The 576,716-nt window shown below is 44.6% G+C and overlaps 7 protein-coding genes and 1 long non-coding RNA gene across 17 annotated transcripts; 4 read left to right on the top strand and 4 right to left on the bottom strand.

The window, feature by feature from the left end:
• The first annotated feature begins 33,362 nt into the window (after positions 1–33,362).
• Positions 33,363–125,435, top strand: TRPC5 (transient receptor potential cation channel subfamily C member 5). Its single transcript, XM_061361855.1, has 11 exons — positions 33,363–33,598; positions 62,018–62,416; positions 77,751–78,272; positions 93,487–93,823; positions 96,838–96,977; positions 100,710–101,032; positions 105,523–105,718; positions 120,461–120,667; positions 120,848–120,889; positions 123,303–123,392; positions 124,098–125,435. Exons 2-11 carry the CDS (start codon positions 62,039–62,041, stop codon positions 124,830–124,832), a joined length of 2,970 nt encoding a protein of 989 aa, XP_061217839.1. The 5' UTR covers positions 33,363–33,598; positions 62,018–62,038; the 3' UTR covers positions 124,833–125,435.
• Positions 70,009–113,052, bottom strand: LOC133216828 (uncharacterized). 3 transcript variants are annotated; one of them, XR_009726724.1, is made up of 6 exons: positions 112,922–113,052; positions 106,574–106,672; positions 101,475–101,633; positions 93,709–93,819; positions 73,639–73,710; positions 70,009–72,120 (listed from the first exon to the last, which is right to left on the bottom strand). It is a non-coding gene; the product is annotated as an uncharacterized LOC133216828 (long non-coding RNA). The 3 variants fall into 3 exon arrangements; XR_009726725.1 differs by lacking the exon at positions 101,475–101,633; XR_009726726.1 differs by lacking the exons at positions 93,709–93,819; positions 101,475–101,633; positions 106,574–106,672; positions 112,922–113,052 and adding an exon at positions 76,079–76,463.
• An 11,230-nt stretch (positions 125,436–136,665) lies between the features above and the next one.
• Positions 136,666–165,148, bottom strand: ALG13 (ALG13 UDP-N-acetylglucosaminyltransferase subunit). The gene is made up of 29 exons (XM_061362007.1): positions 164,960–165,148; positions 164,543–164,711; positions 164,173–164,311; positions 162,366–162,471; positions 160,237–160,815; positions 159,841–159,924; positions 158,991–159,041; positions 158,217–158,263; positions 157,227–157,299; positions 155,417–155,498; positions 154,882–155,062; positions 153,937–154,012; positions 153,150–153,258; positions 151,932–151,996; positions 151,011–151,111; positions 150,129–150,256; positions 149,223–149,460; positions 148,944–149,057; positions 148,575–148,731; positions 146,505–146,634; positions 146,000–146,035; positions 145,819–145,874; positions 145,731–145,756; positions 145,092–145,253; positions 144,654–144,859; positions 143,903–144,025; positions 139,727–139,767; positions 138,720–138,903; positions 136,666–137,895 (listed from the first exon to the last, which is right to left on the bottom strand). The coding sequence occupies exons 1-29, from the start codon at positions 165,038–165,040 to the stop codon at positions 137,630–137,632; spliced, it is 3,810 nt and encodes a 1,269-aa protein (XP_061217991.1). The 5' UTR covers positions 165,041–165,148; the 3' UTR covers positions 136,666–137,629.
• A 1,918-nt stretch (positions 165,149–167,066) lies between these two features.
• Positions 167,067–280,066, top strand: DCX (doublecortin). Of its 4 annotated transcripts, XM_061361866.1 has the most exons (8): positions 167,067–167,083; positions 209,818–210,019; positions 211,548–211,938; positions 222,874–223,214; positions 262,912–263,014; positions 267,498–267,635; positions 276,846–276,943; positions 279,117–280,066. In XM_061361866.1, exons 3-8 carry the CDS (start codon positions 211,575–211,577, stop codon positions 279,171–279,173), a joined length of 1,101 nt encoding a protein of 366 aa, XP_061217850.1. In that variant the 5' UTR covers positions 167,067–167,083; positions 209,818–210,019; positions 211,548–211,574; the 3' UTR covers positions 279,174–280,066. The 4 variants fall into 4 exon arrangements, with proteins under 4 accessions (XP_061217850.1, XP_061217852.1, XP_061217853.1 ...); XM_061361868.1 differs by lacking the exon at positions 167,067–167,083 and having other exon boundaries at positions 276,846–276,940; XM_061361869.1 differs by lacking the exon at positions 167,067–167,083 and having other exon boundaries at positions 267,498–267,620.
• On the bottom strand, positions 178,681–184,679 carry SERTM2 (serine rich and transmembrane domain containing 2). Its single transcript, XM_061362008.1, has 2 exons — positions 184,210–184,679; positions 178,681–180,992 (listed from the first exon to the last, which is right to left on the bottom strand). Exon 2 carries the CDS (start codon positions 180,415–180,417, stop codon positions 180,136–180,138), a length of 282 nt encoding a protein of 93 aa, XP_061217992.1. The 5' UTR covers positions 180,418–180,992; positions 184,210–184,679; the 3' UTR covers positions 178,681–180,135.
• Positions 280,067–308,746: 28,680 nt separating the features above from the next.
• CAPN6 (calpain 6) lies at positions 308,747–356,412 on the top strand. Its single transcript, XM_061361874.1, has 12 exons — positions 308,747–308,915; positions 335,225–335,356; positions 335,813–336,021; positions 336,378–336,570; positions 338,678–338,871; positions 340,561–340,638; positions 342,467–342,662; positions 345,502–345,624; positions 346,821–347,023; positions 347,729–347,850; positions 355,219–355,355; positions 355,646–356,412. The coding sequence occupies exons 1-12, from the start codon at positions 308,751–308,753 to the stop codon at positions 355,826–355,828; spliced, it is 1,935 nt and encodes a 644-aa protein (XP_061217858.1). The 5' UTR covers positions 308,747–308,750; the 3' UTR covers positions 355,829–356,412.
• Positions 356,413–362,360: 5,948 nt separating this feature from the next.
• PAK3 (p21 (RAC1) activated kinase 3) lies at positions 362,361–533,971 on the bottom strand. 4 transcript variants are annotated; one of them, XM_061361891.1, is made up of 16 exons: positions 533,947–533,971; positions 396,582–396,778; positions 392,511–392,611; positions 389,100–389,144; positions 387,822–387,975; positions 386,122–386,159; positions 384,230–384,361; positions 383,101–383,263; positions 378,958–379,021; positions 376,747–376,795; positions 374,430–374,542; positions 373,464–373,581; positions 372,546–372,645; positions 371,936–372,132; positions 367,741–367,878; positions 362,361–366,846 (listed from the first exon to the last, which is right to left on the bottom strand). In XM_061361891.1, the coding sequence occupies exons 2-16, from the start codon at positions 396,754–396,756 to the stop codon at positions 366,757–366,759; spliced, it is 1,677 nt and encodes a 558-aa protein (XP_061217875.1). In that variant the 5' UTR covers positions 396,757–396,778; positions 533,947–533,971; the 3' UTR covers positions 362,361–366,756. The 4 variants fall into 4 exon arrangements, with proteins under 4 accessions (XP_061217875.1, XP_061217872.1, XP_061217873.1 ...); XM_061361888.1 differs by lacking the exon at positions 533,947–533,971 and adding an exon at positions 482,547–482,696; XM_061361889.1 differs by lacking the exon at positions 533,947–533,971 and adding an exon at positions 429,068–429,187.
• Positions 501,534–539,626, top strand: CHRDL1 (chordin like 1). 2 transcript variants are annotated; one of them, XM_061361894.1, is made up of 12 exons: positions 501,534–502,084; positions 504,942–505,088; positions 506,917–507,029; positions 510,624–510,717; positions 527,454–527,596; positions 528,577–528,670; positions 529,268–529,335; positions 530,558–530,732; positions 533,990–534,184; positions 535,679–535,846; positions 536,973–537,062; positions 538,289–539,626. In XM_061361894.1, exons 2-12 carry the CDS (start codon positions 504,992–504,994, stop codon positions 538,417–538,419), a joined length of 1,368 nt encoding a protein of 455 aa, XP_061217878.1. In that variant the 5' UTR covers positions 501,534–502,084; positions 504,942–504,991; the 3' UTR covers positions 538,420–539,626. The 2 variants fall into 2 exon arrangements, with proteins under 2 accessions (XP_061217878.1, XP_061217877.1); XM_061361893.1 differs by having other exon boundaries at positions 501,535–502,084; positions 527,451–527,596.
• Positions 539,627–576,716: the final 37,090 nt, after the last annotated feature.

Here is a 576,716-nt window from a genome sequence, read left to right on the forward strand (position 1 = left end):
GGTGCCACTGGATTTACACAGGGAAAAAGGGTGGTCGAACTCCAAGGGCTGGGACACCCTGTTGTAAGATGCAAATGCCCCATTGCTGGGCTGAGCATCCACAGAGCTGGTGGGGTGGCAACGGGGCTCATCTCAGAGCAACCAAATCCCAGCACTAAGCCACAGTATCCTTTAACCTGTCAGAAACCCAGCCAGGAAGCGAGGGCTGGGCATCCATCTCCTTTGACAGGGTTATACAAGAGTCACAGCTCTGTGCCTCGGTGCAGAGAAAAAGCAAGTGAAAAGTGTTAGTCGGTACTTAAATACAGGGGAGGGGGAGAAGGAGACATCCAGGAGGAGATGACACTTAACATACTTGTCACTCTACCGTTATTGACAAGACAAATTTGTTCCTAAATGCTGCGATAAAGCGATTCCCAGAATAGTGCAGCTGTATGATTATGGGAAAAGTAATAATTATATCTTATTTATTGGTTTTCATGTATATGCATATATATATATGTGTATGTGTGTGTAATGTTAAATACTGCTGAAGGAGGAAGGTGAAGCACCTAGAAACCTTGAAATCCGTCTTCAGGCCCCAGTTTTGCTGCTGTCCTCATCAGGAACGGGATCTGGCTCTAAATAACACAGCCTGCAGTGCTGCTGCTCGCTGGATCTCCAAGTGCCTTACAAACACCAACACATCTGTCCTTAGAAATTGTTTCACAGAGCAAGGTGGGTATTTTGTATTATCAAAGTATGGGCATGGGAGATATTACCTGTTACAAGCCCCTGGTCTAATTTTCTATGAGTTGTGGAGTGACCGCGGGATTCGAGTCTCCATAGAAACATCTGTCATCTTATCAATGTTTACCCGTGAAAAAAGGCATTGGTGATAGATGCCTTACGGGCCTCATTTCTCCTGCCAAACTGATTAAAATAGGACTGGGGGGAGAAAAAAGGAGAAAACAAGAAAAAGCTTTTGCTGTTCTTCCCTGAACAATTTAATCTTACACAACTGTCATGATGTGAACGTGCCCCAGGCTTGTTTTGGGCACCTGAGCTCTTCTGCTTCCCTTCTGACCCCTCATTTTTAATAGTGTCTCCTTAGAGATCCCTCTTGTTTGTGTAGTGCTAGTGCAGCTTTAGAAGGAAGTGATGTGCCAGCTATTAATACCAAATCACTGTTTGTTCCAGGAAAAATACATCTCTTCCATCACAACGATGGATCCACGGGCTATTGCAGAATTGGGTGGCTCGGATACGTGGGGCTGAGTGGGTTGGAAACTGGAATCAAAGCCTGATGTACCTTAATGATGCTTTGGTCCCTTCAAAGCAGAGGGCAGGCTGGGCTGCCAAACACCACAGCTGGATCAGCAGATAAGCCATGCCCTGCTGTGCCATGCCAGGGGTGTTTATTCTGTCCAACTCGCACACCCACATGGAGGAGAACCTTGAAGTTCTTTGCAAGGAATGAACCTATGGAGGCTCCCAGTGACTCTGCAGAGACACCCAGGCCTCAACTTAGATACTTAAAATCATAAAGTACAAAATCCCCATAGATACGTAATGCCTATACAGTACATAAGGAAACAGATATTCCACTAAGAAAAAACCCTCTAAATTATAGTAGTCTCATAGTGAGAAAATAAGTCATTTGACCAAGATTCTCAGACTCACTACAGGACTAGACTGTTAAAATTAAAACAAAAGAAAGAAAACCAGATGAAATGAGAGTCTTGAGCATTTGGGTTTTTTCCCCAACCCAGAATAAATGATACCTCAAAATAAATGACATAAAACTTCATGACTTATTGTTCTCTAAAACAACACTGTTAGTGCTGCCTCCTGGGAGCAAACTTGGGAATGTCATTCATCCCAAAGGCCTGGTGTAAATGCCATCTCTTTCCAACTCTTCTTTGCAGGTTGACAATCATTTTTGCACCCAGTATGTATTTGAGTCCCACTTGAAGAAGAGTGAAAAGTACCTCCTGGTTTATGGGTGTCAGATGCTCTGCTGGTGATCTGGGCTGAAATAAGGAATATTTAGCTCTGAAGAAAAATGAAATCCTCTTCACCGTGTCCCACAATAGTTTCTTTTAAAGAAATCACGGTACTGCCACTTGTAATTTGGAGTCTTTTACAGGCCTAATACAAAGCAATGAAAAATAAGGTGTGCTGAAGCCTGCATAATGCCTTGAGAAAATATACCTTACATTATTCAGGGGCACTTTGTCTCATGGACAGTGTGCACATTGAACCCCAGCTCTCAGGAGACAGAGGCCGGGGAAGGCAGCTCCTGGGAGAAGGAGTGTTGGTACCATTGCTGGTGAGGAGCTTTGGCTCTGCCTTGCCACCATGGCACAGGGGAAAACCCTCTGCCTTCCATGGAATGCTGTGCCATGATGCTGCGCTGAGATTCCCTGTCTCCCAGAGCCTGGTTTGGAAGAGCGGCTCCTTCGGTAACAGCCAAGTGTGAGTGACTTATTGCTTAGAGCATGCACAGTGGTAAAAATCCTTCTCTTTTCCCCTTTTTCCCTGGAAAATTGCAGGCCTGAGGGCAGTACTGTGGGGCTCCAACATGAGGCCATTGTCCTCCCTGCTGCATCTCCCAGGTCTCAGCTGGAGCTGGGCTTCTTTTCCTTTCCCAACAGGGAAGCATTCACTTCCCAGACAGTGCTGGGCAGGTGGAAAGCTCTGGAAGTGTTGGCCAAGGGCCCTGGGGTGTGAAGCCTGGGAGCTTCCATAGAGGAGTGCAAGAGAAGGAGGAAGAACCCCAGTTACAGGGCACACTGTGGGCACGGCGTGGCTCAGGGCTCCACTGAGCACCTACAAATGCTAACAGGAATTTTACCTTTATCTTTAATATGTTCAAAGCCAGGGCCATTGTGAAGCCTTTTCATTACACGACTTGGTTCTGAATTCACCCTGTCAGCCCTGAAAGGGATGCTTCCAGCACAGGGCACGCTCAGAGAAACAAGAAGTTGTGTAATGGTTGATGGGAATATGGAAATATTTGGAAGCATTAACAACAGGGGCAGGCTGGAATGAAAACTTGGAAAAGCGGAGGTCCTGCTCAGTAAGTGAAGTGGAACTGGCTTATCAGGAGGTCCTAAAACAGAGCTGGGTTGGTAGCACTGCCCCGAGCCTCCACTTTTCAACCTAACAGTAGGGTTTCTCACTAGGATTTCTGGCAGAGCTTCTGTTTTGGAGCCAAGCAAACCCTTACAGAAATCCTGCTGGGAATGGCAGTGCCTGGGCAACTTCTGCAGGGCGAGACCAGCCCCAGGGTTGTGCTTGGAGCTGAAGGACGCAACTGTGGCCCTGGCCATGTTCTCAGTGTGACCCTAAAAGGGTCCTTGAGGAATACAAACAGTCCAGTGGTCTTCCTACTTCTGTCCCCCTGCTGCTTGAGCATAGAAGCTTACCCTTCACTTTAGCAACAGGAGTTTATTATATAGCATAGTGTATATATAGGCAGGTAAAACTGCCTTTTCCAGCAGTTTTAATGTAAAAGCAGAGGATAATGTAAAAGCACTGTAGCTTGTGACGGATTATGGACAAGGCAAAATCTCTCATGTGGCTGAGGAAGATGCTCCCTCACTAATTCCCTCCAGGAGCCAGTTTATCGTACACCAATGGGTAAGAAATGAAATCCAGTCCAGAAAAACTGGGAGGTTTAGAAGACCAACTGAAGCACAAAAGCTGAGCTCTGCTCTGCTGCCCCCACTGCTTCAGTTCAGACCAATTTGTGTCTGGAAAGCAGGCAAAAAGAGGTCTAAAACTTAGACCCGGTATTAATATTAGGCTTAATACATTCAAATGAGAAAGGAAAAGGTGATCAGCTTAAACCTGGTGGGTGGCATCAGTTCCAGTTTAGTGTATTGTTGCCCCCAAGCAGAGCTGCCCTTCGCAGTGGGGAAAGACTATCCATCATCTCTCGATCTGAGCTGGATGCATAGAGAAAGGTACAAGTGCTGGCTGTGAGCAGCATCCATCACTGCTTTCCAAGGGCATGGCCTCCAGCAGTCCCTAAGGCTGTCCCTATGCAGCAACGCTGTCCACGCTGTCCTAGAAGGATGGCACGTGTGAGGCATCCCAAGCAAAGTGGTTGCTGCAAGAATGCAGCTCCTGAAAGCTCACCATTAGTGTGGGCTTTTAGTTGAAGAAATGAGTAAAACATCCAGAAGAATTTATTTAAATAATAATAACTACCAAAGAAAAATCAGCTGTCTGATCTTATTTTTAAAAGGCTGAGGTTCCTTCCTTACATTTTCCAGGTGGTTCAATAGCAGCTGGATTTGGACCTGGCTCGGCCCGGCTTTCAATTGTTATTTTCTCCATTTCTACTTTATGAAGATGCAATTGAGATGAGAGCTGGGCCCAGCCGGGGTCCTCACCAAGCCTTCTCTACTACATTTGAAGATGCAGATGGGATGAAAGTCCATTTTATAAACAAGGTGGCCTCTAAAAAGCGGTTAAGTGCAACAATGGGGCAGGGAGTATCATGACGTTATAAGCAGAATGTGCTGCAGCTAAAAATCTCACCCTTGCACAGGAATACACACACCAGGGATACAGATATCCTTTAGCATCACCAAGCCTTCCCCAGGCAGGGCAGGATGCTTGCGAGGATGTGTGTGCCTCTGCTGCTGTGCCCCCCCGTATCACAGGCACAGGCCCCAGATAACTGATTATTTGGAGGCTGAGAAGATGTTAATAAATACTCTCCTCCCAATGAGATCCAATTGGCTTGTCTCAAGATAGGAATAACGCTGCACTCCATCTTGCCTCAGGGCACTTTTCAGACTAGGTACAGGAGCCATAAAACAACTTTTATGATCTTCCCTCAATGAAATAATGACATTAAATCCCCAACGTCCGATGTACCCAGCGCTATAATTCACAGGTGAAAGGAGAACGTGTGGTTGGGGGACAGCTCAAGACGGAAGGCAGGTTTATTTATTGGAGTTAGGTTTTTTTTTTGCTGCTGCACTTTATTTCATTATGGAACCTCTCATACTGCATTCAGCATTAATTCACGGGGCATTGTCTGAAGCTTATCATGTAAAACCAGTGAAGTGTGTGCTGGATGAGTGGCCAATGTGTGCGCACAGCTACTTCGCTGAATCTGTTTTATCCGCTTTCAAGTGCCTCTTTTTCATATACCCCGATGTTTTAAATAGCGTTTTTATTAGTGTTTAGGATTTAAGTAGGTAAACTCTTCTGAATGGTGCTTTCTGGGGATCTCTGGCATTTAAAACATTAAAGCGGTACAGCTGAGGCTGGATTAACTCTGAGCTCTTTAGCGTGGGTTATGTGACTCAGATGCCAAATCCGAGACTCTCATCTTTGGTCTTATGACCAAAGTAGCCAGCAGAATTAGGATTAATTGCTGGAGTGATAGATAGGAGATCTTGGGATCTCTCAAGGTGGCTGTGGCCAGCATCACCCTAAGGCAGAGCAGCACGGGTTGGGGAGAGAGGGCACAATGGAGGTAGCACAAAAGCAATTGGTACCAAGCTCATATTTCAAGCAATAAAAATGAAGTTGTTTCCATTCTAAAGGCAGCAAATTACCTGGCTGGGTCGCTGCGTGTGACAGCCAGCATCTGTAGCACTCACACAGTGGGATTTTTGGCTACTGCCTCTACTTTTCCAAATCACTCATTATTTGTTCAATCATTTGTACATTCATCTCCTTCTTTTTTCATGATGTGCTTATCCCTGAGTGTTTGCATTAATACATACTCTTATAAACCTGCCCTGATCAGAGTGGAGATGGAACTTGGAAGAGCCATAAACCCCCTGATCCCTCTGATGGAGATGTGCAGTGCATGAGCTCTGTGCTCATTGGTGCCTTTGGGGTAGTAAAGAGAGGCCAAAGATGGGTAAAAGAGCAGTGAGGGGAAAAGGATGGCTTTAGAAGCCAGGTTTGGGGACCAACTCACCAGCCTCTGACCCCTTTTTCTATCTGGTACTTGTCCCTGCTCCTCTTGCCTCCCTGGGGATCCAGGCGCACCCCCAGATCTCTAGATGCAGATTATGAAGACTGACTCCAGCACACATGTGCACACATTCAGTAACACGTGCACATCCTCTTTCTCCGCTGTGACCCACCTGGCCCACAGCAGTAAGCACAGAGCCTCCTTGCACATTTATGTCCCTTTTCATGTGCGCAAAGCGAGCAGTATCTCTGCAGAGAGCACACTGCAACACGCACTGCAGCAAAGCTGTCACTGGCGCAATTCACAGCAGTGCTGGTGAAGACAGATGTGTTCCCATTGGCCGTGGATGTGACGTCTGGCTCCTGTTCCCTTGTTGTGCCCTGTTTTGCCTTCTCCATGCTGTGAGGCTTGCAGTGGGCTGCCATCAATCTGGGCTCTGTGCATCTCACCTGGGTCTGCCATCGCTCCTGGCTCTATGCGTCCCACCTGGGGCTGCCATCTCTCTGGGCTCTGCACATCCCACCCGGGAGGCAGAGCAAAACAGCCTCATGATGAATGAAGATAAACGATGCTCTCACGCTGAATGACTCATTAAATTAACCCTTAAAACCACTTCAACCCACAGTGATCAGCAGGGCTGGGCAGCCTCTCCCCTCTCCCAACCAGCCAGCCGCAGCCGGGTGACAAGCGGGACCAAAGAGCCCTGCTTGCTCCATTAAACACTAAACTGCTGTAATGAAATGTGATGGCAGTGATAAATCCTGCCATTAGCTCCTGCCTTTGGGACATGAGGGTTGGCTTGAACACAGGGAAGGGTTGGGACCCCTCACAGCCCAGTCCCCAGTAATTAACATGCAGCTGGGCTGTGCAAGGGATGCACTCAGCATTTCTATGCAGTACTTCAAGATGCTCCTCGTAACACAGGATGTATTTTACATCATCTTTCAACTTGTAAAAACCTTTCTGCAATACGGTTTTCTTTTGCTTTACTTGTTATTAGGTTTTGCTGCTGGTTTACAGTGTCTGCCATAATATGTGTCTGCTCTTAATGCTTTGGAAATTACTGTATATTAATAGTGTGCTCTGGATTTCCTGCATCTTCATCCATACAGATTAGAGATGCTGCAGTTCAGTGGTAATAATTTTGAAGACAAAATAAAAAGAAAATACTATGAATGCAGAAGCTTAAAGCTGAAGTTATCTTTATGGTGTATATTATTTCACCTCCATGAGATAGATATACATGGAAACCCACAGCTTTCTAATTGCGGGTGGTCGAACAAGCCATGTACTTGGACAGCGACACAACTGAAGCCTGGGGAAGACGACTGTGTTTTAGGCATCTGCCCAATGACCACAGTGGTGGAATTTGAGTGGCAATCATGGTACAAAGCAGGTATCAGGCATCTGGGCAGATGGGGATAAGCGTGACTTCTGGGACAGTGAGATGATGGTGGAGTTGGGTTCACAACCTCCACTATGCCTCGCAGAGTAGGGCTTTTGTCTGTGCTGGGGGGAAACACAAACATCTTAAAAGCCACAAAATCTGTTTAAAGACCCAGTTTGGCAAAAACTATAAGCTTATGAGATCCTTCATCCCTGTTCATTGAGTACTTAAGCCACTTTGGAGGTGTATTTATCTATAAGCACAGTCGTAAATCCCACAGAGTGAAGGAGATGGGATTCATGTTCATGCAGCTAAGTACGTGCTTAAGTGCTTTCCTGCACAAGCTACTGAGAAGCTTGAATAGATGGTGCATCTCTAATGCTAAGAGCAGGATCAGGCCCTCCATCTGTATTGATTAATCTGACTTTTAACTGTGACAAAAGCACTACTTGTATTACACCTAAGAGCCATCCTGTTTCCAGGAGATTTTTCAGCTGTGGCAACAAATCCAAAAGGATGTCTGGAGTTTGTAGGATGAATGATCGCCTGTTAAAAATACACATCTACAAGAAAAGCACATTGGTGGGTTGTGTGGGCTCAGGACAGGAAGAATGAGCACCCGTTCCCAGGATTTTGAATGATGGAGCCCAATATCGTGCACTGGGCCCAACTGGGGGCCCCTCCCAGGGGGTACTTGGGTAGGGTACCTGTCCACAGTACAACCCCGTCCATAGTACATGGACAGGGGTTGTGGCACTGATTCCCCCTCAGGCAGCTTGAGCTCAGATCCCACCAGGGATGTATCCAGTGGGTGCTATATGAGGTGCATGAATATGCAAGGCAGAACCTGGTCTGCTATGTAAACAGGGACTTTTCTTTCCATATAAATTGTCTGAATTTCCATGCTTCCTGACTGTCCATGATATGATGTTTTGAAAGCAGGAAAGAAAAAGAGATGGATGTGTATGGTTGTAGAGGACAGACATTGGACTGGGAAGTTTTGACAGACAGTGAAAGCCTGTCTAGGTTTTCAGCCAATTTTAAATTCATTTTGTGGCAGACACATCATTAGAGGGTGAGAAAGGGACAAAAAAAGAGCCCAAACTGCTTTTCTGGTGCAGATGGAGGAATCTTTCACATCACTTGGAAACTCCCTGGTACAGTAGAGGATGTTTCACATGGCCACATAGGTTTCCAAGATGTGAGGAATATGTTTCCCATAGCAAACACATACAGCATGGTAGCTAAATCCCATTAATCCTTATTTAACCTGCTAACCATACTGTCAGATCTTATTCCAATACTAATAGTTGTTAATGTTTCACTTCACATTGGGCCCTTCCTGCACCTTGGGGTTGATGGAGCCAGTTTTATCACTGTTCCGTCGGAGCTAAAGGGAAAGCCGTGTTCTGGCTTTGCTGAGGAGGTGCTGAAGGGTGCTTCTTGTTTGGGGACTCACCACTTCTCATGCCCTGAGCACCAGGAGGATCAGCTGGATACCAGAGGAAGGCATAAGCAACACTCAAGACCATCGGATCAGCTCTTTATTTTCTTGCACACATTGTGGCCATTGGCAGGTCACACACACCCCTGAAGCAGGAATAACCCTTCAGATCCACAGATCTCATTGCCCTGTTCCCCAGGCCATGAGCTGCCCCCACACTCCAGTTCATTGGCCAAAGAGCCCGATCATATTCTTCCTTGATCTTCCTGCATCTGGACATCAGTGATGCCTTCAAACAATGCAGTCAGTTGATTAACAACTATGCTACCCCAAGCCAGACATAGTGCTAAGTCTGCTCTGAATCCATAGTGTCTCAATCGAAATGCAATGATACAGCATTTATCGTCCCCTTGTATATCATTTCTGAGTTGTCTTTAACCATATATCTCATTTAGGGCAAACCAAGACACAGCCAGATTAGATTACAGCAAGGAAATGGGATTATTTTAAGTAGATAATATAAAGCATGTCTATGGAAACTCCATACTAATTGCATTATCTTTGGTACTTTGTGAGAGAATTATCTGTATTGTATTAGGTGGTGGAAACACGCCAAAATGCTGTTTCAAATGCGAGTGCGTTATAATGACAAGTCAGTCATTGGTTGCAAATAAATTAAAAGGCAGGAGAGGTTTGTGTTCATAACTCATGGCTTTCATTCTGTCCCTCTGTCTCACGGCCATGGCTGTGGGGAGCAACCACATGCCAAGGGCTTAGACACAGAGATGAAGCTCTTGTGACGATATCTGCCATCAGACAGCCCTTTCAACGCCAATCCTTGCTGTTTGGGAAACATCGATGATGGCTCTACAGAGCACAGAGAGCAAGCGCCAGCGGATGCCACTTGTAGTCAGTGGTTCTGTTTTCTTGGAATAGGCAAGTTTCCTACATAACCTGTCCAATCTGGATCAAATGACAGCCACAGCAGTGAATTTTTCTCTCCTGCTGACCACCAGCTGGGGGTAACACAGACGTTGTCAGCAGCATCGTGGTGCGCTTGGAGCTGGAGCCCAACCAAGTGTCATCAGTGGGATTGGAGGCGATTGATTTGATGGGCTCCTAATGAACCTGAATATGATAACAAAAATTTCCTTCTGATCTACCTGAGAATTGAAGAACTGGAACACAATGAGAGCCTTGGTCTGGGGGTCACACTGCCCTCAGCCCCACAGCTCCAAATCATTCAAGATTCAGGAGAAAATGGAGAAAATGACTGAATTGCCAGTAATTTGGCTGAGATAGCAAGAGTCATCTGCTGCTGCCTCTGCCAAGTCTCACCGTGCAGCCCTGGGCAACTGACCTCCATTTCCTCCTGAAGGTGGATAGCAGCTATTTCCTCCTTTAAAATGCTCTGTTTGAAAACAAAGTCATATTATCATTACAGCAGGAGACTGGACATTGCAATAGAGGCGGGGGAGTGAAGGACTCACCTACATCCTCCAGGTAATGATATCTTGCTCAGAAAGTGCTTTTTTTTCTCACCCCCATCATTTAGCTATAATAATTGCCCAGTTCTTCAGAAAAGGAGCCTCAAATAGTCAGCCTTGCTCTGGGTTTTGATGAATGTCTGGTGTAGGGCATGCACTAAGTGTCTCAAGGATGCTGGGAATAACTGGTGTCATCTAGGAATATTTGTAAGGGTCATTTATTGAGCCCAGGCAGCACATGGGCCTTTGAGGCACTTGAAGTGATGTCCCCACACTAACCACTTCACTGCTGAATATTATTGCCTCTCTGGATGCATCTGCCTTCAGGTTGCCACTGCATCTTGTGCCCCCATGTCCTGGGTTCCCCCCCAAGTTCAGTTTTTCTCTGGCCCTGCTTAACTTGGAGCCTGCAGCCAAGCATCAGCACAATGCCAACACGGCTGATGGGGATGCCTCAACTGGAAAATCACTGTGCCAGTTCTCCTAATGGTTCAGAAATAGGCAGCAAATGGCGGGACTTGTGCAGCTGGGAGGACCCAGCACTGGAAGCCGAATGTTAACTGTGCCCTGTGCTAATGGAGGGTTTCCACAATGAAACTTCTCATTACCCAGGCATTAATTAAAGACCTGGAGGGAACTCCCCGCTGGTGCCAGGCCTGGCATCATTCTGTGGTGTTACATCAACCAAGAATCCCATGGGAGCAGAGAACACTGCTCCCGCAGTGCTCCCTGCCAGCAGCTCGCACAGCAGTGGAGCTGCTGCTCTTATATCCAGCTCAACCCAACCACTGCTCCAGCTCAAGTAAAAGCTAAAACCCAGCACTACTGACTCAAAAGTTATTCTGTTATCGGTACACCCTGCTGCCTGCCAGGAATGTACTTGGGACTATTTATTCTTAAGTTGTCTTTTGGGAGCTGATTTCTGCTCCCATGGAGCTGCAGAGAGTTTGTGAAACGCAAGGATTGAATGCTGAGCAAAGAGCCTTCCTCTGAAGAAACACCAATATTCTTTGTACAACACAATGCATTCCCAGCCTCCTTCTTCCAGTTTAGACTGAAATGCTCCTGAGACTTACATCATTTGCAGGGCAAACGCAGTGCGGGCACAGCAATGGAAGCTCCCTTCCCAATGGTTCCAACAACGTGGCCAAGGAGGCACTGCCACATCAGGTGAAGGGCAACCTTTACTTTTCACAAACAGTTATTCTAATGTAATATCATGTCAATGACAGCAACTATCGGGAGGCATTAATTTCTACTCATTTGATTTCTTCCTATGGTCTCACCTAGAGCCAGACGAGTTTTGAAGGTGAAGTTATTCATCATAACAGACAGATCAGAGGACTAATGTCGGTGAATCTCATTTGAGTGCATCTAATAACTGTGGCTTGGAGGAAGGGAAATGGGGATTTTTACTTTTTTAAGGAGTTCAAAACCTTCAAGGTTTTCATTGACAAAATCACGTTGTTTTATAGAAAAACGACCCTGTTCAATTTGCAGAAAGACTGAAGAAAGCAACATCAGTTCTTTCCTATAAGTCGGTGGAAAGACCTTTGGTTATTATTTTCTCCATCCTTTAAAGCTTCATGCCTTTCCAGGTTCACCCCACGCAGATGCTTCCCCTGTCTCACCCAGTTTCTGGATGAGACACCAAGGCAGAGAAGCTGGGGCCCTCGGGTGCTCTCCAGGAGAAAAAACCCCACCAAATGCTCTTGAGATCAGCCTAAAACCCTCAGAACATCAAAGTGGTTCAGCAAACTGCCCCCTTTTCCTTCCAAAGCACTCGGAGCAGCAGCGATTCCCTGGCAGATGGCTAGCAGGCACAATTAAACCTGGCTTTCAATGGAATCTTTGCCTTTGCTACCTGTTCTGCTCTCAGGCCTCATGTATTAATTATTCCTCTTCCCAGGCTCTTCAGCAGGCCTGTTACAAAAAGAAAAAAGGCAAAATTAAAAGCACATTCCTCTGATTAAATCCCTGCTCTGATCCTTCTGGCTGCAATCACCTCCCTGTGGCTGAAACTCCTGATTTTCATAGTCTCATAGAATCACAGAATAGTTAGGGTTGGAAAGGACCTTAAGATCAGCAAGTTCCAACCCCCCTGCCATGGGCAGGGACAACTCGCTCTAAACCATATCACCCAAGGCCTCCTCCAACCTGGCCTTGAACACTGCCAGGGATGGAGCATTCACAACCTCCCTGGGCAACCCATTCCAGTGCCTTACCACCCTCACAGTAAAGAACTTCTTCCTTATATCCAATCTAAACTCCCCCTGTTTAAGTTTTAACCCATTACCCCTTGTCCTGTTACTACAGTCCCTAATGAGGAGTCCCTCCCCAGCATCCCTATAGGCCCCCTTCAGATACTGGAAGGCTGCTATGAGGTCTCCACGCAGCCTTCTCTTCTCCAGGCTGAACAGCCCCAACTTTCTCAGCCTGCCTTCATACAGGAGGTGCTCCAGCCCCTGATCATCCTCGTGGCCTCCTCTGGACTTGTTCCAACAGTTCCATGTCCTTTTCATGTTGAGGACACCAGAACTGCACACAGTGCTCCAAGTCTGAATTTTGCTGCCGAGCCGCTAACGCCTGCCTCAGGCAGGGAAGAAAGGACGAGAATTTGGTTCTTGGGCTTGCCTGGACTCACATCAGCCCTGCAAAGAAGATGCTTGAGCACCCAGCAAGAGAAAATCTGAGAGAGGGAAGATTAAACAGACTGGTTGGGTTTAGCCTGGGAATGTATTTTAAGCAAAGAAATCGGATTTCTTTGCCATTTTCTACCACTTCCCCATTCTGCACACACAGCAGCTCACCTGTTTCTGCTTAACTGAACAGAACACAAACTGCTGTGCCTCGACTGAGAGCTTTCCTTGCCTCGGATTCCAGGGCGCAGGAGCCAGCGGGGACGAGCGGGTGTCGTGTATAAGTTGCTCCAATGTGTGCCAATAAAATGTTCTCAGCACATGAGGCGCTTGCTGGGAGGATATGGGAAATCTGTTGCGGAGAAAGGGATCTGAGACGTGTTTGTGCCAGTTTACAAACTTTTTTGGCAAGCAAGGGCTTTGTGCTCTGACACCTATAAAACAGGCGTCTCGGGGAACAGGGAATTGCTGGTGATGGGCTCCGTGGGAGATATATATCACAGCTAAGCTGCTTTTATTCTCAGATCCTATATTGTTATTTATGTAGGCAATTAGAGAGCCATGTGCTAATGCGTGTGTCTGATGCACCTCTGACAACCAGAGCAGCACACAGCTCGCTACTAGCCCAGTGTTCCCAGCTCCTTCTCCTCTGGCAATGTTGAAAGACACTTTTCAAAGAAATGTCCCCTTTTTGCCACCTAAAAGTAAGGTTTTGTAACAAGATTACATGTTCTAGAAATCCATCTTGGGTGATATTCTGCCCATAGCCATTGGCAGATTCCAGGTCTCATTCTGTAGCTCATTAGATCTGGGAGTAAGAGCCTTCCCTATTTGTTACAGAAATGTTATCACTGAGGTCCATAAAGATTTCATCCAGTTTTGGATGACAATGAAAGATGAGATTTGATAATAATGACATTCCCTGACAGCTGCCTGTAGAAGGTTTCTGGGTTTTAATGTCAATCTGCATCTCTTGTCAACGCTTTATTCAGCAGAATTTGCTGTGATGCCCTTGCCTTCCAGGAGAAGTGAAAGAAATAGCCCTTAACTCAGCAAAACATTTGTGAGGGAGGGATTTTTTTGGTAGGATAACTGGCTGAAAATTAACTAATCCTTTTTGTATGAACAACTTCTTGTTTTGAAGATAATCTTTCAAAGGACATTTTCCACTAGAAAACCCGAATGAAAGAATGTCTCCATTTTCCATGTCATTATTAATAGCACTGCTCTATGAGCAGCGGAATTAAGATATTCATCAAATACCTTTATACCTATATATCAAACACCCAGTTTCAAATCAGATGTATAAATCATTTTCTTAAAACTTTGGTTTTCGATAAGAAGATGACATTCTTGGTAAATGAGGATAAAGTCCATTATTTTCCTTTAGCTGTAAGTGTGGTGTAAAACATTAAAAGCGTTTTCAAAATGGTATTGATCTTCCCATAAATGTGACACTTCCAACAAATGGTACCTTCAGAATATACAACCTGTCACTGCAGGTGTTCTGAGCAGCGCCCCTGTCAAAAATATCTGCTGCCAGCATGGATGGGAAGCATTATCAAACCCAGATTCCCACCCCTCCAACACTTTATGGGCCAGGGATATGCACTGGCTGAGCCAGAAAGCCTCTGGCCTCCTTCCACTGCATTCAGAGCAGTTGGATGGTGAAGATTTTGGCTTGAAAACTGCAGTGTCAGCCACCTTGATAAACGACTTGTTTTGCAGGCACGTGAGCAGTGCCCTGGGCTCTGCCCACAGCTCCGTCCCTGCCAAAGCATCCACCCCCTGACCTTGCTAGGCTTTCCCTGTCCGTCCTCCAGCTCCCAAATGATTTCTCTGTTTCCTGTCTGTTGGTATCGTGGCAGGGTATTGAACCCACGTGCAGGGAGTCATCCCCATGTCCCTGGCTGCTTTGCATGCAGAGCTGGTTTCTTCCTCTCCCAGCTTATCCACAGGGCCTGTGAGGGCTCACGGGGTGTTCTGCTAATCTCCAAAAATAACAGGGTTGAGGGCAAAGAGGCGGCAAGTTTGACTCTCATGAGCGAGAGAAATAAATCTCTATTTAGCAAGATCTCTCAGCTTTTCAGTGAGGAGGTGTGCTCCTGACCTGCGGTACCCCAGTCACTTCTGGAGCCCATCGCCTTCTGCTCTGAAAATGGGCTCTGAAATACAAAGTTGAGGATGAAGTAGCTGTACTAGATGAAGGGAAAGGGCAGGGATGGCAGGACACGCAGCACTGAGGGAGGTTGCTCCCCATCAGCTCTGCTTCACGCAGATACCCTCTCACAGCATCCACCATCAGCTTGGCAGGAATGGACAAACTGACAGAGACTATTACCAGAGCATCACCCGCTTTTGGTACAGATGCCCTTAAGCTAAATCCTTCCTGTGATGCCTGGCATAGTGTTTAGTTGTGACCTTGCCTCTTTAACACATGAGCTATGTGTGAAGTTGTAGGAATGGCCAAGACATCATCTGCTGTTTCAGATGCTGGCCTGCGGTACTCAGAAGAACCAGGCATCCCAGTGCTGCCCACTGTTCTCTGGAACAAACTGATGCATCTTAAACCACCAGCATATTAAAAACTGCATCACAGCTGCAGCAAGCCCTCTTGCAGGAATCTTCCAGCTGTCCTCTTTGCCTTTGCCCTGCCTCAAAAGCAGACAGCTCTTCCAGTTATCCTCATGATTTCTGTTGATGATTAATGCACAGCAGGAGCATCTGGAAAGCCTCAGAAGAAACAGACTGTGGTAAACGGAACTCTTTTGTAACTGGTAATGAAAATGCCATTTTGTCCATCATGAACACCCCAGCTGGCTCTGGACCCGCACCAGCACAGGCAAAAGCAGGTCACTTTTATTGGAGGGACATGTTTTTTGGAGGTATTTGGTGCTTTCAGAGAACACAGCTGCACTCAACACCCAGGTTATCCTATGACTGACTCCTTATATTGTGCTGGGATGACCTTGGACATGGGACATTGGAGTCATCCTCTTTTCTCTGCACTATTCCACTTGCAGAGCTGTATTTCAATTCCTTGAACTGCAGCTGGACACATCTACAGAGAACAGGTGGGCTGGGAGAGTAAAGATAAAGAATGTGCTTTGTACTCAGCCTTTAAGCAAGGGTGATAACTGTATTTCAAAGGATGTCCACCAAGAAGCTCAGCTGTTATATGTGTTTAATTAACTTGAAAACTGGGCTTTTGCTTTTCTGTATTACTATTCTTTCAACATTATTTTGCCTTTTCCCAGTTAGCTATACGTCAAGAGCTTCAGCTATTTTGCTAGGAGCAAAAAGGCCTGTTTCCTGTTTCTATTGCTGCTCTCTATATAATATTGAGAACATAAGACACTACAGAGGTACAGTTCTGAGGCAGCGTTTGCTCTCTACAATACTAACACGCCCAAGTATATGTAAATATGCATACATACATATGAGTGTGTGTGTACATAAATATATATGTATACTTCTATGACATTGGAGTTGGGTAGGTTTTGCTGCAGATGCCCCAGAGACCCTCTGGAGTCCCAGGTTCTTCAGAGGGACAATTCCTGTCCATGGAAGACAGTAGTCTCTAGACAGAGGGAGGTAATATGTCAAAAACAACCCATAATTTCATTTATCTCCTCTAGAGCCCGCTTTCTTCCAACTTCGAACTGCACACAGGAGCTAGGATTCACACTCAGCAGGTAAGTGTACAACTACCAGCCCTGAGCCATGTTTCCAGCTGTTACAAGCCTCGCTCCCCTTATTCTGACAACCTTTTGGCTCAAAATACCACATGCCTCAGTTACACTGGCATCCCTGCACTTGCTGTTACATCAAAATCAGCACAATCTCCTGCTGCCATTAGGGAGCTGCTCCCACCTGAAAGGGTGAGAAGCTTTGATCTCGGGGGAGTTTCTGGTCTTCCTGGTGCCATTTATATTTTGCATTCAGTGACATTATCCACAGTTTAATACAAATGAATCAGAAATAAATCCTTTCTTCTTACCAGTACATCAACTTTTTCCTTCCTTCCTTTTACACTTCCACAGCCTTGATGCTTTTAATTCCATTAAGTATTGTCAGTTGTAGCTCACATTACACGTGCTGTACAAACAAGAGCCCCGCTGTAGCAGAACATTTCTAAAGGCACAAACACTGCTTTGGTGGATACACCAGGGATGACAAAGACTGACCGGATGCAAACCAGGGTCTTTTGCCCTGTATCTAAATTTGGGCTAGAGGCACATTGAGTTCTAGTCTTATAGTAGGGGTGAGCACCAACTACAGGATGAGTAAATATACACGTATATATGTACAGATACACATGTACAGAACCACTGAGGATTTTTCGACCATGCAGTATGTCTGAAACACCATTGCAGACAAAAGATCCTACACTTAGGACATCCATGTAATATCAGCACCCTCTGCTCTGCCAAGCCCAAAGCCTTAGGGACCCAGAATGTCCTGGTTTTGCCTGGAATAGAGTTAATTTTCTTCCCAGTAGCTTGTACAGTGCTGTGTTTCGGATTTTGGCTGGACTCTCCAGGGAAGAAGACTCCACAACTTCTCCGGGCAACCTATTCCAATGCTCAGTCACCCTCACAATGAAGAAGTTCTTCCTCATGTTCAGCTGGATCTTTCTATGGTTTAGTTTATACCCATTGCTCCTCATCCTGTCATCTGGCACTGAGAAGACTCTGGCCCAATCCTCTTGACACCATGCCTTCAGATACTTAAATATATGGATCAGATTCCCCTGAGCCTTCTCTTCTCTAGGCTGGACAGGGATATCTCAGATCTGGTGAAATTCAGAGAGTGCCATTCAGGGACAGCATCTACATTTGGAACTTTTTTTCTGTTACAAGTTCACTACACAGGGAAAAGTTTTCCAGATCACAGCAAAAATCACTGGTTGGTCTGACTTCACCAAAATGTCTATCACCATCTTTTCACTGGAGCCTAGGAACGGCACTAATATGATAATGATTCCTTTATGTCCCCAGCTGATGAGGTGCGAACAATGACTGATGACTCCCGTATCATTAGGGATTTCCTTTCCCTCCTCTGTCTTCTCCCCATTTGAGAACACCAGAAATACTTGCTAAACAAGAAGTAGTGCCCTGCCTTTTCCCTGGCAAAATGTTCACCCCCCAAAAAAGGAGGATCTAAATCTGGAGTTTATATATAAAGAGCTGATGCCACATGAGTCGTACCGTAACTCTCCACCCTGCAAGGCAAGGAGCCTGCCAGCGGGGAACGTGCCAGCCCTCAACACCCACCACTTGTCACTCTCCCATTGCACACAAAGTGATGCCACCAAGATGCTTATCTCCCATTACCTCTGGGCGTTACGTTGACCTATCTTATGTCCTTTAATAGCACCTGCCCTGAAACACAAAATGACAGCAATATATTGTAGAGTTTATAACGAATCAGTGAGGGCTTTCGTATTAGGAGGCAGCTCTGAAGCTGGCTGTGAGCCTTACACATGCACAGGGAATGCATATGAAAGCAAAGTTCTTTTTTAATTGAACTTTGTTATTAAGAGACACTCAAAGAGAAGCAGGGAATGTCTTGAATTCCAACAGCTAATGCAGAATCGAAGATGTGATGAGCAATTGCATCATTATATGTCAAAAGTGAAGTTAATTTCGAAGAGGTGAAACTTCTTGTTAAAAGCTAAAAAAATATACAGATGGCACTCACTTAAAGTGTACTTTTATGAAAATGAGGGCTCTATGTGTCTGCTTGTCTTCTGACAAGCACATCCAGAGCTGAAATCTCTGCTCTGACTGATCTCGGAGACTTCTTCCAATAATGTATGTTTAATACGGATTATTTTCCAATATGCTGTAAAGTCAATGGGCTTAATACAGTGTCATGCTTTAAGCCCAGCCGTAAATCAGAACCAATGCAGTCTCTCTCTCACTCCCCCCCTGGTCTCCCACCCTGCTCCCGGAGGGATGGGGAGGAGAATCTAAAGAATGTAACTCCCATGGGTTGAGATAAGAGCAGCCCAGTAACTAAGGTATAACACAAACCACTGCTGATGCCACCAATAATAATAATGATAAGGGAAATAACAAGGGAAGAGAATACAACCGCTCACCACCAGCTGACTGATACCCAGCCCGACCAAGCAGTGATCTAGCCCTTCTGGGTAACTGCCCCCAGTTTATATAGTGGGCATGGTGTGCTGTGGTATGGAATACCTCTTTGGTCAGTTTGGGTCAGGTGTCCTGTCTCTGCTTCCGCCTGGCTTCCCCTCCTCCCTGGCAGAGCATGAGACTCACAAAGTCCTTGGTCAGACTAAACATCACTGAGCAGCAACTAAAAACACTGGTGCTATCAGTGCTGTTCCCAGGCTGAAAGTCAAAAACACAGCTACTAAGGGGAAAAATGACTGCTACTGCTGAACCCAGGACATACAGTCTTTAAGGTCTGGGGACCTTTATGTGGCACTTTGGAAGAAGAAGTGTATGCTTTGGAAATTCAAAGATGATTCGTAGGTAAGAGACCTACAACTCTACAAAAAAAGAATCTATAAAAACCTACAAAAATCTACAAAATCTACAAAAGACCTTGTTCTTTACAGGCAGCATTCAAGTTACAGAAGTGTTCTCTCCTGCTCTGCTGCATCTCCTGAGCAGCACAAAATCCTCTGGACCAGTCCAGGGTAGCCTATGCTGAATGAAGGGGTTGATAAACTGGGAGCACACACATCAGAAATGCATCCAGAGTTAAGAGTAGTCAGGTTTAGTGAGGAACAATACTGATGTGCTTTGGAACTATTCTTATTGTCATATTCACTTTTACAAAGTGCTCCCTATCACACCTGACACCAAGGGACACTGCGGGCACACCATGTGCCAGTTTCCCACCAGCTTCTTGGCTACAAACCAAGTCCACATTGTGTGTGAAGCCAAACAATACTCCAATGGGAAAAACAGCCTGCCACAACCACCCAGTTCATCAGCTTGATGCTTCAAATCATAGTGTTCAACAAGGACTCTTGACCAGTGAGGGGTTGACAAAGCAAATAACCTATTTGCATTGCTCAGACGCAAAGAGGTGACTGAGAAGCACAGCAATTTGTTATTCAGAGTTATTTCCCCAGTTAGGTCGCAAACAGCTCACTTGTAATGGATGATATTTACTGGGGGAGTGGAGCTATGACAGCACTATTTGGCTCTTAAATGAAGGTCACCAACTTTCACTGCTATGCTATGCCAGGGTGGGAAGGGGTCACAGCAAATACCAAAGCTCATTTCTCACCCCAGCATCCTACCAGGTTACCACCAGCCTGGAAAGGGACTTGGAGAGTTGCTGGATTAGTATGACTTACACAACTGAAATCAGGCACAGTGATGCTGAAAACTAGCCTTTGTATGGCCGTGCTACAACAGTGTGTTCCTGACTCTACAGCAGAGGAGACACTGGGGGAGCAAATCCTCCTGGCAAAGCTCAGCGGGACCCTGCCGTTTGCCCAAGCTTATCCCAGGACAGGGACCACTCTGGCATCAGCAAACATTTCACACGCTCACTGAGATGCTGGGGACCAGAAGCAGCATTAAAATAAGACATTCAGCTCTTCCCTGGCTGCAGGGAGCAGAACCTCACCATGGCAGAGCAGCAGCTGCTCCTCACACTGCTCCCAAGGACCAGGTAACATGAGCATCATAATTAGTGAGCAGAATTAATTCATTCTTGAGTCAGTCTTTAATTTCAATGTTCTCCAAGGGGGATCTTTCTGAGACTTCAGACTTGAAAGCAGAGCACAATGCAAGAGAAGGGGAACATGTTCAATATAACTAACGACGCAGACAGCTTCCTCCCACAGAAATTATATTATATACGGGAGCTTATTTCATCTTTCCCTCCTGGGGAACATATTATAAATGCTGTTTACTAGAGCAGCCTGAGACAAAATGCTTGCATTTGCTAACATGGAGGAGCCTGGCAGATTCTTGCCGTTGTTCACAGCTCTTGGTCATACCAGCTCACTTTTCTGCTTTACTATGCGTTTCCAGTAGTACCACAGTATGGCAGAGCCTTCAAAAGAGTAAGAAGTACTGGAGTCTAAGAAGTCCCGGTATCAACTTGCCTCAGTGGGAAGAAAATCACCATCTCCCCTCATTTTGTTTCATGTACAAACTAAATGAATCAGATAATAGAAATCACAGGCTGAAGAAGGCAGTGATTTGCAGGAAGATTTGTTTCCACTGCTTTGGAGCAGCATAGGCATGGAAAAATTGTATCGGATCAGAGACACTAGCCCAGAAAGGATCAAGATGCATTTGACTTTATAGGATTAATTTTCTTTAAAGCTGCCTATTTTAAGAAATGTGGTTGTGTAAAGGATGGCACAGTTACATAGGAAAAAGCAAAGCTGATAGCTCAGATGGGTCAGTTAATCCCCTATAAACCCATTCTTTTTTTGAGGAAAACATGTCTTTCCAAAATGATGCTAACCTTTGGTCACAGATCCCTGGTTGTGCTGCAAAGCATCATCTAATCATGTTAAGGAAATTAGCCTATGTGCCAAAAATAGAAATAGCACAGGGGTCTGAGTGTGTGTGCATGACTCTGCTCCCCTCCCCAAATTCTGCTCCCACCCATGCACCAGCTTAGCTGCTTTTGTGTAGAGAGGATGAGTGAGAAGAATTGTCCCTGTAGGTTAACCTTGATTTGAGCTTGAGGGAGATTAAAGGTTTTTGCTTTCTCTTGCAGTTTAAGGCATGGTGGATTGACAGCTCTGGAGCAAGCTCTGTGTGAAAAGTCTGAGCTACAAGTTCAGTGTTGCTTGAGGCTTAAGGTGAGAGCACGTCTTTGGAAGCTCTCCCCTACAACTCTCAGTGTTGCTGAGATTACTTCTTAAGCAGCAGCGATGGCCCTGGTTATCCACAGGAGGTCTAGGGGCATGAAGGCCCTTTGGTATTCTGAGAGAGAGAAGGTTTGTTCTGCCCAAAATACATATGGTTAAAAACTACCTTTTTGTTCTGCACCAATAATTGGCTCCAGAAAACAACAAAACCAGCAAAAAACACCCTAATCATAGTAATTACTTTGTTTGCTGCAGGCAAATTGGCTGAAGCAGTGGGTGTCTGGGATGTGGTGGGAGCCCTGTGCATGTTTCCCACCTGGGGCAGGAATAACTAGCCAAAATTGCCCAAAGGGGGTCCTGGAGGGCCTATTCCAGCTCACCCTCTGGGGACCATCCACTTGGATGCCACACTGAATACCTCCCAGGGTACAGATGTGTCTGTAAGGTATTTAAAGCACTGGCGTTACACACTTACTGCTTCTAATTGTATTTTCAACTTAAATTGGTTTCATACCACATGAGGTATGAGAGTCTGTGCTGGCAGGGAAAGCTTCCTGCTAATCTGCAGGAAGAGTCTCAAATCCGTACTCTTCATGCTCATCTTTCAGTCAAGTGACTGCAGAGTAAGACCCCACAGAGAATACATCTGCAGCCAAAAGAGTTACAGCAGCATCTTTATGAAAGCTCTCTGCATGGATTGAGGCAATGAAGGAAATAAGCTCTGGAGAGATGAGAGAAGGGAAGGTGTGCTCTCCCCAGGGCTTATAAGCAGCAGGATTTTCACCACTCCCTGCACAACTTGGTTTTATAACATTAGTTTCACTTGAGTTGATGGAACTGGTTCTGCTGAACACATGATGTGTTTGCTGTGTCCAGTGTCACTGCTGGTTTTGTGCTTACCAGTAGTGTGTGACACTCTCCATCCTGAGCCCCGGACCACAGCTCTCCCGAGGCTGCAGCAAACAGACCTTAGCTACTGTGTGCATATAAACATAATGTAATCTTAATTTGTAAGTACACACCACCGGAGAAACGCATATCTGATACCTTAGAAAGGCTGGGACAGGCAAAACAGTGTCCTCACTCTGCAAATGTTTGGCTTGCTCAAGTCCCATCCTGTCTCTGCTATTCCAAAGTCCTTTAGATATGGGAAGGCACTGTGAGAATACGGAAAAAAGTTTGTTAGGCCCATATATATATTTCATATATATTTTAGCATCTTTAAGGGTTTGGATTTCCTGGCACAGACACCCAAGCCTTTTGAAAGCAGCACTGTGCTGTTTGGTTTTACCCACCCCGCTGTGACATGAGGTTGCTCCTCAGGGAGCTCTCCTTGCAGACACACGGGGTCACACCATCTTTGGGGTTATTAGAGCAGCTGTGTTAATACTGGCCAAACTACACTAAACTGTCTCCTTGTTTCCATAGTGACATTTCTGACTATATGGGTATTTTTGGGCTCTTTCTTGTCACACTCAAAATCACAAAGCAAAAAGGAGATATAACAGTCAATGTTACTACTGTGCACCAACTGGATGTCCCAGCTGGGACCAACAGATCTGCATCCATCGGGGACAGCACCATACAGACATACCTCCCTGGGGCAGTGCCACTAGGCAGATTTCTGTCCCCCATTTTCTGATGCACAAATATCCCAAGAAGCAAATTGTTTTCAGCTTTGTTTCCCATCTTGTTCATGTTATCTGCCCAAAGGACAGGCAGTGTCCTATTCTGAGAGCATCAAACATCCAGAACAACCTCAGCTGGATGCAACCAGCATGGGAGCAAGTGTTGGTGCTCTGGAGTCCATCCAGATGTGGCTCTGAACCTTGGTCATTCACAGTGCTTCAAATGGGAAAAATCTTCCTTTCAGAGGAAACCACTGTGGTTCTTTCAGCCTCTGATCTCTTTGCTCTTAGGGTGAGGTCCTTGCCACCAAGAATAAGTTTGGGTTTACAGGTAAAGGTGGTTCAGTCTCCAGTGTCTTATACAGTGTGGTCAATGCTGTGCTCCTCTGCTTTTCCCAGCTCAATGAGCGCTATAGCTGTGTCATTACTGTAACCTTGTGCGAGGTAGCAGAAAGAACAGTGATTTGTGGTTACATGTGTTTTAGCAAATTCACATTCTCTAATGGCAAGAGAGGCTCCATATTCTGAAGAACAAAAGAGCAGGGTCTGGTGATGAACATGATAAATTTAGCCGTGTGTGCTCTGTTTGCTTGGCGGAGTACAGTTGTCAAATAATACGCTCCCAGGGTCTGGGAAGCAAATTAATTTTGTATCCTTTAATCAAAAAAACTTATATTTTTCAAAATAATACCCTCTTTTCCTTCCCTGAGGGCCCTGCAGAGCATAAAGCAACGCACAGAAAGGAGAGAAATAGATGGAGAAAATAAACATAGTGACAACATGACAAATCTTTATAATCTGGGAGAAATTTCTTCCTTTCTTTTATTGCTGCATGAATCTGAGCCTGGAGTTCTGTTATCTGCTGTGGTAAATAAGGATGAATTAATGTGAAAAGAAGTGTATTTATAGCGTGAATATACTGCTGAGTAACATAGTGGGTTTTGTGCTTGGGAGCATAGAGACCAAGTCTTATTCTGATGAAACACTTTTGTAACCCTGCCAAGTGCATCCTGCTGACATCCTAAATCCAGGAACAACCAGGGCCATAGGATTTCCCATGCAGGAGTCAACCAAGACTTGGGGAGTGGGAGAAAGCAAGTAGATAATCAGTTAAATATAAAAAATTGGGTTTTTTAGAGAACATGGGAATTGGCAATGGAACTCCTTGCTACAGTATGCTGTAGGTGCTAGAAGTAGTAAAAATTAAAGAAAGGAAATATCACTGAGTTATCTTAAATACCAAGAGAGCATCTCTGGACTGGGAAGCTCTGAGGCTCCAAGATGTGGGAGTTTGGGAGCATTTCCTATGAAAGCGTTGCTACTTACTGCCCCTTTTGTAATCCCTCCTGTCTGGCCTCTCTACTCATTCCAAACCAATGTCTCTTCTATTACAAGTGTGGTTGAAAGGAGCTTTTGTTCAGGCTAGTGTCCATGCTGAAGAACTAGCTAACAGGTAGGGCAAGAAGGCAAAAAAACAGTTACAAGTTCTCATTTCAAATCATTAGTTTTGTGTATTGCAAGTTCATAAGTAAGGTTGGGAAACCTGTGTCTTTTCCCAGTGGGAGCAGCCTCATCACTTTCTGTGTCGTTAGTCTCCCAACCACTCTTAATCTCACGGCTAAAAAGAGTTCACAGCTTCAAGAGGAATCAAAGCAACGTTTTAGCTTCCCCTGCTCCCTCAGACCTTAATTCTGATCCAGATTAGGGGATGCTCTTCAGTAAATAAATAACCTGATTTTCAGCAAGTGCAATAACTACAGTGGGGCTTTTCACGTGCTGAGAATAAGGCATGCGCCTAAGTATCTTTGTGAGTCAAGATCTGCAATTCTTCTCTTTGTGCATATGTGCAGAGAAACACGTGCAGTTAACTATGGTACAGCATTTCACATACACTTGAGTTGGCGATCAGCATTTTATCAGGAAGGATGGCTATCTCTGTGTACTACCTGAAAGGAGTTCATTTAACAGCAGAATTGGTAAGCTTAGGTTTCAAGCACTGTGTGAAAATGCAAGGCACTTCAAAGGCTGTTGAACACCTCATCAGTTGCCACCAAGGAACACTTAATAAAAAGCATCTATAATAACCCTTGCAGAAGCACCAGCACTGATTGTGAATGTTTGAAGATACAGCCCTGGGCCTTTGCCAAAGGCCTCTCCACCAACCGCCTGCAAGGTCGGGCGGCTGCTGGCTGAGATCCCTCTGCTCCTGTGGGCTTCAGACCAGGTCTGCCACCACCAAACGGTGCGGGGAGAAGGACTGGGAGCACCAGCTGGTGCCAGCCCGTCTGCTGCTAGCAAAATCACCTTTGTGTACAGAGAGTTTGGCTCTGAGAGCGGTGAAGAAGCCCATGCTACTAAGGGGAGCAAGGAAGATGTCAGGGCATCAAGTTATTACTCACTGCAATTACATTTATGCTTAAAATTATGCGTTAAAACCTATCCACGAGACCTATGAAGAATAACAGATAAATTCAGTCTATGCTCTGCTTTAATTTTTCCCAATAAATGTTTCTTTTTATACCAAGCATATGGTGCACTAGATTTCAAGTCCCATTGATAAAGACTCTAATCTCTGTAGTCTCTTTATTATATTTCTCCATTTTCTGCTGAGTTGGAAAAAGGCATTGCATACCATCTGTCAGCGTGATCCTAGTGCAATTTGGAAGTTTCAGACTGGTACAGTGTTAGTAGCAGCTCGCTGTTCTCCTCCAGACTTGGGTTCTTACGGAAGCAATACAGCCCCATTAAATGCTTACTTCACAAACATAAACTCATTTGTGCAGCATGCTAATGATAATAATGCAAATGAATCTGTCATGTCTGTAGCTACTATCCCTAACCACACTATTCATGAATATATGGTAATTATGCTATTACTGCAAATGTAACTGTGTCAGCACTACTAAATTAAGGGCTGTATTGTAAATAAAAATGGGGTGCTAAAAAGAAAAGAAGACAGTAAAAGATAATGCACAGCAATACTAAGGGCAAGGTAGCAGAGGCTTTGCACAGCAAGACAATTTATTTTAAAGGCTCCTACTAAAGGATCTATGGTGGTGCCATGGTTTGAAATTGCAGACAGATGCTGATACATAAAAAATCCTTCTTTTTGTCCTCAAATGCAGTACTAAATCCCATGACACTGTCAGTTTTGTGATAAAACCGGTATAAGTGATCATCAACTTATTACCCCTCCATTGTGGCTCCATCTCTGAGCTCATTAATAACCATGTACAATGTAGAAAGGTGATTTAACAGACTGTTTTAGTAAAAGTTTGCAATAGAAACATGAGCAGTTCCTATTCCCAAAGAATAAATTGTAGTCTGAACTACACAAAGTCAGAGGTCTTATTTGGTGAACTCAGTCCCACTATGTATCTTCTGACCTCTTTTATTGTCTCCAGTGCAAGCAGTTTTAAAAGCCAAACAAAAATATTCCCACTGGAAGAACCCTGTTTCCATTAAAGAGAAGTCAGATATGTGTAGCAGAAACAATTTTGTTACATAAACATAAATAATGAGAAACACCACTGAAATCAATATTTTGCTTAGGCTTAGCCTGCATATAGATGAAATCAGAGTCTGGCTGTAGGTGACTAATACTGGGGTACACCCTGGACAACCACTATCCTGCTTCAGTTCAAAAGACTTGAGGGTTGAAGAAATGAAAAGAGAAAGTCCTGAATTAAAACACATGTCCTTACTGAGGGGGAGAGAGAAAAGATGGGAATGATTCCATTTGGGAAGGTGTTACGCAGATGCACAGGAAGAAGGACAGACAGTCATCAACCATATATTGCATATTGTGCATTCATAGATTTTCCTGAGCCCATGATTTTCATAGAATGTAAAACCAAAGATGCAATGATCAAACCAGCACAACACTGCATGCAAAAAAAGCCGCCTTCTGTAATTAGTCTGAGAGACACACAGCAGATAAATAGCACCAAAGATGGCACACAGTGAGATTTATCTGTAAAGTGAGAGTTTCCTCCACTGTATCAGGCAGAGGAAGTTAATATTTTTCGAAGGGATATAATCCCTCCTGCTTCAGCACAGAAGCCGATTGCCAGCAGAAATTGGAAGATGCTTTTTCTCCAGGCTGTTTATTCCACTTGCATCCACAATGTGGTTTCTTGCCTTTTTTCTCTCACTCAGCTAGAGCACAGCCCTGACAAGGATAGGGCACTGGATTTGATGTCCCCAGTATGTAAATCCTAATTAAACACAGACACACAGACAAGGATATGCTGCATCAGTTTGCTGGTAAGCTCCCTAGAGACCAATTTATATAGGGACAGGTACAGTATATAGCTAAGTGGTTCAATGGCATTTTGAGAGATTGTCTGGGAAGGAGAGATCTGGCTGACCTCTCAAATCCACACCAGTTGGCAGCCACCCCCGGTAGCTGACCCCCTTCAGAATATCTTTGCTTTGACAGTGCTGAGGCTCTGAACTGGAGCCAGCTGTGGATCTTACAAACAGCCCCTCTGTTCCTAAAGCGCTGGGCACCAACCATCCAGTGCAGAAGTGATCACCTCTGCCTCGGCACAGCAAGCAGTTTGCATCCCAAATCCTCATACTCCTTTCTTGCCCCTAGGGTCCCACCCTGAGGCTGTGGATGGGGAATATGATGCTAGGAGAAACACGCTGCAGCTGATGCAGGTGTCACTGACAGCAAACCCTTCCCACTGCCCTCGCAAACAAGCATTTGACAGCACTTGCTTTTGCCCAGCTGGGAAATGACTTTGCCAGGAAGTTTCCAGTTTTATCTAGAGACTCAGTGGTTTTCTTGAAATGCAGGGTGGCTCAGCGTGCTGGGGAAAGGAAGCTTACGAACCAAGGATAAGACGTTGTGGTAATACTAATGTGAGGCAGTGATGGCACGTAAAATAGTTTCAGTCACAAAGTAAACCATGGAGTTAACTTCAGAGTCAGTCTTTAGTTTTAAAACTCTCCTTTTTAAAGAATTAAGAATAGCATACTATGGAAAAGACCAGGTTTGAAGACAGGTATCCAAACCAGAGCAAAGGAGAGTAAAGGCAGTTTCAGAGGTATTAATCCTAAAGGCTAAAATTAGAGGTGAACTGTGGGCAGATAGAAATTAAACTGCTTTGGTCTCATACAAATGCCTGCAAATAGCAGAACATGCTTGAGTGCCCCTGGCTGCTGAGCCCTGTGCAGTTCCCCAGGGCTGTGTGCAGTTACACCCCGCTCTTCCCATGATATTTATTGCCAGGTCAAGACCTTTGCTTCCTTTCTGGCAGATCAAGTATGCACTAAACCCCACACCCGTGTCTGCAGGGAGAATTGCCAGGGCGTTTCTGAGAACAGGCTATCAGGTGCATGAGCTCTGCTAGCGGGTACAGGGAAGCTGTGATGGGGCCAGAATGCCCTGCAGAGCTGCACGCACAAGCCGCATGTATGGGGAGCATGAGGAGGGCTCAGCAAATACATTAAAGCTGTGTTTGCAGGGAGCAAAAGGAGCAAATGGCATTAAGTTAATGAGCAGCAATCTATTAAACAGCACTGTGGCTGCTGCTCGTGGTCATCTATCTCCTCCCGGCTCCTGCAGGTAGCAGCAATCATGAAACAATGCACTCATGTAACAGACTCAGAGCTGGCTTGCTTCGTGCTGAAGGACTGGAGTAAAATTGAGGAAGGGAATAACTTGTTTAAAGGCTGTCTTTCTAAGGGATAATTTTGGTCTTTTCACCTGTCCTACAGCTCAGCATCAGCCTTGCCAGAAAATACCCATCCTGACGTGAGCAGCCAAACAGACTGGCGGTGTGTCTGTCTGCAAGCAGGAAACAACAACGTAAATTATGTATTACAGAAGGGAAAAAAGGACTGTTAGCTTAACAAGTAAATGGATTCAAACAGCCCTTGGGCTAACACATCCATTGCAGGATGGAAGGGATACGGTGACAACAGAAATTAAAGTCATTTTTCCATGCAGCTTAGTGGAAGCAGTAGGTTCTGGGGCCTGATCATAGACTCGTGTAATCATTTGGGTTGGAAGGAACCCTAAAGCTCACCCAGTTCCAACCCACTGCCATGGGTAGGGACACCTTCCACTAGAGCAGGTTGCTCCAAGCCCCATCCAACCTGGCCTTGAACACTTGATGTTCCCTGATGTAAGTCAGCGCTCTGCCACTAACACAAACCAAACTGTGATGACCATGCACCAGTGAAGCAGCTGACCTGGAGTGCTTGTTCAGTGTGCGTTCTCTGGAGCAAAAAAGATGGATTCTGAAATAATGATAATAAAGGTAATCCAGGGAAAAATGAAAACTACCAAAGAGGAGGCACAGAAACCTCCTGCCCATGTCTGCATCACCAGCTGTAGCCCTGAACCTCTTGTCAAGCCGTATTTCATCAAGCTGCACTACTTCTTGCAAATACAAGTAAAACGGCAGCCCCGCAGGGACTACCCACTGCCCTGTTCACAGCAAGGAGGTTTTGAAGTGCAGAAAGTTAAAATGAAAAAGATTTCCAGTTTCCCAGTTTAATTTCCATGTTCTGATGACCTGAAGTCAACTAAGGCAGCCATAAAAAAAAAAAAAAAGAGGAAAAAAAAATCCGTGGCATTTTCTTAGAGGATGGATTATTTTTAGCCATGGAGATTTAAAGCTGTCTTCAAGTTCCTGAACTTCCAGAACTTTTCTTCACTAAGGAGCTTGACAGCACAGCAGGTTCCCTTTTCCCCAACTTTTCAACTGATCTAATTAAAATATGCAAAATCTCCCATTCTGCACAATGCAGGAATATACAATTTTCCAGTGAGATAAAAGGCATTTTCCAGAGGCTTTGTTTCTAAGAATAATGGCTCCCCTCTCTGTGTTTAGGGCTTAGATTCTTCACTTTATGATGGAGAAATGGGAACTAAACATCTAGCCCATTTTACTTGGTTTTGTTCTGAAGATAGCTAGCACCACATCACAGCTTTTGTGAGACAAAATCAGTTGTTAACGCACAATGGCCTGATTCTGATTGACAGCAGTACCACCACACACTGCTGGAGCTTGGTCCAGTTAGGAACCTGGACCTTTATGCTTCAGTTTAGTTTAGGTGGCTGCAGAGGAATGGCTTCCCAAGTGGGATGGATATACACACATATACCTGTTAAAAGGAGTTTGGGTTAGTATTGCTCTTCAGAAACAACCTGTGTATGGGATTTTTGGGGGTGTTTTGCATTGCTTTTTGGGTGAGCTCTCCTCTGCCCAGCACCCAGCACAGCCTTGCTGCAGCCTTGCCCTCTTTCCCTGCTCATGGGGCTGCCGTGCCACCAGCTTTTCCTGTTGTCCCTTGGGTGGCATTGCACCCTTCCATAGTCACAAAAATCAACCCTTTGCTCTTCCAGACTGTGGTCACCTTGTAAAGCACCCTGGCTGGGCAGAACCAAGGACCAGGGTCTGCAGTAAAATACAGAAGAAGAAAATCCTATGGAGAATATACAAAAGGAAATCAAGTAAGCCAACCAGAAGTGTTAGCTCGAGAAGCCCTGACCTATGTTGTCGCTTTACAACGACCTGAGGCTTTTGCTTCATGGTTGCAAATTATTCATTTCTTTCTCACTTAAACTATTTTCTGTCACTAATCTGAACCTAATCTTGGCCGCTAAAGGGCTCTCCTTGGGCTCAAGGCTGTTTCCTGGCAGTAAATTCAGTTCATCCCAGTGGAACAGGGACAAATAGATGTCATTTACAAAGCCAACTGCACCCATACGTGTAGATACAGTACAGCAAAACCCCTGCAGCAACGTGTCACGTATGCCAGCCCTTGGATTTAAAGCCCAGGCAAACTCTAAAGCATGGGTTGACTGAATCTGAGCAGGAAGAAAACAATTTTGTGTTCTTGGACTGACATAAAATGTGGGCAGAAGTTTTGAATAAATGATTTGCTCTGAATCATTTACCCGGCTCCACTCAGTACCTTGGAGGCCAAGGAGGGCTGCTAAACACTTGCAGTGATAAAATATTGAGTCGACTCTAGTACTGTTTTGCTGGGGAAGAAGTGCTTGTCCTGATGCTCTGACCAATTTAGCTTGTGCATTCCTAGTGTGGCTGCCGGCAGGCTATGGCACTTGGAGCTGCAGAGCCTGCTACTGTCTGCATAATGGTTTTGTGTCCCATTAAAGCCACTGTTGCGTTTCACCTTATAGGTGGGTGCATCTCTGTGACAGATAAAGTGGTCCCTGTACACAGGCTGTAGCTAGTAAAGTGCTTTCTTCTGGAAAGTGCCAGAGGAGTGCAGCAAGTTCAGAGTGTTAGTATGCATTATTCATCTTTTAACAATATCGCAGCAAAATTTAGGGGAGAATGGGGACAACTTTAATGATTAAAGAGGGCAGGACACAGGTTTGACGTGTCTATAAGTCCAATTACAAACTCCTATTGAGCGTCAAGTCTCAGTTTCAAACGTAAAGCAGTAAGAAAAGCTCATTGTAACAATTAGAGTGCTTACAAAAGAAAAACACTTTAATGCTGGGATTTTGTGCCCATGACAGAACTACAGGGGATGAGCATGGGGGAGCAGAGTAAGAAAATCAACCTGCTCCTGCGTGGGTGCTGTCAAGACGGTGCCATCCTCCCCACAACAGGTCTGGCCATAGGCGTTGTGGCAGCATGGTGGAGAAGGCAGGATTGGCACAAATGCCTCTATTGGAGCTTTACTCTTCTGGCATAAAGAAAATGCTATGCTTGGCTTCAGAGAATGGGAAGAGAGGGAGAGAACCTCAGTGTAACCAGTCACTGGCCTGGAAACGGGGGTCAGTGGGAAAGGGAAGGAGGGAAAGACAGAAAAAGTGCTTCCTGCTGACCAGAGGGAAGCTTTCCTGGTGAGGGAAAAGGTAAAAACTGGATTTCCCTGGATTTAGTCTGTCAGTAAATGAGTTAAGAGATTTTCTCAGTTGTGACACCCATGTGTCATAGGGTCTGGGAAATGAGGACATACGAACTCAGAGCCCTCAGATGGCTGGAACGAGCTGATCATTGGACTTGGTATCACTCAGTGGTGGGCTGACAGGTATTAACAGCCCAGCAGGGAGTTTGGCTGGATGCAGCCGAGGCAGGCAGTTAGGATTGTCCAGTGTCAGGGGCTCAGGCTTGGGTGCAGGGCTCCAGGGGCTCTCACCAGCCTGGGAGTGGCTGGGATGCAGGGGCACCCCTCAGCCACAGGCCCAGAAAGCCATAGAACAGTCGCTCACCACAACCAACAATGGCCTGTCCCCAGGCAGCGATTGGACCCTCCTGGCCAACTGCCCCCAGTCTCTACACAGAGCCTGATGTCCTATGGGGTGGAATATCCCTTTGGATAGTTCAGGTCAGGTGTCCTGTCTCTGCTCCCTCCCTGCTTCTTGTGCCCATCCTCAGTGGCAGAGCATGAAGGGCTGAAAAGTCCTTGTCTTGGGAGTAGCAACACCTAAAACATCGCTGTGTTATCAGCATCATTCTCATGTGAAATCCATGCACAGCACTGTACCAGAAACAGGATTAACTCTATCCCAGCCAGAACCAGGACAGTGAGTGTGGAGACGGGTGGGTGTGAGGGTGCGTGTGAAGGGGTGCGCGGGGTGAGGAGTGTGACTGGGGAGATGGGTGTGATCTGCCATTCTCCCCTTAGCGCCGCTTCAACTTGGAGGGGGTGTGTGTGTGTGTTAGGGGAGCCTGTACTGCTGGGTGTTTGTGAGCGCGGGTGTGTTTGCGTGTGAGGGGATGGTGTATGTGTGTGCGAGCGCGGGAGAGGAGGCGGTACCCGTGTGTGTGTGTGTGAGAGAGAGAGAGGAGCGGGTGTACCCGTGTATGTGTCTCTGTGTGTGTGTGTGAGGGGCGGGTGTACCCGTGTGTGTGTGTGTGTGTGTGTGAGGGGCGGCGTGTGCCGGTGAGGGAGTGCGAGGGGCGCTGCGCGTCCCTGCCCGCGCCGCTCCGCTCCGGCTCGGCCCCGGCTCCCGCCGAGGGGCGGTCGGAGGCGGCGGCTGCCGGGAGCACCGCCGGGACCCGGCGCCCTCCCGCTGCCGGGGCGAGGAGCGCGATGCCGCTCCCGCCTTGCCCTGCTGGTCACCGGCCCCGCGGCTCCGCGCCGCCGGCAGCGGCGTAGCGCGCCCGCCTCGGGCGCTCGGGCTGGGCAGCGCGGGCGGGGCGGCATGGGGGCTCCCGCCCCCCGCGGCGCTGGGCAAGGAGCGGATTACAAATGAGCGGCACGGCCCCGCGGCCCGGGCCCGCGGGCACCCCGGCATGTAGAGCCTGACGGAGCGGCGCGGAGGTGAGCGGGGCCGCGGCGGGCGCGCATCTTGCGCGGGGAGCGGGGCCGGGCGGGGAGCGGCGCGTACCCCAGGGCAGTGACCGAACTTGGCGCCGCGGGCCCTCCGTCCCCTCTCCCCGCGCAGCAGCCGCGTGTGGCGGGGCCGGTCCTTGACTTGAGCCGGGGCACCGGCTCCCGCTTGCCCCGGTCCGGGGGTGGGGGGGGGAGTGTCTCCTGCTGAAGTTGTCGGTGCCGCGGTGCTGCGGGGTTGGGGAGCAGCGCGGTGAGGAGTTGCCGGCCCCACCGGGACTCGCACCCCAAGGGACGGAGCTGAATTTTCCCTGTCCTTGCGCTAAATGCCAGGGCGCCCCGTGTCAGGCACCTGCGTCCTCCCGCTTACGGATTAGATCCGAATGTAAATTGTTGTTAATGACGGCATCCTCTGACCTGGTGGTGAGTTCTCCGCTGACCCAGGAGCCCTCAGGGTGGGAAAGGTAATAGTGATGTCGCAGGGGGTGTTCTGTGCTGTGATGCTCGCAGGAGACATGCCTCATTTATTGTCCCTTCAGTTCACAGACTCGAGCATCTGGCAGTTTATAGTTTATCGAATTCCGCAGCCTACAAAGAAAAGTCAGGGCTGATTCTCAAGACTCTCCTTAAGTTCATTTGTTTACTATGGAACCGTGACTTCAGTGGTCTCTTTGGTACAAAAACATTCTGCTTTGTGTGATATTTGTGGTGGCACTGACAACAGATTTGTTAGTCACGGTTATGAATATGATAATGTGCAAGTCTTCCATTAAATCCCACATGCCCTAGGTAACATGGGTGAACTGGCATGTATGAGGGCTCACTGCCGCTGCACGGGAGCTGTGTCGCTTTGAACTTCCAGCCCTTTTGATCGCTTTCCCTTAACTTTTCCACTGTGTAATGAAATGTATTTCATCTTCCTGCTGGTCAGATGTAAGTTTTGTACCGGGTGCACCTTCTTGCAAGCAAGCTTATGTAATGCAGCGCCCTGTGCAGAATGCAAGAGGAGATGGAAGGGAAGATTTTTGGGACGAGGATGGTCGTGTGGTTGCAGTGTCTGTGTGTGTGTGTGCCTGTCCCCAGTGGGGGAACCACCAAGGAGGGTTATTTACTTCTATCAACATCCTGCCTAATCCTGGGCAAATCTCTCCATCTTCTTCAGTGTTGCTTGCCTTCTCCGTCAAATATGGCTTATCCTGTGTTGCTGCTTCTCAGGGCTGTGTGCAGCTACTCAGGGGCCCTTGAAAACACTTCTCAGCCAGGGAGGTACTGTGTAAATGCAAATTATTGCTGTTCTAAAAATGCTTTTCAGCCCTTAAAGCAGTGTCTTTAGGCACCTTATTGAAGCTGTAGCCAAATGTCTTTGCAGACAGGTCCAAAGCAGGCTAGAGGAACTATTTTCTTGAGTAAAGAGATCTAGTATCATTTCTGAGGAAAAGGAAAAAAAATATATAACATTTGGGTGTCATCAGATGTGCCATTCGTTGTTCTGTCCTTGAATATTCACCCCCCGTTTCTCCGCATGTAACTTGTCAGTAATTACCAGCTGAAGAAACACTTCTGTCCTAGATGGTTTAAGCTGAAAGTGATGAAGACATGAAAGAGCTTACCCTGACCATGACATCAGCCTTGCCCACTGTGAGTCCACTGGTCTCTGGTGTGGCTTTACTGTTCCATCTGGTTGTGCTTTTATTTAGAGCTGTAGCAGTGATCAGTGTGCTCTCGGCTAGGAGCAAGTCTTCCTAGGCAAGAGCAATGTCTCAGACACTGACAGGGCACATTTCTAGTGATAGAAGTAAAGAAAAAGGTCAAGATGCTGGCTTATTTTATTATTTTTTAAGCTGTGGAAAGAAAGTAGATGGAAAAGCACTTGAGCTTGTGACTAACCTCTGATGAGCTTTAATTTATCTCCCAAGTGCATAGAACATGAACAGAATTCTGTATTTTTATCACTGGGATTCTGAAGGAATCCATCCTATTTTGATGTGCATTGCTTTCATTCTAGGAGATTGAAATACCACTGGTTTTGTAATATATATATTTTCAAGGCATTGTTCTTTTTCTCAACCACCTTCTGCTTTGGTAGCATCCCTGAATAGCTTCTGCTCAGAATCGCATCTGAGGTAATGGCAAGATGCAAAATTCTTTGATTAACTCGCTTTTTGAAGAGATCTGCTTTCAGACCACCTTAAAAAATTCTTAGAATGTCAATTGTGAGGTCTTTTCATGGGGTGGATTTAATAGAGAAGGTACTGTCAGCTGCGTTATGAGTCTTGCCGATAATACGATTACGTTGGGTTTTGAGGGATACAGTTCTTGGAAGCATACCTCAGAGGAGAAAATTCACAAAAGCTATGTGCAAATAATTTTTTTTTGGTACAACAGATGGGAGAGCTCGATAATCACCGCTCAAGAGGGGCTAAAATTAGTTTGAAACAGAAAAGATTATTCCTACAAGTACGGTAGTATAATTTGTACAAAATGAGCCAAATCCTACTAATTGTTACACCGGTGTAAATAAAGAGTAATTCCTTTGCCTGGAGTTTCTCCTGCTCCAGGAAGCAATGTAGAACACAGGGGACTACGATGCTCTTTAGTTTCGGCATGTTCATAGCAAAGGTCAGTTCTGCTGGAAAGCCAGTGGCAGAATATGGCCCAGGTTTTAGCCCCATGTTCTCATGTTCACAGCAGCACGATACTCACTCACCAAAGACTCCAGTTCAAACTTTGCTGTAATGTGATTGTGGGTAGAGGGTTGCTGAATGACTCAGATGAATGTAGCTCAGAGTAAACAAACATGTAAATCATTTCTGGCTAGAGACAGAGAGAAAGGGAAACAGGAGGGAGCAGAGAAAAGCCAGCCTCAAGGATAAGGCGTTTATAATGGCATGATCAGCAAGGATCACTAAGTTCAGCAGGATTCAACCATCAAAACCGTGTGGATTTGCCACAGTGTTTTAGCTTTGTCATGAGAGGAACCTGGATGAAGTTGAATGCAAGTATTACAAGCAAGCAGAGTTTTCCAGTTGCTTGGGCTGATAGTCTGGCACAGAGGTGAGCAGGCTCATGCCAAAACTGCATTTGGGCACTTTTAAATGTCTCACTTACTGTGAGAGCTGGGAGCCAGGTGTACTGCCTGACTCGGAGAGGCAGGATGCTGCCAGTGCCTTGTTGGTAGTCTTTACAATGTCCAGTTTAGGGAAAAATGCAAGCTAGCAAGTGATTCCTGGAAGTTTCCAAGCCCAAAACCCTGGATAGCAATGTGGTGTTGGTACATGTATCTGCAGAAGGATCCAGACCCAGCTTGTGGTTCAGATCAGGAAGTACCACAGCAAGTCAGTGGCTTTGAAACAACTGTAGGTTTCTTTTTAGCTAGGTGAGTCTCTAGGACAAAATCAGAACATGGCAGAGGCTATTCTCATTTGGTTTTCCTGCCAGTAAGCACAAATCACTGCAACAGAGCACCTTGCCAGTCAGGTCCTCTCTTGATTGTCCAGGCCCTGTGCACTTAGAAGCCATAGGAAGATGGAGCTGTATCTGTGTGGGGGAGACTGCAGTCACTGGAAGAGGAGGGTTTTTATCCCTTTCAGCTGGCTGAGCTATTACGCTTCAGTGTGTTTTCAGGGTAAGTTAGGTTAAGTTCCCTCTTGGGGAAGCAAGAAAAGTGCTGGCATCCAGGGTTGAAATGAGGAGAGCTGGGGTTGATTCCCTTTTGCTGCACAAGGATCAGATCCTCAGAGCAGACCTGGCCAGGTTTATCATCGTGGTAAGAAGAGGATGCTGTGTTGTTTTGTGGAGTCATTCAGTGTAAAACCTGTGCTCTTCCTGGGATTTCCTGTCTTGGAAAGCAATCCTTAGAGTGAAGTGTGGCTGTACATATGGCATCTTTGCCATGTTTTCTATGAGATGATGGCTGTGAAGGTGAGTAACTGGAGAGGCCAAGTGTATTTCTCTGTGTGTATGAGTGGCAGGTAGACCTCAGTCCTTATTTCTCCATTTTCTATTTTTTTTAAGAGTACATTACGGTTTTTATAGTGTTATGGTCACAGCGGCCATGACAGGAGACTTGACTTAAGCATCAGGACAGTTTTTGCTGTTAGAATTATGGGTGTTTCTGTTACAACATTAGACACTTATTCTTGTTCATTCTCAGCCTAATCTGTGGATTCAAGTCAGGAAGCTACTTCGTCCTTATTCCTTTCTCCCTTCTCTCAGTTTCTCCCTCTTCATGTGCAGTGAACATGTTCCAGTAAGACCTGAAGCAATTTCCTGTGTTCTCTCACGTGTCCTGCATCCCTTTTGCATCCTTGGACAGGCAACTGATTCACTGTTTGGGAAAGACTGGCTTAAGCACCAGAATAGAGTCAGATACGTTTACTGTCGTGTCTGCTACTTAAATTGTAATGCTCATTACCACAGTATGCTGGGGAGGGCAAAAGCATAAGCAGGTTGAAAAGGATGAGATGAGTTCACAACAGATTCTGGATGGGAAACATGATGGCTCTGGCTGTCTACACTATGAATTGTCAGATGCAGGGAGAGTGCAGTCACTGTAAGCGCAGTGGATGCAAACTGCTGCCCGTCACCAGAGATAACATCCTGGGATAGAAGGACCATGGGTCTAATCTGTTCTTGCGTTCTCCCAGCACTGACAGACACAGCTTGCTAAAATAAGCAATTCACTTTCTCCTCAGTAAAATAAAGAGTGAAGAACAGAGCTTATGGGATAGTGTTTATTGGGCATTCTGGTTCCAGAATGATAACCAGAGTAGGGATTTCAGCCTGCTCTCACAGGTATTAATGGATTAACATAGGAAGCTGCAAGAATTTCATTGTGTGAAGCCTTACTGGCAAAGTAGTGTGAGAGCATGAAGCCATTTGGGGCTCAAGGCTCCGGCTGGGATAAGAGATGAAATAATTCCACTCTCTCATTCAGTCTTTGTGTCCTGTTCATTCTGGTTTGTGCTGCATTATGAAATGGAGGTGCTGATCTCTTACTTACCCTGGAGCTGCAGTTAATGGAAATACCTATATTATGTGTATTGGGGTATTTGAAAGTTTCTGGGTGGAAAGATCTCCAGGTTTATAAGATTGCCCTTGTGCCCTAAAGTTGTTCCTAGTGGGAAGAAGAGGAATAAAGATTCCTGAGGTGTCAGCACCTCGTCACTGGCTTTTCACTCCTTTCTCTTGGGAGGTCATCTTATGCAGAGAATGGACAAGGGGCTGTGGGATGTACCTCAAGGTACAGCTAGGGAGGCTATTTCAATGGGAAGCATCTGCTGCAACAGAGTGATTTTTCTAACAGTAGAGGAGAGGTTGCATTAGCGAAGGAAGTAAAGCCTGATCTAGGCAAGAGGAAGAGGTCATCAGAGCAGAGACAATATTCGATCAAAGATGTGAAGTCCCTGCAGTATATTTAAGGCTGCAGTGAAAATGCTTTACCCAGGTCTTTCTTTGCTGTATAACACCAGCAGGGTATCCCCATTTGGGAAGAGAACACAGAGTCTGTGAAGAATCCTAAAAGTCTTCTTCTCCTGCAATCTCCTGTCTCTTCAGCAGGAGAAACAATGTCTAACCTTCCTCTTGGGCAAGTCCACGGGGGCCTCCGGAGCTGACTGTGCCCACTGGCTCCACAGGGCTGTTGAAGAGGACAGAGCTCTCCACCAGCCTCCTGGTTCCTCAGCAGGAAGAGCAGCTCCCACGAGGTCCTTTCTGACACCCATCATCACCAGCTCCTGCTGTCAGGGGGATGCACAGCAGGAGACAGATACAGCATGGCCACGTCACTGTTCCTGACAGACACCAATTCCCCTCCATGTGGGATAGATACAAAGGGCACAAGCTGAGCCCAGAGCAGGGGTGTGCTCTATAGCTGGGAAGAGGACTTCAGGCTTCTCAGACTCAAAGTCTAAAACGAGTGTATGCCTTAAAATGCACATCTTTGTTTAAGCCTAGAGCTCTGTGTTTATGGAGTGTTAGGGCAAATGTTCTGACATTTGTCTGTGGGTTTCTATTGATCTTGACATCACGCCAGGTTTGAAATGATATCTTTACTGCTTCACCCTACACAGGGGTTGGTGCTGGTGCGCACACATGCACGCTGCTAGGGTTATACGAAGAGCTGGCGATGAGGAGGGATGCGTTCTGGTCCTGCAAGTGCACGCCTGCGCACACACACAAAATGGCTTCACTTCCACCTCATCTCCTGCAGTTTTCCCTGCACCATGTCTATAACCTAATCAAACAGGCTGAGCAGCTGGTGAGTGGGCGCCTTGCCTGTCAAAGATACGGGTATGAATATCAGCAGTCAACAAGCCATCACATTAGCTATTGGCACAAAGTATAACCAGTGAGGGTAGGCACCCCTCCCAAAAATATACCCATTGCTGTCCACAGAAGCCACACGAACCCCTGCTTGACTGAAATACTTTGGGAAAAGGAAGAAGTCGAAGCTAGGCTGAAAGTAATGTGTGCAGGATGCTGCAGTGGGTGAAAGGAAGAGGTGTTTTAGAAGTCTTCTAGCTGTGAGGGCTTCAGACAAAACCAGTTCATCTGCACTGGCCATACCCCTGTGGAGTGATTCAGGTAGCACAAATGCCAGCAGATCTTCCTGGGCTGACTTCTGATTTTGCCAAAGATTTGAATGTAATCGTGAATGGAACAAGACAGAAAATGGGGTTTTTCTTCCTGTACAAATCATGCAGATTCCCAAAACGTTACTCCAGCCTACGAACCCTGAACGTTTGTCATTATTTGTGCAAAACGGAGCATCTAGAGAAGCCAAGAGCCTGGTACTTAAATCACTCAGCAGAGGCCTGGGGAAAGAAAAGGCAAGGTTGGGATTTGGGCCACCAACCAATGCATTTTGGGCCCAAAGCCTGTTTGCTCTTCCCTGTATGGAAGAAATATCAGATTTGTTGGAGCTGTTTGGTCCCTGCTCAGACACATTTCCAGTCAGCTAAGCTCAGTTCTCAGAATTCCCAGTTTTTGCCTGGCTGAAGGGAAATGTGGCTCTCAGCAATCTGTTGTTTTCCACCAGTCCCAGGACTGGCCGTGGGTTGAATCTGAAGGGACTTTCTGGACCTATGAGGTGAGCGTAGAAACAGCAGTGGGAAATGGGAGAATTCCCACTGACTTCACTGAGCGTTGAAGAGCAGTGTTTGATGTCAGATGTTCTCACTGTCCTCTGAAGGGCTTGGTTTCATTCATTTTTCATTCAAAATTCAGGGTGAAGTATTTGGGGTGTAGTGAAGGAGCAGGGGTGCTGCCATGACCTTCCTTCCCATGCATGTTTGGATTAATCTCTCTTACAAAAATCAACTGAAAGCGAGCTCCCCCTGCTGTGGTACTGACCTGTGCGGAGCTGGCCTGTTCGGGCTGCTTTGTGTGCTCACTTTTTTAGGATCAGAGCCTTTCTTTCTCCTGTTTGTTCATGCAGAGATTCCCCTCGGTGACCCGAGGGGTGTGTGTGGAGCAGGGATGTGCCACTGGTGCGGCAGGAGGCTTGTGAAGGCGAGCTCTTCAGAAGCATCTTTCTGTCCCTCCCAGAATGGGGCTTGACTCAGCCCAGGAGCTGGGGCTCATCTTCAGGCCCAGCCCTTGGTAAGCATGGGGTTACAAATAGCTGGATAACAGCTGAGTGTGTTTTGCACTGTGACAGGCTGAGGTGAAGGGAACTAAGGAGTTGCTCCAGGGTTACAGAGATGTGATTCCTGCAGTCCTGCTATGCAGCCCCTTTCATGGCAGTGCTCTTTTAGAGTCCTTTAATCTGGTTATTCTGCTTGGCTGGAGTCCTTCAGCTGCCAAACTTGCAGCACTGAGGCTCTGGTGCTGTGAGAGGATCCTGTGCCTGGTTGGTCCTATACTTGAACCGGGTGAGACCACAAATACCTGTCAAATCTCTGCTGCTGTCAGATTATTCACAGCAACTACATAGGTGGATTTTGTTGTTGTTTATGGACCTTTCAGAACCTGATCCAAGTTCTACAAATGGCTCTGATGTTCCTGGATGGTTTTGCCAGCAATGGCCTGTAGGCTGGTCTCACTTTCTGCGATGCCTGTAGGAAGATTTGGGCAGCCACAGGGTATGTCTCTTCTTGATCCAGACACTGATGCTTGGGCCTGAGAGCCTGCTCTGTTCAGATGTTCTCTGGTAGTACTGGCAAGCTGAGTGCTGTTGTACACATTACAGCATGGGGTTTGCTCCCTCTTCAAGTGATAACCATGCATGAGTGGGTACATGCTGGGGCAAACAGCAGTGCGTAGTCACAGGGCAGTGAGGCCTGTGCTCTATAGCGTGTTCCTATGCTTAAATGTTGAAGCATTATGAAGAGAATGCAGAGTTCCAAAGAAACTGAATTAAGCTTTTCGTTCTTGTTCATTTCTGGAAAATCTGATGTTGAATGGTATTAATACTGTGACCATATTGCAGTTGTTTAAATCAGCTTATGGACTGAGCCTCTTTAATGTGGAGTTAGGATAGATCAGCAGCATCGTCACCCATTTTACAGACAAGGAAGGAGAAACACAGAAGCATTCCCATGATTATGCAAGTTCAAGAAATCAAAAGCCAGGTCTCTTTCTTCCTTGATGCCATGCCACAGAAAGCTGTCCCTGAATTCAGCTTTGTGAGGCATGTTATTCAGAAGCAAAAGAACAGCGTGCTACTAATAACATGGTTACACGAGGGATACCAACATGCTGCGTAGATTTTGTGATGGATGGATTCCTCTTTTAATCATCTTTTATAGCCCAAACATATACCATAAGCCTTTGTGAGTACTATATGGGGAATGAAGTCATAAAGAATTGAGATTAGGGGGCACAAAGCCCAGCCCACTTCCCACAGAGAGACCATTGGCAGTGCTGCAGTTACACACACACACACATCGTGTTGTCATGGCCAGCTTAAACTCAATATTGAACATACCCAGTGCTAAAATGGGACTAGCAGTTGGGAAGAAAGGAACATAAAGTAGGATATTTATGAAATAATCATGAAGCACTCTTAGATGGTGGATCCAAGCAAGAGTTTGTAGCAGAAGCTCCTGTAGAAGTTTGTAGAAGTGTGCAGATGGATTCTTTGCTGAATGATGAGGAATGGATCAAGCTGTGGAACAGCCTTTTCCCTCTCCATTACAGGTGTCAATCTTCCTGCCACTAAGGTCAGCCCAAAGCAGGAGTGAATGAATGAATTCTAATCTGCAAATACGGAAGGTGAAGAATATGGGCAGGTTGTCTTCTCAGTAGAAGTACTCTTTTATGGGAAAGATTATTTATTAATATCATGGATAACTGATGCTGTTCAAAAGTACTGGTTTGCTTCCAAATTAACCAACACATAAGTAGACCTACTCTTTTCTCATTTAAATTCATTCTTTTTTTTATCTTGGTTTGGATCCAGAGGCCTGATCTGCTGTTTTTTATCCAACATTCCTGTTGAATCCATATGGATCAATTATCATTATCAAGAGCATCAGGTTGGTCCTAAAAAGAACCTCTTGCACCTGAAAAATGAACCTGGGGAATAGCATTCTCAGACTCCAGAATTTTTCGAGGCTTGGTGAACCATGGGGGTGCTGGAGATACAGAAGAGTCTTTGAATACAAAAAGGGTAATGTCAATACCCTTTGAGTCTTTGAAGAGCACTCTCCAGTGTTTTCAAAACACCCTATTTCTGTAGCCAGATATGTAAGGTGCCAGGAGGTGGTCCTGCTGACTTGTGCTGTATTAGGTCCTGAAGCTCCCCTGCTGCACAGATTCAAGCCTAGCAAAGCACTGGTGACATGGATAGAGACATATCTTGTTCTCTTCTTTTGCTTTTTCTTGGGGTGCTGAGTAGGGAAGATGGAGCCCAGAAGTGAGAGTGGCAATAGCCTAAGTCAAAACATAGGAGGCTTTGGGATTGAGAGCTGAAGAAGTTCAGGAACAGCACGTGATAGACTAAAGTGGTACATTAAATAAGAAGCAAAGCATGGAGATGCTTTGATGTGCTACCAAAGCTTTGCAATACCTTCCCTGCTGAGTTGGAGTTTTAACTTGGTGAGTCTAGTGAACGATACCAGCCCACTGTAACAAAGGAGGAAGGAGTCCAGAGTAGTGGCTTCTGTTTTCAGTTTTACCTGTGTAATTGGGAATTACGTCACTGGAGCCAGCAAGACTAGTGAATCTGCACAAGCAGAATGAAGTTGAGAGTACATAAGATGCATTTGAAACAATTTGGCTCTGCTTTGGCTGAAGTAATGTGAAGGAAGAGGGTAGTAAATTAATAACGAACACTGGAAAGGGAAATAGAAAAAAGAAGGTAAAAGAAAGGAGAGCTCAAACTGTTTTCGTACACTAAGATGACATATAAATATATACAGACTTAATTAGGAGAAGATTACTTGAAATATCCAAGCCAGCTCTCAGCTTCACACTTTCTCACAATATTTTATTACAGCCTACTGTAAAAAAGGCCTTTAATTAAGCCAGATCCATTCATCCATTCATGCAGGTGGTACAATGAGACGCCGTTGCAGAACTCCGGTCTTTTTGGTCAACTGAATGGAAAGAAATAATATCATAGAAAAGGTATTTCCCGTGTTAATAGGCAATATTCATCCCTTGTGCCTTGGGATTGGTTTGTTCTGTGTCTGCAAACATGCCATGAGATTTTGTCCCACATTTTATGTGTGTAAAGGGAGGATTTTCTCTGGCACATTTTCAGATTCAATGCCGTAGTTGCTTATATTGCTTGCTTAGACTTCGCTGTGTGCCCTAAGGATTTGCAGTCCTATGCTAATGTAATACATAGAGTCACCTTGACTTCACATTTATCAGCTTATGCAAGTGCTAACCTTTTACTGCACTGCAACAGAAATGTCATTCCTGTTCAGCCTTGAGAAGACAAACAAACAGCTTCATCCTCAATAACAGATTTTGGAGGCTGGCTGCCTCAGTGGCTGGTGCAGTGGCCTTGGGAGTATAGTTCTTGTCAAACACTACACAAACCAAGAGTGGGCAATCTTGTGGGGTTTTTCCCCAGGGAGGGATGGTGTTTGTTTGTCTGAGTGGCTTCACCCTTTTCAGGCTTTAAGGAGGGCATATTTGAGATGTGCTGAACATTTCATGCTAGTTTTGACTCACTGTCCATGGCATTATGTGGTGCAGTGTTTGCACTTATTTTGGGGCAGCTCAAACTGCAGGATGCTTGGCAGGAATGCATTATCCCTTGAGCTGTCACTGCCCCTCATTTTCTTTTGTATAAAGTTGAAGTCCAGGATGAAATTTGGCAAACATATGGATAGCATTTCACTTTTTCAACCTGAAATGTCAGCCAAGTAACATTTGTGGAACCAGTATAGCCAGACACCAGGCAATAGTCACCATGGAACAGCCTGGACCATCCTGCTAAGGATTTACAAGGAGATTCAGTAGCTTGCTTGAAATATAGGGGAATTCTTTGAGGAGCCCCAGGAATTCTTTCACCCAGACCCCTCACTCCTGTAAGCTCCTTTGAAAGGCGATGCATGTATCTTGGCTAAGTCAGCAGCGGTTTGGGACTGGTGCTAGTATTAGCATGGTATGTTGAGCTGGTTTGTTGGCTTAAAGGGAATCTCGGTAACTGAGTGGTACACTGTTTGCTTTACCTGACCTAGTATATTCAGAGTGGGCTTGAGTGCTGCTGTCATTAAAAACACCACGGAAAACTCAAAGCACAGGTAAAGAGAAACTGGGCAATAGACCGCACAGTAAAAAAACCAACCTATTTCAGAGCCCAGAATATACCCTTAGCCAAACCTTTTGATTTTGCCAAGGAAAACAAATCACCCATGGCAGAGTGAGGGTGGACTGCTCTGTGACACCTCAGGGATGAAAAAAACCCCAGAGTACCAGGAGGAAAAAGAAAAACTTGAGGTAGAAAAGCATCTGCAACTTAGAATCCCTTCGGGGTGCCTACTCTGAATAAATGCCACAAGACCTTGGGGAAGGTGCAAGGGCTGGACTGCCTTCTTTCCCATTGCAAGAGCATGTGGGGAGGAGGCAAGTGGGAATCATGGGGGCAAAGAGTAAATTCCTCTTGCGAGGAGAAAGGCTGATAAAGGAGTGGAGTAGTTCCTTGCTCTGGGAACTGCAGGATGAGCAGTGGCAGCAGCAGCATCCCTAGCTCATTGTGGGGAGAGAAGTAGTGCTTGTGCTCATGTAGATAGACGTAAGGTCTATACTACTGTGTTTTGATCAGAAATCAGTAGAGATGGACCTGAACTGTAGCTCTGGAAGGAAGGAGCCAGACCTGCTGGGCCAAAAGTATGCAAAGCAGAGAGCAAATACCAAGCAACTGGTCTAATGCATTTTAGACCAGAATTGAAGGTCTTCACTGACAGCAAAATCCAGTTAAAAAGAGAATGCAAGGGCTCCTCAGGGTGCTGGAGGGCACAGGGAAGTTGGTGCTGAATCTAGCTTCCAACTGGAGAGCTGGGCAGTACAAAGGTATTTGATGGGCAGGGGTTGGAAACCTCAAAGAAACAGGGACTGCAGAAGCTGAGGAAAGCTAGCTAGGTTACAAGTGCCATAGCACTAAACAGAAAGATGCTTCTAATCCATCATGGCACTTGAGAGCACAGGCCCAGGAAATGTAACCTCAGAACATTAAGAAGAATTTGGCCTTAGTTCCTCAGTGTAAAAAGTTCATTGTTTTATTTATTTGTTCGGGTATGTACTAGCTGAAGCAAGCTACCAAATACAAACCCCTTCCATTATTATAGTTACAGAAGGGGACCTGAAAAATTAGATCTTGAGGAAACGGGGGACCTGAATGCTTTCAGTGCAGCCAAATGAAGTCCTGGCTGTAATTAAACTGGTGGATGGAGATGCAGTGTTATTCTAAAGAGTCAAGCACTTAATTTTAGATTCGTGACAGCATGCCCTCAGGCAAAATCAGGCTCAGGATTTTCATCAGTCATGCAGCCAAGCTAGGAACAGCTCAGAACTTGAGGAAAGTCCCAATTTTCCCTTGCAGTGATGCATGTAACATACCATGTCTTCCATGGATACTCTTTCTGCAGTCATTTTTGCTATTTGGCTATGAAAACTTGACTGTGGGTAATAAAATTTAATGGATAGTATTCAGGAATGCTAACAGCTCATTAGAGGAGCAAAAGAAATGGGTAAAACTAACCACAGAGCTTGAAATGATAGGTCTGTACATGGTCATTATGGCCATGCCCACTGAAAGTGGAGGTGAGAAAAATCCCCAGGTCTTCATTTAGTATCTTTGCCAGTTGTTCTGTACAGGCTGGGTTTAGCCTTTTGGAGGTGTTTCTTAATCAGACACTTTATCTGCTTTATGTGTCTGGAAAGAACAGTGCTGGCAGTAGCTTGAAAATGAGAGCTGTGCAGTGACAGAAAGTTACCAAAGCTGAGAGGAAAGCAAAAAATGAATTCTCATGCATTCCTGTTACAGCAGCCAAGACCAGGGCCTCTTGGTGTACTCACCTGTAGCCACCACTGATGCTGTATACTCTAAAACCAAATGAGAGAAGCAAAGGGAAGCACAGATCTGAAAAACCACTTGCCCAAAGGTGCACCAGAAGAGCAGGGGGATGATCCCCAGTTTGCTGTGTCACTGGAATGTGGCTGGCAGATAGAGCAAATGCTGCTCATAAAACTCCCAGTTAAAATCCTGATTTCTTTACAACCCCAGAGAAGCCCTTGGGCACCTCAAGGATTTTAGCCACTTTATTTTAGCATGTTTGATGGAGTATACTTTATAATAGGCAGATCTGATTCTGCTGGGAGCCACCAGATCCTTCATGTAACTGACATAAGCCTAAGCCAGAGCAGAGCTGAGGACTTACCTCATTTCCCATACACTGATTCTGCTTGTTTTGCTGTAGACCTGGTGGTGTGTGAGAAACTCAGCTGACCTGGTTATGGAGGTCATCCCCAACCTGATCTTTGAAGGTTTGTGGGCAGCTAAGCCTCCAGTAGCTAGATGGTGGGGATCTTGGTTTGATACTCATCTCTCCAGTCAACGTCAAGAGACCTGCTCCTCTGGAAATAACTCTGAGAAGGGAAGATTACATTCTGAACACCATCCTTGCAACAGGAGATAGTTCAGAGTCTAGGACTGGGGTCAGAGTGAGAAGCAAAAGGTGGAAGTGCCTCTCCACTCTCTGCTCATTAAAGTAACATACTCCAGGTGAAACTGTGTTCAAGTGATGTCTGACACTGATGATCTGCAGCAGTGTGCATAGTTATTTAAATTCTCTGTCTGTGCTTCCATGAACACCTCAGGCATAGCGCTCTTTCTGTTCACTTGTACAAGTTTTGTTCATGCACCACCTTTTTGGTAGGGCAGAATAGGTGAGGGTATCTTCAAGCATCATCCAAGCACGGAGGCAGCTTGCTTTCTCCTGTCTTCTGTAAGGACTAGACTTGCGATCAGCACTGATACCTTGATCATCATGCCCCGGAATTAGCCTGTCACTGAGATGGATGGGACTGTTCAAACCTCTCTGAGCCTTTTGTTCCTTTCCCAGGCTCTCTGCTAACTCTGGTAGCTGTCTAAGCATCAGAGTTTCTTCACAGCCGTCATAGATGAAGGCTTTCAGTTAAGAAATCAAGACCAAAAAAAGCAAGAGGAAGACTAAAGAAAATGAGGATTTGAGAGAGCAGTGCCTGTCAGAAGAGACTAGCAGTGCATCATCACTGTGCATCTGCTGCTCCAGTGCCTTGTTCTAGTGCAAACATCAGTAGGGAAAACAGCTTTGCTACCCTGAAGCCTGACTCTCCTCTACAGTCTTCCACACATAGTTCAGCTGTCAGTCAGTGGTTGAGGTGTGAGCCTAGAGTGGAAGGAGGGTTTTTTCTGGCCCTAGACTTCCTGTCAAGAGTTGGTAGTGTCTCCTGCTTTGCTTTACTTAGAAAATGGGAGTGATGATACTTTCTATTTTGCAGGGAGCCCTAAGCAGACATGTTAACAAGCAAGGTTTTGCTGGAGGAGGGCCCCTTAAGCCCAGGACTTTAAAGAAAAAGGAAAGAAATCTGGAAGTAGTGCTTCTGGTAATGCACACACTGTTTGCATTTCTGTCTGCAGCCACAGTTATGGCTGTGCTTCAATATAAAGTTGTCTAGTGTGTAACATGTTCTCAGCTGATTTTAAACTCTGCATGGCAGTAATAGAGGTGTCTTGCCGTAGAGAAGCTTCAGCAGGCCTTGGCTCTAAGAAGACGTGTAGATATGCCTGTTTCCTCAGCCAGAAGTGGTGTTAAATTGGTGGCTGTTTTATCTGATGGAGTCCAAGCGCTCCTCTCATGCTACATGTGAACAAGGGTTTATGATATCTTGCTGGCATGATTTAATGGACTTACAAAACTGTCTTCGTGGAGAATACCCAGTGGTGCTTCTGCAGTGTGTTGATAACACCCTTTTAGGTTTATAAATAGCAGAGCAGGCAATCCTTAAAGTGTGTGGGCATGAGTCAGTGTACAAAACACCACTGACCTCCTGGTACCAGGTGAGAGCACAAAGACATCCCTTATTGCACACACCATGCTGGGCTTTTTCCAGCCAGGAAAGGGCTTAGAGCAGCTCATGCCATGGCTTGCAGAGAAGATCTGGGATGCCCAAATCAAGCAGTCATAGAACTGCCAAGTCCATGGGCTCTAAAGCCCTGTTTCTCCCCTCTCTGCCCCATACCTCAGATCTGCAAACTTTGTCTTCAAGTTAATGAGATTTTTAAACTGAGAGGATGTGGGACACTTTCTGCCTGGTTTCTGCATCAATGAGGTTCACTCAGTGACTCACACTCTTTACTTCACACCCGAGAGGCTAGGAACTTTTTTTTTCCTTTTTTTTCCTTTTTTTTTTTTTTTTTTTCCTGAAGAACACCACATTCTCAAGTAATTATTGAATTCCCAAAGCTCAGGGCTGAAAATAAACCCCACTAAATGTGGCTAGACTCCCAAGGAAGTGACAAGTGTGGCATGACTGTAATCTAGTCTAGTCGTGCAGACTGTGAACAGTTATGAGAGCCCACAGCCCTGGGGAAAACTGCTTTCCTGGGGTGAAACAACTCTTGACACACTGCTAAGAGTGATGCTGCTTACATGGCCTGCTCAGCCCTGACTGGGTGATGTGGTTTGTCCTCAGTCACAATCTTAGTGCCAAAACAGTTCCTTTCAGAGTCACTTTACAGATAGTGCATTGCTGCTCCACTGTAAGAGATCAGTATCTTGTAAGCCATCTGTACTGTAAGAAACAATGCTGTCTTGTCAGGGAGATGGTGAGAATGCTATCCTACATGTTGTATATCTGCGATTCAGCAGCTCTGCGTAGACATCCAGGGAAGACAAGCACATAAAAAGCACAGCTACAGGTGCATCAGGAATGCATATATAGAAAGAAACCCCAAGGAGCCAAGAACAGAGACATTCTGCAGGAAGATGTTGTTTACTCCATTAGCCATTACTCAGTTAGTTGCCTTTCTTCTTTGGGTGTTCAGTGCTCACTATTCCATGCGCAGTAAAGCACAATTTTGATGTATGTTTACCGTGATCTGACCTACATTTTATGTAAAGCCAGAAAAACATAAACCAGTTCTGCAAAGCGATGTTCATTCAGGGGAAGCGGAACAACAGTGCGCTATAATTGTAGGTGCTTGGGGAGGAGAGGCCACAGCTGCTGCCATGAGGGACCACACGTTGTCTCATGCCTCATTCCTTTGCCAGAACTCTCCTGCCTGAGAGATGCCCAAAGGACGGGAGGGGGACAGAGGTCTGTGGCACCACAGTAACTCCCAGCAGGTTCCAGGCATGAGGGCAAACTAAAAGAGAGGAGAAGGAAAGGCCAGGTTGGACAGAGCCTTGGGTGACATGGTTCAGTGTAAGGTGTCCCTGCCCATGGCAGGGGGGTTGGAAGTGGATGATCTTAAGGTCCTTTTCAACCCTAACTATTCTGTGAGTCTACCAAAGAGCCTTACAGAGCCTTGGAGGGGAGAGGTGATCCATATCAAGAGAGGAAAAGAAAACTAGTAGAGAACTCTGTGGTAAGGAGTGATCTTCATCAACCTGCAAGATCTTCATCTCCGCAGAGATCAGACAAAAAAGGGGAAAGTGAAGCTGTGTCAGAAGAGACCTGAGAGGGAGGAGAAGGGAGAAAGGGAGGACAGGACATCCCCTCAAGAGAACCTAGGAGAGAAAATGTAATGCCCTGGACTGGTCTGTGGATCCAGCCGAGAAGACCCTGGGGCAAGGTATTTGTTAACTGTTTTCTTCTTAAGGTTTGCAAAACATTAATATTTTAAATAGTTTATCCTTCATTAGCATAATTAAGAATACACAAGTCTAAACTCACTGAAAACAGAATTAACAAATTAGCAGGTGCAGGGATTTGGAAGCAAGAGGTTTGGGAAAACAGAGGTTGCAAATGTTGGCGTTAAGCAGAGCAGTGAAGTCGTGCCAAGCCTTATTTATGGATTTGTGCATTTCCTTTGCATAGGCCCACTCCTGCAGCCAGAAGAATATAGCCCAATTGAAACGTGAACCCCCTGCAGTTAGTCTGTAGCCAAGCCTAAACCTGGGAGCATACAAAATAAATCTCGTCTGAAGAAAAACTGACGAGCCTCAGCTCAGATGTCTCTTGGAAGCCGAGGTATCTTGAAGGAACACTTCACTGAGCAGGGGAGCAAACTGCAAAATGAAATCCAGAAGAAAATGGGAGAAAATTATAGAATAGAAAGAAAATGCATCATACTTCAGGCAAGAACTCGGGGAGGAAGAACAAAGCATCCTATGCCCCTGTGAGAAGTTCCCCTTAGAAAAATTAGGGACTGACTTCCAAGGTAATGTCTTGCAGATTTTCCAGCATGTGACAGAGTAGCCCTGTGGAATATTTAAAGTAAGGTGTTCCCTAGGAAGCTGGGGCATTTCCATAGCTGATCATCTCTTCTTGTGCAGCCTTTCACGGGACAGAACTTGTGCTCCCAATCAGGGCATGGGCCCTGGGAGAGGGAAGTCGTTACCATGAGGTTGGAAGAGGGTGCCACAAGGCTTCCACTGCAAGGTCATGGGGCAGGGTATCTGCAGACTTCAGATGTGAGCCCAAGGAAGAGAGACCGTGTTGCTGTTAACCACAGTGGTGAGGTGAGGAGCAGGTGTGGGCAGAGGCAAAGCCCCTGCTTGGTTCTCTCTATGTAGAAGGGGAAAATAGGGCATGGGAAGAGCATTTCACATCCCTGTAAAGGGGCTCACTGACTCAGCTCCCCTGGAGGCATTCTGACTCCAGACTGCTCTGCCTTGTGCTTGTCTCAGTAGATACCAAGGGATCTGTTCTGTATTTTAAGCTATACATTTATATATGTATATTTCTGGGCAATGATGGCTAATTATCACTTGCTGTCATAAAAGGATGAAGCAAGTCTCTTCACTTCTGTTTGCTGCAGATTTCCCATCCGTACAATGAGAGGATGAATGCTGAATGTCCTTTGCAAAGTACCTTTAAATCTGTGGCTAAAAAGCCATGTAAGAGGTGGGTGTTGTTATTGTTGGTAGCTAAAGAGCACAATGTAAGTATGTAAAGATAAAGAAATAACATGGTTACTTCTATAAAACTCTAACCCCAATCTCTGACTTTAGAGGAATGATCTGGTAGTTGAATAGGCAAGTTCTATACTGGAGATAGTACTCTGGAACCTTATTAGGGCCTTAATAGAAGCAAGCACCTGCGTCCTACATTTCTTTACTCACAAGCAGTATAAGTATATAGTGTGTCACTCCTCCTCCATGCTGTTTTATCAGTGCAGCATTTTTTCATGCCTTTTAGATCCACATGCTTAATTATCTTGAGAACAATATTTTTCCGTTTTAAATGAATGTGTTCTTATCTCCTCCAAGTTTTCGGTGGGTCACAAAAGCTGTCCAGTTTGCTGTTCTAGGCGGTTTCCTGAGCTATCTCAATAAACCAGCATTTGACTTTGCCTCTTTATTTTATCTGCAGGCAGACTGTTCTGTTTATTATCATTGTCGGGGAGGCTCCCTCCCACTTTCTTTCTAGGACAAGTTCTCTTCTTTTTTCTGTATGGCGTTTCCATCTCCCCATAAAATGCCCCATTTAACTGCACAGCCAAAGCAGTCATCTTGCCAAGAGACTGTCTCAACAGAAGTGGCAGTGAAGGATGCTAGAACCAGGCCTGACCTGTGCAAAAACATGACCGAGACAAACTGTGATTGCACGACCATTGCAAGCTGTAGTGCTTAGTCTCCATCATTTTAAAACAGTACATTCAGCAAGACCTTTTGCTCAGAGAAATGTTTCTCCTTCTCAGCTCTACACCCATGTAGGCAGCTCAGCCTACAGGGTTTGCTGGTGAGGTGTGCCTGAACCAGCATATTTACTATAGTGTGGAAATTAACTCAGGGAAACAGTAATCGTGGGTCTTGCACTGTTTCATCTCCAAAAGGTGCTCTAGATGAAGACAGTACTCTCTAAAATAGCCTTTCTTTGCGATTGGGAAACTTTTATGTGAGAATTGAGCACAAGTTTTTTTTCCTCTTCCTTCCAAGAGCCTCCAGTCTGGTTCCAGTGACAAAATTAGGAACAAAACTAAAATGGAGCCGGAGCTAATTCAGTGCTCACAGTAACCCTGGAGACTGTCAGCATAGGGGCCACAGGTGATGGCTGCTGCGTACACTGGGTCTTGACTGTATCTTTACACGTGTTCCAGTGAAAGCTGTTCCAGCAGAGCTTGTTCAGAAGAGGTGACTGATAACCACTAATAAATCCACCCATTACTGAGACAAGAAACAGAGCCTCCACAACTGGCACTGTCAGTTGTTTATAGCCTGCTGCAACTGCCCTTCCCTCATTCAGCACCCGTGCCGTAATCTTGTACTTTCCTCTTGTGACTGGGTGGTTTACTTGCTCTTCCAGCCAGGCTGAGGCAGGTCTAACAGTCCATGCTGCCATCAGCTCTCCTACAGACAGTGTTCACAGGTTATCTTGTTGATTGGAGAAATGATTACAGTGCTCATTGAGCAGGAGTGGGAACAGGGGAAAAAAATCTCTTCGTCAATAGCTACAGCAGCAAGAGATTACAAGCAGCAGAAACTGTGGACACAGAGCAGAGAGACGATAATGATGCCATGCCACATTAGTGCTGCATTAGCAGATAAGACAACGGGGCAGCTTGCTTGACAGTATTTCTCAGTTCAGTTGACATCTCTTTTTTGTTATTAGTGGTGGAAAATGAATAGATAACCCATCTCAAAAGAGTAGGGGACAGAGCAGTGACGTCAGATAGACAAAATAAGCTCTCTGTTCTGTCTGCATTTGCAAAGATACATACTATGAATCTATTCTAGGACTGGGGTTTTTTAAGCTCTTCACAATGGTACATTTTTATTTATTCACACCTGTGTGATGGCTGTGTGAAGAGAAGTGGGAGAATTACAAACTGTAAACACTTCATTGTAATAGTGGCTAAAAGCATGTGCTGCAGCCATTCCATCACCAGAAGTTATTCTAGTCATTTAAGTAGCCCAGAATGGTTTTCATTGAGGGAATACAGAAATATTCCAGGGATGGGTTAATACTCCCCCCTCCCTCTGCCTCCCAAATAGGAGCTTTGCAATTGACTCTACACCAGAGGTTTTTTTCTGTCGTCCTTTCCATTAAGACATGTTGGGAGCTGTGTGTTGCTTTCAGGACAGATAAAACCAAATCTAGGCTACCTATACCCTGCAAAGATGACACTGACAGAGCTGGAGATAGACGGGGATGTTGCTTGGCACATGTTCTACATGGCTGCTTAGGCTGTGTGCAGGTTACAACGACAAAGAATAAATGTCCTGTTTATTATTGTCCAGAGACCAGAGAAAGCAAAGTCAAATATATTAGCAACTTTACTGGAATGCAAACACTATTGATGTGTGTATAGAATGAATCTGCAGTTTGATAAATTCAGGCAAGTTTGGTATTATCTTTTGTTTGAGTACCCCAAGAAGGGTACTGTTTGTTGCTTGAGTTCATTAGCAGAGTTTAAGGCTGAGCCTCCCCATACCGGTGTGCTCACAGTAATGGATTTTGGTTTAAACCCATATATCTAGGGCTTGTCAGATTAGCATGAAATGCTGCAATTTACACCGTGCAACTAGACTGAAACTAATAAAGGCTATAACACAAACTGGGGTTTTCCTAATTCTGTTTTCTTGGTGGCTTACACCCTTAAATTATGCCAGTGAATCCTGTTCAGGCCTTTAAGAGTCATGTGCAATGGAGGTAACAGAAGTATGCTGAGCTGAGCCAGGTTGAGTACACATCTTTCTCCTCCGTGGCAAAGCAGAGTCCCCCAGAGAAGTGTTTTCCTATGCACTGTTAAAACTCAGGGCATTACTCATGTGGATGAATTAAGCAGCCTGCCCACAAGATGTAGTGACTGTGTAGCTACTGAAATGTTGTTACACTGCATACTTTAAAATACAGCTAGAATACGCTAAAATACATATTTAAGAAGTTTCCCATTGAGGGAAAATTAGCTTATTTAAGACACAGATGTAGACAGCTTAAATGTCTGGAGAAAAAAAACCTTTTTGAAATACAGGTCTGCTGAAAAGAACATCGAGCTCAGTAGGTGGAGATGGAGAACAGAGAACCAGTGGGGACAAAAGAGAAGAAGAATAACTCTTCTGGGTTGCTGCAGGTGGTCATTGCTAGCTGGGAATCAGTGGTAGCCAACCTCTGCAGCTCCATGGAAAAAAGCCTTTTGAGAACATACTGGTCCTGTGGTACAATGGTCTGTCCTGTCCCCAGTTTTAGGAAGGACTCAAGTGCTGAAGTAGTAGGTTCAATAGAGAAACCTAGCAAGAACAGCACAAAAATCACAGTTGGCTTGATGAGGAAAGCAAGGAGTATTAAATGCTTGAGAAGGCAAGGTCAAGCCAAGTGCTTTGACTTGAAAGTGGTATATTTTGCATCATGGACAAGTTTGTGCTAGAGCCATACTGGCTCTCAGTAAGGCTTATCCAGCAGAGAGAGCTTATTCATCTAGTGGAGAATTCAGCTGTGCCAAGTTTCCCATCCTCCAGCGTTATGCATCCTTGTAGATACCCTGGACTGACATGATGGAGCATCCTAAAGCCAGAAGACTGAGAACTGAGTTTGATTTCTAAGTTTTAGTTAGGACTACTGATTGCTCGGAGAGAACAGGTACTTTCTTAAGCCCAACAGAATCTCCAGGCATGCTGCATACGCAACATCTTTTGTAATGCTATGTTCATATATACATATATATATATACAGGCGCCCATATGTGGTTGGTCATGACTCATCAATTGATTACGCAGTGGAAGGGAACTATACCAAAGAGTTGGCCTTTCCAAATCAAACATATATATCTTGGATAATTGTCACCCTCCCCAGGAAGTTAAGAATTGCAGCTGGGACTTGAGTCAAATTTTGACATTTTGAGTTACTGGCAAAGAATTTTCATTTGGCTTCTGTAAATTTCTAACCTGAAGCTTGAGGTTGTCTTTCTTTTCCAAATGCTTCTCAGATTGGAAGGTTACATGCAGTACCCCAGTGTCTGTATGCATTCTTAACCATGCCTGAAGTGATGAGGAGTGAAAAATGTCCTAAGAGGAATTTTTCTGTCTCTTCTAAGGACGTATCCTCCAATGTGAATCATGACTGAACTGACTGCAGCCTTGCATTTTTATCACACCCTCTATTAGTGCTCTCCCTTTCACTCATCTGAGGCAGTGAAACCAGATTACTCATCTCCAGTTTTATTAGCTGTCAGTTTCTCATTTCTGTGCTGCACTGCAACCCGGCAAGTTTTGGAAAGCCCTTATTCCAGGGGAATGATATATCTTGTATAACTTACGAGATGAAGTTATGAACTTCCTGAGATCATGGGGCCTTTGCTACTGGGAATTGCTACAGCCATATACACCAGAAGGTCGTTGCAATTGTATCAGTTTAAAATACTTCTGAGGTTGTACATTCATTCAGTAGTGGCTCTTTCTGCATGGAAAACCGCAGGAAAAATTTCTGCTTCTCACCAAAAGGGTGGTGAATGTGATAAAGAGACATTGTGAGAAGCAGTGAGACTTAGGATTGCAGTCTGGTTCCCACTGAACTCCATGGAAAAGGCAGGTTTCTGGAACAAGAGGGTATCTTTGCAGAAGAAAAGGAAATGCAGGATGCTATGAAGTCAGTTTTATTTCCTCAGACTGTGGGAGGTGTAAGCTCAGTCAGGCATTGTTAGTAAATAAGATCTAGGGCACTTAAAAGAAGGATCCAATCACAAATTCAATTGGTCCATTAACTACATGTAGTATTATTTAACTAAGTGGCCCTTCTGGACTATTTCATAACTCAGGTTTATAAGCTTCTTAAAAATAGATGAATATTACTGAGCACACAACCTGCCTCTGAGAATGATGGAAGAGTCAGGCATTTTAGCAGTTATGGTCTGTGATTTCCAGACCCGAAGTCCAGATTAGAAATGCAAGATGAGGAAAATACTCTCCCTGAAATACCAAAAAGTAGCCTTGGCAAGAGGATGGAGGGAAGCAGTGCAGTAAGATGTGTTGCAGTAAGATGTGTGTCTTTTATTGGGCTGATACAACTAGACAATTCAGGCAGGCTTTCCAGCACATAAACCCTTCTGCAGATCTGAGACAGAAGATGTAGTGACATTTAAAGCCACACACATACTTTTGCCAACATGTGTCAGAGTGAATCGCCGGTAGGAGGGAACAACCAACCTCTCTATTTGCACTTTGGCAGATGGGGTGTTTTGTTGTCTGCTCTAATGTGTGATGTGAGTCGGCTGCTCATACTGTGTCCCATCAAGTGGGAAAGGTACCTCTTGTCTGTTGGGCTTGTGTTCAAGATCCAGGCTTTGATATATTCCTCAGATGCTTGCATCCGCTGAGTGCACTGAGCTCCAATATCTAAATTCAAAACCTCTATCCGTCTTTGCTGCTTCCATTACACAGGTAGCTCAGCAATCAGAGCAGTGGTGCTTTTCCACCTCTTACTCAGCATCATGGAAAGGCAAATGATGAGAAAAGCAAATAAAAGCCAGGAAGGTGTTGTTCCATAGTGGGACTACGTGGATGTGAAGCAGCAGTTGCTCCCACCCGTTCAGTTACACTCATCCCATTTCCTCCAGGTCATTCTGATTCCCATGAGAGAGTGGCACGTGGGAGTGTGTTGTGCATGTAAGGTGGGAAATAAAGATGGCTTAACAGATCCTAAAAAAAAAAAAATGCAGTTGAAACTCATGAAATATTTAGTGGCAAAAGGCAGTGCTGCTGAGTGACCTTTGCCTGTCTATCTGCATTAACCACAGCTCTAACTAATGGCTATTATTCAGTGCTGCTCCCCTGCTCTTCTTTCTACTTGCCCTTTCCTCACTGCTTCTTACACATCACTAGGGCTGCCCCCCCTTGCCTTTTCCTGTGCTACCACACATTGCTCTAAACTTGGTGAAATTTTCACGTTGTTCTCTCCAATATGAAGCATTAGAAAGGAAAGCTAATTTTTGTTCTTGCTGTTGTGCTGGAGCAACCACTGGCTCACCTGGGCATGATGCACCACTGTGATGATCAGTTGGTACCAGGTCGTGAACCAGAGCGGGAGGATCAGTGCAAGAGCATTGAGGACAGTGCAGTGTCTGTAGAGTGCTGACTGTAGATGTCATACAGACGGTGACATGTATAAAGCCACTTCCTAGTTTTCAGCAAAAGCCATTGTTTTAAACCCTTGACTGAAGTCAGACCATTCCCTTGTGATTGTAACATGTCCAGCCACGACTCCAGTCCAAAAGAAGGCAGCAGATCCCAGCAAACCCACCTGTAGCATATGTGATGCCGTTTCACTCTTCAGACTGAAAAAAGTGGCCCTGTTGATGGAGGGGATAGATACATCTGAACTGAATGCTGAAAAATGCAGACAAATTTGGGAAATGGGATAAAAAACCCATTTTGTGTTACTAGACAAAGTAATGTGTCTGGAAACCTTCCTTCCCCAAACCAGACAAGCTGTTTCTGCCAGGTATGGCTGCTTTTCAGGGGCTAAAGCTTTGATTTCTGTGCCAGGCAACGTAGAAGTGGTATCAGGCTGAAATGGCTTGAAGATTTGGACTGATAGTTCAGGAAGAAGGGTGACCCAACTGGAGAGAGGTGATAGAGTACAAACTGAGTGGTAAGTTCTCTTACCCTTGTGTAGTTTTGTTATGTGGTTCTCTTAGTTTTTCTATGCCTGTTTGTGCTGCAGGTATCACCACTGCATTAGCCAGTCATTGGATATTGTTTGATGCATCTGCAACCAGGCATAGACTGGAAAAATATTTCCTTGCCCCAGATATTAACTCAAGTAGCAGAAAATGCCTCTGTGAAGAGAATTCAGATGGAAAACGGGTGTTTTCGGGCTCTCTGCACAGATTCCAAAATTTTAATGTGACTGTGTTTCTATTTTTGCTGCCTTTCAAGTACGTCACTGCTTCTTCTTTCTGAGCACCTATGGATTGCCGATCCCTTTTCTTACCCGGATTTCATCAATATTTATGCCATTTTTTAACTGTTAAGCAGGAGTCAGTACCACTCTGGGACAGACAAGTGGTCTGTGGTCTACCGGTATTGTCTGTTTGTTTCATCAAGAGATGCAGCCTCCAGGAAATTGGTGGTAATTGGAAGCAACAGCTAGAGAGCTGTGATCCTTGGCATCACTGTTTCATCCACATGGTTGACTGATGCTCTGTTAGCCAGTTTTGGAAGAGAAAGACACCAGGTTTGGAAGGTCCATCTGTAATTGCGCTGGATCTCAGGCAGAGGGATGGCTCAGCTAAAGGTTTTTGCTGAAATCTCCCATATAATCCAGGCAGACATGTATTTGTTTTGATACTACATGCCATCATTTCCAAATCCAGTCAGCAGTGCGTGTTTGTTAGGATGGGCAGATGGTGGCATGAGATGAATTTGTAGAATCATAGAAAAATTGGGGTTGGAAAGGACCTTAAAGCTCCTCCAGCTCCAACTCCTGCCACGGGCAGGGACCCCTTCCACTGGAGCAGCTTGCTCCAAGCCCCTGTGTCCAACCTGGCCTTGAACACTGCCAGGGATGGGGCAGCCACAGCTTCTCTGGGCACCCTGTGCCAGCGCCTCAGCACCCTCACAAGGGAAGAGCTTCTGCCTAAGAGCTCATCTCAATCTCCCTTCCGTCAGGTTAAAGCCATTCCCCCCATCCTATTGCTATTCAGAGCAAATAATTCCTTTTGTGAGCCTTTCCTGTTTAGCTTTATAGGCTTCCTACTTGCTTGAAGTATTAACAAAATGCTGTCTTTAACTGGAGCTGTACTGGGAGATGAGATCTCACTGAGAAGTTAAGATAGCTGAAGCTTGCTTTCTCCAGAATTGTCGGAAAGGAAAGGGATCCAATTCTAGCAGGATGCTTCAGAAGGTGACATTTGTTACAACTCGTTCCAAATGTTACTCACCATCCACAAAACACTCAATTAAACTGAAGAGCAGTGAAAAATACTCAGTTACACTTCAGCAGCTTCACTTGTCACCAGAATCCCTTGGGGTTTCTGAAGCCAACAGATTCCCTCCTGGAGATCCCCACACAGCGGCTACTGTCCTCTGCTACCAGTCCCACTGGTCAGTGTTCCCTCTCTTGAGAGCCAGATTGTCATGAGGACAAAATTTCCCTTCCCCTTTGGGCTTAGACTTATTTTCCCAAAGATCTCCTTGGTTTTACTTGTTGTGAGGCCCGTTCTGCATCCTTCTGTGTCTCACCAGTATTTCAGTGGGAATTGTCCGGACCCCACATTTTCAAAACCAAAATTTGAAGAGTGACCAGTGACCATTAGTCCTGAGGATCAGAGCAGTTGGTTATACATGTAGCTTATTGAGACTTCAAGCTCCTAAGTCACTTAAGATTGTTCCTTGGCTGTAGAAGCTTCAGCATCATAACCAGGAAACAGATCGATGTATTTGTGATAGCTTCTATTCAGAAGATCGGCCCTTCTGCCTCTAACGCTTTTCTGTGTGTCTTCAGCTTGGAGCATATGTGCAGAGAGCTGCAACTCTGGAAGTGTAACAAACAAAAACTTTCCTCGCACTTGTAGGGAAGCGGGATACAGCACATTGCTTGAGATGCCAAACTCGCTGTTCCAGATCTCTGGCTCCCCAGGAAATTCGCAGATGTAGCTTTGCTGTGTGCTACAACCACCCACCGGTTGCAGTGTCAGCTGGGCTGGAGCTCAGATCCACCCACTGCTGCTGCACCGGGCCCAGCACACTGGAGCTGAAGGCAAAATGCAGATTGTCTCTGCTGAAACACGGTTGCCGTATGGCATGTGGTGGGATGGGAGAAACAGAGCCTCACTCATGGCTCGGCACCTGAACCTCAGGATCTTCCTACTCATTATCTCTTTATTAAACCTCCTCTTTCTCCTGGATAGAATGGAACAAAGCTCTGGTTAATTTCCTGCAGGAAACTATTGAGCTTTGGGCATGAAATAAGTCATCCAATTAGTTAATAGCTGCTGGTGTCCCCTAGCCCTGATTTGGTTATTGGTGCCAAACAGAGGTCGATGAGCATAGCTCTTTTCTTGCTGATGTGTGAGTAGCTGTGCAGCTCATGTTTGAGCCATGGGGAGAAACAGTAATTCATGTAGTTTGCTGCACTCGTTCCAAGGCAGGATTTACTTCTCTTTTTCCTAGACCATGAACACCACCACTGCCTTTGAAGAGCAAGGGCGGTGGCTTTCTACATCAGCCTGTTTTTAGCTCCTATTTATAAAAAAGGAGAGTGAGAAAATATGTTTAAAAACATGCCAGCTTTAAAAATAAGACTGTGACCTAGTCGAAGACTAAACATTAGGGAAAAATGACAACCTATTTTAAGAGATGGAAGCAGAGAAGAATCAGCAAAAATAATCAAAATAAACCTTATTACTGTAAATAGGAGGGTGCAAATCAGCAGCTCCCATCACCGACAGCTCGGAGATGCTGAGGACCTGGTTCAGCAGTGAAAAAGGAGGGAAGTGAAAAAACACTGAGCAGGAAATGAAGCAAAGATGAGAAATCCACCTATTTGCAGATGTGATAGATTATCCGTAAACAGCAAGCCTGATTCTGATCAGATAAATCAATAGCATAGCGTTTAAACCAGGTTTAGAGATACACTGTGTGCCATTCTGTGTACCTCTTCTGAGCAGCAGTGTAACCTTCATTTATCCAGGTGGCCTTTTAATGTGGGATTGCTCAGGGGGTGTTACAGTCAGTGTGTCGAGAACAAAACAGCTTAAAAAGTGATCAGAAGCTTTCACCACGATGGACCTTTTGCAGTTTGTCTCCTAGAAGAACAGTTAGGGGTTGCTTGTCTGTTTTGTCACGCATGCTTCTTCTTCCCCCCTAGGTTGCCCAGTCACTATGAACAATGGCCCAGCTCTACTACAAAAAGGTAAACTACTCACCGTACAGAGACCGCATCCCACTACAGATCGTGCGAGCGGAGGCAGAGCTCTCGGCGGAGGAGAAGGCCTACCTCAGCGCTGTGGAGAAGGGGGACTATGCCAGTGTGAAACATGCCTTGCAAGAGGCAGAGATCTACTACAACATCAACATTAACTGTATGGATCCTCTTGGTCGCAGTGCCCTTTTAATAGCCATAGAGAATGAAAATCTGGAGATCATGGAGTTGCTTTTGAGCCACAGTGTGTACGTGGGAGATGCTCTGCTGTATGCAATACGGAAAGAGGTGGTGGGAGCTGTGGAGCTGCTGCTGAATTACAGGAAGCCAAGTGGTGAAAAACAGGTTAGTGGAGTGTTCCAGTTCAGTTTTAAGGTATTATCCTGTGTTAGGGAAGTGGTACTGCACAGAGAGCTGCTGCGCAGAAGTCATAAAACAAAGTCCTTATAGGCTTGTTGCTTTAAATGCCCCGGTTAGACATGGGCAGTCCTTGTGGATGGTATCTTTCCACTCTGAGCAAACATGTTCTGCTTGACTTAAATACTCAGCATTTTCAATTTCACTGAGTGTTCTTTTCAGTCTCACAGTGTTTGCAAACATACTGATTTATAGGTGGATTTATAGACACATACTTTATAAAGGAATTTGGGGCTGTCTGAAATTATATTACAATCTATAAATATGAACTATTGCCCTGCTGTTGTTCTGGTATTAAGTGCAATTGGTTTTCCCAAGTAAATCCTGAAAGCTCAGAAGCTTATAAATAACTGTAAGCAAGCAAGTAGTCTGCTAGGTTTGGGTACTTAGCCATGGTACAGACATATCCTCTTGGACTCCATCTCCAAAGAGCTCTGGTTCAGAAATGCTGATGCAGTACATAACGTTACAGCATGAGCTAAGCTGCTATATATCTGAGCAGTGAACAGTTATGACTTGGAGGAAGGATCCTTAGCTACAAGCCATCAGTAACTTACAGAAGGGTCTTTGTGAAAAGCCACAAAGTCTGAATCCTGTCACTTCAGGTGTCACATATCACTGTCCCTAACTTCGCTTTCTTCCTTTTTGCTGCTTTTCCTTTGCAGGTACTTACTGCCAATCCCTCGAATAGCTTATGTACATTCCTGACCACTGACAATTTTTACATGTTCGCTGCTTAGAAAGGGGCATTCAAAACTTGAATAATCCTTACATATCAAGGCTCATTTTGAAGCCCACTGGAACACATCCCTCTGTGGGTGAAAGAAGAAAATGATTAATACCAGTCAATCATAGAAGAAAATGTTTTCAATGGATAAGCCCCTTGGCACAGAGTTTTAAATAGTAATTTCATGTAGCCAGAGCAGAAATTAAGGATCAACCTTGACAAGATTCAAAAGTGCTCAGCTTAATACTTGGAAACAGCAGCATTCTGCATGCTGTAGTGATGGGGTTCTAAGCACAAGAGACAGGAAGAATCTCTTCTATCAGACCTAAAAATTGAAAAGTTAGTGCTAGGTTTTAGTCAGACAAAATGTAAGTAGTGAAATAAGGATCATACATGGAGAATGAGCCCTTTTTTTCTTGGTCTTCTAGAAAGTTTGACCATCCTATAGACCAACAGGGTAGAAAGTAGAAGGTTTTTTCCAATAGCATGAGGAACCGTCAGTAATTAATGCAGGTTAATGACAAGTTTCTCCTGAAATGTCATGGCAAGTGATATGATTCATGTGGATTTCTGCAAGTGTAAGATCTCTTGAATACCAAAACTTGTGTCCACTGAAATTCACAGCCGTGCTGGCTTAACTGGACAGAGTCAGAGGGCCGTGAAATAAGGTTGGCTTATTGCAGCTGAAATTGAGCTCCAGCATCCTTAGTTCAATGATACATTTCACTGTAGGTCTGTTTCATTTTTCTCTCTGCCAGTGTGCAGCCATCCCTCTGTAGCTCAGTTTGTATCTGCTGCACAGTTTACAACTTGAGGGAGAACATGTGTGTGGGAGAAGAGCTGCAGTGCCAGTTTCAGCTTTATTTACAAGGTTTGTTACTAGAGCAGATTTCATCAGTATGTTTTAGGCTAGTACTGGCTTGATGCAAGACCCTGTGTACACACCAGGATTAACTTCCCTGGCTGGGGTTCAGGCTCTTCAGTAGACTGCAGGAAGCGTTTGCAGGTAAAGGGCTGCAGGATGGGACTTCCATTTCAGCAGTTTCACTGGTGCAGTGATGGTAATTAACACTTACTCCATTGTATGTATGAAATCATACATGTGTATAGTGATATAACATTAAATGGAAATAAGTGCGTGGTTGGGCAAAGTTGGGACAAATTTGGTTAGCAAATCACAAAGCTAATACAAGAGGGGGTTCTGAACACAAGTTGCTAATTCCAAAGCAGTGTCATTATATGCTCAGCAGCTATCTTTGCTAGACCCTTTCTCAGGAAGTCCTTTGAGAATCCCATACCTTGCTTTCACAAGAAGCTCCTGATAAATTAGATTAGCAGAGTTTTGTCCTAAGCAGCTACTTGTACATTCAAAAACATACAGGAAAGCTGCTTTTTTGGTTGAGTAGTGCCAAAAATTCACACATTATGGAACAGCTTATATCTGTCTTGAGAAATCTGTAAGATAGTGTCATACCACTTCTTAATATGCAAGGGTGAGGATAATCTATTAATCAATGTACACAAGGTTCAGTTTGCCTGGACAAACCCATGTGAAGGCAGCTCTTTGACTCACGTGTAGCAGCCTGTTTCCAGTTAGGGGCTGTCTGTCTGTCGCCTTTGCTGCACTCCAGGCAAAGGTGCAGAAGCAGCACCTTCTGATTGCTCTTACACGTCCAGTACATCGCCTTCATTCATCTGAGCCTGGGGTCTGTGAAACCCTGTTAGTTCCCACATTCCTGCTGTCTGCCTCTGAGAGGTTATTATTTGTCTCTGTACCAAAGTCTCATTTCTCTGCCAGGCATGAAGAGCTGTTCCTATTTGTGTCTGTTCACGTCAGCTCAGTTAATTGTTGTCTTTGCATCTCAAAAGCAGCTGAGTAGCATCATTCAGCATAATCCACTTTATGGGCATGTATCTTTGCTCATACCTACAATTTTACCATCATACCACAATCCTGACTCAAAATGTACTAGGTTGCATTATGCCAGCCTCTTGGGGGGTTACGGTGATTGGGTCTAGTTAGCAAAAGCTACACCCCAACCAAGGCAGAAAACCATAGCTCCATGCAGACTTGACTTGCAAAGCAGTTTTGCTTACCAGCCCCAGTCTCTAAAAGATGTGTTCTCTGCCTGTCACTTGAGAGCTGCCCGAGGAGAAGAGCTCTGCTGTCCCCTTTATGATGACCTTTCCAGGGAGCAGAAGTAAATGTAAGAAGTGACCTTTGTTGTGTTCCTTATGTAAGAGGATCACAATATAAGGGACAAGGAGAAATGGATGAAGAGATAGGTGGCAGAAATGCCTGTGTCATGTCATTGTGAATGTAGGCAGTCATTGTTCCACAAACCTGTGCTCCACTGCTGTTTAAGCACCATTTACTGAAAATAACACGCTAATGGCAGGGCAAGTCATAGCCAGTAACTATAACAACACGCTTCTCCTGCACTGCAGCCGTGCGTGTCAGGGGTGTCTTGGGAGAGGAAGAAATTAGTGTGTTTACATGTGGAGCGTATGAGAGCCAGGAGCATGAACCACCTCTCTCTAAAGGCACATGATAGATGAGTGTGCTGAGCAGCGATGTGCTTGAGATGCATTTCCTTGTAGGTTTACCTCCAAGCAAGGTTCACTGGTTATTTTAAGAACTTTTCTCCTCAAATATCTTCTGACACGTTAAAGCCACGTTTTTGTGTACTGATCTGTGAGTCCCTTGATAAAGCTGGGAGAAGACTTCACCAGTTACAGCCAAAATAACTCTATAGCTAATAATATTAGAGCTGTTTTGAAAGATACTGTCGCCTCTGGGAGATTTTGGGGTCAGTGGAAGTCACCATGGTGCGAGCATCTTACAGTGGGAAGACCACAGAGATGTGCTGGTATGCTTCACCCCCAGGCTTTAAGGGGCTCATTCTCTTCTTCAGATCAGAGCTAACCTCTCCTCAAACGTGCTGCACCATGCTCAGAGGTGCACTTGCACTGTTTTATGCTGTCAGTGTGCAAGTGTGGTGCAGGGTGCAATGGAAGATGCCTGCTTGCAGAGCAGGCAGTGATGAGACAGCCCTGCTCACCCACCACAGTGCAGGTAGGAGCTTCGCTGACCTCCGTGGGACATGGTCTGGACTCGGCCCAGCACTGAGGGCTGAATTCTCAGGGAAATAAAGGAAAATTCAATTATCAGCTCAAAGCAGATCAAATAACAAAAGAGCTTCTATAGGTCTGTGATTTTTACAAGCTCACTTGTTCTTTCCAAACCTTACGTAATTTACTCCCGTTAATCCTCCAAGCTTTTTCAAATCAGAGTTTGCTTTGGCCAGTCTCTTTGTATCGCTCATTGGTCACTTAAATCATCGGATAGTTTGTTTTTCCCCAAATAGATGACAGACATTTGGAAAGCAAACAGCCTATTCATGAATATTAAGAGGAACAACAAAGCAAACTAATATTCATGGCACCTGGAGGGTATGCAGGTGGTGCTTTTCCTGAGGAGATTTGTACTCAGTGAATATGTATTCTCCAGAAAAGTGAGCTTAATCTGGAGCTTTGATAGTTATTGTTTGCTTTTTGGCACAGTGAGCAAGCTGATGTTGTACTGCATAGAGGCAGAAGAGTAGTATGTGTGTCCTGCAGACAGATTAGCACAGCAATCCACACTCAGGTGTTCCACAGGGTGAGTATCATCTTACTTAAATAAGACAACAAAGCACTGAATAACTATCAAAAAGACTGGGGCTGGGTTAGAAATAGTAGAACTCAGCACATACAGATGCAGTATTAACTTTAGACTCACTGAATCAGGTGGCTCATCTTTTTGGGGTAGGAATGTTAAACTGCAGAGTTGTCTCTCCACAGGACAGGTCCAATACATATAAGGGCAAAACGGGACATGTCAAAACCAGAGATCTGAATGGGGTCCTATGGGGGTGGAATTAAGAGGGAACTTCAAATTACTGCTTTCCTTGGTCCATTACTGTAGGAGCGAGGCAATGGATATGTGAAGCCAGCTGAGTAAATTATCTTTCTTAGTAAAATCTTCTGTCTCCCAGCCTATTCAAACTTTGAGGTTTGCCTTTTAGTTCCCCCCTTAAAAGTCATACAGAATTATTTTTGCTGTACAAACATCAGTACAGTGAGTTGTGTGTTCAGCCAGGCTGGAGTCTGCACCTAAGCTGCACCAGCAAAGAACAGGAAACACAAAACTCACATTTTCCTCTGTATTTGATTCCCTTTCTATTTGTCATTAGTAAAATCATCATCGTGCATTTTGAAGACCACTAAAATCAGAACAAGCTTTCCCCCTGACTCCAGGAGAGCTCTTCAGGGGCATTTTCTTCACAGCACTTGTGTGAGTTCAGTGAAGAGGCCCTAGTTCTCCACTAAACACGATCGCAGCTCTCAGGGCAGCACGTTCAGTTTGCACACATCCCTCTTGCATCATTTTTTGCCTTGCTACAGTGGATGTGTTTGCAGCACACCAGGCACAGTCTGTGCTGACTGCTGAGCACTCTTGCTGTTCTTTAAGGAGCTGTGATCAGTCGTCTGAGTTCCTGCACCCTCATGGTGTAGCCATAAGCACCTTTATGGGTAGCTGTTTTCTTCACAACAATCGGGGCTAACATCAAATGTTTACAGAAGGATGATACTAGCATCTCTCTGCTATCTGCCAAAATTAGCAATTTGCTCATGGCAGATGGCTCCAAATTAATCTGGTTCACAGATGGGACTACAAATGCGATTCCTCAATAATGAGAGTAAAAAGAAAAGAGATCTCAGTATTTATGACTGTGATTTAGTTTGTTGCAGTGGACCAGAGGCCTGAATCAATGAGACCTCAACAGATACCTGTCCATATGGCTTCCAAAAGAAGGAGTTTTACAGAAATAAACCCTAGAAGAATATGTTTGTGAAGAGGAAATTATAGAGAATAAAAGGCAAGTTTTGAGTCTTAGTTGCTAATCCTCAGATACCTGCTGGTGGAAGGTGCTGCACTTGATAGTATTAGTGAACTTCAAATTTGACCACAAAAAATCCTTTTCCAGATGAGCTGATGAGTGAAAATCTGCCTTAATCTTTGTGTAAATATGACAGTTTAAAAGCCTAGAGGCAATCTTTAGTGAACCAGGAGTTAAGTTGCATTAAACTGTTTTATTCTTGCCCAAGTCCACTAACTTTCTTAATCCAATGCGGTTTAGCTTAATTTTCCTCCTCACATAGGGTTCTTTATATGCAGAGCCCGGTGGAAAGTTTAGCTCTTACCACCAACAGCCCTTGATTTCTGCAGACTTGCTGATACTTATTACATGTACAGGCTCATTACCAGCATTGTCAGCCCTGTGCTATCACTGACAGGGCTTTTTAAGTCAAAAGAAACAGATCAGTTGTCAGATACCTCCTGACATAAAAGGCAGATTCTGCAGGCAATTGGAGAGAAGAGTTTTAGAAGCAGTTGGTGTTCCTCATGCCCTGGCATGTCTCATCTGCAGGCAAGTGCACAGAGGTGCCCTGCGGCAGGACCGGGGGTTGTAGCTGTGAGAAACATCATCCTGTCTCATTACCTAAAGAGAGAATTGTGGACTTCCCTATAGCTGTTAAGCCTTGCAGCACTAGCTCTTAGCCTAGAAGCCGAGGATGGATGTGGGGACATCACTTGTGTACAGGGTGTACAAATGAGTCTTGCTTACATGGTGGTGATAGATATATAATGCAGGGAGCATTACAAAGGTGTGAGGTACAAGGAAGTGATCAAATTAAGGCCAAAGAGCAAGCAGACCCTTGTACCCCTTCTGCAGTGCTAACCATTGCCTACCAGCAGTATCTGTGTTTTTCCTTGAGTTTAAAAGGTTTGGCTAATTCAGGAAGGCGTTGCTGACACCTGGGCATCTGTATCGAGGAATTCTATAGGCATGACCTGTTGTCACTGGATTCCTGCTGTCAAGCACTAAGTGAGGGTAACAGGCTGAGTGGTGTGACTCAGTGCAGATACTGTGCCCTTTGGTATGACTCAAACCAGCCATTTCCATGTTAATATGAGAGGTCCACAATGAAAAGGGAAGGCTGAACCTGTTAGAAACACAGGTTCTGAAGAATAGAAGCAGTTAAGAAATACCGGCCTCAAGTTCTCAGCACAAAAATATTTGAAAGGCACACTAAGGAAGAAAGATTGTGTCTGAAAACAGAAAACTAGTTGTTACTGCTCCAAAGCCTAATGGCTCTGCTTGCATCCAAGCTTTTCATTATTGGTATTGATGCAGTAATAATTCACAGCTACAGTTAACATGCCTTTGACATTGGCGGCTGCCTTCAGAATGATTCCCATCTAATTAAACTAAGCAACAGAGAAATCAAAGACCACTTCAGTTAATGATTACATTTAACTGGGAATTTTTTTCCTCTCTCCCCACTGCCTTCCTCTGTGGATAATCTTAAACCCTTGAGAAGGAGGTGTGAGGTAAAATGAAGAACTCTGGTGATGTATTGTGTAGACCCAATGAGTAGCACCAGAGCTAGGGACTGCAGGCTGCAGTGCCAGCTACCAGATATCTGAAAGTGGCAAAGAAGTCACTGGCTCCTTCCCCTAGGCCAACATGGTGTTATTAGCTCCTAGGAGAGCTGATGGGGTCAGGGCAAGAGCTGCACTGCAACATGCACAGGCATGTCGTGCTTTTAGGTTAACATACAGACAGGTGGAAAAGTTGGGAATGCACTGTTACACAAGGTGCTTCCCAGGGAGTTCTCTGTATTAATGTGTTGGAGTGATCTTAGCACTTGTCTGCATTGGACTCTCTATTGATCTGTTGATGAGGGTTTTAAGTTTCGGAAAACCATATTTCATTACCTATGCAGCATCCATGCATGTGCCGAGTTTATTCACCACCCTTTGCTCATGAGCCCTTATTTCAGCACTAGCTGCTCCCTTACATCACAGAACACATGGTTTTGCCTCTGGTCTGTACAACTTCTGAAACCCTTGAGGGGCTTTTGACATGGCTGTCTAGATTCACTAATACAAATATGCAGGAGAATCTGCCTGGTGCAATCGTTGCAACCCTTTTTCCAAGGGAAGCTTCTTTACATAGGGAAATTAAATGGGCGTTACAGGATCCTCCAAAACAAAGCTCTGAGATCCATAAAGAATTGCAGGATAGTTTAGTAGAAGTCCCCTAGTCCTTATCTGGCTGTTGAATAGAGCTGTGCTTGGGTTTGCAAAACAGAATGGAACCTTTATGGCTTGTTTATCCCTGTGATGGACAGTCTTTTGGTTGCAGTGGGGGTGTGTTAGCATCAGAAATAAGAAACAGTCACTGCCTGAGTGGTAACAATAAAGGAAGATCACAACCACGCAGATTTTGTTCTCATGCGAGACCCTGCCATCTGTCTAGATTGTCATTTCTTTGCTATCACAAATTCAGGGATCTTTTCGGAAGCCACGGTGTCTTCTTGGTTAGTATCAGAATGCCAAAAGCACAGCTCAATAGTCAGAAAGAGGAGAAACGCAGCCTCCTGGTTTGTGAGCATCAAGATGTGCTTGTGCAGCATCAAACAGCGCTGGGCTGGCACCAGATGCAGCCACTCGCTCCTCCTTGTGATGATGTCTTATGATTTAATCTCTTTCTTTTTTTAAAGGCATGTGATTGAATAGGAACACAACCCCACTTCTCCTAAGCAAAAAGCCTTCCCTTTTCAAGCCCTTTTAGCAACATATTACCTCACCTAAACTTAATGAAACATCTCTCATCCATACACGGTAATAAATTACAGGAAATAGGCACATTTTATGTACAAAGATGACATAGAAGGCTATAGATAGCATGATTATTGGCCTGTATTAGCACATCTTGTCCTTGTTACCATTAAGAAGAGAAAATAGAGGCCAGATAAAACTAAAAACCTGGATGACTTCCAAGGCCTTAAATGTAGTTATGGACTAGACTAGGTAAGCTCTTAAAATTCATTTCCAAACTTAAAAACATTAAAAATGTTTAGGATGTAGTTTTTATTTTTACTCAAAGCAGCTGCTCCTATCACACAGTAACTCTTAAACTGACCTGAAGGTGAAAAAAATGAACAAACAGCATTTTGTATTGCCAAATGAGGGAGCAAAATAAACCCAACCCAGCTTCAGGCATGTGTAAACTAGTCTGCCTGTCCAAGCTGCACAAGACAGCTAGATTTACTCTCATGTCAGCCATACTGGACTTACACCTGGGATGGTATCAGGGGGTCCAGCAAGCAGCCAGGGAATCTCTGTACAAGGCTCTGGTAGATCCATAACATGCTGCGAGCCAGGTTCTGATGTCACTAACACCATGTAATGCCTGGATTTGTAACAGCCCCAAACTTCTGTCCCTTGTTTGTTTTACTGGAGGAGTGAAGCTAGCCCCAGGCTACATAAGCATATAAAAACTAAGATTCGTTTGATGGTTGGGCATATCATAGAGATAATACAACGGAACATGTAAGTTGTCGCTAACAATGAACTTCTCAACTGCTCTTGCAGAGTCATAACCAGGAGAGGGTGCAATTGCTCATGGCACAACACTGGTCTTGCTTCTCTAGGCAACGGTAGGCACTCGGCAGTCCCTCTTCCGGCTGGGTTCAGTAGTTCTTAGCTGGAGCAAGACGCAGGAATTCAAGGCAAAGCAGACCTCGAGATTGCACTTCATTTAAATAGAAGAGGTTCAAACACAAACCAGGTCTTTAACAGCACCCCTCTGTGACTTGGAGAACCAACTCCACACTGATTGTGCTCTTTCTTCATTTCATCCTCAAGTGCCTCATGTTACTTCCTCCTCTCGCATCAGAAAGGGAGAGTGGCTTAGAGGAGAAAGTGCTCTGTCTGGAACAAGTTGCCACAGGCCATTTAAATGCATATTTACAAAATCCTTTCCTTCTGAAGGCTTCTCTCTGGACTCCTCTGTTTTAATCCCCAACAGAAGAGACGTTATTATATAGCGTCAACCACAAATGATGACATCTTTTGACAATCTTTCTGGCTGTGCTGCATTTCCTAAACACATGGCTGAGCACAAGCTCTGATGCACTTCTGCCACTGTCAGATGCACTAAGTTTCATTTCAGCTCTGAAAACTAATCCCTTGGGTCTACCTCCATTTTCAGACACATGAATAAGAAGCTAAATTAAAGCTTGAAGAATCTGGAGCAGATATATCTGTATTTTGCTTCTGTTTATTGGTTGCAGAGAAAAATTTTGATTATACAGATATCACAAACCTATTTTTTTCACATTATTTCAGTAGGAACACATTGCATCGTGGTTTTTTAATCAAAGATACCCATTTCAGTGTTAATATATGCCATCTGGTAAACGGGTATCAGAATTTTGCTTGCTACAAGGCACTAAAAGGTATTAATGTTCTCCATTCTGCAGTACCAGTCTCAGGAGCAGAGACTTTATGTGGAGTTACAGGCATGTAGGTCAGTGAGCAGAAGGAGCCTTTTCTTTAGCTGGATATTCTGGGACAGCTGTACTGAAATCACTGGAATACTTCAATAACAACAGTAGAGCTTGCCCAAAAGTACTTCTGTAACCACCTGTGCTTTATGCCGGAGTTACAAACTTGTTCATAACCAGTACAAAAGCCCTTGAAGTCCATTACTTTGTTACCCATTTGCGGTGTTCATTATATTTCATTAACCAAATTACATCATTTCAGTCAATGAATTGCTCTTTAGAGAAAAAACAACCTCACTATTAATACAGATACTGTCATTACTCTGATAGAAGATGTCTCTCAAGGCATCTCTGATTAAGATACTTGGTTATTGAAACCTGCACCACTGCATCAACCAAAATGAATGCTTAAATTCATAGCGGCATGTAACATTTTTCTGAAGTCCCACATGAGGAAACAAATGTCCCTGAGGTTCTGTCAATGAAAGAATTTGTTTATGGGTTTAGTCAATGAGCAGCGTTCAGCTGGATATGCCAGTCACAATACTGATGTTTTCCAAGACCCTTTTGCTGGTAACACGGCTGACCCGCAGTCTGGCAACACTGACTGCATCTCTCTGGCTCTATTTATAGAGCTGCAGCGAAAGTACCACAGGATTGTGAACAAAATCACAGTCACTGCTAAAGCTCCACCCGACCACTGAGCACAAAAGCCTTTCAGAATGACAGGAATCGGCTGTGCCCGTTACATGCTTGTGGATGACAAACACGCCTCCCCCATAGGGCTGCATGCAGGAAAGCAAACTAGAAAGGGGGAATCATTGCTCAGTAAGTTACCCAGGATTCCAGTTCAATAAATGTTAAATTTGAAGTTTTCCAGTGAGGTTGCACAAGTTGGTTTTCTTTAATAAAACACTGTTTTGGCAATTAAAGTATTTTATAACGTACAGTTGTACCAAAGTTACGCTAGCTGAAAATAATGCAGAGTAATATGTGTACTGTTTATTATGGTCATACTTACAGTTTATTACACTGGTCCAGGTGAGGTGCTAGCTTATAGAATGGAGATGGCTTGAAAATGGGGCAGTTCCACCTGTAATGGATAAAAGCATTATTATTGTCAAGCAAAAGTGGAAAAGCTCTCGATGCCAGACAGGACACTTACTTAAACTGCCTCTGACACAAGAAACAGAGATTAAAAACAGCTTCAGAAGGTAAAGGATCCTTTGGTTAGTCTTTGCTTTACTTTCTAGATACTCGCTTTCCAGATCAGGTCTGAAGCACGGACGAGTTGTTCTCTAGGGAGACTGCAGCTGTGAGCACAAGTAAAGGTGAACACTGAGGAGACACCTGAGTATGAAGGGAGCCTAGGAGGGGTACCAGGCCAGAATCAGGACTATCAGGATGGAAAGGCAGAAAAGCATACATAGAGACAGAGAACAGGAAGCCATCCCCAAAACAGCCATTAAACACAGCCACACTCTCCTTGGAGTTCAAGATTCTGAACTTAACTGGCAAATTCCTTTGCCAAGAGCAGCTTATTTTCACTTAGTCATCCTTTTTATACATACGCACAGATAAATGGCATGCTGTAGAAAGGCTATAGCTTGCTTTTAAATCTGGTGGTTAAACCGGGATGCTACCTTCCATGGTCCATAAAAAGCAGGCAGAAGATACATTTGTATTAGTCTTTTAGCTTGGTTGAGGAGCATATTTCTGAGCTATATCTCCTTAACCTCCCCGTTGACTGTGCTTCGGTTCACAACGCTGCACAGTCTCCGAGCACTAAACAGCACTAAACCAGAGCACGTGCTCCAGGGGCCCTCGAACACCAGACTAGGTTAAGTCCAGAGTAAAACTCCTGAAAGACCTACAATAAGGCCAATGGGTCTTCAGTACTAGGTTTGGGGTGGGGGGTTTGCTCTGTATTTCTGCTCCTCTTACACTGTACTAGTTACTAACATAGGCAGAGATTCTTACTCTTCCTATCCAGAGCTTCTTTCCAGCAGTGCAGTATTTACTGGAAAACTTGGTTTTTACGGGAGCTAATCCTTCATTTTCCTCTCAAATTCATTAAGCTTCTTTCTTTCCCCCCAGTCTTTTAAATAAAGGAGATTTTTCACTCACTGCAGTGCCATTCAGAGAAGCAGCGGTGGTAAGCAGCCTACCTTTATGAGGGTTGAGTCTAGAAAGACGGTAGCAAGCATTCAGTCACTTGGTAATGGTAGTTAATTTCTTCAGTGAACATTACCAAGATGAAACATAGACAAGGCACATGCTCCTATGCAAGTAGTGGCAATAAGGTTCTGAAGGACTCAGCTTAACAGCTTGTGTCAGGTGATGAGGTTAATGGAAAAGAATGTTATTCAGGTCACCTAATGAAAATAACCTTGGTAGAGCTTAGCAGAGCCCTGGGGTAGAATAATTTATTCCTCATCTGCTTCCATCACTGTAAGTTAACCAAAGACATAGAAGCAACTGATTTAAACATGCACTCAGCCTGTCAGAGTAGTGCAGAAGGAACATCAGCAATTACAACGCATTGTCGTCATCTCTGCTGCCCCTCCAGTGATGATACACAGAGTACATCCCTCTGAGCAAAGGCTCGCTTTGCATAGCCCCATCTTTAAAACCACTTTGTTAAGATGCAGGTTACCAAAGCACTGTGCAAGGGGACAACAAAAATACTGACCACGAGACAGGAATGTTTTAGCCAATGCATGGCCTTTGGAGCAAGCAGGCATGGAAAAGAGGCCACAGCAGCCGTCGTCCACACTGTTCTGTCTGGTGTTTCGGTGGTTTGGTTTGCTGCTGAGCTATAATCAGAAATAAGCTTCAGCTCCTATGATTGAGGCATTCCACTGATCTGCTCCCAGGGAGCCTCTATGTCTCTGCACCACCATTTCCCTTCTCATCTCTTAATTAAAAGTACTGGAAGCTGCTGGGGAAAACATGCCTTCCACACAGCAGCCTAAGCCCAAACAAAGCAGGGCTCCAGTTCAGGACCTGTGATGTGAGCCAGAGTAAGGGATTTAACATCACTTGATAGATAGCCCCAGTTTGATTCCTGACCTTGGGACAACCATTTTGGGAGCCCTAGATACAGATTTAGGAAGCTTTAGGAGTAGGCAGGAGCAGGCAAAATTAACACTGTCCCCACCTGCAGCATTACTACCTGTCTGCAAGCGCCCATTTCATATTCTGAGCAACACAAGCACCTCACCGGGGTAAAGCTGAAAATCCTTTTCACAGCCCTGGGTACAGTAACTTCCATATAGAAAAACAAGATGAAACTTGACAGTAATAGGAATGATAGAGGGGGAAAACATTCTTCCTTTGAGGCAGAGGCTCTGAATACAGCAGCCAGTGACTGACTGGCAAAGGAGGGGAAGCGAGATAAATGCAGCTATTCAGGGCTTAAAGAAATTTGCTTCTAAGAGCGAAAAAAGAAAAGCCTTTACCTTTCTCTTGACATTTAACAAAGCACCTAAACAAGCCAAACAAAGCAAGTCAAAAAAACCTCACAAAGGGAGCTGCTTTTGGCTGTTTGTTACTTGAAATACATTTACCCAACCTTGCTAAGAGACACCAAGCCCTCCATGACCCACAGCAGACCCTCATCACCGTTCTCTTTTCTTCCCATGGGCTGTATTTGTAGGCTCCCCCCTGGCAGCCTCTGTAGGGACCAGCCTCCTTAGCAAATCCTCTTTACACCTGTGTGTCTGTTGGCTGCCACAGATTTAACTCCTCATGTGCTACATCCAGTGTAACAAACCTGTAGGATTCCCCAAGATACCTCCAGCCACCCAAGTGAGCCCTGGTCCAGCAAATAACCCTGTACCTCAGTGTGGGGCTGACCTCTGGGGGAGCGCTGTGTTGTCAACACAAACAGAGGTTTATCAATCAGCTGCAGCCCAGGAGTCTTTAGCTCTGTAGTGCTGTAGAGGCACTTAACTCCCAGGGAACTGAGATTCAGAGGTTAGAGCTTCACTGTCTCATAACCAGTCTCAGGCACAGCCTACAGAAGGATTTCTAGCAGGTTACTTCCTGCTACTTTGTCGCCTCTTTACTTCTGGTTTTTCACAGGCTGACTCATGTTTCCTATCATTAGGACTCTTTGACAGTAGCTTCTCTGAAACACCTCTGACATTTGCGAGGGGAAGTGGGCCTACTGTTCACCGAACCCAGCAATCACCCCCTGAGCAGCAGGATGCCAACTGCCAGGGCAGGAGCGGTGGGCACACGGAGTACAGTATGCTTGAGTAATGATTAACACACAACAAAGAGAGCTGCCTCTGCTGCAAATGGAAACACACTGTGTGCTTCGGATGTAAGAGCATTTTGGTCTAATTTTGTGCTCTGCATATAGTAATAAGTCACAACAGGGTGTGCATTAAGCTCATCTTTTGAGAAGTGCAACAGTAGCTGAATAATGCACACCCTGGAGTGTCTTATTTGTAGTGGACTATGGCTCATTAATTTTACATTTAGATTTTTTCAAACCCATTAAAAAAGAAACAAACCACCAGACCTGTTCTAAGGGCAGTTATGTGATGTATCCTGCCACAGAAAGGTACGTTCACATAAAAACAGAGGGCAAAAGGTGAGGAAGAGCTTTGCTCAACTGCAGGTCAGTGTTTGGTTTGGTTTGTGCAAGGCCATCTGCAAGCATGTTCTTGGCATGCCAATGCAGCTATATAATGCAAATAATTACAGTTATTGAAGTCTATTCAGTGTTCACTATTTTCTAGACTTTCCTTTCTTTTTGTGTAATTACCTAGGTCTTTTGCCTTTCTTTTTCCATACAAAATTCCACCTTCGGCTGTGTGAGCCAACACCCATTTCAGGACAGGTAGAAAACATTCAGGTGGGGATGTGACTGCCTTTTACAGCAGGCTGGGAACTGAATCGTCACAGGTTCCTGCTCAGGAGGCAGACAGGCATGATTTGGGAGAAGATGGTTTTGCCGGAATAGGAGAGGTGTGAGTGTGCATGGATACAGCAGGGTTTAAAGAAGAGAGGGCGTTCTAAAAGCTCTGCTTTGTTATGGCGTCACTTCAAAAGCATGAAGGAGGGACATCTGATTTTTGCTGTTCCACATGAAATATGACTCTGGTTTATCCCTTTGTATAGGTTCCAACCTTGATGATGGACACCCAGTTTTCGGAATTCACTCCAGACATCACCCCAATAATGCTGGCGGCTCACACCAACAACTATGAAATCATCAAACTGCTTGTCCAAAGACGGGTAACAATTCCACGCCCACACCAGATCAGATGCAACTGTGTGGAATGTGTCTCCAGTTCAGAGGTGGACAGCCTGAGGCATTCCAGATCAAGGCTGAACATCTACAAAGCCTTAGCCAGCCCTTCGTTGATTGCCTTATCAAGTGAGGACCCCATCTTGACAGCTTTCCGACTGGGCTGGGAGCTCAAGGAGCTCAGCAAAGTGGAAAATGAGTTCAAGGCTGAATATGAAGAGCTTTCACAGCAGTGCAAGCGTTTTGCCAAGGACCTTTTGGATCAAGCGCGGAGTTCCCGAGAATTGGAGATCATTCTCAATCACAGAGATGATCAAAGCGAAGAGCTGGATCCCCAAAAATGTCATGATTTGGCAAAGCTAAAGGTAGCAATAAAGTATCACCAGAAAGAGGTAAGAGTCATCTAAATGTGAAGGTGTGTGAAGGCTTTGTCTGTTGGGTAAAATAACTTGTATCTCCAGTCTTCATGGATTCTTTCAGGGTTGACAGCAGGATGAGTTTGGGTTGAGTGGAGAGCCCTGTGCAAATGAGTTAGTTGCAAACCAGGAGGTTTAGTGCACCCTGGTGACAGCATGAATCTGGTGGCAGTTGAGGGCAACAGGACTGGGACTTGCTGCAGTGGGTTAGGGCTTCTGCAGCACCAACACTTTCTGTTTCAGGTACTTTAACCCCACTTCATTGTAACCCATCACTCTGCAAAGAACAGCCTTCAAAGATTTCCAGGTTTATTTGCTCCAAAAGCTTTTCCCAGTAGCTGCTTTTACAAATGGATTCGGAGAAAACTCCAGGAACAAACTTCATTTTGTAAGTTTGTGCTCCCCCTTGTCTCAACAGGAACCAAAACCTAGAAGGGTTTGTTCGGCTTGTGAAGGTCTTGACTACAGGAAACAATACCGTATACAAATCACTTCCTCCAACCACCAAATGCTTCCTAGCACCCATTCAACACTAACTCAGAAGGGCCAGAGAAACAACAGCAGCAGAAGAGAGCAGGGGGGATCCAGAGCACTCTCACTGTCCCAGGTCTCCATGTTCCCAGCAATAGGTCAGAATGCTTGTGTGATGCTAAGAGGTGGATCACGACATGCAAATACTTCTTCACACCTGGGACGCCTCAGATTGATCCTTGCTCTTGGATTCCTCTGCAATTTAGGAACTGAGAAACAGTTCCCAGAAATTTAAACTCCTGCCTGTAGAACCAGAAGGGAAAGATGTTCTTCATCTAAAGGGCATGGAGTCTTTCAGAAGCCCTGCAAATCCAGAGATTTATAAGCTGATTCAATAAAGGCCATGAGAATGCCTTCAACAGTTTCATTAGTTGGCTCTGGATTTTCTTTTTCTTTCCAAAGGTGGACATTTAGTACCATTTAGTAGATGATACATATTTGTTGGCAGTGATGTTCCAGGTTATCTGAAGGAGGAATTTAGCTTGCTTAGTTAAGGAGCGAATTGCAGTGTCTGTTACTTTCTTCAGTGTCCAGAGGGTGACAGGAGTGGCAGAAAAGCCTGCTACATTCCTCTCTTCACTTTCTTATCCACATTTACTGCTTTGTTTTGTGCACTGATCCAGTTGAGGACAGCCTGATACGATGCATTCCGCCTCCCTTAGTGGCTGCTTCTGTCATCCCAGGTACAATAATCAAGAAGGGAAAGATGCAGATTTTCCTTTCTTCTTTGGCCTGTTATGCCTCCTGAGTACCAGCCCCTTGATGCAACAAGCTGGAGGTGAAGTCTCAAGGTTTCTGGGATCTTACACTGGTCGCTTACTGCTCTTACTGGGCAACTCCAGTGCAGCGTCAGCAAGGCTCACTTGGATTCATGTCAGGTTGTGTTTTTCACTCTAGCTGACAGTAAGGTGACACCATAAGTGCTTTAGGGACACAGACAAGTAGTGAAGAATTAGTCTGGAAAAGGGTAATACAGTAAATCAGATCAAGTGCTCCTTGAATCTAAGAAGGGCCAGAAACTCTACTTCTGTTTTATTTACTGGCCTGATAACCACAGATGCTACATGCACACACATCCTTCAGCAGCCAAGATACCACAGGCTCTGCTGTGTGTAGATCACTGCTGATTTCGATGTCTTGTCACAGTTCAAGCTTGCTGTTGACATCCAAGTGTAAATCTGTGGCTACCCTTACCTTGTGTTCACATTAAGCAACTGCAAGTCTGGAGAGGTTCACTGTTTGAAATGTAGTGCTCAATAGTCCTGAAGTTCTTTTATTTTAAGTAACAAGTTTTTAATCTTTGCTTGCTTGACAGTTTTAATCTCTTTTTTTTTCAGGCATAGTTGACTGAATTCCAAGCATATGGACAAATTCCATGTTTTGTGATATATTCATGACAGTTCCAGCACATAAGTGATAGCAAATCTGCTCTGTGTTGCCAGCTAAAGACAGTTCTGTTTCCAGGTGGAACACTGGTGGGCTGGGACAGAATGAATGAATTTGGTAAACCAGCACTACCAAACCCCATCATCCTACCTACTTATTCCCACACACCTGATGCAGCCTGCAGCATGGTGTTGTATGCAACAAAATATTGCAGTTGTTCTCTTATCATAATATTTAGTCCAATACAAAACACCAAGCAAGATGCAAATGTCATTGGCAGCTTCTGGATAAAGCAAGTAGGAACATTTGTCAGGGAGACACTAAGAAAGGCCTTTTAATCATGATTGAAGTGTATCAAACTGAGAGAGATTTTGTGGGGATGGGGAGGAAAATAGAAGCAAGTTTGGTTCCATGAAAGACAGTTCTGCAGAGAGAAACAGCAGGATTTTTAAAAGTAGATCATCTTGTTCCACTGAAGCTTTTTATGTCTTCACGTTAAATGGGATTGGATTGGATGGAGAAGCTTTTCATGTCTTAAAGTTGACAAAGTCATAAGTCACATCTTTAGTAACTTAAGACGAAAATCCCAAGTGGACCTTGGTTACTTTCTGGGTCTGTAAAAATTGTTACTCAGTTGTTAATTCTTTACAGTCAGCATAAGGAATGTGTAATCTCCCATTGATTTTAGACTAATTGCTAGCCAAATTCCCTGCAGCTTTTTTCGTCTTGAGAGAAATAAACCTCAAAATCCCCCCCCCAGTGTGAAATTACTCCATTTCAGCTTAATCAGGCAGAGATGCTCAACATTTTTCTAGAGAAGTTGTTAAGAAGGATTGGTAAAGAGATCGTTGCCTTTGGATGGAGGGGCTCTACTGTGTGTTTTGGGAAGGTAACAGATCTAAAAGTTATTATTTCTTTGTAGCAGCCTAAGTGATGTGGGAATTCAAGAGTACTCTTCACAAGCCACATTATTCAGTGTTCTCTCCCAGGCATTCCTGCGTGTTTGTTTTTTCTCCCCACTGCACTTCTGTACTGAAGAGTAGGTACTGGTTTGATACAGGTATAGAAAAGTAACGGCATTTACATTTCTAGTGCAGGATGATGATCTCCAGCAATGAACATACAGGACTGAATAAAATCCTGATGGGAAAAGCTAAATACCTATGGGTAGTTCTTGTTCCAAACTGGGCCCGTGGAGGAAAGCTTTTTAAAGCTAGTTAGGATGCTTAAATATGCAGGTAGGTAGGCAATAAGTTCTTAAAGAGAGTATAAGGTGGTTAAGTGCCTGAATCCTGATGGAGATTAGACACTTACCTTGCTGAGGCATTCTGGAATTCCACTGCTGAATTAGCTGCATCGCTTGGAGAAAAACATGACTTGTGCAGTGAGTTTTAGCGAACAGTTAGCAATCAGCCCCACCTCAGACTCAAATCCCTGTTCTCTCCACTGAGTCCAGTAAACACAGTACACACAACTTCATCTTCTGATCTGGCCTGAGTGCCTCAGTCTTCACAGTGGGCAAGGGGAACCAGTTAACTTCAGTCCTATCTCCAGAGGAATACCAGCTCCGCAGAGGCTCCACCTCAGTCTGTGTCCCCAGGTAAATCCCACCAGTGCCTTTCTGCCTCATGATGCAGATGTGGGTTTAATCTTTACATGGGTAGAGAAATCTCCCATTCTTTTCCTTTTTTCAATAGAAAAGCCTGGGAGGTACAAGGTTTGATTACTCCCAAACATTACATGTGTTAAGTATTTTATAAAGTGTCGCTCATAAGGAAGAAGTAATTTTCCTTTGGAGGGGGGCCTGAACAATGGAGAAAAGATTTCTTGCTTTTCATGTTTGTTTTTTAATAAGCCCCTATATCCTAGAAGGTAAATTACTGTTTACAAAGAAGGAAAAATTTCAATTATACAGGCAAGATTAAAATGTGCCCTAAGGTAGCTTTGTGTAGAGTATTTTACAGTGGTAAATGTTAAAACCATGCTGTGCAGTGTTCACAAGCTCCCTCGCCATCTCATCTTCAGTGTAGAATGATCGTGTTCTCAGCTTCAAATTAGAAAGGGACCCAATAATTTCTTTAGAAGATAGGAAGGGCTTGATAGTTGTGATCACTCTTAGATGGCAGTCACAAAAACTGAGGACAGCAGTAGTACGCTGGGAAGTGGGATGAGTTAGATGCAGCATGGACACGTCAGCTTGCTCGAACCACTTTTGAAAGAAATGGTTTTAATAGGATCACAGCAATTCACAGCCTAAGAAACAAGCAGGCTTTTCTCTTCATATTATTACTTATCAAATTCTTTTATTCGTGGCTAATTTTGGAAGGAGGAAGCTGCTGAAAACTTAATACAAAAAGGCACAGCTCAGCTGTTGAGGATCAGCCTTTGCTTTGCTGTTCTGTCACCACATTAGCTCTGCATTTCTTAATTTGTTTGCATTTCTAAGAAAAGGTGGGGAAAAGTCATCTCTCAGGATCTTGCCAGTCATGTAAAGCACAGTTGTATGTACAGTGTACCATCGCTGTGTTAGAGGATTGGAGCACAGACAGACTGCAAATACCATTTTAATGATCTTTAAGGTTTTTCCACATTGCCAAAATGATGTAAGGCAACCGTACTGTAGCAGTGACTCAGGTCTAACAGGCAGGTTTCTCCTTGTACGTGACATTCTCCTAAGCCTCAAGAAAAGCAATACACATTCAGCCTATTCTGCTTTCCTGCCCTCCTTCACAGGTCATTCATATCTTCAAGATGAAGGGAAACATCACAGTAGTGGGGTTTTAGTGCTTTGCATTTTTCTGGTACTGGTAGTTGCAAATGGCTGTGCAGGTTTAGTTGATAGGTCTGTAAGAAACATACAATGCAAAGCACTCAGAAAAAAAACCCTTATTTTACCTATAACTATATTGCTTAGCAATACAGATCCTTAGACCAAGGAAGTGCATGAAATTCCCTCAGAGAAACCTTGACTGTAGTCCCTCTTACTCACTGTACTCTAATCAGTGACAGGAAAGAAGTATAATTGTTAGCTTTTCTAATTTAAAACCAGTGCTGCTCTTCTCTGTTTCCAGGATGAACCTTCCAAAGTTCTAGTTCTTTTTTTCCAAGACATTTACATAGACAAGTACCTCCTGAGATACAGTACTAGAGCAAATGAATAATCATTCCTGCCATGCCACATCTTTCTCAGCCGTGTCTTGACTTCCGTCATCTGTGTGGCTGCAGTTAGAAGCACGGCATCATTCTTCAGAGAGTATGCATAAACCTGGCAAATTTCTAAGGGCACTTTAGTTACTGTATAAAAAGAGCTTTTAAAAATACCAGAAATGCATGAAAAATGAAGTGTGAGGCGTGTGAAAATCAAAGCTCATCCACTGCACCTTGCTTACCTGTTCTGAAAGTCATTCAGGTATCCTGATGGAAAGCCACGGGTCTTTCTTTGTTTGCAGGCAATGCTAAGTTATTCTCCCATGGTTTTGTCTGTTTTTATGCCACACTGCCTGGAGGTGTAATGATACAGGGCTGCATATTTGTATTATGCTCTTTAAAGGCACAATAAATAGCTGTTTTGTGAGCCTGCACAACTCAGGAGGTTAATAAACAGGCTTTTACTTTCAGGTTTTTAGAATGAAGTCATACCATGTCAGGAGCAGATCTTTATTAGATCACATGAGAGAAGTAAAGCTGATCCTTGTGGAAGCTTTCTTAGTTTCTAATCACCTGGAACATCTGTATCCCTTAGGGCAGTAGATGGTGAGGATGATGTGGTTACACTATGTCCAGATGTGTCCTTCACCACAAACAAGAATTTAAGTGTAGGGATTTCAAAAGCACTGAATATCCAAATGGCATATTTCATTTTCCAACAGCATTCCTTCATTCATTATTACAGGCAGCAAAGTTACCTTCCGATGCACGATCAGTGGCCTATGCTAAATGAAACTGCTAAATGAACTGGCTTTCCTCACACTCAAACCCAACAGGCAGGTGACCACCTTACAAAATCTTCCATGTATGTGGTACCACCTGAGCTGTTACCAACAGGCTCAGCAGCAGGACCTTGGGTGGCAGGTGAGGAGCCGTATCTGCATTTGCACCCTTAAAAAGTCCTTGCTGCCAATGGCTGATATGGTAGCAGGGTGAGTGGTGCATGTCTTGGAGCCCCTGCTCTGTGGGTTCCTGTGTTGTCTCCAGACTTTGAAGAAGAATAAGAAGAAATATGCAGAGAATGATGGTTCATCAGTTTGACAAAGTGGACTTCTATGTTTATTTGAGGAAACATTATTATTTGGTGTATTATTCACATAACACCAAAACATTCAAACTTGATGAAGGTTAGCCATATATTGCAGCTGTCACAGAACAGAAGTGCAGAAGACTATCTTTTGACAGCAAAATCATCTCTGACTAATCTTGCTATGCACAAATATGAGAAAACAACGTAAGATCAGTATGTCAGTCAAGGACAAGGGCTTTGCTGCTGTTAGTGTAATGTGTAGCAGGCAGTAAATGCCTGGATCATTGTCCAAGTCATTTTTGGAGCCTCATGTCTCTGACTTGAATGATCTCATTGACAAAGACAAGAAATATGTTGCGAGCTAAAGGGATTGACACTGTTTAAGGAACATTCAAGAATGATTTATTGTGTTTGCCAGTTCCCTTAACTTCATGTATCCCATCAGTCTCCTTGTGAGAAAGAGGCAGGGCCTGGGAAGCCAGGGTTGAAGTACAGGACACAATTGATTGGCTTTCTATGCACAACAGAAACTGGAAAGGAGAAGTGACACCTTGTACAAGCCAAGAGTCTTTCAACGTCTGAAGGTCTAGAGTGTCTTTCAGAGTCAGCTTTATGTCAGTAGTGGAGAGTATATCATGTCATTTCATACTTCACTTTGAATGATACCCTGAAATAATAAACTATGGAAAAAGTGCTGCTATGGATTCTGCCTTTTGGATATAGAAGTGGTCACTGTTATTTATCTGATTTCTGTGAATTTCAGCTTTATTTCTGTTGCTTAGTGAAGGCTGTCAGGAAATTCTTTCTTTAAAGAACTGAGATTCCACTCTCCTTACACCTCTTATGTATACATCAGATTCATCATCATCCAGACAGTCCATTTAGGTGTCTCATGACTGAGAACACATATTTCTTCACTCAAGGAAAAGTGAGATGGATAGATGGGTTAATCATAACTCCCCAAACTGAGATCTTGTGTGGCATGGCATTTAGAAGCTGCGGCTGCAGGTTTTGTGTTCTATCTCTACAAACCCCAGCTGGCTGCCGAGTAAACATCCTTCAGTAAAGCATGTGTCCTCCTCACCATGCAACAGTGGTATTGCTCAGAGCAGAGGTAGCCTTTAGAGATTCCCAAGAATGAGAGAAATGTTTATCGTGTGCTGGTCTGTTCTTCCCTGGATATTGGACTAGATTTACTCATTCAGGAGAAGGTAAGGTAGAAAGACAAAACGCAATTAAATGGCTTCAGCACAGATATTGCTCAGGTCAGAAAGGAAGCAAATGTAATATATTTTTAGGACTTTTTATTAACACTAACAGGGTAAAGTAGGTCTGTGTTTAAAATACTTGTGAATGACTTTTTATATTCTCCTGTTTGCTTTACTTATCACTGATTTAATGTAAATGTCAGACATCCACTAGGGAGAATAAAGCCAGCCTTTTACTTAAGTCAATACCTCCTCCACTTCAGCTGAAGCCTGTGAGAGCTCCCCATATTCATTCACAAGGTCTGAAACTCTTGAAGTGCTGCCTGCAGAAGGACTTAGGAAACTTCGAGGTTTTGCCTCTCAAGAGTTTTCAGCCTGTTTTTTCAGTGCTTCTGTAGGATGTGTCTGATATCCCCTGTTCAGCTCTTGGAAACCAGGTGGTGTGTTGTGAATTAGCTGACTCTCTCCTAGGTATATCGCTCATATCCAGCACTTGCTTGTACTGCAGCACTCTGCCTTTGGAAACCCGTCTATTCTAACTTAATCTTCACAACAGAACCGTATCCTGGAATGTTTGCTGAAATACATCCTGCAGGGATTTATTTGTCAGCTGTAGTCTGATGTCTGCTAAAATAAATGCTGGAAAGATTGGCTTATGGCTGGACTCTTGCTCAGGGTCTGACCCAACTTGAGCTCTGTTGTGGGGGGGAGTTTGCTAACAGGGAAAGGCCTCTCTTCAGCAGCTTGCCTTTCTTCAGTGAAGAATTTAGAATCATAGACTCATCGAACAGTGAGGGTTGGAAAGGACCTTAAGATCATCAAGTTCCAACCCCCCTGCCATGGGCAGGGACATCTCACTCTAAACCGTATCACCCAAGGCTCTGTCCAACCTGGCCTTGAACACTGCCAGGGATGGAGCATTCACAGCCTCCCTGAGCAACCCATTCCAGTGCCTCACCACCTTCACAGTAAAGAACTTCTTCCTTATATCCAATCTAAACTTCCCCTGTTTAAGTTTTAACCCATTACCCCTTGTCCTATCACTACAGTCCCTAATGAAGAGTCCCTCCCCAGCATCCCTATAGGCCCCCTTCAGATACTGGAAGGCTGCTATGAGGTCTCCACGCAGCCTTCTCTTCTCTAGGGTGAAAAGCCCCAGCTTTCTCAGCCTGTCTTCATACAGGAGGTGCTCCAGCCCCTGATCATCCTCGTGGCCTCCTCTGGACTTGTTCCAACAGTTCCATGTCCTTTTTATGTTGAGGACACCAGAACTGCACACAGTGCTCCAGGTGAGGTCTCACAAGAGCAGAGTAGAGGGGCAGGATCACCTCCTTCGCCCTGCTGGTCACGCTCCTTTTGATGCAGCCCAGGATACGGTTGCTTTCTGGGCTGCAAGCACACACTGAGGCCGGCTCATGTTCATTTTCTCATCAACCAGCACCCCCAAGTCCTTCTTCGCAGGGCTGCTCTGAATCTCTTCTCTGCCCAGCCTGTAGCTGTGTGTGGGATTGCTCCGACCAAGGTGTAGGACCTTGCACCTGGCATGGTTATACCTGCTCTTAAATCCTGCTGCACAGCCATAAATCAAACCTATAGCTGCACACATTTAAGCTCTCTGAGTAGAAATGAATTTAATTTCAGGCTCAAATACTTTATTGCTTCTTCCATGCATACCCACGATTTGCCTGGGTGCCTTTGTCGTAGACTATGTGGGACTTAAATATTTAAGCCAATCCAGCATGATCTTGTGAAAACTCTCTGGTTTTAGAGGTTATTCTGGTTTTTAGAGGTTATTTGGTCTTCCTTTTTGTCAGTATTCACATCACTGGTGAATTTCCAATTGCAAGTGCTTAAGCTGAGTTCATATCTGCTACCATCAAGAGATGTGTTATGGATAGAAGACCTTTAGTTAAGATTCATGTGTCATCATCACTTAAAATATTTTGGGAACAGATTAGACAAAATTCTGTATAATTTGAGGCCATATGTTCATTCGTGGAGGATCTGGAGTTTGTTTTATTCACCAGCAAAGGGACTGAGTAATTTGGGTAGCACCTGGTTTTCTTGAAGGACTCTTTCAGCTTAGCTAGTGATCTTGTTAATGGCAGGAATGACTGCCATTTGGATTTGCACCATTAGTTGTAACAGGCATCTGAGTAGCAGCTGGGTGTCTGATAGCATATTCATCCTATATTTTCCTGAGGAAAAACTACCATCTCTTGGAAGTGGCTGATGAGGGTGTTGGGTTATAGTTACTTTTCCCAACCTCCACCACCACACCTCCAACTTCGTTTCCTTCCTTCCTTCTTTTCCTGTTGCAGAAGTAACAGGATGAACATCCATTAGGTGCTTACCCTCTGCAGCTCCCACTTCAGCAGCAGAATGCAGATAGCTTTGCAGTTATTAACAAGGTTGAACTTTAAAAAGAAATGTGCTACAAAAGAGGATTTTCTTATTCATCTCACTGTTTGCAACCCTGCAAGCTTGAGGAGGCTGGTATTTCTTATGTAGAATAGCTGGTCTCATAGGGCTTACTGACTCTCTGCAGCACACATCAAATTAGGCCACAGATACTTTCTGTCTTGGGCTAATTTAGAAACATAGCTCTTTGAGTATTGCCCACTGGAATATCCTTTAAGAGCCATCAAACTGATGTAATAACCACAATTCCCTTTTTCCTCAGAAGGTCCTGTCCTTGATAGGAAATGGAGGCAGAGTGCTTTGTCTCTTGCACTGGATGTTGTGCTACTTGGATCGTAACAGGAGCGTCTGCAGGATTTGGGAGTGCAAGGAGAACATGGATTTTAGAAGTTCATTTCTTTGCATGCCATTTCATGTTTCTGAAGTCAGATCACTTCATTGCACACTGTGGTCAGGTACCTGTTAAGGTTGTGCCAAGTGTTACAGCATGTTTTGGGCAGTTGGACACTGTGTACTAAGCTTTGTGGATTAATACATTAAGGTTTGGCACTGATGGATAAACCCAAGCCTGGGGTAGGAATGACAGCAAGGAGTTTCCCCAGTTCATGGGAGGAAAGAAATCCTTGCCAACTGATTATGTGTTCTCCCCAGTCACCTGCAGTTGTATTGGTGGGGGGTGGCAGATCCTTCTGTTCATGTCTCCCTGTTCACAAACTGGGATGGATGGGGGCATAGACCTGCTACTCCCAGCCCTGCCTCACCATGCTGTGCTTGCCAGCAATGACATTTCTCCTTTTCATGATAGAACTGGATTCACAGAAATCACATGCTTTACGGATGTAGCTAGAATATATACTTATGCTACTACATCAGACACTGCAGTTGCCCCGTTGTCACACAGACTGCAAAATGTAGCTTGGTTCACGTGCAAGCTCCCGCTCCAAGGCCAAAATGGCTTTAATTGTAGAAGGCAGCAGCATATAATATACCCCCAAACACATAACCTTGGAGGTATGTTTTAGGTGCTGTGGGATTCAGTGCTGCGAGTGAGACCTAACCTATTGAAATGAGTGTCAGACAGGGGAACTAAAGTTAATTTCATGGCTCCCATGCCACATTTGCCTCTCAGTGGTAACCTCACTGGGAGCTGATGTAGCTGACTGATAGAAGAACTCTGTCCTGCTTATTAACACAGGGCTCTGCAGTTACAAATTAGTGCTTATTCATCTATGAAGAGCATTTGCTATCACCATCCGCAGCAAGAGTAGAGAAGAGAGCTCCACCAAACTCCAAAGAGAAGAGCCTGTTGGCAGCCTTCATGATAATCAGAATAAATGCAGAGAAATATTGTGCTCAGCCCCTGTGATGTCTATCAGGGAGCTATTTCAGTTGCTCCCTGAGGCATTCACATCTCAGCCCATCTGTGTCTGATCCTAAATTACTTATGGCTGTGAGAGATAAGGGATTTCCCCATAGATAAGGGGAGGGGGGGGTGGAACATAATTTCTGTGTTTGATATTTATATTAATGGCACAGCATGCAGAAAGCATTTAATTCCCAAGAAGTAGAAAGTAGGTGACATAAAAATATCGGTGAAGATTAGATAGGAAGAAAAAGACACTCCATCCAGCAGCTGCTGCTTTCCCTTGAAAATGGTCCCCTTGGTAGAGGATCAGGTGACAATGAGTTTGATGAGCATTGAAAATGAAATTCTCTAATAGCACAATCCAGCTGCAAGCCAAAAGTCACACAAAGACCCTGGCAAGACCGAAGGAAGAAAGAGGGAACATAACAGACTTTGTATTGCAGTAGCCTCTACCCTCAAAGTGCTTCCCAACCATGACTGAAGTTGCTGACATCACTTCTTGGAAAGGCAGAGATACTTATGCCCATTTTCAGAAGCCAGGAGACTGAACAGTGACACAGTGGCGTTGTCCTCACAAGAGGTACTCTGGGTTGCCTCTTGTCTCCTAGTCATTAAGTGAATTGTAGCTTCAGCTGGGACAGGTTCTGCTCAGCAGATAAAGGAGGAGCTTGCCCTTTGGATTGCCTCCCCCAGAAATGCATCTACAGGCTTTGTCTAAGGGTAGGGACAATCCTGGACAATGTTACGCCAGCACTACCCCAGGATTCATAGCATTGAATGTTTAGTTCATACCTTAGCTGAACTGAGTATAAGTGCCACCTTTTGGAAGCATTTCTTTTCATTAATGCAGCTGTCAGAACATTCTCCATCACATCTGTGGATGATGTCTTGTGCTGCCACTTGCAATAGGGACTGGAGGCTCTGATAATGCCGCAGTCCTTGGAAAAAATCTGTGACACCATCTTGTTATGTACTGCAGAAACACACTGTTTGCAAGTTGTATGCTCGTGTTCTTACACAAATAGAGAGCTTCTGGCACAGCACATCTGCCTCTCATTCTGCACCATCTACAAAACAGGGACAATACACAGGTTTTTAAATCATCACGAACTCTCCTTTTCACTGTGCAGAAACTTTAACTGATACCAAATCCTGTCACATGTGGTATGTTCAAGTGAGATGGTACAGGGCTGTGATATACACATGCTCTATTTCTACCTATGGCAAAGGAAAAGCTTTGCAAAAAAAGTGAAAAAACCTATTTGAGACTCGGGCTGAAATTGAACTTGGAAAGTGCTCACGAAAGGCCTTGGCATAAGCAGTGCTGGAGAAGTCAATTTGCTTTCCCAGATCTTAGTCCTGTTTACAAAGCAGAAATGAGATTGTTTCCTTAACTTTATGAAGAAATTAGAGATTGTGGAATGATAACCAAAGTTCCATGATACTATTACAGTTTCGGGCTACTTCACACCTGCAAGGCCTAAAGCTGGGCTTTTTCATGGGTTCATGTTTTACATGCATTCATCTATCTGTGCACTATCAAATCTGTGATTCATATGTTGGAGTAATATGTTAGTAAAAGCCCACATTAGTAAGTGTTTAGCGTTACCTTTAATAAAGACAGCATTTGATGGTTTGTGACATTAGGGAGAGCTTCTTTCTGTGGTATGCTGAAATTTCCCTTAGGCCTTTTTCAGTGAGGTTGGGATGGGCTTGATTGGAAAATCTAATGGGTTCTATTTAATGGTTTCCATTCCCTTTTGCCAAGCTGGTCTTTAAAGCTGCACTTTCATGATGTGTGAATTTCTCTCCATTTGAAGAACTAACATCAGATACAACACAGAGAGCAGATTTTAGAAATGAGCTATTAGGCAGAGAAGAGGCGCTTTTAAGATGCTCGCAAGTTGCACAGCAACCAGGGGAACTCACAGTCATTTGATTTCTCAAATGACTCTGACTTCAACTCAGGGGAAAAACAGTTTTATTCTCCCCTCAGAGCTTTCTCTCATATGTGATGAAGAGAAAATGTGTTTACACATTTTCCCCCTTACAAAAAAAAGTTGTACCTCATTGCAGAGAAACAGCAGCATCTATTACCATGTAAATTACTGCAGAACACATCCAGGCACAGCTCCTGCTTGGGATCTTAAAAGAGAATATATAGCAGTGTAACCTTCTGTTTCTTCTGGCTTTTAGACAACCCACACTGACCATTCTGTAATCACAGATTAAACCCCAGCCAACAAAAGGACAATCTGTGCTGGATGGTTTTCGGTGTCTGTAGAATTGTTCCTTTCACCAGTTTCCCCATTCCAAGTCTCCAGACTTTTACAATAACATTTTCTGATCGTTGCAGGCTGCAGGGCTTGGTTTCTTCTGGAGTTCATCACCACATCAACTGTTGTCCAGTTTCTTCTGGAGTTCATCACCACATCAACTGTTGTCCAGTTTCTGTGTAGCTTGGTTCCAAATCACGTGCGTTTCTGATGTTGTCTCCTGATGACCTCTGGAGCAGTGCCACTTGTATGTTAGATGCATCAGTCATGTTTATTATGGTAATACCAGATAAACAACCTACTTCATAAATGCCAGATATTCCTCTTGGAGATCTTATTTTCAGTACTAACTTGGGTCAGCTCATCTATTCAAACTACCCATTCCAGAATGGTCTGATTCTGATATAAACAGCCTGATGTAGCATAGAAAATGTATTCACAAGATCTAAAAATACCTACAGAAATGAATGACTTTATGAGACTGAGCAACTTGGTTTTCCCTTTTCTTGCCCTTGGTTTAGTCTTCTATGAAAGGTGTCTTCTCCTTGGTAAATGCTGTTAGAACTATGGTGTCCAATGGAAGTGTGGTTCTTTCTGATACAGCTGTGTCCTATCAGAGATGTAGTTATACTGCTGCAGGAGTATGTTTATCAGTAACTATATCCATGCTAAGACAGTTTTTCTGGTTTCATTACAGCAAAGCCTAACAGGCATCCTCAAACAACAGTTGAGATTGCTCAGTGAGACATCTGAATTTAGTAGCTCAGAAGTGTAACTTCATTAAGATGGATTAGCAATCAAATGCGTAAGGAAAACAAAGCTGTCTTGGTCTTGCAGACATCTCTAATGAGCTATGGGAACCATGGGGCTGTCCAGGTACAATCAGGAGCATGAAGTCTGCTGGCATAGACCAGAGTTTAAATTTCCAGAGGATGTTAGGGGTTGGAGCAGTCTGAAGTAGCTGCAACCTGAGCATGTCTGGTATGGAGTCACTGGGATGCCATAAATCACCATCAGAATGCTGCTTTTTGCAGAGTGAAAGGGAACTTTCAGTGTCACTTTTGGTACTGATCAGTGATTCCTGTTTGCCTCTGCTTCACCCCTTCTGTTTTACAGCTGCTCTCCTCCGTAACAACGAGGCACGGTTACAAACGTGCTGCCCTGCTTCCCAGCACACATCACCTGCCTTCACTTCACATTACTGCATGCTGTCTCATGCCCCCCCCGGCCCACACACACATATGCTGGCCTCCTTGCACTGAGCCACGTGCTGCACCCCACACACTTCTGGAGGCATTCTCTCTCCCTCTCTCACACACTCAGAGCTTTACACCCTTTCCCTCTTGTCTCATCTTTTAGTCACTTTCTAAAGATGCTGACGCTGATTTGTTTGAGGCGGTCGAGACCTGAAACACTCTGAGAAGAAACGTGTTGGAAGAGAAACACATGGGAAGAGAAAAAGCTCGTAGTAGTTTTCGTTGTATCACTTTTGCACAAGGCTTCCTGTGTGGTGAGCGAGTGATCTACATAAGGATGCTTCAAATAGAAAAACACTCCCAGAAGAAATCTTAAACCCTATGCAGAAAAACAAGAGTGAAATCTCCCTCTTTTCTTCCCTCTGTCTCCAAAATATGCTTTTCCACTCCATAACCAGCCCTGAACTCAGTATGAGGGTCTGTGTGGGCTCTAACACATACATGAGGGGGAGTGCACGTAAAGTACCAGTCAGTAATGATCTTTCTTTGGTTTTTCTTCCTCTCCTCAGTTTGTTGCTCAGCCAAACTGCCAGCAGCTACTAGCAACACTCTGGTATGATGGCTTTCCAGGATGGAGGCGGAAACACTGGGCAGTAAAACTCTTGACCTGTGTCACCATTGGACTGCTATTTCCTGTGCTATCCGTGGCATATCTGATTGCACCGAAGAGCAGGCTGGGACTGTTCATTAAAAAGCCATTTATAAAGTTTATCTGCCACACCGGCTCTTACCTAACCTTCCTCTTCATGCTCCTGCTGGCGTCGCAGCACATCGTCAGGACTGACCTTCACATGCAGGGACCACCTCCCACCATTGTGGAATGGATGATCCTGCCCTGGGTTCTAGGTAAATCACAAACACAAACATGCCTGAGCCACAGTCTCCTGACTCGCACCCATGGCAACTGTGGGGAGACTCATTCCTGATCTCAGCATCAGCAGCATGTAAAGAGATTTGGCAGCCAGCTTCAGTAACTGCATAAAACAGCTGGGCTCCTTCTGGAACAACAGATCCTGTTGGCCTAGGGCTCTTCTGCTGTTCATATTGCCATCTGACATGCCATCAGACATGACCCTGAGTAAACCGCAGCAGACACAGCTCTCTCCTTGCTTCCCCCATGCTCTGTGTGAGGAACGGGTTAGGAATTAGCTTCTGGGTCATGCTAGTAACGAACAGTGTCACCTCTCATGCTGGCTTAGTTCTGCTGGCTGATACATGGCAGAAGGCAGTGCCCAGAGCCTGACTCTGCTTTCACCCTCTCACTGATCTGTGCCCAGAGCCAGTGCACAGGTACCAGACCTGATTCCTGGGGTCCCAGACTCCCTAAGGCAGGCAGAAAAGATAAATCTCACTCTGCCGTATACCTCTGTGCTAATAAACACCGACTAAATCAGTATCTACTGCTGTAATATAAGCACTGGAAGGAACGAGTGCTTATTACAAGGAGGTTAAACACGAGGCTCTTACTGCAGTCACAGTGGGCAACCACAGCTATGAAGAAAAGGTGCCTGTGTTCCTGAGGGCAGGATGTACAGGTGAGGTAGTGAGATGGGACAGGAGAAAGCAGATAGAGCCTCTGGGGAAGAAGAGCAGAGAAGCCAAGTTGGATGTGTTTTTTATGAGAAAGAAGTATTTGCCCTCTCAAACTGAGCTTCAACCCAAAGGCAAGCGAAAACCTGAGACCTCCATTAGAAGCCTGATCTCCCCTTTAATTAGGCTCACATCTCCTTTGATGTGCCATTAACATGTAGCACCACCATGAGCTGGGGTGTTACCAGAAGGCCTGCTCACTGGAAGTGGTTTCCATACTTTTATAGCTCTCCTCCATCCTCTGCCAATACAGCCCTGCTCAGTTCATTGCAAAACCCCAGAGAGCAGGTACCAGTGAACTGAGACTCTCTGGTAGGGGTCAGTGGCCTGGAGAGCCACACTGATGCTGGTGGAAAACAAGAAAATAAGAGTTGCAAACAAAATCCATTCCAATGGTGACCCAGGGGACTTTGCCTCTTGCATAGCTCTACCACAACTTACAAATGGTAACTCAAGGCTCGCTGTCTTATTAAACTGATTTACGGCATTGAATACATGTGTTGGTAAAACTTCAGAACAAGCTGAGGAGGTTAAACGTCTCTGTTGAGCTTAGGTGATCTCTTCACTTTATCCTTGACTTTATGGTTAAAACTGAGGGAAATGGTAAACATTTCAGCAAAATTGATTAGCTGAAGGATAATCCATTAAGAAACCTCTTTCAGAATCACCTCTTACAGCCGTCTGCTCCTCCTTTGGAGTTCCTGTGTTTTAGATAAGCAGGGATATTGTGGGACTGTTTATTGAGAAATTAGAACAGTTTCACCAGCAGAAAGGTTATGATTGAAGAAATATTTTCCACAATCAAAGGAGAGAGAGAGCAGACACACACGGCATTGCTGTAACTATAGTAACCAGCAGTGATAACTCTATAAATACAGTGCATGAGTTCTTCAACAGGCTCCTCTCTGTTGATTTATTTCATTCCATGTTTTTGTGGGCATGGAAAGATTTGGAGGCAGCTGTAATAAAACCACCTCGTTGGCCTTGACGTTGCCTGACCATTGACCTGCTGGCTGGCAGCTGAAGAGCTAAGACAGATATTTAGGTGTTTGCAGCAGTTCATTTCAACGTTATCTGCTCTTCAGATTGAGCTTTCAGGTCCCAAAGCTGGACTTGCAGGTAGCATTTCAGTGACTACTGCAGTATCCTGTGGTTAGGGATGGGTAGCAATTTGGGTAACTATGTTGGTAATGCACCTAAAGTGTATTATGTTGGTTTCTTTTTGTTTTCACATGTTTCGGGTCTTCATTCAAGGAAAATGTTGTAAACTGAGTAAAGTATTGGGGGCTCTATAGATATTCTCAGAAGCATACAGATGATGAAGGAGCCTAGCTGCCATTTGCTTCTAATGGGACTTAGGCTTTCAAAAATGCTTAAACACTTCTAAAGTAAAGGACCCGTAAGTTACTTAGAATTAGAATTGTGAGTCTAGCCGTCAGGTAAGGAACTTCAGAAGCTGGCCCTCTCCCCACCAGCTCCAAGGAGGCAGAGTGAAGGTTAGCAGGTGCCAGGAATGATCACCAGAAGGCATTTCAGAGTTGAGATGATGGGCTCTGGCCATATCCTCAGGAGCAAATACTCACCTCACAGAACCCATAGCCGTATCTGACATCAGGTGAGTCAGTACCACTGCCAGGCTGCAGTGCCTTTCTTCGTGCTGAGTCCTACCTTTTCTACAAGTGGTCCCAGTGGGCTTTTTATGCAGCAAGAAGCATCAATGCAGTGACTGAGCACAGAGAATGAATTCACTTCTTCCTTCTTTGGTGTGATATTTCTAGGTCAGGGAGGAAATGTACTGGCACACAGAAGCTGGTGCTAGTGTTGCATGTTCTGCAGAGGAAGTCAGGAAAAATCAGTGCTGTCCAACTGAGCAATGAGTTACTGATAGTTTCTGGGAGAGCAGACAATCTGTTAGAAACTATATAAAATACAGTGGCTTAAATAGTTTATTCATGTAGAACAAATTTGATCTGAGCCAATCCACTCATACTAGCTGTAATTAACATACATTTCAAGCAGTCTCCTTGTGTGTATGTCTGGAGCCCCAGATAGGAAGCCTAGGTCTTTTTCATCTCTCTCTAGACTACATTCCCCACAGAGTTGTAAAATGCTTCATGATCAGCACTATTGTACTTTGTCGAAGACAGGAGGGATGAGACATTTTTTCCAAGCTGTTAATTTAGAATTGTCTTTTATTTCACCAGGTATACACAGTGCTTTAATGGCAAATAATACCTTGTCATGTCAATGAACTCTCTTCCTTTCCACAGGTTTTATCTGGGGAGAAATCAAGGAGATGTGGGATGGTGGATTCAATGAGTATGTACACGACTGGTGGAATCTGATGGATTTTGCAATGAACTCCCTCTACCTTGCAACTATCTCCCTTAAAATTGTTGCCTACGTCAAGGTACGGTATCTTGGGAGAGATAATTTGTAACTCGCTTCTGAGAACTGTAGTGACAGGGCAGTAACTGTCCAAATCAAAGAGAAAAGCTGCTTTTTCACCTGGAAACATACCTGGAAAGCTTAGGAATTTGTTTGGAGAGTGATCATCCTTCTCATCCTGACTCTTTAATCAAGGCTGAAGTAGGTTGTTTGGGCAGTAGGTAGAAGTTTCCCCATTTGGTGTCCTTTTTGTAGCTCCTCAGTTGTCAAAGATGCGTTTTGTTTTCCGTACTGACACTGGACATCTTTCAACAATGCTAGATATAGTGAAAATGTGAATTTAAAACAGTAAAGTTAAAAGAATAGGGTTATCTGAAAGCATCTACAGCCAAGATTTATAACCTGTGAAAAGTCTACCAAGAAAAGCAGGCCTGCCAGTAGGAGGCTTCCGTCTCATACAAAAGAGTCAACTTATTCTCTTCAATATATAGTTTTAAACCATAGGCAAAGAAATGACAAAGGAGCATGCTGGAACTTTGATACTGTGTAGACGCTGCACTGTCATGTTCCATTGATGGCAAGAACGCACAGCAGAGCTCATCCTCAAAAGCACCTTCCACATTTATCAACTTCTGATGCTCCATTTAACGTATGCCCATGTTTTGAAGCCAAAGAATGGCCTGAAGCACTTTCCTTCTGTCTCTCTGTTTCAAAGACACAGACAAGGCACAAATGGTCTCCTGCAAACTTCTTTATGCAATGGCTCTGTGACTTCAGTCTGTGCAGGCTTGGCCTGGTTCTTTTCTTGGTATGAATCTGCAGTAATCTGCAGTAACAGCACTGCAGTGAGTGTAATTACACAGGTGTAAATCAAGTCATTGAAGTCTGCTCCTTGGCTGTTTATGCACTTTCCAGGTATGCTGTGCTACTGTGTTGGTTTTGCCCTGCTAGAAGAATACTACTTCCTTTAGCGCAGCTCCTAATAACCAGGATAAGCACTTCCCCAAAGTAACCTTGTTTTACCCAAGCATATGCACAGGCAGAGAGGAAATAAGGAGAAAGTGGCACAAAGCTCATAGACTCCACCATGGCAAGCAGTCTGCTGTGGGGTCTTTTTAAAAATCCAGGATACTGCATAGCACTGAGTTAGCTTTTCAAAGGGAAAAGCTTTAAGATAGCTGCTGCTCCCTGAAGAGGCAGCTCTGTAACGGCATCAAAGCAGGAAGATATTACATCTTTTTCCTCCCAAGATTCAGAACCAGGGAGGAAATTACAGACTTGAAAGGATGGCCTTTAAAGTGAGAGCAATAAAAAAAATAATGCTGGAAATGGTAAGATTCACAAACAAGTCTTAAAATGTTAACAATCTTGTTCTTTCTCACACACAAATGACTAGAAGAGATGTTCATCCATAGACTTACACAGTCACATACTGAGATTTAAGCTCATAGCCAAACCACATGTACAAAGGAGGTACAGCTTTTGTTTGTATACTCTGTAAGAACTACAGATACTTACAGGCTGACTACAAAGACCTATATGCCAGTACACAAAAGGAATGTATCTGTCTCTGAGTACAGATCAGACCCTCTTGGGTTAAACCTCGCTGATCTAAGGTCTGTTCCAGTGTCAGGCAATTCTGAGAGGTGCATAAAATCTCCTATAGGAGTAGTTCTGAACCAGCGTGCCCACAGAAGTTCCCTTCCAAGTGACCTATGTCACTTAGAGGCTGCAGTACGCTCTGAAACATGAGGATATATAACACTGATAATGGCTTCAAAACCTTTTGCAACATGATTTGTAAAGGTTTTTGTTATTTATAGAACAGCCCCGAGCTGGAAAAGGCTGGGATATATGCCAATATACCATATTCTAACACTTCTTAGAACTTCAGAGGATTACATGGACACTTAGATTTCTGCCAAATATCAGAAAAATAAATTGCAAACTGACACTAATGTTTTCCATCCTTGTTTTTACATGGAGACTTTTTCTTGTCTCGATTTGACTGGTTCCAAGACCTGACCCTAATATTGTCCAATACCACTGAAATCTTCAGGCTAATTATAGGGTAAAAATACATTCTTAATCAGTTTTCCTTTTTTTGCATTGAATTATCATGTCATGAGGAAGGGTAAATGTGACTGCCTGGTGTAACTTACTTGTACTATTCTGAATACATCTCTGCTCTGTTTCATTTTGTGATGCCTAACCCAACCAGTTCCAGCCTTCCCAGACACCCAGCTTCATTAGATACCTCTGAAATCTTCTGTCTGTGATGGCTAGGTTGCTCTGAAGAGTCTACTGATTACCAAGCAGGGATATATCATCAGGGCCAATATATGACCCTAACAAGTTGCTTTAATAATATAGGTGAGATGAAGATGACCTTTTCACATACCTTTACATGCAGTCTATGCTAAGCCCTAGCAGAGGGTCCCTGGGCTGCTGTGTCCAGGCAGCATGCAGAAGAGAATTGCAAACAACTATACAAATCTGCTTTCTGTGCAGGGGAGACTTTCCAATCCCAACCACCCACCCCAGTGCTGGATACTGGCAAAAAGTTAACATGTCTGCCTGTTTATAAGCATTTTAAGACCCATCTTCAAATCAAGTTAACAGGCGCGGGTCATGATGTTCATGTAATAAAGAGCAGTTTGGAAATGTCAGAAGCAATCAGAGGTCATGCTGCAATGCCTTTGTATCATGCCTCAGCTCTGCCGTACAGAGGAATTGTTTGAAATACCAACTTGCTTTTAGCTGTGTCCTTGAAAGAAAATTGTGAGCTCACATGTTGGACCTTCAGATTTAAATAGAAAAGTCTCCTAAATTCATCTGTCTCTGATGCCTCTTCCTTTTAAGAGACACAAAAATTATTTTAGGAGTCCTAAACACACTGGCTGCACTGTTAGCTATATATTCCAAGTACATTTTTGCCTTTTATACATGGGAAATGAGCAGAGACAAATGTTAAAAGGACAGTTATTCTTGACATTAAAATGTCTTTGACTCCATTCTGTTGTGCCAGCGTAGTTAAGCCAGAGTAGTTAACATTTATACAACCAGCTCGTTCATGTAACCTATTTGCATCTGGCTGCTCTTTGCTCAGAAAATGCTTCTGCTTTTACAGTTGCATTACAAACCAAGTTAATGTTATAATTGATGCACTCAAATGTATCCAGTGCTTCAGCTGTAATTAGGACCTGTGCTTTAGCAACTCTCCTAAAATTGCCATGGCAAATTAACTAATAAGAAAATTAATTTGAAGAAAGTGTTTTGTTTCTGGGCTGTTGGCAGGGTTTTGAGATTACCAGGGAAGGAAAGCATCCATTTCTTAGGCTCACCAGTTCATTGCTTCCCTTCTGCCCTCCTCCATCCCCTGGATTCTTCCAGGAACGTGCAGTGTTCTCAATGTGCAATCATTTTTAGGAGCAAAAGGAAAGAAAAGGTAATGGGGAATTTCTGACCTGAGCCTGCTGAAGGGCAAGCTGAACTCTTTAAGCATTGAAACAGATTGTGTACGAGCCCGTGGACCTGAGGAACCTGAGAACAGTGAACTCAGAATTCAGAAGCCTTGTTTTCCAAGTTTAGGCTAAGAACAGCCAATGTTCCAGAAACCTCTAACAAGTCTAAAACTAATTCTCGTGTCACCAGTACCTGGGTAGCGTTTACATGTATTAGCAGATGTGTCTTTTTACGTTATCTGAGAGCAGTTACAACATAATTAACTTTTATACCCTTGTTATTTTTTCAGTATAACGGTTCTCGTCCAAGGGAGGAGTGGGAGATGTGGCACCCGACTCTCATTGCAGAAGCCCTCTTTGCAATATCCAACATCTTAAGTTCCTTGCGTCTCATATCCCTGTTTACAGCAAATTCACACCTGGGACCCTTGCAGATTTCTCTGGGACGCATGCTGCTAGACATCCTTAAGTTCCTTTTTATCTACTGCCTGGTGCTTCTGGCCTTTGCCAATGGACTGAACCAGCTTTACTTTTACTATGAGACCAGTGCCTCGGAGGAGCCCAACAACTGCAAGGGGATCCGATGTGAGAAACAGAACAATGCCTTCTCCACGTAAGATGTCCTTTCCTTTCTGTTCATAAGGTTGACTTCTGCTGTCCCCTGTGTTACCTGCCTTTGCCTGTTGTCTTGTGGCTGCACTGACAGTGCCCTTATTTATTCATTTTCAAGCACCAGGTGAGCTGGTTGATGCTGCAGGAAAGGTGTGAGGTAACTGGGGCACACATTCTGCTGAGCTTTGCTGTCAGAAAGACTCTTACTTACGTCTGCAGTCCTTTAAGTTCTGGATGAAGCTGTCACCCTACATGATCCTGAAACTTACGTTTTATTATGGCTGTGTTCAATCCCGGTGTATTTCAGAAAGCAATGATACTTTTGCCGTAATAATTGTAAAGAAGGAAAGAAGGAGAAGCTAAACAAAATGTAGCAACAAGGGATAAACGTAAGAGAAAAGATATTAATAAGTAATGTGATACAGCAGAAACATCAGTCTCACCCAGGCCTTTTTTATGCCCACATGATGACGTTGCAGGCTCCTCTGATTTCCTTGCAGTGCGGTGAGACTAAAATCCCAGCAAAACCCTTTTTTTGCTGGAAATGCTGGTGCTTTACTGAGATGTTGGCATGGAAATTGCTGTGGTGACAGCTGGCAGGGCTGAAAGAGATAGCACATGCTGAAAAATAACGTGAATTGTCTTTCTGATGTATTTGTTTTAATTACTAATAGTGCAAATAATTATAATAATCAGCCCCTGTGCCTTTGTTCTTGCTGCTTGCACAGTACTTAAAACACAATGGGGAGAGAAATAAATAAAGCACGGTCTAGAAAAAGGCCTACGCCCTGCAAACAAGCAAACCAGAACTGTTGTCCACCACGCTATGCTAAATGAAGTGAAACTTGTCATAACGCCCAATAATTCTCCACCCTTCCTCAGCTGAAGGCTTGAGGTTAAGAAAGGATTTGTGACATATTTGCACTGTTATCAAAAGCAGATGATGGCTGAGGCCACAGGATGAGGCGGAGAGAGGAAAGGCTCCAGCACTGCCCTGTGGGCTCTGTGCTTTAAAAAAGCAGGGATTGTCACAGGATAGAGCCCAGCTTTACAAGAGCATCCTGACTCGATAGACCAGGCACGCTGCTGGTTTCCACTGCAGAGCAGGAGCGCCACAGGCTTGATTAATTTTCTCGTGAAGCCCCCCTCTATCAGGAAGGAGTGAATGGAACTGCACTGTGCTAATGAAAAGCAGAATTAAAGACTTCAGTCTGTTTTGTATGTTAATTGCTTCCCATGCCCCAGAAATGTGTTGTGCTGCCCTTGCAAAGGAATTAAGTAACAAATCCTATTCCTTGACCTGCGTCCATACTGAGGCAGCAGCCAGAGGGAGAAACCTTTGGCGAGCACAGTGGTTGTTAAATGGCAACTTCTAGCACAGGAAGGGGCAAACCCACCAAGTTCAGAACCAGGGCCTGCCTTCCCCTGGAGCTAGGGTGAGCAGATGTGCTTAGTTCTGCATTCTAGTTTGGGCCTGTCTCCGTTGCAAACCGGTTGTTTTACGAAATTCACTGCCAGCAGGTTAGGGGAGAAAACAACAGCAGGATCTGACTGAAGAAAAAGAGCCTTGAGTCAGTGGGGAAAAGAAAAAGCTCTTCAAGCCTGTAAGAAGGTGTAATATCTTGGGAAGTGGCAATGATACAGCACCGCTCGACAGAAAGCGTGCAGATCAGCTTAAACACAGACCACAGTTTCTCCCACCCTAGCATTCAGTTTAAACCCCCTGCCAAGGAGAATGTAGCACAGAAAGGAAATTGAGGGGGCTCAGCCTTTATGGCAGAGGCTTGTGTAAAACAAAATCGCAGTGGGAAGGGATCCATTAGGACCAAGATCTGCTGGCAGGGGACAGAATGCTCCGCAGTTACTTTTTGTTTGAGACTTGCTTAAGAAATGTATTTAACATGTTCTTAAAAGTTTAAATAGTCGTTATTAACACCCCCAGGACAAGCTGACACTTGGCCCCTGAGCAGATGCACAGCATGGGGGACTGGCTAAGAACAAGCAACCTGCAGAACGGAGCATTGTATTGTTGGGCTGGAGTGAGTTCAAGTCAGAGCTGGTGGTACCTCAGGTTTGCTCATAGTTCGTCCCTCATGAAAGAATAAATGTAAAAAGCTTTCAATCAGTACCCTTTGATTCCTGCCAGCATTTCTAGGCGCTCCCACAATGAGACCTAATTTCCTAAGGGGAGGAAAAGCAAGACGGCACTCGTGTTTGTACAGCTTGTTTAAAATGTGACACCTATTTACTGCTGCATTATTTCCTATTAGTCCCAAAGGATGGGTTTAATATTTTCTTGGTGAGGAAATTTTCTGCATTGCAAACACAGATCATGGGAAAGCAATATTCCTTTGTGACAGCAATGAGGTGAAGTCATGAATAATTTAAGGTTTTGTGCTTCAGCCTCACCTTGGAAAGCTTGGGCAATTTGAAATTGTGTGCATCGCTGTGATTCTCGCAGCTGGAGGAGGGAGAAGAGAGAGAGGAAGAGGAGGAAGGGATGGAGGCAGTCACACCTCACTGCCTGCTCTCCTTCTCACTGGAGGGACACGCTGATGTCCAGGGCCGTTTCCCCAGGGGCTGCAGGAGGATTCCTGCAGCAGAGGAGCCATTGCTCTCTGTGCAGAGACGGTGGTGCTTTGGGATTTATCCGGTTTGCTTCAGATCCAGGATGTACTGTACTCATCAAGAGGGGGTGTCTGTCGATCGCAGTTAACAAAATTCCCTTTCTAAAGCTGCTTCTCCCAAGTAGGGTGCTTCTTGGGTGGCATGGTTCAGTGTGAGGTGTCCCTGCCTATGGCAGGGGGCTTGGAACTGGATGATCTTAAGATCCCTTCCAACCTTAACTATTCTATGATTCTGTGAGTAGTGTGAGCCCCACCTGAAACAACTACTGTGGTTCTGACCTGGCGTTAAACACTGAGGAGAGAGCAACTAAGCCTTTCGTCTCTGCAGAGGTGCAGAAACCAGTTGCTGGCTTTTTCGTGTCCACATGTAAACATATTCGCCTTAGTCTGGGCCCAAATTATACTCCTGGTTAGTAGTGTGAATTCAGAGCAGTGCACTGATCTCTGGTTTCAGTTTCATGACAGGAACCTCCGTCTCCCCTGAGCCTACAGCCTAATCAGTACTGCTAATAGTTAAAAGATAGCTGGCACTCCCCTGTTTTTAGCAGGGGAATGTTTAGCATTCTTATTTTACCATCTCACTTACTTCATAAAGCTAACAAGCAGCCTGACTTTTGGGAGAAAGGGTTTCTGCTTTAAAGAGTCTTTATAAACTTGGCCAGTGAAAAACATAAGATATGTCCACAAAATACAAAGAAACGAAATCCCCATATGAAGCAAGGGGGTTACATGTGGAGCAGATGCCTGGAGAAGGCTGGGGTACAGATTCCTGGCATGTCAAGCAACATATCTGAATTGTTTGTATTGATTTTTCTAGTAGTAGCTTTTGAAAATACCTACTGACCTCAGGCCAAAATGGAAACTCTTAAACAGGAATATAAATGTCATTTTTTGATTATATAAATGCCATATTCTGGAAAGCCAGAACAAAGATGCCCAAATAGAGCAATTATTTAGATTGCTGATTATGTATTTGACGTGACTGCGAAAGGTCACTTGTCTCTAGCTGAAGCAAATAGAGACCTGCAATGATCTCATCAGCTGTAAAGCACAGTGAGGTCAGGTCTAGTTCATCTATGGAAGGAAGACTTCAAAAGAAGAAAAACCTCTTGAGCTGAATTAAAGTGATGACTCTCATCTGAGTCATTTCTGATCAGTCATTACTGATCAATTCTTGCAGTGCTGTTGCGGGCACTGCGCTGCAGTGGTGGGAGCAGAGACCAGCATTTTTGGCCTCATGCACTGCGAACTGACAGGGTCTTAGCACACTGGCCTGGCTCACTTGCAGCCAAAGCAATGGCAAGCTCTCAGCCTGTATTAGAGCAAAAGGTGCAAGTCAGTGTGATTTCTCCCATCTCCTGCCTCGCGGTGCAGTGTTGTTGTGCACTGTTTAACTACTACGGTCATGCTGTACTTGGGGGTGGGTTCCCTGAACACTGAGTCTGCAGATGTGTTAATGATGCAGGCACTGATTAAACAGGAGAGTCTGTGTCTATAGCTAACAGCAGTATCACAGCACAGCAATTCTAATTAGAGGGAATATATCGTGGCTGTTCTTTCCATGTGTGTGGAGTGCAAAAAGACTTTGGGCTCCTTCTGGGCAGTTATGCTCACTGCATCTCACAAGGATACAGACAGGGTTCTTGGACAGGTAGCAAATGTCGATGTGACACAGCTCTCACATGCATTGGCCAGTGGGTCACTGTGGCTGGAGTGAGGGCTGTTCCCAGGGAGAATAAATGCGCAGCCACTTTGGAGCGCCTCAGGCTTCTGATGCCTAATGTGTTCTCCAGCACCTGAACCAGGCATTGTTTTCCATTCCCCAGAGCCAGGCAGCCAAGTAAAAACCTGTTTTTATTTGCAGACTCTTCGAGACCCTCCAGTCGCTCTTCTGGTCTGTGTTTGGTCTGCTCAATCTCTATGTCACCAACGTGAAAGCCAGGCATGAGTTCACAGAGTTTGTTGGGGCCACTATGTTCGGGACCTACAACGTCATCTCCCTCGTTGTGCTGCTGAACATGCTCATAGCCATGATGAACAACTCCTACCAGCTCATTGCTGTAAGTTATCTCATTCTCTCTCTCTCTTGGCTTTTATTTTTCTTCCATGTGCCTCATCTGTTTGGCTTACAGCAAATGCGTATCCTCTGGGATGCTGGAGGCTGCTGGCCCCTGTTTTTGACAGCAGACAGTTGGGATTTCTACTCACTAGCCTAAAATCGTGCTTGCAGAGGAGGTTTTGCTCAGTTTGTAATGCTACCTCGGTGGAAAAGGCTTATCAGCTGTGATCTGCCCTTGTCACCTCACTGGTCACCTTGGCATGAGCAGCTGATTTACTTGATAGCAGAGAGGGTATCTAAAGGGAAGCCTTCCCACTGCTTCTTGATGTTTGGCTTTAACTTGGGGTGCTGTTTTGTTTCCCTCTCTCCTATTACTGTTCTCTCGTTTGAGAATGTGTCAGAAGCCCAGTTCTGTAATTTCTTACTCCACAGTCTTCCCACTGAAATTAAATCATTCCCATCTGTAACACCAGCCAGCCTCCTGGCAGCTGACACTCTAGACCCATAATCTCTGAGCCACCTGAGTGCAGGATGGATCTGAGCTGCCAGTTGGCTGTAGAGCCAGTTTCAGACTTCATCTTCATTTGAATGTTCAGAACTGGTCTCTACTGTAATCTCATTCTGTGTACCTAAAAGCCAATCTGTATGTTGATGATTAAATTTGTCAACAGATTGAAAACTGCAGCCGTGTGGCCCTGCATTTTAAGGCTGTTCAGGTAAATTGAACAGACAGTATGGAAGGAAGTTAAATCTTGTGTGCACAGTACTTAAGGTAAATCAATGGGCACTTACTTTCCAGTGCTGACACCTAACATGATAGGTTTAGAGCTAGTGAGATGATGAAGTGTTACATCACCTGTGAACAGAAACAGGAGTTGGGAAAGCCATTTGTCTCCTCAGCTGCTCACTCAGTACAGACGCCATGGAAACTTCCTTCTCTGCTCTTGGGTTTACTCTAGAACATGAAACAGAGGAAAAACAGAACCAGCACCAGCTCTCCTACTGTTTTCATTCCCAACTTCCTGGTCAAATCTCTGGGGACATGTATGGGTGAGCTCCTTTGCTGGCTAAAGCACACAGAGAGTATTGAGTTGTCTGATGGAGCAGGTTCCACAACTGCTGTTTCGAGTGGCTTATAAATTTAGTTACCTGGCCACAGTGAGCACAGACCCAGTCAAACCGGTGATACTTCTGGACACCTGATCTTTATCACCTTAAAAAGTATGAGAAAAACTGGACCATTGACCTTCCAAACAAGCAGAAAGGCAGCTTATCACAAAGCATCAGGGAGCTGTATCAGTCTTTCAGTGCTTTAAGTGCTTTCTCTTTGTTCAGTGCTACTCCTCACATTCCAGGGAGACTGGAATGAGGGGCAGGAAACAAAGATACTCTCCTTGGCCTTTTTCTCCCATTCCCCTTCCTTTATTGTCATCAAATAGGCTTGTCACTGACACAAAGCCCAAACCTAAGACTGGCATAAGAATTGCAGTATTTTCTATTCACTGGGACACAAACCACTCATCATTCTTTTCCCTGAGTAATGTGAGTGGTTCGGTGACACATTACAGACCATCCCACATGACTGCAGAGACCCATCATAACAATTAACTGAAGTGAATGGTCCAGAGCAGCACTTGTGTTAATGTTTTTGGAGCAGTTGGGAACAGTAAATTGCTACATCAGAAGGTATTGTTTGTGAGAGGCCTGACGGTTAAGGACTGAGCTCACCAGATAAACCTGGCCATAGCATCCAATTCAGCGAGCAGCATGAGTCCTTACTCAGGGGAAGGATAGTGGAAATGCTACAGGATATTCTTTGTCACTTAAGCTCTCGTATTGCAGTGGCTGCTGAGAGCAGTGACATTGCTTGGGAAGGCAAGAGCAGTCACTTCCAGCCCCTTCTCATGCAGCTTGGTGTTTGAAGCTAATAGTTCTGCATGCTCACAGCATTCTCTTGGGGACAAGTTTTCCTCCTGTGACAAGCATCAAGTAATCTCTTCCCTGAAGAAAACAACTCATTAATAGATGTTGAGCTTTACAACTGTGGGTCACTTTTTAACCTCCTGTAATCAGCTCTACCTCTTTCTGAATCACAGTAGACTGGTTGCTAGACTGGGCATTTCTTCCTCCTGGTATTTAAATTACATTGAATATACATGGAATGACAGTATTCCAGGGAAAGAGGAGGGAAAGGACCCTTGGGGTGGGGTGGAGGTCTTCTCAAATACCTCAGTAGGAAACCTTGTGCCATGCGCAGGGCTCTGCAGAGAAATGAGTTAGACACCAGGGATGAGAGTGCATCTCTGCTGTTGATTTCCCTGCAATGGAGTGATCAGGACACCTTAATTAATTCCACTTGCTAATGAGCCAGTGGCACTGCTGCAATGCAAACAGTCTTTCTCCCCTCCTTTTTTTCCAGGGACAAATACATTAATGCATTTGTAGCAGTTACTCCTCAAGTTAGCATCTCTCCATTGTCTCCTATATATACACTAATTCTGCTGTGTATTTCTTCCCTCTTCGTTGTGTCTCAGCAGTGTGGGGCTTAGGGCTTAGTAGTTAATTAAGTGCTGTAGGTACACACCGTGAAACCACAGCGTTTCTGTGGAAGGCAGAGCAAGGCAAGCAAAGAGTAAAACCTCCACACAGCTCTGAGTGATTCCTCACTCACAGGAGGAAGAATTTGCCTGCCATAATTTTGTTGGGTTTTCTTCACTAAGCCGTTTCAGCCTTCAATAAACACATTTTTCTGGGGGTACCCCGAGGCAGTTTCAATATTGATTTCTTTACGTGCAGCCCATTTCTCTCTTTTGCCAAACTGGTTCCAGCAGGCACAATCTTTCACTGCCAAAGCAAACAAAATCCAAACGCACACCAGCATTTCCATACACTTTGCACCGCGTCTGTACTCGAGGATCAGAATGTTCTATGCAAGCAGCACACAGTGCGACTGGGTGTGATGCATGGCCGGGTCCTCATCTCAGTACCTTCCAGACGTGACAGACATACCGTCACCCGATTAATAGCAGAGGAATACGTCATGATGGCAAGAGGAAGGACAATGGAGCTTATCTGAGAGTAGCCAGGTGACTCCATCATTCCTAAGTGGCAGAAAGTAGCAGAGTGGGTAATGAGGACACTTCATCTGATAGTCTGCTTCTCATAGGAATGCCACTTGCCTGTTAATAGCTACACAATCCTCTGCCAGTTTGTAATCTCTTCAAAGTAATGTGGCAGTGGGTGTTACGGGGGGTCCAAGGGTACATTTTGAAGGGAATTAGCAATCTACACACATTTTCTGAAAGCATGTTCCTTATGGACATCTGTGATGCTCTGGGAAGTCATGCAGGAATTAGTCACTGGAACTGTACCAACAGTTCTGACTCTGCAGCTGCAGGAGCAATGGGAAGCAAGATCGACTGAAGAACAGCAACTAAGACCCATCTGCAGGAGGGAAACCATAGGGCTGTGAACTCCTAATCTGAGTTCCAGGTGAGTTAGAGAGATAAGTGGCACACACCAGCCCTGCAGCATGAGGCATCCCACTGACATATTAAGCAGAGATTTAAGCATCTCGAATGGAGCTTTCAGGTGTTTTAGGAATGTCCAACAATGCTTAATACCTCAGGGATAGCAAAATAGGCCTGAGAAAAAAGGCCTGCATGTGAAAATGAAGGTGTTACAGCTTCAAGTGTGCAACACACAGTGTATGTGTGATGTTGGAATGACTTCACTCTAGCAGTAGGTATTAAGTTATGAAATCTGGTTTGTATTTTGTATCCTCCTGTTGGTTTGCATGTCTGTTATTTCAAGCTGATTCATGTCAGACAGCTGTGACTGCAAAAGACAGTATATATATTATATATAGTATACATATATATACTCTGGGAGTGTATGACCAAGCTGAGACACAGTTGCCAGTGTTAAGACTGGAGAAATTAGGGCCTTGGACACCAAACTAGGAGTGCAGTTTTAAATGATGGCATGACATAGATCGGATTAGTACATATTGTGAAGGGCAGGAATGAAAACGGTAAATACTTGGCATAGCAAAACAAAACCAGTGCAGTAAACAGAACCAGTTGGTATGTGCAGCTAAAAATAAGTGATCGCTTTCAGGACACTGAGTGTAGGGATATTGTACATGGGATTTTGCATAGTAGAGAACTTAAAATGAAAGCACAACAGAATATAAAGTCTTTTCAGCTCCCTGTTCCGTTGTTTCGAAGATAACGTTGGATTTCCCCCAGGCAGTAGTATTGAACTTCCCTTCATCTACAAAGAACAAGAATTCCTCCAGTTTTCTGCACCAGTTGAGCTGCCTCAGCAATTGGTCCCCAGTCTAATTCACAACAGCAGCAGAAATTGTTTTCCCCACTGTGATCTATGACCCTTAGGACTGTCAAAAAAATGCTGTACCTCCTCTGCTTGCGTGGCCTGCGCAGTTATTACTTGGTGGCTTTGCCAAGGAAGAACCTTATGAATCCATAAACTTAGTTCAAGATTCACAGCCCGACAGGGTTTGGGGTGGTAGATTGTTCCCCTATAGAGGAAAGGCCAGCTCCAAAGCCTGGACTCAAATCAAAGCTATTACAAAGCACCAGGAAGGTGTTCATCTCACAAGCCCTCAGAACCATTCATTTGAGTTTCTTAGGAGAAATTGAGATGTATTTGGTTTTTAACTCTGTCATACAGCAGGAAATGAAGTTACGCTCTCATTACACTCCTGTTGCCAGTATGAGCTGGGATTAATGTCTCCTGAAGTTTTTTATGATGTAGCAAAACAACTAGGCTCTGGAAAGGGGATGAAATGGTTCTTTGGTATGCTGGATGAGTGAAATACCACTGATTGTCCCCCAGTTTTATGGCCCTTGAGGATTCCATCCTGCTGGTCCCTGCCCACAGGCAGAGCCAGTGCAGGTAATATGCTCAAGTCCTTGCTTCATTCTGCAGTGCAGCTGTAATTATCCAGATCTCAATTACTGCGCTCCCAGAACTCATCCGTGTCATCAGTAATAATTAATTGAAATCACAAGCTCTCCTGAACTTACTCGAGGCCTTTTGTGACATTTGGATGGGCACATTTCTGGTACATCTCCCTGCAGAGTGCGATACGTGTCGAGAAATGCTGGACCCCTGCTCTCCAGGTCCCTCTTGGGTAGCTGCAGCACATCTTTAGAGCAGTGGGATCGATTCCCAAGGCTGGATGCTCTCTCTGTGGCTTTTGACTCGATGTGAGGGACCCCCAGCAGCTTTTCATTTGAAAGTGAAGGGAAAAACATTGGAGCAGCAGCGTGCCAGGATGCTGCCATACAGCTAGTGGCCTGTGTGTGAAATTAGCCCGGAGCCTTGCTCTGGACTGGCAGGCAGTTAATTACTTTTTGTTAGCAAGCTCAAGTATTCATTTGAAGGTGTAGAACTGTTTGTCTTTTTGCTGGCTTTGGCCTAATTACATATAACCCATGGACTTGAATCAAGTTGTTAATATTCATCTGGTGCTTGCAGAGCCTCTAAATGGAAGCACTCAGTGTGCTCTGACTTCACATGCAGATTCTTCTGCTGTTAGACTAGACAAAACTCATTCTCCATCCTAGAGCCCAGTCCTGTGGACCCCTGCTCATGAGAGTATTGTCACCAGGGGCAGCAGGTTAATGCTGTCTGTTGTTTTTAATCTTTGAAACCCCAGATATTTACCCGACCCTGTGTACCACCACAGCCAAACCGTTTTGAGACTTAGAGGAGCAAAACCATTGTATTTAAGTGAAAAACAAGACAAGCTTGCAATCTACAGGTGACCCCTGGTCTGGTTAAAGATATTACAGTGAATTTGCTGACATTTACACAGGTGGGTTCTGGTTTCTGTGGTGTAGTTAACACACCAGTGCCCTGCATGACAGGTCAATAATTCTCTGCCCATTACGTGCAAAGCAGCACAGCAAGGTTTGCTCTTGTTACATGACAGGAGTTGAAGTATCCAGATGGAACCACACAGGTTGCAGCCCCCTGCATTATCCCATCTTTTATTTAGGCCTGACAAGCTCAATTAGCATTATCTTGCGTTTCTGCATCAGGGCGACTTTAGCTAAAAAAGGCAGAAGAAAAGAGGAAAAGTGAAAGACAAAGGAAAAAATACTGAGGAAAAACTAGAAGGATTTATCTTGGAAGAGCTTTCACCTGATACTGAGCAATGGCAACAGCTATATTAAGAATCCCCTGAAACATGACTGTTTAGATGGCAGTGGTTCAGATATTTCCTTTCCAACAAACACACTACAATCCAGCAAAGAAGTTGATGCTGATTTTATTACAGGTGAAACAGGAAACATACAACTCCATCCAATTAAACAGGAAGATGCCTGATAACCTGGATGCTGTGCTGTGGCTCCTGGGCTGTGTTCCTATTCTCTGGTCTGACTCCTGCAGCTCAGACCCTGCTTTCAGAGTCAGCTTCATCTCCTGACTCAGTGCTATCTGCATGGCTCAGGATTCACTTGGAGACTTGAGTGATCTCGTACATTTATAATGGGTCCCTTTCTTCGGGCTCAAGGATATATTTAAATGACTGGGATGTTAACTAAGATTCTTCAGCAATTACTCAATTTTTGGCAGCTCAGCTCAGCTCAGCTCAGCTCAGGCACTGCATTAAGTGTCTGTACAAGCAGGCTGACTTCCAGAGGTGTTGGGCACCTGCTTCTCCTGCTGGTGAGGTGACCTTTAGAGACTCAATACAAGACATAGTCAAGCTTTCCTGAGGAAAGGCAGCTCATGACCAGCCAAAAACACTAAAGCATCTGGTACCTGAGTACATGTACACAGTTTCATTCCTTGACTATGGGAGTTTGGGAATGATCGTTTCATTCTTGTAGCTACTTGAGGAAGGGACATAAGGGCTGTGTGTGTATGTATGTGCACAACAAGGTTGTAAAGCATAAGGAGAGACAGTGAGGCAGAGCTTTGATTCAGGGAAATGCCAGCAGCACAGCAAAACAGCTCCCAGGGTCAGAGCAATCAGGAATTCACTGTGTTCCTACCCTCCTGGTCAGCTCCGTGTGACCGGGTACTCTGGTGAGCATTCCTGTAGCACAGGAATCAGCAGCAAAGACCATCAAATGTAGTTGGTGATTATTCATAATCAGAGCTCAGATGGGAAAGTTACAAATGGCCCTAAAGAACACATTAAATAAACCGTTAGACCTTTAAATACCTTTGTTGCAGTTGACATCACGTTTCCCAGCTGATATCACAGCCATATTACAGCACAGAGTGGATCCTGGGATCTGGAATCCACATGTGGATCCGAACTGGGATTTTTCTTCTTGGGAATAATTTCTCTTGGAACCTAAAGAAAAAAAGGATAAGTAGGGGGAAAAAAAGGAAAAGAGGGGCACAGAGAAATACCTGACTGACCCCTGTATCTGGCTCCCACTGGTCCAGCAATGGTTTTGAAGACAATTCTTCCTTCCTGGTTCAATCCCAGGCTGACCTGCTCTGCAGAAATAAAGGTAACGCTCTGGAAACAATGCAGGCAGACATGAAGGGAAGTGCTTTTCTTTATGCCATGGAATTACGTCAGCACTCTGGGTTAGACCTTCTCAGCCCACCATTTCTCTATGGCATGTGTGAATTACTTGATTTTGACCTGGCTGGAGGTAGTTAGCATTACCAGCACAGATGCACCTTATCTCTCTGACCTTCAGCATGAAAAGAGGCTCTTATCAGGCAGTGATAAAGGAGAGGGAATGGATGGCAGGAAGAACAAAGCCTCAGTGATATCTTTCTCATTGTTTCTTCCTGCTGAGGCTTTTTGTCTGCTTAGAGAGCTGTTTGTCTGCAGGACCTTCCTCCTGCTCTGATTTATTTGGCTATTAAAATAAAAACTGAACTTTGCTGGAAGATGACTGAAATAAAAAAGGTGTCAGTTCACATAATTTAACTGCACTAAAACCAGCACAGTCCGCAGCTCTGGGGTTTCTCAAGTATAATATTCCCTGGCCTTCTCATTAGCTATCTTTGTTTCTATCCAGTATGCTGGTGGGACATGAAAGGTAATTGATATATATATATAACCCAAATACATTGTGGAATGTAGCGCAGTCAAGCTATAATAAAACTGTTAATTATGAGTATATTCTGCACATGGAGGATATAAATAGCAGAGATGCTAAAGCATACATTTTCCAAGTACAAACAAACTGATTCCCCAGAGCTGGGAAAATCAGCCAGCTCACAGTATGGAGATCATCATGGGAAGCTCACAGTATGGAGATAATCTTGGGAAGCTCACAGTATGGAGATAATCTTGGGAAGCTCACAGTATGGAGATCATCTTGGGAAGCTCACAGTATGGAGATCACCTTGGGAAGCTCACAGTATGGAGATCATCATGGGAAGCTCACAGTATGGAGATCATCTTGGGAAGCTCACAGTATGGAGATCATCTTGGGAAGCTCATATTATGGAGATCACCTTGAGAAGCGATGGGGAGAGCAGCAGCTCATCAGGGAGGTCTTCCTCTGCTGTCCCTCCAGAGTGAATGCCTGTGCTCTTCGCTCAACCTTCTGTATTCACAAGCCATTAGTGGCTTTCTTTTCTACTGCAACCAGTGACCTGCCTCATTCCCATAATTTCCAAGTCTCTTTGGCTATGCTCCAAGGATGGAGTCCTTTATCCATCTCATTACACAATGCTGTTGCTGTGCTCTGTGTCTTGTTGACACTGAACTGGCCATTCCCTTGATCTGTTTGAAGTGATGGACCTCGGACACTGCAAAATTAAGGAAGCTTTTCCTACTTTTCCCTGTTAGGGTGTGTTCTTTTATGGGCTTTGCCATGACTGGGATCTTTATCCACCTTTCAGGGTTTTAAGGCTCAGTCCCATTGATGGCTTATTTGAAATGTCTGCTGTGTGAAAGTTCCAATGTTGGTGCTTTTCTCCCTTGTGCTCTGTTGATTCCCTCCCCTGAGGGCCTTGCTACCATCTGCCTGTACCAGATAAGGAGAGTGCTTTTCTGGAGTTAAGTCTACCTGTATCCTAGCACTGGTGCTTGTTTATGAGTATTTCTTCAGGACCTGCCTATGTTTCACATCCTTGGAGCAGAAAGGGCCGCAGGGAGCAGCTCTCCCTGCCCATGCCCGCGCTGAGTGCTCACGCACGGGCTTTGCTCTGCAGCTCTCCAGGCACCTCTTCCCTCTCATCTGAGTGCTCCTTCCCTTTGTATGTGCTGGTTTGGGTCTGCTGGGCACTGGTTCTCTCCAGGCTTTGCCACTTGCCCCTCTTCAAAGCAGTGTGTGTCTGTCCCGGGGCCACCACAGCTCCCATGGTATGGACGGCTGGTGAGGATTGCATTTGCTTTACCCGGTCATTTTGTGCTAGGCAGCACTTTCATCTCTTCTCTGGCTGCCTCATTCCCTCACTGTTCTAATTGCTTCTTCTACTGCTGGATTGGCCTCCTCTAGCCATTCTTCTTGTATGCGAGATTGATCCTATTAAGTTCTTACCCTTCAGTATGTCATCCCCAGTTGTGAAAGCAGAGTCATTTGTTGGCAGCTGCAGCTGAATTACCTGGGCATTAATTGCCTTTCTAGGTGCCTGATTTCTCTCACAGACTTTTTCTTTCTTTCTATGACATATTTTTCTTCGGAAATTATCAACCACCATTACCTCAAATAGGCTTTTGCTGCTCGAAGCTCTGAGCTCCTCATTAAGCCCCCAGGCTCTGCTGATGTTACCACCAGTTTGCCCAACACGTATTACAAAATGAGCAGCTTTGATACTACACAAGAGTTGTCTGTGTCAGGTTCTGTAAAGCATCACTTTCCCCTGACCCCTTTTCTGCAGTGTTTCCTATTCAGGACACACCAGGGTATATTGTTTGTGCTAGCCTGCCCAAAAGCTGATCTGTTTTCTGTGCTGTTTCTTGCTCTGGATTTAGCAAAGAGCAATAAAAAGGCATGTCAGATAGAAATACAGCAAAGAGTGTTTAACGACTTCTCCATAGGCTGCAGATGAGATGTTGGTGATCACCTTTTCAAGGTGAACTCTGTGTCTCCTTCTTCCTTCCTAGAGGAAAGCACTACATCCTGGGCACTCCTGATCTCATGGGGCTGCTGCTGACACCTCCTGGGACAGCAGCAGGGAGCAATCCTGCTGCTCCTGATGCAGAAATGCTTCTGCCAGCATTCCCAGCACAACTGTAAAGCTTCCTATGCCTCCTTCCAAGGCACTCAGCCACGGCCAGACAGCCAGTCCCAAGGGCATCGTCACAGCCATCTGTGTCTGCATCTGACAGGCAGCAGCCTGATTTCCAGCTTAGCCCACTGACTGTTGTATCATAAAACACAAGAAAAGCACACGCAGCCCTTTTAATGCCAGCTGGAAAGATGCTGTGTATCTTTATTCTTTCCTAATGGGCATGGGGAGGATTTGCATCCCAGGAACCCACTTCTCAGTGCACCTCTGTGTACTCTAGGGGAACTTAAGTAACTGGTTATTGTGTTATCGTTTTGCAGTGGGTAGGTTTGAAGCTCTCAGGGTGCCTGTCAGCATCATGTTTTAGCTGTGTCTTTGTACCATGGCTCTACACCAGCCTAATCCAGAGCTAACCGCAGTGTGCAACAGCAGAGCGCAGGGAGCTGCCACAATCCATTTCACAACCTGAACTCAGAGCTACCCCAGTGCTTCCAGGGATGCTAACTCAGGAGTCATGAGATCAGGCTCCTGTGCCCCGCTTTGCCACAGGCTTCCCAGAGGACAGCCCCGTGCTTCAGCTCCTGGGTGCTGAAAGTAGCAGCCTTCTCCTCCATCAGCTTCCCAGCCACGGGGGAGCTGAACTAACACACACAGAGGTTTGTGAACCTAGAGGCTGCAGCAGTGGAAACCACCTCACGCAGAGGACTGGAACAGTCTGGGTCTGTGCTGGCTGGGTCAGTACCAGCTGAGAAACTGGCTGTTACTTGGCAAAGGATGATTGAAACCATATGGCCCAGTGAGGAGATGGTGATGGAAATCTTTCTAGCAAAGATCTGACGAGATGTAAACAACAGATTTTCTACCCAGCAATGGAGATGAATGCTGGAATTAGCCCGCACCATTACTGTAGCAGGTAATGATTTAAAATGTGGCACATCTGCGAATACATCACTTTGAGTGAATTAGAAAATCCTCACAACTGCTACAGTAAGATGGCTGCAGCAATCCCACAGGGAAATCTTTAGGGGAGATTAATTCTCACTTCAAATGGCAGAGACTTGCAAGAGGATTCTGTGGCCAGCATGACACATCCACGCTGTGATAGTAAGTCACACATTCCTTTTGTTCTCACGGAGAAGCTGAGTGCTGGTTTCTGAGTTCATGTGTTCTTTGAGCTTGCGGGCTTGGCCCCTCTTAAGAAGGAGAATGTTTTATAGCTGTAATGATGAGCAGTGCTTAAAAGTAAATGGTGATGAGAACAAGGGCAAGAGCAACAGAAGCTCAAAGACAGGACAGTGAAATCCAGACTTGGTGTTAAATTCCTAGCAACAAGGTCACGCTGGCAGCATCAGTGGATGTGTGTCTTTAGCTTACTGAGTGTTACCAAAGAGCTGTCATCCAAGAGTGTTCTATGAGACAGCGCAGGAGCCCACAGCAGGTAGCACCTTCCACAGGAGAGTCTGGGCTGGCAGTGCTCAAGGCCAGGTTGGACACAGGGGCTTGGAGCAAGCTGCTCTAGTGGAAGGTGTCCCTGCCTGTGGCAGGGGGTTGGAGCTGGGTGAGCTTTAAAGCCCCTCCAACCCAAACCAGTCTGGGGTTCTATGAGATGCTCCAAACACCTGAAGCACATCTGGTGGTCCCCTGGGCTATGTTCACAGCTAGTGCAGTGACCGAGATACCGGCTGTAGCTCAGGACTGCTTCAACTTTGAGTTGGGTATTGAATGACTGGTGAAGCACAGTACTCCTGGTACTCACCACAGCGAGGAGAGTTAGGAAAACCGTAGTTTTGTGTGTAGGTTTCAGTGCTTACAGCACTAAAGAGAGCTCTAACCAAGGAAATGGCTTCCTGGCACACAAAGGCATTCTCAGTAAAACTGCAATGCCTCCAACACAAAACTGCTGCCAGGAGCCCCATCTGATTTGCTCAGGTCCTCAAAACATCAAGGTGAGTAATTGAGACAGGCTGGGCTTGTAAACCCTGGGGAACTCGCAGCAGCAGCAGCAAACAGAAAAGGTACTTTGAGCTTTGTATGGAGAGCCTGTCCTTTCAGAGAGGTTGTGTTGCACTCACTGACTGAGACAGCACAGGAAGAACTAAATAGAGGCAGGGTTGAAGCCAGTGCCCACCAACCTCACCCACAGACACCGCCATCAGCAGGGATTTGTTCAGAACAACCACAAACTCCCCTGATGAAGAGCTCCCACTAAGTTCCACAGCACTGCCCTGCACCTGCATTCAGTCGCTGCTCAAGCCCATGTGGTCCCCTTCAGCTATTTAAAACTGTAGGAACAAAAAGAAACCACTGCACAGAAAACACTTTTAGCCCTTTTCTTCCTTTCCCAGGCACTCATTTGCAGTCCCCAAGCTACAGCTGTGCCTTACCTTCCTCTGCAGACAGCATCCACATCCCCTGCTCAACTGCCTCTGCCCAGGACATGCCCTTTCATAAGATGCTGAAGGGAATGGCTGCCAAGTCACCACACCTGATCCCATCCCACCACCACACCCAGCCTTTGATGTGCCTTTGTAGAATGGCAGGGTGGATTTATAACCTTCTCCAAGCTGCCTTCTCCCTTCTGACTCCTCAACAGGGCCTTGTTTTGTCCTGTTCATACTGGAGCAGATTCACACCTGCTTCTGTATTGACAAAGAACTGAACACACACACGTCTCTATCCAGAATAACGATCCTTGCAGTCTCTTTGAGCTGCTGCTGTACCCCAGGCTCTGCAGCTGCCCCAGACAGTGCTGTCAGTGTTGCCACGTGGGAAAGGTTTACTCACAGTAGGGCTGAATAACTCAGTGCTGGTCTCATGCAGGAAGAGACAAATGGAGATGAGCAACACTTATCCTTTTATTTTCTTAGTGGCAGTTACTGCTGCAAACTGCATTTTTTTACCCAGAGCTTCATTTCCACCAGCATCAGCTTCTAATGCTTCACAGTGATGCTGCGATTTCCTTGCTTATGGGGACTGATAATGTGGGAGGCAAGAAGGGGCATGGCACGCTGCTGCTCTGGGTCTACCCATGGCTTGAAAACAGCCCTTTCACTAAGTTGGCAGGGGAACAGTAGTGTTCTAGGCTGATTCAGGCCATCTGCAGAGACTAATGTGCTCCTGGGCCACTAAGGCTTTTGGTTTAAACCGAGAGCTGCACATAACCTGAATACACCACTAAACCGGAGCTCAGCTGCACCTCGCTGTCCAGATCTGAGTGCATTTCCCCATGTCACAACACTGGAGCTCAGCCACAAAGCTGGTGTAGTGATTCTTTGAGCCTAATTCTCATCCATATTTTACTCGAACTCCCTGCCCTGCACCTCAGTGCCTGTTTCTGAGAGCTGCAGCATCCCTCACTCAAGAGGGCTGCTTGTTCCCGCCTGGTTGAAGCTGTCCTTTCCTCCAACCTTGTGCTGTTCCTTAGCTCAGATCACCACGGCTTTGGTTTAATCTGTCAGGTACTGCTGCCAGACATGCTGAACAGCTAAAATGTCATAACCATCAGCTCAGCACTGTGCTCTGCAGTGGGAACAATTCACTAACTTACCATGTAAACTCAGTGTCCCATCGTTAGCTGTGGCCAGCGCTGCCTGGCTTAAAGACTTCAAACTATCTCCTTCTTCTGGCTAACGTCAGGGTTTCTGCAGAACCAGTGGTACTGTTTAACTCCAAATGAGCACAAAATCCATTCTGAATGCTGCTGCAGCAGCTCTCTGGGTGCAGGCTGGAGGCAGAGAGCTCTGCCCTGATGGTGGAGGGAATACAGAGTTTGTTACTGAGCAGAAGAGCCTGTTGACTCCATGGAATACCTTGATTTGGGGGTCACCATTTTGCAGTCTGTGAGGGCAGTGTCTTGCAGAGCCTTGGTATTCCTTTGGCAGTGACTGTATGGACCGACCGTGTGTCTGTCTGTGCAGCTGTAAAGTGATGCTGTTGACTTTCCACCGTAGCTTTGGGGGATGAAAACCACTAGAGCACGGCAAGCTAGCATGGTGCTAATACAAGTGGAACAAAACAAACAGTAAAGTGCCTTCTGGTTTGTGTAAGGATAATGCAGAGGCAAGATGTAAAATATGGCACACATAAAATGTGTCGCTTCCTTGTAAGAGCTGAATTCATGGATGCTATAAAACAGAAACAAAAAAGCCCTACTGTGAAATATCTTCTCCTAGGGAAGAAAGCAAGAATTCATTGGATTTATGCACGAAAACCAACGGTTTGTGCAATAAAAGTGCTAAGAAAAAGCAAAGAAAGGTGTTTTCTTGCTTCTTGTATTGGCATACTAATACAAGCACAGCCTCTAAGGACAAAGCTGGGCTTTAACATCTGCAATTCCTTCTTCTGAACATTGCTGTCATCTCGTTCCTCAGGGGGTGGTATTTTGACACTCTGGCTACATTTCACATTGATTTTAAGTACACCCCCAGCAAGGGAGATGGAAGAAGCGCTCCTGCTCTGCCTGAGCTGGAGAACTCCCTTTATTGCTCACGTGCCACCTCCTCGGCCATGCAGAGCCTGCCTGAAGCTGTTGACAGTCTCCCTCCCTCTCCCACAGGACCATGCGGACATCGAGTGGAAGTTTGCACGGACGAAGCTCTGGATGAGTTACTTTGATGAAGGTGCCACTCTGCCTCCTCCTTTTAACATCGTCCCAAGTCCCAAGTCAGTCTGGTACCTCTGCAAGTGGCTTCACAATCACCTGTGCCCAGGCAACGACTCTGACAACGAACAGAAGAGGCACGAAAACCTCAAAACATTCACAGTAAGGAGCTGCATGGGCTTATACTTCGTTTTTCCAGGGTGCTTGTGCACGTTCAGGTCACAAGGGCCCCTGTGCTGCTGGTGCAGTAGAAGGTTGCTGGCTCATAACTTGCTAGGAGCCCTCAGGAGCACTAAAGATGGGACTGAACAGGTAACATGTCTGTGCCTTTTCCCTCTCCAGGAGCGGCATGCTGACAACCTGATCCAGAATCAACATTACCAGGTAAACTCTTGAGCACACAAAGGTCTTGTTTTTTTATCCTGCTCATTTTCTGATACCTCCATTCTTGCTTCTGCAATGTATTCTCGTAAGTGCAGGTCCCCTCAGAGGATTTTGCTTATCATGGGTTAAAACATTTCCTCACTGGAGGTGGGATGACTGAGTTAATCATTCCTTGACTTTCACCCCCTCTGAAGTCGTGGAAAACTTGCTGGGTATCAGTCTGGCAGCACAAGTCACCCTCAGGTCCACCAGAGGGACCAGGCTGTCACAACATCCTCCTTAAATCTGTTTCTGCAGCATTTTTACACACTCCTGAATTGTTCCTCTCCTGCTGTTTTTGTAAAGCATCCCTACCTCAGACAGTGCTTGGGATTTGTTTTGGACAGCTCAGGAAGGAGGAACGGTCCCTTTGTTGAGTTTTGCTGGGTTTGTTTATTCTCAGCCTGCCTGTCATCAAATGCTCATTAAAGTCAAGCTACAAAAGGATGAAACTGTATTAAAAGCAGCTTCAGTACTTGCATTCAGTGTGGTGCATTATGCCAGCGTGCTGGAAGGGAAAAGAGTGCTCTCCAGAATGTTAGGTGGTACCTTAGGGTTACTGACAAAAGCCATCAGTGATTTGTGTTACTTAAGACATCTGCTTTTTAAAGAGTATCTTTCCCTGAGGTTGGTGTTTGCTGTAATGAGTCACCTTTGACAACAGACATTTGGTATTGACTGACTTCACAGCACAGCTTATGGGTACCAACAGCAGGAGCTTTTACACAAACCTCCCAGTAAAACCTCGGTGCAGAGACTGTGTTGGTGTTGCTCAGACTTGTTATCCCTATTTATGAAATGGGGGAAATGAAGGGAAGGTTTGGAGTAGTCTCTTGGGTACTGAGAGATCCACCTCTGTGTATGCTGCCAGCACAGATACGTGTACGAGCTTAAAGTACCAGTTTGCTTATGTAAAGTGAGCAAAGAGGTTCATGAACATGGAGCAAAATGGATCTCATCCTGCCAAAAACCTGCACTGTAACAAACAGGCACACACAGTGCATCCACGAGTTTGGTCACCTTAAGAACTCACATTAGACAGCTTGGGGACACATCCAGGTTTTTTTCTCGACAGCTTTTACACATACCAAATGAGTACAAAGTGCCTGTTTGCTGTAGTTAACTGCTGAGCATTCAAGGTGGAAGGTATGTAACCCTTTCATAGACTCATAGAGTAGTTAGTGTTGGAAACGACCTTAAGATCATCCAGATCCAACCCCCCTGCCATGCACAGGGACACCTCACACTAAACCAGGGCACCCAAGGCTCTGTCCAACCTGGCCTTGAACACCGCCAGGGATGGAGCATTCACAGCCTCCCTGGGCAACCCATTCCAGTGCCTCACCACCCCCACAGTAGAGAACTTCTTCCTTATATCCAATCTGAACTTCCCCTGTTTAGGTTTTAACCTGTTACCCCGTGTCCTATCATTACAGTCCCTAAAGAAGAGTCCATCCCCAGCATCCCTATAGGCCCCCTTCAGATACTGGAAGGCTGCTATGAGGTCTCCACACAGCCTTCTCTTCTCCAGGCTGAACAGCCCCAACTTTCTCAGCCTGTCTTCATACAGGAGCTGCTCCAGCCCCTGATCATCCTCGTGGCCTCCTCTGGACTTGTTCCAACAGTTCCATGTCCTTTTTATGTTGAGGACACCAGAACTGCACACAATGCTCCAAGTGAGGTCTCACGAGAGCAGAGTAGAGGGGCAGGATCACCTCCTTCGACCTGCTGGTCACGCTCCTTTTGATGCAGCCCAGGATACGGTTGCTTTCTGGGCTGCAAGCGCACACTGAAGCCGGCTCATGTTCATTTTCTCATCGACCAGCACCCCCAAGTCCTTCTCCACAGGGCTGCTCTGAATCTCTTCTCTGCCCAGCCTGTAGCTGTGCCTGGGATTGCTCCAACCCAGGTGTAGGACCTTGCACTTGGCATGGTTAAACTTCATGAGGTTGGCATCAGCCCACCTCACAAGCGTGTCAAGGTCCCTCTGGATGGCATTCCTTCCCTCCAGCGGATCAACCGAACCACACAGCTTGGTGTCATCGGCAAACTTGCTGAGGGCACACTCAATCCCACTGTCCATGTCAGCAACGAAGATGTTGAACAAGACCGGTCCCAACACTGATCCCTGAGGGACACCACTTGTTACTGGTCTCCAGCCGGACATTGAGCCATTGACCACAGCTCTTTGCATGCGAAGAGACCTTTCCAAACCTTTCCAAATGTTTATTCTCTTTAAAAGAAGGGGTTCTCCTTCTAACAGAGGGTGATTTTCTTTCTAGTCAGCAGAGTTGGGACACAGTTCTGTGGGTCAGAACTCGGGGAAGTGCAGCAAGAACACAGTCTGAATCACTCATGTTGTTTCCTGTTCCAGGAGGTGATAAGAAACCTTGTGAAAAGATACGTTGCAGCAATGATAAGAACTTCCAAAACCAACGAAGGTTTAACTGAAGAGAACTTCAAGGTAATGGGTTATTCCTTAATGATAATTTATTACACTCATTCAAGTAGCAGCTTGCAGAGCTCACACTTGCTAGGATGATCTGTAACCTCTGTGGGAATAGGAGTTACTGGAGCTGGGATCTAGATGATGTGCATGTGGTGGTTTTGAGCAGAAAACATTACTTGAGTGTCTTCTCATATGATCACCCCCTGATTTTTACTGTGTGTTCTGTAGACAAAAGCATTGGGAAATGGTAGGAATGAAGTATCTGATGTGAGTCAACATCAAGTTCCTAACCCTGACCCAGGCAGAGCCAAAGAATGAGTCTGGGTTAATGGATACGAAGACCACACACCAGGTTAAAGTTGTGCCTATCAACTAAACAGGATTCCTGCCCCTGAGTTTCAGCAGTTTCCCCTCTTCTGGAACTGCCTTATTTGACCTTTGTTTTTCTTGGATGGGGTGGTGGGGTGGGCAGAGCGGGTTGGTCACTGGGGCTGGTCCCACAGCCTTGGGAGACAAAGATCTTGGGAGGTCTCCAATTCTTGGGATTGCCAGTGCTTTTTGTTGTGTGTCAGTGAGTAATGATGATGGATCTGGTGTTCTTGCAAGCGTGATTTGCTATCAGCCATCTGCATAACTGAACAGCTCCCCCAAGGGAACGTGATCATTCTTCCATGTCACAGATAACGCTGCTGAGGGTAACTCATTCTGCTCTTGCCCTAGGAGTTAAAACAGGACATCTCAAGTTTTCGCTATGAAGTTCTTGACCTCTTAGGAAACAGGAAGCCCCAGAGGAGAAGTTACTCTACCAGCAGCACGGAGGTGTCCCAAAAGGATGAAACAAATGAGGAGGGTGCTGGAGAAAAACCTAAAGCCAAGAGCGTGTCTTTCAATGTAGCCAACAAAAAAAAGGACTTCAATGTATCTGCTCTAATTAAAACTATGTCCGGGATTGATATGGTGGAAGAGAAGCCAAAAAGCAACGGGATCAGTAAGCGCTCCTTTGTCCGGAATGGAAACAGAGTGCAGAGACTTTCCAGCTCCAAGAAGGAGTCCTTTAAGAGACTGGGCCTGCTTTTCTCCAAGATGAACGGACACGTCCCTGAACCAAACTCAGAACCCATGTACACCATTTCAGACGGGATTATTCAGCCACACTACATGTGGAAAGACATTAAATATTCTCAGATTGATAAAGAGAAAGGAGAGAATTGTTCCAAAAGTGAAATTAACCTCAATGAGGTGGACTACAGTGGGAACACGAGACTTACAGGACAGAGCAAGGAGTGCCCTGTGGTTTGTACCAGCTCCCTTCACTGTGCTTCCAGTATTTGTTCCTCTAACTCCAAACTTATAGACTCCTCAGAGGATGTGTTTGATTCATGGGGAGAGGCCTGTGACTTGTTTATAAACCAGTGGAAAGATGGGCAGGAGGATCACGTCACGACTCGGCTATAAGTAAAGCTATCTTAGGACTCCCTGGAGAACTTAGCCCCTTATTTGTAATGGTTTGCTCTCATCTGATTCAGCATTACCATTTCCTTTCTGTCCACAGGTGGGAAAGAAGTGTCAGACTCATGTTAGCCTATTTTATAGCCATCTGCAGCTTTTCCATTTACTGTTTTTACACTCACAAATACCAAACTAAAGGACCATTGATAAGGTCACTGTAACCCACAGGAATCCCTTCAGATGCAGTCTTGTCTTCAAACCCCACAGACTTCAGACACGCTGGGGGCTGAGGAAAGGATTCCTCCTGCGCTGTAACCATCATCCCACTGCCACTGGGTTCTCACTGCTGCTATCCAGCCCGTTGGGTCTGCATCCTGCTTGGTTTTCCTCATCCACACAACCAGCTGGTGAGCAGTGGCTTAGCAGGAGGCTGAGAATTGTGTTTAAAATCTCCTTAGAAAGGGTTTCAACTTATAACTGGGCTTTTTTGTTTTCTTTAAGCAATATGGACCTCCGAGTCTTTCAGTTGTGTGTGAGTTTCAGGTTGTTTATTATATTAATACTGTAAATTGTTACTGAATAAGAGACCCCTTTGATCATCTGCTAGAACATGGTATGATTTGCTCATTTATCCAATTCCCCATGTAGGGAGCAGAATGACCTTCCAGTTAGGGCCTTGCTGCCAACTTCTACATAGGTGAACTGCCCCTGAACCAGCCATGGCTGCTTGAAACCCAAACCTCAGTGTGGTTCTCACATTGAGCCAAACCCAGCGCTCAGCTGCATCTGCCCTTTGAAATTCCTAATCTCATCCCACTGCTGCATTGACTTTTTGCTGCCTCTCTGATGGATGTCAGGCTTTAGGAAGGAAACCATCCTCCTGGATGGCAAGTGCTAAGAGAGAGCACCTTCCCTGGGCCCGTGAGCTGCGTTTCTGACAAGCAGCCTAAGCAATAGCAGCTCAAACTGCATCTGGCAGCCTAGAAAGCCTCTGCAGTTCCTTTGCTAAGGTGCAGCAAAAAGGAGTGCAGTGGTAGAGGTTATCTTTTCTCTCCCTAATCGTGGTAGTGTCAGCACAGGGCCTAGCACTGTCACTGCTTTTGTCCTAAGGAGCATCAGTGTGGGGAGAAGACAACCCCATCAAGGGCAGAATGGTTCATTTTTTAACAGTGATTTATTTTAGTTTTAGCCATGTGATACTTGAACTTTCTTGTGTGGTGTTGCTAAGAAACACAGAGATCAGCCCTTGCCACCACTCCAGAGCCGGTAGTAAGTCAGCTGCTTGCTTGGAGGAAGCAAGTCCCAAGCTCAGAAATGTCCTTCCCATACGACAGAGCCTTGTTACAGCGCTCGTGCTGCCACGCTTCAGGCTCAGTCCCCAGGAGAGGCTACAGGAGCTGGGGCATATCCCAGGGGTGGCCGCCAAAGCATCACCTTTTGTGTGAACTGGTTGTGAACTGCATTTGTAAAAGCGTAATGCTGGGAAATGCACACTGCCATCGGTGCTGCTCTGATGGTACCTCAGGGGCACGAGCAGTGCTCATGGCAGCACAGGGGTCAGGAGGGGGGTTTCTCATGACAGCCGTTCCCCCCAGAAGAGCTGCTGGGGTGCCTGCAGCTGGATGCTCTGCCGGGGCTTGAAACCTGCCTTTCCCTTTGGGCACCTATGCAGTGGTACCCAAAAGTTACAGCTGCATCAGAGGTAAATGTGAACGCTGCAGCCCAGCTCCTGTAGCAGCATTGCAAGTGAAAACACATGGGACTCGTGGGCAGGTTTCAGTACAGACCTCAAGGAGGAGACTGTGGCTCTAGGTCAGCTCTGGTGTCAAGCAACAAGGAGCAGAGACTCCAGAACGTTTCTGTACTCCTTGCGGATGGCACCACTTGTTACCAGCATGCAGTAGAAAGCCCCAAATATTTAAGCCTCTGTCTGTGTTAGTTAAGGCAGAGTGAAAAGCATTTTCGCATGGACAGATTTCAGGCTCTCATACGAACTGCAGGGTTAGAGCTGTCTGAGAACTGCATCTCCTCTTCCTTGAGGAAAGGCTGAGAAAACTGACCCGTGTGCTGCACAAGGAGACCTGTAGCATGTGCAGGTCAGAAGCAGCTTGCTGATCCCTCATCAAGAGATCCAGCAGCCCTGTCATTTGAGAGAGCTGCAGGCAGCTCCCAAAGCTGCTCACAGTAAAAGCCCTTCAGTTTAGCAAACCAAACTGAGCACATATCTGGAAAGAGGGACACGAGCAAGAGCTGCTACAGGGGTTTGAATCAGTTTAAGCCTCACCCAACCCCACTGCAGTTTATGAACTCTACTTGACATGGGGCCAGCAAATCTTTATGGTATTTCCTGTGCAAGAAGTAAGAATGAAAACGATTCAAGTAGGGTTGTGCAGAGACATCCACTGAACCACTGACAGAAGCAGGGTTCCTGTCCTTGGACAGCAGAAAGGTGTTTAAGCTTTCCCTGAGAACCGGTGGTGGTTATAACGTGCCATTCACTCGCAGCACTGCACTAACGGGTACGAATAAACTGAAACACAAATAACTCTGCAGTGGTGCCCCCCAACAATGACACAGGGCAGCACAAACTGCCTGAGTCACATTCCCATCCTGTGTCCCCAAAGGGCAGGGGTAGGCACAGCCCTGCTGGGATGGCATGATGGATCCTGCAGGGCCCTCCCAATAACAGTGTTAAAGCGAGAGCTGCATCAGGGCTGGGCTCCCCCTGGGTTTGTTTCACCACTCAGATCCTTGCTCTCTGAGCTGACTGCGGAATTCAGACACAAACCTTTGCTTTGCTGTGATTGATTCACGTGTCCAGGGGTTTGCAGAGCTCAGACTGGTTCCCCCAAAAGGCAAAGTCCTGTTTGATTGCATCTATGCATCCCCTTTGGTAGCAATAGACTTTATAGCAGCTGGTGAATTATTGTTATTATTACACTAAAAGAGGAGCTTCAGGGAGGGAAATTAAAGCAGCTTGTGAAAAACAGGATGATAATTAAAAACCCAAGTAGGTTTTGCTCCACTTGCAGTCGCAGTACTTGGGATTCACCAACATTCACCCATTTTCTATTGCTCAACAAGGAAACGTGTTTTAGTGCAAGCTACTCCTTCCTTCAGAGGAGCCGGGGACCTGCCCCTGTGCTGCCTCTGCAAGCGAGCAGGGTGGGAGCTGGTGGGATGCTTGGAGCTGCTCCCGTGAGGAGTTAAACTTCTCCTTGGCTTGGGTTCTGGATGCACAGCTGTGCTCCAGCTGGCACAGGCCTGGCCTTTGTGGGCTTCAGGAATAATCCTTACACATATGCAAGGAATTGGGAATAACAGTAGAATCTTGACCACTTTTTCTTTAGGTTTCTTGCTCCTGAAGTTGCTTTGTTTCTCACCTCCCATCCCCAGTGTCATTTTCACCTGGCTCTTTACAGCAGCACACCCACAAGTGAACATCAAGTAAAAGGTTAACAAACAACAGCCAGGGTTAAGAACATCACCTTAGAGCTGGGAGGTGTTTGTGTTCAGGTCAGAGGCTAAGGAAGTTGTTCAGAAACAAGGAATTAACTGACCTATCTCTGCAGATGATGTGGTAATTGCATTTGTATAGTCACTGACTCACCGCTCTGTGCGTGGATACTCAAGTATTTGGCTGCATGGTCCCTCCAGAGGAAGATGCACCACAGGGAGAGCACAGGGTTAGAGAACAGGACTGCTGAGGTCTAGTCCCAGCTTTGCCACCGATTCACCTGTGACCTTGGGCAAGTCACGTCACCTCTCTGATTGCCTCAGTTTCCCCATCTGTAAAATAGGGATAATAATACTTACCTACCTCGCAGGGGGGGTTAGTTCATTGTTTATAAGCACTTTCAGATCCTCAAATTAAAGGCGCTATATACAGGAAGCAGTTCATATCCGTAGCAGTAGGATGTACTTTTATTTTCTTACAGTTCATTCAGGTTAGGATTTAACTGTATGCCTGTTATGATAGTTTTCCACGTAGAAAACTGGCATGGTTTCCCCAGGAAGGGAAATTAGGGGACTTCTGCAGTAGACAGTGAGCAGGAGGAGCATACCCTGGAAGCCTAAACTCTTTAACACCCTTGCTTTTGTGATTTATGTCTCACCCTTCAGTCACCTTACTGTGTTTGTGTTTCATCCTTTTTCTGATGGTACATGTAACATAATTTTTAGCAGAAACAGCCACTGTAAATATTAAAGAGTATTTAAATAAATATATTCATGTATAAATATAAAACTTTACCTTTTAAAGAGGTTAAGATCGGTTGATGCAACAGACTCCTAAGCATGGGGAGGTTCCACGGGCACTTACGGGCACCGCACGTGCTAGGACACTTGTATAGGGCTATAGGGAAGTGTCACCACGTGTCATCACCTCCTTCGTGTTCATTTTTCACCCCCTCATTGGGAAGGGCCGGCAATGGGGTGTCACAGTGTGCTGGGTGTGCAGTGTGCTGGGGCACAGGAAGGGCTGCAGCAAAATCCCTGCTGCCTGCTCAGCATGAGGAGGAGCAGGACAAGGCAGGTCCCAGGCATGCACCTCAGGCAGTGCTGTATCACCTATACAAGGGCTGCTGCAGGAACCTTTCCTGGAGAGCAGGAGACTGTTTCCTGCATCCCTACAGGTTTATCTGTAGGTACAATCTGGTTTCCTTCAGTGCTTTCTCAGGATAAAAGTCTTTGGTTTGAGTGACGGGAGCTCTAAGATTTGACTTGCACAGTAAGGGCGCTGCGAGCATCCTGAGCTCCCTTTCCAGGAACACGAGCAGTTGCAGGGTGTCTGCACGGGGTATTTGGACAGTTACTGGTAAGTGTAAGCATGGATCTGATTTACTGCTGGGTTTTCTAGCAGTTAGAAAACTACACAAGCACCTGCTGCGGTCTCACTGTTAAGTGTAGGTCCCACTTCCCTTGGGACTTCTCAGCTTTGCTTTGATATTTCTACTTGCAAAAGGCCAAAATCCCAAAGAAAAGCATATTTCAGTTAACCAGGAAGAGGCTCAGTTTTGATTGAATGTCTGGCCGAGTTCTCCTTTAACCAGGTAACTTCTCCTGTGGTGTGCTCACACTGTCCCACAGACACGGCTGTGAGAAAGCTCTGTGCAGCCTCAAAGGCTGATTTCCAAGGAAACAGGATCACTCTCCCACCTCTGTTGTAATCCCACAAACAGAAATGGCAAAAAACAAGCAAAAGCATCCCAACCACATGGAATGCCTGGAATTAATGGAAGTTGCTAGTTAACTAGCAGCTCTATGGGGCTGCTTTTGGGGCAGATGCACTGTGGGACCTCCCGAGTGCTGCAGCACGGCCAGTTGCAGCCTGCCTGGGTGTGCTGGAAGCATCACTGACTCCTATTCATGTAATGGAAGAATTGGAGTTGGTGAGCCCACAGTGAATAATAACTCAGCTCACGGGAGGAGCATCTAAAATAAACTGTGACCAGAATAAGCTGCAGTTTGCAGTGAATGTGTAACTCAAAACCTAACAAGTCAGTCCCTTACTGGGGTTTTTGGAGGAGGAGGAGGCAGGGAGCCCTCTGGGGTAGCCACATCAGTTCTAACCATCTATAATTGGATTCAGTTTCATTTTCACACAAAATTCCCCATTTCAGGTCACTACACTGTTACAAACACATCATATATTATTCATACAATTGCCTCCACCTAAAACAAATCCTGCTCTGGAGTAAATTCATGACCAAGAACGATGATTTCAATGCTGTAGATACAGCAGTATATTTAAGACGCAGACATGTTTGTTCCTCCCCTACCAAATGTGACAGGATTTTGTGCTTCAGGGAAACACTTTTACCTGCTCTGTTTATTTAAGATGTGCAAACCAAACAACAAACCCAGCCACCACAGCAATAGAGCCCTACTGCCCTAGCTCGTACCTCCCACTATGCTAAAAGCCAGATGGGTCATGCAGTTTGTTCTTCACATGCAAACCCTTCTCAATCCATGGCTCACCTACCAAGGAGCCAGTGCAGCCCATTCCTCCTGGCCAGCATTGTCTTCTTCAGCATAGCTCATTGTGGTTAAAGTAGGGAATTTCCCCCCCTCTCCCATCTAAAGCATCTCCCTATCAGCAGTAACTCCTAAGCCAGCAGAAACAATGTGCTTAGGACAAGAAATGATCAATGAAGGAGCTGGCCTTTAGCACACTAGCTAACAGAACACTGTGATACCTTTAGCCAATGGAGTGAAATTGCCTTTTGAATATAAATAGCTGTTTTTGAGCAAGGGGGCACTTTTTGGTGTAGCTATTTTGGGGGTATTGTATAGTCTTGTTTAAAAACTACTGAATGTGTTTGTAAGGTGGGCTGAGGGTCTTGGGGAAGCCAAGGATAGTAGTAGATGCCTAAGGACTCTATTTTCTATATAGCAAGCCCTAGAGACCCTAAGGCTTAACTGTGCAAACAGGGTTTTTAGCAATCAAATTAACTCTTCATTAAAAAAAAAAGCTATCACAGAAAGAGCTTCACACCTGAAAATACTCACTTGTTTTAAACTGCCATTTTACTTCATGGCATAAGAAGGTGAGGCTTTTTTTTTTGCCCTCCTTTATTTTAGTTTTGATCAGCAGCTGTTCCAGGCAAAAGAGCTTTTAGATGTGAGAAGATAAGGACAGAGAAGGAAGCTCAGCATTTGCCAGTTGAGTAATAGCCACCCCTAGAGACAGGCGGAGAGACGAGGGGAAGAGCAAAAAGCAAAACCAAGTGCTTAGTTTTATGTACTTTTCTACTCTCATCTCTCCTATCTGTAGTGCAGCCTCCACATCATCCCCGCGTGAGACATGTAAAAAGGAAATGATGTACATAATAAATAAAATTATTTATTTTATGTGTATTTTTAGCTTAACTGTAAACTGAAAATAAAGAAAAAAGGCATTTAATTTTTTCCCAAAATGTAAGCCTATTGAAATTCAAGGTGTTTCTACCTTTTCAGATGTAACATTTCCAGCTGCCTATTGATAATAAACATTTATGAACAGCAACGGGCCTGGCATTTATAGTTTCTTAGTATCCCATTCAGCACAGATTCTCCAGGGCTGTCAGAGGAGCATGTAAGGACCCCAGTTCTACAGAGACTTACATTGGTATTTACATAAAGACATGGCACAGTCCCACTCACCTACAACGAAGTTGGGCACCAAATTTGTGTTCCTGTTCACCGGCAAGAGCTGAACAACACCCGGCTCTGTAAAACCAAACCAAACCCAAACCAAACAACCCAACCCCTTCATATCCTGTCTACCACAGAAAGCAGCAAACCACTGGAGGTGCTGGTGAATAAAACACACAGCACGAACGCTGTTACTCCTGCAGAAAGAAGTCTCAGTGTAGTTCCGTTTTAATTTGCTCCCCAAAGATACCCTTACACCAACACAACTACATCAGCCACACCGGGACAGGCAGCAATACACAGCAACAGAGCCGAGAGTGTAAAAGAGTCATTAAGCAACAGCATCCAACTGTATTAACATCATTTGCTCACGTAAAGCTATCTTCCAACCACATCTCACTGGAGGCATGCAGATAGGCTTCAAAAGCTGAGGCTCTTTGTCAAGCCTCCAGTAGAACAAGAGTTTTCTCAAGTTGAACAGCAGCAATATCCCTTTCCTTGAAACGCAGAAGATTCCAGCACAAGGGAGACAGGAACACACAGAGCAATAAACACAGTGCAAGCCGAAAGCTGTAGCAAAGCCCAGGACCACAGTGATCCACAGTGACAGAACTCTAAATGCCCACATAATGACAGAAGGCTATTTTATTTAAATACAGAAGAAGACATTTCCAAGCTACATGAGTACATTCCCACTCACATTGGAGAGCTGAGAAGTTCAAAGTTCAGGCACCCTGAATCCCAAGTTTTGCTTTCTATTCCAGAAACAGGAACCAAACTGCACCTGCAAATGAATTCCATCTCCTTGGCTGTCCCTGCGCATGCAGACAGATGTGCTGCAGCAGAGAATTCCAGATGTGACCAGAGAGACAAGGGAAGAAGTTTCACAGCGTATTGTACCTCTCCTTACTTGTGCTTCCTGAAGCAGCAATACAAATCACACGTTCACTTCATCACTGCAAACACTGAAACAAAGGTTTTTGGCTTTTAACTATGACAAACGTTAAAAAGAACTGGTTTAAAAAAAGCCAGAAACCACAATTTGGATTGGATTGGAAAACGCTAATGGATAGGGAACATGAAATGCATATAAAGGAGAGTGTAGGGGGAGTTAGTGCATTAACTTCATCATTTGAGGATATGGGACTTCCTCTCAAAAGTCCATTTATCTCTAATACAGCACAGCCAAGCCAGTAGCACAGCTACAAGAACAGAATGACACTTAAAGTAAACCCCAGCACCCTGAAGCTCATGGCAGACCACCTGCTTCAGGGAAGGTAAGAGTTTGTACCTGGGATAAAACAGCCATGAACCTGATGAGCCCAACACATAAACACACCCCATCAGGACTTGGGTGCCTGTTCCTGTAGATTGCACCACTTGCAGAGATGGCTTGAGTGCAGTAACTGCCCGAGTATATGCTCTGAGCCTATGGCTCGTACTGGTTCAACTGTTTCATACTTGCCCCAACTCAGCTGACTGTGAAACTTGGGAAGCAGCAGTTGCTTGATCATGTATAAAAATTTCTAGCTATAGACTTGCCCTGCAGAATTTAAACTCTGATCTTATTGCAAAGCTATCAAGTCCAAGGGTTTTATCTTCCTCCCTTATGAAAAAAGCAGTTTCCTGAAGCATGGGTCTGAATTAGTACACTGAATATCTTTCACATGTAATGCAATCTTTGATGGTGTACTTTTATAACAGAGGAAAGCATCCAGCAGTACTGCAGAGAGAACTGGAAGCTGTGTGAAACACAACTGAGAGAGAAAACCAGCTTGCTCTAGGAATCAGTTTGGTGTTCTTATGTGACCAAGGGGAAACAGAGCACCGGAGTGACAGGCCAGCATGCTGGTGCCGCTGGCAGGCAGAAGCAGAGTGCTTTTCTTCTACAATATTTGTAATAGTTACCTTGAACAACAGATTTTGCAGCTCAGAACACTTCAGAAAGAGACTTGTGCCTCTAGTGAGCAACAGTGGTGCAGGAGATGTCAACACACTCAAGACAAGCTGGACTGGTGGTACTCTGGCTGTGGAGGCAGTTTGTAGAGCACAGGACAGGAGAGCAGCACCCACAGCCAACTGCAATAGAGCACAGGCTTGGCACATCCTTTGGTGCAAGACCGAAGCTTAGCTGTATAGCAAAGGGTGCTCGGAGAGCAGAAGTGCACTCAAGTGTCTTGAATGTGGTCAGACCAAAGCCTGCTCCTTCCCAGGGCAGAAGGATATGCAGCAGCTCAGAAGAGACTGACATACTGAAAACTGCAAGCAGCTCATCCCCCAGAACACACACACACTACCACTAATCACTGCCACTTTCACTCTGCTGTTTCAGAAGAGCTTAGCTCTGAGGCTGTTTATAAGGGCTGAGAAATCACAAGTCCTCACATCTAAAGGGAGCACACTGTGGTGCTGCCTGCTCCTGGAGCCTTCCCGCACAGCCTTCAGGTGTTAATTTAATTTGAGCCCTGCCTTTCATATAGAAAAACATGGTGTGGAAAAGGAGGTGGCAGGCATGACTAGCGCAGGCTTGGCTGCACGTCTCTTCTCCCTGTTAAAGGCTGGAAAGCCATTCACACAAAAGGAAGAAAAATGAAAAACATCTCAGGATCAAATTCCTCCTTTAAAAACTCATTATTCTGCAACATACTTCAAGAAGGCCAATAAAGAAAGCAAGAAAGAAGAATTCTAAAGGAAAATAATTGTTCCCAATAGAAATCAGTACTCATGGATTTTTCTGTACTTGTTTCAATACCCATGGACTTTTCTGTGCTTGTTTCAAGAGAAAATGTGCTTATACGGAAAGCTCTACCCTGCTAGCCCTGTTCATGGCAATTCTATGATTCTGCTGGGCATGAAAACCCCAAGCATTGGTCTGCTACCAAACTGTAATGGGGCAATAATCAAATGCTGTGACAAAGTAAACAAGTCTGGATGATCACACAAAAAACTCCAGAACAGAATTCTCAGCGTTTCTAATGAAAAAGAAAAAGAAGTTGACAGGAGACACTAAAACCAGAAGATAAAACTTGCTCATAACTATGATAACCATTTGTGCAGGAAAAAGGAAGGCTTGTCTCAGTGCCAGTGAAAGAAAGGAGGCATTATTCACAGCTTCAGCATGAAAGTGGAAGATACTCAGTGCCTGACAGTGACTGTTTGGGATATGACAGGTGGCACTTGTGACTGAGGTGGAAACACACTTAATGATTCCATCATGGAGACTGCACTTAAATCCATTTTAAAGTTCACAAGTCACACACTTTACTGGTTCCTGTAAGAGGTTAGTGCAGTGAATGGTTTTTCAGTGAAAGGAGCTATGGTATCATCTCTGCTTTCCACAAAAGGACTGCGCAAGTCAAATGCTCCTCCAGAGGCAGAAATGCAAAGGCCAAGGTCCTGACTGCCAACAACAACTTTGTAAAACCATTTTTGTGCATGGTTTGGGGTTTTTGAAGCAGCACAGCAGCTGATAATCAAATTACCTACTCAGGGGTCATTTTCATCATGTTCTGCTTTTAAACTGGCTCTTCCATCTTGAAAAACCATTATTAAATTGCCAAATTATACGTACAGCAATTAGAGACTTGATGAGACAACCCAAAAGCCAAGCTTGCAACCCTCCCAACAGAGGCGTCTATTGCCATCTTCTTTAAGCAAGGGGAATAAAAACCCAAGAATTCTATGGAAATAGAAACAACACCAGAAATGCTGCTTGAATTTAACTCAAAAGTTTTAAGGAGTCACTTTTTCACCACTGCTTTTGCTTCTATGGATACTTAAAACAGATACTAAAGGAAATGTACTGCTCCCTCCCAATTCTGCAGTCAATATCCATTTTCACCACCACTTAGTTTTGTACAAAAACAAGAAATAAGAAAAATCACTGAACACCAGCATGGTGACTGCAACTTCAGCAAATGGCAATTATACCACTGTCTGAAGCTGACTTTTTCTTCAAGCCTTTTAACACTTGCCTTGGATAGGTGGGGGGAGAGGGTAATGGAGAGGAAGATGTAACTGAAATCTTAAGACATCCAAGTTCACAGCCATAGCATGCACACTCTACCTGGCCTCCCTATAGGAGGGGGAGATACCATGACTGGCTGGACTGCTGTCTGTGAAGCAGCTGCTGTTGTGGCACTGTCTGGAATGGAGCAGAAGCCTGAAAGTGGAGCAGCATAAATACCTGTTGAGATTGCTGCAGAGCTCACCCATCACCTGGGAAAGAGTCAGAGCAGTCAGGAGATCGCCCCTACAAAGAATTAAAGATTTGCTAAATAAGCATATTTCAGGGCCTCTGGCACTGAGCACCATTATCTGCACTTGTGCCTTTGCTCGTTACTCCATGAGAGGACTCTGCCACCACGATGCGCCTGGGCTGCAAACAGGGCTCAGCTCACACCCATTTCTTGTTGGTTCTGCATGCCCAGTGCAAGTTTCTACCAACAACAGAGCCTGTGCAGACAGTCCTTTGAAAGAATTACAGCTCACGTGCACAGACACTCTAAGTTTTCTTCCTAAACTTATCAGCAAAACCAGAGCTACTGCCTTCCAACACCCCATTCTCATGCTGAAATCTTTTGCTACTTTCTCACACAAGGCTGGAGCAGCTTTACCCCACATAAGACAAGTACATTTCTTCAGTCCAGGCTGTTGGATGCCTAGTTGTCAGAAACGTAACCTGCCAGTGATAAATGACCACTCATTTTCATGCGTTCAATGCTTTTATTTTGTGCTCTCAGTGCAAAATACACACCAAGACTACCACCATTTGTGCAACTGCTTCCACAAAACAAATCTTACAAACATAGAGCAATATTCAATAGATTCAAACAGTATTCTTACATTTTCAAAAGTAATGAAACCTGTACAGAACAAAATTAGACAGAAAAAATACAGCTATCACAAATATGTGATCACTAGTGGCAAAGCATCATTGATTTGCTGAATTTTAGAAAGCCAATCTCTTTCATTTTCATCCTCCAATGACCACTCACTTTCACGTGTTCAATGCTTTCATTTTGTGCTCTCAGTGCAAAGTAAACACCAAGACTACCATCATTTGTGCAGCAGCTTCCAAAAACTAAATCTTACAAACGCAGAGCAATATCCAACACATTCAAACAGTATTCTTAGACATTTCAAGAGTCATGAAACCTATTCAGAACAAAATTAGACAGAAGAAATACAGCTATCACAAATACGTGACCCTAGTGGCAAAGCAGCATTGATTTGCTGAATCTGAGAAAGCCAACCTCTTTCAAACATCCTCTAATGACCCCGTGCCCAATTTTTATCTGCAGTTGTAACTGCAGCCTATTTCAGTGACTAAGCAAGAACCAGGTGTCTACGTGTTCCAGTGCAACCCATCAGAGGTACAATATTCATTTAGTGATAGCATAGGTTATTACACATACTTTATATAGTCAAACTCAAGCTGTTCCCTGCACTATTGTTTCTGAACAATCTTTGCCTATGCTTTCCTAAATAATCCACTAAAACATCAAGTCATGTATCACTACCATAAACCTAAGGAGAGACATGAAGTTTGAGTGTAGTTTAATCACTTGACCCAGCCCATTAAGACAAGGTGAGATTTACAAAACAGTATCAACATAGCTGACAAACAAATAAACCAAAGGCAAGAAGTGAGTTTATGGTTCTCTAGTTTACATTCCTTGAGGCAGATCATGAGGTGCAGGGTTAGGTGAGGCAATATAGCTCACTTGCTGCATTGGTCCAGAACTCACAGCATTAGCAATCTGTGGAGAATTTCCATAGGGTGGATTTGCTGGATGCCAGGTACTAACATAGCGATAGGCAGGTACTAAAGAATCAAACCCAGGAAGAGACTGCTGGCTGAAGGGGTCTGACATGACTGGGTAATACACTGACCCGTAGGACAGGGCTGGAGCCTCTCCATTGTGAAAGTTACCTTAAAAAACAGAACAAAATACACACTCTTACTATAACTGTGGCCTGTTTATGCAGACTTTCATTACTGTGAAGACAGCACTATGCTGGTGGCCCAAAGGAAAAATCCATTGGGATGACAATTTTATGCCCATAGATGTCCTTCCTAATGGCGGGCTCAAAATCATTTGGGGTCCTAAGTTAGACTAGAGGACAACTTGCTCACAAAACTCTGGTCAAGAGTTGCTTAGTAGCATTCTGCTTTGGAGTGGCAGCTTTTTCAATAACTCTGGTAGAAAGCCAGTATCTTCCTCCCTCTTTGACCTCTGACCATATGACATTAATCTATGCAAAAGAACCACTCAAACTGAACAGACCAAAGCATTATCAGAGTAATTAAGTCTTTTTTCCCATTCACTACAATACTCCTTATTTACTGCCAAGTGTATCTACAAGCCTTAAGCTGAAATGCTTGCCAAAACTCAGCTTAAAAAATACAGGCATTCTGGTTTGATACCCTGAATATCTGCTCATCAGGAAGCAAAAATGCTCCTTCAGAGGTTCAGAAAGAGTTCTGCCAAGTTAAAGTTAGCATACATGGTATAGAAAGGATTCCTTCTTCCTTTTAATGGCTTTAGAAAGCCCTTGACACACTGGTGGCTACACCAGTGACTGTGACATACTTCAAAGCACCACAGACAGCAAAGGAACTTGTAATAACCCCTTACAAGGTTTACTCTATGACCTCCCAACCTCATGCTTCCCATAGGATAGTAAAGCAGCTCTGAGAAATCTATTCCCTCTTTCTCATTTGTTGTCTACATGGTTTTACATTCAAATACTAACCGTTTGCAGGTGCTTCCAAGGGAACCTGGTGGATTCCAGTTCGCCCAGCATCAGTGTAGACCTGAGGTACTGACTGATCTAGGGCAGGAGCTGGATCAGTATATGATGGATAAACTTCCACGGGTGTCGGGGGCAGCACTGGCTCTACGTACATCATGGGAGGCCAACAGCTCTGATGGTAATACTTTGAGAAAAGGAAAAATGATACAAGGTCACTCATACAACCACAAACTCTCCATCGCTCTTCCAAATCACTGCTAGCTTCAGATCTGAAGTCAGAAAGAAGTGCATTTCTTCCTTTCTAGACACTCGAGACACTACACATGCCAAACACCTCAATACAGCCTGCCAGAAAAGACACTGCAATACCTGCAGCAATAGCCACCTCACACGTTGTTGTGTCAGAAAGCTCTACAGAGAAAGAAGATTCCCACCCATCACCTTTGTCATAAACAGATTTTTCCTATTTCTTCAGCTGCAGAAGCTAACATGACTTCCCCTACTTTCCTGAGCAGCAGCACTGACACAGCATATGCCTGCTGGTGCAAAGACAACTCTTCAGCAGCGCAAGAGCTCCCAGAACACAGATAAGTTGTGCTAACCAGTCTGAACACAGCTGTACAAATCCTAAAAGACTCAAAACACACATCTGTACATGGTCTTTGATGTCTTGTCTAAGTACACCTTTTCTTAAGAATGCCTGAGGTTCCTCCCCCTGCATCTTCATGAAAGAACAGTATTTATCCACCATTCTCTGCAAAAACAAGAGCAAAAACCACCACCATAATCTAAAGTAAAACAACTGAACATGCATGCTAGTGTGCTTCACATTGAGTTACAACTTCCTGAGCTATACTTTTATCTCCACCAAACAAGCCTGTATGTTTTAAGTCAAGCATGCAGGGCGCGCATTTAGCACACCTGGAAATCTCAAATACATCAGTGCATTTATCAAGAAAATCAGCAGGTTTTACAGGCAATTTACTGTACATTCTAAAAGCACTTACTTGCAATCCCAGATTAAAATAATACCGCAAGACCTTTGCATCTGAAATTAGAGGACGTGACATTAAAGAACGTAAAAGTACAAACTGAGAAGCAAAAGAAATTTATGCACATTAAGAGCATTTTATTTTAAGTTACTCTTACTTAAGATCTGACCTAGTTTTGAAGGTCCCCCCCCAAACTGCTGTACCAAGTCAGAAAATTGGGGAGGGGGGGAGTTAATTATGTTAATTGCTTCCCTTTCCTCACAAGGGTGCTCCATTCCCTACTTTCTTGCAAGTAGTCTTTTACTTGTTTTCCATGTACTGAATAATTTGCCCCCAGGCAAATACATAATATACTGAGAAGCAATCACAGATGTGTGACGGAACTTTGAAACCACACTCCAAGAACAGCAGGGGTTTGAACTTGGAAACACACTTCAACTGTCCAAAACTGAAGCAGTTTTAAACCTTTAAAGCTTGAACACTGGAAAGAAAAGAAGAAATGTGTGTTTTAATCCTGTGATGCAGTCCTGGAACTGTGCAGCTCTCAGAAAAACTGCTGATTTCTCAGATTTGTTTTAAAGGCTCAGGAAAAGCAAGTCATCTATTCAACAGCAGTAGGTCTGCATGTGAGTGCATGCACACAGACTCGGCTTTAGTACCACTGGACACTGGAAGGGAAAGCAGGGAGACAGCTCCAAAGGAGCAAACCACAAAGAACTTCAACTTGACAATACCTCCAGAGTTACCACATACTCTGGTCACTTCCTACCTACTTACCCCTAGATCAGGGCCTTGGCTCCACATTGCTGAGCTGTCCACTCATCCAACACACACACACACACACACACACACACACACACACACACACACACACCAACCCTGCATGCTGCAGGCAAGGACAGCATCAGAAATGCAAACCCCACCCTTGAAATACACAGGATTTGTTGCTTCATTGTTGTTGCCAATTCTCAACTCTTTTCACTGCTCAGCACATTTGATGAGGGCAACAATTCATGCAGCTATTTTAGGAAGTGTGCACAGGTCCTTCCTTACATCTAACAGCATTAAGCTTGACTCCCCAAAGTGCTGGTGATTTGGCTGTGATTTTGACCACAGCTAGCAAACATTAAAAATAACACAAAGCCTCACATAAATGCCATTTTTTTAGTATCCAGCTGAAACTGCATCTACATTTGGAACAAGTTGTTGGTGGATTTTTTAACCTGATTTTGTTCTTCAATTGTTTATGCAAATCTATGCAAAACAAGCCTAAGAATGCAATGAAACAGCTGCTTCATAGCAGTGATAATGGTACAAAGGAAGAGCGGGGAGACTGAAGTGACAAACTGATATTGGAAATACTGACATCTGTGGAATGCTGGAACAGAAGCCAGGACAGTAGGAGACCGGTTTTTGTTTATATTCCTCTTTCAGATGTCTGGAAATCAAGTCAAATCTTCACTAAAACATGACTACCTTATGAAGCAACAGCTAACCACTCTGAGATGGAAACAAAAAGACTATGTTGAAGGCTGAAAAACCACATCTTAAATGCAAGCAGGACAAAAGCCATGACAGAATTTTTGCTGTGCTGATGGGAAGCTCTGGTCAGTCCTGAACACTACTGCAGTCTCTGGAACACAGTAATACCAGGCAGTCTTTACCAACAGCTCCTTCAAACACAAACACATGAGAGCAGGTAAGGCATGGACATCTAAGGTCACCATGTTAATAAACATGTTTCAAAAGCCCTAAGCACCACTAAAACAAGATCCAAGAGATGAGACGAAAACTGGAACAAATGCAAATATGCCAAGTAATACTAAGGCACACAGCAGGTTTTCCTCTCAAGTCCAGGATTCAACTCTTGACAAGTCACGCTCCCCATATATACCAGGCCTGCAAGAATCTTTAGCAAAGCACACAGAACTCTAGGTCAAGTGTACCAACATACTCTGTACTACAGTCCAAAGCTTCTGGATTTCTGAATTTAAAAAGCCATACAGATTATCCTACAGCAGTGTAACAACATAACTGCTACATACAGTGACTTGTTAACTACCAACTTTAAAATCCTTTAAAAAAAGGAGGCTTCCAGAGTTTATGCCAAAAAAGAATATGGCCAGTATTAAATGGAGTGACTCAACTGAAGAGTCACAGGCAGGGTCTGAAGAGATTATTAATCCACATGCACTCCAGATTCTTGTCAGCACACTTAACACCCAATTCTCCCAAGTGCCAGAAGCCTCAGTTAAGAGCATTCAACTAAAGCTGAAAAACACTAACCCTGATGTGTGCATGGTATCACCTAGAGAGGTACTACTGCAGCAGGGACTTGGAATATTCAAGACTAACACCATCAGGAACTCAGAGCAGGAGCAAGAAAACAGAGCTCCTGCAGAGCACACAAGCAATACCTGTGAAACCAACAGGCCTTTGAGCAGCCTCACCAGTCTTCTGACAAGCACATCACATGGTAAATGCAACTGAAAGAATCCATAGTTTTTCAGCCCAGTTATTCTGCAATCTACCGGATGTAGCTACCTGCACTGCCAGATATCAAGAGCAGCTCTTTATCTTACTTGAATTTAGCCCTCTAGGATCAGTAAATGGAAGGAAGTCCCATACAGGGTCAGAGCTAAGTTAGATGGCAACACATTGAATCTAACATAAAAGCAATTTGCATTACTAAAATATTTCATGGTCTATCTTAAAGTAACAGATTTTAGAATAAAAGCCAGATGCTTTCATTGCATCATTCTGATGCAGTGAAAGCTACAACTGGCAGATAGCTAAAATTCAGTCTGTTACAAGGATGGGTTTTTTTGCAGAGGGAGCTGTGGAAGAAATAAGTCAGATAGCGACAGTTAAATTACACTTTTCAGAAGAGTTCAAAAAGGAAGACTTGGATTTCACAATCACTACAGATATGCAGCCTTGTTTGCCCCGAATGAGCAGCTACTCTCTACACTAGAGAACATGGTAGGTTCAGGAACTTGAACTGAAGGTGGTAAGTCTGATAAAATCCCGTCATCTGCTCTATCTATAGCTACTAGAACAAGCCAGCTATGATGCAGACTTTCAATACATTCAGTTTATAGAGGACATTAAAAACACCCCGTGTACTTTAACCAGCTTGCAGAGATACATCAACTACTTGAACAACAAAATCATAAACAGCCAGTTTTGGACTGCTGCTCTGAAGGGCAGGCTACAGCTTATCTGCCTCTTGAGATGTGTGCAATGATGCAACAGTGGCACACTTGGGCCTTACAGCATTCCTCATCCAGAGAAAAATAAGTTACGTAGCATAACAGCAAGCAGTACCATTTTTCCTGTAGCTGAGGCACTTAGCTTGATCTCTGGGTTATCAGACAAAGCTCTGTGAATTACAGGCTCTATTTAGGACTTGTGAACCATAAACATGAGAGAATAAAGGGATGAATTAATAACAAAACCATCAAGTATATCATTGCCTGTTGCACAGTTTAGCAAGCTCAGCTGTCTGATGCTATCAGTATGGGGATATTCTCATATTGTAAGAGCAAACTGACTAAAGATTACCACTTTCAAAATGAAGTCCATCTTCAGTGGATAAAGCCAGAAGTTGTTTCTGAGCTGCCCTGCTGGTAGGTGCTATGTTGGTTTTTTCATGCTCACTGCTTAACAGCCAAAATACACTTTCAACACCATCCTGACTGGTAAACAGTACACGAGAAGGCTGTGCACATGGAACAACATGACCCTGTATTTTATCGCCCATTTATACCACCACAGAATGACTTCTTGGACCCATACAGGAGAACACCACAATATGGCACTCAACTATGCAACAGCATGACTATAAGGAAACTGTTTGGGTTTTTTTAGAAATCAGCTATCAGCCAAACAATTCCTCCACCAAGAACCAGTACAATACATGCCAAGCAACCCCTGCCTTGGTATTCATTTCTTTAGATGCTGTTTAAAGCTGTGGTAATCACACACTTGAGTCAGTCATGAACTTGCTATTCAGAACTGGAAATGAAACTGGTTTTAGCATAAGCATCCATAACATTATTTCTCACTCCCTGCAAACTGCCAAGAGCCATTTCTTCTCACTATAGGCATTCTGTGAAGTTTCCATGGAGAACACGAGTCAGAAGCGTGCTGAAGAGCAGCAGTAGTAAAAGCACAAAATACTGTCATTACCTCGAGGCAGATCACTGCCATTGGGATCACAAGAGTAAGGTGGAAGAACGGCACCAGCTTCTCCCACCTCACTGACTGGAGGAAGAGGGGCTGAATAAATTGGCAATGGCACCAAAGAAACTGCTACAATTAGAAGGAAACAAAAGTCAGCTTTGCAATGGCATGTCAAATGAGCAAGATGCTAAGTCACATGATTCAGCATGCACTTCTTCCTCATCTCAGTGCCCCTAAATACAAACTTTAACAAAGTTCTCCTTAGTAATCACTTTAAAAGAAATCCAGAAGTTTTAAAACCAGACAAGAAGGTTCCAGTCTCACAAGCCTGAACTGTATCTGCAAGCTTCATGTAACTAAGCAGAGGAGCAAAATAAGTGCCACAAAAAACGTACTGGGCATTTGTGTGGATCCTGAACCATGACAGACTCTTTTGGAAGGGAAAGTAAAGCCTCAGGACCAGCATCTTAACTCAAGAGGATAATTAACTGTAGGAAACCGAGGAGAAGGGAGCTGCCAGGAACTTATGCCTTCTGAAAAGAGCTTTCTAGGACAACCCCTGGCATTGGTGGCTAAAGGTGGTGAGGGGGGAACCCAAAGCAGATACCTCAAATCCCCATGCAAATTCAGAGGCAACTGTCTCCGTCAAAACACAAAAGCAAGAAGTGAGCAGTGAAGTTACAACTACTACTAAGTCATTTTAAGCCAAAGCAAGTGATCCGTAAACCTCAGACATCTAAGTCTCTGCACACTCTACCTGGCCTCCCTATAGAAGGGGGAGATACCACAACTGGCTGGCCTGCTGTTTGTGGAGGAACTGTTGTTGTGGCACTGGCTGGACTGGAGGCAGCAGAATTTGAGGAGAAGCCTGTAGCTGGAGCAGCATAAACAGCTGTAGAGGTTGAGATAGCTGCAGAATTCACCATCACCTGGAAAAGAGTCAGAGTACTCTTAGACAACTTGCTTTGACAAAGATTATAGAAATGTCAAATAGTTGGAAAATACTCACTTTGCACAAATGCATCTTGGAAGTCCTAGCTGTAAGGCAGCTAACTATCCAAGTTCTCTAAAAAATGGCTTGAAAATACCAGCTGCAAATCATCTTCTCACCCTTCTACAAGATGCTATGAAGGGGCAGGTAAAGGGAACCCATATACTGGCACTAACTGAGCAGAGTGGTTGCCTATTCAAGGGCTACCACAATAAAGTACTAGATACTACCTTCTGGGGACAGCTGTGGGAAGCCACTCCATCTTGAGGTGACACAGAGACTGCCCCTTCTTCCTGAAGGGATTCCAAAGCAAAGCATGGTCTATTTAAGAGGCAAAAGAAGTTCCAAGACACACACACTATACCCCTATTTTTAAATATTTATTTATGAACTATATACACACACAGGGCATCTTTGGTAACTTGAGTAAAAGCAGCTTTATTCTGACAAGCACAGGACTGGCTATCACACCCCTGCAGACCAGCAGGTGACTAAAGAGTTAGCTGCAGACTACAAAAAAAAAAAATCAGAATTCCACAATCAGGTCTATCAGAGGTGACATCTCTCCAGTCCCACAGTGGAGGAGTAAGACTGACTGCAATAGGACTTGAAGGGTAGCACGATAAAAGCAAGTGCTGTCAGGAGCTGAAAAAGTAAACAGCACTCAACTACACACTTTGTGAAGGGGAAAGTGGAAAATCATTCATTATCTTGTGCAATGCAGACTGTATTTGCAGACTCAGATAAAACCCTCAATATTTAGGGAGGAAAGGGGTGTGTGTGTGTGAATACATAAATAAAACCATCATTCCTTTCTTTCACAAGAGGTCTCTGACCTACTACGTTAAGCCTGTATCCAAGGACAGTTTCTATAAAGAATGCCACACACTTCAGGGATTCATAATTTGAACAGCCAGTGACTAAAGCTTACCAAGTTTTCCGTAGGCTCTGCTGAACTAAATACTGTTGCAGTGTCACAGTCAGGATCTGGAGGGCATTGGCAAAATTAATTGAAATAAAGCAGCATTAAATATAATGCTTCAGAAAAAGATCTTAGTAAGTGCATTACAGTCAGCAAGCGTCCTAGCAGTAGACACTGAAGTTTTACTAACCTGGAGATGCATAGATATATTCTTCATGGAATTTCCCTACAAGGGAAAGAACAAGATGCTTTGATTCAAAGGGAAAAAGAAAACAGAAATGAAAAAACAAGCTTAAAGCTGAAGTTACCAGAATTACATTTCAGTGTACCCATTAATAAGCTGCTTTAAGGATCACCATCTTTTGTCCAGGAAAGATACAAAAACTCTCAAGCTACGCTCATTTTGTTATTCCACCAAGTATGAAGGTTGCCATTACCAAGTTTATACCATGCATTCATGCATTTTTAGGCAGCAACATGGCCTGCTGCAGACCTACCTAATCACAAAGGTCATGGTATAGCAAGCTCAAACAGATGTGACAGCTCTAGCAGACAAAGAAAAATACTGTGCTCACACACGTTTAAAGGTCCCAAACCCCAGATCCTCAGGAGATATAAGGCACCTACTTTGACAATTTGAAGATCTTCTAAACACTGCCTTTTCTGTTTACCTAACTAATCCTTTAAGAACTCACCATTTTCACTTGCTTCTTCCTCCTCACAGGAATTCAGGATCTGCTTGTTAGGCACATCTGAGTCTGGGCCTCTCCTTGCTACCCAGAATCCTGCTGTACCATGGATAATGGGACCAGGGCTACCCTGGCTCTAAAGAGCAAAATCAAAAGCATGCATTTAGAAATAGTTTAAACCCTTTCCATACTCTACACACACTCACACAGTAGAAACAGGCTAGCAGACCAAGACTGCTGCAAACAAATCTTACTAGAATTACCATATGTGTGCCCATTCCTATGTACCTTGATTGCAGCAAAATGGTTACTGACACATTTATTGCTTTTACTTTTGGTTTTGCCTGGTATACTTCAGGTAATTCACTCTGAAGACTTACCACTGCCCTATGCCATACAGTCAAGTTGTTCCCTCCCGGAACATAGCCAGCTTTATCTCAAGCTCAAAGCTCTAAAGGAAGGAGCAGTCCCCAGACAACAGCCAACAAAGACTACAGTTTTCCTCATGCTGGAGCATTCCCACCACACCACCACCACATCAGTGCATCCACTACACTAATTGCATGGGAAAAGGTTTTCTTTAGTCACAGTTGGCAAATGCAAGTCTGACTCTTTCAAAAAGCAGCACCCATTCAGGTTTCCCACAGGACTCCTTAACACTTCACACAACATTGTGCTGAAGCCAGTCCTTAAACTGCATCAAAATTTAAGAGTTATCTGAAGCAGGAATCTAGATGTTCAAGAAGTTGATTCACTCTTTTGTGATGGCTAAGGTGACACCCAACATTCTCCTCAGAAGACATGGTGACTATGAGATCGATAAAAGTGCTCAGAGAGGCTTGTAAGATTTCCAAGGTTGAAGCAGAGGTGGTAAGTCAGAAGATTCTCCCACCAGGCCTCTAGTAGGATGGCAGAGTTTTCTGTGAGGTGCATCTTTCCCCAGGAAATGTTTTATTCCTTGACTAAACAAGACAAGGGAGAGACAGAGAAAAGGCTTTGGCATTGACAATACAAAGTGACTGAATGAACATGAAAAACTATTCATTAGGAGCTGGAGGTATATAGTCTATCAAGGGGACAAAAAGCTAGTGAGCTGTATTGATATCATGGTGGGGAAAAAAAACCACTGCAGGATAATCTGTCCTTATTGCTCAACACTCTCGGAGAAAAAAGAAATCAGAGCAAAGATTACAGATCTAGCACATGAGGAAAAATTAAACAATGGCTGCTGCTGGAACAGCCATGGGCAGGTTCCCTCTCTCTCATTCAAATGCAAGTCTAACATTTGCTAAGTTCACTGCTTCAACACAGTAAAAATTCAAACCTACCAGAGTTTCTCTTAAGAGTAAAAAAAAAAAAAGAAAACAAAAAAGAAAATGTCTGCTTTCCTCATCAGCTACCTAAATATCAATTGATTCTTTGTAGCACATCCAACTTTGTACTAGGGTCAGACTACAAATAAAAGACTTACTTTAAGACTACACTGAGCCACTTTACTATCTGACAGAAAGACTGCTTTAGAAGAAGTCTGTATCTGGAATTTTCTCCTGTTTCTGTAGCAGAAGAAATGGTTTCAGGAACAACATGTTAGCCCCAAGACATCACAACTACAAATTCACAGGCACAATCCAGGATATCACTATATGCTTTCTGAATCTAGTTACACAAATGATAAATTAATGTGGCAAACAAATGAAAAGCTTTCTCCCACACTATTTAGAGACAGACATCCACAGGAAGAAGGAATTTTGTTTAGTTTTCAAACTGCAATGGAAAGGAGAAATATTACCCTACTTTTATGAAAATACACTAAAGAGAAAAATGCTGCTGGTGAGGGGAGGGAGAAAGAAGTGGAGCATTCAGAAAAAAAATGGTTTCAAGCAGGGCTTTTTTTACAGGATCTAGACTCATTTCAGCTATCCCTTCTTGAACACATTCACTGCCACAGCTTATTCCAAGGGAAAAGAAAAAAACAACAAAACAAACCTGCTGTGTATTTAGGTAAACAAGCGCTGTGCACTGGTACAGCTCCCAACCCTTTGAGAGATATTAACATATCCCTTGTTAGTAACTTACTGGCAAAGTAGGAAAAGCAGTGTTATCCTCTCCTTCTATTTCATAGAAAGTTATAGTTTCTTCTGGTCCTTGAGGCTGCTCTCCATTCCCTGGCACAAACCCATACTGACACTCCTTATTCACACACTGCATCCGACGGCAGCTACGGCTGTATGAACTTTAAAAACAAGGAAGGAGATTAAGAACTGCCACCATCTGGAGTTTCACCTTCGTTTCATTGCTCCATTTTAACTCTGTGCTTTTTGGATAGGCACAATAAACCCACTGTTTCATACTGCGCCACTAACAGCCAACACAGCTCTCCATGTGCCACCATCCTCCCCAGCTCTTTCAGAGCAAGATTTTGTGAAGACGTTTATATTCACTTACCAGGACCTGCAGGAGAAATTGCCATAGCTCTGATAGCACCTCTTTCCTGGACTGGGGCAGAATGCTATTTGAGGGCCAACCATGTTGTGCCTGTTTATAAATCGGGCAGATCCCCTAAGTTTAAAGGGTAAAAGATGCAATTACCAGGAAGTGCTTCTCAGATGGAACTCACTTGCAGATTTACCTACTAAATAGCACAAACTCTCTCCTAACAAGTCTGCAGCAAGAATGAACAGAAAATGAGTGATGATCTCAAGACAGGTTTTCAAGGCTTCATACCTTGACATCCCAAATCCACGGTTATGTCTCTGAGGAGTGTTCTGAGGATGATAGGGTTCATAAGGTGGCATGCTCCCACCACCCTGTGAGCAATGAAGTGGAGTGGAGTGCCCCGAAGAAACACCGTGCTGTAGCCGGGGTGGAAGAACTGCCTGACCCCTGCTGTAAGAAACAGTCATAAAAACTTCCTTTCCACGAATTTTCTTAGGCAGTTTCTTCCGTGTCTTCACATCCATTTCTGCAGTTTTAGTTAAGGACAGAAAAAAAAAAAAAAAAAAGAGATTTACACCTTAAACACCCGACTCCAGAGCTTCGTTCTCTTTATCAGTTGAGAACTGTCAATATTTGGACGCTCAGAGAAGAGTCAATAGCCTATTGCAGAAGAATGCATTTTAAGTATATCCTTATTTTGAAGGCTCCAGGGGGCATTCTAAGTTCTGAGCAGAATGCAAACATCTCACATGTGAATACCTTCCAAATTCAGCTGATCAAAACAGTGTTCAGTGTTAAAATCCCTTTATGAAATCAAACAAATACAGTCCATATTTATTAGCTGGGGAAGCTCTCGTCCACCCATTCTCCTCTGCTATGACCAAACAAACAAGCTGCTTGATTCACAGACCCAATCTTTGTATCTGGTTTTTAAGCGCCAAATTTCTCCTTGGCAATTTGGAGCAACACCATTTTGCTGTGTATTTTCAATGGATTTCTTCCTTTGCAAAGACAAATTCATCCCTCTGTCTAAAGGGTTCCTTTACATCAGACCCCTGCAGTCACGACGTTTTATATCACAGCCTTAAGTCACTTCCAATGTCCAAAGACTGCTACTGTTAAAAGTGCCATGAGCTTCTTCCCCACTTCCCCCTGGCTCAAAGGGAAGGAATGGTGTAGAAACCTTGTACAAACCTATTCCTGAAAAGCATCCACCTGCTATTTTCTGATACGTTCCTCCTTTTCTGGTGGAAACCATATTCCAAGCAAGGACAGGTGCTACTTGTGTCACCGGTTTCAAGTTTGTCAAAGGAACTGCATGCCTGCGGGAAAAATACTGATGTTGGTGCCACAAGGATATAATATGTGTAACTGCACAACAATGTAAGACAGAAGAAAACAGAAAAACCCACAAATGGGAGTGCGGGGAGCTTGGGGAAATAAAGAAAAAATAAATCATGTCTTTCCCTGATAATAAGCACGATTGTTACTTGTTTATTAAACGAGGCAAGCTAGGATTTATGCTCAACATACTGACTTCCTGGTCAAGACTCTGTTCCCTGCACATGTATGCCTATAGAGCTACACCTGAAAGCATGTGACAACACAGGATTTCTGCAGTATGTCATCAAGCTGAATTCTAAATTTGACCAGAATTCTTGGAGGAAGGTGAATGCTTTGAACAGCAAGGTAGAGGAAGTGATCAGACCCACCGGAAGTGCCAATTATTCACTTGTTTGGGTACAACATAAGAGCTCCAGAGAAACCAACACCAGAGGGTAATATGCTATTCATTTATTAAGCCCAATGTGCAAAAATCATTTTCAACTTCCAGAGAAGAGCAAGCAGCAAGATTCCAAGGAATGCATTACAATAATGATTTTGGTCATTAGAAATTGCACTCCTGAAACACTGCATTTGAGGGGTGATAGCCAACAAGGAAGCAAAGCTTCACTTTGTATTTGAAAGCCTAGGTTCTCTTTTCAAACTATCTTAACAACCCTGTTTAAAGCCTCTGTGAATATACAAACTCGACCAGAAAGAGCTTAAAACATGAAGTATCACCAGGCTGCTTACTTTTCTGCCAGCTCCTCAACGAATACAGTCAAGGTGTCACCATCTTGTCCGACTTCCTGGATATGAGCATTGTAATACTTACCTCCAGGCTCCAGACGTACCTGAAGAGACAACAAGGGAAGCTCTGAAATAGCTCAACTCTACCAGGGGATTTAGAATACTATCTGCGAACAGCTAATAGCAAAGCCTGCTCCTAACTGATCCTATATTGGCTCAGAAGTCTCAAATACTTCTCCAAAATAGCAGGCAAAATAAAGAGCACTATACTAACTTCAGGGAGGTAAAACCAATCTTCTTGTAAGTAACTGAGAGGTAAAATACATGCTTGCTTTACTTATTTTCATACACTGTGCCAAGCCGATAAGCATCAAGGAAGACTGTTATTTAAGAACTCAAGGTAAACAGAAGATAAAACAGGAAACTGGAAAGCTCTGCTCGCCTAGAAGTCATTGAGTGAATCATCAAGACTACCTCAAAAAGTGATAAAAAAGTAAGCCCTCACTACATACATCAGAATACAAAGAAAGCTGACCTTCCTTTCAGCATTTCCAGACCAGATCATGCTACTCTGACTGTCCAGGCTTGCTGCTAACCCCCAGCAAAAATCGAACAGACAACTAGCTCCAAGGCACACTCGGTGCATTTTGAGCTCTTGGCCTGGAATCTCCACACTCACAGAATGCACATCAAATTCCTGCTTGCAAGGAATATACAAGGAGCTTTTCCTTCATGCTACCCAATGGTTAAAGGAAATTTTAGAAAGAAATTAAATTAAAAAGGAAGTCAGATTAATAGCTACAAGGAAGAGAATGAGAAAAGCCTTGGAAAATTCTATGAAGTCAAATTATTTTAAGACTTACCATACTCCATTTAAAGAAGTTCTAATAGTTTATCATAACCGAGTCTCCTTTGTGTACTAACCTGACACTTGTCTCCTAAATAGTACTGTCTCCCAGCAAACACCATGTAGTCAGTTTTTTGAAGCTCTAAAAATAAATGGATAATAAAAAAAGGAAAAAGCCTTTAAACTACTGTTCTTTCTTCATGTATCCTACAAGTACTTCACAACAGCATCCAACTACAAGTTACAGGCCAATTAAGTACTTCCTATGCATACCTGAACATTCCCCATAGTAATGGTGAAATAACTATAGATGTTCTTAGAGCAGACCATAACCAAGCTAAATCACAGGACATTGCTAATATCCAGATAATGCAGTAAGTAGCACTGCTACTTCAATACTACAGTGCCTTTTGTGAGTTAATCCTGCATTTAATAAAAATCCTGGGATTAAGAATGTTGAACATGTCTTGTCTTGCCACAGTACTGGTGGCACTTGGCAAAACTGAGATGTTATCCAGTAAAAGCTAATGTTGCCTAAAGTCTCATTGCTGCTGGATGTCAGTAGTTTTTCTCCATTCCTTGCCTGGATTCTCTGCACACCAGTACACTACATAGATAATTAGTTACTATACCCTGTTCCAAGAATTTTAATGACCCTCTAACTGCTTATGCAGTTATAAAATGCTGAAGTCCTTCAGTATGCAAAGCACTTTGGGTCAGACATTAAATGCCATTTCAAAACTTATTTCTCTTGGTAGCTTCTTGCTTTATGGATCAGCCATAGTGTATCCCAAAGAGCAACAACCTATCTCAATCCACAAAGACCATGAAATCTTTCCAGAAAGTTCAGACAAACTCAACTCGTTTGACAGATCTCAATGCTAAATTTGAGATATTATACATCTCTGAAGCCAAAAATCATGCTTAAAAAAAGCAGAAGTCCCTGCACACATGCTGCAACAAAAACCTCCCAAATTTGAACGATTTCCAGTACAACATGGTAACAGAGTTTTGCATTCTGCTTCAAGTCCTCATATTTCCCATACTGTAGTCAGTAAGTATCAAAGGCCAGATTTTTGGCAACCTTGTAACCATTGTACAGTGTCAGCAGCAGCGCATTTCATATTTTGAAAGGAAGCCAAGAAACCAGCTACTAGCAAGATGTACTACCTGCAAGTATTTGCTGGGTTAACCAGGATCCCTCACATTTCAGTTGTGAAGAATCAGCTTCTTTGACAAATTTAACACTGAGCCTAGTACATAGAGCCTTCTAGTTTTTCTTTTTTAAAAGATACCTTTCCTGCTGTCCAGCCAAACATCAAACTCCACATTTCGATAGATCCCAGGGTCCAGAGCCTTTAGTACTTTATAAGGAACAGGCATCTTTGATGGATTTTCTGGATGCTAAAAAGAGAGTTGAAACAAGTGCATTTAGTGTGCTCAGCATAGTCTCAACCCTGCTAGCATCTGTGGAACACTTTAAAATGTACACATGCTATTTTCCGCTGTATTTTCCTAAAAACTAAACCTCAAGAATATGAAAACACATTTAAGAATTCAGAAGCTGAGCAAAAAGACTTGGGAAGGTTAGAAACAAGCTCAAATCTAACATTTAACATGTTCTTTACTCAGAAAGAATCAAAGGAAGCCAAGCAGACCAACGAAACCATGGTTTCAGATGTTGGTGGGAGTTTCAATTATTATATCTGAAAACATGTTCCTATAGAGTTTCTCAAACTGTTCTAGAGTGATTTATACTGTGTTCAAATAAAAGTGAGCTGATTTAAACCATTTCTAGGAAAAGCAAACAGCAGACCAGAAAACATCTGCTAAGCTCCATCTTTGAAGGGATATTAGCTAGAGAAGAACAAGAGAATATCAGAAAGGAAAAAGGCTTATCCAATTTAATAGAAACTCAGGAGCAAAACCAAGAGACAAGCAGATGTTAAAAGTAAGCCACACACTTTCCACAATGTCATTTTAAAAAGCGGAAAAGAAGGTACAGCCCTAACAAGGGCAATGTCATACAACAACAGCAACAAAAAGAACACACCATAAGGAACTCTTTCCTAACTGACAAACCTTTTCTTCTTCAATGCCTTGTTTGAACTTATCTTCCTGTGGATTGTCAGTCTCATTGCCTTCCCAGTCGTTCAGTCTAAGCAATTGAAAATAAGATTACAAAAGATACAATGCACAATTTCTAACCAGGATTAAAATCAACCAACTGTACACACAACTTGGAAAAGCACTATGGTGCCACCAAGTGGATTTTTGCCTAAAACACAAGCCATGGCTACGATGAGGTACAGGACAACCCTTTCCCTGATGTCATCTTTACTTGTTCCAACACCCATCCCTAATGAGTGCTATTGCTTGCATTAAGAAAGCACGAAGATGATCCCACTGACTGATTAAACTCTTGCACTGCCAAGTATAAGAAGACACCCTAAATCCTATCAAACCAATGTCATCTGCAAGCATTCAGATGCAACCCTCAAGCCTTTCTGGTGATTTGAGCAACACAGGATATGAGGGTTTCTATAATGACATCCTGCCTGTTCCTCTTGTCCTCAGTGATCCAACAGACTTGAATAAGTCCACTTAATTATCTATTTGAGGTATGATTCCATCCAAAAGTGGACAAAGTCAAGCAGAGTTGATCTTCTCAATACATTAATTCCTCTGCAGAGTGATAGAGGCTTAGAAGGATAATAACAGGTTTTCACTAAAATTCTGATCACAAAGATCAATTTTATTTACAAATAAGCTGTCATTTTACAGAGTAACATACAACTATAACATAGCCAGCAGTATAGGCTTTTCAATTATATGCTACTTCCCAGCCCCAAGGAAAGCACATTCTCTTCCACAATATATTTCAGCTTTGTGTTTGCACCACAGGATAGGTAAAAGAGTTAATACCCTATAAACACTGGAAAAAAAAACTTGAAAAACTTGCTCTTTGCAAGGTTTTTAAAGGGTTTTTTCCTTCCCCTTCACCATATTCCCCTTCCAAAACACTACCTCTTTTCTGATGGATTTCTGGATACTTTTTCATGAAGACAATCAAAGTTTGCATCTTCACTTGCCGCAGAGACATTGTTTCTGTTCTTCTTGGATCCACTTCGAAACATCTCCACTGCAGACTTTAATTCTTCCTCATCCATGCCAAACACGTCTTTGTACAGGAGCTCATATAATACAGCTGAACAAATCAACACAAAGCTCAAACCAAATTAAGGTAACACCAGAACAGTAAGAACTGCTGCAATTTTCAAGGTAAGCCTATCTTCATACATTATTTATTGTTACAAAGCACTTGTTATACTACATTCAGTTAATGAGAGGACCATAAAATAATTCAGGTGGGAAGAAGGGACCTCTGGAAGTCATTTGGTCCAATACCCCACTTAACAACTAGAATAACAAGTGTACATTAATATACAATAAATGAGCTTCCATCCTTCTCCACTCCACCTCTGAAAACCAAAACAAACACTGCCTATAAACATATGAAAACACCTAATTTTCTTCCATAGAAAAAGGATTTCAAGTTTACCCTGGCAAACGGCAGCAGTTTCCTGGAACTGTTTTGTATACACAGAGTCATAATGGCCATTGCCTGAACAACACAGCAAAACCTGGGAAAAGAAAACACGGTTTAAGTCCCTAAGGATGTAAAACTTAACTGTTCCAAATCCTAGCTCAAGACCACATTATTCTTTCATTCTACAGTCAATACCAGCTCATCTAAACCCAATAAATAAATACAAATATGAAAAAGCAGTAGAATCAGCTTAAAAACTGAATCCTAGGTAAACTATCTAAGTAAGTTTGTCTATTATACCAAGGAAAACTATCAACTTGTACATCATGCTGCATTAAACGTTAAATAATTGGTTTCCAACCTACCTCTGAAACCACCAAGTGCTCAAAAGGTAAAATACATACAAGCTATTAAGTTCCATACCCCAATACGCACTGCCCAAGTAGCAAAGGCACATTTCGCTGCTCCCTGCCTGAGGGACTAGAAAAGCATCTACTTCTCCAGCCCTCCGCAAAACCCTGCTTTTAGGAAGAGATATTATGCTGGCCTTTTGCTTTCTGCAACATATGCACTGACATCCCATGTAAACATGCACCATCAAACCTCATCTTGCCGTATGATCACAACTAGCAAAAGCCCAGGCTGTCAGCACACTCCCAGCAAGGAAGCTTCCCAGTTAACCAGCAGGAGCTGGGATGCCAGGGCTCTTATTTCAGTGTGCACTATGCCTTCTGCCAACTCAAGCTCCCATCTCATGGTGAGAATGAGCAATAGCAGACAGAGCTACTGGCTGTAGATGCAGGGTAATGATGGACAGCTGCCAACACTTAATGAGAGCTCTGGTGATGAAGCCTGTGCGGACAAACACACAGTTAGACCATCGTGCTTAATCTTTAAAGCTGGCTCATTCTGAGATTAAGCTATGCAGAAAAAGAAAGCAGCACATGTAAACAATGGCAGTTATTCTCTACCCAACACAGAACAGCTGCAGCAGCACAGATTTCAGAGCAGACCAGCCTCTTTGGCAAATATAGTAGCCCATACTGAATTCCATGCTGCAGCAACTTTTCTGGCTTTGTGCCCAAGTTAGTCATGGAATTGTGTGGACACTCTACATGACTGCAGAAAACACAAGAAGGGGCAGACAGGAGGTAATACAAAATATTTCTTCTTTATGTGCCTTCTCTTGACCCCCAGCAGTAATTCTTGTCTATATAAGCTCTTCCATTAGCTCCTATTCTTAACTGTGCTCAATCTGTATGTCATAGAAATGACCCAGTTTGTTAATCAATTTCCATTAACTTCCTGTTTTCAGAAGAGCTGCACACCTCATCCAATGTCAAGAAGAGAGGTACTGGGAGTGGGGGAGAACACCCTCTCTTCACCAATATGATAAATAGATCTTGTTCTGCTCTTAAGCTCAACCCAGGTATTTCATTTTACCTTGTTGGACCAGGCAAATTCCCACTGAGAAGGGTTTTTACCCAAAGAGATTTCAGATACATGGAAGAACATTCTGGAATTGTACTGTTATCTCTTCCTGCCAAAACTGAACTTCTTTGCAATAATGTGCCAGCGTAACAGATGACTGGCAGGAGAACACCACACAATCCACCTCTCAAATGGGAAGCAAAGCTACTGTAATTCACCGTTGTACAAATACTGTGCTTTTTCCATGAGCTGAAGTCTGTTGGGGGTTTTGTTCAGGTACACAAGAGCACTGGACTTACAAGAGCCCAATTCCAGTGGCACATTTTCACAGCTAAGCAGGACTGGAGGTCACTAGGATTTAGGGGTAGAAAATTGCCTCACTTCTGCTCACCTTGTCATCAAAGCCATTGTTCGTAGCATAAATGGGTGGCTTTCCAGGGTAGCGGTACAGAATAAAGTCTCGCCTAGGTAAGCAGAGGAAAAACAATACTCAAAAGAACACACTTTTAGTAGAACCATATTATGGAGAAGTTTGCAGGAAGCTGTTTAGAGAACCCTGTTGGTTTATAGGGAAAGCAAGAATACTTTTCCTGATAAATGAATGCTACCATACAGCAAGAGCCAGATGAACAAACACCCATCTTAAGGGAAAACAGTTATGTGGGAAAGACTATTACACTTAGTCACAGACTAGGTCAGGTATCTGTGCTTACAGCAGGGTGATCAGACACCAAGGCAATTAAAGTGTCACCCTGCAAAGGATTAGTGCTGCAGTACAGGCAACTAGGAACTCTTGCAAAGCTTCAGTTTGTTCCTTCAGTACAAGAACAGAATGAGCCTGCAAAGGGAGGGTTCTTCCTTCTAGCACTGGAGAGCCAGACTGCTTGTTACAAGACAGCAGCATCTGCACAGGCTTATGTTACCTTTGACATAAGCATGAGGGTTTACACACCAAGTAGGCCCATTACTCCTCACTACAGGAGCTTTCGAGAACACCTACATGAGTTTCAGTTATGCTTATAATTACTACATGAGTTTTAGTTATGCTTATAATTACCACACAGCACTGCCACTACACATAGCTACAGGTTTGTTCCCATTTTCCGCCCTTCAGCCACTAGAAGGAAACCCTTGGTTTCCTTGAACATTACCACAAAGATAACAAACATAGCTGGAAACTGACCCTCCCCTTAAATCCAGGCTATGGGAACAGGGGCTGTGATGCCACCTGTTTACACAGTAGTTTAGCTTTGTTTGGGTGGCATTTCTCAGCATGTTTCACACATTACTACCTCAGCAACAAACAAAGAAAAGGTTCTGAGGCCAGAAGCAAATGCCATCAAGGTAAAAGCAAAACGAAACTTAATGAAGAGACACTTACTTGTACACCATTGATAAGGCACTCATTTCCAGCTGGCCAGCACTTTCCTGTGCAAGATTATGAGACTACATGAGCTAGTGGATCAGTCTTCAATACTGAGAACATAAGTTCTCTCTTCTATGAAGATATCTAACCAAATTCATCCATTGCTTAAAACAATCAGTGCACTGAGAATTTAGATATTAGTATTTCCACTTCTATGGCATACAAAAGTCTGCAACATGGGATGGGCATGAGCTGAATAAAATGGAGCTAGTTCTGGCAGCAACTCTTAATCACATCACTCAAGATGTATTTTTGTTTTAATATTTACTACATTTGTTTCAGAGATCGCTGCATCCACCACACTTACCAGCTAAAGTCTTAAGAAATAAAAGTCTGATCTCTAGTATTTGAACCTGGGGGTAGAGGAAGAACCAGCGGATTGCAAAGCCTGATCAACACTTGATGTGATGTACACCACGCATATTTCACCTTTTCTTTCTGAGAGAAGAACTGCAATTAACGAATAAGGCCCATGAGAGGCCTCAGCTTTACTGTCCAGTCTGCACACATTTCTCCTTTGCACTTACACAAATTCACCAGTAAAATACTGGTATTGATTGATACTGTTTATACATGTGAATATTCAGCACAAACTCATAGTATTACCTATGAAAATAGGACTCCAGGATTGGGGTCTATCTAAACACAAAACAAATTTTAAACATTATTATTTTCCTGGTTTAGGCCCCTAAAATTTTAATCCCTTACCAAGTATTAGATCAGTCTTACCTTTGGATCTCCCAGTCGTTCAAGGTATTTCTCAAATGATCCTTCCACATACTTTCAGCAAAGAATAAAACAAATGTAAAAACTTAGCTAGTTGCAAAGCAAAGTTAAACAGAAGCTGCCCATTACTGGCTATCGAATGGAAGGGGGCGGAACAGGGGCTGGGAGCACAGACACCAAACTGGGGATTAGTCTGCCAATTCCTATCGTTTTTGGTTTCTGAAGGGCTGTGGTCTGATTGGGGGTATGACTTCACTGCTCCCTGCCTTAAAGCACGGGGTACCAACGTGGGAATACCAAGAGAGTCTAAACAAATCAAGAGCATAATCCTGTAAACAGTCAGGGACTCATCTCCCTCCGAGATCAGACTGAGCACTTAATTGTGATCACAAGCTGACTGGGGGGGAAAACACACACCAAAACCAAGCAAACAAACACACAAACCCCACCAAAATAAATACACCTAAATATTTCATTACTTTATGCAACAGTTAAACACACTCCGAAGTTTTCTGCCATCTTTTGATGTTTATTTCTTCACTCCAAAATCCCATGAATTTCCTGCCTAGTGAATTCTGCTCCATAGAGAATATACTACACCAGTAACTACCACCTTAGGTATTAATAACTTACTAAACTTGATTTCAGGAGCTTCAGAATATAAACCCAAGTAAAACTTGTGCGACAGCAACTCAAATAAGGTAAGCAAGCAAGCACCCTGCTGCTCCTGCTCTATTACGTGCACGAAGCCTGGCAAAGCATGCCATGTTTTCAGTGCGCCTTAAACTACTCGCTCCCTCCCACATCGCCCCCCGACTACACGTGCAAGCTGCTGAACACGGACATTACTTACAGATTCAAACTGGAGCTGATGCTGCCTCATAAAGGAAACACAAGCTTTCCTAACTTCTAGGTGATGAATTTGAGTTAAAAACAGCTGGAAAAAAAAAATCCCATAAAGGTTGTAGAAGAATGAAAGAAAATAGCAAGAGTTAAAGCTACACTTCCCGTTAGGCTTGTTTGACTCATATCTGATGGGTAACCCCACCACAACGCACTGCACAGAGCAGGGTGCCACAGGCAGCTGTGGGAAGCAGCTCACTGGGAGCCGCAGGGTGACCGCACATGCCCTCGCACATCCACCCGTTGGGGCCTCCGGCATCACGCACCACCCGCGGGCAGGCAGCAGACACGGCCCGGCGAGGAACTGAGGCGCCGGGACCGTTACCGGAGCCGCCCCACCGCCTACCTGCTCCGAGACGGCTCGGAAGAAGCAGGAGGCGTCCTTCGCCGTCACCTTGCGGTACAGCCCCAGGCTGCCCAGGTACTTGTCCATGGCCACCTCGCTGAAGGACTTCTGCCCGAAGTACTTCTTCCAGCCCTTCTGCATGGTGGCGGGTGGCAGCGGCTGAGGCGAAGGCAGCAACGGCTGAAGCGGCCACGGCACGCGGGAGCTCCACGCAGAGCGCTGCGCTGAGCGGCGCGTGGGGCCCCGTTGCGCGGCTGCTGCTAATGAGGGGCCGCCGCACAACGCGCCCACCTGCGCCCGGCCCGGCCCCAGCACCCCCCGCCTTGCCCGCCACACACGGAGAGCGGCCCCGACCACGGCCCGGCCCGGCCCCCGCATTCCCCTCCCTGCCCGCCGGCCACCAAGAGTGGCCCCGAGCACGACTCGGTCCCGAGCGCGGCCCGGCCGCGGGGAGCCCGCAGCGGCCATTTTACGGTGCCCGCCAGGACCCCCCGCCCAGTCCTTCCTCCGCTCTACCCTTAACGACCGCAGGGGCTGGCCGGGACCGTGGGTTCGCGTCCCTCGAACATCGATAAACCCCTACGGAGGTCACAGAATAATGGAATAAGAGTTTGGGTTGGAAGGGACCCTCAAAGCTCATCTCCCTCAAAGCAGGGACATCTCCAACTAGATCAGGTTGCCCAGAACCACATCCAGCCTGGCCTTGAGTGTCTCCAGGGCTGGTGCATCCACCACTTCTCTGGGCAACCCAGGCCAGTGTTCTACCAACCTTGTTGTAAAGATTTTGTGTTTTTTTTTCCCCTCACATCCAGCCCAAATCGCCCCTCTTTTAGTTTAAACCCATCCTAACGCAACAGGCCTTGCTAAAAAGCCTTTCCCCATTTTTCCTTTAGAGAACCAGTGCCTGGGAGAGAAGGGAATCCTTACTAAGCCCTTGTCAACTGGTCATTCAAAACTGCCTGCAACATTCCTGGGTGCTCTTGGGCTGGAGCTAAGTGAGCAGTAAACTGTAAATAACACCAGCTCCATAGAAATCATGAAGTGAAAAACTCCGCTAATGAAGTGCTCAGGGAAAACTTAGCAAAAATCACTCTCGCACAACAGTGCAGCACTGCTTACTCCTCACATAACCCTTGTGCTTCATTTGATTGGGAACGTGATTCCACGTGCATTTAACTTGCTGGTCAAAACGGCACTAGGACATCAGATGCACTGATCCAGGAGTTACATGCTTTGTTTAAGCAACAGCAAACAAATAAAACCCAACAAAACCCATCCAAGCAATGTACCTGCAGGCAGAGCTGTCAGCACCAGCTGCACACTGAGACAATTCTGGAGATTAGAGACCAAACAGCCTGCATGAACGTTTTTCAAAGTATTTACTTAAACCAATGGAAGGGAGCATCAACACAACATTGACAATTTCAACACTTAAAATGGGGAGCTCCAGTCAGCATCAAACAGGAAACAATGCACTCCACAGAAGTCCAAACCAAGTAATGATGGCATCGCTGTGTGAATGGATCAACTGCATTGCCCAGCCAGGTCCTCTCCTGTGGGCCATGCTGTATTTTGGGTGCAAAGCACCCCAAAACAGAGGAGTTTGGCAGCAGGTTTGCAGCTCTTGACTCTTCCCACCCAGATTTACCACACCCTTTGAAGAGGCTTCAATTTATCTGTTTCAATTCTCCATTCAGTGCTTCTGTAAACACTAGAGTTGAAGACATCTGCTCATTTGCAGGACATCATAGGAACATCAAAAAGAACAACTTACTTCCACTAGACTTAGGAAGTATGGTCAAGAAACAAGGATGTGCATGCCATACTGGTTAAGAAGTAATTTAGCTTGTCCTCCTCACTGCAATCACCAACTCCTGCAGATTATGTGAGGTAAATATGCGTCTGTCCAAGAAACCTGACAGTTCATACTCCCCTTCCCTGTTGGCACTCTGCTCTTTGTAGCACAGATAACTTTGAACCCGCACTAGACAGGAACCATTTAACGTTGGTTAATGTTAACAGACATGCTCTTTGAGGGTTTGTCCCAGCTGCTGGACTCTTAAGTATAGAAGACCTCACTAGGAGAGGAATAAAGTTTTAATTCTGTCATTCCTCTGTATTGTTTATTGAATCCCAAAAACTTGATCCAAGAACAAAGCAAACTTTTCTGGCTGTCCAGGAGGAAAAGGTTTCAAAGCTGGTAACTCCATCGACTGCAGTGTCTCCACAAGAGTGCTGTAGAAACAGACCAAAACCCAACATTAAAAAGAAATCCACCCCAAAGGGAAATTTTTTTTCTCCATAAAATTTTCTTTCTATTCATCCATACATAAACCTTTAGCATGGAAGAAAAATAAGAAAGTGTATTGAAACAGACCCCCACAAAGCAGTAGGCCCCAGCGCTCACTGATCACAGACAGCACTGCTGAGAACATGCTTCAAGCTGTCACAAACAACCTCAGCTCTTTACTTTATCTGTGGCTGCAATGTTGGGTGACTGAACAACACCTGAGGATCTTCACTATAAACCATCCCATGAATCCCATCCTAGCTGAACACACGGCATAGTTCTCCACTTAACACATAGCCAGAACAGCTAAATCAGTTTGCTTGGTTTTGTCAGGCTGCAAATAAGACTCTGATGCCAGGCACTGCTCAACAAAAATTCCTTCCTGTCTCCAAAGCTGTCAGAAGCACTGAGATAAGGTGGTAAGGGACTTGCCCAACAGAAGTGAGTGACAGGCCTCGTGTTTCCAGAAAGCTCTCCCAAAACATATGAAATCCCATTTGCAGGGCAAAGGAGTAAGATACAGACTAAGGAATGGGAGCTGGACTTCCTGTGCCTTCAACTTAGGGGTCAGCTGTTATTTATAGTGCAATCAATCATGAAGAATCATAAAGAGAAAGCAGTAACATATAGTCAAAACAAGAGATCAGCTGAATCTAACAGGAGCTAGGATAAACAAACAAAAGGAGCTGGTTGTTTTGGTGGTGTTATTTTGGGGGGGGGGGGGGGTCTGTGTTTTGGCAGTGGTACTTCTCTGGGAGATTGGCTGCTTCGTGGTTTGTTCTGGGGTTTTGTAGTGTTTTGTTTTGTTCCCCTGAAGTGACAGGCAGCAATCTGTGAAACCCCTTGTCAGAGGATGTGGTGGATTCAGGAAGTTTGGTTAAAAAGGCAGCCAGAGAAAGAACTTGGAAAACAGAGGTACTGAAAGTTACTAACCAGGAAGCATCTGGTTTAGGAATCCCCCTCAATCGAAGCACGTAAGAGCACTAGAGGGAAACTAACCCAAGGAAGTACCTTACGCTTGGTGCCCTGTTTCTACTTTAGGCTGGACACCTGCATATGGCTACAGCAACGAGAATACTGAACTACATGGACTCCTGATCCATACCAGTGAGGCCAATTTCATGTTTTATTCTAAATACTCCAAATCCTTTCAACTTGATGATGTCAGTAAACTTTAGTGCCCTTTTAAAGGAAAATCCAAATAGGAAAATGATGAAATGGGAGTCCTTAGTCTGCAGGGGGCAGTTTAGTCCTTAGAGTTCATGGTTACAAGCCAATGGTCTGGGCTGTATTGTTTCTGGACTTCCAAAAAGAACCAACACCTGCTAAGAGCAGGGAAAGAGTGAAGCTACTGGTGCCTTGAGGATGCTACCTGACTGTTCCAAATTCAGTCACTTCTGTTGGCTTTAAACTGCTCTTCTTTCAATCTGAATACATGTGCCCTTGAAGAAAAAGATTTAAAAGGAGCTGTGGTCAAAAGGTTTGGTTGTTGAACTGGCATCGATCCACTGTGGAAGATCTACCTTGCAAACAAATGGTTGTTACAGAAAAGGATGTAGATTTCCCTGCCACAATCTCACTGCTGTAAGCCAGTGCCGATGCTGAACCCTCCTTGTTCAGCTAGGACAGCCATAGCAGCTCCATACCTGCAGTTACAGTAGAGGACATGCCCATCTTTGTGGAGCTGTTTCGCCAGTTCAAGCTGATGGTTGTTCATCAGCTTCTCATTTATTACTACTATTAGTGGTTTTCCTTTTTCTAGAGTCTCCAGACAGCTACCTGCACCTAGAGGAGAAACAGAAATCACACTGAGTTTCTGCCCTGATACATGAAATATCCCCCTGTTTGCTCTTGTAGCACAGGGGGCTCCCGACGATGAACATTTAACCACTCATCTCCGGTGTGGGCATGAACTCGCTGCCAGCCCACCCCGAGCTGTTGAGAAACAGACTTCATCCAACTGACTTCCACTCCTGCCCCGAGGAGCACAGGCTCGGCAAGCAGCCGGGGCTCTACCTGCGTGGCTAATGACCAGGTCCGCCCTCCGCAGGTCCTCGGCCAGAGACTCCTTGTAGCGGAAGGCTTCCACTTCCACAGCCACGTCCGGGCTGCCGAGCAGCGCCGGGTCCAGCGCGCACCGCCCCACCTGCAGCACCAGCTTCTGGTAGCCAAGGCTCTGCAGCACCTGCGGAGGAAGGGCGGTTGAATGGCGGCTTGCGCGTACCTCGGTCGCGCACCGGGACCACTGCTACCCTCTCCTTTCGTACCACAGACCCTTCCTCCTCACACTCCCCGCCACAGAATGTGTCATCCCCGCCCCCCAACGGCTTCCTGTGCCGCGTCAGACAGGCGCTGGCGGGAAGAGGAGGGCGGGACAGCTCCCAGCGCGCAGGCGCAGGCCGTGCGGGGGGCGCGGCGGCGGGGCAGGCTCACCTGCAGGGCGGCCGGGGAGGAGACGGCCGCGATCAGGTCGTCAAAGCTGGTGGTACCCACGGTGACGAGAACAGACTTCATGGCCGGCGGCCGCCCGCGCCGAGCGGATCTGAGCGCGGGGAGCCGCCAGAGGGCGCCGTGCACCGCCCGCTCCGCGTAGCGCGCCCCAAAATGGCGGCCAGGCTGAGGGGGCCGCGGGGACACGCCTCCTTCTCCTCACGGGCCCGCTGTCTCCGCCCAGCGACCGGGGGACGGGGCAGGGTCGGGATCGACGTCCCGCGCCTCCTGCTGTGGCCGGAATAGCACGGAGGGATGGTAGTAACGGAGCGCTCACTCGTGCTTAGGAGATTGCCGTTGCCTGAACCAGTTGAGCAGCGGGTCTTGCAATGGCGGCCCAGGGCCTGACACATCCCCTTGAGCATTGTGCATTTCTGGGACACACCGCTCGTGGTGAGAGCATCGCCTGCGGACTTGTCATAGCGTTGCAGAGCAAAGGCATAGGGATACAGACCTGCCTTCGGACGGCTGGAGGCAGGATGGTATCAATTTCTGCCAGTGAGTGAGCTCGGGGCGGGTTCTCCTTCCATTGATACCACAGGGACTGGTGAAGTTGGGAAACAGAAGGGAAAAAGACATTGTTTGAACTCTGCGTTCTGTGTTTTTGTTAGATAACTTCAATAAATCTGGCTTTGTAGGTGCCCTGTGCCCACTCCCCCAGAAATGATGCAAACCCATAGAAACTGCTCTCTGCTGACTTACTTGATTCTAAGAAGTCAGATATAAGAGTTATGTGGCCTGAATGGATGAACCTGTCACAGGAGCTGAGACTGCAACTCAAGGAAAACCCTGGAATCCTTTTCAGATCCTCTGGGTTTCTTTTCCTCACTTTGCCAGTGACCAGTTATAGCTCCTTGGGGAGCTGCTCATCTGTGTCTCCCTCCAGCTACAAGGCAGTGCTATGAAAAGCTTTTTGTGAAGTTGATCATGTGCAGAGAACTGAATCTTCTAAAAACCTTCACCGCAGCAATGTCTAAAAACACTGAGGAGGGTTTTTTTGCCTTCTCTCCTTCCCTTGGCCTTCTGAAAGATACATTCTCAGTATCACTGAACACAAGTAGGTTTCTCCTCCTCCCTATTGCTCTTTAAGCACACATCTTTCTGATGCTGTTTCAGGGCAGTCTTCCTGCCTTCTTATGAGGACTGAGGAGAGTGCTCCCTTGAGCACAGGCATGTCAGCTCCCTGTGGAATGTGATCCTCAGGTCCAAGGCACAGTGAATCTGGCAGGAACCGAGGCTGGAGGTGAAGGCCACTTCTGAAAAATAAAAATGCTGTTTAAACCACATTAAATCCATTGCAAAGATGAAGTCATCAGTAAATTTATTGTTTCAGGTACATTTCACTTTTGTGATGAAAACCCGGGGGAAGCGGGAGAGGGACAACATTCTGGGTTCCAAATAATCTAGACATTAACTCTCTTAGCACAGTCCTGTCTACTGAAGACTAAGACTAACCTTAGCAGTTCCACAAAATGAACTAGTAGAGCTTTGTTATTAATTGCAAGTGTAACACCATGTACAATTCTACAGAAAGAAACTACTCAAGGTAAACATAGAAATCTATTTGTTTCCTGAATTAAATTTAATAGATGAGGCCACATCTGTATAATGCTACTGAGTGTTCCAAGAAAGATGTAGGAAAGATGTAGCTATCGTGAGGATAGCGCTGATTGCCATGTTAATGGCTCATTCACAATGCTCATTAGCCCCCCGTTGCTTTCATTTAGCATAATGAGCCACACTGAAATTAATTTATTTTTTTATTAAAGCAAATGGTGCTGACAGCAGACACGGCCAGGGGGAGGGTGGTACTTTATCTTGGGAAGCAGGCTGTAGAGCAAAACAATATCAGAGTCCTGAGTGCACAGGGTGGCCCTGAGCAGCCTCATCCAGCTCTTACTGCTGTCCTTCAGGACAAGGAAGCCAAGAGCTGAGGGTGACCACAACACAAGCCAGGCAAACGCCTCTCCAACAGAGCACAGCCTGACCCTTACCAGAGAGAGAAAAGCAAGCAGAGCAGAGGCAGCAGAAAGTCCAGCAGTCCAGCGACCATCAGGCAAACACAAGGTAATATGCTATTTGCATGGTCAATCCAGGAAACCCAAGCAGCAATTCAGGAACAGAATTAGCAGCAAGGACACCTACAACTCACCTCTTGTCATCCCAGCATAAGATATAGGCCTGCTTAGTGGGTCTGCAGGAGGGCCACAAAGATAGCACCTTCCCTAGGAGGATAGGCTGAGAGAGCTGGGATTGTTCAGTCTGGGGAAGAGAATGCTCCCAGGAGACCTTAGATCAGCTTCCAGTGCCTAAAGGGGCCCACAGGAAAAGATGGGGAAGAAGTCTTTTAACAGAGAGTATAATAGGATGAGGGATAAGGGTTTTAAACTGAAAGAGGGCAGATTTGGATTAGATATTAAGAATAAATTCTTTACTATTGAGGGTGATGCATTGGCACAGGTTGTCCAGAGAAGCTGTGGCTGCCCCATCCTTGGCAGTGTTTAAGACCAGCTTGGATGGCGTTTGGAGCAGCCTGGGGTAGTGGAAGGTGTCCTTGCCCATGGCAGAGGGTTGGAACTGGATGAGCTTTATTAGTGCGGTCAAGATCCTGACAACTGATGGACAGGAAGTCAGATTTTGGGATGAAAGGAAGGATGATAAATTTTTCAGGTTTATCAGAGATGTGGGTCAGCACATGTGTAAAACTTTGTCATAAAAGATTAAGTGCAGGATAATTACATGATTGTAATTTATTAAGAGATAGAATTTAAATAAATTGGAGTGTTTTCCTGTTTATGTAATTATTTTATAGTAGGTTAATTACAGCAGTTTAGGAAATTACTGCTCATTTGTATCTAAAGCACTGTAAATAACCAAATGCATGCTCTTACTCTGCCCAAATTGAAAAACACCCCTCACTATTATGATACATCCACACATTGATTCTGCAGTTAGAACAGGAATCTATAGTTCAGATTACTTAATCAGAAATGTCCAGGAGTGAGTGAGTGAGCACCTGTCAACAAGGAGTCCTTACACTGAATCCATTTTCAACCTCCTTGTGGAATATGTTATATACAGTGTTGTTTGCAGTAAGGGTTAGTGTAGCTATTCTTACAATACATTGTGTACAGGATCATGTACAACAATCGTCAGGTTCTGCATTCGATTCTTTTGGTTTTTTTTACGTATGAATACTGAATTTCACTTCTACAGAACCCTGTTTTGCTCGCTTGCTTTCTAGAATGATGAGAATTCAGAAATTACCAGAATTATTTCTGTGGTATGGAGCAGGTCTGTGTGATTCCAGCTTGGTATTTTCCATGTGTCACTCAAAGTCAGTATCCTCTGCAGCTTGTATTCCCAGCATCACGCTGTGTAGGGACTAGAAGAAAATACTCAAAAGTAACATTGCAGTGACTTAAATTTGCTTTGTTTTTACTGGAGGACGCATCCCATTTGCACATGGAGTTAGGCTTGTCAGGATGATTTCAAAGTAAAGAGAAAAGGGAAAGCCATCCATTACAGGACTCGATCTGATGCTAATTTGTGCCTGCTATTTTTATTAGAAGTTGTATAGGGTATAATTTTTTCCATGAGCACTTATTCTCTGGTCCATAAGAAGTACAGATCATTTGCAGAATGAGATACTTGGAGCTGATCCCTTATGGCTTTAAGGCAGTTTGCCTTTGGGGCAAACCTTGGGTGAACCTATCCATGCTTGTGTTGGAGAGTCTCTTTGCAATGCCAGTTGTTTAACTCCAAGATATGTGTGTGAGATACTAAGAGGGGCATTCGAGAAATACAGGCTCAATCTGACATAATGGCCTGAAATGGAATATACATTCTTGTGAGAGATTGCTCCCATCTGTGCTTTCTATAGCATAATTTATATTCTAATGTTTTCTTCCCATGACAACATCTGGGCAAGAAACTGAAGATGGCAGGAGTGCAAGCTGGTTTTTTTAAAGTGAGAAATGATGTATGCCGCCTCCTTTCTCCTTGGCTTCTATTTGAAATGTTTCTGGATGGATCAGTTTTGAGCACTGTCAGTTTGTATTCAGTTCAGCTTGCCAAAGTTTGCCCTGAAAGCTCCATAATTATATTATTCAGGAGTGAGAAAATGCACAAAAATAAACCAGTCAGTTCACATCTTGGTGTCTGAAAACTACATTCTGCCTGCAGTTTGCTCTTGAACACTGAAGACTAACTCACAACTGCTGCACTAAAACTCTGACGACCCCTGAAATGCAGAGGCTGGAGACAAGGTATTACATAATGAACCATAGTGAATCATTAAAACACACTAACAGAAAGGCAGATAAAGCTCAAAGCCTACAAAGTCTGATTTTCTTTGAAACTGAATAAAAAAGCCAATGACTAGTTAGTTAAACATGCAACCCTGTCTTTCTTTTACCCTGTATTTTGTGCACAGATTGATTGTGCACATTTGGCTTGTGATATAATGGTGCAGTGGCTGACATGAGGCACAAGAGAGCTATTAGGCTTCTCCACACTAAATTTACATTAAGCTTCAGTACTTTTTGTATGTTTATGAATGTGAAAAATGAGTAAAGATAGTCTTGCTTCTATTCCTAGTTGGCTTTATATAAATTTGAACTGAAAAAATGTTCCCTTCCATTTGTCATTCAGATGTATTGCTGTACCTATGAGGGGTATTTCTGTTACTATAGGGAACTGTGAAGATTAGATGGAGAACATTCTGGGGAATGATTCCTTCATATTATCATGATTCAGAGATGCTTGGTCTGGGAAAATAACAGAGGAACATTTGTCAGGGGAATTTAAATAGTACACTGAAGTATTTCATCACAACATTTCTACATCTTTTGACTTGTCTCTTTGTGGTCTTGTTATTTGTCATGGAGGATTGTCAGATGGCTTGCAGAGAGGCTCAGACTGACTGGAGACAGTGAAGGGGATGTTAGATCACCTCTTCCTCAGGGATGACTGGCGAAAGACAGGCACTGATGCAGCACAGAGGAACTGTGTCCACTGACTAAATATCTTACATTTGAAGTGGAAGGGAGGCTTTGGCTTTGCTAGAATGAGTGTCCATGATCTAACAGCCCTCATGGATTTCTCGGAGTTTTGATGGCAAGTCTTGAAGCCCCAGGTTCTCGAATTGATAATCATGATTTTTAAGGCCTTATGCTTCTGAAGAGGGGACTGAGAAAATGACTCACTGAATCTGAAGGCCCTGAAGACTAACACATAAATAACATTTATTGTATGTCTGTAACTATATGTATCTTTTTATTATTCCTGTTTTGCTGAATATTCAAACAATGTCATGATTCTTTCAGACCTAACTTCTGGAAGCTCAGAGCTTACTAATTTATGGAAGTGCTGCTGGTCTTTGTCCTGCCCATGAAGCAGGTCACCTCTGAACTGGGACATAGCATACACTGTGTTTCAATGCTTGTTACAGGAGTGTGGCTCAACTGGCTCTTGAGCTGGATCTTTACTGATGCGTGATGCCTGTAAGGGTAAAATGCTCACATTAAAGAACCAGAAAATGGGCTTCATATCACATAAAATTTTTCAAAACTGGTAATTTCTAGTAAGTGGTGGGGATATTTGGGAGATTGTAAAGGAAGTCATGGGAAGAATGATTGCAAAACAGGCTGGTATGCAAACATAGGAGGGAGTCTGAGTCTGTCTCTGTGAACACTCGATCTGGTGATGTCTCCTGGCAACTCCCTTCAGCCCCCCAGCGAACCTCTGCCTGTGACAGTCTGGCACCAGTCCATGCTGTCTGTGGAAAACACACGCCACTATTCCTTGCCTACTGGCCACTAGTAAACACCTCCACAGCAAAGCACTGTGGAATGTCCTGCCATTCCATATTCCTGCATAATCCCTCTAACAACCAAATGTATTAAAAATTAATTTTCATCCAGGCAAGTCAGACTCCCTGAAATCAAGCTGTGTTCTCTGAAGGCAGCAAATCCTGAGGTGCCTGGCTTGCATTTTTACAAGAACTGGGATAAACTTTGTGTTTCAGTTATTCTTTTTGATGTGCATTTTTGAAGGAAATATTATACTCAAGTAAACCAACAGCTTTAGAAGCATCACCAGCAGGTCAAGGGAAGGTATTCTCCCCCTCTACTCTGCCCTGATGAGACCCCCTCTGCAGTCCTGCATCCAGCCCTGAGGCCCCCATCATAAGAAGGACTTGGAGCTGTTGAAGAGAGTCCACGGGAGGCCATGGACATACTGTGAGGACTGGAACAACTCTCCTCTGGAGACATGCTGAGGGAGCTGGGCTGGTTCAGCCTGGAGAACAGAAGGCCCCTTAAGGGGAGACCTTAAAACATTCTTCCAGTACCTGAAGGGGGCCTACAAGAAATCTGGAGAGGGGCTTTTGACAAGGGCAGTTAGTGACAGGAAAAGAGTGAATAGCTTTAACCTGACAGGAGAGATTTAGAGAAGATACTAGGAAGAAGTTCTTCACTGTGAAGGTTGTATGAACCTGTTCGTGTTGCCCAGAGAAGCCCAGAGACACCTAAGTCAGAGCACTGATCAAGTATGTAGACTAGCTGAATATACCTACAACTAATGAAAAGCTACTCTGATTCCGCCTAAGAAAACGGAAGAGCACGGGTGCTGGGCAAACATGATCAGTGGTGTTCATACCAGTAGAGGGCTGCCTGCATACACTGCATCCAGGAGACTGAAAGGTATCAAGCATGCAGGCTCCTTTCTGCTTCTTTTCAGCATAGTATTCGCATCTTTACATTTGCAATGCCCGTTTTTTCTTCCCGAGCTGGCTCTCAAAACCAAAGTGAAATAGTGAAATCATATGAGATTCATTTCCCAGGCGATGAACACAGACGTGCACAGGGCCTGAAACATGGAATGATGTTTCATGTGCTGAGCTGCTTGTTTCTAGCAAGCCCTGTTCAGAGGAACAGCACCGTCTGCATCATTCCTAAGCTTTTACAGCAGCAGTAGGGGTGCTAATAGCAGCGACGATGTTGTGATTAATTTCTCTCTCCTTTTTGTTTGTATTAATAAGGTGCAAGCTGATTATTTACAGTCTACTTTCCATTAGACATGAGGGCTGGATGTAGCCACTAGATACAGACCACTGAGATCCAGCTCAGAGATTCTGTAACAGCTCTGTCTGCGCCACCATTATTTTTGTTTGTATGTTTATATAGCAGTGAATCACAGTGAGAAGAATCAATACCAGAACATCTCTGCTTGCCTGCATTTCTTGTTTATGGCCTTTTATTTACCACCAGAAATGCTGGAAATATTTTATGCAGAGGCAAACCAGAGGATTAATATTCATGTGGTACGTTTCATAAGGAGGTGAAGATAAAAAATTGTGGCCTTTATTTTTTAATGTTCTAAGGATGCATGCAGAGAACTGCCTAAGAGAGACATATAGTCATGTTTTGAGTGTGTGTGCCTGTGCACTTTACAAGTGTATATTCTTATTTAGGTATCAACATGTAATGGTGCATCTTCTCTCATGATCTCTTGCATCATGCTTCCAAGATAAATAATAAATAATCTTTCTAGAACTCACTGAGAAATATTGAACTAGATTCATCCCAGGTGTAAATTAACTGACTTAGATCTAAAACAGAACTCAGGATTACATTTGGGAGAGCCATTATTGCTGCATGCACTGATGTCAAAACAAGACTGTTTAACTTTGTATTGTCCCCAGAGAAAACTTTGCTGAACTCACAGTAATCCTCTTTGTTGCACCCTGTAGCATACGTAGGCATAGCCACCTGTACTTCCATTTACAGTAACATTGTAGTTGTGCTTCTACTTACAGTAACACCGCCTTTCTGTTTCCCTGATGAAACTAAGAGACATTTGGATACTAAATATGACTGTTCATATGAGGCTTTGTGTGCCAATATTTCTTGTTAGCAGCACACTACAAAGCACTGTTTTTGTCACTGTGCCATATTAAAATGGTGATTCATGGTTAAATCAGTCCAAATGAAGGGCCTTGGTTTTGATTTGTCTGATTTTGTCAGTCAGATTGGGTTGACAGCTGAGGGTAGATAGAGATCTTTAATTGATACAAAAGTGAGGTGAAACTTTCAGGTCAGCTTTCCTTTGTCTTGTGTGGGAGGTGGAATTGTGGCAGAGAATATTCTTCATGCTTCACAGCACGGTCCTTTTGGTAATGGCTCTGAGCTTTCATTGGAGATATGGGCAGTTAGTTGGCCATCAGAACCTGGAGGGAGGATACTTGCAGGTTCCTGGGCACCAGGTTGCTATCAGACAATGTTGAACTTGACCCAGTGCCTTTGCCATGAAGCATATAATGCTCTTTTTCTGTCCCTTATCAAAGGGATATAATTGCCTGGCAGCACCCACAGTTGATAAGGTGACACCTCTGGCATAACTAGTAAAATAAGTTAATAGTTCTAAATGTAATGAGCTTTGATAGTGAAGAAATGATTCATGCATAAGATCAGAAGAAAACATCTTCTGAAGCAGACAGTGTCCCATTTGCCTCCAGGACCTTTGATTTCTGTCTTGATAGGCAAAATCATTCCCTTTGGTTTCCCTGAACCTGGAATTCTGTTTTTTATTTTGTGAGGCAGTGACCTGGGGAGGATTCAGGTGAAATCTTCATTGATTCTGAGCCTGGTATTGCACAAGGTACTGCTGGGATATAGTGCAGGTCTCTTTCTGTTTTCTGTTTGTGAACAACCTACCCCAAGGTGCTCATTAGCCAGAAGAACTGCATATACACAGAGAACTGTTTTGTTCCTCCGTAAAAATACAGTTGTTGCAGAGGTGACTTTAACTGATTGACCTGATCCTGAGCATCCTGGTCTTCTGAAATCAGCAAGGCAATAGAAAAACCTTGTGAGATTGCTCTTTTTAATCTAAGAACTAACTACAAATATCTGGTTAATTCCTAACAACACCCATCCTCTTTAATAAAGATTTGTTAGATGCAGTAAAACCATTTAAATATCTGTATCTTTCACAAAATCTGGCCACTTATTGCTTGTATTCAACAAGATCTGTCTTTGGTGGTTGGTACCTCTGGTTTATGATTATAATCAGCTGTTTTCTTGCCCTGTGTATTCTGTAGGCTGGAAGAAATTCTTTTGTGCACCTAACTGACATACAGATGTGATTTCTGCCATGCCAAGTGTTTCTTTTCTCACTTGAGTCCAGTGATGTCTGAATAAAGGCCATGAGGCAAAGCGTGGCTGGATGTTATCTGTTGCTTCTGAGACCAGGCAATGCAAATGCCACTGATCTTAAATGTTCTTTGGGACATTTTATTTTTCTCAGAGGAAGAAGGCTCACATCAGATTTCTTAGATGGATAAAGTCTTGAGGATATTTGTGGGTACTACATAATAACGATACATCAGTTTTAAATTGAACACTGTGCTTCAGAAGTGACTGCAATAAGAGGAATCAGCATGGTCTCCATGGGTTTATGTAACAAAAATGAACACCAATTACAGTGCAGTTTTTCCGCTGGGATTTAGCCCATCATTTTGTCTAATTATGGTATGAATCCCACACTGGAGAAAACCCTGCTTCTGTAAAGAACTAATTCCCTCTAGAAATGCTAAAAATCTTAAAGAACTCTAATTAGAATACATTTCTCAATAGACAGAGAGAAGCAGAGCTAGAGCCTGTGCCAGCCACTTACCACAGCAAAAAACACAGGAGAAGATGAAGGACTACCCTGAGAGACAAAGAGGGAATGGCAAGTAATTTGTATAAACTTCCCTCATTCTTCATCTAGGCTTGTACTAAATAAATAGCATGACGGATCTGTTCCTTAAAGCGTTACTGTCAATGGAGAGTTGATAGATTTCTTGACATATACTCAAGTAATAATGTTGGACTAGAGACACTTCAAGAGAAAAGGGCTGAAAACAAGTTCTATGATACTCCTAAGTTCTGAGACACTCCAAACTAATGTGGCTACCCAGACTTCTTAGGCATGCAGTTAGCTTTGTGTATTGTAGTTCCTGTCACCAAGCATGTTACATCATAAACTGGGTTGCCTGTGGTGGAAAAGGGAAAACCCTCTGATTTCCTCACTTCCAGACCTATTCTTCAGGCCAAGTTCCAACATTGATTTGATCGGATTTCTGCAAATCTGAAATAGTTCATTAAGCTGCAGAGCTCTATTGGGCATTGTTCGAAAGACTGCAGAATGGCAAAAAAGCAGAGAGAAGAGCTGCAGGGCTTTTTCATCACAGCAAAGGATGGTTGTAGATGAGCATGACAAAGAATAGGCTGTGGTCACTCCAGGATGAGATAACCACACATACACATTGAAATGGCCTAAAAGGCCTTCCCCATCTGTCTGGTGAAATTGAGTTCAAACTCCAATTTTCATTCAATTGAATGGTCTCACATCCTTCTTAACACTAAATGAAAGATCTTTCAGACTCATGAGAAGGCAGAAACAGCTTTCCCAAGAGGAGAAGTGCAGGTTGCATTTATTTACAGATGGGTCTACTAAGAAAAATGAAAACAAATGATGATTACTGCTGCAAGATGATGCCTTGAGAGGTGGAAATAGCTGCATCTAATCACCTGAGGGACAGACAGCAGCTCTCACTGCTTCCTGGCCATGGAGACGTTTGTTTGCAGTGTTTGTCTTTCCTTGTGGGAAACAACTGAGAGAATTTTATACACCCACAAAGACAAAATCTGCAGAAACGAGACAAAACCTCCCAGGCTTCCTGCATCAGCACTGCAGTCAAACCATGTGATAACAGGTCAGGAAAGGTGGTTGGCTTCTCCTCATTTTTACCTTTAAATTACATCAAAGGAAATGTGACTTTACAAATGTAAACATTTTATTTAGATAATTTCTTCCTGTCAGTTTCCTGTGTAAGTGGTTCACACAGTGATATGCAGAGGTAAATGGAAGGAGAAGCACATGGGACATGCACAGAGATAAACTGGGTATAGCTCAACTGCATTTGCTGTATCTGAACTCAGTGAAAGGAACTGCTTGTTGAATAGTCCCATAGTCTGTCAGCATCCCAAAGTCTTTCGCTGGCAGTGCATCCCTGTGGCTGAATGGAGAAGGTGATGAATTCACTAAATAGTCATATTTGCTTCCAATGTGTAAGACAGGAGGAAAGCTGGGAACAAACTGTCTTGTTTCAAGTAATACTTTACACAGATGCCCCCCAAAGCCAACAATTACTTTGAAATGAGTGGCACTGCTCGAGCCTATTTCTGCATATGAGCTGGTCCCTCAGATCCACACATGGGAGTGGCACAGAGCAGTGACCATTGATAGTAGCATGTCTCTTTATTTTGTAAGCACCCCCAATTCTCTGTAGCAGATGGACAAGTGAGAAGGAAACAGACTGATGGAGGGGAAGGGTATGGAACCTGCAGTTCTCCAAGATCCAGCAAATCCATGCAGAAGTTCCAGTAGCCACTCCGCATAGCTAGAGAATGCGAAAGTCCATGAAGTCCCACTCAGCAAACACAGATCAATGCATCCAGCAGTCTCTTTTCTCAGTGATGTCAGGTCTTGGACATTACAAATGAGAATGAAAAGGGAGAAAAGACATTCTTTTATTTCTCAGTGAGAAAGGCTTTAAAATCTGCTGGCATTGTACAATCAGATGAGGCACTCTGAGTGCCTCTGGGACTGTCGATATATCAAGTGGGACAGAAACTTTGTGTGAAATGAAGCTTTAGAAAGGAAAACTTGTGTTGATAGGGCTGCCTTTCCTTAGCAGTATTACATAGAAATACACAGTCTGCTCAAAGATCCCATGTGATAAAATGTAATCATATACAAAGTGGTTACTTTTTTATTTACAGTATATTTATTGAATAAGTTTTAAAGGGCTGTGAGACTCTTCTGAATTAACATTCTTTAGTATGAAGGAAAGAAACACAGTCTTGACATCTGCCTCTGGTGGCTTTTCAGCTGAGGTCAGAGCAAGCAGAATTTGGGTCCCAACTTAAATTCTGATACTATCATTTCCCGTTAGTAGAGCTGATGTTTATGTCAATATTTGAATCTGTCCTGCAGCTTCTTCGAAATAAGGTTTTTCCAGTGATAGTTGTGCTGGCTCATGTGGTTTAGTTGCTGATTTAATATGTTAGAACATTTATGTTCTAAATTGTAGCTTTTGAACGGCACATCAGAAAAATTAAGCAGTTATACAGGACAAGAGAGATGTTGAGCCTGGGCTAGTCTGCTTCCTGATGGCTGAATGAGTGACAGATACCAAGCCAACTTGATCTGCATAGATTTTTCTTACATTTAAATGTCATTAACTAACTCAGCAGCTGTCTGTCTTAGTTGGATTAATATCCAAATTATCACACAGAATTTGTGCTCTTGTGCAGTACTGAGAGTAGCGCTCCCTGAGGAGCCAATATTTAGATGGGGTGTGAAGCCACCATCCCACCTAGTGATACCTGTGTATTATCCCTGTGGCAGAAAGCTCAAGGGCAACCTGACTTCTGGCTTCCTTTCCAGGTAAACACAGGCAAGCATGGCATGCAGATATTGCTGAGAGCATGTTTGCTGTATGCCCTTAGAATCATAGAATCACAGAATCAACTAGGTTGGAAAAGACCTTTAAGATCATTAAGTCCAACTGTTCCCCAGCACTGGGAAGACCACCAGTAAACCATGTCACTGAGGGCCTTGTCTACACAGCTTATGAACACTTCCAGGGGTGGTGACTCCACCACTGCTCCATATTCTAATGCCTGATTGCCCTCTTGGTGAAGAACTTGTGCCTAATATCAGTCTAAACTTCCCTTGGCTCAGCTTGAAGCTGTTTCCTCTTGTCCTATCACTTGGGAGCAGAGACTGACCCCCACCTTGCTCCATCCTCCTTTCAAGTAGCTGTAGAGAGTGATAAAGTCCTCCCTTAGCCTTCTTTTCTCCATACTACCCCCCCCAGGTCCCTCAGCTGTTCGCCATCATACTTGTGCTCCAGGCCCTTCCCCAGCTCCATTGCCCTTCTCTGGCCCTGCTCCAGCACCTCAATGTCTCTAGTAGTGGGGGCCCCAGAACTGACACAGGATTTGAGGTGCAGCCTCACCAGTGCCCAGTACAGGAGGACAATCACTGCCTTGGCCCTGCTGCCATGCTCGTGCTAATGCAGGCCAGGATGCTGTTGGCCTTCTTGGCTGCCTGGGCACAAGCTGCTCATGTTCAGCTCCATCAGCCAGCACCCCCAGGTCCTTTTCCATGAGCAGCTTTCCAGCCGCTCTTCCCCAGGTCTGGAGCATTGCAGTTGTTGTGCTATTTCACAGATTAAACCTGCTTATGTGTGGTCAATGGAGTATAAAAGGTGCTATTCTAAATAAGGAAGCAATTTTTAAAGTTTCGTACTAAATGTATCACTGAGAAAATACTAGTCCTGCCTGTGGACCAACTGTATCCAGTATGAATGTTACTTATCATTCTGTTCGCCACACAAACACAATCAGCTATAAAAGCCAAACCAAACAGCTCACCCATATACAGACTTTTAAATGTAAATAAAGAACCTGTTGTACACAAAGCATTTGAGAAGCAGTTTCTTGTTACTAATACAAGTCCATGGAATCAGTGTCTTCTCTAATTTTAGCATTGGTTTTGTGTGAGATTTTATGCTTTCCAAGCCCTTGGAAATTTCCCTTATTGGAAAATAAGTGTATATAAATGTGGAAAGCACACAGGGCTTGTATAGCTAAGCCAGAATGAGACTGCAATAAAGAAGATGGGTAAAAATCATGCCTTGTAAACACGTAGCTCAATCAATCTTGCCCAAGGTTTGTCTGTAAGAGGCAGTGACTCTCCCAGCAGTAACATGCTGTATTTGATTCCATCTTTCCCATCCACAGAAGCAAAGTCTGTCTCTGGCCATCAGTCAGAGGTGAGAGGACTGGGTCAGATTATCATTTCATAAATGTAAGGAAACATTTTTTTTCCTCACTGTTCCAAATGATCTGCCAGGATATTTGAATCTAGTGCTATCTTTTAGTGCTCAGTGAGTTAACTTTCCATCTACTTGTTCCCTATTAGTCTATGTCCAAAGCTGTTCACCCTATTCATTATTGCAGTGCCAGGCCCTGGCGTTTCTTCAACTTTCTTTGGAGGAAAACAAATGAAAAGTGAAAAAGCTTTGGCAGACCTGGTCTGCCTTTTGAGGAAGAAAACCCAACATGAGTACGAGAGGACATGGGATTATGAATTTGGGTCTGTTTAGGAGAATGATGTCCATTTGACTCACACTTCACATTGCATTTTAATTACTGAGTGACACTTGGGAGGCTAAACGGCATGAACATGATTATATTCACCTCAGTTATCTAATGGAGAACAAAGGCAAAGAGAGGTAGAATGTCTTTTAACAGGTTTTTTTTCTCCTGGTGCTCATTTCCTGCTGACACTTTCTTTTGATTTTCAACCTTTGTTCAATTTTATTTTTATTTTCTTTCCTCTTTTAAAAGTTCTGTCTCTTTCTGATATCTGGAATGCAGCTCTTCCCTGTGTGGTTTTTAATGTCAGGAAGCAATACATCCAGCAGGTGATGACACATTTGTATACTTCTGAAACTCTGCCGTGTAAATCTGCCAATCAAGTGGGAAAAAAGCAGTTTATGGTTTTCCTTCTTGAATGGGATAAATGCCTGAGAATTTCCAAACCACTGATAATTTCTGTCCATGTCCCATGGGCTTTTCCTGTTTACGCCACTTTCTTAATTCAACTCTTCACAAGGAATTTAAGGGCAGAGAGAGAAGTCAGCAAATCCAGGCTCCAGAACACATTCTGGTACATGTCTCTCTGGGTTTTTTGGCTGTTGTTGCGACTTCTACCATTTTCTGCAAGGCCTTTTGGAGGGATAGAAGGCTTTCCTAACAGCAGGTTTCTGTAATGTCAGTTTTACCGAGGCTGTTGCACACACATTGTGTGTAGTGTCAACAGCCAGTGGGCCCCAGCCAGTCAGTCTGAGCTGCCTGACACTCTCCAGATGCTCTGTGCTGCTGTTGATGGTTGTGCAGTAAGTTCTAGGGCTCAACAGACAGGCAGATTCTTTCCACCACCATTTTGCAGAACAAAACATGTTTCACAAGCACAGAGGCTTTTTTGCTTTGGGGTCTCTAAGTGGTAGGAATCCTGCTGTGCATTTCCACATCTGTGAACTGCTGGACTGTATTCTCAGTGCTCTCCGGAGATGTGGTGATTGGGGCAATAACATGCTTCAGGCGCAAGAGCATGGAGAAAAGCAATATGAGAAGGATAGCCAGAAGTGTTAGAAACAATCCCACATACACATAGAGGCTGGAATACTTATCTGCTCTTGTGCCTGCTTCTGTAGCCAGAGTTGGAAAGTGGACACGGCCAGTCAGGTTCCCACGGAATTTGAAATAAAGCTCAGTCATTGCTCTCTGTCACCTTTGGTCCATTTTCACCATTTACTTTCAGGTTTGCTGTCTTCTCTTACCAGACTCACCAGGGAGGTCAAGAGAGGAAACTTAGGATACACGATGGCTTCAGCAAGAACTGTTCCATCCTCTTCATCCCAAGACTGCTGATTCACACAGTTAAGCAGATTGCATGATATAGGCCTTTTCAACTCATTTTGTCATTTACAACGACAACAAGCATTAGACTTATATTTTGTATCTGGCTTTTATTTTGTCTTGAAAATGCTTTGGTCCTTCTTTTGGTAGGCCACCTCCTTTGGTAGGTGAAAAGCTTTGGTCCTTCTCTCAAACTGAACTGCAAAGGTTTGCACAGCTCTGGTCTTTGCAGGTGCTGTTTTCCAGTCAGTCAGCTTTCTGCCAGATTCTCCTACAGCATGTCGTTTGTCCTTGCATGAGCTGGGGAAGGTTGTTGTCTGCTTTGCTAGACTGCTGGGGGGAGTCTCTTCTCTCCTAATCCAGAGCTATTGATACATGCTTAAAGAGTATGGAGTTTTGAGTTTCTTGTTAGGAACACGCAAAAAGTTGACTTTCTAAAAGGGAAAAAATGAGAGAGAGAGAGAAATGAAACCAGGTATCGAAATAGCAAAGCAAATATATGTGGTATCTTCTGAACAAATAAGAAAACCCTCACCTGCTCCTGTGAGACACCTTATGATCAGGAGGAGCACTGAGTATTTAACTTTAGAGAAAGACCTAATTGTTAAGGTCTCTTCTTTACTAGCACTCACTACTTATGGGTAGGAGAAGGCCCCACAGTCTATGGAATTAGATGTCACAGAGGAAGGGGAGATATGAATCCAGCCAGTGTCTTCCACCATGTGTGTCTCATCCATTATTTACCAGGACCCTCTGTTTCTGAGACAGGGTGCCCCAGGCAGGCATCCAGAGCTCTACCTGTTCTTCTGGGGCAACTCTGTCACAGGATGTGATGCTCCACTTACTGCTTGAGAGCAGAACTTCCTAGAAATGGGAGAAATCTTAATGTTTTAGCATTTTCAGTTCTTTTAGCTGGAAACACAGAGTGTAAATGCCAAAATTTCATAGCAAATGGTGCATCCAAAAGCATCATGTTCTGCTTTTTTGGTTTTAGCTGAAACAAAAATGGTAACGCTGAAACAAAAGTGATGCAGTCATTTGTAGTGCTCACTACATATATGCCTACATGAGATGTGAATGTAGTAATATTAATATGGTAATATACTATAGTAGTCAGATTAAAATGAAGCATTAGGTCAAAATGATAAAAACTCCTGATGCTTTTAGATGAAAATTTCATGTAAAAGACATTCTGCTGCAAAACATCATGACTTTCATGAGGCTTCAGCTTGTAAAATGTAGCTGTTTATTGACAATGTTTGGTTGTGTTCTCCCCATGCACCAATGGGAACACCACCTTGCTGTTCTTCAGAGAGAGCTGCTTGAAATCTGGAGGTCTGAGTCATCAAGGGGCTGATATCCAGGTTTTCATTACAAGCAAGACAGCCCTATTTTGGCTCATGTGATAGGAAACATCTGATGTGCTGAGCTGTTGGAGAAGGGACACTGGGGATCGTCTACACTTTACCTCCCAACTCCTGCAACACCTTCTTCAGGAGCAAAGTATCTGAGATAACAGCGATGCAATTTAGGGACTATTGGCCTAGATCCTGCTTAGTAAAAGGCTGTCTAAACTGGGCCAAATTGCTGATGGAAAAACTTGCCTAGGGACTTGACTTCTGCAGTCCCTGTGGGGGCAGTGGAGTCTGTGCTGTGCTTTGTGCAGGAAGATGTGGGCAAGCATGGAACGAAACGGCTGCTCAGTACTTTTCCAGGGGCTGACCCAACCCCATTGGCGCCACTTAGTTACACTGGCAGCAGGTTTGGTGCTGATGCAGAAGTGTGACACGCGAAAGTGAAGGCTGTTGTGCAGCCAGGCACTTTTGCTCTCAATTTTAGGGCAGTAAGTGTGATTTTCACACTTTGAACCTAGAAATGGGAATTCTTCCCCTATGAAGAATATTCTTATGTTACACACCAGGTGGGAAATAGAAGGTGAGAAAGTTATTTGCCATATTAAACCTCTGTTTCTACAATATTTCTCTATTGATAATGAAATGCAGTCAGACTGGAATTTGACACTTTTGTGGGTTCAAGTACAGAGCAGTGTCTTTGCCCATCTCCTCTGCTATCTTCCTGAGAGCAAAAGCCAGATCTCGTTTCTCTCCTTAAGGAGCAGGGAGCCTAATGGCTTTACATACTTTATAACATTAGACTGCACAACACTGAAGACATTAGTCTGAGGTTCAATAATGAACTGCAAACCAAGACATTGAATTAACAAAGTTCAGCTGGGCATTTATTGATAAAAGCAGCAGATTAATAGTAACAAGTGTTAGCAATGGGGAGTTGGCACAGCTTTTTGGTTTTGTAGTCTCAGCTATAGAACTGAGGAGCAATCAACCATTCAGAACATTGAAAGTTGTGGAATTAATGACATCTTTCCCAGAAACGAGCTGCAAATACTTCAGTAGCTCCAGGCAACCCCAAAGATTTTTGCTTTTCAATCTACCAAATTACCTCACTGAGCACATGGGTTTGGGTATTAGATTTACCTTTGCACACTCCCCTTTAAGGAACAGAAGCTTGAAGCTTTGTAGAGATCAAAGTCATGTGGAAGTAAGTTGTACACAAGCTGTGTATAAAGGGGGTCAGCACTGTAACTTTGCATGACTTCGATCACAGGAGGCAAAACCTCACTGGTTTCCTTGGGAAGCCCTCAAGTCCATGGACAGAGATAGTAGAAGTTTGTTACAGAGCACAGCAGCATAACTAGAGCCCACATTCCCTGTGATCTCAGCTGTTGATCAAGGCTTAGTAATCCTTCTCTGGCTGGATAATAGTTTCTGAGATGTGCCAAGCATGCTCAGTGGGTACAGATTGATTCCAAGCAGACACTTCGTTATCAGTTTATGGTTGTTTCTAAGCAAGGATTACAAAACCCCAAACCAATGTATTTCACATCATAACAACAAGTAATGAGAATAGAAGCCTCATACAAAACAACAGAAAGGTTTCTTCTCAGAGTGTGTCACTGAGACAGGAAATTCACAAGCCTTCATGGCACTTAAATCACCATGCTCCCACTGCAGCAATCAGACTTGGGGAGATTCAGGTTCAGGGAGTGTTTATGGAGGCTGCATGGCCCTGTTCTGCACCTCTGTAGGGCACAGACGAGCAGAGAAAGTCAGATTTTCCCCAAAACAGTGTAGCCAGACAGTACAAATGTATTCTGCAACTGCAGAACATGTCTTGTCTTGCCTGCTTGCTTCCTTCAACTCACGTACTCGCTTAAAGTGCCACTTGCAGCAAAGCATCTCTGAGTGCAAACACTATTCTGAGTTCTCTTCTGCTTTTCCACCCAGTGCTCCAAGTGGGACAGACCAGAACAATTACTTCTAGCTTCTCCAAGGCTGTTAGACTGCACTGAACTGGCTGGCAAACACAGAAAGGTTTGAACACACACCGTACCAGGTGTGTTCTGCCTAAGTGACCTTTAGAGAGAAAATTCAGCACTGAAGTGTAAAGTGTTAAAGTATCAATTCCATCCCCGGTTTGCATTTTCTCCAGGGAGAACTTGAGGGAGAGGAAAGGGGGGGTCTCTGCTTTCAGTGAGAGACGGCAGTTTTGCTGTCATGCTGAAGTGCGCGATCGTGTCAGTGTCTCGGCTGTGGTAGTGCATAGGAAGAGAACAGAATAAAGCATAGTTACCTTTCAGAGCAGGCAGGGGTGTTGGAACTAGGCACTAGAGCAGCTGGTGCAGCCCATGAGCTTGCTGATGATTTATCTGGGAACATCTCCTCCCAGGGAGTGGGATTCATGCAGAGGAGGTCTGCTGTCTGATCGCTGGAGTCAGGATATTGTCTGTTCAGCAACAGACACGGCGGGTGCACTTTCTTCTCCTTTGCTGTTGAAGTCGCGCTTTTCGCTGGCAGGCACGGCTCTTCCTCCGGCTCTGGAGATGTCAACTGACAGTCTGACTGAACAGCATCACTGCTGGTGCGCTCCCTCCGCGGGCGATGGGAGAAGGGGGACAAGGAACCTTCCTTTCGGGAGCCTCACCGCTCGGCTGGAAGCAGCCCCCTCCCTGCCCAGCGGTAGGCAGCAGTTCAGCAGGGAGGACGGTGCCGCCCGGGCTGTTTTGCCTCCCGGCGCGGAGGGAAGGGAGGGAGTCGGTGAGCTCTGTTCGCTGAGAAGTTTTGGGCAAGGATCGTCTTAACCCCTTCGTGGTTAGGAGTGGTAAATGAGACTGAGCTCCTAACTGGGGGGTAAGACACGAGCCAGGAAGTCTTTCTCATTTTCTGGAAGGCGGAGAGGGTTTTTGTTTCGTGCCTCTTGGGAAGGGTTACCTGGTGAGCGCTCCTAGGTGGGCTCCTGTCTGAAGCCATGGACAAGTGTCACCTTTCAGCTGAGACCCTCAGCATAGTCCCCAAGCTCTTCAGCACTGGAACTTTGGATGTATTTGTGTCCCTGTGCTTGCTGCTTGGTGTTTGGGGAAGGGCTGTGTGGCTGCTTAAGTTTACGGGTCCTCTCTCCCCTGAGTACTTTGAAACTCTTCATGAATAAGCTTAACCCCAGCTTTGCAATGTTGTGGGCAAAAATGATTTTCACCAGTTTATGAATGTGTGAAGCACAGATCTACCTACAATGAGGCAGAACGAGCAAAGGTTGGGGTGAGAACACAAACCATCCTGATCCCTCTCATTACCACTCCTATTGACCTGCATTTCTTAGCTTCCCCCAGCTGACAAAGTAAGCATGTTTTGTGATCTTGTTCCAGTTATGACACAAATTAGGGTAAACCATATCAAGGAATCACTATAATTTTAGTTTTAGTGTGCATGTTTCAGAAGGGGGAAGGAGGACAAGATTTCCTTTCCCTTCTACAGGGTGGCTGAGTTTGGAAGGCACTGCAGTGACCCCCGGGGTTTCACCAGCAAAGGAGCACAGCTGGACCAATACACAGAGTAGCAGTAGTTTGCAGCTATATTTCACATGTCCATGTCCCTGTGCCTCAGCAGGTAGGTTGGCTGGAAGCATCTCATGGGGTGAAGCTGACCTGCAGGCCCATGCTGGCCACTTGGCTTCCTGTGCCTGGAGGTTTTCTTCTGTGGCCTGTGTTTGGGGCACTGGGAGCAAGGTTCCCCAGTGAAAAGTGAGTCCCACACAGGGGTTTGGGAAAGACAAGTTCATTCTCTCTCTGCCGCTTTCTGTGTGACAAAATAGAGACATTTCATCTCAAAACCCTCTCCTCAGAATTGCTTTCCTCTCTGGTCCCCCATGGCCACAGCTTGAGCTGAGGGGCCAAAGGGTAATGAAATCCAGATCTACACAACTCTTTCATCCTCCTGGGGTGGAGGGTATTATAAATCCATCTCTCACAGGTCTCTTCAATCTCTGGAGCTCACAAGCACAGTGTATTATTGCAGTGCAGCACTATTTAGGTAAATAAAACATAGCCCCTGGAAAAAATACCATTCCTCCATGCTCTCTGGGTGGGGTGGACTCTCTGAACACTGAGACTTATCAGGCAGCTTTGCTGATTTTCTTTCACATTTCCTTTGTTGTATTATCATGTGCAGTGCCCAGTAGTGCAGTCTATGCCATAATTCCCTGCTATAGGAATGAAAGTATTGATAAAGCAGAGGGAAGACCATGTGTATTTCCCCCTGGAATCTGTACAACTACTACTTTACCAACAAACTACTTGAGAGCACCTCTAAACTCTGGGTATGGGGCCTCTTATTTAAGAAGAAACAAGTGAGAGCAGTATTTAACCAGGAATTATGTTGCTGGTTGAGTTACAAGAGGCAGAAGAGAGACAGAATGTGCTGAAATCCTGCAGCCCTGCTTTCTATACAATGCTAATGAGCAGTGCTGAAATGAAAGGCTCCCTCCCTGGCCATGCCATCCAGCTCCTCTGCTCAGCTCTTTTCCCCTTTGTTGATTTTGCAGTAAATGATCTCTCCCTTTTGTAGGATCAAGCTGCTGTTTGCTGGATGGGTACATTAGATTTCTTGTTCCCTTTGTAGCAGGGTATAATAAAGACAGATGAGTTTTAGATAATGCCACAATTTCTACCAGCTGAGGGTGATGAATGCTTGGCTAAAAGACTGCTGGATTCCTGAATGGTTGACAAGTATGGAAGGCTTTATCTGTATGTAAATTTTTTGGCCAATCCGTGACAAATGGGGTTGCACAAATTTGAGTGCACACAAAAAGGTGTACAAATTCCCTTGGAAATACACAGATACAAACCCAGTGAGAGTCATTTTTCAAGCAGCCATTAAGAATTCTGGGGAAAAGAAAGGAGTTTGTTAGGTTCTTCCCTTTGCATTATTTCATCTGCATCTCAAAGTCTGTGTCTGCTAATATATATAACATCTCATAATAGTCCCCCACTGGTCTTCAAGTGAAATGTGGCTTTAACAAAGAGCAAAAAAAAGATCTGTGAATGAGTTAGTGAGTTAGTTAGTATAGAGTATAATCTATAGGGATTCTTTTGTTATCCAAATTCACAAATCCTATGAACACATGCTTTGGCTCTTTACAAAACTGCATTTCAGTGACTGGAGAAATTGCTGTCCCTTTCATAGCAGACACATCCCAGAATGGTTTCTTCAAGCCCTCAGCTGTAAAGATCTTCCATTATTTGAGGATGTTCATAGTGGAAGAGGGTGCAGGGCCAAGCAGGGGCCTCTTTTGCTAATGCAGATGCTGTATGTTGAACTTGGGAAAGAGGCACAATTTAGTAGGTGCCTGTGCACATGTCAAAAATGACAGAGAAAACAGAAGCAGTGGTTGAGTTTGTAGTATTAAGGGCAGAAAGTGTGTTAAATTATGTCTGAAGCATATTCTGTGTTTGGACATATTTTCCACATGTTGTTTAGAGGTTACAGTTAATGACAACTGATTATTTCTCCATTATTCTCCTCTTTCCTCCTGTTAAAACAATTCTTCTCCTTTGCCTATGTGGTTAATCCCTGCCTGGAGCAGAGTTTGGCTGACAGAGCTGTTGCACTGAACTAAGGCAGATTGGCTTGCCTGGAGTTACACTGGCTTTCAAAGGTCTTAGGGGGAGTTCACCCGCTTCCCCTGAGAGCACTGCTAGAAGCCTGCACCAGATGGCTTCGAAATCAGCTCAGCGCTATCAACTTGTAGTATTCATTACTTATGGCAGTCGTAATCATACTTAGCACTTCTGTATTTTCAAGACACTTCACATTTACACAGTCCCTCAGTGAGATACAGTCGAACAGCGTTTAAGGGAACTGCCAAGCATCCACATTTTTACCTTTTGTGGCTGTTAAGGCTTTGTAGCTCTGCAGCATAGCTACTCATGAGACATCTTGAAGAGTTGCCCAGCCCCTTTCTAGCCTTAGAGGCTACAAGATCAAACTCCTGTGGTGCTCAGCTGATGTTAGATATGTCACATGCAAAAAGACCTGTCCTTTACCTTTCCTGCCTTCCTTACCCCTGCCCTGGTCATTGCAGAGGTGCTGGGAGGCCCCTTGCTGCCGTGAGGACAGTTAGACAACTGGAACTGCCTGAGATGGTTGCTTGGGGACTTCTTCTTCCAAAGATCATGATGGTTCCTGACCAGTACAAGTGCTATAAAGAAGAGGGTAGGCCGCTATGGAAGAGGTGCTGAAGCAAGTGACAGCACTTAGAGGTGTTTGTCGTGGCAGAGTGGAATCTGTCATAAATATGGTTTTGGTTTAATGTATTTTGTCTTTATAGCCATGGTACTGAGTGGCAGATGGTCTATACCACAAGCAGGCTTGTGGAACACACAAAACATTATGTTACAGTAGGTTTTGAATCAAGGGTCTCTAATGAATGTTTGGACATTCAAACATATAGTGCTCATCAGATTTGTATGAAGCAGGTCTAGCAGCCATCAGCTTTAAGGGAGAAATCCCATAGTTCATGGGATTGCAACTTTGAAAGCAAATAAAGTTGTCTGTAGCTCGTTTCTTGAAGGGCCCCGAGAAAAGGTACTGGCTTCTCTCTGTCTCACTTCTTTCTGTTCTGAAAAGGGAATATTCATTTGTACCTCACCCCTAAAAGTAATCTGTCAGCACTGAGTGCTACGTGAATGCATGTAGTCATGTGCCTGCTGCTCCAGCATTCCCTCTCTGCATTCCCACACTGGCTTGTTTTGTCCAGTCCAGTGTATCTGCAAATGCTTATGTGTTTGGACTAAAAGGGTCTTGTTGCTTTGAAAGGCTTCGGGCTGTTTTGACAGTTTGGATTTGTTTTGAACTTCATCAGAAATATTGCAATGCTTCAGTTTATTTATAGAAACTTACTCTCTCCCATAGATAACCGAGGAAATCCAGCCTGGTCTGATGTTAATCCTAAATTTTAGGAACATTTCTAATTTGATTTACTGTTACCAGTGAAGGGCTACGTTGTCCTACACAGAATTCTGTCTGGAACAGTTCTAAACTTCATTTTCTTGAGTGAGCTTGTGAGAAGGCATTGCAGGTCCCCAGAACGGTGTTAACACCACTCACAGAGGAGAATTCCAGTGCTCTAGATATGTCAGTGAGAAGCAGCTCAGGAAGGGCCAACTGGCAATGAGCAGGGTCGTATAGACAACCCTGGGAGCAAAGAGCTAAAAAGCAGGTTCCACCTGGATCCAAACTGGAAATACATGTCAGCCAGCCTCCATCAAGGTCCTGCACAGGTCCCTGTGGGCCTTGACAAAAAATTAGTTGAACAATGACTAAGGGACATAACTTAAAACAGATCCTGTCGTCTCCAGCCCATGCTCTGGAATATTATTTCTGAAGTAGGTCAGTTCTTGCAGCAGTGCCTATTTCTAGGAAGTTCAGCACAGCTTTTAGACTCAAAGCTTCAAGTGAGTCTGGAGAGGCTTTCAGATGTGCTGATCATCTGCTTTTGGCTGGCCAGTTGCTAAGATACAAACCAAGAGGTGCTCACTTGCATGACAGTGGGCCACTCTGGTTTAGTCACTTCAAATGTTGTCTGAAACTGTGGCTGTTCTTGAGGGAGCCTAAAAAACTACCTGTTCATTTTGTTATTTCCATCTCATTTCCCCACTGCATGACTCCATGCTCTGCCTGTGGACAGCATTGCCTTCAGTGTTACTACTAGTCCGTGGACAAGTGGTTGAACTGCTCATGAGCTACTGGACATGCCGCAAAGCACATCTCAGCCCACCCAGAGCTGGGCTTCTCTGTGAGCAAAGAGCCCTTTGACTCCTGTGGGCTTGTCCTGGGTTCAGCAGTAGCAGTCATTTTTTCTCCTTCTTAGTAGCTGGTGCAGTGCTGTGGTTTTGACTTTCAGCCTGGGAACAGCACTGATAACACCGATGTTTTTAGTTGCTGCTCAGTAATGTTTAGTCTGACCAAGGACTTTGTGAGTATCATGTTGTGCCAGGGAGGAGGGGAAGAGGGGAGAAAGGAGAGACAGGACACCTGACCCAAACTAACCAAAGAGGTATTCCATACCACAGCACCTCAGGCCCACTATATAAACTGGGGGCAGTTACCCAGAAGGGCTAGATCACTGCTTCGTTGGGCTGGGTATCGGTCAGCGGGTGGTGAGCGGTTGTATTCTCTTCCCTTGTTATTTCCCTGATCATTACTATTATTGGTGGCAGCAGCAGGGGTTTGTGTTATACCTTAGTTACTGGACTGCTCTTATCTCAGCCCATGGGAGTTACATTCTTTAGATTCTCCTCCCCATCCCTCAGGGGGGCGGAGGGGGGAAGGTGGGGAGAGAGAGACTGCATTGCTTCTGATTTACAGCTGGGCTTAAACCATGACAGGGCTTCACACAGGTTCCTGCCTGCAGGAATAGTTTGTAGGATTAAGGTTTAGATGTGATTCCCTGAAAGGTGCTTTTCACAGCACAGATGAGGTGAGGAAGGGCTCAGCTATAATCACACACGTTAAAAGTGTACCTCTTCTGCTACAGTCAGGGGTACCACCTGAACTTGCCAGGCAGCACTGTGCCTACAATGCTGATCAGTAAAAGGCTTTTTCTTCAGAGACCAAATCCTGAGCAGAACCATCCTAAAGCTGGTGTCCACTGTTATGCAGGATGGTATTCTGGTCTCAGCCCAGAGCTCATACGCTCAAGCATTCACTAAATCACTATCGGCAGGCGTCCCTGAGGCGTAACTTCCAGAGCCTTTAACATGTGAACACCTATTCCCTGAATTCTAACCCTCCTAAACCATACCATAGAGCTGAATGCAGAGTGGGTAGAGTGTGGGGAATGCTGGCTGCAAAACAGTGCAGCCCTTCTCTGAAGTCTCTGATGCCTCCTTATTTACATGATTCACAGTTAACAGATGGGCTCATGCCTATACTGGCAGTGGTGATGGGGGGGGGCAGTTCTTCAGTTGCTAGCATTAAATAAGAATCATGACAGTATATTGAATGGAAAACAATTTGTGATGACCCCATTCCATCACTTTTTACTTCTTTGGTTGGTTTGTTTTAATTCCAGTCTTCAAGAATAATATCTTTCTCAGTTCTCATTTACAAAATATGCAGCTGAGAGAACTCTGCCCACCCACATTGACATTTCAGATCTCAGCATTTCCATCCAGGGCTGGATGAACTCTTTCTAAACCTGTTTGGAGGCAACATGGTTGGAATACAGCCATAGATGCAGACACTGCCATCTCTGCTCTGCCACCAGTTTTCACCACTGTTTTGAAGAACAGACAGCATGAAGACAAAGAAAGGAAAACTGCACAGTGTGTGTGTTTGAGTTCCCACTTTGTTTCACTGGAGGCTTCTTTATACAACAATTTTTAGTGTCTACTGCTTTCTACCAAGAGTGGAGACAGGATGTCAGCCCAGACAGACTCTCAGTCTGAGTCATGACACAGCTGCTATACATTTATGGTAAAGCCAAGAGTCTTTCCATTTGATGCCTGTTTTTGTCTAATAGCAGTCACAAGGTCCTTCTTCCCCAGCCTCTGGGTCAGTCACCAAACAAGCTCACTGGGCAGCCTCACTTCGTTATTGTTCATTTTTGGTGAAGCAAAGAATAAATGTCACTGTGTGACTGTGCTTAACTAATGTGCCTAATTATTAATAGTCAGTTTTGGCCCCCTCCCAGCCTATGTGTCACAAAACACATTTCCCTTCTGTCTCTGTGATTAAGTTGTCTGGGAAGCCACTGTTCTGTGAAGTGCCTGCACAAAAACCTTGTTGAACATCCCTTCCTTCTTATCAGAAGAGTGATCCTGTTTTATTTTTAGGATGCTACCAACAAAAGTTGCTTTATTGCTTCTATGGATGAAGACACATTTTCAATATGGACAAAGGTCTCTACCCAGAAGAACTCACCACATGGTTCTCCTGCATGACACACATGAAGTCCTCTGCTTGGTCACCTGGTACTTTTTCTCAGATGTCAAATGCACACAAGACCCTGCCTTGCTCTACAAAGCCTCACTTAAGTCTCACTGATATCAGGGAGGTTTTATCCATGCCAGCTTCTCAAGTCCCAGGCTTTTCTATTGCCTGGGCATCAGCTTTGGAGCTGATTTGACCATTTTGCCACACAGAGGTACTGAAATCAGGTGATGCTCTTTAGAAGAGCAACAGGCTGCTTGTCCTGTGAAGCAGTAGGAAGCTTCCTCACTGGGCACATGTGGTGGCCACATCAGATGTGCATTGCTACAGGGGAGGGTATTGAAAAGAAACACTTCATAGGTGCCATGCTGTTGCTGAAGACTAGCATTTGCTCTGGCAGGTCCCTGCTGTCATTTAAACAGCAGTTCCATGTACCCAGATTAAAGGACATTCAAATATTCTGGACCAGGTTTACTTTGCATATATGCATGTGACTCCCACTGGAGATGCAAAGGCATTCAGCCCTTCCCTGGCAATGGCTTTAGGAAATGTTAAACCTGTGTCACCTCAATGCTAGTGCTGCTCTCTGTAAAGCTATTAAATGCTCTATCTCCACTTCTGGAAGAGATAGCAATTTGCTATCTTAGCCACTAGTGCCAACAAAATCTTGTTTCCATTTCCTAGGACTTTAGTCCTGTGCAATAGGGAGGAGGAGGCACGTTATCTGCTTCTGCATACAATTTATTATCAATGTTTCTTCCTGCTTCAGCTCTACTTCCAGTGGCACTGTCCAGCCAAACCTTAAGTGTCCAACATGGGGGAATCCACCATTTCCCTGGGGAGGTTATTCCAATGGCTGATTGTTTTCAGTGTGAGAAATCATCCTCGTGTTCAGTCGGATTCTCCCCAGGAGTAACTTGTGACCATCACCCCTTGTCTTTTCCACGTTACTCCTTATAAAAAGGGAATTTCCACCTTCTTTGTATCCACCCTTTAAAATACTAGAATATGCTGATGAGGTCTCCTGTAAACCTTTTCTGAACCCTAAACAAAGCAATTCTCTCAGCCCCCTCTCATACAGCACACTTCAGAGTCCTCTGAAAAAGGCATTGTTGTGGCCCTTTTCTGGGCCCTCTCTAACCTGTCCTCATCTTTTTTGTATAGCAGGGACCAAAACTGAGCACAGTATTCCAACCATGGCCTTACAAGTGCTGAGCAGAGTGGGATTTGATATACTCCTGGTCCCTTGGTTGTCTGCAAAAGCTGAATTGCTCAGTTGCTGAGGGCTAACAGATGGCTTGCAGCACCTAAAGGTGCTATGTTCCCTTGGTCTTTGAATTAGCCCACTTAATGTTACAGGTGGCAGACCCCCTGGAATTCACCATATCTCTGTTCGATGTTACAACTGCCAAAGCTCTGAGACTGCAGCCAGGACTGGTGTAACCCACTGACAAGTTCTTGTTGCTCAGCACAGAGCAGAGATTGGCCTGTTATGTTTCACAGGACTTGGCTTTGTAGCTTAAAATGTAGCAGCTCATGCTTGTGACACTGGAGAAGCCTTGTTCAAAACCTGCTGGCAGCCAAGGTAAACACTCTTACAAGAATGAAGAGACCTTTTACAAGGTCTAGAATTTGTTATCTCCTCAAGTCTGAGCTTCTCCTCACTGCTTTAGCAGTATTCATTTCTTCACACACAGTCCCACATCCAACCACTCCAATTCCTCTCCTACTCCTTCTGTACACTGTTCATCCTTGTCCTTCCCAAGCCATCTTCCCCCAACCCCAGCCCTCCTCAGGCTCACACAACACTTGTGGGAGCACAGCCAATTCATTGCAATATTCATCTTTCAGTGAGAGGGTCATACAACACAGGGCTGCAGTGGGAAAGCAGCCTTGGGCAGCTGGTTCCCATTTATTCTCATGTAACCTCCACAGTGCTGTCAGCAGAATATTAAACAAGGTTTTAGCATCTGCTTTTTTGATTGGTTGGGTATCAGCCAACTGCTCCTGAGTTCCGAGATGGACCAAGTGCCTGCATCCCTCGTCAGCAGGATGAGCTAATCTGCATCACTCACTGCCACAGCACCACCTCAGCAGCTCTCAGCTCCTTTGCAGAACATAATTGTTCTCTGCAAGTGCATGATTCTGGTGGCTTCTATTGCCAAGGCACAGCATGAGCAGTTCTGCTTCACAGGGGCTGCAGGAAAGCTCTGGGCTGTAGTAGACTGGAAAGAGCTGGTGACTCTTAGGAAGATGGATTGCCTTTTCTCTGGTGGTGGTTGTGAAATACTACCTTGCCTCTGCTAGGTTTTAAATTGTAGTACAGCATTGAGGCCAGTACAGAAATTTCTGGGGTGATTCACTCTTGCTGGCCCAGGGTGACACCCAGGTATTCATGTTTGTATTCCAGGCTAAACCCCAAGGACATCCCATGAGGTCACCATTTGTGGTGGGCTGCAGCTCCCTGAAGCTTCCTCACAGCAGTGAGTTCATTCTTAGCTCTTTCACCCACTGTATGTTCTGGTGAGAGGAGGCTACTCTGCCAGCAGTAAGAAAAAGCAGGTGGAAAAACCCAGAAGGTCCCACAATTAAACCAGCACCTTCTCTCTGCACCTGGTTGTGTGTCCACCCAGCAGTGACTTGGATGAACGTATTCCCCTCTCACCAAAAGCAGAGTTGTTAGGAAAGGAAATCTCTTTTCTCTCTGTCACAGTGAAGGCTCTTCCCTGCAGTACATTTACAAGTACTTCTCTCAATCTACTTTTAAATAGTTCACTTACCACCATTTAAAAGGAAATAGCAAAGGTGAAGTGTATTTTCTATTCTGGCACTGATTTTGCCTTGGAAGGTTCCTCTGATCAGTCTGTCTATTTCAGTAATGCAACTTAAATTCTCCTGGGGAAGAGTGAAGTCCAGGCTCTGAAGACCATCTGAACACCCTGCACTGTAATCAACTCTGCTAATGTAAAGATAAGTTCTCTGAAGGGAATTTAAATCTCTAAATCTTCCTGAAGCATCTGATCTCCTTTGAAGCAGCAGGAAGATTTGGGCCACCACTTTTTCTAGGCATAACATTTCTCTGGCCCTTTTGCATTTTGAGATATTTCCTTTTCAGTGGCTATAATTCCACAAGCTGCCTCATATTGTGTAAAACGTACACACAGTTTGCAATGCATGACCTGTGCTCTAGGTGCTGTTTTCTCCTACCAAATATTTCCTGTAGACAAGAAAACATTTTTAACAGAAATGAAGAGAATAGAGATTTCTTTCCTGCTCTTTGTCTCAGAAAAGCACAGTCTAGTGGTAAGACAAGGTCTGATGTGGCTTTTATGCATGATGGTGGCTTTGTCCTGGGGACAGAAGTGTCCTTCAGTGCTCAAAGTACTCACTTGAATATTTTGACTTGCACATCTATTTCTACATGGCAATATATATGCCACATCATGGAAAAGCTGGTGCTTGGCAATGCAAATGACTGCACCATGGCACCTTCCCTTAATGAACTTGACCTGAGATATCCAGGTAAGGGATGCAACTGGCAGGCTGACATTTCCCTCAGGAAATTCTCTGCCCCTTTTCTGGCTCCCCCCTCCCTTCATTCAGAAAATCTTTGATAATTAAATCACTGCACAGGCAAGTGATCTGTTGTTATAATGCATTTGATAATTCAGCCTAAGCCCCACATTTCTCTTTGCACAAATGAAATTTGCTCTGTTCACAAAAGAGAAGCTCCCAGGCTATCTGCTTACTCACACAACCCCTTTCCTCATTAGATGGCTGAAAGCAGGGAAGCACAGCCTTCTTCCCAGATGTCCTTAGGGAAGCAAAAGTGGTGCTTTTCATTACAGAGGTCCTGGAGACTCTGCCATAAATAAGAGAGATATATTAATTTCTGGAAGAAGACAGAAAGATACAAGAACTCCTTAGTCACTTACTGTAGACAGCATCTCCTATTCAAACTGCATTCTCCAACCATGAATCTCCAAATCTCTCTGGGACTCCAGCAGATAAAAGCAATCATCTCTGTAATATATATGTTTGTTGTGCAATGGACAAGTTAAAACCTACAAGGTTCAAGTAATGACAGAACTAGCTGAGAATGACAGTGAAAGAGTGGTGGTGAGCAAGAGCCAAGCAGTGAACTGGGCTGGGATAGCAACTGCTGGAAGCTGACACAGTGCAGATTCACTGAGACACTTAAGAAAGTGCAACTAAAATCCAAGCCCCTGAAAGCTGGTGGCTGCTAGAAAAGCTCTGCCTGCAGCACCAGCAACTGCCACAACTTCACAGCAACCACCAGCCTGGGGGCTGGTTATTACCGAGGTGTTACTACTCAGGTTTTACAGCAGCTTCAAAAGCAGTTGTCTTATCTGTGACAAAGGAGGCCAGATGAACCCTGAGCTAATGTGGCTTCCTAGAGTTGCTGGCCTCCTGGTTGCCTGTGAAACATTTCCTCCCTAGAATCACCCCAAACCAGCACATTTTAATTTGGGGAAAAAAATGCAAAACTGTTTATTATGTTTTGCCTACACCCCATTTGCTTGTCCTTTACAGAGAAAGCTTTATTCTCCCTGCTTCCAGAGAAAGAGATACCAGCTCTGCAGAACAGTAACATCCCATTAGCCCTCTGCAGGCATGACTCTCACATGCAGCTTCTTAAACAGTAGAACAGTTTTCTTTAAGGAGCCTGAGGGAATGAGGAATTAAAGATGGGGAGGCACTGACTAGAGGCTTTCATTTTGAAAAGAGGAGAATACTACAGCCTGATTGATGGCCACACATCAACAGAAGGCAAACACAGTCACCCAAACTCTCACATTTTTCCTGTAATCCCTTGCAGCACAAAGAACGTGACTTTAAGAGCCCATAAAGACAAAAGACAGAAACAGTCTTCTTGCATGGTAAGTTAGTATAAAACTGAAATACTGTTAGAGTGTTACAATTTCCTTTCTATTACCTTACCAATAACTGTAAGTACCAGGAAAAAAACAAGGAAATCATCTTGCCCCATTTCCTTTAAGTACTCTGGCCACACCAGGCCTTTGCTTTGAACCAATCCTTGCCAGCAAGCCTCTTTTTAAAAGGTCTGTAAGCCTTAAGTAGAGAGTAGGTTGTTTGGTCAATTTTGAGGGTTATTGTCTGTTCTGATAAAAGTCAGTGGGTTTTGGTGCTTTGTGTTCTGTATATGGCAAATAGTACTTCTTTTGAGGTTTTCTTTGGGGGTGTTGAAAGGTGGAGGGATCTTGTCATTTGTTTGTGGGTTTTGAGGTTTGTTTTGTACTTGTGTTTCTAGGAAGTGTCTGTGTGTGGTTGGATAGAAACTAGTTTTATGTTGATAAATTAGTTACAGTATTGACTTTATAACCTGAAAAGGGTAAAGTACTTTGGGCCACGTGAAAGACCTGAATTCACCTGAATGCTCTTGTGCTCTCATATCAAGAGAAGGCAAGGAAAGCCTGATGATAGCTTGTGCCAGACACACCAAGTGGGGTCTACAGAAAGTCTGACTGCCAAGTGTTACAGACCCTTAGCAAGCAGACAAGCCTTAGGTCTGCAGAGATGGCAGAGGACTGTATTGTGATGTCTCTGCTGCAGCTTTGGTGTTCAGCTCAAGGTGTTCTCACTGTCCAGGGATTTTTAGTGAGTTAAGCACTTCCCTCAATGTCTTTTTACTTTTTCTTTTCTCCCCTCAAACTTGCTCTCTGGTTAGCTCATCTTTCCCCCATCTTCATGCTAGCAAGCAGACTGGAAATGATCTTGTTTGCATCATCTGCTTGTTCTTAGGCATCGATTATGACCTTTTTAAGAGTAGTTCTCTCTTCCTTAGTTTTTTTTTCACATGTTCCTTCACTTGCTCTCCTTTCTCTATGCTGTAACCATGCTTGTTGCTGTAATTCACCCCTGCTCCCCACCTCTTTCTTCTACAGCATCAGAGCTATGCTGGCAACAGGCCATCTAGCACTCCAGATGGCTGGCACTTGCTGCTTCTGCCACAGCCGAGGTAAATGAGCTAGTTATTCCAGAAACAAATCCAATGCTATTTACTACAGGGAATAGTTATACTAGAATGAGTTATTGCCTGCCTCATCTCTGAAGGATGTATTCTGTGCTAGAGAAGATATCTTTCTTTAGCATCACTCTGAATCTACCCCAGGACTGCCTGACTGAGGCACGGAGCAGGCTAATTTCTAATAAGATATAATAGCACCTTTTCTCCTTGGTGGTGTTAGTCTGGTGATGAAGGTTGTTTTATAGGACTTGCCCTTAGTTTTATCTTCCCCATGGCTGTTTCTTATAGCTGGTGTGCAGAATATGAAGGAATCAGAAGCTCTTTAGCCAGCCTGTGATGCAGCCCCTCCCAACATGTGAGTAAAGTAATGGTATTGCTGTACTTATATTGTTTGCTCTGGAAATCGTATTTCCTGGGGTCCAGGGCATGTCATGGTTTTGCTCATGGATCCTATTGCATACCTTCTGGATACTTTGAAAACATCAGAGGCTTTACAACAGGGCAGCCAAAACAATGATTATTTTGCATCTGCTGTGGCTGAAACTGGTTTGGGAAAAAGTTTTCTTATCCGGGAACCAGTTCTTATTGATGGAGAAGTGAGTGGAAGCATGTGGGAAGGTCAGTGCATGGGACTGTGTGTGGGGAGAGTCTAGAAAATGGTGCCACTTTGGGGATGTCTCTGTTCAGCTGGATTGTGGCTACACCACAGAGTGGGGTTTGGCAGGGAGTAGCAAAGTTTAAAGTGTGATAGCTTTGCCCAGGAGATGGAGAAAAGGACTACAGCTTATGAGATATCATATGTGCTTGTTCTGGGACTTGTCCAGCTCCATAGCAGAAACATGGGTATGTTACCTTCCACATCACATGGCTAGTGAGCTAGCATCCATCCTTGTCACAGCATGGACTCACTCCTGCTCTGAGACCCACGTGACTTGACACAGCCCCTGCTCTGTAACAGATCCAGTGTGCACAGTGACACATCTGACATTCACAGCCTACTAAATCCTGCAGTGGATTAGCAATATATTTATAGAAGCTGAGATGAATATTAATAAGCACTTCCTCTCAGAAATCTAAATGTCTCCTAAAATGACTAGCTTTTCAGCCACCAGCAATTAACATAAAGCTACTGCTAATGTGTCCTGGGTGAGGGGGTGGAAAGCAGCCCTCCATCATAGTCACTGAGGTCTTTGTTAAAAGCACCAGCTTCATCAGTGAGCTCCATCAGCTGGTTCAGTGAATGGGACCACCTGTCTCCAATCCTGCCACTAATTAGGTAGATGTTGCTGTAGTTTCTTCCCTCACTGGACATTACTGGTATCCCTTTTAAGGAGTCCAAAATGAGCACTTCAAGTAGTCCTTCCATATGTGTTTGTCCTTGTAGTTATCACCCTGTGTAAGGGTAGTTTTCAGTCTTTCATCCTTTCTCAAGGTAACTCGTGTTGATGGAGTATGTGCCTGAGTTTAGGGTTTGTTCAGTTGCTGGCAAGACTGAGACATCTTCACTGTTTCAGGTCTAAATTCCCCCCTCTGTAAATGCAGCAGCACAGGTTCAAGAATAGACTGGACTCTGCTTTGAACAGATACTTCTCCTGTGCTCTGTGCAGGACAGGCTGGTAAGGGAGTGGGCAAACAGGCATCTTGAGCTGTGCTATTGACAGAAACATGGGTGAAAAGCATGTGGGTTGTGGCTTGTCTGAATCTGTGCTCTAGCTTCAGTCCTGTGGCTAGCCTGTCCTCTAGTCCTGTCCTCTAGGCTGGTCCCGTGGCTGTGAGCATGTACTGCTCCTTCAAAAGAGGCAGTACATTAACTCTGCAGGGAATGTGAAACCTACCTAACAGCCTCTGAAAATCCAGGAGGATTGTGAATGCTTAAAGCAATACTGAAAATGTTTTCTGCCTGTAAACCCTAACCACCTAATACCGTGAGTTGTTGAAGGAAGAGGGAAGTATGTCTGATCAGCAGTTCACAGCGTAAAGTAGTTCTAGAGTGAGTCAAAAGGAAATCCTGGGCATGGAGACTTGGAGAAGGTGGGATGTGTGCCTGTGGTCTTATGCTGCCTGAAATGCCAATGTGTATATATTCAAAGTTGTGCCCTGGATGATGTTGCTCAAACTACTTGCCTCTAGCCTTCATCAAGGGTGTGGAAGTAAAAAGGGAGATTCTGACACTAAATCACAGCAATCAGTGACTGCATGCATGTGGTGTGAACTTCCTATGTGTCAGCACTGAGAAACTAGTAAGAATTTATGGAATGAGTTAAAGGCTGTCAAAATGGGAGTACCATGGAGATGTCTTCGCTGCAGAGTGGGTGGCTAGGGCCTGAACCACCCAGACAGATACGCTGTTTGGTCTCTCAGCTCCATCAAAGATTTAACTGTAACAACACAGAACTCCTGTGCTCCTCTTGCTGCTTTGCTGAGGCCGGGGAGCAGCTGCCTGGCTCAAAGAGCTGCTACAAACTCCATTGGGTTGCCATCTGCTGGCATTGCCTCTAAGTGCTTCCTACTGGGAGAGGGGAAGAGGACACGTACCAAAGGGGAGCAAGAAAGCCTCAAGGTAAAGTGCCCGGTAACTTCAAGTATTTTACAAGTCCTTCAACCAATTGTCTATGCTGGCTTAGCAGACCTTACATTAAAGGGGAGGAAGCTGCGTTGTAACATAGGGAGCCTGTTCCTAGTCTGTTCTAATTTGGAATGGTTTCTTAGTATCATCACCCAATGGACCACATGAAACAAAGCAATAATTAGCTTCTGCAAAGCCTTCATTTGGTCTGACTTGAATCAAATAAGTCACATTACAGCTGATGTTTCAGTGCAATATTGAGTGAGCTAAAATGCCATCTCTGAAGCTTGTTTTCCCTAGAAGTATTTCAAATGATAAGCTAGTACAACTTAAGCAAAGGCAGTTCTGCTTTTGATCTTTTAAGGCAAAACCCAGAGTATGTTTGTCTTCCTTTTCCACTTCAGGGATGGGAAATCCCAATGTGCAAACTGAAAGGTGTGTATAGATCTACCTGTACCATTCCCAAGAAGCAGTGGTCCAGACGTGACTGACCATTCAAAACTGAGGGAAGCTCAAAGCTCATGGGCTCAGGCGAGCTTGTGGAGATGGAGTTTGCTTTGTTGTTAGGCTCTTGGAAGAGTGTGCTCAACCTGTTGTGGTGGGACAGGGAGATCACTCACAAATTACCATCATGGGCAAGACAGACTCTATTTAGGGAAACTAATTTATTGTCAATCAAATCAGACTAGGATAATGGAAAATAAACCAACACCTTGAAACTTCTTCCTCCCACCCCTTTCTTCTCCCTGGACTCAACTTCACTCCTGATTTCTCTCTGCACCTCCTCCCTGAGTGGTGGAGGGGGATGAGGAATAGGGGTTGCGCTCAGTTCATCGCATCTTGTGTCTGCTGCTCCTTTGTTTTTACACTCTTCCCCTGCTCCAGTGGGGTCTCTCCTATGGGAGACACTCCTCCAGGAACTTCTCCAGTGTGTATCCTTCCCACAGGCTGCAGTTCTTCATGAGCTGCTCTGGTGTGGGCCCCTTCCATGGGTCCACAGGTCCTGCCAGGAGCCTGTTCCAGTGTGGGCTTCCCATGAGGTCACAGCCTCCTTTGGGCATCCCCATGCTCGGGCATGGGGTCTGCCCTGGGCTGCAGGGGGATATCTGCCTCACCATGGACCAACCTGGGCTGCAGGGGCATAGTCTGCCTCACCATGGTCTTCATGCCAAGAGGTTAGAAAGGGAGGTGACTAATTTCTTGCTATATGAATTTGTAGAAAAGATGGACTATTGTTACTGCAAGTCCTTCCTGGGGATTTCTTGACCCACAGCTGCAGCAGTGCTGCAACTAAAGCATAGTGACCGCTCGTCATTCCCACGTGTCTTTCTTTCCTCTCACTTCTAGAAACCCAAGAGCACTGTCGTGTGTACACTCTAAACCGAGCAGCCCCTGCCCACGGATCGCTGTTTCCACTCTGCTGCTCGGTTTTACCACAGGGTGGCATCGTTGTTGTCCGACAGACACCCACGGCCCGAGGAAGCGGCGCACAGCTCGAATGAGGTCCTTGCCGTGTGGTTGCTGGCCAGCACATGAGCTCGTATGGGCGCTTTGCAGGTCTATGCCGCTTTGCAAGGCACAGCGGAGGTGCCCTTTGTGCACGGAACTGATGCATCACCTATGCCTCCCAAATATCTCCTGTCACATCTGCCAACCTCGCAGGGAGGCAGCGTGCGCTGGTGTTACTGCATCTATGGGAGTGGTGTGTGGGATGTGGACTGTGATTAGCACTGCAGGAAGTACAGCTAGACCTCTCGCTACAGGTCTGCCCTTCATACATCAATGGAATAAGCAAGGAAGGAGGCCTACAATGGTGTGGGGGAAGAGTGCCGTAAAGAAAAGAGGAAGATCTCTGCTATAACCAGCCTGGAGATGAGCGGGCTTCTGTGTGCTGAGACAATCTGTGCCTTTCACAGTTCACTTTCAGGGTTATATCTACAGATTCAGCCCACAAACTGGAGGTTTGGGCCAGCAGTGCTGAGGGCTGGCTCACTGCAGAGTGACCATAATGAAACAAGTCATGACCATCCCCAGGAGACATGCAAAGGCAATTCATACTGTGGTGTGGGCATTGAATTAATCTTGAGTAAGAGGTATTTGAGCAGAATGCTCTGTGTGCTTTCTGGGTTAATAAATGTAAAGATGAAACTGCAAATATTTCTTGGGTTGCCTAGTGAGTGGAATCACCTAATCCAACAAGCAGTTTGGATTCCTAATTGGAAACAGAATAAAACTAACTTGGAGCAGCAAAGCACTTCATGGGTACAAAGAGCAAACAATGGCCTGTTTGTATTTATGGCTGTACCCTGTTTCTGTAGTGGGGCTGCAGTCAGCTGGGCTGCCTTTCTCTGGAGGTTAGAATAAAGCAGAAGGACAAAAGTAGTGGCAATTACGTAAATACATTACTATCTTGTGGTATAAGGGTGGGATAGTGACATTCTGCTGGGACTTAATGTACACTCAGCACTGGGGCTGAAGCCAGTTCTGCAGGAGGACCCTCCCCTTTGTAGTTATCTGATGCTGGTAGAGGAGAGGACTGTGGTTATAGCCCACAGGGCGCTTGGTAAAGCCAGGCTGCTACTGACACCCCTTTCTTGCAGCTTACTGGGATTGAACCTGATTTTGGTTTTGCACTAGAGCAGCATTTCATCAGTTGTTTTTCTGACTTGAGCCACTTGTCCCCATGCATCCCATGTACAGACCATCCTCAGTGGAAATGTGCGTTACCTGATGCCTGGTCTCTTACTATTCTTGTTAATATTTTGTGGTTATGTAGCTGCTGTTGGGTAGCAGTTAGGAGAGCTCACTGAATCAGAAGTGTAGTTGACAGAACCTTCAGATGACACCAGGAGTTTCTTCTGTGCTTGATCCAACTTTTGGATACTAGCCCTGATGTTCTGGTATGATTCCGATTCTCCTGTTCAATTATACTGTGTTTCACAAAGTTTTCTAGGCTGGGAATTTCATCTCATGAGGAATAAAAAATAATCTGTGAGCAATGTGTGGTAACTTTTTATCTTGGGAGGGTTTCCTAATGAACAGAACCTAGATAATCTGAAGATTAAATAGCATCAAAAGCATCACTGTGGAGTTTCTGGTGTCAGCTTCTAGCCCAGTAGCTTCCATACCATCTGGTACTCCTCCGGGATGTTGAACAATAACCTAGGTTTCAGCAAGCTGCAGATGTTCAACAGGAAAAACAGGTATAATTTTTTTTCCTAAAGAGCTGAGTACCAAAGCACTGATAGTCACTGGATGAGATGCTTCCCTCCTCTGAGTCTGTTAAGGACATTAATGGAGCAGGAGGATGCCTCTTGATGATCACACTGTAGACAAGGAGAAGAACTCCTGCCTGAAGCCATCTCTCACTTGTCAGTACAACTCTGCGTGGAGAGAACAGGGGAAGAGCTGCAGAAGTTCAGATCAGAGTTTCAGTACTTAAAATAGAGCTATTTAGAAGGTGAGTGTCTTGCAGTGTTTCCCTACTGTAACCTTAGAGGTAAAACACGTAGCTCTGTGTAGGTTCCCAGGAGGTATCCAGAATCCCTGGAGATACACCAATAGCTGCTAGGGACAGGGCTTTGCATGTCAGCATGTGTTTGGAGCCTGTTTACTTCCCATGCTCACTGTGCTCAAGGTTGCCCTGTACTAGAAACAAACAGGCTATTGCCGTCTGCTGCATGCAAGACCCAGCTTTTCAAAGCCTGGTAGTACTTCTGGGAGAAGAATAATTAGATTTGGTTTGGTTTAGCTTGCAGTGTGGGCTCTGGTTGCTGGAGAAAGGGGGCTGAAGGTGAGTGCTGACCTGGTATGTCATGTTATAATGGGTTTTATTGTTCTTCCATTCTGCCTGACTGCAATGAGTCTGCGTCTTTCTGGAGTGTCTGCAGCTCTCTATCCGAGGAATCTCAGTTCATTGATTTTTAAACAATGGTCTTTCCTGTATTCTAGTTTGTACAAGACTTTGAATAGGTAAGTTTGTCTTTAAATGTAGCTAAATGAGTTTTTTATTGCTGTATCAACCTTTAAATTTCAATGCAGATTGAAATGATTATCAATAGTTTATTACAGGTAAATGGTATGGAGAACAGAAGCAAATAGCTAAGCAGTATCTGCAGCCATTAAAATTCACCATTTATACTTGTTCTCTGTGAATTTTTAGGGTAAACCAGATAGGGAACATCCCCTGAGAACAAAAACCCACCAGCACAAAAGCACTGTCCCCAGTCCACTCTCATCATTCCTGGAGAGTGTAAAAGCCTTTGTGCTGCCTCTATCTCTGGCTGTTTCTGCTGGTAGAAGGTGAGCAAGCTGAATGACAATTATGTAGCTGACAGCTCAAAGCTTCTACCCAACAGCTGAGCTCAGCCGGAATGTGCACTGTAAATACTGATTACTCATCTCCTGCCAAGAGACAGGTTTCCTTAGAGCCTTACAGCCACCCTGGGAGCCTTCCAGCACCCGTGCTCTCTGCCACAGGCCAGATGTGCTGGCACAGACACAGGCTGGGCCAGAGCGTGAGCTTTCTACCAGTGAGGGGTCTGTGCTCCAAAGGTGGTGTGAACCTGAACCTAGACTAGCCATGAGCGATGTGTTGGGTGCAGGGACCTGCCAAATGCTTGCAACATTGAAGTTTAAAATGAGGCTGAGATGGGCTATAAGAACTGCAGGTTGGTTTAATTTGCCCCCTTGTGGTCTCTAGTCTTTGTCCTATGTTATGCTGAGTATCAGAGCTTGAAATCTCTTAATGCCTCCTAAGGCCACTGGAGGCAACATTTGTCTTCTATTTAAAATGCTAGTTCTATAGGTCACATACATTCACTATTTGATAATGAGAAGGTATTTGCTTAGGACGCTTATATGGCTCATCTTGCAGGCTTTTGGGCTTGGTCTGCGATGGCATGGGCTGAGTATACTGAGTGGAAATCTCTTATGGAAAACAAATTCTGGAATGGTCTGTTGTTGTCATTTCTAAGATGGGCTGTTTGGGTATCTTTTATACATGCTCCCCCAGTGTCACCTGCCTTCACTGTCACTGCCTTCAGAGTGACAGAGAGGATCTGTATTTGAAAGGAAATATCTTGCATTTCCAACTTGAATGTGACATGATCCCCTTTGATGGCTTTGATGGGATTTTCCTTTCCATCACTTAATATTCCATCAGAAAAGCCCTTCAAACCAATGATAGATTCAGCAGGCACTTTGAGAGGCTGGCAATCATGGTAAGTCAGTTAGAATTACTGTATAAAATGAAAATATCAAGGTGGTTAAATTCTTGATCATAAGTCTCCTAACTACTATGATGCAGCCCATGGACAGCCTCAGAGAAAGGAGACATCTGGATTTCGTGTGGTTCCATTTGCCATGACCTTTGCTGGGACTTGCAGACCATACATCATATCATTTGGTCAGCAAAAATGTACTGACAACCTCTGTGAGGTTCCACATGTTCCCCAGGGCACAGACAATGCATGTGGCAGATGTTTCCATGGCTTTCTGCAAGCCTTGCAAATTGCTGCCACTGAACTGCCACCAGTATGTGGCTTGTGGAGCTCACTGGGTCTGGCAGGATTTACCCGAGAAATCATGGGCTGGGAATGCCTCATTTTCTGCTATCAGGGAATTTGCTTTCAGCTGGGAAAGATTTATTCATTTTGGTGATTTACTTGTAGGAGGGAGCCAGAAGAAATCCAGTGCAAGAGGTATTTTCTTTTGGGTGACTTATGCATTTTAATACTTTCTTTGTGTCTGGGTGTGTTGGGAATGTCTTGAGTGTGTTCCTCAAGTTTATCAGCACAGGAAGTTGCCTTTTCACTTGCAGCTTGCTTTCTGCTGGCCCCTCAGAGGATGGAAAGGTCTCTTTCTCCCAGATCTCAGCAGCAGCTTATCTGAAGCTAAAGTTATCTGCTGAGATTGAGGGTGTGTGCCCAGGGTGTGGGACTGCAGCACAAACGCACTGACTCATCACAGCCTCTGGGGTCTGGAGGGGTGGCAGATCTGATCCCAGAGGTACCAGTGCTGTTGGAACACAGGTGAGGGCCCCATGTGGGCCAGCTGCTGGAGGTGGCCTTGGAGCTCAGCTTCTGCCTCCTCCCTCTCCTCCTTCCCTAGACTGACATCTTTGTCCCCACTGCTCCCTGGGGTTTCCAGTGATTCAGGTTGTAGAAGGATCTAACCCTCTGACTTCAAGGTCTGAACTGCCTCTGCAGGTGGTTACAAGGCTTAGAGTGGGGAAACTATGCTATGGAAGTATTTGTCCACCCTTCTCTCCCCATGGCTGAGCTGACTTTGGCTCACTAGCATTGGTATTTAAAAGGCTTTCATGTGTGTGGTCCTTGTAAAAATAAATCTCCAAAGGAAACAAATGTTATGTGGTGAAAGTCAGCCAAGTCCCCGTTGCTTATTAGCTCATAGTGTTATGTGGGAGAGACTTAACTCCATAGTCTGATATGGTATCTATTTTGAAGATTTAGATTCAAAGCCTGTTGTTCTATAGGGTCAAGACTGAGCCATTGGCGTTATGGGCTCTCATTTTGAGAGCCTCCACACATTTGTCAGACCCCTGAAATAGTAATTTGTCATTCCAGAAGGTTTTGGTGTGTCAGCTCACAGCAAAGCAAAGCCTTGGAAGCAGTGACCAGGGATGACGCTTCCAAAGCAGTCCAGAAGAACAGAGGTTAAAATAAGAGATGTAATTAAACATCTGCATCCAAGTAGACTGACTTGAAAATGTTGATCCAAGACTTCCTTCAAAAGCTCTAATCACTTGATGTGGATTTTTCCAGGATCCTCATCTGTAGTGCAGCCAGACCTCAGCTACTTCCCACCCTAACTTACATCCTGATCAGAGAACATGTGCTATCAGATATGCAGTCTTTTATACAAGTCAGGATGATGTGTAACAAAGCAACTGGCATTGACATAGAGTACTTCAGACTACAACTCCTAATGATGCTAAAAAGTGGAGTTTCTAGGTGTACATGAAGAAGTTAGAACAAAGCAGTTGCAAAACCCCTTTTACCTGCAGTCTGTCCCTTTCCAAAGTATCACAGTTGCTCAGCAATGACAATAAACATGTCTTTATACAGATTTAGTTACACAGGCAATAGTCTACATGTTTCCTGGAGGAAAGATGATTCACCTGATTTAAAACAGATAATTTAATCTGAAGAGCTAAATTTGTCTTTCCTTTTTAGCTGGATGAAATCACTGATGAGAAGAATTGTCCTTCCAATTCTCAGTCACTCATGCTGCCTGAAATGGTTTTAGGTCGTGGTGTCTCAGAGGGTGAATCTCTTCTGATGTAAGTTCTGACTAACACTGATGCCTTAAGGCCAGTGAAGAAGCTCTTTTGTGTCTGACCAACAGAACTGAAGTCAGGAGCAGGCCCTACATTCATCAAGAAAAAGCTGCACATTCTGATGTGTTATTGCGTAGCCAGTGTCTGTAGAGTGAGCTGATCCTGTTCTCATTTGAAGAATGGGGTGTGATTCCACTGAGAACATGTGAAATCAACCTGGCTCCGGGGTTCTTCACCTCTGATGATGCTCTAGCTGCTTGTTTCATGGCAGGGTTAAAGAAGAACTGTACTGAAGGTGATTTGAGCACCTTTTAGGAACAATTTGAGGTTTTTCTTCAGACGAAGGTTACCATCATTGGCTATAGAAACCTTATCTTTCAGTCAGGGATGAATACCAGGTGTCTTGCTGGAGTAATCCTGCTTTTTAAAGGAAGTGTACATGCTCCAAAAAAGCTTCTGGCAGTGTCCTGAGCAGACATGTCCATATAGACATGCTTTATTTTCCCACCTGGATATGCAAAGAAGTCAAGAACCATCTGTTATGCTATTGGAGACTTTTTGCTGTCCTCAGAACTCTCCATGCATGTCAAACTTGGGAGGTGAACATGTACAATTCCACTGACTGCATGGGTTTTCATCCTCCTGCCAGGTTACCCTGGGGTAGTATCCAGATCTTTAGACATAATCCCAATCTGCCTCTTCTCTATCAAAGATCTGTGCACCGCTGAAGACTGATTTTGGTTTTATTTTCTCTGTTCTTGCTGTTACTGTACTTACCACATTATTTGTATTTGGCACATTTTAAAAGTCTAAATAAATTTGTATTTAAAGCAGTACTGTGGTATAGAGAAGAATTGTTAATCCTGGACAGATTAAGCGTGTAGTGATGAATGGCTGCGAATTATCTGATTTGAAATGGGATCTGATGGGAAGGAGAAGGCTCAAAGTTCCAGAGACCTACTGACATATGCTCTGAAGAGCCCAGACCCTTCTCTCTTCCCTGGGGTCTTCTCAAGTACTAAATCCAGAGGAAGGAGAGCAGATCTGGAGGGTCCTCTGTAGTGATCCCACTAAACACATAGGAAGCAGTCAACAGCTTTACTGAGGGGTGCACAGGAGCCTTTGACTAAAAGTATGGTTTCAGAGAATAAGACACTTAACAAATGTCATGTGTTGCTGGCAAACAAAGATGAGCTGTCAGTGGGTTTGTCACTGTTGCCTGGACTATCATGTACAGGGCAGACAAAGCTGGAATAAATGCTAACTAAATGTGATACTTCTGGGATGTGCCAAAATGACAACATCGGATGTTTCCATTCAAAACGGGCACAGTGTTAGGAAAGATTTCTTCCTATACATGAGAAGACCCTCCCATTTCCAGATCCTGGTCTGCTCTGAAAGCACTGACTGGGGTTAGTGGTGCTGCTCTCCAAGCTGCAGGGTAGAAACCTCCATCCAGAAAGTAGGTGAAAGTGCCCGCTACAATTCTGTATCAGCTGCGCTGTCCTGCAGTGGAATTGGAAAATAAACTTCTCTTAGTTTGGCACAGGAGCCAGGCTGAATCTGTTGGGTTCAGCTTGTGTTGAATGACTCTGTCCTGAGCCCCTTGGGGTTTGAATGAACTGGGATTCAGAGCTCTGGCTTTGGCTTGTGTCCAGTGTTAACGGAGAAAAGTTATTCAGGGGCACTTCATGCAGAACCATGAAGTGAATTCTCCCTTTCTGCTAGCCAGTGTAAACATGGTTGCTGTGTAAAACCAGGACAGGAGCAGGAGTATGCCCAGTTTCACTGGTCAACTTTGTTCATAGTTGCTTTTCCTAATGCACAGGACTCTAGTGCCAGCATTGCAGCACGCTGCAGGGTTGTAGCCATGACTTCCCAGTACTGGTAATCCTATAATGCTGGTGCCTCAGTCCAATTAGCGCTTTATTTAGTGGGGCCAGATCCATTCTTTGTGAAACTAGAGCCAGGGGGAAATGTGCATCCTTTAGAACTGCACCCCAAATCCTGCCCCTTTAAACTGTTTACCCTGTTATGTTCACAGCTGCTAACGCACCCAGAGCCAGCATGAACACACCCTTTTTTTCCTCAAATACAGAGAATACAACAACCAAAAAACTGGTGCTGAGAGGAAAAACCGCTGAGGCAAAGTTACCGCGGAGGGATGGAACAAGGCACTAGGACCTAGGAGGCGTCTCATCCACCCTGGCAGGAATTTCTTGCTTGGAGCTCAGACAACAAAGGCAGAGTGAGCCTGGTGTTCTTTCTCTCAGCATCTCCACCCTGTGCGCTGAAAACCGGTGAGTAGAGCTTTTTTAGGTGACTTGCATGCAGGAAAGTAACAGATGTCAGCTAGAACAGGGGAATCTGCCTCGTAGTACCTTACAGCATCTGCAGTTCATTTTAAAACCGAACCCCTGCATCCTCTGATTCATTCCCGAAGTTGCTTGGTTGTTTCATTGTTCAGTGCATGACACCGGGCTGAATCTGCCCCGACTGCAGTCGTGGGGGAAATGTTCCCAACTTGTGATTTCTGTGTGGATCCCCTCATTGTCATCTTGTGCTTTACTGCAGACTGGGGACAAGGATTTTTCTTGCACAGGTCACACTGACATTGTAAAAATACAGGGAAGCAGCTTCGTTCTGCCAAATGTAAGGGGTGGAGAAAGAGCAACAGCTCTTCCTAGATTTATACCTGGCTGCCAAGTGCTGTTTTAAATCCTCTTTCTGCCCTTTATTAACATGCAAGCAACATACATGAGCTGCATATTCCTGGCTGTGCTGGGGGAGTGGAAGAGTCTTTCTGTTGCAGGGTTGGGGGTTCCTCCTCCTTTTGTGTTGGGGTTTGGTGCAGGAGGAATGTTGCTCATGAGCATAAACTGGAGACTGCACAGGCATTCCTGCTTGGTGGGTGTCAGCTCAAGTCTCAGCTTTTCTGTGCTGGGGCTGGGAGCCCCCCGTGCTCAGAACAATGAAAGGTGAGGAGCAGGGGCGGTGTATCCTCTGAGCAGTGGCACTTCCAGCAATTAAAGCACTTAAGGCTGGAAGGGGGGTGGAAACAGCCCCTTTATTTTCTCCTCCTCATTAAACAGGAGCAGAAATGCAATTCAGAGGAGTCTCAGGCTGAAAGGAGCTTACCAAAGCTTCATTTCAATGACAGATTTTTCTTTCCAGTCATTTCTTACAGATGTAGGCTGGTCCTGGGAATTGATTGATGGGCTAGGAGGGGGCTGCGGATAGGGGGAAGGGTGGGCTGGATCTCATTGCTTACCCTTATTGAACAGGCTGTCACAAAGAAACTGCTTATTCCCCTGTGACCATTCTTTCATAAATGCCAGTTTATTCTAATGTTAAACATTCAGATGCTCTGGTTCCTTCCGTGATTCGACAGACTGAAGGGCTGACTTACTGGGATCTCCTTGTTTTCTGTTGCCAGAGGAAACCTCACAGGGCTCAGAGGTTTAATTCATTGCCAACTGATGTTTGGTTGAGGTTTTTTGGGGGCTGAGCTGTGATTGCCATGTATCCCTCTGGCCCCAAGTCCTCATTTACTGCACTTTGAAAACTCCCAGGTGCAGGAGCACACAGCTCTCTAGGAACGTGCTCCCTGCCCCCAGGAGCTGGATGCCTTTCAGAATGTGAGGACCCCTCCTACGCTCAGTCTCCAGAATCAATACCTCAGTCAGGGGAGGGGGAGCTTCCCGAATGCATCTGTCCTGCTCCAGGCACAGCTCTTTGCCTTAGTGTTGTTTTTTCTCTCTGGATCGTGGCTCTGCTTGGCTCTAACCTGTCCCTTCGCACTCCTCTCCCCATCTTCTTCCTGCTCAGCTTCAGATCTTTAGGGTTCACCAAACTATGGAACTTGATTTTGGACACTTTGACGAACGAGACAAGGCGTCCAGAAACATGCGAGGCTCACGTATGAACGGGCTGCCCAGCCCCACTCACAGTGCTCACTGTAGCTTCTACAGAACCAGGACCTTACAGGCACTGAGTAACGAGAAGAAAGCCAAGAAGGTGCGTTTCTATCGCAACGGGGACCGCTACTTCAAGGGGATTGTATACGCCGTGTCCTCCGACCGCTTCCGAAGTTTCGATGCTCTCCTGGCTGACCTCACCCGGTCCCTGTCCGACAACATTAACCTGCCTCAGGGAGTCCGTTACATTTACACCATCGATGGCTCGCGGAAGATCGGGAGCATGGATGAGCTGGAGGAAGGTAATTGCATCGCGGGCTGGTGCAGTGAGGAGGCGGGGTGGGAAGGGGGCTGCACCACTTGGGGCTGCTGCTACGGTCACGTTTCCTCGGGTGCTCGGGGATTTCTGCCCCTCTGAGCTGAGTCTGCCTGTTCCCCTTCCCCCTGGTGAGGGTGACAGTGCAGGGGCTGACATCTTTGGGGTGTCCTAAGCTTGGGTGCAGACACAGGGGTGTGTCTGACTTCTGGTTAGATACGGCTGTGTCCATAGCTCGCGGCTTTCTGAGGGTGTCCGTATGTCTTTCTGGGCTGGGAGGAATGTGTGTCCCAGATGGATCCAGGGAGAGGTTGGGGAGCGATATGGGTTTCTTACTGGGGTGGATGAGTATGAATGGAAAAGCAAAGGGTGCTGGGGGATTCGTGTAGCGTGTGTGTAATGCGGGTGGGAAGGATTTATGCACTTTATGCATTAGGGTGTTTTGAGGGGCTCGTGCACTCTGTGTGTGTGTGTTGGGGTGTGGTCAGGGCTGTGCAGGGACTTGGGTGTGCGTAGTGGGGTGTTGGGGTGCATGCAGTGTGTGTATGGTGGATGTGTGGAAGGTGGGGTGTGCATTATTTTACAGTGTTTGGGGGGTGTGTGTGGGGTGTGCTGCAATGTGTTTAGGGGGAGTTAATGAAAGGTGTGTGTATGCAGAAGGGTGTTTTGGATGGGTTGCACTTGGTAAAATTTGGGGGTTTATACATACGTGGAGGAAGGTGTAAGAAGGGTTAATTGCAGAGGAGGTGTTGGGATTCCTTAGTCCTTGAGGGGGTTCATGAGGGTGTTGGGTTGGGTTTGTGCACAGGGAGTGTGTGTAGGTGTACTAGATGTGTGTGTGTAAGGGGGTGTGCTGGCTGTGTGTGTGTAAGGGGGTGTGCTGGCTGTGTGTGTGTAAGGGGGTGTGCTGGCTGTGTGTTTGTAGGGGTGTGCTGGCTGTGTGTGTGTAAGGGGGTGTGCTGGCTGTGTGTGTAAGGGGGTGTGCTGGCTGTGTGTTTGTAGGGGTGTGCTGGCTGTGTGTGTGTAAGGGGGTGTGCTGGCTGTGTGTGTGTAAGGGAGTGTGCTGGCTGTGTGTGTGTAAGGGGGTGTGCTGGCTGTGTGTGTGTAAGGGGGTGTGCTGGCTGTGTGTGTGTGTAAGGGGGTGTGATGGCTGTGTGTGTAAGGGGGTGTGCTGGGCTGTGTGTGTGTAAGGGAGTGTGCTGGGCTGTGTGTGTAAGGGGGTGTGCTGGCTGTGTGTGTAAGGGGGTGTGCTGGCTGTGTGTTTGTAGGGGTGTGCTGGCTGTGTGTGTGTAAGGGGATGTGCTGGCTGTGTGTGTGTAAGGGGGTGTGCTGGGCTGTGTGTGTGTAAGGGGGTGTGCTGGGCTGTGTGTGTGTAAGGGGGTGTGCTGGCTCTGTGTGTGTAAGGGGGTGTGCTGGCTGTGTGTGTGTAAGGGGGTGTGCTGGGCTGTGTGTGTGTAAGGGGGTGTGCTGGATGTGTGTGTAAGGGGGTGTGCTGGCTGTGTGTTTGTAGGGGTGCTGGCTGTGTGTGTGTAAGGGGGTGTGCTGGCTGTGTGTGTAAGGGGGTGTGCTGGGCTGTGTGTGTGTAAGGGAGTGTGCTGGGCTGTGTGTGTAAGGGGGTGTGCTGGCTGTGTGTGTGTAAGGGGATGTGCTGGCTGTGTGTGTGTAAGGGGGTGTGCTGGCTGTGTGTGTGTAAGGGGATGTGCTGGCTGTGTGTGTGTAAGGGGGTGTGCTGGCTGTGTGTGTGTAAGGGGATGTGCTGGCTGTGTGTGTGTAAGGGGGTGTGCTGGCTGTGTGTGTGTAAGGGGATGTGCTGGCTGTGTGTGTGTAAGGGGGTGTGCTGGCTGTGTGTATGTAAGGGGATGTGCTGGCTGTGTGTGTGTAAGGGGGTGTGCTGGCTGTGTGTGTGTAAGGGGATGTGCTGGCTGTGTGTGTGTAAGGGGGTATGCTGGCTGTGTGTGTGGAGAGGGCATTGGGAGTTCATGTGCTGTGTCTGAATATGATTCATGCAGTCTGTATGGAAGGGAGGTGTACTGAGATGTGCAGATGGGGGGTGTATTTGGGAGTGCTTCTGCAGGGGCTGTGTGGGGAGGGGTGGGTTGCTGCAGTAGGTCTGGGGGGGGGCAGTGTGAGAAGGCATCCCCTGGGTGGCAGGTCTGAGTGTGCAGGGGATGCTCAGGAGAGGGCTGAGTGTATTCCTGTATCTAGACAGGGTGTCAGTGTGCCTGTTCCCCCCAGGGACACTTGGACTGTGGGATGAGGGATGAGTCAAAAATCAATCCTACATGGCCAGGGCATGGCTGTGGGCAACACCATGCTGGTGGTGCAGCCAGACTGGGGTGCGCAGACGACACCCGCAGCCTCCCTGCTTTTCTCTTCCCTGAGCAATCCATTCTTTGTTTGGAGCTGGAATATCCTGATTATCTGTTGCAAGAAGGGAGTTGTTCTTCCCTGTTCCTTGATGTTTTCCTCCAAGCAGATGACCTGGCTGATTTGGTAAGGACAGAAATTCCTCAAGGCTTTTGCCTGTAGTAAAAGACAATGGATGTGTGTTAGCCACTGAACTGCAGGGGCATCCTCACCACTGAGTCATTGTGTGACCTTGACTAAAGCATCTCTCCCTACAATTCCTTATCTGTCAAATGGGATACTCATTTCCCCAAAATAGTTTGTGAGGACAAGCACACGGAATAAATATTGGTTTCCATAGAGCAGTTCTACTGGGAGGAAACTGCTGCCTTTCAGAGCGCTGATGCAGCCCTGCTGGAGTTATTCTCAGCCCAGTTACAGCTGTCAAAGGGAGGTGTGGCTTCCCTTAATGTCAGAGATTCTGCCAGGTTTCATTCTGAGCTTTTCATATGGCCACAGCCTTTCTCTGGTGGCAGCTCTCAGGCCTGCTTGGCCCAGGTTTTACATGAATCCTCAGCAGTCATTCCACAGCAGAAAATGCAGTTCTTTATTCTTTTTTTGTAGTCTTCCTGCATTTATGCTCTTTCTGCTTTTTGTTTTTGCCCGTGAAGTTAAGCCTTTAGTTGTTATACCTGCTTTACACTGGGTTTTGCTGCAGGTCAGAATGTACCTAGCTCTTAAAATGTTTTTTACTGGTTAAGGCACAGGCAGGAGGTGATGGGATTTGGGTTCTGGCTTTGTTCTGCCACAGTGGTATCTGGAAACAGCACTGAAGATGTACTAAAGGGAAAGCTGGATTGTGTGTGTGGCTGTGTCCTCAGCAGAGCATCAGTGAGGAAAATACAATCTGAGCAGAGTGAAAACAAAGGAATGCAGTGTTTGAAAATGCAAACGTCAATCTGCTTGTTATTGACAGCTTAGTGATAACAATATTCCCATATTTCTAGGGATGACCTGTTGCAGAAAAGCAATCTGGGAAATACATTACTTTTGATTTCCAATACCATGGTTGTAACCAACCTTGTGGTAAACTGCTGTTAGCTTGGGTGTGTGTAACTGTGCTCTAGGTGCACACATGGAAAAACAGGACTTCGGTGTAATTGTGCTGTGACATACAAGAACAGTATAAATTAGCTTTCTGCTTGGAGACTGAGCATAACTAAACCAATTCTAGTTCCTATAATGGGACTAATGTTGTCATTTCCAATAAACAAGTAGAACCTGGGAAAAGGACTCACCAGAGAGGCTCATCTCAGTATGATTGCAGAAGCTGAAATATTCCACAAGGATCCCTCCTAACTGCCTGTTGGGATGTGCCTCTTGGCCCTTTCCTGTACTGAACCCTAATGCCTCACATTTTGGAAGCCCACCAGGACTCTGTCACACAGGTTCTTTTAGCTGCCTGCTGGGTTCTTCTTCACCTGGCACTGGCTGCTTTCCCCACACTGCCTCCTGTAGCAGAAAGCTGCCCATGTCCACGTCTCCCAGTGACCTTCTCTCAAAATCAACTTACCATTTTTTTCTCCCTTCTTTCACTCCTAATGGCCATCTTCCATAACTGTAGTCAATGTCTTAATCTTGGCTCCCTATTTCTAGCATTCAGTTTTAATGTATTTGTAAATAATGCACATGCTGCCATTGATCAGGACTATATTTTTCCTGAATCTATATGTTGTTTTAATGCAGTACAGCATATTACTGCACTGTTACAGCCGGTCCTGACTACAGGTAAATTGCTGACAGCATCTCCCACTTATGTACTCCCTTGGTTGAGTCAGGAGTGGATGTTGGGCCCAAGTGCTGCTCTCTATCATGATTGGTTTAGTCAGTAAGTAAATCTTTTGGAAAAGAGCACCAGGTGATCTTTATTCCTTTGATATTATAATTGGTTCTAATGACCAAGGCTTTAGGAAGTCGATATAGGAAGCTGCCTTTATAGATTATTGGTGAGCTGCTGTTGTAACAGTTAATTCTGTGCCTTGTACTGTGAGAAAACTTGAATATGAATGATACCAAAAAACCTCACGTGCCATCTTTTCCAGCCTTGCTCAAGCTGACAGTAGAGCAGCTCTCACTGTCACCCAAGTTTATACTAAAAACTAGTTGCCTTTGACATCTGGAGAGGGTGGCTTGTTCCTTGGTTCATTTGGGCCTCTCTTGTACTTGTAGACACATTGTGATGGGATGGCAAATTCTCCCTGTCTCAGCTCTGATTACTCTTTCTTTGAAGGGAGGGCTGGATACAGGTGGAATTGGATGTTATGCATTCATTTCTACAGCAAAGATGGCTTAAGAAATGCTGTTCTTGGCCACACCATTCCAAAGTTGGGTTGCAACCTGCTGTCTCTGTTGTCCCACAGATGAGCTCTTTTTAGTCCCCTCCATCATTTTGCTGCTTTCCCATGTGGCCCCACTTGCAGCTGCTTGAGATAAGGTAAGGGGCAGTGAGGTGCAAGCTGAGAGTGAGGGAAAGGCACAAGGCAGAGTCCTGGCTGCTGAAGCCATTGCAGCTCTGGGTTAAAACCTCAGTGCTGGTGGAGACCGGATTGGTTTCTCTGGAGGGAGGGACTGACACTTCCACAGAAGCCAAATTTTCCCCACTTTCAAAGATAAGACATCTGTCACCATGTATTTAGAAGTGCTCACCAAATGGGGCACCCTACTGTGCAAGGCACCATTTAAATGTAGGAGGAGAGAACTCCTGCCCAGGGAGATTATGGTCTGAACATGTCAAGGTGGAAGAAGGTGTTGAGGAGCTAAGATGCATCTTTCAGGGTTTTTATTATAGGTATACTTAGGACCTGCTTCTAGCCAGTGCCTGATTTCATATGGAAATAAACCCACCAAATACAAATACAGCATTGATTACATGGTCAGAATGCAGACATGCAGAAATGCAGACAAAGACTAAAACTAGAACCTGAGAGGCTCAACGTTTAGTTGAAGCTGTAGAGCTCCTCCCTTGTGAGCTCCTGGTTTACTCAGGCTATTAGGCAGGACACAGCCCCCCCCCTTGTGCTGTGGTCAGAGGGCCCATCCAAGGCTGGGTTTATGCCCTTGTCCTGTGCTGGGCTACTTGTCTGAAATCTGCTCTTGCCTCAGATTAAACACTAGAAAAAGCTGAATAGGATTTTGTTTTGCTCAGTGGGGTTTCATTACAAATGTTCTTGGGCTGTGTGAGATGTTCCAGAAAGTGTTTCCAAGCTTTTTGTATCCTGTCATGCCCTGGGGAATCTTTTCCAAAAGCTCATCCAGGAGTGTTTCAAGTGATCATAGGCAGGACTCCACCCTGGAGCTGCACAGAGCCTGGGGTGTGCTGGGACTGAGGGGCTCACGGGAAGTGCACTGAAATCCCCACCCAGTGCGTGCTTGTTCCAGTTTGCCTGGAAAACTGAATTTCACATAGCCCAGTACCGAAGTCTTGGGAACCTATGCCATTGTTTCCTATGGCTGTTGTCCTGGCAGCTTGGCTAATTACATCCTATATAACAAAACCTATCCTTGTGGTTCTCTCATTTGCTTGCTCCTCCTGGCTGTTGCACCAGGACTGGTGTGGTACCAGAAATTCTTTCTGGGCATCACATGGTTTTGAAGGCAATTTCTAACCATGTGTTTCTTTCACTGAACAGAACAAGAGGTGTCACTCTCATGGAAGAGCTCCCTGTCAAAGAGCCAAAAGAAAGAAGCTCTTCCAGAGTTCATTTTGCCATGGTGGAGTAGGTCTTGAGGCAGAGAAAGATCCTTTTTAATGCATAAAGAAGCAGGAAGTTCATGCATTTGAAACTAAAAGCCTACTTTAACACCATATGCAATGAACTCTGCAAGGTGTTAAGTCCATTTAATTCCTATTGAAGTCATGGTAAATCCCATGAAACGCAAAAGCTGGGCATAGCAGCACAATCTCAGCTTTGCAGGAGCAGAGCTTGCAACCAAAATAATTGCCTGCAGCCCATAGAGGCTGTTTTTGGAATAACTGTTAGCAGTGACACTTTCAAAATGGCCCCAATCCAGCTTTCCCGATTTTGCTCACAAGACTTCTGCCTGCAGTTCGTAGCACTTGGAACCTTGCTGGGCCATGCTGAGGAAGGATAACTTTTCCTGAAAGCACAGCCTGTGAGTTTGAGTATTGTCACAAGGAGCTGCTGTAAGAGGGTTGAGAGATTAGTGCTCATCTTGAGCTTAGAGTTCCTCTAAGAAACCTTCTCTAAGGCAAACCTTGTCTCTGCTGAGCTCATCCCTTCTTTAGGGGCTGAGTAATCACCTTGTGCTTCTATCAAATGGGTAGCACATTACTGTGTAATGCACTTGTAGCCAGAGTAACTCAGTGTGTTAGAAGCCATGGCTTCAAATGGCAAATATGCTGATCAGGACTTAAGGTCTACAGTCAATTCATCTATTGCTAAGGGCAGGATAGAAAGACTAAATAAGAGCCTTGGCTGGTTTGGTGTCACGATAGCAGTTGTGACACCTCTGGTGCATGCTGGCATGATGACAAGTGCACATCACGCTGCAGGGCTTTGGTTTCGCTGTGCAGGAAGGGCAGCTTGCACTGACCTGGCACTGTGCTGTCCTTAGCACATTGGTGTCATGCCCACAGAGTGTTCAGCAGCAGCCTGGATCTTGTCAGGAGGCTGCTTCCACTCCTGCAGAATCTTCCCGCCCCCAGTGAATGAATGTGTTTCTCTGGGCTCCCATTTGGGGTTTTGTTTGGCAGGAGTGACAGGGCTGTTCCTCGTAACCTTCTCAGGGCTTGTATTTGGATTTCTGCACATGTGCACAGCTGCTTGTGCTCTAAAGATGTGTTCCTGGAAATATTTGTGCAGATTTTATGCTTAGGGCTGGGGAGCAATGTACTGCTTGGAGTGGTTTCTTTTGCTTTTGACAAAATCTCATCTCTCCCCTTCCTTCTGTTATGCTGTGCACATATTCTGCAGCCATGCTGTCTATCACTTATATTTCTTTGACTGGCACAGTTGTACACCTTGACTTCCTATTATAGGCTTAGCATAGATGGAAGTAGCAGAGAAACCAAGAAACTACTCCTCTTTCTATGGTAGCACTATTCCCCGTTAGTTTTCTCTCTCTTGTGATCTTCTGGCCACAATACCCCAGTGGTACCACAGTACAACAGTGTTTGAAGCTGGCAAGTTCGCAAGTCCTCAGCCCATATTTGCCCAATCCTGACACCCCCTCATGGTAAGGTTTGGGTAGCACTCAGGTGTGGGAAGCGAAATAGCAGATATTCCTGGCTAACAAATGGCAAAAGGGATGTGCCTCAGTGAGGAACTTGAATAATAATTTTGCTGCTATTTGAGGGCCATAAACTGATTTGGGAAGACACAAGCTGAAGTGATGTTTAAATTCAGTTAAAGCTTTGCGTTACACCTTTAGGTCAGGGAAGAAGGAAGGAAAAGCTCCTCTTCCCTGCAGCTCTACTGCTGTGACTGCAGAAATGATGCTGGAAGAGTTGCCCTTCTGAACTGCACTTCTGAAGTGTCACTCTCAGCAAATTGCTGTCTGGATTTAGAATTCAGTGAGGTATTTGCAGGGATTTGGTTTAACTGAAACCAAGTGAGAAAGGGCAGATTACATTTTCCACCTGTGACTCTCAGTGTAATTTGAAAGGTTAGTATGTGTGTATATATATGTGTGTATATATATACATGCACAACTACCTAATGCCACATTTGTGGAAACAAAGGCTGGGAGAAGAGTATTGCCTAAATGCCACTGTTGCCTTCAGTGTATGCTCTTGTAAATACACTAGACAGATACGGTGTGCAGGGAAGAATTTCAAATGATTCAGCTGGAACTAAGAGTAATAGTGCTCTATTGAGCAGACCAATAATCTCTACAGTTTACTTAAAAGCATGGAACTTATTAATGGAAAATATGCTCTAACACCTCCCATGTTTATAGAACACAGCACAAATATATACTTGCTTTCACTGTGGTGTCTTCAAACTCAAAGTGTTACATAAACACAGATGAAAGTCAAGCCTTGCAACACTTCAGTGGCAGATATTGCTACTTCTGCTTCCAGGTAGAGAAGCAGAGGTGCAGGATTGGTCGGTAACTTCCACCCGGAGGCCTGGGCAGGGGTGAGGAGTATTCCAATCACTTATTCCTAGTCCTGTATTTAAACATAGAAGTCCCTTTTCTCAAAGGCTAATGCTACAGTTCTGTTGAGCACACTTGTAAAGGCTCTGCCACCCAGGGATTATGGGCTTGGGAGGGCTCAGGTTCTTAGGAGAGCTAATTCCCTGTGTGCATTTCAAACTCCACTGGCTGCACTTCACACAGTTGTGAAACTGGAGAGGAGCATGGGCCCCCTCTGCACTGGGTGTTGCTTGGCTGAAACAGATGAATAAACCACAACTTATCACTTATTAATCAGAAAGACTTAAAGTATTCACTGCTTCTGGAAACCAATATCTCCAATGGGAATTCATTATAATGTATGGTACTCCGTAGGGTATCTTTATGCTTCTATTGAGTCAGAGTCAAGAAATGTAAGAAATTAAGGACCTTCAGCGGTGGGCACTACAGGATCAGTTTATGGAGGGGTATTGCTGACAGCATACATGCCTCAAATATAGATCTTTATTGCTTGTTCAAGGTAACAGAGCCTCCTGGTGGGATTAGTGCATCTGGGGGATGCTAGTTGATAAAATGCTCAACTGGCAGTGTTCATCAGGAGCCTTGCTAGATATCTTCTCCCTTCTGTATTTCTGTTCCATCTTCAGAAGGGAAAACAGAATGTCTGCTTCCTGTTGATAAATGATTTTGGTCACTGGAGATGGAGAAAAGCTGCAGTTGATGTAAGCACCATGAGTACACATCCCTTTCTGGTGAACTGGGTACAAAGTTGGGGTTAAAATGTTAGCATCCTGCATCTTTCTGTGGCTGCTCACTTAGCATTAATAAGGACACAAATACTACACAGACTGCTCTTTTAAACCTATTAAAGTCTTCTGTTTTTATGTACCAGTTAGTGGTCTGTCAAGGGATTGTCTCAGTGCCTCCATCAAAAATGCAACTTAATCAGCAGAAGGATGCATACATAAACACTGAACTGGCTGCGCTACATTCCTGGACCATAAAATGCTGTGGAAATCAGTGGGTTGTTTGAAAATCCATATTTACACTTTTGCCAATTAGATGTGAAATCCTGCCCTGGAGATCCTGTAATGGAAATCCAGACTCAGGTATTGGGTAGGTGTTGGGTAGGCTCTTCAGGTGTTGGGTAGGCTCTTCAGAGATGGCCAGTTTGCAGTAGGGAACACATAAGGAAATGCAGCCAGTCTACTTACTTGAAGAAGCATTTTTGCTTCTTCAAAACAGTGCAATCTATATTTTGAGTTGAAAGCCAACGTAATATTTAAAGAACTTCAGTCTGCAAAATCAGCTCAGTACAACACCCAAAGAAATGCCATAAAATCCTACAGGTACCTATGTTATGCCTTCAGTTCCTATTAAAATTTTATCTAATGGTGAGACAAAAGCTTTTTCCTCTAGCAATGACTGAGGTTTTTTCCAGTTGCATCCTCAAGTGCTCAACAGCCTGAGTCATTTCAGACTAGACAGCTACATTCCCTTAGGGATACTGTTTTACAGTCTCATTCTAGTCATAACTCTATTCTAGCATCCATCAGATTTGCAGACCCAAAAGAAGATCCTATAAATCCTTTAAGGTGCTCTTAAAACCTTAGATAGGACTCTGTAAATCACAGACAAAGCTTGAAACTAATTTTGGATGGGGTAGGGAAGGGTTGGTTTTTTTTTTGACGAATTGCTAGCAAGACTGTGTAACCCTTCTTTACCATGTCTAAATTGGGATTTAATGTATTTTTGGTTGCTACCAGCCATGTAAAAGCAATGGGTGGTATTTGATGTAGTGTTTTAGGTCAGTTGCCACTAAGTCTGTCCTCTAATAGACCACTGACACTATAACGAAGCATATTTGTTATGCCTGCAAGATTTATCAGAGCTGCTTTTGGTAGAGACTATTCAATACCAGGGTTTCATTATTTTTCAGGCATGAGACAAAAGGTACTTTGTGGGTGAACATCGATATCCTCTTGGCAGGGGATACAGGCTGAGGATGTAGTTAGGTCCTGAAAGATGGAGAGGAAGCTGGTAAACTTACAAAATAACTTAGGTGATTAAATGAATTTGGTGTTTAGGAGCTTTTAGCAGCTTAGTTGCATGTTCAGGTGTCTGAATACCTCTAGAACTCTCAACGTTTTCTAACCCCTGGTTCATGTGGCTGAGTGGTTTGTATTTGATGTAAGCTATGGCTGACTTGCTTATTGTGGGGAAATCTAGTCATATTTTAAATAAGCATAAATATAAAACAAACAAAAAAGTTTTCCTAACAAGCTGTCATGGAAGTGCTAATGGAAAAATTATTAATGATTTGTACAATTAATGGAGGAAATGGGTAGAGGTCTGATTGTCAGCTCTCTTATGTTAAGAAGTGTAGAATTAGACTGGTGTTCATTTCTTTCCAAAGGGGAGAGTTACGTTTGCTCATCTGACAACTTCTTCAAGAAGGTGGAATACACCAAGAACGTCAATCCTAACTGGTCTGTCAACGTGAAGACATCTGCCAACCAGAAAGCACCTCAGTCTCTGGCCAGCAGCAACAGCGCCCAGGCCAAGGAGAACAAAGATTTTGTGCGTCCCAAGCTGGTAACCATCATCCGCAGCGGGGTGAAGCCCCGGAAGGCAGTGCGTGTGCTCTTGAACAAGAAGACTGCCCATTCCTTTGAGCAAGTTCTCACTGATATCACTGAAGCTATAAAACTGGAGACAGGAGTGGTCAAAAAGCTGTATACCTTGGATGGGAAACAGGTACGAGTTTTTACAGATGTTATATGTCTTTTCCTTTCTTTTATCTTGAGGCTTTGCTGACTCAGACTGATTTTTGAAGCCTAAAATTAACCTGAGATGATTACTGCCATCTGTTCTCTTAGAAGTCAGACTTCTCATGCCAGTGGTTAAGTTACTAAATTTTCACTGATATTAATATCAAGTAAAGAATGTAGCCAACATCGTGAGGGAAACAGATGCTCCGTCCTGCACGCCAGCGCGCAGTGCGTGTTGTCTGTACTAGCTAAATACTAACATGGGGAGTTCAGCTCACAGCCACCAGCTGATTTGGCTCTGGAGTCATTGCAAGAACTCTCAAGCTTTGGATTCACTCAGTGAAAATGTGTTGCTTGATTTTCCTTGCCCTCAGATGAAGGCTTGCTAAGATAAAGTAATTGACCCAAGCATGCACTTCTGGTGGGCTCAGTAATTAGCAGGAAACCCATGGAACTCTGTTGTGTTTTCTTGACTAACTATGAAGAAATAACATGCAGAAAGGGATTTGGGTCAGAAATGTTTAGTGGGTCATCACAATATGCTTCATGTCTACATTTTCTTGGAACTGAACGAAACATCTGTCTTTTGTTAGCAGCTACATAGCAATGAGCCATTTTATATTGCTGTATCTATGAAAACCCTTAAAGGAATGTGGAGGATAACTCTGGGGACTGGAGAGAAACAGATTCTTCAAGGACAGTTCTAAGCTTGATTTAAAAGTTCTGTGTCTTCTGTAACTGAGGGATGATCCTACTTTTGTCACTATTTCTCTTGGTCCAGATTCTAGGGCGAGGCAGCACAGCTCTTGTAGGTAGGGGTGGACACTGGCTATTTTAGGGATTGATGCTATTGGTTTAAATTGATTATTTTTCCTATCTCTGGCGAAAATGATTCAAATTCTCTCTTGAAATACCATGCCAACCCCATGCAATGCATCCAACTAACGTACAGACTTTACATATGAAAATGTTCATTGTTGCAACCTTAAATATAGTAAAGTGTCCTGTGCAATCCATGTGCAGTGTCTGGGAGCTGAGAGTGGCATGGCACTCTAACCTGTCTGATAGTCTTGGGTTTTCCCAGTCTCTGGATCTGCATGTTAGTTAAAGGCTGCTTCTAGCTCCAGATACACAAAACTCACATCTGCCTGTCAAAGCTTTTCTTTCCACTTGTCTCAACCCAGCATTTTTTTTTTTTATATGGTGTATAATTTATACATAAGTGGGTGACTTTCCAGCTAGACTGTCTGTAGATACAGTAGCATGCTGTAAATAAGCAGTGATGCACGGAGTGATGTACTGGAAACCTTGAAAGTGGCTGGAGGAAGAGGAAGGAAAGAGTCACGATCTGTCCTCACTGAGGAAATTATACATGGGCCCAAGTCCACGTGTTTTGGGTCACAGCAGCTTTACGTAGTGTTTATTAGATGAATCTGGCCTGAAAGCAGCATGAGCCTACTCATGCTGACACAGGGTCCTGTTCCTCTCACAGCTGTGAATGAGGACCTTAATCTGAACTTTCAAATTGCCTCAATTCTTTAAGAACAGCCAGCATTTTGGAGGTGAGATGTTGCTTTGAGTGATGTGCAGAAATAGGGATGTCTCATGTACTGCCATCAAACTGTTCACTTTAAAAAGGGGCACAGAGATCTGTGTAATTCAGCAGTTCCTACTCCAAGCTGTTGTCCATTGCAGACACCACACCATACATGACTCCTCTTGAATCAAAGCAAAAAGGCAGTGTTGTTTGCCTCATGTCAGGTGTCAGCCTCTGATCACTGTACAGCGACGGGTGCACTGTTTTGGCTGAGGCAACCTGACAACTTCATCATCAGTTTTTGTTGCAGAAATGTTATGTCAGTAAAGACCGAGCAAAGATACCCCATTCAACTTGTTTCACTGCCTGTATAATTCACTGTTTTATGAAATGTGATATTTCATTGTGTGTTGAGCCACCATGGGGAGTTTCCTTGTGTGCAAATGCACACACAGCATTGCAGCTATTGAAAAGAGTGAGATTTTGTGATCTGACAATTTGATAATATCCATTGGGCAACTGATATTTGTTTGCAGCTTACCTGGCTCACTTAGGCTTTCCTTTTATTAGATTGCAGGAAACCTTCCTTGGTTTTTTTAATCCAAGTGTGTTCTTGGTGTTGAAGCTAGAGCTTGAAGCTTCTCCTGTGGGCGCAGTGTTTGCTGTTAGGGTTTCCATGACATTCTGCTCCATGAAATTTGACCTTCTGACATGACACTGGAGGTTTTTCCATGTCTGATTCTGACATTAGAAAGAGATTCTTGAATGCCTAATTCTGACAAACAGTGCTTTATTTTCAGCAGAAAATATTCATGCAAAAGCACAAGCTGCTCAAAGCTGAAGTCCTGACAAGAATCCTGACAGTCTGTCTCTTTGAGTGTCATCAGAGGCACGTTCCTTCCTCTGTTGTGAAGTGGTAACATTTACAAAAGGAACCTACAAAGGAAAATCATCCTTTCTCAGTCCATGAGCTGGGATTTAATGAGGGGAGATGATTATTTTGAGGCAGTTCCATGGTGCCCATCAGTAATCAAGATGCTTTAGAAGTACAGACAATAGTGGCAATGATGGAGTGGTGTGTAAATAATTACATTCCTGTGCACTGCAGACCTGCTGCACTGGGAGTGAGAAAGCAGTTAACTGAGAGCTGGGTGGGGTGTGTTTGAATAAATGTAACAACCAAAACAACAGTGAGGTTGGGCTTTTGAAAGGAAATTCTGTTTCTTCCTATGACTTAGGCTGTCTACACGAATATGGCCCTTTTGAAACTGCTAAATTAGTATCTTATGTTTAAATAGTTTATTTAACTTGCTCTTGCACATCTTTCTAATGCCTTGTGCCTTATCTGTCTGTACTCAAGCTCCTTCCTTCCTTGTCCTTGATGGACATCACTGAACTCAAAAGGGGTTTCAAACTGTTGACCAAATATGAGTCATGACACAGAAACACAATGAAGATTTAACTTTTGAGCTTTTATGGCGGCATAGGAAATGGGACAGGTCAGCGAATCCAGTGCATTAAGCAAGTATTACAATGGATCAAATTCAGCACTTGATTTCATGACTACAACTGCTGTCGTGTTGAAAAGCATAATATATATTAATATACACATATGCAGCATTGAATTTGGTCTGATCTCTGGATCAGACCTTGGAAACCAGTTGTCTTGAGAGATTCCTTCTCTTTCTTTAAACACTTGGTTATCTCTAGTGTCCCCAATAAGTCTGGATTCCTGGGAGCACTGGCTGCTCTATAAACACATGATGACTCTTTCTGCTTCATGTGTTTAATACACCAAATTAGAAAACAGAATGTGAGACTGAGGATGCAGTTGCATTCAGATATTTTGAATGCAATAGTCTGAGCTAGACTTTGTATAGATTTACTGTCCTCTTTGTCCTTGAGCTTCTTTCTCACTATGGTGTACAATAAATAGGTGTTTTGCTAGATAAAAGGAAGCTATTTAATCACTGACAGCCCAGTGCCCATCTTCTGCTTCCTGCACCTTGCTTTGCAAGTGGTCTCTGTCTGCATTCCTTCCTGCTTTTAAGAGGTGACCAGTAAAAGCTAATGCCTTCTGTACATGCTGAACTTCTCTTTTCCTGCGCTGGCTTGTATCCAAAGTCTGTAAGCTGCTCAGTGTGTATGAAGAGAGGTACTGACAAAAATCAGTTCCTTTTTTTGTGATTGGCCAAGCAGGTGATACTCTGAGGTGACCAGGATCTTATCAGGCATCTTTAGTTGTGCTTTAGCATTAAGATACTTTTTTGGTATGGAATTCCTTCTGCTTTTTCTTAAGCTGATGTATTGCCATCTCTGAACTAAACCCCTTCTTCTGTGACACAGCAATTAACATCACCAAATAAGCAGAATAAGGTGCTATTCAGAGAGGGAGAGCTTGTACGCTTCATTTCCACATATAAATAGATATTCTGGTCAGCAAGCAGGGAACTGAATGTGGTTTTAGCCATAATAACATGCCATGATCTCCTCTCCCTGTGCTTGAAGACTTCAAAGCCCAAAAGAGAGACATTCATTGGCTTTTACCTAGCCCAAAGTGCTTCTGTAACTGAGCGTTAGCTGTCTCATCACATGAAATGACATACATTTTCATATGTCAGGGTCTTTGTGATTGTGCTCCCAAAAGAATTTCTAGTCTTAATAACATGGTCCCCTCTAGCAGTGCTTGCTTTGAGGAGGATTTTGTGTGGCAGGTGATGAGTGAAGTTCATCTTTCTGTTTGCAAGGCTGATGCAAATGCCTGTAAGGCCAGCCTTCCCCTCCTGACCAGAGAAGAAGTTGCCAGTTCATTTTAGATGACTTGCATCTAGGAATGGCAGCAGCCGCAGAGGGAGAAGCAGATGACGAAGCTCAAAACAGGTTAAAGGTCCATTGATTAGATTAGTGAAATTGTATCAGTGTGACATAGAACAAGGCTTCTGTCAAAATATACAATTGCCTCCAATGGCTGTAGCCTGTAATTGATGTTCAAGAAGAAGGTGAATACCTCTGTGATGTACCTAGTAACATCTGCATTCCTGAAAGATGAGAGGGAAAATATTCCCTCTAGAGCCCTGGAGATGCTTAACTTACACCCTGAGGCATGAGGTTCAAGGTTACAAAGCAAGCAAATTGCTTTGTGTTCTTACACATGTCGAGGGGTAAGATGTCAGAAACTCTTCATCCTTCTGAGCCTAGATAATTCTGAGATACAGAAAAACTGCATTCAGGTAACCCCAAAACAAAGCAGTTTCATGCACTTGTGTAAAGCTGAGATCTAGCCCAAGAACAAAAGAGAGAGAAGAGCAGGAGATGTGTGCAAGTGTGTTTTGTATCCTGCCTCCTGCAAAAGGCCCTGCATCAGCCAGTACTCACAGGAGAGAGGTGAGTCCCATCTTCCCTCCCTGCTGCATGAAGCTGTAACAATGAAACCGTATCTGCTGTGCATCTTTTTCCCAGTGCTTCTTGGTAAATGCTGAGATTTGGCAGGCCTTGCAGAAATCTCCCTCTCTAGTACCAAGAGGCCAGGTCTGGATGGAAGAATTGTGCAGGCAGGGTCTTTGCCCATAGCTGCCTCCCTGACAGCTCCCTCAGGGTGAGGATTGCTCCCAGTTTCACTCCTTCTCATTGCTTTTTGCAGACTTCTCTCACTTAGAGTGTTTGCATGAGATAATTCCTCTCTAGCAACCATGTGTCATGCGAGGAAGGTTAGTAATAATGCATGGGCTGAAGAACTTCTGAACCCAAGTCATTTACACCACCAGACAACACAGCCTGGTGTTCTCTCTCTTTAGGGAGCTCTTAGCCTGAGCTTGGAACTCGGCATTGCCTGACTCATGCTGTGAGTAGACACTAACACAGACAAACCCTGTTAGTCTGCAGGTATCCCTTAGGGATTTTATCACTTGCTAGAATGAATTAGCCAAGCTTCCATGAATGTGTATCTAAGTACCTATGATAAAATATTCAGAGGCTTTCTGAGATGTTATTCAGAAACCTTATGCTTATTGATTTCTGTTTACTTAGGTCTGTGGGCCACAGATGCTGGGTGAAAAGGGACCACTGAAACACTGTAAACCCTAATTCCTGTACTTACCAAAGCAGACACAGTTTGATCTCAGCAGCTAAAGTCTTGACAAAATCTGTTCTCTTGTGAGCATTGAGGCTGACTTGTTTGCCACCAGTGTGGTCTTAAATCAGCCCCCAAGACTTGTATAGAGGAACGGGAGACAGCATCTTGCAGACTTTGGATGTTTTGCCACTGCTTTTCTCAGCCTCAGCTTCTGGAGGAGGTGTCCTGCTTCTGCCTGCCACGCAGCAGGGTTTGGAGCCTTCACGGGCATGCTCTTGTGCAGATACTGGCTAGGGCTGTGATGAATCCATTGTCTTCCTAAGGCAGTTAGCCTCCAAGTCCAGAAGCAGGCTCTGGACTTGCACTGCTGCTTGCTGAACGCTGTGGGGTTTCTAGAAGCAGAAGCCTTGCTATTTGACATGTACTGACCACGATGCACATGAACACCTGCTACTGGTGTCACAGATGGCAGGCTGTCAAAATTACTGAAAGATGCAGTCACATCTGACCTGGTGACCTAGAAGTACGTGGCCCCTATTACTGAATCCTGCTGCTATTCACACCCTGAAAGGGATGTATGCTAAAAATTCAATCCTCACCAGCATCTTTACTTTGGCAGTTCTTTCTGTCATACAGAGTGACGTGTTCCCCTTTTACTCAGAATCCCAGGAGAGAAGAGGATTATTCACTGTAGTGCCAGAGGGTTTAAGTGGGAATAAATGGGCTGAAAATGAGCAAGGAAATTAGGCTGAATACTGGGAGCTGAGACAGATCAAGAAAGCCTTGGAGTTTTTTCCACTGCTAGTTTGTATTCTCACATGAAACTCAGTTTCTGGTTCTATTTTGGTGCTGAGTTAGAAATCTCATCAGTTTGAATGGGAGTCCCTGAGAGGGAGCAGGTTACATTGAATGTATTCTGAGAAAGCATCTACCTCAATGCGTGAACTCAGTTAATGTCTTATTTCTTTTGATCAGGTGGAATAGAAATAAGTGTATTTTCCCTGTTTGTAATGGGAAAATGTCTTGCTTATTCTGGTGTGCCAAGGTCCTTGAGAATCTGATGGTAGTAGGTGCCATATTTCATATCTTGTTGCAAGTTCCACATTTTCTCGTGGGCTTGAAACCTCTTCTTCTCAGCTTACTGGCCTGTGATGCAAAGGCTGTTTTCACTTTGTAGTAGGTAAGTTATGGCCCAGCATATACTTACATTTCTTTAGGAAGAGCCTGCACTAGATGTGAGTAAAGGCACACAGCCTAGCAACAGATAATGGAGCTATCACCCAGCACAGCAGCATCTTGTCCTCTCTTGCACCTGAAATAGCACACAGAACTGAAACAGTGATTATTCTTTTTTATATGTAGTATGTGCATTTTAAGGAAGCTTAAGTGTTAAAGAAATGAATACACATTGCAAAGGGCCCAGGCTCAGCGTGAGAGGTTGTCAAAAGCCTCCTCATCTTGTCTTCTGAACGTGATGCCAGTGTCATTCAGAGGTCTCTGTGGGACAGTAAGGCAGCAAGTGACGGCTTTGCTCAAGAGCACAGCATAACAGCTTCCATCCAGCCTCAGGTCTGCCAGGGATGACAAAGACGTTGGCACAGAAATGTGTGTAATAAAAGTATGTCTAAAGGAGTTGAGGAGAAAAAAAAAAGTTGGATCCAGTCCATCCAGATTTTCCGAGTTGGCTGAGGTAGGCCCGCATGTGTGGGGAAGCACAAAGACAAGCAACGAGAGGTGAGGGCTAGTCCAGCTTGTGTTCAGTGCTGCAGCAAACTGATTAGCACACAGAGCTGGAAAAGCAACCTGCTCCTGGCGATCTGCTTAGCTCTGGTTTCAAACTGAATAGGGAAAAAATAAGTAAGGCCAATACCCAGAGCATTCCCTGCTCCAAGCCATAAGTCACACCCTCTCCCCTGTGAGCATACAGCCGGTCCTTTCTGAACTAATAGCCGTAATTCTGGTTTCCTGGTGAGCAGCAAGCAGGGTGTGTATGAGTACACACGTGTGTCTGTCTACATTGTAATAAGCGTTGCAGAACACAACTCTGCAGCTCAACTTGCTGTCTAAGCAATCTAAACTCTCCATTTAGTTAAAGGATCCCAGGGACTATCGTGCTTTAACAGTGATATCCTTGAGCCATGTTACGTTTTTTTCTTCCCTTATTCTAATAAACCAAATGTGTTTTACTGGAGTCTTTAACTGCACTTTGAAAATGTTTGCTTGCTTTTCAATTATTCTTTGAGCTAAATGGAAATCTCAGTGTCACTAACAGTTCTCCAGTTATCCACGTAATATAAAATAAATGGGAAATCTGTAGATATTGGCACATGATCCTTTTCTCTCATTTTTATCTTGAAAAATACTTCATATCCAGGGTTTTTCAACTCGAGTGGGTGTAAAATATAGGCTGACTTTTACTAATTCTTTTTTTCCCCAAATGGGAGACTTAGTTATGAACAAAATGGACAAAAGCCAGACATGGGGAAGATGAGATAATATGCACCATTCATCAAAGGATTTTTTGCAGGGGATTTTGCTGCAGTCAGAATTGGCGTGAGAGGTCAGTCCTTCCAGTGCTCCAGGTCTGAGCTCTCTTATCTGGAGGACAATGAACACAACCAGCTTTATCAGCTCCATAGGAGTAATTATGCAGCCAGTGAGCCTGCAGGGCAGCAGGGGAGAGCAGGACTCCAGGCTCCTTCCTCCTGCTCCCCTGCCCTCACCATCTGCTCTGTGCTGCTTATCTGGTACTCAGTCCCCTGCAGCTGCCAGGGCCCACAGCTCTGGTTCTGCTGCTGCCTTTCTGTGGACATGGCTCCCTGGTTGTGATGGGCCAGTTCAGAGGGGCTGGGAATGGTGAGCAGTCGTGTAGCTGTTCTCTGGATGTCTGATGGTGAAAACACAGCTTCTGTACTAGATAAATCAACTGAAATGAAAGTTGAAATTGTGAAATCCACAATGTGGCATAACGTAAGTGTGACTACTGCAAGACAAGCTTTCACTTTGATGCTCTATTACTGTAGAATAATAGAACAAAATCATGAATAGGGGAGAGCCAGTGGACATTTGGACTTCAAAAATTCATGAGGAAAAAGACTTCTTCAAGAATCTATTACAAACCCTGTGGTAGTGATAAGAAGGGAAAATACTATCACAGATGGGAAGCAGGTTTAGAAGAAGAAAACAGGGTAGAAATAACTTTTTATCAGTAACAAGTATCATGATACAAGTGGTGTTTACTGTCTTTTTGAGTGATCTGGAAGTGGAATTAATTGGTGAAGACAATGAAAGGATTATTGTGGTAAAGAAAGCTAGGAGACAAGCAAGAGACTCACCAAGATGTATTGGATGTAATAGAAACTTACCAGTGTAATGGATGATTGTAAGTGCAAAGCAGCAAACACTGGTAGAAATTACTTAGCTTTTCAATTAAAAATAACTGTTCTGCAGAGAGGATTGGTCTTGATGAGGCAGGCAAGTAAAGAATATCTTAGCACAGAATCCAAACAACATGCTAAAGCATATGGTATGCATTCAAAATTCAGACAGAAAGCAGCTTTATAAAATATTGCTGTGTTCCCCTTACCCTTCCATTTCACCTCTGCACATTCACAAATGTGTTTCAGAATATGGAAGTAAATAAGAAGCTCCTCCACTGTCCGTATTGCAGCCCTCTGCAACTTCCTCATCTTCAGCTAGAAGGGGTGGGTAGCATGCAGGTGCTTAGTAACTTAAACAGGGGAAGTTCAGATTGGATATAAGGAAGAAGTTCTTTACTGTGAGGGTGGTGAGGCACTGGAATGGGTTGCCCAGGGAGGTTGTGAATGCTCCATCCCTGGCAGTGTTCAAGGGCAGGTTGGACAGAGCCTTGGGTGACATGGTTTAGTGTGAGGTGCCCCTGCCCATGGCAGGGGGTTGGAACTGGATGATCTTAAGGTCCTTTCCAACCCTAACTATTCTGTGATTCTAGGATTCTATGTTATAACTGGAACTTCAGTAAAACAAGAAGGTTACAAATGTGCCTGCACATATGAAACTGGGAGTTTGCCTGTGGCTGGGGTATTGAGATGACCTGGTACCCAGCAAGTAAATGTCCTTTGGAGGTCCAAGGTGTCTAGCTATGCAAATATGTAACTCTACAGATGGGATATACCTTAACTTTCTATTGAGAGGTGACACGTGTCATCCCCCTGCATGGTGGAACATTTGAAATGGGTTTGTCAAAATTGCATGGAGTGATGGCACACAATAAAGTGCTTGTGAAAGTGACACTCTTAATGTGTGTGGACATCTCCACTCTTCAGCCAGATGCGTTGTGTAGCCATTAACTCAGGATCCTTAACCTTTGTTAACCACTTTGTTGATGTCCAGCTTTTGCACTGTCTTTGTACCTACAAAATAGTTTCATTGGAGTAGGGATCAAAAGTACACCCTCCACTCTTCTCCAGTGCCACTTAGAATTTATGGGAGCCTAGGATTTGAATAATGGAAACACACAAAACTGCAGTGCAGCCATTTCAACTTTATCAGGAATTTTAAACCAAGCAGATAAATTATTTGGGGACAAATGCTGAGAAGCAAAAAATCCATCTGAAACCTTGAACCTGTGCAGCTTCCATCATGGAGCTCAGCTCTTCGAGAAGTAAGAGGGCTAAACTTCCTTGCCTCAGTGTGCACATATCAGGAACCTTATCAACTGCTGGCAGGCTGCAGGATTACATGTAAATTAAGTGTATCAAAGAGTCGAGTTAGATCGCCAACATTAGGAGCTAAGGATGTTATTCTTGCCTACTTGAAAGCCCTTCATAATGGATTAGAAACAAGAACTTACATCTCTTAATACCAGCTGAAAATTAAGGCATCTTTCTGCTTCTAGTGCATTTTAATACTTTGAGAGTAAATGGTGCTGGGGATTTCCTTCATTTTAGACAACCCCAGTCACCAAGGGTTGCAAAACCATGTGTGCATTTCACAATCGAAATGAAAGCCATAAGGCTGGCTGAGTTGTGTGTCAGTCTCCATTGAGTTGTTGGTGCATTATTTTTAGCACTGTAAAGCAACAGAGCTCTTTACAATCTTGGCATTTCTTGCAGTTTTAAAATGGAGAACAGCTTTTGAAATGTCTGCTTTCCCTTGAATTTTTATCTATATCATGAGCTTCTTCATACAGTTTTTGCACTGCTCTTGGCAGTGATTTAGTGCGCAACAGTGCAGAACTGCTCCATTTTATACTGTTTCTGCAGAATCCTTTTTCTTCCAGAAAATAGGTGGTGGAAAAAATGTTTTCTGATCGTGACTTTCATTGTTTGGGTTGTTTCCAGTTGCATGTGTGAAGTGTTGAATTTAGCACAAAATGGACAGTAAACAAGGAAAAGTAGGGCTAAATGTGGATGGACTGAGGGCTGATTTACAGATCTTGTAATATTTAATAGTGGTGAAAACCAACTTGATTTTTTCTTCTGGCACAACTCACCAAAGACTTTCTTCCTCTCAAAAGCAGAAGGGAGTTGCTACAGGGATTACCTTATGTCACAGATAAGAGGCACTGTGCTCAGGGATTCAAGCAGCAAGAGTGGGGCTCAGGGCTCCTGGCATGTATCCTTGATTCACCTGCAGTGTGTGACCCAGGTTAAGCCAATTAATCTGGTGCTTTCAGACAGATGTGCCTTGACACATTTAAACTCTTAAGGAGGCTGACATGAGGCTGTTAATTTGCCCTAAATGTTTGAGTTTGAAAAGTTTTCACACATCTTTGTCTTAGCTGGTTTTTGGTAAAATGGAGTATGACTTACTCAAACTGCTGAGAGCTGGAGGGATGAGGTAGGTAAGGGATTATACTGAACAGGGTTTCTCAACTCTGTTTTTTTTCCCTGCCTAAATTCTGTAGGAAGAATGTCTATTACCCATTACTAACAGGTTTCTAATGGCTAACATTGTTATACCAATCAGTAAAACATACAGCACAGTTGGAATGTTCATTTATCTCTCTATTTTACCCCTCCCATTCTATTCATTCTCTGCTTGTGTGCATGGGGATTTGCCTGTTTGCTTTCCTTTCCTTGCCATATTGTTTCAATTATCAGACAATCTTTTTTTCACCTCCACTTGACTTATATGTGGGTTTGACTTACAACTGGGACAATACAGTCATTCTGGCAGCTGTATTGTGAGCCACCTTCTGCTGCTTTTTGGACCACCAGCTAAGATCGATGTAGAATATTAGGTCTCAATTGCATCATAACAGACTTCATTCCTTTTCTTTTCACTGCAACCAGATATCGCATACAGGACACCTGGGTTTAGTGCTCCAAGGGTCTGGCTTCTAAAACAGACTACGTGTCCGGGTTCTGCCCCCTCAGCGGGTAAGATCCATTGAGGGTGATCTCCTCTTGTATCTGGTGCCATAGTTAGGCAGGAGACAAAGCGGAGATTGATTCAGTCCCAACCTTCCCATGTGCTTCCTTTCCATAAGTCACGGTTTCGCTGCTGCTTTGTAGCCTGGCAGCTGCAAGGGCTGGTTGCTTGGTGACGCTCTCAGCAGCACAAAGAGCTCTCAGCTGGGAGGCCAGGTCTGTCTGCCACAAACAGCTGGGGTAATTTTATTTGTCTTTCTCTTGTTCCTGATAATTGCAGGGAGCTGAATCAAAGTCAACGTAATAGAAAGGGGAGCACCAGCAGATACTATTTATGGCTTCTTTAACATCTACCTTTTTCTCCCTGAGTCAGGGGAGTGACAACGTGCGCCAGCAGTGGGCTGTGATTTCAGAAACGCAGGAATAAAATTAAAAGGCATGATTTCCACTTCTGGTTCAGGCAGGTTCTTACCAGGGCCTATACAAAAGCAACACGTGAGACTGGGGTTTTGGATTTATGAATCGTTGTTCCTTAATCCAGTGTGTGACTGCCTGCCTGTTCATTCTTTGTAATAATCATACGCTGCATGGTCACGTCTATGAGATAGCTATTAATGACTTTACTGCAGAAGGATCCAACACTCCTCAGATTTTGTACAAGGTGAAAATGTTGTGATTTTATGATCCGAGCACAGGCCTTCATTTGATCAACTCCTGGATTCTCATTTCTGCTCCTGTGTAAGTTATGTCATCCTAAATTACCTGGTGTTTCAGCTGATTTCTACTTGGGGTCAGGCTGGCTGGACCTAGGCACAAGAAGGTACAGAGGAAAAGGTGATGGGACATTAGTACTGCTTGGCTTGTGCTTCTGGAGTAGCAGGACTTCTCAAGGCAGTGCCAGCATCCGTCACATGTTGGGTCTTGGTGCTACCAAGTGCTGAGCATGCCAGCTCAGATGGGTAGTTTAATTATGCAAAGTGTTATGTGGTAACCAAACAATTAAACCTTAACACTGGATATTAACATTTCACTGGTGACATGCACACTAACATGGATAAACTGATGTATGAGCATGCTAAAGTGTCTGCTGTTAAAATCCAGGCCAGAAAGTAGTTTGTGCATTTTCTTCCCTATCAAAAGCCCTGAGGCACCAAGAAATAAAACTACCTTTGAGAGTTTGGGCCACTGTTCCTAGGGCTAAAGTCAAGGAAGACTGAGGAATGTGAACTGAAGTGGAAATGAACCTGCCTAACACGGTGCTAAATCTGGCATGCAGAGCTGCTGAGGGAACGGACTAAGTTGGTGAGATCTTCTGATCTCGGTGTGAAAATGAAGACTTACACTGACAATCTGGAACAGCAGGTGTTACAGGAGACACTCTGGGCTTTTACACCTGGTTTGTATACCCACGAGCCTGCACAGGGCCTTATTACGTGAACCTTTTTAGTGAAGAGACAGCAACCCAAGTGGTGTTTCTTTGTTAAAAAACACATGATTGAGCTATAGTCTCTTTCTTCTGGTCTCAAAACATCTTGTCACTCTAATCCAGGTACTCATGGCATAGTTTTCATCCCTGAGCTGGTGCTTCCCAGATATTTCTGTGTGCATGGTGTTGACATAGATTTCATTGGTTCCAAATCTAACAGTTTTTCTCATTGATTACTTTCCAATTTACTCCTTCAGATGTAGATGTATCGAGACAATAACCAGGGCAATCCTGTAGCTCATGCATTAGGGTTTAGAGTGACCACTGAAAGGATCAAGAAGGAATTGGTGTCTCCAAGCAGCATGATGCAAAAAGATGGATGTGGATTTGTGAAGGAGGAGCTTCCCTCCCTTGTGGAACATCAGCTATTAGCCCCTCATAGAGGCTATGTGTCAGCCTGCCTACACCCACCGATGAGCCAATCCTCTGTGTCAAATCCTTATGTAAATGTAATAGCCTAATCCCCTTGTCCTAATAGGAATTTCACACCTTAATCCTCTCTATGTTCAGGGGCAAAGGCATTCCTACCAGGCAGTTTGAGGAAGGCATCCTATTTTGAGATAAATCACTGTGTGTAAGTTTGTGGTAATAGGGAAACTGTAGTCTCTGATTGAAGACTGAAGTATGTCACTAAAAAAGCGAGGGGATTATGTTCCTAAATTGTCAGCGGATTTCAGAGGATTTGCCACACCAAATGAGACCCTTAGCTCACCAAGTCCTTCATTTTGCCCCTGGCTGGTTCTTTTTGCTTTATCTGGAAATGCTCCCTGGGTGGTACAGTTGAGTCTATAGGAGTGGGAGGCACAGGATTCCCTCCTGATCCCTGCAGCAACTCAGGTTATGCCTTGCAGCTTGTCATCGCTCTTTGTGTGTTGGGCTTCCACTGCTTGAGCTGGAAGCAGTGTCACCCAGTGTGTGTGGTGTGGTGGTGTTCTGAATAAATCTGTAATTTACATTATCATGTAACATCAAAGGAGTAAAAAAGCAGAAGTATATAGCACATGGGGAGGCCTGGGCAGTGCCTTGAACTCATCTTTTTCTATATAGGTATGTATTAATCTCTTAGTCGTGGATACTCATTTCTTACCCAGCTGCAGAGCCTCATCCAGAGCTCACTGAAGTCTATAGAAGACTTCCACAGGCCATGACCTGAATCTGATGATCTAATGTATTCGGCGCCTTCAACGACAAAGGAGAATTGCCACCTCTGAAAAGAAGGGTGCACCAGTGTGTTTCACATCACAGCTGAGAAGTAATTGCATTACACACAGAGGCTCCTTTTCTCAGACTCAGGAGGACCACATTTGTATCTCTTGTGCTGCTGGTTATGCAGATAAGTGTGAGTCCAATCATGCAAATGGATGTGCTGTTATTAAGCACCATTCCCTCAGTCTGTTGGTGCACACGCACAGACAGGGTGGATCTTAATCAGCTGCAGATTAACCACTAACACAAAACACAATGTGTGCACAGCTTTACAAGCAGCAGTGGTTAGCTGGCCATTTGGAAGAAATCTGTGTACATGTGTCCTGTTATTTCCACTGCCAAAGCTTTTCCAATCCAGCCTTTTGTTTTAGTTTATTTCTCACTACAGAAGCTTGTTGCTCTGTGCCCTGCTCTCTTGTTGCAGCTCCAGTCCCTCTTGGCTGCTCTTTGTTTGCCCTGTTGTTACTGGATGTTTCAGTTTGAACTTGCTTCTCACCGGTGCACGAATGGGGCTCTTCAACAGTCAGGCCTTTATATCTATTCTCTGCAGAGCCTATTCTACTGGTGCAACCCTTTGAGCATTTGCATCCAAAATGCCAGCGCAGTGAGTCAAATCTGCTGCTACACAAGAGAGTCTACACAAACTAAGCCTTGATTTTTTTCCCAAGGCCAGCTGGCTGTGGAAAGTTTTGTTCTTTGTAACTCTAAATACTTGTGTTGTTTTCCATCAAATTTGCCTGTAGCTCACGTAAGCGTTTGTGGCTTTCCCTTAGGAATGATATCACTGTCCCAGCTCCTGTGGAGCAAAGGCTGGAAAATCTACTTTATGACAAGCTATAATTTAAGTTGGCAATGTCTGATCTAGCAAGAAATGCAGTTTTGGAGGGGAAACTTACCCACTTATTTAAATGCTTCTGTCACATAGAATAAACCCATCTGTAACAGCAAAGGTCACTACATGCCCAAGAGCTACTCTGAAACCACTTTTTTACTCATCTCCAGCATGGACTTAGTGACCTGTGTACTTTCAGCCCCACAGAAGGGCTCTCCCCTCATGCAGATGTCCCTGCCCTGGCTGCGTTCAGGTGTTGACACTGAGGAACCCCTGAGAAATGTAGAGGCAGCTGGGAAGTAGTCATGTCTGTGTGTGCATCCCCTGCAGATGCAGCCTTTCCTGGGGTTTTCTAATGTTGCGATAATTGCAGGTTATTTTTGCAGCCTGACTAAAGCAATTTGAGTATTTCCTGGGTTTGATGCCCTGTGTCAGCATTTTCATGTACTGAAGGTGCTTAAGCAGAGATTGTGTTTATCTCCACACTCACCATTTTGTGCCTTTATTACAGGCCTAAGCCAAGAGTTTGAAACAATTTATTACAAAGATTATGAGGAAGGAAAAAGTATCTCATTGCAGTTCAGGCAGAAATGACACAACCCAGAGGCTTCTTCCAGGCTCACTGGATCATGTCTTGAGCAGAGCTTTGTGTCCAACCCACCTTGTCAGCCAACACGAGGAGGGAGCGGAGCAACACTCACCCTCTCCCTGCCTGTCCAGCTCTGGTGCCCCACTTAACACTTAGATGTTGTTCCATGGGGCTCTGTGCTGTCAAATGGAAGTTATACCAGTAGTAAGTGCTGATTAATATAAAGGTGATTGCAGGTAATACATGACTGCTTGAGTTTGTGGGTGTACCAGCACAGACCAGTTGCAGCAGCTATTCAGAATTGCTTTGCATTGCTTCCCTGGACAGAAATGTGGAAAATGAACACAATAGACATAAAAGCCTCAAGGTTTTTATTGTTTCCATCAGGCTGTGCTGCACTAGTGACAGTAAAGGGCTGGGGTGGTGAGCCAGATTCTCAGCATAGGCCTATTGGCCTCGCTCTGAGTACAAACCAGCTCAAGGCACCATCCTCACTGGGGGATGGATAGTGGTGTGTGCCCTGACAGCAGGTCCCAGGGATGCTGAGCCCAAGGCAGGTGCCATGCCTCTAGGATCACTGGGGCAGCAGATAATCAAACAGCCACTGCTGCAGCGTTCTGTGGGGCCCAGAGCATATCTGTGCTGTCAGATGGTGTGGAATGGGTCTTTACCTTGCCCTCACCATACCCTCATGTGCTTCAGCTGCCTGCTGCTGACCCTGTCACCCATTCCCCTGGTCTTTGCACATCAGTAATGCTGATGTCAGGTCACATTCGCTCCGACTGGTGTCAGTTGGGCACCATGCACCAATATTTGAACTCCTTCCTACGAAAGCTATTTCTGTGCTGCCAACAGGGCTAGACTTAATGTGAGACATGGGAGGCTGTTTTCAGCTACCATCAGTTACCAGTTAAATGGATTTACAACAACTAGGCATGATACTCCAGGTTTTTATCCCCTTTCTTCCATTTAGCTGAATAGCTGGGAGGAAGATGCTGAACTCTCCGTGGAGAGCTGTAAAAGAATTACTTGTGGGTAGCACCCATGTAATTCTCCCTGAGCTGGCGCGGTGGCAGAGATGCTATTTCTGACAGCACTCAAAACAAACAAGTTCCCAAAGCACAGTGTATGCAGGTCTTGAACTTGCAGCAATCCATTAGCAGGGCTACTATGGGAGTTGCCTGTCACATTTTGGGCTATGTTTGCAATAAACCTGCTAGGAAAATTGTTCCTTCTTGACAGTAGAATATTCCCAAAGCAGGATTTTGAGATGCTGTAAGTGAGAAAGTCTGGGGTGCTGTTTGCAGAACAAGAACTGATAGAAGTCTGGAAAGCTGTATTAAACCCAGTGCAGATTTATTGATTTACACTAGCTGATAATCTGTCCCTAAAGCTGCTTTTAAAACCAAAGTAATGTAGTTCTTATTGCTTGTCCCTGTCCTTCCTAACAGTGTTACTTCTGTTCCTTGCTTAAGTGCTGACAGCTTAAAAATGTATTTGGAAAGGGTGTTCAGAGGATTTTGAACATGATACTGTTAATAGGGGCATTGTTCTACCAGTCTCAGCAATTACCCGATTTCCTCTCAGGGCAAATCTGCCATTTTAGCCACTTAAGCACCAGATGCCCACCTTGTGAAACAACCTTTACTATTTTCTCCCTGCTAAATTACACCCAGCATGTGAGGCAGCTCCAGGCACAGATTCGGTGTTTGTCCTCTTCATTGCTGCAGGGGAGGGAGGGGGGAAAATGCAGAAGAAAAACCTCTCCAAGTTTATCCAACGTGAGCAGGTCAGAATACTTTCTAAGCAACTGCATCACTGTAGCACAGAGCCCTCAGCAGAAGGGGCCAGCCCAGTACCGACCTGCAGCATCTCTGTTGGTGCGTGAAGCGCACATCCTCCCCAGCAGCAATGAGGTAACCGAGCTCCCAGCAAATCCTTTGTTTAAGGAATTGCTTGAGCTCGGTGGGAAAGCTGAGCCGCCTGGGCTGTGGCAGATGAGCTGCCTTTAGCAGGAGAGAAAGGAGCTCCAAGAAATGCCTTCTCTTTGCCTTAGAAGGGAAATTTTCCTCAGAGGTGCTTTCTTATTTACCTTGTGTGTATTCTGCTGGTGCTGTTTGCACATGTCAGAGATGGACTGTTAGCCAGCCAAGCTCCTACTGTTCAGCATTTTCCCTAGCCCAGGATACAGCCCCCTTTTCCTCTGCTCCATCAGCAGGGTGTAAGAGAAGTAAGTTTAAAGATTCTACTTTGGCTAAGTAATTTACAGGGTGTTTACAGAGATGTAGTAAGCAGGCAGAGTGGACCACTGAGGCAGTACTGTGGTGTCCAAATCTCTAGTGAGCAGAACTGGACTTTATCAGTCTGGCCATTTGTCTGTTTATGCTGGAGAAGACAAAGAGACTTCGGATTCCAGGTTTCCTCCGTTCCTATGGAGGTAATTTACAGACTTTTACTTATGGAGACAACATGTGCCTCCGGTTGCATTGGCTTGTCTGCTGTGCAGAGGCCATTAGCAAGCACTTGTCATCAATGGAGCAAGTGACAAGCAACCGAACCTCGTCAGAGGAGGGTGAGGCTCAAATCCACTTAGTGTGCTGAAAGTAGAAAAGTGGTTGGCTGGAGAGGATGAGGGAGCGATCTTGAACTTCCCAATGTGAATATGTGTGCACCCAAAGGCTCAGCATGCTTACCTCAGAGCTGGCTGTCACCTGTAGCATCAAGTGCTGCAAATTGAGGGCTTGGCCCCAAACTGGTTATTTGTAAACTGGACACACTTGTAATCTATCGAGAGATTTAATCCTGTTAGCGAAGGTGCTTGTTTGTTGCTCAGCTGGCCAGAAAGACCCTGATTTTCTGTCTTGCTTTGCACTCTGTGCTCAATTTAAATTGGTGTAAATGAGTGAACACAGCCTGGGGCTGCAGGAAATGTGATCTAAGAGGTGTTGTGGGTTCCCCAGAGCCACAGCAAATCGGCAGTGAAGTCAGTATAGGGCTCTCTTGCTTTGCCATGGCAGCAGTGCTTTGGAGACAGCTTTGGTTTGTACAGGTCATTGCCAAGATGCTTCGCCAATTCATATTAGTGTGGTTGGCGAATAGGTGATGAACAGCTTCCACATGTGACTGTGGAGGGAGACTGGTGAAGAAGGAGACATTTTTGTATACCCCAGTGGGCAGAGAAGTCAGTCTGCTGAAAGTAAAACATACATCAGTACAGGTAAATGAAAGGCTGCCTGGGGGCATGTCGATTCCTTCTGGCATGTTTGAGACATCTTGTTTAGTAAGTAGCTGTGCTTAGAGTAAACTCTAACAGGATTTAGTCCTTGAACACCAGTAATTCAGTTATAGAAGACAGCCAGTGTTTGCCTCATGAGGAGATGTTATAACAACTCCTCTTGCTTTCCATCCCTCTTTCTCCCCTATAGTAAGAAAGGAGATGGATATTTAAATATGTGAGTTATCAGTGCATGAGGTTCGGACACTGCTTTTTTGGTATCTGCCCAGAAGAAAGTAAGGGGGCATATACCAATTTAGTGCAAATTAGTCTTATTTATTTGCCTGATGTAATGGGATAAAAAGAAGGCAGTGGAATAGGAGCCAAGTCATTTTCCTGTAGTCTGCAGGAGGGCAGTTTAGTGCATCTGGGAGGCAGCAGTGCAGAGAAAGGGTATTTGTAATCAAACTGGCATATGCAAAAGAAGTGTTATGGCAAATCTGCGTCAAAATAAGGGTGGTGTCAAATTGGGCTCAAATTCAGTAATCACAGGTGCCAAATGGATGAATTTCAGTTCAAAGTTTAGAATCGTTGTGATTCCTGTGGTTATTCTGGGCTCCTTTTTCAGGCTGTCCCAGCAGGCGGCATGAAAGATTAAAAACATTAATGTAAAGACACTGACAGGAAGGCAGAGTCTCTGCTGCAGGAATGCAGAGTGGGAAGACCAGGAGATGCTGATGAAAGGAAGAAGTACTTGTGATTCAGTCCAATATAGGACACTCTAAGTTTTCCAGCCCTCAAAAGCTGGGTGGCAATTTGCGTGAATGGATTTACATCTCTACAGAATAGGATTAACTTTGGCTAAGCATACCTTTGAATTTGAGGGGAAAAAGAGCACCTTCCAAAACAAGCAGTCAGTCAAGCATAAGATCACTTCAGGCACCTCATGCGTGGTTAAGTTACTCAAGGGTGACTGAGAATCCAGGGAAATCAAACACAAGCATCAAAGAGATCTTGGTGTTGGATGCAGGTTAATGCATCCTCAGGAGGCATGTTCCCAGTGCAGCTCGGATATGTTACAAACAAAGCATGCGTTATTGTCCTCATTTTAGGGATAGGAAATGGTCACAGTGATCCTCAAAGTGGCCAAAGTGCCCCCTGTTCATTGATCTGTCTTTGCCTTCCAGCCTCACCCTGCTTGGCTTGTTGAGGTCACCCAACAGGTATGACAGCTACAAGATGACTTCAGCATTCCCCTTTTCCCCGCTCCCTGGCTGAGTGATCCTTTCACACACCTTCCTCACTTCCCCCACTGATGCAGCCTTGTTCCCCACAGTACTTCAAAGGTTTATTTCTCTTTTTCAATGTCAATTAAGCTAAACTCCCAACAGCATTGTGCTTAACTGCTACGCTATGTGCGCTCCATACCTCTGCAGAATTGCCCTTCCTGGACAAAGCATGTGGGCAAACTCCATTTATCAAAAGAAGGACTTAGGGGAGAGTGTAATTAATCTTCACTTATCCCTGGAGAACTGCAAGGTGGAAGCGGGTCTGTAGGTGTGAACAGCTGAAATGACTTGAATTTTTTCACAGCCCCAAAATGAACAAAGAATTCCTTGTGGGAGCCATGTGCATGGAAAGTAATACAAGACGAAAGAAGAGGAAGCAAACAGGCTGGTGACCTAAGGCTTGGGGTCATTACTTGCCCCAAGCATAGCTAGGTAGGAGATCCTCTTTCCTACATCATTAGTCCATCACAGGGAACACAACCTGAAAGAGCAGGAGAAAGGGAATTAGCTCAAATGGAGTGAGTAGTGCTTTTTCAGCACCCTTTACAAACATTGAAGCTTACTATTTATTATAGAGAATGCATTTCTAGCTTTTTTGCTGATTAGATAAATAGTTTTTTCCTGTTACTGGGAGCACCTGGATGCACAGGGAATATCCTGACCCTCCTGGTCAAGTCTGCTGGCAGCAGGAATGGTTGGATGTCTGCACTCCACCTGCCCCAGGCTGGTGCTCTCTGAGGCACTGCCTGCTCACCTGCCAAAGAGCAAGCTGGCTGAAGCCCATCCAGACAGGATTCTGGCCTGCAGTAGGGTCATGGAAGGGATCTCAACCTGTTCTTGGCATGCACTTTGTTCCTTGCTTTGCCCAGGAGGTTCAGTGCCTGTGAGCTGCAGTCCCAAGGGACTTCTGTGGCCATCTGCTTCTGGTGAGCTGGGTCTCAGTACACTAATCCATCCCTTTGGAACCCCTGAATTTGGTCTTTGTTATCTTGTGTTCTGCTTAGGGAACATAAAGAGGGAAAAAGAAAAGTGCAAGGCCATTGATTGTTAGTACACCTTACACCTTTTCTTTTTCTTTATTCTCCCTCCTCCTGGATATCTTTTTTCCCATTCCCTGCTACATTTGGAGTGTTAATTTGGGATATTGACTTGGATTTGCAAAACTGCAGATACTTCAGGGCGTGAGTTCCTAAGAGGGCTCCTTTTACCTGGAGTTCTGATCTTTTACCTGGAGCTAGGATCTGCCAGGTGCCCTGACTGCTTCCCAAATCTCATACCTCAGCAATGACTTGATACTTGGGCACTCACATTTGGATACTGCATTCCCCTGTGGTCCAGTCCTGCCTAAATCACTCAGCACTGAATTAATGTCAGTAGTGTTGTTCTCTGTTGGGTTTCCTGGAAACGGCTGAGTGACCACAAGCATGGTAGCTTTTCCCCTTACACAGAAGCAGATACATAGATATAGATTATGATATAGATATAGAGATATAGATATATAGATATATGTGTGTGTGTGTGCAGATGTGTGTGGGTTTTTAATGAGTTTGTGTAAATCTACCCTGAAGTGTGTTGGGAAGAGGATGCATTTTGTACTGCTAAAAATAAATACATATGAAATTTGTATATTAGATTTCTCTTGGGGAAACAGGCTAAAATTTGTGTGTTAGATTTGAGTGCAAAAAGATGAATGGAATTTGATTAAAACCCCCATAACTCTGCAAGTATGCTGGTTTTAATTATTCCGATACATTCATGGAGCTATTTTTCAAATGCTTTCAATCCTAACATGAGTCATTAAAGCCACGAGTGACTTCTGTGGACAGTGAAGCACTTCCTTATAGGAACCAATTTGAGAGCGTAGCAACTTAAAGAGCTGCTTTAACATCTTGTCTTTGAAGGTCTCATGGTAAAACCATTTCATCATTTCCTCTGATACTGTAAAATATGATATTGTATGTTCTTTCAAGATGTGGAATTACCTTTGTGCACAGGTATGTAAGTGTACAAGCATATGTGCATGTGTACAGCTCTGCAGACCTACACTGTTACGTATTTTCAGATAGCTCTTTATAAGCTTAGCTTGGCCTGTGGAATGAGACAGCTGAATCATCAGACTATGCTATATATTCTTCTTGCAGAGATCTTCAGAGCTAGGAGACTTCTTTGGCGGGTCAGATAACATGTTAGAAGTAATGTACTTGACAAATGTTCCTGGTTTCCATTGCTTCATTTTTCAGAGCACGGTGCACTGTGAGCAATGGGTAGGCCATGAGCCAGTCTCTTATGTTAGAAACAGCAGCTCAGAAAAAAGTGGATGCTTCAGTTTACCTTTAGTGCAGATATGCATTTTTCTTAATATTTTAACAAATAATCTGCCTTTCTATCAATAAAACTTATTTCAACCAGGAGGACTGTGAGTGAAGGTAAAAGGTACAAGATCTGGATTATATGGGTAGAGTGGCTACAGATATTCTAGCTAGGAAAGCTGAATGGTGTTAAGTTTGTAGGAATGGCTTGAGTGCAGCAGGGAAGATGTGGTATGGAATCACTTTTGTTATAACACACGGGCTGAGAAACCCAGGAAGAGAGAACTAAACTGGAAGTTTAGAGCAAGAATAGGAGTCTGTAAAGATCAGTTCCTCCTAGGGACTGGAGGGAATCGCACAAGTCAGAAACATGCATGCAAGGCTATATGCAGTCATGGGTTATTAGGTACCATTGCAAAAGCAAAATGCTAGAGGAATCGGTACAAAAAGTGCAATAAAATATGCATTAACGTGATGAAATATGTATTGGAATGAATACTAAGTGGGATAAGCATGACTCTTAACTGAGTGGTGGTCTTGGCAGTGCTGGGTTAATGGTTGGACTAGATGATCTTAAACCTAAGCAATTCTGTGACAATTCTGTAAAACAAATCTGGCTGTAACTTTCGCTTATGGAGAGGCCCCACTACATTTTAGCCCAGTGGAGATGTTGGTGAGTTTCCATGCTATGTCTTACTGCACAAAACACTCCTCTAAGTTGAGACTATGCTTTAAAGGGGAATTTAGCACCTTCTGATCTCCCCTTGAAAGGAGGGCAGGCAAGGAGCTGTCACAGCCTTTTGGGGAAGGACAAAGTGCTGATGCAAGCTTCAAGCCACAGCTATGTCCAGCCTGGAAGTGAAGCATGTTGCATGAGTGCACACAGAGATGGATACTCTATGTATCTGTGATGGTCTCTTGAAGAAGGAAGGGAGGAGATATGAAATATTTCCTGTAACTCATTCCAGTTCTGACACGTTTAAAGGACTCTTCAGAAAGAACAAGGCCCAAAAGGAGAAGCCCTGGGCCCAGTTCTACTCTGACTTATGTCATCTTCAGTTTTATTAAAGGCATTAGAGTTGCACAGAGCATAACGGAGGCAATAACTTAGGCTCCTGCAAAACACTGCAGTTCTGGAAGTGCAAAGCAACTCTAGTGCTAGGTCTCTTATTACCAACTCTTCAGTGTGATGTTAAGGCTTGCAGAGGTCTCCAGCACAGTGGCCATAGTGATTCAGAGGGGACAGCTCTGAATACATCTCCACCAAATAAGATCTTCTGGGGAATGAAACTCAGTGGCTCTTGTTTCTCCAAGGTCACGTTTCTTAGTATTCATGGTTTTGGCCATAATCCTATTGTAACTATTAATCATATTGCTATCATATTCCTGCAAAGCATCAGGGAAGGTTTTCCAGACAGATTAATCACTAATGAATTTGTAATCTGGTTTTGATCACTCATTCTTTTTGAATGCTGGTAGGTGGAGTTTACATCCCAACATTTTTCTGAATAATGAGGCTGCTGCCCCTAAGGATCCTGTGGAATTAATATTTCAAATTTGGATTGAATATGTAAGCTGGGTTCCCATAGTTGGTGTTCTCCTGATTTAACACTGAGAAGGAACTTTGGCAAACAGTACAGATATGCAGACCTCCACATGAAATAAAAAGCAACATTCTCTCTGCTTTTGGAGAAGGCTGAGGCAGACAGCTAGAAGTACTTGCAGTCGTGAAGGCAGATGGAGTGTTATCAGAGGAGTTTGAGCAAATGGCTCCTGAAAATGGAAATCTCTAATCCTTCCACACTGTGGTTTACAGCACTGAAACCTTTTGCAATGTCAGCAGCATCTGATATTAAATACCCAGCAAATAATTACAGTCAGCTTTGACACAGTGAGGTATAAACCTCGTTTCTGGTGAGGCATGAATGTCAGAATACTGTCTGCACAATAGCCAAGGGCTGTGTAAATTGTAATTAAAAGCATTTAATTTAAGTTAATCTTCATTAGGAACATAATTATGTCCGCACACAAATTGCATCAATGTAATTGTCACAGTTGTAAATACCTAGTTTTATTAACCAGCTTTTCTTCAGGATAAACTGGCGAAGAGATTATCAGCTGTTCTAGGGAAAAGCAGAGGGTGTCTGTAAGTGTAACACATGCATGCGTGGAATTGGGCCAAACTCACCACCCTTTGCTGCTGCAGGTGCTGTAGTGGTACTGGCTCACACATCCCCCATGTGCAGAGATGAGAGGATGCTGTCTTGGAAGTTCATTAATTTATAAGAACTTGGTTGTAGAGAAAATGGTCCTCCCTCCCCCAAAATGGGTCAGACTTCATTTTCTAAGGGGTATTTTAGTATACAGTGGCACTGGCTTCAGCCTTGTCCCTGTCTTGTAGGCATGAGAGTGTATGGGGAAAGTCTACCTTCCATAAAGTTCTCATCTTTATCAATGAAACGTCTATATGGGCATTGCTGTCCTGAAGCCCACAGGAGACCTGTGTGTTGCAGAAGCTTGGAGCTGTATGTATCAGCATGTTCCTCTGGTGGAGACTGGCAGAAGTCTTCCACTGGTCAGAGGCATCTACCAATCGATTACTGTAATTCTTCTCTTCAGGTCTCTTGATTGCTGGGGGAATTTAGGGGCTGATCAAATGCATGTTGAAGTCAATTGGGAATTTTCCCTGTTGCTTTGTGTGATCAGAATCACATCTTCTACAGATGAGTGAAGAATCTAATATATGGTGGATTCTGCTGAGAGGAACCTGACCTGAATCCAAAGAGGCTGAGAGTAGCTACTGCAAGCCTTAACTTAGAAAAGGAGTGATTTAGTCGTCTTCGTTGGCTCAGGAAACAATGCCATGAATGCACATAAGGAATTAAATAGCAGTTGGGAGACAAGTAAAAATAGTCAGATAAGTGGATGTGAATGCTTGAAATGGATGTCCTACAACATGGTTTAAAAGTAGAAGGAACTTTTAACTGGTGTCAGCGCTTTTCCCAAATAATCTGCAGTGTTACTGCTAATTGGCATAAATCTTGCTCCTAATACCCATAGCGAAGATTTGCACAGAATCCATTGCTAATCCTATAAACTGGTGAGGTTGATAAAGTGGGTTGCTCTGGGCATTGCTAATTTTATTTTCATGCTTCTACTTGCTATCATTCATTAACCCCCAAATGGCAGGCTGGTCTGTATACACAAACAAGAGAGCAATAGTCATCTTATTAGTGGCTATAACCATGGGTGGGAAATGACAATAAAACAAATGCATGTGTGATTTAAGCAGGATGCCTTTTCTTGTGCTATGTTTCTTGTGTACGATGCTACCTGCTAAAAAAAGGGTCAGGTTATTATCAGCACGTGCCATATTGAATGGCATTAGCTTTCACACGGCTTACTACTATTCCCCAGGCACCACAGTAATGTAGTACTACTGCTCTTTGTTTCTCATTGTCTTAGTCATTTAGAAGTATATAAGTCACATTGTTTAATAACTGTGTGTGGTGCAGAATTTAGAGCAGCTAGCAAGCACTGGTAGCAAGTCTAGGGCTGAAACCTGCCCATGTGTCTCGTTGGGTATAGTATGAACCAGGGTAAGTTCAAAGAACAAATTCTGATGTTACAGTGGATGAGGTATCCCTCACCAGTATTAGAGGAGATGCAAAGGGCTGAATAAGCACCCCAAGGGTCTCCTCAGACATGTCTGTTTAAGGTGCAACCAGAGCGTACCACCAGAGCACTGGGGAAAGGCTTACAATATTGGTGCTTTCATTTTCAATTCAATATAGGTGAGCTGGGCACCTCAAAGAGGACTATGCAAAGGCTCAGGCTGTAAGACAGGACTTCCCAGATTTCCACTTACATCCTGAGGAGAAGGAAAAACCAACAAACAATAGCCTGAATCTCACAGCTAGGAGCCAGAATAACATAAAAATCCACATTATCTCATGAGTCACTGTCACAGCCAGAATTCAACTGAATGAAAACTGTGACTTAATACAACACACCAGAGGGAGAGTGGCTGGATCTACAGACCCAGACCAGGAAACTAGGGAAAATGGACAGCATGCTTGTCAATGAAACTTCTTACATACAACTCAGCTTGTGTAACAGCATTTAATACTTTCCTAGGTATTACAAAGAAGTGAAAAGCAGTCACAGAGCAGAATACACTCCTCATTATCTAAAACTGATTCCTCCAGGCAGCCATAGTTTTTCCTTTTATCCAAGAAAACTGCCTTGGAAGTAAAGCAATACAATGGTGTGGATTATGCGTTCTCTTGAGGAAAGAAACTAAGTATTTAGCTTGGACTATAAAGGAAAGAGTATCCAGTTTTTAACATTACTTTGGTGTGTCTGAGTTCAAGACAGCACAGCAAAAGCAGAACACTTGTTAGATCATTCTGGTGTGCATGTAGCATGGTTAATCTGATGTTCTGAGAATTCCCTGCACCAGCATGCTAATTGTCAGGGTATGATTTCTTAATGCCTTTTAAAGGATGTTCAGGTGTTGCCTTATTTGGTCACAGATGCTTTACTGCCTCTTGGTCCAGAGTTAAATATAAGGGAAAGAAAAAGGGCACTTGGTTTAATACTGTGACATTGTAGTGAACTCCAGCACCACATTCCCTATGGAAATATATATTCTGGACTGAACAGTATTTCTTCAGAGACACTAATGAAAATACAGCACCGGTCTTGTTACAATTACCTCTTCCCATATATTCCTGCTATGCCATGCTTCAGCAATGCTGGGCTTCTGTAGTTCTTATGGAACCCTGCTGGAATTGCAGACATTCAGTGTTTCCTAAAATCCTCAGACCGCACTGTCTGCACTAGATGTTTATTAGAGTGCTGGAGCAAATTGAAAGAATACCATTGTGGGTATAGGGAAGATCTCCACAGGAGAGGCTGACAGTGCTGGATTACCTGTCAAAACTGATCTGAGATGAAAGGGGAAGGGAGCAAAGGGAAGCTATAAAACATTGGAGGGAAAAAAATAAAAACACGAAGTTTTAGAAGTGCTGTCAGTCTGATCAGGGAGCAAAGGCAGATTGATGCTTTGTGTCATCTTTTGACTTCAGTAGGTTTGTACCAAGAGGCTCGTATGACAAAACAGGTTTGGCCCTTCTGTTTACTTCTCTTTTCATAACTGTATGTTGAGTCTTTCTGCAGTGTCTACACAGGAGTGTGTGTCTGAGCAGCATTCCCACCAGGAACAGCCACCTTGGTTCTTTCTTGGCATCCACAACAAAGTTTAAAAATCCGAACCAACCCACAACAAATTGAACAAAAGAGCCACATCTTTTAACTGATATTAAAGTATCAGCTTTACTGAACCTAACAAAGGGTTCTTTAATATCCTTTTGTTTTAACTGTGGTTGCAAAGTTTGTTGATCTCCACAGTCACAGTGAGGATTCAGAATTGGTGCTCTGACCGGGGGTTGTTGCATGTGTGAGAGCAAAAGCTGACTCAAAGTCTACAAGGAACAAGAAATGATTTCTTTTCTGCAGAGGTGAGGATCACAGGAATGATTGAGGGAGGAAAGAATCTATAATATCTACCTCTGGAAAGGTGATGACCACTGCAAGGTGCTACCTGTGCTTATTATTGCCTCACACCAGTGTGCCTTTAGGAATGAATAGCTCAATCCTGTTCTGTCAGTGGCACAGAGACAAGCCCTGCACAGGCAGATGCCAGGTTCATGCTCTTCACACCAGCAGAAGGAATCCATGTATCATGGAAATGACATAGTCTAGAGGGGTGAGGGCTGGGGATGAGATGGAGAGTGAAGGATGGGTGAAGAGCTGACAAATTCATTCAGCAGTGAAGGAAGGAGGGACAAATCCAGTGCTATTCCTGTGATTCAAATAAGAAAAGCAATATCCAATTATCCCAGAGACAGTGCAGAAAGGGAATGTAAATGTGTACAACCCTCTGCAGCTGGCTGATCTGTGTGCTTGGATAGTCACCTCTGCATCCGTACAAGTGGAATTTGCCATTTTGTAGACATTGGGGAAGAAACAGATACAGTTCTGCTTATAAGTCAGTGGCTGTCTCCTGTTTCTCTTATCATATATCTCTTGGGGAATCTCATAGCAATTAGTTTCTAATTGCTTCAGTAGTCTACAACTCATTTTATGAGAAAAGCCATCCAAGCATAATGGTTCTTGCATGTTTCACAGAAACAGAAATTAATTGCGTCATTATTTTTAAAACACCTTTTCATTCCCCCTTCTTCCATCACACAATTCTTTATGTTTCATAAAGAAAGGTGAAATATTAAAAAGGATTTTGATTTGTAAATCAGGTCTCTTTTGGCACTGCCCAGTAGCAAAGCTTCAAGCTGCTGTGCTAGACATTTATTACAATGATGTCATCTGAATGATACCTCCAAAACTAGTGTGGACCCTTTAATACCTCTCCCAGGTGCTATTTAGTTGGGACAAGAAGGCTTTAACCTTCTGCCGTTCGGAATCCCCCCCTGTAAATCAACTGCATCTTGGGATCATCTCCAAACGAAATTTGCTTGCTACTCAGCAGCAAGCAGACGTGATGGGATTATAAAACAGGACTGTTTTTCACTGCAGAAATGCTTGAACTCACTCCAGACAATTATACAGCCTGCCATTTTACACATACTCTATTTCAGTACTCCTGCATCAATTATTCCATTAACATTACTGCATACTGAGCTTGAACGTGTCATTGATCCTGTGGACATGGAAGGGATGGGATGGATTTCAAATGAAAAGAAAGAAAAAAAGGGAGTGGGAAAAAGGCATTTTCATGTGAGAGGCGTTGGAACATTCGTTTCAGCAGCCTCGCTGCATGCTCTGGACAAGGTATTTTTATGTCCCAGCCTGCTTAACATTGGTAATTTCTACTCTAGTATGGTTTAGCTCAGGACATAATGCTGAATTTTCCATTACCTCGTTAGTTGTCAGCTGCATTCAAAAGACCTGGCAATGAGAAAAAAGTTAATAGCTTTATTCAAAGATTAACAGAAATTAGGGTGAAAACAAAATGGTTCTGATAAGGAGGGCATTTACATTGGCTGTAAATTCAGGATATCTCCCCAAACAAAGACTTGTAATTAAGGCAGAAATGTTAACTCCCCAAAAGAACAGCTTGATGGCGATTGGAACATTCCTTTCGATTGGATATAGCATCTGTTACAGTTTAATTTTTAAAGGACACCATTTTTAATTCCCATTAATCTCCACAATTAGCAGTGTAATAAAGAGCCTTGCAAAATTTAAGTAGTCAAAATGCCTTTAGAGAATAGTTTAGCAATTGAGCAACAGCTTTGATGCTATGAGTGGGGTGACATGCAAGGCCAGTGTTAATTAGGAACAGAACCAGTTGCATCTTCGCATCTTCAAGAATTAGGCTGACTTGGATCCATAGGCTGCAAATGAAGTTACATTGGAGGACAGGATGGTTTGTTCATCCTCAGGTTTGGAGGTGTGTATTAGGAAGGATGACTTTGAAGGCTGAATACTTCATACTGGTGTCTGTTTTCCATTACAGTTGATAGCATGAAGTATAAATGCTATCTTTTTGACACCTCCTTTGATGAGAAAGTGCTATGGATTTTGCAGATGTTGAACAAAACCAAGGGGACCTGTACAAAATATGAGCTTAGTGACACATCCAAGGATTGATTATTATAAGTATCTTTAGATATGACATAAATAGCAGAGGTGTTTGAAAGGCTGTGTAGTTGGAGACCTAGACCCTGCATAAAGCAAGTTCAGGCTGAGACACAAATATGTGCATAAGCTGCATTGGTACAATAGTCTTGTCTGGTCAGAAAAAGGTATTAATTACAACTGAGTGCATCCTCCCCAGGAAAAACTGTAATAGTACATTGCTGTAATCCTCATTAACATATGCTGCCTTCTACAGACACCAAGGAAGACAAGGCTATCTGTAGTGAAGTGTGTTAGTATGCTGCTGTGCAGGGGAGACACAGCCCGAAACACACTGCCTTCAGAGTCAGTGGTGATGCCTGACTTCAAGTGAAGTGCCCTTGAGCTCTCCTAATGCACTAATAATAATGGCAAGTCTGACTCTGACTTCTCCCTAAGACTTATTATTTTGAAGGGAGTTGCTGATGTCAGCAGCACCCAGGACAATGTTGAATAACTGCATCTTTTAAAGGGAGGCTGCCTCAGTGAGTAAAACACATCCACTTGGTAAATGGAAAACAGATCTGTTCGTATTTAATATAATTTCCTTGGTCACTCTGAGTGATTGTCAAAGACAGTTTTTCCTCTCTTATGTCTCTCTACACCGCACCACAAAGAGGCTGTAGGAACAAATCCTGCTCTTTCATACGAGTGTCATTTTGCCAGGACTTAATTCTTCCCAAAAGCATGTTGCTGCCCTCTGCTTCCACAACTGCATGGAAGGCAGACTGGGTGGGTTGGAATACCATGGACTTATCCCTGGCAAATGGAAATGCATGAATAAATCAGTTTTGTCCCCCAGTGAGGGTTCATCTTTGACCAGTGCTGCACTGGGCTGAAATCTGTAACTGTACCCAGGTAGGTCAAAGTACCAAGGGATTTCTCTTTGGTAGGTGGCCAGTGTACTGTCCTTTGAAATGATTGGGCTGAGAAGTAAGTTCTTGATTCATCTAACCATGAAATAATTAACTGGAGGGAGTATTTTTACATAATGCTGACTGATAAGAGTAAAGAAGAAGCAGAAGCCAGGAACACTTACAAGACACTGAGGAGGGAAAGACTCTCCCAGGGCACTCTTCTAGCAGGTAAGGAAAGCAGAGATGTTTCCTTAGTCTTTTAAGCAGACATCACACGCTGCCTGTGGGGATGGGCACAGTTCTCACACCTACACTTACCTCCTCCCTTCCCCACCATCTTCCCCAAACAAATGTCAGCAGGCAGAGGGGTGGCTGTGGGGGTGCTGGTTCTGACCTTCTCACACACCAGGTAGATGCTGTGGTGTGGGGTACAGAAGGGAGAACTCCTCGAGGGAAAGTTGGTATTGAAATGAAGTCAGGATATGGCTGTTGGTCTCCTTCAGCCCTCAGAGCTTGCTTACAAGCAGTAGATGTTTGGTGTAACGTTTCACCCTTCTGCTGGTCAGCAATGGTAGTACTCTTTCTGGGCACCCTGAAAATGGAGGAGGTTATTTGCAAGCACACAGCAAACCATCCAGTCCGGGTGTGGGGTGTTCTGTTTGTTCGTGTTTTAACCGGCGTGAAGCTCTATTTACCAGTGCCTCTCCATCACCATCAGCACCATTGTGCAGTTGAAAAACACACAAAGCTGAACAAGAGCCTTTCTCTTTCACAAAGATATGCACAGCAGGATCAGCAACAGCTATAGGTCTTAGGAGCTTGTTGCTGGAAATCCCATTAACTGGAAATTCCAGCCCACTGGCCCTTCAGCCTGACCTTGAGTAGGCTGATAGACTCCCTGTGTTCCTACTTTCAAGCCTCCTGTTTCCAGCAGTATTGCTTGACCTTGGCTGTGTGGTGACACTACTTCCAAAGTTTCTGATGCTCTTTTGGAATTCAGAACTACTGTTTTCTCTCAAGAGTGATGAGGGGGGATGATTAGGAAGAACGGTTTGACAGTTTTCTGATTCTTCAGTGCTACCTGTTTTAGGGCAACTTGTGCTGGAACGCTTTCATAGTCTTAATCTGTCACCTAGAATTTCTGGTTTTACAGTTTTCTGACTGGAGAAAGGGTAATGTTTTATATACTGGTACTGATGGCTGTGCTTCTTATGTTTCCAAACTGCACAGCATGTTTTTCCTCAGCCTAATACCCTCATGAATGCAAGAACAGCCTTTCTTCTAAGAAAAAAGAATTAACAGCCTGAGTATCTGTTTCACAGTCCCCTCCATATGTATAGGGAATGGGGATAACACACTAACCTTTCTTCCAGAGGCTAATTGGATTTCACACAGTTTGGAAGCACTACTAATTCACCAGATATATTAAATGCAGCTTTAACATTCCTTCTGGGTTCCTTGGCTATTGACCTTCCCCCCCTCCCTTGCTTTTTATTCTATTCTATTTCAAACATAGCCATTTCCAATACTTAAATAAACAGGCTCCTTGTGCTGCAGCCCTTTTGACAGCAGAGTTTCTTCATGCATGAACTCTTACGAGCTGCTGTGCACATACGTGCATGAATATTTCTTATTCCATTTAAATAAGCAACAGAAATGCTTATTACAGAAATAATGCATATTGGTCAGAAGCTGGTGCCCCTACTCTGGTTTAGTCACATTGTAACAAAACAGTCCAAGTGGACATAAAGCACTTAGAATCAACCTTCCGTAGTTCTATGGCCTAATTGAGAGGATCTGCATTTTTCAGCAATAAAAAGGTGTGAAAATTCCCTCTTGCATCAAAGAAAACACTTGATCCTTATGAGTTGCCCAGAATTTTCTTTTCTGAAGGTGAGAAATCTGTACCGAAGAGTGGAATTGATTGTTTCAATCAAACTATGTAGCATAAATGTAAGCTGCGGCACTCATGAGTACAACAAAAGGTTGAGATCCTTGAATAATGTTTTTAAGAATGGAAATCTCAGGTTTCTATTGAGAGATCTAATTATGGGCCCTGAAACCTAGCTAATAGACATGTTTTTTCCTACTCTTCACAAGGGCTCACTGCAAACACAGTAATGAGCGGACAGCACAACCATGGTCTTCCCAGGTTTCCATGTGGATGTTTGGTGGCAGAGAGGAGCAGAGATGGAAGACTCAGTCCCCTCCCCTCACTGCTGGGCAACTCAGAGAAGGGGTCCCCAAGTGTAATTGCATGTACTTCTATGACATGGGCTGGGCATGCAGGAGTGCTCCTGATCCGTTTCTGAATGTCAACATCTGTGCTTTTTCTGCTCATCCTTCTATTGCTGATCCATTTTAAGCAGTATCTTTTCCCAAAAGTGGATAAATAATTCTCTTTCTGGGAATGCAAATGTGGAATATATTGAGTGGGTGTGTGCATACTTTAAAGAAATAATTGAATCCAAACATCTCTTCTTCTTAAATGCAGGAAAACAGAATCTAATAAAATGTAAATCAATTCAGTGTCTGCTTTGGGCTTGCAGTATCAGACTGTTAAGAAAAAATGTATAAAGTGCTGTGCATTCCAATATCAACATCTTTATTTTCCATCCTATCCCTTAAGTCTTCTGAAATCTTTTTCTTTCTGGACATGTGGTGAAGAGCTTGTCAGAAAGCAGTTCATTTAAAGTCTGCTCTGTATGTTCATTTATTCCTGATACTCACCCTGGTGCATGGCCTTGTTGAATCTTCCTGTGGACAGGGCTGTGTTTGGTTTCTGTACCGTGCTTTACTGGTTGCAAACACCCAACTGATGGATTGTAAAGCACAGTTGCCTTTGTGATTTAGGACTTCGGCTTCTCAGAATAGCTGAAATAAACATACCGCTGCCAGTTGGACTTGGGGTACAAGTGCTGGAATATAAATAAGTCCATCAGATTTCTGGTTTGCGTTAAAGCAGAATTTAAACAGATTTTAGCTCCGTTCTCAGCTCAGTTAACTCTCAGTGTCTGTCTAGCTGCTAGTCTGACTTCCTTAGCTCTATCTAGCCTCTAGTGCTGGAAGAGAAAGGGCATGAGCAAGCATCTAAAATACGTTAATTGTCTTTAGCTAACAGATGGTTGGATGTCTTCAATTCTACAGCATTTATCAAAGCAACTTAGAAGATGAGTGTGTCTTAATTCAGTTGTGCTCTGGACGGGCTTTATGTGTGTTTGGCATGCAAACTGTCTCCGCAGTCTTTTCGGCTTAAAGAAGTTGTCTCTGAAGGCAATTTCCCCCCTGTTCTAAACTCTGGAAGCCTACAAGCTGAAGAAGTGTGATGATTTAAAGGAAGCAAATGGACATCTCTTTACTTTGAGCATAACCATTAGATCTGCAGAAACTTAGGGAGCAGTTGGAAGCTACCTATGTACTACTATAGCTTTCTGTTCTGCTAAATTCTTCAAGAGAAGGGATATTACAGAGAGAATACTTAGCAAAATCATTATGACTATGGGAGAGAGAAGCAGAGGGAGAAGCCCTGCACTGGCCCTCACTGATCCAAAGACTTGAACAGAGTCAGGCAGTTGGTTAAAGGTGACATCCTTAAGATGGAAGATGTTCAGCGCCTGGGTTGAACCCATGGTGGTATTATTCCAAATCTGCTTTGCCAGACCTCTGCTGGCTGTTTAGCCAGAGGTCTTTCCTCATTCCATGACATACTGGAAAGTCTGGAAGCAGGACTGTGTACATAAATCACTGTTCTGAATAATCACTAGCTATAGCATCTGATCATTTATCATTCAGCCTCACCTGGCTCCATCAGCTAAAAACAGGAACCTCTGATAAAGACACCTTTCTGAAAGGTGAAAAGGGAGTTCAGTTAACCCTCCTGGTGATGTATTCCTCTTCAGGGACATGCTCTGCCATCTTCTTGGCAAACAGTGATGGCCAAGCCAGGCTTCTGGAGCCCCCTGCTAAAGTGGCAGCCACAGGAGCTACAGAGCTTGATCCAGCAGTGAAACAACCAAAATGTGGCTGGAGCCTATGTTACTGCTGTGACAGTGTTCACACTTGCGGAGAGTGACAGTGAGGGCAAGCTGTCAGCCATGCAGACACAGCAAGCTCCATCAGTCTGCAGATGGAAAGGGAACAAAAGGAGCTGGTTAATCATAACACTCATTTAATGTGCAGGAGGCTCTGCACGGATAGGTGATTCTAACTAAGATTTAAGTCTTCAAGGCTTTTGATTCCTGATTCCTTCTAGTTATTTTACATATTAATGAATTACACTTTGTAAATGCTGCTGCTGCCTCCTGGAGGATGGTAGAAATAGCCGGTTATTCACAGCTGGGCAGGTATATATCCTGCATGTTTACTGCTCCTTTTCCAGCTGAACTCCCAATACCTGAGGCAGAACAGATACTTCAGCAGACTGTGAGCTCACATCCGGAGAGATGCTTGAGGCAAGCTCCATTTTGTCAAAACCCTGAAAACCACTTAGTTCTACAACTGCTGTATGAAAGTGAACAGGAAGCATCTCTCAGAAGGCCCCATCTTTCCTTTCTGCAATTAAAATTGCTGCAGCAGACGCTAATGGACTGTCACTGCAGAAATCCCCTCTTGGGGGGATATTTTCCTCTCTAGGAAGGTTTCTCTGATATAAGCAGAGAAGGATTTCATTTAACAAGACAAGAAACCACACTTAATGAAAACCTAAGGAATTGCAAACGGTTTTGCGCTCCATAAAATCTCTGTTAATCTCCACCAACTTCTATTTCCTTCATAATATATCATAAAGTTTGGAAAAAAATCAAACCTTGACATAAAGGAAAATGTTACCATCAAATCTGTTAGAAAGGATTGCTTTGTGAGAAACACATTTGTTCCTCACCGACCGGAGTGTGAAGAATTAACTTCCTGCATTGGAATTGCTTAAGCTACAGGAAAGGGAGAGGAAACATTTAATGCAGTATGATCCTTTTAAAATCCATGTTGTCTTTTTAATCCCAAATTTCAAATCAAATATTATCCTTCTTTAAACAATGGCATGCACATACATGCATACATGATTGGAAATCAATGCTATTTATCCTTGTCTGCTGTAATTATATACATGAGTTTCATTTCTGTTAGAAATAAAAAAGCTTGTGGGCTGAACAATGGAAAAAGACAAAATCTGACTAATTTGATGGTTTCCAGTGTCATTGCTAAGGGGGCATGATAACAGTCATCAAGAAAATCACCATTTGCAGGCAGGTCCTTGCACTAGCTGGCTACTATCAGCTTTTGTTTTGTGCTTCCATAAGTGTCCAGCTAAAAGCAAAATGCAGCATTTAAAAGCACAGATCTTCAGGCTATCAGCTGGGGTGAATTTCTGTTGATGTAAACTTTCTTGCAGGATATTCATGCTGTTCCAGACTCATTACTGGATAGAATTAGAACAGTAGATGAAGCGAAAGCAGAACACAGACTTTCAGAACAGTCCCGACTACTTGGGGGGGGGGGGGAAGACTTGTGCCAGTTTTAATTAATTGTTTTTAATTGAGAAAACATGAGAAAAAAAGAATTTTGAGGAATGAACCTAAGAAGACTTACAGGGTTACTCAGGAGTCACTAAAACCCCCTCAACAATTAATGCAGGGTAGAGGTTTGGCTTTCCTTGTCAAGAACGTCCCTGAAATGTTCCATACAGGCTGATAAAGTCTCAAACCAGGTATCATAGAATCGTAGAATAGTTTGGGTTGGAAAGGACCTTAAGATTATCCAGTTCCAACCCCCCTGTCATGGGCAGGGACACCTCACACTAAACCCTATCATGCAAGACTCCCTATCCCAGCAGAGCAGCCCATAATCCTGCTTCCCAGCTAGCACCCTCTTTAGTTTCACATCCTTCAGGAATGAGCATTTCCAGGGCTTTCTCCTGGGGCTTTTCTTTGTGCACTGCTTAGGCAAGCTGGCTCTGGTGCTGTAAGGTCCAGCACTTAAGTCCCATGTTTTCACAAAGGAAGTTTACTCCAGCAAGTTCATGTAGACAGCAATACGTACGGGGCCTGTTTCAGGGACATGCAGTAATGATCCAGGACTGAAGTTTAATAAACCAAAGGTAAATAGAAAATACCACACACATGGTAGACATGAGCAGCACAGCTAAAACTGCATAACATGTGCCCCTTGTTATTGTCTGGATTTTGTAATGTTTTCCACTATTTAATGACAGTGGGGCTGCGTTCTGGCTGTCTTTTCTGCTGTGTTGTGGTGAGGTCTTAATAGTGGAAGTTACAGCAGGAAACAAAAGGGAACAAATAAAGCAAATGCAGCACTTACTCTTTCCTGAATATCAGGAGCTCAACAAGGAGATAATCTCATCTCTTTACCAGTGCTCATCCAAACATCTCTTCGTAATTATATAATACACATAATAACCTACTATCTGAAGGGACAAGTATGCAGAGTGAATTCCAAGTATCTCTGCTTGACATGTAATCAGGTTTCTAGCCTTGTCTATGCTGGTATTTTCCATCGATCCGAAGGCTTTCATGGTGGCCTGGACTTTATTTTGCTTGTGGTGCTTGTGGAGAGTTTAAGGACAAAATACACACTTTGACTTACAACCTGCAGAGAATAAAGGCACCTGTAGGTTCTGTCTGATTTCATCTAAAAGGCTGGGAAATGTTTGAACCCTTATGTGGTGACCTAGCTTTGCACGTTTAACTGTTTCTGTAGTGAAGGGTGAGCTAAGCAACACTTCAGTTTGTGCCACGGCATAAGTATAATACTTAGCATTCAGATGGGAACCAATGTATCTTGCCAAGCCCAATCATTTGCAAGTGAATTGGTGCCAGCATCCTCAGGGGGAGGACTGTAATACCAAGTGCTGGTTTGAAATGTCATATTTACCATGGGAGAATTCTATAGGTAGCATATTAATGATTTTCTACCTAATTTTAGGCCAACAGAAACTGGAATTCACTGGAGTTTGCAAAGATAATTCTACCTTTGATCAAAGCTATAGCAGATTTCAGCTTGCTCCGTTTTGAAAGTCATGCTGATGTGAAAAGCAAGCGTTTTGCTAATGTTTGGCACCCTATCCAGAGCTGGCACTCTCAGGCAGTGCTTTAATTATACATTATATTAACCAGTGTGAAATACTGAGCTTTATTAAGATATCCAAAGCCTGCTTTATAGTTGATTCATTAGAGCTTGAAATGAATTTTTCACAGTCCAGCTCAAAGAGATCAGTAGATATGGAAATTCAGCTCTAAGTTTCCCCCCAGTTACCTCCAATAGCAATGCAGCTATCCTCTGTTAAGACCACAGTATCCAGACATGCCAAAACACTGGGCATCAGCTGTCAGCCTCACACCTCCATTATAAATGTCAGTGCCAGTCTTGTGCACATCTCCCCTCCCTGGCCTTCTGTGGGATGGGCAGCCCTGCAGTGAGGAGTGGTGCTTTACCACCTCATGTCTGGGTGGCAAAAGCAGGGAGAAGGAGACACAACCTCTGGAATATATCTGTGGATTTACATGCTGCTTGGGTGGGAAGGGCATCCAGTGGTACTTTGGGCCTCTCCCTCAATGGTCAGATAAACCTTTGGCCTTTTAAACCTATCATCACAAGGCCTGCTCAGGAACAGTCATGTTCCTGCCCCTGTGCTGGGACCTGCAGCTCTTTGCCTTTTTAGTGGTTCTTTGAGGTTTTAGGCTTTGTTGGTACTAAGATACTCATCAACATGGCACAGGGTGCCCAGAGAAGCTGTGGCTGCCCCATCCCTGGCAGTGCTCAAGGCCAGGTTGGACACAGGGGCTTGGAGCAAGCTGCTCCAGTGGAAGGTGTCCCTGCCTGTGGCAGGGGTTGGAGTTGGAGGAGCTTTAAAGTCCCTTCCAACACAAACCAGTCTGGGATTCTATGATTCTATGGGCAGTGGTGTCCCAAGTAGCTCAGGAATGCCTGTGTCGTCCATTAGGGTGACTGATGTTTTCCATCAGGTCCCGAATGGACTGGAAATACCATCCTTCAATCCCTCATAGAATTTGCAAGGTATCTGGGAATTTCTTACTTTTAATTACACTTTTATGCTTGGCTTGCCCAGAGAAGTTTTGTGTGCACCAGGCTTACAGGAAGTAGGACTGAATCAGCATGGGACAGGGGAACAGCAGAGAGGCAGCTCCCTCCTGTTTAAATTAAAACTAAGCCACATCAGAAAGTTGCCAATTAAAACTAACATGAACGACTTTGCTCTCTCTGTAGGTGACCTGTCTGCATGATTTCTTTGGGGATGATGATGTGTTCATCGCCTGTGGTCCAGAAAAATTCCGCTATGCACAGGATGACTTCTCTTTGGATGAAAGCGGTAACATCAAACACACACTGCCCTCCAATCTGTGGCTTTACTTCCATTCAGTTGTTTGTATCACATAATAATGCTGCATGCTTCCATTCTGTTTTTTTAAGACCTAGTATATAGAATCATAGAATAGTTTGGGTTGGAAAGGGCCTTAAGATCATCCAGTTCCACCCCCCCTGCCATGGGCAGGGACACTTCACACTAAACCATGGCACCCAAGGCTCTGTCCAGCCTGGCCTTGAACACCTTGAACTATGCGGAATTTAACATCCTTTTGTGATACTGTACAGTCAGCACCTAATAGGGAAAACAGTGTAGACTTGTCAGAAACTTGTAGCCCAAGTCAGAATAGATGGACTCCTGCACCATTTGACATTTACTGCCAAATCTGGTAGTGTCTATCTAGTTGCAGTCAGATAGATAAATTTTTCTTGAGAACTGAAGAAGGACTCTTGTCCCTACATACACACGTGAATAATAAAATACGGGAACAAGCACAGTTAAAAGAAAAATCACTGCACTGCTTGCTTCTGCTGATCCAGAAAGCAGGACAATAATTCCCTTTTCTGGGGGAAAGACTAGGACAGCACCATTATTTGTCCCTGTTACAACTGCAAGCATGTTTCTGTAGTAATGTGAATCTCTATAATTAAATAAGCCATGAAATCTTTGATTTCACAGAATATACAGAGCTTGCTTGAAGGTGTTGCCCCTACCCCACCTCGTAACCATACATGCCAACAGCTCAGGCTGTCTGCTAATGCAGCAAGAGTAAATTAGTGTAACTCTGACCATTTAAACTGTAAGAAAATGTGACCTCCAAACATTCAGGCTCATTTCCCAAAGTTCTAGGTACCCTTTCTAAGGAACACAAGCCCCGTGCATTCTTACATGCTACAAACTGGCTCACCATTGAAGACCAAAGAGGGCTTTTGCTGTGTGCCAGGAAGTCAAGCAGCCTCTAATCTTCAGCCACTGTATTTTTATGACTCCTGATTTTATTAGATGATGGTACTTCTGACCTGTGTACTCCAGATGAACCCGTGTGATGGTTTGGGGTGATTCAAAGAAAGTTTCCAAGCTTCATCTGAAACTTTGCAGGCAGAGAACAAAGCCCCATCTCAGTCTGGGGAAGTGATCTGTAACCTGAGCTTCATCATTTTAACACTCAGCGGTTGAGTCAGCACCATGGGGAATTCCACCCTGTAAAACAGTTTGGATGCAGTCCTAGCAGAACAACTTGATGGGAAGCCCAGCTCTCTGCCTACACTCCTGGTTACTACTGATTATTCCAGCTTATTTCTTGGCTTATTTCTTTAGCAAAAATAAGCAAAGCTTGCTGTTGGGATGGCACCAAGTAACTGCACCTCATGGTGGTATTTTGAGGGGAGTAGGGGTGCCCCACACCTCTCAAGAAGCAGATGAGGTGTTATTAGCCAGCAGTGTTTCCCTGCTGTTACACCCATCATCCTTCCTTGTTACAAGTCAGATGCTGTAAGAGTCCTGAGGTCTTGCAGATGAATGCCACTTACTAAAATCTCCTCTGTCATGGGGTGCTTTTTCTTGCCTGTTAGGATGACATGCACTTGGATTGCTGCTTATTATGTTCACTCTGGCAGGAGATCAGGAAGCAAAATGAGAAATAGCATAAGAGAGGATTATGTCATCTCTTTCCTCCTGGCTGCCCACCACAGCTTCCGCCCTCTAATCCCTGTAGCTGAGATGACATTGCTCTGTCTCATTCGTGCCTGCTGGTTTCAGCATCAGCCCATGTAAATGTCATGCCTCCTGTGATGTTTAGAGGCCTGTTTACACTAACTTCAGCACAGTCAGGTTTCCACCTTTAGAACCTTGTCTCAAGATGTGCTAATGCTCAGTGATTGCCTTTGGTGTACTGACAGTTGCCAGCGGCTGAGCTAGAGGAATTCCTCAGTGTCAGCCTTTCTGTGCTGGAAGATGCAAAGCAGAGTTTCTTTTCAAGGAATTAATCCCCTGGGAAGAAAATAAATCTGAAAGCTCTCAAAAAGATGTAGCACAAAGAATTTCTGCTTTTCAGGTTTATTTTTTTAGGGAGTAATTCCTGTGACTGAACATGGATGTCTGACACCCTTTGAGGCCCCCTTCGTTTCTGAGATAGCCACATGATACATGATTGACAGATATCACACCAGGAGACCCATTCTGCTCCAGGGAGGCTGTACTCCGGTGTATCTCACATAGCATCTGGTGCCTGTGGCTGGGCAAATGAATCCTGCTCTACCATCAAAATGTTGTGCTGGTTTTATTAAACAGCTATATGTAAACAGCTATATACATATAATAGATATATGTCTCTTTAAAATATCCCTTCTGCAGTGGCTGATTTTTGCCCATATTGTGGCTTGGCTGGTCCACAGCAGGAGCAGTTATCTGCACGCTCTCCCTAGTGACTATTTCACAGTGGCTCTTCAACACTCTATTTGTTAGTATCATTCTTTAGTCTACCTTCCACACGTCCCACCCAAGTTCTTACTATTCTTCATGTATAAAATATCGGGGCTATATCAACACTGGAGCCCTCCAAGCCTTCCTGTAGCATCATCTGTGAGAAGTCAAGTACCTCTGATAAAAACCCCCAAACATGGAATCATAGAATAGTTAGGGTTGAAAGGACCTTAAGATCATCAAGTTCCAACCCCCCTGCCATGGGCAGGGACACCTCGCTCTAAACCATATCACCCAAGGCCTCCTCCAACCTGGCCTTGAACACTGCCACGGATGGAACATTCACAACCTCCCTGGGCAACCCATTCCAGTGCCTCACCACCCTAACAGGAAAGAATTTCTTCCTTATATCCAATCTGAACTTCCCCTGTTTCAGTTTTAACCCATTATCCCTTGTCCTCTCACTACAGTCCCTAATGAAGAGTCCATCCCCAGCATCCCTATAGCCCCCTTCAGATACTGGAAGGCTGCTATGAGGTCTCCATGCAGCCTTCTCTTCTCCAGGCTGAACAGCCCCAACTTTCTCAGCCTGTCTTCATACGGGAGGTGCACACCTTCTTCTACCCCTGATTTACAGTTTCCAAAATCCACTGAGCAGGAGAGAGGATCAATGCACTGTAGGTTTGTTTATCCCCATGCAGTATGCCTGGAGCACAGGGCATCCTCCCTTCATATTCTTGTACTGCATGACCCACCAGCAAACTCTCTCACAAACCATCTGCAAGAAGAAGAGACTGATCCTTGACTGCCTGAGAATGGGGAAAATTTAAGCCAATTACATTTGCATAGATATAGTGATATATACGTAAATAATCCATACATTTAGGTCAGACAACTTGTTGGTTGACCATTTATCTGCTATGTGTGGATTCCTGTTAGGGAACCCAGTCAAGGGATCCTCGGTCCAGCCCATGCATGCTGAGCTGAACCTTTCCATACAAACCAGCCTATATATGGAACATCTAATTCATGTCTGTAAAAAAGACCTGGTTTTCACATCTTGGTGAGGACAATCTGCTGTAGGAGATGAGGTGAGACCAGTTGGTGTTTGACAGAAAGGAAATCCCCTTTTTATTGCCTCCTTCTTAACTGGGTTAAGTTAATAACTCCAAGGGTGAAAAGTGCTTTTGCTGTTAGCTCTCAGTGTAAATAAACCCTGGGTTTGGAGGTTTGGCATGCCTGAAGTCCTGGGACACACAGAGGTTTGTTAGCATTTCGGTTCCCTTCTGCAGGACACTATAGATCATGTTTACATTTTCCACTCTTCCTGGAGTATTTATTTTTTTAAGAAAACACAAGTTGGGGTTCTCATCTGCTCATGTCTTCAAGCACATAAATCTGCTATAGGCTTGTTTATGCAAAGCCCTCTGAAAGGGATGAGTGGCCACGACAGAGGATGCGTTCTGCAAAGCCATTTTGTTGTCTTTGCTTTCTGCATCTAAAAAGTTGCAGCTTGTTGAAACCAGAGGAGAGATTGATTGAGGCTGGGTGAACGCCTCCTGGGGCACATGTCCCATCTGCCACTCAGAGACCTTTGTGCCATGCCATGAGCTGTTTGCTGGCTTTCTGCACCTGCATCAAGTGCACTCAGCACTCCTACTACTTGGTCTCCATGGAAGGGTTAGAGCAAATTAACTGTTTTGTTGGCCTGATTCTTCCCTCAGTCAGTGTTGACCATTTTCATTGTGCTCTCATTGTGAGAACCAAGGCAAGGGGAAGGGCAGAAAATCTTTGGTGGGAAACAGGTATGGAGATGGCCGCTGCTAGGGACCTAGCCTGACCTTGACATACACTGTCTCAGCTTCTCCTCTTAGAAGAGCAAAGCTGATTTGCTTCTTGCCCTCCCCCTAGAATGTCTCCTTTCTCTTCTGGAGAAAATATGGAGAGAGCAGATTTTCCCTTGTCATTAATGCTTTCCACAGCTCTTTGGAGAACAAAGCACCCATGGATCTTTCATGGTGTCCATAGGCAGGGACATAACCACAGTTGCTGTCTGTTCCCTTAGAGTGCCGGGTGATGAAGGGGAGCCCTGCGAATGCCACGGGCAGTAAGTCATCTCCCACCCCTCAGAAGAGCTCAGCAAAGAGTCCAGCCCCCATGCGCCGGAGCAAGTCTCCAGCTGATTCAGGTAACCATCAAGATGGTGAGTGATTGTTTTCTGGTGTCTGAATACTAACTGTGCTCAAGAGAACACACACTGGGTGTTGTTGGATACACTGACCTTGGGTGTTGGCATATGAAGCTTTGGCACTTTTTAATAACAAGAAGCTTGTGCTAGTGAACAAAGGCACTTTATATCTATTGGAGAAGCATCCTCTGGTTGGTTAAGTGCAGTTGTGGCTTTAGGTCATCTCACCCTCAGTGTCACAGCCTTCTGCCCTAACTGCATTTTAAAAGAAGTATCTATGTCACAGGCAGGAAATCAAGGCCCAGTTTGCTCTGATATGTTCCTCATAGATGCAGACTGATTTAGGAGAAACTCCTGTGCAATGTAAATGTTCATTACTGTGCGGGTCAGAAATGTCTCCTGATCATTATTTAAAGAAGACCAGTGACCTTGCAATGGGAGAGCTGGTCACAGGTTTATTGATGTGATATTGAGATGTTTGTCCAGAGGGGAAGGAAAATGGGAATCCTAACCTGCTGTAGCAGCTTGCATCATTTGAAATGCCTTCCTCCCTCTTCAGTAGCAACTGGATTAACAATGTGCACACCTGCAGAGCCTATGAGTTAAAGGCTGGGCTGAATATCACACTTTTGGTAATTGATAGTTTTGGGAGTCATGGAGGGTTTTGGAGTCATGTGGGAGAGGGTGGATGACATAAACTGCATTTCAGCTTCATGGAGCGCATTCCATGCTGCATGTGAACACCACACAACAGTTGACCATCAGCAGATACTGGATTACTGGATATAAAATTCTCTTGACAGTATTCAGAGGGATTTTCCCTAGGAATCAGTTCATATGTTTAGGGTCTCTTGATGTTCTCCAGCTACTTAAAAAGACTGTGAAATTGGTTGGCACATGCTCTGTGATTTAAAAAAAGGTACTTCTCTGTAAGGTGATTCTGCATTTATAGAGTTTTCCTTCAGGATTCCACTGTTGGCTGTTCTTAAACTTGGGTTTGTATTAACCTATAAAGCTTTTACAGTCCCAAATGCGTGGTGAAGTTGTGTAGGTACATTGAAGGCATGATGCAAAATATGTTGTTGATTTAAAAAGAACTCAAACCATTCCCATTCAGTGATGTGGGAGTCAGCTCATGCATGAGCTGTGAAACAGCATTTGAACCTCCTCCATAAGCATCAGGTGCTAATTACCACCAGAATTAGACTTTACTGCAGGAACCTATAGTCTAATGTGAAATGACAACTATTGTGTTCCTGATTTTAACTGATTGAATGACTTGCAGGAACTAAACAGTAAGTCATCGAATGCAGTTTAATGAACATGGTTAGTGGAGCCTTTCAGAAGGAGATTAAAACAACCAGCAATGCTGAACAATAGCTAGCTTCTGGAGTTAAGGCCAGTAATGAAGGACAAATCAGGTTCCTTTAATCCATTTAGACAAGGGTCTTTCTACTTCCTAGTGGTGTCAATACAGGAAAAAATGGCAGCCTGTCCTGCTTAATGAGAACTACGAACCAGACTTGAACTCTTAGCACTGGAAAGGTAATCACAGACTTGTTTTCTCAGAGCAGAGAGAAAAAGGAATATCATCCTCTCTTCTTGTCCCTTGAATCTGTAATAAAGTGAGTGGGTTTATATACTGCTTAAGAATCACTATCTGCATTTAGTTGGATTTTGAAGTTATCACATGAAAGAGGTAAGGAATGTTGAATGAAGCCTGATTAATAAAATATGATCTGACCCTTTTTCTTTTTCCTTTCCCCCACAATTCTCACCTATTTAATTTGTGAAATGATTCAAAAGCAGTTTTATTTCAAGTATATTAAATATTTTTTCTATGTGTTTGAGCTGTACCCATTCGTACTTTTTGTCTTTGCTTTCACTCTGCTATGGCTGTCATATCAGAACATGGTGGTTTTTCAATTCTGAGTTGTTAGTTTCTGTTCTTTTCCATGTGGGCTTCTGCATGGCTTTTTTTCCACCATAGGCCTTTGTGACATATGTGGGCACTGATGTAAATGAAGATTCTGAAGTAAATCACCATGCTGCTTGAGCTGAAGAAGTCTGAAGCCTTCTCATTACAAGCACACCACAGTTACAGAAAGGGATGTTATTTTCTTCCATTTCTCATCCTGATTATGCCATTTCCCTGTTAAAGCATACGGGAAAATGGAATATAATATATCAGCAGCAAAAATGAGCATGCAACAGATTTACATGTGGACAGTGGTCGACATGCATTGCCCACAGAGGCAGCTAAGGCTTAAAGCAGATTGTGCATGCACAGCTCTGCCCCACTCCTTTGCAAGGGCTTCAGTGTTGCCAGCAGATAGTGGACAAAAGTAATAAGCTACTGTTACAGCACAGAGAGAAGAGGAAAAAACTGCTTCAGCAGAGCTTGCTAGTGCTAATTCTGAGGGTGTAACATTGACAGCATGCAAACATCGCATCCGCTTTCCCTTCCACTCGCTGCAGGAACGCTTCTGATCTTCATGTGTCAACATAAATAAAACACATCTTACTCAAAGCTGTGAAAATGCTCTGTGCCCAGCAGCAGCCATCCTCCACACAGGCTGGGGTTGCTGGGGACTTGTGTTTTACTCCAGTCTTCTCCCCTGACTCACTCTGTGGCTTTGAGTACATTACTTAAGCTGTTCATGTCTTCTTTCCCAATGGGTCAACCAAGCCAGTGATAACCGATCTGTATACAGAGCTCTGTAATCTAACCGTGGAATCATGGACAGGAAGGAACTTTGAGGCTCCTTATTTGGGGCTTTTTGTGTATTCTGAAAACATTTGGAGAATAATACTGCTAAAACCAAAGCTATTATCTCACAGATTGCCAGAGGCAAAGGACACCTCCAGCAGCAGAGTGACTGCAGCTTGTGCTCCAGACCTTCAACAGAAGCAAGCCACACTCCAGCAAGGACACTATCCACACTCCAGTGGATCACAGACTGCTCCAGCAGCCTGTAGCCTCTAATGCTTTCAATCCTGCTGCAGTAAATTGTTGGTTATGCAGGTGAATGAGTACAAGTGTGTTGCCTGATGCTGTGTGTGATGCCATCATCATATACTGTGTAGCTTCCCATTTGAGCTGATTTGTCAGTCTGGAAGCTTTCTGTGTAGGGATCTGCCTTCTGTGCCAGGTGATCTCCATTCATCTTTGATACTCTTTGCTCTTTCTGGTTTTGGCTATGGATTTAGTGATCTATGTCTTAAGAAGCATAGATCCAGGTATAACTAGCTTTCTGGGAGAGACACAGAGAGTATACTGCTGTTTGGAGCCCAGTTTCCTGTGATGGCAACCAAAGCTTTACTCCTGACTGTGGTCTCTGGGGCCACCTCTGCGTCAGAACAACAGCAGAACACAGAAGGAAATATATGTAGCAAGAATGTAGATCTAGCACTGAAAAGGAAGCAGCTTCTAAGCTGCTATCACCAGCTAGATGTGAACTGTAACGTATTCTTTGACTGTCTTGTTACAGCAGTCCTGGGAGTGAGCCACCTAAGGAGTGGTCAGCTCCCATCCCAAAATAACGAGGATTAACATGGAGCAACAAAGAACTGTATTAGAAAACATCAGGACAAAAGGCTGTGCATGGAAGTGCAGCCACACAGAGGGTGTCAGCTCCCGCTGCACTGATTCGAGTTTGCTGGTTGAACTGCTACCTTCTGCCAGAAGTAATCTGCCTCCTGCCTAGATGTGTCATGGCCTCACTGCGAAAAGCTCAATTCCCTCTGGGCAGCAAGGGCCCTTCAGCTCCAAGGATAGTAAAAAACTGAAATAGCTCATCCACAGAAGCATGTTAAGCACTGCTTTCTTGGCACGGTGCTTCTACCTCTTTATTTGCCATACAGCCATTAAATGAATGAAACATTAAATGAATGAATGAGCATTAAATGAACGGATGAAGAACGAAGAAGTGTATTGCTATAAGCAGATGGTAACAGACCACAGTCCTTATATTCCCAAGGGGAATCCTTTTTTCCTTCTCTCATTAACCCCAACCTATATATATACACTTTCTCAGCAACGCCGATGTATATCCAGTGTTTTGATCCAGCTATTCCTCCAGACACTGTGTTGATCATTCCATCATGGGGCTGTTTTCACCTCTGGGTTCATTTTGTCTGGAAGGCCCTGGCTTTGTCAGCAGTTTGCACTGGGCTTCCAATATATCCTTTAGTTCCCACCTTTCTGGTGCTGGAGCTGGGATGCAGTCTTTCATCTCTATCCTTCACCTAACTCCCCCAGTATGTTGCTTCCAGCAAGGTGTCATTAGCAGAGCACAGCAGGGTTTTACTTCTCCCTCTACAGGAATATATCCAAGTGCCTTTCTCTTGTCTGTCTCTCAAATGCTGGCTAGTAGAGCTGGATCAGTTTTTCATGTATGAAGTGTGAATTGAGATTGGAAGTGGTCAGTGTCTCTGTCTGGTCTTAGTTGAGCCTGCTTGGGTTGCTGTGTTTTTGTATGGACTGAACATGCTAAGAAAGACATAGGCAAAAGAGAACATACAAAAGAAATTTCCTAAGGTTCAGAAACTACTTGGGGAGGAAAGGCTGAAGAAAATGGGAAAGCTTAGGAAAAAAGGAAGCTTGAAAAGGGACAATTTAACACTCCTGAAATGCATTTGAAGCGTTAAGAAGAGGATAAGGACCGATTTTCCTGTGCTCCTGTCAGGGATAGAGACAGGACATTGGTTTAATCTTCAATAAAAGATATACAGATCAATTATTAGGAACACCTTTCAATTATAAGCGTCTTAAGCACTACAGCAGATCTCCCAGGGAGCCTGTGAATCCCTGTCAAACCCGGGGCTTTTAAAATACAAGATCTCTATTAGGGATGACCCAAATATACTTGATGCCAATTTAGAGCAGAGAGTTGGCATTTCAAAGCTTCTATGGTTATCTCTACCTCTGTTTTAATTTCTGTGAAAGTCAGCTTTGCTAAATGACATAGCTTAGAGCAATAAAATCCAGACTAAACTACACCTGCAGTATACCATCCTATTCCTTCTCCTAATAGCCCTGATTTAGCTCAGCCCATGAACAGGGCTCTGAGACACTGCTGCAGGACTTTACTTTCTCCATCCTCTAATGGATGGGTCTGGGGAGAGGGACAAAAGCATATTCACAAGGCAGCAGCAATTAGCAAAACAGATACAGAACGTCAGTCTGTCCTGACTGCAGATCTGGCTCCCCAGGGTCATTATATATGAATGTGTTAAAAAGGCAGCAGATGTCTTTTGGATTGCACACGAGATAGAGCAGCTTGTTATCCCACTTGTGCTTACTTGTGTTCTGCTAACTGACAACCCACAGTGTGCATCCAGTGGAGAGATCATCCTCACAAAACGTGATGAGAAAAGGGTGCCAGTACTGCAGAGCAAGTGCTTGGAAGTTAGGAGGTGCCTGAGCAAGGGATGCCTGTGCAATATGAATTCTTCCACTCCTGAATAAACACTACAATGGAGTCTTTATTTTTCCCTCAGGCTTCTCTGTCCTGGGGGCCAGGATGCCTTGTGCTCACTAAATGAGCTGCTATTTCTACATCTGCTTTATGCTATCCTTGTTCTGGTTGTTGCCTGTCTTTGTTTTCTTAGTGACCCTTCAAACCCTGCCCTGGAGACAAAACCATCCACGTATTTCATGGTTCTTTCTCTCATTCTTGTGACACATGAACATGTACTCCTCAAAGTAGGAACTCACCTACAGAACCCTGGGAACCCCAATGGAGCAGGGAATATTAACCTTATGTTACAAACTGATAGAAAAAGAGGTATCTTCACACATGTTGAGCACTCACTGCGATACTTGGCCCTGCATTTACCAGTTCTGTTCATTGACAGAAATGTGAGGTCAATCTCATGTATAGGTCTTGGTGCTTGTCATTGCTGGCTATTCAGGCCCAGAGTCCCAGTGACCCAGGCAAACCTGAGCATCACTCAAGGAATAGCTGCACATGAGAAGTTTGGCTAAAATATCTGTGGGAGAAGCAGGCAGAGAATTCCATTTCCCTGGATCTCTCAGCATCTCAGACATGACATAATGCTATATTCTCTGTTCTCCCTCTCATGTGCTGGGAAAACCTGATTTATCTCCGAACTACAGATTGTCTTGTGCACCAAAGGAGGTAAGGAAAAAAGGAAGTGCGCATGTTCATGCAATTAAAGAATGTGTCATAAGCACAAAGGGGCTTTAAAGTAAATAGAGGTTGCAAAACAAATACAGTGACATAAATAAGATGCAATACACAAACTATAATGTGGTGAAAAAACCCCAAATGAATTCAAGTGAAAGCTGGTTATACAGAATGGTTTCCAATAGCCAAGCTCATGTGAGATCCTGAGCTACCCGAAGTCATCAGTTACACACCACCCAGGATCTGCCCTTTGCCTCTGGCTATTTTCTTGCATTTGAATTCAGAAGAAATGTGTGCAAAGTTTGATTATGAACAGTATTCTTCATTAGCAGACAGAGAGAAAATGAAACTGGGCTTCTTCATTGTTGCTCCTGCTGCAAGACTCTTAGTGAGTGTTTGTAATGATACACATCCTTCTTACTGGGTTTCTGGTTTGAATGTCACATCTGCTTCTTCATTGGTGCTCATAAAATATTAACATCCCTGTTGTAGCACTTAAAAGTCTCATTGTATTAGGGAATTTCTGTCCTCCCCTGCAGCAATTGCATCTATTTACTGCACACTGACTTAGCTGTTCTTCCAGTCTTCCTGCTTGTGGAAACTTGGGCTCTTTGTAGAGCTGCTAAGTGGCATGCTTCGTCTTAAGAAGGATTGCTTCCTGCTTCAGGAATCAGTAGCAATTGGAAATAAATAAAGGAAGAGGCATTTTAGCAACCAGAGGTGGATTCTGGCTAACACAGATTCCATTAGTGCTGCTGTACCCCACATTTTCTTGACTAGAAACCCCAGAGTCATTGGTGAAAATAAAACCGTGAAAGAGGTCCAAGTTCTTTTCTCTGAATTGCCTTCATTGTATGGCATGTAATGAGTGAACTCTGCTCTTTCTCCCACCAACCTGGAGGGCAGCTCACTCTGCAGGACTGGATCAAAGTGAAGAGTGGCATGTCACCATGCAGGGACCAGTGTGTAACAGTTTCTGGATCTCTTTAACTAGTCTTCCCCCTACCAATAGAGAATGATCAGAGTGGAATGGGGAGCTGAAGGGTCAAGCTGTTCCCCAGTTATCTATAAATCATTATTTCTACCACCTTTTAAGAAATACCTATTTCCTCAGTGAGGAGCAATTGTCATGGGAAAAGAGCTACATGTGATGAATAACCTCCTCTTCCCAATAGTGCCTTCTGCACAGAAATGATAGATGTGAAGGCAGAGGGGCCACACCACCATGAATCTGTTGAGCCTGAGCTTCTAGAATATGCCTGCAGATCCTCCTTTGTCCTGTGGCTTAGAGCACGTTTCTTTACACTTTGAATTCACATGTATGAGCACTACATTTAGGCCAGTGATACTGTGAACTTTAACTATGCCCCTCTTTCTCAGAAGAAGGTAACAGAAGAGGAATGAGGCTGTCTTAGGCATTAAAGCAAGAGTTATGCTGGTTTTGCTCTTAAAAATACAACACTCACAGACCTTCCTACTCTATGGTCCTCTTCTTAGGTCTCCTCAAGACATGCAACTACTTACTTAATTTTCAGCTATTATAATTGAAAGCATAAGTCCCATATGCTGAAATCATCCATCCTCTTGTGGCCGTGCCTTTACAGTTAGAGCAATGGGATAGAGAGACACTGGGCACTCAGAGAGCAGGACAAGCTTGGACCATCATACGCTTGTCTTTTTCCCTCTGTGTGAACCATCAACACAATTCAAAATGCTTTCTTTAAAAGGGGTAGGGATTTGTGGAGTTATCTGGAGCTCTGGCAACACTACTGCCATTTAAGGAAACGACAGTCAAAATATTTGGGGTTTAGTTTTGTGGTTTGTGCTGTATATGTTAACATCTGGAGTAGGTTTGGGAAACGTCACTTTCTGTAGACTTGATTGGAATACGTAGTTTAATGCTCATAAGGCCTTCAGCTTGCTGCTGCTTGGATTGCAAAAACTAAAGGCTAAAAAAGACAATATACTTTGGATAGAGCCAGCATGAGTTTGAACTTCCTTCCTTTAAGTAATGCTGCTTGTGCTAGTGGAGCTGTGTGTTTACAACCCCTGATAACAAGGGGGTCTGTATCCTGGAGTTGATACACAACCTATGAATGACCAAGTTCACTATGTGTAAGTACATCCTTATGAAATCCGTATCGTGACATCTGGCAGTTAGCAAAGACATCAGCTCACTCCAAAGATCATCAGTGGTAGGAAAAACTTTATTTATACTTATTCCATTTTGGTTCCCTTCTTTTTTCTGCATTAGATACTATTTACTTTTTAGTCCAAACAACTCTTCCAAAAGCCATTTGGTTTAAATAAATCATATATTTTTTTTTAATGGAGAGTAACTGTGCTGTCTTCAAAGCAACACAAACAAACAAAGCAACCCAAAAGGGCAGATTTTGATCTCTGCAAGAGGATCACTGCTTGATGCAATTCTCCTGTTCCTCCCCTGATGGACCATATTCACCTGTGGGGTGCAGGCAGTGGAGGAACACTAGAGCCAGCTCTGGTTTCTCCCCAGAGAGGTGAACAGGGACATGTCACTCTGTGCTTACACCAGGGCTTCAGAAGGGCCCTTTTGGTCATTTAATCCCAGCCACAGCTAACTGCACCCAGGGCATTCCAGGCAGCTGTTTGTCTAATTTGTAATGTGTATATTTGACATCTAACATTTGTTGTGTAGGACCCAGGATATCTGCAGCCTCTGGTTTCCACTCATGCCTTTAAATGCCATGTGGTTTCAATTGCATTGCAGTTTGAGAACACAGAACTTGTCTTTCTGTTTTTCTGGTGATGTGTGTCTTGGATCAATTTGGTGAATAGTTGTAGTATAAAATATCACTCCATCAATATATTTTGTATTTCACTGTATTTTAGAGTCTATTATCCTGAACAACTGAATGCCTTAAAATGGGTGAATAGCCATGGAGTTTGCTTGGTTTCTTTTTTCTCCTGCCTAACATGAATAAACTATAGCATTTCTGTGTTAAATGCTTGGATACCTTCCATCTCCCCAAAGGAGAAAGAAGATCTTCCTCTTGCTTGTCTGATTGCCAGCTTCTGTCTTGTTTTCTGACAGCAAATGGGACCTCAAGCAGTCAGCTGTCTACACCCAAATCAAAGCAGTCCCCAATCTCCACACCAACCAGCCCAGGGAGCCTCCGTAAGCACAAGGTATTACGTTTCTTATACCTTACTACATCTGTTTCTTCTTTAGTCTACTTGCATTTGTATGACATTTACGTCATGGCCATATTCTTCTCTGGAAGCACAACTCCTTATGTTGGGACAGTGGAGAATTTGACCTATTATCTAAAAGGGTTGTCACTGTGGGCTCTAGCAAGATGGGGAACACCCAAGTCATTGGCCTGTTTCTTCCACTGGAGTTACCAATGTGTGTTGGAGATCATCCATATGGATTGGAAGAGATTACTTAACCCTGAGCTTGTATCACTATTTGAGAAAGTTCACAAGTTATTAATAGATATGATCTTCATACAAACCCTCCTCTCTTGAAATGCCTTAAGGGTTGGCAAATCTGGTCCATTAAGCAGCAGAAGAAATGCAAATGTTACTGCAGCTCTGAGACATCACTTTAATGATGCTTCTCAAGGATTTTTGTTTTAATTATTTAAGGCCATGCTCTGTTTTACAGGACACAAGTGATTTTTACAGCTGGGGTAGTAACTGTGTTCTGGTGCAGTAGCTGTTTTTCCTGGTTACAAACAGGGTGTCTACCAGGTAGCACTGCAGCCTAGCAGAGATCAGTAAACCTGTGCTGCCTCGTAGATAATTCAGAGCACATAGAAGTCAGTGGGAGGAATACCTGAAAGTCCAGTGCATTACACCTCTAACATGTAAGGTTTTGGACTGCAGAACTTTGGACATGGGGTTGAATGGTACTGGGGGAGCCTGAGGTGGACTTTTGGCTTCTGAAAAATCAGATCTTTAAATTATTCCCAACACGTGGAAAAGCTGTAGTAGTTACTCAGCTTTATTTGACTATCTTTAACAAAATACCTGAATGCAAACAAACTCTGTGTTTTCCTCAGGACTTCACTCTGATCTCAGCTGCTCAGGCCAAGTCTGAGGAAACGCACCAGTTTTAACACAATGGGTCCAAACTGATTATTAATTTATAAATGAGAACAGAATCTGACCTGTAGTCTGAATTTCAACAGTAGCTCAGCAAAAGTAATGCTGTAAAGCATCCTTTGCTTCTGCCTATTTCAAGAACCTAAAGTAATGTCCAAACACTATCACATGTAGGACTTTGGAGATGAGGATTCACTTCCTGGAAAAGACAAGTAAAACTCACCTTCTTTAGTGCTTTATGTTATGTTTTCAGCTGGCTGATTTATGAGCTTTCCAGTGAAGCCCCCAGAACATTTGTAATAGATGGTGACTGCTGAGGGCAAAGCTAATCCATCTATAAGTTTGTCCACTGACTTAAGCCAAGCAGCAAACATGAATGTAGCATTTTAGGTTACCACAGTATTAATGCATCATTGTCTCTCTCCCAGAAGCGATTTCCTGCTTTATGATAAAATCATTTTTCCTTTTTCCCCTAAAGCTCAAATGATAAATTCTTAGGTTGAGTTCACCTCAGAGACCTATTTTACCTCTTCATATATCAAGACTGTTGGGAATTTCCTTTCTGTGTATTTGGGCCTTCCTTCATTTTGCTCACATTTTACCTGTGTGTGGGTCACAGCTCAAAAAGGTCCAAGGAGAGCTTTAGCCCTTGAGCTGGTTGTTTACCTAGTTCCATCCAGAACTTGGAGGAAGTGGAATAAGATGGTTACCCCAGAAAGGAACCTGGAAAAGCTTTACATACAGCGTTTGATCCAAATCATAAGTTTGGGATTATTTTATTAACCCATCAAAATGATCATAAATGATCATAAGTGACTTAAAATAAAGACTAAATTGTGGAATGTGTGATTTTCCTAGATGTTTGTCCTAAAGGTAGCTGTCAAATCAAGGTAAGACACTTTATTCTGGACTTAGGTTCAGAGAGAGCTGTTAATGAAGGGTCCTGCTCTTTCATGCATATACTATCACGGACACATTGATCCAGAAGTGACAAAAAAATACTCCCAAACTTGTCACTGAACAGTCTTCTTTCTTCTGGTACCAAGATCCTCTTGCTCTACTGTGCAAGTCACCTCCCTTGGTTTTGGCCTTGAGCTACCTCGAAAGCTGGTCAGCCCTACCAGTAACCAGTGCACGAGTCTTCCACCCTGTCCCTGTGAACTACACAGAACTGGACCATTTCACTGCTTCCTTATGCATGACCAAAGGTGGAACCTGATGGTGTGAGTTAACATTTTCTTCTTTCTTCCTACAGGACTTGTATCTGCCTCTGTCTTTGGATGACTCCGATTCCCTTGGAGATTCCATGTAAAGCGACACGAAGCTAAATGTCCATATTGCAAGCTATGTTTAAGATACAGTAGAGTATTTCTGCCAAAATAAGCAGATAGGTGACTGGTGCTTTCAAATCAAAGGACACACAGTTATATGTCATTTTTTTTTTCTGTGATTTATCCTCTGTGCCACAAATCAACACCTGTCAGTCTATAGAGATAGAGGGATACCATTCTTCTAAGATACAGGGGTGCAAAATGGACATTGCAAGAAATTTGGGGCCAATATGCCAATGATCCTATGCATTTCCCGTTTGCTTCTATTATTCCTTCTTCTGCTGCAACTGTGTGATTTTCCTAGTGGTAGTAAAGTAGCTCCCCCTGGAAGTGTGCAAATGGATCGCTTGCTGATGAATCTGCAAGCTCAAGTAGAGCACATAATGCCCTCCACCTCTCCAAACTGCCAACGTTTGCCAGCAAACCTACTCCTCATTTGAAGCCCTTGTTTTAGCACCTGCATACTAACTAGTCTTGTGTTTTGTTGCTGGAGAGCAGGAAGGGAAATGACTTGCCAGTTTGATGCTTGAGATGCCAGCAGAAGCTTGGATGAGATTAGGAATGATTGTGCAAGATGCTAAGGAAGGTCAGTCCAATAGTGATCCAAATATTGGGATTTATGATTAAGGAAAAAGAAAGGAAGTCATCTGAGTCACATGAAGTGGAACACCCTTCATGGGATCCAAGGGTACTGCTAGCTGGTAACAATTTGTTATACCTACCCTATGGTATCTCTCTATCTCTGTATCAGTAATGCCTTGTGAACAGCCAACACTGAAAACACTGTGAACATTTGTTTTCAGGTTTGACACCCTACAGGTCACTTTTTATAGCAAAAAAAAAAAAAAAATCAATACACTTTTTATACAGGAAATCCTTGTAGCTGTGTTTTGGGAGTGAGGATTCGAGCTCCTGCTTTTGTACAGAAACTGGTGATTTTCTTTTGGTTAAAAAACACGTGCAGAAAAATGTACAAAAAAACCAACCAACAACTGCAGCACAGTAATGCCAACAACTCAGTGCAGAAATCTTGCAATCACTGCCAGAACAGACACATGGGGGGGAGGGAAGGGGACGGTCAATTCAAAATATTGAATGTTTTGATAGTTTTTGTAATGTTTAGGGCTATGTATTTGGGTTTTTACACTTCAGTATTCCTGACTATGGCCAGATTCGCTACTTCTATAACATGGGATTTTGTGGGGCTCAAACCCCATATTTTAAGAAACTCTTCTGACAAAAAACAAACTTACAGTATTTAGAGAAACCTTTTGCTTTTATTAATCAGCAATGACTCCTACAGAATGCAAAGTTCATGTATTCATGCAGGGCTGGTGGTTTTTACTATGCCGAAGCTTTGTCCTAGGCTAGCTGGCATTGCCTCCTTTCCTCATGGGATAAGCTTTTGATGAAACTTTACCTAAATGAAATCTGTGCAATCAAATCTTTCTTTATTGCTCTATTTGCCTGTTTTTTTTTTATACTGCAACATATACACCTATTCCCTATTGTCTTGCAACCCCTTGTGATTAGAATGGATTATAATGTTGTGATGTTTGATGCTACATGAATGCTGGGTTGTTCCCAAAGCCACTCCACATTTTGTTTGCTTGCATTGCTGGTATGGAACAATCTGTGCAGGCTGCATCTTTAAAGGTTCGTGTGATGATACATTTAAAGCAATTAAAAAAAAACAGATTTATCTGAGAGAGGCCAGGACTGGGAATAATCAAGGGGTCAGAGTTATCATGCACCAAGTTTGCACCCAGTAGTCCTAGTGCATGATCATTTACACCCAGAGTTTTGCACAAGAAATCATTTGTTCCCACAAATAACTTCATTGAATTGAATAACTGACTATGTGACTGCTAAAGGATCATCTCACCTATTGTACATAGAATCCTAGTTTTGGTTCAAAAGCTAAGGGCTCGTGTTGAAGGTCTGTGGGAAAGAAAGTGGTAGTGTGGACAAAGCATAGGTGCAGTAGTCAGGACACCTTCATTCAGCCCTTGGCGTTGCTAAATGTAGTGTCTGAACGGGAGCAGGTCTCTTAGTAACCCTGTGCCTCAATCTGTCTGTCTGTCCCTACGGGGACAACACTGTTCTACCTCACTGGGGGTTGTGAGGCCAAATGTTGGTCAACATTTGTAAAGTGCTTTCAGATCCTCTACCAGAAGGTGCTGAAGTATTCTGTGTGCAGATTTGATTATGGGTGCTATTTTTTGGCCATTTAATCCTGTGGATGCTACTGTAGACACTGGTTATGAGAAAATATGACCTTTTAAGCATAAGGGTGTCAAAGGCCGCAGTTATGCTAACAGTATTATTCATCAGAGCTTTTGTCTTAGTAAAGGCTTTAGCAGGATGGATAACTTGACACGCTTTTACCCTCTCTGTTGGTGGAAACCTCAAGAGTCCTTCCCCAAGTCCCTGCCTTTCCAGGGACCCTGACTAGTAGTCATGACCCTGCCTGTCAGAGATGATGGACTTGGACTCCAGTCAAAGGTGGTTTCACTTGAACGACACAGGCCATTCCTGTCATTGTCAGGGTTAGCATGTCCTGCCACCTTTCCTCTGAGTCTCTGCTAAACCAAGAGACCAGCCATGAAATCACATCTAGGTTCTCTTGCTAATCCAGAACGGGACACTTGACCACAGATCCACCAGGAAAACCTAAATCCTTGATATCCATAAGCAGACTGAACAGCTAGAACTGATGGTGGTAGAAAAGGAGTGTGAGATGTGTTTTCATCCAGTATCCATGAGTTCAGTTTGTATAAGATGCTGCAGGATCCCAAGGGTTGCATGAACCTTTGGATGGATGGCTGTTGAGGCAGCTGTTGAGAAGTGGTTCATTTCCTTCCTGTCACAGTAGTGTTTGGTTATTTGAGGATGCCCTTCCTGGTGGAGCCTGCTGAGGAATCACTGAGGCCTTCCTGAGCCACACCTAGTTGCACACCTAAAACCTGATCCTGCCAGAGCTCCCTTGGAAGTGGAGTTCTGTTTGCACGGGGATCATCCTGAGGTGGGGCTGAGCCCAACAGTTCCTTCAGGGAATTAGGGGACCTTGAAAAGGCCTAGAAGAAGAAGAAAATAATTGTTCAGTGGGAAAAATAGCCATTCAAACCAGTAGAAGCCGCAAAGAAAACAGGGTATGAGGTCAAACTCCCAAATTTCAAAAAGCAGTTTTCTAGGTAGAAATGCCAGGGCAGTAGGAGAAGTCAGTGAGCACTTCAGCTGTAACGTATAGTTAAGTCTGTATTAATGCCAATATTGCATGAGTTCTTGTACAGAAATGCATGTGGAATGTTACCTACATTCAAAACTAGTTACCTTTGGCTTTGTAGGATCCCTAACATAGATTTGAATACAAAGAGAAACAATGCACAGGCATTGTACGTTAGTCATTTAAATGTAAGGACAGCCCTGATTCAGGAAAGAGCTTAAAGACATGCTTAAATTTTAGCACATGCTTTACTGCTGAGTTTTCACAAGATACAAGCTTGGGTTTGGTCAGCAAGCTTTCCTGAACTGGAATGAATTAGTAATTACTTTCAATATACTGTAATAATTCCAGACCCTATGAGATCCTGGGGCAAATGACAGTAATTCCACTATATACTCCAGAGTTTACCTTTTATGGTTTTTTTTCTACAAGCACATAGAACTCCACAGGATATGAGGATTTGCAATATTAATTCTGCTATAAAAACCCTGTCTAATTTGCCTCATGAGGCTGCCTTTAGTGTTTTCAGAGACTAATTGAATCACTAAGAGTATCTTGTTTTAAAACAATGCAGTATTTAAAAACCAATTGGAAAGGCTCTTAAAGTAGTAGGGTTTTGTTTCTTTGAAATCTGCCTTTATTCAGTATCCAGTATATTGTAACAAATGTACATAATACAGTAAAAATACCTGGCACATGATCATTAGGAAGGAATTAGAGCAATCCTACAAGCATAGACCAATGTGTTTAGTATTCGTACATTCCAGTGATGGTCTTGACTGTAGAAGATCAGGGCGACACAGGAAAATCTTCAGCCTTAGGATTTTTGTCACTTGTAAAGCATTTATAATCCTGAAGTTTCTGGGTTAAAGCCTCATCTGTTACAAGATTTGGAGCTATTTCAGTTCCACCAGCTAAAGAGTCAGCCAGAACTCTACACGTTGAAGTCATCTTGAGAGAGTTTAGTAATGGGATTTGACGTTGGTCCACTCTGCAGTGGGAGGTGGGAATAGCTTTTGTCCACCATTGTCTGTGTTTCCTGTATCTGTGCATTGTTCACTATCTTCTCAGGAGCTAGAAACACTAATTTGGTTATTTTCATAGACAACAGAAAAAATCATTCTGCTTAGACAACAGCTTCCACATTTCTCTTGTATTTAGCTAAACACACACGTCTCCATGCTCAAAAAAGCACTCACAGTTCAGCAGTTATTTCTCTCTCATTTGCTTGGACAGTCCTTTTGAAGGGGAAAAAAGGGAGGTAGGACCAAGAATTGTGGCAAACAGCATAGCTGTGTAATGCACAGGCATTTTTAACAGTAAATAAAGGCATGGAAGTGTTAGTTTCTCTTTATGGATACTGATGGTATTGTCTAGGACGCCTTATGTTTGCTTTTTCATGCCTCTGGGGTCAGTGCTGGTTTTCCTGCTACTTCACAGAACCCCTTGTGAAATTGCTCTGTTAGGCCATGCTGAATCCCTGCACAGACGCTATTCCCTGTGTGACAGCCATCCCTTGACAGCTGCATCCTCTCTGCAGGGCCGTGATATGGACTTTACAGTATGAGACTATTGCAGTGAAAGCACAGGTGTATTTTGTCACTGACTTCAGTGGTACCCCACATCTGTTCAAGGCAACTGGGGAGTTGTCTTTTACTATGGTAGAGACAGAAGCATTTTTACAGAAAGGAAGACAAAATGGCCAAGCGAAGCAAGCATAAAATTAGTCCAGGAAGTGTCTTCTCAAGCTAAGACAATCCACAGCCAAAGAAAAGCTACATAGAGGTGTGTTCACCACACACAAGGTGCTGACTGTGACCAGGACAGAACAAAACAGCCTTTTTTTCTGGTGGTGACTTAGGCTCAAAGTTACTTTTCTGGTTGCTGACAGAAGCAGGCTGGAGCAGTATTTGGGACTGTTGAGCTTCTTTGTGGAAGCAAATGGATGGCACAAGATGAAGGTCTTTTTCTATCTATCTAAATAAAGAGTCATGCCGCAGGACTAGTGCTTCATACAAAATACCTAGAAGAGATCCAGCTTGGTGTGATGAGACCAAGAAGGTTAAGACTTTAAGTGCCTTCCAACATGCTTTGGGCTTCAGAAATTAAACTATGCATTTGCCCAACGAGGTCTAGATAAAAATTACCCTTGACGAAAGGGGAGAGGACAGACCTTGTTTCTTGACATATTTAGCTCATCTCACAGTTATTCAACCAGCTCTTGAAAATCACTGTCTCCAGAATCACAGGTTTCTGGCTGATGCCTCTGTCCCAGCTCTATGAATCTGAGCAGCCTCTCCATGGCATCTCAGGAAATGTGAAAGCTGAGTATTGTGTCTCACAGTGCAGCTACTGGTCCCTGACTGTGGAGTGAACTGGGCTGGGTTCTGTGCAGTGGTTATCGATTCTGTTACTCAAATACTCTTTACACTCCTCTCTTACTCCTGACTTTACACCTGGTGTCTCTCATTCTGGGTGCCTGCAGGTGAAAGGCTGTGGCCAGCAACGTGTATAGCCCCTGCATTTTGTTTAGTTTTGTTTCCTGTGGAACAGATCTGGTCATCTCAGGTTTGTCAGGTCGGGGCCAAGCTGACAAAAGCCCCACGTTTTAACAGGGAGAGGGGAGGTGACTGAATCCCAGTCGCAGGGTAGGGTATGAATACCCTGCAGATGAAAATGCAGAGCTTTGTGGTCACAGACCACTCTCCACCCCTCGGGACACTGTTTTGAGAAGGTTAAAAACACTGATGCCAATTTTAGGCCAATAGATGAGCTGCTTAACAAAACAAAACCAAACCTAGTGGATTCAGCAGTGGGATTTCAGAGCTATTGGTCTTTGGTATGACTTCTTACAGATCAGTTCTCCTTGTGCCATGGTGTCCCAACACATAAAGAGCTGATCACAGTACCAGCCTCCATCTGTAAAGTGCTTTGAGATAAGCTGATAAAAAAGAGCTATGGAAGATCTTGCTTTTAAGATTTATTCATTACTTAACAAAGTCTGTAAACCTTACAGAAGCAAACTAGGGTCCATTGTCTTTGGCAAGTCTTCTCAGGAACTCGCTCTCAAAACTATGCTGTAAAAATGTTTTGTTACTTTACCAATGGTGAAAGAGGCAGACATCATTTTTAGTTCCCCAAAACCCAGGGAGGAGCCAGCAACACCCCTCAGAGCAAGGCCATATCCAGTTCCAGCAGCCCAGCACTCTCATCTGGAGATGCCACCTGTGGCCTGAATCCAGACCTCTGCTGCCCCTCTTTTTGTTACACGTACGTGTACACAACAGGGCCATTTCGTGTTACCCTTCAGACTGTGGGCCTTGTGTTTGTAAATGATGAGTAAGCCTAATTATTTCAGTGGCTTTCTACCAGGCAAACAGGGGGCCTGTTGTTGAAAGCTTTCTTGTTTAGGAAGTGTTCATGGCCAGATGGCTACATGGGAAAGAGCTGCCTTTCAGTTTCATTGCTTCATGCACTTAGTTGAACTAACCTATTCTGGCTCTTGCTCTGTATCTCAGTGAACTGTAACTCAGGACTCTGGAGCCAGTTTAGAGTTTCCCTATGTCTGACAGTTTATCACTCAAAACAACTGAAGGAGGAGGATGCCCGAAGAGAATTAACACATCTCTGCAGTAATTAGAGCCTGTCGGCTGAAAGAAAGACAGTTGGCATCAGTAGCGAAAGATGCCGTGATGGCCAGTGTCATGGGAAACAAGGAAACAGGCTTGTTTCTAAGAGGAATGGTAGGGGGCATTTGTTAGGAGACATTTACTGACCAATGAGCTTGAACTGCACAGAAAATGAAATGGAAAGAAGAGCATGAAGCCGAGCACTGGAAATGTCAGTGCCATTGATGTGTGCAGATAATAAAAGACAAAAGCCACGAAATTCCAGGGACAATCAAAAGGGGAGGCTGGGGCTAGCTGAGGATCTGCAGCTGGGTTCTGGACAGAAAAGCAGCAGGGGACCCTCGCTGCATGTGGAGAGTAGCTATTGGCCCTGCAGGTATCTAAGTGGATGCAGGCTATCTGCCCCAGCAGTGTGTCCTGCTCCCCATGGCAGAAATAAGGTCACTCTTGGCTTCAGGCAGGAGAACTTGTCTTGAAGATCCTCCCCTGCTCCTGTCTGACTCTCCTGCTGGCATGTGGCATCCCTCAAAGGGGGAAGGGAAGATGCAGCCCTTTGCTGAGTGACAGCACCAACCTATGGTTTAGTTTATTTTTATTCCTCTCAATCAGAGCAGAAATAGGAGCTCATCAGCAGCCCTGGCTTGGAGGAGACAGGCCTGGCACACAGGGGAACTGCCAGATGTGTGCAAGAGGTAATGAGGGCACCCCTGAGCCTCCCATCCCTTCCCACAGCAAACCCTGGAAACACACCAACCCACTTGCAGCAGGGTGAAAGGCCAAGACAGGCTCCTGGAGGAGGCTACCTTGATTTGCTGTGCAGGAGCTGCTGCTCATCTTGTCCATGAGCTACCTGGCCATTTATGGGAGCCCATGCTCAACAAGGGGATCTGTGTTTAACACTAGTTCTCTCATGAGACTTCTGTCTAAATTGAATTACAGCACTTGTGAATTTAATCCTAAAAGGCAAAACAGCTGCCTCATCTGAACACATTTTATTTCTCCATAAAGATTGCACCTCTTTGTTTCCATAGGTGCTCAGCCACTCAATATAACACAAGTGAAACGCAGTACACCTTATTCTCTGCTACTTTAAACAGACAGAAGCTCCTCTGAAATGAAGTGAGCTGAATCCATTTGGTCCAAGGTTGGTCTCCTATTTCAAAGATTGATTACTGTCAGTAATTCTCATGTGATGGATTACTTCAGTGCAGATTCAGTTTCCTGGCTGACAGCTGCAGACTTTGCAGAGAATAAAGCCTCTTTGACCCCAGCTATAAGGTGATCTCTTCTATGAACCTCTAACAGCAAGTTATATATAGGAGATACTTCATATAGTTTTTTTATCGTCAGTGATAAAGCAGAAGTAGTTTTCTCTGTTGAAGTATCTTAAAAAGTTTAGAATTGAAAACTAAACAAGTAACCTTAATAAATCAGGGTCTCCTCTGTATTTTCTGGTTCTAACGAGCGTTGGCTCTATCTCACTTTACTCTCACTTCAGTCTACCAGTAAGCTATGCCCTGAGCCCAGCAGGTTTATGGAACCAGAAACAGCATTTCTATTTCTTCCTGTATTTTTCTACTCAAGACCCAGCTAGGACCAAGCAAAGATTTACGGTTGGCTTTGGTTTTAGAGAAAAACATTACCAAATGTCTCTGAACATAAAAAGGAAGATTCAGTTCACTTTAGGTGACTCTTCTAAACTCACGACTGCTTTTGATCTTCATCCAAGTTGGGTTTTCCCTCTCTATTTGCAACAGTTGTGTATAGGAAGTTGAGATGAGTTTGAGTCGTATTTACAGTGGGGTTGTTGCAGAGCAAAGTGATTTTCCTGGCACATGCAGTTAGAATAAAACACATTGGTAGCACTTGGTCAGGGTGCACCTGAGCCAAACCCTGGTTCTGAACCCCACATTCTGTGAAACCCACACGCAGAGTCAGATTTGGGAAATGTCTGTAATGGACCAAATGGCCCCTGAGCTGGAGTCCAGGCCCAGTTCTTGAGATGAATTTTACCTCCAGAGAATCCCTGTGAAATGTTTAGTGGGGTTTTTGTTGTTCGTTTTTGGGGGTTTGTTTTGGGATTTATTTGTGTGTTCTTCTTAAAATTGCTGCATGGCTGCTTTCTGCTTTCCTCCATCTCCTTCCAGCCATTGCAGAGCAGATACAGATGGGGTTTAATTCACTTCCCTTTGCAGGTGGCTATTGAATTGTAGTGATATTCTGTCTCCCTCTCACACTGACCCTACAGTCACTGAGGGGTTACAGAATACACAGCTGGTTTTCCCTTTTTCTTTTCTCCTCTCTTTGCAACAGAAGAGCTTTTTCCAGATTTAGTGTGATGTCTAATGATGTGTCTCCTTAAAAAGAAGAATGTCTAGGGAATTAATTGCACTGCTAATTGGTGTTTATAGATAAGGTGAAGCAGAAGTATTGAATGTAAGAACAAGAAAGCCTGTGAGTTATAATTACATGCTGAATTCTGACATGTAAAATTGTTGTTCGTTTGCTTCTTATTTAAATGATGTGTGACCCAAGCAGCTTTATCACTGTGGCAGTACTAGCACAGCTGCAATTCTCAAGTTAGAAGACACCCAGGGTCTTTTAGAAAGAGGAAACCTGTCTAGCCAAGTCTCCTTCTAGTCTCTGAAATGAGGACACATTCCTCTCCCCGATACTCTGTGTTTATGACACCATCTATTCCAGAAACAGAGGAAAAGAGTATCAGTGTGCTGACTTTGCTGTTACTAGCCTTTGCCTATTTTCTTAATGACAATACAGCCACAAGCTGGGTTAGTGGCTCTCATCACATGAGCCCAAGTTCTTCACACCACTCTTCTGGGAAGAGCCACAACCTGCCTGAAGCAACGCGGCTCGCTCCGAGCTGCCGCTGTGCCAACAAGTTGTGTTGAGGGAGGGAGATAATGCAGCTGAACTGGAACCTGATCATGGATTACTGTCTTAGGTCATTCATTGAGTTTGTATGATTTCATCATCACTTACAAAGCTGCAATATAATATAACCGAGAGGCCACGATGTATTTTCTATTGTCACTCAGTGGGTGGGGGCTGGAGGGGTGGCCGGGTTTAAAGTTTAGCTGGTATACTTTAAACTCTGTGTACATAACCTTGGAGGACACGTGGGTGGTGAGGGTTCGGTGGTTACTTTGTTGGGATTGATAAATTTCAGATTGTTTTTGCTTAAATGCTAAGGTATTTAATGACATTGTACAAAGAGCTATTAATTTAAATGGTGCTTTTGTTCTCCTATAACAGATCTCTTTAACCTTTCGTTTTGGCAAGCCTGCAGCAACGCTCATCGTGTTGACTTTTGTACCTTGGGGGAGTGCGTGGAAAGGGAAGGGAAATGTTTTTCTCTTCAGACAAGTAAAGTTGCCCATAGTTAACTTTCTGTTTGGATATACACCTTCAGTTCCCTTTGCACTGAATTTCTGTGTGAAGTTCACTTAAAGGGAGAGAACAAGCAGAGGTTACTCCAAAAGATCTCAACTGTATCATCTTGTAATATATTGCAGCTTTATGCCAATGATTCCTTGCTTACCTGTACACAGTCCATGCATGTTTTGAACTAATTTTGCATTCTCCATTTGTGGTGAGTTATTTAGCATTTTAACCACCTTTTGTGCCATTCAACTTGTACAGAAAACATTTTTATTGACGTTTTAAAGGGAGGGGGAAGAAAAGAAGAACCCCCTCCTGCTCCCTAGTTGTAGGTAGAACTCAGTTACTTAGCAAACAGATGTAGATGAGTGGTTGTAGTGTTAGAAATGGTAGCTTGCTCGTGAACAAGCTTTTGAGAGTAAATGCATGGTCCTGTACCTCTCTTCTCTTAAATTAGCTCTTCCTTTCCTCCTGGAAAGATTCTCTCTCTCTCCCTCTCTCTTATTCTGTCTTTGTCTCTCTCGTGGTTGTAAAGTACGGATTTGGGCATAAATAAAATGATCTACGACGAGGTTTGAAAAGCAGTTCTCAACAGGTTCTCTCGGGGAACTTACTTCTCAGAGTGCCTTGCCTTGGCACTTGATTAGACTAACTTTCAAGGTGAAACAGATGGAGATCAGTCATCTGTTGCCTCTGCTTGGACTGGGAAACCAGTTACATCTTTGGAATGTCACTGGTAAACGATGAGATCTTGCTGATCCGGGTCAGCTGAGGCATGCGGCACGTGGCGTATCAGCCATGGCTTCCCCACCTGGCTGTTCTACATGGGACCAGTCCCATGGCCCCTGATTGCGGAGTTTGCACACTTGGATCTTCCTGGATACAGAGCAGAGGGGGTGGGGATGGTGCACGGGATTTATGTTGGTGGGGGTTCTGGAGGCAGCTCCTTCTCCACACTCCCAAGCTCTGAGCTGAGTGCGCAGGGCTTATTGTTCATTGGCTGTGGCTCTGTTGGCAGTGGAGGACAGAAAACAGTCCAAGTCTTGAAAAGAGGGGGTCACTCTCAAAGACAGATTTTGTAAGATATAGACTTAATCCCCCACCCACAAAGCCCTGCCACAAGACCACAAAATGTCCCTAGATCCACACATCTATCCCCCACACCTCTGCTCCCTTAACAGCAATTCCTTTTGTTAGGAGATTTGACTTTCTAGGGAAAAAAAATCCATTTTTGTGAGGTGTTGTGAACTGTTTTTACTACTTGTAATAACCATCCCAGGTCTGAGTATTCTTGTAATGCAATGCCATGCAGCAGAGAACCTGTCCACTTTATAGCTTTGCTCTCAATATTTGTTACTCATCGTTTTCTCATCTAAATGTACATTTGCAAGATGTGTGTAATGTCATTTTCAAAAAAATAAAATTTGGTTTCAATATTTAGGCCGATAAAAACCTTTCTGATGCTTTTATTTGGGAGGTGCGTGTCGACTGTAATGTGTGCATTATAGGGGTGCTTGATCATTTTGATTCATCAGCTTCCCCAAATTGGTCCCACTTGTACAAGTGCAGAAAAAAGAGTGGGGAGAAATTTCAGATCCACATCTGCCTGACTGAAACAGCCCAGCCTGTGTAAGACCAATGCTTCTGACTGAAGGGATGAGCTCAGTGTGGGTCACACACAGGAGATACAGGTACTGGCAGCTCTTTCTCACCTACAGTGCTTCAGTCAAAACCATGGATTCAAAATAGCAAGATGTGGCCCCCATCTGAACTCTGTCTTGGCATCCAGGGCCTGGGCAAGGCCCACATGGTCTCACATCAGCTCTGGGAAGTTTGGTGACATTTGAGATGCGCTGTGTTTGTTCTGCCTTCCCACACAGGCCTGAGAAAGGTCCAAGTTCTTTTGCCGCTACCCTGTCAGAACCACAGTGAAGACAATAGCATTCTTCCTTGTAAGCCCTGAAAAATGTTAATAAGACTTAGACGTCTTCATTTAATGATATGGTGCAAGCCACTTTGCTGTTTGCTTCTGCTTCACAGCTGCAGAATTAAAGTGAGTGTGGTGACTTGGCTCTGGCCATCCCTGCTGTAGCGTGGGAAGCTGAGCAAGAGCTCAGGCTCTTCCCAGTGTTGCGTGCTTGGATGGAGCCCTTTATCCCTTTCCCCCTGTGGGTACCACATGTCAGCCTAGAGGGGGCTGTGCTCTTTGCCCTCTAGATCCAGAGAAGGTGCTGTGCTGACCGGCAAACAGCATCGGGATGAACAACACATCACCCCATGCCATCAAACACTGGCTCCCACTAGTCTTGTGCTTGGACAGGCCAGAAGCAGCACTTGCAGCACTGTCCTGTTTGCAGTGAAAGGCCACACTAAAAAAAACAGCAGTTCCCAAAACAAACCAGTAGAAGAAAACCACTCTAATAACAGCCTTTGTCTGAATGTGCACGAACTGAAACTGAAGCAAATGTTATCAGAAAAGCAGAATAAGTACTTCAGAAAATACTCTGCTTGTGTCTTTATGCACCCCGAGAGCAAACAAAGCACACTGGTGTCTTTTCTAGGGGCTTTTTATGAGATGAGGTCAATAGAAAAGAGGTAGCTCTCCTCCGGCTCATGTGAAATGCTCTGAAAATAGCAGATGTAAAACCCTCAACCTGCTGTGTACATTTACCACAGCTATTCCAGGAACTCTATAGAGTGTTGAGGAAACCTAGATGATGAGAGCGTGGCACCAACAACCAGCCCTGCAAACCAGTGGAAATGCTGCTGTTGTTTTACTATGAATCCCACTGACACATAGGCAACTACTCCAGATTTACAGCCATGTAAATGGGAGCAAAATTAAGCTTCCAAAGCCCAGTTCCTCATACAACAGCAAGGATCTCTACAGAAAGGTACACTGGGTATTCCTGAGTATGTTTCATCCGAGCAGAGAAACTGATTGTTTCCAGAAGGCTCAGGTTCAAGTGCATTGGCCTGTGCGGTGTCAGTTGTTTGGCCTGGTTGGTAAACCTTTGCCTGGTCTCTTGCCCTAATCACCATTACTTGGTGCTCGGCCATTGCTCTCTGTAGTCTGGCTCCAATCAGAGAAAACAGACTTTTGCCTGTCAGCTGTAAATGATCCAAGTCTTCTGTGGTGGTTGGCTGGGAATTGCAGTCTGAAATATGGCAGCCAGATCCATGGATAACTGTCAGCTTAGCTCCAGAGATGCTAAACAGGATTGCAGCATCAACTCTCTAGCTCAGAGTAGTCATGTTTAATCTTTTCTGTAAATGAAACACCTTTAAAAGTCAACAAATCTAAACCATTTACATAGAATCATAGAATCACAGAATAGTTAAGGTTGGAAAGGACCTCAAGATCATCAAGTTCCAACCCCCCTGCCAGGGGCAGGGACACCTCACACTAAACCATGTCACCCAAGGCCTCGTCCAACCTGGCCTTGAGCACTGCCAGGGATGGAGCATTCACAACCTCCCTGGGCAACCCATTCCAGTGCCTCACCACCCTAACAGGAAAGAATTTCCTCCTTATATCCAATCTAAACTTACCTTGTTTAAGTTTTAACCCATTACTCCTTGTCCTATCACTACAGTCCCTAATGAAGAGTCCCTCCCCACCATACCTATAGGCCCCTTTCAGATACTGGAAGGCTGCTCTGACGTCTCCACGCAGCCTTCTCTTCTCCAGGCTGAACAGCCCCAACTCTGAGCTCTCTCCCTTGTCCTCCACTTACAGCCATCTGGTGCCTCCCCCCAGCCTCCTGTGTGCAAATACAGGGAACTTCAGAAGTACAGCTTTCCATGCAAGCATCACCTTTGCCATAATGCCAGCCCTGCACACCTGCATATGGATGTGACTGCCCACTGGGAAAAGTCACAGTTCAGCTGTTTTGGGGTTAAAACACCAAATCCAAAAGATTTTACAGCCCCCAAAGTACATGAGAACTCCAATGACTTGAAACTGCAGGTGCCCAGCCCTGTATGTGCAATCTTGTTAGTATGTGAAATACTCCCCTGGGCTCTGCAGGGTGCCTCGAACAACCAGACTCCTAGTGCTAGGTGTCTGTAAGATTATCAACACTGTGTGCGTGTGTATAAGGGGACAGAAGTAATGTTTTATGGAGTATGTCTTCAATTACCATTGAAAGTAACAATGATCGTTCACTGTTAATCTGTATTCCTGATTCACAACTAGGTCTACTGAACTTAAAAATTCCCATCAATGTCCTACATAAATCTCTTCATGAGATCCCGCAGTTGGTGCATCCAAGTGAGTGCTGGCAGTCAAACAGCTGTATGGAATAGACTGGAGTTGTTTCATCTGACAGCTGTGCTCCAGCCACGATGCGTGTCATCTTCTAATTTCAGTGCTCAGAGTCTGCTTTTAGCACCTACATACAGCCATGGGAAGCGCCATTAAGCCGGTTCAACCTTTATTCTTTCAGTCACTGTGAGAGAGTGACAGCAGGAAGGCAACGGGAGCTGAGGAGAAAGAGGTTATTTCCAAAGGTCCCCGGCAACACGTCAGGTTGGTGACACAGGCTGTCACTCAGGCACTGTTTGGTAATGCTATGTGGAGACTGAGGAGCAGTGCAGATCACAAAATGATGCTCAGCATCTGTGTTCAGAGCTTGGTCTTCAATGAGCCCAACAAACCATGAGTATGACCATGTTCTTTCACTCTATATCACAAAATCTTGTGATTTAAGAAGTTTCTGTCACCGCAGGCTGGCTGGCTGCTGCTCTCTAGACAACACATCAGTCAGCGCTTGTCCACCTTCTAAACCACAGATGTCCAAGTGGATACGATCGTTCATAACCATGGGGAGAGCCTCCAGAGAGCTGCAAGAACACATCAGTGGTCTGAACACCCAAGCAGCACCACTTCAGTTCTATCAGTGCTTTATGCAAACACAGCCAAATCTGTAATCAGGCTGTAAATCACAATCCTTGCTGTACTGCCTAGAAAGGTGACCAGCAACTACAGCAGGATGCAGCAATCAAACCTGCATTTTACATTAACAGATGACCAGCCTGGTCCTTGCAGAACAATACATTTGTTCACCCAGGAAAGAAAAATCTTTGGAAAATGCTATCCTGTCACAAATTGTTCATGCTTTAATTAACAAGTCCTCATCAGGGATGAAGATAACCATGAGATACGTGAGGGGAGGAACACACTTGATCTATAATGAAATCAACTCTCAAATGAGGTCGCCCACCCATGTACTAATGTGTCCATGCAGCAGGAAGACGAGCCAAATGCAGTGAGATGAGGCCAGGCTTTTGTAGCTCTGCAATGAATAGGTTGTGCTTTGGGCAGGAAGGGGAACCAAACAGGGAGTTGCGTGCTGGAGAACTGGAGAATAAGGGCACACGTGTCCTCCTGTGCCCTCCTCAGAGCTCCTTTTAAATGCCAATTCCTTTATGCTAATGCCAAAGCACTGCAGAACAGGCTCCCAGGCACGCATGGGCACTTACAGCATCCTCCTCATGGCTTGCTCCATTAAAGTAGAAACTAAAAACCACCTTTCTGTCCCCTTGGCATGGATTCAGATACAGAAAACCAAGCCTGCCCTTAAACCTTTAAAACCTTTAAATGACTCAAGATACTCTGCTGCTGGTCAGAAAAGTAGATAGAATCATAGAATCACAGAATAGTTAGGGCTGGAAAGGACCTCAAGATCATCCAGTTCCAACCCCCCTGCCATAGGCAGGCACACCTCACACTAAATCAAGGCACCCAAGGCCCTGTCCAACCTGGCCTTGAACACTGCCAGGGATGGAGCATTCACAACCTCCCTGGGCAACCCATTCCAGTGCCTCAACACCCTTACAGTAAAGAATTTCCTCCTTATATCCAATCTAAACTTCCCCTGTTTAAGTTTTAACCCATTACCCCTTGTCCTCTCACTACAGTCCCTAATGAAGAGTCCCTCCCCAGCATCCCTATAGGCCCCCTTCAGATACTAGAAGGCTGCTATGAGGTCTCCACGCAGCCTTCTCTTCTCCAGGCTGAACAGCCCCAACTTTCTCAGCCTGTCTCCATACAGGAGCTGCTCCAGCCCCTGATCATCCTTGTGGCCTTCTCTGGACTTGTTCCAACAGTTCCATGTCCTTTTTATGTTGAGGACACCAGAACTGCACACAGTGCTCCAGGGGAGGTCTCACGAGAGCAGAGTAGAGGGGCAGGATCACCTCCTTTGACCTGCTGGTCACGCTCCTTTGGATGCAGCCCAGGATACGGTTGCTTTCTGGGCTGCAAGCACACACTGCTGGCTCATCAGATCAGATCAGCTGCAACTTCTAAAAACATCAGGCAATGGCACCAGGGCAAGAGTGATTAGCCCAGTACACTGTGACTCCAGAGAGCTGGTTTCACCTCCTCATGGGGCCACCAGCTTCTGTGAGACCAGAGGGGTCACCCAGGGCCACACACAGGGCAGATGGGCTTGCACTTTCCTTGGAGCCCAGGTGCCAGCAGGCAGGACAATCACTGCTCCAGCCTCTGGGTAGAGCTGCACATGGGCAACCGGAACAGGCGCTAACAGCTCCCAGCACCGGTGCTATCCGCAGGGTTGAAGTGGGAGCTGCTGGAGCAAGCGTTGTACCTGGGAGGAGGGCGCTGCCCAGGAGAGGTTCAGCCGTGTTCCTGCATCCCAGGCTGTGAGCGACAGAGCAAACCCGGCAGAATCCCCTTCCAGGCCCTCCTAACATCACACGAGGCTTTGATCCCTGCCCATTTCCAAGCGGGCTCAGCTGCTCACATGAAGTGAGAACAGTTCAGCCCGAGCGTTTTCCTCATGACCCTGAGACAGGAACGGCTTTATCCAACCCCCCCAGAGAATCAAGAGTGCTACAGGCAAGGCTCTAAATATTTAATGCTACACAACACTCAGAATACAAATGGCAATTCAACGAGAAGGAAACTCCTGTCTCCTGCAAGCTCCTCGGAGAGTTTTCTCTTCATGTGCGTTTTTCAGCATGACTGACACCTGCCTACACAGCGGTAAAGGGATCACAATTCCCGTGTGCCCCCCAAAACATCCCGCTGTGCCTGTGCCTGTCCCTGTGCCTGTCCCTTTGAGCTCCCAACCCCCGAGAACACCCGCCATGTCACCTGGGGGAAAAACCCACCTCACCCCCATCATGCCCACGGCCACAGTCGGCTGTGGAAGAGGAGCCAGCCTCTCCCTCCGGTCCCTGAGCAGTGCTGGGCACCGTCTGCTCCCATACAACGCCCCCAGACCCAGGCTGAGGTGCCCTTAAGGCCCGCACGATGGGTGCAGCCCGCAGCACCCAGGGGACCCCATGCACCCGAGGCGAGCACCGCTGCGCTCCCCTCATCCCCGCACCGCGCCCACCGCATCATGGCGGAGGTTGCCCGCTCACCGTTGGGCTAGGCCGCCACCTAGCGGTGCGCGGCGGCGCAGCCCGCGCCAGGCCCGGGTGAGGGCGGCGAGGCTCAGCCGTGCCCCGGGCCGGCGGCTGGATCGTGTTGCCCCCCCCGAGCCCCTGCTGCTGCGCCGCGATGGGCAGAGCGTCCCTCGAGGCCGGGCTGGGGTCGGCTGCGGAAGGGACTTTCCTCACAACCCCAACCCTGAGCGCTCCGAGCAGCAGGAGGGCGATGAGGCTGCGAGCAGTGGCCTTGATTAACTCGCAGGTGCTCAGGGCTCCCAGCTGGGAGGTGTGGGATGTCCTTACCCACCCTCCTAGAGCCGAGGGCAGCTTCCTCAGCACAGCCATGACCCTGCTCCAACCGGGCCGCATCCCTCGCTTCACAGAGGAGCGGCTCCCGCGGACAGCCCTGCCCGGCGAGGAGGTGTTGGTGCGTACCACGGGCTGTGCCCCTCCATGCGGGCTGACGGGCCGCAGCCGTAGTGCTCCTCCGGTGGGTACGAAGCTGCATTTCTCTCGTTGCGGAGGAGCTGTTTTGTAGCCGGGGCCTGGGGGAGGGCTGTGCTCTGAAGGGTTCAAAGGACAGGTAGCGCTGTATTTGTCCTGTGGCCGTTCCCTCGGGCTGTGTCCGGTCTGGAGCACTCCTCTGCTACTCAGTCTCCTTTCCATGAGCAGCCTGCTTCTCAACTAACTCCGAACACCCGGTTCAGATCTTGTCCTGCCTGGGAGCCTGAGAGATGGCAATGCTGCTTTGCTTTCCCGTGCGGTCTCCGAGTTGCAGAATTTGGCCTTTTACGTCTGAAGGTTTGGAAATTTCAGTAATGATTGTGGTTAAGGCTGCTGGGGGGAAGTCCTGCTCTGTACACTCAGTGGGCCAGGGGCAAAGCACAGACCTGAGAGCTTCCAGGCAGCAGGAGGGTGAGGAAGCTGCAAGCTTCTGTGCTTTCCATTTTAGGGGCTGTCTTCCTTTCACTCAGTGCTGTGCATATCAGCCCTGGGCTGATCCCTCACTCCAATCCCTTCTGTCATTTATGCTGTGGGAGAAAGTATCGCAATCCCAAGGTGAAAGGGACGAGTGATTCGGATTCAAACGCTGCTGTTGAGCAGACTCAGACCTTAGCTGGGTAGATGACTTTTTGTAAGTTTTAGTTAGTTTTCAGATTCTGCCCCTGGGGCTCTTCTCTGTAGAAAACTGCTTACATTGGAAAGAGTAAACATGTAAGACTGAAGTAGAATCTCTGCTGGAAACCACTTAATGTTTTATTAACAAAGTGCCCCATGAGTTAGGTGAATAATAGATGAATGTAGCTCTGGTGGGACGCAAGGACCTAACTGTGAAGTGTATCTGCAAGGTGATGGGCAGGTTGCGGGTAGGCAGAGCTGGAGGACACTGCCTGGGTCATAACAGCCCCTCGTAGTCTCTGGCAGCCCTGTAATGAGCCCGGCTGTAGCAGAGGCTGTGTCCTCCGCACAGCTGTAGGTGATTCTGCATTAGGCACAGCTGTGAGTGAAGCAATGTGATGAGGCCAAGTGCTGCAGCCGGGGCTGTGCTGCCCTGGGTGTGCTGCAGGGCCTGAGGAGCGGCTGCGCTCCAGGACTGAGGGGTGCTGGGTTTGCTGGTGGATACGGGGTTGTGCAGACGGTAAGGTGTCCCCTTGCAAGGGAGAGCATGTGTTTGTGGATGGGGTCTGAGCGTGGGGTGCAGAGCTGGATGCTGAATGTACAGGTGTGTGGGAGCCTTGTGAAGAAGCAAGTTCTATTGTTTACTTGCACTGTGATGTGTCTTTACCCAACGGGCCAGCTCTGGTCTCTTATTTGCCTGCTGAGGGTGCTGGCCTGAGTCAGGGTTGGAAAGCAGCCAGTCTAGAGCAGGGGAGAGTATGGTGGGGCCCTGCTTTGCGGGGTGTTAGCAGGCTGTGTGAGACAGCCATCAGGGACACCTGGAGATGCAGTGCAGTTGAGGTGAAATGAATCTGCCCTGTTTTCCATACAAAAAAAAAGGAATATAAATGCCTGCACCCAGCCTAAAGGACTGTGTAATGGTGATGCTCAGGACATCTCCAGCAGGGAAGCTAAAGGCTGCAGCGAACATCCAGGGATTTCTGGTACTATTTTGTAAGGTTAAACTGTCCACAGTATGTGAGACCTCTTTCCAGACCACAGCAGTCTGTATGAGCATGTCTCTCTGAATGCCCTGGATGAATTATAAGCATTTTCTGCTGTAGCTCTCCAGTGAGATCAGAGCTGTCTGACTGCCCTTGGGTGCCACCCCTGTGGCTCATCCTGCTGCCTGTATAGGGGGATTCCCCTTTCTAACAAGACTTCCAGGAGGAGCTCCTCCTCAGCTCAGACATTGCATACAATTCTTGGATTACACCACCAGATTCAATAGTTGTATGACAAAGTTCTCCTGGTGGTGTTCCACGCTGGATCAAAGGCAGCTACTGTGAGAACACGACTATGTAAACTGGCAATATTTATTATCAGCTCGCACAAAGTGGAATTCTGTTGAACTCACGTGGGATTTTTCATGTTGTTCTCTCAGCTGTGCCAATGAATCACAGTGCGTGTGGTACATATAGGCGGACGTCAGCCTTTTATTATGATTTAAACTCCAGTCTACTTACTCAGTCATAAATTGAAAACACATGGCTTTAGTACGTAGGGCTTTTTCACTCATTAAGTGTTACAACTCTAGTGGCAGATTCCAGGGACTTTCTGTCCAGATTTCAAAGGAAGTGGGGTAAGTGCTGTATAGGAGAGCAGAGTCCTGCAGTGAACCTTGCAGCACTGAAGTTTATGATACTACTTAACATTTCATCTTCAGAGTTTTACTTGGATGTAACTCATCCCCTGACAGCCAAACTTCTTTAGGCAAAAGGATGTGCTGAATGGCAAGGTTTGGGAGAAGGAATGGGCCTATTTTTAAGCTTAGACTGGTTAGGCTAAAATAAAGGGGACTAAATAGAGGAAGCAAATTAGGGAGACTTTGGAACTACTGGTACCTGTGAGATTTTGTAATGGATTCTGAAATAGTGCTTATTTGGAAATTGGACTGCATTTACTAAAATATAAATGAAAGCCACATAGGGGTAAAACAAAGGTGTTATAATCCTCAAATGAGGAAAAAAAAAAATCATGTCAAATTAATTCACCCAAAAGGAAATTGGGACTGAGCAGAGCATGGAGAGAAGCTTATTTTGTCAAAACCATTTCTTAATGAGAATTTACTTTTGTCTTTTCTTATTTTGCCATGGCAAAAAGGAAAGTATTTTCTAATTTTCTAAAGTATTTTCTAAACTGTGTTGTTACCCCCATAAAGTATTACATCTCCTGTTACTGGCACAGCTGGAGAAGCAAGATGGGGTGAGTGCCTGAGTGAGGATACTTCATGAGGGATCAGAGGTGGAGAGCTGATTCAGGATTGAACAGCCCAGGAGCCGCTCAGCCTCCTGGGGGCAGAGGATGGAGACCTCTGGAGTCTCTTCTGTCGCTTCTTCTCATTCAGGTTGCGTCCCCCTCCACAAGTGAAATGGGAACAGCAAAACTGGGCAGTTCTAGCCTGTGAACAGTCAAGTGTATGAGGGGTGTCCCTGAGGCTGCTGCAGGCTTGTCACTGCTTTGAGGGTCGAGGGCACAAAGCCGCCCATTGGGTTTTGCCGCATCATCTGGTCTGAAGTACCCCACTGTGCTGTGAGTCCTACAGAAGCTGTGTGTCACTTCTCCATGGCCTGGATGGGCTGCTGTGGAACACACGGAGGCAGAGGCATTGACGCTGGCTTTAAGCAAGTGAGGAACAGTGTGCAGCCTAATAAGGAATATGATTTTTTTTCATGGTGCACATTAATCTGCCCTGTTTTCCATACAAAAAATGATGCTTGCAGCTCTTGCCAAACAGCCTTGCCTCATCTCCTCCTTTAAAAGTTCATTCACAGTTACAGCCGCAATTGCAGCTAGGAAGCAGTTTACTGGGAGTAAACAAGGCTGCATTTTGGGTCAGCCCTCAGGGTTTCCATAACTCGTCTCTGGAAGGGTCATCCGAACACACACCCCCCTGGTGATGTGATCTTGGTACAGTCCAGTCCAAAGAGTTCCAGGTTAAGAAGCCGAGGGGATCTTTGTTTGCAGGAGTGCTTCTGGAGTTTGACGTGCCTCCGAGCAGGGACAGACCTCAGCCAGGTAAGTGCAGAGGTAGCCTGAAAACTGGGATTTACTTGATCTGCGCCGTTATCACCAGGATGAAAACTCTGCTTTACTTGTAATGAGTACTTCAGCCAGTGCAGAGAGAAAACGCTTTCGTCTACTGCAGTAATGTACCTTGCGTTCAGAAAGTGGCATCGCGACTTAACTGTGTGTTAACTCTGAGCCAAGAGCTCATCGTGATTTATTGCAAAAGCATGGTTGCTCTCGTTCCTTCTGGGATAACTGATCTGATGTTAGGCTTCTGTCTGACAGTTACACTGAATAAAGGGGCTGGGCTGATGAAGGGTGATGTGATCTTGGTGCTCATATAATTCCATTCTCCATACTCTCTCTTATCTCCCAAAATACTGTCAGTTCTTGCTGAGGATTCTTTTGTAGTGAAATTCAAGTGGGAATTTAACTACTTCTTTATTGTTGTTCTTGTGAAAGAGATTTTTATACTGTGTCTAAAATAATAGATAAGTGGATACATAAAATAATGGAGTGGCCTGATAGGAATTGCCTATTAATCTTCAATCATGGTAGTTTTTAAACTGACTCTTATGAAAAGGCAGAATGGAGGGATACTGGAATTCTGAAGAAAGTTCTTTCCTGAGGTTTCAGCACAAAAGCTTGGCTTGAGTGAATTAGCTGACATCGCTGTAAGCGTTTGCTTTAGAGCTTGTAACAGATCACTTGACTTGGCTTAATGTTAATTGTAATAACTGGCATCTCTTCTACAAAATTACTTTTTTAAGTTCAAAACCGGAGTTGTACCTCTGTAGTTAGCTGCACATCTGGCTGGTCTTGAAGCTGTGGTGGAAGGCGCTCAAGGGTAAATCCTACTTGAAGTGTGCAGGTACCTGTGCACTTTGGAAAACCCTGTCTGCCTGCAAATTCTGTGACATGTGTCCCACAGCCACTTTGTGTCTTCACTAAAAGGAGACACAGTTAAGCTAAAGGATCAAGCTGTTCTATGACTGTATCCTGTGCAATGCACACAGCCTGACACAAGACTCCTTTCACTAGAGAAACAAAAGCAGCAGCATAAAATGAGCAAGTGGCAAGCCCTGAGGTGGAAATGACCACTGAGTGCTTGCTTCTGAGACCTGTTGACAAGGCAGCCTGTGCTTACAGTGATGATGCATGACTGTTTAGAACAGCATTTTAATCTTGCTTGTCAACTGCAGGTGAATGTGCGCATGTTGATCTGTAGTGCTGTGTGTTCATCCTTGTACTCTCACCCTGGCTGCTCTTGGAGTCAGAGACCCTTAGAATCTGGATGCGCAGAGAGTTTGGAACTTCAGGGTGCTGCTTGAGATCTAGCAATGGACTTGAGCATCTGCAGTGAGGATGGAGACCAAATGCCAGGGCTAAGATGTAGTGTAAAAAACTTGACTAAAGCCACCACTTTAATGCCCAAACTGTAAAGTGGCACATGTGCCTATAGCTCGTGGACTTGGTACGCCTTTACCTTAATACATGCTCACTGCAACAGAGCTGCTGGGTACGCTGTGGGTTTCCCCTTGTGGCTGCCAAACAAGTTGTGTGCCTGGCTGAGCCCTTAGGGGTCTTGGTGCAGGAGCCCTTCCAGCAGCTTACTTGCTGTGTATGGACAGGACCAAACCCCCCACAAAACACAGTTGTAAAAACCCCCACTTTTCTTACTTGGTTGAAGGCAGCAGGGCAGTATGTGCTGCCTGGCAGGAGTAGCCTCTGCCTGAAAGCACTCACTGGATAGTAATTCTTTGGTGTGAGCAGAGGCAAAATTCAGCTCTGCTGCTGACTCCATTTCCTTTAAAATCTTTGCCTTTGCTCAAGGGGAGAGAACAAAAATGGTTTAAAGTTATTTCATAGGTGACTGCATTGGAGTGAACTCGCCAAAAAGGAGAGGAGAGAGGGAGTAAAGCCAAAGTTTACCCTCTTTGAGTGTGTTCTGCCAGAACTTTGAGTAGTTTTGACCATGAAATCACCATTTTACCACTGAGTAATTTCATGCACACGTGGGTGTTGATTTTGCTCAGTTTTCAAGCTGAGCATCAGTGAGACCTGAAGGAAAAGCCTTGTTAAACACCATGATGTTGCAGTACAAGTGTTGTGATTGATTCAATTGGAGGAAAGCTTTGGTTTATAGCCAGATGATTCTGCCAGTCCATGATGCTGCCTGTGAAAGCAAACAGGCTGTGTCCAGTCCTGTTTCTGTTGCCCAGTTAGTCTCCCCTGCTCAGAAGTGGCAAGATATGGGCAGATACACTTGGATGAAAATATGGGAGTTTTCCTCTCAGTGCTAAGTATGGCAAAAACTGCACAGCAGAAAGAATGTTGGCCCCTTTGTGCTTCTGTGAGAAGACAAATGCTTTTGTCTCCTTCCCTTGGTGAATTCTTGAGCTGAGCTAGATGGAGAAACCTTTATATGCCTGTAAAATACGCCATAAAATAGTCAAATTAACCTTATTTTGCTGAAAAATCCAAAAGCTGGATGGGAGAAGGTCTAATGTTTCACAAGCATGGTATCCCCCGAGCATGCAATTAAACTCGGTATTTCATCCAAGCAGGAAGAGTACTGCCGTCCAAAACAACTGAGAAGCTCTGGGGCTACAGTTGTTAATACTGGACTGGGTGCTATTAAATTATCCTGTGCAGCAAATTTGATCCAAGTTGAGTATGTTCTTACTAATGTAATCGCATAGTCACACAGTACAGGTTTAATACTGACTATACATTTATTTTGGCTTATGCAGAAGGAGAGGATACCTGATCCAGCATAAAGACTCCCAGTGCAGTTAGTGTGTTGAGCTGTTTAAAGAACTTGAATGAGCACATTCCTCCAGTAGTGATGCTCTGTGCTTTGGGCAGGGACGAACCTCATGCATCAGTAGCAGTGGAACAGCCAAGGTCACGGAACCTCAGTGTACATGCAGTGCAAGTGTTTCAGCTGCTTTAAATTCCCCCACATTCTTAATACAAACTTGCAAAGTCACTGTGTTGTAAGGACCTGTGGCCATCCTGCATGGGAAGAGAAGGCAGTAACCTTTTCCAGCTGGAGCCCTGGATGTGTCTTTAATTAGTTTCATGGAAAAGCAGTTCAGAGTAATTTAAAGCTTTTGGCTGCCAGGCTGCTTTTTGGGAAGCACCCACTGATGATTGCTCTGAAGCAAGCTATGGTTTGGAGAAAGAGATGTTTAGGGAAATACTAAACGATGTGTGCAAACAGTGAAATACTTGAATCCCTGGTTTGCTGTCACAGTCCAAACACTGGCTTTGAGGTTTGGAGATAAATCTGCTCTGAAAGAGCAGAGTTTAGAGCTGGGAGGGTTTTGTGTGTTGTCAAGAGAAGCACAAATGCAGTTACAAAAGAGAAACCCAAGAACCATGTGTTGGTGGTTATTATTGGTAAGGCTACTGTTTGCATGAAAGGAAAGCAAGCTTGGCAAATGGATAGTGATCTTTAAAACTGGGATGCTGTCCCAGAGCATGGCATGAGTTTTGTGTGTCCTTTCCGGCATCCTTCCATGGTCTTCCCAGATGGGGGCTCCTGGAACAGCAAGACCATGGTTGTGAGGCTGGGGTGTGCTCAGGCTTGGGCAGTTTCATCTCGGGATCCACTTGCTGGAAGAAGCAGTTTCATGTCCAAAGCCATGCTCAACTGTAGCCTTAAATACTGGCTGCTAACGCACCTTGTCCTTTTAGTCCTGGTGCTGTGCAAGGAAATTCCTTTGAGCCCTGCAGCTGGACAGAAAAGTGGGGTGTGTGATAAAATGTATGTGTTGCAATGCTCCAGGCTCTTCCTTGAAGAGGAGTTCCTTGTGGACAGAGGGTTCACTGCAGCTGCTTGGCAGTGCTTTTGGGACCGAAAGTGCTGGTTTTTGTTAAGGCAAACCCAGCTCTGCGCTGGGTTCCTCCTGCAGGGATGGGAGCAGGAGGGATGTGTTTGCATGCAAGCTAGCTGGCTGCTGAGGGGTGCTCTTAATGGCTGCGGTAACTTCTTTCTCTTACTTCACCCTGTGAGTCTCTTACCTACACAGAGTAACAAAACTGGGCTGAGAAGAGATTACTTCTGTTGGTTTTTGTGTAGTCATTGCATGGATTTAATGGCAGTGAGGATGTGATTTCCCCCTTGCGCCTGTCTGGACTGTTAAGTCAGTCCTGTTTGTTGTGGATCTTCTGTGTTGCAGCTGGGGAAGAGAGAGGTTAAGACAGTAAAATGTGAGTGTAATGAAATACTGTTGGGTAGTGGAAATAATCCTTGAAGCTCATCTTAATGTGCTTGTGAAGAACTGGATTTCCAGTGAATGTCCCTTTAATTTAAGGCTGCTAATAATGCCAGGAGCTGGTATTTGCCACCCTGTTGAATGCGATTTAGCCTTACTCTTGCTGGCTCTGACAGGGGAAGCATCTCTGAGTATTAACTGTAAGTAAAAATGAAACGCTGGTGTTGTCAGGCTGAGGAGGGGACTCTGCAAGTAGAACCTGATTGAAGGGAGACCTGCACAGCTTTGTCTTTGCTGTTCTGCTGAAATCCCTTTTCTGATTAAAACAGGAATTTCACTGGAAAAAGAGAGGGTCAGGGAAACTCTTTAAAGCTCGGTGGTTGAAAGCAGGGAAACATGGGACCTCCTGTGCTGCTGATATCCAGGGGGATTGCTGTGGAAACATTGGGGTCTGCTGCTCAGAGAGGAAAAGTGCTGAGGAGCTCAGCTCAGAGGCTGGGAAAGACAAAAAGCAAATCTGTAGTTGTATATGGCAGGGGAAATAAACCAAACCCACAAGAACAGTGAGCTGTAGAGCTGTTTGGGGAGGGGGGAGCGTCTCTTTCCTCTCTCTTCTGTGCCTCCCCTGGAGTGGTCCCTTTCTCTCTGCAGAGTAGTAGAGGCTTTCCAAACTGAGGGGTATTTTTAGGACTGTGCTCCTTGGCCCTCCTTGTGCTGAGCACAGCTCACTGTATCACATGATGGCAGAGGGAGTCCTGCAAAGAGCGGCTGCCAAGCCCTGCTTGGTGCTTCCTCGGTGCAGCTGTATGCTGTGAGTGTCAGCCCAAGCAGAGGTAAATCTGTTGGGTACAGAGCAGATGTGAACCCCAGAAAGGAGGAGGCAGCGTGGTTCTTAGTTTTGACGTTCAGCTGAGGGTCAAAAACCGGGATCTGCTTCAAAACTGAACCTTGGAGTGGGAGCCTGGTGCCTGCTGCCTGTCTCAGCCAGGTTAGGCCATGTCCTGGTAGGTGAATACCCCAAGAGAGGAGGGGCTCAGCTGTGGTCCTCCATCCTCAGTGCTCAGGCCAGGAGGCTATTGTGTAGAAACTGCACTGTCATTCTTTCCTGTGGACTTCTCAACACAAAAAAGAGACTTGTGTTGCGTTTCAGAAGGGTGGATTTGTGTTCCTGCTGGCTCACCAGGTGATGGTGGGACTGCAGCTCCAGAGCTTGGTGTTTCCTGGGTGGATACAAAGCAGCGAGCAGCCAGGCTGAGCAGCCCTGGGACCAGAGGCTCTTTCCAAGACACACACTTAGGATGGCACAGGAAGCCTGGAGAAGAGCAGGCTAACAGGCTAACAGCCTGGCAGGAGAAGCCTCTTCCTTGCTAGCATTCCCCTTGGTGAGCACTGCCCCGTGGAGACCAGGGTAAGGCAGGGAGCAGCTTTGTTTCGTGTGCTGTGCTTTGTGACAACATTCTGTGCATTGCTTCATGACCGACCATTGTGCAATGGGGTGTTAATCCTGGAAGGACTCATGTTCCAATCCATCAGATAGAAGGGGGAAAAGGTGGGGAAATGAGATCACTGAAGACCATGAATTAGGCAGTGACAGCTGGAAACCTTGTATATCTTGAAAATAGGCTCAGTTTAGAATGTTAGTTGTCAAAGGGGGAATTGTTCATAAGCAGGAATGCCAGTTACCATGAAATAATGTAAAGCCCACCCAAATTAGCCAGACTTACTTGTCTTTGTCCCTGTGCTATCTCTGTATAATTGAGAAGTTGCTCTGCACTTGAATCTGAAGAACTGGGTTTTGGGGAAAGCAGGTCTATTTGCCTTGTCTTGCAAGGCATTTGCCAAGTGAGATGCCTTGTGACTGCCTTTTTTGAGGGAGATAATGTACAAGTAAATGCCCTCAAGAAAAAGGGAATTGCTGAAAATGGCACAGTATCAACATTTACTGCTGGATTTCTTGCCCTGAGAAAGGATGGAAAATGGACTGGCATTTGAAGATTTGTGTGGTTGAAATATCATGAATAAACTGGGGTTTTTTTGTCCTATCTCCTTGCCCTGTAAAATTCTGCTGGTAGAAATCATGTGGTACTTACACTTATGTGTAGATTACTCTGTGTGTGGTTTAGGAGGCTTTGGTATAGGTGCAAGAATGGCAACAAGGTAGAAGAGCATTCTTGAATACTCTCCTCATTCTGTTGAATGAAGGCATGGCAGCAGCATTTGCCATCCTTGAAGGACCATCTGATTTATCTTGGGGCAGGAGTGGAAAGGGGTGAGAGATGAGAGGTGTGATGTTCAAGCCATCTTTAGGATATTTTGGCCATAGTAGCTTTCACTCACAAGAAAAAAAGACCATGATAAATGTGACATTTCCAAGTGTTCCTCATTATTCTTCTGCAGTTTTCTTGTGCTCACTTGCATGCCTGGAAAGGCTTGTGCCCAGCTCGGTTTAGTTTTCTGCAAATTCATGGAATCTCATCCACTTCATGCTGTGAGTGGCTCAAGGAGCATGAGCCGAGATCAGTACAACAGCACGCAGCAAGTAGGCTGTTAGGACAATGTGATGCTGTGCTCCATTGCATGCATGTTGTTTAATTCTGATGATCTGACACCAGGACAAACTGTGTTTGTCTTCTATTGCTGCAGGTAACTCAAGGAAGGGGAGATACATCTCTAACCTGTGGTGGGAAAGGAAGAGGGAAGGAATTCATACAGAGAAGTGTTCCAGACAGAGTAAGTTCAGATACTTCATTTTCTCCCTTGAATTATAAGTAGCATCCCTTATGTGCCCCAGACTTCAAACTAAGCTGAATAATTTCTGCAGTTGATTTCTGATCTGCAGAATGTCTTCAAGTAATTTATTTGAATTGTGTGGCTATGACCAAAAACTTGCCACGTTAACATAGTTAAAATTCTGGGAATAAGGGCCTGAGAGTAAGTTGTTGTTTTTTATTTATTGTGAGTTTGTTTCTTAATATTTGCTGCTTCTGGGAATTCAGTTCCCTGAAATATAACTTCAAATTCAAAGACAATAACACCAGCCAAATAATTGTCATTTAAATTAAGATGGAGAACTGTGGAAATCTGGTTTTGGTTTTATTTAGGCAGAAGGGTTGAAGCAGCTAGAGCTTAAGTAGTCAGAAGAAGAACGTAGGCCTGAAAGGGTCCAGCCCTTTGCACATGGTACAGACTGAGAGCCCCACTCTGTTAGCTCTGCAGTCAATAAGCAAAGCAAAATGATGGGTTTGTGCCTGGTCTGGACTCACTAATATCTTTCCTGATAAAAGTTCTGTTCAGCCAAAAATACCATCCTAATACAGATGATCTTGGGGTTTATGGTTTTCTAGCCTACTATTTAACAATCTATTTTTTAAAATCAGAAATCAGTAATGAATCTTGTTTTAGAACAAGTTATATGCTCTGTTGTTAAAGACTGAGCGATACCATCTCTGGACTTTAAAGAGCCTTCCTATTTTATACAAGCCAATGTTCATCTTGTCTAGACAGAAAGATATGTCTTCATCAGTGCAACTCTTCAGAGATCAGAAGTACCATGAACTGAAAAGTCAGTGTATTCAGCAGAGACGACTCTTCGAAGATCCCAAATTCCCAGCCTCAGATGAGTCCCTTTTCTACCAGTCAGCATCACGAAGGAAAGTTGAATGGAAGCGCCCAAAGGTAACTGATGCTCTTCTTGTGAGGAGGCTCTCTTTGTATTGTTTCACTCCTACCGTCTTCTCTGTGCTGAAACACGGTTATGCAGGTGTGTTCTCCCTCCTGTTTTCCATTCATTTCCTGTCCACATGATTCAGAGAGCAGCCCCTCTGTGTCACACTGCTGTCCAAAATCAAAGTCATGCCTTACTGTAAAAAGACAAAAAGAAAGCATTCTGTGCAGCATAGTCATGCGTTTTACTCTTGATGGCTTTCTAATAACAAGCAGCAGTGGGAGGTGATTCCAGGCATAGTGATGTTTAAATCAGCCCTCTATTTAATTAAGAATACCAGTAATTAATTAAGAATACAGGTAATAGATAGGTCAATACAGGAATGTATTCTGTGACTAAAGCCTTCATTTCCTGGGCCAGTCTGTGGATAGGGACCTGTCTAGGTTGCTGTGATGACAGCAGCATTTCAGCAAGGTGCTGAGATTCTTAATTGAAGTTTCTCTTCAATACCTGTCACTTCTGAGGGCCTGGTGTGTGCACACAGTAATTGTAGTATAACATCTGAGCTTTAGGTACCCACTCTAGTGCCCCACCAAGTTGTTATTAAAGTTAGATACAATCCTTGCAGAAAACACCATAGAAAAGAAAATTTTGCTAACTGAATAGGTATCACCTTCCTGCCTGGAATGCTAGAAACAGCTCTAATAGTAATGTTGGCTTATTGCTTGTTATCAGAGCTCTCTGTTGTTTTCAGAGTAACATGTGCCTCATTAAAATGTATGGGAAAAGGAAATCTCACAGCAGCAAGGGGAATTTCTCCAATTTCAGATCATTTATATGTAAAAACAAATGATTTGTAACTTTTCTTGGAGGAGAGAGTAGGAAAGAGCAGAGCCACAGCAAGGGGTCTATCTGAGGCAGCAAACCCCCAGCCTTCATTGGTGGAGTGGTCTTGTTACACTAAAATACATGCTTAGATATTTCTAACTGCCACCAGTGCAATGAATTGAGAGCCCTCATTATGAGCACATAACACACTTTCTGGTCAAAGCAAATGGGTTCATTTCTGCTCCACAGGGAACTAACTTGTGCTTCCAGAATCAGTTAGTTTGCTCTCTACACAGTGCCAAAAATAAGAGGAAACCATGTGTGTATAGTTGGCTGGCAGGTTACCTTTTGTATTAACTGTACTGGAACCACAAAGCCCAGCTACGTAAGTGCCTAAGAGCTCTGAATGACATCTGCAGTGTAAGAGAGGACTCATCTACACAGATGTGTAGCTGATGCAGGTGAGTTCCCAGAAGGTGCTTGAGCAAAACCTTGTTTTGCAGTGAACTTTATCGTGATACCTTCTTCTTTGGCTGTGTTTCAGAGAGGTTCTGATAAAGTCTTAGCAGCAACTTTTACCCAGAGGGAATGGAGAGCTTTCCTTTATTGATACTGTGTCAGGTCTCTGCATGGCTGTGCTGGAGTTACTGTGGATTTTGCCTTTGACTTGTACAAAATCTTGATTCCATGCCAGTGATTTCATATTCAAAATGAACAGCTATTGTCTGTACACAACCAATAATGCTTATGTGTATTTGCCACTTTTACTAGCGTCTTACCAGGAAAACAAATGTGCAGTTTGCTCTAATTGTGACTAATGTGCTAGACATTTCAAATTGTTAATATTTGGGTCTGTTAATTGGTTTGCTCTGAGGTTTTATGCTTCACATATCTTGTATTTTTAAAGTAGTTCACTGCCATGAGCTAATAATTCATAATAATACAAAATCATTCCCAAATTTGACAGTGTGGCTTTCCATCATAAAGTGTAATCTGCTGACAAGTGTAATGAAAAGGACAGTGGAAGCCTCTAGTCAAATGCATACAGTGTTTTTACCCTTAAGCGTGATGAATCTGTCCTTTATTTCACCCATGCCTACTTCTGGGATTGGTGTTTGCCTTCTGGAAGCACAAACTTGTGTGTCTTAGAAAACATGATGTCAATGACAGTGTGATCTTCATATGCAGCTGGTGCTTGTTCCCTGCCCTCTGTGACAGGGATAACCGAGCAGGCTGACCAGGGCTGTGCTGTATTTGCCAGGATGGCATGAGACTGGGTGGTTATTTTTAATTGCTCCTATTTTTCCAGTTTTCCTGGTGGTGTTCATTCCTCACAGCAGCTTCAATACTGAAATCTTAGTGTGCAGAGCAAGAGCCGCTTTCCTGCTTCTCAGTTTTCCAAGTAAGACATGAGATGGAAGAATAAGGAGGATGAATTTGGAAAACAAGCCAGAGGCATTCCAAAGTCTTCGGTTTATTTTTATTTCTGTAGTGCTTTCCTGTTTGTTGGAGTTTTTCATCCCCTCCTAGAAGGGAAAATACCACACAACCAGTCACAGCCAGGTCAGAGAAAGCCTTTGTGCTTCCTCAGAGATGTGAAGCAAGAGCTGGAGTCTAGACAAGGATGCCATTTTAGGCCATTCTTTTGTGTGTTCGTTCAAGGTGGTGATCAGTTGTATGAAGTCTAGTTGAAGGCCAGTAACTAACATTGTACTCAGAGGTCAATCCTGTATCCAATCCTGTATCCAGTCCTGTTCCACATCTTCATTAAGGATCTGGATGATGATGCAGGGGCATTGGGCTAGAGACCTGCAAAGGTCCGTTCCAGTCTCAGTCATTCAGTGACTGTATGCTGTTGTAAAGCTCTGCCTTCCTTGCTTGCCTGTCTTGCTCCAAGGAGATGGAAGCTGACTAAGTTCTCACAGTGAGCCTGGTGGAACATCTTGAGGGAGAGGAGCCTATATCCGTGCAGAAGAGCAGAGGTGAGGATCTACTTCCCAGTGTTAGTTCATGGCTTGCCTCCTCTCTGCCATATGGAGCTATCTTGCGCTCTAAGTTGACTGGCTAAATGCTTAATTGTCCTTTTGGAGGGATGGACTTTCCAGAGCATTTCCTTCTTTTGGAGAGGGAAATGGCCTTGCAGTGTGAGCATAAGGCAAAGGCCAGAGCTGTCATCTACTGAGGCAGACCCTGAGGAGGTCACTTAGTCATCTTGCCTCATCAACTCACCCAGAAACTACAGCTGTGCCTCTCCCAGTTACTCCCAGATGTTCATACAGAATCTTGAACGTGAAGGAACTAAATGGTGATACTGTTTCCTGTCTTCCCACCATCTACATAGGCAGTGGATAGCCTGTCTGGATGCTTCTACTTGTGTGTAATAGTCCAAGCAAGCAGCTTTTTGCTTTAGGAAGCCTGTGTAGCTGTGTGCACAGCTGGGGAGTGCTGCCCAGAGCACACACGGCTGTGGGATGTTGCTGCTGTTGCTGGTGTCCAAACAAGTACATTTGGATCTGTGAATTTAAACCTATTCTGAGGAGAGGTGAAAGCCAGTATTTCAGTTTCAGCTCTCAAATATGCTTATTCTTTGTTCAGCTACCCTAATTGGCTGGTGGTGGCCAGACAGAAGAGTATCTGTATAGTCAGAAGGGTTCTATTCTGCTCTAATGGAAAAAGGAGTATAAGTGAGGGAAAGAAAAGAGGAGGAGGGGTAAAGGGTTTCTCCCACTTTGTTTTTGTCCTTGGAGCTGCACCTGCAGTGTTAAATGTGTTCTGTTTGCTCATTCCAGTCAGACTCGCAGAGATAGGTCATTAATGTCTGACATTAATTGCTTGTTTTGTACTTTTAAAATAGCTTTGGGAAAGAGAACAAAGACAGGGCAGTGTAAGTTCTGTGGCACCCCAGTATTAAACTGGAGGGCACAAAAGGAGCTGTGTAATTACCGTGCAGTCTCCCTGGGGTGAAGAGGAAAAATCTTGTTACAGGAAGATCATCCAACAAATAGGAGTGCTGAGCCCTGCTTGTGAGCAGTACTGGGCCCTGGTTTCTTTGTGTGCAGGGTGCCCACAACAGTTTATCAGCACTTCGGGCAGGAGTCACCATGCCCAAAGGTTGGATGCTTGTAACGGATGTCTGATGTGGGACAGTCACCACCAGCTCCCGTTACAGGTAGCGGAGAGGAATTGATGTGTTCAGTGTGTGATAGAACTGACATACCTGAAATGTTGGCTTTAGGCTGAGGTGAATCATACTCCACAAGTGCCTGCTGTCTGCCAGCCACTAGCTCAGAGGGTGAATTCAGGGGTTAATGCCAACAACATGAGTTCTTTGCTGGTGCTTCAGATTGTGGGACTCTGCTAATGCCTCAGTTCCTCCATCCACCTCTAAAATAGTACCTGATCTGAGCATGTCCATTTCAAAGGTGCAGCATCTTCCAGACAGCTTCAGTGTGCAGGAGGCTTCCTTGCTGTAACATGTCTTTATGAAGTACACCTTATTCCCTCCTTTGCCCCCAACACCACACAGGGAGGTGCTCCCACTGCTCTGTGCTGTTCCAGGCTGCCACTGAGAGAACAGTGGGGTCAACATATCCCCACTTTCCTATTGCAGCACCTGCACTTGACCCCCTTGTGTCGCATGAGAATTGAGGTATGTCCTTCCCTCTTCTGTTTGCTCCACACCATCACAGAGGGACAGTGTCTCTGCTTGTTGTGGGTCAAGTCATGCAGGGGCTGATCAGAGCTGCCCTCGGACAGAAGGGTCTGAGCAAGGATTTATAAATGGCTGATTTTGCACATCCATTTTCAAGAAGCACTTTTAGGACCTAATGCAGTGCTCGGGGATGCTCCCTTTTAGAATTAAATCAAAAGCAATAATGTAAGACACAAAATACCTGAAAGTTCCTGTTGGGAAAGCCTGATGGTTTGTTGGAAAAAAGAAGAAACAAATCCCTCCCGTCAGTGGCCATTCTTTCTGCCCATTGATACTGGTGTCGGAACCCATCCTGCCCTTTTCCTGTGGTGTACCTGGAGCTTCCATCCCCTCTGGCAGGCTGCAGTGGGGCTGGGGCAGCTGTCCCTGCCAAGAGGTAGGAGAAGCCTCTCACCCCCTGCTATCTCTGCTGGCCCTGGGGTGTCCTTGGCCACCTATACTGGTTAACCCCTTAATGAGGGCAAGCAGTGCCTCTGTGTGGTGGTCCTGGTGAGCATTGGCTTTAGCAGCAAGCAGCTCTGGGGAAAATAACCCAGGAATGGCAGTCACTCTGCCGGGGGGGGGGGGGGTGTCTGTCTTATTTTTAACTAAACCTCAGGTTAACTCAAACTTTTCTACTGAGCTCTGACCTTGCAAAAAGTATCTAATCCCAAGGACATCTTTGTCAGCATTAAACAAATGGCAGTGATCCCCCAGCCATGGCTGTCATGCATGTGGAGAAAGAGTGGGTAAGCTTGCCTTACAGATAAGTGATGTTCTTTAGTTCTTCATAAAGGAAAATAATAAGTCTGATCCTACAGAGTAAGTCTTCTGTGTTTTCCTGGTTTCTCTGCTTGACCCTCTGTTTCTGAGCCCTGTTTTTACTTTTGACTCCATCTTCTCATTATGACAGGTCTGTGATTGTACCCCTACGTGGACAGAGCTGGTTCTTTCTCAGTGAGACAGCACAGAAAGATGCTGTGACAGTAACTGCTGAACTGCTTCCCAGGAAAACCCTCTGGTGTTCCAGGCAGCAGGAGGGACTGCTGCTGTGTTTGATTAAATCCCTGTTAACTCACTGGTGCCAAAGGTCAGATACGTGACAAAGTGGAGAATTGCATACTCATGGCCCACTGCCTGCCCCATGTTCCCAGAAACACTGCATACCATGGGCCTGATTCTCCACTCTTCATCGTTTCCAACCCTTTCAGGGGCAGTTATGACCACACAAGTGAAAAGGACCAGGAAATAAGGCACCGTGTTCTGTAATGATACAGCAACAGGAATAAACAAGTGTTTCCCCAGTTCCCAAAGTGGAGAGTTGGGTGAGCAGGTTGGTGATTTATCCAGGGCAGTGTGAAGGACTGAGGTGGCAGAGGACTTGGGAGCTCTGACTTCTGTACCTGCACATGCTTCTTGAAGGTAGCACCAGCTTGTTTTTGCTACCAACTGGTGGAAAACTATCGGTTCAGCTCTCAGGAGCTGAAACATCTTCAGAGTTACAAGTGCTGATTTGGACCTTGGAAACCTTCCCTGCTTGATACCTTTTATATATTTTGTATTAGTGTTCTTTTTTTCACATATGTTCCCAGTGACAGGATTTGTGGGCACAATAAGCAGTCTTCCGGAATGTTTAACTGTATCCCATAAATCCTGTGGAATGAGCATCATGAAAGCCTTAGCTGCAGGGAGTAAGCATGCCTGGGTTAAATGCCCCTCAGAGATCATGCGTGGCTTCCTCATCTGATTCCTCTGTCTCTTGTAGCTGCATTGCTGCAGCCTAACCCTGTTTTCCAGTTTGACTGAACAACACCAGAGACATCTGCTTATGCTTGGGACTGTGTGTCCGAGTCAGTAATGCCTGCAGGAGAGGCACTGGAAAGGGAGGTGTCCTGGCACTGCCTCTGCATTTGAGCAGTGCAAGAACAGCTTCAGGGCATGGAGCACAGTGACAGCTCATTGCACCCTGAGAGATCTGCTAGGATGGGGCCTGGGGACAATCCAGAGCTGGAGGAGAGTGGGGATTAAAGGGGAATACCGCAAACTGGCATGGCATAGCCGTGTGAACTCTTAACAGTATGGTGTGGTTACATTGCTGCCTTCTGTGTGACTAACTGGTTTGATTGCAGCAGTCTCTCTAAATAGTGACACTTCTCTGGTTTGCTGTATTACACACACACACACACAGAGCTCCCTTCTGGAGTGTAGCTCTTAATCTAGTGATCAGTTTTCCAGACCTGAACATGCTTTTTTCTCCCTTCAGCCTCTTCTTTCCAGTTAAAAATATGGGGCAGTGCCAGTGCTTTTGCTTAATTGGAATAGAAATACTCCCACCTTCCACCTCTCAAGCTTTGCAGGATCTGATTATTGTTCTTCTGTGAAAGTATGACTTATTCTGCAAAGGCTGCTGGACACATCCTGAAACAGCCAAAGTTTTGGGGTTTGTTTCCTTATCTGTGCCCAGATTGTCCATGTTTCTCTGTTGGTGGTGGTTGCTGACTCCTGTTGAAGTGCAGGTGAGCACAAAGTTGCAGAGCCCTCTGTGCTTGCAGCATTTGTGTTTGCACTTGAAATACTGGCACGTATGGAATGTGCCTGAATCTGAGAGGTAAGGAAATGTGTTTCCAAGCGTGGTGGTGAGCTTGCAAGGGAGCTCAAAAACCCTTTTATGTGCCTCAAACATGTGGAAGTGGGAATACAAAGGTGGCTCCAGGTTGTAGGTTTTCCCACACCTTTGTTGTACTCCACTGGAATGTGTTTGTAGGAGAAAAGGACTAAGGACTCGGCTTTGCACTAATGTAAAACAACGCAGGGCTCCTAGAGGATTACAGCATTCCTCCATTACACTGTTTATCGTTTTAGCAGGCACTTTGGTATGCTGCAGTTAGCTGTGATTACACGAGTGCAGTAGCAGGGAAGCTGTTTGATATTGTCACGAATAGTTTTACTTACCATTAAAAGCAGATTTAGTTTATGATCTTGAGCTCCAGTTTATTCTCAGCTGTGGAAAAGGTTGTCAGATGTTTCTTTGTATGTGTGCACATGCATGTTTAGTCAAGGGAAGGGTTGGAGTGCACCTTAATTTTTACAGAAGAGCATAAGCCACGCAGACTCCAGAGAGGTATAAAAGGTCATAGGCAAAGTAAGCTCTGACCTAAGTTTAAACCCTTCACCTTAAAGAAATAGGAAAGCAATTAAGAACTAAACTCTGGGAAGCAGTCTGCCCTGGAGGGTATTCAGAGAGATTGATGGGAAGGTTTCTGTACACATTAATTGTGTTTTCTAGGTTAAAACTGTGGAGGTGGAGAGAAGAACATGTAGTCCTCTAGTTCTGGTGCAACCTTCTGTTAGTATGGAGGGGGTGGGTGAGGAGACATAACAGGTAGACAGGAAACCACCAGAAGAGAATGACTTTTAAATGATGGCAAATGATCTATTCTTTCCTCATTAGCCATGTACACGATGAGCTGTGTTCCCCATAATCTCCTGCAAATGAAGTCTAGCGCTGCTGAATGCTTGATTTGATAAAGTGTTAGAGCATCCTCTGTGCTTGATGACACTGAGCTTGACTGCAGCCATCTGCCATGCTCATGCAGGTGTCGATCTGCAGAGGAGAAGGAGCTGCTTGCCAAGGGCTGGCTGCTGTAGGCCCATGCTGGTGGCATGGGCAGGCTGCTCTGGGGAGGAAGGCGTTAAAGCCATCCCAGCTGTGGGAGCTCAGGCCTTGGCACAGCTCCCAAAGATGCATGTGGCAACACAAAAGCATGCTCTTCACACCCGTTACCCTGGCAACAGCACATTCAAATGGCAGGGATTGGCAGTTGGAGCCCAAGAAGATGATGCAGTTGCAATTAAGTGGAATTGTCTTCAGGTTGTTAGATTGAATTTTGAGTTGGAGTGGAGGGGTGATGGGTGAATGTAAGTGATGTTAACAATGAACTGAGATCCTGGTGGAGGCAGGACTTTGTGTGTTTCTTTAAGGGTAAAATTAGTGCTGGCCTCTGAACCTTGTTTTTGTGTTGGAGAGGCTAAAAATTCTGCTGAAGAGATTTATAGTTTTAGTGAGGGTACATTTAGTTTAGTTAGCAGTTTTCCATACATCTTACCTGTCACTGGTCTTGCATCCTGGTGATTTGCAGGCTGGAGCAGTAGGGTTTATGAAAGCCCTATGGAATTTGGCTGCTAGGAGCAGCTGCCTGAAAGTGGAGGGCAAGGTCTTCCAATTCCAGGTCAAAACAAGTCTCACCTGTACTGTATGGCTGTAATTCTGGATCAGCTGGATTCAGAATCTGCTTTCTTGTTGTCTTGTTTGATGGAGTCAGTTGCTTTGAATCATTTACACCTGTAGATGGAAATGTAATGTTGTAATGGTCAGGAGGAGTAAGTGCCACTTGGTTTTGCCCTGGAGTGCTGAGACAGAGCGAACACCTATGGGGAAACAAAGGCAGGTGGTTTGCGGGGACTGTTCAGTTGAAGCATTTGTTTTGTTTTTTTTGCTTGAATGTTGCAACTTTCCTCAAATACACAAATGAAAATGAAACATTTCTGGACTTTTTTGTTTCTTGGAGGCAAGGAAGCATTTTCCAGCTATAAAGGAACTTCCCCTGCTCATCTCCCAAGGTTCTTGGAACAGCATGTTCTGATGGTGTCTGGCCCAGCAATTCCCTGAAAACATCATGGGCTTTGGTTTGTTTCTTTCTCTCTCCCATTATTTTCTCCTGAGGTTTTGAGGTGTTGAGGTTGTTTTGGGTTTTCTGTTTCCACTACAGAAATGACTTGTCCCTTTACAAGGGAACACAGCTTCACTTGTTTCTCCCTTCCCTGCCTGCTTCTGTGTTTTTTCTCCTCCTGTCATTTCCAGAAATAAAGGAAGCTGTCCAGGCAAATCACCCAAATTGCTGTTGTTTGTGGTGCTGTAGCTGAGGATCCAGGCATTCTGAGGAGTCTTGTGCTGGGGTTTTCCAGCCCTTTTGTCTTGTCTTTGTGCTTCAGCACCTATTGTTAGGATTTGATCAGCATAATTGCCTTGCACCATAACTAGGTCTGAGCATTTGTGTGTTTCTAGCTCTTCTTATGGTGATTTGCTTTGATTTTGTGGAAAAGGGGTACTTTCCTGAGAAACAGGTAGCCAAGAGACCAAATGAGTGTAATCCTTTGAAGGCAGAAGGATGCTCGGGTGTTCATGACTTGCATCAAGATGCTGTTGCTTCTGTATGTGGGATGTGCTGTGCCTCAGAAGTTGGGCAGAAGGAGCTGGTAGCCAAGGTGAGTTAAGAGCAGAAGGAAATACTTGCACCAGAGCAATACCCTTTAGCAGTAGCCTGGCAGATGAAGGTTGTGAGCTACATGCAGAAGTTTGATGCAGTCCATGGCTCTTACTTGGTGAGAAATGGCAAAGGTGGGGTTTTGGTGTGGGGTGTGCTAGTGTGTTTCACAACTGGGAGGTGTGTTTTTTCCCAGCTGGCTAGAAAAGAGAAAAACAGGAGCATTTTTATTACATGAGCTATGTAAAACATGGTTTACAGCTCACAACATGGGAAAGCAGCCTGGGGAAAGAGGGAGACTCCAAAGGAGGCACCAAAGAGCATATGATTTAGTCCCCTGTGCTTAACATTATTATTCATCTGTTCTTGTTAGCTGATCTCTTACAAATCAACTCCTGTAGAGCAAAGGGAAGGGCCTTTATTGCCAGAGTAGAAGAGACAGCTGCAGAAGAGATCCTTCCTCAAGCTCTTGAGGGCTATTGATCACAGTAAAGGGGAGTAGCCTGGATGGGTGACCATCCTGGGTGGAAGTGCCCAGGCTGTGGCTGCTGTGCTAGTTCATGTTCAACACAACACTGATCCTTTCACAGTGGCTGTGACATGCTCTGCTGCGAGTCCTGCCTCATCTTCCAGCAGCCACTATAATTGCAGGTTATTGCCAGAGGTTTGGGTTTGGAAAGTATGTGTTGACTTTGTCTGCAGATTTAGCCTGCTATCATCCTGAAGTATTTAGCCTGTTATCTTTCTGAAATAACCTCTGTCACTAAAACACGCAAGTAATAATTAACAGGCTTGTCTCTGGAATTTTGCTGTGCCTTGGATCCTGCAAGAATCCTGTTAATAACAAATGTTTTGTACCTGGTTGCATTTTTCTAGAGAGAATATCTTAAAGGTGAAGCAAATACAACTATGAATTTCACCAATATAAACCCCCAGCACCCTGAAATCTTGATTCACTTGCAGTAGCATTTCCACTTGCAACACCACCAACCCAATTTCTCATATAAATATGAAGCCCTTATGTCAGGCCGTGGGTGCCAGAGTCGCTGTGCACTCAGTTTGTGTCTGGTCCCAATGACTGTTAATAACTGCAAGTGCTTTGCCCTCACAGGTCCCCGCTCAGAGCAAGCAGGATGGGATATACATGGATGTACATACAGGGACATGTGACAGGGACTTGGGAAGCAGAATGGTGCAGTGAGAAGGAGGATGAAGGAGTGCTTTGGCTTTGCGTTGTCACATCAGGGCAGATCTGTGGCATTTTGAAGGCAGAGACCCAGAATCTGTGCTATAAGATTTGAGTGGTGTTAGCTTTCTAAGGGGGATTTAAATTTTGTTTTCTCATTGGAGTGAGTCAGTATTTTTATGTCCTAAGAGTAATGATGGGAAAAGAGTAATATTCCAGATGACAGTACAGCTGTCTCCTCTTCTAGAAGATGGGTCCAAGAAGCACTGTTGTGGTTTAACCCCAGCCAGCAGTGAAGTACCACACAGCTGCTCACTCTGCTGCCCCGCTGGGATAGGGAGGAGACTTAGAAGAAGGTAAAACATGTGGGTTGAGATAAGAACAGTTTAATAATGGAAACAAAGTAAAATGTAACAATGGTACTGAAAAGGAGCACAAGAAAGACGAATAAAACCCAAGGGAAAAAGAACCAAGTGATGCACAAAACAGTTGCTCACCATCTGCTGACCTGAGCAGCAGTCAGTGGCTTAAGTCAACTCCCACCAGTTTCTATACTGAGCATGACATTCTGTGGTATGGAATATCCCTTTGGATAGCTGGGGTCAAAAGTCCTATCTCTGCTTCTCTCAGCTTCTTGCTCTGCCAGGGAGGAAAGGCACATGGGAAACTGAAAAGTCCTTGACTTGCAGTAGCACTACTGAACAACAACAACTATAGCATTGGTTATCAATGCTGTTCTCATACTAAATCCAAAACACAGCATTGTACCAGGTACTAGGAAGAAAATTTAACTCTTTCCCATCCCAAATCAGGACAGGAACAGAGAATTTACTGGACAGAACCATGAAACGTAAAGAGCTGTTGCAGATGTCTTGTTAAATGCCTTCTTTCCCAGTTGTTTCGTTCCTGTAGTGTGGAAGTGAGCAGAGCTGAGTGCAGTGCCCTGAGGACTCCTCTCACATAGCCAAACTAACAAGTAGGGATCTCTTAACTCCCTTAATCCATCCCAGCTGTTATTGCTGGCAGTGGCCAGGATTCAAGTCTCAGAGGGTTATGTACAGCTGTGTGACCCTCGTCCGTGTCCCATTTTCCTGGACCAGAATCTGCAGTTCAAATCAAGACTGAGGTGTACTGGGGAAGTCAGTCTGCTGTGGCTCAGCCATGCTCTAAATAAGAAGCCCCAAAGATGTCATGGTATTTCATTCAGGTGGGCTCCAATTCTGTTTGAGACCATCCATCAGAAACAAGAACTCTTGACTTGTTCTAGGCTTTGTCCTTTTCCTCACCTTTCTGTAGCAAATTAGTAACACCCCACTGGTGGCACATTTAGGCCTCAAGAGACTTTGATTGTGCTTCAGGGTGTTAAGCAATTTGAAAAACGAAAGCACGGGAGAAGCTGGTGCTGCAGGACTTGGGAGGAGAGGTCCCCACTTCTTCGAGATGGGTGTTTAAGAATTGCTGTTGGGACTGGAACAGATACTGCTTTATTCTCCTAAGATGTTATTTTAGAAAGCATCCTTTTCTAAACAGGAATTTATGAATTTAGTTGAATTCACTCTCATTCCCATCAGTGATACAAGGTGGTGCACCTCTGTACTAATAATATGGTTTTGGGGGGTAAAACCCTGGTCACTTTCAAAGCTTTGGGATTTTTGCTGTCGTCTAGGGTGCCACCTTGCCTTTCCCCTAACTGGCTGAGTATGGCATCATGAAGACATTCTTTGGCATGTTTTCGTCTTGGTTTCTGACTGGATGAACCATTCCTCCCAGAATATTTTGTACTCAACGTTTTCATCTGGGGAAGCTGTGACATGTTTCTCCTGGAATTGCCAGACTGTTCCCAGAATGGAGCTGTTGCTCACCCTTATTAATTCCATAATTTATTTTTTTGTTTGTTTTGCCTGGAAAATCTTGTTAAGATGGAGCTTACCCAGAAGAAGAGATGAGCAATGATCTATAAAACCTTTAGCCGTCAGCAAATACCCCGTGTCTAACCTCTCCAGTCTGGTGACTGAGTGCATCCTGTGTGACATGAACTTGATGGCTCAATCCCGTTTCTGGTGTTACTTCAGAAAATTCTTTGCTCCTCGTTTGCTCTTTGGTGCTGGCTGTGTCACATCAGGAAGGAAAAACCACAGTGCCTCCTGGCCAGCATCCCTACCCTCCTTCCTCACAAAGCTTGCTGAGGGGCTGGGAGCTCAGCGATGTCCCAATACACAGCTCCATCCTTCCTCCCCCTGGTCTCACAGGTACCAGGGCAATGCGAGGCATGGGGTCCCATTTTTTGTGGCAGCATCCTTGGATACACTCACCCTTTGATGAGTGTTGCATTTCAATATGATGGAGAGAGTTTTGAAAGTGGCATCTATCTCAACAGTATTACCCACCCAAGTCTTCCAGGGATATAATTAGGAGCAAACATTTGTAAATGACGTGCATGCTTGCCAAGCAGGCAGCTCTCCAGATGCCAGTATTTTGTTATCTTCTCTCTTGGCAGTTTATCCAGTTTGTATTTTCCTCCTTCAGATTGGATGGAGACTTTCTGATATTGCTGCGTTTTAGCTCTAAAGAAGAAAGTACAAAACAACCTCAGTGTTTCTTCTAGAACATAAACAGCGTAATTCCAAGCTTCTGAATGTTTCTTTAAAGCTTAAAAGGCCAGGTTTTTATTTAATTGGTTCAATTGTCATTAGATGAAAATTGGTTTCTCAGAGGTTTCTGTTTGTCCTGAGGCAATGTGATGACAGCAGGAATGAAATGGTAAAATATCAGGCTGTAAAACGAAAAACCCAAGGATTACATTCTCAGCTAGCTTCAGTCTTTTTACTGGAATTGTGAGTTCATTGATTTAGTCTTCCTAAAGAATTAAATGCCTGGCTTCTCTGAAGGAAAAATTATAGCCCAAACATGCCAGTTGCAAAGGCAGTTAAGGTGCTGTTCTGTCAACAGCCTTACCCGAAACTGAGAAGCCTCCACATCCCAAAAACGCTTTGTATGTTAAGAGCTTTATGCTTTTCTCATTGTATTTCCATATTTAAAAGGGTATTTGGGATGAGTGAAGTCCTGGAATTTGAGATGTTCTGAGCCATTATATCTTGGACTTGCAAAGTAATTTGTTTGCATTTCATGCTCTTTCCCTGTGATTTAAATGTGTCCTTCAATATTTTATGTAAAAATTAAATGAAGATATACATTTTCCTGGAAGCTTTTAAAGCTCTCTTACAGCTGATAAACCTTTTGTGTTGCCTTTATGTGATGGTGTTTCTAACCTAATTATAAAGGTTAAAACGTTCCACGTTTGCATCTTTTCAAGTTTGTAGGAAATAAAAGGTTCTTTATCAGGAAAATACACTGTTAACTGCAAATGTTCTCTTCTGGGTTTTATGCCCTGAACTTTGGCCAGTGTTGCAGCTCACGTAACCATCTTGACCTACTTATGTGCATCAGGAAATGGCATCTCTCTTCTCAGAGATATTCGTAAGTGACCTGGGTGCTGTCCTGGGCAGCCTGCTCTAGGTGAACCCTCAAAAATGCACTCTCTGACTCCCATGTTGGTCTGTTTCACCAGGAATAATGAAACATTCAACTTTATGCAGTTGCTTATTTTGTTGGCTGCAACTTTTTAGGTGAAAATGGGATCTGGAAAAGGACAGAACTGGCCTCATTAATTAAAAAGGCCTTCAGGACTTGTCCTGTCTAATAAAGAGCCTCTGTGCTGTATAGAGCACACTGAGGTCTGATTTTTGCATAGAGACAGCACTTTCTAGACTGATACTGTGAATAAATAATCAAAATAGGGGTTTGACTTTATCAAGCATTCAGTCCTGTGATGGTTAGCAAAAAACTAAATCTCATTTAGCAATGATCCAGCTGTGGGCTGGACTTCAGGCTGCAACTTCAGAGCTTTATTGCTGCTTCGGCTTTACTACAGGTACAAGCACTTTTGGGACTGATGAGGGAGATGCATGCAGGGCTTTGCTCCCCCTTGGTCACCAGGATAGCCGTGTGGAGTTGGAGAGTTTGTGCAGAGCTCATCTTGCTGTAGTTTTTGTGCATGATCACAGTTGTCTATTTTCTCCTGCCTTCAGATAAGGGCCATGTAAGACTTTGACATCTAATTTTCCTCCCTAAATGGAGATGTGAATGTGGTACCTCTTCCTCTTTCACTGACTAACTCTGCTCACAATGGAAGTTCTCAGAAGTGATGTCTAAAAGCTGCTTTCACATTTGGGCACAGGATCTAACTGGTAAAACAGCTAACGTCAGGAATAATTCAAATTTAATCCAAACATTTCAAATGTAATACAAACATTGCATTTCTCATCCCTGGTCTTAATGGGCTTTCTCTATTCCTAAAGGCATGATGAATCTCTGGTGTATAGCGGCATCTGTCTATGGATAGGAGCGGATTGAGGGGCTTGAGTGGCCTTGTACCTCCACTTGCATAAAGCAACATCACCCCCTTGGCATAGCTGGAATGATGATGATTTACAGCTGAGAATCTGGGTTGCATCTTGACATTTAAATAGAGTGAATAGCATAGATTCTAAGGGGGATGATGTGCTTGCAAGAGACAAGGGCACCATGTGAAGCTACTTCTGCAGACATTCTGAAATCTGCAAAGAATTAAAACCCCCTCTAATGAACTTAATGGCTGCACTGTAAATACTTAAACAGTAAAACAGGAAAAAAGCAACATTGGCAAACCCCAGCGTTATTAGAAACAGGCCCTTGTCCCTGGCATTTGAGAGTTAAGATAGATTTCCTTAGGTTTTCCACTAACTTTACTTTGCCTGTTAGACCCTGATTGAATCAAGTAATTAATGTGATGGATGGTGTGAGGGTGGGGTTAAAAGGTGACTCATGATTTTCTCTTGGAAGTGGTCTGTGTGTTGAGCACCAGTGAAGAGGTTACCAGAGACAGAAGTGAGCCAGAATGATTTCAGTGTCCCTGATGGAGTGTAGAGTTCCAGCTGGCTGGGATGGTTTTCCTGGTACATCATAAAGAAATTAAACCTGGCAGGAGGGGAGTAGTGCTGGAACTGGAGTGGTTCTTCAGCACTTAGAGGTGGAGCACTGTGCTCTAAGACTAGCTGGAATTTGATGTCTAATCAAGTTCATGTTTGAGTTACCAGCACCTCTCAAACTTGTCTTGCTAGGAGACAAGCAAACTGTTTCTCACAACAGAAGACCTTGAGAGGTTTCCATCATCTCAGATGGTGAGAGGCTTCAAGTCAGCACAGCAATTCCTAAATGTTCATAGGAAATCTCCTTCTTTAAAGGAAATTTTATAGTGCTTTGAACAGGCAAAAATTTTGAACACCAGAATTCTTACTGGTTCCTTTTGAAACATGTTGAGTTGATAACAGAATGTGGGTAAGAAAAGCAAATGTGAGAACATAATGGTAAGAGACAGCACTAGAAAAGAGGGTGCTTGGTTGAAGCATGAACTAAAGTGAATTCATGGATACAGTGGCAATACTGGTCATCATTTGGCATCATTGTCAGCAGAGATGGCATATTAGTCACACGCTTACACTTCAGCACCTAATATGGTTCCTTAAATTTCAGAAGCTTCCTGACTTTTTTGACCTAATAGAAGGAAAAGGGCTTGTCCAAAAATGTGTTACTTCAGTCCTGTAACAATCTATCCTAGGCAAAGGCAGAGCTAGCCTACATGGATGGCAAAGGATGTCCTTGACTGCCTGGCAGGTAGGACAACTGCACCTTTGCTTAAGTGCCTCACTTTGGACATGACTGTTGTGAGTTTTTCTGTTTCATCACTCAAAACTGAAGCAACTTATCTCATGATAACGTTATTGCTAGATGGCCATCTTTCCAAGGTAAGGTCTTAAGGCATGTTTTAGAAGCTGCTGTCTATTTTTAAGATATGTAAGTATATTTCTGGTAGTAGTTGTGAATTTATGAGAGACGATCCCCTGATGCGGCTGATCATAAAAATGCTTTTAGCATTCAGATGTAAAACAAATGCTGCTGTGGCATTTCTAATGCAACATTTTAATAGCTCAGAATCTGAACTCTTAGGCAAGCAGTGAGATTCCTCGAAATGGGAAGGTGGTTGGTTGTTCAGACCAGGTATGTTTTGGGCTCTCTCTCTGAACTGGTTGGTCTGTTTTGTTCCTCAGCAGTATTTTCTGTATTACTCCCTTTGGGGGCAATTTGCAACACTGGTGATCTTTCTGACCACTCTGATGGGTGCTGGTGTTCATCCTCACTGCATAACTTTGCTGACCTGACATCTGCTAGCACCTAGGCAGCACTAGATGTTGGTGTCACTGTCCTGCCTGCAGCTCACACCCAGTCTGGACAGTGAATGGAAGGAGTGGGCTATACCAGAACGTCAAGGAGTAGGCTGATGGGAAGGCTTTTATCTAGAGCTCCTAGAAGGATCTGATGAACTTCTGATGGTGTGAAATGCTATGGTTCTCTCAAGGCATTGGGCATATCTCTGTGTCTGAGGTAAATGCCGTAATTAGTAGATACTGGAATCTAGGCTGAAACCAAATCCTGCTGGAAAGGAGAAACTTGTTGCTAAAGAGGTTTGTGCTCTTTAATGCTTAGATTGATGGTTTAGATTTAAGCTTTTTAACCTTTAAAGTTTGTGTATTGCCTTTGGACAAGCAGGAAATACATCCTTTCAAGCAAAACAAATCAGCTTAATTTGAATTTTCATCCCAGACGGTGTTTCTTAGATGACCTGTCTTCATTTTTGCCACACAATGCCCAATGTTATAAGAAAAAACACCCCAAAAAAGCCCCAAAGGGTGACTCTGCTGAAATCTACCTAATACTTTTTTGTAAACAGCTCATAAAAGGCTGTTAACTCCTCATAAAAGGCGATGATAAGGAATTCAGTCTGCGTCAGTTTTCAGCCCCTTGAGACACAGCTTAAGGTCAGACTGGACAAGCCTGGAAAGGTCATGGCCACTGAGCCAAACTGATGCTCATTATCAGGCAAAGCAAATAGCTGCCTCCACAGCCAGATACAGACCTGGGAATTGTTTATTCCGCCCTGGTCCACTGCTGAATATTTCAGTGTTGTGGAAAACTGTGTGTGACGTTTTCCACCCTCCTTTTCTTACTGTGTTTTTTTTCCCCATCTTAGGAATCTAGCCCAAGAACTTGACTGAAAAACATGTTTTGTGGAAGCAGTAAAAAACCTAAACCATAGCTAAACAGTGGGTGGCCTTTTAATCTAATGAACCATGAGTGGACTTACAACCTGCGTCTGACCTCAGCCACATTAGTGTGTGCCTGGAACTGATGTCAGGGGGTTGCTCTAAACTGATTGTCTTTGAACTTGGGCATCCCTCTGCTACTTGCATTTAATGCAGATATGTTTCCACTGCTTTGGTAGGTTGTTCTTTGCAGAAGTAGGCTGGTTTATATCACCTCTGTCTCAAATGAAGTGTATACTTGGGTTTTCTTGAAAATGCCCTCAGTTGCTTTCCACTGGAGAAAAAAACCCAACTGTTCTGAGGTCCCTGGCTGCTGGCAGCCTGTGTGGAGCAGTTACAAGTTGCTAAGTAGCAAGGCACACATGCAGACTAACTGCATAGATCACATGCAATGAGTCTGACTCTTCTGGGGCCCTTCCCCATATGCTGCCATACACATTCTAATCTCTAATAGTGATTCTGAACTCATGTATGACTTTTAAACAGATTTCTAATGTCCTTATCACTGCTGGTGGGCGGCTCATCCAACAAAAGCTCTTTTGATGTGTGTTCACAGTAGTAAGTGTTGAATATTGTCCACCTTCTGGTAATGTATCTACTATATCTACCTGTTTTTTATGGAGCTTCACCATCTCAAAATCACAGCAAATTCTTTTAGAAGCATTTTACAAGGAACCTTTGGTTTATGGCCCAAAAATGGTGCCTTTTCTGTTGGGAAAACAGTTTCTTCTGTCAAGAAATTGAAATACGTCATTTTAGCCAATTAATGCTTTGATTAATTTTTTTTCCTCCCCAAATTTTGTCACACAGCTTTGGAATAGCAGAAAATGAAGAGGTTGGAATTGCTAATGAGTGAGACATGGAGGAAATAAGATATTCCAGAGAAGGTGGCAACATCAACCAACCGAAGTCATCTCAGGATGCTCAGTGTCTGTGTTCACTGAGCCAGCAGTAGTCTTTGAGAGATTTTAACTTCATATCATTAATTAATACTATTTCAGATAAAATAACCTCTAAAATAGGTATATTTTAGGTTTTAACCTGTGCTGCTTTGGATGCAGTTCCTCTGACTCGCTGGGCCTGCTTTTGTGGTGTGTATTACTGGGTTTATTTGATGAGATACTCATCAAAGACACGAAAGATAACATTTTGTGCAGCAGCTGATTAAAAGCCTGTTCTGAACTATTACCTTGGTTTGTGTGATCAGCAGAGAGAGGCCTCTCTTCAGTGTTACCAGACCGTGAGAGGTGGCTGGTGATGTCTGTAAATTGCCTCTTGGAAGAGCCCATGTTGTGGTTCCAGGGGAGGCTGGACACCTAACTGAGAGAGCATGACTGTTTCCCGAGGTGAATCCAGTCCTAAATAGCATCTCTGGTTGCTGCTCATGAAGAAAAGTAACACAAATTGTAGTACTAAATTTAGAGGAGGGAGCAGGTACCAGGGGAAGAAGGAAGGAGGCAAAGGCTGTTGTCTGGAAGTGGAGTGAGAAAAAAAAAGTTCTTAAAAAAGGCAGCTTTTCTCTGAAAACAAAGCGTTATGAATGTACTGCAGTTCTATAGAATGTTGATCTAAAGCATCACAAGCTACGAGAGTGCAAGAGATGTCCGATAATACTTCTGAGAGGGTCCTGGGAGAACAGGGAGTTTTTCATTGTATCCTTGAATGATTTCTGAGGTGAAGTGGCAGAGAACTTTAAGAGCTTGAGTAAACACTTTGTTATTGAGGTTCAGGAAAAGGTCAGCCCCATGCACATCATTTGTACCCTTTCCAGCAACTGTCAGCATTTTGGATGGGAGCAACTCCAGCTCTCCAAGGGTCAGGTGGAATCTAGAGGCAGCCAAGATACACACCACATTGCCCAGTGTTTGGGGTTCTTTTCTTCCAAAACATTAATTCAGATCCTCCCCCAATATACGTGTCCCATAGGCAGGGCAAGGCTGCAACCCATGGCCTTCCCTGAGTATTAGTCACCACTAGCCCCAAACTAAAAATGGGGAAAAAAGAGCACTATAAAAATGTCTGTGATTCATTTGGTTTTGTAACAGGACTTTTTGGAGAGGGAGGAGGGGGAAGAAGCATTTCTCAATCCCCAAAGAACTGAGGGGTTTTTACCCAAGACTAGAGCAAACTGGCATACCCTTCCCTTGCATATGTACAGTTGGGTTTCTTTTTTAAGCAGTATTGGGCATTATCTTCCTCTCAGGAATGGATGTTGCTGGATAAATGGGCATGAACTTTAAGGAGGAATTACACATCCTGATCCTGAGGTGTACAGACAGAAACCTGAGGGTAACGTCTTCCTTTTGTTCATCTACATGACATTACAAGATAAAGTCAATCCTGGTCTCAGAAAGGGCTGCTTCAGACAGGGTCAAACCTGACTCCAGTTTTCTGTTGGTGGAGGTTTCCTTGAGAACTGCCCTCTGAGGGGTTAGAGCTATACCACAGGGCAGGATTGTAATGTAAAACGTCTCTTTTTTCACTCCATAGGCAGTTTTTGTAAGGCATAACAAGGTTGCAGAAGGCAGTTGGACTCAGTTATTTTTCTTCTTAGGGCTAACTGCAGTTGCCTTGGCAAAGAGCCTGATCTGGAGAGGGCTTCTATAAACATGCCAGCACAGCTGGGATTTATTATAGCATAGACAATCTCTTCTACTTCTTCAGCTACACAACCTCAGTAAGTGCTGTGTTTGCTGCTTTCCACTGGGGAGGTTGGTTCATAGGTAGCTGTAGCCAAAGCTGAATTTTTGCATCCAGATTCAGAAGGAATTGCCTTTCCCCTTCCCTGCGCTGACCTCACTCTCTACAGGAGTTGACATGAGGATGGTAAAAGAAAATGGAAAGAATTCTCGCCTCTCACATAATTCAAACTGCTTTAAAAATCAAGGGGATGATGTACTGGGCTGAAGTTGATCAGTCTGATCAGATCAAGGACAGTGCTTGTCCCCATAGGTTTTGTGTGCAAGCAAAGGTAGATTATTTTTTTATGTTAGGGTTGGGTTCTTCAAAGGGTGCTGAATTAAGGTCTAAATGCTACTGAATCATATGAAAATCTCAGTTGCAAACATCATTATTGCTTTGTTTCTTCCCTTTCCCTCAATGTCTGTTTTTCTGCCTGAGCCAGCTGACAGACACTAACCATTAAACCTTTTCTCAGACATCAGAAATGTCTCAGCGTTTCACAGTGCAGCTTCAGTTTCTATCTGTGAAGATACACAGGTAATTAATTAGCCCTTTGGACGTCTTTCTCCCTATTATAACCAATAGAGCATAACTTTGAATTCATGGAAATTGATAATACTTATGCCAAGAGAACACACAAACCATTCCATAGCTCCAGTGAAATGACTGTTTGTTGTGTCCCATGGTTCACATTGTTTTGAAACTTCCTAAGAAAGAGATGTTGTAGCAAAAGCCAAGTTGCCATCTTTCATCTCTGTACTTCAGTCCAAACATTTTGTATCCCAGTGAAATTCCTGACTGCAGTTTGTCAGACCTGAGCAGATGAGTGTTAGTCTAATGGCATAGATTGCATTATAAAAATGGATTGTGTCACCAATACGTACCAGCTTGATTTACCAGCTTGATTTCTTTCCAGCATGTGATGGGATGGATCTTGTGACTTAGAGAAGAGCAGTAGATCTGATATAGTTTGACTTTCATAAGAGTGGCAATATTTGGTATGTTTCTCCACAGTATGAAAAACTGGATTCATTCAAACTTCTGTAACAGGGATGCAGAGCTGGTGAAATAAATGACTTGGAGCACTCTCAGGCTGGCATTGTATCGATGGAGTCCTACAGAAATCTCCCTTAGTCTTCTATTCTTCAGTATTTTCATTACTACTTGGATGAGGGGCTAAAAATCCACGTATGGGAATGCTGAAGGACTGGGATACGATTGCAAGCCAGTTTGCAGAGTTGAGAATTCAAACTTATCTTGATGTCTTGAGAAAATAGTGTGGAATAAACAGGATGGAATTCAGCATCACTTCATCAATGCAACCAAATTCAGTGCTTTGGTATTAAGTGACTTCATGGCTCAGTTAGGGGGAACAAATGACTGGCAGCAAGTTCATAGAATAGGATCAAAGGCTGGGTCACAGTCTGAATACAAGTTATATGTGTGAAATTAAGTGAAAAAGACAGGAAAATGGGACCCCAGCTTCAGTAAATGAGAGCTTTGAGCTCTGCTCAGCACTGCTTAAGCCTCATTTGGAGCATAGTGTCTGGATTTGGGCACCACACTTGACCAGTGATACAAAATATGAAGAACCAGTTATTAAGACTAGAGCAGAGAGAATTGTTACAGGCTTTTAGATTATATGAGGGGTAGCTGTAGGAAGGAAAAGTAACTGTTCTCTCCATTCACAGAAGTCTTGGGCTTACAGGGCAGCTCATCAGTGACAACCAGTGGAGGAAGCATGTGAACTTTCCCCCATGCATTGTGTTAAATGCAGGTTAAAGAAGCTTCAGTCACAAGTAGGTTTGGGTTGGCCAGTTTGGACACCAGGCAACTGTTAGGACTAACTACCTGTCAAGGTCTCTCCCACTGTTGTTTTGTGTGATCCCACATTAACTGAGTTTCTCATCTCCAGACTGCTCAGTGTTCTCCCAACCTGGCATTAACCAGTTCATTTACTCCATTACAAAGAGATAAACCAATTTAAATCAGAAAAAGGGGTTTGTGAGCCACTTCATTTCTCACAGCATCATCGTTGAGTAACACTAAATGTCACATCTTTAAAGCCTATGCAGAGCAGCAGGGATAGGAGGTGACACAAATAGACTTCTGTCATGCAAATGGAAGTCTGGTATGAAAAGAAGAGCATCAGGGTTTTCAGCAGAACTCTGAGCCTCTGCATCCTCTTACCTCACTTTCAGACTATACAGCCTAATTATAGTTCTGCAGATGGTGTTTATTTCATTATGCACTTGCAGAAGGGGAGAACTGGGGAGAGCTCTCTCTTGGATGCTGGAATGCTCCTTGTGGGCATAAATAATAAGACAAATGCTTTTATTAGTGGTGGCGTTTCAGAAATAGTGTGGCTATTATACATTAATGGTGTATAATAAGACACAGTAACCTCCTTTAAACTTTTTCCTGGAAATGTGAAGCCGTTTCTCTTTTTTTACAGCACAGATGATGCATTCCTGAGCAAAGGAATAAGGGTTAAACCACTATATTTGCTAAGGAAGCACTTCAATGTCCAAGTGTTTGGGTGCTTAGGTTCCAAGGAGAGAAGGCATCAGGTCTCCTCAAGCTCCTGGGCCACATCTCGTCTTTTCTTGTAATTCCTCTGATGGTAGCTGGCTTGGTCCTTCAGCTGTCCAAAGTTATCACTGCTGGGAACATTACTGCAAAACCTGGGGGGAGGGGGGGATTGTTTGTTTTAGGGTTTTTTTTAAATGCTTGGGACAACCAGAAGTGCTTCAAGATCCTCCCAAGGACTGCAGAATCCTGTATTTAAATAGCACATTTCTAACTGTGGTGGGGGATTTGTGGTTTAGCTGATTCCATCTCAGAAGTTTTCCTTAGAATTTGCTATTCTGCATAAATGGTGAAAAGCAGAAAGCCCCAAAGAGAGCAAACGACTGAAATCAGCCAGAGCTTGTACCTGAGTGGTGGTGTGCATCTCATCTGGGCCACACAGTGACAGTCATCACAGAAGCTGTTACAGTGGCTGTAATTAATGACAAGAGAAAAAGAGTTAATGTCATTTTCTTACTCTGGTGTTTAGTCTCAGCAGTCCAGGGCTTCTAGGCAGCTTAATAAGAAAGGGTTTATCAAGCAGGATCCTGAAGAATTTAGTGGCTGTAGTGGAATCAGGGAGGTGCTGTTTCTAAGCTCTGCTGCTCTATGTTTGCTTTGGATCAGCAAATGTTAATCTCGTCCATAAGCTTTGGCAGATGACACGTGTTGCTCTCTGTTTTTTCTCTGAGGACTGTGTGAGACGCAAGACACGCTTCAATTAAAAATACCAGTTTAATGTGGTTTTTTGGGCAAAGCAACCCAAATAAGAGCAGATATTTGTAATACACAGTAGTGCTTAATGTCTTTTGAAAGTTTTGGCTTCCTCTAGTGACAGAGAAATCTGGACAATTTTAATTCTGAAGGCTCCTTTTATCCCGTGTTTATTATGCTAAGAAAATACCATTTTGAAAGGAAAAACAAACTGAAATTGTTACTGCCAGAGATGCATGGAAATGGGATCTGAAACTTGAGTCTATCCAAGCTGGGTTTGGAATGTGTGCTACCACCATGAAGGCCAAGCAATCAACTGATGTCAACCCTGCAACAGGCAACCGAGTTGACTTACATCAGCTGAAGTGCTTAGCCTGGAGCTTCTGCTGCCATTCTGTACCAGGGCATCCAGGCAGATGAAATGAATCTGTCCGTGATGCAGATGGGTGGGAATCAGGTACGTGGTCAGTTTTCTTCATAGGCACCATTTTGTTATTCAGAAGTCCGTTAATAAGCTCTGAAATGTCTCTAAGTGAAGATGTGTAAGAAACGCTGGCAGAAGAACAGTGTCATGCAATGATCAGTCACTTGTTTCCCAAGAGGCGTTTAAAATGTCTACCAATTGTTATTTAATGAGAAACATCTCATGCCAAAAATACCATTTTCTTACAACAAACAGCAGCAGCTCCACCATGACACACCATGAGCTGACTTCAGGCTGCCATCTGCTAAGGTAGCCCAGGAAAACAGGCTTTCAGCTCATCACTGAGGTGCTTCTTTTTTGTGAGGCTTAAGTTCAGCTGGCATGGATTTGTCACAGTCCCATCAAAGGGAAGGCTGAGAGGTTTTGACATGCCTGGTGTGTAGCCAGCCTTGGATTGCAGTCTTGGTACTTTGGGGTTATCATCTATAATTGTCAAAGGGCAGTGAGGATCCGGGAGGTAAGGAGCACAGCTCCTTACTCTGCAACTGATAACGAACTGGAAAGACTGCAGTGAATTTGGAGTCTCCTGCCATTTTGAGGGGAGCGGGTGTCATTTATTCCGTGTTTCTAATGCCTGGTTATAGGATAATTTCCTTTCCACGGTGTTAAATTTTAGAGTTATACTGTGAAAGAGCAGAATTTCTTACTGCTGTCTGTTCCTCCATCCTCTCAAACCAGTCAGGGAAAACACAAGAGTCATGCAGAATAACTGGGTTGAAACCAGTAGCTTCCATACCAGTACTGGGGCAGGCAGATTACCTGTTTTCTGAAGGGTTGCTTGGGAAGTTCTCTGTGGGACTGAGAGGCCACAGATGTTGCAGAACACCGTCTACCAAGGATTTCTTGGTAATAAACACAAAACTGCTGCAAAATGTACCCCTGTGGCTTTCCCATGTTCAGTGATACTTAGAGGTGCTCCTTCCACTGCCTTGATCTGCAGGCTATAAAGACACAGCAAGGGGCAAGCTAGTGAGGCACAGGGAGACATCACAGGAAGAGATGACTATGCTTTGGTGAGAATCTGCATGTGAATAGAGATGGAGCCAGGAAAGCAATGGGAGGGGAGGAAGGAGTGGTTCTAATAAGAGCCAGATAAATAAGCAAGACAAGACCCAGAGAATAAGAGGCATATTTCACAGACATGTATTCGCTGCTGCTTTTGGTGCTGGGTGGGATGCAATAACTCATGCTGTTGGTGGAGGAGGGTTTCCAGTATGTCAGCCAAGGGAGTGGCACAGAAGGAAAAGGAGCTTAGAGTTCTGGAGTCAGTAGCATAATTTCCTGCTGCTTTTCTTGATGGCTTTTTTTCTGGTCAGAGCCTTTCCCTGTAATGTTTCCTCCTTCTCCTTTAATTTACTTTTAGTTCATTAACTGTGCCAATGCCATATAAGTCTTCCAAATGTTGTATTAATTCCAGTCCTCAAAGATCACCCTCAGCTGAGGGCAAAACTAGGAACACTGATAAAATAAGAGGCAAATCCTGGTGTTTAGATAAAACAACACAATCTAGTTATAGAAACTTAATCCTGTGTACCACAACTTTCAAATGCAGTCAGTGTCAGAGAGCTTTGGAACTTCCTGGTACAGAAACTCCACGCTTCAGTGGGAATGTGATGCGCAACAAGTGTGGAGAGGAATAGCTGGAAGGATGCTGTGATCATTTCTGGAGCGGAGTCTCCAGTAACTGCTGTTTTGCTTTGTTAGGACCTCTGTGAAGACCCGCACCTCTTTGTGAACGGAATCAGCTCCCATGATTTACACCAAGGCACCCTGGGGAACTGCTGGTTTGTGGCTGCATGCTCCTGCTTGGCTCTGAGGAAGAGCCTCTGGCAGCAGGTAGGTGATCAGTGTGCTTGGTACATGAAAACTAACAAACCCTGTTGTTTCCCTACCTATCAACCAGCATTTTTCCCTTCAGGACCATTGAGCCTCTAACGAGTGTGAATTTTGGTGAATTCAAATTCGCTTTCTTCAGAAGTTACTTTTTCATCCTAAGAGACTTCCACAGTCCCACTGAGCACCAAAGGAGCTATAACAAAGCCACAGTTAATAGTGTAATAGGTTCTGTCTTTCCCTGCAGAGCAGTTTGAATGTGACTTTCCTAAATGATTCTTTGAAATGGGACTATAGTTGACATTGTACCAAGTTCAGCCTCTTTTTGCACTTCATCTATTTGAGGTCAGCTACTCATAAAACTGAATACCAGCGTAGCACATGCCCCAGGGCTGTCTGCCCTCTGGACAAATCTTAATGTGGTGCATTTGGTGAACTTTCCTTTCTATGGTTCCTCAGGTGATTCCAGATTTTAACGAACAAGAATGGGACCCAAAAAACCCAGAGAAATATGCTGGGATTTTCCGTTTCCGTTTCTGGTGCTTTGGAGAATGGACAGAGGTGGTGGTTGATGATCTGCTGCCAACGATGGACGGGAAGTTGATCTACTGCCATTCCAATGTGAAAAATGAATTCTGGAGTGCATTGTTGGAGAAAGCTTATGCAAAGTATGAACTAATTCATTGTCATTTTGTCCTCAGTGCTGTCCCTTCTATCCATCTGTTTGTTTTTCTTTCAACTCTGTCATATTTTCCATAGGTTTTAGGTTTACTGCTAGTAGAGAACCTAAACTGATTGAAAACTCCTTTAATCTGCATGGAGGAGGGGAATCATAAGAGTGCAATGTACTTTCCTTCAGCAGCCCAAAACCTTAAGGATCATTTGACTTCTTTCCTAGAAACCCAGCAAATGTTTATGTTCAAGCTGATGTTTTGTTTTGTGGTGAAACACAAATATATTTCCTACATTCAAGCTGAATTACAGCAGCCACTTGGTAACTGAGAATGTTCTGTGTTGCCTCCAGGCTGGCTGGATCTTATGAAGCGCTGGATGGAGGCAGCGCTGCAGATGCAATTGTGGATTTTACTGGAGCAGTGGCAGAATCTATTGATTTGGTACAGGGCAAATATGGTGAGATTATTTCTGAGCAGATGAAGCTGTTTGAAGACTTGCTGAAGGTGCATAAAAGAGGCGGGTTGATCAGCTGCTACATTGCGGTACGTATAGAGAGGTGGATTCGAAGAGTTAATTTCAGTTTAAAGAAGTCTGGAAAAAATACCATTATTACTAGAAGCATATTGAGTGTGTCCTTCATTTGTATGCTTTGGAAAAGCTTCCTATGGAAGAAACCAGCACGTTGGCAGTGCTGTCAGCCAAGTATAGCTCCGTGAGCCACTAAATACAATCACAAAACCACAAAGCCATTTGTACTGCCACTTTACTGTGGATCTGAAATCCTATTTTTTCTGAATGGTCACAGTCGTGTATTGACCCGAGGTTAATCCACCCAGAATGCCCTCATTTACAGGCCAGATGGCAGCGCTCATTTTCTCTGTTTCTTAGGGAAATCTGTTTAGAGAAAACAGTTCTGCTGGCACTGCACTGCTGAGACTTCTTGACTTTGGTTGTGAAGTTGCAGTTGTCTCATCAGTGTAATGCTGGAGTTGAGCTGAGAGGCTGAGCTCACTTGGTTATTTAGGTAGTGCTGTTTGTTAATAATGGATGGCAAACCAGACTTCATGTGAATCACATTGTGAATGTTGTTTCTGAGATGATAGGTTGCTCCCAAGTGCTAAGGCAGTTGTTTCTTAACATGGGTCTCCGGAGGAGATAGGCCAAATACAGGGAGCTGTATTTAAAAAACAATAAAACGGAGAGTTGTAATGCTTTCACTTCTTCCTAGCGTTATATTTCTGCCTGTCAAGTTAAACACAGGTGCTTCTAAACATTGTTTACACAGAGGCTGTTCCTATTGGTTTGGCTTGACTTGTCTGCATTTATCACTTTTTGATAGATGTATTATACACATAATGAAGCTTGCAAGGTATAGAATATTTAATACTCAAGTGACTTCATTGCTGACTTACAAACATGTCATCATTTTCCTTGCATTATAAAATAGCCCTGAGATCCACCATTTAGAGATTAGAACAGACAGTAGATGTTTAAATATCTCATTGAAATAAATAAATGCCTTCAGAGTGAGGTGGGAAGGGCAGCCTAGCAGTAAGGAAAGCCAAGCCTGGGGATAACAAAAGCTGCAGGAGAGGTTGCAGACTCCCATGCTGTCAGGGACTGTTGTTTGCTTTTAGTTGTGACAAATGCAAGTGAAAGTGTTACACTGGAGAAAGCTCAAACCCATTGGAAATGTCAGCCAGTCTTGGTGTTGGCGAGAGTCTCACAGTTGCCAGGCCATCTCTCAGTTCCAATTTGATAGAAATGTCTCTTTTCTGTCTTTTCCCCTCCCTGATGTCTTATCTTTGGGAACTGAACACTGTTGTATCAGTGCAACACCTGCGTTAGGAGAAGGACCATGTCTGTTTAGACCACAGGAATTCTGCAGTGGGTAAAAGTGTCTGAGAAAGCATCTCGTGAATGTCATACCTTGAATAAATCCATCTCTCTCCACCAGAGCAAAGGCTTGATCGTTTTGCTCTTTAACTAGCTTACTTTAAGTTTCCATGCAAGGATCTGCTCTAAATCTAACTAAATCTAATATTCCTTCCTTGTTGCCAAGGGAGTGTCTATAGGCCCATTGAGCTATAGACCAACACAGGTGAGAGAGACTGGTTGTGGCTCAATCCAAAGATGTCCATGCTGGCTCCATTTGAATTGTTTCTTTTCAGAAAAAGAGTTGTAGCGCTGATACAGCTTTACTTTTTCTGTTGTCCTGTCTGTTATGTGTTGCTCAGAAGCAACATTGCACTGGCTTTGTAAAGGGCCAGTCATTCAAAGCAACTCCAGCATCTTTTCATGGTACTGCTCTTCTGGTTTTAGATGTACTGCTGAGATTTTGATCTGGACGCATTAAATGAAATTGCTGTAGCCACCAGCCCAGTCTTTAACTTTCAGAGGCCGGGAGGAGACAGAATGGCTGTAGCAGGCAGTATTCTCCTGTGCTGTGGACTTGTCAGGCAGTGTCATGCAGAAGACTAGTTTTGAGCCCCAGTGCTGCTGTCTTCCTGCATAGGCAAAACACTTAGGAAGAGAACATACAGCTCTGTGAAAGAAAACAAACCTTCCCCATCCTGCCCCTTTGAACATGTGTCTATCAGCTCCCTTAATGATACAAGTTCTTTTTAATTGTCATTCTTGGTGCTAAAGGCTTCCTCTGGCAGTGCCAGTGAAGTGGAGACAAAGATGGGTCTTGTCATCGGCCATGCCTACTCAGTGACTGCAATTCGGAAGCTGCGCCTTGGAGAGAGGCTCATATTCTCTTTTAAGGCAGAAAAGCTGTTTATGATCAGGCTGAGGAATCCCTGGGGAAAAAGAGAGTGGAGTGGTGCATGGAGTGATAGGTAAGTGCTGTAAAAGGGATGAAACTTTGATTACGATCACTGGTTAGGTGCATGGCTAAACACTGTTAGGACACAATGTCAGTCTGCAATACTTAGGAGTGATGGCTGAGCTATTGTGCCATCGGTTAGCATTCTCTGAGCAAATGAAGACATCCTGGAAGAGCCAGGAGGTTATGGCTTCCTGCACCTTTGTTTACTGTATATGTACATCACTGCTCTGGCACACTGGGCCACGAGTAGAAAAATAGTCTATGATTAAGTGATGAGTCAAGAACATGAGGTTTGTTCCTAGCTTCGACACTGATTTTGTCTGTGACTCAGTTTCTCATCTGCAGTTGCTAGCTGCTGGGGATGGTATCAGCCTCTTATTCCTGGATAAAATAAGTGACTGGTGGAAAATGCTGTAAAATTGCCATATTTGCGATGCCTGGAATTCTTTTCTAATGAATTTTAATGTGGGCATTGAGCTTAGCAGGCACCTCTAGAGAGACAGAAATGATGGCTGGAGGGGATGTATTCCATCACTGGCAATTTACACATGAAAAAACATTTAACTGGGATGTTACAATTCAAGGCTGTGCTTACCAGCCACTGTTACTGTTTAATAATGCAGTGTTCTTAACAACAGGGTAATAAGTACTTACCTTTCATACTTTAGCTAGCAAAAAATCTATTACTTTCAAAGAGTTTGGTCCAGGTGAAATGCAAAGAATGTGCAGAACTGCTGTGTCTTCTTTAACCTGTGGTTCTTCACTAGCTCTTGTCTTGGCACAGCCGCCACTCCTGCCAGTGGAAGCACTGAGGACTCTGAGGCTGGTCCCTGGTTTTTAGCCTAACAGAATTAAACTGAGTGTTTCCAAATAGGCGAAGAAAGTGTCTGTTATGGCAAGCAGCTTCCCTTCCCTCCTGCCAACCACCTTCAGCTTTATCCTCCAAGTACTTCTGGAAGGAGAGAGAGGAATTGTGGCTCTGTCTAATGTAGCACATTGGGGAAGGGGAATCACACTGTCTTCTATCATGTTGTCTGATTTAAGCATCAGACTGCTTGCATTTAGGATCCTGTGCTCCCTGTAGTCAGTGGAAAGAGGCAGCTGCCTTCAGGGGACAATGCAGAGCATGTAAGTTGTATGTTAATGCAGGGAATGAGGTGTCCATGCAGTGTAGTGTCACACTGGAAACTGGACACTAGGCTCCTGCTGCAGCAGTTTCTTCTCAAAGGCTCTCTGGGGAAATCTTAGACCTCAGGTCTCTTTTATTTAAAAAGCTGTAAGACAAAGCAAATTCTCTGGTCTGAGTGAGGTGTTCAATAAGCTCTTGAGGAGGAAAACTAGGTTTCTTTTGAAGGGCCTCCAGGGAATGGATTCAATCTCATACAGCCTTCCAAACCAGCTGGTTTAGTGTCCTAAGGGAGGGTGTGACAAAGGAAATCAACAAAGATGTGTTCCAGTTGTGACAATTTCCCATTCATCTCTTTCCTTTTTAGCAGCTTTCAAATCGGTTCATGTTTTCAGACTCCTCCTGTAAAAGCCAGTCACTTCTTCCTGAATATTATCTGTCCTTTCAGTACTCTGATGTCACCTTTATAAGGGACTATCAGAGAATTTTCCTTGCAGTTTTATTTCCAGGAGACAGTGCTTAACTGAAGTCATTATTCATCCTTGCTGTTACTTTATTCCTCTTTTCTTTTAGTTCCGAGGAGTGGAAAAAAGTCAGCAATTCAGAACGTAAGCGCTTGGGACTCACTCTTGAGAATGACGGAGAGTTCTGGTGAGTGGGAACCACGTGAAGGGTTTGCAGATACTGGCTGCACTGAGTAATTACCATTAATTCTGCCATTTAACACCTTTAAAACCAGCTTCCCCACATGGATAAGATTATCCAGTCCGGGCACAAGGTCAGTTTCTTTTAAACTCTTGAGGGATGACAGAAGAACAGAAAAGATGGATTAAAAGCCAGTAGAACAAAATTAGTAGTTCTTAGTACTGTAAGTTTCAAACACCCTCAAAATCTATTCATCCCAGAAAGCAACCGTATCCTGGGCTGCATCCAAAGGAGCGTGACCAGCAGGCCCAAGGAGGTGATCCTGCCCCTCTGCTCTGCTCTTGTGAGACGTCCCCTGGAGCATTGTGTGCAATTCTGGTGTCCTCAACATAAAAAGGACATGGAACTGTTGGAACAAGTCCAGAGGAGGCCACGAGAATGATCAGGGGCTGGAGCACCTCCTGTATGAAGACAGGCTGAGAAAGTTGGGGCTGTTTAGCCTGGAGAAGAGAAGGCTGCATGGAGACCTCATAGCAGCCTTCCAGTATCTGAAGGGGGGCTATAGGGATGCTGGGGAGGGACTCTTCATTAGGGACTGTAGTGATAGGACAAGGGGTAATGGGTTAAAACTGAAACAGGGGAAGTTTAGATTGGATATAAGGAAGAAATTCTTTACTGTGAGGGTGGTGAGGCACTGGATGGGTTGCCCAAGGAAGTTGTGCATGCTCCATCCCTGGCAGTGTTCAAGGCCAGGTTGGATGAGGCCTTGGGTGCCTGGTTTAGCGTGAGGTGTCCCTGCCCATGGCAGGGGGGTTGGAACTGGGTGATCTTAAGGTCCTTTCCAACCCTAACTGTTCTATGATTCTATCTATATTTAGGACATTCAGGCAGAATCAAAACTACACATGTTGGTTTACATGATCGAGTGCCAAATACTGAACACAGTGTCAATCCTGTTGCCTAACTACTGTCTTATCTGTAGGATTTCTAGGTCAACCATCACTGAGGCACCTATAAATACAATTACAGCCAAACAGTTTTTGTATCTGTTGGTGTTTTCCAGCATGGGCACAAGTGTTCATTCTGTACAGAATCTCTAGAACTCCAATATGACTGAGTTTAAAGCTTAGATATGCTGAGTCCATCCAGCAGCAGCTTCAGTAGGTCATTAATATTGCATCAAGTGTGTGCTGGGAAGGCTCAGTATGAAAAATCTTCTGTTTGCTTGGCTTTGTCAGAACTGGCAACTGGAAGGGTTTGGTTCTGGGACATTAATAAGCCAGGACATGGTGTTATTTCAGAAGTATGAAGCTGTTAGAGGAGGTGATTGTTTCTAACTGTTCTGCGAGCCAGTCTGTCACTTCAGCAGGCACAGGTTATAGCATTGAGATGGTGATAGATAAAAGCAGTGTGCAGAGTACAGAGGTTTGAGTCCTGCTCAGGGACAGCTGTAGCAATAAGGACCAAGGTGTGAACAGTGGAACAGTGCTTTGGTTGCAGATAATCTTTTACCTTTGCAGTATGCATGTTAACAAGTTCAACCTGGTAGATGCAACCTATCCTTTAATAGATGTGGGTGCTGCAACAAATCCAGAGCTGACCAAACCACACTAAGGTGATATTGCTCTAAATTAAGCTCTAAGATAGTGTGATTGTGGCTTCCCAAGTATTTCTGCATGGAGAGCTTTCCAGTGAATCAGCTTGTCCCCTGGATAGCTGAGCAATGCCTCCTCTTAGGTTACTGGAAGATTTCATGCGTAATTTTGGCTCTTTGCTTGAGTATCGCTGTTTGTTTTTAAGCAAACCATTACTTCCCTGGTGTCCCATGGCACAGGATGACATTTGAGGACTGGTGTAAGAATTTCACTGATGTGGACATCTGCCGGATTGTGAATACCTCCTACTTCAGCATCCACAAGACCTGGGAGAAGAAGATGATGCATGGGGCTTGGGCAAAGAATTCAGAACCCCTGCTAAATCGCTCTGGTGGATGCTTTGATAACAAAGAGACCTTCCTTCAGAATCCCCAGGTGGGAATCCCTGTGTTTTGTGAGGTATTGAAGTGTATCCATTTTAGCCAGAGCTTCTGAAATACCCACCCTGCTTGGGAGCTGGCAGTGATGACTTGACAGAAGCCTCACTGCCTGGGGCTGTCCTCTGGGAGTTTGCTGTTTCACTGCTTGATTGAGTGATTTCTGTCAAACCTCTCAGAGGAGTTTAGATACTGGTTTAGGACTGATATATTTGGGGCTGATGAGTCAGACACACCAGGGTTAGTGAAGTCCTGTGTGGACTTCCTTCAGTTTCCCAGTTGGGAAGTTCCCAGAAAGGTAGCAAGTCTCATTTTTCTAATGACAACTTCATTCGTTTAACATCCCTAAACAGCCTAAGGACTTGGGCCACTGTATTTAGATAGTATCCGTTTGCATTTATCTAAGGTTCTGAAAGTATCTAGTCTTTTCCCCAGGCTCACCCCCTCCTCAGCATTACAGACATTTCCTTGTCTTGTCCTGCCTGGCAAGTTTCAAGGTATTCAGTTAATCTGTTCATCCATTCTCACTCCATTTCTCACCCTCCTGCCCTTCTCTGTGTTGTACACAGAGAATCCCAGTGAATGCAAATTCAGGCATCAAACTGCCAGTACTGCCACTGAGATTTGAGCACTTTCTGCTTTAGTTATTACTTTGAAAATTGACCTCCCTGTCCTTCTGTAATTCACCACATACTTTAGATTAACTGAAGATGTTCTTGTGTCTGCTTCTCTGCAATTGTATGGCAGGTTTCTGTCTGCACCCCTCAGTTTCCATAGCAGGATACAGGAGAAGTGCAGCCTTTGCTGTTCAGACTAGGAATGAATCTCAGACTCCCAGCTTATCCTGCCATACAGCTGTAGATGGGGAAGCAGTTCTTCACTGCTCTGTCTTCTGTCAGTGCCTCTTCTCCAGAGGATGATTTTAGTCAGATATTTCCCTGTATGATTCTGGACATATTCCAAGTGCTTGTCTGGGTCTCATTTGTAAGTGTTGTAAGTGTTTAGCTGCCACAAAGAACAAAATATACATGTTACAGTTGAGTGCAATGCCTGATGCAGTGGAAGCTCTTTTTATTCCAGTGTTATCTCTAGGCTAGTTGATTAAAAGGCTCTTAATAGCAGTGCTGGAACACATTTATGTTAGCTTAGGGCTGTAATAAATTACTGCAGCACACACTGGCATAATCTAGAGATGATCTATCTCTGTGCTCCCTGAGTGAAATGCCTCCTGTGAAGTTTATCTGTACAGAGCAGTATTGTGACACTTCCAGTTCCTTTAGATAAGGGAATTTCAGTATAAATGTATTCCTACAACCATCCCCTAATTTTCAGATTGTTACCCATTAGGATAGCTGAAATGTCATCAGATCAAAAATCATCACAGTTGCATAGCTCTCTCCAGACCAAGAGAGCTCTCATGCACTCTCTCAGTTCCCCATTCACACCTCCATTTGCACACTTCAGGCTATCTGCCAAGGTAACACTGCCTGTGGTTGAACAGGGAGGAGAATTAAAATGTGCCTTATTAGGTGTTCCTGCGTGTTTGTATCTCGCCTCTTAGACTCTGCAGAGGCTGTTTACATCCCCTAGGACTCTCTTCAGGGTCCTGTGCTTTCCCTGCTGCAACATTTATATAGCATACAAATAAGAGTACAAAGAAGCATTGAGTTTATACCAAAACCAGAATAGCAAACAGTAGTCCTGTAGGAGGCCAATCTGGAACATAAGTATTGCGAGCAACAAATGAAGCCCAGAGGCTTGGTAAAGTATTGATTTTCTTTCCAATACTGCTGTGCTTCAGCCAGCTCTGCTAGATTGGTGTTTCCTCCATGTGGGTGCAACACTGCCTGAGACAGAGAGGGTCAGGGATGAGGAATGGGATTGTGCCTTGTTCTGCAGAGCTCAGACCACAGGGGGATGTGAAGTCATTACAGGGGATCATTCCACGGCAGTAACCAAGGCAATCTCAGTATCTACCTCAGAACAAAGCACAATGGGGATTTGCTTTTTAGCAGCTCTTGGAGGAGAAGGGAGGGGGGAGTTGAACCAGGGATGATATTCCTCTGTGTGCTGTCAGGGAATTCTGGCTGAAATCAGAATGTGTAGTGCACGTAATTCCCAGCTGTGCAGAGCTGCAGCTTTATGCTTTTATTTGCTTGCTTCACATTTAAAGGTCTTTGGAGGATGGGAGAATATGACATCTGTCTGGACTTGGAGTAAATAGTGTCCTCTTCCACTGGTTCTGACAACTCAGATTTGCCCTCTGTATGCATGAAAGAAAATTTACAGGAGCCTCTAACAGTGAACAGACTTGAGTGTTTAATTCTTTGTCATATAAAGAAATACCTATCTGACCTTTTGTCTACTGCAAGGCTACATACTCACTCATGAACTGGTCTGGTGGTGATCCTTAATAATGTGAGCAAGTCTGATTTATTGAGATAGGAGCTGCTGCCTAAACTTGATATAAATTCCTTTGATTAGTCTTAAACCCAGGTTCATTCAAGTTTGCTTTAAACAATTTGGGTATAAGATTTGCATGTTAAAGATGCAGGAGTCCTTCCTAGCCCTGTTTATTTTGTAATGCTGTCTCGTGCTGTCCTTTGTGTGAATTACCTGTTTCAGTGTCTCTGATGCTTTTGGTTTAAAGATCCTTATTATTAGCGTTAATTTTTCGTCTGGGGATTGCTGGGAATGTCTGGTACATGGAGAACTCTCCTTCCACCTCCAAACATATTTTCATTTGCATCCTTTGTATGCACATATTTCCTTAGTGATGGCTGTATCCTCATTATCCCAAGGCATTTCTAACTGCTTGCCCTTTTCGTTTTTACTAGTACATCTTTGATGTTAAGAAGACTGAGGACAAAGTACTGGTCTCCTTACAACAGGAGGATCGCCGCAAATACAAGAAAGAAGGGAAAGGAGACAGCATCCCCATTGGCTTTGAAATATTCAAGGTAGGCAGGATCTGCACTCCTGGCTCAGAGTTTGTGCAGCAGCCCTGCTCCATCCTGGCAATGAGATCTTTGGCAGATAGAGGCATGATTGTCATGGTGGGGTCTGGCTCTCCTCTCAACATGAGCTTTGCATGTGTACTGCACTCAGTCACCAGAGCTGACATTAGACAGACTATTTGAACTAAATTGAATCCACTTCAATTCAAACTCTATTTGAACTAAAGGAACAGAAGTGATTTTTCCCTATTGCAAAAGAATTTTAAGTGCTTTTCCTACTTCAAGCTTTGAAGAGAAAGAAAAAAAAAATATTAAAGCTTGAAAGGTTTTTGTTCTCCTCCCCACTGGAGGCTCCTGCCTCCTGTTCATCAGCAAATACAGCCAAGGGAATGAGCTTGAAAAGTCTGAAGTTTTTCTTTTGCCACTTAAGAAGAGAGTCAGGAGTGTTTTCAAAAGCCGGAGTAGTGAGGAGGAAATGAGCAGATGTGAAAAGGAACCAAATGGATCCCAAACAATAATTTAATTGCATTCCCAGAGCAATTTGACTAAAATGAGAACACACAAACTGAAAGGAGGGAAGCAAGAGAAACGGCTATGAGTGTGCTTATTCACTGAGGATCAGGGTTATCTTTAGCACCCGTTGCTCTAGCTAATGGGACTACGCTGAACCCTACCCTAAAAAATAGTCAGTTTTAACAGTCAGTCAGAGCTCCTCACATCTGCATCACACTTACTGATATGACAGTCACCTGTCAACCACAGAGAAAGGAGGCAACTGAATCTCAGCCTCATTTAAGATGCAGCGTAGCTCAGTGGTAGAGTCCTTGGAGTGTGCAGGCATCTCTAAATGCACCTTCTGATCTCTGCAGTAGCATTTTATCTGTTAGTGGGTGCATGTCTTTACCATCCCAAGCTTTCACCTCTACTTAAGGGTATATGTGTATATATACTAATGCAGTGAAGTGTGAAACAGCACTGCTTTGGAGCCTGTGTGGGCTTGTGCTTGGAACACTGGGTTGCCCATCAGGACTATCTCTGCCACAGCTTCTTCGGGTGAAAAACCATTTGCCAAACCATTTGCCTTTATTGCACGTTGTCTTTTCTGCCCATGGAAGGCTGTGTGATGTGGGGGGAAAATCCTGCCTATTAGCTCTGGTATCCTTCCTTGCATTAATCTCTGTACTGTTCTGTGGCTGTAGGTGGAGGATAACAGAAGCTATCGACTACACAAGCTCACTGTGCAGGAGAGAGTGGCCACGTCTCCGTACATCAACATGCGCACTGTGTTCTTGAGGAGGATCCTCAAGCAAGGCCGCTATGTCCTTATCCCAACTACCTATCATCCTGGCATCACTACAAAGTTTATACTGAGGCTCTTCACAGATGTGCCATCAAAACTCAGGTAGGTTGTACTCATGGAATCACAGAATCAATTAGGTTGGAAAAGACCTTTAAGATCATCAACTGCAACCTTTCTCTTGCCCACATTGGCTGCATCTCCTTGGAAATGGTTACCTGGCTGCCCTCAAATATCCTGGACTCACTAGCTCATATCTCTCCAGAATCAGGCTCTTGAGATGTTCAGGGTCACCTCCAGAAGCCTCACAGGAATCTGTGCATGGTCAGGACATTTTTACTTATGAACCTAGTGGACAATTCAGTTTGGGTCTTTTGACCTTTTAATTTGGCTTTTGTAGCTGCCCCCAGTTGTAGGTCAGAACACAGAGCAGTGTTTGCAGTTACAGTTGGCACTGCTTATTTCTTTGAGCATCCCTTTGAAAGCAGTAGTTGTCTGCAAGGGCAAAACTAGTGCTTCATGAAATCAGGCCTGCTGAATTTTTTCTTGCTTTGATGGTGTTTTCCATGATTTAAAGTTGTTGGGTTTTTTCCACCACTTTTGCTGCCATGTGAAAGATGACGCAAATCTGGTTTACTTTGCTTTGCTCTGCATTTATTTCTTAAGGCTGTCATTTCTGTACCACAAACTTCTGAAATGTTCGATGAGGAAAGAGGACAAATCTCATGTTCTGTATATGCCAGATTTCCACAACCATTGATTGTTTGCTTGACATTCATTACTTCAGTTGCTTTTTGCATGATTTTTCAGGGAGCTGAAGGCAGATAAGCCTAAAATGACATGTTGGAGTCTTCTCTGTGGCTATCCGCGCAGAGTCACCCAAATCAAAATTCACTCTGCAGAGGGCTTACAGAAGCAAGACAGATCAGGCGGTAAGTGTAAAGTGAGCTTGGGAGAGTTGGAAGGGGCTTCTTCAGTCCTCTAAAGGTCTGGGTTGATATGTAAGTAGCCAGAAATTATCCAAACAAGTGGAAGATTTATGGGATTCTTTTCAGCATGTTGTAAAATCTGCTGAAAAGGAGAAATCATAGAATCACAGAATAGTTAGGGTTGGAAAGGACCTTAAGATCATCCAGTTCCACCCCCCCTGCCATGGGCAGGGACACCTCACACTAAACCATGGCACCCAAGGCTCTGTCCAGCCTGGCCTTGAACACTGCCAGGGATGGAGCATTCACAGCCTCCCTGGGCAACCCATTCCAGTGCCTCACCACCCTAACAGGAAAGAACTTCCTCCTTATATCCAATCTAAACTTCCCCTGTTTAAGTTTGAGCCTGCTGCCCCTTGTCCTGTCACTACAGTCCCTAATGAAGAGTCCCTCCCCAGCATCCCTATAGGCCCCCTTCAGATACTGGAAGGCTGCTATGAGGTCTCCACGCAGCCTTCTCTTCTCCAGGCTGAACAGCCCCAACTTTCTCAGCCTGTCTCCATACAGGAGCTGCTCCAGCCCCTGATCATCCTCGTGGCCTCCTCTGGACTTGTTCCAACAGTTCCATGTCCTTTTTATGTTGAGGACACCAGAACTGCACACAGTGCTCCAGGTGAGGTCTCATGAGAGCAGAGTAGAGGGGCAGGATCACCTCCTTCAACCTGCTGGTCACGCTCCTTTTGAGGATACAAAACAGCAAGAGTTATTTGTCATCTGTGCTGGTCCAGGTGGGCAGTAGTAGCCAGACCTTCCCAAGAAGCTTTTAGTGGGGATGAGAAAGAAATTCACCTTTCAGGGTTTATGTGCTTTCTAAGTGGAAAATATCCAGAAAGACAGCTGAATCACACAGGCTCGCACAGTGTGTTGCACTTACCTCAGCAATGTCATTCACAGCCTTCAGAACACCTTTTTATTCATTACCACAAGCTTAACAGCACTTCAGGGAGGAAATTATGGTTTCCAACCAACCATTTTGAGCTGGGAAACTAGGAGTTAAACTAGAGGTTAAGTGACTTGTAGAGGACTGTGTATCTACACATCAGAGGAAGTGTCCTGAAGGACACTAAAATGTCTTTCTGGCATCTGATGTTGACAGTTAATTAGGAGACTTGTCCAGTTGTCATTTGCTTCTTCATTTTGTGCTCTTACTCTCCCTCTGTTGGCTTTCATTTTCCATGACCAATGCAACAGAAAAAGGTAATCATTGCTTGCTTGGGGGGGGGAGAAAACAAAGGGGTGAAGATACTATGGTGAAACTGGAACAAGAAACTAAAGAGGTTCCTGAGCATCTGCTGTGTTTGCTCCAGACAACTCTTCAGCTCTCTTCAGTTTAAGATGTGGACCTCAGTTGCATTAACTCCTTGTTGCAGAGAAGGTGTTAGACTCAGACCTGTAGTACCGTTCATCTTCAGTCTCACAAAGCAGGTAGTAAATTTCTCCTACCAGCTGGTTTTATTCCAGTCCTCTTCTCATCACTATTCCTGGCACCCCCAGAGTGGTGACTGAATGTACCTTTCACTGTGGAAGCCACTTTCTGTTAAGCCTGGTTGTGTCTTCAGGGAACAGCAATGCTGGGGGAAAGAGACACAGGAAGTGGATTCAGTTCATTTTTCTTGGTACTTCTCTTGAAGAGCAGGAGCCACAAACACCTCGGTTAAGCTGCAGGCTCCATGTTCTCAGCAAGGATGGGTGAGACTGACAGGGCTGTATGTGATAAGAATAGCAGGGCAGTGCATTGACACGAGGCAGTTTGCTCTTGTTCTTGCCCCAGGAAGGACATTTTCAGTTTTAAGGGAGTGTTTGGGGTTTATTTTTTCTTTTAAAATCCCTTAAACATTGTTCTCTACCAATTCTCCACCCTTAGCATTGCACAATCCTTAGCACAAGCACAGCTTTGACAAGATCATTAAAACCAGTTGCCTGCAGATGTCAAAGACCAGGCTTCAGCTCAGTGGTGTGGGACTTTCGTGCATTGTGACACAGACCCTCAGGAATACACAAACAGGACTTGCAACCAATATGTAATAGATATTCAGACTACAGCATAGCCCAAATACCTTTGGGACCCAGCACTACCACACATGGAAGCATCTTCTTCCACTTGGATTTCGGCAGCCAGTGTGGGGCTGATGATAACCTTGACAGAACTGAACAAGTAACCTGTTGTGGGAAGAACTTTCTGTAGGAAATGGACTCACAGATTTTCTGTTTAAACCTAAGCAAAACGTCTGCTTGATTGTTTTTTTTCTGCTGAAAAAAATGCAGAACTGGGTCAACTGGTGCTACTTGTGAATTAGTATTGAATACATCAAGTGGCTGCATGAAACCCAGTCTATCATTGTGTTTCCATTTCCTTGTGAAACAACGGGCCATTATAAATTCATCAAAACCAAACTGGGATGTGAACACAAAACCTAAATGATTCCTATTGTTTGGCCCTGAATGAAATTTCACCAGAGAAGTTAAAATATTTTCCTTTTGTATCAACATAAAGCTTTCAGTAAAAGCCCTTGTCTCTTTCCAGCCTATAGTCCTAAATCTCATCCATTCAGGAGGCACTGAAGGAGAGCTTCAGTGGCTTCCCTATTATCTTGAATACTGCTGTGAAATCCCTGTCTGGATATTTCTTTATCAGCCTTTTTTCTATAGGTATCTCCAACTCAGGATATTTAGAGCTTGCCTTGCAGAATGTCTTATCTTACAGCAGCTTCAGACAAATCAAGTAGGGAGAGTGTGTGAATAGAAACTCCATAAAGCCAAATATGCACTGCTGACACACTGAAATCCAGCTGTGCAGTGAGCACGGTGGCACCCGTAAACAGCACTCTGACTTCTAAAGGTACCTTGCTGGAAATCTGGCAAAGGTCCTGATCGATACAAGAGTGCATTCCTGGTAGCAAAAAGCTGGGTATGGAACATGTTTCTCACTTTGGGTTTTTTGGCAGATTAAAGAAGTGGATATAGACATTCCTCGAAGCACACTAGGAAGTAGTGTGTCCAGAGACATGAAATATCCCATGTTCTAAGATTGTTTCCTAATGCTGCTACAAAAGAATGCAATTCTTTACCATCCCTTGTCTCCTCTCTGGCTTTACCGGGTCCATGTCTGCACTCTCTGCCATGCTTATCTCCAGGAGAAATAGCAGCCAGGCATTCGGTAAAGACCAGCTTTCCCCAAAGTGAGTTCAGATCTCAGTCACATGGGCAGTTACTGCAATACCAGCCTTACCTGCTGCTCCTGATGTGAACTAGATTTAAAAGTCAACAGCAGCCTCGTGCCTAATCAATACTGTGAGATGAGGGAAGAGGCCACACAGCAGTCTCCACTGGGAGGGACAAGTTCAGGTTAGGCACAGTCAGTATGTTTATTCAAGTAGAAAATAGATAGATGAAGTGGTTGTGTTTGCCTGCTGCTAAGAGGACCTCACACAAAGGTTACTCATTTTCTGGTGTGAAGGTTGTCAGCACCTTGTTCCTCTGTGAGCTGCTGTGTCTGATTAGCACCACTGCATTTCACAAGGGTTTCCTGATGCCACCTTCTGATCTGCATCTTCTCAGCTCTCAGGCTGCTTTTCTTCTTATGCTGTCGTCTGTATTCTACCTTGTTCAACCACCTGCCTGGTTTGTCACTATCATCCCTTAGCATAGAGGGAAGACAAAGCTTGAGGAGGAGGTCAGGATTCATTTGGCGCTTCTGAGAACTGAGACATGGCATTAATCTCTCTGACAAGCTGTCCTGAAAGCATCAGGATGGCTCTCTACTCTGACACTGGGCTATGCAGTTCCACAAAGTAAGAGCAGCCTGAACAGGGATACCTTGTTTTATATAACTAGGACAGAGGAATTTCAGACTTGAATGCACTGCTCTTGACATGAGCCAATCACTGTCATCTGGGAGCTGTGCTTAGCACAGATTTCTGAGCAACTGCTTAAGCAAAACTGGAAGAGAATGATGATTGCACAGCAAGTGCACATCCGGCCTGGTTCATGAGCTGGTTGTCATTAGAAGCCTGCTCCCTGCCAGGGGAAGGTTGTTCAATCTCAGATTTTAATGCATATTGGAAAGCTCCTCCTTGCTGCTGTCTCTGATTCATTGTCCTGTCTGGAAAAAATAGTGGCTGGTTTGCTGTTGACAGAAATAGCTGCCCAGACTCAATTCCAAATGCATACAGGCTGCTTCTCTTGGAAGTACCTCTCTGAGCTAGCTTGTTCTGAAGCTGGTCCAGCTATATGTGAGCCAAGCACAGTGGCAGGTTTGCAGGATGAGGCAGCACTGTGTGCTTGAAGATTTTCTGTCTCTCATTCCCAAGTCTGCTTTAAAAACTGCTCTCACTACTGTCACACTCCTTCCCCAGAAGCTTGTCCTTGAGAACATTTCCCACTGAAATTCCAGGTTGAATTCATGTTTGCCTTTCATGACTTTTCTGAACTAGGTATTTCTCATGCTCAGTATGTGACATACCTGGGAAGCAGCGTATCTGGTACCTTTAATGGCAGCTGCCTTGGGAGCACTCTGAGAAAGAGAAGGCAAGAACCAGTTGGTAAATAATCCAGTGAAAGCAGAAGGAAAGCAGGGAGAAAGTGGAGCAGAGGTGGGGAGAAGGTGTCATGGTGCCAGTGGAAAGACTCCCTTTGGTTATCTATATTTCAGGAGAAGCCAAGAGGCACATGAGTAAAGACTCAACTGCAAAAAGCAAAACAACCTCTTGTAATTCCCAAGGCAGTGCTTGTGTCTCAGCACCTTGCCTGCTGTGCTTGGCCTATGGCTGTTTCCAGTGGCGGAGTTTGGCTCTCCATGTACCAGTAACTGTGGTCTAAACTGGAGAAGAATGGGAATGTCTCTGAGAACTTCTCAGAAAGCTTTGTTCTGGTGCAGTGCTGAAGGATGTTAGACTGAGGAGCCAGTTCTCAAACAAAAAAAAAAAGAGACCTGTGCATCGGTTTCTTTAAGCCTTGAAAATGTCATTACTGTTCAAATGTTCATGGCTTTTACAGACTTCAGCCCTTCCCTTTTTTTTCCTGTTTTTTCCTGTTTTTTTTGTACAGCTTCCCAATACAACAGCCAGGCCATGGGACTGATGAAACAGCTGTTTATACTCAGCATGGTGTTCAAGGCATAGCTTGAGCCGTATGTATGCCTGAGAACTGAGCCCAGTCCTCTTTCCACTGCCAGAACAGTTGCCAGAGTAGCAGCTCCAGTTGTTTTCATTCCCAGCTCATGGCAAATACTAGGATGTTGCTTTTCCACATTAGCAGCCAGTTCTGCATTGCCTTTGTACCGAAAATACACAAGCCCAGAGCTGCAGAAACCTGGGCAAAATGCAGCTGAGAACATCCCACATGTGCAGCTCTCCCATTTTTTCCTTTTGCTGTGAAATTGGAGCCAGTCCTCCCAGCGTAACTGGCCATTCAGCAACGCCATTGTGAGGTGGTGCTCTGCAGGTACCTTTCATGTTCCTCTTCTACATCCCTTTTTTTCCCTGAGCACTTCCTAAGAATTTGAGTCTGTTTGTTTCACATGTCAGCTTTCCGTTTCCTTTCACATAGCAAGTCCCTTCATTAACAGCTCCCTGCTGCAGCAGATAGGCCTGTCACCCCTTTAAACTCTGTGTCCTTTCCCCACCCCTTTTTATACCCTTTATCTCTTAATTACTGTTAATGATCAGACCTTGCTTTGCTTTTTGCCTCTGGCGAAAGTGGTTGACACCATTTCATGCAAGACCCCGTTTTATTCAGATCCATTTTCCACATGGAAAGGGGAGAGGGGGGGAGCTTTCCCATCACTGATCACACAGCGTGGTGCCACACCATGCCCCAGAGCTAAATCCACACATTCAGTGACACAGAAAGTAATTGTCTCTCAGGAAAGCCAATGCACTGCTACCTGCTATAGGAAGTGTGAGATGTTGTCAGGGTAACAGGCCTGGCATGTCTGGCCAGGTGTAATCACAGCGCAGCACATGGGAAAATCTGCTGCTTTCTCATCAGTGGAAGCAGCTCCTTCTGTTTTGGATGGAGCTGTTGGGTAGTTTGTTTGTGTGCGGTGTTGGTATCTGTTCTTATGAGTGACGTGTTTGAGGGAAATCATCTTGGGTATGAATTGCTAAAAGGCAAAAGCTACCTTAAAATTATGCTGCCTTATGGCTGTCATTCCAGTGGTGGCATTTCCAGGTAGATGGATAGTGACAAAACGTGTGTAAGAAATGATCATGGTCTGTTTAACATCCATGTTTAATGGGTAGCAAGGGTTGTCCATTAACAATAGGAATGGGCAGAAATACTTATGTTGAAATTCAAAACATGGTGGTGCCTGTGTTTAATTCGAATTGATCAGCAAGTGGAAAGGTCTGTTCTCTTTGAGGATACGTACAGGTATTTCCAAACAGATTCCTGCTCTGTATTGGCGTGGAAAGAAAATATCAGTATTTATGACAAAGTAAAAATGCTCAGTGTAAAACCAACAAAGCATTTCTAGAATGCTGAATAATCTCAGTGGGGTATGTGTGATTAAAGTGTAATTTACAACATGATTAGGACCTATTATAGATACAGACATGTTGTGATAACATCAACGTTAAAGTTAGATTGATCCGAATGACAGAACTGAGGGTTCATGGGCATGAGAGGAGAAACTGGGGAGAATTTCCTTGGACAGTTTCCCACAGAAAGCATTGTTGAAACCAGTGCACTATCACAGAATGTTTTTGCATTTTGGCAGTGTTTCACTTTCTGGGAGAGAAGCTGCTTCTTAAAAACTGCCTCCTAACACTAGTACTCCTGTCAGAATGAGCAGACAGCATTTTCAAGTTAGGCAGTCTAAAGGTGGGGGCATTCAGTGATCTAGTGAATTCTGTGCAATTCCTGTTCTTGCCCTCCATAGGAATTGATGATGAACATTTTTTACCCCCCGTTTGGGCCCAGGCACTCAGAACTACACACCACATTTGCATATGCATGGATGCGTTTTAGCTTGCGCATTTAGAGCAGCCAGGGAGCTTAGAGTGTCACTTTGAAGACTTTCTGTAGACGAGCCAGGAGGATGCACAGCAAGGGAATGTGGCAAGATTGCAGTCTCAGTCTGGAAGTGAGCTGGTTTCACAGCAAATGGTGCTTGGTTTCCAGCTCTGAGCATCCTATTGTTACAAGAAAGAGGTATTTCACCAGCAGATGTGATCTGCTCTGGTGCCCTATTCCTGTGCTCAGTAGCAGTGGTGCTGTCAGGCACAGGAGGGGATTGTTTCTGTTGGGTTTCTGGGCAGGTCTCAGCTCCCATTCTGTGTCCCAATTGCTGTGCTGCTGGTTGTGTTTTAGGAGCAGATCCCTATGTGCTTATCAAGTGTGAGAACCAGAAGGTGCGTTCCCCTGTGCAACATAATACCACCAGTGCCGTCTTCAACACACAGACGATTTTCTACAGGAAGAACATCGACAGCCCTATCATTGTCCAGGTGAGAGAAGCCTCACAAGGTCATTTTTATTCCTCTTCCAGGCAGACTGTGACCTAGAAAGCATAAAGCTGAATGTAGCTCCATATTTGCATAGTGTATGTAAATGAGCATGCAAATCCAGACTCTCCCACACACTCTCTAGACATTTGGCTAAATTTAGATGTCCTCCCCCTCCTCACTGCTTTTTCAAGGGGTGAATGGTTGTGACCCTCCTCCAGCACAACCCATTCAGGTGGAATGCAAGAGAAGCACTGCTTCAGCAGGGTTTATTTCTGGTCCCTTGTCTCTAGGTCTGGAACAGCAACATCTTGTGTGACCAGTTCCTTGGGCAGGCGGTGCTGGCAGCTTCACCCAGTGACCCCAGAGAAGAGCAGACGCTGCAGCTCCGAGGGAGAGGCAGGCGGGCAGCAGCCGATGTGCCAGGTCGCATCACCATCAAGGTTTTTTCCAGCGATGACCTTGTGGAACTATGAATACCAAAGCCCTGCAGAGCCAGAGCGAGCTGTCACTTCGCAGCAGGGGGGCTTGTCTGTGCTTTCTGTGTGAATGACTCGGGAGCAAAGGTTGCACATAATCATAATCGCTTTAAAAAGGAAAGAAACCCTCTAACTCTCCACATTATCATGGGTAATGGGGTTGAGGGGCTTTTAAAGAGGGAAAAATACATTTTTATACATATATATGTTCATGATACAGCAAATACAGTAGAAGAGGGGCCAAAGTAAACGTTAGCTCATTAAGATGTGACCGTCTTCCCCAGCAGCATCTTTCAGGAACTCTTGGCACATAAGCTGGAAGCACATGTGACCGTTCTCACACATTCCCAGCACACTGTCATCTGTTCTCAGCAGTGGGACTGGAGGAAGGCAGGAATGGCTGCATCTCCATGGTCATGTAGCATGACCATGACAGGTTGGTGGGGTGGCAAGGACAAGGTGGATTGGCATCGCTCAGTCCCTGTTCACTGCCAGGCTGTATTTGGGAAGGGAATTTTTAAGCTTTGATTGGATTTTTTTTCCCCTGTACAGGGATATAAAATTTCTGTTATTGCTATGGATCAGATGATTCTGTTCCCTGGTGAACACATCATTATGGAATGGGTTCAGCCATAGGTCACAGCACTAAGACCAGGCATGAGAGGGCAACATTCAAATACAAGCGCAGGTTTTGCAATGCCTATTTGAACACCACAGCACATAAGAGCTTTGCCTGCATAGAGGCTTTCAGATTGATTTTTACTTTCTTTTATTGTCCACCTCAAGCTGATGACTCACAAGTTGAGAAGGGCACCTCACAGTTCAGCTGTAGTTTTGCTCAGAGGACACATTCAGTAATGGGAGCCTCCTTGTTAAAGAGGCTTTGTTTAATCCACGTGATGCTAAAAATGGAGTAAGATTCCTTTTGTCTCACTAGATGTGATGGGTTGAGAGAGGGTAAAATTAGCTCCTGATGAGGGTGGGTTTGTAAAGATGCTGTGCCCTGGTAGGTACCAGGTATTACTCTTGAAATTTTGCATCCATTTATTGCTGACAGAGCTGAGGTCTTTGATGAAGTTTAACCTGGGTGTAATGGAGGACAGGTACCATTTCCTTCAAAGCAGGGTTCTGGTACAGGCTTTCTTTCAACTTTGCATCTGGCAGGGATTCCTCACAGCAGGTATTTCTGTGTTGGCTGCTCTGCAGTGATCTCGCAGGCTCACTGTGTTAGACCTCTTGGAAGTGGATTTTATGTGATTGCAAATTCTGGTCTTGAAAGTGAAGCTAAAGGATGACTACTCTGCCTTGCAGACAGCCAGGAAATGTGGATTTCTGTGTATCTCATAACCACTTCAGCCATTCTGTGCAATTCTTATGACTTATAAAATGACCCTCAGCAGGGTTAATGGTTTCACCAAAGGTTTTGAAGTCTCCTTAGGGGCTCCAAAAGGCTCTTTGCTGTAGCATTTCCTGCATTTCCATGCTTTCTTTGACATGTTGGAGATGGAGTGTGAGGCTATGAACACTACTATACTGTCATCAGCTTACTTGCATGTACCAAGTAACTAAATCCGGCTCTTTTTAAATAGCTTGGGCTCAAGCTGTTTGGCACACACAGCATTTGTCAGATGTGAACTACATTTGGTTGGCAGCCCCGCAGGCAAGTGTAATTCTTCTTTGTAAAGTCACAGCTTCAGAGTCCTCACTCGCAGATATGTTTGTAAGCTGCAATTTCTTAACCCCCCCCGAACTTTCTCACACAGACCAGAGCTCAGGCAAGCCACACAGGGAGCTGCACCTCGGTACGGGCTGTGCCAGCCCTGCACAAGGTTTGGTTTGCTTCTCCTCACACACTGTTTTATGTCATGGTAGCCACTTCTCATCAGTGTGGCACAGCGGGTGACTGCATCCCACTGGCACACCTTTACCACTGGGTGCAGGGCACTGTGCTGCTATTCCAGGTATGGTTAAAGCCCCACACTGCAGTTTGTAGGGCAACAAGGTGTGCAGGAGAGAATGCTGAGGCAGAGCAGAATAGATCATGTTGTATAACCCCCATTTCAGATGGATTTTTGTTTAGGGACTGTTGTGTGTGAGGTGTATAAAGGTGATGATTTTTAGGCCTTGATAATTATGTCAACTGAAGACATACCCACAGTTTGTCCCTGTGGTGCAGGGACAGGGGTCCCTTGAACACCAGTGCTGGCCAGGCTGGAAATGGAGCTCTGCTGCTCTCTCAGCATTGCCCTGAGGGTATCTCAGTGTGGGGGGCTGGCAGCTGTTGGAGGTTCAGGCAGGCTGAGGCCGAGCAGAAGGGCTGTACCTCTGCATTTATTTGTTTCTGTAGGTAGTTGGAGCAGGCAGGATTTGCGCATCAGCAGGAACTGATCCAATGTGGAACACGACTGCTGTCCTGATGCACAGAGGCTTCTGGCTTCCCAGGCTGAATCCCAGCTGAATCCCAGGCAGGAGCAGGTTGAAAGGGGCTTGCAGTGCTGCCTGAGGCAGGGGATGGTGCAGGCTCTTTGTTGTGTTGGACATCTTGCCATGCACTGAAAGCAAAGCCAGCAACAGCAGTGAGTGTTTGGCTTATGTGGAAGGTAAATGTGGTCCGTTTGAGGTAAGAGATGAGGTAAGATTGCCTTTCAGACAGACACAGGAATTCAGTATCAAGTGTTACCAGAGCTGGGCACTATTGCTTAATAATTAATGTGAACCTGAGGGAAAACCAAGGGGTTGTTTTTGTGGGAGAGTGTGTTTTGGGCCACCTTCAGCAGAGAGTTATGGCCCCCCAAAAGTTAAAACAGAGGGAAGTAGTTGGGAGATGTTTCATTACAACCTCTGTTTACTTTTCAATATGAAGTGACCTAAATAAAAGGTTAACCAAAAAAACCCAACCATGTTCAGTGATCTCTGACCTGAAACACTTGAAATGGTTCTGGGATGACCCTAAGTGCCAGTTTTCAGCTTGCTTGAGAGGCAGAATGTGTCTCAGATGGTCACTGAACAGCTTTTCCCCCTTCCTGCCTTTGAGTTCACAGCTGGTCCCCACTTGTGCCAGGTGGGTTTGCATCCATGGCAGCCTCCATTGCTCTGTGGCCTCCCTTGCTGTCCCTCAGGCTGAGGAAGCCCAGGCCGCAGGACTGGGGCCCTGTCCTGGCGGTGCTGCACAGCAGCAGTGTCTCAGGAGTGCTGCTGGATTTCCTGGTGTAATCGGGACCCACTGCCCAGCCCTTGCCCCCAGCACAGCACTATTGACACGGGTCACTTTAAAGTGCCGTTTCTTTGAGTGAAGCCCAGTTGTTATTCTCACGGCTGTGTTCCCGTTCCCTTCCCCAGGATGCGCCCTGTGAAGCTCCCTCGGCTCTCTGTTACGTGTATTCTCCAGCACACCAGACCAGTCCCCTCTGGAAGCAGTGACTCGGAGTCGGGGCCGGAATTGCTCCTCTCCACCCATGGTTTGGTGTTTGTCTCCGCTAACTGCTCACTGTTTGGAATTCTCGCTCTAGGGTGGATAGAGGCAGGATCCGCAGCATCACCTCCCTGGCCAGGCCGCAGAGGATGGTGAGCAACCGGAGCCGTGGCTCCCAGCTGCCATCTGAGTGTCCCACTGCCTAGGGGGACAGGCAGCGGCTCCCGGTCCTGCCAGCCCAGCGCTGCTCGCTCGAGGTGAGGTGAGGTGTGAAGGCTCAGGGGCTTCTCGACCCCGAGGAGGGGCAGGGGCTGCGCTAAGAGCCACAGCAGCCGCCTCTCCCGTACTCCTGCCCGGCCGGGGCCACCAAGGCGTTTCCCGTTCCCAGGTTTTGGACGCGGTTGCTCCATCCCTCCGGAGGCCCTAGACCGCCACTGGGGGGCGCCCGCGGCCCGCTCCCGGCTCCGCCGGCGGCCCTGGCTGAGGGGAGCAGCCGCCATCTTGCCCGTGTGGCAGCGGGAGGGTGGTGGGTGGTGGTGGCCCTTGGGGGGTCTGTGGTACCAACATGGCGGTAGCGGTGTGACACCCTCCTCCTCCCCGCCGTGTGTGTCTACACCACAGAGGGAGGCGTGAGTGATGCTTGGTTTTCTCCTGCTACATGCCTACATACACAGATACATATTCGCACCCCCCTGGTCCTCACCGTACCACATCCGCTTCTTTAGGAGGAGGTGTGGGAGACCGTATGTAAAGCTTTGGGGAAATCAAGGTGGACAAGCCCCATGGCTAGCCGCACTTCAACCAAGCAGGTTACTCTGTTGCAGAAGATGAGGTTTGTCATGCCTTACTCGCCCTGGGTGAATGAATCATGGTGGCTTTTCTCAGCCAGGTGCTTTATTTGCCTTGTAGCCCCCCGAGGGCCTGGTTCCATCACCTCCCCAGGCACCGAGGGCAGAGCAGTGTGCCTGTAGCTTCCTGGCTCCTCCTGCTCGAGAGGGTGACTTCTGCCTCCCTCCAGTCTTCTGCGATGTCCCCAATGCCCACAAGAACTCAGAGGCAATGGGGAGCAGCACCGCCACATCACCATCACCCATGGGTGCATATGGCCAGGACCACATTAGAGCTATATAGGGGTCTGTCTCTTTTGTATGGCTGTCTTCTGTAACATAACATGCACGGATAATTAAAGACTTGTTACATAGTTTCAGGAGTTGCTTACATGCTCTTTCATATATATATATATATATATATATAAACCAGTAACATACATGTACACGCAGCACTAGCTACACATAAAGGTGTAGTAAAACATGGCAGATGGATAAAGATCATTCTATAAGTGTTTCTGTATATATAAAAATAAGGAGCATTATGGATTTTTATGTCTGGGAATACATACACATATACGAAAATATTTTCATATGCATACCTAAACCTGGCTATATATAAAATGGGGAGTGTTACAGCTGTAGAAGGGTGTCTCTTTCTCCCACCATATATAAGGTATGTGCACATATAAAACATTTTAACGTATTATTTTTTAGTATGTATTTTTAGTATTTTAAGTGTCTTTTATGTATTTATATGGCTAGAAATATGACTGGTTCACACATGTATAAAATATAAATAGTATATAGCTTATAGAAGATACCATACATTGTATTAGTCACATTACTATATATATATATATATATATATATACAGTGTGTGTAAGATTATAGAAGGGCCTCTGTGTGTATATATAAAAATAGTACATAGCTAGCTAAGGAGGGACCATTCTGCATAAGGGGCTACAGCACAAGAGAGTTATATGGGTGGGTTGCATGTGTGCTCCCAATAAACTATGTAAACAGTAAAAATACATATACACATACATGTATACATACATATATATAGCCATGGAGAGCCTGTGTGTTAACTATAGTTTTATGGCTCTTGCATTAGTGGGCATGTATATGTAGTCATATGTATACTTTGATACAGATGGCTGATGTTCCATGGATAGAGCAGTGTTTCTGTCTCCTATCCCCACCCCATGTGTACTTGCATCTACAGACAGAAACCTGTCCATAACCATAGAATACACACTCTGGTGATGTACTTAAGTTCAGAGCATGTGTGCTCATGCTCATGTGCCTGCAAACCTTCCCCTCTCCTCCTCCTACATACAGTATAGAGCACATAGATGGCTATAGCACTATGAACTTGCTGTCTAGAAATACAGTAATTATGTAGGATATTGTAATTATTGCATATAATTATTTCAAACAGTTGTATACATCTCCCCATATGTTCCCTCACTTTCTCAATCTATATTATATATGTATTTTATAGCTGTATTTATAGATGTGTAATATTTAGTGTTATGTAGTTATATTTTAATGTATGATATGTATATACACATATATACGTATATGTCCCTAAAGAGAATTATATAGTTCTATAAGGGTCTCTGTGTATATATATATTCTATATATAAAACCACCCTATTTATACACAGAGATCAAGTAATTATAAACCAATCTACGTAGTATATTGTGTCTTTATCAGTACAGAAGTAGGTGCTTATACTAATGGATCTATGTATATCTATACATGCATGTATATATGCATATAGAAATACATAGCTATATAATACATAAATGATGGTACATACTATAGCAAGAATATGTTACATAGCTCTAACAGTCCCACTGTATTTGTGTGTGTGTATATATATAAAATATATATAGAAATAGGTCACCAGGGAGAGTGTATAAGGCTGGCTCATATATATGTCTGTATACATGTTCATTTATAAAACAGTATATATGCATGAGACTTTTACTCAGTTATATAAAGGTATGTGTAATTTTATGTATCACTGTATATTTATATATATGTGCATATGTACATATAGATCTTTTATATCCCTGTATGTGAATATCATATGTAGATGTATAGAGCTAGACTGTGGTCTACATCATCCAGCGACATGTGTACACTCGTTGGAAGTATCACAGGATGGTTTGGGGTGGACGGGACCTTAAAGCTCACGTAGTTGCACCACCAGGTGATGGAGGCTTGTGGACCTTCATCCAGCCGGAACTACAGGAAAAGCTGCACCCACGCAATCACTGGTATTTATAACTTTTATTTGCAATACTTTAGGTCCAAGTTTCAAACTGCAATATTTTTACACTCAAGACACAGTCATGCACAATCCATATTTCAATTTTCTATTGCTTCAACCACAATTTAAAATAACTTAATATTGGAAACAAAACCCAAAATCTTAAAAAAAAGGATGCTGAGGTCAGTAAGATGGATCCATGCCATCAGCACATTTACAAAGTAAATAACTTAGTTCTCCTTTTAAAAAGATCCGTTACCTCTTGATCCAAAGTTACAGATTTTTCACTACACATTTGTTTTTTGTTTTTAGCTTTTTCTTTTTTTTCTGTTTTTTTCTTGTTTTTTTAAACAGATAACACGTCCTAAAAAAGGAATGTACGGCAAAATGAGATAGATACATTTCTGATAACGATGACAATGTAGGCTCCTCCTCTCTTTACTTTTGTTTGGATACCCTGAAGAAAAAGAGTAATCTAGCAGACACCAGCGTAGGTGTAAACTGGTTGCTTTGGACTAAACTGGAGTTTTACATCGGTTACATCCTGACCCAGTCAAGAGTTGTGGAATTCTGTTGCAGATCTTCCTGACCTGTGTGCCTGTACTCACAGCATCCTCAGGGCAGACACCACACTCCTGTGCCACAAAAGCTGCCAGTAATTCCCACATGGGCTTTGGGCTCTGCCCAAGGAGCTGTTCTCATCAGTGGGGCCACGGTGTGCGCAGCCCTTTGCTACTCGTTCCCAGCTACAGCAGCAGCTTTCCACTTGCATACCTGCCAAGGTGGCTCATGAGAGTGGCCCCTGAAGAGCTCAGAGGCTCTTCTCCCCGTTGCTGTGCTACAGACTGATTTAGCAGCATTGCTTGACACAAATAGAAACAGCTAGACAAATGCAATTGCCTTTACAGACCTGGAGCGCAAAGGGCTGCTGGGACATGGATGTAAGAGATGTGCATGCTTCCTGTTTGCTGTCCTTCTGACCTGGACATTTTGCATGATGGAGAACAACAACAACAACAGGCAGCTCCCTCCCACCCAGGATGTCTCCAGCCCCTGTGCTCTGGGCAATACCAGCACCAGCTCAGAAGGTGACCAGTTCTGCCATCATTGAAGCCAACAGCCAAACTCTCACTGACCTCACTAGGAGTAACAGCAGTGTCTGTATCTAATCCCCAGGTCTGTGGCTGGGCTGACACACACCCCATGATGCACATACTGTGCAGCAGCAAAGGACCAGACTTTAAAACAAATCACCTACCACTATTCCCTGACATCTGCAATAGCATCATGTCAGCTTGAGGCACCTGGGAGCCCTTGATGGCCTTCAGATGTCAGGCCCCAAGTTCTTGGAGATGATGCACTAAGTGAAGGGGATTGGCAACTCCCTCTCCAGACCAAGCTTACAGACTGAAAAGGCTGTTGTAAGCAGGAGTTCTAAGGGCAGAGAAAAGAGGATCTCAAGTCCTCTAAGCCAGTTGCAGAGTTGATTAGCAGCCACCAAGCAGAGGAAGACTAGAGAGCACAGGAAGAGTGACAGAATCAGTCAAGCACAGACTGGAAAGACCAAGACTGTGAAAGGTAACACACTGCTTAGTTTCTCTCTGCAGGGAAACTCTTCTCTGTTTCAAGCCCTGAAAGGAGTGAAGACGAGAAAGGAGGTGACATACAGATAATACTCATGGTCTCAGTTCATTCACTTCTTCCCTCAATGTTACAGCAAAATGTGGTTAACTGCATTCTTCTTAGTCTCATTTAGCATTAGCAGCTGAGCACTAGTAGCTAAAGTAGCATTAGACTGCAAGACCTGGTTGAGAGTAAACTTTCTGATAAAACCAGTGTTGCTAATATTGGAACTAGATGAATCCAGCAGCTGGGATCACAGAATCATGTAGTTTGGAAAGGACCTTCAAGTTCGTCAAGTCCAACCATTAACCCAACACTGCCAAGGTCACTATCATGGGTAGGCTCAGGCGACTGATGGTTTACACACTCAATGCATGCTGAGGATTACAGCAATCAGCTCTAAACTCATCCAAAGAGAGGATGTGTAAGCAAGATCTTGCAAGTTTCAGCCACAAAAAGAAACTACCCTGTCAGCTCAAGGACGGATAAAGTTTGAAGAATCTTTGAACTGCACATCCCACTCAAAGCAGCCTTGGGTGGGACAACAGAAAGGTGGCCCCTTGCCTGCTTCCTGAAACCTGGAGCTAAAATTAAAGATATTTACCTGGTCAGGAGAGGGGGAGAAGAAAAGCTGAACACTTACATTATGGGTCTTCATCAGCTTCCCCATCACCCACCATTAAGTTGCTGCACATATGCACATGAATGAACAAGAGTTCACTGGGAAGGTGTGCAGACCGCTAACTCCCTAACACCTAGCAAGGTGAAGCTGGTGTTCATGTGCATGTCCTGGGTGTCAGGCAAGGGAACACATCTGTAAGCATAGGTTACAGAGCATGCCCTGGCTCATTGCTCAGGCCTGGACTAGGACAGATGGGTATTTACATGCTCAGTGTGAGGAATACTCTGTAGCCACACCACTGACCATATATACTGGAACTAACTGCCATATAGACACCAGGGGATGGGGATGTTCCTACAACTAGAGGACAGGAGACAGATAGGTACTTACTTCCCTTCTTGTGGTGACTGGAATGTGCTTCATTTTCGGTGACAGGACTGACTGAAAGACCTGCTGACATGCAGCGACTGGTCTCAAACTCAGCACGAACAGCTATAAAAATACTGGGCTTCAGTTGTGTGCAGAGATGGGGAATAAACACACACGTACGTACAGGAGTGCTGGACACAAGTGAGAGTGCTGTAAGATCCACCCCGTGCTGGCTTCCGGGTGTGCATGCAGGAGCTGAATGGAATTCTATATGGAATTCTACATGGCTTTTTCTGAGTGAAGCCACATTGCACCTTTCTTTCAGAAATAAATAAATAAACCACAGATTGCATACTGCAACTATTCTGCTCCAAAGAGTATGCGAACTCTGCTTACGAACCAGTGGACTAGTCAAGCACCATCCTCACATTCAGGATTCCCTCTCTCCCAGCAACTCAGAGCTGCAGCCAGTGCCTCTCTGCCTGTAAAGCACTCTGCAGCTCACATGCTGGCTCTTGCTTAGAGCCCCTAGTTTTAACACACTTCCCTCCAGAGCTGTCTGCGGCTCTGGCCATGGGGATCCGAGCTGCTACTCACTCACTCATTCACACACTGTCAGCCTGAGTTTCCATATCAGAACTCGTGTGCCTGAAGGACACTCACCTGCACATGAGCCTGACACCCTCCTCCCCTTCTGCCCAGAGACACTATGAACCTTTCTCAGGAGCTCCAGGAGACTGGGAAAGCAGGCATCCTGATGTGACACCACCACTCAGCTCTGTTCTACCCTTCTCTATTCCTGCACACACTCAAGACAGCTAATCCCTCCAGCCTGTGCATTCCACAGCATGGCCAGGATTCACCTTGGGAGCAGCCTGCTGCCAGTTTGGCTCTGACACGGGTCCCAGGAAGAGGGATGAACCCAGCCCCAGCCTGTGGTCACCTGCTGCTACAAGAACCTTCCTCTGGCCTGGGTCTGCGGGTGCCAAGGCTGTTCTGTGCTCTGCAAGGGGTCTGCTGGGGCTCAGCACTAGGCAGGGCCGGGCCTGCTCTCACACTTCTCCTACAGCTTTACATCAGACAAGCCCTATCTGAGCACAGTCTGCTCAGAAACCTTTCTGCTTTTTCACTTCAGTAAGACTTGCATCCAGGCAAACAGATTACAATTAGTTATACAAACCAAATTGCCAAGAACCGAAACACTACATATTCACAGTTGAAAACCTGTATCTCAACAGGATGTTTTGTCTGCCCCACTCTTGATGGGTTTTTGGTTGGAAATACAATGCAAGTACCATGACTGGGCAAATACCAGCGAGGGGGCCATATTCAAAAGGCAGTGCAGTCTGGAGTTTATGAATGAAGGAGAACCTTCTCCAATTCCAACCGTACCAAAAAAACCCCATAAAAGGGACTTTCTGTCTTTAAGAAACAACTGACAATTTAAAAGAGAATGTACAGCTTATTCACAGGGTGAGAAGGAAGGGAATCTTCCAACTGAACTTGCTTTACCTTGGGAATGGTGGAGGCAGCAAAGCATTTTCGGTCATCACCTCTCTGTCTTAAGCCCTGTTTCATCTTAAAAATAAATTAAGGAGCCAGAAAGCAGGAAGAAGACAAATGATAAGTTTTACTCCTCGAGGGACTGGGTTGTTCTCCCTCCTACCTCCGTGACTGTGACCGTTGGTGTGTGCATCCATCCTGTCCCGCAGCACAAGAGCTGAGGTTTCACAGAGTCTCTGTTCTCAGTCCTGCTCTGAGCTGGCATGGGAGACCGGCCTGGAGCGCTAGCGGCTGCTGTTCTTAATCGCTTCCTTTGCTGCAATGATCAGAGGAGTCAGGCTGGAGAGAGGCTTGGCTAACTTTAAAAATGGATGCTGCCCAAAGGAAAAAAAAGAACTGTTACTTTCCCAACACAGTTACTCACAGGCTCAAGCAGTTTGTCCTCTGGTTACCAGGAGTTTGCAGAAATAGGACTGCAGGGACCATCTGCACCTGCATCCTCGTGTTCAGGACTCTGCTATCACAGGCAAGCATGGTCTATAATCCTCCTAATCCATTTATCAAGGTGGCCTCAGCTTGCTGGGGTGTTTACCCTGGCAGCACTGTGGGAATGCTGTTTGCTGTCCCAGGGCCTTGTTCCTTTCAGGAAACCTGAAGTACTTACTTAGATTCCTGTTTTCCAAAGACATGGACTATTTCAGTTGTCAAAAAAGATGAGGGGCATAAGCCATTCCTCAGGGAACTATGGAACCTCCCAGAAACTTCTATCCCAATAGAATGTAGACCTGTGAGTTGTTCTGAAGGCCACTACAGCTTTCTAGCACCAAGAGCAGGCAGGCAAGTGACAGCACTGATGGGCTCAGCTCTGGGTTGAGTACTGCCTACCAGGCCTACCAGTGCCTACTGCCCTTCCTGTGCTGGCTGGCACCTGCACAGCAGGACTGTAGTGATAGGACAAGGGGTAACGGGTTAAAACTTAAACAGGGGAAGTTTAGACTGGATATAAGGAAGAAGTTCTTTACTGTGAGGGTGGTGAGGCACTGGAACTGGCTGCCCAAGGAAGTTGTGAATGCTCCATCCGGGGCAGTGTTCAAGGCCGGGTTGGACAGAGCCTTGGGTGACATGGTTTAGTGTGAGGTTGGCAGGGGGGTTGGAACTGGATGATCCTTTCCAACCCTAACTATTCTATGAGTCTGTGCCTCCGAGTTCAGCTTCCAAAAAGCCATCCCACAGTAGAGCTGTGTCACTCCCAGCCACTCGCACTGTACCTGCAGCAGCTCCTTGGCAGACCCTCTCCTGTCCACGTCCATCTCCAGGCAGCAGTTCAGAAAGTCTCGGAATACAGCGGAGAGTCGCTCGGGGTTCTGCAGCTCTGGTGTCCCGTTGGTAGCTATCAGATACAGCGCCTAGGGAAGACGGAAACACCAGACTCCTCCTGTGTCTTTCACATCCATAACTCCTCACATAGACCCCACTTTAAAGTCCAGTCTGCAGTGGCAGCTTCTTCCCTGGCAGAAGGTGAGAGGATTTTTCTATACCAACAAAAAAACCCTGATGCAGCCACAGCTACTCCAACATCAGAACAATCCTGCCTTGACAGCTGATTTCATTGCCTGACCTAGTTAGTATGAACTACATCAGCAAAAGCACATTTTGCTCCTCTAAGTACTGACACTAGCTTCACAGGCTATTTTAAAGAGTGAATTTGGTCCAACTATGTAATTTCAAAGGATTATTACATAAAAATGTGTCTCTGCAGTGCTCACTGGTCCCTGCAGTACAGCTTCCATGGAACAAAAGCTAGCCAAGTTTTCTTGCTCTGTTCTTCATAAAAATGGTAACTGGATGAACAGAAAAAAGTATATCCATCAGCTTGTTCCTTGGGTAAAGAAACAGAAACATTTGGAACCTCATTTTCAACACATACACATACATATGTTGCATCCACAAATATGAAGAAAACGTGTAACTGGGCAGACAGGGGCCACCTGCAACTATGCCTTTCCGCAGTCTCCAAATACCAGGTCAGCTTATGTGGTAAAAGAGAACTTACTGGTCCAAGCAGAGAAATGAGCAATTCCATTCCTATGGCAGCCCTGTGCTAATTTGGATACTCAAGTAAGCACATTAATGACGTCCCTATTCCAGAAACTGTCAGGGAGGAAATGAGAGGTGTTGACAGTTTGGTTATTGGAAGCTCAGGGTTGGTGGCATGGAGAAAGTGGACTATGAAGGAAATACGTTCACTAAGTATTTCAGGAAGAACGGGCAGGAGGCAGAACAGACCATGTTGCCTTTGAGCTACAATCTTCACCTTCCAGGCAAGCTTCCAGTGAGAAGAACTGAGGGCAGTTTATGCCTCAAAACCCCTGTTTTGAAAGGTGCTGGGGTTTTGGTGGGGTGGTTGGGTTGGCTGTGTAGTTTGGGGGTTTTACTTTGGTCTGGTTTTTAAAGGTAAGATTAGATCTGCTACACATATTTAATGTTTTCAGGGTCATCTTCACAGACAGAAGAGCTGGAACAACTTAAAACCCCAAATGAAATGTTACCTGAGTACTGGGAGTATCTGCTGAGTTCTCTGTGAATTCCCTTCCACAATGTGCATAAGCATCCAGCTGCTCATATGTGCACACAGGCCTATCCAAACACTTGGAATTTCCAGACTTTCTTCTCCTTAACAGCATCTAGCCTAATCTAAGCTTAAGTTTCTCAAGCAAAGCCACAGATGCTCACTTCCATGAGTGCTCATGAATTTGAGCAAGTCCTCCTGATACTCCACTGCCCAGGAATTACAATGTAGTTTTGCAAAACACAGGGTGAGCATTATCCAGCCTGGTTCACTTGTAACCATGGTCTAACATGCTGAGAAGCTGGAGAGATCAGTCCATTCTGGCTTTGCACATGTTACTTAGAACCACAAGACAAATAATTCTGAACTAGTTAAACTCACAGACTATGTTTCAGTAAGAATAGAAATAGGGCCAGGAGTCTTCCATAAAAATGTCTGCATGATAATGACAGCTCTGTATGACTGGCATTTAAACAGACCATGACCAGATTGACTTTGTTATCCTCTTAAATACAGAGGAAAGCTTCCAATCCTGAAAAGGTAAATGAACTATCCTGGAGTAAAACCAATAGAAGGCAGTTTCTTCACTTTTCCCACAACATTGATGTCACAACATCACTCTGGTCCTGCTGTCCATCTGCAGCTGACCCCGTCTGGAGTGTTGTCCTCACTACACTCAAATTGTGCTGCTTGAGGGCTGTTACTTGTCCTGTGGTAAAGGAGCACCAATGTCAACCTTGGAGATTTTATTCCAGCCACATTCACCTGACTGTGAACGAGGAGTGCCAGAACAAATGGAGCTCTTTTTAGTGGCTTGTTTCTCCACAGCACATGAATCAGAAGGAAGAGTCATCTTTAGCTTGCAACTACACCTTTTAAATATGACAGAAAAAGGTCTACAAGAAGCTAAAGTGCCTTCTTATGTATCTTTTGGTTTCCTATGATATAGCCAGCAAAGAAAAACAAGAGCAGTACAAAGGAAACGTGTGTTTGCAGTAGCTGCAAAAGGGCAATAAGCTCGTTGATTTGTTTAACATACCAAGCAACAAGAAAGGATTTGGCACACAATTATAGCTGCAGTCTGTGAAAACGATATCCTAAAGTTATCCAGGCCACCCAGCTACATGGCAGAACAATATACAGATGATTTAGAAGCCTGAAATTGTAGAAGATCCACAGCATTTGGAAAACGTGCTCCAGTTTTGAAGGAAACTGATGTGCTGTGGTTAATAAATGAAAAAGCAAACAGAAATGCTGAGGGTTTGGGTTTTTTAAATTGGAACTGGGGAGGTCCAACCTACATTTCAAAGGATATTTATCACACCAGTGTTTGTCCCTCAGGCCCCAGGCATATGCCTGATGGAAGGAAATCACAGTGAGAGAAAACAAATACCATCACAGAAATATCCAGGACACTCATGGCTGGAAAACAGCTCATTTCTGTGAGGATGGAAAGAAACTGAGGAACATGGGACACACCTGCTCTACACACGGAAACACAAATGTGTTTGCATCAAGACTGCTGTTAACTCTGTGATTAAAGGTCCTTTATTGCCCTTATAATTTATTCATGTATTTAGTGTCAGTAACTGAAGCTCCTGCGTGCCTTCCATTATTAAAAAAATCATTCATAAAAATGAAAGAGCATCCTTTTGTTTCCAGGCTTTGCAGAATTCCCTGAATGTGGTCTACATGTGCCTATTAAACCAACCACCACTGTGTGCCAGCAGCTAAACAACTCAGCTATAAAAACAGGTCTTGCTTATCAGCTCTCCTGTCTGGATACAGCTGAGACCTCTCACTGAAGCCTCTGTTCCATGTACAATAGTGGATGGATCTTGTCCCTGTTGGGGTTGATTTACCTTAATAAAACTACCTGACAACTGGGGAACTTCAGGCAGTCCATCACAAGCTCTTCACTGTTCCTAGCTCAGGGGCAGCAACTTCTGCAGAAGAGTCCAGAAGCTAATACAGATGGTACTGACTTGAAACGCTCGATTTTAATGTACTGCTATTTTCCTCAGACACCTGAAGGTGCCTTACAGCAATAAGTGTTCAAAGTGATCTTAACCTCAGCAGGAGATAAGCCATGTATGGAGAAAAAGAGCATCTCAATCTGGCTAAAGGCAGGAAGAGCTGAATAGGAATTTGGTCAGGTAAGAAATTCAGTTATCTTTCTAACCTGAGGCTTCTCCAGGAGCCCTCACCAACATCTGAGGTTAGGGAAGCAGGGAATTTCCAGCATCCAGACCAGTAATGCTAACTTTCCTCATGCGCATTTGCTGCCCTATACAAGGCAAATGCATTTTTTTCACAAGGGTCTTCCATGGAAGCATATGAACTATGGGGTTCTCTCTTTGCAGGAAAAGTCATTTTAAGGAATTAGGAAAACAGGGAAAACTTCAAAACATTAAACATGCATCCATTTACTGCAAATATCTGTGCTAAAATGTACTTTTAGAAAAGTATTTGGTAATGAATAATTCTGGCATTTCTATAACCAGTGACACTTGGGGGAAGGCTCAGGTAAGCCATCAGCCCTGTTCTGAGTCTGCTCTGCCCATAGATACAGCTGAAATGCTCTGCAGGAAGGTTCCCCAACTGGAGGAACTTGCTGCTGAGCAATTCCTGGCATTAAGATGCAGCTCAGAGTTCAAAAACCATGTGAGAAACTTCAAGCACCACTGAAGGCAAAAATGGCACATTTCTGAACTGGCTGCAGGTCCCTTCTCCTTTGAGGTTCTGCCACTGATGTAACCACAACTACTGGATACGCTGGTACGTTCCAGTGACATTTTCAGAAGGTGGAGCTGATGGGACTGGAATTCTGTCTCATGGATACAAAGCATGGGACAGATTAGAAAGAGCGGTATCTGGTTTTATTTGCACCTTACCCTGAGAGGATTTTCATTAAGGTACGGAGGTTCTCCTTCCACCATTTCTATTGCCATGATCCCAAGAGACCAGATGTCCACTTTGGGGCCGTATGCTTTTCTTGTCACCACTTCTGGTGCCATCCAGTAAGGAGTCCCGACCATTGTGCTCCGTTTACTCTGCTCAGGGGTGATCTGAGCGCAGAAACCAAAATCAGCTGATGGGAAAAACAAGTGTTGTTAAAGGCACGTTGAAGCAAAAGAAACCCCCACTACATGCCTGAGAACACGCTGCTGAGTCTCTCTGGAGGAGCCATGCCCTGTACAGTCAGTGCTGCAGCCAAGGAAACACTGAGCTGGGCACTTAAAGAAGCCCCTCAAGTTTCATGCAGTGGCTTTGATTCACTTGAGGCTGTAGATTGTAACTTCCTCCAGAAAGGACATGCACAAACCAGAACTACTCTTAACACCTTTTTCCCTTCTATACCTCTCTGCATGTTGGAACTGTGCTCTTAGCTTGCAGCAGTGGTTAATGCACTACCACAGGCACCACTTTTGGGTAAGTGGCAGTCAGTCAGAAGCAGCCCCACACCCCATCCTGGGAGTGCTGCGCCTGGCCAAGAATACCTACTCAATTTGACAGAGCCGTCCATTCCGAGAAGGATATTGTCACTTTTGATGTCCCTGTGAATCACTTGGTTTGAATGAAGGAAGTCCAGCGCTTGCAGGCACTGACAGACAGAAAAGAAACACGAGGGTGAAAATTAATGACCTGAGTTCATCACATAAGAAAGGAAATAGCTCCAAAAGATTGAATTTCTAGATGAATTGTGACTAATGGCAGAATATTGTGTGTCAAGAGGAACACCGTGCTGCATCAAATGTCTGAGTAATAACTTTCTAAATGAAGGCATATTAGCTTTTGAAAAAGAAATGTCAATTATTGCTAGAGACTATCCCCTGCAAGCACAGAGAGAATGTCTGCTGCTGAACGTGCTATCTCCATCCACATGAGAAACTATTGTTTGCCAAAGAGAAGTATTCCCTTCCTTTAGTATGAAGCGGATCACTTTCAGGTTGGAGGCTGCAGGACAAAGGTTTTATTGTTAGGCTCTACAGCAGATTTAGAAATAGCATGTTAGTAATTTTTCAGAATCAAACACCATTTTGGGAAGAATGCTTTCCTTTTAAGCTGAGGACTGTGATAAATGAGCCTCTATTTTTCTTTGCTGTTGTTTTAGAACTCTGCCACCAGCATGTTTGCTTTTACAGGCAAGGAATGCAGGAGAGACGTGCTCCAGGCAAATCTTTAAAGAGGCAAAGTTGAGAATAGAACTGAAAAAGATAGTACAGTAACAGTATATAAGAGTATAATAACAGTTAAGTGCAGTGATACTGGCAGGCAGTTCACTTAAGTTGTTCTTTCTTCTCCATATTACTAAAGCAACACAGAAACAAAGCTCTGAACAAGGTATCACTGATGTTCTTACCATCTGTTTAGAAGTACCATCCTTTGCGAGTAAATGGAAGCACATGTGGGATCCCTTACCTCCCTACAGACAGCTGCTATCTGTCCTTCATCCATGCATGTCTCCGTAACCACATCAGTTAAAGAGCCGCCAGCCAAGTACTCCATAACCACCCAGAGCTCATCACCCACCAGGTAGCTGGAAGAAGAGCACAGCAGCACTGAGATGAATGTGCAAAGCCGAGTTCCCTTATGCGAAAGACTACAGCTGAGCTGTGTTTCCAGCTCATTCCTGCTAGGCTATACAGTACTTAGAAGCTGTGCAGTCTAAATCAGAAAGCACATTAAGTGAGAAATAAGATGTCTTGGATGGCAAGCAAGTGAAAAAATGCAGGTTGGCAATGGTACAGATAAATCTTGCACCAGGACATATCACATCATTTGGTTCATCATCTTAACACATAAATTCCATGATTTACTCCAGGAGCATGGCAGCACAGCTCTCAAAGTTGTCCATGGTAGGAGGGTGTGTACCACTGAGGACAGAAATTGGTCAGCACTCTGGAAAACCTTACATAAAATACATTCAGAAACAAGAAAAACAGTTTGAAAACTGGCAAATTACATGTTTCTGGAAACATGAACCCAGTCTTCCCGGCATCCACAGCCATGGAAAATTGTGGGAACAGCCCAAGGAAAATCCTTTCTAAGGTGATTTATCAGCACTTATCATAAAAATACTATCAACTTTAAAAAAGCCCAGCAAACCAAAGCCACCCAACAAAGCCACTCGGAGGCAGTGAAACTAGAGGCTGGTGTTTTATTAGGATCTAGCTGATCCAGGTTTCTGAGAACAGTCTTCAAACTACAGATGCCAGAAGAGATTAATGCAGACAAAGTGCAATCTCCTCCCACACACTGAATATTAGATAAATAATAAAGAGATCAATTTGCTGCCAGCATCCAAAAGGGGTTTTTCATGTCTGCCTTGCAGTATGGAAATGAACATGCACATGATAATGCCACTGTCTAATACCATTTACTTACCTGTCTAAATAGTTAACAATATTGGGGTTCTTATTTTCCCTCATGACAAGGATTTCATTAATAATTAGTTCCTTTTTGGGCTGCTGTTGGAGATTCATTTGCTTTATGGCCACCTAAAACGACATTGAAAACCATCAACTTGAGTAATCCGTTGCACGAGGTCGGAATGCACATGGAGAGAGTGGCTTTGGAATGACGTAGCAGAGCTGTGACAAACTTTCTTGTTGCATGGTGTAAGAGCTTAGGAACTTACATTACAACACCCTGTTTCTCTGTGGCCTAGGTGGTGCAGGACATGTGGCCACTGACATTTTGCCTTACAAAAAGGGTCTTTAAACTCTTCACCACCAGTCTCTAACACCACTCTCTGGACCTATGCTCTCAAACAGCCTTAGTTTATCAGCACTATTGTTATTCATGCATGTTTTGCAAGCAGGAAGCTATTTTGCTACCGTGAAAATACCTAAACCCAGCAGGTAATACTTCTGCAATGCCATGATTTTTCATCATCATGTCAGCTACTGCTGCCACACTTGCCTGCACACAGAAAACACACACACGTGTATAAAATGCCATACTAAAAAGATCACTAAGGTTACCCCACAGCCAGCCCTAGTACTTCCCAACTTGTTCCATTTGGGTTTTGCAATTCTAAATAACATTCTTCAACACAGTTTGGACTTGCAAATACTTTCTGGATCGAAAAAACCTTAATCCATTCTATGCTATTTTACGGATAACCCCAGGGTTATAAGCAGGGCTCTTAGGTGCCTTGCAGACTCAGTTACAAAGTGCAGCACTGCAGGTAGATGAGAAACTACCAGTAAGATCCAAATGTATTGGTGACAGCCAGAAATGGTAGATCAGAAATTTTAAGCTGTAGCACCAAAGAGCAATAGGATTCTCTAAGACATAATTTATTGCCAATATGATCCATTTTGCTCTGAACCACTGCAGCCATCCTGCCTCTGCCCAGTCCCATCTCCCACAGTCTCCACCCGAGCTTTTCCTCCTGGCTTCCCTCCTGAGCCCAGCTCTGCCAACCCTATCCCTCTGGGCTCAGCCCCACTTCCCTCCCCGGCACCCAGCTCAGCTCCAGCCAAGACTCTGCAAACACACCCTCCCCAGGGCTCCCAGCCCCTCCTGCCCAGCACGCACCTCATGGGGAGATGTGGCCCTGTGGCTACATTAAGTACATCTGGCCCCCACTTCCCTGTGACCAGTTCATGGGCTGTAAAGGGCTGTCACTGCCACTGGACCTAAACACAGCTGTATGGTTTAGGAGAGATCTCTGCTCTTGATACACATCTTCTCATTTGTCCATGTGTGTGTGTCAACCAGCGTCAGTATGACTAGAACACAAAACTGCATGCTAAACATGAGCTCTCCTTAATTAGGTCTCACATTACATTTTGAAGGCAAAACATATAATGGAAAAAATGCTAAATAGCATTGCTGCCTGAACCTGGGATTAAGATAAACTGGGACTGAACGCTGGCAGCCTCCATCAGCTAGCTGATGCATTAATATATTTAGTAATTAAGACAGAGCTACTGCCTTAATTACATATCCTTCTCTGAAAGATACCACTCCCTCCCTGCAGTCTTTCTCGCTGTGAATAAGGACAAAGTCTGTCTGAAATTATGCCATGTAATGAACCTATTCACTCCTCACAGCAACAGGAGAACCCTTGGCCACCCCATTTGCTTTCCTGTAGCCTCGCTTTACGACAGAGCTTTAGATTTTACCATTTGTACTGCTAACCCATCTATGGCCAGGTCCAAAGGCAGATATTATGCTGTAAATGTAGTATGTAGTAAAAATACAGTATATAAGTAAAACATACTTCTATTACAATTGGCCTTAAAAGCTATGGGTGAGGCATCAAGAGAGATGCTTCACCCAAGCAGAGAGCACCAAGGCTCTTACTGCTTCCAGGGGGAGCAGGACACCCCCAAGGAATTCGCAGGCACCTTTTCAGGCACTAGTCAACACCTCAGTGTAATGGCTGCTGGAAAGTCGATGGCCACAGGAAGTGTTCAGCTACGGAGGCACAGAAACACATTCCCTTTAAGGAGCTTCCACGGAAAAGCTGAAGACAGCAGATGATGTATTTTGCCAACTGACACCAGTACGTGCTTAGGAGGAACAGCCTTAGCAGAAGATGTGTTTTGCAGGCTGACACCAGTCTGTGCTTCAGAGGTATTGATACCTTTGCAGTACAGATGTACTGGCACCCAAAAGCCCCATCCGCAGTTTGTACCAGAGGGGTAAGCCCCAAATATCTGCAAACTCTGCTGGGGCTGCTGGCACGTACCTCTTGTCCTGTGGCGATGTCGATTGCTGTATAAACAGTTCCTGATGCCCTAGAAACAAAACAGCAGCAAAGAAAGGAGAAGCAGTTTAGTCCCTGTGGGTGAACACAAGCCCAGATCTCTGCTGCCTGGAGTGTTTATAAATAAAAACACCTTTGTTCCTTCAACCAGCAGCGCACCAGCCCTCTGCAATGCAGTGTACCCAGGATAAAACCATGTCCAACATGAAGAAAAAGGGCTCGTGCAAACCTCAAACTAAATTATTATAGCTCAAAACTGGAGGTGGGCTGTGTACAAACCATGGGAAATGATGTATGTTTATTCTTTCTCCATTTTCTCCAGTTTTGCTTTGGTTTGGGGTTTTTCTTCCCCTTTTTTTGTGGCTGTGGGTTACACAAAGGACACAATTCTCCAGCTGTCCTGTGAGGTCACAGCTACAGCAGGTTAAGGGATATACTGTTTCACACACACATGGAAACCTACTCAAAACAAAGGATCCCCAGACAGCTTCTCTGTGTGTCAAGAGCCATCAGCAGCTGCTTCCATTACCAGACTCGTGAAGGGCTCTTCACGGTGCTGATGTTTTGCTCTGTGGCAGACACCAGTTGTGTTGCAGAGCCACCAACAGCAAATGGTGCGCTCACCTGCAGACTAGACAGCATGGGGGTTTGCTTGCCATCTGCCTCTTGTTGAAAGAGGTTCTTCCCCTGTAATCATGTGAAGGGCTGGAAAAGGCACCATCAGAGGAAATCCTTTTGGGTTCAAAAGCAACCTGGGGCTTCTAAACCCTAATGGGGTTTCCTTCTGGGCTAAACCATAGTTTTACACTGCCGTCATTTAAGTCCACATCTGCACGGGCAGCGAGGCCAGGGTGGGAATTCTTGGAACATGCATCCAGCAAGTGTCCCACTGACTGACAATGCCAACATCAGTTTGCTCATTCTGGCATGATCCCTGGCCTGTTTACCTGCAGGCTCAAATACTTGTGAAGCATTGTAATCCAACAGGCACGGAGACTGTGTGTGTTGAGAACAGTGTTCTCATTGGGCACGCTGTGTATTCTTTTAATATAAATGCAAATGCATTTTCCTATGACTAATTGTCGAGATTAATCCAATTTGTTTTCATAAAAAGCCAACACCATTTACTCAGACTCACTAACACTGTGCTGTGCTCCTCAGCAAAGTCCTATCAGGGATCATTTTAAAACAGCTATTTAAATTAGGATGTGTTTGCTCTGCTCCAGGCCATCTGTGAGGAGCTGAGATAAAGGTGAGTAATTTAAGTAAAGCTGTGAATTAATTGCAAGGGCTCTGCAATTGTGCGTTACCAACTTTTACTTCTAAGCAACTGCAATTCCCAATCTGTATCTAACTTTTAACAGCTTCTGTAGCATCTTGGGTTTAATGCAGTTAGGCAAGTACCAGGGCCCACAATTAGATCTGTGTCACTGTGATGCAGCGCTGTACAAGTTAAAAAACCAGCCTGAACCCAGGCTGCTCCTGGCTTCATACTCATTTGTCTTTCTAGCAAGAGCTAACACTGCTTGAGTAAACACAGCCTCTTTATCAAGCACAAGTTAACCAAGTTCCCTCCAGCATCAGCACCGTGTTAAGTCCTCAACTGGAGACTGATGACAAACCAGGAACTCAGCACTGAAGCTGACCTGTTCTTCAGCACAGCCCTTCTGACTGCTGTTCGCTGCAGTGACTGTAAAGCCATCACAATGTCCATTAACTTACCTGCTCTATGAGGCCATGAGGTGCTACATGCTGCACAAGCTGCTTTTCCTTACGTACCAAGTTGCTCTCTGCCTGCAGTCTAAGCAGCCATGTCTCTTGTTGCCTTGCAGTGCTCTTATTAGCAGGTACTAAAAGACTACCCAGTTCCAACACTACTCGTGCCTTTGACATAACTATACACATATATTGCAAGGGTGGGCAGGAACTGGCACCCGCATCACTAAGCACATCAGCACCATCTGAGGCACTACATCTCAGCCCAGCCCTGCTGACCCTAGCCATGCAGCAGCCTGGCTCCTCCTGATCATCCTGTTTCATTACCTTTGTGATGACTTCCTTCTTTAGGATAAACTATGTGGATATAATGTCGATCACTGACCATGTTTGGAGCTTGCCTGATTTCATGCTTGATGCGACACCAGCAAAATACCCAGCCCGTGTTTTTGTGTAAGTAACCGGGACTGGACTTACCCTTGGCCAATTTTCTCGAATCGAGTGTATTTCTTCTTAGGATCTCCCACACTCACAATGCTCCCTGAAAGAAACGGAGATGCTCACTTAAAATGAAGACACCACTTCAAGCAGATCAGAACTGCAGCTCCACTGCCTGGGGTTGTGAACTCTTTGTAGGCAGCTCCATGCACAGATGGACTCCACAAAGACTGATTTCCTACAGTCCTTTGCAGAGTTAGTCCTTTAGGAGACTAAGAACACGGAGAAACATTCACAAGAGTGCTGTCAGAAAAGAACAGGTACCAATGCAAGTGTTTGTTGACTATAAACATTAATAAGAGCTGGAACAACAAAGCTTTTACGGATAAATACTGTGTGTGATTCAAGAGAAGGTTTAATAGTTCAGAAGATTAAATGCACCTTGTGTTCTGGAATCAAGTTTTAACATCAGGTGCCATTTTCAGAACAGGAAGAATACTGCAAAGTGTTTCTAGGAGGGGATCTTCTCAACCTCTCAGCAGTTTGCTGTAAGAATGCCTTTGTGTTTTCAAAGCAGATTATGTTATAATGAGTAATTATGGGGCTTTAAGAACTATGACCCTCACCACTTATTACCAGGTTCTGAAGAACTTGCCCGTGCCATGTTAAGAACCACACTGCTTGTCTTCAACCTGACTCCGCTCACTAACTCACTCTCAGCAGCGCACACACACGGATCTCCCCAAGCAAACGCAGCCGGGACGGACACCAAGAACTCTTGAGGCACCAGCGTTACCCACACAGCTGCACAGGGGAGCTGCTGTAATGTGAGGAGCGCAGGTGCCGTGGCTCATGCAAAGCCAGGCCAGGCCAGCCGGGGTGCTGCCGCCTCCCGGCAGCTCTGCGCTGGAGCAGCAGAAGGCAGAGCCGGCCTGTCCCGCACCGGGTGTGCAACGCTCCAGCTCCATCGGCCCCATGGAGCTCGTGTGCCCCTGAAAGCTGGAATTAAAGCACTCGCTGCTCTGTGTTTATCAAATGTGAGAGGCCAAATCTGATAAGCTCGAATCTGAGGGAATAATCACAAAACCAATATTGTTTTTCCCGGTCTGGTGGTTTCCTAGATCAAGTACAAACGATGAAGCCTAAGGTGATGGCTCAATGAGAGGGACTTCTAAAGATTTAACTTGGGAGGTACATCACTGACATACCTTAAGATTAATTGAGGAGGAAAGACTTTCAGTGTGTCGCAGCATATTTTGTTTGACTGATCTGGCACTATTCCTGTATCACACACACTTACTTGTCTACTTGTGCATCGAAAGCAAAACTAGGTGATGCACCATTCACTATGAGTAGTAACAAATACCTCTCTGCCCCCCATCCAGGCCATTTCTCTGGAGCAGAGGCCTTTAGCATCCAAATGGGCATCTGAGTGGATGCCTGGCCAGGAATACTGCCTGCCAGTATGGCACAAAGACAGGACATCAGCACCATCTGGTACACTCCCTGCTAAAAGAACATTGCTGGCCTTGGCAAGATCCCTAACGGGAGCTGTGGGAGAAGAGGTTTCCTTTGCCGCATGGCACTCACTCCTCTGCCCTGGCACTGCAGGAACGCCAGGAGTGCTCACTGTGGCACAGCCCCAGGAGACTCTGCAGTACTGACACAAACACAGCAGTAATCCTGCGCTGGGCTGGATAACAGGAACACAACACTGTGCTGCCAGCATCAGCCTAGGTGCTATTTTCAGCTAGTTAATGGAGCGGGTATCTATCCGAACAGAAACCAGAAGTTCAAGGAAGTTTGTGTTAGTAAAGAATAAAGAACAAGGCTGCAGAATAAGCATTCTGAAACAGAATCTTCCAAATTTGCCACTGATTTTGCAGGTCAGAATTCTGGAGTTTTTCCTCAAAGCTGGAGTAGTTGCTTCATGAGTTGTTTGTGGCCGGTTTCCTGTGCTTAACCCAATGCACAGCACTAAAATCAACAAAGTGAGTGGTACATGGCTGCAGTTCAGAGCAGCACTCCCTACTCTGGCCAAGGATACACATTATCAGCTATTTTGATGTCTTCAAGCACTTTCCTTTATATCAAGTCCTAAATTAAGTGGATAAGGAGCAGAATTGGGCCACTTCTGTTTTATAATTACAGTGGGACATATTCATGATTTCATTACAGGCAGAATTCTGTTTGATCTTATCTCAGTATTACAGGCTTTGCTCCCCAGTAAAACTTGTAATGAAAGTGGTTCTAAAAAAACCAGAGTTATTTCCAGCAGAACAGAATTATGAAAGGAACTGAAGATAAAAGAGGGCAGAGGACATCTTCCTGAAGTATAAAATCAATCGTGGGGGAAGCAGGCAGGTGGAGAAGTCATAAGAGTTAAAACAAACCAAACCAGAAAAACCCCAACCACCACACATGCTTATCAGCCCAGGACTGTAACAAAAAAGCACCACCCCTGTTTCCAGAGAGCTTCATGAAAGCACAAAAAGATTTTCATTGCCCACATCACAATTTGCCCAAGGCAGAGCTTCAGACCTTGCTCACTTGGTATCAAATTCGTAAGAAAGAAAAAGCATGAAAGCATGTAACATTCCAAAGATATAACCCACAATAACTCCAGGGCTCAGTCCTAATCTGGCTGACACAGATGCTTGAGCAATGACAGGCACACTTGCGTTCATGTACGCAGGGTACCTGCAGATCTCATGGTGGAAGCCTGCCTCAAACATTTATCCTCAGCTGCAGAAGCTGTAATTCCTCCCTTTATAAGCTGACATACCTGCAGGTAACTTATCTGCTCTGGGATTTATTTCATTGTGCCCTCAAATAAAGCTACTGAACTTATCCCTTGGATACTCCCTAACAGCAGAGAGATTCAGTTCTTTATAGTCCTGTCAACCTGCTAAGGGTGCAAAAACTCTACACAAGCAGCTGAAATCTCACAGCTAAGGAGGGCTTCAGCCTTTACAGCCACAGCAGCCACCAGCGGCAGGGGCAGGTATGACAGAACAGTTCATGTAGCACAAGAACAAGCATTGACAGCCACTAGGAAGAAGCCACAGCCAGACTGCACCCCTTTACGAACACCTGCCCCCATTAAGGACAGACCATTATTGGCTTTGAGATCAAACACAAGGAGGCACGGATCAATCCACTTTTTGTCCTAACAGTTAATGGTAGACACAGAGTAAACTGGGCTACATTACGAACCCAACAATTTATCATCTGGGAGCATAGCACTGGCAGCTATTATGTGCAAGCAGCAGAGTAAATTGGTTGTACTGCAGAATCACAAAGGGCTTCATGTGTTTTCCTAGAGCAGGATCTGCACAGGGGTTTGGGACCAACAGTTAGGCTTCTAACAGTATTAACTGGGTGGGAATTAGCTATGACAAAGTGCCATGTATGTGAGGAATATACATAGTGGATGTGCTTGAGACTGGCTCCTGAGAAATGCTTGCAGTGCAGTTTCACCCGATCACGCCACACGGATGTATCTCTGATACATCTTTATAAGCACATAGCTAAGAAATAAAATAAGGGCTGTTATCAAAGTTGTTTTTCTTTTGAGTACATTAAGAACACCTCTTCCTCTCTATCCATGGCATCAGCTTCAGAAGAGTTCTGACAGAAACACAGGATTCTTATAACTCTGATATACTAGTAAAAGTAGGAAAAACAATCATAAAACCGACACCAATAGAGTATCTGGGGCAGGAGAGCTCCTTGAGGCTAAAGAACCAGCTGGGTGTTCTGGGTGTCTACTGGTACAAGAAACCCCCCAGCACAAACAAATAAACCCAACAGATTTCTGCAAAGCATTTTGCCCCCAAGAAAACTCTCTTTACACTTCAGGAGCCTGAAGAGAACTTCGGCACCCAAATTTCCTGTTCCACTTGGCCATTAGCACACAGGAGTTCACTAGGTCACAGCCCTCTGCTCAACCAGAAACAATCTCTGCTTTAGCACAGTAGGAAGCTCAGGCAAATCCAGCCCACTGCTAGCTGCCCTCAGAGGCAGAAGGAACACCCGAAGTGCTCTCTTACTCCCTCTAAATTTGCACAGGGCACTGTAAGTAATTGTGACACTAAACTGAGGATGAACACTTGGTGCATGCAATCCTGAGACACGCATACAGCACAGTGCTTTATCAGGCAACAGATACAGGATACATACGCAGTTTCTCTAGGATCTCCTCATCTGTCATCTTGGACTTTTTCCGCTGCCGGTCTGTGTTTCTGTACAAAGTGCTTGTGTTTGAGTTTTCAGGCTGGGGAGTGGTGGCTTCTTTAGCTGGTGCTGGTGCAGCGGCAGGTTCAATTACAGAGCGCGTGTAGATCTGTGACAAGAAATTATTCTGTGTCAGAAAGGTGCTTGCAGAGATGCCCCCGAGATCATATTTCAAATGCAAACCCTTAGGAAGATGCCCTCTGCCACATCCAGGGCTCTTAAAATGCTCGGTTTTGCTGTCCACTTCTCAAACTGAACAGAAAAAACCAAAAGGCCAGTTTGACTCAGGTTCAGAGCCAGTCTCATTTACGATTTTCATTGATTTTTCTGAAAGATAACTGAAACAATGAACTTACTGTGTTGGAAGGATATAAAAATAGATGTGTCCAGGGCCCCACAGCCTTTTTTGTGATGCTCATGTGTTCTGATGAGTAACAAAATGACTCTTCAGTTGGTACGTGTCTGAAGAGAAGCAGGGAGCATTTCCCTTTTCTGACGGTAACTGCAGAACTGACTTCTCATCAGTATTGCAAGCTTTAGGGAGTGGCCATTAGGACTTGCAATCAGAGATCTACCTTCTCTTTACAAAGCACAGCGGTGTAGGATTCTTCTCACCAACCTTCAGTCTTGTAAAAGTGAAGGGTGTAGCCTGAGCTGTTCATTTAACTACTTACATAGCTTGTGGGGAGGAACAGGTACTTGCAGGCAACAGTTCCTGCCATGGAGCCTGAAAAGCTGTGAACTGCATCTGATGGCCACTCTCTCCACTGATGACAAGACAGCCTACACAGATACTTCGGACAAAGTTGCTCACTTCTACACCAGTAGCATTAAAAGAGACAATGCCACCTCTGATCTGATAGTAAGATGAATTCACAGTCCCTATCACAGGGAACTCATTACTCCATGGTAAGGTTCAAACCAGGTTTTCCTGGTGTCAGCAGCTTAGGTGAAGCACTAGGCTCTCGTAAGACTCCAGCCCCCAACCTTCATTCACGAATGGCAAGTGCTGTCTGATCAGAAACACACAGCTCTGAATTACACCAAATACACTGCTGACCAAAGCTGGACTTACTGATTTTGTATGTTCAGGCCGTGGTGCGATAACCGGTGGAGGTTCATTGTCATCTTCCTCTTCATCGTCATCTTCATCCTCTTCTTCAGAAACAGAGGGAGCTAGTGGGGGTTCTGATGCTGTTTTTGTGCTCTGTGGACAGAGAGCAGCACAAGTGACAGTCACCATTCTGCACTTGGGAGGTTTGATAAAGCACGCAACTTTAGTCTGCTTAGACACCAGAAACCAGCCTAGACATGCCTGTAGTCCTTTGGGCCTCAGTTCCAGGTTACACACAGCACAATACAACTTAAAGGTTACAAATTACTGTGCTGTTGTCTTTATCTGTCTTGGTGGCTTTCATGTTTTGCTAAGAACAACTAAATCATTCCCGTGCTCAGAGTCTAAGTTCACAGAACATAATGCTTGAATCTGTCATGAGAAATCCCATGCAGTTACTGGCTAATTGCTTTGGCATTGTGTCTGCAGCAACGGTAACAGGTAATTAAGCTAACAGGTGTCTACTGGCTGGTTAATTAACACACTTCAAAGTGCAAAGCCTCCTTCAGCATCTTGCTGGGAATTTGGGTTTGGAGAGAAAGAGAGAAAGGCTGTTTGCTTCTTTGCTACTTTACCCATGGGTATTGCCTGTTTCCAATGGACTGAAATTCACTGTTCGCAGCTCCTTCAGCCCCATCCTCCTCTTAAGAGGAGGAGTCCTAAGTTAACACACTGATCTTTCTACTGTTTTCCTGTTTCTGACCACAGCAATAACCCAGGGGGAATGGAGCCCTCTCAGGAGCAAGGCGCATCTCCCCCCCACCAGCTACTCAGAGCAGGGGGTTGTATCACATTGTCACAATGTGCTGGTGAAACGAAGACTGAAAGGGTGCCTTGTTCAGTGTTTATCAAGTGCTTTAAAGCTGCCTACAACAGGCCACTTGGAGAGCTGAAGCAAATCAAAGGCTCTCTTCTATAAATGCACATCTCATTTGTGTTCTCCTTAAATGGCATCAATTTAGCCCAGTACAAATACCAGTAAGGGACGTCCTGCAGGAGAGACCTGAGCTGGTAACATCTGAAAGCTGACATCCTGTCTCACTCTCGGTATCTGCTAGAACAAAATACCACAGCATTTACCATGGGTCCATACCCACTGGAAAAGCTATTGGGAATGTTTACTATGCTCTGGTGAACCCCAAACTTCCTTTAAAAAGTGTGTTCTATTAAAGATAATGAAAGTGGCATCATGAAGTGTGCGAATATTCAAAGATGGTTTTCTTTTCATTACACATACTCTCTGTTGTGCAATCACAGACCTAAAATTAAGCTGCTTCATACTTGAAAATAAAGGCTCAATCCCCATTCAGTCATTTGCTATTTAATGCACTAACATTAATAAACCTGGTCAATATTAATGTGGATGTCATGGCTACATCTCTGGGACTGCTATGGTAAGGCAGAGTTAATTAGAGTGGGGGAGTAGTTAAAACTTCCTTTCAATGGTTCCAGTGAGTTCCATATCAATTATAACCTTATACATATTCAGCCACACACTCAACTGTACTAAGGATAAATCATAAAACTTAACAGAAATGGATTCTAAGTTGTTAAAACTAAATTAAAATGGGCTAATTAGACAGTAGTGCATATTGTTGTGAATTACATATCCCAGCATGGCTAAGAACATCAAGCAATCTTCTGTCTGCAAAACCAGACTTGCATCTGTTTAAGGGATCTTAAACAGAAAGTTAGGAAACAGCCAGTGATTCCTCCTCTGCTGCTGCAGAGCACTACAATGCACTGCCTGTCATTCAGCCGGCAAGGCTGGCACTCCACCACAAAAGCAAAGCTCACAGCTTGCTCCACAGTTCTTAAATGCTATGACAGTAAGAGGTTACTTCCACACTCACCGAAGGATGGGCTTCTATGTATCCATGGGCGCTTTTATCTGCAGCGTGCAAGGGAAAATTAACCAGATGCTGTTAGAAAAGTGCCTGTTGTGGGAGTCCCACAGAACAGGTAAATTCAAACAGATGGCAGCTTTTTGGCCAACATCCTTCCACTAGCAGCAGTTATTTCACGTAGTAAGCAAGGTAACAGGACAAGATACTAGGCTATTATTTTTCTACAGTTTCTGTGTCTATTTTTTGCCAGTGAATAAAATAAACAGAAACTTGGTCAAGAACGTGCAGATCATTCTTTAATAGCCAATGCTCCTGTTCCAGCCAAGAGCTAAAGCAGCTTCTTTCCTTTTTTTGGTTAACCCATTGCATGCATTGATTCTCTTTAACCTGCTGAAAATGTTTTGCCATAAAAGCTTCCCCCAAATCACCCTCAGCAGTGGCAGTTCTGTCCTGTCACAGCGCAGCAGCAGCCCCTGCATTCAGGAGCATACACTGTTTTAAACGTTACCTTTCATCACAAAAGTAACTGCTGTTTTAGCAAACGCAAGCATCAAGTTTGAGAGTCAGATCTCTTAATTATGGAGTTTCTAAGAAAAAGATGCTTTCCCTCAACGTGAGAGAAATGTTGGTAAAGCTGGAGCTCCCCCAGTCTGCATTTTAGCAGTTGCGTTGGTTGAACCAGCACACTGAGGAAATCACAGACTCTGCTGCCACAGGCTGTCATGGGTATGGAACTGACCCACAGCAGGTTGAATTACAAATGCTGTCCTCATCCTGTTGGACAGAGACACCCCATTATTACCTGGAGCTGTTGATGCCAGCTTCACCAAACTAATGGTATCTTAATGGCACTTCTGTTTAAAAATCAACTCAGTCATTAAGGAATAGCAAAGAAGATGTTGACACAAAAGCCAGATAAGCTGCACCCTTAGAGTGAAACCCTCTGCTTGCCTGCTTGGCATGTCAGCTGCAGGAGTGTCTCTAGTAAATAAAACAATGAGCCAAATAGAGAAAACCACACGCTGCAGCACAGCCTTGCTCCTTCATTTTCACAGTGCCATGCTGCAGTATTGCAGCCCCTACACAAGGGAATGAATGACACCCCCATCGTGTCTGCTGGCTTCTTTTGGATGGCGATGCCTAAGTCATGAGGATTCTGCTATGGAGACTGCTCTGGACACTGACTCTTCCTTGCGCATCCTCTGTGGCAACATTCCTTTAACATCACAAGAGAAGCCTTTTTAGGTTTGTTTGAGAATTATGCATAGAAACTTCTCTACAGCTATTGCACACAAAACCTTGAAAATTCTCCTCCATAACAAAGTATCACCAAAAATCCTCATAGCTCATAACCTGTCTCTCAAAGGATGCATAACTCCTGAAATGCACAAAACGAGTATACCCTGTACCCCAGTGTGAACACTGGGAAAGAACAAGGATGCGAGGGAACAGAAGTAAACACAGCCTTTGGCCACCAATGCCTCTGACTAAAAATGGTAATGACTGTTCCATCTAGTATCTTATTTAGTTTTGAAAACAAGCAACAAAGAAAAGTCAGTTTCAGGGCCATCAGGGGACACAACAAGGAATGTAATTGATTGCAGGAGTATTTCTAAGGTTGCTTCTTGGCCACCTGGATGTGGAACTTTGGTCTGACTCATTCTGGGGCCTGACACTCCCTTCTTTGCAGCGAGATGTCGACTTACCTCCTGACGTAAAGCTCATGTATTTCTGGTTGTTAACTGTTTCTTTGGAATCGTAGAACTTGAGAACATCTAGAACAGCTTGTGGGTTCTTCTTCTGCTCCAGTTTGGTTATGTTGGAGGTCTGTAGTAGCCTGGCCCACTGCTCTGGAATGCCCTGTAGGTGTCAAGTGGAAAGAATGCGAGTTTAGAGTATTTAACAGCCACAGCCTCACAGATCTTTACCAAGATCCCATGCTACCTGTAAGATTACTTTGAGAAACATTGATTGACACCCTACAATTCAAATTAGGAGCCTATACATCAGATGCACTCATTCTCTTCTCTATCAAAATACAGAGCTACAACCAGGATCCAACTTTAAAAAGAAAAGAAAGTTATGACTGTGATAGGAAAAAAAGTGCATGAAACTCATCTTTAAATCAACCCTGCTCTTCCATGGAATAATGAGTTAAGGCTTAGCTTGTTTTCCTGGTGATTCAGTGCAGACATAACAAGGCTATTCTATGTGGACAACACGGTGTATTTTAGGAGCTTTACACTGGATTTTTAATGCTTAATAAAGCAAACACATTTTGCTGAGATGTTCACTGCTGTCGGATTAAAAGGTTAACCCCATCCTTAGCCAATTAACTTCCAGCATACCAGGGAACACTGTGGGGTTAAGAATCTGCATTTAAATCCTCAAAATCGTGACCCTGAGTTGTACCACTGCTGCTGAGGGCGTCTCTTTATCGAGCTGCTGGAGCTCAGTCGGTTCTTTAATGTAAATATACAGAAAGCAGGGACTGGGAGAACAGGCTGCGAGTGCCAAAGCCTTGGAGGAGTTCTCAGACATCTGATGAGTGAGGGTGGCATTTGAAAATTGATCCAATCAGTGAAAGCTGCAGCTCTGCACTGGAAACGTATTGATGGAAAATTGCTTTAAATATCCAGTATAATTTCCTAAATTTGAAAGCCTGTAATATTCCCCCATTACTGCACAGCCAACATCTACCAGCAAACTGTAGGACTTACTGAATGAGAAACCACACCTGAAGCATCGTTTACATTTAGCCTTAGTGCCACCCCAATCTGGGAAACGCTCTGAGGTAGCTTCTTCCTAAGAAGTTCTCCACAAAACAATGTGTGACATGGGCCTCCAAAGTTTAGGATTAATGACAAAAAGAGTGGGATAAGCCAAGCAACAAATCTACTGCACACACATCAACCTGCTGCTGCAGTGCTATGACATCTCAAAGAAGCATTTGGATGCAAGATTCTTTTGGGCCTGTGACGCACCTCTGGGAGCTTCCCTGTGCACATCTGTGAGCCATAGAGATCTGGCTGTAATGGACGTAAATAAAGAAAGAAAAGAAAGTTAAAACAGAATGTGGGACAACTTAGAAGGTGGTAGGAGGAAACCAATGGGCCAAAATGGGGAAGTCCCATCTAAAATGGGAGTTAGGAGGTAGGTAACAAATGGATTAGGTGGTGGACAGGCTACAGGAAGGTAGGCTTAGGGAAACAGAAAAATCACAACTGTTCCAAAGTTTGGAAGCATCTTTCCCCCTCCTCTTTTCTTAAACCAGTTTTTCTCTCCCTTATAAAAATACATGACTGGGGGTTAAAGGCAAGTGACTGGAAAAATGACCTGTGATCTCTTTAGTTAAAAAATAACAGAGAAAGATCTGGGCTTTTGCTGCTTGCCTCATTTGAAAGCCAGGTTAGCAGTTTTTAATGGCTCTACACAAGTGTTTTCCGGTGGTTCTCCAGCCCCAAGATCCCAACTGGCCAGTGTAAGAGCCAACCAAGTGCAGTGGAAAAAGCAGCTGATCAGACTCAGACTTCACACTGGGAGACTGGGTACGGTCATAACACAAATAACCTGTGTGTGTCAGCCTGACAACCAGGACAATTCTAACGGAATGAGCAGTTAGGTTAATAGCCTGTAACCTCCTTAGATCTACAGCCACAACTTTTCCCCCACTTGCTAATGTCATAATCTTGAAGCCTGAGAAGTCTGGTGGGTGACCACGTTTTGTTCTAGACTGGGGATCACGAAACCACTTCAGAAACACATGCCTTACAAAATGCGCTCCCCAATACACTCCTTCCTCCAGGCAGAAAACGCAACTGCTCCTTCAAAATAAACCAACATAAAGCTCTAGCAGCATGCCCCCACCCAACAGTTTCCAACCAACTTCATTTCGAGCTTTAAAAGCTCTCCTTCTAAGCAAATGTGGTTGCCCCGAGCACAGTGAAATGTAGATGTAACACGCATTCACGAGCAACAACACAGCTTGGTGCTCAAGCCTGAAAGCTGAAACTTGGGAGTCCATGCAACTTTGACTTGGGATGCAACTAAGAGCAATCAGATAATGCAGCTGGAGGGGGGTGACTGTCAGGTGTCAGAAATGGCCCAATGCATTGCACATAAGCAGTGGAGCAGACACTACTGGCATGACAACTGTAACAATTCAAAACAAAACCCCCGTGTATTTGCACATTTACTGGACATTCCCATGTCACTTCCAAACTTTTGAAGGAGACAGACAGTGTGATCACTAGACAGTGGGAATATCTGTACATGATATGGCTAGTGGCAGTCCCTTGAGCAGGATGTACTTACCATGTAACTAGCAGGCTGATACACGGGTTGTATCCAGGTTGGGACAAATCAAACATGCCTAGTGTGATGTGCAACACAACACCTGCATCTGGGATTACTTGGGAGCTGATAGGAACTTTAGGAACAAGTATTACTGCAGAAGTATTGTGTTACTGTAAAACAGCAGACACCTAATGTCTGCTGTTTTGAAAGGGAAAACGATTTTAAAACAAGCAGTGCTACGGCCTTGTTTTATGTTTAGCCTTGTACAATCACTCTGTTCCATGAAAGGCCAGGACCTGTGCTGGGGGCATCTGACACCAAAAACCGAATTAAAAACAATAATCAAAAATCTCTGATGCTCCGGACACACTGGATGATAATCAAAACATTCAAACTGATGTCTGAAGTACTGAGAGGGAGTGCTTGTGCTGAGGACTCAAATGTATTAACCTCAACATCCCTCCTTTTTGATGTAGCTGGAGGGGACCTGAGACCAACTGGGATCCTCGCCACCAGTCAGTCTGCAAGAGAACATGTTTGTGACCCGTCACATTTTCACAGAGCCACAAGGAAAAAGTCTGAAGCACAGGGTAGGAATAAAGGCAGAAGGCTGAAAGAAGAAGTATAGAATAAGACCAGCTGAACATTCAGTGGGGAGAGCAGTGAAATGGGGAAGAAAGGAAAGGAAGAAAATAGAAGATAAACAGGAACGTGGGATGCAAATACAAGAGGGGGCAAACAAAAGCAGAAAGTAACACAATTCCAAGATAATGGCATTGAAGATTAACCTGAACAAAGTGCCTAGATGGGAGAGACTGAGACAAAAAATAAGAGGAAAACCAGGACAGAGAGCAGGGAAAACACAGTTTTAAAAGCTTTATGCTAAGATTCTGATCAAAAATGACCACATCTGGGCTTTTTAAATAAGCAGTTAATCAAGCCCTAGGGTTTGGCACAGAACAAGTTCTGAAGTATGATTTTTTTAAGTGACATCTATTTTATAAAGGCTAATGAACTAGTCTGCATACTTCAGGCGTAGCTGTATCTCTGCATTACTAAGGATACTTCCATTTCACTCCTCCTTTGAAGACACTGTCATTAGATGTGTCTTTTCTTCTACTGTTACTGTTATTACTATTGCTGCTGTAGCACACGTAGTTTCTGAAGTGTCTATGAGAGCCAAAAGTAGCAATCAAAGTTAAAAACTGATGAAGTCACATTAGGACTCGCATTCTAAAAACGAGTCACCTTTTTTCTGGGCAAATGATTTGTCCCATCCTGTTTGGTGTATGCAGCCTGTCAGCACTAGCACACTGCACAATCCAACGTATGGCGCTAACACAGTCTGACCACATAGCTCACAGGGTACTGCTGATGGTACAGAGAGTTGTTAATGCTTCCTCTCCCCTCCACAGCTCAACCAAGTGTAGGCTTTCTGCCACCTTAGCTTTAAGGATTAATGGCTTCAGCACTTAACTAGCAAGTCTGAAAGAAAACGCTTTGAGCCCCCTGCACACCTCAAGGAGTTCCTATCAAGACTCATTTTCCCCAACACTTCATTGTGATGCAGGTAGAAAAAGCTGGCTGCTGTTTTATTAATACATAAAGGCTAGAAACGTGTCTGATCAGCTAGCCTATGGACATACTCTGAAAGATACTGAATTAAAATGGACATCCACAATGCTGCTGCTGTCTGGTGTCTCCAAAGGCTGTCTGCAGAGCAGCTGGACTTTGCACTTTGGGACTGATTTGTCTACAGCCAGACACAGACTATGCACATGTGTGTGGGTTTCTTTATGCTTTCCCAAAGATGCTGAATAACCAACCCCTGTAGCAGCTTGTGGGACTGACAGAAGCACACACCTACGTTCTTCCTAGTTTCCATTTGCCACAGACACTCTGCTGACAATCCTTGGAGAAACAAACCATAAAGCAGCCTGAATCAGAAGTAACCCACTCCAAATCTTAAGCCCAACAAATAAAAGTCTCTTTCTTCAGAGCCTGGCTGCTGTCATCTGACGTTTCTGGCACCAGGAGGTTATTTTACCACCACGAAACTAGAAGCTCTGGTAAGCACGCAACGCAGCATGGTTACTTACTGTGAATTCTCCAGTGACGGCATCAAATCCCACATGAATGGTATGTTCAAAGTCTGAAGGAAGAGAGATCTCAGGACGTTCTTTCTCTTTCTTCTTGTTGGCTAGAGGCAAAACGTTAACACGCACTTATTTTCTGTGCAGCTTTGCATTCAAACATTCTCACTAGCAGGTGCGCTCAGAACAGCACTTTAAACGTGGAAACCAAATCAATTAACATCCATCTTACTTGACAAATAGACCCAAGCTAATACACACCAGCCTACCTGTCAGCCCCTGCCTGGGAAAGCCTAGGTGGTGTTACTTCATTCTGATTTTCTTCCAACCAGTACCACTGCTGCCAAAGCAAGCTGCTCTTGAAGCAGTCATCTTAGGCTATTTCTGACCAGTATGATTTCTGGTATCAGTTCTTTCTGCTCTTCATCAAGGTTTCGTATCTATCAACTAAGTCCTGTCTGACTTTGCTCTGTGGGCTCCTGCAGAAGCAAAGCACCCAGCACACACATGTGCATGCCTGTTTGCATGCGTGTCTCTTCTCCAGTGTACTTTGAGCCTGTTTTCAAGCCCAGCCAAGTCAGAGAGGGGAAGTTCTGTGAGACAACGAGGTTCCTACAAGCCCTGTGAACACAGGCAGCTGAGGAGAAGGCTCCTCTCAGATTAAAAGGCTCAAGCAGCAGCTCTGTATTAGAAACCACAGAATCTGCACAGCAACAAGATCCCATAAATGCCATTGGAAAAGCTTCATTTGAGCTGTTAATCAGCTAAGACGTATAGCCATAAAAACCAGGCTTTACTAATCTCCAGGAATTCCTTGTTTTTAAATCACTCTACCAGAATTCAGAGTGAAGTATCTTATTGAAGGAGACAGACCTGAAAGTCACTCAATCTCCATATATTTCTCATCTCCCTTCTATTTTAACATATTTTGAGGGTAACATTCCTGGTGGTCAGCCATCTCCTGTGCTTTAATACTACTGACAAATTTCACTTCAGCCCAGTTTTATTGATTCTGATAACAAACAAGTGAATAAAGGCTGAGAGAAGCTGCCTTCACTCGGATGCACCAAGAACCCATGTTCAATAGAGTTTTCTCTGAAAAATGGTGCAACAGTGGCAGTTCTGGAGCACTCCCAGACATCCAGATAAACACAGAGTACATCCATCTTCAGCCATCTATCCTGCTGGCAGGTACCTGAAATATCTGGCTTCCCTGGAAAACCAGTGTGCTCCAAGACTATTACATGGTTGAGCAACATAGCACAGAGCTACCTGTAGGATCCTCTCTAGTGGCAGTGGTGTATCTGCAATAACTGAGAAAGGAACTGCCTTCCTATCAAATACATCTTGTCACTGAAATCGGGGAAAAATCACATGCTAATGATTGGAACAGGGCAAATATCACACTGCCCACAGATACACGAGAGGTTTATACTGTGCCTATCACAAGGGGACTCTATATCAGGATCTCTATAGGCCAGTGTATCATCTATTAATGATAATATGAAAAGTGAATACACATGCCATAGCTACACATCAGCAGGAGAGAAAGGGGCAGCTGTTCAGGTCCTGCCTTTGCCTGATGTATTCCCTTAACACAGGGACAGTTTTCATGTGCACGTTATGCACACCAAAACCAGCTGAACAAAGACAATTTTGTTTGTCTTACTCTATCTTATAGCTTCCTTCAGCTGGAAGATGCTCTGCTCTTCATAATTACAGTCCAGAGTAGTTTGGATGTATCTAATCCTTTCTCTGCACTGTTCCACTTGTCCTCATTAAAAAATTAACTGTCACCCTTTGTCTGCACTGCACACCCCCATACAATGTTCCCTGATGAATAGTTTTCATTTAGCATTCAGTTAATACTGCAACAATATATCAAATACAAATGCAAAGGCTTTTCCCCTCCTTTCATCTCTTAAGATGATGTTGTGTAATTTTCAGGATAGATGTTGCCAGTTACAAGATGTCATCTCTGTTCAGCATATGTAACTTTCCATTGCAGATAACAGAACTGGCTTCTCCTACCTCATCATTTACAAGCAAATGCAGTGAAAATTAGATTTAAAGGATCATCAAATTCAGTTCAAAGCAAAAGTCAAATCTAGAAGCAAAATAAGGCATTCCATCAAATGCATCACTTGCCCATTCCAGGCCTCTCCTGCCGGGGACGAGCGCTCCAGCTCATTCCCCAAGATTTGGCTCATCTGCTTCATGAACCTTTGCCTACCAGACTGTGGATGTAACACCTATGGTCCAAATACTGAAAAGCTGTAAATTAAATATACAATTAAACATCTTGAAACACCCTCATCCCTCCCCGGTCTAAAAAGCCTGACACTTCTGTCTGTGCCCTGCAACTCAAATTGCTTCTGTTTTACATAAGCTGGCAAAATTATACAAGAAGGCATGACTTCCTTGTAGCAATGACTGACTGCATTCAGGGGTATTTCATTTTCTTATACATGCCCCTCACAATACACCCCTCCTGCCATGGTGGCTTCTTCACTTCTGCTTACTAGTAGTGCACTGTTACCACAAAGCTGGGATGCTGCAAAGCACTGCACTAGATGAGAGCAGCTGTATCAATCCCCTTCTCTTTTATAAGCAGGACTCTCAAAAACGTGTCACTGAGCTTGTGGAGTACACACAGGCCAGGTCTGTTTGACCCACAAACCAACCCCAACATGAAACCACCTCAAGCAGCTTGGCCAGCCAAGCTACATGTTCTCTATTATTTCAGCAACAAAATTAAGCTATAAATTTTAGCTTCCTTTCCTTCACATCACATTTTAAATCACGGTCCGTGTATGTTTTCGACGACTGCTCTGTCTGGCAGCTCAAGACATTTTTAATGTCATGTCCAGGAGGGATTGCTTCTGGAGCTGCCCATTTCTGCATGTGTTTTACACAGCACCTCCTCCTTAAGAAATGTTTCCTGGGAGAGGGATAATACCATCCTGCTGGCAGTCAGGGCAGGAAGTGACCCAAGGCCTTGCAGGAATTAAGCCGGGAGAGATTTTCATTTTGGCCTTTAAAGAATCAATTCAACGTTAACTTTGTTCACAAAAGGGGACATTTTGGGAAGCACTCTGCAGAGTGAACCGGCCTGCTCTGCCTGAGGAACGGGCCCATGCAGGCACAGCCCTCACACAACAGGCTCACGTGAAGGCTCATGAATCCTTGTTGACTCTTGCTGACCACATTCTTGTCCTTCATTTGTGTTGAAATGATTTCCAGGAGGGTTTGCTCAGCTAGCTTCCCAAGGACAAGGCAAGGCTGACTGACCCATAGCTCCCCAGAGCCTCCTGCGTAAAGGCAGAAGTGACATTTGCTTTCTTAGGACCATCTCCAGTCACCATAACTTTTCAAAGGTAATCAGAAGTGGCCTTGCCCTGACATCAGCCAGCTCCTCAGCACTTGTGGGTACGGCCCACCAGGTCCCATAGCATTACAAAGATCCCTTCCCTTAACTCTGTAAACACACTAACTCAAAACACACTCCTTTCTGCAAACACGTGATAAAGAATGCAAGTGAAATACTGCTTCCTGCATGTTCAAGACTCTTTTGCTGTAACCACACCAAGCAGGTTTTAAACCAATCCATTCCGCATGCACTCACTGCAAAACCAACAAGAGTCTTGCTCTTGCTCCTAGAATGTAAGTAATTCTAGGATTGCACTAAAAACCAAACCCAAACCATCAGGCATACTGCCTCTCACTTTTGCAAATCTATTTTCAAAAGCACACAACTTTACCTCTGCTTTTACTGCAAATGCAAAGCCAAAGGAAAGGATTCCCCAGCTTCACTATGAAGTCACTCTTAAAGGGCAAGCTGCACAACACGTGCAGGTTTTATTGGATTTTCAAAGACAAGAAAGTAACTGACCAAACACCTCCTCCTCTTTAGAAACATGTTACCAGAGTAATGGCAACAGAAGGCTTTGGAAGGACTTTACCATGTCCGGCAACCCAAACCAAAAAGAAAACAGTGGCAGAAATAGAACACAGCAACCAAGAACCAACAGAGGCAAAGAGAGACGGAGCCACCCATTGGCACTGCTGATACTTTACTTTTATCCCCTCCTCCTGGGAAGATGGAGCGAAGCCTGGCTTTCTTGTTCTTCTCCTCAGGGGCCATGGGGAGCGGTTTTGAGCTGTGGTTTAGTGCTGAAGAATCGCGGTTGTTGCTGTTCATCCTCAACGGTGGGGCTGGAGGTTTCTCTTCAACATCCAGACTATCGGACATCTTCAGCAGCCCTCACAGCCTCCTGCAAAGGCAGAACACAAAGCACGCCTGTCAAGTGAGGATGTCAAGGCTCATGTCCTGGGGAGGGAAGAGGGCAAGAAAAGCCTTCTGGTGGGATAAGGAAGCCTCTCTATGGAAGGTTTGCTCTGGATAAGGTTACTGCTGGTTGCTATAAATACATGCAGTGGCCAATTCCTAAAAATCACGGTATTACCATTAAAACAAAGGTTTTTACACCCCTGCTAAAGGCTCTTCAAGTTTTTTTTTGCAACTTTTCCTGTAGCTGTTAACAATTCAAATTGTCCCCTGAAACCAGCAACATTTAGAGGACTGACTGAAACTACCTGTTACGACAATGAGCCATTTTTACAGTGTAAGAAACAAGGCACACATTGGGGGGCTACAGATAGCAAGCGTTAAGGTCTCTATTCCCTCCCTGCTGTGTTTGGGGAGGCTTTAGTCCTAAGAACATAGGGCTTCGAAAGGAATGATCTTCCCAAAGGAAATTCATCCAGAAGTACCGATTAAAAACCGTCTTGCACATAAACATGAACAAAAACCAGGGGTGCCGACTGAAGGAAAATAACACCCAGAAATCGTCACAAAACTTTAGTAAGCTGGGAACACACAGTGTATCTTAAATCCTAAAATTCAAGTCTGGATTAAGGAGCTGGATTAGCAAACAAGCAAGGCTTGGTAAACCCAACTGATTTAAAACCTGAAAACAGAGTGTGATTTCAGACAGCTCAGATGCGATGTGGGCTACACTGCGTGTTCTTAAAGGTTACAATTCCACAGGCACCTTGCTTCCAACCCCCTAAAATCAATGCGGCTCCTGTTCTGGGAGGCACGTGCAGAGCACTGGGCACATGTTACAGATCCCTCCCTGTGCTGATTCACAGTTAACACAGGTTATCGCAGTCACTGGCTGCTCTCTTGTATTTGAAGTGAAGCAAGCGATGTTTTTCAGCTGTGGAAGCTGCAGGTTTGTTTCAGAAGTATCAGCCAAACACAGTGACCATCACTTGCACAGAGGTTCCAAAGCTCAAATGGAACAGCAGTGCTTTGGTCAGGTGAAGCTGGTGTGGCTGAGGGGTTTCAGGGGTCTTTGGTTGCTTTTCTTACAAAAACCCCCCAAACCTGAGCTAACACTTTCAACAAGTGCATTTATTTCAATATAGCTGGAACTTTGCTGGCATTTCCATATTAGTAGTGGATAACACACTGCCTTAACTGACAGTACCTTCCATATAAAACCAGAATGACCAACTGAAACACTCAGAGATGTCAACTCTAGACTGGTTTTCATGACATGGGCATTTTGGTACTTGTTTCCATTTTCAAATTACCACATCTAAAACGATCACTTTTTTAGTACTTGAGCTACATTTTTCATTTCACCTGTATGAGATCCCAGAATGCCAGATCTGAAATCCAAAGCATCTGCCTAGTGACAAGAATAATAAATGAAATACACCATCACATCTCTGTTTTGCTCCAATCCCTAGCTCCACTAAGCAGTGCTCCTGAACATCTGGATCCCCAAGGGATCCCAGGGACCTGTCCTAGAGTCACACAGTTGAAAACTCTAGCAACTGCTGGTCCCAGCCCTCTCCCTAGTACCTACAACATGAAGCTGATGTCCTGGAGAACCTGACTCACAAACGCATGTCCAGTCCCTAGAAGAGGGTTCTGCCAACACAGCCGCACTGTCCAGGTGGAGAGCTACCAGGAGACCTGCTTTGGTGATGGAGGAACACAGCCCACCCTCCTATGGAAGCACAGATGTAGGCAATAACCAAGGAATAGCTGTAATTGTGCCCTGAGTACAACCTTCAAGCAGAGAGTAGTTATCTACCTAGAGAACTCAATGCCTTTGTGGGTTTAGCCAAGCGGTCAACACTACTGATCCGTGTGATTTCTATCCTGAAATGCAGAAGGTTTCCCAGTAATGAGGAATAAAAAAAAGAAAAAAGAAGGAAAAGAAGACCCAGTGATGAAAATGACTGTAAGGTAATAGGGAGAACTGCACGTGCTGCATGTGTTACGCTGGTGAAGGGGAAGTAAGTGATGCCCAAGTATTTCTGCACAGGGATGCATAAGGGAGTTCCCAGCTTATGAAGCCCAACAGAGACATCCAGTCACAGCTCCTGGCACCTCCAGCAACTCTCACAGACAGCTTACGGCCACAGAGGCTTTTATCTGCTCTTTAACCCACCTACAACCACTTCTCCAGTGCCAAAGAGCCTTCACCCCCAAGATCATCAGCATGAGCCTGACCACAGAAGCACCAGGGCATGTTCTCAGCTTGCTACAAAGCCAGAGGGTCACTCTGTGAGTCCATTACAGGCACAGTTTCAGCTGTCCCTCAGAATGGGGCAACTGTATCTGTCACTGCATCTATTTGTAAACAATGCCACTCTGCTCAAATAGGTCCTCCCACGGGATTTCATTCCACAAAGAATACTATTAACGGTTCCTGGCCCAATTTGCCTATGATGTCATTATTTCCAAGATTTTGAAAGGAACACTGTATTTTGTTCAGAGCTGGTTCAGGCTCAGTTTCAAGAACCATACAAAGCTCTTTTATTCACTTCTAAACCAGAGGAAAGAAAAAAGAAAAGGAGGGGGGAAGACAGTCTAAAAGGTTTAACGGTTGATACTAACTTTCTAAAGCTGGTCTGAATGCAAACTAAAGCAAACCACAAGGCAATACACACCAAGAGACTTACAATTTGGGGTTTTCCTGAGCAGAGCCCATCTGCTCTTCCATTCATTCTGATTTTGAGAATTGCCATGCACCGCAGCACAACAAAAGAACATTCACTGTTCCATCACACTTCAGATTTTAAGTGTTTTGCACTGATTCGCTCCAACCTCAACTTGGAGAACACCTGACAGGTCAAGAAGAATCTGCCCAGAAACCTGTCACGTTTTCAGGTTTACACTGCAGAAGTACCAACAGCATGACAGCCCAAGTTAATCTCTACCTTGGGACCAGGTTTTCCGATCATAGTAAGTCATTGGTTCTGCTACTCTTGTTCTGTATAGGATGACACCATCCAAAACCACCTCCCATCTACTGGCAATGATTATGCCATATCTGGACATTAGAAAGCACTTATTTACTGGGAAGGAGGTCAAACACTGAAACAGGCTTCCTAGAGAGGTAGACGATGCCAGGCTTGTCACGGTTTAAGAGGCATTTGGACAATACCCTCAATACCACGCTTTAACTTCTGGTCAGCCCTCAAGTGGTCACACAGTTGGACTGCATGATTGGTGTGCGTCCCTTCCAACTGAAGTATTCTGTTCTAAAAGATGATTATTTTGATCTCTTACAAACGTGAGGTTCACTGAGAACTTCACTCTTTGGACATGACCCTTCCAAACCAAATGCTTTCACTGCTCTCACCAAACCAGCAACATGCAGCAAACACTCCTCTGCAAAACGGTGCATTCAGCCTCCTAAGATGGGGTTTGTGCCCTTTTCCATGCCCAGAAACAGTAACTACTGCTCCATTAAGGATCCTTAAGTGTTGCAACAGCACCAATTCTTGACTTCCAGAAATAATCTCTGCTGCCTCATCCCCTTCATACACCTCATGCTCATACAGACATGAGTCTCTCCACTCCAAACACACCCTGGTTTCGTGAGTTTTGGCTACACCTCCTGGCAGGTCCCTGTAACTCACTGTCTCGACTCAACATGCAAAGCGTTGATGACTGCATTCTCCAGAAGGGTCACAAAACATCCACTTTGGAGGTGCAAGATGAATTCCAAAGTCTCTCAACTTCCCACTGAGTTTCTATGCCGTACTTCAGGAAACACATAATCCACTGAAGACCTCTCCAAGAAGCTACTGAAAGCAAACCCCCAACAAGACAAAAAAACAAATTCTAGTTCCCAAATTCTAGGAGAACAAGGCTGAAGTAGCACACACCGATGCCCAAACATCATGAAATCCAGAGGACTGACAGAAGCGCAGGGAGCAGTTCCAGGGCCAATATTCCACAGCCTTCCCAAGCTTGGGGAGGCAGCATGGCACTGGTTCACTTTCCTGTCACATTTTCCAGGCTCCTCCTGCAGCTCTGTGCTCTAGGGAGTGAACTTCAAGCAAAGCAGAACTGAGATTGCAGAGTAATTCTGCAGCAGGGCTGGGATCCTGGCAAACCCTGCACACAGGAACACTTTGGAACACTGTGCCCCACTGCTAGTGCTGCTGCAGTACAGCTATCAGAGCACCTCACCGCACCAGAGCTGCTTTGGGAGAGGCCTGCCTGTGAGACCATGGAGTGCACAACCCAGCTGGTTTTCTTCATCTCAGTTCTCACAGACCCCATCAGCACAACCAAGGAAGTGCGGGTAACCCTTTGACAAGAAATGCACAGATCTGCAGGTGTGCAAAGAGGTACCCGATAACCATTTACTTCCAGAGAGAATTTCTCTCAGTGCCCACTGGATTTATGGAAGCATCTAAAGAAAGAGCGGACTGTTGTACCCAAACACAAGAGCACATTTGAGTCTGTAAGCTAGGGCTTCACAGCCAGGTGGCAAAAGCTGAAATTAAACCCTCAAACAGGTCAGTTGTTTCTACACAGCTATTACAGGGTTATAGAAGATGATCCAATGTCACCTACCCCCACCTCCTCCAACCACCAGCTTTGTGAAGTGCAAAGACAAACACTGACTTTAAATATGTGGCATTCAGCTCCTCCATGACTCAATTCCCCCTTTGCAAAAGCCTGCCTTACAGTGTTTTTGCATCTAGTTCTTGCCAAGCTGGGGAGAGGAGACGAAGGAAGATATCTGAAGCACCCAAATGTCTTCAAAACAGCACACACAAAAAATTCCTTCAATTCAGTTCAAGTTCAGAGCAGAATCTCATGCTGGGTCTTCATCCCAGTAAGCTCTTCACCCCTGTGTATCTGGGGAATACTGTTTGCAGATACGCTGTGAATGGCTTTCTTAGGTTACTCACGTTATTTCAAAGTCTGCAGCATTCAGACATGGCTGGTTCCAATTAAACCTCACAAGTAGTATCCTGTTTGCAGAGACACTGGTGTTCATTTCCAAAGCCTCACAGATACAATTGCAGCTTGTGATGCAGCAAAACTGCCTCCAAGATCCCTCGACTGGAAGGAGCCATGCCAATTCCCAGGCAGGAGCTTTGCAAAGGTAACTTGAAGACGCAATGCTCACTCTTTGCTTATAAATATACTTCCTGTGAGAAGCTATTTTATTTCTTTGTGATTTGGTCCCATTCTGCTCCCAGAGATATTCAGCCCTTTCCCAGAAATCAGTGGTGATGTGAGAAGGATTCTCTCTGGATATTGAGTACTGAGACACTCTGTTAAGTACTATCTGAAGGTATTTATGGAGCACTTCCCAGCCCAGCTGCAGAAGAACTGTATCTGCTTTTCCACATCTGCATGTTTACTTGCAGTTTTCTCAGAGCTCATTTGAAAGAGCAGCTGGTGACTTGTACAGCGTGGATGCACCCACAGTCTCACTCCTCAGAAGATGTTCACTGTCTTCTCAGCAAAGCTACACTGAGTTAAAATAAAACACTGCTGCCTTGTTGGTGGAAAAAGGCCATATTCCCCATCAGCTGAAGCAGACACAGCTCTGCCTGGGCACCCTGGGTCTATAATGCCCCCAGGGCACCCCTAGGTGCCTGCAGCCTGGGAGCTGGGTGCCAAGGCTTGCTCTGCAGGGTGGATGCAGCCAGAGTGCCCTGTGCCTTTGGGAGCAAAGACAAGACAACCCAAACACCCCTTGCACCCCTTCTTTGTACAGCCCTGGAAAAGGGCAGCGTTCACAAACTAGAGAAGCAACCACAACCCTGGGAGCCACAACAGGAACGCTTCATTTTCCTGCTGCCTTTCACACAACTGTCTCCAAGCACAATACAAACATTTGCCAATTAAGCCTCCCCATTCCCCTCACAGGCAGGTAAACACGCTCTGAGCTGCACGCATTATTCAAACCCAGTAATTTCTTTGATGAATGTACTCTCTGTTTGCAAACACCCTGTAAGCAGCTTAGGGTTTCCTCCAATATATTCATTTATTCAGAAGTTAACCTCCACAACTTGCTACAAGTAACTTCTGGCCTCTGAACTGGCAGCTCACAAGCAGCTCCCTGTGCAGAGGAGATATTCCCAAAGCAAGCTGTACCCAAGCAAAACTACCTGGGTCACAAGGACTTGCAACTGTTTTCTGAGCTGGAGTAAACAAGTTTCTGTTAGGAACTGCAGCACTAAGCACCCTACCAACACTGGTTTAAAAATCCCTCTTGACAGCGTGCTTGAAGCGACAGCATCACAAAATGAGTACGGAAGGGATGCGAATGCAGTAGCTATGAATTTAGTGGTTTCTTTTTAGATTATTATGTCCCTTGTCTGGACCTCAAGAGTCACCCGGTTAAACTGCCAAGAGCTGGGAATGGACTGAAGCAGTGGAGCTTGTCGTAACTGATGGCAGTAACCTGCAAATGTATGCTTTTTTCCTTGCTTTACCTTTGACAGCATTTTCCATCCTTCAAGGGTCTCCCCACTTCAAACATCCAGCCTACCTCTGTAACTACAGTTCTTTCCACAACTCTTTGCCTGTAAACTGCCACTGCCACCACCAGCAAATATGCTACCACCTCCCAACACCCTTCAGCCCACCCTTTCCAAGCGGCTCTTCCCTCATGGTGGAATCTGCAGAGTCCCGACACCCAGTACCTGCTCCGTCTACAAAACCCGCATGGTTCCTCCCACAGTTTCACTTTTCCAAGTGCAACAAGTACTGGGACTTGCCCAGGTTCTAACAGAGCACCCACCTCTCGCTCTTGGGACAAAGCCAGGGCTCTTCAGGCTGTGGGCCCAAAAAGCAAAACATGGGATTATTTTTGCATCACTAAAGCCAGTGATGTTTAAAGTCAGGGGTATATTTAAGGGCTCTGCTTAACCAGTACTTAATGTGTGAGATAACAAAACCATTGAGGCTTCAGCGTAGCTGTGAGATGCTGTGAGAGAACAACTGGGAAGTCCCTCTCCACCCCTGAGTACCAGCCCAATGTTCTTTGTGGGTGTTTTTTTAATCACATCAAAACAAAAGCAATGGGCTCAAACCATGCTCAGGCTGGGATCCTGGCTTCTTACTAAACCACTTGAGCTTTGGGATGGTTACACAGCCCAAGAAGGGAAGAAGCGTGTGTACAAAGGGTGTGGGGCAGCAAAAATGATCTCCACATACAACCTTGTCCAGGCATTCAGTAATGAAGCCTCGTAACAGCACAGCAGGGAAAGGAAGCACATGCCTATGGGGTGCATTAAGTGAGCACCTCTCAGCATCAGAAGATGATTTGCAAAGTGGTTGCAAACCCAACTAATGCACACAGTCACATAACAGAAATGAGCAAATGAAACACGTGGAAAGAGGGAGTACAGGCAGAACGTGTATCAGAATCACAGACTAATCTGGGCTGGAAGGGACCTCAAAGCTCATCCAGCTCCAACTTCTGCCACAGGCAGGGACCCCTTCCACTGGAGCAGCTTGCTCCAAGCCCCTGTGTCCAACCTGGCCTTGAGCACTGCCAGGGATGGGGCAGCCACAGCTTCTCTGGGCACCCTGTGCCAGCGCCTCAGCACCCTCACAGGGAAGAGCTTCTGCCTAAATTGTAACCTGAACTTCCCCTCTTCCAGCTTAAAGCAGTGCCCCCTTGTCCCACCCCTTGTGAAAAGTCCCTCTCCAGGTTTCTTGCAGGCACCTTTACGTTTTGGGAATGCTCAAAGCTCAGCTGCCAGGAAAGCCCCTGCAGTAACCCTTTGCCAGGCAGCCTCTTGGTCATTGTTGGTTTTAAAATACTGAGGGCACGTGGATTTCAAATGGGGTAACTATTTCTGACGGGGAAAGTTAACTTACTTTTCATAGGACACCATTCACATGAGAACAGTATGGTCACCTTGATGAGGCCAAAAAGCTCGCTGGGTCTCTGGGACACTTCACCCTCCTGGCTCCCTTGGGAAGAGCCCCTGGCACCCCCACCCTCTCATACCCAACCCCAGAGCAGTACATGGGTATTTCTGTATAGGGGGTTTTGAATCATGACTTGAAACAAAATGGGTGTGCTCTAAGCCATGAAATCTGGAGCCAGGCTTAGACTGCCAGAGCAATGGGCACTCCAGAAGGAGCTAAAAGAAGAGCAAAATGAAGTGGAAGCTCCCAGAACTATCTCCATGGGCCTTTTTCCCCCTGTTTTGGTTTATTTTTGTTGGTGTGTCTTTTTTATTCTGTTTTTTCTAATGTACTGGGAAACACTTCTCTGGGATTGATAAGAAATGATGAAAAAGTACCTAGGAAAAGCATTTATATGCAAGGGGAAAACCCAGAAGTCTTACCAGTCCCTCTCCTGTTTTTTATTTACCCAGCTGAAAGGATCCACAAAGCAGAAAAGGGTGTCTCCAAATCAACTGTGCCTATCAAATATCCCACATTCCACAGAACTGCCCTCGTCTACCCATGAAAGTGCCTGTGTGCAATGAAGTGCAGATCTAAACCATTGTAGATGGCTTGAAATAATTCTCCATATGGCCTTTATTATTCCCAGTTCAGAGCTTAAGCCTCAGGTTCACTTTTGTCCTCTGAGAGGAATCAAACCAAGAGAAGCCAGTTACTGGAGACACCAATATCACAACTGCAGCACTCAAAGTTCGCTACCTTAATTCGGATTACAGTAGGCAAGACAAAGTAATTCAGCTCTATTTTGAGTCAGCAACTTGAAGTCAATCCTGAAACAGTGTCCATGACCAGGTATGAGCCGCCAGCCCCTACTGCAAGCTCCATGTGGAGGAACACTGATAAGCAATCCACTTGCTGTGACTTAATGAGTCCTTTGAGTGTGGCAGCAAAGCCTGCCCATGCCTCTTGCATCCTCAAAGTGATTTAAATGCTTCCTAACTGACAATTAAAATGGACTATTCACTGACCCCAGCTCAGCTGCCAGGCAGAAATGCTTTGGCCACAGTAAGGCTCTGTAACCCAGGCTGCTGGACTTCTGCAAGTCCCAGCTGAACACTGGTTGGCTCACTTAGCTGGCCAGTCAACCCAAGCACAGAGTAAAAGGGTCTGTGCTCTTCGGACATCCTTGTCTTCTGGCACAAAAGAGCATTCATGCCAGGAAGCTTTACAGCAGTGTCTCCCCCAAAGGGCTGTGATCACGTTAGCTCAGCTGAGAAAGGAAAGGCCCCAAAGCAACCCAGAGAACCTAAACCTGAGCTTGTGCCTCACAGCAACAGCACCTGGACACTCAAAACATTAGCCTGGCAGTGTTTGAATAATACCTATATTTATGTAGTGGGGAGCATGCTATCGTTGTGTTCAAAGATCACAAATGTTGCAACTCAGCACCTTCTCTCTTCTTTTGTAGTGTTTTGAAGGTGACTCTACCCCAGCATCCAGGTTGTTGACACATCCAGGTTGCTGCATCCCGAAGCAGAGACCTGAGGTCTGTTTCACAAGGTCTGCTCTGTTGCAGGAAGAGAAAAGCCAACAGCACTGCAAACTCCCAGCACAGGACCTCGAATTTGGCCACTCTCAAGCAGAGTTTTGATGCCCAGCTATACGCAGGCTGAAGACCATCAGTCTGGGCAGAGGACTCACGAGCCACAGCGTTTGGCAGATGTGAGCTTGCTCTCACCACTGTTTTCTCTCTTACCATGTAAGCAATATCAAAGGAAGCCTCTTCTTGCTTGGACTTCCAGAATGAAAATTCTATCTATAAGAAAAAGCCCTCGAGTTGATACTTTTGGGGCACTCTAAACTCCTGCTGAACTCTTGCTGGTGCACTGAGACTGCTTTTAATAAACCACCTGGTATCTTGCCTATTATATTTTTCTTTTTGGGTGCCATGGTTTAGTGTGAGGTGTCTCTGCCCATGGCAGGGGGTTGGAACTGGATGATCTTAAGGTCCTTTCCAACCCTAACTGTTCTGTGATTCTATAAAAAGAATCTAATGAGGTTTAGAAGAAGAAAGAGGGGGGAAAAGAAAGGACCATTTTCCCTGCTCCTCATTCTCTGCAGGTGTTGGTGCTTTCTCTGCTCTGCTACATTTATTCCCTGCTTGACATGCTCACAGAAGATGTGCCATAATAAACGTGACCAGCTGAAACCCCCATCCCAGCACCACTCCAACCCACACCAACACCACTCCCTAAGATACGGCCATGGTGCCTTCCCCTGCAATGGTCCCCATGGGCAGACCAAGAGCTGGTTTTGCCTCAAGACACATGTGCAGCTCTTGAGGAAGCCAGCAAGAGGGAGGGTATAACGTGCCAACGACAACTCCACCGGGCTGAAGCACTGCCCCGTGCCCCACTAAACACACACCATACAACCACCACATGACTGAGGAAGAGGCAAGGAAGCAGCAATACAATGCCAGTAACTGAAAAATACAGACAGCTGCCATTTTCTAGCACCTTCAAGTCATCTTTTACATCTTTTTGCCTCTGCAAAAAGGCAAAGATAAGGACAGCAGTCCTCAGCCTGTGAACTGAGAAACTTGCTGTAGTAAACAACACTAAACCCTTGTGTCACATCCCTCCTCTGTCAGAGGAGAAGGATGAAGCTGACATTTAAAAGACTTAACTCAAGGCCATCCCAGGACTTCCAGGCAGAGCTGGGAGGCAAACCCCACTCCAAAAGGGAAAAATAAAGAACAGGGTGTCCTCTGGATGTCTCCAGCTCCTCTACTGGGGCTGAAGACAAAGACATCTAATCAGGAGAGCATGGGATGGACTTCAAGTCTCCAAATGCCACAAGCAGAGACAGAAACCAAGAGATTTGCTGTACTGATCTTCTTGAGAGATTATGGTACATTTAGAAGGACACAGCTTCTGCCTCCAGGTAAGGAAAGGGAAAAGCCCAGGCTGCCACGTGCCTTTCACCCAGGAGGTGGATGTGGTCCAGATTCTGCATTGTCTCTTTAGGGCACTGGGGCAGGAAGGCATTCATATCCCCGTTTACTTCCTTAGGGACAACATTTTGCCTTTTATTCTTTACCAGGCCTTTTATTTACAGCTGACTAACTTCATATATCTAATATTCACCTGCTACGTTAGTGATCTTATCGTGCGTAATGGCACATCTACCTTGGGGGTATTATGGATCTGGAGCAGTCAGAGGGGAGAAACGGAGCAGTTGCTCTGTGCTTATTTCAGTTGCCAGCTAGACCTGGCTTCAGAGCAGCAGGATGGGAAGACTTGGAAAGCCAATGTACAAATGCTACTCTTAAATAGGTCAGGGGAGAAATGACACCTGGATGCAGAAAGCAAAACAAGATCCACACACTAAATCTGTTGTTTTCTCAGCTACCACAACGGTCTGGTATTTTTAAACTGCGAATGGGGATTCAGCAGTTAACACATCATTGCCCCCCCCAAACACTCTTCTGCTCCAGAGCAGTGCTCTGCTACTCCTTGCATGACTCCGCACTACAACAGGAACACAGCTTACTGTACTCTTCAGACACAAATGAAAAAATAAAGAGGTTTGGGGAACTGCTCCCAGTTCCTCTGCACTTGTCCACAGCCTCCTGCATAGGTAGCATCTGTGACCACCACGGCTAACACTGGGCACAGAACAGGAGGGAACAACACCCACTAAAGGTGGTGGCATCCAGGAGTAAGGACACCCCAGCCTCAGTCACTGTAAGGGCGAGCGCTTGAACCAGCAGGGACCACTCTAGTTTGGGAAGTGGCACTGTGTCCACGCTGCAAATCCCTGTTAGAGCAACTGGTAGGTATCTCAGTTTCATTCGTGTTTACTGCAAATCTTCACTAGGACAAACCACTCAGCTCCTCTGTACAACCACAGATGCCTCATCTGAAGAACTTGAGAGTGCATTTGCAAGTCACTGATGCTAAAGGACACAAGCCTTTGGATGTAAGCAGACAAGAGCCAAGCCACGTCTGTTCCCAACACACCAGGGTACCCTCATCTCCAATGGTCTCTGTCCAGAATGTGTGGAGTTGTCTGCAGTTGCTCCTTTAAAAGGGAAGAGGTTCCACTGCTCTGTAGTTTCTAAAGCAACCTAATGCCAATCCCTATAAACATACAAACTCCCAGAGCAGTTGACACTAATGCAATCTTGTATCAGGTCAAAGAAAGCACCAGAAATAAGGAACCATCAGAAAGCACAGGAACAAGTAAACAGAAAAGCAAAGGAAGAGGAGAGGGTAACAACAGGACCCAAAATAGATTCCTTGTGCCAGGCACACATCAGATTTATGGCATAAAAGCTTTGCAAAGAAACTTGCTCTTAAAACAGCTCATCAGCATTTACCCCGCTGCTGGCTGAAGCCTACTACTTTTTGACACCCCCTACTTTCTATTTACAACAACTTCAGGCCTTGAAAGAAAACGAAAACACATTAATTGAGGTTTTTATGAAGCACAAACCCACAACTGCATTGTTATATATATCCTATAAGGCGCAAAGCAGGCTGAGAACTGGGTAACACTGAGGGGGATATTAAGCCTCTGGCAATGCTGGATTGCTAGAAGTACAGAAGCAAGAACAGGGCCTGTACACTGATGTGTCCTTGAGGGAAAGACAAGCCGAACAGAAGTGGAATTATTTTAGTAAGTGGCAGAAAACTATGAGAAATGAGCAAGACATTGTCTGCTCTCAGGCAGAATGAACCTGCCTAAAGGAACTATTATCTAGGCAAAACCATGAAGCAGAGAAAAGAATACAAGCTTTGGTTCTAGAGCTGTGTGTCACCGTGTCCATGTGCAATTCTGGAGATACTACAGGTTCCCTAACAAAACAAGCAACAGCCTGAGGCACGCATCACTGGAGCTGCAGGGCTCCAGATGCAGCTGTAGAGCAATGCCTCCAAACAGCACAGCCACCTGAACCACCCAGTGAGTGTGGAAGAGTGACAGTAAGAAGAGGGTTAAAGGAACCCAGGAAGCACAGAGAGACAGACTGGCCGAAAATACAGCTTTGTGGTCCAGAGCATAGTACAGGAAGATACAGAACAAGATAAATGCTCAGCTCAGAGCAAGAAGGTAAAGCCACACAGGAAACAGAACACCTTTGGGATACAGTTTCTCCAGCAAGTAACAAGAGTGAATGCAGTGACTGAGGATGCTCCTATGCAAAGAAGGATCTCTGCAGTACAACCTCAGCAGACGAAAAGACTCCCAACAGTCAGGCTCTGCAGATGAAGTTGCCAGCCGTTCTACAGCTATGCCTGCTGCTGTGCCACTAAATCAAAGCCCAGCTGGATTGCAGAGCCAGCTGCAGTGACAAGATGCAATCTCAGACTGGAGAAACGCCACCAAACATTGAAAACATAGAATAGATAAAATCATGTTCTGAGGTCAGTGAGCAAATACAAGCTGTTGATAAAAAAACACCTCACAAAAACAGAGGTATTATCACTTAAACCTGACAGAAGCTGACAGACAGAGCCATTCACTGCTTGGCAACAGGACATGCAGGAAATAAACATATTTGATAAAGAAATATTATCATTTTTGTAGAAACTTATGTCTTAGAAGAGGCTTTGATTAGAATACTGTAACAGAATAAAAGCAGAACAAAACCCCAAAACACACTAAACCAATTAAAAGTCACACTAACTAACAGGTTATAAAGACTAAGCACGATGTAAGAACCATCACTGAGCGAGCCTGGTCCTACTGAGGTCAATTCCTGGCCCTGCATTTACCCCTGAGGCCTTTCAAGAAATCCTTAGAGCAAACTGCCCATGTTCTTCAGAGAGCATCAGCATACAGCACTTCCCAGCTGGTCACTAACAGCAGCAAAGACATGTAGAAAGGGAAACTTCACAGCATGCAATGTACATGTCTCCATGGAAGAGAAGACAGGAGAGAACACACCCAAACATAATGGGAGACTCAAAGTGATTTCAGAGTGCTGCAGACAGTAATGCTGCCGACACTGCTTTTTGACAGGCCGGATCACAAGAGAAAAATAGCACCTTCGCATTGCAAGACTACATATTATGATGTATCAGCATCGTCCTCAGAACTTCTGTTGCTAACATGCACTCTGCCGTTCTTTCTCATCAGAGTGCCACTGTCCTGGGTGAAACAAGTTACAGCAACCAAAACTATCTGCCTGCATCCCAGTCTTTGCCTGGGAGCTCAGAGGTCCCCACCAGTGAGACACACAGACCTGGGCTAGGAGAAAGCTACAGCAGGAAACCAGTCACAGAGCTGCCAGTGTAAATGTCCAGGTATTTTTGGTTTTTCCATTCCTTATGATAAATTTCAGAGGGAAACCTAAGAGCAGCCTCCAGGAAAAGGCAGCGACCACCCATCCTGTCTGCTCCGTCTCTGTACCTGAATGAAAGCATCCTCCCGCTTAAGAGATGCAGGTTCTTCAGCAAAATGAATCATTTCTTGCAGCTCGAACAGCTCTTATTTGTCATCAGAAGCAAAGTAAGACAATAAAACCTTGCTTACCAGAGGAGAGGAAATATTTACCTTGCATTAAGTCAACTTTTCCCAAGGTGCAGGTACAACTGTAAACAGGAGGAAACAGGAAGAAAAGATGGTAGGAGCTGTCTGCAATGACACACCTCAAAGCCAGAAGGGATTCGAAACTGGATCTCCTCTCTTCAGGAGTAAAGAAAATTGTTACAAAGAACCACAAATTATTTATTAAAGAGAGTATGATACCACAGGGAAACAAAACAAAACCTAAAATAATCTAGATGCAGACACTCCTATCAAGAGAAACCAGATAACAGAACAGGAAAGACAGCTCTTTCCTCTATTATCTTTAATTCAATTCTGCTTATCAGCATCATCATTACAGCTAAAAGTGCAAAGACTTTAACACATTTAGAGTCTTATTCAATTCGCACTGAAGTCGCCAAACAGACTCCAGTAATGCTGTATCAGGTTTCTATGGGCCATTCCAATCTGAGGAGTTAAACACTCCTTTAAGAACTAAATGAATTCAGCTTCCTTGCCTTTGTGAGAAAGATGCTCTGGCTGCTTGCCCTTGCTCTGACTCAGACACGCTTGGCCCAGTCCTGCAGAGGACTAACCTCCCACTAAAGTCAAGGGCATCTCTAAGACTCAGCATGCTGAAACCCAGGCTGCCTGCCACACAGGAGCCAAATGCCAAGATGCCAGCTGAGTAAATGCAAAACCCTATGAAGAAAGAATAAGGGCAGAGCCCATGGCTCAGAATGGGCAGCCCTGCACCCCTTACTGTGCATGCCAGGCACACAAGTCCTGCTGTACCAGTGGGCACTCTTCCCCATGTCACCCTGGGACCCGCAAGGCTAATCTGGGCTGGCTGGTGCGGAGTGCTGTGCACACTTGAATGCGCCTCTGCCGGAAAATGTGGGCCATCACATCATGGTTTATGACTATTTCATTATCTGCAGATTCAATTGAGCTGGCAACAGCTCCTAAACGCAATACTTACAGAGCCTGTTCCTGTATTACTTCCTGTGTTTTAAAGTCTTTTTCTTCCATTATCTAGAAAATATTTATACAGAATGATAACATTTTGTGCATCCGAAGAGTCACCTCAGGTTTACAAAGCCCTTCACCAGCTACAATTAATTAAACCCCATATAGGTAGATTTCAGCAACACCCTTCCCTAACTCCAATGATCTCAAAGCACATCTGGACTGATCAGTGAATTCTAACCATGCAATCACACACCTGGCTGCAGAGCCATGGCCTGAATCCTGGTCTTTCCACTGCCAGAAGTCTCAGCCTTTCAGCCTAAATGAGAACAAAGGAGTAAAGCCAGACACTGCAGACTGTACACCATACAGCCCATGCCAGACAAAGCTCACCCTCAGCATTACAAGCTGATCAGAGCTTACCTGAGCTGGCCAGACACAAACACCAGCCTACAAAGAGCTTACAAATGGGGAAATCAATGCACAGAGATTCAATTACAACTCCAAATTGCCCTAATAAATCTATGGATGTAGAAATGAGACAAATTAACACCCGTGCCACCACCTGTCCCTGACATACAACCCAAGAGCCCAAACTCCTCCTCTTGCATCCACCACTAGCAGTTGCAAGCTCTCCAGCCAGAAAATGCAATGGCTCTGCGCTCTGTACACACAGCATCTAATATATCAAATCTATATTCTGAATTAAATTGTACAGAGCATCTCCTGTACTCTATGGAATAGCAATCTCTGCCAGCTGACAACAGTGACAGCAAAGTCATCTTTTGCCCTGGTGTAATACTGCACTTGTTAGCCATCCGCCATCCAGCACAGTCCCATCCAGACAAAGGTCTATGGAAAGTCAGCCTTAGCAGGTGGTTTGCAGCACTAAATCTTACCTATCACACATCTGTCTCCTCTTTGCAGAGGTGCACACTCTTTGCTATCTTTACCCTGATATTCTGATACTCGAACACTGGCCTGCAGCTCGTGTACCTGGTCACATCAATACAAACACTCTCCTGCTAGATGCACTGACCACATCCCCTCTGCACGCCTGCAGCCTCTGACCCCCTGCACCTATAACACTTAAGTGGCTGATTTCTTTAAAACACGTCACCAACTTGCTCCTGTCATCCCCACAATTTCTCATGCTCTCCAGGGGCCATGAAGGTCTTTTAAAAATGCAGCCTTCAATATCCAAATCAAGTCCAAGTATTAGAAGGGCTTTTCCCATCCTGCTTCCCTCCGCAGGAGCACAGGAGGAGACGCCAGGAATCTGATGTTCTCTTCTGCTCTGTAACCAACTTATCATGCTGACTCTGGCTAAAAGCATAATTACAATGTGCCTCAATTCCCTCATTTCTCAGTGACTACAATTATGCTGTAACAAATCCCTGTTCACCTGGGACTGATCCTGTACTTAGGATCCTGCCTCCCTGCAGGCACATCGCAATCCAACAGGCATGGGCCGTGCTCCTGGGGGAGCCAAGGTCTCTGACTGAAGCTGTCCATGAATTTTTCATCAAGTTACATCTCACTGGCTTGAAAAAGAAACTTTTTATGGGAATATGCGACCGTTCTGGAAAGCTTCATCAGAAGGATGTGTCTCTGGAACAGCTTATTTGTTCCCTTAGCAGCTAAAGAAAGTGCAGCTGTTGAGCTGTGAACAGGAGTAAGAAACCTGGGTTCAGTGCAAGCACCAGCCTGACAGGTATGGTAAGAGTCACAGAATGGTCTGGGTTGGAAGGGACCTTAAAGCTCACCCAGTTCCAACCCCCTGCCACAGGCAGGGACACCTTCCACTAGAGCAGCTTGCTCCAAGCCCCGTCCAGCCTGGCCTTGAACACTTCAGGGGATCAGATTCTCCAGGCACAACCCACTCTTGCCCTTTTCTAAAAGAAGCTTTAAAGGGTCTTAGTGCCAGGGAGATAGAGAAGAGCAAACCACCTCCTACCTGGTCCTAGGACAGGGAAAGAGCTCCGATTCCATTTACCTACAAGCGGTGCTGTGTACACGCAGTGACCAGGGTATCATGAGCTGAGCTGTCAAGAGTCCAAGGACGTTAGAATCTCCACTCAAGCTCCCTGCTGGCCACGTCCCAGGGATTCTGTCCACATTAGTAATTAGTTAATGGAGTGCTGTGACAAGGTAAAAGGTATTGCTACCATTTCCCATTATTACCATGCTCTGACACACATGCCACAGGCAACTTGGCTCTGTGCTTCCTATGAATCTGTGACATGGGACTCAACATGAATCAGTTCTTCCAAGCACACGTATAAGTTATAATAAGTCAACGATGATCGGGGCCTAAAACCTTTGATGAGAGCTCTGGAGATGGGCACGGGGCCATGCTCTTAACATGCAAACATAGCTGTGTGACATTGCTCTGTCCCCTGAGACTATCTGAAGAAGTCTTACTGCCAAAAGCTACTGCTCACCCAGAAACACTGGCAGAAAGGAAGATGCATCTGTACTAAACCATTTGTATGGAGTGTCTGCTGACTGAGCCTGAAGTGCCACTGCAGAGATTTGGGCTCACTTTCCAACCCCACAGTGCTAAGGCACACTTCCTTGCAACCTGGCTCTAAGAACAGTAACTCCCACCAGAGGGGAGAGGAGGATCACCAGGACTTGGATCTACTGGAACTCGTAAGCTTTCACAGAATCACAGAATCCCAAGGGTTGGAAAGGACCTCAAAAGATCATCTGGTCCAACCCCCCTGCAAGAGCAGGGTAACCTAGAGTACATCACACAGGAACTTGTCCAGGCGGGCCTTGAATATCTCCAACGTAGGAGACCCCACAATCCCCCTGGGCAACCTGTTCCAGTGCTCTGTCACTCTCACAGCAAAGAAGTTTTTCCTGATGCTCCCATGGAACCTCCTGTGCTCCAGTTTACACCCACTGCCCCTTGTCCTATCACTGGACATCACTGTTTCACCTTCCCTTCAGCTATTTCACCCAAACTGACACCATGGAAGATGCCAGCCAGACTACCCTTAGAAAATCATTTATTAAAGTCTAACTATTAGTTAGACCCTTTAATGTGGGTCTAAGTCTCTCAGCAGCCAGTATTCCTTCATTTGACAACCCAACTGCACAAAATGGATCAAAGCAAAGGCTGGAATTTGCACAAGCACATTCCCACAGTGTCCACACCACTCAAAGCAGGTGATTTGTAACTGAATCAGGGAAGCCACTGCCACTTCCGTGACAAGCCCAGATCTTGCCCCTCCCAGCCTGACAGGACGGATTACCTTCACTTCTGTGCAAGCCAAACATCCAAAGAAACATCCACCCTGCAGCCAGAGCTGTGCCTCCAGCTCTGCAAGATGCACCCAAGCTCACTCTTCTCCCAGCAGTGAGTGCCTTGCTGAGTGACTGGCCCACACTGACTTCAATGGAGAAGCCAGAGAGATGTGCTTCCCTCCAGCTGCAGTGTCACCTCATGCCCTGGAATAAACCCCTGCAGTTGTTCTGGAGCCCTAGGAATTACACACCTCTCCTCTTTACCTATCTATCCTCAGGAAAAAATCCGCCTTGATAAGTTGGTGCCAACAGCCGTCAAAAATCCAATTTATGTGCATGCAAGTGCTGTATGTGCACGCATCAGAAACTCCTGTTTATCATCCTGGTTTCTCACTAATCCCCTTTTAACCAAATTCTGTGGATACAGAGTAATGTGCTATTAAAAGGACTCAGCCAGATTATCAGCACAGGCAGCATGCAACACCTCCATCTCTAAGTGTGCAATTGCCTGCAGCTTCAGATAATGCATCATCCCCAAGGCTTTGGCAAATCATGCACCTGTGTTGCACAACATCAAGAGCCAGAGAGGCTATAAATTCTCCTCTCCATCCTTCCTTAGAAGAGATAAACGACTTGGCAAGTTGAGTGATAAAGAACCAATATAATTACGTGTCATTAAGCTGCAACTAATACTGGTAGAGGATGGATAAGGGGCTGCTGATTACAAATGCTACCAAGGAAAATCTAAGATGTGGCATTAACGCAAGCTTGGAAAGTAAAATACATTTTGTGCTTCTCCCAGAAATACTTAACTGTTTCAAGCCACCTCCTCTGTTTGTTTTACTTGGCACAAGCACTTTGCACCACAAAGAATTCTTTCTTACATCAAGGATTTTAAGAAGGAAACAACAAATAGCATCCTCCAAGGAAACACAGAGCCTCCATATTCTCTTTGGCAAAACAAAGCTCATCCCATTCTTCATTCACAAAGAAACACCAACCTGATCAGAAAACACTGACAGACCTCACTGCACAGCCTGTTTGCTCCTCATGCAAGACCGCCACCTGAATGCATACATTCCTGCATCTACTTCTTGGACTTCCTTGAAACAAAATTCCTGAGCTAAACATCCTACCCATAAATTTCTTGCCAGCCATGACCAAACCTACGTTCATTTGCTTTGAAAGAATGCAATGGGATTCAGTAATGCATCAGAGAAAGTACTGCCTGTTTGAGGTGCACACCGAAGGCAGTGCACAGCTTTGGTTTTTCCATTTTGCTAAAGTAATCTCAGCACTGAGCTCTGAGACACAGGTTTGAGAATCCATTCACATCTCAAAAGCTTGACTGCAAAACAACTCAGCGTGTGGCAAAACATCCTCTATAGGTAAGACTAACCTGGGATGCTGCTTGGAGTTTATTTTCCCTTGCTGTAATTTTAACCTATTTAGATTTCCAGGAATTAAAGCTGAAGGGCAAATAAGATTCTTCTGACATCACTGGAAAACTGGCTTCCCCAAACTGTCCAGCCAGAGCTGCAATTGCATTTTGACTTGTTTCACTAGACCCATAAAATACCCCTCATGTTGAACGGGTGCAGGAGCAGGCATCAGGTTTCAAGCATTGCCCAAATGGAACAAGAGCATCATTTGTTGGTAAGCACCTCACAGTTAAATGGATTGAAGCAGGCAAGTCCCTTGAGTTTAGGGATATCAGCTTTCTGGAATGACAACAGCACAAGCCCAATGTGGTCATCATTCAGGCCCTACCTCCTGCCTTCAGAGTGCGAGGCACAGACATCACTACAGATACGCAGCTCCACAGGCTGTGGGACCCTGGGTACCAGGAATTCTGCTTGATGCAGAGTCTGAGGCAAAGCACAGGGAAGGGAGAGCCAGAAGGGAGAGGCTCTAAGATGTGGTTCAAGCATCCACAGCTGGCCTAAATTTTACTCCCTAACAGGAAGCAGCTCCTTTCTCACAGATGGCTGCTGTTAGCAGGCGCTGACACCCACCACAGAGCTAGTGGGCTTGCAATATTAATAGCATCAAGGAGAAAATTATGAGCCCACATCAAAGCACTGAAAGTTGCTTCTATGACTTTTGGCTTTAAAACTAAGTGCAAAGGGAAAGGTATTACACCCAGCTAAGCATGTTTAGAGGACTTCTTTTTGAGATGTGATTCTGCAGTTTTCAAACACACACACACACACACACACGTGCAGAATGACCCCTTAAGGACAGGGAAAAGCTGCTGTCAGCTATAGCTCAGCAAATCACAAGTTACATGAAGAAATAAAAATCAATGCTGCTCTGAAATTTAGCCTGGTAGACAAGTCAAAGCTATCATAACTAATGGCTGGGAGTTCTGCTGTGACCGTGTTCTGTGACTGTTTTTCCTACAACACTCTCATCCACTTGGAACCTGGGTGCAAAGATTCTGTTGGAATTAAGCAGAAGCAACTCAGCAGGGATAATGAAGTAGTACAAGCTCATTTGCTAGAAATTTTTCTAGTAACAGGCATTGATAAAAGAGCATAATGAATTTACCTCATTTAGAAATCCCCCTCCTCCATTAAAACACTCTGATATTGGATCAAACTACGTACAGCCTGTTATCAACAGAGGCAGCAGAGCTGAAACATGGGTGAAGATGCTGTTAGCAAAGCCATCTCCATGAGAAGACTCTTGGATTTTAGGATATAATAAATTAGGGACAAGTACAAACATAGAAATATTATCATGAAGATATAGTGCTGTTGCTGGTGTTCCTTCTGACTGGAACAGGGACTGCTCAGCCACAACTAAGTCTCCACAGACGAGCACAGCCCAAGCTGAGCTCCTCTCCCTGCACTCCAAGTAACTTGGCGCACGTGTCTGTTTTGATAGCTGTAAAGGCATGTGAGTGCAGAGCTGTACCCACGCCAGCACCCCCTGAAAGGTGTCCATCATAGTCACATCCTGCTGACAGCAGTCAGAAGTCTATCACTTCCAGCCTGCAGGACATGTGCTCTATCACTGCAATGCTCTGAACAGCTATAAAGTACTGCATGACGGTAACAGTGAAGTCTTCATGTGGTTCTAGATGTGCTTCTTTGATAGCTCTGCCACTTCACCATCCACCCACAGTGAGGGCCTGACATCTTTTAAAGTAGTTTGTTGAGACGCTACAACCTGATGACTCAACTCAGTTATTTGTCTTTATCTGCAACAGGACCTCGGAGTTGCATGGTAAAATACAACAGGCTATTTCCTGTCAGAGCAGGTGAAAGATGGAGTCAGCCACAGATGATCCGCTCTACTTGCTCTGCAGAGTTAACTGGTTTCAAATCAAACCCTGCCTATCTTCTACTTATTATTTGGGCAAAATAAACAGGATCAAAGCCAATCCTATCTTACACATGTGCAGCCTCCCTGACTTCACTGGCACTCAGGCCAGACAGTTTGAAATTACATCACTGGCATCTTGATGCAGCTTAGATGGCATCACCTCAGGTTACATAGGAACACAGGACTGGGAGAGACCCACCAGGTCACTGAGTACAGTCCCTGCTCTGCTGTGCAACCACGTCACCTAATCCCTTTATAAATGAATCAAAAATAGTTATGAAAGATGCTTCATGGGGCACACCCCAGGCTGGCCATGAATGATACACTGTGCTGTAAACTGACTCGGGAAGGAGCACACAGACACATCCAAGACAAATTAGAAACTGCAGAAAGCAGGGAGGCAACTTAGTCTAATGGCCATGCAATGGGACAGGCAGCAGGATGCCAGGTCCTGCTGCTGACTCCCACACTGACCCGGTCCACCCACAGTGGCAGTGCTCCATCCCTCAGGTTCCTCTGGGCTGGGACCAAGATAATGACCTTGTCCTTCCTTTGTTGATTGCTTTTAGCCCTACAGACAAAAAGAAGAATACAAAAACTAACTATTTTTATTCACTCCATCTCCCCAGCAGGTTTTTAAAGCCCACTTTAAAGCTCTCCTTTGCAATTCAGCCTGTGGATAATTTGCTCCCTGCATCTCCATAAAGTTTAACCTGTCAGAGCCTGGCAAAGGTGTAATTTCATCCCCAGGCTCTTCTGACTTGAGACTTTGGAGCTTGTCTTTGTGGATAAAATATCAAAGCAATAGCTCTATGAGACAACAGCCCTTTGCATCTCACAACCCATGCATTACTCTCTCTAAACACAGTTTAGCAGGCCAGCATCAAAACTTTTGCTCTCCCCTCATTTCTCCTCCCCCTGTACACACTTTAAGGAAGAACACAGATAAGAGCAGTAGACAGACACAGACAAAGAGGAAGGTTTATCCCACAGGCAGAGGATTACTGCATCATGATGTAATGACCTTGTTCAGAAAAGAAAAAGGTTACTTACATGACAGCATGAGCTGTAAGGATACCAGCTCCTTCCCAGAACAAGGTAAAACATTGTCCATTTAAAGTTATGCTGAAGAAAACATAAAACACGTGTCCGGTGAACTGAAGAGAGAAAGAGCAAACTTCAGCCCAACTGGCCTGGATATAATCTCTTTCCAGATACACATCATACATTGAACCAAACAAGCAGGAGTGCTGTTCAGATAAGTATATATGGAAAGCAGATGCCGTTCTGCTTTCTATGTGTTTGCATCTTCAAGAGCTCAAGAGCTCTCTCTGACCCATAACAAGAACAGCCACTTTTGTGTTCCATTTCAGGTGCAAAATGCTCCATAGCCAACCCTTTTGCTTGCCCCCCCCCCCCCCAAACACTTTACATTTGAACTGTCTTTCAATGTTTTCTTCCCCCACAGTACTACTGGAGGGGGGGAGGCCACATGCTTCCTTGTATATGAAGCAATCCTATCAAAGAATAACTCCAGGCCAGGCTTGTTTTCTCTGTTTAGACAGCATTTAGTGGAGCTTGGCCATGACTAAAACTCCATGGCTGAGTTAATCGCATTTATGAGTACAGGTTGCTCAAAGGGACTTGTTTCTAATGAATTTTTAAATGCTATGAAAATAATAGGTATGGCATTTACCATTTAAAACATTGTAAAGGAATGCTGATGTTACTGCCCCAGTACAGCACACTTATTTCACTGCTTGACATTCACCCCTCACTGTTGTTATCCTGCTGAACTGAAGCATATGTTATTAAAGCCAATATTTACCAACAGGTACTACAGTTATGAAAGGAATACAGTCCTTCCATGTAAAACTGGGCTTCCAACAGGAAATAAAAGGCATTGGGCAAGTCTCAGCCTGCCAAGGGCAACTGCTACATGTCCTGTTTCCAGGACAAGAAAGCCCTCCAGTTACTCCAGGTACTTCCAGTGGTGAATGCTGAGCTTGTCTGGTAAGTTTTCCGAGCCTGGTGCAAATCCTACAGCAGACACAGGAAGCTCCGAGTCTGAACTGGCACCAGATGCTGTAGAAAACATGTGAGTTTCATTTTGTACAGGAGCATGAGGTGGCCAAAACACTTTATTTGTCAGCACAGGTACAGGCACTCATCTAAGAGCACGAATATTCTGTTTGAGGAAACCCTGCACTGAGCAACAGTGCCATGTGCCAGCTTACAGTGCCCTCTACGCTTGTGTGCAACAAGCAATGTGTTTGTATAGCAGATGAACAGCAACATCAGCCTTCAGACGAGAGCATGCAACAGAAGTTGAGGCAAATTCCAGCCTCTAAAGAAGCAGCCAACATCTCCCTACTAGCTTCAAGGCTCCATATAAAGGCCAACCCGACATCAGGCTTCTACTGCAGTGTTTCTTCTCAATTAACCAAGAACAAGTGTATTAGCCATACATCAAAACTGCATTGCAGCTAGAGCTGCCAATTTCTTATGGCAAAAAGGGAGGCTGATTCATTTGCCTGTATGTGGGCCTTGGCTGGAGTTTTCCCAAAACGCTACAAGAGAAGAAAACCTCAGTGAACCTCCCCCTCATTCCCACTCCTTTCTCCCCCCCAGATCACAGCCCAGGGGCCTGTGCTTGCAAAACCAACATTTCCTGGAGGATTCTTTCTCCAAATCACTCTTCTAAATTCAGACAAAACAGCAACTCCCAATCCATTTGCATGTGATATATATGCATACAAGGACACTCCTCCCAAACATGTACATGTGAAATGCAACGCAAAACGTCTGAAAAGCCTTTAAATCCCAAGTCCCCAGAGAGTCCCTGCATCTCCCATTACAAATCTTGCTATGTTAAAAACCACCACCTGTGTAATGGGGAATGGCAACCCTACAGCACTGTGCTCTGGACCAGCCCACAGTAGTGGCCTTGTCGTTTTGCTCAGAACAACCACAAACCAAGACATTTCTGCTATGCACAAGCAGCTCCTGAATCCAGATCCTTGTAAAAGCTCCTTATATCAGATACACTTAACACCTAATACATCACAAATTCTTCATCCAACGTGCCCTCCCCTTCAGTGTATCTGCTCTGAATGAACCTCACAGCATCTGGGTGCCAGGGCTCTTCTCTCCCAAGCATTCCTGATGCAAACACCACAGGTCTGCTCTCAAAAGGAACACGTGAGGTGATGTTGTACCATAACTTGTCCTCCTTAGTCACCATGACCACAAACTGTACTGTTTAGGCCCCTACTAGGCCAGGTTTGCAAGGTCCCCGGCCACACCACCACCACTGATCCCCACAGCGAGGTCAGGACCCAAGGATTCAGTCACGTTTGCTTCTAACTGATCCCTTCCATTGCTCTGCCAACACCCTTCTGACCCTGGACACTGGCTTCACCCTTGTGCTTCCAGTGTGTCTGACACGAGCCAATCTGGCAGCAGCCCCCCTGGAGCAGTCACACCCTGCCCCAACACATCTCTGCTCTGAGCCTGACTTTTAGCCATTTCCTGTAAACCTTTACATCAGTTCCACAGAAAATACACTGTTTGGAATATATAAGAGCACCGTTTTTCCCTCTCCTTGCCCCCAGTGAGTCCTTCTGTGGGTTGACTTTGGGATTATGTCCACCAGATTTCCTGGGGCACATAGCAGCAGTAACTCTCAATGTGTAACTTCTGTTCTGGTATTCAAGCGATTACACTCAGGATAACCACGCCAACAGATGTATTCCTCAAGCAGAGGATCACACACATTCAGCTCTACCCATGAGGCCAAGCTCTGCCATCCTGCTGGGAGCAGGAATGCAAACATCAGGGAATACAGCTCCAAAAATTACTAAAGACTCAGGTAACTGACCTCCTGCACCGTCCTTGGGCCTGCAAGCTTCATCCACATGCTGCTGCTCACTACGAGGAGAGAGAGCTTGCCACACCAAGGGCTTCCAACACTCAGATTCCTATGGCATGAGGAAGCCTAGCATTCACCCTAAGTGTCCGGAGTACTCTACAGACCATAGAACACGGGGCAAGTCCTGAAGAGCAAGCTGCTCAAGAGGTCTCACTGTTTGCATTATGGATCATGGCTGCAGGAAGTGCCCCCTAATCAGAAGCTTTGGAGATATTTTACTTCAGAAGCACAGAACAGTACTGGGAGTTCCAGTGCTCCCACATCACTACAGCTTTCAAAAGGGGCCCAAGACAATGCACTGCAGAAAAGAATAAGCCTCCATTTTCAGCTTATTCCTTCTGAAATGCTTAATATTATTCATTAATGCTGCTAAACAGCCAGATTCTCCATTCCCCATGTGCAAAAAGTAGTAGATAGAGAACAATAGCATGGAGAGAAGGTGTGCAGGATATGGGGAAGAAATGAAAGGAGAACACTGTCCCCACAGACTGCCACTCTGGATACTTCCAGATATTACCCCACCTCTTTGTGGTCCATGCACCCTGTACAGTGAAGATGCTTCCTCAAAAATAAACTAAATAGGGAGCAAATTCTGGCTGCTTTGGTCTTTTTTTTCTTGCTAGAAATCTCACTTCTTCCCCACTTGACTCCCCAGAGCCTCTGGAATGAAGAGACTTTATCTGCAGGAAATAACTAACCAGGATGCCAACCTGAGCTGCTAGGCTCGCTAAAAAGATCAAACGAGGATGCAAGCAGCCCTTTTCTGGAGTAGGCAGGCATCGTTTCAGTTGCTGAAATATTCATGCCCCAATAGGAGCTGTGGTATCAATGTCTGTCCCTGATACAAACAAACCTGAGCTCAAAGCATGACAATCTGTGTTGTGCAGAGTGGAATCACAATTAGAAGCATTTTCCAAGCCTCCATTTCTGCATGCACGTATGTGACAGCTTTTCTGGTGACACTTCAAGAGCATCCCAAATCCAAATCCACAATGTTCCGCCTGGGAGGGCAGGAGACATTAAAAACAGTTTTAGCAAATGCCCAGGATTGTGTGCCTCCCATTCTTCCCTCTCAGGTTCACTGTGTACCAGCAGCCCTGCGTGTTGTGCTGGCCAGGGAGGGGCTGGGTACCTGATAAATATGAGCTGGCATCTGGGCACTGCAGGGTGAATGGAGATCCTCTGCAGGGAAGTGCCTGGAAAATTTCTGATCTGGAGGATTTTCTCCTTCATCACACGGAAGAGAGAAGGAGGAGACAGAAAATGGAAAACATGAGGCCTTGCGCTCTCCTTGAGGCACACAGAAGTACTTTCCAGTGCCCTTCCCAAAAAGCAATTTATTCATGCAGCAAAGGGTCAGGCACTGGGGACCACACAACTGCTGCGGCCCCAACAGCTTCGCCTGGAGGAATGAGCACGCTCAGGTGATGGCAAGAAAACATTCCAGCACTGCTCCAGTAGTCCCTTTCAGCCAACCCTGCAGAGCAATGGGGAGCAGCTGAGGTGCCAGAGCAATTTTAGCTATTGAGGATTAGAAAGGAGATGAGAGTGGTCCCACTCTGGAGCCTGTGCTGCGCTGCAGTGCTGAAATAGCAGTTTGTTTCAGGCCAGGCTGGACAGGGCTTGGAGCACCCTGCTCTAATGGAAGGTGTCCCTGACCATGGCAGGGGGTTGGAACTGGAGGAGCTTTAAGGTCCCCTTCAACCCAAACTATCTGGGATTCTATGCTTACAGGGGATCTGAGGCTGGACAAAAAGTGACACAGCACACACTGCCTTGCAGTAAAGCCAAGCACACATGTATGCAGCAAGATGGATCACAGCACAGCTACCACTGGTCCATGTGTGATGCATCACTTTCAGAAGTAAAAAGGTGATACCAGAATCTTTATTTCTCTAAGAAGGCCCACTTCTGCTCTCAGAATTATGAAGAAACATGTGGCACTTCCCCAAAGATTCCCTGAACACATGTTTTAGGATCCAAATTGCCTTCATTTGCTTCTGATGGCAATAAAGTACACAAGACCAGACCAGACAGAGTAAAGGAGGTGTATCAAACCTTCACTTTGATGTTTCCCATCTTGGTAAGCCTTATATAGTGCTGTACTGGAGTGTCCTACATGCATTACACAGAGAGCCCCAAAACCAGCACTGTCACATGCAAGCAGTGCAAACCATTCAAAGTGTGTAAGTGACAGCAGAGACTCCAGGGCACAGAAGTGCTTTGCTGTGGCTCAGTCAAGAGCCAGTTGCATGTGTCAATACAAGTTTATTGCAATTGCAATAAAACCTAACAGTGAGAAATGAGCCCACTGAATAGTAACGCCACCCTTGAATACTTAACACACAGTCATGACAATAAGACATTAGAGCAAGACAAACCAACATCTGCTCATGCTAAGCAACACTCAAGGCAGAGCTTTCTCAGCTGAGCAGGACATGCCCTGTTCCAAGAGGGACACAACTTCCAAGTCTGCCTCTAGAAGGGAAGATATGAGACCAGACACCAGAGTACCCAGAGGTGCACCAAGCCCAGTGCCCTGAGCACCAGACTTGCAGGTAGGGCTGGTGGCACATGCTGACATGAAGATCCTCCCACACCAGGAGCGCTCGTAGGCATGGGCCTGCCTGTCTTCACCCAGGGCTTCCTGGGGTCAAGATCCCCAGAAGCTGGGGACATGAGACTGCATCAACAAGACCAGAGGCTTCCTGGATGACAGTCAGTGGCACTGACTGTGTGGATGCCATGGTGCTTGCCCAGAGCAAGGGGTACCCTCGTGCCATGTCCCACACCACCTGACTGAAGAGACCAGGGCCACCTTGCAGCCAATCTCTTGTTTCAGGACACCCAGCTGGACAACTCATCAACAAGGCACCTGCAGAGCCAACTTTCACCTGTGCCATTCAACACGCCACATGACAAGTCCCTCTGCTATCCCCAGCAGAGCACACCCCACACTGGCCATCAGCTGCACACAAGCCACACCTGATGTGGTCACCTGGAAGAGATGTCCAGAACTGAGCACTGAGACAAGCCACCAGCAAACCACAGAACTACTGCCAAGAGCAGGAGGTACCCCCAGCAACAGCAGGTCTGAGACATGCCACTCACATCAGCATCTCCACCTGTGCTGACGCAGGCCCAACATCACCACTCAGCTTGCTGCCATTCTTCAGTATCAGGCAAGCCAAATAAACACAGAAGAAGCAGAAGATGTGTATGGTCAACCATTTGTGTCTGAAAGGTAAAAGCAAAACAGCGCTGCAGGGCGGAATGGTAGCTAAACACAGAACAGCACTGTCGAGTAGAAAGGTTTATTTCTGCAAGTGAAAGTTAATTCATGTTTCCCCCTCCCCACCCTCTCACTCCATTCCCTGCCCATGAACTTCCTGGAACAAAAGGCTTAAAGCACCTTTTGCAGGAGCCAAGGCAGGCAATGAAAGAGGAAGATGCAGCACAGCAAGGAACAGAAATCAGCACTCAAAGCGGCTAGGCACAGACAGCAGCGTTCATGTCCCAAAGTCACAGGGAGTCCAACCAGAGCAGGAGCAGATGCCAAATCTGGCAACACCTCCACTGTGAACAGTTCTGTGCAGGCATGGCTAAAATGAAGGAGCTGAAGGCAGATCTGAAAGGCCTCCAGCTTCCAGGCTGGTTTTGATCCCAGAACACTGGCAGCTTCAGGAACACTTGGATCCACAGTCACTATTAAAGTATTAAAAAAGGAGAAAGCTCCTCGGCAGAGGGAACAGGAACCACAAAGCAGCTCTCCTCCAGGAGCAAATGCTGCCAGGCCAGGAGATGGCTAACACTGGAGCTGGGTTTGCTATGGTGAACAGTATCTTGCAGAACTGAATTTGTCTTGCCTATCCCTGTAACCATACACACAAAAGCTGCAAAGAAATACGGGGCATAGAGGAAGATGACCTCTTGTGCCAAGCTTTGCTTTTCCAGCCCAGGACACACAGGATAATCTGGACTCCAGCTTCCATGCACTCTTAAATACTGAGTTTAGCTCAGATCCTCACAGAGAAACTGCCCAGTGAATGGCCTGCTCAGAGAGGTGAAGTCCTCTGCACCCCAACAGCAGAACGCTCCCCAACTTCTGTGGGACACCGCTACAGTCTCACTGGGCTTGGTGGTTCAGAGAGCACAAAGCCCCTATCAGACATCCCCCACAAGAAGCTGACACACTCGTGCTAAAGCCCTCAGGTGAAGGAGGCCAGAGCACAGGAGCTAGGACAACCAAAGCAGCTCACCCTGCGCATTGCCTCCTGCAGCACTGCTGCCACAGCTGCCTCCCGAACTGTTGCTGCTGCAAGCAGTGGCCCATGAGGCTGGAAACTTAATCCTGTAACAGGAGCTCAGGGCTCGCAGGAGCTACTGAGAATTACTTTGAGTTATCCAGTCACTCAGTGAAGAAATGCCTCCATGCAGGTCTCGGATCAGAGAACAAACTCCTCTGCAGCCCCTCACATGTGAACCCAGCAACACCCCAAACACATCCCCTGCACTGTGCCTGCCGCCAGCTCCTTTACCCAGTCCCATGCTCAAGGAAGGCAGCTCCAACCAGTGCTGCCACTGTCCCTCAAAAGCCCTGTGCTCACCACAGAAAACCCCAAGGCTCAGGGCAATCCTTCATGCACATAACATGTCAGGGCATCCTTCACTTCCTGGCCTTGAGCAACCCACCAGCCCATGTTCTGGGCTAAAATCACTTATTCCTGATTCCTGGTTTACTTTTCCTGCTCACGCCTGTGACTGAACACCTTCCCTGGAAGCACGAGGCTCCTCTGCAGCCACATGCACCACTTCCATGGGAGTTGGAGCAAAGGTGTTTGAAGATGCTGCTCCCTGCACCAGCTCCCGCTTCGGGGACACCCACCACGCTCTCCTCCAGCACACCCGTCCGAGCCTGCGTCCTCATCCCCATTCCCCCTCTGCGCTCCCCCTTCCTGCCCCCATCCACAACAGCCGCTTCCCCCTCAGGGTGCCTCGCAGTGGGACTGCGTGACAGCCACCGGGAAGGTGGATTCACACAAGAGGAGGAGCCAGGGAGGAGATCTCATCTCAGCATCCCCTCCGGCCGCAGCATTTCCTTCTGTCTCCCCCTCCGCCAGGCAGGTGGGAGCCTGGGCCCTGCAGCCCCCCCGTTCCCTGCTCACTCTGGGGGGATTCACAGCAGCCCAAGCGGCTCGGCACAGCCCACCGTGATCCCTGCCTCCCTGCTCCGTGCGCTCAACGCCATCACCGGCCGTGCCCAGAGCAAAACAAAAAGCGGGATCCCCTCGCCCGCAATCTCCACACGGCGTCAAATTCGGGCGGGGGGGGGGAACCAGGGAGAGAAGGGGAACGAAGCCTTCAGAGGCATCTGCCCAACTCTCGGCACAAGATAACCTTCACTGCCAACCCTGTGGCCACCCCGGCAAACGGAGCTGAAATCCAACCCCTCGATACCGTTCGGAGCTTGCAAGTCCAGGAACAGCCCTGATCTTCCCGGCTCAGGCCCACAATCTCTTTCAGATGTTGCTCGCTTTGAAGCCACGGCTCTTGCTGTCTGAATTCCCTCAACCTTCTCCATTAAACACACCGCTGTATTACAAACGGGGTTCATTTCTGGTACCGGGGGGAACTGGATCTGAAAGTGGTCTGGGTGAGCAGAACGGGGGCATTCCCGGCTGGAGCCAGGCACCGCGCCGGAGCGGCTGAGGGGCTGGCTGGTGTGCAAGCCTGGGACAAAGGGACACCCGGCAAGGCACCGGCTTCAGCGAGGCACCGGCACCACCGTGCCTGTGCCGGGGGAGACCACCCTTCCCGACGGATTTCAGCCAAAACTTAGCAGGCGTTTCTAAAGGGGTCGATGGGCTGCGCGTTGCCAATAAAGAGCGTTAAAAAAAGGGAAAGGCAGAGTTATTTATAGCCCGATTCCCCGCCCGCCGCAGCCGCGCCGCCGGGCTGCATTGTCCAAGGTGGGAGCACACGCACCACGGCAGCGCCGATGGCCGATGTCGGCGCCGACACAACTCCGGACCCGGCCGCGGCTCCGCGGCCACACCGGAGGCCAGCCCCCGCCGCCGGTCTCGGTTCGCAGACGACACCGGTAACACAGGTGTCACCGCCGGCAGAGCGGCCCCAGCAGCCCCGCGGCCGGCACCGGCGCGGCCCTCCCCGCGGCCGCAAACCCCGGCGGATCCCCCCTCCCCACTCCTCCTCCTTCTCCCCGCCGCGGCCCCGCACGCACGGCCCCGGGCGAGGCTCGCCAGGCCGCTCGCAGCCCGCCCCGCGCTGCGCCGCCGCTCCCGTTCCCATTAACGCTCCCGTTACCGTTAACGCTCCCGTTACCGTTCCCCGGCGTTCCCGCTGTCATGCTGCACTCGCCGTCCCCCGCCGCGGCCTCGCGCCGCCGCCGAGGGCCCCCCCCGGGCGCAGCCCATCTGCCGCGCGCCCGTCCCCCCCCCCCCTTCGCGCGCGCCGCCGCGCCCCACAACCCGTGTCGTCACCGGCCGCCCGCCCCTGCCATTGGCTGCGCCCGCGCGGCTGCGACGGCCCCTCGACGCGCGAGGCGGGCGGGCGCACGAGGGGGCAAATCTTGTGTTTCAAGGCCGCTGCGTGGGGAAAGCGCGGTGCGGGGGGGGGCTTCACTCCGGCCGGTACCGCGGCGGGTCCCGAGAGGCGTCACGGTGCGGCCCGGGCCGGCCCTCGTCCGCCCTGCAGTGCCGGGTTCCCCCCAAATAACGTTCGCCACGTGACAGCCTGTGGGATGCTTCTGTCCTGATCCAGCCTGGGGAAACCCACCAGGAGCATGGCATGAGCAACCCGCTCCGGCCACACAGAGGACACAAAGGTCCCCAATGCACCAGCGAAGAGCCTCCTTCCATCCAGAATCACGCTCTCCTGGGCAGTGTGTGCTCCTGCTCCTGCTTCCCCCAAACCCACAAGTGCTCCTCCTCCATGAAAGGTCTGAAAAGTACAAACAGCCACTGTTCTGATGAGGATGGCCCCAGTTTACAATGTTTATGGGAAACAAAATAATCCCCAGACAAACGTGACCACTTTTACAAGCCCCACCGGCTGCGGGAAGGGCTCTGCTATTCCATCCCAACATGGACACAGCTTTGACCCTTTTTCTCATCGTTTCCTAAGGGAGAAGCACAAGGCCGTGTTTATCAATGCATTATGCAGCAGCCATGGGCAAGGGATGACGACTGCCTTCTGCTGGCTGCTATTGCCCCAGGTAAGAGGCAGGTCACATTACCCAAGAGCAGATAACAAACCATCCCAGCCCCGCCACACGGTATGTGATCTTCTCTGGCCAGGCATGGTCATGCTGTCGCCTTACACAACATCAAAGGATGTGTTTTCCAGGAGCAAATGCTCCCTGAGTCACGCAGCCAACGCTGCCGTGATGAGCAGCCCCTACTGAATCACCACCATCCCCTCCTGCTGAGGCCTCACCAGGGCTTTTTCCCCCAGCAGAAGTCAAACCTATCACTTACCCACAGTCAAGCCACGGAGCAAGCTGCCAGTGCCGCTTCCACCCCTGTGGGGAAATACCCCTGTGAAGAGATGGCTCCTGAGATCCTCCAAGGTCAGCGGTGACCCTGCGAGGCCTCAGCAATGGAAGAGGCACTTTCTGCTGCAAGTCACATTCCCCACAGTGAGAGCATGGTGTGCACTCATGGGGGCTTGGGACAAGGGTTGGGCTGAACCCTCACCGCCAAGACAGCGGAGTTTGCAGAGGCTTATACTTTGTCCCAGCCTTTGCCCCTTCAAAGGCTGTGCAAGGATTTAGGGTAACAGCGATAAAGGGAACGCTGCTGAAGGAGCTGTCAGGGGTCCCTGAAGGGCCTTACCCTGCAAAGGGCCCTTTAAAAACAGCCCACGGAGTCAGAAAGGCCCGAGCAGGTGATGGACATGCCTCCTGCAGAGTAGAAATCATTCCCAAATGCTTCGGACACAGGACAGAAGGTTACAGACCAGCTCCTACACAGTGTGAAGCGTGAGCTCACTTACAGGCTTCCGAAGGACAGAGGCAGCCCAAGAAGAAGATGCAGCCAAAGCTCTGCCAGGCCATTACAGATGTTAGGACTGAACCTGTGGGTGAATCACTTCCATTCATTTTACAAAGTCCAACTAAAACACAGTTTTAACACAGACGATTAGCTGCACTATTCTCATGAGCACTGTAACAAAACTGGCAGGCTCTCTGAGACACCAACCCTGGGGCCTCTGAAGTTACCAAAGACTGGGTGAGAGCAGATGAAGGAAGAGCTTCAGCTTCCTCCCCCCTGTGAAAGAGCAGAAACTTGACTCCATGACTGCACGCAGGGAAAGAGCAGGACCAGACCCCATACTGTCAGCCTGGCCTAAAGTGATGGCTCCCCTGGGAGCTGAGGAAACCTTGCAAGCATTGCCTGTGCATGGTGAAGCTCTTCCTGGACATTGCAGAGGTTTTACAAGTCTGTGACTTTGAGGTTGGCCTTTGGAGTCCTCACAGCCCCTTGAACCTGTGCTGTTTCAGCCAGTCTCTGCTGGGAGGGGGAAGCAGCCCCCTCCAGCCCCAGGCACAGGGCTCAGCAGTGGGAAGCTGGACTGGCCCCACAGGTCTGGCACCCGGGATGGGCTGGGCTGGACTGGACCAGGCGAGCAGGGTACCATTGAGCCTGGTCCAGCCCAGGTGTGGACAGGGTGCTGGCTTTGTCCCCACGGGGCGCCAGAAAGGAGGCCAGTCCCTGCTAGATGGGAGTCCTGTGTGACTGTCACATGGGTGTCTAAACTAGCTGGAAACGCTTACAGTCTGCATGGCCATGAGGCCCAGCCTCCAGACCCGCAGGGCCTGCCCTGCCCCAGCTACATCTCCGAGCAAGGGTCTCATCTTGCAAACATAACCTCAGAAGCTGCCCTAATTTGAGCCCCAAAGCCCCAGGCTTTAGGTGTCTGAGAAGCAGGAGGAGGGATCTGGCTGGACCAGGCCTATCGCCAGCCCCAACAGCTCCTTTCTTCCGTGCTACAAAAGGCAGGACTGGCTGTGTCAGGACCATCCATGCTGCACTGTCTCTATGCTGGGCTGTGCACAAGCTCCTCAGCCCCTCTGTGGGCACCCCCTGCCAAAAGCAGTTCAGAGGCAACTCCTCCTGAAGATGCAGCCCATGGCGATGCAAGGCCAGGTGGCCAACACAGCAAAGCAAGAGAAAGAGAGTGGGATATTAGCTCTGAGTAACAAACAGCCTTCTCATAGCCTTTGTTCCTCCAAAAGATGCCCAAGGACTTCAGAAGCCAAAAGCCACGTAACCTCACCTGTCAGATCCACCCAGACAGACCCTCCCAAACTGCAGTGCCGCAGACCCACACTGCCTGAATGGACCAGCACCCTTCCCTGTGGCAGAGGGGTGTGCAAGAAATGTCTCAGCAAAGGAGGCCAAGCACCAGCATCTTCAGCAACCAAACGTACTCTTAGCGGGGGTGACCAGGAAGTTACCAAAGTCAAGTCTTTCTTGAGCAAATGGAGGAATCCCATCAAAAGCTGCCTGCTCCTGCTTCCACAGGGAATGTGGTCAAGCATGGCAGGAATTCAGGAAAGCTCTGCAGCCACACACCTGCAAGATGCTTCAGTCAGTACTATGTAGGATGTAACCTTAATGAGGTACACGGCTCCAGAGGTAGCTCAGCTACACCCCAGTATCTGCAACAAACCCCTCTGCTTCAGCAGGGCAGGAAGGAGGACACATTCTCTGTCTGCAACAGAACTGGTTCTGCTGCATTTATCACACCTTGCTGGCAAGCAACACAATCTGAGCAACACAGCATGACAGGCAGCTGAGTGTCAGTCGGTTTTCATGGGGGAAAGGATAGCATTCATCTCCCATAGTTAGCGGTAGCTGCCAGAGAACTCATCCTGCAGCTAGCATGAACTCTGAACACCTAACTCCCTCCCCATTAACAAAACCCCAATAAGCAGCAACCCATTCTGGCTCCTCACAGCTCTGGGTATTACACTACCCCGCAGCTTTCTGCCAGTGCCAGACCACAAAGGCACAAGCACTCGGCCACCACGGCTCCTGCTCCTGACCAAGGCTGCATCAAGTGTGGGCTACGGGGACCTCCTCTGCCAGCCCTGCTGAGCTGCAGCAGCACTGGAGCCGTTTGGAGCAGTACCACAGCAGGACCAGCTCAGCCACACCGGGGCTGATGTGGGGCACACATGGAAGGGACACAGAGGGATGCTGGAAGCTAATAGTTAAATTTGGGGGCCCATGATGTCATGGTTCCCCAGGGCCCCACGGATTGGCTGTGGGTGAGCATCTGCGGGGAGCTGGGGTTGCTTATTTGCCTGAGGTTCAGACCTTTCCCAGCGGCTCTGAATCAGGCTGGTTGTCGTGACAACGTGGATAGTGGCAGCTCCTGATACCACGTAATGAGGCTGTCACAAAAAGGAGCCCCTCCATCAGAGAGGTTTAGGGATCATTAATGTTTCCGAGGGAGCGTGAGAGCAGGAGAGGTAAGGGGACCATCTGGCGATGCTGGAGCACGTCAACAGCCTCCCTTGGAAAGGAGCTTCATTAGACAGGAACCACCTACCGACACGTAGCGATGGGAACCAGGCAGGCTGCCTGCCAGCAGTGAGGGGGTCCCAACTGCGCAGCTGTGGGATCTGCGATATGCTGAGATCCAGGCAAAGACGGAGCAAGGAGGACACACGAGTGCTGCTTAGGAACAACTGGAGCCCCTGAGGGGTGAAGGTGCCTGGGGGCCTCTTGGGGACAGGGCAATAACACAGCCTGGGACAAGTGACACAGCGAGGCTGGCACACTGTGCTAATAGTTTCACTTGCTCCCGTTTAGGGTGTAAGTCACTGAGAGACTCTGTGCCTCAGTACACCCCATCTGCAGGTAACTTCTGTGAGTGTTCCGAATCCCTTCCCACCACCATGCCGTGGGCAATGGGAAGTACATGTACTGCAAACCTTGTACAGGGCAGGGTAGGGACTGGCACCAAATGCAGCTCATTCCAAGAGAATTCACGGGTGACTGCATTATCCCGAGGATCCTCACAGTTCAGGTGCAAGAATGACAAGGCAGGGCAGAGCTGTGCCCTTGGCATTACTGAGCCTGGAGGATCATGCAAAGCACCAAACACAGTGTTTTCCCCTGGGATCTACACATGCACTGCCTTCTCACCCCGGGAAACATTTTGTCCTTCACCTTGTCCTTGTAAAACATGGGTTTTACCCTGTTCTCAGAAAACCCTCAAGGTATCTCCCATTGCCTGCAATAACAGTGGTTTGGGGTGCTGCAGTCTGAAACCTTCATGATGGTGATAACCCCACTGCTTGGAGAAGCTTCAGCTGCCAAGCTACTGACCCCCGAGTCCAGGTCCCTGGAGAAGGACGCCCACATTCACGTTAGGAATACACTTTTGGATAAAACTTTCCTGCAATATGATGAAGTCTGAATCTTTCCTAGGATGAGACAGAATTTACCTCCATCGATAGCTCTTCATGAGTGTTACAGCAACAACTGACAGAATGTTTCTTTTACATCACCTTCATCTGCTTTAAAAATACCTACTATAAACACTTGCTTATGTCAGTATAAGTAGAATAAAATCTTCATATTAAAAGCAGCTGTACTTTAGTTTAGTTTATATTTTTACCTCATATCATCATTTTCCCACTCAAAATTAATGCCTCAACTGTGGATTTGAGATGTAATAAGAATATTACCACATGCCATTTAAATAGCAATCAGCTACTGAAGACTGCATTTAATAGATACATTTCTTAATATACCACTGCTACACCTCATTAAAACGTTGAATCTTCACAACTGTTGCAAACAATCAAGTGGGATTTAATCCACCTCCAGAACTAGTAAAACTGAATGTAATGCTCTCCTACTGCGGGGCCGTGTGTGCTATAAAATCCAAAGCTAAAACAGAGATATAGTTGATTACATATAGCAGAAATACTCTCAGATTAATACAAGGCACTGGCTTCACAAATCCTGCCTCTCTCTGAAAGGGAGGGGAATGTCTGAGAGAAAACCCCCATCCTGGAATAGGGTTTCGCAAGAGGGCAACTATACAAGCTGATACTGATTAAACCAGTGCTCTGAAATACCACACGAGCTGTGACGTGATGCTTCCCAAGGACAGGCCATACAGCCCAGCACCACTGCTCCTCCACAACAGCTTCTAGTCCTTCCTTGTGCTACTGCAGACCCAGGGGAGTGTGGCCAAGCTGCCACAGCCCAGCACAAACACTAGGTTTACTGATACATGCACATGCACAACCATGTATATGCAGAGGTGGGAGGTTGTTCTCATTTAGGAACACATGTATGTAAGTATACTGCTGTAAGCTCTAAGGGCAAAATCTGCACAGTAAAACCACTACAACAAGATGGGCACATGCAGCAAATTTATCTTCTCCTTGAAAAATAGCTGTCATCCAACATTGATTCTTCACTGGAACAGCCACACATCACTGCGCCTCACTTTTCAACCTATAAAATATCTAGAGCTGGGTGAGACATGTAAAAACTACTCTCCAAGCTGTTATCTTGGTTTTCCTCTGAAAAGCATTTGCCAACAAACTAGGATTTTTACATGAGTTGTTCTCCGTTATCTCCCTCAACTCCATGTGCACAGGAGTGATCCTGTGCCTGCTGGGAGACACCACAAGAGGCTCAAGAGGTGAAGTGTCACCATTTTACAGGCTATGTCCACTGCTGTGGCAGTGTCTGCATCTGGGGTTTTAATTTACATTCACCTCGATGCAATCAGCAGGACTGAGGAGGAGTGAGCATGAAGCAGCCCTGTGGCACATCCCTCTGCTTGTGACACCTGAGCCCAGCCCTGTGCTGAGAACACACATGCCACAGGGAGACCTGCTGAGCTCCCACCTCAATGCACGTATCTGAAAGGGGTAAAGCACTGGGGGTACCTGACATTTGGTGTTTTCACAGACACTGAATATGGAGGCCAATATATAATCTGTGATTGTCCAGAGCATTTCAGCATCCCAGACCAAACCACATGAAAGTAACATCCTAAGGGAAGGTATGTAGCTGATCTGATTCACGAAAATGCACTGATTGAAGCCAACAAGGCACAATGCAGCTGTGCTTCAGGAACAGAAAGGGCTTAGGCAGGGATTCAGATCTCTTTTTTGCTCTCCATAACCAGAAGATTTCAGACGTGGGATGGTTATGGACTGAAGACACAGGAGACTGGACCCTTTGGGGATCCTAGACCCCCAGCTGTGGTATCACAGAGGAGGGTCTGAATTATTCCTTCGAAACAGATGGGACAGCTGAGGCTGCTGTTCTAAGATTCTATGCTTCTAAGACATGTAGTTTCCTTCCCCTGTCCCTACAAATGAAAGCAGATCCTTGTTTCCATGCGTCTCCTCCTGCTCATTGAGCTCTGTCTTAAAGAGCCCCCTTTCCTACAACAAATGTTGTGAGTCTGAGAATTAACCTCACACCAGATGAGGCTGAACTTTGATTTCACTGCCATTGCAGCTCTACTGATGTCATGTGAATATGAACAAAGGTGCTATGGGTGGCAAACAAATGCCACTGCGTGACAGCTTGTGAGCACTGAAGAATGCTGAGTTACCAACATGTTACAATGCAAAGGTACTATAGGCATTGGGATACATCAGCCCAGAGGGCCTGGAGAAGAAAAAGGTCTTTATGTAGTTGCCATTTCATGAATGAAGACTTCATTGCCTGGAGAATATCCCATGACAATTAGAGTTTATTACCATGCCAGCTCAGGGCAGTGTCCTCCCAGCAGACAGAATGTGAGCTTGACTTAGAGAATACCCTTCCCAAGCTTACCAGGGTTGTGACCTGGAAAGCTGAAATGCAAGGAACTGGCTGCTGATCAGGCAAAGTATTTGATGCAGGGTTGGAGAATTCAGTGGCTCTCGGCTATAGCAGACAGAGCAGGCAGGCATCAATAGCACTAGCTGAAGTGCCCCTCTTTTCTTCAGCGTGCCTGACAGCATCTACAGCAGCGGGACTGAGCCTGCCTTTGTGATGCAAACAACTGCAACAGCTGAAGAGAAAGAGTCCTCTGAAACCCGATTTAGTGACACTACACACAGGGTTTCAGGAAGTTGTTCCACAGGAAGGACTTTCAGCTTTGCAAGACTGACCACATCATGATAGTAAATGTGCCATAAACAAATTGTATGTATTGAGGGGCTACTAGAGCCTGAAACACAGCCGTGCCTCCAACACATCCTCTGTGCAGATACTTCTTTAGAGGAGAATACTTTCTTCTTCTTTCTCCTTCTTTCTCCTTCTCCTTCTCTCTCCTTCTCCTCATCACTGTTTGTGAACCCTTCCATCACCTTTTTTCCTTTTCTCCCCTGTAACTCTGCTAACACTTACAGTTCACTACATATCAGGACACAGCAAGTAAAATGTGAAAGCTTATAGAGATTTGTTCAAGCCAAACAGTATTTCACTGCTATTTGTCCCCAGCCTCTTGGGTTTGTTTGGCCAAAAAAGAATTCTGTAAGGAATCCTGAAGACTGGTCGCCCAGCTAAACCTGTGTGCAGGTACAAACACCAAGAGGTTTGTTCCATGCCTTTATCTTTCATGTCACTGAGAAAGTTACGGTATGTTTTGACACAGCACAGGCAGAACCAAGCATTAGTTTTTGAAGCCAATACATCACAACCCCAGAAACAGCATTTTTATCGTAAGTTCAGAGCCCAGAAGGCAGTGGAGCATGAGTTTTCTGGTAAAATAGGGGCTTTTCTTCTTAAAAATTATGTTCTTCAGCATACAAAATAGTCCACACTTGCCAAGTCTTATCTGAGCAAAGAGGTTTGAACACAAGATTATGGCCAGATAAGTTCATGGGATCTGGAACCCAAGAGAGACCATAGAGTGAGGGTGAGGCCTGTTGTAGATGTGGGGACCTATTTGTATCACTTTCAGTGACCAGCTTCCTTTCAAAAACTCAAGAAAGCCTCAATTTCAGCATGCACCCACAAGATGGGAGGACACAATTCATGGAAAGCTCAGAAAGTTTTGGTTTCCATCCAGCTCAGATCAAGAACCTATGTAAAAAGAAAAAATATGTCAAGAACCACGAGCATGACTTTTTGACCAGCTTCAGCCAAGTACATGAAGCTTGCCAGTGCAGGAAGCTCTGCATTTCAGCCCTCTTCTGGCTGTGAAAGGGGGTTGTTCAGAGAATCCAGTCAAGCTGATTCATCTGGTGCTTAAAGTTGTCACCTAATCAAGAGCTGGGATCAGGAAGGAATGCCCAGGTGACATTAAAATGTTAAATGCAATGGACTGAATCCAATGATTATTTTGATTGGAATTGCTAATATGTGGGATGGGGCTGGAGGGTCTGGTTTCCAGCATGAACGCATGACATTAAGGCCACTGGAGGCAGGGTCTGATAGAAGCTTTTGACCCGTTCCATGCTGCTGCTGCACCAGGTCAGACTCCCCTTCCACCCCAGGCTGCTGAGTGACAAGAAGCTCCCTCAAGGTCTAGGAATCCCTGTCACAGCAATAGTGTCTGGCTGCTCTCCTGCATCACAAAAGCTACAAACCTGCACGGTTGCCCTACTATTTCCCTAACCACCATCTTCCATGAGGTATTTCCTCCTTTTAGTACCCACGAAATCTGAAGCTCAGTGATTTATGGTAAACCTAGCAACATAAACAGAGAAACTGTCTCCTTCCCTGAGCAGATGAATTTCTCTCTGTGAAGAGACCTCAGAGCCACCCTTCATCTCTTCAGGTTGCATACGTGCAGCCTGTAGCCAGTGTACCAAGACAGCCTTCCTTGTCAGGAAAGTGCTTTTGCAGTTAGCTGATAAAGTTTCCCTGCCAGTCTGAGCTGCTTCAATGCAGGGATATGTCATAAACCTTCCTCCCCAAAAATCCTTCACTGCATGAGAGGAAAATGACTGGGGTGTGTTTGACAGGCTTCAACTACCTGAACTCCCTTTGAAAAGTATTACAGGGACCCAACCCCACCAAGAACAATCACTTTTAAAATAGAAATTAAAATTAAATACCTTGATTTTTGTCATGGGAGGAAAAGCAACACGTTTCCCTGGAGCTCCCACTCCACCTCTGTGTCACGCTGATACCTTCACTGACAGTCACGCTCAGCTTCTGCCAGTGCCCCATGGAGCCCACCAGGATGGGGTCACCACGCTCAGTACCCACCTCCCTGCTCCTGGTCTCTGTTAAGCAGATAATGGCTCCATATGAACAATCTTTACAGTGAAAGGTACCATTCCATGTTGAGGGCACTGCCAGAAAGGAGCAGAGCCAGAGGCCAGGGCTGGGTTCAGTGGCATCCTGCCTGCTCTCCTGATGCCATGTATCCGCACCAGACTCCAGCCGACAGCATGCAGCCAAGTGTAATAAGTGATTCCATGACATAACTCCAGTTTACACCAGTGTAAGTAAGACAGGGCTCCTGCCCTCACTTTTCCTATGCTTTGTGTTGCTTTGTTGCAGTGCTGCTTTGTGTTGCTTTGTTGCAGTGTTGCTTTGCTGTGTGACTGCCAGTCTGAATGCCAACACCGCCTGCCTCTGGCTTACTGCGGGACCCAGACTCTCTTGCCTCAGTGCAGCCTTGCAGTTCAAAAAAGATGCTTGTTCATACATGTTTTTAACCATGTTGCTACCCTGGCTTCCTCTCATTAGCCACCTTGGTCCCACACCAGGGAAACAGGCCAATTACCTTGCACAGCCTAAGGGAGAGCTGCTGCTTGAGGAGGCAACGGGTGCTTGCCCTGGTGGGAATCACGGCTGGCCATGGTGAGGGGGGGAAACCCCAGGAGTTGAGGAAGTCTCAGCAAAGCAAAGGGGGAAATGCCAGATAAATTCCTCATTGTCAGACACCACCAAAGGACCACTGCAGCCACCCTGACCACACTGTCTCCTTTGAGGTGACACCTGCACGCCAAGCTACAGTAGAGGCCATCGGCAGACAGCCTCATCCTGCTCTCCCTGTGCGCTGGGCAGACACATCAAGCCTGGGCTGTGTGTGCCATACAGAAGGTCAGTAAGACACAGGCACTAAGGTTTTCAACTAAGCCAAAAGCTCTCTGTTCCCTTTTCCCCACGGGCACCATCAGATAGACCAGGCCCCTACTCCTTCAAGCTTATCATCACACAAGTCATGGGCTCTATCTCCCATAAGAGATATGATCTGTCAGTTCAGGCTGACACACATGTAGCCCAGCTCCTCCTCCTCACAAGGAGTTAAGTGACTGTACAGTCTTTGCTACACTTACCAGTGTCTACAGTGAGAGAGGAGACGGGGGAGAGGAAGCTGGCTTGTCCTTTGGAGGTGCAGTCCCTTCAGCGCCTGCCTCCCCCAAGCCCTGCACCACCAAAATGGATTTTCACACTGAATTCCACACACAGCCTATGTGCATCCCACTTGATTTATGTGGCAGCCACGCTCCCTTCAAAACAGAGCATGGTCCAGCACAGATTTACTGGGCAACAAGGTGAATTACAGCTGTGAACAGAACGTCTGGACAATTGCTATGGCAAAAGGGACTGGCATTGCTTCATGCTACTGCTGCCAACTACCTCCTGGTTGCACAACGAACCCCTTATCAGCACCTCGCACAAGAGCAAGACAGGAGGCGCTTTGCAGCCTTTGCTTTGTGCCTCACTAATCACTGCTGGGCTGACAAGTCCCATGGACCAGGAACAGACTGCTCTTCTGGCTCAGAAATAGAGCCCATACCGTGCCTGTGCTCTGACTGCTGAAAACGTGCCCTCAGATGGCCTGTGATGCCATTTTTGTCTTCTAATGGAAGCTGAATGTCACTGCTTTCCCCATCAGGAATGAATGCTGGCAGACTTGTGGCACCAGGCAGGAGCTTAACGGGTCTGTCCCAGGAGAGGGGCACTGGGCAGGCACAAGGGGAAGCTTAACTCAGTGCCAGGGTCTGCCAGAGCCCACTGGCACAGACAGGCAGCCTTGCACATCCCAGCTCCTGTCTCCTGCCACTGCCACCCTCAGCACACCTTGGAGAGGTGGAAAGTCACCAGTCCCCTTGGAAGGAGGCTACAAAACTGAGTTTCATTTGCACCCAAGTGATCCGCTCAGGATCCGCTGGGTGGATTCAGGAGACAGGAGGAGAAAGGCCTTAGTTGTCTTCTGTTTAGTGATTTAATGTTAGAAAGCACTGGCACTGAAAGCATCTCAGCTTCACGGCCTTTGAGCTTTTTTGGTTGTGGTTCAAAAAGGCAAACTCCAAACCAAGGTGCTCACATATAACATAGGAATTTTCCTCCCTCTATATATCAGCTCCTCTCCATGAGCTATCCAAACCCCACGTAAATAAGATAAACAGATCTTACCCTACCTAAGGGAAATGAGAGGCACAGCAAGTCCTGCATCCACACCAGCACTGCAGAATAACCCATGTACTTTGCACTCTACACTCAATACTATCTGCTCTACTTTGTAATTTTCCAAGCAAAACTCATTTTGACCCTGCAGAAAACTGTCTGTCCAGAACTGCTGGCACTGAACTGGCAGGTCTGGGTCACTACACCTCCCTCCAGTGTCCTTGTACAGACAAGGCCTGGAAAAGTGAACTGCTTTGCATGGGAACGGGGCAGGGGATAAGGATGGCCATCAAATCCAGTTTTCTTCCTGCTCCTGCCCACCTCCTGGGCTAATAACCCACAGATATCTGCTTACTGCAGCACCAGCCACCTGCCTTGGAGCCGTGGCTGTGAATTCAGTGTATTTTGATGCTACACATGCCAAAAAGAAGTGGCTGTGGCCCTGCAAGCCCCTGAGACAATGTGGGGTATTCATGAATGCCATCTACTGGTACCTTCTCCATTAATCTTTACAAAGCCACTTTGTGAGGTGTCTCCAGACCCAGAGCACACAGGTAGCACTGGCTCCTGTTCCCTCCTTAGCAGGGGAAAGAGTCTGTGCCTTCTCCAGTATCCCAGCCTCCCAAGGAAGTAAATCAGGTGGATTCAATCTGTCATCTACCGCAAGGATTGTTTAAGTAAAATGAGTACGTTTTCCTGGTAGGGAAAGGATAATAGTTAAGGAAATGAGATCTCAAGAGATTCTTGGTGATGCTTCTGCTAGTTGGATAAGAAGTCACCAATGCAAACAGAATACCAGCATATCCCCATACTGTCTGCTCCCTGCAACCTCAGTTTCTAAGGACTGCAAAGAAAACGTCAAGATGCAGATGCCCAGGTTTCTTGTAGTGTGCTGAGAGCCAGAAAGAATGACTCTGCCATGAGTGATCTCATCCCTAATCACCACACTTGCAGTGATGCCCACTGGGGGACAAACATGGGTTATTTATCCAGTTTTCCTGGGAGAGAGAAGCAAGAGGATCCCAAACCTGCACACTTTGTACAAAGGAATATTTCATTACGTGGGCCCAAGACAAGAGCATCTGCACACACCATTGCTTATTTTGCTCCCTCAGTCTGAGAACTGGCAGCCAAAGAAGAGTAGAACACGGCAGCAATAGCTTTTCTGGGATCACAATACCATTACTTTAGGTATGCACTACTTTAGGAGGCAGAATATTAATGTTGCCTACCCAGGGCTTCTCCAGCAGTAATGAAAATTAAGGAGATGGACATTATGACTCATATAGATTACATGGAGTAAACAAATAATGAAAATAAACCACTGCAATATGCAGTTTGGGAACTCCTGTACCATACGTGTTATTATTTATTAATTGCATTCCCATAGCAATATCCCTCTGCAGCACCCTGTAGCCTGAAGCCCCTTTCTTTCTAAGTGTTAATTAGGGCTCTCAATAAATGCTGAGAAGTGAAGGAAGTGTGTTCATCTCCCTCCTATGTTTGCAAAGCCCTACAAGCAAAACCCAAAGGAATTGCACAAGGTCACAAGTGAATCAATAGCACTGCCAGAAACAGCTCAAAGCTCCTGGCTTCCAGGTTCCTCCCACAGAGAGGGAAAGGTTGGTAACGAATCCCTATAGAAGTGGGAAGGAGCAAGAAAAGCACAGTGTGCAGGCTGGCTGTGCTCACAAGTCAGTTCATTAGATTGTGGCCTAATTAAAATAAAGCCTCTGCATCTTGTCTTTGTTCACTGATGATGTGGGCAACATGTATAGGTTGCCCTAGGTTGCCCATTAAGATTAAACTGTAAAGCTAGGAGAGGGCTTCTAACCTTGGAGAGAGTCGAACAGCCCTACAATGGGGCAAGAAATCCAGTGATCTCAATATGGCATCTCCAGTGCTCATGGAAAGCATCGCTGGATAGAATCCCCTGCAACAGCAGAGGCAGAGAAATGAAGACACAAAAGGCTCCTCCCAGTGCTCCCTTCCACAGTACACCTAGCTTTAGAAGCACCACACTTGCCATTTCAAGTGAAGTTCCCAGGTGTTTGTCACCTCTGGAAAGCAGCTCCTGCACCTCAGCAATTGCCAATGGACACTAGAGTCTAATCTGCTTTTAATGGCTGGAGTCAAAGAGTACTTCTGTTGAAAACTACAGCAAGTGGAGATCACATACCTCTGAGAGCAGTGAAGCTGGGGAAACAAGGGCACTAGTTGTGCTGTGATATCTCTCCTCCTTTTTTTGCCAGGAAAACGGTGGGAATGGAAACACCTTACAGCAGCCCATGAGAACGAAACGTTAACCAAAGATGTGACCTCCATGGACAAGCCCTAACAACTGGGAAAGCTCTACCACAAGAAAAGAGCTTTTTTTGGTCTAAAGATTCTTTTCAGAGGGGAACGGTCTGGTCAGGGGAAGAGTTGGGTTTAACTTGCTTCATCTTCAGTGGGTTGTTGCCATCACTCACCTGTTCCACACAGGCAGTGTCACGAGCACAGAGTGCCTCACCTTGAGGAAAGGAGGTTTTCAGTTAGAGTGCAGCCCAGGCTCTTCCTGCAGTTCACATGAGGATGAAGAGCTACAAAACGAAATACCCAAATTTGCCTCTACAAAAGCAGGTCATGAGTGACCAGAGGTGAAATGCTAAAGCAAACACAACCTACTGCATGCAGAAGGACTGAGGCACTGAGATCAGGAGCTGACCGAGGCACCTGCATGCAGGCTGCACGTCCAAGAGAGTTCCTTGCCAAGACAGACACCCTCTGGACACAGACAATGCTGAAAAGCCCAAGTGTTTGACAGACAAGAAGGGAAAAGAGTTAACTGTAAACTCGGAAGGTAAAAGACACTGCTCTCACCCCCAAGAGCTCACAAATGGATCTTCCCCTATCTTGTGTGCCAAACATTTCAAAGCAGTGTTACATCTCCTACTAAATCGTGATGCCCACACAAGGAAACTGAAGTGAGCAGTGGCCCATGAAATGGCAATAGTGTGTTGAAAATGACGTTTTCGAAAGCATTTGAGATAATGGAAGAGAAAAGAAGGGATCAGAAGCAGCAATGAATGGACACATACAGGATTTCTCTGTGCGTCAGAACTCTGAGCTTCAAAACCACACAGAAACCCCCGCTTTCCTGGTCTTAACAGGAAATAGCCCAGGAGATGGACTGAAGGCTCTGAGGCAATTCATTTTGCAACATGACAATGCAGTCCACAGCCAGAGCATCACATTGCAGTCATGCTGCCTGTTACTCAGTGTGAAAAAAGATCAAAGAGTGAGAGGGAGCAGGTCCAGCCAGGGAACCTCATGGCCTTAGGAACTTCTATCCGCTTCCAGTCCCTCTCCTCTTCTGTTTAGCTGTCAGTTATCACTAAAAGTAAATAAGATTTGGTCTTGTTACTCTGTTAACCAAGAGCCTCAGAAAGTCAAAGTTGATCTGACCTGCTGGACACTCACTCCTGGTACACCTGATGGGAAAGCACAGCCTAAGATGGAAAGAAAAGGGGACTCATTCCTTAGAAATGTAAACGCCTGTTGTCTGCCCAACTCATAAAAGAACACTGCAAAAGGATCACAGACACAGAAGAGGTACAATTGGGATGATCCTATAGACGCATATCAGTAACTGCTGTTAAACAGCATGGAAAAACCTGATTCACAGATTCACAAAGGATGTGGGACAGGGAACATCAGTATCACACTGCAATGCCCAGCCTTCACACGCTGTCTTTACAACAGGCAGTCAATACCCCTTCAAAGTTGCCTGCTTGTGTTTCATAGCTGTATTATCTTCCAAGCTCATTTTTGGTCCTCATCTCAAAAAGGTGCTGCTCATCTCCTCCTCCCAAAATGTCACCTCCCCAAGTTCCATGCAGCCTGAGCTGCTCATATATTTCCATGCCTGGAAAAGTTAGGATAAAGACACTTATCCTAAACCCAAACACTAATGGATGCTCCTTGGGCCACCAAAATACAGGGTAGCACTGTAGCACAGACACAGCTCTTTCTGCTATTGTGCCAGCATTTTAGGAGGATTCCTGGTTTTCTTCTCTCCCTGATGCTTCCTCACAACCCAGGCTCTCTCCCACATGGTCCTGCTGTGCCACAAGTCTTGTTGCAGCTGCAGGGCAAGGCAAGCCATTCTGCTTGCATGGCTGCCTCTGCATCTCAAGCTGATTTGTATGAGACACTGCCACCCAGCACAATTTGCATAGGGACCAAAATGCGAGGCCTGCACACAACGGAGCAGGAAAACCATTTGTCTGTCCTCTCGGAAAAGGGTAATGGCATGGATACTTTGCACATGTTTACTATGAAGTGTTTCCTAAGCCTCCGAGCTATAGAATTTGTACATAAAAGGAAGTTTGCCCTCTTCTCCCAGCCCCACAATCCTATTTGCTTTAGATTAACACGAGTGACCTCTACTTCACTTGAGCTTCATTCATTGCTCACAGAGCAGCGCCTGGCTTTACTGAATTATTTCCCTGCCATCATGAAATGCTATTCAGCTGCACTGGGGGGCACAAGACTGCAGATGCAGGTGCTAGTGTTCTATTACATTAACTGTTCAACACCCAGGCAAGAATCCTATTTAAACCTTACCCACATTAAAAGGGTTGCAGAAAATCAAGATGCAAGACACCTGGACTTAACACACAGAACACTAGGCACAAATGTGTGATAAAGAAAACAGGGGTGAACTACATCCTCATAATTAAGTGTGCTCATAAATGTTAGGGGACAAAGCAGCAATGTCACGAAGCACCTCATCTCAGCTCCTCCTGCAGCTCCCTCCCTCTCTGCCCTCAGCTGTGTGAAGTCACCCAACGTGCCCCACAGTTGCTGTCTAAAAGAGTGCATCAGAGGCTCTGCAATGGGTGCTCTCTGAAATGGCTTAATTTAAATTGACATATGAAGTGTCACCTCCAAATTAAGCCAGGCTGAAGAAAACCCTTCAGGACCTTTCTGTCCCTTCTTTCTCTTTCTTCCCCTCTCATTCTGCTTTAAAAGAGGGCTTACATGTCACTCACCACTCTGGCCATCACCAGGCCACAACTCCTACCTGCATGTCTTCAGTTGCAAACTGTAAGGGCAGGGAGGGTATGCCCTCATTCCCCCAGTCCAAGAATAACAGCCCAGACTTAAATCCCTCCACGAGTAAGATCTCCTCTGTCAGACACAAACCCAAATCATTCTGGCACATAAACACAGATCTGTGCTGAAAGAATGGCCATCGGGCAGTTACTAGAACAAGCACCAAATCTGTCTCACTCCTTTGCTCTCCAGGCAGGCTGTGAGACTGACTGAACCCTTTTACTTGGAAAACAAGGATTAGGCCCAATCCTCAGCTGGCAGAAAGCTGCACAGGGCCATCAGTTCCCCTGTTACCTTGGCTGAAAAGTTGATCTTCCAGCTGCATACTTGCTGCCTGCACCTCCCCTACCTTCAAACAGCACAGTGACTCCACTCACTATTTTCTGCAGACCAGGGACTGATTTTCCCAGACCTCACTTGTTTTTTCCTTACGCTTTGCAGTTTGGTTCTGGATTTCCTGCCAGCAGGACACCCATACCTGGCTTACACACACCATTCTGTCTTATGCTGTGCTGCACAGCTTTAAGTAAGAAGTCAGCTGCTTTTTGGAAGTGCCACAACAGCACAGGGCACCCCCCCTGCTGCACTAGGCTGCCTGCCAAGTCCTGCTCCAGTATGGGCTAGACTGCACCAGGTTTGGGAGCTTTTGCTGTGGTTTGTAAATAAACAGTTCAGACACAGCCCATAAATACCGCATTTCAATGTTCCACCTATTACAACAAAACAGCATCCTGCCTAAAGGAGCAAAGCCCTGAACTTAAAGTGAGAAGACAAGTACAAAGGACTGGTGGCAATAACTGTCACTGTCTCACGGGGCAAGGGAAGCAGTCCATTCCAATACCTTCAGCACCCAACAAATATCCTATCCTTTAGCTCTTCAAAGCATTGCATGCTACTCCTTACTCTGCACAGACAAGAATCTGCTTTTGCATTCAGTAACTGGTGGTTGGGGTTTGGGGTTAAGAAACAAAACCATGTATTTACTGAAAATCACATGTGACTCTTGTGATGAGCAAAGCCATTTTAAGCAGTCCATAACCTGGGGGAAGTGGCTGCAACACAGAGGGTGTTGTGTGGGCCCCTCTTTCACACACACCATGCATACTGAACTCCAAAAAAGCCAGAGACTGACCAAGCCTGGAAGGATGATCAGAATGAGGGAGATTCCTCTATGGGAGACTGGAATAGAGGCTTTATTTAGCTTAACTAAACAGAGACTGAGAGGGGTCATCACTGCAATCCAGAAATAACTCAAAGGCAAACACCAAGGAAGAAAATAGCTAGTCAAGATCAGGGACTAGGAATAAACAGGAATAAAAAAGCCATAAGAAAATTTGGGCTAGAAATCAGAATGCTTCTGTTACCAGAAGGACAAGGCAGATGCTACTCGTCAGTAGAAATAATGGGGGAAAGAAACCATTAACCATCTCTGGGAGTTCATAAAGCAGACTTTGGGACATGGTACCTCAGTCAGAGGGGCTGAATCAGGAACTGGAGCTTCTTCAGTACACCGGGTGCTCAGCTCAAACCCAAGGAAGGAAACAAATATTAAAACAGAGGAAAATGTCAACATTCATCAATGCTGTCAAAACTCCCTCATTAAAACTAGGCCACAAGTGCAGCAAGCTCTGCAAGGAGGAATGCCCAGAGGAGAAGTCGGGCTCCCTCATCACTTGTGCTTCTCATCACAAACACAGACACTTGCCCCACACTCGCTCTCCAGGATGAACTGCCAGCTGGGATTCTGCTGTAGCACATCTGCAGTCAGGCACTGGGAAACTGTGTAAAAGCTATTGGAATAACTCTACCCAAAAGCACTCTCTTGCAGGGAAACAAACTCTTAGGAGGAAAAGCAGACAAGTGTTTCTAGACTCATATTCAGTCTTTGTGACTAGAATCTGCAGGAATCAGAAAGGATGAGAAACACTTCCATCTCTAGTTCTAACTTCCCAAAGGAGTGTGGCTCAGCTTTTTCCCCAGTACACTCCATTTGCAATTGATGGCCCAAGAGACACGGATGGCAGGAAGCAGGCACACACAAAAACGAAAGCAGAGTGTCTGCTTCTCAGAATCTTTTTTAACATTTACAACTCAGAGTGCAGAGAAAGGAAGAAGGAAACTCAGCTGGCCTGAAATAGGCAAAACTATTTTTAAGGGTTTATTTTCTAAGCTGAGAAAGCTCTAGCACAGCATCCCTTTTCCTTTAAGGAGGACACAGTACCCTCACTTATTCAATACCTCAGCTAAGGATTGAGCATTCCAGGTTTGACATGGAAGGAGTCTATGCTGGTTTATATGATGCTTTATGCAGACATTCTCATGAAGGGAATGGTAATCTCTCTGCCTGTAGATCTGTTCTCTGCCAGCCTGGCAGTGCCACTCCATGACTAGTTATCATGACCATAACACTAGTGAGCTCATTCTTGTCTCCTTGCATGCATGGAGCTTGTGATGATATCTTTAACCTGCCCCAAGACGTAGAAATAGAAAAGGAAAATGGAGAGAGGGAAATCAAGAAAATGGGTAAAAAATTATGTGAGAAGGCACACAGCAGAAAGAAACCCAGTGCAGGAAACAAACAGCTTCCTGTGCACCTCCTGTGCATCTCCAGACTGTATCCATGTCCCTCTATAATATAATCCCCCTATTTTGCAAACATTTCAAAACTAAACAGAAGCCTTTCTGACAAATATACAGTGAAAGAAATACTGACAGGTTTCTCTTTTCACACTCTCCTTCTGTCAACAGCTACTTTAGTTTAATCACAGCAGCAAACTCAATTAAAAGGGATAGGACAGTAGAATGTTGTGCAAAATAACTTATTTGGACTTCTCTTTCTTCTTTCCCACAGACAAGAAGGTGCTTGTCAGCCCCATCAGAATACCTTTGATCTCAAGCCTGATCTAAGCAACAAAACAAGAAGAAATTAAAGAAACAGTGAAAAGGCTCTCTGGAAGATGCAGTGTGCCCACATCTTCCCTCCACACGCTGTTTTACCTCTGCCCCCAAGACACCAGCAGGTGACTGCGGAGGGCTGGCAGGATACAACGCAGAGAAGAGCCCCACAGACCCTGACATGCTTCCATTCTGCTCTGTCTTTGCTAGATATGTGAATAAATGACCAAGATTTATTGTGCTATAGTTACATTTTACAGTCATTCATAGTGCTCTTCTCAACAGCATTTTCTTTCTTGAACTCCCCAAAGTAGGGAAGCACAGTCCAGAGCGTTTAAGGGTATTTTGTACTTTGAATTTTGAGGCCATCCTCATTGCAAGATTAAAACTGCACTGGCTGAATCTATCTACAGCAACAGCGTTATCAGCCCTCCACAGGCTTGCAGAAGGTCAGGGCAGCCAGGCAGAGAAACCTAAAAATCAAGGAAGACTGTCTGTGTAGCGTGTCTTAATTTAGAAGTGGCTTGGGTATTTCAGCACTTACTGAAGGTTGGGCACATGGGTCCGTCCTCTGAAGTCACAGGAGCTATTTGTGGCCTTACAAGTTAGACACGCGTTAAGCAGCCTCCTGACTTCAGAGCATAGCGTCTGTGAAGCAGTCTGCTGCTCAGCACTGCCTTGTCCAGCCCCTTGCATGAAGACTTTATCTGATGTGGGATCTAAGAGCCATTCTATAGTAACTATTTAAGTGACATCAGCCTTAAGTTTCTCTTTTCCAGGAAAACCCAGAAGCATCCATAGATGCACATGGCCTCTTTTGACGTCAGCAAAAATTTCGCTACTGATTTTATGAAAACCAGGATTTCATTGCAACATGTAATGCTCTGTCACTAAGTAAAAGTGGGCTTGTCCCACATTTCCCTACAGTTGTTAAGCAAGAGTTATCACTTCTAAAGACAAAAGCAGAACTGTAAATAGTGCTACTTGCAGCAATGATGACAACTGAAGGGAAAAAAGGAGAATTAGTATTTCTTTGCAGTACTGGACGTTCCCAGCAAATGCTAGAAATGGCAACAGTGTTCAGAGGCAGACACAGCTTATTGCTCACCGGCAGCTTGCTCCTAGCCACACTCCTTTTACCTCCCCAGCCTTCATTTCGCAAGACTTCTGCCTGGGTTTGCTCTGGTCGTCTGCAACCTGGAAGCTGAGCCGCCAGCCGCGGTGCAGCAGAGAGGTTGAGGCACTGACCCTGAGACCTGGGGAAGTTTCTTGCTGCCTGCCAAAACCCGGTGCTTCAGAGACGCAGCAAAGCCTCCTCCATCCCAGGGCTCTGCCTGGCTGGTGGCTGAGCAAGCACCGGGACAAGGAACAGGCAAATATTTAGCAATCCTTTTGGCACCAACATTCCTGTTGAGGGAAATGAAACGTTTACTTGTGTTGCCGTACGCTGAGTGGTCTGTGCTACCCCTGCTGCTGAGCAGCACGTACACGGGGTCAGACCACAGGCGAGGCAGAAAGTGTGTTGTTAAGCCACAGAAATGCAGTCAACCTGTCCAGATATGAGACCTAGAAGAGCAATCCATTTAGTTTCCACAACCCTCCTGAAGCTCTGTTTATGATCAGTTAATCTACACAAACAGAAATGATAATAACTTGATAAATCTCAGTATGAAGGAGGTCTTTTTTAAAGCATCACTGTGTTCATTAGAAAGCTTTAGCACTCATGACACCGTAATTATAACCAAGCCCCATCCGGCACTACCCAGCGTTGGGAAAAGTGTAGTGGGGGTAGTTTATTTTAATTCCCAATTCAATTACAATTTTCCATTCTGAAAGCACAACAAAGTATACCTGCAATTATGAACTATACCATTTCATTTAAAAGCAAGTGCTATATACAAGAAATCCCAGCACTTTGGATGTCCTCGTGGAAAGACATGAATTGCACATCTGTAACACAGAACTTGCCAACTCTGGCTTCTTACAGCTCAGCACTGGTGTAAAATACAAAGGTGGAAAGCTCAGAGCTCTTCATGGCAAAGGCCCAGCAGTATTTCATACCTCACAAAACTTATTCTGTACAGTACAGATGTGAATGTGTGGTTTTGGGGTGAGGCCAGGGGAGAATGCTTAAATCTCTTCCCAGTTGCCTGTTTCAGTGGCTAAGTTACTAGCCTCATTGTGAGAAACACAAGTGAAATAGCACATCTTCAATAATTCAGGAAGTCAGATTGAAGGATGGTGGCAATGCCTTCTCAATTTAAATCCTGCCTCCCTCTTCCCTATACATATCTCCTGTGACTCCACTAAACATAAAGCAGCAGGTAATCAGCGTCAGCCATGACTACAGACAGCTACATCAAACCCTGCTCCTTCCCTTCTCCCCCATGTGCCCATCAGAAATGACTCATCCATCCTTCGCTTCTTTCTGCTGACTTGTGAATGAGAAAGGGAAAGCAAAGATTATTGATCTGATCTCCAAATCCAAAAGTGCAGAGCCTCCCCAGGCTCCAAGAGAGGAAATCCCTGCTAAGGTCATGTTAACATTGTTCTCTACCTGGAAATACTTATAACTACAGCTGATAACTATATATAACTTTCAAGGTGCCCATTTTCACAGCTATGGGGTGAAATCAGGAATCAGAAAGTCTGACTGGGGGTTATAAATCCCAGTTGAACACATGCACATCATGATTTATGAATACAGTACATTAATGGCGCGGCTCAGCATCACTGTATCAGTCTTTCCTGCTACAAGGATGAAGTAAAGATGCATAAATCAGAGCATTTCATTTGGGGTGATTTACATTGCAGATAAATCAACAGAGTGATTTATTAACACATTGCAGGATCTTGTAATCTCTTTCTGGTCTTCCATCAATCACAACTTTTTGAAATTACATCACTAAATCCCAGACTAGAGGGGCAGGGCCATAACTCAAGTAGCAGGGGCAAAACCAAGCAGGCTTATGGTGCAGAGTGATGGTTTGGTTGGGCTGGGCTGGGCAATGAGGCAGCTGGGTTCAGTTCCCTGCTCTGGACTCCTTACACAAGTTGGAGGCCAAACCTTGTATGGCACCCACTCTCCTGTTTTGTTCTACACTCCCAGAAAGAAGAAGCTGAGTTCTCCCTCAAGGTGACAGAGTGGTCACTTATAGGGACAGATGTAAGACAGGGTGACCTAGAAGAGCACAGACACGGGAACATTGCTATAAGGAGCTGCAGCTGGGCTGTGCAAAGGGCATAAGCATAATTTTCATGATGAGGAAGATATGATGGAGACAAACCTACTGCCTGTCCCCACCACCAGCCGTAGAAACAATCCCAAGGAGATGGCAGGAGGAGAGGGCTGGAAGGAAGGGAACAATCCCAAGGAGATGGCTGGAGGACTGGAAAGGATCATTGTAGGTCCCTTTCAGCTGAAACAGTCCCATCCTATCCTATCCTATCCTATCCTATCCTATCCTATCCTATCCTATCCTGAGAGCTCCTAGTAGAGGAATCAAAAAAACATTTAACCTTTGATGTTCAGGTACAGCTTTGGAGGCCTGCATGGCAAAGGGGCTGCACAGCGGCAGCACACCGGTACACAGCACAGCTACTCCAACATCTTCACTGGACCATTTCCAATTCTCCAGAATGGGCAGGGAGGCTCCAAGGACAACTTTCCTCCTCCACCTCAGGATGGATGTCTCCCATGTCGATCTCAGTGCCTGTCTTCTCAGCTGTGAAGGGGAAATTAGGAAAGTGGCCTCATTTATAAAGTACTCTGAGATGTGGTGATAACAATCGCTCTAGAGGAGTGATTTGTTCTTCAGGCACAACTTCTGATCTCAGTGGTTGCTCAGTCTTTAAGCATATACAGATAGCTTAAGACTCAGAACTGAAGCATTTACACTGTGTCTCTGTACTATATCTCACAGACTTTATAAATTCTCTAATTCCCCCTTCCAGAAAACAACGTTTGGTTTCTTGTGCCAACTTCTCCATCACAAAACCATTCCAAGTTAGTCAGAATCCAAAACACAAGAGCCAGGTGCACCTCTCCAGGTTTCCACCTACAAAAAAAAACCCTTTCTCAAGGATTAGGCCTTGGCAGCTTCTGCTTTTCACATGAAAAAGTACTGCTGTGTTTGACTAACCTGCTTCAGCTTTCAGCTGTAGTGTGGCACTGAGGAAGCAATCCTAGAGTATCTGCAGTGCAGCAGACGTGAAGTGCAGCAGCGTACGTGAATCACTGTCTGACCTCTGCATCCATTTATTTCAGCAGCAACACTCACTTGAATTGATCTAAAGGAGCTATATTGTGAAATGCTGTTACACCGATGCAAAGAGTTCTTACATAGTTCCTATACAAAGCAACACATCTAGAATCACACACACACAAATACACATTTATATATACACATATGTAAACATCGTGTCCATACACATGTATAGAAATATACATATGCATGTATATAAATGTATATATGCTGGACACAGCTGTATGATCTGAAAGAGCTCAGGACACAGAGCCACAGTGCTTTAGCCTAAGACTTTCCACGCCCAGAGTATCTGGTTGTTCCTCCCTCCTTTCCCTATGATGCAGTTATGAAGTAGGAAGTGGTCCAGCTGTGTCAGCAGAGAAACCACTGTCCTGACAAGACTCTGCTTTTATCAGCACAGATCATTTTGATCAAGTGGCTGTGGACAGTAAAACACTAAGTTTTGCTAGAATCACTTTTCCCCCCACCAGGAGCAGTGAGAAGACAAGGTGTGCTGGTGGTGTCCCAGTGGTCCATATCCACACCTAGACTGTTATCCTTCATTTATCCTACAGACATAACCAAGCAAAACAAATCAAAGAACCTTACTTCCAAAGCCTCAGCCTCCATAGTCTGGAACAATCCCCTTCAACCCCATAATTATTTTAACAATATGTCAATCTATCTGGACTTTGGCACTTTCAAAATGATTTCATGGTCCAGAGATGCTTGCTGAGGACAAAGCAGAACCAGAGTTCCATTTAAAATACTGGGTGATTCGATAACTCAAGTATGCTGCATGATTATGGGCACATAAAACACCACAATGCTTCTGAGCTCTAGTAAGACCCATTATAAGCCCAGCACACTATAAGCCTAGCCCAGTGTGCTTTGGCTCCTGGATATAGGGCATATTCCAAACCTTACCAAGTGTTAGCACAAAGTTCTATCACCTTATTTGTGTAGTCTCTCCCACCATCGTGACTTGAGATCTACCCTTCAAATATTTACACACACACTTCACACACCAGACTAGACACTGTTGAAGCAGAGCTCTGGGTATGCATAATACACCTTTTTTTTCCCCTATGGTATTGTTATGAAGTAGGAGGTGAGATTATTCACATATTAGGCCTTCAGTCTCCAGGGAACTGTCTGTGGTTTCTATATTTATACTTTCAGGGCTGTCACAGAAAATACTGCGAGAGATTTTGATCTTGAAAACTCATGCGAGTTAAAATAAACCTGTGATGTTTCCTCCTCATCCCAAAGCTGGGGGAAGCAGGGCTCTCAAGAGTTTGGCTCTCCTCTTCCTTAAAACAAAAAGACAGAGTAAAGCAGCAGGAGGCCATCACACAAATGGCAATCATAAAATTGATCAGGCTATCTAACAACTGTCATCAAGAAGTAGAAAACAGATTAATGAGCATTCACTATTGACTGGTCAAGTAGCCTGGCAACAGCTCTCTTCAAACGCTGACAACAGCAGGACTCTCTAATCACTTCCAAGGAGGACAGGACCTTTCTTATGCCACAGCTCTGGGATTTTGCTCTTTACTGGGTGAGGAAGATTAAATAGGGCTTAGATGCAATACTGGCTGCTGTCTAAGCAATATTGCAAAATCTGAATTCCTTATCATGTAAGCACCAAGGAAAATGTGCAAATCTAGATTAAGAGATGCACATTTAAATATTTGCATCTCAGGTTGTTATTGTAGAGAAGGCTGCCTCTTATCATAGAGAAACACTAATAGTAAAGTTTTGAAGACACGGTGAGAAAACAAGGGTTTGCCTACAACATGGTAGACATCTTGGTCCCTGCTGTGTCAATGCCTCTCTGTGGCAACTGCTTAGGTTGAATCAACCCTGTTACGCAGAGAGGGGCTGGGCAGGCTCTGCAAACATTCCTGTTCTCCAGTGCACTGCCCAGCTCTGTTGTATTAGTCTGGGCACTGAACTACAAGGATGACATGCAGCTCAGCATAAGCACCACACATACAGGTTATCTTTGTTGTACCTGGCCACTGCAGATAGGATGCACACACATTCAGGGTCACCAGCCCAGAGCCCATGGCTCCTGTTCAAAGGAGCCTGGCTCCTTGCAGGCATAGAGCAGAGAATATTTCTTTTATCAGGTTTCTGAAGAAGTTAAAGAACATTTTACAACGGCCAATGAAAGGGGTGGGAAGCACCTTATGTCAGCAGTTGGCTCAAGACACACAGACTTGATGGTCTGAACGCTGCCAAGACTGGGATTGTGTTGCTCTTGTGCAGCAGATGAACTGCAGCCTTGTATAAAATGGGTATTGGTGGTTGTGTTAAAAAGAACATTCTGCATCAATGAATGCAAAGTGGGTAGCTTCTTGGTTTGCTTGAGGGACTGCTTCAGTCATGTAAAAATAAACAGACAGGGATGAAGGCCAAAGACATAGTAGGGGAGTTCCGTCTTGAGAAACCTCTGTGCTACACAACTACAACTCCTACCTGTTCATTGTCCCACAAGGTACATAGCACAACCCACATCGTACAACGCAGTACATCCCTCCCACACATGGCTGAGGGGTTCATTATCACCACTGACTCATGCAGAATGAGTCCTGCGATGTCCAAAGGGGCCCAGTGGCAAAGAATCAGAGCAGTCACTCCCTCTTCTTCTGTGTCCAGCAACACTATGGGCTCACCTGACTCCACCACTTGGGTGTTGCGTGTGTCCAACTCCTTAGGTACAAAATGGAAAAAAGAGGGCGAAAAAGCTGTTATGGTCTTACCCAAGCCTCTCTGTCCTCTCCCCAGTGCTGCTGCCCCTCTCCTGAAGGAATTGAAACACACAGCAAAGCAGATGGCATGAAAACGTATAGAAATTCACAGACACCCTGCCATACGCTCTGCCTTCTGCATGGGGAGCCACCTCTTCTCCCCTACCTTTTGATTCCTTGTGGCATGTTCCACACAGTAAAACGTTCCCTCGGCCTCCACTTCTCAGGTCACTTTTGCATCAGTGAGAAGCCCCATGAGCTTCAGTGCCAACTGCCAGACAGTTACAAAGGCATGTGGGGTACTTAGCCCATTTATACCATTTAAATATCTACCCTGTAGCTCACTTTTCCCAGTAATTTTACAGAAGTGATATGAAATATGGGTCGATATTTAATGTTTCTTAATATTAAAAGATTGATTGTTGCAGGGGGAAATTAACAGTGCAGAACATGCAAGTATGATCCAACAAGAGCAAGTGCCTGTTCCAGAAGAGCTGAGGTGCTGCTGCACAGAAAGAGCCAGCTTTTATCTGAGTGTCCTTAATAATTGAACAGTTCACTGCCTTTGTTAGCCAACCCTAAAATAAGCATCATCATCATCACCAGTATTGCAGTGGGACCTGCAAGACCCATCTGCCAGGCCAGGACCCCAGAAGACCAAATGAGCACAAGCAGTGTTCCCCAGTGAACTGCTAAACCAAATACAAGGCTTGAAGTAACAAGTGGGTACAGCTAAGGATGAATAAGGAAGTAAGAGGATGATTTAGGTCAAAAATAGGAATGGTGCTGTCTTCTGTCAGAACCTGCAGAATAACAAATGCTGTTGTGGAAGATGGGAGTTTTGAGGCATAGTAAGTAGGAAGAAAACAAAGTTTTACTGGGGATCTTGGAGGATCAACCTCCCATGAGAACCCAAATCCAACGGTCAGTGGTCAGAGACTCCCCAGCTACACAGTCTTTATGCTTAGTTCAAGCAACATAATGGGAGTGAAGTGGCTCCTCAGTTCCTTCTGGCTGCCACTGACTGCCAGAGCAGCCAAGCTAGTGCCCAGTATCAGGCAGGCTGATCTAAGCTAGTACCAATGATTCAGGTAACTCCAAAGCTCTACACTCACAGAGACAAAACACTGTTATTAGCAGAGAACATTAGAACCATTTGCTCTGAAGTCAGTGGGATCAGAACATGCAAAGAAATTGAGTTCTGCTATTTCATTTTAATACCATCTATTTTCCTAAATGAATAAATCATCATACCACAAACCACTGGCTTTCATAATGGGGGCAAACACCCTCTCTACTGCCCTTTCATCACTTCTGTCCTCTCCCTCTACATGTCCCTCACCAGCAGCTCCTTTTTCTAAAAGGAGTGAAAGTAAAGGCAAAAATACCACTACCAGAAAGAAAGGGGAAAAGATATTCCCAACTCCTGCAGCTGTTTGCACGTCAGCATCCCCCTTCCAAAGGGAAGCTGCTCTGGGGTGCTGATGGTTCAGTCTTGCAAAGTCTTGTTTGGGACCTGGGTGAAGATAATATCTCACCAAAGACCCCAAAAAATGCCCCAGCTGAGGGCCCAGTGGCTTTTACACACTCACGTAACCTTTTTCTATCCCACCACCCGTTGTCTTCTGGCTTCAGATTTCCACAGGGAAGAAATTAAAGAACTCAGTCCCCATAGGCCATTTTATTTATTAATGGTTAAAATAATGTCAGCTCCTTCATTGCTCCTCTCATAGCTACCAGAGAGCATTCAGATGCCCTCCTGCTTCTTTTATCCACACAGCTAAATTTCATTTAATTCAATTATGAGTGAAAGCCACAGGAAGCCAATATGACAACTCCAGTAGACACTCTCCCACTTATCTGCCATGATTTCATCCACAAGCTCCTTTGCTCATTTTGCTTCCAGACTCCTGCCTGCCTCACAGTCTGATTTGTTGCTTTTAAGACAAATGCAGTAATTTGTCCTTTTAGTTGTGTCAAAGATGTTTTGGTGTAGGTAGAGATAAATGAAGTTTTGAGATATCGTATTTATTAAATAGTCAAACATTTGCTTTTGATACTGTTAAATTAGGAAAAGTAAATGGTTCATTTTCAGCACTAGAAGGGACATTAGTCTTGCAGAGTGCTTCAACAGAGATGCATGCAAACTAGCACTGTGCATGGCACACAATATAAATAACTAAATTAAAATAAAGCTATATAATTCTATGACATTTTAATGGGATTTTATAATTATATTGCATTTTAATGGGATTCAGACAATTAACTCCCTTCAGTTTACTGCAAATCTTTGCCTTAAGCAATAACCTTGTGCCAATGTCCACTCCAAACCAATGTGTAAAACAAACTCCAGGGTCACTTTTGTCTTCACTGATGTACAGTTACTTCCATCATGAAAAACAGCCACTGCTGACCTGGTACAGGGGCTGGAGAACAAAGCAGGAATGCTCTGTTTAGCCATAAGCCCACAGGGGTTTCATCACACAAGATGCAGTGCCAAGAGCCTGGGATAAGTAGCTCCATTCCATCTTCTGCTCCACAGAATGGCTGACTGAGATGGAAGAACATTATTTCACCAGTCACTAATGCCACATCTTAAATCAATACAGAGGGAGGTGTTGCTTTGGGAATCTCCCCACTGACACACCTGGGCCAACCTGTGTCTCTTTTAAGAGCTGGCAAGGAAGGACAGGTTGAGAGACATAAACTTACGAGTCAGGAAATCTAAATTCTCCCTGGGAGCTAAATTTCTAACTAAACCCAATCCTTCCAGCACAGTTCTATTTTAAGGGCTGCAAGTTTATACTGCTCATTCCCTATTTAGTTTAGCCTTTCTCTAATATTCATTATCTCACTCTCAGCTTCTTGCTGTCTGCATATCCATTGTCACCTCTCATTTAGGAGTGACTCATTCTTAACAGGATTTAGTCAGCTGTGAACAGCCAAGCTAAAGGACTGTGCACGGCATAGCTAGGGAAAGAGAAACTCTAGAAATGTCTGGACAGATCTATTCAGATACTCTCCACTGCTGACAAAGCACGTAGGCAGGCCAGATAACCCACCTGAGTCTGGGAATTCTACTCTCAGAATGTAGGGTCAGATTACTGTTGGTGTCATGTAGACTTTGGATTGGGCAAAGGTGCAGGAGCAGTCTCCTCCACATCCTCATGGCCCACAGAGCAGCAGCTATTTCTCCCACTTTCTCCTAAGCACAAGAAGCAAACCAGCCCATTTTACCATTTTTTCAGCAGCAGTGTCCATGAGAGGACATTTGACCCACGATCTTATTCTTCCCCATATCATAAAAACCCCCTCTCTGAGGAGCTCACCATCTTTTGGCCCTTGTTGGAGGTGTTGGAGCTGGCTCCTGGCTGGGCAGGGGTGCCTTCTAGTGGGGCTCATCTGAAAGCATGACTCTGTTAGATCTCAGTTCACAGCCACCCTGATGAACTGCCTGGACAGGTGGCTCCCAGGTCCCTAGTGAACTGAGTGGGCAGCTCCAGGTCCACCCAGGAAGTTGCTCATGGCACAGAAGGTCAGAAGAAGCTACTGGGGCTTGAGGGAAGAGCATGCTGAACAACCCTTACATTTGTGGGAAATGACAAACCAGCCTCAGAGTCCAAGATAGCTGATGGCCTGCTCCATCAGCTCGGTGCTTACTCATTTGGGAAAGGAAAAGCAAGCCCTATATTAAGTGAGAATTTACTTTAAGGTTTAAAAGCATAGCTGAGGATGACAGAGGTGTCCAAAGCACTGCTAGCAAAATACATCCAGCTTCCTCCTCAAATAAGTCTAATAACCTGGGAAAACCCTGTCAGTGTGAATACACTGTAAGCCAGTGAGGCGCACAGTCAGCCCCTGACAAGGCTGACTCCCATGGTGCAGTCACGTGCAGCGCAACTAAAGAGGATGACAAGCTACCACACCACCTTACCTCTCTGTGGCATGAGAAGTGCCCCTGCTTTGTCTGCTCCTGCTTTTGGGCTTTTGTTCAGAAGCACAAAAAGACTCCAGCTCTTTCTTCATCGCCCATGTACCCTGTGCTTGCACATAGTTCAGCTATGGAGCAGTGGAACAGCTTTCTGCACCATGTCCATCACAAGGTCACATCTCCCTGGGGCTGTCCTGCCGGTTCCTTGGGACTGAAAAATCAACTCTGCCTTTCAAGTTCCAATCTGCAGAACAAAGTCATCCCATAAAAACCACAACCAACGAGAGATAAAGGATGGGAAAGAGCAAAGATTCACCCTGTTCTTCTTACCAGAAAAGGACAAAAGTCAGAACTGGTTTTGATCAAGGCCCTGCTGTAGCTGAAAGCAATACATTTGAGGGATCAAAAGGAGGCAGAGAAATTGTTCTAACTTTGGCACATCCTGCTTACAAATGCACCACATAGTAAATCACCCCAAACCAAAGCAGGCGCCAGCAGAACTGGTATCACAAGAGCAACGCTGAATGCAGGCCCTGGTTTCCGTATCTGGATCAGAACAAAAGTGCACACAGATGTCCAGAGCAGTACAGACACTTGGCCTGTGCTGACGTTTCTTTCACCTTCCCCTTGCTTACATCTCTGGGCAAATGATATTCCTCACCAAAGAACATAAACACATAGTTTGCTGAAACTGGAAAACTAGCAAGTTTGCTGAAAACAGATTGTAAGAGCATCAGAGAGTGAGTGCTGCATCTGCAAGGATGAGCATTTCTCTGCAGGACTAATTCCAGGAGCAATTTTCATCCAGTGAACAAACTGAAACAAACTGTTGCTAGCCCTGAGGAATTTGCTTAGTCAATCCATTTGGATGCTGCTTCTGCAGTTTTCATTGCAAGGAGAAGCTGGCAACATGAGTTCTCTTCCCTGAAATCAGTAGGATGAAACAAGAAGTAGCCTCTCCTGGATCAAAACCATTCAGATCACACAGCAGCAAAACTGGACAGATACAGTCAATCAGATCATGGAACCAAATCTGCCTGAAAGAAAAAGGAAAGAAAGTGGGTTTTGTGGGATGCAATACAGGTTTCAGTCCTTAAGGATTTGTCACAACATACAGCTCCAGCACATTTCCAAAACAAAATGAAACTGAGTAAAATCACTATTCCTACAGAAACAGGAAAAGCAAACAAAGCGAATGGAGAACTCGCTTCTCAACCAGGAGTTCTCTAAGAGCTGTTCAGTCTGCTCCAGTCACAGCTTAGTATGTCAGAAACCCTTGTGGGTAAGAGATGGAACAGAACCTACACCACAGCCAATTTCTTCCTCTCCCTACTTAGGGTAAATCTACTTTTCACCACCTAAGTGTATTAAACAGCGAACCCCTGGGCAGGGAGCTCAGCAGGGAGCCCCCATTCCCGCTGGTGCTTTTCCTGCTGTTACCTGCAAAGTCCTAGGAGTGTCCCAAAAGATAAATCTTTTCTCTCTGACCTATGGTATTACAAGGAAATCCTCAGCAGTCTGGGGTGTAGATCATATCAGGAATGAAGGCGTTGTAGGAGGAATGCTTTCAGGCTCCAAGTGGTGGTTGTCTCACCACAGCATTAGGAAACAAAAATCCATTTGCACTGGTCTTTTACAAAGTTGAACGCTGAGACCATCTCTTTGGCACCAAACAATCCAGCTGCATCTTGAACCCTTCCCTTGCAACAGTGAACAAACAGCCCTGAGCAACAAGGTCTTCTCTTCTAGAAACTCTTCACCCAACTTTCACACCCCTCCACCCTGTAATGATTCAGAGAGTTTGAACCATATTCCTTGTGATGAGCAATCCAGTCAAATTAGATTCACATTGTTTCTCCTTTGGCTCAGCTATGCTGCAATCCCCTCTTTAGCTCTGGCTAACCACTGCTCGTCAGTCAGGTCCAGCGTCCAGATGAAATCCAAACTGTGTGTTCCCAATGGCACCACTGGCCTGGATGTGTCACTGCCCCTCAGCAGCACCACATGCAGGAGGAGCCACCTCCTGCAGTGCCCCAGGAGACAGGAACACAAGAGGTGCTTCTCATTAGAGCTTGCCCAAACACACACCCTGCTCTCGTCCTCCAGCTTTCACCCCTGGAAGCAGCCCGAGTACCAAATACATGGAAAGCACATGGGGAGGCAGGAGGAGGAGGGAGGGGAAGTTACAATTTCTGTAATGAAAATCTGCCCAAGCTCCTTTTTTCTACTCCTAAATGCAAAAATAGGAATGAGGAGTTTCATTTTCTTCCTTTCAGTGTCACCCTTTTTATTTTCTACCTTTCCAAAACTCTCCAATTTTGGCAAAGTTACAGAGCGGCAAAATTCCACTGTTGCCTTTTTCTCCTTCATTTTTCTTTGGAAATTTTACGCTTTTGTTTTGTTTTCCCAAAAGAGTGTGGAAAGGAAAATAGAAAAGAAAATATCCCTAAAAAACCTCTAAGCTTTATGGAGATGTGGAAGGGGAATGGTTTTGAACTGAAAGAGGGTAGATTTAGATTAGACATTAGGAAGAAGGTCCTTACTGTGAGGGTGCTGAGGCACTGGCACAGGGTGCCCAGAGAAGCTGTGGCTGCCCCATCCCTGGCAGTGTTCAAGGCCAGGTTGGACACAGGGGCTTGGAGCAAGCTGCTCCAGTGGAAGGGGTCCCTGCCCGTGACAGGGGGTTGGAACTGGAGGAGCTTTAAAGTCCCTTCCAACACAAACCAGGCTGTGATTCTATGAACTACATCAGGAGTTCAAAAATGCTGTGGGTGGTGGGAAGGAGCATTCAAGAAAAACCCAAAGCAGAGAGAAGAAAAAAATCAAACACAAAAGGAATGATTTGTTTCTGAAATAAAACAAACACAGTTTTGATTCCTTCCCACCTCTCTACCAAACAACAGCAAAGTATTTTATTTCAAATATACATCATCTTCTACCAAAACCCTTTAGGGAGGGTAATAAAAATACAAACAGCGTTCCTCTACCTTGTGAAAATCATGGGCTAACAAACTGCAAACCACCCCGTCCTCCTCTGTACACAAAGAACCAAGCTGTGAGATCACCCACATACAGGGAAAGCACTGCAAGTGCATTAACGGTTTTCCCCCAAGCCCCCGAATTCCACTTGAATAACCAGTTAAGTTCTTGCTGTGCACACACCTTATACCAGACCTTGTACCTGAGTCAAGGTTTCCAAACAACCCAGGGAGCCGTTATGGAAGCCAAAAAGCAGCTTGAACCTTTAGATCTAAAAGTCTTGATCTACAGAGGAATAGTTTTATTATAAACATACTCACTTTCCTAAAGGGAGACCACACATGCCCTAACAGTTCACCTGCAGTTAGGAAATTCCCTTCCTCCAGCACTCGGAGCACACGTGCCACTTGCTTTCATCACGGAATTTAGCAGGGAGGGAAGGAGGGGCAGAGGTGTTGGAACCAGGGCAATTTGTGAGCAACCAGTTCTGCTGCCACGAGTGAAGAGTCCACAACCCTGAGGAGTCAGTATGAGAACCTTCCTTCACACCACCGACCAGAGTGGTGGGTTTGCAAGAGGTCAACTGGCCTGAAAACAAGGGAGATGAGGATCAAATGGGATGGAAACATCGATAGATGGGAAGAAGGGGGCCACGGGATGCATGACTGACATTTTACAGTCTCCAGCCCAGTCTCCTGTCCCTAAAGCCCCGAACATGACAACAAAGCACTTACAGGCCCACTCCAAAGCCACCGAAAGCAGTGGCAATGACCTCGCTGGGGCTGCTGGGTTCAGGTCGACAAGGCAGCGCACACACGGGTTTCCCTGTGCTGTCAGATCTCCAGTCTTGTGAACTTCAACAACTTCCCCTCCAGAGGGCCGGAGGCAGAATTCCCCAAGCAGAAGCCACATTATAAGGTTCTCCTGGGAACAGCAGATCTTCCTCTGTCTCAGTGGATGCCCAGGAGCACGGGCTCGCCTCCTGATAACAAAGACATGTCTTTCTGCCTGAGACAGCCCAGGCGTTTCCCAAAAGTCCCTGTGTGGCTCCAAGCAGTTACCTTTCAAAGTAATGTCTTTTTAATTCGCCCAAGGACACTTTGTGGTGCCATTAAAGTATCCCTCCAGCAAACATGCTATTACACAGCTTGGGAACTTAATTACACAACATGTACGAGATCTTTTCAGCAGCAGCACAGAGGAAGACGATCTGCCATGCTCTTCCTTCGGTGCCACTTCCAAGGGGATCTGAAGTCTCTCGGCAGACAAACAGCCCCATCCTGCCCCCCTGCTACACCTCTCCTCATCACACAGAATGAGTCTGTGCAAAAGGGGATCCTCTCGAAGAGCAGATGCTGCAGCTGGGCAGCCTCACAGCTGACTGCCCTCCACCACGGCTTTGCTTCAGAGCTGACGAGACTGTCAGCACTGGTAAATGTTTTCTACTTCTTCCAATCCTACTGTGTGGTTTTCCTTGAAGACTCCTCTTGGCAGTTAATTCTTGCAGTCCAGCCCATTGCTTTGCATGCAATAAAGTCTTTCAGCTGTTATTCACTGCCCATTTCTCTGTTTGAATTTCCCTTTTCTATCCCAAGGTAAAATAGAGAAGGAAAGCACTGATCAGGTTTTCTAATGGGGTTCTTCAGACCTCCCTCTCTATTTCTCTCCAAGCTTTAAAAGCAGTCAATAATAATATGAAAAATGAGCAAATTGTTAATTTACTGCACTTTTCTGAGACACTAACACCAATTTCCATTTTCTCCTCCTTTGGGTTTTTCCTAACAGCATTCCTACTAACAAAGGGTTAAACTGAGTCATGGTTTAATCCATTCCCAATTATATTGCTGAAATGAGAAAAAACAGTGGTCAATCTTGGGAGGATCAATGCTTTGCTTCCATAGAACAATGACCCGCTCAGCAGTTTGCTAATTTATAGCTGTTCATATGAAAAAGCAGCTTTATTGGAAGTTTAATACATTTTGTTTCCCTGGAAATGCAGGGCTTGCCTTGTCTCTCCTACACAGTGTGACAGCAGAGAGAGCGCAAATCCACCTAAAGTGATGTGACAGCTCTCAGCCTTACTAATAATACTTCAATACCAGCAGCTCCCTGATTGTATCACCAGAAGAAGTCACTGATAAGGGACACCAAGAGGCAATATCCCCGGTGGAGATTGGGAGCACCAGGTAAATTCCGTCATTGTGCTCGTAAGTGCCCATTTCTTATCAGCAAGGCTGTGAAGGCTGTTACCTTGTCAGGAAAAGACTCAGACCTGCAGGGGCAAAAGACAACTGAGCTATCAGAGTCTAGCAAAGTCATCTAATAGGAGCCTACTTCACTGCACACTAGTCACACAGGAGGTTTCCCTCTCCATCCTGGAGCTGGTGGAGGACACGTCTGTGTGGGATCTCTGTTGAGATCAGGTCACACAGGCGGGACCCCCACACTACACATAACCACTAACACTGTCATATTTTGTAGCCTTCTCCATGCACCTGATAAGAGATGGGCTCAAGAAAAAGTTTTAAGTTCTAAAGGCCACATTTCTGAACTGCGACCATGCTGGAACCTTCCCTCAAGTTCAAACACGGCTGTGGTTCAGCTCAAAAAGCACAGTTCTGATTTGACACAAACCCTGTCTCCAATGGGCAAGAGCAGCATCCCTCCAGCCCCTCTTCCATCCCCAAACCTCAGCCACACCGCAACCCTGCAGCCAGTGGTCCCCCAGCTGCCCTCCTCCTCTCCCCCTCAGAGAGGCTGGGAAAGCAGGGAATCTTTCTTCATCTGCTGTTAACAAACCCCCTGTCACAAACCTGTATTCCAAGGACCAGGGGGAACGCTAATTAAAGGAGCAAATATGCCTTGGGTTTGAATATGCAAGAGACTCAGTGACACAGCCTGGGTCTCAAACCAGCTGGCTTATTGTGGGGCAAACAGCTGCTTGATTTGTCAGGCTCCATTGCCCGTTCAGCCCCGCACCAGGCCACAAATACACTGAAAAAGAGATTTCCACCACCACATGTGAGGCTTCAACTTCCCCTCCCTCAAGCAGGCACATAAGCTATCCCTTTCAATGGGGTCAGCGTTAATTAACCCACTATAAGCCCCTTTATACAGAAAACAGAATACTTTTCACTTTCTGTGGACACACGGCTTCATCTGCCAGCTTCCACTGCATTGTACCAAACCAAGCCCTCTTTTACTTGCAGGGGAGGGATTCTGTGTACCCTCACATTCAGGAAGATCCCCAGTAGACAGAGAAAGGCCTCCTACAACGGGAGAACACGTAGGTGGAAATAGCAGCTTACTTCACTGAAAAGGACAAGTAGAATTGAGGAATGAAAGGAGCTTATTTGGAGCACTCTGTTAGGGAGGTTTGGCTTGGCACTGATCGCAGAGGGACTTTTGGTTTGGTGTATATATAATTATTGGGAAAATGAGCAGGTAGAATAAATATCGTGCACGCACGATAAGGACTCTCCTTTCTTTCCTATTATTCACACACCCAACTTTCTATTGTCGTCCCTCAGAAGCCAAGTCATCCCCTTTCCCTAGTAAAAGACCTGCTGGAAGCACCACTTCTTTTATAGCATCCCTGAAACATAAATTTCTCTCTTTTTATTTCTGTTATAAAATTGTAGGTTATTTTAAAAGTATGGAACATTCAGGGCTTTGAGTGCTCCTATTATTTCTGGTAATTTGAACCTGAACTTTCAAAAAAGCCTACCTTTGCTGCAAGAAGTGTATTTACAGGGAAACCGTTATCCTTAGATTAAAGCCTAGCAAAGATGCAGTGCTGCCATCCTGACCTTGAGAGAGCTACATGAGGTAAACCCCACTGGGAAGTGTACAACGAGGTTCAATCAGTGACCTTGGGGTAAAAGCTGAACTATCACTAACCCCCAGCACTTGACAAGACAAGAGTCAGGACTCAAAGTGAATAAACACAAACAAGCAGCAGTCGGGGTCTGGGACCAAGAAAGGTTTATCCTCTTTAACATGCAGCTGGCTCAGGTTTCCACTTACTCTTCCATGGATGTGGAACACAGGAAATGACTTCCTTAGGGGATGCTGAGGCTCTCTCCTGAACCCTGAGCTTAAGGAAAACCTCAAACCAGCAAAATTCGTAATGAAGGAACACTGCAAGAGGGGCTTTGTCTCCACTAAGACTTTGCACTGGTATTCACAAACCCCTTTTTCCAAACAAAAGCAAAATTCCCAATTTCCTCAGTTTTACTTCAGGGTATTCCCCAGTGAAAAATCCTTTCTGGCTTCCCTTTGATATCATGTGTTTTTCTCTACTGCCCCCTCCCTTTAACCTAATTGTTCCTTAGATGTAAATCTCAGCTATGCCGATTTCATAACTACTTCATAATATTTTCACATTAATGTTTTACATTCTGCAAGACCAAAATACGGAGAAGCCCCTACTGTTATTTCTTGTTCTGCTTCAGAGAAGACAATGTTGCTTAACAGAGTTCACATATTACCATTGCATAGCTCAGGTACAGAACGCCGTGCATCTGCATCTCTCCACCCCCAACTGTTTCTGTCTGACTGCTGGACCTCGGGCATGACTTTAATGGGTGATTTTTATAGGTGTGACAGCTGGAGTAAAGTACTTGGCTCTTGTGAAAATCAGGTCTCTTGTCTCCAAAGCCAACCTGGGCATTCAAAAATCATTAGTCAGATCCTAAAAAATAATGAGATTGGCTTAGAAAACAAGATGGTTTTAGATATTATATGGTTTGTCTGCCTGATGGTGTTTCTGCCTTTTGCATCTATGTATTCAAGCTTTCCTTTATTCTCCCCTTCACAGCAAGGAGTACCAGAAACTGTCTTCTATACGAAAACAGAGAATCTTCCCATAAATCACCTGACTTCAGAGCTAGGATTTTAGGAAAGATACGCAACCTCATCAGAGTGGGTAATTCATACAAGTGAATGATGGTGCATATCCCTATTAGAAGCATGTTTTCTTCTGCAGGTTTCTTCCAGGTAGAAAATGTGTGAGAAATGTTTTCCACCCTTGTGGACACTGTTGGGATGAATTAGTTACCCAGTCTCTCCCAGTTACTGCAAAAGGGACATGGCCATTCAATAATCAGCACATCTGTGCTTGGACTTCCAGATCTACACAAAATGTATTTCAGAAGAAACCTCTTATATTGTTGGAACTGTCAAATTCACATAACCTGAGATACTGCAGGAGACTTTGTGCCCTTTGGCTGTATGAGAGAGACATCAGGGCTCTACTAAACCCATCAATGTCTCCCCAGGTTCTGGATGGGATGACCAAATAGCCTGGTGTCTGGAGGCCTTGATCCAAACATTTCCAAAGCTCTGGGGAAGGCTCAAGGCAGGACTTGGCTTTGTATCTTCCTCATTTTGTGGTGAGAGATGAGGGAGAAACACATTAATTATATGTATCATATTACACCAGTGTGTCTAAACCAACCTACTCCTCCAGCACTCCGATATATAGCAGGACAAGCTAGCCCTGAGCTGATAGAAGCCTACCAGACACAAGAGAGGATGATAAGCAGCACACTACGGATGGGCTTTTGAGATCCCCCTTGAATTAAAAATGCAAATGATTCTATACAGAGTGGGAATTCTTAACATACATTTATACATTTTATCCTTGCCACATTCTTTGAATTCTGCTGTTGAGATCTTCTCTGGGACAAGAAGGATGGTAAGATGGTGCACCTATGAGTGGAAATAATCAAATGAAAGCGTGGTGTGAAAAAAGAGTGCTCCCTCTCAGGATCTCAATCTGGCAGGAAGGTCACACTTCCATCTCCTCCCTTGTGATTCACAAGTGACATCTCCCATGTACCGAGGCAAGCCTTGTCCTTGCACTCTTGCTGGCATCATATCCACATGTGTAAGACAGTGCTGCTCGGAAGCAGTCTCACTATACTGTAAGCTTCAGTGCTGCCGGATCAACCTGGAGTACAAGACGGCTGAGACACTCAAGTTACCAGGTTAAAGCTTTCAAGAGCCATCATGGCTGCTTCCAAGATCTTCTTCCAAAGTATAAGCCCTTTTCCAATAAGTTTTCTTAGAAGTAGAGCAGCAACATACCATTGTCACAGTGACACAAGAGGTCCATCGGCCAGGGGTCAGGACTTGGTAGCTCATTCTTGATGCTTCACTTCCTCCACTGTCACCAGAATTGGTTTTGGCTGGAGATGGTGCAGCTAAGGACTAATCATGTACATGCTGAGGTTAATGGAAGTTAATTTTCCTACCAGTTTTATCTGTGTTGGATAACTCCAGGACATTCAGATATCAATGCAATCAGGGACAGAATTATACTAAGGTGGAGAAAGTGGGATATACAGCCACTGCGACAGAAAAGTGAATGCAGGGACAAAGATAACACAATCCATCCTGCTTAAGAGAATTTGAGTGGTGTACCTTTATATAACACACTTTTGGGTGAGAGATGCATACTCACTGCCTCCCTTTTCTCCCTGCAAACTCCCCATGCTGCTCTAATAAGAGTCCCTGGTAAAATAAACTAAACATGCACAGTTTTTCAAAGAAGGCATCAATGCCCTAAAATAAATAATCTTTTAAACCCCAGTGCATTGCAGCACTTGCTGGGCCTTAGGCAGGAGGAAAACAAGACACACTGCAGCTGTGAAATATGAAGTGAGACAGGAATGAGAAAACATTCCTTTCTCCTGAGGAAGCCTAGGCAGAGCTGCACGCATTTTGATCTACCAGTTTAAACTGGGCCTTGCAAATCAGTTGCCTGGTACACACACAGAGCTGAGGAAGAGTTCTTGCTGAGCCCATGGAGAATGGGCCTGTAAGCAGAAGTGTCCCAGCAGCTCCAGGAGAAGAACAGAACCAGCAGGAAGAAAAAAGCAGTTTTGCTCTTCCCTTTGCTGGTACTGTTACATGCAGCTTCCTTCCTTGGCTGTATTCTGCTAGGACTTTCTCTGCTTAGAAAAGAACCACGACTGTGCACAAATGCAGGGATATAAACCATGCCACAAGATGGTTTTTAGAGTGTTAGTCTGCAGGTAGAAAGTGAATACTCACAAGAATTCTGGGAAAGGAGAAGCTGGTGACTGGGGAGAACGTGTCGCTCTTGTTACCCAGCCAGCAGTCACCCCAACATAGCCAGGTATGGTCAACACTGGTAACTATCAGAAGCAAGCATTTCTGCTCAGCCTGCTCCTGATTTCACAAGGCAGGGGAGGGGTATCCACTGCTGTTCTAACGAACAGCTCCCGGGGCCCATCCACCATATCTCACTGCATGGTATGTCTGAAAACGGTGCAAGAACAAGTTCGAACTTCCTAGCGCCAGTCCCTGGTCAATGAGGCTTTGATTCCCAGCTGGGTTATCGCACCAAACAGCAGCAAAGGTCACCATGCTTAGGGAGAAGGAGAGAAGGTCCATTTCCCAGAATATCTGTGTAACACTGGTATCTCAGTGTCTTAAAATACCTGCCTGGAACCAAGCACTGGCTCAGTTTAGATCAAGTCAGAGACACAAAGATAATCACGACCAAAGCTGAGCCACTGTTTGCATTCAGTATCTCTGAGAGGCATCCTTGTCCTCTGGCCTCCCCAGCTGTCCTTCCCATAACAAGGAGAACAGAAGAAATCCAGTAGCTGCTGACAAGGGAACAAGTGAAATATGTTACAGCACCAAGTTAACTTAATTTAGCTTGAAGGAAACAATATTAGCCTTTCAAAAGCAAGTAATTACCCCATTCCTAACTAAAACTGTCACTCCAGAGAGTCTTGCACAGAAGAACCAGGACTTGTCCACTGCAGTCCTGCCATCTCTGAGTATCTCTCTTCACAATTCCTTTCTAACTTCTCTGGACACGAACTTTCTCTTGCTGCTGTTTGTGTGGATGTGTCAGTGGCCGTCTTGAAGATGGACACTGCCAGGCTGTGAAGGTTGCCTGGACCCTGCATCTCTCCAGGAACTTCTGGGTCTTCTGCAGAAACTCTCCCAGTTTTTTAAAGGACCTCAACAGATTTTGGCAGATACCCTCATGCCTCATGCAAGCACCAGCATACTAACAGGGCTAGTTTTCCTATCCAGCCAACAATGAAAACACAAGGACACTATCATGTGCAGGCACCAGCTACTAATTTCTAACAGCAGTCAGGGAAGTGGAAAGTGTAAAATGGAGCCAAGATGCTATTTTCCACAGCAGCTGGAGCCTGGGTGTCAGCTCAGGAGCTGCCCTACACCTCAACAAGGATGAAGTAGGACACAAGCAGTTCCTGGGTTCCATGTGCTCAGCCTCTTCCAAGAGCACAGCCCTGCACACAGCAGGTCAGATGGTCTCAGTTGCTGGCTACCAGTTGAACTATGATGACTTGTACCTCACAGGCACTTGGTAATGAGCAATCTAAATACTCAGATGATAGAGCAGAAGGAGGAATCACTTTCCAATTAGAGCCATGGACACTGAAAGGACTATATAGCTAATAAGCACAAACAGAATCATCATTACAGGAGACTTTATTAAGATACTTACAACTGAGATTGCAGCCATTTGTTCTGCCAATATGCTTAGGCAAAACTGATGCCTGATGTCCTTTAAATATCAACTGGCTTAATTAGACTAGCTGAGGATACTTGATACCCCATCCCTTTAACCCCTCAAAAACAATTACATTGTATGTTCTACTTATTAATTTTGATTCCTATCAAGACACTCCTCTGTTTCTCTAGGGGGCATTTACAGAAGTTAAAAGGCAGAGCCAGCCAATAAATCCATCCTGTACAGAATGAAATGACCTTCCAAGGAAGTAGAACCCATCTCCCTGAAAGGCCAGAGGCCTTTGTTGGATTTGCTGAATTTAACTACAGCTTGAAAGACAGCATCTTTGCCTAAGAGGTTGGGAAACGTGGTAGCTCTCATGTTTGAGGGTATTATTAAAAGTGACAGTTATCTCTGTATGTGTACAATTGGAACTTCTGATTTCATAGACTCTAACAAATGCACTGCTGCTGTTCTGGATGGCGTAGCATTAATAAAGCAAACCAATTTTGAATGCCCAAGGCCGGAACCTCAGGGACAGCAGATGGTGCCCAGGATACCCATTCTCACATTAGCATAAGAATAGTATGGAGTGGGTCACAGATTGCCTTTGAGCAAGCTTTCAGTTGTCCACACAATCCCTGCCTCTGACCAAATGAGACAACAGCATTGTTTTGGGTTTCTAATTTAGGTAATCTGTGCTTCCTTACATAAAATGTATTTCACAAGCAACTCAAGCAATAAAGAAATCCATCTCCCTTGTAACAACTTGCTCTCCATAAGCACCTTATTCACACTTTGGATGCACAACAGAAGGAAATGAACAGTCCCTGTCCATATGCATTAAAACACTTCTGGACAAATGACTTAAGAGTTCTTAAGATTTCTTTTTTTTTTCCTACTTTTGCGTGCACCCAATTGCAGCTGTAATTGCCTGTGAGCACGAAGGCACAGCCATTGATGTCCAACTTGACTCTCTCATTGAGAACCAGAACAAATTCCAGATAGGAAACAGGAAGCTGTGCCTCAAGTTCTTTAAAACCAGCATGAAATCCACATGCTTATCTGGATCCAGAAATAAGACTGTCCTCATGTCAAAAGAGGCAAAACTTCACTCCATTCCTAATTTCAGCCTCAGAGTTAAGCAAAAGGCAGCCAAGGCCTGGGCTCTCCAGGGAGAAGTTCAAATCAAGACTTATAAGGTGTTTTACAGAATGTGTGTTTGGTATCTTTACATTAACAATGAACAGAGCTCTGTGTGTTTAGATGTCTGTCTTCTTGGCTGAGTTAATTCAGATTTCTGAATTAATTAATTAATAATTAATTGTGGTTTCTGAAAATAGGACTTTGCAGTCCTTCCGTAGTTCACACTCTGTGCCCCTTAGACAGGGATGCTAAGCCGAGTTTTTTTCCTGGCTGCTTATTAACCATCAAGGGAATGTCTCAACTCCATTCAGCACAGACATGAGTCAAATCAAACCTGGAAAAACCTACAAGAAGCAGCCAGCTTATCAGAAAACAGGAAGCACATTAACTGAGACATTGCCTACCACCTCCCAAGCTCTCTGCAAGAAAGGCACAGAAGGGCAGACAGAGCTCATGTCATTTTTTTTGTCCAACCAAGAAACAGGAAGAAAAAAAGGGGGTGTTATTTCCACTCCCAAACCCAAGGGATTAAAGAGGAGCTAAACCAATCCACACAGATACTGTGTGCCCAGGTACCTCTTCCTTATTACTGCCTTTATTCTAGAATATTGCAGAATATGGCTTCATCTGCTTGGATCCCCCTTGAGATCCCCGTGATGGGAACTTCTGAAGCAAAGACTGGTATCTTTAATACCAGAACTGCAGGGTTTGAAAGAGATGGTTAACTTCATTCCAAGGCAAAGTGCAAACCTCTAGGGATGACAGTGCCATCTTTCACTAGAATGGATCTCATGGGGCTGAACAAGCCCTTCCTTTCCTAAGCTGTTCTCTGAAACAAGCCTGACAAACAGCTAGCAAAGGCAACTCCCTCCACACCACAGGCACACCCCAGATTCCAGACATGGGTGATAATGAGGCAGCTGAGAGCTACAGATTTACACACAACACAGACTGGCACAAGGAACAGAAGAAAATCTTTTGTTGATGTTGCTGTTCTTTTTTCTCATGTAACACAGTTTTCATTCCCTAAAGCCAATGTGCTAATTGCCAACTGAAAATAAGTAATCTCATCATCTTACTTGAATAAATACCAGTAATTCTTGGGCTTGACTGGAAAATTCAAGAAGCCCTATCTGGACAGTGAAGGCAAATAACTATTTCTGTCTCTTGCTCAGCACATTTCCTTCTAAATGAACTGCTTGAAAAAGATGAGTTCTCTAGAAACATCCTGGACTTGGGGAAAGGTTTTGAATAAACCAGAAGATGGTCTGGGTCACAACATCACTGGACTTCACTGAATTATGAGTGTCCTTTCTTGGATGAGGAGTTCAGAGGAAGGCTGAGGATTCTGTGATTGACAGTTGAAATATGAAAACCCACTAGGGTTGGGGACTGGAAGCTGGTTCCATTTATAATCTCAAGCAGAGCTGCTTAGGGCTTATTTTTCAGACCTGTCGAGCTTCAAGAATTTCAGTTTTCACTCAACTTCTTTCCAATCAGGTATTTCTGGAGATGGAAGTTCTGAAAGTAATACCAAAGGAGACTCTGCAACCTTGCCACTGGAATAGAGCCCGCTGGAAAGACCCACTGCTTGATACTGTGGTATTAACAGAGAGAAATGAATAGTTTAACAGAGAGAAGATGTAAGCGTTTCTTGATACTACCTTTGGGGGAAGAACTTGCCACCGTGGCAGGTGTCTCTTTGTAAGTGGTTCCAGAAGGCGAGCAGATGTCAGGAGGTAGTGACTTGCTGCAGGAGAAGTGTCATCCCCTCCTGCCAGTGCTAAGACTTCTCACACTCATCACAGGGCGAGAATGAGAGAAGGGAAGAAGACAAACACACACATTACAGTAAAACACTGTGTAAAGATATTACGCTGCATTTGTGCTGGGTATTTGTAGCCATAGAGTTGGGATGATGTCCGTAAAATTCTTATTTTTAAATGGTCTCTAATACCTGATTTACTCAGACTCTGCTAAGAGCCAAGCTGGGGTGGTCTAAGGGAAAAAGATACTCTGTAGCTAAAGCACTGCAGGCAAGTGCTGAATGTTCTGTAAAAACATAAACAGTTCCTTGCCTGCAAATCTCCTCTCCCTCAGGTATCTCATCTTTCACTCCTCAGTTCCCAAGATACTAGAGTTTCCTCAGCTCTGTGGTTACCTGCAGTTTTCTCATGGAAACAAGCACCAAAGACATCATGAAGAAAACAAACAATAGGCAAAAATCCCCCCAAAACAGCCCTTCAGTTTATTATTCCCTTATTCTTCCTGTGCAGGCTCAGAGCCAAAGATACTCCAGCCACAGCTGAGGAGATCAGTGGTAAACGTTGTTAGCTGTTAGCAGAGGAAAGGTCTTATAAACAGTTCTTAAAGGTACAATTTTGCCCCTGATCAAAATTCAAGACAGGCAAAAGCAAGTGACCTCTTTCTCTCCTCCCATCAGTAATGAATAATAACTGAGCAATAACCCAAAAATGAGAATGGACAGATTCTTTGACCCTATGAGAAAACCTTAGCACCCAGGTGTCAGGCTCCTTGTCCAGTTTGTTACAGGGGTGCCATGATTTGTGGGTGTTATGGCAGAAATGAACCCCCCCATTGCAATGGAACCTCAAGTCATCTGCCGTAGGGATGTCCTCCCCTCGCCGTGCACAACCAGCTGGGCAGTAGCTCTCCTGAAGTTCCTCTGAACATGAGAGAGGAGGATGTTCCACTTCAGGCACTGTAACTGTTAGGGAGTTGCAGAGCAATGGCAGTTAAAGACCTGCCAGGCCAAAATGTACTGCACTTATGGAGCTTTTGTATGATTTGCCTCTAGGTGCTTTTGCAGTGAGGGAGGGTGATACGTGGTGTCCTTTTTCACAGAGATCTCAAAGAGATAAATACAAATGATTTTCTATCTGGAGCAGGCAAAGTGCAAGGAGGTTAACTGAACAACCCAACCTGTTACAGCGAGGCAATGGGAGAGTCAGGGGCAGAATCCAAATCAGCTGATACACTCCTGTGATCTCAGCACTGACTGGGTATCTTCCTGTACTTAAATCCTCTTTCTCAAAGAAGCCTGTCCTGTCAATGTGTATCCCAAAGAGTGAGCAGGCCGGTCTGGGACCCAGGCTGCAGGAGCTTGTGCCATGTGCGGAGGAGGTTGCTTCAGTAACAACCTTGCCAGGTCTTCTCCCAGAGATCAGCCATCTCACTGCTGGGTTGGGTTTTGGGCTCTTCCTGACTTGCAATTTAACCTTAAGGACTTGATTCATTGTTTCTCAGCAATAAACTGTTTTCCTTGAAAGGGCTAATCAAACTTTGATGAGGCCCTTGTGCAATGGAAAGACTGATGAGATACATTAAAGGTGTGGAGCAAACTGAGGACAAGGGCAAAAGCTCCTATTGAGTTCAATGGAATTAGGATTGGGTTTTCTTAGTGTATCTTTTCCCTCTGTTCTATCTCATATTTTAATGTGTTTGTGTGACGACCTGAGTGCCCTGGAAAAGAGAAATGATAACCTTTCCCATGCTTTGCTCAGCTTCAGTTTGTTTGCCAGTATCACCATGAAGGAAACATTTCTCTGGCTCACTGCAGCAAATGAAGAGGGCAGATTAAAGCAATTATAATGGTAAAACTTCTGAAAAACATATTAACTGTGTGCTGGACTCTGAAGGCAAAAAAACCACCGAGCTATAATGTGGGGAAATGGACTAGCCAGCAAGTTCCTCTGGTGTGGTCTCTACACTGTCCCCTGGGCCACCCAGACTACAGCAGCAGAGTGGGTGACCTCCGGACCTACTCTAATACAGCAGTTCCTACGCTTGCACAAAAACAAGAAGCTCACACCAATTGCCAGACAGCAGGTCAGTTTTTCCAGCTTATCCTCTGTCTTATTATGGAAGATACACTGCTTGATTGTTGCCCTCTGCTAACCTCTGCATAAATCATCCACTAAGGACTAGGACAGGAATTATTACTGAGAATTCAATCAGTGTTTAACTGATTATTAATACACCATCATGGGTAGGTCAAAGTGCATTAACCTGCGTGAGCCTATTGGAAAAGATTTCATTAACAAACTGTACAACCTGACAACAACATTATAGAACAGGAGCAGGTCCAGGAGTTGGGAGGGATGGGGAAAATGAAGTCTAAATGTCTCAGCCTCAGCACCCAAAAGCAGTGTGGCTCAATGTCCAGCTGGAGACCAGTAACGAGTGGTGTCCCTCAGGGATCAGTGTTGGGACCGGTCTTGTTCAACATCTTCATCGCTGACACAGACAGTGGGATTGAGTGTGCCCTCAGCAAGTTTGCCGATGACACCAAGCTGTGTGGTTCAGTTGATCCGCTGGAGGGAAGGAATGCCATCCAGAGGGACCTTGACACCCTTGTGAGGTGGGCTGATGCCAACCTCATGAAGTTCAACCGTGACAAGTGCAAGGTCCTACACCTGGGTTGGAGCAATCCCAGACACAGCTACAGGCTGGGCAGAGAAGAGATTCAGAGCAGCCCTGCAGAGAAGGACTTGGGGCTGCTGGTCGATGAGAAAATGAACATGAGCCGGCTTCAGTGTGCGCTTGCAGCCCAGAAAGCAACCGTATCCTGGGCTGCATCAAAAGGAGCGTGACCAGCAGGTCCAAGGAGGTGATCCTGCCCCTCTACTCTGCTCTTGTGAGACCTCACCTGGAGCACTGTGTGCAGTTCTGGTGTCCTCAACATAAAAAGGACATGGAACTGCTGGAACAAGTCCAGAGGAGGCCACGAGGATGATCAGGGGCTGGAGCACCTCCTGTATGAAGACAGGCTGAGAAAGTTGGGGCTGTTCAGCCTGGAGAAGAGAAGGCTGCGTGGAGACCTCATAGCAGCCTTCCAGTACCTGAAGGGGGCCTATAGGGATGCTGGGGAGGGACTCTTCATTAGGGACTGTAGTGACAGGACAAGGGGTAATGGGTTCAAACTGAAACAGGGGAAGTTTAGGTTGGATATAAGGAGGAAATACCTTACTGTGAGGGTGGTGAGGCACTGGAATGGGTTGCCCAGGGAGGTTGTGAATGCTCCATCCCTGGTGGTGTTCAAGGCCAGGTTGGATGAAGCCTTGGGTGCCCTGGTTTACTGTAAGGTGTCCTTGCCCATGGAAGGGGGTTGGAACTGGATGATCTTAAAGTCCTTTCCAATCCTAACTATGCTATGATTCTATTTAGCCTGGGACATCATGCATTATTTGGCATACACAGGAGGTTTTATCTACTACATGGTTTCATCCCTACTCTGCTTTGACTGACACATGTTCCAAAGCTCTCGAGGTGCTAGTGATGTGCAAGGCCAAAGCAGGTGATCCACACCTTTACCTTTACCTTCCCTTTCCCACAGAAACACACCACTTCTGCAGTGTTTGATGGTCACAGTCAAAAGCTGTCTTGCAGAAAACGCTGCCAGTTGATAGCATCCAAGGTTTAAAGTTAGGGAAACTGCTGACACACTGGTCTGTGACTTCTCTTGGGGCACGCTTGGACAGTGCAGGAACAGGGCAGGAAATGTCTTACACCGTGTGAATATTGCAGGATGGATCTATTCCAAAATCAAATTTATTTCTTAAGGGAAAAACATCCCAACAAATGGGTTTCAAGCACTTGAAACTCCAAGAGGCTCACAGAAACCCCAGGTGGAAGGAGACAGGTAATTCAGAACTTAATCCAGTCCTGTAACACAGTCCACAGCCTGTCACATAATGCTGGATTCAGAGGCAGGATGTAGGAGGCAGTGGCAGGTTCATTGCAAGGCTGTAGCTGTGCCAATCTTAACTTCATATCAGAGCAAACCATATGAAGATCTTAGTGTACCACATATGCTCTGGCACTACTACTACCACTGCCTCCAAAACCCTGTCTCAACAAGGTCTAGTCAAGAGAAAAAAAATCTGAATAAAACTGTAAAGCTACCTGCAACCAGCAGCATCTATAAAAAGGCCCCTTTCGTATCTCTTCTAGCCTCATTCTCTATCTATGTTTGTATATACATACCTGTATCTAACAAGAAGGCATACAAAATATGGAGCCAGACTCCTCCAAAAGGTATACAGTGAAAGGTAGCAGACCCAAGGTGAAACGTGGGGAATTCTGATTAGGTATTGGTGTTTTCATGTCAAGCACTAGGATGGCATCAGAGAGGCTGTAGGCTCTCCAGTTTTGGAGATACTGTTAATTTAACTGAACAAAGTCCTCAGTAACCTGCCATAAATTGTCCTGCTTTGAGCAGCAGGTTGGACTAGAAAACCTCCACAGGTCACTGCCATCCTGAATTATTCTGTGAGTTTCCCTGGGTATATTTGGGACCTAGAGCCTTAGTAAATACTAATACATGTTTATAGTACTTAAGATGACCCTTGGCACTCATCAAGAATGAAGGCAGGCTGACATTGCTCAGCTAAGATGAATGATAGCACTACCCACAAAACACCCACAACAGCCAGCATCCACACTGCAGAGCTTTACACTCAGAAACCTCCTCCAGTGCACTCCCCAAACACTTCACCCACCATGGACTCAACGTGTCCAGGAAGATAGTACACATACCGTGCCTGTGCTCAACAGACCAGCACCCTGTGACAATGGACAACTGGTTCCACAGTGAAACCTTCCCGAATGTGATGACCTGGAAGAAAGACTACTGGGGAGAAAAATCAGAATCAAAAATCCTATAGGATCTCAAAATAGAATGAGATAGTAGCTTGTTCTATCGGAAGGGCTAAGGCTTCCACTAGGACAATTTTAAACCACTCACTTAGGGAGCACTGTGAGACTGGGAGTACTTACACATACTGGAATAGCTATGATCTGATGATTTAAAGTGATATCTATTGATGCCCAAAGGTATTCTGGGGCCCATACTTTCTTCACTGACTGTTTTCATTTAGTTGTTTTGTCAGCTACTGACAATCTGTTTAGAAACATCAGGGAATATGAAATCTGGAGGTGTGTCAGTGTGTGTGTCCACTGCAAAACCTCCCTGAAATAACCTTTAGGAATGGCAATCAGCCAGAGATGAAGTTTGAAGCCAGCTAAGATAGCAATAAATATTTATGGCAGCTAAGGATTTGCGATTTAATGCTGTTCTGCTAATGCAGATAAATATTCAGATTTCCTTGGCTTCTGTAGACTAAATCCAGTTTAAAAGGGAAATCCATGCAATACTATTCCAGTAACATTGCCACTGCTGGTAGGTATTTGGGGGAATCACTGCTGCCTTGTGGCAGGTTGGGGTCTCCCTGTGCCATACTGTTCAGAGCTAGGCTGTACTTTACCTACAGGACTGTATTTGGTTAGCAGGTAAAGCACCTCTCACTTACTTTGTCATCTTTGCAGTGAACAGTATAATCAGAGGTGAGATTTTACTACTTACTCAACCCACGGCACACCCTCCTCTGTGTTGAGGCAGATGCTTATGTGGTATAAACCCCATGCTCACAGTTGAATGTGAGTCTGAAGTGATGACTGCCCTCAAAAGGCTTGGTTTACACAAAGGATTTATGGTTAGTTGAGTTAGACTTCACCATGTTTTCACTCCTGCTTACCCTGTTGCAGCAGCAGATCTACATAACCACCTAACCAGATTAAAGCAGGACTTTCCTCTCCAACCAACTGGGAAGCGATAGTTACGTCCTGTCTTCACCACAAATTCTAGTCACATCACAGGCAGAAGGGACATCAGAAGAAGTTATTCAAAGGGAAGCAGGATGAAAGGAAATTCTTTCCCTTTCTCTGCACATTTGCAGGCAAAAGGACCACTGTTCTCTACAGCCCATTATTAAAACTCTTTGCAACTAACCACACCACTAGACCCTCACACACCAGCTGGATGCCAGCCGAGTCTCTAACTGTGGGACCACTGAGAAGTCACCTCACCCTCTCAGACGTGAGTCAGGAGCCTAATTCAAATGAACTCTTAAATTGCCTTCAATATACTGCAGACTTCATGAAGGAAATGAGCAAGATGACAGATGGAATCCTTGGGTTTTCTTTTTTCACAAACCAGCTCAGTCTGCATTGTTCCACTGCTCCTTATTTCTTCTGTGCCATACTTTCATTTCTCTAAGATACCTATGTGGACTGAACAACTTGCACTTTCCCTTCCCTCTTGTGATGGTAATGTCTGTAAATTGTTAGGGAATGGGGGCAAGTAGCTCCTAAACAACTCCAGCTATCACGCTTGTGGCTGGCCAAGAAAGGGGGAGAGGAAAGGAATAGCAATGGGAAGAGGAAGTGCAGCCACATGGCAGTGATAGGCAGGGGCCTTTTTCTACAGCCTTTCAGTGGCCTTAAGCAAATCACTTGCCTTATACATTGCTACACATCAAAGTACTATTAAATGGAGCAGGGTCCTGGCAAGACTTCCAAAGTACCAGGCTCAGCTACCAGTATACAGGTTTGAGGCATAAAAGCACTCTTGAGTTCAGGGTGTTCAGCTCCCTCAGACATCAAACATAAATTCAAAAAGGCAAATGGAGATAAATATAAACAGAATCAACACTTCCTAGTTAGGAAGGAATAGCCCTAACAGCCTCTCTGCCTTTTAAAACATACCAGAGATCAACAGCAGCCAGTGCATTTATTCTCTGAGTTAAGATATACTTATCGCAAGCTGGGTTTCTATTTGATCCTGACAAATTTCACTCAAATAAGAATTACTTGAAGACACACACACCACAAGTTTTACCTTTGTGAAGAAAACAATGTACAAGTGAGGGTACAATAGTGTGTTAGAGCAGTCACTTCTTTAAACCAAGCCTTGAAGATGGTGTATGTTCCAGCAGCCAGTGAGTCACCCTTAAGCTGGGACCCCTTTCAGTACTGTGCTGCTTGAAAGTTTTTACATTATCTGAGTGTGCCCAGGGTTTGCAAAAAGACAAAACCTAAATGCTGCACTGAAGTGACAGTAGTAATGGCAAAGAGGACTTGCACCTGAGCCAAGGGGAAGGGGGCTCATGTAACCTGCTGTCTTGTTTCAGCAGAAGTTCAGTGCTCATCTCCATTTCACCGCTGCCAATCTCTCAAACTGCTCAGCCAGCTTGATGGTGTTCCCTCAAACTAGGGCATCAGATCTACACAGGAAGGGTTAGGCAGATGGGTTTTGTCACACGGGATACGTCGCTGGCAACGGGAGCAGGTTTAGGTTGTGACTGGCTTCAGAGGGAGCCCATTCCAATGATTCTCCTCCTGTGAGTCTGGAAGTGACTCACACAAAGACAGTCAAGACCAACCCGCTGAGCCTTCGGATTAAAAATAACGACATGGCAAAAGTTGGGGAATGTTTAATCCATGAAAAGCAACTGATCTCAAGCTACTGGAAGGGGGGATCACTTAAAGTACATCTGGCCTCGGAATGAACTCAGCCTGGCTCACAGGGGAAGGAGCCTGCTCTCTGGGGCCTCACCAAAAGGAGCCCACAGACAGCTTGGCCTTGCACCCTCCCTGCCTGCACTTGCCAGCTCCCCGAGCCTTCCAGCCAGTGATGCCAGCAGTGGCACCCCAGTGCTCCCACCGCAGCCAGGCCCAGGCATCACCACAGGCACATGCAGGAGCGTTTTCCATACAGACAATACTCGCTGCAGCCTCACACCAACCAAGCTCCCCTAGGTAACAGGAAGAGAGGGCTTGAGGTGCTTTGGAGGCACAAGATTTGGGAACTGTCACGGGGAACAGGGGAATTGACAAGTAGCTCAGGGGCTCTCCCCAGTCCCTCCCAGCCTGCGGCCCCACAGGGACCCCCTGGCTGGGCTTTGTTGCTGCCGCTGGCTGGCTGGCTGTAGGAGGTTGCAGGGCGCCTGCCTTTCCCTTTCCACCCAGGTCAGAGCCATGCCGGGCACACAAGGTAAAAAAAGCAAAGGACAGACCTTCTCTCGGGCCTCTTCCGCGCTGGGGAGGGTGCGCTCGTCCTCCCGGCTGCGGCCGCGCTGCCGGCGGGATGCTGGCGGCCCGGTCGCGGTCCTCACCAGCTCCACATTGCTCTGCCTGCCGGGAGACTCCTTTATTTTTTTTCTCCCCCTCCTCCCTCCACCCTCTCTTTTCAGGGGGGCACAAAAACAAGGGCTGCTGGTGGGGAACCTTTCTGTTATTATTATTCTAATATATTCTGGGGGCTTGTGGTTCCTGCAACCAGGCGGAAGTGAAACCCGCTTTCGCCCCCCTCCTCCTTCCGCGATGCTCCGGGGCTGGAGGCAGCCTGGGGCCGGCGGGAGCTCCGTGGGCCCCACAGCCCGGCCTTGTCCGGGCCCGGCGGGGGGCAGCGGTCCCCCGGTCTGCCCCGCTCCGGGCGTTCGGCCCCCAGGCGGGACGCGGGAGGGAATGTCCTTCCCGAGAGGCAGGGGCTGCTTTGGAGGCTAAAAGGGGGGAATCACGTTCTGGACCCCGCTAGCGGGTTCTGCCCGCGCTCGCTGCCGGCCCCCAGGGCAGGGGTCGGATGGGAGGGCCGGCGGTGGTGCTGCAGCGGCAGCGGCTGCGGCGGGCAGCACGGGAGGGGAAGCTGCAGAATGCAGCTGAAGGCAGCAGCGTGCGCCGGCTCCGCAGTGACATCCTGCGGTGCGCGGCCACTACTGCCAAGGGCCGGGAGGAGCCGCTGCGCCCCCAGCACCTGCCGGCGCGGGGTGGTTGCTGGGGGGCCTGAGCCGCTGTGCGTGTCTCTGTTCTAGGCAGGTCTGTGCCGCATGCTGCTGCCGAGCTGCTCGGTTCCTAACAGCAAACTGGCGCTCGGGCGCTATGAAGGATTCCCCACTCCTGGCAGTGTTCAAGCCAAGTTGAGCAACCTGGTCTAGCGGAAGGTGTCCCTGCCCCTGGCAGAAGCGTGGAACGAGTTGAGCTTAAAGGTCCCTTCCAACCCAAACCGTTCCATGATTCTATGATCTGTGCTCTGTAAACGTGCAGCATCTCCCGCAGCATGTTACAGACCAGCGAGGGCTCAGATCTACACGCTGCAGCTGGCTGCGTGCCTAGACTGAGGAGCAGAGTGAGGGAAGCACCAAATGAACATCCAGCTAACTAAGGCAAATGTTAATTTCTTCATTCAGCATGCGGCATCATGTTGAAACAGACTCATCAAGCATCTGCCCCGGCCTAGAAGCACAGGAGTGGAGTCGAGGCAGTGATATTCCATCCCTCCCTAAGTCTGCTTTAGAGAATTCCCCTCTGCACCTCCCCAGCCACCACCACCCCAGGGTGCTCCAGTCACCTGTGGCAGAAAAGGCAAGAAGACAAAAGATGGTGGAAGAGAGCTGAGTACATGGACCAAAAGACTAAGAGGAAAATGTTAAGTCAGCGCTTAACAGGCACATCTGAGCTGACTGGATTCCAGCTCACAGCAATGCCACTGGTAATGAGGATTTGGTGGCATCAATCTAAAAACGTCTCCACGGCCTCTGGCAAGCTTGGTACGTTCCATACCACATTGCCCAGATCAGAAAGATGAAGGCTTGCCTGGGCAGGCCTGGACACATAGCAACTGAAATTCCTAATAATGGTTAATAGTGGTTTGGAGGCATGTGGATGCTGGTGGTAGATGAGTTGGAAAAGGCTCTTCTAAACTCTGCTACAGGAGTAACTCATATCAGGTGATGCACGTGTTCCCAAGAGGTGACTGGGACACTCTTTGCTGAGGTCTCTTGCCCCAGAAGCCACCCACTCACAGTGTCATGGTGGAACTTAACCCCATGTTAAATTCTGGTGCTGCATTAAAACAGTCAACGCTGCTGCTGCCATCTGTGTGTCCGGTGGCACGTTCAGGACCTGCTGTTCTGGACTGTGCAGATTTACCTCTGCTCAGTTTTGTGTTAAGTATTTCCTTCACATCCCAACAGCAAGGGAGTTGCTTAGTCAGCTGCCTGCATCTGTCCCACAGCCTCAGGGTGTTCCTGGATGAACAGTGTCAGCAGAAATGCCCTTTTCCTGGTGGGCCTAGCCAGAAGGTTGCATCCAATCCTGAGGATTGCACACCTGGACACACTGATGCATGAATTTGTGTATTGAAGCTTCGTTGCTGCAACTCCCTATGCTTTGAAATAAACCACAGGCGTGTAAAACACAGCAGATGTCTGCTTGGCAATGGAGAACAGCCTGGTTTCTCACTAAGTACAGACTTTGGTCTTCTTCTGTGATATTCAAAGCCCTTCATACTGTTCTTCCTCTTGCTGGAGCACTGCAGCCATTGACAAAGGGATCAGACAAGACCGTGGGAGTTTCATCCTTCCCAGGCAGTATTTCTGCACTATGGAACTTACTTTGCCTCATGGAGATACAAACAACCCCGATCTCAGTTCATTCAGAAGTAAATGCAAAACTTCTCTCCTCAGCTTCATTTCTTCACACAGAAACATTCAGGGAACGCTAGTATCCAGCCCAACAAATCCAAGCCCTATAAGATAATCAAGCTATTTCTCTTACAGGCTAGATACAAAGCAAGGCAGAGAAGGAAACAGCTTTTTTCTATTTTAAAATACTTGGGAGGCACACAAGTCCCACAGAGATGGGAGCCATCTAAATATATATATAAAGCCATAGTGAGATAAATGAATCCATCTGGTGTAATCTAGCAGTTTCATAAAGCCAATGAAAAAAATTGTCAGTTTCATGAAACCACTGAAGCACTATTGATTCTTTCAAGTTTTTAAATTCTCCACTGTGTATGAATGTAGGAAATCAACCATTCCCTGCTGGGTTCCCCAAATGAATAGGAAAGGAACAAGACTGTGCATAAAGCTGATGCAAACAAATCCACAATGCAATTAAAGCAAATTGCCATTAACAATCTAACCCAGCCTATTGCAAATCCCTCCTCACACCCCAACATACAGGTCTGATTTCTAGGAATGCCAGTACACACATCCATCACTACCTTCCCTTCATCCCAGGGATCTCAAAGCATCTCACAGATGGTGCTTAAATGAAGCCGTACAACACCTCACTCTATGTCTCCACAGGGGAAACTGAGAGGCACAGAGATTCGCTTATTGACTAGCAGGAAGTATTAAAACGTCCAGAAAGATGTAGGTGTCCTCTCTGCACATATGCCTTGCTTCTGCTACCAGATAGCACTTCCACTATGAGTCTGCTTGTAATTAGAGAAAGTTGTTCTTTTAAACACTGCACTGAGCAATCCACTGACAGTTTTACAGGCAGAGAAGGGCAAAGAAACAGTGTTTTGCTTCATGCCAATGAGTGATGCCTTTTCTCAGCTCTGTGTCTGAGGACCCACGTGGCAGCTATGGAGCAGAACTCATTAATACACTGTGAATTCACACCAGGTGTTGTTGTTGGTTTCAAATGTTCATATTTTGGTACAGCCAGGTGACAGGTATGGGGAACAGCCAAAGGTTTCCATACATCAGGGAATCCTCCAGAACATATGGGAAGAGAGTCACTGCATAAGCCTGCAGTGTATCAGCCACCATCTCACAGGCATGGTCATGTGTGCTCTGAGACCTTCCAGCAAAGCAGACTGCTGTGGGAAGTGGGAAAACAAATGTGCATTAGCCATGAGCTGTGCTAGGCCAGCAGAATACCCTTGGAAGTGTTTCCTATTAAGTGTGCAAGCAGGACCAACTTCCTCCCTCCCCTCTCCTCTTCAATACATGCATGCACTCCATCTCAGTGTGATTTACGGTACAGTCCTGCTGTGATCTCCCTGGGTAAACCACTGGAGTGCAAGCAGAGGGCATGAGGCTGAAGAACAGGCACCACAGGAGATCTGACAGGCTGAGTCCTGAAAAACATCCTCAGTTAAAGTACAGATACCCACAGGGCCTCAGGGAGCCATCGAAACACGCGTGTCCAACAACACTCCCCATTTAAAAAGCCCCCACCTATGCTACTCACTGTGTTCAGCTACTCTCCTCCTGGGAGAAAAGTGAAACCATACAACAGTCAGTCCCACCGCCATGGCACAAAGTCCTGACTGGGTATTACTGCACATACAGAAATCATTACACACTGAATGCAAACCTATATAGTGGCTGTGGGCATCATGCAGGATATGAAAGAGGGAGCTGGCAACAGCCGGTCACTTCTGGAGATCATGTCTGGGTCACTATTTTAACATGCTCTTCAATTACCCCTTTTTTTGTTTGAGTTTTTCTTCTAGAACTTGGTAACTGATTTCTCTCTGCTATTATCAGTATTTTATTAATAATATGCTTGTCAGTGTGTATAAAAATTACATATTTCTCCCCATAAATGCTACAATATGAAAAACAATCTGCTGTTAATAAAACAAATTCCCAAAGGAAACGAATGCTCTTAGAAACCACGAACTTGAAGTGAAAACCCACTCTGCTCATCTGAAATAATTACTAGAGAAAAACGACAACAACTGTTTCTCCTCAAAACTTGGCAATTTTTACATCATGCTACTGATGGTCTTATTGGAAAATGGTGCTTTTATTCACTGCCACTTCTTTTACTTTGGCCAATGCTGTAGCCAAACATCTGCTTGTTAATTCAGCAGGGTAAATGGATGGTTGGTAACTCATGAGTTTCCAAAGAAGAGCTCCAGAGATGTTTCCAAAGGAAGACCCTCTCTAAAGCTCTGTAAGGATGGAATTAGGAGGGGAGAAGACTATGAAGAAACAAAGGTCCAGACAAAGCATCTGTGTGACTGTCCAGACAGGTTTGGCTCTTCTAAAAGGCCTCCATGGGGGATGTGGGACAAGTTTTCAGCTGAAGGCATTCAAAAGCTCGGTGAAAGCTTCACACTGAACTTGCCACTGAGCATGAAAAAAAGCTGTGAGCACAGGAAAAAGAAGCTAAAAGCAATGGTGAGGTAGCAGCTTGTTCACTGCTCACAGAATCCATTCCTTTCCCTTCTACCTTTAGAGAGCAGCAGAGAAAAATTTATTATTATTATAGTCTGAGCCTGTTCCTGCTCACATTAACCTGTCTCTACACTGGAAAACTTCTTAGGAGGCAACCCAGTTTCACCAACTATATCCCAACAGATGGAATCCTGGATTTAAAAGGCAAATCCCCCAAAAGCCTACTGTCCAGCAGATACAATCCAGACAACCATGGGCAAGTCTCCCAGGTCTGTGGCTTACACCATCTATATCCTGTGGTGGGGTAACGGAGACATGTCAGAGTTTGGGACCCTCCAGGAACAGGAATGGAAAAGGCAGCATTCCACAGCTGGACTCCAGCAGTATTCCCACCAAATGCCCCTCTTTTCATACGGGTGACAATCAATTATCACACACCAGGGTTGACACAAATACATACCACTGGTAAAAAATAGTGTATTGACAGTATAATGATTTTAAGAACAGCTAAAAGAAGCCACACAAATCCATGTGCAAACAGTCTGACTGTCCTCAGAAGGCAATTGGACCTCTGAGGCCAAGGAGCAGAACATGTTCTAAGTTTGTAGATGATAATGACCTTCTTGGAGGCAAACTACACAGCCCAGGAGACTGACTCCCCAGACTATCCATAGACTGTGGCAGCACAGAGAAGAAGAAGCAAGTTTCCCTAGGGCAGTGCCTGAAGCCCAGGAAAGCCTTCTCCTAAAGGCCGTGAGGAAGCCTGGGTGCCCAGATCACTGTGGTTTTGTCTGCCTGTGACACACCTGCATAAAGCACACAGCTTGTTTTCAGCTGCAGTGCGAACTGAAGGTGTTCATTGTTTTCTTACAGTGTGGGCTGTGAGTTCAGCAGGGCTGGCGCAGGAGTGAGGCACTCACTGGGGTACAAAGGATGTTGGGATCGAGTTCTGCACCTTTCAGCATGTTCTGGAAATAAACCCCCTCTGAGTACTGCTGCCTTGCTTTCCTCAGACTCCATCACTTACTGTGCCCTGCAGGCTGCGACTCAAGGCTTTGCACGCTCTGCGCAGTAAGGACATTCACCACAACGTGCGCAGGAAGATGAACAAGCAATTGTACAGCTATGCCTAAGCAGTAAGTCCTTACTACCACTGAGGGGCAGCGTTTCCTACAGTTCTGCTAGTGAGACTGACAGCTTCAAATTCAGTTTTAATTAGCTATGGTTAATGTCTCCTTTTAGGAAGTGTTTTCTATTCTGTGTTGTGTTTGTTTAATAAACTACTTCTACATGGCACCGTGAATTACAGGCCCGTTTATTGTACTTTCACTATGACCAGCAGGTTACATTAATAAATCAAACAAATGTATTAGTGAAGGTAATTAGAAGCCTAAGAGGATGGCTAGTTTGAAATAACTGGTTGACAGTCAGATTTCAAGTAAAAGGCGTTACAAAACATATCACTATTTGCATTTTAATTTTTACAATATATAGAATTTGTATCTGTGAAAACCTCATAACCTGTCCTCACCTGTGCAGGCAATTCAAGTATTGGTAAATGAGCATCCTGAAACTCTGACAGGTACCAGTTCTCTTCCCATCAATACCAGAGACACTTCTACCACTGACTTCACTCAGGGTGAAGATAACGCCTGTTATATTCAGAGGCAAAACTTTGTTTGCAGTCCCATTTCTTCAGACATATTTTGTGTTCTGGACAACAGAACCTGAAAGACTTGACTAAGTAACCTTCCCTTGATCTGCAGGTCTGAAAAATACCCTGGAAGTCTCACCCTTAGCAGAAAGTCATTCATACACTACCAGGCTGGGGCTTATTGACAGAAGGCAAAGTTTGCACAGGGCGATATAGCAGAGGTACCTGGTTATCCTGATTTTTACACTCCTGAAACAAATAAATGCCCATGAAATAGCTGTTAACAGTGATAAAACATGACTGTATCAAACCCAGTGCTGTTTGATTTCAGGACCATATTCCAACAATTTGTTTGGTGTCTCAAACATTCAAAGACATTCAAATTTGTTGGCTACAAGATCAGTAGCTGTATAATCGAGCTGATACTGTAGCTGCACAACCAAAACCCAATCTCCCTGGCATCTCTTCAGTGAGATAAAGCACATATCCAGCTAATAAAGAATAATTTGAAAGTTTAAAAAATACCTTGAGTCCTGTGAACAGAAAGCTGTCCAGATTTAGTACTCTCCTGGAGAGTACATCTAACCTTACCTACACAGACAATCCAATGCAATTAACCCCCACTGGTGCTAGCAAGAAACAGTGGCATAGCCAAGCAATAGATATCTTTACTACCCACCATCTAACCCTGCCCTGTAAGCCTGTGTTACCTGCCACTCATGGCCTGGTCACAGAGCAAAGCCCAGGTGCAGAGCTGTGCTGCAGAGGGGACACAAAGAGGAAGAGGGGCCCGCAGACACCCTGTGCACAACTCCACTTCAATCACACATATTGAATGCTTTGGATGGTTACGCACATGGGAGCGAAACCCGGCGGTTCCTGTATGGTCATTACCCAAGATATAAAATGTTTGGCTTTTAATTAAGATCTACAATATCAATGTCACAAAATGAGTCTGAAATTACAAGAGCAGAAGCTGATCTGATTGTAAAAAGCTCAGCTATTCAATTGAAGGCCAGTGCTTGGTCATAACCAGAGAAAAGCTGAGGTCAAGAGTCCAAGTTCAGGAGTGGAGAAAATAAGAAGCTGGAGGAAACATTATATCCTCCAATAATCCTTGCAGGAGATATGATTTCAGCATGAAAGGATGCAGTCCAGCTTCAAAGTTTCCAAGCAAAAATCATTCTACTCTAACTCCAGTGTGAGATAAAAGCAGACATGTGATCTAGTAATACTGGCCTCCTTCACTGGTGTTTTTATTGGTGCTGGCCTCCATATTAAAGAAAACAAACACTCTGCTTTTAATGTTAAAGATAACTTCAACAGGTCTGCTTTAGAGAACCTTTCTGTGTTAATCCACTCCTTGTAATACAGTTAGCCTGCATATATTTGGAAGGTGGCCTGTAAAAGGAAAAGTGAACAAAGGATTGGCTCTTTTTAAAACTTGTACCCAGCTTTGGGGGCTTCTGTTTGGGTATTGTTGTTTTTTAATATCAGCTTCTGCTTTCTCTTTTAAAGAGTCATGGTAGAAGGAGTAGCAAGCCTATGACCTCATATGAGGGTCTTCTGTACCTTAACTGAGGAAGAGAGAGGTCTGGATCCTCCCAAGATTTGAGATACTTGAAGGAATGTATAAATACCTGAAAAAGCATGTTTATTGAGTGGCAATGTCACTGAGCTGGTAGCACACCAAGCCAAAACTCGAGAGACACGCACTGCTGTAATTCCACTCTGAGCCTGATGGGTCCCTTCACGCAAAGTATTTCCTCTTACTGTTTCTTCATTTGAATAAGAGATAACCTGAAATGGTCACAAGCTTTAAAGTCCCTTCAGGTAAGACAGTGCAGTGCAATAGCAGTGCCAGGCATGAACTCACCAGATGAGACAAGGTCTGACCCCTCTCTTGTCAGCACAGCCCCCTGCCATCACATGGGGCAGTGCAACAGCTAACACTGAGCTGCTGGAACTCCTGCTCCCTCTCCACTTCATAGTATGGCTGGATTCAAAGGGAAGGATTTTTAAGGATGCTATGACAGGACTAATTTTCCTCTCAGATGGTAATTTTTATTGTACTTCATGCAATCAATCAGATAGTGTTATACCTCCATTAAACCAGTTCTGTCAGCTGGTTCTTCTGGCACAGAAGTATATGAGTTCAGGTAAACTGAAGTGAAATTTGCCTGCTTCCACTAGCCATGAATTCGGTCTGCAAAACCTCTCATGGTCAATCACACATAACAGTTGTATTTCTAACTGCACAGGGGAGGGTGGAGCTCTTTGGTGACAGAACCAGTACGGAAAGATGAACACACTGACTGATAAATTGCTTTTGCTGTTGATATGATTCTGCTAAAAGCTTAAGTTATTGAATGTTATAAAGTAACAAAGAGAAATGCAGAAAAGTGTTGTGAACAATAATGGGTGCTGGTGCCACCAGAAAAAAAAGGTGCATTTGTTGAAAGAGAAGATAGAAATATCTTCCTTTCCCTCTTTGATGGGTGTTTACAGGCTGCTTATAGCAATGGACATCATCATTTACACCAGTTCTCACTGACGAATACTTGGATGAGTTGGAGTACAAGAGAGGATGCTGCTGATCTGATTGTTTCTGAAACCAAAATTGGTCACAGTAACTGCAACATTAGTAACATCCAGGTTTCAGTTTTCCACAATGGAGTCCTAAAGTACTGTCATGGAGTTTTACACTCTGTCCATCATGACAACAATCTGGGGAGAAGGCAAAGAATTCAAAACCATTGAGGAAACCATCTCCTCCTTTGGTTTAGCTGCTGTTCCAAACCATCTCCTCCTACAGGAGGGAGACACTGGCCTTGGTAATTAGTCAGACATCAAAACCTTCCCAGGGAATTCCTCCTCCTGAGAGGCACACGCAGATCAGAAGAGGACAGACTGTCTAAACACAGCCAGCCTCCTCTCCCTTGCTGGGTTATTTTCCTTCTCGCTAGGGGAGCTCCAGTCAGGGGAAACTCCAGCTTTAACAGAAGGTGGCTTGGTTTCCTCCCTGTTTTTATAGGAAGAACAAGCTACAAAGGCACCCTTTCGATAATGTCCGATTCTTCAAAGTCAGGTTTTGTGCAGTACTGAAGCATTTCAGACTTCGGTTCTGTTTTCACTGTAGTTTTATCTAGCCTACTGTATTTCTAACACATCTGGTACCCCAAAATGAAGTGGACTGATGTCAAACAGCAGAAGACATTTCATGACTCCTGATTCTCTGCTCATTCCAATGTTGAGATCCTCACTCACAAACAAAATGATGTGTATGTTAAGCACGTCAGAGATGCAGCACCGGTGGTCACTAGAGACCCAGTCTGGGCTTTCTATCCCTAGGAGAGAGAGGGAGCCAAAGGAATAAGGGTCTCACCTCCTGGGAGTGGGGCTCCAGACAGTTGAACTCCTGTCTGCTGCATTCAAATGCCATGCCTGAAGGTACTTATAGGGAAATTGTATCAGCATTAGAAACATCAAAATTGGATTAAAAACTTGGACACATGCTGGCAAAGTATTTGCAATGGATTCAGAATAGCTGGAGATTGGCCACATCCACATAATATTCCTAAAGTTGGATAAAATTTAACAGCAGTAAATTAGGAAACTTTGCCAACTGCAAAGCACTACCTCAAACGTGGGCCAGAACGATACACTGGCACTCAAACGCTCTAGGACTTTTCCCTCTGCCAAAAGCTGTTTATCAGATAAGAAGAGCTGGGCTGGGGACCACAAAGATGGGGATGATGTTGCTGGAGAAGGCTGGGCTTTGGAAAAGAGCCTTTGTGCCAAAAACTATGGAAGCTGTAGTCAAAACCTAAAATACTTGCAGAGCTCTGTGTAGAGGGCAAAGGAGCAGGGCTGCTGAGCATCTGCCAGGCTCGGCTGAAGAGGGCTCTGGACAGGGGATGTGTGCCTGTGTCTGCTGACACAGCTCTGTGTTCCTCACAGTCTACAGAGGAAAATGGAAACCTGAACTTACAGTACATAAAGACATTCCTTCCAGAGAGATATGTGGAGCACGATGAGGGAAAACCATTCTATGATTCTGTAAGAAGGAAAGAACAAAAGAGTACTCGAGGAGAGACACAAGCCATTGGCATCTCTGTGTTTTGTCAGATCTCAGCCCTAGTGCCTACTAAGCTAAGCTGTGAAATGTATTTCACCGAGCTCAGTGAGGCTGCTTGTACATGCCAGTGTTCCCCCCAAGCAATTACACATTGCCTGGTGCACTGGAACCCCACAAAAGCACTGTCTGCAGCCACTCTGGAGGAGCAGCACAGCCCTGAAAGGGCCCTTCCCTTTCATAGTCAGTGTGATATTGAAAATGATTCTCCAGATCTCTTAGAGGTGAAGGGGGGGAGGATCTGTCTGATTGTATCTGTGACCCTGGCAACTCTTCACAAGCAGAGACAGCTGAGTCACTAATATTTAGAAAAATAACATAATTGACTGTATTCAGGCCTGTGGAGGACCCCCGCTGGGTATTCACAGTTAAACATTAGCAACTCGGTCACTCCTGGCAGCCTTTGTGAAGGGTTGCCAGGGCTGTAGATTCAATTAGATGACCTCCGACAAACCCATTTCCACTGCAAGTATCTTAAAAAAAATACATTAAATCCCCCATAAATACAGTGAAATTGAAGGAGACAGCCCTTCCCACCTCATTGAACGGCCAGAATCACCCTACAGCCCCAGCTCCATGCCTTGCCTGGACATGATGCTTCCACTGACTTTCTTATCACCACTGCCTAATGCAATCTAGCACTGTCTGCGGATGGCATCCGTTGAACCTGAGAATGTGACAGTGTCACAGCTGGACGCAGATTAGGATACAAAATGATGTTGAAAAAGTAAAAACATTTGCATGGATCTTTTCTTTCCACTGGCCCGGGGGAGGGTTCTTTTAACACTACTTTTTTATCCTCAGCCAGCTTTTTTTTTCCATTACTAGCCATTGAATTATTTGGATGTAAGAGGCACTAAGATGCATTGCTAGACCCAGTGGTTTGTACCACCCATTACAATACTCTGCAGTGGTGCATTACACTGAGTTGGAATATTTACTTTCTTCTCAGTGATCTATACTAAAAGTGATTAATGTACCACTAAGGCAGCTAGAAATGAGATTTTAAAATCCTGGTTTATGCATAGGGGTTTATGACAAGCCCTACAATAAAACAAGCAATGTGGACACTGTTAACACTATCATAATGAAATCAGCTGATGCCTTAATTACACCTTGCGGTTGCTTCTCATAATGTATAAGATATTTCTGATTCAGCTTGTGCCAGTTCCTGTTTGTCTCCTCAGACTACAGGACTCCAGTTCAGTCCACATATCTTGCCCTGGTGAACTGGTTCTTTGCTCAACCTTTTTGTTTGCTTCTTTTCTACCCTAACTCATTCTGAACAGCTTCCAAACCCTCACCTTGCTTGCACACATCAGTGTTCGAGGGAAGACAAAGAAACAGAGCAGTGCTGGATTCTCAAGATGCCCCTCCAGAGAGAAGCTTAAATAAACCAATGTCTTAAAATAATATATCCCATTGTTTGGGTTACAATAAGATATGAATTCAACAGCAAAAATATAGAACAGGATAACAGCTATTAGGAAATTATTATCCGGAGAGCCATCGACCAGCATTTTCTCAAATGGCATTGTAATTATTCTCTGTACATGGTGCAAAATAATACACTGAGGGTATTTACAGAGAGGAAACTTCTCTTTACATACAGTGTAAATTGGTACATGGAACAGAGACACTGCATGAGTTTAGTCTGATTTTTTTCCTCAGTGTTCCCTGCTGAGCAGTGCCACAATTAATCAAGCTTTCTAGGTTTTAGTTAATTGCTGGACCCCAATAAATTGGTTTGTACTGGCATTGCTCCAGGTCTGATAATTTCACAGCCTTGGAAACTGCTGCATGTTCACACAAGAACCTCGCAAGCAGGGAGCTGGGATAAAAAGAATAAAAGAAACTCTTGTTCTGTGACGTTCCATTAATACTTACAAAGGCAGCCCACTAGCAACAGTGTCTTCACTGTTTGTTTTTCTCCATGTGCTTTACACTCACATTTTTCCTGATGAAAGGAAATCCCCCCTTTTCCTTATTTTAAACCTTTTTTCTACAGATATTCTCAGCCGTCTCTAATTTCACCAGTATCCTCTTGGAAATTTCCGCTGTTCCCATCCTCTGCTGAAAATTCATTGTGGGTTTTTGAAACAGCTTGGCTGGTTTTCCCCTCTCTCTAAACGCTGTTCATGTGAAAGGATCACCATTCTCCTGGTGAAGAAAAGCTCAAGGACCAGCTTTATGGACTAGACAAGAGAGACAAGTGGTCCCACTGTCTGGCCTAACTCCGTGCTGGTAAGGGCCCCTCATGGTCAGTTGGATGCTGCAAGCCAGAGGACAATGTGGCTTTTCCAAACTATCACAGTTTAGTGCAAGTCAACACATTAGGGTCTGCTCTGAGCAAATGCACAATCCTGGTATCAATGTGAAAGGCAGGTCCACGGCTATCAGTTCATTTTACAACTGGGTTCAGTTACATGAAGGTTTGGCTGGTAGCAATGGGATTTGCGAGTGCTCAGCCCTGGCAGGCTCTGGCTCCATGCTGGCACACATTTGACTTTTGTTCTCCCTAGAGAAGGCTCATTTGGCAAGTTCAGTTTTCCTAATGGGTTTCAAAAGCCTCTAGTACCAGCAAGTTTCTAAGCAGAAGAACTACCTAATAGCTGAGGTGTTCAGTAACCTCGTTGTTACTGTCTTTGGCTTAGCGAGGCAAGATTAGCAGCACTAATCACGGGTTTAGAGAAGTGTATTTGAATTGCAATTGGAGCCCCGTTCAGGCTGCCTTGACTCCTTCTGGCAGCCTCGGGAGACAGGACTCACTGCTTTATCTGGTGCATCTCAGCTGTACAGAAATGCCTCAGCAAGTGGATCTTTATCATGGTACGATCAATCTGTCAGATTTGTGACTGCTTTTCTCATGTACAGCTATAACCTCAGCAAGTGCAGATCACTGTGACTCTCTTAAACTCCTGCAGATTTCTACCAAGTGTGATTCTAATCAACAATTCCAACGGCAGGGAAAACGTCTGTTGCTTTTATGGGAGCTACACCACCTTCTGCTGTTTTCAAAATGTGTGGTACTGAAAAACCAATGAAGGTAATGCTCCTGCCAGAACTCAGAACTAAGCACTTACATGGGTTGTCTGATGCTGCTTTTCACTTGCTGAAAAAAGGCACCGAGATGCTGCTGCCTACTATGTAGTATTACACTCTGGTAGAAGCAGTAACTGGATGCTGTGCAAGCTTTGTGCTCACAGAATGTGGTCTGTGCAAGAGTTATAGATGAGAGATTGGACTGAAGATTTGGAGGGAAAAAAAGGCCCCTCTAAGCTCCCTCAAATATGTGACACCAACTCGGGATTTGGAGGTCTATTTTCACCTACTTTATTGACACTGTGCCTCCAACACCCACTGCATTTCAATACAAGATTAAATAATGCAAAAGAAATCCATCACTACTATTAATACTGGAAAAAGACAAAAAGCCAAATCTGGCATAGCTAAATAATTGCATTTTTAGAAAAGGTAAGTTAGATGGATTGACACACAAAGGGGATAAACCAGAAATCAGGAGTTTCTGTTCAAGATTACAATGCACCACTGACAGTAAGATGTACCTGGTGAAGAACTTCCCAATTGGAAAATTCAACTGTCTGCAGAAGAAAGTACAGGGAAAGAGAGCAGAGATGGGAAAACTTTCTGGGAATGTCACAAAGATCAGCATTGTCATCATTTCATTGTAGTTGGTGTGCATTCCTTGGATTCTTTTGAAAGTTTGAATAATAACTGCTTGCACGTATCTTGGTAATGACACTTCACTGCTCTTTCCCTCTCAGTAAACCACTCAGTACTGGTGTGTTGACACACCACGGTGAAGCTCATGCAGCTCATAAACCCACTAAAACATCTGTATACCTACAAACTGTCTTGCAGACTTTCTTTGACATTAGAGGTATGAAAGAGAATTATAGTATCACAATTACAGCTGCACACACACTGTAGTATCTTATAAATATCTGGAATGGATTGGATTGGATTAGATAGGATAGGATAGAAACAGCTGGAGATGAGCACTTTGAAACCAATGCAGAGTTCAGGAGGGCCTCACCTCTGAGTGCGTGTACATCTATACCTGTACATGGTATTCCCAACACCTCACCTACCAAAGCATCATTTGCTCTAGGACAGGATGAAAAAGTGTAGTTCCCTTCTGCATTTTCATGTTTGCCACTGGCAACTCTCAGGACTTAATTCTCACCCATGCGTTTAGAAGTGAGATTTAGCAACATAGATTTTATTTGCCTTTCTTGACAAATGACAGGTTTCAGATACTGTGCAGTCTCAGCTGAGTATATCCACATCAAGGTAATGAGGAACTGGGCTGCAAATAGACACTTTATGAAATGTTGTTGTTGTTACTTTGCAAACTGCACTGAATCTCAGATTCCCCACATCCATCTGCCTCACTGCTCAATGAGCAAATTCATTTCTAGTGCGAGAGGACTGAAACCCCACCGCGGATGAAGTCAGTGCTACAGCATGAACAGGAGGGTGGAGAATGCTCATGACCATCCTATGCCATAATCACAAAATCATGCACATCTGAAGCCCTTTTAGTTTAACAGTACAAGTGAAGACTGCTTGATGAGCATCCAGCCCCTATTCCCAATATGATACTTGAAGGGCTGATCCAAACCACAAAAAGTAATTTAGATCTCTCTTTTATAAAATCCTGGGAATAATTTTTAGCATCTTAAGACACATTTTCCAAGAGGATCCACGGAATTTATAGCAAGCAAAAAAACAAAGGAGTTCATTAGTTTAAGAATTTCCTTTCATACTTTTTCAGGAGTGCAGATTTGACCATAGGTAATATTTTTTTCTTGAAAGCAAAGGAAAAAAGTCAGGGAAGTAAATGGAAGCTGTATCATGTGTCTCACATCTCAGAGAGCTCAATGTCTATTCCAATTAAGAAAACTCCACATGGTGCATAAACATGTCAGGATTGGCATGAATCTTTTATCCTGTTTTTTCCCTCACGAATGAAAAAAATAACAGGATACCTATGTACTGCTCAGTCACTGTGAGGCACAGCCCAAGGAGATGGACTTCTACTGTCAGTGTCACAGGTTATTATTACCTGATTAACTTCCACTATCTTTCGTGAGAATTACATGGCTAAATCTCTGTGCTCTTAAAATCTTAGGACATCCTTGAATGCCTAATGCTTACTATGGGGAGCAGTTCTTTCCTCTCCAGACTCGAGGATGCAGAGCATATTCAAGCAGTGAGCTCTGCTTGGCAGCATGAAAGGTAACAGCTACATATCTGATGCTTCTCTGGAGCTCTCTGTGTCCCACGTGTGTGGCAGCCCTGAAGTTCACAAGCTGCAGTAACAGCCCAGCACTGACAGGGCTTAGCAGACATGTCTGCTAAATCACACCAGTGCTGTGGTCTAAGGGGAACAAGACAGACTCCCTTATATGGGGCTGTATTAATAGTGAGACAAGCAAAGCACATTGGGCTGTGGTCCCAAGCCCTCACCTGAACGAAAGGATCTTTCAGCCAATTCTCTACAATCTAAATATGCCAGAGTGAGAAAAGAGCTCCCTTTCGTATATCTCTATGTTCAGCAAAGGTCTTACACCTGAATTAGAGACTGTCAGACACCCTCATCTTCTGAAACAGTCTTAGAGAACACAGTGGGAAGTGCTGGCATCTATAGCAACTTTCCCAAGGCACTCTTCAGGCCAAATAAGGAATTTATTTTCAAGGAATCTCTCTGCAAAAGAATTCAGGTCACAGAGTCTATAGAAAATATTTCACTTCTCATTACTACTACACTGACTATGCATAAAGATCACTGCAACGATTACTGTTGGCTTTATCTACACACACTGGACTTCGTATCAGCCCAGAGAAGGAAACTAATGTGGTGAGTGCTGAATAGAGGCAGTCTGACAGAGGTGGGCAGCTCTGCTGGGTAAGCTGCTCTTGAGGATGTCGACACAGTAAACTTGAGCTCTGCCAGGCCCAAAGCGGCACCAAAGTGATGTGGGTGCTATAAAACCAAACTATCAAGCTTGCCTACAAGAAGCCATGGATTCCTACTCACAGAGATCTGCAAAATCTTTTCTAATGCAAATTTGGGTTTGAGTAACACTGAAGCAAACAGATACTCATAATCCCCAGGATGCTTCTGAGAAAGACACCATATGTATGTTCACTTTGGCCACCATTATCCATAAGGACAATGAAGACAAAGCTTCTAATCACTGACATCACCAACAGAAAAAAACCCTCACAGATAAGCGACCCAGCATGGAGAACCCAGCCTTCATCCAACTGCAGTAACACAGGAATTCGGGAAATCAAACCATTTGATTTTGGACCACTGGAATTTGGACCCCTGTGCAATTCCCCTTCTCTATAAAGAAATGTCATTTTAATGACATCACTAAGGGCATTTTAATATCTCATTAACTCCTCTGAAATCTGGTGCTATGCCAATTTAGCTCCAACATGTAGGGAATAGATTGATTTTTGAATTGGAAGTAAAACTACCATGTACAGACTCATCAGCAGAACCTCAGCCTCCTGTAAGGACCGCAGGACAGAAGTGCAGAGCTTCACTTGTTGCTGCACTAAAGCCAGGAAGCATCCCTGACGAGACAGTCTCACTGAAATTTAGAGCTATCAAAGGATGTACACAATCTACTGCATCCTGCTGGACTCTTCCAGTACCAAACTCCTTTCCTTTCACAGTATGATCCCTATTTCATTTTACTTCATTTACCTTTGGTGTCACACCCTTTGCTTCTACATTTCCTGCTGGTGTATGAATTCAGTTCCTGAGACAGGACTTACTACTACTCCCACAGCCTGTGGGCTCCCAGGTAGCCAAAGGCAGCTCCAAGGGAAGTCCCTCCATCCTGTGACCATGTCAGTGGGAAGACTCCAACTGGGTTTGGGTCTAGCTCTTTGCAGAATGCAATAGGGGTGGTTCAGTCACAGATCTGGGTGCAGATGTTATTCATACACAGGTTATCTCACAGGCTGAGCCTGCCCAGTCTAACCCAGTACATCTAATGGAACACCACCACTACGACCCCACAACTTAGAAGTATGTGTGTACATGTTTACATCTTCTCTCCATGAGCATGGATATATACTTGTGCAGGACCAGAGCTTGCACAGCTCAGATTCCTGGCCTACAAGTGTGAATTACTGTCATATTTCTGATTCAAAGTCACCATTTGTTTTTCCATTTGCCCATTTCCATTCACACAAAATTATCCCTAATTCACTTCCAAACCTATCAGCCTGCAGCAGTAGCCACCACATTCAGGACTAAGAGCTTTAAGTGATGATTTCTCTTTGGAACAGGGATTAAAGCAAAGCAAAGCAAAGAGTGGCACAGTGACACAGAAGCAGGCATGGAGCAGTGTTTTCAGAGTGCTTAGCTCCAGAATGCAGTTTCTTTCTCTTTTCCTTTTTTAATATTAGGAGTTATAAAGTCACATTTTACTAACATACAGCCCCCATTCTTCTTAAAGTCACACCACAAAGTCCTTAGTAAGTTAACTGTTCTTTGCTCACGCTAGTGTAAGGTTTCACTGTATGTTCTGTTTTCAGTATTTCATCCCCTAAATTACTATGGAAGAAATTAAAGTTCTGCTCAATTTTCATCCTTCTGAAAAGATCTACCAAGCCTGGGAGGTGTGTGACCTCCCAGCAGTGCTCCCCAAACACCCTGCTCCCAAACTAGGGGAAATAGGTTGTAATTTGTTTCTCCACAGGATGTCTTTTCATACCTCACCCTTTTTCTCAGATCATTTGTCAAGGGTTCACTGATCTCTTCTTATTAGTTACAGGGGCTACAACAAGACAGAAAAAGAATGTTTGACCAAGCATATAATGTCATGAGTCATGGGTTTAATTTAGTTCCACCAGAATCTCAATGTGACCTTGAAACCTTCTAACACAATAAATCAGACCAGAGGGTATCAGCAGAAGGTGGCTGACAAATCCCAGTGGACGCTGACTCCACTGGCCGTGCCCTGGAGGGCACCCCGTGCGTGAAAAGCCCATTAGAGAGCCATGTGGTGTAGAGTCCTCTCCCTACGCAAAGGGCCCACGGGGGTCGGTAACCGAGGCGGTCACCCAGCCCGCAGCGCTGCTTGAAGGCAGATCCCGGCGCGGGTCCCGCAGGTGGTTCCCGCACGGCGGCAGGGGGCAAGGACCCGAGACCCCTCCCGGGATCGCTCCGCTCTCGCCGCCGCCCCCCCCCCCGCCTGCCCTGTCCCCCCCGAGGGGAGCAAACTCCACCCCGAGTCGTGTCAGTCACGCTGCTGTGCCGGGCGGCAGGAGCGGGCGCGGGAGAGGAGGGGGCCGGGGCGGGAGGCGGACCGCCGGGGCGCGGGCTCCTCCACTCCTCCTCCCGCCGCCGCTCCAGTGCCGGCGGGGCTGCGGGGCAGGACCCGCCGCGGAGAGCATCCTCCGGCCGCGGGGCCTCGCTGCGCTCCCCGCTGGGGCAGGAGGTGGTGGCAGGTGTCCCTGCCAGGCAGCCCGGGACCTTGCGAAGCGCCTGCCCTGGGCTTAGCGGATTCCTGCCTCCCGCCCGCCCCATCCCGTCCATCAGGGGACAGAGGGGCTGCCGTCGGTTCCCTCCTTGCCCGCCACTGAGCGAGCGACTGGAAAACCTGAAAGCCCGGGCGAGCTGCGGGAGAAGATTATGGCAACGTGACTGGGAAGCGGAGCCGCCTGGCCGGAGCCCTCCCGTACCCCGGCGGAGCGGAGAGAGCGGAGCCGCGCGGCTCTTCGAGCCGAAGCCACCGTTCGCCGGCAGTCCCCGGGGCCCGCGGCACAGCGGAGCGGCCTCCAGCCCTGCCCCAGGTTAGTGAGCTTTTCTTTCCTAGGCAGGACCCCGGGGGAGGCGCGGTCCCGCTGTCGGAGCTGCGCCCGTGGGCTGAGCGCTGCCCTGGGCTGGCGCCCCCGCCAGCCCTGCGGGGGTCCGGCTTATTCCGCCCGGGCGGTGGTCGGGGCCGGCCCGTGGTCCTGCTTCCCTGCGGAGGCACCGCCGGCACCTGGCCGGGCCCCGCCGTCCGCTCTGCCGAGCTCCGCTGCTCGGAGCGGGGCTCCTCCGACGGCAGCCCTCGACCTGACCCGGGGTTGCGGGGCGCGCCTTGGGCTCGGCGCCCCAGGGACGGCTGTTGTGCTGCAGCAGCGGAGCCAGGCGCCTCTGGCCGCGGCTCGCTTGGACACTCGCCCGCTTAAAAGCACCCCCGACGGCGGACGCGCAGGGATAAGCCTCGGGGCGAGCGGCGGGAGCTGCGTGCCCCGCACCGGAGGGCGGAGGACAGAGCCCCCCGGCGGGCCTGGGCTGAGCTCCCCCGGCCTCGCCGCCCCCCGGCAGCCGCGGTTGGTGTCCCAGCGCCCCGCACAGCCGCTGCCCGCCCCGCGCTGTTCCCTGCTTGCACTAACGGGGGAACGCGACGGGGCCGGGCACTAGCACTTGCGGTCACCACGGCGGGCGCTTTGGAGGGCGAGGCGTTAAACACAGCCCCGCAAGCTGAGTACCTCATGCGAGAAGTGATCGCTTTCATTGTTTCCACCACGCCGAAAACACACCAATAATTAACAGGTTAATCTTAACGGAGATTATTTAAATGCAGGAATATTTTTAGGATGTTGCCCCTTGGGGAAATAAAGGGAGTGTGCTAATAGTGAAAAGTATGTGTTTATATTTGGAGTAACAACAATACAGAAATTAAAGAGAATTAAGAAAGACATCAAAAGTCTCCATCCCGTTTCTGTTATTAACTCCTCCATTTCACATCACTGTGCAGCATTTCTGAGGCTAGGCAATCCAACTTTTAAAATGCTCTTCCTTTTGAATACATGACCTTTGAAATGGAGGGATTTCTGAGCCTTTCTGTTGGAACCAACCAAGCTGGCCAACAGGTAAAGTGCTGCACAAAGGGTAATTGTGCTCCATTTATAAATACGCTTTGCTGAAGCAACCCCCAGGAAGGCCAAAACACTGAAATGCACACAGTTCTGCTAGTCCCAGGATGTGCTACTGTTGTTCTCAGCGTCTGCATGATTCCTGGGACTGAATTACAAGGGTGTAATTTTAAAGGAGTATTTAAAAGCTTGTTTGGCTTTAAAAATGTCCTATGTGATCTGAAGACTTTGAAAGGAAAAAATGACTTAAACTTTTCTTCTGAAATTGGAATATTATTCTCAGCTTCCAAAATAAATGGAAAGTTGTATTTTGTTACTGCACAGGGAGTGGGCTTTTAAAATGGGGTTATTCTTTGGGGTGTTTTCAGATGCAGTTTGCGTTCTTTCGAGTGAGCTGACTGAGCATAGGCAGAGTAGCTGCATAGATTTGGTTAGTTAAGGAGGATGCCCATTCTGGTTGTGGTTTGGGAAGGTAGAGTAACACAAGCCTTGAACAGGAAAGGCAATAAAACCACTCTGATAAAATCAGACCAGCCACCCTTCGCTGCGGGATTCTGGATCTCAACAGCCTCAGTAGGAAGAGTTTCTTTTTAGGCACTGTTAACTTACTGGTGATTTCTCTAAGTTATCTACCACTTGATTTTGAATATACATGTATAAGTTATCATTTCTGCTTCGGTTATCTGTGAGCTGAAACATGCTCACACTTCTATTCCTTATATGAAACCTGAAGAGGTCAAATGACTTCACAAAGCAGATGGTTTATTTTTCCAATAATGAATTATTATAATTATTTTTTTTTGGAAGTTTTGTAAAGCTACTTGTGAATGCACATCAAACTTCTGCAAATCAACCCCCAAGCTTTCTGATGCTATAATTATAGACAGGTGGACTCTGGGAAGAGAATATTTTTGCAGTGAATTCTGATAAACAGTAAAGCATCACCATTTTTCTCAGTTTAGAACCCTCGGTTGGCTGTCAGAAATAAATGAATTCTACTTTAGTCTATTATTTTATGTCTTTTCTTCATTATAAATAACCCACCTTTTAAAGGCAGAAAAAGACAAGAGGAACTGTGCATGCGGCAAGTATGATACCACCTCTGCACCACACAGAGAAGAACACTTTGAGCTTTGACCATATGCCAGGTTTTGACATCAAAGATCTACAGGAATGAAGATTACGTGTCATTCCCCCATTCTACTTTCAGATATCAAGGCCACAGAAGGGAAAACCAATTATACACAATCTCAGAACAATAGTGGTTGGGAGGGGGTAAACGGAGGAGGTGAATAGTGGTGGAAGCCTGTGAGATGTGGGAGGAGAGCTCCCTTTGCCGAGAGCATGGCCAACATGTTGCCCTGAGCAGGGAGTGCCACAGTGAGGGGCCAGTGCACCAGAAATGGCCAAGGTTCATGTTATGCTGAAGCTAACATGTTGCAGTTGACACCTGCATTTCCTCAGTTACATCCAAAAGAGCTACTCCACAAGAACATTTCCCCACTTGGCTTCCTATGAAAGAGATCTTGAAGAATTCCAAAGCCAGATTTCTCTGCTTTTGAATAAAATAAGGACTTTATTAGAAGTAATACCCAATTTCAACCTTCATGGATGGGAATGTAACCTCTTTTCCAAAACTGAAATTATCTGAAGCCAAAGCTGCTTCCATGAAATGAAGATCCATGGTACAGTTTAGGATTTGTGTGTACTGGATGAAATCATGTCAGGGAATTCAAGTATCTTAGAGGATTTTGGTTTCATTAATTTAATCTTTTCTTCCCAACAGCTCAACATTCTCTGCTTTGGAGGTTCTTTCTTTTCCTTTTGTCGATAAAGATGAGAAAAAAGTGGATATTGAAGGATTTTCATTTTATCTTTTGTGGTGTGCTCTGTCTCCTTTTCATAGATGGAAGTAAACTCGAACAAGTAAAACGTAAGTACACTTCAAACAAAGCTGTCACCTTCATCCCAATTTGTCATTTTCCTTCTATTTGACAGAAAAGATCTTCAAACTGGGGTACTGTGTTCAAAACCTTCTAACATTCTTCCTAATCCTGCATTTAGTAGAGTCAGGTCACCCCCACGTTTGGGGCACTTCTTCCTGAAGTTGTACAGGTTTCATTGCATCATAAAGAACATAACACATCAATTGGAGAATCTGTTTTATTTCAAATATCCTGAATCCAGAGAGTGCTTAATTCCATTTTAGTGATCTCTGTAAACATCTGACAGATTATCTGGATTCTGTCCCATGTGTAAGACTATTGTGCTGAAGGTTTCAGCTAGTGTAAAGCTCGTCCAAGACTGTTAGAGTGTGTTCCAAAAACAACCTCATATGAACTGGATTAGATACATCCTTTGAGAAAATTAAGAGTCTAAGCACTGTCAAAAACTTGACGAGGAGAATTGAAAAGAATACAAACAAAACAAAGGGAGTATTTCTACAAAGCCTGTCACCCGTGGGAGATGTTAACACATTTCAGAAAGCATGACAAGGAGGAATAACTACTCAAATAAGACTGCTACAGCCCTGTTACTAGCTCTCTGGACTGCTCTCCTCACCTGCAGGCTGGGTTTTGGCCTTCTTCTTACCAAAGACATTGTTTGCCCTAGAGAAACAGAGTTGTCAGCCTCAATATCAGAAGCTTCTGCTTCTAAGGAAGTAGATGCATTAAGAAAGGAAAAGAGTTCCAAAAAGGCCACCTTTTCCGCTGTACATGCTCCCAAGCAAACAATATGCAGGTATCCCTGGTCATAGAAACCACAGTCGAGAAACTACCAAACTCCATTCATCTGCTTTTTCAGATCCTGCCTTTCATTTGTCATGCTTTAGTGTGAAGTGAAAGCAGACCACTTCACAGTTGCTACTAATAATCCCTGCCTCTTGCTACCTTCTTTTAGCCCAATAAATGTGAAGAATGTCCCTTGCTTGGATTATCACTTGGAAGAAAGGTATTTTGTTTGATACCTTGAAGTATCATCTAGACTGAGGGTAATGAATTAAGCTGAATTTGGACATCATTAAGATAACAGGAAGGAATTCTCTCATGAAAACACATGAGGAACATCCTTTTATTGAAGAGATTTGAGTTTTCAATGTGAGGCTGTAATGTGACAGAGAGAGATAAGGCAGTAATGTCTGATAGGTAGATGGATACCTGCAGAACTGCACCTGCATGATTAGAAATGCTTAATGTACAAAAAGATCTTAAAATACTGTGAATGCTGAAGCATATGTAAGTTAGCACAAGTTGTTCCGAAACACTAGGACAAACCTCTTTTTTATTAGGTTGTTAAAATAGGGAGACACTGAACATGCAGTGTAAATACAGTGCATTTACCTTCCTTTTGCAGACCCCTTGTTCAAAGTCTCTCAGCTGTACAACCTGGGATTTTCCTGAGTTGAGCCAATTGCTTTGGTTTTGCAGTAAAAAGGTTTTGTTTCCTATAAACCCATCTGAGCAATCAAGCACTTTAGTTTTGTTGGGATCTTAGCCAATGTTTTTGCAGCTGAAAGGATAAACTCACCCTGTATGATAGCCATTGTGTCAGCTATTTCAGGAGCTGCAGTTTTGGAAAGATGGGAGACCATGGCATTTATGTTAAGAAGTTAGAGACAACAGTACATGAAATCAAGGACATTTCCATTATGTGATACTCCGGGGAAAGAAAAAGTAGTGTACATAAAACCTAGGAACACTTGGTAAGCACAGAATGGGGACATGCATTCACAGCTCTTTCAATTCTTTACTGCTTTACAGACTCAGATACATACTGCGTGTTTCAAGATAAGAAGTACCGTGTTGGAGAGAGATGGCATCCTTACTTAGAACCCTATGGCCTTGTCTACTGCGTAAATTGTCTGTGCTCAGAGGTAGGATTGCTGAGTTATTCATCCTACAACCACTTCTACATGCTTAATTGACCAGAATCCTTCCTGTTGTATGTACAGTTTGACAAAGCTCAAACCTGTTTGCACTAGTGGGTCATGCTGCAGGAAACAGCAGTTTCAGCAATGTGGATGATTATTCTGTACCTGAATTTGGAGTTGTTTGGATGTATGGACAATGCCTACAACTTCAGAGGCATTTCGACAGTCAAAGCATCTGCTGCCCTAATGTGCTAAAGGAACAGGACTGTGTAACACTGCTTGTAGAAATGTATGAAGGAAGAATTAGATGATGAAAAATGAGAAAAAGGTTTGGGAAGCAGAGAGAATTGAACAGGACATGAAGGGACAGGTCCTTAGGTATCATCAGGTGATGCGTGACATGAAGACACAGCAGCCATAAATCCCCTAGGTATGGCATATACAGCTGGGGGGGGCAGGAAAATGAGGTCAAAGTATGTCCCTTGGAGTACTTTAAAATGACTAAATACGGGGCTCTTAATCAGTAACACATGAGACACTCCAGATGCTGAGTTTTGTCTGCTGTATTTAATGCAGAATAAAGTTTTCTTGGCTATTTCTCCCCTGCAAGTGTAAAATATTGGGCCCTCGTGCAGCATTTGCTCTGAGGGATCTGCTACTACAGTTTAGTGCAGAGATGCACCAACAGTAGCCACACAGGCTTGGCTGCATCTCAGATCTGTGCAGCGGAGAAAAGGCAGTAAAAGAAAAGCAATGTAGTAGGAAGAAAATGAAGTCCTTGATTTTAGCAAAAAGGAGTTTCCACTTACTTCTGCTGATCTGTAAGTGGAAAACCTCCTCAGAATCCATGTGTGGTAAAACATTAAATTGCTGGAAGGCTGTGTCTTGGGTGGGGATGAAATTAACTGGAAACCCTAGAGATCTGGATACAAATCATTGCTCAATGAGTTTTAGGAAGCTGTTAGTCTGGAGGGATGGGAAAGTGCACGGTATGCTCCTGTACAGCACAGGCATACCCCACACATTGTGAGGCTCCAACAAGTGGAGTGTATTTGATTTCTTTCATGACATGAAAGACCAGACTGACAGTTCAGGGCAATAGTGTTAGTAAAGAAGGAAACTGTGGTAATGACCAGTACATGCAGCTCAGAAGTGGTTCTGTACTCTACTTCCTTGTTTGTTCTGTTTTACCTTTGTTGCACCATGAGGGTGCAAAATGTAACTTGGGGTTATTTCAGCAGTGAGGATGCTCTGAGGGATCTCTGGAATGTGATTCTTGTTGCCTGCAAAGACTCCAAATAACAACTGCAGCATCCAGCCATCCATTTGAGCTTTGTCTTGGACAAAAGAAGTGCCCTCAGAACACTGACCTATAGTGAAAGTTCCAGATCATCAGGAAACTCTCAATAATTTATAATTTCAACAAATTAAGTCTAGATAAAGGATTAGAAAATGTGTCATGACACAGCACAAGCACAGACCTTAAACCTAATATTACAGCATAAAAAACACACCCCCAGGGGTCTTTGTCACCAGTAACACCAAAATTTCTTTGCTGGCCTCAAACATCATGATCCATATGATCTCTGCACAAAACAAGTCTTATGAGCCAGGCAACAGACGGAGATCTCTGCTCCATCTCTAAACAACAGCCTGGATGTGACCGTCCATCCCCCCAACACACACTTCTAATGTTAAAGAAAAAGGCAAGACAATTAACTGAACAGAGGCCAAATTATTCAGTTTGGGATTTAAAAAAAAGCTTTCTTGGTGTTGTGTGTATGTAGCATTGTATTTTTACAAGTTATAACTTACATACTTAAACCAGAACAAAACTAAACATAGGCCCGTGTTCTCACCCTGCTCCCCCCTTCTTTTACAAACCCTCCTCCCCACCAGTGCACAGTGGAGACTGTGGGCTGTTACTGTCAGGTATACCAGAACACTCACAATTTGTCATTACTCCCTAAAATACAGCAGCAGCTTGTTGCTTGTCTTCATAGTCAGATCTGCAGACTTCAAGGGTCAAAGTGAATGCTCTCTACAGTTAGTACTGACACCACAGGCTGAGAAAAGGAACTCACTCAGAGTATCTGTGGCAGAAATGCTCATCATGGCCCTGACTCATAGAGGCCTGCAAGAGCTTAAGTCCTGCTCTAGGTGCTTAAGCCCTACTTAGTAGGGTTTGATCTCCCAAGTGTCACTGTGAGTCTAAGACCAGTCTTAGGAAGCACAAGATCCATTGGAATAGTTGTGTCCTGCTGCAACCAGCAGAGCACCGCAGGCAGCACTGAGGAGTGAATCAGTCCTGAAGAACTATCACAGCTGGTCATGCACAGGCAGTAAATGTTCACCTCATCAGATTTCACAGGACTAGTCAGGAAGAAGGGGGTGAGGCCATGGAGCAGGACAAGTAAGCAACATGGAGCCAGGCCAGCAGACAGTTCCAGCCTGTCTTCCACAGGTGCTTTACAGGCTCTTAGGTGATGGTGCACCGGGCAAGGGGCTGCGCACACCAGTGACAGTCTCTATCCCACACAGAATCTACAGCCTAAAATTGCTCCTCCTCTGTAAAATCAGTATATTTAATTTCAATCAGCATTGGAAACAGATGGTGATATCATTTTTGGTGTCTCTTTCCAAAGCAGATGCACAAATGTAGTTTGTGGGTAGTAATGATCTATGATTACAGCCTGTGGTCTACAGAGACTTAGGAGTCAATGGATTATTTTGAAAGAGAAGAAAGAGAGGAAGGCCCATACATACACCATCTAAGGAAGTCTGCATCACTGCTGGAAACATTTCAGTGCTCCAGAAGGCACAGGAAAATGAAGTGGGTTTATTCCTGACACCACCTAAAACTGCAGCCATAGCATAGTATCAGTGTTCATGCTGAAAGATCCTTCTTGCTATAAACATGAGCAACTCAGACCTAAATTAAAAGGATGAATTATAGATGGGAAATGGGAATATGAAATGGATAGTCTTTGCTTGTTACAGACACTGGAGAAAGAAAATTCCCTGTGTTTTAATTATAGATCAAACTTTGATGTGGCCAAATAGAATATGATGTTAATGACATGAATAATGAACACTATTCCCAAGACTTGCTCGTGTTTCTTAGAAAAATGGCTACCTCCCAACTGGTGTTTTTTGTCTGCTGGGGAACCCATAAAATGAAAACAAAAGACACTCCACAGTTTTCAGGAACAATTACAGATGCTATTGTCTCTCGTGGTCTTGAACTAACCCTCAGCAGGGGATACCTCAGAGACCGACCATTCATTATCTGGGTCTCAGTTTTGAAAATGCAATTCCTAAGCATAATCTGCTCAAAAGAAAACCACAGATGATGATTGTTGCAATCCAGTTTTAGGCACTTCCTCTGATTTTAAGGTTTATATAGTTTATATATAAGGTTTTTCTGCTGCATTCTGACTTCCAGCATGAATTCGGAGACAGTGAAACCTGGTGTGAGCGAAATCAGAATGTTGTAGAAATGCATTTAAATAAAGAATATTTGGATGTAGAATAGGGAACACAGAAATTTATAAGGTAGGTTGTTTCATAAAAGTATTGTATTGTGTTCACCTGCAGAATGGAAATGTACTGTGCAGCAGAATAAGATGTCCAAGTCTACACTGTCCTTCCCCTGTGCACGTACCACAGCTGTGCTGCCCACGATGCCCAGGTAATTCCTATTAATGCCATACAGTCCTTGCTGAAATGGTTGTTTAAGATGCTGAGAAACAGCAACTTTAAATGTCTGTGCTGGAAAATGTCTGTGAAGTAAACATCCTTCTGTGTCCATTTAGGTCATGAGAGGCTTGTCCTAGAGGTGGTTTAGGAAATCGGCAAGTATAGATTTGGGAAGGGATCAGGCAAGCTCGCATGTCCAGTCCCCTACAATCTGAGCAGAAGGCAGCAGAAGTTTCATTGGTGGGGTCTATGGACTATCCTCTCCCAACTCCCTCCCTTATCTCTAAACTCCATCGCAATAAAACCCCATCCCACTGATTTCCTAGGTTTCTGCTTTTGGTGCTTTCCCTAAGAGCAGACTGAAATACATGGTTATTTGTAGTGCTTCTCTGTTAACAAGCAGTTTAAAATTGCTGTGGCAAATGTGCATCACTGTACAACTAGTTTGGTAACATTTGCCTTTTACATCTCAAATCCAGGCATAGCTTCATAATTAGTAGAGACTGTTGTAAATCATAGAAGCAGTGCTGTAGGAGTTTATGACTATATAAATCCAATGGGATACTGTATAGTAAATTTCTCCAGACTGTACATTTATTATATGCTCATTATTAAGAGCCACTGTATGAAAGAGACTAAGCAGGATCTTTCATGAGGCTGTTACAGCATTCCCGACATGGCCTAATGGCTGGTAGATTTGAATGGAGCTTTCCCTTAAATGTCTGTCTTAGTGGCACCCCTCATTTCCACTTATAAAAGAGTATTCATGCAGCATCATAGAAAGGGTTTATTTGACTTTCTCCAGAGAGTTTCATTGTCTGAGGAAAACAGACAGCTGTTCCCTGACCAAAACCTGGGAGCAGTACCCAGTGGTGAGTGCACAAGCAGTCTGCTGTTCAGCTGGGACTGGAGTGTGTTCATTGCACTTACTGGAAAATAAATGACACCAACCCACCAGCTGGATTCATCTATCCTGACAGTCATGTACATCTGTACATAAGATGGCCATATCAGATTCTGGTCTAGGTATCCAGAATCCTTTTCCGATCAGTGATGAGGAAAAAACATTTCAAGTGCACAATTCATCTAATGTTATGGTGCCACTCTTGGTATAGAATCCTAGAAAGGCTTGGTTTGGAAGGGATATTAAAACCCCAACTAGTTCCAACCCCCTGCCATGGGCAGGGACACCTTCCACTAGACTAGGTTGCTCAGACACATTCTGCTTGTGTCCTGGAATGAGCTTCATCCCATTCAACTTCAGAGCTAACATTCTGGCATCTAGTTGATGGTACAGTTTTATCTATGATGGTCTAATACATAGGCAAGAAGGTTTGTAAGGTAGTGTGCTTTACTTGACTAACTAGTAGCATTAGATTAAATGGTAGGATGCTGGGAACATAAACCCCTCTTCTGTCTTCAGATCAAAAGAAGGGCTAGTGTGCCCCTGTGCACCAAATCTGGTCTGGTTTTCCAGCTAATCTAAGATTCAGTTGAGAAGGGAATCATGTAGATACCCCTCACAGCTGTTGGAAATGTGCTGTCCCAGAAGGTGATTCAACCTGTTACCAAGAATAAGAAGTTTCCCCTGGAGATGCCCATCTCTCCACTGATTACTGAGGGAGCACAAGCAAATAGCTGACACTAGATTCTCACTTTTTTTGACATCTTAAGTTAAACCACAGCAATCCCACTCAGTATGAGACTGGCATTTGGGGTCAGGAACTTCCTTCTGTTTTAAACATCTCTGTACAGTATTTAGTATAGAAACAAATGCTTCAGAGTGACTGGGTTTGCTTCAAGTGCTCTTTGGCACTGCACTGTTTGGCTGTTTCCTGTTTATGGGACTGTAAATGTGATACCTATCAAGATTTTAAAACATTCTCCAGTGACCTAGTAAGGAAGAGTAAACTGTAAACTCTCAAATCCTAATCAAGTGGAGTTCTTGCTGTTCACAGTCTTCAGGTAGAATTTTGTACTGTGTGTTTAAACTGATAAATGCAGAAAATTACCAGAATGAGCCTTTCTTGAATTGTGATCCATTATCTTCTCCTACATGCTCCTAGAATACATCTATAGTCTATCTGCTACGTATCAAATGAATTTAATATGCAAGTTAAATTGCTGGCTGGGCATCACCTCATTAGAAATTAAAGTCCCACTAAGGTCTATTTTTTCCCTAATTGAATCCATAATTCAGATGGAGTTGCACTGATGTCAGGCAAAAGAGGCCAGGAATCTCCTGTGATTTCAGGGGTTATTTGCATTCTGCTTGCTGCAGTGATTATGTATATTGTATTTGGTGTTCTATCTTCAGTAGTAATGTTCATGCCTGATCTGAAAAGGAATCTCAAGCATTCTTGCACATCTTACGCTAGCTTCCATTCCTATGTGTCTGGCATACAATGTCTTCTGTGCAGCACTTCAGAATAAGCTGGAATTTCACTTCTCTGATTTCCCAGGTTATTCTTTAATGGAAGGTGATAGAGCTCTGGCCATTAGCAACCCATTCGAATGACTATAACTACTCATTATATTCTGTCACGTAAGTTTCCCCTCTGTTTCTCAAGCTCATTTCAGAAAGTAGTGCTACTAAGAGTGACTTTGGGCTCTTCCTCCTGCCTTTCTGCAAGAGTCAGAGTGTAGCCTTGTAGAGTGTAACTGCCCGAATAACTGCCTCCTTATTTAATGAAGCAGAGGTAATGCCAGGAGGCAGCAACTTTCATTGGAAACTGAACTTCATAACTACCTAAGCGGAGGAGCTGTTGAAGGGATTCCTTTGAGAAAAGTTGGCACCACTCTCCCCTTGGAATTCATGTCTCCTGCATCCATAGTGACACTGGACTTGCTGACACAAAGAGATGCAGTGTTTGTATCCTGTCTCCCTGGCACCAGCCACCATGAATCTTAAGTAGTTGTCAGACATATGTTATGAAGCATCTTCTACTTTTCACCAGTGGTTCAGTCCTATCAGCTTCTATCACAGATTCACGGCTGACCTTTTTTTGTCTTAAGCGTTTTTCTAGCACCCATGTCTTGTATAGAACGAGATACTCCTCCCTTTTGCAACTCTGTAAAGTATTTTATTATCTGAATTAGATTCTTGTCATCACACCTATGTAACCAGAAGTACTAGGTTCACATTCACTGGGATTCTAGGGAGACCCAAAAGGACATCACATCCCTTCCACATCAGGCATCATCAGGGGAGAAGTGCTTTATAGAGTCAAGGAGAGAATTCAGTAGTACTTAGAGCTGGATTAACTCTGAGTTAGAGTGGGCTTCAGACCTCTTGCCTCCTGTCATGAAAATAAGCTTCATGGACAAGTTCTTGAAGCATTTAGCTGCAGCTGGCTTTCCTTTATGGCGCTACTATGGATGGAGCCCTTACAAATGGAACATTTATTGTAGATTGTATCATTGCTACATGAAATGATTGCAAATCAAAGCATTCAGAGTCTAGTTAAAGAGCTAAAATTATTGAGTACACTCTGGAATATGTAAATCTAAGATAGGGGAAGCTTACATCAGAAGCAAAAAGGCACAACTGCAGGAGTCAGAAAGAGTTTCCATATTGCACTTGCTGGTTTGATTTCTCAGCAGATAAGACTGCACACTGATGCATGAAGCAGCCCATCTGGCTCTAGTATTTTTAGTTAGTTGATGCCCCAACTAAACACACTGGCTTCCAAGAGCATTCATGATTAGTAACACATCTAAGTTTAAGCTCCTTTGGTACTATGATGTTTCTGTATCAAATTCAAATCACTTTTCTGATGTACTTTTCATTGTTCTTTAGAGATTTAAATAACAACAAAATGCCAAGTTGTACCTATATACAAAGCTGGACTGAATACGGAGATGGACCAGACCAGGTATTACAACAGTGGTCTGAGAACATCACCTGAACAGCTATGTCTGCATGGCAGACTGCAGCGTGACTGCAGCGTGCAGATACTTTATCTTTGAGCTGGCTATTTCAGCTCCTGGAAGCAGCCTAGTTAGGACAGTGCAGAACTCCCCACAATGCAAAACTTGCTTAAGAAGCAGGAAAAATGTGCCTGCAGTGAGCTCAGTGCTGCCTTCTCACAATTCCTTTCAGGAACTCAGCTAGTCCAGGTAACACATTGCACTCTGTAGTGTTGATACTCTTACAGACTCAGCCTTGCCAAGGTGCTGAGCATGTGCAGCTCCTGCTGGCCTGATACACATATGTATGTATACATGTATGTATAAACACAGAATACTATATATAATATATATATGTAATACAATTCATCTTGCACTGAATTACAGCCTAAATCTCCCACCTGAGTAGTTGGAATGCTCTGGTGGAATGATTTTCCACTGCAGAATGTACACACAATAACCCATTTGGTGAAAGAGGTTTTGGGTTCCACCCAGCTCACACACCAGAGTTCCAGGCTCTCAGTTCCAATGTTCTCACCCTTCCATTCATAAGAACCCAATCTAGATCACAAATATTCGTGGGATGGAGGAAGGCATATTGTGCCCAGGTCCTCCTTTCTGTATACGGTTCTTGTTGCTACCGCCCACCCTTCTCATATCACTGAGAAACTCATGGCTCAAGATCTCACCGAAGTTACAAGGAGTTTTAATTGCCTTAAATAGATGGGTGTGAGGCCTGAGTAGGAAAGAGAAAAACCCCATAGTATGGTAATACTAAGAGATGTTCAGCTGGTCTCTCACTGGGCACATACTGTTTTCTGTGCTGTTAGTAAAAGAACAGTTGTTACCGCCCATATAAAAAGTATCACTGCTGACTGATGCTACACCTCTGAATTAAAGTCAGAAATACTTTATATCCTGAATTCCAGACTGAAAACAGGCCATTGTAGCAATACTCAAGATCAAGAATTTTTATGAGTAACCTGGCAAAGGGCATACCATCCTTCTAAAAGTTGTGCCTGAACCAATACACATGGTTCAAACACCCAAATACCTCATGAGAATTTGGAGATTGATGCAGACTTCACATATGACTTGTGAAACATCAGAACTCTCCACTGTCCAAAAGATCAGATCCCTGTCCTAGCATCAAAGATCTCCCAAGGTTCTTAACCCCGACAAGCTGCAAACACAGAAACACTTTTCCTTTCTGAGTGTTAATCCCTCTATTGCCTAAGTCCCCAGGCAGTAGAATTTCTTCATGAACTGTGCTGCCAAAACACCCACTTACCATCTTATCCCATCAAAAGATTTAAGACCATTGGTCATGCAGCAGTCTAAACAATCTCTGAGCTTGTGATTTCCTTTCTCTTATATAATGGTGAAAGGATTAAGGAAGAAAGCCACAGGAAGATTCTCATGAGAATGATATGCAGGAACTACTTCTTTCTTCCATGATTCTTACTCAAATTTGAACTTGACAGTAGTCAACATTATAGCTACTGAAAGTTGACACATGCTGTATTTTGAGACAACAATAAAAATAAGGGCATTTTACAAAGGTGCCTCCTAAAGACGTAGATGTACTCTGGGAGATGGACACAACAGAGCAATAACAACTGTCATTTTATGAAAGACCTGATAAATCATGGAGAAATCTTATAAAATCCATCACTTGTGGAGAACAACAAGAGCCTGTGAGTAATTTTGATACTGAATTCTTTGTCCCTTACACACAGCTGATGGGAGTACTGTGCCATGACACACGGCACTCTGGGCAGCAGGGATTAAGGGATGGTGGAGGATAGTCACTGTGTAAATCATTGATTGAGAATGGTTGAATCTTGGCAGAAATGTTCAGATGAAAGAAAATCAAGAGCAGCACAAGCCTCAGGAGTGATGCACGGTGTATAACAAGTTCTTAACCACCTCAGGAATGAGTCCTACAAGGATTTTCTTCCTGACACCAAGGAATAGACAGCTGGCACTTAACTAACAGTCCACTGATACAAGTATGGGTATGGGCTATAGGCACATCTCAGATTGTAGAAATACTGGTCATGTTCTCAGCATCCTGCCCACTTTACCACAGGTCTGACATGAGCCTCAGTTCACGGAAGAAATTCTGCATACTCAGCTCCCTTTCAGTGTTCACCCCTAACTTCCCCTGTTCTTTACCTCAGTGTCTGCTTCTCTGGAGACCTCTAAGCCATGCTGCTCACTCCCTGCAGGCCCAGCACCCTTCACTGCCCACCTCTGCACTTCTCAGACTCTCTGAGTCTCATGCTCTGCCTGGGAAGATGGGAAGCCAGGAGGAAGCAGGGTTGGGCTAGGTTAGTACTTGGATGGGAATCAGGGAGTCTCGGTTGATGCGATATTGCTGCTGGTGCAGTGTTATAGTCACGATTGGCAGTTGTTCTTCGACCTTCATCAACCCCACAACAGAAGGATCCTCTGAGAGACCAGGCAAGGTGGACTGCTGCTTGGTTTCCTCTGTCTCCAAAGCAGCAATACCAAAAGCCCATAGGTACCCTTTTGGGTCTTTGAAGCACCCTCTGCTGAGGTAGTCTATGCCGAGGAAGCATGTAGCCTCTGGACCACTCACAGTGGGGTGCTTTTGCCACTTCCTCCCAGTCAGGCTGATTTCAGCCTCCAATACAGTCAAGCCTTTGAGCAAATTAAACGAGATTGAAAATAACCTGTGAGCCAAGCTCTCAAGCTCTCAGCAGTCACAGTGCAGGAGATGGTGTAACAACATACCCAGCAGCTGACAGTAATAACTACAGAACTACTTGCTAGTGTCTATTGATAAGAGCAAGCTTCAGTTTTTTCCAGTCTGCATCTGGTTCCTGTGGAGGTACCACAGAATTACAGAGCTGTGCTTTTTTTATGGTTACTTCACATCTACAAACAAGGTGGATACTCATATCTGGAACATGAAAGACTCGCCAAATGTTACACAGCACTAGAGATTAGTAAAATGTTCTGGGTTTTGTATAGTCCCAACAATGAGTAGCTGTTAAATAGTGCAAATAAATGGTTTATTTGGAAGTAAATTTGATTTGGAAATATAATGATAGAGGGATTCTTGGGAAAAGTCTTATTTTTTTTCCTACTGATGTGTGCTCAGATAATTCCTTTTGGTTTATGATTTGCCTTTGTTACCAGCTTCATAAGGAATGTTTGGCAAACCAGACTCAGGTCATCACCTGCTTCCATTCTGCTTTTCTGACCATAAAAACTCAAACAATCTATCTGCAAATGATCTGCAGATAAAAATGCACTGAAAAAATACACATCTTCCCACATGGATGACAAACTTAGAACTTCCATTCCTTGGACTCACATGACAGGATAGGATAGGCTGCTCAGAAGTTTTCCAAGATGACTTCCAAGGGCTTCAGAGATGCTTCAGGGAAGACTCAAAGTGCACCAAAGCTTTACTCAATTTGTTTTGTTGGCTGGGAAAATGATTGGTAGATTCATATAATAATTCAACCTTAGAGCAGGAATTAAAATGGAGCAACCTAGAAAGTGTTTTATGACTCCTTCAGAGTTGCTGGGCAATTTTTTATGCCACTATAAAAGAAAACACAGGAAATTAAGCTGCAGAAAAATATATTAAAATAATGTGAAGAGCTTGACTTTAGCCCAAGAAAGCTAAAAAACAACCGAATGTTTAAACTGAAACTACATCTTTGCCTTGAATCTGTCTGAAAGCTCATAGTGTCTAGATAAGGTGCTACTAGTTCCTTCAAGCAATGGGTTTCATGCACTTTGGCTGTTGTGATTACCTCTGAATTACCCTGGCGTTTTTAAAGCTTAACCTGGCCCTTGAAGTTATTTTAATGTAAAGCATTTTGTGGCTTATTATTTTTGACACCTGCACCTCGGAGAGGAACATACGGATTTTGTTCAGAGCTTGTGTTTGCAGTTTTTGGATGGTGCACAACTTTTCAATCCAAATTTACTGTCAGCCTCAGCCACTGCTTTAGAAACAACATCCTTGCACTGTTTCTGTTGTTTTTTAAAGGGACCTTCACACATCATCTATGATTCTTTAAATCACAGATTCATAAGTTGGACTGTGATGCATGACTGAGGGAGAGAAGGCAGAATGTAGATGGACTGAGGGTTGATCCATAGTTTACTGGAGTCAATCAACAGATTTCTATTAGCTTGGCTAGGTTTTGCACTCAGCCTTCTATGAAAACAGATGCAGTTACTGACTGTGATATAGTCCCTTCCCTAGAAATGTTGAGGAGTATGGTTGAAATATGACACAGAAGATGAAAGAGGAAACTGCCTTTATGCTGTACCACACAGAGTAGGTGTTTGGGCCAGGCTCCAAATCTATGTAGTTCAACGGACTTCAGACCTTGAGGTGACACATTCATGGAGAGCAGAAACAGAAGTAGGGGAAAGAAATTAAGCAAAGGAATTTTCAATAGGAAAAAAATCCATTTGCTTTTTTATGCTGTACTGTAATCCCTCAGTGACCTTTAGCCACAAAGGTTATTTAAAATAATACTTGGTGATCTCTAGGAGATAACCTTGCACTGAAACAGTATTATAGGTTTTCTCTGTCTCTGGTTCCTGTATTCTCATGAGATGATCATAGAATTAAGTAGGTTGGAAAAGACCTTTAGGATCATCAAGTCCAACTGTAAGACGAATCAGGATTTAGTTCTGGTCATGAAGCAGATTATTTGTGTTTCACCCCTCTTAACAACTCTTGACAGGGTAAGATCATTAACTCTCTCAGCAGCTGGTGCCTTTGCCCTTGCAGCAACCAGTTTACAAGAGCAGTTTGTCCCACCACAGGTTGATGACACTCAGTTGGTTCAGTCCTGAAGCTGTCCTGGGAGCAGGTCAGGAATATGTAATAACGGAGGTGATGGTGCTGACAGGTTTCCTGCCTTTCTGAGGCACATGTATGAAAGAGGCCTCCACAAAAAAGTTTGGTAAACTTCTGGGAAAAGCCTTATGAGTTATCCCAGGTCACCATGACACTTGTCCCACAATATCCCTTGCTTCCTGTAATACAGAGATTCCCTGGCTTTGCTGTTTTCTTTATCCCCTCTGCCTTTGGCCCCTCTTACCACGTAGCCCCAGCATGGCAAACTCATGCTAAGGTGGCCAAAATATGATCATTAATTGAATCTCCAAGTACAAAACAGACCTACTGCTGTTACTGTACTTTAGTGTCACTGGAACTGCAGGAAAATAGTCAAGTGCTCTGTGTTATATAAAGCACTGCTATTTGTTCATGAAACGCACTGCATAAATAGAAAAAGTATAATTTATGTGATCTTTTTTCCATATAAACATAAGGACCTTTTTTAAAAGAATCCTTATTTTAAAAATCTCTTTTGAAAACAGAGTTTGGTTTGAACACTAACAGCGAGGTTAGTTCAATCAACAGAGTTGTTCCAGATTTATTCAACATAACTATGATCAAGATCTCTGCCACCCTCTAGCAAGCTGCATAATCTCTTTCTGCAAGATGCTTTTCTCACCTCTTTAACTCTTAGGCTGCTCTGGTTTGAATTTGTAAGGATCAGATTATCAACACATATTTATTCCTCCACTCCAAATACGTGTCTCATACTGAATAGCTGTTTCTTATATATGTGTAATAGAGGGAAAGGCCTAACATGGAGGATTTCTGCCTGGAGGTAGGCTTCTTTATCTTTTGCTTGGAATGTTACTAGCACTTAGATTTCTCCAGGACTGGGAAGAGCTTTGGCTGAACCCACTGGAACACGGACACCAAGGTAGCAGGGGTCACAGGACTCACTACAACTTCTCAGTGCTCTGATTGCTGAGGTGAAAGGAGGCGAGTTGAGATACTCCTAATCAGAGCAGCTCTACAACACCTCACATCTATACATGCTTATCTAGCTGTCACAGCGTCTGTTGCAGAAACAGGAAGAGGAACATCCTGCTTTAAAGTTGGAGAGAGGAGTTCAGCCCAGGTCCCCTTGCAAAGCGAATTTGGAAGTGATTAGATCCGCTTGCTCTGTGCTGCCTGCTTGTGTTGGACAGTGTGTACCTGTGCTGATTCAGCTTTCATAACATTTTCAGTGAGCAAAACAGAGGGAAGTACTCTCATACTCATCATGTTCGCATATTTCAAAGAAGTGTGGATTATTTTGACCTTCGTAATTGCTCTTTATGTGTTGCTTCTAATAGTTAGCCTGCAACTCTTATGTCCATTTTAAATGTCAAGGCAATAATACAGCCTCACATGATGATACGTTACAACTTGGGGTGACCTGATTTCTGTACAGAAGCAGTGTGTGAGATGACCGGGTAGCTGGTGTCCAACAACAGTTTCCTGCACTAGGAGACAACCTAGAGAGCTTTGAACTACCTGTTACAACTAAACTGACTCTCCCAATTGTTTTCAGTAAGTAGCAAAACTCACTGGGAATACAGGTGAATATTCAGGAGAGATGCCAGTGCAAGTGGTTGCCCCAGAGTTAGTTAACTGCTTGTCTAGTAAATAAGGATCCAAACCCAATCCAAACTGAAGATTAGTCTCTTGGTCTGTACATGCTTATGCTCTGTGTTGATTCAGAAAACGTGTTTCATAAAATCCTCTCTGGATTGAAAGCATAATCTATCATCTTTACTTACAAAAGACCAGAGACTATCTGCAAAACAGTTCCCCGTATGGGAAGTTTCTTAAGACATTAGTCCTCATGATTCATTTCATATTGTTTAGCACTTGATTGTTTTTATAAGGGTGGTTAATAAACCAGACAAACTGCAAAGCCCATGCCAGGCTGAGCGTTTCTGCTTGCTGTTAGAGCCTGTCTTCTTCAGTAATGACACAAGGTGATTCTGAATGTTGCAGTTTAAAAATAGTTCCTAAGTCAGCAAGCCAAGAGTCTGTAGGTTTTTTAAAACAGTGATCTTTGCCAGATGTTCTGATACTAAAATAAGCAGTAGTGAGAGTGTTAAGTACTAACAAGTATGGACAGAATATTGTGCAAGAAAGTATCTCATGGAGATGCAGTAAAATCCCACAGACATTTCCTGAGATGCTGAGATGTAGCAGCAGCATGAGCTCTGCCTGCCCACCTTCCTCTTCCAGTCTGTCCAGTCTCCATTACAGGAGGACACTCAATCTCCACTTCAACCTATTACTGGATGCAGATCAGTAAAACTGAGCATAATGACTCTTGGATGCTTGGTCTCCTTGTCCACGATGTCGAAGACCACCCAATAAGCAACTGTTTTTCTTGTCTTGAAGGTCAGATGTCACATTATAAATACTTTACTGCTCATCATGCCATAACTGTCCTGATTCTAAGGTTATTTTGGCAGTTAGTGTCCCAAAACTGTTTGTTAGCAACTGTATGAGCACCTCCTGCCTTTATCCAGAAGGATAGAGAAGAGATTCAGAGCAGCCCTGTGGAGAAGGACTTGGGGGTGCTGGTCGATGAGAAAATGAACATGAGCCGGCTTCAGTGTGCGCTTGCAGCCCAGAAAGCAACCGTATCCTGGGCTGCATCAAAAGGAGCGTGACCAGCAGGTCGAAGGAGGTGATCCTGCCCCTCTACTCTGCTCTCGTGAGACCTCACTTGGAGCATTGTGTGCAGTTCTGGTGTCCTCAACATAAAAAGGACATGGAACTGTTGGAACAAGTCCAGAGGAGGGCACGAGGATGATCAGGGGCTGGAGCACCTCCCATATGAAGACAGGCTGAGAAAGTTGGGGCTGTTCAGCCTGGAGAAGAGAAGGCTGCATGGAGACCTCAGAGCAGCCTTCTAGTATCTGAAGGGGGCCTATAGGGATGCTGGGGAGGGACTCTTCATTAGGGACTGTAGTGGTAGGACAAGGGGTAACGGGTTCAAACTGAAACAGGGGAAGTTTAGATTGGATATAAGGAGGAAATTCTTTCCTGTTAGGGTGGTGAGGCACTGGAATAGGTTGTACAGAGAGGTTGTGAATGCTTCATCCCTGGCAGTGTTCAAGGCTAGGTTGGACGAGGCTTTGGGTAATATGGTTTAGAGCGGGGTGTCCCTGCCCATGGCAGGAGGGTTGGAACTTGATGATCTTAAAGTCCTTTCCAACCCTAACTATTCTATGATTCTATGATCCAGTTGAAGACTTAATTGACTATATTAACGCCTGGATCCTAAAGCTCTTCCTAAAGTAAGTCACTTCACATTTCCCAAAGGCTGCTTTGCTCATACCCAGTTACTGCTTTTCATTCTCTTTGCACATATATACTTTCACAGAAGCTACCTGGTTTTACACATTAGGAGCTGCCCATGGAATTTGTCTAAGCTATTCCAGGGACTGGTTGCAGATAACTGATGCTCTTCTGCTACATAGGAAAGTAGGGGTAAAGCAGCTAAGAATAAAGCTTTTATAACACTTCAAGAAGGAACAGAGTTGTAACAAGAAAATGCTAAAAGATGGTGTTTCCCAAACTGTAATCCATGTGACCCAGCACCTGTTTGTCCCAGGAGACTGGAAAGCTCCCAAAACCAGAAAGCCCTGGTGAGTGCACATAGTATGGATGCCCTCAAACCTTGGTCCTTGGAAATGTCAAGTCACAGGCAGCTTCCCATGAAAAATGTGTGATCGGAGCAGCTTCCAGCTTCACAACATTTCTAATAAATGTCCATGGTTTATCAAATCAATACCTAACTCTGTCAGCCTGTCAGAAAAGCATTAATGCTGCACTTCACACTAAGTTAACATCCCTTCATGGCAAACTTTTGCTATACTGTTTCTTCACACCCCCTGTCAAATAGACTGTAGGAACTCGTGAACCACACCTGCATGCAGTTCTAGGTCACAGTGAGCCTTTCCATCAGGCTGTACTACAGATCTGAACTGATACAAATCTTGTTTTACAGATCAACAGTTCCTCCTATTACCACCATCCATCTTGAACAGTGTTCAAGCAAGTCCCTAGGCTAAATCCTGAAGGCAACCTTTCCATTGGCTTCTCCGAGGCTAGGATTTACCTTGTGTGTATGGCATGCCAGTGAAAAACAGCCTAGGTAGAGAGCAGAAGCTGGACAGAATCCCATGTTTGGAAGAGAGGAGTGCCTGGATATAAGAATTCAAGCATAGTTACCATAGTCTCCTTTTGCTTTTTAAAAAGCAATTATTTTGAAGCTGATCCATTTGTCAGCCAGTTCTGTTCTGCTGCCTGCTTGTAAAACCTGAAAGATTTCTTCAGCCAGGTTCAAGGTTTAAAGCTACTCACAGGATAAGTTCATATCAAGTCATGTGAAGCCTAACTTGCACATCTTATCCCCCTGCCATTACCTAATGTTAATGTTTGAAATAAATCAGTGCTATCCATATCGCTAACTCATGGTCTTATCTTGATGGCACTGAAATTTCAGGCAAATACAAGCATGGCCTGTCAACCTCTATACAGAAGTCTGAGCCCTCAGAGCATAAATGCCAAGCACAGAAAGAAAGATACTTCCTTTACAACTGATGCCATAACATCTTTACCCTCTCCGTTTTATACTGCTTCCACTGACACGCTGTGAATGCCACAAAGAAGAGCTCAGATTGAACCCAGTTAATTACAGGATTCACACAGATGGATTGCCTGGTGCTTTCCAGAGGCAGCTAATTAAAGCAATGTTAGTCAGCACCATTAAAATGCCAGCTAAAGCTTTGGGAACACTCTTGATTAGGAATCAAGGTTCACAAATACAGCTTTGAGCAAAGGAGTATATTTGCAGTTCATTAATTGCATTCTAACGTATCTTAACTAAGGCACAGGATAATGCATGCTGATAGCAACATTAATGCCAAGACTTTTGAAAGTTCAAACCTGGCACTTATTAAAACAATCTACAATGACTCTAATTTCACCTTCTACAGGAGAATATGATATCAGGAGAGAGTCTGAGCTCCTCTAATTAGCCATGATTTAAAGAGCACTAGAAAAGAAACCAAGGCAAGGCCTAGTTGTAGCAAGTCAGTCACACACTGGCAAAGACAGAGAAACTGCACCAGACAGAAGTTATATTTAGACATACAATATAAACAGAGCTTCCTTGCAGCTTCTGACAGAAGCTGTGTTTGCAGAGGATCCGTCATGATCTCCATATGCTGTTTCTGATATATGAATATATGTATTTTTTTTCAATAACAGTAATATGGTCTTGAGCTGAAAACTTCTTCTAAACCTTCTTTTATGAACCCAAATAGGCCCATTCATTTAATATACTAAAGGATAATCATATGCACAGGTATACGCAGCACAGGACCTTAACCACGGTCTTATTCCCTGTAATGAAACTGACTTTTCTTAGAATTATTTAATAAAATAAGATTTCAAAATAGTAATAGAATTTTATCCCAAATTCCAAAGATAGGCAGGTGTCCATGCATTTTGAGCTGCATTTCATGATCTAGCTGTTACAGGCCCAACTTCCACGATCGACTTAAAAGAAATATAGATGAAAACAACTACCTACTGCAACTTCCCACTGTCATTTTTCAAGCAATAAGAGTTTCACCATCCTCCTTCCCTTATATAAAAGCCACAGTTTAAAGGCATTTGGTGATTTCTTAATGAACTGAGCAATGTGGCATATACCAAGGTAAACCTGCAGTATTCTCTTCATTCAATGCTCTGAAGAGTCACAATGACTCATTCAGGTACTGGTCTCTGCAAATGTCAGACCACAAGCCAAACATTGCTTTAGGACTGGCATCCCACATGGGCACAGCCATGTTCTGCAGAGGCTGCATGAACAGGGCCTCGCATCCAGACAAGAACCACTGTATTCTCCTTCCGTTTACATTTCTTTCCAGTCTTGCTGCTCTTCCAGTTGCCCAGAGGGCAAGGAGGTAACTAAGGGTTTGGCAGTCTCTCTTTCTGCTTCCAATGAGGTGACTCTGCGAAAGCCCAAGACACTATGGTGACATAAGCACAGTCCTGAGAAGTGCCTCTTTATTCATGTTTTCCAGTATTTGGGCCTGATGGGACAGTCACTGAACTTGCCACTTGAACCTTTTGCCGATGCCTGTCAAAGGATATGTGTTGATGAGTGCACACACCCTGCCATCCACGAATGCATGTTACTAACAAACCATACAGCCAGCGCCACAAAGCACTGCATTCTTATGCCAAGCACAGGTGGTGTCAAAGCTCTGTACTAGTTGTAAGATTCTGGAAAAGTATCATTGATTGCACTGAAATAATGATGTATTTAGTGCTTCCAAAAGGAGGAGTGCAAATACCATGACTTTCTCTTGAAGAGAAATGAAATGTCAGGCATGGATGCCTAAGTGGCTAAATTCTCCTGCAATTCTCCTGCAGAACATTCTTTGCTGACCCACAGACTCTCAAATACTGTAGCACATGTATGTTCCACAGCCAGATTTGACATTCAGAATATTATTAGTATTTGACGGGCCCATGTAACTAAATATATGCTTTTATGGAAAACTGAATGTCAGTGTTTAATGCCAGTGCATGCCAGCAGAAAACTGCTCTTTCACTTGAGCTCCCAGCTGAAAAATGTGCATGCTGTCATGGCACAGTTCACACAAAATCTCCCCAGGTTTATCTGCTAGATAATGAAAGGGACTACAGCAAAACCTGAGTTTTCAGGTCAGGTTTCTTTTACATGAAAACCTAACCCCACTGAATGAAATTTCAGCTGCATTCCTAGAAATCTGCAGTGATTCAGGCTCCAGAGAACAAACACTCCACTGTTACTTCCATGGAGCTCTTGTTCAAAATATCTTTTCCCGTGCTGAGATGCTAAATTCATGTGAATGTAAATGTATAGTGCCAGATTCGCTGCCCAATAGGTGTCAAGTGACTTACATTGCATAGGTGAGGTATAATCCCTTTGCACAGTTTGTCAACTGCTAATAGTTAAACAATCTAGGGGATGTTTTAATACAAGGTATGGAAAGCTTTATGTCTTAGAAGAAAATTTAGCCCATGTGGTGCAGACCTTGATATGATCTTGAGTTGGAACAGGAAGTTTCAGGGTTGAATTGCCACTGCCATCTTGTGCACTTTGTCATATGCACTGAGTTCTGCAAACCAAATGCACTCATTTGCACACCTGACATTAAAATGCATATCAGAGAACAAACAGCTTTTGGGTGGCTTTTGAAGTCTGCCTTTGAAAGGTTTTGCCCATTTTGAAAACAGCAGCAATGAATTGTGAAAGCCACTAGGAACAAGCACTTGTGTAGTCCATGGTTTTGTCTTGACAGTTTCCTCACCAGGACCGTGCTCCTCCAGAAGGTTTGAGCCTGTGGATGGCATGGAATGATGCATGTCCTATGGCATATCCTGCTAACCTGCAATTAAGTCTTCTACAGGCTACAACTTCACAAATCATTAACAAAATGATACCAGTACTAAGAAGGGGAAAACAAGGACTGTGCTAGTGACAGTGGGATACTGTATACAGGACCTCATGCCCTCAACATCAAAGCATGAAAAAGCCATGTATAACAAGTGGGCACATAACTGCACCATTTATCCTAATACCTAGTGCTACAGCAGGCAGGGCAAGAGAAAATACAGCAGCACAAGACACACTGGATAAACAGCGCATTTGCAGCTGATCATCAGCATCCTAAGATAAACTGGGACAGTCAATTCAAAGTGTGAATTATTAACATGCAGCAAAACAGCAGCATGAGAATATCACTTACACTTCGTAGCATGACAAAACTTGTCCTTCCATAATAAAGAGAAATGAGGGAGAACGGAAGCTTTTCCTCCCCTGTATATGTGATATTGCCAGTTGTCAAGGATATCTGTATGAACTGTTCCTTTCCTGTTGTTTCCAGAAGACTCCCTGTTCTCAGTAAGCAGCAAAATCACTGGGAAATCCTGTGAATACAATGGCACCACCTACCATCATGGTGAAATGTTTGTGGCAGAGGGACTTTTCCAAAACAGGCAAGCAAACCAGTGTGCCCAGTGCAGCTGCTCAGTAAGTAACACGGCTCAACAGAGCCCTGCTCTGTGCTTCATTTCTCCTTTCTAGAAGACATGACACTGAAATACAAGCAATACACAGCAAAGGCTGGGAGCTGAGAATTAATGCTGAAACTCATAGTGTTCAGAGCCAGCCTGCAGTACCTGGTAAATGCCAGGCTACCTCTTACTCAAACACTGTGCACAAAGCTTACCCTGTCGAGCATCTGCCCTAAGTGAGCCTACAGTGCAGAGGCAGCAGGTAAAATACTGCTACTTGGCATAGATAGTACATCTCACTTCAACCCAACTGGAAAACGCAGTGCTAAGCCAATGCCTGAAACTGAATTCATCTGGACTGCACTGATAACTAGAGCCCCACAGGCTGGGAGTGGACAGCTCAGTCAAATGGCACTGGGGCACAGAGCCAAGATGTCACCAGTTCAAATCCTGTATGTTTGAACAGTAACCCAGGGACGACTCAGAGCCGGTGTCTGAACCAAAACATCCCTCTCAATCCAGCCGGCTCTTCTGTATTAAGTATTGGCAACTCTGACCTCCTCTGATCAAATCATCATATTCTACATTAACTACAAATTTAACAGGCCAAGCACTGAAAAGACTTCAAAACTTTTAGTTAATGCTGAGCTTTTCCTCCTCTTCTTTGGGAAAATGCAGCTGAAGGAGAGCAGGGGGAAGAATTTACACTGGGTGATTTGGTACCAACCATGTCAGGTACATTTTCAGCCTACAGTAATCGCAGTTGATCTCCCCACACACTTTCCTCTGCACTGTTTAAAGAAAGGGATCTTCCTCTGTGTGACAACAAATTCTAACAAAGCTATTCAGACATTTCATTGGGCTGATACTCTGCTTGTGCATACTCGAGTGGCATTTATGGAAACACACATACCGGATTTAAGCACATCCATAAAAAATGTACACAGTACCAGGCAAATCAATGACTCCTCCTAAATTCTTGTGTTCTGCTGGCAGGAAGGAAATGTGTACTGTGGGCTGAAGACTTGTCCCAGATTAACTTGCTCATTCCCAGTTTCCATTCCGGAGTCCTGCTGTCCAGTTTGCAGAGGTAAGTTCAAGCATAATGACAGAAGGACAGGCCCTGAATTTACTCTTTCCCCTGCCAGGACCATGTCTGTGCACCAGCACTGGCCCTCAGGACACAATCTGCAAGTTTCCCATGTACTTACAATCCGAAGCATGTTGGGAAATTAAACCACTGGGAAATGTCAGCAGGGGAACACTGCTACCTTTGTGTTCCTAAATTGAAACAAGAGGAGTATGCACTGATGATATAAAGTTGCATTCCCAGAAGGAGGTTAATCAAGGCTTCAAAAAGGTCTCTCACCTTTGCCTGAGATGACAATGGCAAATAGTTGCTGGAAGTCACCTTGCACACAGTGTCTTGTTAAGCCACATAAATCCGATAGTAAATCTTCATCCTGAGTTTGCATGGTGTTTGGGAAGAGATCTTCCTTTTGGTCTTTGCAGAATCTAGTACAATGAAGTCAGACTAAAGACTGACCCTTCTACACCCTGATGCTGCCTCCACTCTAAATGAATTCTTAAATTAATCCACGTTAAATGAATGAGACTTTTCCCCTGAGTATCTCCCAAGATGTAGCTCAGTTACCCCCTAACTGCTCCTGCTCTGCTTCACACACAGGAGATGGAGAATTATCATGGGAACATTCCGACGGGGATATCTTCCGGCAGCCGGCCAACAGGGAAGCTGTAAGTGTGACCTACAACTTAAAGACAGATTCTTGCTGTGCTTTGTGCATCAGTACATGGGGAAAGAATAGAAAAGGATGGTAACATGTCTACTGCTTCATCCTGGCCTCTCTGAATCTAGCCCAAAATAGGTTTCTTGCACTTCTGCAAATCCCTTAATAGACTCAGCCTTCAGGAATAATGCTGAATTATAAACCCCCATGAGCTCCTGCAGGCTCTGGATTTTGTCTTTGTTGTATATGCTCTATACAGAATAAAACTCTGCAGCATTTTGTTCACGATGCAGGCATCACTTTTAAATCATAATTGCAAAAACTTACTTCCCAGTTGGCATTTACACATGTATATATTTACTTTAGGTGCTTCATTGCCCGTGGGGCTAAGAGTATCCATTAACAGCTTACTTCTCAAGAGATGATTTTTGTAACAGCATTTGGAGATAATGTGAAGTGCTTTTAAGCATTAGGCGCATTACCTAAATACATGAACTAACAGGTCTTTGGACTAGTGAGAAGAATCATGCCTTGTAAAATAACTGCTGTAAAATACACTATTCTTTTATGCCCATGGGTATTTTGGAAAATAATTTTCTGAAAACAACCATTGGGTTTGTTCTAGAAAACACACTGCACATTACTATTACTGCTCCTACTGTTCTTTGCAAATAAAATGAGACTTCCCAGTCTGTAAGACAGATCCTTGCTCAGTCTGTGCAAGCCTAACACTGGCCTTGCATCAGAGTTCAAAGCTGCAAGCAAACAAAGCTGGACAGTCACTCTGGACGTGTCCTGCCTCTGGAGACCCAGTAGAAAGTAATTGTGATGAGGAAAACTAGACAGACTTATAATTCTTCTTATCTAATCTTAGCATAGACATTAGTAAAGTAGGCATCTAATTCTGAACATCATTTTTAACACATGGAGTGAAATAGGACTCCTGGGCTGTGATTCATCCCCTCATGATATAGAGTTCCACAACAGGTCAGGTTCTAAAACTGCCTCTCTGTCCATTGATTCAATTTAGGACTTCAGATGACCAACTTATATAAGACACCTACACTGACATATACAGTCTATGAGATGAGTTACAACCGCATATGTGTGAATGATATTTGATGATAGCAGCAACACTCATCTGTATTAAGCTTCTAGTGCAGCAGCTTTCCCCATGATCACTGGAATAAGACATTTACTTTTCTGCTGTCTTTCTGTCTCTTAAACAGAGACACTCATATCATCGCTCCCACTATGACCTGTCACCCAGCTCTGCAAGGCAGGTAGTCAACATTCCACGCTTTCCCAATGCCAGGAGTAACCGTGGAGTCCTCCCAGATCCCCAACAAGCTTCAGGAACAATAGTACAGATTGTCATCAACAACAAGCACAAGCACGGACGAGGTAAAGACTATTACTTTTTATGGTATTACTCTGGGTCAGGAACCTGTAGCCCAGAAAGAGTTCTCAAAATATACAGCAGGATATACAGTGGCAATTTGCACAGACCCAACACAAATCAGGAAGGCAGAAAGCAGTAAGCTATTAAGGATATGAAATCAGCTCTTGACTGAGACCAGTTGTGCCTCCAGACAGCAGTGCATTTCACTCTGCAAAGGCTTGTGTTGCTCCCTGAAATATCTCATAGGATTGGGCAGTGGCTACCAGGGAAGTGCGTACTTTGTGCCATACAGGACACCACAATACCTTCAGATTCATTAACTTGTTCACAAACTGACTTCCCAGCAGGAAATTATTTGTCCTATTTTCTTTACACCATCTCTTATTTTGTAACTTTACTGGCTGTAAGCAGTGTATGTTTGAACTGGCCCATAAATCGCAGACCATAAAGTTGTGCCATAGAATCAAGAGATTTTCTGCTTCCAAGGCTTAGCAAATTATTCTCAAGAAAGGCAGTTGCATGACTTCCCACCCATTAAGCTACTTGTCTGAGACAGTGGGATGCAAGGGGCTCTTTGCATCCTCCAAGACTAATACTAGAGGCAGAGTAGGTAATTAGCCTGTACTGGACGCCTGAGCTGTAAAGAGGCAAAATTAACCAAGATAATCAATCTCACTCTTAAGAATCCTTTAGTGCCTCCTGATAAGACAATATAGGACATATTACATTATGGGGACAGCAGACCTTTGAGCCCCTATGGCAAACCTCATCCAAACATGACTGAACCATATTCCCGCTGCATTACAAGGACAAAAATAGAGGGAAGATGTCAATTCAACAGTTAGCGGGACAGGAGGTTTTGTACAATAAAAAGGGTGGGATGCTCAGTTCCCACAGTGGTGCCCCTCAGCGAACAGAGGTCTGCAGGAACAGGCCTAAGAAACCATAAAAGAAATAGCTGTAAAAACACATGTTCAGAAGAGCATCTATCCACAAATACCAGTCAGTGTGCACTGAGAAACTACCCACAAAGAGTTAAAGGTCCTTGTATTAGGGCCAACTAATCTTTTAAGGTATTAACTAACAGAAGGAATGTTGGCCATAGGATCTTTATTATCCACCTGAACAAGCATGAAAAAACATTCAGATCATGCCAGTGTTTTACGCTGAGTCTAGGAGCAGGAATCTCTGTGCAGTGCAGTATCTTTGACGTGTAATTCACACATGAAGACATCATCAAAGCACTTTCTAACTGATTTGTTTTGGCAAATAAAGAGCATACAGATGAACAGCATATTTCTGGGTGCAGTATATAGGAACTGCCACAACTTCAGACACTCACTGCCTGGAAAGTGCCTGAGAAATGCCCAAGCTGGGAACAGAAATGCTGACCATGTATTTTCTTTTGTCCTTGTGCAATTAAGAAGTGTTTTATTAATTAATGCACATGCCCCTTGAGATGCATTTCAACAAGCTAATAAACACACAACGACTCTCCTGACAAGCCAATACTGTGCCGTTATATGGATACAGATTTATCATTCCAAACATGAAGAGCACTGAAGACAGGGCATCAGAGAATTAGAAGTTATTTGCCATATTCTGGCTTCTACTGGAAGCTTCATCTGCCACCTGAGATGTGCTAAAGAAACCCTAAACCAGAGAGAATACATATGGACACAATGTCAAAATCACCCTGTGAGGGTGAAATGATGAAACCTTTATGTCCATAAACGATCTGGAGAAGCTGGGGAAAAAATATCTACATCAGCAGAAATATAACTAATAATATAGTATTAAAGCATGTAAGAGGCCTGCTAAGCAGCTGAGTACTTACCAATTTTCTCAGTTATGTATTTTTCTTCCATGTTCTTAGTATACAGATAACACTTCTATTTGCTTTTATTTGAGAAACTAAACTGTTTCCTATCTCTAAACAAAGACATGTCTTAAGAAAGAGTTAAAAAGTAGCAAATTGTAAGCCAAATGATAGCATAACCCCATGAAAGACAATACATCGCAAGAAATACTCCTCATAAATCTCAGTAACTCAGTAAAGTTTAAGCCAGTTGGTCACATCTGTTACCAGTTAGATGTAAATTTCAGATTACAGATAAAAATTAAATTGCTTTTGAAAGTTACAGGCAAAATAGGAACACATTTTACAAATAAAAGCATTAATAGAAATGATGGCATATTAGAAGAATTGGAAATATTTACAACATATCCCAGCTTCACTTCAGTTGCTTTTAGAAATGAGGCAGTGCCCTTTCTTTCACCTTGTTAGGATTAGTTTGCATTTTTCTTTGTGTTTATAAAATATTGAAAAAGAAACAAGTAAGGTTTATAGGACAAATGCAAACATGGTGTAAAGTGATATAATTCCCATTAACTGCCGGGTGACCCAAACTGCCTTCCACCAAGCATGGATTTTTCCACTCTCCTGGTGTCAGCTGTATTTCTCTGTCTCTCAAGGGCACTGATGAATAAATATTCTGAGGTGCTTAGATGCTATTGGGATGAAATTTCAGTACCATATAAATCCTTTTATGTTAGTGTCTTCTTGTGATTCCAAAAGTGAAATCTCTATATACGTAAAGACACATATATTTCCATAAAGGATATATAACTTTATTTTGCAACATTCCCTTATGTTGGTCTGTGTGTTGTGTGGCAGGAACTCTCATGCAAAAGCAATGAAGGGTTGTATTAACTCATACTGCTGACAGCATGGCTCTCTCTACAGAAGCCATGTTGAGTTAATGGCTAGAAAAGCTGTACAGGTGACTCAGTATGAAATGTCATGATCCTGTCATCTGCAGATTCAATTCTAGAAGCCAGAACCAATGTGGCAGGCTGTGTCCTGTGTGGTGACTGAGATTAGGAGGGGAAGGAGGAATGAGCTTTGTAAGCAGGTTAATGATGCACAACTGAAATGTGTGCACTGGAGAGGAGCTACTCAAATACTTGATTCAGCCACTTTCACTGTTCTCCTCAAAATGGTGATGAACACTAGTGTCAGCAGGGGTGGAATCAAGGCAAAACTGCTCCGAAAAGGGTTGCAATAGGCCCAGACTCATTTAAAGCAGCAAAACTCAAAGTCAGCAACCAGAGAAATAGGCAAGAGACACTAACAAATGATGTATAGAGACCCTGCTTTAAACAAATGTGAATGAATCAAATGAATATTCATAGAGACATAGCCAAGGAATGTACCTTTTCCAGTTGTACTTTTTTTTCCTTTTCTCTTCTTTTGTAGTGTGTGTTTCAAATGGCAAAACGTATTCACATGGTGAATCTTGGCATCCTAATCTCCGAGCCTTCGGAATCGTAGAGTGTGTGTTGTGCACCTGCAACATCACCAAACAAGAATGTAAGAAAATTCACTGTCCAGAACAATATCCCTGCAAATACCCTCAGAAAGTAGAAGGAAAATGCTGTAAAGTCTGTCCAGGTAAAACAAAGTTGATCACAGACCACCTTTTTGCTGTGCATGTTAAGGGGCTTGGCTCAAGCCTTCTGGTCACAATAAGATCTGATGCAAACAGCGATAGCAGTGCCCACTGTTCTCATGTGTGTGCAAAGGTCTCAGTGTGAGACAGGCAGAGCTGCTGCTCCTCAAACAGGGGGCTTGCTGTGGAAGGCACATTTGTTCTGATCAGTCCCTGCCTTTCTTTCCAGTGGTAGCACAATTCCCTGATGCCCATTTCTGAAGAGACTATTACAGAGAGGTACACAGAAAGTCCATTATTGTCTAAAGACTCTCCCATCCTTCTTCCACTGCAGTGCCCACAGAATCTTCACATCATTTTTTCTAGCTTATAAATTTGCATGGGGATCATTATCCTTTCTGCTTGTTAAAATGTACCAGAAGGATTCAAAACTCCCAATTAGAAATTGGTTGCTGTCAACTTAATCCTTAAAATAAATACTAACTTATCATAGATTTCGCATTGTTTCTATGCTGCATTAATGACTGAACTTATGTAGACATTACTTACTAAAATCAGTGCTTACAACTTGTGAAAAATCTGCTAATATAAACCTGCTGATGGTCTACCAGCCACATTCCATATGACACAAGTGATAAAGGAGTGTCCAGTTCCCTTTGGTGCCTTTAAACTTTCCTCATTTGTATGGCTCATTTCTATGTTTGTTTAGTGATACACTGGATGGAAATGCTCTGAGGAAATGAGTTGTTCTGTCGTGTATAGAAATCCTTCAGAGAATGCACACTTCCCATTTTCTTTGCTTACTGGGGAAGAGCACAATGCAGTGGCAGGAGGCAGGCAGGAGATGTGTATCTAGATCTTTTGGATATTTGTGAATCATAGCTTTTAACTGGCTTATTTGCTATGAGAATGGTCAGCGAAACCTGGCTTTAATAGAAAACTTAACCACAAAAAGAAAGTTACTGTCTTTTTCTTTGTGATTCTATGTGCTGCTCTTTAAGAAAGCTGAACCTCTTCCTGCAGTCTGTCTGCTCTGTGTGGAGAAGTATTCATTGTCAGGTTTTCCCACAAACTGCAGTCTGAGTGTCTAAGTTGCATAATTTCTCTTATATTCCTGTCCAGCTCCCAGTTACCAACAGAACAATTACAATTCCTCCTTATGCTCTACGACTTTACCAGGTGAGCAGGAGATAACGTGCACTGTGGCTAGCACAGGCTTGCACTGGCCAAGCAGAACGCAAACCATGTAGGTTCTACCTGCCCTTTTCCTCAGCAAAACATTAATGTGGGTCTCTTCAGTTTTCATTTAGTTATTCGATTGCCTCTGAGACTTCCTCCATTATTTCAAATATGCTTGAAAAGTGGACAACAGGTCCAAAAATTGTGAGGAGTCTCACAGACCACGTGGTTTTACACAGCTCATTTCCTGCTTGTCAAGTAAGTTCTGGGGGACTTGATTATAACTGAGTTATGTGTTTTGGGCTTTTTTTAAACAGAAGAAGTACCAAGTCAAACCTTTGACAACAAAGATTACTTCTGTGGGAAGGAGACATTTCCCGTCTATGAATCCGTTTTCACAGAGGAAGGAGAAACCATCAGAAAAATTGCAGTAGAAACTGAAAAGCCATCTCAAATAGAAATACATGTGTGGACAATTAGAAAAGGTGAGCTAAGCAAGTTCTTTCTTTAAAGAGTGTATCATACTCCATTAATTTCCCAGGACAAGTTGAAGCATCCTGAGACTGTTCTGGCTATTCAGGATACTGCAGTTACAGCCACTTCCAACAACCTCAAGTTCTGCTGTACAAAACCCATTAATAACATAACAAAGCTTTAGCTGTGCAGACTCCTACCCTTCATTGGGAGCAAAAGCACAGTGACAAACAGGTTGTCAAAAATACCCTGTGTAATTTACTGCAAAGAAATGGATAGCAGGGTTCAAACCACGTGCCAAGAGGTTCTTATTTAGGATGGACCAAAAAGCTTTGCATTAAAATCAGTCTGCCTTATCTGATGCCTTAGTGATGGTCTAGAATATGGACAAAACCTGTATAAGGATGGAAGCAGCATCTTTTACTAGACTAACTGGTAATTAGAACAAAACCGAAAACCATTCAGAAGCCCAAATTCTGCAAATCCTGAACTTTTAGTACAATAAAAATTCCCTTCTGCCTCCTGCAGAGCCGGTCTACTTAATCTACTTGAAGCAGAAAGCATGTGATCCTCATAGGAAGCTCTCGTATAGACCTTTACATGGAAACAATACATCTCTAAAATGTACTTTAAAGCATAAAGCCAAACCCAAAGTGTGAGAGGAAAAGAAGTCAGATGATCAGATGGTTAATAACTGTGTGTTCTAGAAGCCACAAAGCCTTGTGATGATTTGACAGTGATGTTGCCTGCTAGCTCATCACAGGCAGAATGGTATCTGACTGCAAAATGATGCTGGTTTTCTCAAAGATGCTGGGATTTTGGCTTCTGCTGTCATCTTACATTTACTCATAATAAGGAGGGGTTCAGCTGTGTTGGAAAAGAACTGGCTAATGCTCACACCCCTCACAAACTCTCTGCAATCATAAATCCACAGAAGGATTTACAGAGGAGTAGCAAAAAAACAAGGGGGTGGCAAACAGAATAAAGAATAGGCTGAAAATCCATGTAATTGGTAAGGATTATTTCTCAAGAGCGGCTCAACATGGCAGTAATTCTACATATAGGCAGGACAACAACCCAGGTTTAGAACAACAGGCACACTTCCAGTAACATGCACTTCTCATGTCTTTGCTGAAGGCATTCTGCGTCACTTCTATGTTGAAAAAGTGTCCAAGAGAGAATTTGAAGAACTTCCTTACTTCAAGCAGATAACAAGGACAACCCCTAGTAAGTAAAATTCTGACCTCTTCATGTGTCTATTCTCCTATAAACATAGCCTCGAAAAACATTCTCTTTTACTCAACACAAACAGATGTACCAAATTTTCCTCCAGAACATGGCTCCAATGTTTGTAAGTTTAGATTTAAATAATGAAAATACAGCAATATAACATATAGGTACATACAGCAGTAATTCATGTTCATGCTGTCTTAGTCTCCTGTATTTTGTTAAAATATAAATAAGTTGCTTTCTGCCCATAATGCCAAAAGGCTGAAACATGACTGACATCAGCACAGCAGCACAATTTGGATTTAAGTAACAATTCAAGTTACCCCAATTTTTTTACAAAGTCATTCAGAAGGGAAAAAAATCAGAGATGTTTTAAAGAGTTCTCCAATATACATGTATGTTGTGTTTGAAGCAAGCCTGTCCTATGTTCTTAACAGTATCTTCATTATTAAAATCTGTTTATTGAAAGGACATGTAATGCTTTTGTCACTCTTGATTCAATTTCTCTCTTGTATTTTATCCAACTTGGGATATGACACCTAATTTGATAGCTGAATGAAGGCAGAGGCATTTTTAGTTCCCAGTGCTTTTGCATTACAAGTTGTCATTTTTGCTGAGGTCTCTAATCAGGTAAAGAAGTCTTTTTCCCAGGAATCATATACTCTTCATAATACAGGCTTAGTGAGAAGCAGACCCCTTTTCATGTAAAACGTTTCCTAATTTTTGCTGTCAGCCTTCCATAAGCTTGTCATTGTTGTCTATACCACCACAGTATTGTAGTTACCAGGACAACGGGCACTCCTATTCACATTACAAAAAAGTATACAGAAATATGAATATCCAGTAAACATAGTCTGCATTACACACGGGTAGGCAGAATTCACACAGTGCATAAAACACTTGGACTTGCTGCTTCCCAACTTCCAAATATTTTGGTTTATCTTCAGAGTTAAATCCTCACATCACTCTGTCATAAAGCAGAGTATCAAACATCCTAAAGAGTTGAATAAATAGATCAACTTAAGGCACTATTTGTTTATTATTTTTAACAAAGTTATTTTGCATGGAATATTGTAAGATACTTTGAATATTTTCCTTGGGAGGACTGGACATTCTCTCTTTGACCACTGTGAATCAGCTGGTCTGCAGAGTGCTTGTAAATGTCTTCGAAGATCCCCGTGCCCTTTTCTAAGTATCTGTCTCCTTTGTGTTTTTCTTTTCAGGCCAGTGGAAAATATTTAGTGAGGGAGAAGCTCAAATCAGCCAAATGTGTGAAAACAGAGTGTGCAGGACTGAGCTCGAGGATCTGGTAAAGGTTTTGTACCTTGAGAAGTCTGAAAAGGGTCACTGTTAAGGGAGACAGCACTGGAGGGAAAAACACAAGAAAACTTATGAAAACTTGGGATCTGCAGCTGGACTGCAGGCTTATTTTGCTTAAGTCAACAGTTGCCCTAAAAACCAAAACTATAATGCAGTAATTATTCACATCATGCACAGCAAATTTGCTGCTTTATGTGTAGTGGTCTGTGTCAACCGTTTAAATATCTCCTCCAAAAGACTAGGAGGCTCTGTGTTACTGGTGGGGGAAGGAGAAAGAGAGACTGTACTCTCCCGGAGTTGCATTTCTTTACAAGTTAAAAAGAGAAAACAGAACATTTTTATTATTATTATTATTTGGCAACTTATTCAAACTAATGAAAAGAAAGACACCTAATAAATGTGCAGGAGCTATGGAGAGCAGTATTGCCTGTGCTGAATTTATACCATTTCTGGTGTTGAAATGACTCATGGATTCTTTTAGTAGTGGAGAAAAATACAAGTGATACAATACTTGCGTTGGAGACATAAAAAACCCAGATTTAAACTAACAAACTCCTAAGCAACCTGCCTTTGGGATGATGTCTTGTAGTTGAGCAGAGTCAGTCCATAAACTGAACAGCAGGTGTTAGTGGCAATCACTGTATTTTTGTAGCAATTTGAGCAAATGTTCACTTTTAAGTGGTTTTCACTGTTTCCTCCACCTACTTCTCTATAAAAATGTGAAGTGTCAGCTCCCTATCACAGCCCTAACAACTTCATTCTTCTGGGCCCTATTAACACACAGGCTTGGCTGATAAACTGCCTTCTAAAGTGACATGGCAGAAGGTGGTGAAGTACTTGGAGTACTTTCAAAACACCTAGCAGGTTAAACCTCCCGATTAGTATATCCTTCAAAGTTTCCACAGTGCTTAATTTATTGGTTCTGATCTGCTACAGACTGAATCTGCTGCATTTAGCCAGGGGTGACCTCTATTCTCACACACTTCAAGGACAGCTTTTTCCCATGACAAACACCAAACAGCTACAGCAGCCCTTCGGAACACAGCAGCTCTGTGGAGACTCTTACCTTTGTGAAAAACAAATCTGTTTAATGCAGCGTAGCATGCCTGCAGTGCGTGTAAGAAAGGTGCCTCTCATCTGCACTGCCTCGTGTCTGCCATGCTGAGAAGCAAGTGAGTCTGCCTGCTTGTGCTCCCATTTTCTACCCCACAAGCAGATGGGAATACTGCTGTTCAAGCACACACTAGGAAACAAAGCTTTATGGAAATGGTCTGACCCAGGGCCTGGGTCTTCACAGGGAATGAAATCAACAGTGACGGCAAGGATTTTGAGGTTTGTCACCCTGCCAGTGCCAGCACCCAGGGTGTACCCACATCCAAAGGGATGAAGGTGTGGGACAGCCCCTTTCAGGCACAGCTGCCCCATCCTGAGGGGATCCCTGTCTCAAGCAGCAAAGCCCAGCAACCTCCCTCTGCAGTGCAGGCCTGCAGCTAACGCAGGGCTTCCCAGCAAGGAGCAGGTGAGGAGAACAGACATGAAGGGGAAGGAAAAGCTGAAGGGAATGAGGAGATATGTGGTGATCTCAGTTCCTTAGCAATCCTGCCTGTATATAACTACCCCAATGTCCCTAGGCCTGGGCAGAACAGATGATATTTAGGAATACTTTCCTCCCTACCAAGCACTCAACATAACAGGAAGGTAACACTGCAGAATAGGAAAACACTAAAAAAGGAGCTCCAACAGCAAATGCATGGATTGCAAGAACGAAACACTCTCACCTGGTATCAGTGGGGAGTCTCTTGCCAAGCCTCCATGGGCTGCAGGGAGATCCTCCAAGGTGCCTCCATGGCCACCGGGGACTCTCAGCTCCCTCTTCCTGCCCAGCCTCGGTGTTCCGAGGCTGTTCATCACACTCTCCCCTCACTGCCCAGCAGCGCTCTGCCCTTCCCTAAATCCACCTCCGTGCGGCTCCTCCAGCCCCGCTGTGGGGCCGCTGGAACCGGCGGGAACCGGCCGGCTCCGGTCCGGGGCAGCCCCCTAGCTCCCCCAGCGGGGCCCGGCAGCCTCACTCCACAGGCTGAGCTGGCACCCGCCATTGCCAGTGCTGTATCAATGTGTTAAAAGGAGAGCTAAGTGAACTGCCCCACCACCTTCCACCGGACCCCATGGAGCCTCCGCCTCCATAAATCCTGTCCTGCTCTTTGAAAGGGGTGCAGTGTATCCTGACTGACATCCTGAGACCTCGCAGTGCCAGAGGCTGCTGCAGTGTAACTGTTTGGCACCAGCAGCACCGACTGCACGTTTCATCTACATGGGTTAAAATGTGCTGCAGAAGTGTAAAATTTCATTATAAATATTCTAGTAAGTCATGAGTGAACCTGATCATTGCTTTGGGAAGACACTGTGAGGAAGAGGTTCTAAGGAACTGTAGCAGTCTGGTGGGAAGGCCAGCAGTTGGTTTCTCACCTCACGGGCATCGTCTGTAGCAGCAGCTGGTGAAAAAACACGAAGTGGGAATGTACAGTGTTTGTATTTTCTTTCTTTTAAGAAGAAGGCAACCTGCTTTTTGTACGTGTGACAGGGCAGGCAGAATGCAGGTTGTGTATTTATTTTATAATAAACATGCGTTTAGGAAAAGCAGGAAAAAAAACAACCCATAAGCATCATTTAGTAAAATGCAGTGTTGCATTTTTCCAGTTTCTGGTCACTTAAGACAACAAAATACACAGTGTCATGTTTTTCATTCTCTTCACGGGATGTATGTCTGTTACAGTACTTATTTATGTACTTGTTGCATCACTTTGGCCTGGTTTGATAAATTAATAAACCCTGAAGTTGATAATAAAAGGAGATGGTTTGTGTATGAAGTTGTTTGGTTGAGATGTTTGGTTTCGGTTCCCCGTTTGCAGCCCCACTGCTGCTACCTCAGAGAAAGCTTGAACCCACGTGCCTGGCTGGGTTCGGGTCCTGTGCTATCAGGTCCTGAGCTATGAAGAGTCAGATTCAACACTCTGGAGGGCTGGACAGGGTGAGAAGTAAGGCTTCCGCACTCACCAGCATCCTTCACACTTCAGGTGTGAGCTGAACACATGGACTTCAGCAGTGCACCTAAGGCACCAGTTTATCAAACCCCAAAGAGATGTTTGTAGGCTATGAGCAGTTCTGACTTACTGCCATCTACAAGCAGGCCTGAGGAGCTCCATAGAGTGCTCACATGGGAGTCCCAGCAGAACTGTGTGGCCCTCCACAGCCAAATTTGCTTCAATGAATTAAAATACTGCAATATGTTGCAGTGCTTAATCCATGGGGGAAGAACATTGCTCCCATCTCAGTGAGTTTCAGACCAAGACAGTAAAAACTGGCTGTAACTCAGCAGGGTCCACCCTGAGCCCTGACAATCAGACACCTAAAGCCTCCTGCAGCACAGCTGTGTCCTCAGTGCTGCCATAGTTCATTCTTTCAGGTCTTCTCTCAGGAACCAACTTTGACACTCACCTGATCTAAACTGAAATCTACAGAAATTATCACACCCTGGGTAACTCAGACAAATCAGAAGGATGCGCGGGATGCTCAGACTATCATCTTATTTAAATTGTTTAATCTCAAGAGCCACGACTTGTTTAGCAATAGGATGTTGGGGAGACGGCATAGGACCTGCAATAGACAGATTTTCTGCTCAGACTTATTTGACCTTTGGGAAATAGCCAGTTTAATTCAGCTTTTACCTACCCAGGATGATGAATTGTGAAAATCAAAGCACTGACATCTCTAGATGGAAGCCAACTAAAGAAGAAACTGAGCATTGACAACTGAGGGAAGAGTACAGGATATACATACTCTGGGCAATACATACTCTGAAGCTCAAAATAATTGGGAAAATGATGATGGAATGAATCTGTGCTAATGACTAAAAAGAGATGGTCTTTAGAAACATAAGAGTGTAAAGCATTAACTCACACACAGCTAACAGTGTAACTAAAATGGAGAGTATCAGCCTTGGGAAAGATGAGTGTTCAAAGTGGTTCCACAGTAAATCACTCTGAATCAATAAGTACATCAAATGTGAAATTCAAGATGTCTCTGGAAATTCTTCATTACATCAGTTTGCTGTTATTCCATCACAACCTGCATGTTTGTCTTAGCCACCTTTTTATTTTAGCAAGACATCTGTTACAAAAACCCCTTCCATGGGGACATACCCTAGGCATGCAAACCTGCTCTGCTCTGCTCCCCTCCTGAAAGAGCCCCCTTCTCCAAGCCAAACTATACAAGGAGCATTAGACTTCCTAGTAGTTGCAGACTGAAAGTCACAAACAGTCAGGGTTGCACAGCCACATCCCCAGTGAATGTATTCTCTTGATTTCATAACATCCGAATGCTTTTTAGCAGCACATTAAATCTTGTTTCTCACTTCACTCGTATTCCCCTCTCAAGTACCACAGATCTTCTCTGCCTCCACGTGACTCCACAGGCCAGGAGGGGCTGGATACTCAGGACGAGAGCCCTACTCACTGCTGGATAGGGCTCCTATTTTCTGCTGAAATGACTTTTAAATTATACCTACACAACTACAAAAGGAGAATGTGTCAGCCTGACACTCTCATCTTCATACACTCTCCATTTAAAAAAAAAAAGGTCAAACCATTTCACAATTTGGATGATGAATACATACAAAATAATTGATAGCACATGAAGTATTTGCGTAATATTGGTGTGCTCTGGTGCCTATTGTGTTATCCATCGAAGATAAAAGCCAAGATTTTTGAGATTTATTGTGGGAGGGGTGAAAATTGACAAAGTTAATCCTCATCTCCATTTACTGCTTTTGTTTGGGGTTTGAAAAATGTCTTCATCTTCTGATCTGAGGTTTTGGACTGGTTCACTTCTTGGGTAAAGTATGTCTGCAACTACATGAGTATATGAGTATGAACCCACAACCCTGCCCTTCTCACATAACACCAACCCAACTGTGAGCAAGAATGCAAAGCATCCAAAGCAAAAACAAATAATTGATTTGAACCCGGCAAAACAGTTTTTAACGTAGTCACACTGGATGACAGTTCAGCGTGGTCAGAAAAGACAGCGAGCCCGGTCTCATTACAACTCCAAGTAAAAACTCCCCATCTATCCTCCCATGACCTAAGCTCAAAAGACAAAGATAGGACATTACATTAAGTCTGAAGTGTAGCTAACCAAGGTCAGTTCTGTCTCCTACAGATTTACTTCTGTTTCTATCTTGTTTATTGGTTTGTTTCAGGATCACAGCACCACAAAATCAGGTGTCTTACTAATAAATTAAAACTGAAGTAAATTCCCACTGAATTAAACGGCTAAATTCCCAATCCCTTAAAAAGGTCCCTGAGGAACTCATACTGACATACTACTGGAATTAAACACACTTTAGTGTGCCCTAGTGTTTAGTGTGTTCTAAAGGTACACTTTACACTTTCCGCAGACAGGCTCCCAGCTACTTTATGTTCTTTAGCCAGCACTGTTACTCCAGCCTGTGCTTCCCCATCTCTGTTCTCCCCTCTGCCAATAGCTAGGATGGGACAATGAATCTAAGTCCTAATTTTAGAGGCATAAGTAGGAGTCAAATGATGCTTAAGGTTTATCTACTGGGATATTTTTGTTCCACATCTCTAAATGAGAACATTCAGACTTTCCCTGTTAAAACACCTAGCTTCAAATTAATACAGAATCATAGAATCATAGAATAGTTAGGGTTGGAAAGGACCTTAAGATCAGGCAGTTCCAACCCCTGCCATGGGCAGGGACACCTCGCACTAAACCATATTACTCAGGGCCTCGTCCAAACTAGCCTTGAACACTGCCAGGGATGGAGCATTCACAACCTCCTTGGGCAACCCATTCCAGTGCCTCACCACCCTCACAGTAAAGAATTTCCTCCTTATATCCAATCTAAACTTCCCCTCTTTAAGTTTTAACCCATTACCCCTTGTCCTATCACTACACTCCCTAATGAAGAGTCCCTCCCCAGCACCCCTATAGGCCCCCTTCAGATACTGGAAGGCTGCTATGAGGTCTCCACGCAGCCTTCTCTTCTCCAGGCTGAACAGCCCCAACTTTCTCAGCCTATCTTCATACAGGAGCTGCTCCAGTCCCTGATCATCCTCATGGCCTCCTTTGGACTTGTTCCAACAGTTCCATGTCCTTTTTATGTTGAGGACACCAGAACTGCACACAGTGCTCCAAGTGAGGTCTCACAAGGGCAGAGTAGAGGGGCAGGATCACCTCCTTCGCCCTGCTGGTCACGCTCCTTTTGATGCAGCCCAGGATACGGTTGCTTTCTGGGCTGCAAGCTCTCATTGCCAGCTCATGAGCATCGACCAGAACCCCCAATTCCTTCTCCACAGGGTATTTATTTTAATTTCTTTTTATTCCATGTACTCCAGCGTTGCGCAGCATGGCCAGGCTGCGTGCTGGTAAATTGTGCTGTTTGAGGTAGCTGCAGCTCAATAAAGACTGAAAAGTTGCTATATAAATTTTTTGTGGTATACTCAGGTTGGAATGGCAAAGCTGTAGAAGTATCAAACAAGTGAGCTCTTGGGCCAGTTCTTTCATAAATGAATTGAAAAGACATTATGTAGGAGTATTTATAGTTGTGGCTGCGTAACTATCTCATAAACTAACAGAGAGCAGTCACCAACTAATCAATCTTCACAAACTACTTCCTAGAAATAGGAAGATTTGATTATAAATACCGTTATTCAGTTAGCAAATATTACTGTTAGAGAAGCCTGTACAGCTCCAAATGATGATATGTTCCAGAAAGCTGTGTTTTGCTGAGATCATGTTTTCAATTCTGTGCTATTAGAAAATATTTTCTTGCTTGCAATGCCATATTCTATATTCACACAAGCAAAGACTCATGAACTCTCTGGGTTTAGATCTAGCCAGACAGTGGCATTCTTTCAAGAACAGTCCAATGATAGCACTGAAAACGTTAGAGGATGTTTACAATCAGAACTGATTACCCACAAAGTTTAACTTTGCCATTTATATTAATGCAAACCACTTGTAAACTCATGCAACCAAATCCTACCGGTAGCACTTCTCACTCCCTTCACACTATGTAACTTACTATAACCAAATCTAATCTTTAAAAAAAAAAAAAAAAAAAAAAAAAAAAGAAAGAAAAATGAAAAGTTATTTTGAGCTTCAGCAAATGTGCTAAATTTCTGGAAATAAAAGCCCTGCTGCTCTTTTGTGTGAAGGGCTCAGTTCATAAATCATGGATTGTTTTCACAACTGAGAGAGGAAAATGAGAACACTCAGCCTGGATTCTCTGTGATTTTGCAATCATAAGTAACTGAAAGATTCAATTGATAATAATGGTCAAAGCCTACAGAGACTGAAGAACTGACAACAGCTTTTCCCACCCTGATTTTTCTTCTTATTTCAAAGTCAGATATATTTTAGAGACCTTTGCACTGATGAGTCCCTGCTGAAAAGACCGGGCTCTTGCCATGACATCAGCTCACAACAAGCTCCCTATTTCTTTATAGTCAGCATGTGCTGGGAATTACTTACCCCATCTAAATGATGCCCATGATGAGGTCACTCTTATTAAGAGAAAGCTATCATGAGTACCATGCTCGTGGTGAACATGGCTCATATCAATGCATAGAGTCCCCAAGAAGATGTAGTTTTCAAGTAAATTAGTGACTTCATAATTTAGTAAATTCAAGGAGTTAAGCAAACCCTAGAGAAACCGAGGAAAAGAGAAACCCTTGACGATTGCAGAACTGCCTTTGAGCACTAAATGTTGAAACCTGGAGCTCTTTTTTCCTGCTGTCTCCACCAAATAGTATATTTCTGAAGAGACATTATATCTTTTTTGCCTATGATTAAAATTCTGAAAGGAGCATTTGCCAGAACAGCATCTCCAGAATGAAACTCCAGCAAAATCAATCTGCTGGAAGATTCTTGAAGCCAAAAATCCAGTAACAGGCAACTGGGCTTCTCCAGATCCCGGATTACACAGCTCAAACCTATCAGAAACTCACTGCTTGCCACCATTCCCTTACAATACATTTTCCTGTAAGTCTATGTAATAGACATGAAAAAGTCTGAAGGGTTTTACGAAAAAGATCCATCAAGTAGGATTTCAAAGGAAATTACCAGATCAAATCCTGTGCAAATCAATCTATTTGCACATTAGAGGGACATCTCACCTGACAGAGGAATGAGCACTTCGATCTGGACAAAAGACACAAGAAAAACATAGGGAAAAGATGCCGTTGTCTGTTTTAAGCACAAGGAAAAAGATTTTTCTCATCTTTCGTTTTTAAATTGCATTTTGTCAGAGCCATTCCAAATTATTCATTGCTACTCCTGCAGAACAACCTGCGAAATCTGAACAGAGTTCCAAACAGAGCTTCCCAGGGGGCTGCTTTGCCCAGAGGCTTAGTAAAGAGAGTAGAGTAGCTGGCACCATGAGCCCTACTTCAGGGCAATGGGATGAGTAGCTTTTATTTCCATAAAGCTCAGAAGATGCATCCAAAGACCTTGCTTGTAAATAAAGATTGCTCTGGTCTAATACATGAAAGGTAGTCAAGGTGAACTCCAGGATCTCTTCTGGGGCTGCCTCCATCAGCCAACATGTCTTATAAGCCACTGCTAATGGTCTTTAATATGTTACCTAACATATATCAACAAAAAATAGCCAAAAGAGACAGATTTCTCTCTTGTATCAAGTGTCTCCGCTCCTTCCAGTCCCAGAGCTAAGGACTCTTTCTTCTTGTACCTATTCTGCTCTGAAATAATTCTGCTAAAAGAAGATTTTGTGACCAAAAGAAGCAGGAGAGACACAATGATCTTCCTAAGAACTCCTGCTCCCCTGGCTGGGAGAAACTGTGAAATTCCAGCACTGCTGCCCTGGAAATCAAAAAAGATCCCTGCCCGTTTGTGCAAGCCTTGTGAGAAGCCAGCCTGCCCCTGCTGACAGCACAACAGGCATTTTCACTAATTGCCAAGGGAGAGAGAATCCTAAAAGAACGCTGGTGATTAGGCTTGGGAGACCTCAGGATGATGTCATGTTTGACAATAAGCTGTTGACTTAAAACAGGTAGTCCAGGGAGTTGAAAGTGCATTTAATTAAAATATTTTATAGATCAAAGGGTCTTCCTGCCTGACAAAGCTTCAAGTGCCACATAATCGTTCACTTTACAATTTGACTTCTGCAATAGGAGATACCAAAATCAGGGAGGAAACGAGAGAATTCAACATAACCCCTTCAAAATGAGCTTTTAAGTTAAAATGGACTGATGTGCTCTTTCTCACATCTTAAATTTTGCCCTGTATGCTAACCACTTTGGATATGCTTCTATCTCTCTTCTCCATTGTAAAATCTCATTAAGTCTTCACTGGAAACACATCATCTTCCACTAGCTAGCTTGTAAAAACCTCATTTTTCCCAAATAATAACAAATAAAATAGGTTGAAAACAAGCTTAAGGCAGCGATGGAGCTCTTTTATGTAGTGAATAGGTGGTCTCTGTGCCAATACAGGCCGTTCAGCCACAGCCTAACATGTTAATTATGTATATAGCTAAGCAGACTTGCTTGCATTGGCTTAATTATTCTGCATGATAATATGAACAAAGGGCCTCTGTTAAAGTAATCAACAAAAATTTTAGCTGGCTGAGTTTCCTCAAATGTTCCAAGAGCAATGAAAGATCTGATCATTAAGGATTTACTGCCCCTCAGAGCTATTTTAAACCTGTTCCCTTCATATCACAGCTGGCCCTTTGAGTAGCCTCTCATTCTTTTTATCTGAAAGCCCCAGTTAGGCTGAACAAAAGAATGTTCCTCGTTTGGAGCGAGCTGTCTGTGTCATCCGCGTGATGTTCACTAGCAGGAGATGTCTATCTTAATGAGCTTTTGGCCAGCAACCGCGCTGCCACTTTCTAACTTTTGTCCAGTTCACAGGACTCCTGATGCAGGGCAAGAGGGATGTGTTAGAATTGTAAATGAGCCCCAGCAAGTGCACAGGGCATCAGGACCCCGCCATAACAATTAAGCAATAGTCTCTGCTGTTGTGGGCCTCTCCTGCTGGATAATTGACCACGACGGGAGGCATGCAGAGAACCCACGCTGAAGGTGAGGACACATAACAACAGTGAAGGTTCATTATCTTGCAATGAAAAAGAAGCTAGCACCAATGGGAGCTGGGTTTTAAAGGACCCAAGGGTTAAAACTTTCACTTTTTGGAGGCATTTACCACTAATATCTCCTTTGCCCAACAGAAGCCAAGTGTTTCGAAACACGCTCCATTTTAGCAGGCCCTGGGAATCAGATCAGTGATAGTCATGTAAACACTCCAAACCTACCCACATATATGGTAGAAGAGAGTCCAAGAATGCTGGCAAGCTGTGCAGAATGTGTGTCTTTAGTAAAAAGCTAAACATTCTGTCACTGTAAAAGCTTTCCATGTAAAATCTGGAAGCTCGGGAAGAAAACCAACACCAACATATTACAGCAAAGGAGGATCTCTGTGGTACCCTGTGAGGGTTGAAGTCTAAGTACATTTTGATCCCACCTCCCTGTAAGTGCCCCTCATCAGATCACACTTCCCATCATGCACAACCTACTCACAAAGATGACACAGCACAGGAGCCCCTGTCCATGCTGCATCTTGAGAGGTAAAGGCCCACCAAGGAGAACAGAGGTGGGGGAAGAGGACTACAGGAGTCATCAGTACCAAGGTGGGCTTTTCCATAATTTATGTGTGGAGTCGTTCTTCAAATACTCATTTTCTCGAGGAAAAATGATCCTTCCCAACTTCTCTGTTAACAAAATACACCAAAATGCTGGTGATGAACCCAGCAAGAAAGAATTCAGACAGTTCTAAAAGCCTGTTAACTTACTATGTGAGTGGCAGATGTACTCAGGGGGGCACAGGGAGGTCTCCTGTACTTGCAGACACCCCGGTGAGGTATGTTTCACTCATGTGACTGAGCAGAAGCTCTAGCACTGTATAATTCCCATGTCACCACCACAGCTAACTCAGTCTCACAGTGCAGTGTATATCAATGTGATATTCCTTCAGTACAGTCTTTACTCCTGAAGCTCCATTCTTACTTTTGCACTCAGCCTTCTGCTTCTTGCTCTGCCCAGCTGTCCTAGTCCTGCATCATTCACCCTGATTCTCTTCCCTGCCCCGTCACTCCTGCTAACAGACCTTACCATTGTCCTTAGGCTTGTCAGCCCTCTTTGCCTTTCAGCTCCTGTGCCCCTCAGACTGCATATTCCTTTTCAAACATCTTATTTATGCAGTTGATCATATCAGTGAACAGGCAGTGGTGACAGATGATCATTTTGAATAGACTTGTGCCAAAAAGAGCATAGCCAAAGGGAGAAAGTGTGGTGTCACGCTGTACAGTGGGAAGTGCTGGCCCTGCTAGCCTACCCTGCTCTCCAGGAAGGTGCCTGCAGATGAGTTACACTGTTAACACCCTGAATCATTAAACAAGGCAATAATAAATATGCATTTTTCAAATCACACTCATTAATAAAGTCAAACCCATTCTAGAACTGACTATTCCCACGATCCTACTTCCCTCATCTACATTCCAGTCCAGTCCCTGAAGCTTTTGCTTTACCTCATCTGCATTTTTCCTCATTATTTTCTCCTTTTCACAAATTCAATTAGTTTTGGCCACCAATTCAAAAACGCTGAAGGCTACTGGAGAACAGTGGGGGTTCTTCTGTCGTCTTGTTGGCAAGGGTTGCTCTTAAAAAGTTAGCCTGAAGAATAAAAGGACAACTAAAATGAGGCAAAACAATGACTGAAACTCCTACAAGGCACCTGTGGTTTTAGAGAGCTGGACAGTGGGAACAGTTATCCTGGTTTCCTCAAGCCTACCCTTCTGAGACACAGGCATGATAGGAGGAGGTAAGGAGGAAGGAAGCAAAGGAGAGGGGAAGGAGAACTACAGTTGGGCAGAGGGCAGAGACAAGGAAAGGATCTATAACGGGGAAGAAGAGGTAAAGAAAGCACCACCCTGGTCTTGTCTTGTGTCCTGCTGAACAGCTACTGCCAATTGACTGCAAATTCTTGAGTAGTTTCCTGCAGCACTTAAGTGTTTGTTTGCATGCAATCCTTTCTGCTGTGGTCTTGGCTCCCCTGTTTGGCACACTTCCTCTGTAGGGTGAACCTTGTTGCCAGACATACTTCCTCCACCACAACCAGTAGAATGGACTATGAAATATTCACAACCACATGCCTGGTCACAGCACAAAAATGATTCCCTGAAATTGCTCACAAATGTCAAAATACATGGCACAGGAATGGCATGATGCCCTGGGGAAAGGAGCAGATAGCAGACCTCCACCAGTCCTGCCTATGAGAGCTATACTGGGCTTGGACAGAACCCAATATAGAAGGACCCCATCTTGTACAGCTCAGCTTTCCCTGTCACCCAGCAGGTCACCCCTAGCACATGCTGAAACAGACAAGACATCTCAAACTTCATTGTGGTCTCACTCCAAACATACAAATCCCAGAACTTACCTGGATCATCAGATTTCATTTGGGGCGAGGAGGGTCCGAAAATATCTACAAAGCTCTGGAAACACCAGAACCTCACCAGAAACTGCATGGGGAAACATTTTCTTATCCTGTACATTTCTCTGGCCTGCAAATTCCAAAAAATGAGGCTAACTCAACACTGAACTTATTCCTATGCAATTCACATTCACTTATTAATCTTGCCATCTGAAAATACAGCTCTTTATTAGATTTGTTCTGATTTTCATTTGGAATCACTGATAGAATTTATAACCGTTGATTTGGGGGAAAACCAGCTCCAGTTCTCTGTAGCATGGATTTGCCTTCACACACAGCAAAAGTTCGCCAGAGGTTCCCCAGGAAAACAGGTATGGATGTGATGTGAGCGTGCCACTATGTTAAGGTCAGAAAGTTACCACTAGGCACCAGCTACACCCAAAGATCTTAACAAATCCTTGCTTTTCGCCTTCTTTGATCTAGTGAACAGCAGCAAATTCAAAACTGGTAAATCACAACCCCCCCTTTGAGAACACTGCTGCAGGAGACCACACACTGGCGTCCAGAGTGTTAAAATCGATTAGAAACGTATGTGAATAAGACAGTCAATAACGAGCCCTCTAATCAGTTCACTTTCATAATGGGACAGCAAGAAAGAAGCAAATGAGAATGGAGCTCTGGCAGTGCGCAGTGTTAGCATTCTGGCAGCATTTTCCATACACACAGACCTACCAAAATAGAAACAACAACCATCAAACCAGTTTAAAACAAATAAGCTTGCTTTCACTAGAGATAATAACACTTCTCCCCACCCTGAAAAAACATCCTTTTATTTGTCAAGGCAGGAAAATAGGTCATGACAGTTTTCATAAAGCTTGGATCATTTTCAGCCAGCTCTAACAACAATGACAAACGACAGCTGAGAGCCTTAAAGCCAGTGTAGGAGGGAGGGGAGCTCTGCAGTGAGAGGGATTCGTGCTTTCCTTTATTGCACTGCTCTGCTATTTCTAATTTTTGTGTTTAGAAAAGAATTTATACACATAGACATCCAGGCCTAACTTTATGCCTGTTTTCAAGCAACTCGTACCTCTGTCTCTCCTGCCTGCCCTTCCAGTTCTTTCTTATTAACTCCAATCTGTCTGAGTTAACTTCTGAATAAGCCCCGATCATAGTCTTCTTATAAGGAAAAAAAGGAGGTCTGTGAAAATCATGACATTCATCTGCCATTCTCCACTTAGTTTCCTTTTCCTTATGCGCTGGGTTTGGCTGGGATAGAGTTAATTTCCTTCAGAGTAGCTGTTATGGGCTATGGTTTGGATTTGTGCTGATAACACAGGGCTGTTCTAGTTACTGCTGAGCAGCACTTACAGTCAAGGCCGTTTCTGCTTCTCACCGTGCCTCATCAGTGTGTGTGTGGGGGGAGGCACAAGCACCTGGGAAGGGACACAGACAGACAGTGACCCCAACTGACCCGAGGTATATTCCAGACCCTATCATGTCATGCTCAGCTTTACTTGCTGAGCATGTAAAGCATGTGGTGGGGATACTGCTCAGTGACTGGCTGGGCATCAGCAGGTTGATGGTAAGCAATTGTTTTCACTTCCATCACTTGTCTTTCTTGTGGTTTATTTTTCTCTCTGTTATTATTTTCCTTTTCCTCACAATTTATTGTCATCATCATTACCATTACCATCATCACCACTATTTAGACTGGTTTATCTCAATCCACGAGTTTTGTCATTTTCATACTCCCAATTCTCTTCCCCATTCCACTGGCTCCCTATGTACTTTACAGGAAGAAAAAAAGGAATGGTTGTGAAAGCACAGAAGGGAAGAAGCAGGTCTGTTTGCTTTTAGTCTCCTGGAAATGCTTCTCAGCCCCTTCCTATGCAAAGCTGGCCTCTTAGAGCTAAAGGGGCAGCACCCAGACTCATTGCTACCTATCTGCCAAATCTTCTTAGGTCCCTGCTGGATTATTTGTGGCATCTAACTTAATGCCGACTTGAATCAGTTACAAGCATGCTAATTCTCAGGAAGTTAAAGATCCATAAAGGCTGTGAATCTGAGTACCAAAGATCACTCGTCCTTTGATCAGGGTATTACTAACTGTTAAGACAGTCAATACAGATTCTCTTCCCTGAATACAAAAAATTATTAATCTGTATTTATACTAGAAATCCAACAATGAAAACTATATTAAGGTCAAAATACCCTGCCCTCGTTTCGTTTCTTGCTATGCATATTCCAGAGCTGTTGAATTCATCGTGGCTATCATCTCAGCTCTAGGAACAGCCTCTCAGAGTACCCCTGGCCATACCTATCATGAACAAATTGCAAGTAAGTGGGTAGTTATGGTACACAGTGTGTTATTTATTGCCTTTATGCCATTGTGGTTAGTTTTGACAGTATTTTTCATCCCCAGATAATCTGCCTTTCACCTAAAAAGACTCTGAATAGGACAACTGTGTTGATGCTGTGTGGCCGAGTCCTCATCAGCAAATGAAGTTTAAGACTACTTGAGCTGCCTTCTTGTGTGTATTAGTGTTTACAGCCAAATGGAGGTGGGCAGCAATGACCTATAAGAGCTGATTATGAAGCCAGCCATGTTCTGAACACATTTCCTTAGTGTAAAACCTAGCCTCTCCTGATGCAACATATTGAGTAACAGAAGACAGAAGCGTCGCCTGCCATGTATATACTTCAAGCAACATCCTTTCCAGCAAAGCCTCTCTTCAGGGCTGTAAGATGTCCCCATGGTGGCTACACACTGCTTAGCTCTCTTATGGAATGTTGGATTAGCTGCTCCCTGCAGCAGAGAGATTCTATCAACAATTTTCCCCAAAGTGAGTAGAAGACCCTGGTCAAGGATGATCACATCCACTCCATCCCAGCATTAACAAAGCACAAAAGCGGAGTGAGCCAGGACCACATTTACAGAGGCTTTGACCTGCGTTTCCAAGCTGGGTTCTGCGTTTGTGCAGATTCAGTCACCTGGAGAAACCCCAGAGCACCTATTCCCTAAAAACGCCTCTTTCCCCACTATCTCAAATTAGACACCCAAAGCATAAATAAATTGGCAGCACTAATATTCAACTTCCTATTTTCACTGGTAGCAGCTTTTGCAGGGATAATTTAATTCTTCTGTTTCATCTAGCATTGAGGCTTGTAAACTCCTTTGAGGATCCCTACCAGGAATTCATCAACATGAAGGATATATACTGGGAAGATCATAATCAAGTCAATCAAGGGGAGAAATTCAAAAGCTTTGCCACTAAAGGAATCAAACATAAAAGCCTCCCTGGGGGGGAAGAGGTTTATGTACCATGCCTGGCCTATGTTAAGAAAATTAAAACTCGTTTCACAACATAAAAGAGCCAAAGTGTCAAGTCACTAAAACCAGTTTCCAGTACAGATGCCCTTTTCTAGACTGGTTTATGAGGGAAATACAGATTTATAATACATTTAAAGAAACACAACTGACAAAAACGTAACTAAGGGATATATACAAGGAAGACAGCAGAGAACATAAATTAAACAAGGACAATTTAAACGCAATTTAGCAGCCGTCCATGTTGCTATAACTAAAACCACTTCTGTTTATATACATGGCAAGCTTCTGACTTTTTTCAACGGAAATGTTTGCAGAGCAGATACTTCTAAGGAAGCTGCCCAAGGTAAAAGTTGAGGTTTGCTCCTATTATTTCCCAGAGTCTGTTCAGATGGAAGGGTAGCAATGCCGGAGAAAGGGAATCCAGACTACTGCTGGGTTCTGTGTGGCAATGAATGGAAAATGTACTTGGGTTTCTTGCTTTTAGTTCTCCTGAACAGGCAATTCTCCTCTTCCCTCCCCCTCGTCTGGTTCAGTAATCTTGTTTTGAAAGCCCTCATATTTAAGGTGAAGCACATTTAAAATACATTGTTCAGAGCAGGATGGAAAGAAACCACTTTTCTGAAGGAGGCTGTCAATGTAACCTCCAGAAAAGGAGAACAAGATATAAACTGATAGCTACAGAATGCATGTCAAAAAAAAACAAGGTAGCATTTTCCTTGCAAGCAAAAAGGATGATCTACTAGTTCCTTTCCAAAACTGTCACTCCCCTTTGAAACTGCGCCATACAAACATGAAATAGAAAATCTAGCTGAGTAGAAAAATGGGGCTCTTTAAGCTTGAGGAAGTAAGATGATCTCCAGCTTTACATTAGCAGTGTTTTGGGAAATGCAGCTACATAACTGGGTAAACATTTTGCTGCCTCCAAGAAGAGCCATAAAGAATCTGGTGGAGATTTTTGAAAGCTGCCTTAGGGGATGGATGTCTAATCCCCATTAAAATTAACAGAAACTGGCTCCTCAAACCCAGTCAATGGCTTTGAAGAATCAGCTCTCTGGGGGTAATGTGTAATATCAAAGGGTAGGGATGAGTTGTATGGTTTACTGCATCGCATGGGACTGACTTGCTTGTTTGCTTGAATAAAAAGGAAGGGGGGGAGGAAGAAAACAACAAAAATGGAGAATAATAATGATAACAACAACAGCAGCAATAATCGTAGTAATAATAATAATGATAATAGATTGAAGTAAATACCCAGAAGATTTTTCCCAATGGGCTTTAGACACTTTAAACACTGTGGAAGGTTTTATAATGGAAACTGGAATACCCTGAGTGAACTCAAGGCTCAGATCTTTTCTGGCATGATGCTACAATTTGACAAATCATTATTGGCTGGAACACAGTTATTTATTTTGAAGTTTGCCAGTTTTCTCATTTTATTCGCAAAAATAAAAAGGGAAAAGAGAAGCTTTTAGATATCCAGTAAGAATGAAAGAAAATAATTACAATGTCATGGATGTAAATGGTAGCAACATTCAACTATCCAAGTGACAGCCTTCTTAAGGTTGATGGGTCTTTCTGAACATTAATAATCCTGATAGTTTTGAAACCATTCCCACCAATTGGACTTAAAAAGCAATTCTGATTGAAGACTGGTCCTCTCAAATTACCACAGATGCTTATGAACTGCTGTTCTTAGTAAGAACTGATAACAGCCACTAAAACATAGAGGCAACAACTTAATAACTGGTAAAAAGAAAGTATTTAATCCAGAACAAGAACTGGAAGAACTCACAGGCACAGGAGGTAGTTGAGGAAAAGCTTAACTGGATTGACTGAAATATTAACGACTACATGAATAAAAATATCCACAGTTCCACAGGACTTGGTCAACAGTTCAGCTTTAGGAGTTTGTCGTCATTTATTCAGGTGGGATTCCAAAAACTACATTGTGTATGGGCAGTACGTGCTGTTTCCCCAGTCTTATCTAAGATACAAACTGCTTTCATACTTACCTGAAACAGATACTTTCAATAATCTCTTGATGACCATGGTCCTTGGTCCCATTTTGCAGATTGGGCTGCATCAAAAGGAGCGTGACCAGCAGGTCAAAGGAGGTGATCCTGCCCCTCTACTCTGCTGTTGTGAGACCTCACCTGGAGCACTGTGTGCAGTTCTGGTGTCCTCAACATAAAAAGGACATGGAACTGTTGGAACAAGTCCAGAGGAGGCCACGAGTATGATCAGGGACTGGAGCACCTCCCATATGAAGATAGGCTGAGAAAGTTGGGGCTGTTCAGCCTGGAGAAGGGAAGGCCACATGGAGACCTCATAGCAGCCTTCCAGTATCTGAAGGGGGCATATAGGGATCCTGGGGAGGGACTATTCAGTAGGGAAGTGTAGTGATAGGACAAGGGGTAATGGGTTAAAACTTAAACAGGGGAAGTTTAGATTGGAGAGAAGGAAGAAGTTCTTTCATGTTAGGGTGGTGAGGCCCTGGAATGGGTTGCCCAGGGAGGTTGTGAATGCTCCATCTCTGGCGGTGCTCAAGGCAAGGTGGGACGAGGCCTTGGGTGATATGGTTTAGTGTGAGGTGTCCCTGCCCATGGCAGGGGGTTGGAACTTGATCTTAAGGTCCTTTCCAACCCTAACTATTCTATGATTCTATAATGCAGTTTGCCCAAGGTCAGCAGCAGAGTCAAGGGCTGTTCCTTACTTCCTGCATATCAGGAGCTGCCTGCTCCATGCCCATGACTAGGTCCTAGAACATATTACCCACTGCTCAGTGATGAGGTGTCCATCTCATGCTCTGCAGTGTGGGGCTAGGCACGCTCACCTCTCCCCTGATCCTACCTGCACCAGAGGTTGGCACCATTAACCATGATGGACCTTATGTGAAGAGAGCCACATCACTGATGCAGCCACGACATCCAGTCCCACTGCCTTTGTTATTTTAAAATCACTTGCTCTTATTTCTTGCACAGAAAACAAGCTCTTCCCTAGAAAGACTCCCAGGGCAAAAGATAAAATGGATTGTTCTGAGGATCAATGAGACTGATTATGTACAAAGTATTTTTCCTTTGGCCTCTTTCAATACTTGGAGGTGGTGTTTGTTGCAATGCAGAAAAACACACGTGAGTTGAAAGGAGAGATCTGACAGTATTAAGTTTCCCTTTCAATTAACAGCTCCTGCCTTCTCAGACATCCCGCACTTGGTATTTCACTCAGCTTTTCTCCTGACCTCTGGCTTAAGGGTTTCATTTCTGCAGAGTAAAATGAGAGCGAGCCCATTCCTAGGTGCCAAATTGGGGTAAAAGTCACCACAAAAAACATGAATAATGCTCAACGCTACCTGAGGTAAATTAAGTCTAACTAAACAAGGCATGGCAAACAGGGCGAACTCACACGGTAAGGTGGACTTTCACACAGAAGGCAGCTATAAACTGAGTGTGGCCTGCAAATCGATCAGCCCCCTGCCTCTACCTAATGAGACCCTTTTCTTTATTGCATTTTTATAGACTTATAAACCCAGCATAGGATGGATTATATGGGCCGTCTGTCTGCCCTATCCATCTGTCGCTATGCCATTGGTGTTCTCCCTGTAGACCAGGATAGTACTTGGCAGGAGTTGGGACCAAGGGAATATCGAGGTGATTGAGAGACTTTGAAAACATGAACAAAACAACAGCAGAGCTGCAGCTCCTCATGCTAAAACGCCGAATTCCACCAATCTGGGTTTGTAAAAGGACTGTAAAATCAAAACGAGTCCAGGAAAACTCCTCTGTAAGTGCAGCACAACGCTCTGGCAGCCTTTTGTGTGAGTGCGCATGTGAACATCAGCCCTAATTCATATTGAAAACACAGACAGTTTCTCAGAACTCTTAATTGTAACATAATGACTTAAAAAAACAGGTTATGTCTATTTGGGTAGAATGATTTCAAAGTTCTGGGATAATGACTTCATTTAACATGCATTACACAAAAGACATTTTTGGAGCTATTCCCATAGAATCAAAGCTTTCCTGTTCACGTAACTCATTTTTGTGATTCTTTATTTTGTCAGTGTTGCTGTAAACAATGTGCTGCCCGTGGCAGGGAGGGGAGAGGAGAGACTGTTTAAGGAAAAATAGTCATCCCTCCACAGCATTTTGTAGTTACATTTACCAGCTGCATAAGTGTTCTGATAAACTGCCAAAAAGGGTCACTATAAAGCACCGCTCCTTTAAAGTTTTAATCCCTATTAAAGGAAATTATCTGGACTCTCTCCAGAAACATTTTGGGGGTGGGGGAGAAAGGGGCAAAAGCTTCCGCAGAAGATCAAATGTTGTTGATTATAAATTCATTACCAGCATAGCTGCTAACTTCAGTAAATTAACAAGGAACTTTTATTACATCCAATCAAGCTCTTGTTAAAGATAACAAGTTCTTTTCATTCCTTGTATTTGTATAACAGTCACTTTTCTGGAACTCATCAAAGCTCTTTGGGAATCCATGCCAAAGTACCACTCTCTCTTTTAACAGCTTTAAAACAAATAATGAAACCTTATGATCACAGTGCAAAAGCACTGATTATGTTAAAATATTCCAAGGGAAAAGAGTTGGAATTACAGACAAATCTGCCCCAGTATCAGCAAAGAGGCTGATATTCCACGGCAGAAAAGTCCTAAAATGATGAGGTTTTCACACTTGTGTTTTATTGGTTTGTTTGTACAGAAAAAGCTTGGTTAAACAGCCTTTTCATGAAACCTGATAGTGTAACAAAGATCCATTACCGTTTCACTTGAGAGCAGGCTTTCACTCCAGTATTAATTGCTAAAAGGCTATTTTACATAATCAGTTTAACCATATGATTAGGGGAAGAATCCCTTCAGCTAATAATCAAAAGTGGGAGGGCAGAATGTTTTGCTTTGAAGCTTCTCACTAATAATACATTTTACAGCAAGTGAAGGATTTTCTAAAAACATCAGTACTTCAAAAGGAACTCTCCTGGTGACAGGCTATTGCACCGAGATCCCTTTCTTCCATGCCATCATCTAAATACATGTTTTTCATCCATTTCATTTGTCTGCTGTCCAAGTTCACCAGTGATGAAAGAAACCTTGCTGGAAAATAGCTCAGAACTTTCCAGTGCCTACTGAAAGCAATGTCTAGACTGGACTAGTCAAATATGAGAAGTTCTCATATAACACTTCAATTTATCCCTACAGTAAAGTATGATAAACGCAAACACAACTGATGAGATTTACCCCTTAGTAAAAGGCAATGCAAAACAGTTTTCCCCAGGCCCACCCCTCTAGCAGTACTAAAAGAAAATCAAACCTAATGACTAATATGTGCCTTTTTAGGTAGGTCAGCTACAAATTCCTCTATGTAATTTGTCTTCTACAGTCAATCAGTAGTTTCTTGCTTATTACTGATACTGCTTGAAACTCTTTGCTCTCACAAGCTGTTTAAGTAGGAGCTTTTACTGAAAGTGCACCTCTTTTGTTTATTTCTTTTCTATGCCTGTTGGCCAAAATGAAATCCTCATGCACAGAGAAGCTGAACATGAAGATGGTCATTTCTTCTCCTCCCAGTAGGACACAAGTTGTATCTGGGCAGCCTTCCATTATCTGTTGTCCCGACATAGAAGTGTTTGAAAATCCTCTGTCCAAAAGTCAAGAGGTGAAGCTGAGAGAGCACCCACCTGCAGTCTTTTTATATCTGCATAATATCAAATACATTCGACTTAAAATGTTCTTGGACAGCTCTAGCATCCTGTAATTATCATGCAATGCATCCCTCCTCCTGAAGCAGACTAAGGTTCATTGGCTCTGCTTGGATAAAAACAGTCCTCACTAATAAGACCAACATTATGTAATGAGCTAAAGGCCTATGGAGCAGCTCTGTGGTTCAAATCATAAGTACCCATTTGCCCCAGGAGATCCAGTACTGCCACTGGCTTTCCGTGGAGCCTCAAGCAAGTCACTTCATCTTTGTGATCTCCTTTTGCTGTGCAGACTGAAAAGGAAAGGGCTCTGTGTACTCTGGTTCAACCTGTGCTGCTAGCCCAGGTCTTTCAGCTTAGCTCAGAACATGGACAGAGCAGCTTTTTCCTTGGAGTCACGCTACCAGCAGTAGTTATAGCACTGGCTGTGCTGTGTTCGCTCTTCTCTCTGAGCCTGTTCCTCTGCAGAGTCTGTTAGCGCTGACTCCTGAATAAAACCAAGCTGTACACTTGGACAATGGGAAGTACTGGACTAATTCACCTTTGAACATGAGGAGAGAAAAGCCCTGGACACAATCTGAGGCTTAAGAGGTGAAAACAAGTGTCCCACATGTTGCCCTGACCATGAAAAGCATAACTAAACCAGGTTTTACTGGCACTTCTGGAAGGCGAAGGGCTCCCTGCAGAACATGCTACCCCGTTACCGCAGCACCGGTTCTTTCCCACAACTTAGAGGTTCTCTGCAGAAAACAGCAAGCCAAGACTTGGATTCAACAAGTGGTGTCTTTCCTACCCAAGGACACACGGTCACAGTAAGACCTAGGATGGAGCAAAAAGAAAGCAGATAAATAACCTAAGAGAAGACAAGAGAACTGAAAAGAAGTTGTGCAGAACAGACGAGGGACTGGTGATGGAAGAGGAATTACAAGAGAACGAAGACAATTGGGCTGTGCTCACATGGACTATAATAATAAATTTTCCCTGTGTGCCCAAAACTGCCACAAATTAGCTCTTCTTTTTAACCTGTGTTCAAACAAATCTGCTCTCATCCACGTTTGATGGTACATGACCAGTAACACCAAGAAAACTCAGTCAGCCTTCCCCTTAGAAACAGGCCTTGCTCCAGCAGCACTCAGTGCTGACAGGGCTGCTCCTTGGGTTGGACAGTTTTGTTCTTTACAGCAAGTAAAATGTCAAGAAAGCAACAGTGCCACAGCCCGTAAAGAACATATTGAAGGGTCTGCTCACAGCAGCAGGCGGCAGAACGGAACACTCAGCAGAACTGGGCAAGCCCCCCAGTGAAACACAACAGGAATACTGGGGTTTGTATTAAAAACTTAAACCAGCCCATGAACAGAAAATATTAAATAATGAGTTGTGTGATAAAACAGGTAACACCCATAGATACATTTCCTCTCAACCATATATTTATTGGCTGATGCGGGATACATAAGTGTTCTAAACCTTGCACAAATCAGGAACAATCTCTGCCATTGATATTTATCATGTGTTCAAATGCTGATTGAACCTCTAAAACTGAAAAATGCCCTTATTAGTTATGGAAAAAGTTTCCTTCTGATACCAACAGCAATTACACATCATTAAACACAAGCTAAAGCTCCTGTGTTGGTTTGTTTTTCTCCTTTCTTTGTTTGCTTTGTTTCTGTACTTGCCTTTCATCCCATTAAATTCATTGGCCAAATTAGTCACTGTTATCTGGTTTAAGAATCATTTCATAATTAACCAAATGGAAAAAAAAAATCAGGTTGTTTCCAATTCCCTAAACCCCAAATCTTATCCACCCACTCCAACATCTGCAGATGGTAAGCACAGTGTGTCTCTTCATTAATATCAATAATGTTCGTTGTTAATATCTACACACAATAATCTTTTGATCTATACTGAAACTATTTGTATGGCCTAGTTCTGCACTCATTGCTCAGGCAAAACTAGCTCTTGAATCAAAGAGAGCTTAGCTCAATTAAAGGCTACAAGGAAAGAGCTCTTATTTTGCTCTTGGCACTGATTGCGCTGGAAGAATCCCATAAGAAGTAGCAGTGTTGTGGGGATGGATGCCTTTGTGTTCAGCAGCTGCAAGATGGTGTCTCAGCTCTGTGAGTCAGCCCTGTTCCAGTGAAGCAACTACTGGTGGCAATGCATGAAGAGATTTTTTTGTGCAGCCAACAGGTTTTCTTAGGGACTGGTTTCATCCTGCTGCATTTCGAGTGTCTCTTACGTTTCACAAGGGATATAATTAATAATAAGCAACTGTGAGAGATATTAAGGACTGTCTATTTGAAAAATAAATCTACTTCTCCTTCCCTAAAGATTGAGCCACATCAAAATACTCTTTTTAATTGACCTTGGCCTTTTTTAAACAGATTTTAAGTCTTTGAGCTTTGTGTTTCTGAGCTTTTCTCACAAGGGGCTCAAGAACTTCTTCTGAAAATGAAGATTCTTGCAGAATCAGATTATTCTATCAGATGAAGCTTCAGGAAAAAGGTCCTAAAACTCCTTAAAAAGCAGTAGCTGTTTCTCTATGTTCTGCAGATTCAGAATTCGCTTCCATACCAGCTCAAGGCCAGAGAAAAGAAAATCTCTGACATATTTTCATATTTCCTGATGGACAGATTTCATCTACAATTTGAGAATCTGCAATAAAGAGGCGGGACTTGAAGCAAGAGCAATAATGAGCTCTTGAAAATGTGACTTGGAGAAAGTCTTCCCAATTGTTTTCAATAGTCAAAAAAATCAATGCCAGCAGCACTTCCACTGAATTTAGTCAGTTAAAGCATCAGAAATTTCTAGCAACCTCTGCTCCCCAAAACACATTACAAACCCACAAGATACAAGGTCTCAAACTATGCATTCAGTATGCACCTATGTATTCATTATCAAAAATCCACAGGGAAGAGGTAAGGGACAGACTCTCACTTTCCCACAGACTTCTGTTATTGCTGTAGCAGGTCAGAAGCCTTCCAAACTGCCAGTTATACTCACTCCTTGTTTAAGAAGAGGTTTAATTACTGCAATATGAAACCTACCTTTATGCAAATATAGAGTGACTATAGGTGCTGAGGTGGTTGTTACCTAATCAGAAAAGGAAACCACTTGCTGCTGTACTTTTTATCCATCTCCTTATTCATCACTGACTCACATTCCTCTAACAGTCAGGAGCTGGGGGAGAGGCAGCTCCGTATTTTCAGTCTGACAGTAGCAAAATCTCAAAGGCTGCTATACAATGAAAACCTGGTCATTATAAGGACCTAAGTCCTTTCCAGTTAGTGATCCTTCACTGAGGTGGCAGGTGTGGTTTTGGGGTTCTTCCCCAAAACTTGCTTTTACTCTGCAATTCAAACATGAATCAGTAAAAATTGTGGTTGTGAGTTGAATCTATTTGGAGAGAAGGCAGATTGTTTTCTCTTTTTCAGTTTCACAAGGAACAGCGGCTGGAAATGTAGTTACTGAACAGAGAAAGACCCAAAAAATGACAATTGACAGGGGTCTGTTTTAGTTCCCACAGTAAAACAGTACACAAACTTGGCCATTAGGACATAAGGCCTGCTTGTTCAAGGGAAGGGCCTTCTCAAAGATTACACCAATGAATCAAAGTGATATGATCACTCCAATGTGGTTTTAACTGCACAGTCACCAATGGAATAAAGGTGATTCTTCCCTCTAGGGCACAATCTACCTTTATTGCAGTAACTGCATCTAAGGTATGACTAAGCATTACTGTATAATTTTAATAAAACATAACAAGTCAGACTAACCCATCATACCTCAAAAATGACACGTACTTGCTGTCAGTTCAGTCCATGTCAAATATCAATATACAGAACAGCTGCTGAAATGTTTATGATATATAAATCATGCTTATTCAGACATATCCTCAGAGATAGCCAAGCTCATCTTTCTTGTATAAAGTCCTAACTCAGAAGTCATATTATGAATTTTTAAAGCTAAGAGAAAAAACTGCATTTGATTATTAGATTTTCATGATTATACTCTAATGTGCATCCTATCTATCACCAGACCAGGGAGAATATAGGAAAATGTATGCTCTTCATCTCTGATAACATGCTTATACAATTCAGTTCCAAGTCAAAACGTATAATGTTAGTTGAACAAATCAAGAAATGATGAGCTAATGGGAAGAAAAGAGACTGCTCATGAGAACTACCAGCCAGTTTTCATCCACAGCGAGAATGTCTCAAGGTCTCTTTCTGGCCTTCAAAATCATGAGTTTTCTTGCCCAAGTCACAGTGGGGAGCTCAAAGGCTATTTATTTTCTTTCTTCCTCTAAGTTTCCCATTGAAATCCAATTGTGATATTTATTATTCCAATAGCAACTGGTGAAAAAAACCCAGGAATTTTCAGGACTGAGCATACAAATGACAATTAAAAAGCTCTTAAGAATCATTCTCCAGATCTAGTTCTCTCTTGACTGTATCACCTCTACCAATCTCTTCTTAGAGAGAATAGCCTTGAAACATTGTCCCTAAAGATGCTTTTAGTGAGCTAATCCCTCTTTTTACAAATTATAACCCAGCAAAAAACAATCACATCTTCTAAGCAGCAAGGTTGGTTAACGCTCAATTCCTATACATATTTGAAGAACTCAATACCATTCTTGAATAAATATAGTGGATTCTAGACACAAGCAAACATACACACAGATGTACACAAAGGCACATACGAGGCATATACCTGAGATAAAAGCAAATAGAAATATCCTCTGGTAAAAGATTCTTTCTGCTAACAACAAGGAACATTAAAGCAGTCCAAAGTGACTCATCTGCCTGCCAGTGGCTGGATTCTTTAGATGCTGTTACCCCTCAGTAACAGCCATCAGTGTGTGGTAACAAAACTTGGCCAATGGCTCGCAGGGGACCTATTGATAAATACGAACTTATATGATGGTATTTATCTTAAAACATCCATTTGCCATCAAGAAGCATATGGGAAGCAGTTATTCTGAAGCTTGGAAGGGTGCTGCAGAGTATCTTCACTGCTCCTTTCATTAAGCTTTGTCAAGGTGGTGCCCTGGTTCCCATCTAAACTCCTGTGCAGGCCATGGCATAAGCAAGCTGGATTATGCTGATGCAAATATATAACTTCTCCATTTAAGACATTCAGAAAATGTCCATCTGAAAATCCATAAAGACAGATCTACATCCGACAGGCCACTGTGAGTTTGAATCACTCCACAAGCTTCACTTCAACCACATCAGTCGAGAATAATTTTTACATATGAAGTTCACAACCTGAAACTACAGGATATAAATAAAACCACAGAATAAGATCATTATACCAATCATTCTGCTGTACACAGGAAGAGACAGCATTACAAAGAAAGATTTAGAACATCTCCATTAAACTTTGGTACTTAACATTTCCAATCTGCACAGTGCTTTGGAGAACAGAACATACACAGGGAGGTTAAACTTTTATTTGGTTAAAACGTACCCCACTAGTTTCCCCTGAAAACTCCCATTAGCCATTCATTGCTATGCAGTACATTTGTCAAGTGAGGGGAAAACCCACCAGGGCTAATGCCTTGAAATTTGCACCGTCTAAAGCAACACTTAAAGTCATGCTTAAAGAGAAGAGATTGTTCAATACCCTCTTATACTGTGTGATTATCACTGCTCACATTACAATTAATCCCATTTGTAGGCATCAAGACAAAAAAGCTGTGACTTCAGAAACCATCAGCCACCTGCATCACACATTGATCTTCAGTTCGTTTCGCAGGCGTTTGTTTCAGATGGAGTTTTCTTCAGGTGTACCTGACTTCAGGCACAGCCCCTCCACTTCTGAGTGCTCTTTCAAAGACAAATGTCAAACAGGCCCATTCCTTCCTCCTGTGCAGTGAACGGATTCTTTGAGGAAATGGAAGTATTAACTGTGATACAGCTATCCTTTATTTCAAATTCTTTCACATACAGATCACTGCTTCTGGGACCCACAGGCCCATGTATTATTCACAGACCACACACTGGGAGGAGATGCACTGACCTCAGGTCTGTTACATCACCATTAATGTTACTCCACCCAGGATCTGAATAGTTCATTTGGATGAAGTTTCAGAAGTTATCAAGAGCAGCCTGCATAATAAGCCACAAACTTGGGCTGATTCAGGTTTGAAAGTTTAAACAGTGCTCCAAGAGTCAAAGAGGTCAAACTTTCCTTACGTTTCTTTTTGGTGTTTGTTTGGGTTTTTTTAATTCATATTCCCTGTTCTATTGCTCGGTCACAAGGAAATGAGGCAAACCTTTCATCTGTCCTCATTTATCTCATCTACCGTTTAGAGGAATCATACAGATATCCCTTCTGGATGACATGGCCTCCTGAATTCTACAAGCTGGATGGGAGACTCTGCACAGTCTCCAGAGCCAGATCAGAGGGCTCTCCAGCTGAAGCAACACAAAGCAAGGGAGAAATTACTAAGGATTCCTTCCCTTGACACAGGGGATCCTTTGGGTGGATGGATGACAGGGTAACCCACTTAACACAACAAATGCATGTCCTTCCCAGAAAGGGCCTGTCAAGCATGGTAAGCAACTACACAGACTGGGAGCAGACACAATAATGTAGAAGGTCTTTGAGCAGCAGGATGAAGGACTGCAGCCCGGTCTTGAGTGTGAGTCCAATTAGACTAAAACCAGAATGTCACCATGACTGAGGGAACACAAAGAGACCTGCCTTCCATGTCCCCACCTCTTCAGATGTACTGAGCATAAACCCAGCAAGACTGAGAACCATGCTTTAGGGTTTTCATTCCTCAACCCACCTGTCCTTTCACGTGCCCATAGGACAAAAGGTGGAAGTCAACAGAGAGGGTTAATGGCTCCACTACAGTTGACTGGCATTAAAGCCGGGGCAGATGTGGGCTTTAATTAGAAAGCAGCTGCACATACATAAACCACAGCAATCTTAATCCAGAGAGTGGCAGTGTGAATACAGACTCTCCTGCAAAAGCACATACCTTCAATCTGTATTTGTCTGTGTTTTTAGAGGGAAGGGGTTTCAGGAGAATTCTATCCAGGAGCTCACAGGAGATAGAAGGAGAAAGTACAATATGGGTCTGAAAATCAGAAAAGGGTACGAAGAATGTTAACAGAAAAGAATAAAAATAACCACATAGATCAAGTTACTCAGCACCAAAACAGAACAGTAAAGTTTTCCATTACCTTTCACACAACAGAGCTCTCCCACTCTGAGCAACACTCCAGCTGTTCTCTTGGCTTTCCCCTGGGCATTGATTATGCTGGACATCCTGTGAACCCCCTAAATCTGGCAATTATATCTAGACTATCCCAGCCCTTTAGGAATCCAGGTACCCAAATTGCTAGAAACACTGCAGAGGAGGAGATCATGAACACCAGGTATACTCTGTCCATTTTTACCATGGTCCAATGGGTAGAATGTGGAGGTTCCCTTCTTGGGAAGCAGAGAGTGGACAGGAAGCATGGCCAGAGAAGCCAGGCAATACATATTCCCTTCACATCTGCAAGCAGCAGCAAACCCCTGCAAGCTGCTCCCTGACAACAGTATAAAAAGGAGGTTAGTTAGGCTCAGAAAGTGCATTAAGTCTAAAGCCCACAGGCTTGTTCACCCTATGTGTAAGCATGTGCCTGTGTACTCCAGAGAGAACAATTTTATTGGTACTCCTCAGTATCCACGGAAGAGCGTTCACATCCTGCCTCATCATGGGGCTGCATACGTACTGTAAATGGGTGCAATGCACTTGATGTTGTCAGCTTCGCTCAGCTCTAAGAGTCTAAATCTTTAATGAGATCTGAAGGTAAAGAAGAGGGTAACTAAGCTGGGAATTTATGTACCTCAACATACACTCCAGTAAACCATCGTCCTTTCTGTCTTGAGAGGTGATCCATATGCAGTCTTACTCTTTGGATGCTTACAGCCCACTAATGTTCCCACTGCACCAGTGTAGGTTACTTGGACGAGAAGCACCTGGCCCTCAAAAAGGAACAGAGAGAACAGAGGACAGTCCTATCAAGAATTACAGCAGGCCTGGAAGCTTCTGTAATAGCACATTGTGCAGTGCAGACAGAGAGCCATGTGGTGGCTTTGCAAGCCGCATGCCTCACAGACAAGATGAGAGAAGTTAGCTCTCCCGTGACAGCTCTGACATACCTGATGCCATGCAAAGCATTCTTCTTACAGTGTCAAAAGGCACAGACATCTTTAAAGAGAGCTGTATTGGGTTTGCATGGCAAGCTGTTGGTAGTGGGGGACTACCGGGGTGGCTTCTGTGAGAAGATGCCAGAAGCTTCCCCCATGTATGACAGTCAGTGCCAGGATCCAAGGTGCACCCATCACTGCCCAAGGCTGAGCCCATCAGGAGCAATGGTAGCATCTCTGGGACAATGTATTTAAGGAGGCTGAAACAGCTGCCCCACAGCAGCCAGGAGAGATGAGTGAGTGTATGTGAGAGAAACAGATCTAAGGACCCCAAGGTCAGAGAAGGAAGGAGGAGGTTCTCCAGGCACCAGAGCAGAGGTTCCCCTGCAGCCTGTGGTGCAGCCCATGGTGAGTCAGGCTGTGTCCCTGCAGCCCATGGAGGTCCATGGGGGAGCAGATCTCCACCGGCAGCCCAGGAGGACCCCATGGGGAAATTCTAATAGTAGCTTTTGTCATTTTTGAGCTCTAACAGAGTGCCTGTTTCCATACTGATGAGGGGCCTGACTTCCAGAACCCTTGAGTGTCCAGCAGTTTCTGTGGAAACTGCTATATAAGAATCTATCCTCTCACAAGCGACTAAATATGCATTTGAACAGCTAAAGCTTGGCCCGTCTTCTTAACAATAACATCTTGATATTTTGGTTTACATATCAAAACAGCTGGGGATGGTACAAGGCCGACGAGCAAAGTGAAGTGGGATTACCACAGAAAGCCAGTATTAGTTGTATTATTGTGAAGGTCAAGTTTGGTAACCTTTCGTGTGCAGGCTGAGTATTAAAGGAGAACAACTCCAGCAGAAGCTGACACATTTTCTTCACTGCAGCCAGGTGGGGAGGGGGAAGCAGAAGCAAACAGTCATTCATAGAGAGGAAACAAGAGGGGAAGGAAAGCAGGAGGTTAAACATTCCTCTGACAGGCTGAAATCATTCAGGATGACAACATTTTTAAGCTCCTTGGGCCTGCTAGCTGAGAATTTTGTCCCTTGTCCTCACAACTGCTACAAGGCAAAGTGTCAGAGATGGAGATTATTGCCCCGGGAGGCTGTAAAGTGTAACCCCAGGAGGGGACACCGAATGGTTCCACTCTCTGACATCTTCCTTCAGTGACTGATTCAAAGAAATAAAACCCATTTACGGGGATTCCTTCCCATGGAGTGACAGCTTGGCAAAGGATGACACTGAGACACTTCCCCGCAACGTTCACACAGAAGCATTGTGGATCTGGCCTTTTATCACAGCCTTCAAGGCAAACTCTACACACAGTTCTAACAGAGCAAATCTGGAGGATGGGTGTGGATTTCATGGATTTGGAATTCCTGATGATTACTGCTACTGAGATTGACATTGAGCAGAAATCAACCCTCAGGCTGACCAGAAACCCACCCTTTATAAGGGTAGATGAATCTGGAAATACACCTACATAGTCCTTACCTGGACCACTGCTCAGTGAAGGTTATGGTTCACCTTCCGTTTCACCTGTGAACATGTACCACATTTCCTTCATTCCCCAAATGTCCCAGTGACAGCTGCTGGCATTTGTGGGCACAGAAAAGTAACTAGTAAAGAAAAATACTGCAGCTTCTTCAATTCAACCTACCAGCAACCTACCCCAATCTTCAGCTGTAAAATAATGTGCTGTGGCCATTTCCTAACATCCATATTGTGCCGCAGCTACTTTTTCACAGGTCTTTTGTACAAAGCCCACTGAAGTGGGAGTGATGGGAAGGTCAGATTTGTTTTGGAAAAGTCCAAAAGCCCTTTTGCAGCACAGTTATTAGGAGGACTGTGAGAAGGCCCACTGGCAATGATATATAGATAAACATCTGCATTCCTTACATACCACAATCATTTTTGCCTCAAGTAGAACTTCACACTTCCAATGTTAAACAGATTGTGCATGTGTCGATTAGACACCCAAATTCTCTCTCCCCGTTTGGTGTCAGGTATCCATTTGATAATTTGCTTTTGCATTATGAAGAGCCATGACTGACTCTATGATCCTTTCTTTACATTTGTCAAAGCCCTCTTGCACGCTGAGCAAACACTGAGTCCCTTACAACACTGCATTAGCTGACTCCTTAGGCAAGAAGTATTCCACTGCCTTCGAGTTACATTGCAAAGATCCCCAACTATTTTATGCACTGCCTACTTAAAAAATAAATAAAGACTGAATTACATTCCTGAGCCCCAGATCCTCTTGCACTATACGAATGTAAGTATTTAATTTGGCTTTCCCTGTTTATGTTAGTTTGTTTTAGTTGCTCTGTGTCTTACTCAACCACAAGAATGCGGTATAATTGGACTTATTCAGTACTGTGTGTCTTTGGCTGCTTTTTACTTCCCAGAAGTCAAAAAAAAAGGAAAGAGAAGGTTTTTAAAAGAAGGTCTAAAAGTGTTTTTTGTTCTTTAGTTGTGAAACTAAAAACTAGACAAACAACCAAAAGAAACTTCATACCGAGAGCCTGCAAATAAAGGCATAGAGTTAAAAAATGAACTGATTGTATCACTGGTGAAAGGAAGCAGGCTGCCAGCCTGCAGAGACTCATGTCTCCTGCTCACCCCTGCAGAAACACGCAGGACATCAGAACCGTGCGGTCCTTCCTCCAGAACTCTCTTGCCAACGTAAGTTGGTTTATGGCAGGTAAAGGGGAGAAGAGGAAGACACCACATAACAGGCAGTGATGGGGTGGCCTTCCCTAGGGAAGGTTATTCCAGCCAGCGAGAACTGGGAGGTACCAAAAATCTGTTTGAGCTCCCACTGCAGGAAATGGAAAGGCTGCTGCGGGGTGTAGAAGGAACTGCTGCAGGTGGTAGGACAGGCTCAGGTGGCTGTCCCAGAACCTCAGCAGCAGGATGGACAACACCAGTCCCTTGGCTCCTTCCCTGGGACTGTCCATAGTGGGTGTCAGTAGATCCTGGTTCCTGTGGGGTTCATTGGTCTGTCAGCAAATAAACTGCCAAAGCTTTGACATCTACTGAACTTCTGACTCCCCACCCATCCCATCATTTCATTAAATACAGACTAATTCCTTAATTCAGCCTTTTTAAAACCAAGACTTTTGAAATTACAAGCTGTTATTTTTATGAGCAGACATGACTGGCAAAACACAAGAGGCCAGTTGGAGAACACTTGTTGCTGGTATAAGCCAGTTCATCCCATTGATTTCAACTGTATGATGCTATTTTGCACTTTTAGAAGGTGGTCTTGGTTTTGTAACTTAATTTAAAAAGGTTAAACACTTTTTTTTTTAATCTGAGTCCAAGAAATTAGCATCATCTGCACTATCTACTATGCCTAAGTGGTGACGTTCGTTCAGTATCTACTACACCTAAGTAATGTCAGTCCTCACATTCAGAGAGGCTCTTATGTCTCAGCTCTTCTCTGATAGGTTTCTGCTTTCTGCACTCAGGAGCACAAAGCAGGTTTGGGGGCCGGGCAGCCAGGTAGGGTGAGGAACCATCTCTGACCATGCGGGAAAGAAATGCTCCTTGAACGTCAGGCTCCAAGGAAAAAGGGGGCCATGAAGGCCAGCAAGCAGCAGAGGAATTTAAAGATATAACCCTGGCCTGATGGATCTTGAAAGGCTTCATTAGAGCTTAAGAGGCACAGGGATAGCATCTGGGAGAACATGCAAGTAACTTTGTGACTGATGTTACTGTTGGTATCTTCCCTCAGATTCACACCAGTTTACAAGTAAAGTTTCCCTACAAAGACAGGGAGGATTCTCCTATGAAGTGTGCTTTGTCTGGCAAAATAAACTCTGCGAAGCAAGCGCTCACATCCAGTTCCACATCCAGCTCGCTGACAGCTTCTCAGTGCAAAGTGCACGGTCAGGGTCGGGGCTGGAATGTGAAGTCCAGCCCCTCCCAGACACAGGGAGCATGCCCGAGAGCTGAGGAGAGCTCAGGGCAACCCTGCAGATGCTTCTGCCTATTTCTATGAAATGTGTAAAATGAACAACCACCAAAATAAATCTCCACAGGAGGCAGAAAACAGCAGTATCCAGAGCAACTATAGTCAATTATTCACAAGGAGCTCCCAATTTGGACATGTCCTTAGTTTACAGATGCCTGATAAAGATGTCCCACCCAGCATCCCCAGATCAGCTGCCATATTTGAAAAGACTCATTTTCTTACACTGACTTCTTGTCAGCTGAAACCCATGACCCTTCTATGCCACAAAAAGTTCTATCTAGCCATAAAAAGCTCAATAATCCTAGTGAAACTAAAGGAATTGCAAATCTTTCCACTTTATAATTGTCTCTATTTGAAAATTGGGTTGTACAAGCATTTGAAACGAAAATTTATTGCAAGTATTGTTCTAGCGCTTTATTGTTTATGAGGACTGTCAACAAAACTGATTCTATACTCAGTGTTAAAGTGCATGTACAGCAAGCACTGCATTGGGAAAACAAGGAATAGCCAAAGAGGAGCCACATAAAGCAGAGGCACACCCTTCTGAGACAGGATGCAAAGCAACACCCACAACTAAGAAATAAATAATTCATCACAAACTTTATGCCTTACTGTTCTCTGTTCCAGGGGCCAATACATCAACATTTTGCAGATGCCATCTACTGGGGAAGCAGGAAAATGAATTAATTGTACGTGATTCTCAGGTGGAAAATAAAATACATTAGGAGAATGTTCCTCAAATCTCATAATTTCTTTATTTGTGTTCGCTGTTGCAAGAATAGTGAGCAAGGCAACTGTCGCTTGAGCATTTATGATGAGCCAAAAAGAGACCGGGGAAATGTAGATACGTGACTGTTAACATCGCAGAGTCAGCAATCAGAGCAGAAATAGCTTTTTTAATTAAGCCCTGATCACAGAACTGAGAAACCACTGGTATCCTTCAGAGAACCACGGTTAAACTCAGCGATGGGATGCTTACAGCCCTCAAGGTGCCAGACTCGTTGTTTATGCAATGCTGCCCTCTAGCAACTGAAAGCAGCGCACAAGATCAGCGCAGGCTTTCCTCAGAGCACAGGTTGCCTTACGTTGTTTGCCACATCTCTGCTTTAAACTGCATTTTAAAGCTCTTATTCGGTAAATTTTCTACACTGGTTGTGTTTCTCCTAGCTCAAGAGAAACAGCAAAATTGGGTACTTGCTTGTGAGGGTGAAAGCTAAACATCTGGAGACAGCTCCTGCTTTATAAAGATATATTTATATATATACACCTGACTAATTTTGCTCCATTGGACACAGTATTATCAGGGAATTTGGCTGCAGCCCTTTGCTTACTTGGTGCAAGTTGCCCTGTAAGAAACAGACTGGTGCCAGTGAACTAAAGCTCTACATGCTTCCGAAGACATAGATAATATCTTCCTGGTTTTCCTAGTCCTACATGTACAAAGCACATCCCAGTTCAAGGCTGGAACTATAAACCCAACCACATTAGATAACACTCATAGGGTCTGACCCATCCTGACCCATTCCGCCTGTTGACATGCTCCCCCTGTAACTTGTAATCACTCTCAGCTGCTAGCTCAATCCACATGGGAATTAAGATGCCAACAAAATACATATTTATTGAAATTAGAAAGTAAATCAATAATTTTAAGGGCAGTTATAAAATAATTAGTTATAATTTTGTTTCTTTGACACATTTAAATTCCCAACCCAGGGGTTGATACTCAGGCTGGGGCTAGGTAGGCATCGAGGTACATGCTCATCACCACAGCGCCCTGAACAACACCACTGGAGTCAGTGTGAGTTGAGAACAGGCTTACAGACTTCCCTGAATGCCTGCCCTGAACAGAAGTTAAGATTCTGATCTGTAATTGAGTCAAAAGCCACTGAAAAAAAAGGCTTCATTTAGAAAATCTTGTTCAAATTAAAACAAACCCAAACTGGCTCCAGACCTAAACTGGAGGGAAACATAATTAAATATTCTGATTAAATGGCTTCCACGCTTACAGAAAATAAATAAACACAAGTTCTCTGTTTAAAACAAGAAAGGAAAAGAAAGCCCCATGTCAGGGAAAGCATCAGAAGTGCTGCCAAGACAAGGAAGGTGAACTGCTGGTAGCCACTGGGCTAAGGGACCCTCTTTAGCTACTTGTAAGACTAAACTGGTCTTTGGACTGATGCAGATTGCAAAGGCATAGCAAAGGAAAGGTCAGACATCAACAGAAACATACTTCAAAAGGCAAAGAAACTTGTATTTTACACAGTATACTCCCTAAAGACCTAACAAAAGAGCACTGCTGTCGTGTGAATTCAGTTGTGCTGAGGAAACATTGAGAGGAAGACATTAGCAAGAGGCACTTGACTCCCTGCTTCTCTCCCAGCTGAATTAGACCCCCACAGGGTGTAGCACGCATAGGCTAGGGACTCACGATGGCAACACTGACCTACGTGTTCTTCTTCCCCTCTTTTTTCTCAACGTCTTTTGTATGCAGCACAAGCGGATGGGGCATCACTACCGGGAGCAGCACATTTGCACTAGAAAATCCAGGGGTTGTGTGAGGAGGCTTTTGTATTGCCCCAACAGGACAGCAAACTTGATCATCGATTATCAAACATTAAACAGACAGATAAGGGGCAAAGGCATGGCGTATCTGCCCCAGGGACAACTGAAATGTCATTTTACAGTTATCTGCTGCTTTGCATCTGCTGAGAGCTTCACATTAAATTCAAAGCGTTTCCTCTAACCTCTTTCCCATAAACTTAAACCTTGGGAGGGGTTTCTAAGTGACACCACTGAGAAGCATGGTGCAGTAGTGGAAAAACGCATTACATGGAACAAATCAGTGGATTAAAACCTCCACTTCTATTCATCCAAACAAATACTCTTTTCCATTAGCCATAACACAGGAATTCTCTAGCATGGTCTTCGAGGCTGATTATGTGCAACTGCTTTTAAATATTACTTTGGGGTTTCTCTTTTGAATTAACCATGGGTCAGGCTTAAAATACCATCGAATTATTTCCCTTAATATTAACAACACTTTCTGAACTGTTCAGCTTCTTGACCGCACCCAACTTGCGGAATGGTTGGGACCGGATCCACCAGGGATTCACACTGGATACCTTCTCTATGTGTTATAACCAGTAACTGTCAAACAGCGCGGTTACATCTTGGGTAGGATTCTACAGGCCTCAGGCTAAATTCCTATTGTAGCCAGGAGAATTTTTCTTGAGAAAAGACCAAGGGATTAAACTGTTGAAGGAAAAGAATAATTTTACGGAGCCCTGCTGGCCAGTTTACACATCAGATAACGTGGTGTTGGAACTGGCAGGCTCTTCTTTGGACAGGAATGGAAGAACTATCTTACCCCATTAGACCTCTGATCCAGCTATTGCAAAATCTTGCCTCTGGAAATCCAAAGTTGGTGTATGTAGGGGAAGAGGAGAAAGCCCCAGTACTGAAGGTACCATGGAATAGTACTTAAGTGCCTCAGATATGAAAATTACACTTAAGCAAAGAATGGTTAAATACAACTCTACTGCAATGCAAACTTACTGGCATGCTTCAGTGCTTTCCTGATTCAAGATATTAATGAGCACAATGTTTCCTATAGACAGTACTATCTAAACCAGGAAATACAAAACTTCAGGAGTACACATAGCCACAGAAGATGTCTGGCATCTTCACTGACAGGAAAAACACCGTAAGCTGATAAAAATACTACTGCCATGGAGAAAACAGATCAAATAGCCCTGAGGGACAGAAAAGGTAGCAACAAGTCTCTAAGGCAAAGGGTAATGTTGGGATGATGGTGCACACTGCAAAAGCTTCCTGACACTGCATTTTATTCCTCTTTATTCCTCCTTGTTTGCTTTTTTTTTTAATCTGGTTTTGGACACTTCCAAATTTTCCCAGTACCCAAATGCACCACAAATCAGCTATAGACTGAAAAACCCCACATGCTTGGGCTCCAGTCAGGATCCTGAGCAGATCTTGACAAGTCATTTAAGCTCTCTACTCCATTTCTTCTCCGTTATAAAATCAGTATCCTACCTCAGAGGACTAATGTGATACTATTTGGTTATGCACACTTTCCCAGGATATTTAGATAGTCTGACTGCAGGCAGCAGAGATATAAAAGTATGTTTAAACAAGAGGAACCTCAAAGCTGTCTTAAACAGAATCTCTCCACTGGAGACAGATAATAATGATCAGAGAAGGGAAAGGCAGCGCAGCAACTGCAATAGCAAATCTTCCCCACGGTGAACATATTGGGCAGAATGACACGGATGGGCTGCAGGCTGCAGCTGCTTTTCAAAGGAACCTTTCCTGAACCTTCAGAATAAATGGAGTCCAACAATAAAGCCCTAACTCTTTTCACAGGAGTCTGTGCATTTAGAAACGGGGCTAATCACAGCTATGAGATAAAGTATCTTCCCTTTTTGTCACTGTGAGGCTCATCTCACAGAAGGATATACCAGTTAATCTAACTCAGCTTCTACACTCATCTGAAATGTCTAAGGTTAGAAAGAATTATTTGGATTTACAGCCGTACATTGCTGAACCAGGACCTTCTTGCTCACTGTTTTCCCCAACATCTGGAATAAAACTTCTGGTAATGGAGATGTTAGCCCAGAAG

This window comes from Neopsephotus bourkii, unplaced genomic scaffold, assembly GCF_033783945.1.
Source record: "Neopsephotus bourkii isolate Nb327-2 ecotype Australia unplaced genomic scaffold, CSIRO-AGI_Nbou_v1 NB_1067, whole genome shotgun sequence".
Classification (NCBI taxonomy): domain Eukaryota; kingdom Metazoa; phylum Chordata; class Aves; order Psittaciformes; family Psittacidae; genus Neopsephotus; species Neopsephotus bourkii.

Excerpts from the sequence above, each read along its gene's own strand:
- PAK3 (XM_061361891.1), bottom strand. The coding sequence starts at position 396,756 with ATGTCCGATAGTCTGGATGTTGAAGAGAAACCTCCAGCCCCACCGTTG. Across the intron at positions 392,612-396,581 it reads CCCAGGAGGAGGGGATAAAA|CCAACAAGAAGAAAGAGAAA; the intron begins GTAAAGTATCAG and ends TTTTGCCTCTAG. Across the intron at positions 384,362-386,121 it reads ACATAGAAGCCCATCCTTCG|AGCACAAAAACAGCATCAGA; the intron begins GTGAGTGTGGAA and ends CTCTGTCCACAG.
- CHRDL1 (XM_061361893.1), top strand. The coding sequence starts at position 504,992 with ATGAGAAAAAAGTGGATATTGAAGGATTTTCATTTTATCTTTTGTGGT. Across the intron at positions 510,718-527,450 it reads GTGCTGCCCACGATGCCCAG|AAGACTCCCTGTTCTCAGTA; the intron begins GTAATTCCTATT and ends TGTTGTTTCCAG. Across the intron at positions 527,597-528,576 it reads GTGCCCAGTGCAGCTGCTCA|GAAGGAAATGTGTACTGTGG; the intron begins GTAAGTAACACG and ends TTCTGCTGGCAG.
- CAPN6 (XM_061361874.1), top strand. The coding sequence starts at position 308,751 with ATGTCTTCATCAGTGCAACTCTTCAGAGATCAGAAGTACCATGAACTG. Across the intron at positions 335,357-335,812 it reads GGAAGAGCCTCTGGCAGCAG|GTGATTCCAGATTTTAACGA; the intron begins GTAGGTGATCAG and ends ATGGTTCCTCAG. Across the intron at positions 347,024-347,728 it reads GATGTGCCATCAAAACTCAG|GGAGCTGAAGGCAGATAAGC; the intron begins GTAGGTTGTACT and ends ATGATTTTTCAG.
- ALG13 (XM_061362007.1), bottom strand. The coding sequence starts at position 165,040 with ATGAAGTCTGTTCTCGTCACCGTGGGTACCACCAGCTTTGACGACCTG. Across the intron at positions 160,816-162,365 it reads TGGATCAAGTTTTTGGGATT|GGGTTTATCGATGTTCGAGG; the intron begins CAATAAACAATA and ends TGACCTCCGTAG. Across the intron at positions 149,461-150,128 it reads TGGATGCTTTTCAGGAATAG|AAATGGATGTGAAGACACGG; the intron begins GTTTGTACAAGG and ends CTAAAACTGCAG.
- DCX (XM_061361866.1), top strand. The coding sequence starts at position 211,575 with ATGGAACTTGATTTTGGACACTTTGACGAACGAGACAAGGCGTCCAGA. Across the intron at positions 223,215-262,911 it reads ATACCTTGGATGGGAAACAG|GTGACCTGTCTGCATGATTT; the intron begins GTACGAGTTTTT and ends CTCTCTCTGTAG. Across the intron at positions 263,015-267,497 it reads CTTCTCTTTGGATGAAAGCG|AGTGCCGGGTGATGAAGGGG; the intron begins GTAACATCAAAC and ends CTGTTCCCTTAG.
- TRPC5 (XM_061361855.1), top strand. The coding sequence starts at position 62,039 with ATGGCCCAGCTCTACTACAAAAAGGTAAACTACTCACCGTACAGAGAC. Across the intron at positions 62,417-77,750 it reads AGCCAAGTGGTGAAAAACAG|GTTCCAACCTTGATGATGGA; the intron begins GTTAGTGGAGTG and ends CCCTTTGTATAG. Across the intron at positions 78,273-93,486 it reads TAAAGTATCACCAGAAAGAG|TTTGTTGCTCAGCCAAACTG; the intron begins GTAAGAGTCATC and ends TCCTCTCCTCAG.
- SERTM2 (XM_061362008.1), bottom strand. The coding sequence starts at position 180,417 with ATGACTGAGCTTTATTTCAAATTCCGTGGGAACCTGACTGGCCGTGTC.